The sequence below is a fragment of the Mustelus asterias genome, chromosome 3 (assembly GCF_964213995.1).
Source record: "Mustelus asterias chromosome 3, sMusAst1.hap1.1, whole genome shotgun sequence".
NCBI lineage: Eukaryota > Metazoa > Chordata > Chondrichthyes > Carcharhiniformes > Triakidae > Mustelus > Mustelus asterias.
In genome coordinates, this window is record NC_135803.1 from 25,097,281 (window position 1) to 25,673,996 (window position 576,716).

At 44.5% G+C, this 576,716-nt stretch overlaps 1 protein-coding gene across 1 annotated transcript; it reads right to left on the reverse strand.

The window, feature by feature from the left end:
• Positions 1-87,838: 87,838 nt before the first annotated feature.
• Positions 87,839-390,945, reverse strand: egfem1 (EGF-like and EMI domain containing 1; the record flags this gene model as incomplete). Its single annotated transcript, XM_078204089.1, is given in 35 exon segments — positions 87,839-87,855; positions 90,634-90,762; positions 93,157-93,285; positions 95,152-95,280; positions 96,191-96,319; positions 98,120-98,248; positions 100,873-101,001; positions 104,507-104,635; positions 105,995-106,126; positions 109,895-110,023; positions 112,699-112,827; positions 115,152-115,280; positions 115,386-115,514; positions 117,378-117,506; positions 118,691-118,819; positions 122,384-122,512; positions 123,312-123,443; positions 135,200-135,334; positions 136,561-136,695; positions 139,600-139,728; positions 141,295-141,423; positions 153,552-153,683; positions 157,793-157,966; positions 158,762-158,884; positions 161,730-161,852; positions 163,749-163,886; positions 166,172-166,294; positions 168,577-168,699; positions 170,620-170,745; positions 177,178-177,300; positions 188,499-188,621; positions 375,276-375,380; positions 379,158-379,267; positions 382,073-382,207; positions 390,905-390,945. Coding segments are annotated over 35 exon segments (4,314 nt in total), but the record flags the coding sequence as incomplete, so codon positions are not given.
• Between the last annotated feature and the right edge of the window lie 185,771 nt (positions 390,946-576,716).

Sequence of the window (576,716 nt, forward strand, 5' to 3'; positions counted from 1 at the left end):
CCTAGTGGGTCATTTGAATCAGACCTGAAGTGAAACATCTCATACTTATCCTAGCCAAATTCAAGAGGCAAAACTTATGATCCAGGCAGGTTTCTGACCTGAACCATAACAACATGTAATGGACTCCTGCCTCCTCTCCATGTCTCCACCATATGCACGGAAATCAGCTCGACTGCTTGCTTGGAGATTTATAATCCTAAATCATTCCACTTTTGAAAATTGGACCTTTATTTCTTGGCCCCTTGGCTCTTTAGCTGAGGGTGAGTGTTCTGCTTGGAGGAATGGCCTTCTTCCTTTCTTGCAATCTTAAATCCTCGGAAGCAGTTTTGCTCAGCACTTCTCCCAGTCAAAAACCTTCCGACCAGTAATTACTTCTGCAGAAATGGATGTTTATGGACAGGTAATGGACAATTAAGTCTCCATTTACAACACTGAGATGACTATCACCAAAGTCCAAGTAATAACATCCTACTTCATTGTGATCTGGGTCCATTGTTTCTCCCTGTGCTTCCTGGCCTGTATGTAGCTTTGACATAATTAACCACACTGCACTCCTCACTTTCTGTATCAGCTAACCAGCCAACTGAGCTAAACTGACCCCCTCAGTATGAGTCCCTGGTACTCAGGCCAAACATCCAGCCACACCATGTCACCTTCATACAACTACCAATGCCGCCAGCATCTCACACACATCTCTCACTGCGTCCGTATGCCTCCAGCTGAGGCAAGCACATCAGGCAATCACAGTGCTATTCAACCAGTGAAGTATATAGTTTTTGTTTTATTATTCATTTGTGGGCGTTGCTGGCTGCTCATCACTAATTGCCCTTGTTCAGAGGGCAATTGAGAGCCAACCATATTGCTGTGGCTCTGGAGTTACATGTTGGCCAGACCAGGTAAGGACAGCAGATTTCTTTCCCTAAAGGACATTAGTGAACCAGATGTGTTTTTCCGACAATCAACAGTAGTTTCATGGTCATCAGTAGACTCCTAATTTCAGATATTTTTTATTGAATTCAAATTCCACCACCTGCCATGGTGAGATTTGAACCCAGGTCCCCAGAACATTATCCTTGCCATTTTTAAAGCAAGGATAGATAAATTTTTCAACAGTAAAGAAATTAAGGGTTATGGTGAGCGGGCGGGTAAGTGGAGCTGAGTCCACAAAAAAAATCAGCCATGATCTTATTGAATGGCGGAGCAGGCTCGAGGGGCCAGATGGCCGCCTCCTGCTCCTAGTTCTTATGAGCTCAGTTTCTGGATTAATAGTTGGGTGATGATACCATTAGGCCGTCACCTCCACTCTGGCTCTACAGCAGAGAACTCAGCTAAGGCACTCGACGGGATGGCATTCAAGACAGTACTGGTGGCCACGTGAACCAAGATGTTTGCTCCATTGGCTAGCCTGTCTGCAGCCTCCTCTCACTCTCAGGTAGCATGAAAGAACCTGCCTCTTGGCAGTGGATAAGGTATGAAATGACCTGATCGTCATAGAAATCCATCTGGTGCGTTAGTATACAAATCTATTCAAGGGCAATTAGGAATGTAAAATAAATAAAACATTTCCAATGACATTCACATTCCAAGGATGATTTAAAAAAAACTCACAAGCCTTCAAAAAATACTGCAGCATTCCTCCAGCTTGCAAAAGAGAAAACATACTTAACAATTACCTGCGATTTGAGTATCTGGCCCTTTAATTACTGCTAATGCATAGCACATAGAAACATAAAAGATAAGAGCAGGAGGAGGCCATTCGGCCCTTCGAACCTGCTCTGCCATTCATCACGATCATGGCTGATCATCCAACTCAATAGCCTAATCCTGCTTTCTCCTCGTAATCTTTGTTCCCATTCGCCCCAAGTGCTATATCCAGCCGCCTCTTGAACACATTCAATGGTTTGGCATCAACTACTTCCTGTGCTAATGAATTCCACAAGCTCACCACTCTCTGCATATGTCACATATTGCAGCAGACATTCGCATTTCTTTATAATTTGTGCATGGGATGTGGCATCACAGACAAGGTCAGCCCATTTATTGTCCAACTCGACCAGCCCTTGAGAAAGTGTAATGAGCTGTTTCTTGAACTATGTGCTGCTGATACAGGTTGTTTGGTAGGGAGTTTCAGTTTTGATCCAGCCACATATTTCTAACAGCAACATATTTCTAAATTAGGATAATGTGTGATTTGCAAGGGAACTTGCAGGGAATTGTATTGCAATGTGCCTGTTGCCTTTGTCTTTTTATATGTTAGAGATTGCGGATTTGGAAGGTGCTGTCGAGAAAGACATAACGAGTTGCTGCACTGCATCTTGCATGTGATACACACTCTGCCACTGTGCGCTGGTGATAGAGGTAGTGAATGTTTAAAGTGGTGGACAAGCTGCCTATCAAGCAGGCTGCTTTGCCCAAGATGCATTCTAGCTACTTGAGTGCTATTGGAGCTGCACGCATCCAGGTATGATCCTTGCGTGATCCAAATTTGTTATCCAGGTCTCACGTCAACTAGTCGCATACATCGATTCAAGGCCTTCCGTTGCACACAGGGGACACCTTCCTGCATACTATTCCTCACAGAGTGCCACACAGGCCATGTAGGATGCAGCCAATGGCACAGGACTGCACATAGATGAGAAACGAAACAATGGAATTTCTCTATTCTCTCCATGGCTATCCTGTACAAACCATTCACAATTTTAAAGACCTACATTAAACTTCTGAATCTTCACTTTTCTCTCAAAAAATACCCAACCTGTTCAATCTCCCTGATAACTATAATCCCTCAATTATGCTACTATCTTGGAAAACATCTTTTGCACTTTCTCCAGTGCTGCTAGTTCTTTTTATAGTATCAAGTCCAATTCTTCCCGGCCAATGCAAAGCCCCTTCTTTCTGGGCGGCACGGTGGCACAGTGGTTAGCACTGCTGGCTCATAGCGCCAGGGACCCTGGTTCAGTTCCTGGCTTGGGTCACTATCTGTGTGGAGTCTGCACATTCTCCCCATGTCTGCGTGGGTTTCCTCCTGGTGTTCTGGTTTCCTTCTACGGTCCAAAGATATACGGGTTAGGTGGATTGGCCATGCGTCTTAGTGTCAGGGGGACTAGCTAGAGTAAATGCATGGGGAATGGGGATAGGGCCTGGGCGGGATTGTGTTGGTGCAGACTCGATGGGCCAAATGGCCTTCTTCGGCACTGTAGAATTCTATGATTCTAAGTCCAGCACTGTGCACAGTACTTCAAGTGGGGCCTGACCAGTGTCCAATTATATGTTTCACATATCCTCACTACTTAAGTACTCTATGTCCATGGAAATAAATACGAGTGTTTTGTCAGTTTTTTAAATTACTTTACTTTTTTAAATTGATTTGTGGGACATGGCCGTCGCTGGCTGGCCAGCATTTATTGCCCATCCCTTGTTGCCCTTGAGAAGGTGGTGGTGAGCTGCCTTCTTGAATCGCTGCAGTCCATGTGCTGTGGGTTGACCCACAATGCCATTAGGGAGGGAATTCCAGGATTTTGACCCAGTGACTGCAAAGTAACGGCAATATCTTTCCAAGCCAGGACGGTGAGTGGCTTGGAGGGGAACTTGCAGGTGATGGTGTTCCCATGTATCTGCTGCCCTTGTCCTTCTAGATGAAAGTGGTTGTGGGTTTGGAAGGTGCCGTCTAAGGATCTTTGGTGAATTGCTGCAGTGCTTCTTGCAGATAGTACACACTGTTGCTACTGAGCGTCGGTGGTAGAGGGAGTGAATATTTGTGGATGTGGTGCCAATCAAGCGGGCTGCTTTGTCCTGGATGGTGCCAAGCTTCTTGAGTGTTGTTGGAGCTACACCCATCCAGGCAAGTGGGGAGTATTCCATAACACTTGTGCCTTGCAGCTGGTGGATAGGCTCTGGGGAGTCAGGAGGTGAGTTACTCGCCGCAGTATTCTTAGCCTCTGACCTGTTCTTGTAGCCACCGTGTTTATGTGGTTAGTGCAGTTGAGTTTCTGGTCGATGGTAATGCCACAGATGTTGACAGTGAGGGAATTTAGTGATGGTTACACCATTGAATGTCAAGGGGCGGTGGTTTAGAGTGTCATTTATTCTGGTCATTGTCTGGTGTTTGTGTGGCGCAAATGTTACTTGCCATTTGTCAGCCCAATCTGGATATTGTCCAGATCTTGTTGCATTTGAACATGGACTGCCCTGCAACGCTGCCTTCAAGTCTATCTGTGCACGATTTCATCTATTCTCTTAATTCTTCTTCACAGTTCCAGCAATCTTGAATTTATGGAAAGCAGTCTTTTCTACTTGTGTCTACCTCTTCATTGCTATCTGTGTGTCTTGCATATTCTTAACCAAATGGTGGCCCCTGATGGATTGCTGAAATTATACTTCTTTCTTGCATTAATTTGTTATCCTTTGACAGAAATGTTCTCGATATAAAAGCAGCTGGTTTTTGACCACTAATTTGAGTGTTTATTTGGACACTCAGACAATATTATTCCTTTCAGGGCATCAAAATCATCATCCCTTCCTGTTTCAGTTTGGATTCATGTCAACTTTTAATCAGACACTCAACTATCCAGAATAACCATGCCAAAATGTACAGTCCTGAATATTATCAACCGTTTTTGCGTTGCCTTTTGCCTTCTGGTCCACTGCCTTTTGATAGTGCTTCAGTCATGTAAATAAATTTGCCAAATGTATTTGATACGATCAGGTCATACCTCTGCAGCCTAATCGCTATTATTATATTCAAGAATGATAATCATTCAAAGATATCACAAATAGAGCAATTAGCGGCTTGTGGTGCATTTCAATCCTGCCAGTATGACCGTGTACAAACTGATAACAACTTTCACAAGAGAACATGAAAGAGTTTCCTCAACCTGGACATATCTTTCCTCCTAATCTGTCAATTAGCATGATGTATAAATGACGGGTTGCCATTAATCATCATCATCTATTTACAACAGCACACCCTGTAATTCCTGCCTGCAATGCATCAGCTGAAATTTTTGTTTGTCCAACAGGATGACAACACTTTAGGTCCAGCTTGTGGCATGGGCAGTAAACCCCTTGCCTCTCTGCACTCATTCACCCAACTTTATAAAGTAATGCAATCTCATCATTCTCTGCTGAGCTCCTGCAACTCCCGGACATTTTTATTTAGAGTGGATTCCGTGGAAACTTCCCAAAGGCATAAGGAGTAGAATTCCTCATTGCCTCAGGAACTTTAAAGTAAAAGCAAAAACCTGGAGGCCTGAAATAAAAACAAAAAAACATTTGAAAAACTCAGCAGGTCAGGCAGCACCTGTGGAGAGAGGAACGGAGTTAACGGGTGGGATTTTGCACACCCCCTGTGACGTATTTCTTCTTTATTCATTCATGGGACATGGGTGTCGCTGCCCGGCCAGCTTTTATTGCCCACCCCTAGTTGCCCTTGGAGAGCAGTTGAGAGTCAACCACATTGCTATGGTTCTGGAAACACATGTAGGCCAGACTGGGAAAGGACGACAGATTTCCTTCCCTCAAGGATATTTGTGAATCAGATGGGTTTTCCCGACAATCGGCAATGGTTTCATGGTCATCAGTAGATTCTTAATTCCAGATATATTTTTATTGAATTCCAATTCAAGGCAGTCGAGGTGATCCGCCATTGGCTGGTGGTGGGATATTCCAGTCTCGCCACTGTCAACGGGGTTTCCTGTTGTTTGCAACCCCCCACCACCACTGGCAGGACTGGAAGATCCTGTCACTGGGAAAGGCTGGAAAATTCCACCCAACGTTTCAAGTCCAACATGTCTCTTCCTCAGGACTGAAGAGAGGCAGAAATGTGATGGGTTTTGTGCTGTTGAAAAAATCGGGGGAGGGTCAGGTGGAGCAAAACAGGAAAGGTCAGCGATAGGTTTGAGTGTGAGGGAGATTGAATTATAAAGACTTCCTGGAACACTGTCTCTTTGCCACTCTCTCTGAGGGGGGAACACCTTCAGGGGCTGGGCCTTTTCAAGGGGTGTCCATTGTTCGAAGGAGGCTGTTGATGGAGGTGTCCGCTGCCCCTTCCCGCGTGAGGCCTGAGCAGGTTCACGTTGTGGACTTCCTCCCTGTCCCTGAACTCCGCCCTCCAGCCTGGAAATTGACGCTGGGCGGGAACCAGCCCCTAATTGGCCACTTATGAGTCTCAACTGGGGTAAGAGTGGGCTGGCTGAGGCCTCACATCGTAATATTATGGAGATTGGGGTGGGCATGAGCAGAGTGGAAAGGCCATCTGAAGAATTGTACGGATCTCCCCGTCTGGGCGGTGAAATATCAAATTCTGTCCCATGTTTATGTTCGGATTGGTCGACAGCTCTCTGAAGCTGGACTTCCTCTCGACTGAGCGGCGCAAGTCCCACCTCCATGAAATTAACAAATGGCTGAGGGGCAGCCAGTACCATTAGGGAAGCGTTCTCTGCCCACTCGTCAACTGGCAGGTAGGAAAACCCCACTATCCTAAAAATCCCTGCTAAGTATCAATTTGCCACCAGCATTCAGATCTAAAGTTGTTTGGACCTCCAACAAATGGTAACTTGTATTATATGTGATGTTGGGCAGTGTGTCTGAGTTTCCCTAGTCTGCTCACTATCCCACCAATGTTATCTTATCCTTTTGCAATTAGCTCTATGCTGTAATCTCAGACGCTGCATTCATTTGTATTTCCATATCTAGTTTAAATAATATGACTGTCTCACTCAATACTGATGACAGTACCCAATGTCTCTCATTTCCTTGGCATCCAAGTGAAATTCCTCTTGTGAATTTTCTTTCACGCACTCTATTTGATTCTGTCTGCTTTATAATGTATAACATCTTGCTCAGTGATTATTTTTGGCTAAGTCCCAAGGCTGCGCTCTGCACTGTCCACACAACTTTCTCCATCCTCCTTCTCTTTTAACTTTGATAGATCACATTTCAGATTTCTCTGATTGTTTCTTAAAAATCCATTTATTCCAGCGCATGCCGGAGGTGATGAGGATCATTGATGCAATGAGCGTATGGGTGCATGAATTGATTAAGAGTAAATGTGCTCTGCGAATGTCTGTTCAATGGCTCTTGCAGGTGGCAAAGCTGCTTGTGATTTGATTTGATTTGATTTATTATTGTCACATGTGTTGGAATACAGTGAAAAGTATTGTTTCTTACGTGCTATACAGACAAAACATACCACTCATAGAATACATAAGGGAGAAGGAAATGAGAGGGTGTAAAATGTAGTTTTACAGTAACAGATAGGGTGAAGAGAAAGATCAGCTTAATATATGGTAGGTCCATTCAAATGTCTGATGACAACAGATGAAGCTGTTCTTGAGTCAGTTCCCACATTCAGACTTTTTTATTTTTTCCCAACCGAAGAAGGTGGAAGAGAACATGTCCAGGGTGCGTGGGGTCCTTGATTATGCTGGTTGCTTTCCCGAGGCAGCAGGAAGTATAGCCAGAGTCAATGAATGGGAGGCTGGTTTGCGTGATGGACTGGGCTACGTTCGCAGCCCTTTGTAGTTTCTTGCGGTCTTGGGCTAAATAGTTATGTGACCCCCGAGCGGGTTCTGGGGAAAAGGCAGGAGAATGGGGATGTGAAAAATATCAGCAATGATTGAATGGCGGAGCAGACTCGATGGGCCGAGTGGCCTAATTCTGCTCCTATGTGGTCTTATGGACAGAGGGAGAGACTCACCAAGCTGTGATACATCCAGAAAGGATGCTTTCTATGGTGCATCTGTAAACATTGGTAAGAGTCAGAATGGACCTGCCAAATTTCCTTAGCGTTGATACTCAGGCTCCTTAGCAGTTTTTTCTGGTTGCTTTTTAGAGGCCTCCTGTTTCACATGAATATTTCAGTGCAAGCAAAGCATCAATCAGTTGCTTTATGCGTTAGCGCACTGTAGATTGATATCATTGACATCCCTTCCTCCTTCTCTAGGTTGCAATAATTGCACAATGATCAATATATACGGTTTTCAGGTAATAACAAGTAAGAATGCTCTTTCTGTATCTTTCTTCTAGCATCAAAACATTTTACCTCATCTTCCAAGTAACACATGGTGTCCCAAATGATTCACATGTTGTGCAAAGGAGAATGGAAGAAAGCAAAGTGCTGCCGTTTATGAAACACCTTTCCTGTCCTCAGGATATTCCAAAAAGTTTCACAGCAAATTCATTATTTTTTAAGTATTGTCACTTTTGCAATATATTTCAACGCAGCAGCCAATTTCTACACAGTAAAGTCCCACCTACAGCAAATGGCCAGTTAATCTGTTTTTGGCGATGGTATACCAAGGTGTAAATGTTGATCAGGACACCAGGAGTACTTCTTATTGGTTCTTAAGTGACACTGTGGTATATTTTACATTGCAAACAGTTTAACATTTCACCGGAAAGCTCAGCGACCTCCAATAATGCAGCACCGCTTCAGTACTGCACCCCAATAACAACCTCGTTTATGTACTCAACTCCCCAGATCTGGCACCCACAACCTTCTTCCTTGGAAGCAAAAGTGGGATCATTGAGTCAAGCACTAAATTGCAACACCAAAGATGCCTCGAACGCCCTTTGACCACACAATGCATCACAAGTACAACAGAAAAAGTTGAAAGTCTGAAAAAAATGTTCAAAGACTGCCAGATAATTCTTGTTCATTTTTACTACTTACACTTTCTAACTTTTTTTTATTCGTACACGGGACATGGGTGTCACTGGCTGGCCAGTATTTATTGCCCATCCCTAGTTGCCCAAAGGCAGTTGAGAGTCAACCACATTTCTGTGGCTCTGGAGTCACATGTAGGCCTGACTAGGTAAGGATGGCAGATTTCCTTCCCTAAAAGACATTAGTGAACCAGATGGGTTTTTCTGACAATCAACAATGATTTCATGGTCATCAATAGATTCTTAATTCCAGATTATTTTTTATTGAATTCAGATTCCACCATCTGCCGTGATGGGATTCGAACCCAGGTCCCCAGAACATTGGCGATAATACCACAAGGCCATCGTTTCTCACTATTGAGAATGCAAGAGCAGCATTGGGTGGCAGAGGCTTGTACAAGTTTCCATTGAGAGTAAGTTATGGTCGAGGCTTTGAAAAACTACTGAGGAGCTCAATCAGTTGAAGAACAAGTGTAAAAGTTTGTTAGCTTACCCTTTCATGCCATACAACGTACAGATTCATTGTAAACTTAATCGCTGGAATTCTACCACCCTGCCCGCCATGGAATCAGACAACAGAAATATCCGCTGACCTTGGGCAGGAGTTTCCGGTCCCGCTTGAGCAAGGCTGTAAAATCATAGAATCCTACAGTGCAGAAGGAGGCCATTTGGCCCATCGAGTTTGCACCGACCACAATCCCACCCAGGCCCTATCCCCATAACCCCATGCATTTACCCCAGCTAGTGCCCCTGATCCCACCCAATGTCTGTAAAATAAAACTCTTATTTCCTTTGCTGCACTTCATAATTAAGCAAAATGGAGGGAATGCTTTTGTTACTACTGGACTCCAATCTTTCCCTTGTAGCGGAGGTGTCGTGCGATATTAAAGGTGTTATACAAAGGCAAATTATTATGTGATAGAGATTAGCGGGTTTTTACTCTCGATATGTTATTTAAGTTGAAACTGCTTTACGTGCAAAGTGAAAAATAAATCAACTAATAATTGAAATATACAGCAGGATTGTGGAGAAGTCGGCAGGATCTGGAGACTATCATCCAATGGTGAGAAACACTTCAAATGGAGAAACAGGTGCGTGGAGCGCCATCTAGTGGGAATGAAAATACTTGCATTTAAGTTGGCCAGCAGTGTTCCATTTCCATAATTTCCCAATTCACTTCTTTTGAAATAAAAAAACAAATTGTGTGCTTCCAGTTGTCAGAATAATTTGATAAAGATGTGAACGTTTCTGTGGAACAAATCCACAATCCACAAAAAAAGCTTGGATAGCTAGGTCACTCAAATGGTTTTTTTCACATAAACTTTAACATGTTTCAAGTCAACAATTTCTTTGGTGGATCAGACCTTTCACCCACTTGCTTTAATTGAAGCAAACAACATAAGGTAAGAGGAAAAAAGGGACTGGAAGAGGGAAATGAAGACAAATGGAACATGTTGCAGTGAACAATAAATTAAGGGATAAAGGGGGAGGTGGCTAGATGGGTGGAGAACTGGCTTGGTCATAGAATGTAGACTTGATTAGTTGTAAGTATTCGCATTCCAACCATTATTCATGTAAATTGAGTCTGTGTCTTTATAAACTCTGTTTGTGAACAGAATTCCCACTCACCTGAAGAAGAGGCTTAGAGCTTCGAAAGCTTGTGTGGCTTTTGCTACCAAATAAACCTGTTGGACTTTAACCTGGTGTTGTTAAACTTCTTACTTGGTCATAGAAGACAGAGGGTGGTAGTGGAAGGGTCTTTTTCCGGCTGGAGGCCTGTGACTAGTGGTGTACCGCAGGGCTCTGTATTGGGACCTCTGCTGTTTGTGATTTATATAAATGATCTGGAAGAAGGAGTAACTGGGGTGATCAGTAAGTTTGCGGACGACACAAAACTGGCAGGACTTGCAGATAGTGAGGAACATTGTCAGAGGCTACAGAAGGATATAGATAGGCTGGAAATTTGGGCAAGGAAATGGCAGATGGAGTTCAATCCTGATAAATGCAAAGTGATGCATTTTGGTGGGAATAATGTAGGGAGGAGCTACACGATAAATGGAAGAACCATAAAGGGTGTAGAGACGCAGAGGGACCTGGGTGTACAAGTCCACAGATCTTTGAAGGTGACGTCACAGGTGGAGAAGGTGGTGAAGAAGGCATATGGCATGCTTGCCTTTATAGGACGGGGCATAGAGTATAAAAGTTGGGGTCTGATGTTGCAGATGTATAGAACGTTGGTTCGGCCGCATTTGGAGTACTGCGTCCAGTTCTGGTCGCCACACTACCAGAAGGACGTGGAGGCTTTGGAGAGAGTACAGAGGAGGTTTACCAGGATGTTGCCTGGTATGGAGGGGCTTGGTTATGAGGAGAGATTGGGGAAACTGGGGTTGTTCTCCTTGGAAAGACGGAGGATGAGGGGAGACTTAATAGAGGTGTATAAAATTATGAAAGGCATAGATAGGGTGAACGGTGGGAAGCTTTTCCCCGGGTCGGTGGTGACGTTCACGAGGGGTCATAGGTTCAAGGTGAAGGGGGGGAGGTTTAACACAGATATCAGAAGGACATATTTTACACAGAGGGTCATGGGGGCCTGGAATGTGTTGCCGGGCAAGGTGGTGGAGGCGGACACACTGGGAACGTTTAAGACTTATCTAGACAGCTATATGAACGGAGTGGGAATGGAGGGATACAAAAGAGTGGTCTAGTTTGGACCAGGGAGCGGCGCGGGCTAATTGTTCTTTGTTTCTCGTTTCAAGGCTTCATTCTATGATCATCTTGCTGGTGCCAGTACAGAGCGAGACTGCGGATAGTTGGGAACCTGTCTCGGGGGCAGGGAATTCAGATGGTGTTCGTAAAGCAGAAGTGGAAATGAATAGGGTTGGGAAGCATTTTCTGATCAGGGCCAGTGTGATCTCCTGGACTCGTTTCGATCGCCGCAGGGGGTCGGAGAGGAATTTCCCAGATTTTTTTTCCCCATATTGGCCCTGGGGTTTTCACTCTGGGTTTTCGCCTCTCCCTGGAGATCACATGGTCTGGAATGGGGGGGTGGGGGTGAGTTAATAGGTTGTGATGAACAAAGCATCGTAGCTGTGAGGGACAGCTCGGTGGATAGGATATTAGGATGTAGATAGGCTGGAAAATTGGGCGGGGATCCTGGATTCAGGATTCAATCCTGGACCGGGGAGCGGCGCGGGCTTGGAGGGCCGAAGGGCCTGTTCCTGTGCTGTATTGTTCTTTGTTCTTTGTTGTTGTTGTTGACTGGATGTTTCTCAGTGGTTTTGTTGGAGCTGCTCAACGCTGACATTTCTTTGCCTCTTTTATATGAATGACCTTCGGGAGGCAGCCGCCTCTCTCCTGCTTCCTGATCTTCCTGGGAGCACCAGGCTTGTCATTGTTAGTGGGCTAGTAGTATGATGGCCACAAAGATCACTGAGGACCATTAGAGTGGCATGGTGGCACAGTGGTTAGCACTGCTGTCTTACAGCCCCAGACACCCGGGTTCGATTCCGGCCTCGAGTGACTGTGTGGAGTCTGCACATTCTCCCCATGTCTGTGTGGTTTTCCTCCAGGTTCTCCGGTTTCCTCTCAGTCTAAAGATGTGCAGGTTAGGTGGATTGGCCATGCAAAATTGCCCCTTAGTGCGAGGGGACTTAGAACATAAGGAGTGGGAGTAGGCCATCTGGCCCCTCGAGCCTGCTTTGCCATTCAATAGGATCACGGCCAATCTTTTCATGGACTCAGCTTCACTTATTCACCCACTCACCATAACCCTTAATTCCTTTACTGTGCAAAAATTGATCTATCCTTGCCTTAAAAACATTCAATGAGGTGGCATCAACTGCTTCACTGGGCAGGGAATTCCACAGATTCTCAACCCTTTGGGTGAATTCGGTGTCTTTTGTTATTGCAATGGAGAGAGATAGGGCCGGACGGCAGGGCAAGGCTTACAATTGGGGGAGAGGTAATTATGATGCGATTAGGCAAGAATTAGGGGGCATAAGATGGGAACAGAAACTGTCAGGGAAAGGCACTGATGAAAAGTGGAACTTTTTCAAGGAACAAATACTGGGTGTCCTTGATAGGTATGTCCCTGTCAGGCAGGGAGGAAATGGCCGAGTGAGGGAACCGTGGTTCACAAAAGAGGTGGAATGTCTTGTGAAAAGGAAGAGGGAAGCTTATGTAGGGATGAGGAAACAAGGTTCAGATGGCTCGATTGAGGGTTACAAGTTAGCAAGGAATGAGCTGAAAAAGGGGCTGAGGAGAGCTAGGAGGGGACATGAGAAGTCCTTGGCGGGTCGGATCAAGGAAAACCCCAAGGCTTTTTACTCTTATGTGAGGAATAAAAGAATGACCAGGGTGAGGTTAGGGCCGGTCAAGGACAGTGGTGGGAACTTGTGTATGGAATCAGTAGAGATAGGCGAGGTGATGAATGAATACTTTTCTTCAGTGTTCACCAAGGAGAGGGGCCATGTTTTTCAGGAAGAGAAGGTGTTACAGGCTAATAGGCTGGAGGAAATAGATGTTCGGAGGGAGGATGTATTGGCAGTTTTGAATAAACTGAAGGTTGATAAGTCCCCTGGGCCTGATGAAATGTATCCTAGGATTCTTTGGGAGGCGAGGGATGAGATTGCAGAGCCTTTGGCTTTGATCTTTGGGTCCTCGCTGTCCACGGGGATGGTGCCAGAGGACTGGAGAGTGGCGAATGTTGTTCCTCTGTTTAAGAAAGGGAATAGAAATGACCCTGGTAATTATAGACCGGTTAGTCTGACTTCGGTGGTTGGTAAATTGATGGAAAAGGTCCTTAGGGATGGGATTTACGACCATTTAGAAAGATGCGGATTAATCCGGGATAGTCAGCACGGATTTGTGAAGGGCAAATCGTGCCTCACAAATTTGATAGAATTTTTTGAGGAGGTAACTAGGTGTGTTGATGAAGGTAGGGCGGTTGATGTCATATACATGGATTTTAGTAAGGCGTTTGATAAGGTCCCCCATGGTCGGCTTATGATGAAAGTAAGGAGGTGTGGGATAGAGGGAAAGTTGGCCGATTGGATAGGTAACTGGCTATCTGATCGAAGACAGAGGGTGGTGGTGGATGGAAAATTTTCGGACTGGAGGCAGGTTGCTAGCGGAGTGCCGCAGGGATCGGTGCTTGGTCCTCTGCTCTTTGTGATTTTTATTAATGACTTAGAGGAGGGGGCTGAAGGGTGGATCAGTAAATTTGCTGATGACACCAAGATTGGTGGAGTAGTGGATGAGGTGGAGGGCTGTTGTAGGCTGCAAAGAGACATAGATAGGATGCAAAGCTGGGCTGAAAAATGGCAAATGGAGTTTAACCCTGATAAATGTGAGGTGATTCATTTTGGTAGGACTAATTTAAATGTGGATTACAGGGTCAAAGGTAGGGTTCTGAAGACTGTGGAGGAACAGAGAGATCTTGGGGTCCATATCCACAGATCTCTAAAGGTTGCCACTCAAGTGGATAGAGCTGTGAAGAAGGCATATAGTGTGTTAGCTTTTATTAACAGGGGGTTGGAGTTTAAGAGCCGTGGGGTTATGCTGCAACTGTACAGGACCTTGGTGAGACCGCATTTGGAATATTGCGTGCAGTTCTGGTCACCTCACTATAAGAAGGATGTGGAAGCGCTGGAAAGAGTGCAGAGGAGATTTACCAGGATGCTGCCTGGTTTGGAGTGTCGGTCTTATGAGGAAAGGTTGAGGGAGCTGGGGCTGTTCTCTCTGGAGTGGAGGAGATTGAGGGGAGACTTAATAGAGGTTTATAAAATGATGAAGGGGATAGATCGAGTGAACGTTCAAAGACTATTTCCTCGGGTGGATGGAGCTATTACAAGGGGGCATAACTATAGGGTTCATGGTGGGAGATATAGGAAGGATATCAGAGGTAGGTTCTTCACGCAGAGAGTGGTTGGGGTGTGGAATGGACTGCCTGCAGTGATAGTGGAGTCAGACACTTTAGGAACATTTAAGCGGTTATTGGATAGGCACATGGAGCACACCAGGATGGTAGGGAGTGGGATAGCTTGATCTTGGTTTCAGATGAAGGTCGGCACAACATCGTGGGCCGAAGGGCCTGTTCTGTGCTGTAATGTTCTATGTTCTATGTTCTAAGTTCCTCCTCAACTCAGTCCTATATCTGTTCTCCCTTATTTTGAGGCTATGCCCCCTAGTTCTGGTTTCACCTGCCAGTGGAAACAACCTCCCTGCTTCTATCTTATCTACTCCCTTCATAATCTTATATTTTTCTATAAGAACCCCCCCTCATTCTTCTGAATTCCTTACTCAGACTCTCCTCATAAGCCAACCCTCTCAACGCCAGAATCAATCTCCTCTGCACCCTCTGCGGTGTCAGTATATCCTTTCTCAAGTAAGGAGACCAAAACTATACACATTCTCCAGGCATGGCCTCACCAGCACCTTATACAGCTGCAACATAACCTCGCTGTTTTTAAACTTCCTCCCTCTAGCAATTAGTGGGGGAAATAGGTGTGGTTACGGGAATAGGGCCTGGGTGGGATTGTTGTCGGTGCAGTCTCGATAGGCTGAATGTCTCTTTCTGTACTGTAGGGATTCTATGATTGTATGGTTCTATCATTGACAGATCTCTCTGTGGGCTTTGTGGAGTACGAGTTCTCTTACTGAGCTAACGGAGGCTCGCCCAATGAAAAGCATTTAGTAGGGGTTGGGGAAGAGGGGTTTAAACCTGATGCTCAATCCAGACTGATGTTGTAGGACCCAAGATGGAGACTGTCTGGCTGTTCTCTCTGGTACACAATAAAGGGTGTTTGATGGTGGGAAATTGGCCTTTGACTGAATTACTACAGGCACAGCTAGTTAGGGCTTCCTCTCCCTCCATATCAGCCTGACCTTCTACCTGTTGCAGGACTTGTTCATAGATGAGACCTTCATCAAGGCGTTTCATAGAATCATAGAAACCCTACAGTGCAGAAAGAGGCCATTGGGCCCATCGAGTCTGCACCGACCACAATCCAACCCAGGCCCTACCCCCATATCCCTACATATTTACCTTCTAATCCCTCTAACCGACGCATCTCAGGCCACTGAGGGGCAATTTTAGCATGGCCAATCAACCTACCCCGCACATCTTTAGACTGTGGGAGGAAACCGGAGCACCCGGAGGAAACCCACGCAGACACGGGGAGAATGTGCAAACTCCACACAGACAGTGACCCAAGCCGTGAATCGAACCCAGGTCCCTGGAGCTGTGAAGCAGCAGTGCTAACCACTGTGCTACCGTGCTGCCATCAGGTCTCTTCTTTTTCTCTTGCAACAACACTAGGATTTCTGTTCTTGGCAGTAGCAAGGCCCCAGCTTAGTGACAAGAGCCAGCCACAACACCCAATCCAAGAAAATGTGTCAGAGTTGCAGTGGCATCAGAGTGGTAGAACCCTACAGTGCAGAAGGAGGCCATTCAGCCCATCAAGCCTGCACTTGACAACAATCCCACCCAGGCCCTAACCCCGCCATATTTACTCTGCTAATCCCCCTGCCACTAAGGGGTAATTTAGCATGGCCAACCTAACCCGCACACCTTTGGACAGTGGGAGAAAACCAGAGTACCCAGAGGAAACCCACACAGACATGGGGAGAACATGCATATTCCACACAGTTTCACCCAGGGCCGGAAGCGAACCTGGGTCCCCAGCGCTGTGAGGCAGCAGTGCTAACCACTGTGCCACCGTGCTACCCACATCCAACCCTGCCACTGTACTGTCGCAAAGAGGAGAATCCAACTCTAGCTGTTTTAAGGTAACTCAGCATCCATATTCATGACACTGGCAATTCTGTGTCCAAAATCTTTGCTATTGAACATGAGATGGGAGAAACATTTACTCAGAATGTTCCAAAGTTGGTAAATAATCTTATGTTGCACAGCATCCAATGAGTGCTCAATGATGGTGAAGACTGGGACAGTACGTTTCATAAATTAGGAATCCTCTGCTAGTTAATCTAACTTCTCCATCTCTCTCAGTTCCAATGGTTTATCAGGTTCATCTCCAACATTAGTCTCCTGCACCAATCTAAAATCACAGAATCACAGAGTTATCGCAGAGTGCAGAAGGAGGCGATTTGGCCCATCATGTCTGTACCAGCTCTCCGAAAAATGTCATTCCCTGCCTGCTCCCCGTCACCCTGCACATTCTTCCTTTTCAGATAATAGTTTAATTCTCTTTCAAATTCTTCAATTGAATCTGCCTCCTCCACATTCTAAGACAATGCAATCCTGACCTTAATCATTCGCTGTGTGAAGAAGTATTTCCTCATGTTGCTTTTGTTCACTTTAACAATTGTTCAAAATCTGTGCCCTCTTGTTCATCATTCCGTAATGAGTGGGAACAGTTTATTCTTATCTCTTCTGCCCCAAAACACCTCTTGATTTTGAATACATCTATCAAATCTCCTCGAAACCTTTCTTACTCCAAAAAAAGACAGTCCTAATCTTTCCAATCCATCTTCATAACTGAAGTTCCTCATCCCTGGAACCATTCTCATGAATCTTTTCTGCATTCTGTCCAATCACATCCTTCCTAAAGTGCAGCTCCACAACTCTTCAGCTGAGGCCAAACGAGTGTCCTGTACAAGTTCAACATAACTTCCTTGCCCTTGTACTCTATGCCCCAATTAATAAAGCTCAGGATACGATGTGCTTTATTCACTGCTTTCTCAACCTATCTTGAAACCTTTAATGATCTATGCACATATACACCCAGATCCTTCTGCTCCTATGCCCTTTACTTTATATTGTCCTTAACAAAATGAATCACTTTGCATTTATCTGCATTGAACTTCATGTGCCACCGGTTGGCCCATTCCACCAACTTGCTTATGTCCTTTTGAAGTTCTACACTATCCTTCTTACAATTCACAATACTTCCAAGTTTTGTATCATTCACACATTTTGAAATTCAGCCCTGTTTACCATGGTCTAGGTTAAAAATATAAATCAGGAAAAGCAAGGGTCCCTGGGGATCTCCTCTACAAATCTTTCTCTAGCCTGCAAAACACCATTACACACTATGCTCTGTTTCTCTCACTCAGTCAATTCTGTATCCATGTTGCTACTGCCCTTTTCATTCCACAAACTCTAACTTTGCCCACAAATTGGTTGCGTGGCTTTGAATGTCTTTTGGAAGTCCATACACATTACATCAACAGTCCTCATCAACCCCGTCTGTTACCTCTTCAAAACATTCCAGCATGTTAGTTGAACATGATTTTCTCTTAAGAAATTCATGCTTGTGGAGGGATTAAAATCACTGAGTACAGCAGATTTTCCCTGAGAAACTTGCTGTGAACTTTCTGTGAAGTTCCCACAGTTACAGATAGGCTGCACAAATAAGCTGAACAAGGGACAAGAGAATGGGGACTTTAAAAACCAAAGGAGCACATTCATAATAGCCAAGATTGACAGGTGTGAATGTTTGAGTAGTGTAGCCATTTGGTATGTTTCATTACTAATTGAATACTATAATTTGACATGCGTTTGGAGACTGAAACTGGTTAACTATATTCACATGACATAAATGAAGTAATTAGAACTATTAGCGATAATTGGTTATCAATGACTTCAGAACAAATGTACATTTGTGATTACTATATGTAAATTACTTGTAAGATAAGCAAAGGTATAATTGCTGTTGCAACATATCACTCAGAAAAACTGCCAGCTTGTGGAGACACATTTCCCTGCTATAGCTTGTATAAAGGCTGATTTAAACTCTGAAAATCTTCAGTTCCTTGGAGGGGGGATGATGTACAAGATAATGGGATAATGTGAAATGCTCCCTAATACTTGCTTTCTTTAATTAATTTATGCTCATCCATGTGGCTATTAGCTTTCTCCCAAATTATAGTTTCTAGAAGTTTCTCTCCTACCAAGGTTTAACTGACCGGCCTGTAGCTCTTGGATTTATCCTTACACCCTTTTTTACTCCTCTGGCACCCCCCCCCTGAGTCTAAGGAATACTGAAAAAATACGGGCAGTGCCCTCGCAATTTCCATTCTCACTTCCCTTGGCATCCTTGGATACCTCTCTTCCCAATGCTTAATCCACTTCAAGTATAGACAGCCTATCCAATACCTCCTCCTTATCAATTTAAATTCTTGTGCCTGTGTTACCTCCTCTTTCGCCATGGTCTGAGTAGCATCTTCCACCTTGGTAAAACAGATGCAAAGTATTAATTTAATATTTCAGTTCTGCCTGCTGCCTCCATGTGTAATTCCCTTTTTGAAGCATAATCTTACTTTTAGCACCCTTTTACTATTTGTTTGCCTATAGAAGACCTGAGATTCCCTTTTACGTCTGCTGCCAGCCTCATTTCAGATTCTTTCTTTGCCTTTCCTATTTGCCTTTTCATTTTCCCTCTCAACTTTCTATATTCAACCTGGTTCTGATTTGTATTTTTCTACCTGACATCCGTCAAAAGCACACATTTTTTTCTTTATCTTACTTTCTTTCTCTTTTGTCGTCCAGGGAGCTCTGGTTTTGTTTGCCTTATCTTTCCCTTTCAAGGGAATATACCATGTCTGCGCCTGAAATGCCTCTTCTTTGAAGATAGATCATTGTTCAGCTACCATTTCTCTGGTCGAACTTTGTCTCCAATTTCTTTCCACCCGAATCCCTTCATTGAAACTGGCTTTCCAAAGATCAAAACATGGGCTTACTCGGTCTGCAACAATGAAGAAAGACAGGCTAATCAAATTCCTTTTTGGGAATATACAGATAGGAGTTTTTTAAAAAAACGATTTCTGCCAAGCACAATCAGAGGTGGAAGGGGTCTAAAGTCATCTAAATATCTGCTGGCAGAGAACAGTAAAGATCTCTCTCTCTCTCTCTGTCTCTCCCTCTCCCAGAAACTAAAAGAAAAAAAGTACTATCCAAAATAAATCAACCCTAGAATTCTATAGGACAATGGAGAAATCAGTTCCAATCTTGCACACGGCTCTGCATGGAGTTGGAATGCAGTTTGTCCAGCATTGAAATGATACCCAATTCTATCAGCATACACAGAAACATAGAAAATAGGGGCTGGAGTGAGCCCTTCAAGCCCGCTCCACCATCCATTATGATCTTGGGCCAATCATCTAACTCAACAACCTGTTCCCACTTTCCTCCCATGTCCTTTGATCCCTTTACCCCCAAAAGCTATATCTAACTTCTTCTTGAAAACACACATGTTTTGACCTCAGCTGCTTTCTGTGGTAGCAAATTCCACAGGCTTACCTCTCTGTGGGTGACGAAATGTCTCCTCATCTTAGTCCTAAATGGTTTACCCCATATCCTTAGACTGTGACCCCGGCTTCTGGACTCCCCCACCGTCAGGAATATCCTTCTTGCATCTTCCCTGTCTAGTCCTGTTAGAATTTTATAGGTTTCTATGAGATCCCCTTCATTCTTCTGAACTCCAGCAAATATATTCCTAACTGACTCAATCCCTCCTCATACTTCAGTCCTGCCATCCCAAGGAATCAGTCTACACTCCCTGTATAGCAAGAACACCCTTCATCAGATAAAGAGTGTGATCTCACCAGGGCCCTGTATAATAGCAGCAAGACATCTCTGCTCCTGTATTCCAACTTCCTTGCTACGAAGGCCAACATATCATTTGCCTTCACTGCCGCCTGTTGCACCTGCATACTTGCCTTCAGCGGCTGGTGTACAAGGATGCCCAGGTCTTGTTACATATTCCCTTCTCTCAGTTTACAGCCATTTAGATAATAATCTGCCTTCCTGTTTTTGATACCAAAATTCACATTTATCCACATTGTACTGCATCTGCCATACATATGCCCACTCGCTCAACTTATCCAAATCACGCTGAAGCATCTCTGCATCCTTCTCCCTGCTCACCCTTCCACCCATATTTTTGTCATTTGCAAATTTAGAGATGTTACTAAATCATTGATACATATTGTGAATAGCTGGGGCCCTAGCACTGATCCCTGTGGTGTCCCACTGAGAGAAGCCCAAATAAAGAAGTCCACGGCTATGGTCAGTTTCACAGCCACTGGCAATGGTGTCCTCGGCCTGCTCTGAAAGAAAGAATCATCATAGAAATCCTACAGTGCAGAAAGAGGCCATTTGGCCCATCGAGTCTGTACCGACCACAATCCCACCCAGGCCCTACCCCGATATCCCTACATATTTACCCGCTAATCCCTCTAACCTACGCATCTCAGGACACTAAGGGGCAATTTTAGCATGGCCAATCAACCTAACTCGCACATCTTTGGACTGTGGGAGGAAACCAGAGCACCTGGAGGAAACCCACGCAGACACGGGGAGAATGTGCAAACTCCACACAGACAGTGACCCAAGCCGTGAATTGAACCCAGGTCCCTGGAGCTGTGAAGCAGCAGTGCTAGCCACTGTGCTACCGTGCCGCCCTGAGACTGCAGTTCAGTCTGCAAGTGACTAGGTTTCAGTGAGCACCTCGTTACTGAAACAAGACATCAAACTTACTTAGATTGAGCGAGGGAAATTGTTTCCTGAAGCTCCAGGGTGGGAATGGCCTCCTGCTGATAGCCCTTAGGCTCCTGCTCCTCCTTTCTCTTTGAGCAGTTCATCCTCTTCTACATCACCTCTGCTTGTTCTCCCTTTTTTATCCGTTCGTGGGACATGAGCGTCGCTGACTAGACCAACATTTATTGCCAATCCCTAATTGCCCTTGAGAAGGTGGATCTGGAGTCACATATAGGCCAGGCAAGGTAAGGACGTCAGATTTCCTTCCCTAAAGGACATTAGTGAACCAGATGGGTTTTTCCAACAATCAACAATGGTTTTGTGGAAATCAGTAGATTCATAATTCTAGATCTTTTTATAAATTGAATTCAAATTCTACCATCTGCCATGATAGGATTCGAATCCAGGTCTCCAGAACGTTAGCTGAGTTTCTGGATTAAAATCTAGCATTAATACCACTTGGCCATCGCTTCCCTTGTTGTACTGCATGCCAAGTGGGGGGATAGAAAGTATAGCACCCATGATTAGGGACTAATAGACTGAACAGAACATTTAAAATCAGAGCCAAGTCCTTCATTACCTGTCACACACTCTTTGAAGGCTTCACCAATTTCAATTAGAAGTATAAACCTCCAAAAGAGTGGTAAGCAACCAGCAGCCCATCTGGGTTCTGATTGTTGCCCATGAGACATTTTGTTGACTGTTGCCCAAGCACAAAGTGACCACATTCCATTGGTTTCCATTGTGCAGTTCTTTTTTCCTACTGGTATGACTGAAATGATACGCACATAAAGAAAGGGGAAGTGAAGTGAGGTGCGTGCAGATTGCTCACAACATTGACTGTGAGAGCCGTACGCTCCCTGTGAGCGGAATTTTACCAGCACGTCCGCCCGAGGTTCGTACAATCCAGCCCGAGGCCAACAGAGAATGCTGTTCTCTCGAGCCTCGCCCACCCCCCGGGATCGGGGCGAGCGTGCCGGTAAAATTCTGGCCTTTGTGTCCAAAGCGTAACTATTTCTTTTTTTTTTACCACTTGAAGTTGATGACAGTTCTATTAATATACGAATGATTAAGCATTTTCTATAACATGTTAAGACATATTTCGCGTGTATTAAATATATTTAATCTTATCCAAGAGTCATAGTTCTTACGGCGCACTGAGATAAAGGAGGGCCACTCAAGCAGCCCACTCACTAACCTAGGTTGCCCATCACTGCTCTAAACACTTTTAGTAACTCAACAAGAACTAATAGGGATCAATCAACAACTAATCTGAGAGTCGTTAATAACGTCTTTAAATAGCACCGGTGGGGAGACCTTTCTGATGCTGAATGTTTGTTCAACTGTGAAAGGTTAAGAAAGGGAATTAGCTGGCATATCGAGATTGAAAATCACACTCTTCGAGTCAAATCAACATTAGATACTGACAGACATCATGATCTGTGTGCTTTGCATTTTTCCGGCATATACATATCACATTGCCCATGCTAAGCACCTACCCAAAATTCTGTATGGTGTGCATGTCTGTGTGTGAGCGTGTGCGTGTATATGTGTGAGCATGTGTATATGTGTGTGTGTGCGTACATGTGTGCATGTGTATGTGTGTTTGTGTGTGCGTGTGTGTGTATGTGTATGTGTGTGCATGTGTGTGTGTGTGTATGTGTATGTGTGTGCATGTGTGTGCGTGTTTGTGTGTGTTACAGACACTCTGGATCAAAAAAGCATCTGTAGTCCCAAAAATACAGATGCTACACGACAACATTTTGCACTCTAGATGGTCACATTGTTACCAGTGAAGATTTGATCTGATCTTTTTTCATATATACATTTAATTTCTATTGATTGCAGGCTGAAGAACGCCCATCACAGCAGCCTTCTTAACATAGAAGAGCCTGAAGTGAAGGTTTACCAAATCTCAGGCCACCCCTTCCCACACCAGCTCACACTCATTCATGCCCTCACAATATCAGGATTTCCTTACATTCTTAAACATAATATTTTCTTGTTGAGAAATACTCGTACGGTTTTATTGTCCATTATCAATTCTAGACATTTAACAGACTTGTTTTCTGCTGCTATTTAACAGCAACAATGGTGAAAATGAACATTAGCACGGGTGGAAAGGCAGGAGATAAGCAGAAAGTGCCAGGTGGTTTTCCTTCTCTGCGCCTCCACGAGAAAGGGAAGTGGAATGTGACATGGAACTTTTGAAAAATTTGCTGTTGTTTACTTAATGAGCTTTCAGAGAAAGATGTATCCGTTTTCCACTGGGAGAAATTACCTCACCCAAAGAACTCAGCTCAATACAATGATGCAGCAACGGAACTCTTTGGAACAGAATCTATTCTTACATTAGCTGGCAGCACCAGCAGTGGCGGGAGAGGGGAACCCAGGCGTGCAGGCTCCACCCAAGAATAAAAGCCCATCTCACAAGCTACCATTAGAGGCATTTAAGCAGTTCACTCTCCTCTGAGTCCCCATTTTGTCTATCAGAAGTAGAATTCAAAAGCATTCAATGAGAAAAGCTGGGTACAATTTGGAAAGGATTGTAACATGATTTCCAGTTGCAGGGAAGTTCCGCTTCCCTTGAATAAGCAGAATATTTTAGTTACGCTACAGAGAAATTCAGAAAAGAAAGAAAATTAATTTAATCTGAAATATTATATTTTTTTGAATGTAAATATAAAGACTTTCGACACTTGTTGGTTGGTGTCTTCTATCAATTTGATCTTCTTGGTACAGAACTGCTGTGAATAGTCTTTCGCAGACAATTATTGACAGAAAATAATTTTATTATTTTATTATAAACATTGCACTTTGATGCTTTCTGCCATGAATGAAACATAGGACCAACTAATGTTGACTGTTCCAGATTGACATGTGGTTCAGAAACAAAATCAGGTTAAAACAGGGGATCCCAAAGTTACACACATGTTTTTGTTCATGTAGCACAGGCAGCTGCTTCTGAAGTATACCTGTGAAGTTTTGTTTCTTCAGAAAATATATAGTATCTGAATGCGGCGGCCTGTTCTGCTCACTGACAATTTGGTCTGGCTTCAATGGAACCATCTATGTGGAGGAACAAAGCATTAATTTTAAATGAGAGAAGGGCAATGTGTGCTCAGTAAAAATCTGCTACCACACACAATGCCAAAGAGCTGTGTAGAATGCATATTAGGGTTGAAAAATGGAACCATTTTCCCCCTTTATGGCACCTGTACATCACTACCGACCTTGCGCATGGGACCTCAGACCCCCTTGTGCCAACCATGCAAATGGCCATTCCTCTTCATGGAATTAAAAAGTTTGGTTTGGCCTCTGAGCTTGCAGACTGATCTCCTTGAGTTCCATTCCTCATTAGTTTCCAGGAACAATGTCAGGGGAGATTCCCTATTATTAATACACAAAGAATGAATACTTAGGGCAGCACGGTGGCACAGTGGTGAGCACTGCTGCCTCACAGTGCCAGGGACCCGGGTTCAATTCTGGCCTTGGGTCACTGTCTGTGTGGAGTTTGCACATTCTCCCCGCGTCTGCATGGGTTTTCTCTGGGTGCTCCAGTTTCCTCCCAAAGTCCAAAGATGTGTGGATTAGGTGCATTGGCCATGCTAAATTGACCCTTTGTGTCAGGGGGACTGGCTAGGATAAATGCATGGGTTTATGGGGATAGGACCTTGGTGGGATTGTGGTTCGTGCAGACTTTATGGGTCAAATGGCCTCCTTCTGCACTGTAGAATTCTATGATTATAGATAAGACTTTCTCAAAATATTTGTTCTTGGGATGTGAATGACATCCAACCCTCGTCCTGAGAAATTGGTGGCATAACAACAGCAAGAAAGTACCTTTATATATTATGCAGTCAAACTGCCCAAGGCACTTCACAGGAGCGTTACAAAGCAAAACTAGACATCAAGCTATGGAAATCGATACTGGGACAGGTGTCCAACAGCTTGGTCACAGAGATAGGATTTAAGGAGTGTCATAATGAAAGAGTGAAAGGTAGAGGTGCAGAGAGGTGTAGGGAGGGAATTCCAGAGCTTGGCGTTTAGGGAGCTGAAGGTACAAACTTCAGTGGTAGATTGACGGAAATCAAAGATGTGCAAGAGAACTGAAAAGGGAGGAAGCAGAGGTCACAGAGGATATGGGGCTGGAGGAGGTTTCACAGATAAGGAGAAGTAAGGCCATGGAGGGATCTGAAAGGAAGGATGTTGCTGGATTAAGAGCAAATGCCGTTCAGTGAGCACTCGGATGATGGGCAAATGGGGCTTAGTACACGAGCAGCAGTGTGTGGAAGAGTCCCAGTTCATGGAGTCAAGGTCAGGAATGCAGTATATTTGTGAAACAGAATGTATTCATTTTTTTGTTGGATTTGGTAATGAGTCGGAAGGGCATGAAGATGATCAAAGCAGATCCAGTACATATCCCTGAATAATTTAACAAAAGTTAACCTGAAGGTTTATGTTTAATCATGTTTCCATCAGGTGAGGAAAGGTGTCAGGCTTGTTTTGCATCCATAAGAACATTTAAAATCAGAGCTGGGATAAATGCTTTGGTCCTTTCAAACCTGCTCCATTATTCAATAATATCAGGGTTAATCTTTTACTTTTAGTCCATTTTCCTGACTGATCCCCACACCATTGATTCAATTTTAGTATCAAGCACTTCCAGTTTAGATACTACGTGAATCAGATGCAGAGTAAAATCTCTCCACCCACACAGAAATGTATCCTAATTCCAACCTCAGCACTATATATTAGACAGATGCCATAGCATAGGCAGCTGGATTGGCAGTTTACAACCAATTGTATTAAATTATAGGCTGTTGGCCAGTGGGAACACACAGTCTGCAATTGAAAGTCTAATGGTGACCATGAAACCACTGTAACCAATCTGCTTCACTAATGTCCTTTAGGGAAGGAAATTTGCCGTCCTTACCTGGTCTGGCCTACATGTGACTGCAGACTCGCTGGTTTACTCTTAAATGCTCTCTGCAATGGCATAGCAAGCCATCCTATTCAGGAGCAATTAGGGATGGGCAATAGATACTGGCCCATCCAGTGATGCCCATGTCCCATGTATAAATAAAAATAAATACTGGCGATGAGGACTGTGGACATGCACTTGCTGTTCCACTCGAAGAAAAAGTTTTAGCGAGGAAAAGTTCGGAAAACGAAAACTTTTCACACGAGTTTTGGAGAACTGGTGCGCTAGCATGGACAGAGATACTCAACAGACAAATTATAGAGCTGGCTGTAGTAAAAGACAGGCTGAAGCTCAAATTAGTAACTTGTGTGTAAAGGAAACCGAGCTAACTGCTGGAAACGTGGTTGTGAAGTGCGCACACCGGAAACCTGCATTAGTAAAAAAAAGGCGGCATTTTTTGGCAATGTTGGTACGTTTGAAGAAAATGTGAAGTGGTGGAGTTTTAAACCAAGCATTTGGACTATTTTTCGATGGTGAACAAAATAGCGGAGGATATTATGGTGCCCATTTTCCTGAACACGATGGGGACGACGAACTTCTAAGGTGGGATTTTCTGGCCACGCTTACCATGGTCCACCCCTCACCTGCTCCAATTCCCATGGCGGGTGAAATGGGAAAATTCACCCCCTAATCTCTGCAGCCTGGTGTAACCGGATAAACCAGGTGCTAAAACGTACAAGCAAATTGTGGAAATTTTACAAGTACATTTTTCACCAAAACCCTTGGCGGTTGGTGGTTCCTTTCACAAAGGAAACCAAGAGGAGGTGGTGCTGAACAGTACCCATTACCTCGCATTGAGGGCCTGTTTGCGGGACTGGGGTGGGAGGCCAACATTTTGGTAAAATTGATCAGAGCCAGGCCTATTTGCAGATGAATGCGGACAAGAAGTGACAGGAACTTCTGGCAATCGGGACACACAAAGGCTGGCCCCAGTACTGAAGATATCCGATTGGTATCTCATCAGCTCCTGCATTGTTTCAAAGAGAAATGGATCAGATCCTGAGCCGGCTGAGTGGCATTCAGCACTATTTGGACAACATCCTTGTCACTGGAAAAGATGAAAAGGAACACTTTGGAAACTTGGATGCCACTCTCCAGAGATTGGAAGACTATAGTCTGAGAGTCCGTAAGGACAGGTGTGAGTTCTTCCAGTTCTCCGTTGTGTATTTAGGTCACATGATTGACACCACCGGCCTTCACAAATCTCCTTCTAAGGTTAAGGACATTCACAAAACACCTGCAGCTCAGAATGTAAGTCAGTTATGATCCTTCCTGGGATTGTTGAATTATCATGGAAGATTTGTCCCAAACTTGGCAACAATTCTGAAACCATTACATAACCTCTTGTGTCAGGAGAAGACGTGGAAGTGGTCAGAACAATGCAATAATGCTTTCACACAAGCCAAAGAAACATCACTGAAGTCTGAAACTCTCACAAACTTGGATCCTACTTTACCTGTATATTTCGCTTGTGATGTACCCCCTTATGATGTAGGAGTGGTGGTCTCCCATCTCATGTCATCAGGTGAAGGAACACCCATTGCTCTTGCGTCTCGATCCTTGACCAGAGCCGAGAGCATCCACGCACAGATTGAACGGGAAGCACCAAGGATCATTTTCAGAGTCAAGAAATTCCGTCAGTTTCTCTGTGGTAGAGACTTTACATTGCTGACACGGGGACGACACGGTGGCACAGTGGTTAGCACTGCTGCCTCACAGCGCCAGGGACCCAGGTTCAATTCCGGCCTCGGGCCACTTCTGTGTGGAGTTTGCACATTCTCCCTGTGTCTGCGTGGGTTTCCTCCGGGTGCTCCGGTTTCCTCCCACAGTCCAACGATGTGCGGGTTAGGTTGATTGGCCATGCTAAATGCTAGTGTCGAGGGGATTCGCAGCGTAAATATGTGGGGTTGTGGGAATAGGACCTGGGAGGGATTGTGGTCAGTGCAGACTTGATGGGCCAAATGGCCTCCTTCTGCACTGTAGGGATTCTATGATGACAACCATCGTCCACTCTACCATTTTTGGATCGCACACAGGAATTCCGTCACTCACTGAAAGCAGGATGCAAAGTTGGGCATTGCTCTTGTATGCACACAACCTACACCTCCAGTCTAGTTTACACTGTAACTCAGATGGACTTTCAAAATTGCAGCTAAAATTGTCAGTTCTTCAGACTGCTCAAAGGGGAATATTTTTAACTTTAAACAAGCAGACAACACACCAGTCACTTCTATGCAGATGAGAAAACACGTTCGGAATGTCCTTGTGCTCTCAGTGATGGACGTGGTTTCACAAGGAAAGACTTCAGGAGTAACATCTAGTCTGAAACCTTACTTTGCCAGGAGAATGGAGGTGTCAATGCAGCCAGGGCATCTTCTATAGGGGCTCAGAGTGATTATTCCACCATCATTAAGCAAACGGGTATTATAGAAGCTACATGAAGGCCGCTGCGGAGATGTACGCATGAAAGAAATAGCAAGAAGCTATTTCTGGTGGCGTGGACTTGACGCTGAGGTTGAAGAAAAAGCTAGAACATGTTCGTCCTGTGCAAAGGTAAGAAACCTGCTACCTGCAGCACCGCTGCACCCATGGGAATGGCCTGAATGGACGTGGCAATGTGCATGTGGACTTTGCAGGACCTTTCGAAGGATACATGATTTTTGTAACTGTTGAGACTCACACCAAATGACCAGAGACTGCTGTGATGACATCCACCTCATCTGAGAAGAGAAGAGAAGCTGGGAGACGTGTTTAGTCGCTTAGTCGCTTAGTCGCTTTGGATTTCCACAACAGTTGGTGCGTGACAATGGAACTCAATTTGTCCTGCAGGAATTTGGTAACTTCCTACAAGAAAACAGCATACAACACATTACATCTGCGCCATCTCACCCCGCTACTCATGGATTAGCAGAATGTTTCATCCAAACCATGAAACATGCTTTGGAAACAACCAAACAACAAGGTTCGGTTAACCAACTCTTCAACAAATTCTTCCTGGTCTATCGGAACACCACACATGCCACGACCATGACCTCCCCTGCATTAGTCCTGATGAAAAGGCAGCTGCGTTCTGCATTTGATCTTCTAAAACCTCTAAAAACCAAGGAGATTGTGCAATTGGCTCGGAATTACTCCTCAGGGGAGAAAAGGATTTGATTCCTGCCACAACCCTTGCGCGAATTGGATCAGTCTCTTATACAGTCCAGACCTCAGATGACATTGTCTGCAGGAGACTTGCAGACCGGTGACTGGCTGGAAAAACAGATGCGCTAAAATGGGAGCCTGTTGAGAATTCAGGTTTAGCCTTACCAAGTCAGGACTTCCCTGCGACCCTGACACCACCAGACACCGTGGAGGAAGTCAGCACCTCAACCTCTGTTCAGGTGCAGAGACAACCTCCAGTTCCCATGTCAACACCGGTTAAACTAACCACCGCTGATGTCAGTGTGGAGATGAAAATGCCAGAGGTTCGCTGTCAACCCTTGACAGGGTGATGACCTCCAGACCGCCTGAATTTATTGCAGTGACTGAACCTATTGACTATTGTTAATGTTGAACTTGTTTTGGAACATTCAAATTAAGGGGGGGAGGGAGTGTTATATATTTGTTCCTGTTGGCTCACTGTAAAGCCCTGCTGTAGTAACGTATACAAGAAAATGAAGCAATCCAATCTAGAGCAGCAAATGGAGAAGCAGCAGGTATGAGAAAGAACACACGACAATAAAGTTACATATATTCATCGAGTGTTCCTGAGTGCCATTCTCCAAATACACAACAAAAAAACATCTAAGAACTGAGTTAAGATTACCCAGATTTCTCTTATGAGCCAAACACACAGGAAAACTTTCATCCAAGAAGTCTGGGTTTGTTTCAATCCCAAGGAAAAGGGGAGATGATGATATAGTGGCAATATCACTGGACAAGTAATCTAGACGCCCAGGATAATGTTCTGCGGGCATAGGTTTGAGTGCCACCACGGCAGGTGGTGAAGTTTAAACTCTATAGGCAGAATTTTTGGGCGGCACGCTGGCATAGTGGTCAGCACTGCTGCCTCACAGTGCCAGGGACCCGGGTTCAATTGTCGACTTGTGTCACTGTGTTTGCACATTCTCCCTGTGTCTGCGTGGATTTCCTCCGGGTGCTCCGGTTTCCTCCCACAGTCTAAAGATGGATTGGCCATGCTAAATTGCCCCTTAGTGTCGCGGGGACAAGCTAGGGTAAGTGCATGGGTTTATGGGGATAGGGCCTGGGTGGGATTGTGGTCGGTTCAGACTCGATTGGCCGAATGGCCTCTTTCTGCACTGTAGGATTCTATGATTCTATGATTTTAACATTTGTTAATGGCAGTAACAGATAGGCTACTGCATAACCAGTCAGAATTTCTTTTCTATTTATGTGGTAATTTGGCCACAAAAAGGTGGTCAAACACATTGTGATATACAATCTTCTTCACTTCTAAAAATATTGAAATACAGCATGGACTCAGAACTGGAGGCAGTTAGTTACACAGGCCCCTCCTAGTCTAACTAGACTTGTGCAAGCTCACACCACCAATGATGTCACTCACGCATGCTCATACCCGCTAAATACCTCAGCACATACATTCAAATCGGAAGATGCATACTATAACACTTCAGCCTGTGGTCTCAGATTCCCTTTCTGCACGGTGGCACAGTAGTTAGCACTGCTGCCTCACAGCAATTAGCCCTGTTTGCTTCCTGACTTGGGTCACTGTCTGTGCGGAGTCTGCACGTCTTCCCCATGTCTGCGTGTGGTTCTGCCAGGTGCTCCGGTTTCCTCCCACAGTCCAGACGACTGTGCTGGTTAGGTGCATTGGCCATGCTAAATTCTCCCTCAGTGTACCCGAGTGTGGCTGGAGTGTGGCAACTCGGAGATTTTCACAGTAACTTCATTGCAGTGTTAATGGACACCTACTTTCGACACTAATAAACTCTCTCTCTCTTGCTCACTCTCTCTCTCTGTCCTTCTTAGTGCGATCAAAGAGGAATCACAGGGCTGTATGTCCGACCAAAATTCTTGTACCTGTTTAACTCAAGTAAGTAAGAGTTTTAACAACACCAGGTTAACACCAGGCATCTCCACATCATAACTCAAGTAAATCAGAGTTAAATTTTATCCTGGCAGCTTTTGTTCGGTCAAGTTGTACATACAGAGTCCCAGCTAGGAGTCTAAAACGTTAAACCCTGAGACTTTAAAAAAGAATCCAAGACTTCAATCTGATCTGATATAAATTGATTTTAATTTTTTTGTTTTTTTTCTTTCCATTGCTTGGTGACTAGAAATCCTGCTTGTGCTTTTTAATTGCATTCCTCGGAGTCTGAAGCCAAACTAGAGACTAATTTCCACTCAAGCACCCCGTGAGATGGATCAAATCCCTTCACCTGTCAATCAAAGGATTAAGTCAAAAATTTCAGAATGCAATTAAAGAGCATTAATGGAGATTATTACATAACATGGTGATTGAGTTTTACTGGACAGCTGACAAAGCTCCGAGGCAGCCCAGATGTCATGTCATAAACACACTCCAGTGACACACTTAACACCAAGACAAACTGTTGAAATGCAGAGAAAACTTAGTGTAATCGGAAGCTCTTGTGCAATTCCATGTGGTTATGGGTTAAATGCAAGACTTAAAATGCAGTGCTTTAGCCCTTATAAGGATACCGGCCTTTCATCAAGCTATTAACTCAGCCTCTCACCACCTGCATGTAGCTGCGGAACATTAGAGTGCTCCAAAACATTTGCAACAATTTAAGTGATGATGGAAATCCTTTCAGACAGAGAGACACAGGCTGCTTCTTTGAAACGTCCAGTGATAAAGTCTTTGTACCCAAAATCCGACTGGTAATTAAATCACAAGTCAAAGAGGGGGTTAGTGGTCTTTCCGTTACCATCAAGCAACTTAACATCTGTATTGCAGTTGCTGGTAGTGACACCTACCAAAGTGTTATTCTTCTCACACCTAGTGACTTGCGGCATGGCGGTAGAACAGGTGAAGCAGGATGTCAAGAGACTAACTGGGAATCTCGCTTGTGCCGGCAGCTCCCCTCACATTAATTCCTGATTATGATTGTGCCGTGGGGATAGTAAGAAATGCCAACAAACTCCCCGCTGGGAGAAATGAGGAGAGAAATGAAAAAAATAAATGGAAGCCCAGCCACCTGATCAGTCTTGGGCACCCGTTTGGCCAAGAGTGCCAGCAGACTGTTAATAGGTTGCCAGTTGTGGGCAGCACAGTGGTTAGCGCTGCTGCCTCACAGCACCAGGGACCCGGGTTTGATTCCCAGCTTGGATGACTGTCTGTATGGAGTCTGCCCGTATGTCTGTGTGGAGACATACTATTACATATGTTTCCTCCGTGTCATCCGGTTTCCTCCCACACTCAGAAAGACGTGCTGGTTAGGTGCATCGGCCATGCTAAATTCTCCCTCAGTGTACCCAAACAGGCGCTGGAATGTGGCGACTAAGAGATTTTCATAGTAACTTCATTGCAGTGTTAATGTAAGCCTACTTGCGACACTAATGAAAACACTTTAAAATTTAAAAACAATTGTGCTCAGCTCGGTAACTGAGGAACTATGAGGAATATGCAAACCTTTGAAGCACTACAAAAGTGATCCTGTATTCCCACTGTTAGAGGACTGAGTAAAGAGGAAAGATTATAGATGTCAGAGATAGTGCAGAGGTGATTTACCAGAATTGTACCAGAGATACGGGATTACAGCTATGCGGAAAGAGTAGGGAGCTGGAGGGTTCTTCCAGCAGAGGAAGCTAAGAGGAGGTTTCATGGAGCTTTCCACAATGTTGAAGGCATTAGGGGCAGGAGATTTAGAGGGGAATTGAGGATGAACCTTTTCATCCAGAGGTGGTGGGAATCTGGAACTCACTGTCTGAAAGGTTGGTAGAGGTGTGAACCCTCACAACATTTAAGAAGCATTTAGATGAGCACTTGAAACACTATAGTGTACAAAACTATGGATCAAGTACTGGAAAATGGGATTAGGATAGGTATGTGTTTGATGACTGGCACAGACATGATGGGCCAAAGGGCCTCTTTCTGTGGTGTAAAACTCTATGGCCGGAATTCTCTTCTCTCACCCATGGCTGGGATTCTCCAGACCCACTGTTGTGAATGGAAATTGAATGGAGATTTGGCTGAGCACCAAATACTTTGTTCTCGATGGCAGCAGTAGCGGGGCCTGTGAGACCGGAGAATTCCAGCCTGTGACTCGATGCCTTGACAGGAGGAAAATGGGAGGGAATTTTATGGAGAGATACACAAGATACACAAAATAATAGAGATGGTAAATTCTAATCGTTCATCTGTTCAAACACAATGGAAGGCCAAGGGGAGTGAACCAGGAAAAGGCAAGTTCAGGAAGTATTTCCTAAATTATAAAAAAGATTAATAACTGGAATTGTCTTCTGAGCACGATATTTGAAACCAAAACTATTCAAGAGGTAGTTAGTAGACAAGGGGATGAGGTGGAAAGCAGGCTTTCCTTCGCAATCACCTTAATCAATCACCTACCAGAACTTACCCAGAAGGGACAGTCTTGCACAGAAGACAAAGCCGCTAGCTATTGTACAGAAACAACTGATGAAATTCCCCTTTAACTACATAAATAACTCACAGTGGCAGTGGGTTCTCTTCTCTGATGTCCACCACAAGCAGGGACATACACAAACCATCATCCACAATTACTCTCTTACTCCCTCCAGGAGGCACACTGCATAGAAATGGGGCAATGACCCAATGTTAACAGCTCTCATCTAAAGTTCCTTCCTATAAGTAAGCCTTCACTCAGATGATGCCATCAAAAATTTAGAGGGAATTTGATGCCCTTGTCTTGGTTACCCTATTTAGTAGATAATTCATAACATGGTGGGCCTCTGTTTTATTGGGGCTGTAGTGCGTTGGCGACATTATCCTGGCAGGCAGGGGACCAGCAGGACATAAATTGGGACAGGACTCATTTGAGCTAGATCATGGTTTCTTTTGGATGGAATTTGACGGCCTTGTTATGACAGGATTGGGCCCTGAAAATGCAGTGAACTGTTCAAAGGTCCATTCACTTTGGCAGGATCAGACGATTTGGCTGGTGAGGGGGCCATAAACTTCTATCCTTTGTATTGTTCCATTCTTTCACAGGATAAAGGGATAAACTCCCCCTTTACTTTGGACCTCAGGAAAATCCAGGCAATACCAGCTGGGGTCCGAATTTATAAAGACTGGTCCTTTTGGCAGTTGAATGAACAATGAGGTTGTAAGGGAGAAATCCTAATTGGTTAGTAAAGATTTTTAAACCATTAGACATTAAGACACTGACAGAACTACAAGCATTGAGTTAAAAGACTTTTAAAACAGGCTTATGAGCTAACAAGAAAGCAGTTTACACACATTTGAAATGCAATAAGAGATTTAAACAAGTGATTATGATTTTAAAATATATATGCTGATATTTTGAGTGTATTAATGCATTTTTAAGAATCATTGTTCACTTTAGCCAGGGGCAGATTGCCGCAAAGCATAATGGTAAAAGGCATGAGGACAAAGCCATGTTCTGAGAGAATATTAAAACCTTTGAAATATGCAAGGTTTTATCAACAGAGTTTCTAATGGCAAGAACATTTAGAACACTTAATCAGTCTTCATGAATAGGGTTTATTCACTGTCCAGATAAGATGGATGCATGTCCAGATGTGGAGTCATGTGTTAATTTGGCTTGGCAGTGACCTTTGGGAGAACTTATGGGAATGTTCATTGAACTTTGGGCTAACTCCGGTTACTAAGCAACACAGGAAGTGGGGTTAACCAAGGCAGGTGTTAGCTTCCGGATTCTACAGACTAATGAAATGCCATTATGTCAGAGGGTAGGATGCGATTGGCTAAGGTATATGACAGGTATTATTGTTGATTTATGTATGTTGAAGATGATTGATTTAAAGCTAATGAAAGGCGGGAGTAATTGATAAGAAAATCTATAATTGATCTGTTTTCAATTTTTTATGTCAGAACTCATTGGAGAGCTCTGGCTGCTCCATTTCAGAAGCTGCCCTGACCCTTTGACGATTTCTCCTAGCAAGGTTCATCTCCTTTTCATTTGATAGATTTTCCAGCTGGATGTGCCAGCATGTCCCTCGGGATTAGTCGACAACACTATATCATTCTTTCCACATCTAACAGACATCACAGAATCATAGAATCATAGATTCCCTACAGTACAGAAGGAGGCCATTCAGTACATCGTGTCTGCACCAACCACAATCCCACCCAGACCCTATCCCCACAACCCCACACATTTACCCTGCTAATCCCCTGTCGCTGATGTCAATTTATCATGACCAATCAACCCAACCCGCACATCTTTGGACTGTGGGAGGAAACCGGAGCACCCGAAGGAAACCAATGCAGACATGGGGGAAACGTGCAGACTCTGCACAAATAGTGACCCAAGCCGGGAATCAAACCCGGGTCCCTGGCACTGTGAGGCAGCAGTGCGAACCAGTGTGCCACTGGGCTGCCCCCATCTCGAGCGTCCACCCATTTTATTCATATGTCCCTATCGCAGGAATTTCAATGGGTTTGGGTTGCACATAGCCAGCAAATGGAAATCCCATTCTGTCACTGTTAAAGAATCATGGAATTTCAGGGCCTAACTTGACTTTGGCATGAGATCCCTTCCAAATCTGGGAAGCTGTGAGACTGGGCCTGTGAATCATGCTGTTCTGGCCTTCATTGATTCCTCATGATAAGAAAGGAGCTCATTCATAGACATCAAATTAGTTCTATTCACTGCCATTGCTCAAGTATAAAACCCTGTAACCAGACCATATCTTGTCAGAAAGTACTCAGACAAAAGCAAAAATACTGTGAATGATGGAAATCTGAAATAAAACAGAGAATGGCAGAATTACTCAACAAGTCTGGCAGCATCTACGGAGAAAGGAACAGAGTTAATGGCCGGAATTTTACCGGCAAGCCCGCCCCGACATCAGGGCAGGCGAGGCTCACAGAATGGAATTATACATTGGCCTTGGGCGCAATTGTACGAACCTCGCCCAAGCGAGGTCATAAAATACCGGCCAATGTTTCAGGTCAATGCCTTTCATCTGATACGAGGTCATCAACTTGAAGTGTTAACCCTGTTTCTCTCTTCACACTGGCAACCCAGAGTGCTAAATCATAGCTGTTTGCCAGGTCGCAACAGCTGACCAAGGCCAGGGCCTTCCAAGTAGAGAGTTATGCTACTCACCTACAAAAATCACCACAGAGCAGCTCACATATACCAGCTTGCAGCCAGGTCCAAACTTTTAAAGTTTAAAGTTTAGTTATTAGTGTCACAAGTAGGCTTACATTAACACTGCAATGAAGTTACTGTGAAAATCCCCTAGTCGCCACACTCTGGCACCTGTTCCCTTCAAATGGGAGCATTATTTGATTTGATTTGATTTGATTTATTATTGTCATATATATTAGTATACAGTGAAAAGTATTGCTTCCTGTGCACTATTCAAAGTATACCGTATATAAGAAAGGAAAAGAGAGGGTGCAGAATGTGGTATTAGAGTCATGGCTAGGGCATAGAGAAAGATCAGCTGAAGCGAGCTGGATTAATGCTTCATTAATGCTGGATTAATGCTTAATATTTGCCAACTATGGTGCTGTCACATATGATTTCCTCTTGGGTTCCACCCAGAGTAAATTAGAGAAGGAAACATTCACGCATGAAGATGTAACAATTTGTAAATACATGATTTGATTTTTGATTTGATTTATTATTGTCACATGTATTAGTATACATAAGAACATAACATAAGAAATAGGAGCAGGAGTAGGCCATCTAGCCCCTCGAGCCTGCCCCGCCATTCAATAAGATCATGGCTGATCTGACGTGGATCAGTACCACTTACCCGCCTGATCCCCATAACCCTTAATTCCCTTACCGCTCAGGAATCCGTCCATCCGCGCTTTAAACATATTCAGCGAGGTAGCCTCCACCACCTCAGTGGGCAGAGAATTCCAGAGATTCACCACCCTCTGGGAGAAGAAGTTCCTCCTCAACTCTGTCTTAAACCGACCCCCCTTTATTTTGAGGCTGTGTCCTCTAGTTTTAACTTCCTTACTAAGTGGAAAGAATCTCTCCGCCTCCACCCTATCCAGCCCCCGCATTATCTTATAAGTCTCCATAAGATCCCCCCTCATCCTTCTAAACTCCAACGAGTACAAACCCAATCTCCTCAGCCTCTCCTCATAATCCAAACCCCTCATCTCCGGTATCAACCTGGTGAACCTTCTCTGCACTCCCTCCAATGCCAATATATCCTTCCTCATATAAGGGGACCAATACTGCACACAGTATTCCAGCTGCGGCCTCACCAATGCCCTGTACAGGTGCATCAAGACATCCCTGTTTTTATATTCTATCCCCCTCGCGATATAGGCCAACATCCCATTTGCCTTCTTGATCACCTGTTGTACCTGCAGACTGGGCTTTTGCGTCTCATGCACAAGGACCCCCAGGTCCCTTTGCACGGTAGCATGTTTTAATTTGTTTCCATTGAGATAGTAATCCCATTTGTTATTATTTCCTCCAAAGTGTATAACCTCGCATTTATCAACGTTATACTCCATTTGCCATATCCTCGCCCACTCACTCAGCCTGTCCAAATCTCTCTGCAGATCTTCTCCGTCCTCCACACGATTCACTTTTCCACTTATCTTTGTGTCGTCTGCAAACTTCGTTACCCTACACTCCGTCCCCTCCTCCAGATCATCTATATAAATGGTAAACAGTTGCGGCCCGAGTACCGATCCCTGCAGCACACCACTAGTTACCTTCCTCCAACCGGAAAAACACCCATTTATTCCGACTCTTTGCTTCCTGTCGGATAGCCAGTCCCCAATCCACTTTAACACACTACCCCCAACTCCGTGTGCCCTAATCTTCTTCAGCAGCCTTTTATGGGGCACCTTATCAAACGCCTTTTGGAAATCCAAAAACACCGCATCCACCGGTTCTCCTCCATCAACCGCCCTCGTCACATCTTCATAAAAATCCAACATGTTCGTCAAGCACGACTTTCCCCTCATGAATCCATGCTGCGTCTGATTGATCGAACCATTTCTATCCAGATGCCCTGCTATCTCCTCTTTAATAATGGATTCCAGCATTTTCCCTACTACAGACGTTAAGCTGACCGGCCTATAGTTACCCGCCTTTTGTCTCCTTCCTTTTTTAAACAGCGGCGTAACATCAGTGAAAAGTATTGTTTCTATGTGCCATACAAACAAAGCATACCGTTCATAGAGAAGAAAAGGAGAGGGTGCAGAATGTAGTGTTACAGTCATGGCTAGGGTGGCTAGGGTGTAGAGAAAGATCAACTTAATGCGAGGTAGGTCCATTCAAAAGTCTGATGGCAGTAGGGAAGAAGCTGTTTCTGAGTTGGTTGGTGCGTGACCTCAGGCTTTTGTATCTTTTTAGAGTTTAGCATGGCCAATGCGCCTAACCAGCACGTATTTTGGACTGTGGGAGGAAACCAGAGCACCCGGAGGAAACCCACGCAGACAAGGGAAGAATGTGCTGGTTCCACACAGACAGTGAGCCAAGCCGGGAATCGAACCCAGGTCCCTGGCGCTGTGAGGCAGCAGTGCTAACCACTGTGCCACTTAAGCGGCTTGGAGGAGCAAAGCCTGCTCCAAGGTGCAGCGGAATTTATGATGCATAGAGGCCCCAGGCAACTGGAGGATATAAAGATTTCAGTGGAACTAGGACCCAAGTGTTATGCTGGATACATCAGGCTTTCACCTTATCTTAAATGCTGATGTCAATAATTTGGGTTGCTTAGCTCCTGAACAGGGTTTCAATGTTTCATTTAATTACCAAGTTTGCTTCCGTGGAAATATCTGGATCAACCTTGTAATCAGCTATTATACAGATTGTGAAAAAAAAAAGTCATGGCATTGAATAAAGGAAAACACTCTTCAGTCCCACGGGCTTGCTCCTGAATGCCCTGCTCCATTTAAAGTGGCGTTACCAGCTGAAATTATACAAACATTATCCATCCTTTGAAAAACTTTATCATGAGTTTATAAATGATTCAAAATGCCATGTTTTGACTGAAGCCCATTTTCACACACAAAGACTGTCATTCGCCTCTCTCCTCGAAGATGCAACAGGTAGGATTGTTAAACTGATGGTGCCAGGTAATCTTCTTGCTTCTGCTTAGGGGCGAACTTTATCAAGAACAGATACAAACTGCAAATAGCAGTGCCATTTACCAACTACCAACTACGGTGCTGTCACATACGATTTCCTCTTGAGTTCCACCCAGAGTAAATTAGAGAAGGAAACATACCATTCACGCATGAAGATGTAGCAATTTGTAAATACAATGTTCTGAAAGTATTTGCGACTCCATGATCAAGATGCCAAGAGGGTTCACAAGTGACCGTGTCGCATTTTTGAAACAGCATGTAAGCCTTTCAGAAAATAGCTCTGCTGTCTGTGCTGCTTGAATCTGCTCTTGGAGAAAAGCTTGTTAAAGCTTCTCTCCCTTTATCTGGTGCGTAGAACTTAGGAGTGGGAGCAGGCCATACAGGCCTTTGAGTGTGTTCTATGGTGGCACGGTGGTTAGCACTGCTGCCTCACAGCGCCAGGGATCTGGGTTCGATTCCTGGTTTGGGTCACCGTTTGTGTGGAGTTTGCACATTTTGCCTGTGTCTGTGTGGGTCTTCTCCGGGTGCTCCAGTTTCCTCCCACAGTCCAGGGATGTGCAGGTTAGGTGAATTGGCCATGCTAAATTCTCCCTCGGTGTACCCGAACAGGCGCTGGAGTGTGGTGACTCAGGGATTTTCACAGTAACTTCATTGCAGTGTGCAGGTAAGCCTGCTTGTAATTAATAAATAAACTTTAAAACTTTAACCATTCAATAAAATCATGGCTGATTTGGTTGTGTGGTCTCAATTTCACTTTGCCGTCCACCCTCACAACTCTTGTCTCCCTTGTCTATCAAAGATCAGTCCAATTCTGCCTGGAACCAATTCCATGGCCCAGCCTCCGCTGCTTTCTGGGAAAGAGAATTCCACATTCTAATGAGCCTCTGAGAGAAATAAAATCCCATCTCTGTCTTAAATAGAAGACATCTTATTCTTAAAATTCTCAAAGAGTCTTTCATTTTCACCGGGATAAGTAATTGCTGAGAGTTATTCAATATCTCCTTAAAAGTCTGCCACTGCATCTCTACTGTCCTGGCTTTGATGTGGAGATGCCGGTGTTGGACTGGGGTGGGCACAGTAAGAAGTCTCACAACACCAGGTTAAAGTCCAGCAGGTTTATTTGAAATCACGAGCTTTCAGAGCACTGCTCCACTCACCTGATGAAGGGGCAGCGCTCTGAAACCTCGTGATTCCAAATAAACCTGTTGGACATTAACCTGGGTGTTGTGGGACTTCTTACTGTGTCCTAGCTTTGAACCTAGTTTCCCAGTTCACTAAATCTGCTCTCAAACCCTTATAATTACCTTCATTCAGGTTGAAACACTAGTGTTAGACCCACACTTCTCCCCTTCAAATGGAAGATTTGTGAGTGGTACTGTCTCCAATGTTGCTCCTTCATGTGTGATTCTGTTCCCTGGGCAGCTGTAGGCCACTGGTCCTGGCCCCATGCAGCAGCACATCATTGTCTCTGCTGCTGGCTAATCCTGATCAGTAAAAAGACCAACTCAGCAGGCTCCATCATTCTGATGAGTCAGGCACTGAAAGAGTAAGAACGCCACTGTGAGCACTGAGGAGCCATCACAGAGCCCTGGTCCTCATGCATCTGTGACTTGCGCCCCAGTTCTTCCCATTATCTGTGTGAATTTCTGCTCTCCCTCACACCACCCCCTCTGACACCACAGCCACATCCCCACAAAGCCTTCTCTGTACTCCAGCTGGATGAATAATGTTGAGCCTCTATTATCTCATGGGATCTGACCTGCACATCCCAAACCAACCCCAGCCCACCCCCAGCAAAAGAACATGAGTCCCGACCTTGCATTGTGCTAAACTGCATTGGACAGAATGCAAGACAACAAGCTCTACATTCTGAGGGGGCACCTCAAAGATAGGATCAAACATGATATTGAACAGGGGCAGTGGTGCAAGCTATCACCATCCTACCTTGCTCTGGGGTTCGCCACAGTGTGAGCTGTGGACTGCTAAGGGCTGAATTGAAAGATGCATTCACGTTCTTGGGGGCTGGTGTTCCAAAGGGTTAACCTTTCTCGGCAGAGAGTGCAACTAGATCTAGCTCTGAATATTGAACTGGCGTGCTGGACTCCTCCAAGATTCATCAGTTAGTTTCGGAAGTAAATCGTTAGTAAATCGGAGAACGTGATCTCACCGGTGAGAATCACGCTTTTCCAAATTGTCCACATTTAGAGCCACCATTCCCACAGGGAATGTGGGCTCAGGATCCTGCCCCTTTTCTTTGTTCCTTTCTCTGCTCCCTCACTTTCTCTGCCTCTAGACTTGCTTAAAATCTGTTACACCTTTAAGATTTTTCCAGTCCTGATGGAAGGTCATCAACTTGAAACATTAACTCTGTTTTGTTTTGCACCCTGCTCTACTGAGTATTCCCAGCATTTTCTGTTTTTATTGAACTTCTCTAACACCCGCATCTTGCACTACTTGTTTTGGTGCTGCAGTTCGGAGAAGATTCGTTGTGGTGATCTATAGAAACCTTTCAAAATAATTTGAAGGTGTGCAACTCTTACATTCATTCAAACTGCTTCAGTAACAATAGCCAAAGCCTATCCACCATCTATAAGGCACAAGTCAGGAGTGTGATGGAATACTCCCCACTTGCCTGGATGGGTGCAGCTCCAACAACACTCAAGAAGCTCAACACCATCCAGGACAAAGCAGCCAACTTGATTGGCACCCCATCTACAAACATCCACTCCCTTCACCACCGACACTCAGTGGCAACAGTGTGTACTATCTACAAGATGTAACAGATTTTAAGCAAGTCCAGAGGCAGGGAAAGTGAGGGAGGAGAGAAAGGAACAAAGATAAAGCAAGGATAGATACATTTTTGAACAGTAAAGGAATTAGTGGCTATGGTGAGCAGGCGAGTAAGTGGAGCTGAGTCCACAAAAAGATCAGCCATGGTCTTATTGAATGGCGGAGCAGGCTTGAGGGGCCAGATGGCCAATTCCTGCTCCTAGTTCTTATGTTCTTATGTAAGATGCACTGCAGCAATTCATCAAAGATCCTTCGACAGCACCTGCCAAACCCACAAACATTTCCATCTAGAAGGACAAGGACAGCAGATACATGGGAACACCACCATCTGCAAGATCCCCTCCAAACCACTCACAATCCTGACTTGGAATTACATCTCCATTCCTTCACAGTTGCTAGGTCAAAATCCTGGAATTCCTTTCCTAATGGCATTGTGGGTGAATCCACAACATTTGGACATGCAGCGATTCAAAAAGGCATCTCACCACCACCTTCTCAAGGGCAACTCGGGATGGGCAATAAATGCTGGCCAGCCAGCGACGCCCATGTCCCACAAATGAATGTAAAGAAAAGCTCAGAGTTAGGAGAGAAAATAGCTTTTGGCACTATTAATAAATGTACAGCGGTTTGGATCATGGAACATAGGAGCTGGAATAGGCCGTCTGGGCCCCTGCAGCCTATTCTGTCAGTCAATAAGATCAAGGCTGATTGGTGACCTAACTCAAAGCAAATGGAATTTTGTCCTTCATTGCTAGAAGGATGGAGTTTAAACACAGCGAGGTTATGTTGCAGCTGTATAAGGTGCTGGTGAGGCCACACCTGGAGTACTATGTACAGTTTTGATATCCTTACTTGAGAAAGGATATACTGGCACTGGAGGGGGTGCAGAGGAGATTCACTAGGTTGATTCCAGAGTTGAGAGGGTTGGCTTATGAGGAGAGACTGAGTAGACTGGGGCTATACTCATTGGAATTCAGAAGAATGAGGGGAGATCTTTTGGAAACATGTAAAATTATGAAGGGAATAGATAAGATAGAAGCAGGGAGGTTGTTTCCACTGGCGGGTGAAACCAGAACTAGGGGGCATAACCTCAAAATAAGGGGGAGAAGATTTAGGACTGAGTTGAGGAGGAACTTCTTCACCTAAAGGATTGTGAATCTGTGGAATTCCCTGCCCAGCGAAACAGTTGAGGCTGCCTAGCATTCTTCAGTTAGTGCAGCTTACACCTGTTCCATCAATTCCTCACTCTCTTTCTCATCAACATTCCCTGCATTTTCTACTTTGGAGTCTTCGCTGAATGTTTTTAAGGCAAGGATAGATAAATTTTTGAACTGTAAAGGAATTAAGGGTTATGGTGAGTAGGTGGGTAAGTGGAGCTGAGTCCACAAAAAGATCAGCCATGATCTTATCGAATAGCGGAGCAGACTCGAAGGGCCAAATGGCCTACTCCTGTTCCTAGTTCTTATCTTCTTATGTTCTTATATCCCAGCTCCATATCCCTTAATGCTTTTGGTTGAAAAGAAACAATTAATCACAGTTTTAAAATCAACAGTTGATCTAACATCAATTGTTTCTGAAAGAGAGTTCCAAATTTCTCACACCCTTTGCGTGCAGAAGTGTTTCCTAATTTCACTTCAGAGATTTTTAATCTCTGCTTCCTAAGCCTAGACTCCCCAGCCAGTGGAAACAGTCTCTGTCAATCAAAATCTGTTTCACCCAACATCTTGAAAACTTAGATCAAATCACGTTTTAATTTTCTAATTTAGGGGATACAGCCCTGATTCGGCGCGGTGGCACAGTGGTTAGCACTGCTGCCTCACTGCACCAGGGACCTGGGTTCAATTCCAGCCTCAGGTAACTGTTTGTGTGGAGTTTGCACGTTTTCCCTGTGTCTGCGTGGGTTTCCTCCGGGTGCTCTAATTTCTTCCCACACTCCAACAATATGCGGGTTAGGTTGATTGGCCGTGCTAAATTGCCCCTTCATGTCAGGGTGATTAGCAGGGTAAATACATGGGGTTACAGGGATGGTTTGCTGGGCTGAATGGCCTCTTACTGCACTGTAGAGATTCTATGATTCATTTAATTTCTCTTAATGCTTGGGCTGGAATTTTACCACCTTACCCCGCCCCAGAAGTGGGGTTGGGCGAGGCTCGCAGAACGGTATTCTCCATTGGCCTCGGCGGGATCTTATGAGCCTGGGGCGGGTGAGGGGATAGAATTCCGGCATCAGAGTCCAACTATTATTCTGGTAAGTTGAATTGCACCCACACCAAAGCCAATATATCCTAAGGTCAGGTGACTAGAAAAGCTCACGGAGCTCCAAGTGTAGTCTAACCTGCACTTTGCTAAAGGATGATTTTTACTCCTTCTATTCCAGTTCTTGAATTATGAGGGCCAGCATTACAATGTCAATAAAAGGTTGAAAACACTGAATACAGCAAAGGCTGTGCTTCCTGACATCATAGAAACATAGAAAATAGGTACAGCAGGAGGCCATTCGGCCCTTCAAGCCTGCACCACCATTCAATATGATCATGGCTGATCATGCATTTTCAGTATCCCACTCCTGCTTTCTCTCCATTCTCCTTTGATCCCTTTAGCCACAAGGGCTACGTCCAGCTCCCTCTTGAATATATTTAACGAACTGGCCGCAACAGCTTTCTGTGGTAGAGAATTCCACAGGTCCACAACTCTCTGAGTGAAGAAGTTCTTCCTCATCTCAGTCCTGAGTAGCTTACCCCTTATTCTTAGACTGTGACCCCTAGTTCTAGACTTCCCCAACACTAGGAATATTTGTCCTGCATCTAGCCTGTCCAGTCCCATCAGGATTTTATATGTTTCTATGAGATCCCCTCTCATTCTTCTAAATTCCAGTGAGTACAAGCCCGCCCAGTCGATCCAGTCTCTCTTCATATGTCAGTCCTGACATTCCAGGAATCAGTCTAGTGAATTCAACTCCCTCAATAACAAGAATGTCCTTCCTCAGACTAGGAGACCAGGACTGCACACAATACTCAAGGTGTGGCCTCACCAAGGCCCTGTATAACTGCAGCAAGACATCCTATACTCAAGACTCCTATACTCAAATCCTCTTGCTATGAAAGCCAGCATACCATTAGATTTCATCACCGCCTGCTGTACCTGCATGCCAACTTTCAGCGACTGTACCACCATGACATCTGGGTCATGTTGCACCTCCCCTATTCCTAAACTGCCACAATTCAGATAATAATCTTCCTTCCCGGCTTTGCCACCAAAGTGGATAACCTCACATTTATCCACCTTATATAGCGTTTGCCAAATATTTGTCCATTCAGCCAGCCTACCCAAGTCACCCTGCACCTCTTAGCATCCTCCTCACAGCACACACTGCCACCCAGCTTAGTGTCATCTGCAAATTTAGAGATATTGTATTCAATTCCTTCGTCCAAATCATTAATGTATATTGTGAACAGCTGGGGTCCCAGTACTGAACCCTGCGGTACTCCACTAGTCATTGCCTGCCACTCTGAAAAGGACCCGTTTATTCCCACTCTCTGCTTCCTGTCTGCCAACCAGTTTTCTATCCACAATACATTACCCCCAATACCATGAGCTTTAATTTTGCTCACCAACCTTTTGTATGGGACCTTGTCAAACGCCTTTTGAAAGTCCAGATACACAGTATCCACTGGTTCACCCTTGTCCACTCTAATGGTCACATCCTCAAAAAATTCCAAAAGATTTGTCATGCACAATTTCCCTTTAGTGAATCCATGCTGGCTTCGACTGATCCTGTCACCGCTTTCCAAATGCTCAGTTATTGCATCCTTAATAATTGATTCCAGCATTTTCCCCACCACTGATGTCAGGCTAACTGGTCTATAATTCCCAGTTTTCTCTCTCCCTCCTTTTTAAAAAAGTGTTGTTACATTAGCTACCCTCCAACCCACTGGAACTCTTCCAGAGTCTATAGAATGATGGAAAATGATCAACAATGCATCCACTATTTCTAGGGCCACTTCCTTGAGTACTCTGGGATGCAGAGCATCAGGCCCTGGGGACTTATCAGGTTTTAATCCCAGGAATTTCCCGAATACAATTTACGGACTAAAAAGGATTTCTTTTCTCTTTGTACCCTAGTATTTCTGGAAGGTTATTTGTGTCCTCCTTAGTGAAGACAGATCCAAAGTAGTTGTTCAGCTGCCATCTCTTTGTTGCCCATTATGAATTCACCTGATTCTAACTGGAAGGGACCTACATTTGTCTTCACCAGTCTTTTTTCTATATAAGCTTTTGCAGTCAGTTTTTGTTTTCTGTAAGCGTACTCTCATATTCTATCTTGGTTGTAGTGCTGAAGAATTATTTTTAAATACTTTCACAAGGTGTGGGGGTTGCTGGCTGGACCAGTATTTTTGTTGCCCATCCTTAATTGCCCTCGAGAAGGCGGTAGTGGTGAGTTGCCTACTTGAACCGCTGCAGGCCATGTGCTGTGGGTACACCCACAGTGCTGTTAGGGAGGGTATTCCAGGATATTGACTCAGTGACAATGGAATGGCAATACATTTCAGTCAGGATGGTGTGTGGGTTGGAGGGGATCTTACAGGTGGTGTTGTTCCCATGCATCTGCTGCCTTTGTCTTTCTAGGTGGCATTTGGAAGGTGCTATCAAAGGAGGCTTGGTGAGTTGCAATTGTGCATCTTGTAGATGATACACAGCGTAGCCACTGTGCATCAGTGTTGGAAGGGGCGAATGTTTAAGATGGTGGATGGAGTGCCAATCATGTGAGCTGCTTTATCCTGGATGGTTTCGAGTTTCTTGAATGTTGTTGGAGCTGCACTCGTCCAGGCAATTGGAGAGTATTCTGTCACATTCCTGACGCGTACCTTATAGATAGTGAATAGGCTTTGGGGAGTCAGGAGGTGAATTGGTCTTTACAAAACCCCTAGCCTCTAACTTGCTTTTGTAGAAAGTCTCACAACACCAGGTTAAAGTCCAACAAGTTTATTTGGTATCATGAGCTTTCAGAGCGCTGCTCCACTCACCTAATCAAGGAGCAGTGCTCCGAAAGCTCGTGATCCCAAATAAACCTGTTGGACTTTAATCTGGTGTAGTGAGACCTCTTATTGTGCCCAGCCCAGTCCATCGCCAGCAATTTTACATCATTGCTCTTGTAACTACAGTATTTAAATGGCTAGTCCAGTTCCAATTTCTGGTCAATGTTATCTCCCAAGAAGTTGATAGTGGGGGATTCTGGTTGGGGTTTCTCTTGTTGGAGATGGTCACTGCCTGGCACTTGTGTGGCGTGAATATTTATATTGCCCTCTCTGCTGCCCTCTGCTGGGGAGGTGTAAATAAATGTAGTTCACCAATGGCTGCTTGCTGTGAGTCCACATCTTTATCTTTGCACACTTACTCACTTCAATACACAGCAGGAAGACAGCGATGAGGCTGGAATGGAAATTCCTTTTAACCTTTTACAAAATCAGCCAGTTGCATTAATGAGCTCAACCAGAAGTTGGAACTAAAGGGGGAGGGGTGTGGGGAGAGAGAAAGTGAAATGATTGGATATGACCATCTTGAAATAGCAGTGGGCTGTCCCACAGAAATTCCCATCGAACACGCTCAAGCCCATTCTTGGAGTGCTTTCCAGCACTATGGACTGCAGGTTAGGCTGCATCTGGCCTGGAATAAAATGGGTGGAGCAGGCATGATGCTTATCCCTCCCATTTAAATCATAATATCAACAGCGTTTTTCCTTGGTCAGCTAGTCAAAAGATAAATTTGAGTAGTGCTGGAAGCGAAGCCTCGTAGGCATGCTGTACGCAATTTCTTCCCAATGTAATCCAGTTAAAGCTGCTGAAGATAGTTTTTTTTGGAGGAAGCTAAATGCCTATTCAGGTTTACTCCAGGGCGACGTGGTGGCACAGTGGTTAGCACCGTTGCCTCAAAGCGCCAGGGACCCGGGTTTGATTCCTGGCTTGAGTCACTGTCTGTGCGGAGTCTGCACGTTCTCCCTTGTCTGAGTGGGTTTTCTCTGGATGCTCCAGTTTCCTTCAACAGTCCGAAAGATGTACTGGTTAGGTGCATTGGCCATGTTAAATTCTCTCTCGGTGTATCAGAACAGGAGTGTGGCGACTAGGGGATTTTCACAGTAACTTCATTGCAGTGTTAATGTAAGCCTACTTGTGACACTAATAAATAAGCTATAAAACTTAACTTTGGCAGGAAGAATGGAAAAGCAGTATACTATTGAAATAGAGAGATTGCAGAAATTGGTGGTGCAGAGGAATAGAAACGTAAGAATTAGGAGTCGGTATAGGCCATTGGTCTCTTGCACACCCTTTGCCATTGGATCTGATTGTGACCACTACTTTCCTGTTTACCCCTATTCCCTTTGACTCGTTTGTCAATCTAGAATCCACCTAAAAATGTCCTATGACTCTCCTTCCACTGCTCCACAGGGAAGAGCGTTCCACAGACTACTGATCCTCTGAAGGGAAAAGTTTTCCTCATCTCTGTCATAAATAGGTCCCTTTATTTTTAAACTGTAACCACTAGTTCTACCTTCATGGTGGAAGACACTAATAACATTCCAAAAAAGGAAAATAATCTCGGAAAAAAAGTGGGAGGGGCGGAGGAAATAAATACAATAATTGTCACTGGAGAAAAAGTACTCGGAATCTAATGGGCTAAAGGCTGACAAGTCCCCTGGACCTGATGGGTTGCATCCCAGGATTTTAAAGGAAGTAGCTACAGAGATAATGGATGCACTGGTAATAATCTCCCAAAGACCCCTTAAACTCCAGAAAAGTTCCTGAGGATTAGAAAACTGCCCATGTAACACCCTTATTCAAAAAGGGAGGGAGATAAAAAAGCAGGTAACTATAGAGTAGTTAGTTTAACATTTGTCATTGGGAAGATGTTAGAGTCCATTATAAAGATGTAATAGCAAAGCATTTAGAAATACATAGTATAATCAAGCAGAGTCAGCATGGCTTCATGAAGGGGAAATCATACCTGACAAATATAGTAGAATCCTTTGAGTTATTAGCAAGCAGGATAGATAAAGGGGAATCAACAGATCTACTTGGATTTCCAAAAAGCGTTTGTTAAGGTACCTCACAAAAAGCTGCTTAATAATTAAGAGCCCATCGTGTCAGGGATAGTATATTAGCATGGATAGAGGATTGGCTGACTAATGGAAGACAGAAAGTCCCACCCTCTAACTAGTTGAACGCCGCAAGGATCAGTGCTGAGTACACAGTTATTTACAATGCATTTTAATGACTTGGTCAAGGGAAGTGAATGTACTATTACCAAGTTTGTGGATGATAGAAAAATAGGCAGGAAGGCAAGTGGTGAGGAGAAGGAATCTACAGAGGGATGTAGACAAGTTGGGTGAGTCAGCAAAAACTTAGCGGATGGAATATAATGTAGGAAAATGCGAAGTTATGCATTTTGGTAGGAAGAATAAAGGAGCTGAATATAATATAAAAGGAGAAAGACTGCAGAAAGCTGCAACACAGAGGGATTTTGGGGTCCTCGTGTATAAATTTAAAAAAGCTTGCATGCAAGTTCAGCAAGTAATTGAGAAGACAAATTGAATGTTGGCCTTTATTTCAAAGGGAATTCAGTATGAAAATAGGAAAATCTTGCTAAAACTATACAAAGTGCTAGTTAGAGCACACCTTGAATACTGTGAACCGTTTTGGTCCCCTTGTCTAAGGAAAGATATACTGGCATTGGAAGCAGTCCGCAGAAGGTTCATTAGGTTGACCCTGGGTATGGAGGGAGTTTCTCATGGGGAAAGGTTGACTGGGTTGGGCCTGTACTCATTGGAGTTTAGGTGAATGAGAGGTGACCTTATTCAGACAGGTAGGATTCTCAGGGAGCTTGACAGGATAGGTGATGAGAGGTTGTTTCCCCTAATGGGAGAGTCTAAGACCAGAGGGCATAACCTCTGAGTAAGTGGTTGCCCATTTAAGACAAAGATGAGGGGGAATTTCTTCTCTCGGAGGCTAGTGAATCTGTGGAATTCATTACCACAGAGAGCAATAGAGTTTGAGCCATTATGTTCAAGACTGAGATAGACAGGTTTTTAATCAGTAAAGGAATCACGGGTTATGAGGATAAGGTGGGAAAGTGGAGTTGAGGATTATATCAGATCCATCATGATCTCATTGAATGATGGAGTATACTCAATGGGGTGAATGGCCTACTTGTGCTCCTATGTCTTACGTCTTATGGTCTTCTGTCTCCCTCCTTTCTTGAATAGAGGATCTACATTTGCTATTTTCTAATCTGATGGGACCTTTCCAGAGTTTTGGAAAATTACAACTAATGCATCTGCTATCTCCTCAGTCATTTCTTTTAGGACCGTTTCTTTTCGGGTGCGTTTCTGAATGCAGGGCTGTGACAAGTGGTGTTCCTCAGGGATCAGTGCTGGGACCTTTGCTGTTTGTAATATATATAAATGGTTTGGAGGAAAATGTAACAGGTTTGATTAGTAAGTTTGCGGACGACACAAAGGTTGGTGGATTTGCGGATAGCGATGAGGACCATCAGAGGATACAGCAGGATATAGATCAGTTGGAGACTTGGGCAGAGAGATGGCAGATGGAGTTTAATCTGGACAAATGTGAGGTAATGCATTTTGGAAGGCCTAATACAGATAGGAAATATACAGTAAATGGCAGAACCCTTAAGAGTATTGATAGGCAAAGGGATCTGGGTGTACAGGTACACAGGTCACTGAAAGTGGCAATGCAGGTGGAGAAGGGAGTCAAGAAGACATCCGGCACGCTTGCTTTCATTGCCCGGGGTACTGAGTTTAAAAATTGGCAAGTCATGTTGCAGCTTTATAGAACCTTAGTTAGGCCACACTTGGAATATAATGTTCAATTCTGGTCGCCACACTGCCAGAAGGATATGGAGGCTTTGGAGAGGGTACAGAAAAGATTTACCAAGATGTTGCCTGGTATGGAGACATTAGTTATGAGGAGAGGTTGGAGAAACTTGGTTCATTCTCACTGGAGCGATGGAGGTCGAGGGGAGATTTGATAGAAGTCTACAAGATTATGAGAGGCATGAACAGAGTGGATAGTCAGAAGCTTTTTCCCAGGGTGGAAGAGTCAATTACTGGGGAGCATAGGTTTAAGGTGCGAGGGGCAAGGTTTAAAGGAGATGTATGAGGCAGATTTTTTACACAGAGAGTAGTGGGTGCCTGGAACTCGTTGCCGGGGAGGTATTGGAAGCGGATACAGTAGTGACTTTTAAGGCATGTCTTGACAAGTACATGAAAAGGATGGGAATAGAGGGATATGGTCCCCGGAAGGGTAGGGGGTTTTAGTTAAGTCGGGTAGCATGGTCGGTGCAGGCTTGGAGGGCCGAAGGGCCTGTTTCAGTGCTGTAATTTTCTTTGTTCTTTATTCTTTGACCCTCGGATGAAGTCCATCAGGTCATGGTGACTTGTCTGCCTTTAGTTTTAATTGTTTTCTCAGTACCCTATTTCCTGATGATTATAATTGTTTGAAGTTCCTCCCTCCTTTTTATTTCCTGATTTACAACTATTTCTGGGATATTATTTGCGTCTTCTACAGTGCAGGCAAACAAAAATATCTATTCAACACTTCTGACATTTATTTATCATTATTAATTCCACAGACTCACTCTCTAAGGGGCCAACACTCACTTTTATTACGCTTTTTCTTTTTCAGTACCTGTAGAAACTCTTACCACTCTTTCTGTATTTTAGCTAGATTACTTTCATACTCTAATTTCACTTCCTTATTACTTATCATTATTCTTTGCTGTTTTTTTTACATTCTGTCCAATCTTCTGACCTGCCACTAATCTTCATAAAAATTACATGTTACTTCTTCCAATTTGAAACTATCTTTAACTTTCTCAGTAGCCACGGATGATGCAGTTGTCTCCTTTTTCAATGGAATATAACTTTGCTGAACATACTGAAATATCTCCTCAAATATCTTTATGCATTTCCACTCATCTGCACCTAAACCTATTTTCACAGTTGAATTTAGCCAACCTTGCCTGCAGCCCCTTGTAATTGTTTGCAATTAAGAATAAAACACTCGTGTTACTTCCTAGGATCTGTGTGCCCCGGTACATGAATCACAAAAAGTTAGTATGCAGTTTCAGCAAGCGATCAGCAAATGGAGTGTTGCCACTGATTACAAGGGGAATGGAATATAAAAGTAAGGAAGTTTTACTCCAGGGCCTTGGTGAGACCTCATCTAAAGTATAATTTTGGTCTCTTTAGTTGAAAAAGAACATAAATGCATTAGAAGCAATTCAGATAGGTTAATTTTCATTCCTGGAATGAAGTACTTACCTTACGAATTACCTTTGGGATTAGGATGAGGTCAGGTGTTTCACACGTGTCGGTGCAGACTCGATGGGCTGAAGGGCCTCTTCTGTACTGTGTGATTCTATGATTCTATGAAGGAACATTGAACAGGTTGGGCCTATACCCATTGGCATTTAGAAGAATGAGAGGTGATCTTATTGAAGCATATAAGATCCTGAGGGGAGTTGATCGGTTGGATACCAGAAGGATGTATCCTCTTGTTAGGGGAAACAATTTGACAATAAGAGGTCTCTCCTTTAAGACAGAGGTGAATTTTCTTCCCTAGAAGGCAGTGGAGGCTGTGCATTGAATATATTCAAGTCTGAGTTCGATAGATATTTGATAGGCAGGAGAGTCAAGGCTTCTGGGGGATAGACAGGAAAGTTGAGTGGAAATCAGATCAGCCATGATCTTATTGAGTGGTGTAGCAGGCTCAATGGGCTGAATGGCCTACTCCTGCTCCTAAGATCTACGTTCCAAAGCTGAAGATCCTTATTTTAGATTTCACAGTGGTGAATTGTCTGCTAGGCCTGGAATAAATTCAAGATAATCTCAATGAAAAGCAACCACAATCACTGAAGATTAATGATAGCGATTCTGGAAAATTGCCATGCAATTTTCCTCTGCTACAAGTAAAAATCCTGAAACATGTTTTCAGATAGTGTGGGAGAATGGAGAGATATCCATCATTCTGCTTGTTCTCAAATCTGTCCCTTTGACTGCTGACCAGTTAATTGTCTCGAACTTGTGTATTTATTGTTTAACTGCAGTGTCTATTGAGACCTCATTGAGCAGAACAAATATACTGCAGAGTTAGAGCACATACCCAGCAACCACTCACGCTGAACCGAAGGTCAGGAAGCAGACCGCACCCCTTGAAGTACATAAGTGTTTATAGCCTCATTTATAAACTGCCATCTTACCGTTTATTTACTCCACTCAGTCAGTAATTTTCTTCACCATTTACCATGGACTATTATGAACATTACAAAATGGTTGAGGAGAATCAGGACATAATTTAATAACCTGATTTTGTATAATTGTGAGCCCATTTAGGGCCCTAAGTCTAAGGGAGGTGAGATATCAATAGCTGTAGGGTAGCCATTATGTTCAGTAATTCTGTGCTTCATTGTTGATTCAAGGATGTCCAAAACTCCTGCGCGTTGGCCAATTCTGGCAATGCAGCTGACAGAACCCAGGCAATTGTGCTTAAACTCTATTCTTGCTGATTTGTCCTGTTTTGAACTTTGTGGCCTCTGCATTCCAAAAGGACCGTGTTTAACTGTTGTCGCCTCATAGGTGAATGAATTCTAAATTGGAATGACGAGATTTGTTGGCACCCACAGCTGGAGATAATACGGACACTAAGTGACTTGTTTGACCTTCCTGTGTCATTCCAACTCCCTCATGAGACAGAGTGACCCACCATGCCAACTCACTTAATATCGACCAGGGGCAGGCCTCAGTGCACAGATGAGATTTTTTTAAAAATGGTTTTGTGAAATAAAGCTCTGAGTGTCGATTGCAGACTTCAATATATTGACACTCTCATTCATAAAGAACACCCATTTACTACATTTGCATTCCTACAACTAAATAAAGCCTCATAACAACAAGCATTTCACTCAAGTGCACAATCCCTTATAACGACAAGCATTGGAATTCATTGAAGTGTCTAGAACCATTTGTAGCTGTCAATCAAACTGTGAAATGGCAGGTACCCTACTGTAATAATGGATGGTTGTGAAATCAGTCATGCAGCACTAATCCAGTACTGAAAACCCGCAGGCTTATGTCAGATAGAGTGAAATGGCAAGCAATCATTGTTTTAAACATTTTTGACACTTTTTTCAAAGATTTCAAGGGCTGGACTTTAAAATATCTTACCACTTGACAGTTCTCATTGACAGGTCCATTTGACATTCATTCGTGAGACACGGGCGTCGCTGGCTGGCCAGCATTTATTGCCCATCCCTAGTTGCCCGAGGACATTTGAAAGTCAACCCCATTGCTGTGGCTCTAGAGCCACATGTAGGCCGGACCAGGTAAGAATGGCAGATTTCCTTCCCTAAAGGACATTAGTGAGCCAGATGGGTTTTTCCGACAATCGATGATAGTTTCATGGTCATTAGTAGATCCTTAATTCCAGATTTTTTTTTATTGAATTCAAATTCCACCACCTGCCCTGGCGGGATTTGAACCCCAGTCCCCAGAACATTAGTTGAGTTTCTGGAATAATAGTCTAGTGATAGTAGCACTAGGCCATTGCCTCCTGCTTAAGTGTTCTAACCACCTTCAATCCAATCACAAAGAGATACAAATCAAACTGTTCAATATAATAATCCCAGTATTCATTAACATTGTTATAAGAACATAAGAACATAAGAAATAGGAGCAGGAGTAGGCCATCTAGCCCCTCTCGCCTGCCCCGCCATTCAACAAGATCATGGCTGATCTGAAGTGGATCAGTTCCACTTACCCGCCTGATCCCTATAACCCCTAATTCCCTTACCGATCAGGAATCCATCTATCCATGATTTAAACATATTCAATGAGGTAGCCTCCACCACTTCAGTGGGCAGAGAATTCCAGAGATTCACCACCCTCTGAGAGAAGAAGTTCCTCCTCAACTCTGTCCTAAACTGACCCCCCTTTATTTTGAGGCTGTGCCCTCTAGTTCTAGTTTCCTTTCTAAGTGGAAAGAATCTCTCCACCTCTACCCTATCCAGCCCCTTCATTATCTTATAGGTCAGCCTTCTAAATTCCAACGAATACAAACGCAATCTGCTCAGTCTCTCCTCATAATCAACACCCCTCATCTCTATTTGTCAAAAATAGTGGCAAAAATGGGTGAATTTGCACCAATTCAAACCTTCTGTGCCCTGCATTATATTCAATTCATTATATGTCTATTTCGAATCCCATTCATTGCCAATTTGTTGGGTTCCTACCTTTGCAAGAAAGGCGCAGGACATAGATTAGATTTGAAGCCAAAAAGATGCTACACAGCCAGCTTCTTCAGATACACACACCAGAACCCCTCCAAGCAGAACACACAGTACCCATCAGCTCTATACATTGCAACATGAGCCAACATGAATTCTTCATGTGACATCCACATGCACCACATTCACATTATCCAGCTCAAATCTCCTTTTTTGAATGTAGAGATTGCTTGCACTATTATTCAGTTCTCAAACACAACTTTATATTGATGGGAGTTCCTGGAGTTGTTTACTATTACTCATTTGCTTTTGGATTCTCTGTTGTCATTTGGTTGAGATGCCCTGTAGAGAAAGCTTTGGAATTTCTTCATAAAACATATTCTTAAAAAGCACACAAGGGTTTCATGAGGTAGGTCGGGACATATGGGGTCAAGTTGCAGAAATTGAACAACTCCCAAGTTTGCACCCAGGTTCAGAATTTTGGGGTTTGTGTGGAAGGGTGGGATGGTCCAATCTGGCACTCACCTCATTAGACCCAATATATGGAATGAGGCAGGCTGGCATCACTTTTGCTTCAAAAACTGACCATGGAATGAGGGTGTCGCTGGCAAGACCAACATTTATTGTCCTCCCCCAATTGCCCCTGCCATGCTGCAAACTACTAAACAAATGAGGGCTGAATTTTCACAGTGGGTTTTTGATTTGATTTGATTTGATTTATTATTGTCACATGTATTAGTATACAGTGAAAAGTATTGTTTCTTGCACGCTATACAGACAAAGCATACCATTCATAGACAAGGAAAGGAGAGAGTGCAGAATGTAGTGTTACAGTCATAACTAGGGTGTAGAAAAAGATCAATTTAGTGCGAGGTATGTCCATTCAAAAGTCTGACAGCAGCAGGGAAGAAGCTGTTCTTGAGACGTTTGTATCTTTTTCCTGACGGAAAAAGGTGAAAGAGAGAATGTCCAGGGTGCGTGGGGTCCCTGATTATGCTGGCTGCTTTTCCGAGGCAGCAGAAGTGTAGGCAGAGTCAATGGATAGGAGGCTGGTTTGCGTGATGGATTGGGCTACATTCACGACCTTTTGTAGCTTCTTGCGGTCTTGGCTAAAACAAGAGCCATACCAAGCTGTGATTCGGTAGACTTCAATGGAAAGGGTATGCAAACCCCAGAGAAATGATCTGAGCGCTATTTTTCTGGCATTTCTGTGGTTTTTCTTTTAATATTATGGGGATGATCAAGTGGATCATTGCAAAGCCCCAAACCCTGCCCCTGCTGTACTTTGAGCAAGGCAGCTATGGTGCCCAAGGGATTTGTACAGCCAGCTTCTATATAGCAGCTGGTCGCAAACTTGTAGAAATGGTGGCTTTCCAGTGTCACTTTTTCTGGAAACCCCTTCCACAGCTACACCAATACTGGCATGAGAGCGCACTCACATTATGCTAACTGCCTGATCTCAGAAATGAAGGCATTATCAGGATACAAGTCTCCAATACGTCAGAAGCTTTATGCTGCCATTGCTGCAGTTGTGAAGCAGGATTATGGGGATTGGAGAGCATCCCGTTTAACAGGGTTAAAATTTAATGTGTGTGACTTTTCATGCTTTCTATCTTTGTCGGATACTTTATATCCGACAAAGATATTGGGCGGCATGGTAGCACAGTGGTTAGCACTGCTGCTTCACAGCTCCAGGGACCTGGGTTCGATTCCTGGCTTGGGTCACTGTCTGTGTGGAGTTTGCACATTCTCCTCGTGTCTGCGTGGGTTTCCTCCGGGTGCTCCGGTTTCCTTCCACAGTCCAAAGATATATGGGTTAGGTTGATTGGCCATGCTAAAATTGCCCCTTAGTGTCCTGGGATGCGTAGATTAGAGGGATTAGCAGGTAAAATATGTAGGGATATGGGGTAGGGCCTGGGTGGGATTGTGGTCGGTGCAGACACGATGGGCCAAATGGCCTCTTTCTGTACTGTAGGGTTTCTATGATTCTATGATCAAAAGCTATGGAGCTTTATCAGGCATATCAAAGCACCTATTAATCTGTGCATATTCTTAGCTGTGGTTTCTATTGGGGTTTACCCATTTGATTTATGAATTGGTGGACTTAGAACATAGAACATAGAACATTACAGCGCAGAACAGGCCCTTCGGCCCACGATGTTGCACCGACCAGTTAAAAAAAAATAAAACTGTGACCCTCCAACCTAAACCAATTTCTTTTCGTCCATGAACCTATCTACGGATCTCTTAAACGCCCCCAAACTAGGCGCATTTACTACTGATGCTGGCAGGGCATTCCAATCCCTCACCACCCTCTGGGTAAAGAACCTACCCCTGACATCGGTTCTATAACTACCCCCCCTCAATTTAAAGCCATGCCCCCTCGTGCTGGATTTCTCCATCAGAGGAAAAAGGCTATCACTATCCACCCTATCTAAACCTCTAATCATCTTATATGTTTCAATAAGATCCCCTCTTAGCCGCCGCCTTTCCAGCGAAAACAATCCCAAATCCCTCAGCCTCTCCTCATAGGATCTCCCCTCCATACCAGGCAACATCCTGGTAAACCTCCTCTGCACCCTCTCCAAAGCCTCCACATCCTTCCTGTAATGTGGGGACCAGAACTGCACACAGTACTCCAAGTGCGGCCGCACCAGAGTTGTGTACAGTTGCAACATAACGCTACGACTCCTAAATTCAATCCCCCTACCAATAAACGCCAAGACACCATATGCCTTCTTAACAACCTTATCTACTTGATTCCCAACTTTCAGGGATCTATGCACACATACACCTAGATCCCTCTGCTCCTCCACACTATTCAAAGTCCTCCCGTTAGCCCTATACTCAACACATCTGTTATTCCTACCAAAGTGAATTACCTCACACTTCTCCGCATTAAACTCCATCCGCCACCTCTCGGCCCAACTTTGCAACCTGTCTAAGTCTTCCTGCAAACTACGACACCCTTCCTCACTGTCTACCACACCACCGACTTTGGTGTCATCAGCAAATTTGCTAATCCACCCAACTATACCCTCATCCAGATCATTAATAAATATTACAAACAGCAGTGGCCCCAAAACAGATCCCTGAGGTACACCACTTGTAACCGCACTCCATGATGAATATTTACTATCAACCACCACCCTCTGTTTCCTATCCGCTAGCCAATTCCTGATCCAATTTCCTAGATCACCCCCAATCCCATACATCTGCATTTTCTGCAGAAGCCTACCATGGTGAACCTTATCAAACGCCTTACTAAAATCCATATATACCACGTCCACTGCCTTGCCCCCATCCACCTCCTTGGTCACTTTCTCAAAAAACTCAATAAGGTTAGTAAGGCACGACCTACCTGCCACAAAACCATGCTGACTATCACCTATCAATTCATTACTCTCCAAATAACTATAAATCCTATCCCTTATAATTTTTTCCAACATCTTGCCGACAACAGAAGTGAGACTCACCGGTCTATAATTCCCGGGGAAGTCTCTGTTCCCCTTCTTAAACAATGGGACAACATTCGCTAACCTCCAATCTTCTGGTACTATACCAGAGGCCAACGACGACCTGAAGATCAGAGCCAGAGGCTCTGCAATCACTTCTCTTGCCTCCCAGAGAATCCTTGGATAAATCCCATCCGGACCAGGGGATTTATCTATTTTCAGACCCTCCAGAATATCCTGCACATCCTCCTTATCAACTGTAATACTGTCTATTCTACTCCCTTGCAACCCAGTGTCCTCCTCAGCTATATTCATGTCCCCTTGCGTGAACACCGAAGAGAAATATTGGTTCAATGCTTCACCAATCTCCTCCGGTTCCACACATAACTTCCCTCTGCCATCTATAACTGGCCCTAAACTTGCCCTAACCAACCTTCTGTTCTTGACATACCTATAGAACGCCTTAGGATTCTCTTTAACCCTATCCGCCAAAGTCTTCTCATGTCCTCTTTTAGCCCTTCTAAGCTCGCTCTTCAACTCCCTCTTAGCCAATCTAAAGCTTTCTAGTGCACTACCCGAGTGCTCACGTCTCATCCGAACATAAGCCTCCTTTTTCTTTTTAACCAACAAAGAAACTTTTTTGGTGCACCACGGTTCCCTAGCCCTACCAATTCCTCCTTGCCTGACAGGGACATACCTATCACAGACTCGCAGTAGCTGCTCCTTGAAAAAACTTGGTGGATGATTAGTCTGGGAAAGGGTGTGTAGATAGTTTGAGTCATGTTGAGTTCAAAAAGGAGGAGGTATTGGGGTTCTTGAAAAACATGAAGGTAGACAAGTCCTGGGATATACCCCAGAATATTGAGAGAGGTAAGGAAGGAAATTGCTGGGGCCTTGACAGAAATCTTTGTATCCTCACAGGCTACAGGGGAGGTCCCAGAGGATTGAGAGTAGCCAATGTTGTTCCTTTGTTTAAGAAGGGTAGCAAGAATAATCCAGGTAATTACAGGCCGGTGAGGCTTACGTCAGTGGTTCGGAAATTATTGGAGAGGATTCGTCGAGACAGGATTTATTCCCACTTGGAAATAAGTGGATGCATTAGTGAGAGGCAACATGGTTTTGTGAAGGGGAGGTCGGGTCTCACTAACTTGATCGAGTTTTTCGAAGAAGTGACGAAGATGATTGATGAGGGTAGGGCAGTGGATGTTATCTACATGGACTTCAGTAAGGCCTTTGACAAGGTCCCTCATGGCAGACTGGTGCAGAAGGTGAAGTCGCATGGGATCAGAGGTGAGCTGGCAAGATGGATACAAAACTGGTTCGGTCAAAGAAGACAGAGGGTAGCAGTGGAAGGGTGTGTTTCTGAATGGAGGGCTGTGACAAGTGGCATTCCTCAGGGATCAGTGCTGGAACCTTTGCTGTTTGTAATATATATAAATGATTTGGAGGAAAATGTAACAGGTTTGATTAGTAAGTTTGCAGACGACACTAAGGTTGGTGGATTTGCGGATAGCGATGAGGACCATCAGAGGATACAGCAGGATATAAATCGGTTGGAGACTTGGGCGGAGAGATGGCAGATGGCTTTAATCTGGACAAATGTGAGGTGATGCATTTTGGAAGGAAATACACAATAAATGGCAGAATCCTTCAGAGTATTAATGGGCAAAGGGATCTGGTACACAGGTCACTGAAAGTGGCAACGCAGGTGGAGAAGGTAGTCAAGAAGGCATACGGCATGCTTGCCTTCATCAGCCGGGGCATTGAGTTTAAAAATTGGCAAGTCACGTTGCAGTTTTATAGAATATTAGTTAGACCGCACTTGGAATATAATGTTCAATTCTGGTTGCCACACTACCAGAAGGATGTGGAGGCTTTGGAGAGGGTACAGAAAAGATTTACCAGGACGTTGCCTGGTATGGAGGGCATTAGCTATGAGGAGAGGTTGGAGAAACTTGGTTTGTTCTCACTGGAACGATGGAGATTGAGGGGCGACCTGATAGAAGTCTATAAGATTATGAGAGGATATTATGGATAGTCAGAAGTTTTTTCCCAGAGTGGAAGAGTCAATTACTAGGGGGCACAGGTTTAAGGCATGAGGAGCAAGGTTTAAAGGAGATGCATGAAGCAGATTTTTTACACAGAGGGTGTAGGGTGCCTGGAACTCGATGCCGGGGGAGATAGTGGAAGCAGATACGGTAGTGACGCTTCCGTATCTGGACAATTACATGAATAGGATGGGAATAGAGGGGTATGGTCCCCGGAAGGGTAGGGGCAGCATGGTCGGTGCAGCCTTGGAGGGCCAAAGGGACTGTTCCTGTGCTGTAATTTTCTTTGTTCTTTGTTCTTTGAATGAGTCTCCAGACAGAGCCATTTCTAAACCAACATACCCACAAAGAGGACAAATTGAGGGTGGCACGGTGGTACAGTGGTTAGCACTGCTGCCTCACAGCACCAGGGACCCAGGTTCAATTCTGGCTTCGGGTGACTGTCTGTGTGGAGTTTGCTCATTTTCCCAAAGTCTGTTTGGATTTCCTCTGGGTGCTCCAGTTTCCTCCCACAGTCCAAAGATGTGCAGGTCAGGTGGACTGGCCATGCTGAATTGCCCCTTAGTGTCAGGGGGATTAGCAGGGTAAGTACATGGGGTTACGGGGATAGGGCCGGGCTGGGATTGTTGTCGGTGCTGGCTCGATGGGCCAAATGGTTTCTTTCTGCACTGTAGGGATTCTATGATTCTACGATTAAATCAGCACATGAGAAAGAGAACTGAAATCGAAATCAAAGTGCTGCAAGTGGAGCTGAGTTGCCAGAGCTCCTGGCCTGCCTGAGTTTAGTCATGATGAATATAAAGTGGATTTTTAAAAATACACATTAAATTTTATAAACTTTGTCAAGATCCTAAAGCCATTCAAAATGGTCCTCCCACATCCCACAGTAATATAACTGCAAAGGCTAATCTCAATGTACATCTCCCCTTCCTTTCCAAGGAGCAGGATAATGTTTCATGTTATAATTATTACATCAATTGTTTCTGATGTATAGTCAACAAGAAAGTATTAAAGACTGGGGGAAGAAAACATCCCAGCTCCAAAGTTATGGGTCTAGGCTAGACTCACAATGCACACTCAATCACATCATTTGGCCACATTCCTTAAATGAATACTTTAAAACCGACCAGACAAGCTTCAAGTGCAAACTCTGTGCAGTGCGATGACTGGAAGTAGTTTTGGAATAGTAACGTGCAAAACATTCTTCCCTCCCGACAGACATGGGAACAATTGTGAAACCTCCTTCACTGTTTTAGTAAAGAAAGTATTTGACACTCCTCCAAAATTCAAAATCTAGTTGAGTGCATTGGTCACATGAAGACTGGAGACCAGTCCAATGGAGCAGAAAAGTCCCCGAGTTCCGTTTTGTGTTTTAGTCATGTTAAGAAAGACTTGGAGAATTCAATGTTCCCGCATTATTACAGACTATATCTTATTAAACCCATTGTAATGTCTGCCTACAGGCTTTGTTTTTCTCAAGCTGACATAATCCGAAGCTTTGATCTTCCCACATATTGTTTTAAATCCTCCTTTCTCTATCTGTCTGGCTTTGTTTGTTTAGAACAAAAAATTTCAGCACGATCCTTTGTGTCATTGTCAAGTGTGTCCACTCACGCATGCCACACATGATTTATATCGAGAGAGCGCAGGGGGAGAGTCAATGTACACAGGGGTGTAAGGTGGTAGGTTTGGGGCTGTTTTTTGCCTGGTTTGACAGACTGGTGGAATGCAAAGTCCACATATCTGCTGACAAGCTTCTTTAAGAGATTCAGGCAGCCGTGACTGTGAGTGCTCTCCACCCCGTGTCAGCACATGAATCGCAAGTAGGAAAACCCGCAACGAAATCTTTGGAGTTATGACCTGCCCTTGCTCTTTACCAGTACTTACACAGTTAGCCTTCACATTTAATCTTATTTGGCCCTCCTGACAACTGTGGAAGTCTCTGTTTGTCAGTTAAATAAATTCCATATGTCTGATCAATAGGAACTGAGCGACAGAAGAACTTCCAACTGTTCTACGTGAGAGCTGACTGCAGAATTTAGTTGTGCACTGGGAGAGCAAAGGGAAAAGAAGCGAGGCAGAACAAAATACCGCAGAAGCTGGAAATCTGAAATAAAAAGAGAATCATAGAATAGAATCCCGGCAGTGCAGAAACAGGCCATTCGGCCCATCAGGCCTGCGCCAACAACAATCTCATCTAGGCCCTATCCCTGTAACCACACGTATTTACCATACTAATCCCCCTGACACTAAGGGTCAATTTAGCATGGCCAATCAATCTAACCTTTTTAAAAATTCATTCGTGGGACATGGGCATTGCTGGCTGGTCAGCATTTATTGTCCATTCCTAGTTGCCCTTGGAGGGCAGTTGAAAGTCAACCACATTGCTGTGGCTCTGGAGTCACACGTAGGCTAGGCTGGGTAAGACCAGCAGATTTCCTTCCCTGAAGGACATTAGTGAACCACTTGGCTTTTTCCGACAATCGACAATGGTCATCGGTAGATTTGTAATTCCAATTTTTTTTTATTGAATTCAAATTCCACCATCTGCCATGACAGGATTCGAACCCAGGTCCCCAGAACATCAGCTGAGTTTCTGGATTAATAGTTTAGTGATAATACCATGTTGGGTCTCATATTTCCAATAAGGGACGAAGTCCGGTAGTAAGTTCGGATTGAGTTTTATTGCTGCACATAAGATGGCTACATTCCAAAAGGTGAGAGGGAGGGAGGTCAAGCCTTATATACATATACTTTTTGGTAACACCCTTTCTTTGTCCCCCATTGGCTCAGCAACACTGAATTGCAACCTTCTGATAAGCCACACCCATCTCTGCAATTTATGTCAGCCATTTGTGCCTGCGGCTTGTGTCTGCAGTGGGTGGGTTACTGCACATTTGCAGCTTGGTTTGAAAAGTCAATGTGTCACTCAGTAGATTCAGTATCTTCTCACACACCACTAGACCATCACCTCCCCTGCACATCTTTGGAGTGTGGGAGGAAACCCACGCAGACATGGGGAGAATGTACAAACTCCACACAGACAGTCACACAAGGCAGGAATTGAACATGGGTCTCTGGCACTGTGAGGCAGCAGTGCTAACCACTGTGCCACCAGTAGATGCTGGAAACCCTCATCAGGTCAGGCAGCAGGTCTGGAGTGAGAAACAGTTAACATATTAAGTTGATTATCTTTCATTAGGAAGCTCTTTGACCTCAACTTTTAACTGTTTCTTTCTCCACAGATATAACCTGCTGAGTATTTCCAACATCCTGTGTTTAGAAAAGTGAGGTGTACAGCACTGAAGAAAACTTCAGCCAAGAGTAGGTGAACAGATATTTAAATACGAACAGCATGCAGACTTTTGAAGCAGATCATCAAGACTGCCTTACATTTATCTTAGCTGGAGCATCACTAAACACTTGCTCTACTCTCCCCAGCATCACTACCCACACCACCACTCACCCCCATCCCCCACCGCTGCATATCCCTCCTCACCGCCCCCCCCCCGCCCCCCCCACCCCGGCCCCAACCAGCCTTAGTTTTGCGATGGGTGCAGCTCCAACAACATTCGAGAAGCTTGACACCATCCCCATGACAAAGAAGCCCACTTGATTGGCACCACATCCATAAACATCCATGCCCTCCGCCACTGACGCTCAGTAGCATGGGCGGCATGGTAGCACATTGGTTGGCACTGCTGCTTCACAGCACCAGGGACCCGGGTTCAATTCCTGACTTGGGTCACTATCTGTGTGGAGTTTGCATGTTCTCCCTGTGTCTGTGTGGGTTCCCTCCAGGTGCTCCGGTTTCCTCCCACAGTTTGAAAGACATGCTGGTTAGGTGCATTGACCCGAACAGGCACCAGACTGTGGCGACTCGGGGAATTTCACAGTAACTTCATTGCAGTGTTCATGTAAGCCTTACTTGTGACTAATAAAGAAACTTTGAACTTTAGCAGCATTGTGTACTATCTACAAGCTGCACTGCAGCAATTCACCAAAGATCCTTAGACAGCACCTTCTAAATCCATGACCACTTCCATCTAGAAGGACAAGGGCAGCAGATACATGGGAACATCACCACGTGCAAGTTTCCCTCTAAGCCACTCACCATCCTGACGTGGAAATATATCGTCATTCCTTCGCAGTTGCGGGGCAAAATCCTGGAATTCCCTCCCCAACGGCATTGTGGGCCAACCCACAGAACATGGACTGCAGCGATTCAAGAAGGCAGCTCACCACCACCTTCTCAAGGGCAACTACGGATGGGCAACAAATGCTGGCCAGCCAGCGACGCTCATGTCCCATGAATGAATTTTTAAAAAGTTAGCACGCATTATTAGTTGTATCCTGAGTGTCTCCATTAAACTTTGCTTATGATGCAGGTTGTCACGTTTTTATAATAATATAAAGTCACCAATCACTCATAAGGGATTATGGGATGTGGGTTCATTTATTTACCTCAAAAAGTATTTTTTCTTGCATGCTACACAGACAAAACATACTGTTCATAGAGTACAGAGGGGCCAACCAGTGACGCCCGTGTCCCATGAATGAATTTTAAAAGAATCTCCTGGAATCCTGGGAGAAGCGAATAAGCAGAGACAAGAGGTTGGACCAGTAAATTTAAAGAACTCATCTCAGAGAATTCTGCAAGTTATCAAAGCCAATCCAGGAGATCAACTGGACCAGTTTGCTACAAAGACACCTTTGAAGTGTCCTCTTTTCCTTCAGTTGGTAATTCTTCATGTGAAAAAGTGTCAGTTTCAATTCTTCAGAAACAGAATCTGGGGCCATGATTCTCCCATCGCGATCCGCAACTTTTCTGGCGGGTCAGGCCGGGAGATGTACATGTCGGCCATTTTGTGGGTTCCCCGCCAGCTTTTACGACCCGCGCGCATCTCCCAGACAGAGAAAACTGGTGCCGCCGGGAACCCGCAGACAACCGGCGGGCCGCTGATTAGTATGAGTTTACATACCTTTACATGCCATTATTGGGATCCGCACGGCAATCTCCACCCACGTCTGACTCTCCCACCTCTTTGGCGTGATGTAATTTTGGCGTGAATCAGAGTAGGTATTTAAAAGTCTCAACCTGGTGTGGCAGCCTTGAACTGGTGTGAGGAGGTAAATGCTGCTAGCGGAGCGCAAGGAATGTTGCAGGCAGGCCCTGGAGATGCCTGGTGACTTTGCTCCTGCTGCCTTCAGGTGTTGGCCCATGGACCAGTGATATCTGGGGTAGGGGGTGGAGTTTGGAGGCTTCTATTTCCTCACAGCTCCCTAGGTGAGGTTCCGTCAGGGAGCCCCGCTCACCCTCCCCACCCCCTCCGGGCAGCGCTGTAGTGCAGTGTGGGATGTAGCCTCGAGGGCTCTCACTTTCCCCCCTCCCGCCTCACTGGATTCCCCATAATAAAACTCCACTCTGGACAGTCAACTCAAATCTTCTTGTGCGTAGGGCTTGAATTCTGGATCTTTATGATGTAATTCTGTTTTCATTGGACGGCACGGTGGCACAGTGGTTAACACTGCTGCCTCACAGTGCCAGGGACCAGGGTTCGAGTCCCGGCTTGGGTCACTGTCTGTGTGGAGACTGCACATTCTCCCTGTGTCTCCGTGGGTTTCCTCCGGTTTCCTCCCACAGTCCAAAAGACGTGCTGGTTAGGTGCATTGACACGAACAGGCACCGGAGTGTGGTGACTAGGGCATTTTCACAGTAACTTCATTGCAGTGTTAATGTGAGCCTACTTGCGACAATAAATAAATAAACTTTAATAAAAAAATAATCATGCATTTTAGGGCCATTTCCATAACTTTCCCCATCACTGGATGATATCTTGTGTGTCTCCTTACTTGAAATGATGTCACTGGTACACTGTCACTTGTGAGAAATACAGGATGTTGATGAAATTTTCTTCAGGTTCTTGCTTGATTTGTAACGGCAATCATGATAAAGTTGGATTTGTTCATGGGGAGTGTGGGGATGGGTTCTGGAAACTGCAGGGGAGAACATCATGCGAGAGACCACTATGAATCTTGACATCTGTGCTGCCAAGTACTGCAGGGGCTCCTCCAGTGCAGCAGGAATGTTTTTCAGCATGTTCAGCTGCATCCTGTGTGGCAGCATGGCATTCATTGTGTGAATGCTACACACTTAGTGCATGATTTGCTCAGCAGAGTCATTAGACATGTGGTCAGTAAATGATCCTTGTAACCCACGATTCACTCTCTGGTTTGTCATGGTGGCTCAAGTACAACTGAAACATAAGACTGCTGCCATATAAAGCATCATGATTGCAGCCAGGATAATGGACATTCTTATTGACTGTGTATGATCGCACACTAGCTGGATATTAAAGGAGTGGTGAGCTGCTTCCTTGAACCACTGCAATCGCTGTGGTGCAGGTACACTGCTAGGGAGGGAATTCCAGGAAATTGTCTCAGCAACAATGAAGGAACAGTGACATATTTCCAAGTCAGTATGTTGAATGACTTGGAGAAGAACCTCCAGGTGGTGGTGTTCCCATGTGTCTGCTGCCCTTGTCCTTCTAGATGATAGTTGTCATGGAGTTGGAAGGTGCTGCCGAAGGAACTTGGTGAACTCCTGCGGTGTATTTTGTAGAAGGTACACACAGCTGCCACTGTTCATTGGTGGCGGAGGGATAGGATGTTTGTGCAAGGGGTAGCAATCAAGCAAGGTGCTTTGTCTGGATGGTGTTGAGCTTCTTGAGTGTTGTTGAAGCTGCAATCATCTAGGCAAGAGGAAGATATTCCATCACACTCCTGACTTGTGCCTTATAGGTGGAGGATACATTTTGGGGAGTCAGAAGGTGATTTAATCGCCACAGGATTCTTAGCCTTTGACCTTCTCTTGTAGCCACAGTATTTATATGGCCAGTCCAGTTCAGTTTCTGGTCAATGCTAACATCACGATGTTGATGTCTCTTGACATTCAATGGGATTCAGTGATGGTAATGCATTGAATGTCAAGGGGCAATGGTTAGATCCTCTCTTGTAGGAGATGGACATTGCTTGGCAGTTTTTGGAAACACTCAAGTGAGTGCCTTGTTCGAGTCTTTATGTCACTCGTCGACGTGGTTGTCTACCTCTGGCGAAACCACAACCAAGGGCAAGGTATCGCTGATCTAAACTGAGGCGCGGGTTCTAAGGGTCTAATCAGTGGGATGTTACACTGATTCTATTCTCGCTTCCTAGTCTCTACTGGGGCCTAATCAGTCAGGTGCTCGACTGTTTCAGTGCACCGGTCCATGCCTCCTGGGGAAAGGATAGGTTGGGGTGGGAGGATCTGTAGGGCTGGCCAAGCCTTTATTAAATTTTAACAAAACAATATAAACAAACATTTCTAAACATCAATTAAGCCAGTTAACAAAGTAATATGTGTGAGACATTATTTAAGAACACTAACAGGGTAAAAAAATTGAAAATTGAAAGCCACCATAATAGTCCATATATGGTTTCCATGAATAGGCATTTCGGGCCAGGTAGTCAATCAAGCTGATGGTTTGGCTTGCACGTTTATCAATCGAATCTCTCACCTGTCACTGAATATTCCTAACAACCCCAGTGTTAGTGACAAAGTGAGTCTTGAGATTTGTTGGGTGAATGTTTGAAATCTCGCGATGTTTAGGAACTTCATCAGGCGATTGTTCTCCTCAAGCCATTTGCCCCTTGCACCCATCACAAATCCAAAGTACTGAGGCCCAAGACCTCCTGTCAGTTTCCTTATTTCTGGTCCCAGGTGATTGTATTTCATGCATTTTTCTTCCCACACTTTCTCCAGACTTCCGCAATTGTCTTCAAAACGGATGGTCACGTCCACCACCCCAACACGTTGATCTTTGTCCCTCTTGAAAATGATGTTGGATTTCCAGAGGGAGCCATTCTTGACAAAAAGTCGTGGTTCCATATGTGATGTCCAACCGTATTTTCCGACGTAATTGCGTAGTTGGTCTAAGATTTTGTTATGGCGTTTTATCATCATGTTCTTAACGAATGGGCAGAAGCCAGAGATGTGTCCAATTGTTTCTGTGACTGCCTCGCATTGTAGGCAGGTTTTTATGGCTAAAGACCTTCCTCTTGTTAGAGTCGCCCTTGTGGGGTATACGCTGCACCGTAGGAGCGAATTATTTATGAGCCGGTTAGATTTTAACTGAAGTGCAGGTTTGATCCAGTTGTTTGATATTTTATCATTGCTGTAATAGTGGATCCCAGCACCTTGACATTGTAGCTGCCGCCACTTATCAAATTCCCATTCCCTCCATCCCGCATATTTATTCGGTGGCTTCTTGGGACCTGCTTCCTCCTCTCGAAGTGTGGTACTCCGCCGCCCTGATCGTATCCATTGAATCCATTTCGTCATCGTTACCTTCATCAGTATCGGGCAGAAAATCCTCGACCTCTCTTAAGACATTGAGAGCTCATAACTCCTGGATGTTATCCCCAATGTTCTGCTCGCAATACTGAAATGAGGCACGAATGATCCGATCCTTGGAAGCAGGTAGTTATTCCCATTTTCGAATGATTGCAGATGGTATTTGCACTTCTAATTTGGGAATCCCCAGACCTCCATTCCTGATGCGGGAATAAAGGATGCAATCCATTATGTGGGGGGGAAGAAATTGTTTCACGGCATTTCGGATGATTTGACCCAATCTGTTGAGCGTGTTTTGTGAAGCTTCAGAAAGGATCAAGTGAAAATACAGTCTTGGGATGACATGAACTGTCAAGATCTCCATGCGTTGTCTTGACCGGAGAGCCACAGCCTGCAAGCTGGATATCCAGGCTTTCAGTTTTAATTCCCAAGTACCTTCTTCCACAATATTTATATAGCTAGTCCAGTTCAATTTCTGGTCAATGGTAACCACCACGATGTTGATTGTCTCTTGACATTCAATGGGATTCAGTGATGGTAATGCATTGAATGTCAAGGGGCAATGGTTAGGTCCTCTCTTGTTGGAGATGGACATTGCCTGGCACTTGTTGAGTGCGGAAGTTACTTGCCACTTTTCAGCCCAAGCCCGGATGTTGTCCAGGTTTTGTTGCATTTGAACATGGACTGCTTCGGTATCTGAGGAGCCGCAAATAGTGTTGAACATTGTGACAGTCATCAACGAACATTCCTACGATGGAAGGAAGGTCATTGATGAAGCAGCTGAAGATAGTTGGGCTTAGAACACTGCCTTGAAGAACTACTGCAGTGAGTCCTGGAGATGAGATGATTGACCTCCAACCACCACAACCATCTTCCTTTGTGCCAGGTATGACTCCAACTAGCATACAGTTTTCCCCATGATTCCCATTGACTCCAGATTTGCTAGGACTCCTTGATGCCATACTTGGTCAAATGCTGCCCCAATATCAAGGGCATCTCACCTCACCTCTGGAGTTCAACTCTTTTGTCCAAGGTTGTAATGAGGTCAGGTGCAGAGTGATCCTGGCGGAACCCAAACTGAGATTCAGTGAGTAGGTTATTGCTGAGTAAGAGCCGCTTGATAGCACTGTTGGTGACCCTTTCCATCACTTTATTGATGACCAAGAGTAGATTGATGGAACAGTAATTGGGCAGGTTGGATTTCTCCTGTTTCTTGTGTATAGGGCATAACCTGGCAATTTTACACATTGTCAAGTAGATGCCAGTGCTGTAGCTGTGCTGGAACAGGTTGGCTAGGGGCACGGCATGTTCTGGAGCACAGGTCTTCAGTACTATTGCTGGAATATTGTCATTGCCTTTGCAGTATCTAGCGTCTTCAGCCATTTCTTCATATCACGTGGAGTGGATTGAATTGGCTAAACACTGACATCTGTGATGCTGGGAACATTTAGAGAAGGCCAAGATGGACCATCACTTGGCACTTCTGGCTAAAGATTGTTGCAAATTCTTCAGCCTTACATTTTGCACTGATGTGCAGTGCTCTTCCAACATTGAGGATGGGGATATTTATGGAATCGCCTCCTCCAGTGAGTTGTTTAACTGTCCACCACCATTCATGGCTAGATGTTGCAGGACTGCAGAGCTTAAATCTGATCTGTTGCTTGTGGAATTGCTTAGCTCTGTCTATTACTGTCTACTCTGTCTATTGTTTGGCACACAATTAGTCCTGTGTTGTAACTCCAGCAGGTTGATACCTCATTTTCAGCTATGCTCGGTGTTGCTCCTGGCATGCCTTTCTGCATTCTTCATTGAACCAATGTTGATCTCCTGGCTTGATGGTAATGGTAGAGTGGGGGATATGCCGGGCCATGAGGTTACAGATTGTGGTTGAGTACAATTCTGCTGCTGCTGATATCCCATAATGCCTCTTGGATGCCTAGTCTTGAATTGCTAAATCTGTTCCAAGTCTATCTCATTTAGCATGGTGGTAGTGCACAACATGGTGGAGGGTATCTTCAATATGAAGACAGGTCTTCCTCTCCACAAGGACTATGTGATGGTCACTCCTACTGATACTATCATGGACAGTTGCATTTGTGGCTGGCAGGTTGGTGAGTATGAGGTCAAGTATGTTTTTCCACCTTGTTGGTTCCCTCATCCCTGCCACAGTTTAGCAACTATGTCTTTAAGGACCTGGCCATCTCGGTCTGTGGTGGTACCTCATGTCACCCTTGGTCATGGACATTGAAGTCCCCCACCCACAGTCTCATCCTCAGTGCTTCTTCCAACATAGATGAGCACTGATTCATCAGCTAAGGGGATGGTATGTGGTAATCAGTAGAAGGTTTCCTTGCCCATGTTTGACCTCGTACCATGAGACTTCTTAGGTGCCAGAGTGGAGGACTCCCATGGCAACTTCCTCCCAACTGTATATCACTGTGCCGCCGCTGCCTCTGATGTAGGGTATGATTCCGTGAGTATGACTATGTCAGGCACTTGCTTGACTATTCTGTAAGACAGCTCTCTCAATTTTAGCACAAGCCCCAGATATTAGAAAGAAGGACTTTGCAGGGTCCACAAGACAGGGTTTGCCATTGTTGTTTCTGGTGCTGAGGTTTTGTTTTTGCTTTCTTTGTAGCGACTGGATACAACTGAGTGATTTGCTCGGCTACTTCAGGGGAGGCAATTAAAAGTCAGCCACATTGCTGTGGATCTGGAGTCATATGTAGGACAGACCAGGTAAGGATAGCAAGTTTCCTTCCCTAAAGGACATTGTTGAACCAGATGACAATCGTTTCATGGTCATCACTCGACTTTTAATTTGAGATGTTTTAATGAATTTAAATTCCACCATCTGCCATGGTGGGATTAGAACCCTGGTCCTTGAGATTATTAGCCCAGCAACAATACCATTGCGCCATTTCGTTTATTGGGAGGGGTGGGGGTTGTTCCTACTACTGATGAATGCCTCACAGCTCCAGGGACCCGGGTTCAATTCCGGCCATGGGCCACTTTCTGTGTGGAGGTTGCACATTCTTCCCATGTCTGCATGGGTTTCATAGAAGAAATCATAGAAACTCTACAGTACAGAAAGAGGCCATTCGGCCCATCGAGTCTGCACCGACCACAATCCCACCCTGGCCCTACCCCCATATCCCTACATATTTATCCACTAATCCCTCTAACCTACACATCTCAGGACACTAAGGGCAATTTTTTTTTAGTATGGCCAATCAACCTAACCCGCACATCTTTGGACTGTGGGAGGAAACCGGAGCACCCGGCGGAAACCCACGCAGACACGAGGAGAATGTGCAAACTCCACACAGACAGTGACCCAAGCCGGAAATTGAACCCAGGTCCCTGGAGCTGTGAAGCAGCAGTGCTAACCACTGTGCTACCGTGCCGCCCGTTTCCTTCGGGTGTTCCGATTTTCACCCACAGTCCAAAGATGTGCGGGTTAGGTTGATTTGCCATGCTAAATTGACCCTTGAGTCAGGGGGATTTGCAAGGTAAATGAGGATTACGGGAATAGGGCCTGGGTGGGATTGTGGTCGGTACAGACTTGATGGGCTGAATGGCCTCTTTCTGTACTGTAGGGATTCTATGATGTTCAGCTGTGTGAGGTTAAAATAGGGTGTGAGTTGAGCCCAGAATAGTATTGCTACCTCTAAATCAGCTTTCACTGCAGCTGCACTATCAGTTACTCTCAAAAGCTTGGATTGTGCTGTGGATAGCACGTTTAACAGTAAATAGCCCCTGTAATGCCCAAACAACAGGCACTTCTGATCTGCCTTTCACACCAAGGATCCATTCCACTTCTTAGCATGTTCCCAGAACTCAAAGCACAAATTGCTGCTTGTGCATATTGTACTTTTGAGAATTTTGTCTGAGAGAAGTTGGTCATGCAATACGTAAGCAGCACCCACCACCCGCTCCCACCCCCAGCTAGGCAAGAGTAGCTGCCAGACAAGGTAAGGTGGGACGGGAGAGGAGGAAGGAAGAAGGGCAGAGTGTAATGAGGGAGCAGTGATGGAGAGTTACTGTTGACTGTGACCATTAGTCAGAATGACTGGACCTAGTCATAGATAGTCATAGCACACTTCCTTCTCCCAATTTACACAGATGCCATCAGCTCACGTGAGAACACCATCCACCAGGTACACGGTACATACTTTTGCAAATGTGACGCCACTGTTTAAAAAAGGAAGTAGACAAAAGGTGGGTAACTATAGGCCGGTTAGCTTAACTCTTGTAGGAGGGAAATTGCTTGAATCTATCATCAAGGAAGAAATAGCGAGACATCTGGATATAAATTGTCCCATTGGGAAGACGCAACATGGGTTCATGAAGGGAAGGTCATGTTTGGCTAATTTGGTGGAATTCTTTGAGAACATTACATGTGCAGTGGACGATGGGGAACCTGTGGATGTGGTGTATCTGGATTTCCAGAAGGCATTTGACAAGGTGCCGCACCAAAGACTGCTACATAAGATAAAGGTGCACGGTGTTACGGGTAATGTATTAGCATGGATAGAGGATTGGTTAACTAACAGAAAGCAAAGAGTGGGGGTAAATGGGGGTTTTCTGGTTGGCAATCGGTGACTAGTGGTGTGTCTCAGGGATCAGTGTTGGGACTGCAATTGTTTACGATTTACATAGATGATTTGGAGTTGGGGACCAAGTGTAGTGTGTCAAAGTTCGCAGATGACACTAAGATGGGTGGCAGAGCAAAGTGTGCAGAGGACGCTGAAAGTCTGCAAAGGGATATAGATAGTCTAAGTGAGTGGGCGAGGGTCTGGCAGATGGAGTACAATGTTGGTAAATGTGAGGTCGTCCATTTTGGTTGGAATAATAGCAAAATGGACTATTATTTAAATGGTAAAAAATTGCAGCATGTTGCTGTGCAGAGGGACCTGGGTGTCCTTGTGCAGGAATCTCAAGGGATTGGTTTGCAGGTGCAGCAGGTAATTAAGAAGGCAAATGGAATTTTGTCCTTCATTGCTAGAGGGATGGAGTTTAAAAACAGCGAGGTTATGTTGCAGCTGTATAAGGTGCTGGTGGGGCCACACCTGGAGTACTGTATACAGTTTTGGTCTCCTTACTTGAGAAAGGATATACTGGCACTGGAGGGGATGCAGAGGAGATTCACTAGGTTGATTCCAGAGTTGAGAGGGTTGGCTTATGAGGAGAGACTGAGTAGACTGGGCTATACTCATTGGAATTCAGAAGAATGAGGGGAGATCTTATAGAAACATATAAGATTATGAAGAGAATAGATAAGATAGAAGCAGGGAAGTTGTTTCCACTGGCAGGTGAAACTAGAACAGGGGGGCATAGCCTCAAAATAAGGGGAAGCAGATTTAGAAATGAGTTGAGAAGGAACTTCTTCACACAAAGGGTTGTGAATCTGTGGAATTCCCTGCCCAGTGAAGCAGTTGAGGCTGCCTCATTGAATGTTTTTAAAGCAAGGATAGATAGATTTTTGAACAGTAAAGGAATTAAGGGTTATGGTGAGCGGGTGGGTAAGTGGAGCTGAGTTCACAAAAAGATCAGCCATGATCTTATTGAATGGCAGATTAGGCTCGAGGGACCAGATGGCCCACTCCTTTTCCTCGTTCTTATGTTCTTATGACTCGGGCATTCGGCCTCTGATATTCGGGTAAGCGTTCTCCAAGGCGGCCTTCGCGACACACGACGGCGTAGAGTCGCTGAGCAGAAACTGATAGCCAAGTTCCGCACACACGAGGACGGCCTCAACCGGGATATTGGGTTCATGGCACACTATTTGTAACCCCCACAGAGTTTCACTGGCTGTCTTGTCTGGAGACAATACACATCTTTTTAGCCAGTCTTGATGCTCTCTCCACTCACATTGTTTTGTTTCTTAAAGACTTGATTAGTTGTAAGTATTCGCATTCCAACCATTATTCATGTAAATTGAGTTTGTGTCTTTATATGCTCTGTTTGTGAACAGAATTCCCACTCACCTGAAGAAGGGGCTTGCAGCTCCGAAAGCTTGTGTGGCTTTTGCTACCAAATAAACCTGTTGGACTTTAACCTGGTGTTGTTAAACTTCTTACTGTAATTGCAACAACACATCCCTGCTCCTGTACTCAAAACCTCCCGCAATGAAGGCCAACATATCATTTGCCTTCTTTACCGTCACTCTTTACCCACATTCCCCTCTCTCAATTTACAGCCATTCAGGTAGTAATCTGCCTTCTTGTTTTTGCTTCCAATGTGAATAACCTCACATTTATCCAAATTATACTGCACCTACCATTGATTTGCCCAATACACTTCCCCCAATCCCATGCGCCTTAATCTTGTACGATAATCACTTATGCAGGACAGGGATAGAAAAACAAAAAGGTGTTGGAAATCTGAAAAAGAACCCTAGCAATATCTGGAAATGCACAGCAGGTCCAATAGCATCTATGGAGGATAAAATATTGTTCCAATCACTGATGTTAGTTCAAAAAATACTGAGAGATGGAATGTAAGGTTCTATTTCCATAAAATACAGTCTCGCCTCATACCCTATGACTGTCTGTTATCTTTCTATCTCTAGTTCTGATAAATGATCTAATCACTGAAAATCTTCCATTTATTCTAAAAGTAATCTGTCCAGCTGTATAAAAATAAATAGAAAAGTCTGAAACAAGTCAGACTTTACAGTTCCACTCATGTCCAGATGGTGGAGACATTAGATAGGAATCAAGTACATTTATGCATTGTTTTTGGAGGTTTCTATAGATTAACTCTGAAATTAAGTGTTTATCTTTTAAAGTGGAATCCTTTGTCATTGTATATACTCTCCCACTGTTTGATTTTCTATTATCACAGAACTGCAGATTATTTACAGTGCAGAAGGAGGCCATTTGACCCATCAAGTCTGCACCAGCTCTCCAAGTGAGCATCATGGCTTCGTGCCTTTCTCCTGCTTTTCCCCATATCTCTGCATATTGTTTCTATTCAAGTATCCATCTGATGCCCTCTTGAATCCCTCGATTGATCCTATCTCCACCACTTTTCCAGGCAGTGCATTCCAAACCTGAACCACATGTGTGAAAAAGTTTTTTCTCATATCACATTTGCTTCTTTTGAAAATCACTTTAAACCTGCGCCCTCTCTTTCTTGATCCTTTTACAAGTGGGAAAAATTTCTCCCTACCTACTCTGTCCAGCCCCCTCATTATTTGAACATCTCTATCAAATCTCCTTTTAGCTTTCTCCTCTCCAAAGGGAACAGTCCCAACCTTTCCAATTTATCCTCATTACTGAAGATTCTTAACGCTGGAACCATTCATGTAAACTTCTTCTGCACTTTATCCAATATGTTCACATCCTTCCCATAGTGTGGTGCCCAGAACTGTACGCAATATTCCGGCTAAGGTCTAAGTAGTGTCTTGTATAAATTCAGCATAATCTCCTTGGTCTTGTATTCAGTGTCCCTACTAATAAAGCCCAGAATACTGTATGCTTTATTAACTGTTCTCTCTACTTGTCCTGCCACCTTCAATAATCTATGTACATATATACCCAGATTCTTTATAAATTCTTAGTTAGGCCGCACTTGGAATATGGTGTTCAATTCTGGTCGCCACACTACCAGAAGGATGCGGAGGCTTTGGAGAGGGTACAGTAAAGATTTACCAGGGTGTTGCCTGGTATGGAGGGCATTAGCTTTGAGGAGAAGTTTGAGAAACTTGGTTTGTTCTCACTGGAACAACTGAGGTTGAGGGGAGACCTGATAGAAGTCTATAAGATTATGAGGGGCATGGACAGAGTGGATAGTCAGAAACTTTTTCCCAGGGTTGAAGAGTCAATTACTAGGGGGCATAGGTTTAAGGTGTAAGGGGCAAGGTTTAAAGGAGATGTACGAGGCAGATTTTTTACACAGAGGGTGGTGGGTGCCTGGAACTCGCTGCCGGGGGAGGTAGTGGAAGCAGGTACGATAGTGAGTTTTCAGGGGCTTCTTGACAAATACATGAATAGGATGGGAATAGAGGGATATTGTCCCCGGAAGAGCAGGGAGTTTTAGTTCAGATGGGCAGCATGGTCGGTACAGGCTTGGAAGGCCTGTTCCTGTGCTGTAATTTTCTTTGTTCTTTGTCTTTTGTTCTTTGTTCCTCTTCTCCTACACCCCCTTGAGAATTTTACCTCTAATTTTACATTCCCAAATATACTCACTCAGACCGTGTCTCACTTAGGATGAGGTCTCTGCGCGTGCGTCACTTACCGATTATTTTTCCATGTCTCCAAGGATTGCAATTCTTAAAATAAATCTTGCGAATTCACTTCTCAAGGTGGAGGTGCAGCATTTAATCTTCTGGCAGAAGGTCTATTGAAAATTATCGTATTTCAGTGAACCGTGACTGTTAAGTATTCATGAGTGTTGGCAATGTTGACTGCTTTATTTTGATGATTGTAAATGGGACTGAAGTGTAAAATGAAGTAGCAATCATGGTCATAATGCCATGGAGCTTGGGAAGGGAGAAGAGATTGGTGTTTATAGAAGGATGTGGAGATGCCGGCGTTGGACTGGGGTAAACACAGTAAGAGGTTTAACAACACCAGGTTAAAGTCCAACAGGTTTATTTGGTAGCAAAAGCCACACGTGTGGCTTTTGTTCGTGTGGCTTTTGCTACCAAATAAACCTGTTGGACTTTAACCTGGTGTTGTTAAACTTCTTACTGTGTTTATAGAAGGAGACAGGCCAGAGGTGGACAATTGGGATACAAATGTGAATGAATACCCTGAGGATTCTATCAATTGGCTTTAGGGATGAGGAGAATTTACAAAGAACTTCTCGTCAAGCGAGTAAATGCTGGGGTGGAGACTGTTTACAGCACTGGAGATGAATGGACTGCAAAATTGGGCTCTGTAGTGTCAGGGTTAAAGGGAATATTTAAAACATGGGCCAACCTGCTTGTGGCACCATTCTCAGAAGGACATTACCACGGGCGTGCTGTCCATGCAACATAAACATAGAGTGGGCAGATCATGACATTACTCGGCATTGAATTGGACAACTCACCTGTCATCTTGGATTTTGCAAGTCCTGTTAATACCATTCCTTATTCACTCTCAGCAGAATATGTATTCAGCTGCACGGGGGACTGCACGCAAGCACTTTAAGGCATCAGCATGAGACTTTCAAGTGAAGTGATGTTGATTACACAAGAGACTGACAATTGATTATTGCGCAGTTTTTGCTCTGCTTGGTCTCATGCTCATTGCTGTCCAGATTTGTCCTACATCAGCAATGACAGTAGCAGAGTTTTGTCATCTTTGCTCGTTTATGGCAGGAAGGATTTGAGACTGCTGCCAGGATAGTGGGCCTTCACCAACATGATGTTCTGTGTGCGGTCTCGCCACAGCTGGTTGTTAAGGGAGAGGTATCCCTTGTGATTCTGGTACACATTCTCATTGAGATGTGGCACCCATAGGACACGGGCTACCATTGAGCATCACACCAGCCCGGTGAAGCCTCATGCTCGCTCTTCCTGCTTCTCTTTGCTCAGGGTCTGACATTTAGACATTTGGCCGGACCAGGTAAGGATGGCAAATTTCCTTCTCTAAAGGACACGAGTGAACCAGGTGGGTTTTTCCAACAATTGACAATGGTTTCATGGTCATTACAAGATTCTTAATTCCAGATATTTTTTATTGAATTCAAGTTCCACCATTTACCGTGGCTGAATTCGAACCCGGGTCCCCAGAACATTAGTTGAGTTTCTGGATTAATAATCCAGCAATAATATCACTAGGCCATTACCTCTCCTTTTAGATCACATCAAACATATTTTGATTTACTTTTAGCCAATTAGGTGGATCATGGGAGGGGAGATAACCATCTGCTGTCTTGCATGTCTAGTGAGAGTCAAGAAATTAACAACTTTGTTTTTTTGAAAACACAAGTCGTCACTTTATTCATCAGTTATGTATAAAAAATAGCACCAAGTTCAACATGGAATGTGCTCAAGAAAGCGTTATCCAACTGAAGAGACAACGTACCAAAGATCCCATGGAGATAATGTTCAGCTTCGACAGGGGAGAAATAATGATTGCACCTCCCAAATCCCTGCGTGATTCAATACATCCTGTGTGGTTTTCCCGAAATTGGATGGGTGGGGACGGGAGACGCATCTGATACCACTGGTCTACACTTGCCTGGCAAAGTTGAAAAATACCCCCAATGAATTCGGAGGGACTCAGTTATCATTAAAGAGGGTGGTAAAACACTAAGGAAATTTGGCATGTCAGCTATGACTCTCACCAACTTTTACAGATGCACTATAGAAAGCATTCTTTCTGGTTGTATCACAGCTTGGTGTGGCTCCTGCTCTGCTCAAGACCGCAAGGAACTACAAAAGGCCGTGAATGTAGCCCAATCCATCACACAAACCAGCCTCCCATCCATTGACTCTGTCTACACTTCCCGCTGCCTCGGCAAAGCAGCCAGCATAATTAAGGACCACACGCACCCTGGACATTCTCTCTTCCACCTTCTACTTTTGGGAATAAGGTACTAAAGTCTGATGTCATGTACCAACAGTCTCAAGAAAAGCTTCTTCCCTGCTGCTGTCAGACTTTTGAATGGACTTACCTTGCATTAAGTTGATCTTTCTCCAAAACCCTAGCTATGACTGTAACACTACATTCTGCACTCTCTCATTTCCTTCTCTATGAACGGTATGTTTTGTCGGTATAGCGCGCAAGAAACAATATTTTTCACTGTATGTTAATACATGTGACAATAATAAATCAAATCAAATCAAAATCAAATCATGATTCCTTTAGTGGAACCTCTATGTTAGTCCAAAGGGTTACCACTGGTGTTAGCTGTATGTCTGCACCACTGAGCAAATAGACCACCAGGAGCCTCACATATAATTAATACAGTCATGCACATCCTGACGGTTAAATAAGGTTTTCCTGCCACTCTAGCCACAATCGAATAACTGGTAGACTCCTCACCATAGGAAAATAATGGATAGGGGTCAAATCTGGCATGATTACTTAGCTGGAATCAAAATTCGTATCAGTTCCTGGAGTCTGAAACTATCACTCAGCACTTGTCTTTCCTACTCACCTCTTCCCTCCCACCCGCTGACCCTCCACAATCGCATTCTCTCTGCCCCTCTGTCAAACCCTCGCTCACAGCGGGTGTTTGAGAGAGGAAAGTGGCGAGTTGGGAGAGAGGCGGCAAAAGGGAGAGATGGCAAGCGGAAGGGTCGGGGAGAGAGGTGGCGAGCGGGAGGAAGATGGAAGCAGGGAGAGGCCTAAATTCCTAACCTAGATCTACAAATAATAATGCAAAAGCTCTTGTGAGGTTATCTTGTGGGACATTTTAAACCGTGCTTACTTCCAAGTACTACCTTGCTTCAATTCACTCTGTGAGAGTTGGTTTACTTTAAAAATGATGAACTGGTTTATTATTTCACAATTCATAGATTTTAAATGTAAAAAAAACTGTGGATGGAATAAATCCCAGAAGGAAAAAAAAGTGAAATGGGGAAATAAGAATACTGGTCTGAACTGGTCTTATATACTTTAAAATGGAATACCACTAAAACAGGGAAATAAAATACTGGTCCGAACTGTTTTTTCCTTCTGGGATGTCACTACCACTGCCAAAATCTACCTCAACTGTCAGTCTCCCCCCTGGAATTCCATTCTCTTCATTATAACCCTCTCATTTCCCAGATATAGTTCCCCTTCAATATTCATTTACTTTATATGGAAGCTGTGTCTCTATAATGCAGAAGGAGGCCATTCAGCCCATCGAGTCTGCACCAACCCTCCGACAGAGCATCTTACCCAGGCCCTATTCCCGCAACCACATATAATTACGCTACCCCCCCCCCCCCCCACCCAACCTACGCATCTTGGGACACTAAGGGATGATTCAGCATGGCCAATCCACCTAACCTGCACATCTTTGGACAGTGGGAGGAAACCAGAGCACCCGGAGGAAACCCACACAGACACGGGGAGAACGTGCAAACTCCGCACAGGCAGTCATCCAAGGTTGGAATTAAACCCGGGTCCCTGGAGCTGTGAGGCAGCAATGCTAACCACTGTGCCACCGTGCTGCCTCTAATCTTCATCCTCCAGTTCACAAGAGCCAACCTCTCTCCACATTCACAAAGACATTTCAACTCTGCTTGATTATGTTTACTGATGTGAAGAAATGACGGTGCCATTTTCCCTTATTCATATCAGTCACTAAGCTGAAGAAACAGAAGTTGCCTTTTCCGCACTGGCAAGCCTCCTCATCTTTTTCCGCTCTGAGTTGTCAAATTAAAATAAAGATCCTTGGCTTGAGCCATCGCTACTAATTCAACTTTTCACTAAATCACTAAAGTACAAGCTGCAATATAAAAACAAATGCCTCTCTCCTATATGGCAGTGTAGTTGTTCTGGTACTGAACTTAAAACCTAAAGGTCCAAATGCCACCATGGCAAATTTACAATTGAATTCAGTAAATCTGGTCATTTGTGGACTAGCATGTACTCTGTCAATGGCTGGGGCAGTTACTCTTTCATACTTACGGTAACTTTATAAAATATTTATTATGTCGTTGTTTCTACTGATGGTACACATCCACACATTACTTTGATATTGGTGCACATAACAAAATTCATTCTGCAAATGGATGGAAAAATTAGAAGGAACATTGGTCACCATTGCACAGGTTAGAATTGGTGTACAATTCTGTAAACACATTATTATAAGCTGGTCATTGGTAAAATTTGTATATCTACGTACCATCAGCACTGTTATAAAACATGAAGTGTTTATCCAGAGTTTAGTTAGAGATGCAACACAGCATAGAAACAAAGGAAGTCAAAAGATAGGGAGAGTAAAAGTGAGTCTCAATCCCTTGGTGCATGATGATGTTTAGTAGTTATTTAAGATTTAAGCAATCCTACTTTGGTATATCAGAGTGTGGAAACTTCACTTCCCCCAGTTTCTCACTTCTCTGATCCCTTGTTCTTCACAACAATTTAGGAGGGCAGCACGGTGGCACAGTGGTTGGCACTGCTGCCTCACAGCGCCGGGGACCTGGGTCCGATTCCAGCCTTGGATGACTCACTGTGCGGAGTCTGCACGTTCTCCCCGACTCTGCATGGGTTTCCTCTGGGTGCTCCGGTTTCCCCCCACAGTCCAAAGATGTGCTGGTTAGGTTGATTGGCCATGCTAAATTGCCCTTCAGTGTCAGGGGGATTAGCAGGGTAAATGAGGGTTACGTGAATAGGGCCTGGGTGGGACTGTGGTCAGTACAGACTTGGTGGCGTCCTTCTGCATGTAGAGATTCTATGATTCTATGAATTCCTGCTCAAAATGTGCCAAAAGATTAAAAACTAAAGAGTGGTGAAATATAGTTATGTTGCCACTAGATGTCACTATCACAATTGGTAAATACTAATTTACCAGTAAAATACTGATTTAACTTAATAAAATACATATTTACAAGGCAATGCTAAAGATACCTAAGGCAGAAGCATTATGCTACACTTTGTTAGAATTTTGATATCTTGAATCCAATATTAGATTTGGGAATTTTTTAAATTCATTCGCGGGACATGGGCGCCGCTGGCTGGCCAGCATTTATTGCCCCTCCCTAGTTGCCCCTGTTCAGAGGGCAGTTGAGAGTCAACCACATTGCTGTGGCTCAATGTCAGATGTAGGGCAGACCAGATAAGGATGGCAGATTTCCTTCGCTAAAGGGTATTCATAGAATCATAGAAACCCTACAGTACAGAAAGAGGCCACTCGGCCCATCGAGTCTGCACCGACCACAATCCCACCCAGGCCCCACCCCCACATCCCTCCACATTTTACCCGCTAATCCCTCTAATCTACGCATCCCAGGACACTAAGGAGCAATTTTAGCATGGCCAATCAACCTAACCCGCACACCTTTGGACTGTGAGAGGAAACCGGAGCATCCGGAGGAAACCCACGCAGACACGAAGAGAATGTGCAAACTCCACACAGACAGTGATCCAAGCCGGGAATCGAACCCAGGTCCCTGGAGCTGTGAAGCAGCAGTGTTAACCACTGTGCTACCGTGCCACCCAATTAGTGAACCTTGGTAAACTTCAGTATCTGAATGGTAGATCTGAACAGAATCAAGAATTTCAATCTGTAAGTGAAGCCAACCTAAACGAATAACTGATGCTGCCTCTCTCTACCATCCTGGCATTGCAGCTCCTCTTTAGCCTCACAGCCGAGTAAACCAATTTCAATGTTAATATTTGTGCGTGTGTGTACGATGAAATGCTTTTAGAAAAATAAAATCAAGCATATACAACACAGACATTAATACAACACAAATACAATTTGAAAAATTAAACATGCATAATTGCAATAGTTTCTGGTACACAAGACTTGCTTAAGACTCCATCAGCTGAGTTGTGTATCATTTTTGGAATTTTCCATAGTGCCAAGTTGGACTTTGACAAGCAAAGAACATTGCACTAGCTTCTAATCAATCTCCAATCCTAAAGACCGCTAGGCTGTAATTCAAACAGTTCTATTGCTGATAGAACTCACATGCTTTCTCTCCAAATATCAGAGTGCAAACTATTTATTTTTCTATCTAATATTGCATTGAAATAAGTGTACACACAGACACAATTCATGTTTGCAAAGAGTTTTTGGGTTGCCATGTTGATGATAACAAATTTAACAGTATATTCATCTGGAATTTGTAAATGTGTTTTGAAAACTGTGGGTGAATTAGTGCACAGCCTTGACCTAGGGACTGTGTTGGATACTTTTAATATCCGCACTAGGTTTATGAAATATAGTTTTCCTTATTAAAGCCAGTATATTTTCTATTGCTTCTATTATCCTTCTACATAAGCACAATCAGAGCACACTTCAGATTAATCCACCTGTCTGCCATGCACAATGCATTTGGTGTACTTGGACTTTTGGAAAGTCTTTGACAACTTTAAGGTGGCACGCAGGAAGTTATTGGGGAAGGTTAAAGATAATGGAAACGGGGTAGAAAATTAGATTGGAAGGAGGTTAGAAAGGGGGAAACAGAAAATGAGAAATAAGGGCAGTCCCTGGAAAGGCAGAATGCGGTGTCCATGGGCACAATCGAGGCCCTCCATGCCCTTTGGGCACCGCAGGGACTGGGGTGACTGATCAACCCTCTGAGTCACTTTTTGGTTTAATACCTTAAGTTTCATTGGTAACTTATTTTTGTTCCAGTGGCTCCCCTTTAAGGGGTTGCCCCTTTTATTTTGTCCCTCAGTTTATTTAATTTATTTTAACTGTTTTTCACCAAAGAGTGGGGAATAAGTGGTTGGAAGCAGGTAGAGATGTCCCACATTGTTCAGTCCAGGATTTGAGTATAAGGCTGGTTAATGGGTTTGTCCAAATTTGCTGATAATAAAATAGGAGACACAGTAAATTTTGCTGAAGACCCAAGGAAGCTGCATGGAGGTATTGATAAAATGGCTAAATGGCACAAAATGTTGTAGATGGAATTTTATGTCAGTATATATGAGATGCTATATTTTTGTTAAAAAATATAAATATTCAATATACTTTAAATGGAGAAAAGTCGGACGATGAAGAAGAGCAGGGGAATGGAGGGAGGGTGTGTTCTGGTTTAGGTTCACAGGATGTTGAAAGGTGCCCTTCAAGTGGATAAAGACATTGGAAAGGCAACTGAATTTTATAACTGTAATTACTTCAATCAGGCCATTGAGGTTGACCTTTTGGAGTGTGATGTCCCTGATTAAGGATGGGTGTATTATTGACCCCTTTAATCACATTTTAATTTGAAGTTTTAAGTTTCCTTTCCGCTTTGTCTTTTGTTTTGGGCGGTTCCCCTCCAATTAGGGAGCTGCCCCTTTTGAGTTGCCCCTAAGTTAATTTGATTTTGTTTATTTGGTTGGGAAAAGAAAAGAGTTCCCTGATTAAGGATCCAATTGATGGGCCTATCAGGGAGTCTTTACCCTTGTACTTCACCAGGAGTTTCAGTTCCTCTGACACGCCTGGAGGGAGACTGCTAACCGCTAGCACTCTGTGTACTGCTGTTAGAGTTTGTAAATAAAGGGATTTTTGGTGAAGGGACTTCGGCCTCTTATTACAATGGCAAAGAGTTTAGACCATAAAAGTTAAGATTTAATGTTGAATTTGTATAAATCCACAGTAAGGCCATTGAAAAGTTTGAGGCTGCACACGGCAGCAATTGTTGCTATTGAGGCATTAAAGAAGAATCAACACAGAGTCACTAAGATGTTGCCTGTTCCAAGAAAATGCAGTTATGAAAGAAAGGTGGCTAATTCCATTAGGAAGAAGATTTTGAGGAGATTTATTGAACCATTCAATAGTATGAATCAGGCCATTTTTTCCCTAGTGGTTGAGAGGTACATAATGATAGAACACAGATATATGTTTAAGTGTAAGAGATTTAGAAAAGAGAACAGGATCTTGATGTAGTGGGTTGTAAAGCTGTGGCGTGCACTAATAGAGTTAGTGATTGTAGCAGGAACCTTGTCAACATTTAAGAACAGGCAAGATTAATGATTGTAGCAAAGGAATTAATAGAATTGGGCACATTGGAACGGACCTACTCCCCATGTGTTGTATAAACATTAACATTTTATTTAAAGTGTATTTTATTTGTGTCACAAGTAGGCTGACATTAGCACTGCAATGAAGTTACTGTGCAAATCCCCTAGTTGCCACACTCCAGCACCTGTTCGGGTAACACTGAGGGAGAATTTAGCACGGCCAATGCACCTTGCCGGCAACTCTTTTGGACTGTGGAGGAAACCGGAGCACCTGGAGGAAACCCACGCAGACACGGGGAGAACGTGCAGACTCCGCACAGACAATGACCCAAGCTGGAAATCGAACCCAGAGATCCCTGGTCCTGTGAGGCAGCAGTGCTAATCACTGTGCCACCCTATGGACTACATTTGGACTGCTTGTCCAAATTCCCTAACTCGGTGTAGACATTTTTATGTAATCCTATGTAAATTGTATTTTCTTTTAACTTTTTCATAATTTGTTCCCTCCCACATCCCCTCCCCCACCATACCCCAATGTCTGCTGCCACTGTCTGCTTGCCACTTTGATTTTTGGAGTTTTTCAAAATATGTTATAGTCATGTTTCGCATTATGCCCACTTCAATGGCGCAATGATTTTTCTGTTTTATCTTGTAACAAGTTGCTGTGTGTATTGAAAGGGTCAAGTATTCTGCATGAGCAGCTGGTTTCTTGGAGAATGAGAATGGAAATGGAGGACAGCATATGCTGAATGTTACCATTTCAGGTCTTCAGCAGATATTTCTCTTATGCTCAGTATCCAGAACTATCTCTGTCAGCGAACCCTCCCTTCCTGTCCATCCCCAAATATCTAACATAATTTTATCGTCCACGAGTGGAACCCAACCACAGTGCGGAATTTTCTGTCCTGCCTGGCACAAGAATCGTAATGGGCGGGACACGGTCGGGCGGGATTGTCCGATCTTGGGACGAGCGCAGTCGGAAAATCCTGCCCATAGAGTGCTGAATACTCAACAGGGATTATCATGGCCAGGCTAGTTTGTTTCATTAACAGAAGCAAAATCATTCCATCGGACCACCAGTTAGGTTATAAATTTGAATTAGGCTTATTAAAAATAAAAATACAAAACGTAGCAAAAGACCGTTTCAACAAATGTCACTTTTTGCAGGATCCTATTACAAAATAGTGCAACATTTTGCAAATTAGCCCCAAAATATTTATTCAAGGGAACAGTATTTCTGACGCAAAATTTACATGCAATGTTTCATCAATTTGCCTGTTGATCTTTACACATGCTGCAGTGTGGTGGAATAAGGAAACCTGATGATTTGCCCATTACGCAGCTAGCATTTAACTTTCATCTCGAGACACACTCTATGGGAACGTTACCAAAATGTTACCTCAGCTCAAATTTCATAAATCTTTGACACGTGTTAGAAAGCACGCTTAGCCTAGTGCTAAGAATGATAATGTGTATCTGTACCCTGGGAGGTAAGGAACATTCTTCCATCTGTCTGAAGTGATCAAATAACTAATCAAAATAGCTACAGAGATTGCTAGTTAAGATGATCACTTGTAGTCACCAACAAAATGAAGATGAGCCGTCTGTGGCATTTCCAGCCACAGTAAGGAATGTAGATTTTCTTTAAACCTAGAGAATCCAAGCTTTCAGAGGGCAAAACAGGAGTAATTACAAAAATAAGCAAAACTGAAGTAATTACAAAAATCCCCTAAGTATAGACTTTAGCCTTTCTTTTTAATTGCAGTATGACAGTCCCTCTATCGGTCATTGACCACAGAACTTCTGCAAAGTGAAACCATTCGTTAAAAGGACCAGGATTGGAGACACTTAAAAAAAAAGTCATCCAGCATTCAGGAATATCAGAAAGCAGAAACAGAATGATCACAATACAGATTAGAAGAGGACACTCACTGAAAAAAACAACAAAAGAATACTTTATGTTCCAGCCAAGTACAAACTTAAAAAAAAATGCATACAGATGGTGGCTGTTTAGGGTCACAGACATGTTACAGAGCTCCCCGTGCATGTTATTTTAAATGGATTCTTCTCAATGAATATCTTTCGTCCATTATTATTGAGCAACTCCCTCCTTTGGCCCCACTCTCCAAGCCCTCTTGCAATGAGATCAGATAGTGCCGCGGTGTGTTGATAGCTTCTGTCCATCCATTGATATTAACAGAAGTGGGCACACTTGTACATGATATCAAGCTTCAAAGTAGATCAGGCAACAGGACTCTTGGTGATAGTCTCAAAATGTTTGAAAATTATCCACGATTATTAATTAAGACATTACAATAACAAAACCGTGATTGCAAATGAGGTGAGGAACCAAAGCAACAGATGTAAATGGGACTGGGATTCAATAACATTCCAAAATGATGGAATGAGATGACATCAAAACGTGCATAGAATGAGATAGTGTCCGTGCATCCATTTAAACTTCTTTTTATCCTATCATCTAGATAATCTAACATACATTTGTGTGCCCTTTATTGCAACATAATTATACTTCCAGAGCTCCTCATGATTAATTATTGCAGTGTCACTTTTTCCCTTTGTATGAGATCTTTAATCTTCCCGTGAATGGAAGCATCATAAACTGAGCAATTCTTTCCAGGCACCTGTTCGCAGTATTCTTTGCAGGAGTTTAAATTGCTCCAGGTTGTAATCAGAATGGCCATGAGACGTCATACGATTAGTGAAGTAAAGTACCGGACCCTCTGGTTCTCCTTCTGGGTCAGTTATACAGATTAGATAAATTCAGCATTGTAACTCAAGAGCCCATAACGTTTCCTGATTCGTCGAGTAACTCTTCAGCTGTAAACAAATCCAATCGCTTCTCAGTAAGCCGGGATCCTGGACTGAACTATGAGTGATAGAAAGTTCTTTGCAGATGATGTTCTTCTGACTGAGCATGCTCTTGGGGAATCAGAGGCTGTGAAGGACCCCCTGCAAAGAAGCAGCAAAGGCTTTGTGTCATTTGTGTTCCAGATCTATGGCTAGTTGATAATCTCAAAATAGCCACCAATCAATTTCCCAAGCAGATAATCCTTCAAGGAATAAAAATCTCCCCACCTCAAAGTCTGTTACATTCTTTGTTGCATAGGCTTGTTGCAAAGATTGAGGGGAGATTTGATAGAGGTGTATAAGATTTTGATGGGTATAGATAGAGTGAATGCAAGCAGGCTTTTTCCGCTGAGGCTAGGGGAGAAAAAAACCAGAGGGCATGGGTTAAGGGTGAAAGGAGAAAAGTTTAAAGGGAATATTAGGGGGGGCTTCTTCACGCAGAGAGTGGTGGGAGTGTGGAATGAGCTGCCGGATAAAGTGGTAAATGCGGGGTCACTTTTAACATTTAAGAAAAACTTGGACGGGTTCATGGATGAGAGGGGTGTGGAGGGATATGGTCCAAGTGCAGGTCAGTGGGACTAGGCATAAAATGGTTCGGCACAGACAAGAAGGGCCAAAAGGCCTGTTTCTGAGCTGTAATTTTCTATGGTTCTATGGTTCTAGTCCATCTCGAATGATGATCAGACACAATCATGATGTTGTTTAGAAAATTGGAATCTTCCATTTTATTAACAATGGGTTTAAAAAAAGATCTGCCTGGAATTATCTAATCATATGCCAATATATTAGCTCTATTATTTTTTTTCCTCTAAAGCAACAGGACATCTGTTAAATGGGGAGAAAAGCACTTGAAATTAAGTAGCAACATATCACACTTAAGATGATGTCCCAAAGCAATGTAATCTCAATTTGTGCTTGGGAAGCTCCCAGAGATGTCTCTGTTAATCTGTTTATGGTACTGCTAATAGAGTTATTGTCACATTAAACCAGGTTGCAAACATTGCTCTGATCCCAGCTGATGTTAACACTGAACGAATCAAATCATAGAACCATGGAATCCCTACAGTGCAGAAGGAGGCCATTTTGGCCCATCGAGTCTGCACTGACCACAATCCCACCCAGACCCTATACCCACAACCCCACATATTTCCCTGCTAATCCCCTGACACTAGGGGCAATTTAGCATAGCCAATCAACCTAACCCACACATCTTTGCACTGTTGGAGGAAACCGGAGCAGCCGGAGGAAACCCACGCAGACACGGGGCGAATGTGCAAACTCCACACAGACAGTGACCTGAGGCCAGAATTGAACCCGGATCTCTGGCGCTGTGAGGCAGCAGTGCTAACCACTGTGCCACTGTGCTACCTGAAGACTCTCTCCACAAGACTCCCAAAAACTGCACTCTAGACTTTTAACTTTAGTGCAAACACATGCATTCCCTACACGCAGGTCCCCAGCAGTCTGCAGGATTTTCTCGCAAACAGTTTTGGACTTTCTGCCTGGACTCTCTCTTAACACACACTAACTGACTGCCTGGTCTACTGTCTTTTTTTGTGTGGTTGGACCCTTGTCGCTAGACAAAACATAATTTATTTTCCATCTTCTGCTTTCTTTTTAATTTCATTAAACTACTAACCCTTTGGTAACTCACCTCTTCACTTGAAGCTTTGTAAAAGCTGATTAAAAATGAATATGCAGAAACAGGGCCCCAGACTTACCGGCACTCAGCTCACAAGGAAAAATCTCTAAATGAAACGAGACCCAAGTTTCACTTTCCTTAACATGCAAATACAAAATATAAATAAAACTTAATGCCAAACATTGCCCTAACACCATACCTTTTTCACAAGTAGGCCCCATCCACTGGAAGGAGCACACGCAGCTTCCATTGCGAGAGTTGCAGTGAGCTTTGTTAGCACAATTGCAGGTCAAGGAGCAGTTGGGTCCATATCGGTTGGTTCTACATTCTGGAAAGTAACAAAATGGAAAAGTACTTTGAGAATCAATTTATGAAGCTCCAGTTGTTCAGGAAGTCCCTTCTCTTTTACAATTCAGTAACTAGAATGCTGCCTTTTTTCATTGGGAAAGGTGGACTATTCAGAGGGTTACAGACTGCTCTGTAATCTTTTCATATCAACTGACAGTGATACCTGGGGAAAAGAAGGTTGATCCCCTTCTCTTATGAGTGGTGGCATAGTGGCACAGCGGTTAGCACTGCTGCCTCACAGCGCCAGTGACCCGGGTTCAATTCCGGCCTCGGGTCACTGTCTGTGTGGAGTTTGCACGTTCTGCCCGTGTCTGTGTGGGTTTCCTCCCGCTGTCCAAAGATGTGCAGGTTAGGTTGATTGGCCATGCTAAACTGGCCCTAGTGTCAGGGGATTAGCAGGGTAAATGTGTGGGGTTACGGGAATAGGGCCTGGGTGGGATTGTGGTTGGTACAGACTCGATGGGCTGAATGGCCTCCTTCTGTACTGTAGGGATTCTATGATTCTATGAGGTGGGTGACTGCGCTGCCATTTAATACACAGCTTAAAGGCTAGGAATAAATGAGAAGCAAACTACACAGGAGTGGGATTGAATGAAGGTTCAATTTTATATTTGTCGTTCTGCTGGTCAGTTGCGTTGGAGGTTCAATTCTGATTCTTATGAATGCCAGCCAAGTGGATTATTGCTCGCTCTATTCACTTGTGAGGGGTTGATTTATTATTGTGTTGGTAATTGGCAAGTAATATACATGTATCACAAGTGCCCACAATGACCATCTTTGACAAGAGAGAATCTAACCTTCTCCCCATGACATTCAATGGCATTTCTACTGCTGAATGTCCCACTATCAACATCCTAGTTACCACTGACCAGAAACAGAACTGGACTAGCCACGTATGTACTGCAGCTATAAAAGTAGGTGAAAGGCTGGAAATTCTGAGTCACCTCCCGACTCGCCAAAGCCTGTCCACCATCTACAAGGCACAAGTCAGGAGTGCGATTGAATACTCTCCATTTACCTGGATGGGTGCAGCTCCAACAGCATAGGTTTGACATCACCCAGGGCAAAGCAACCCGCTTCACTGGCATCCCATCCACCAACTTCAACACTCACTTCCTCCACAACAGCAGCGCTGTGTACCATCATAAAAAGTGCACAGCAGCAACTCAACAAGGCTTCTTCAACAGAACCTTTAAACCTATAACCTCTACCATCTTTAAGGACAAGGGCAGCAAATACATGGGAACACCACCACCTGGAAGCTCCCCTGCAAGTCACACACCATATTGACTTGGAAATATATCACCGTTCCTTCACTGCTGCTAGGTCAAAAACCTGAAATTCCCTCCCTAACAGCACTGTGAGTATGCCTACACCACAGGGACTGTAGCGGTGCAAGAAGGCAGCTCATCATCACAGGCAGGACATGGATCTTGCAAAGGTCCATTGATATCTGGCGGGATTTTCCGATTTTGGGGCGAGCGCGGTCGGAGAATCCCACCCACAGTCTGAGTAAAAAGCAATCCAATTTTTAATGCACAAGAGTTAGCAAACTCTCCAGACACAAAAGCAAAGATTTACAATGAGAGCTAATGGATCAGAAGAAAACATTCAACGTGCCCCAAGGGTGACAAGTCCTTTCAAGAGATCACAACTCTACTTTCAAATATCCTATAGCTCCCAGACCATATGTGTGATATATAGGAAAACATACCCAGCTGTCCTAGTCTCTCCACGCCGATACTATAATTAAGAAAACCCATCAACGCCTCTACTTTCTCAGAAGGCTAAGGAAATTTGGCACGTCCAATACAACTCTCATCAAGTTTTACAGATGCACCATTGAAAGCATTCTTTCTGGTTGTATCACAGCTTGGTACGGCTCCTGCTCTGTCCAAGACCGCAAAAAACTACAAAAAGGTCATGAACGAAGCCCAGTTCATCACGCAAACCAGCCTCCCACCCATTGACTCTGTCAACACTTCCCGCTGCCTTGGAAAAGCAGCCAGCATAATTAAGGACCCCATGCACCTCTCTCCACCTTCTTCAATTAGGAAAAAGATACAAAAGTTTGAGGTCATGTACAACCGACACAAGAGCGGCTTCTTCCATGCTGCCATCAGACTTTTGAATGGACCTACCTCACGTTAAGCTGATTTTTCTCAACACCCTAGCTATGACTGTGACACTACATTCTGCACTCTCTCCTTTCTTTCACTGTAGACAGAATGCTTTGTCTGTATAGCGTGCAAGAAACAATACTTTTCACTGTATACTAATACATGTGACAATAATAAATCAAATCAAATCAGGTAAATCTATCATTACAAATATAAAATGCAAGAGAATTGAACATGCAGGAAAAAAATATTACCACTATCACATCGGTCTCCAGTTCTACCTGGTGGGCAAAGGCACTTTCCTGTTACAGGATGGCATGATGTGAGGCCTTCACATTCACACATCTGCTGGCATCTCTCCCCAAAGCGTCCAGCTTCACAAGCTAGCATATAACAAATCAATGTTTGCACGTTAGTACACGGAAAATCCATGAAAACTCACCTGCTCCTCACTATCTCTTCCCCGGCTGCATGCTGTTAGTTAGAGTCTTTTAGAGATTGAGCATTAGAGGGAGGGATTGGGGGCACTGACTCATCTTTCTCCTTTCAAAAAGAAAAAAGTAAATCTCACCTACACTGAACAAAATACTACGATAAAGATTAGCTCATGTTCATAATCTTGTTGCAAGCCTCCTGTGTGCTGGTGTGTGTTCATACGTGAGAGTGAGAAAGAGAACATGCGCGTGTGAATTGGATCAAGCATGTCTCCAATCATGTGTTGGGGAAATACAGCAAAGGGAAGAAAATAAGCGAATGGCAGAAAATGATTCTCCCGAGCAATAGGTCTAGTACATTTGTTTTATAGAAAAAGACTTGAATTTATGTAATGCCTTCCTTGACCACAGGATGTCCCAAGTCGACAGCTTTAAAGCATTTTTTGAATTGTAGTCACTTTAAATCTAGGAAACACAGATGCTAATTTGTGCACAAAGTTTCTACAAACAGCAATACCATAATGTTTTTAAAGGTTAAAGTTTATTTATTAGCGTCACAAGTAGGCTTACATTAACACTGCAATGAAGTTACTGTGAAAATCCCCTAGTCGCCACACTCCGACGCCTGTTCGGGTACACTGAGAGAGAATTTAGCATGGCCAATGCACCTAACCAGCACGTCTTTTGGACTGAGAGAGGAAACTGGAGCACCGGAAGAAACCCACTGTGCCACCATGCTGCCGATGACCAGATAATCTGTTTTTTCAGTGATATTGATTTAGGGATAGATACTGTCCAGGATATCAGGGAGAACTCCCCTGTCTTTCATCGAAATAGTGCCGTGTGATCTTTTACTTCCATCTGAGGCGGCCGATGGCCCTTGATTTAACACCTCATCTGAAAGATGATACCTCTCTCAATACCGCACTCCCTTAGTACTCCAGATTTTCAGATACATTTTTGTGAACAAGATCTGGAGTGGGACTTGAACTTGCAACATTCTGATTTAGAATCATGAGTGTTACCAATCGAATCATGTATCATGGAATCCCCACAGTGCTGAAGGAGGCCATTTGGCCCATCGAGCCTGCACCCACAACATGCCCGTCACCCCATGTATTTGCTCTTCTAGCCTCCTGACACTAAGGGGCAATTTATCATGGCCAATCAACCTAACCCGCACATCTTCGGACGGTGGGAGACTACTAGAGTACCCAGAGGAAACCCACGCAGACAAGGGGAGAATGTGCAAACTCCACACAGACAGTCGCTCAAGGTTGGAATTGAACCCGGCTCTCTGGCACTGTGAGGCAGCACTGCTAACCACAATGCCACCATGCCGCCCAATCAAGGCTGATAGCTTAAGTCTGTAATTCATCTCAAATATTCATTGTTCTGTAGGGGAAATTTTTGTCTTTAGTAGTTTGAATAGTAATCTTGTGAGATAGATCACACATCCTTAACAGAGCCCACCATTAAAATCAAAGATCTATAAAGAGCTTTGGATCTTCCCCAACAGATTACTGTACAGATGAAAATCCACCCCCAAAGTATCAGCTGTCGGACTACCTCAGTCAGTTTCCAACCTGTATGTCACGTGCCAGGGAACCACTCATCTGCATAAAAATAATTGAATCTTTCAGTTAAATGACTGCCTGTAGCCCTCTCCTAAATTGCATTTTACAGATTAACTATTTCAAATTCCTCTATTGCATTACAGGCTGTGGTAGCAATTGCTAATCTCTATTTCATACCGGAACGATGGTGGTACGGCAAAGGCATTTGAGAGAAAACAAAAGTCAGGAGTGACATTACCTTTTTCACAGTAATCGCCATGGTAACCAGGTGGACAGATGCATTGGCCTGTGCTGGGTGCACAAGCAGCGCCGTGCTTACAGTCACAGGAGTGGGCACAGAGTAAACCGTAAAAGCCCAGAGGGCAAGCTAGGAGGGAATAATTACAGAGGTCAAAATAACTCTCAGCTAACATTCAACAACCATCACTCCTGATTCTACCACCATACGTGAAGGAATACCACATACGTCTGACTCAATAAACTCAACATTTCCACACAGGCAACTCTATTTAGGAGCAATTTGCTATGCACCACGACTTTCCACTTTATTTATTCCAATTGGACTGATGCCTTGATCACGGCAAGCCATTTGGGTCAAACAGAATTTATTTTGATGATCAATGTGCAGAAATGAAGTGGAGTTAAAACTGTGAACCAATGATTCAAGGCAGTCTTCAAAGTTATTAATGAGGTGACTAACTGCTAACATCTGTTCACATTATGAGAGTGATGTGAATTTTAAAACACTTGTTAAAAAAAACAATTGTTGCACACAGGACATCGGTTGATCATTTCCACATCATTCTACAGTCTGGAAGCAGCTCTCACTTTACCTGATATTAAAGTTTATTTATTTGTGTCACAAGTAAGGCTTACATTAACACTGCAATGAAGTTACTGTGAAAATCCCCTTGTCGCCACACTCCAGCGCCTGTTCGCGTACACTGAGGGAAAATTTAGCAAGGCCAATGCACATCTTTCGGACTGCGGGAGGAAACCGCAGCGCCTGGAGGAAACCCACGCGGACACGGGGAGAACGTGCAGATTCCGCACAGGCAGTGACCCAAGCCGGGAATTGAACCCGGGTCCCTGGCGCTGTGAGGCAGCAGTGTGAACTATTGTGCCACCGTGCCGCCCAAGAGAAGTCAGTCTCTCAAAGTGATACCAAGTCATAAACAAGACATTTGGAAGGCACATTGTCAGATTTCACACGTCATCCTTTTCAATGCATGTTGTTTGTTGATGAAGAGTGTGCAAAAAAAAATCAATCAACTTACCGTGTTCACACAAAGGGCCATAGAAACCCTCTGAACACTGGCAGCTGCCAGAATACTGGTCACACGTTCCGTTATTCCAACACACACAGTCCAGCTGGCAGTTGGCTCCATATTTCCCCGGAGGACACTCTGCATTACAAAATAAAAACCTTTACTCTACAGTTTTTCAATATGCTTTCCCAAACAAAAGAAAACTTTCTCTTCTCGGTATCCCCCAAGATTCACTTTCCATCGCCAACACCATCAACTATTCCCATCCCCAATCACATATTCCAAAGCATTATCCACCCATTCCCATTCCTGCCCATGATTTCCCACACTATCATTCCCTGCCATGCCCAGCAATCTCATTCCCACCCACCAACCCCAGCTCCGCTCACTATTTCCAGCAGACCCCCAGCGGTTCCCACCAACATATCCTCCAGTTTTTTTGTTATGTGCAACTTAAAGGATAACTTGTACACAGTCTCTGTACACAGATTGACTTGTACACAGTCTCTGGAGAGACTTCTGACCACACAGCTGGGTGGAAACATTGGCCAGGTTTTACCGCCCTGTCCGCCACAGGAATCGGAGCAGGTGAAGGGTGAACAATGGGAAGGTACGTTGACCTCAGGCAGGATTTTATGGTTTTGGGATGAGCGAGGTCGTAAAATCCCACCCAGTATCTCCTACGATTCCCAGCACCGTGCGCCGTCCCCAGCACCGTGCACCGTCCCCAGCACTGTGCGCCGTCTCCAGCACCGTGCGCCATCTCCAGCACCACGCGCTGTCCCCAGCACCGAGCGCCGGCCCCAGCACCGCGCGCTGTTCGCAGCACCATTCTTTGGCTGAGAGTGGTGCCTGTCAGTGCTCTGAGGATGTCAGTTTGGAATGGATGACAGATTAGACTGAAGTGAAGTGTTAGAGGAAAGTACATTCACCTTCATTCCACACCTCACCTGATGCAGAGTTCATGGTCAATATCATTGCCACTCCTTTCTTACTTCAGTTTAGGCACCTCAACTCCTCAGTCTAAATCTGATATTCTTTTCCTTCCTCCTAATGGTAACACTGAAATAAATTGTACTCCCTATTACCACTCTGTGGTATATACCTTTCCCCCAACGTAACACTCTGATTTACATCACAGTCCTTCTTTATAAGATGTTACAATATATTCACCCCATCTGATCTGAGTGCTTGTGATGTATTCCCTATCTCCTGTGATAATATTATGTAATATATATCATGCTCCCTTATTATAACACTCCAATGTACCCTGACTGCATTACAATATATGGTTAATGACTCCTGTATTATGGAATCATGGAGAAATGTTCACTGCTTATTTCTTCCAAAAAGAGTCTAGTATTTATTGATTCTACACTCTTTGATGTCGCTGTAACTACAGTTAAAGTAGCTAGAATCTTCTGATTTTCATCCAGAACCCTAATTTTTTTAATTCATTTGTGGGAAATGGACGTCGCTGGCTAAGCCAGCATTAATTACCCATCCCTAGTTGCCCTTGAGAAGGTGGTAGTGAGCTGCCTTCTTGAAATGCTGATACAACTGAGTGGCTTTCTTGGCCATTTCAGAGGGAAGTTGAGAGTCAACCACATTGCCGTGGCTCTGGAGTCACATGTAGGTCAGACCAGGTGAGGATGGCAGATTTCCTTCCCTAAAGGACAATAGTGAACCAGACGGGTTTTTCCAACAATCGACAATAGTTTCCTGGTCATCGGTAGGTTCTTATTTCCAGATTTGTTTTATTGAATTCAAAGTCCACCACCTGCCACGGTGGGATTCGAACCCGGGCCCCCAGAATATTAGCTGAGTTTCTGGATTAATAGTCTAGCGATAATACCACATCATCGCCTCCCCTATTACTATGTCTGTAGAACCCAGAGACTCACATACAAGAAGTGCACCTTTAACCAGTCAACATACCTTTTTCACAATGGGTACCAGTCCATCCAAGCCCACAGGAGCATGTTCCATCTTCTGGGTTACAGATACCATTATTCTGACAGACACAGTCCTCCAAACAGCCGAGTCCGTAATATCCCACTGGACATACTGAACCAAAACAAAGGTACTTTAAACAAATCAATCCAAAGCAATTGCTCTTAAGCTGCCTAAATTTTCCGTCTGTCAGAATGTCATGTCTCATACCCAAGGACAACCTGTCCCATATCATCAGCGTGGAAGTTGCTTCATGTCTCGTTAGATTTTAATATTATTTCAGTGTGCACAGTTTAAATGAGCTCTTGTGGAGGTGTGCAGAAACCATCTTGAGAGTGACACTGGTTGGTACAGTAAATTTAGGTATTGCATTCAAACACACACCCCACTCACCAGTGTGAAAATGTGTTATATCAGGCTGATAAATCCAAAACCTCTGTTAATACTTTTCGTAAGAAGTCTCACAACACCAGGTTAAAGTCCAACAGGTTTAATTGGAATCACGAGCTTTCGGAGCGCTGCTCCTTCATCAGATGACTCACCTAATGAAGGAGCGGCGCTCCGAAAGCTCGTGATTCCAAATAAACCTGTTGGACTTTAACCTGGTTTTGTGAGACGTCTTACGGTGCCCACCCCAGTCCAACACCGGCATCTCCACATCAACATTTTAAGTGCATTCGCATGGGGCAGCACGGTGGCACAGTGGTTAGCACTGCTGCCTCACAGGGCCAGTGACCTGGATTCAATTCCTGGCTCGGATCACTCTTTGTATGGAGTTTGCACATTCTCCCCGTGTCTGCGTGGGTTTCCTCCGGGGGCTCCGGTTTCCTCCCAGTCCGATGATAGAACAAAGAAAGAACAAAGAAAATTACAGCACAGGAACAGGCCCTTCGGCCCTCCAAGCCTGCACCGACCATGCTGCCCGACTTAACTAAAACCCCCTACCCTTCCGGGGACCATATCCCTCTATTCCCATCTCATTCATGTACTTGTCAAGATGCCTCTTAAAAGTCACCGTATCTGCTTCCACTACCTCCCCCGGCAATGAGTTCCAGGCAACCACCACTTTCTGTGTAAAAAATCTGCTTCGTACACCTCCTTTAAACCTTGCCCCTCGCACCTTAAACCTGTGCCCCCTAGTAATTGACTCTTCCACCCTGGGAAAAAGCTTCTGACTATCCACCCTGTCCATACCTCTCATAATCTTGTAGACTTCTATCAGGTCTCCCCTCAACCTCCGTCGCTCCAGTGAGAACAAACCGAGTTTCTCCAACCTCTCCTCATAGCTAATGCCCTCCATACCAGGCAACGTCCTGGTAAATCTTTTCTGTATCCTCCCCAAAGCCTCCACATCCTTCTGGTAGTGTGGCGAGCAGAACTGAACACTATATTCCAAGTGCGGCCTCACTAAAATTCTATAAAGCTGCAACATGACTTGCCAATTTTTAAACTCAATACCCCGGCCGATGAAGGCAAGCATGCCGTATGCCTTCTTGACTACCTTCTCCACCTGCATTGCCACTTTCAGTGACCTGTGTACCTGTACACCCAGATCCCTTTGCCTATCAATACTCTTAAGGGTTCTGCCATTTACTGTATATTTCCTATCTGTATTAGACCTTCCAAAATGCATTACCTCACATTTGTCCGGATTAAAGACTATCTGTCTTCTCTCCGCCCAAGTCTCCAACTGATCTATATCCTGCTGTATCCTCTGATGGTCCTCATCGCTATCTGCAAATCCACCATCCTTTATGTCGTCCGCAAACTTACTAATCAATCCAGTTACATTTTCCTCCAAATCATTTATATATATTACAAACAGCAAAGGTCCCAGCACTGACCCCTATGGAACATCACTTGTCACAGCCCTCCATTCAGAAACGCACCCTTCCAATGCTGCTCTCTGTCTCCTTTGACTGATGTAGAGATGCTGGCATTGGACTGGGGTAAACACAGTAAGAAATCTAACAACACCAGGTTAAAGTCCAACAGGTTTATTTGGAGACCAGATAAACCTGTTGGACTTTAACCAGGTGTTGTTAGACTTCTTACTGTCCTTTGACTGAGCCAGTTTTGTATCCACCTTGCCAGCTCACCTCTGATCCCATGCGACTTCACCTTCTGCACCAGTTTGCCATGAGGGACCTTGTCAAAGGCTTTACTGAAGTCCATGTAGACAACATCCACTGCCCTACCCTCATCAATCATCTTCGTCACTTCCTCAAAAAACTCGATCAAGTGCGTGAGACACGAATGTGCAGATTAGGTGGATTGGCCATGCTAAATTGCCCTTAGTGTCAGGGGGACTCGCTAGGGTAAATGCATGGGGTTATGGGGATAGGGCCTGAGTGGCATTGTGGTCAGTGCAAACTCGATGGGACGAATGGCCTCCTTCTGCACTGTAGAATTCTATGATCTATGATTAAAATAGCTCCTTGTTCCGCTTTCATACAGTATGATCTTGAAGCGATAAGTAGGGATTCTGCTTCCTTGATTTCTGAGTGATATATCAGGAAGCCACTTAAAATTATTATAGTAGTTATGAATGTGACTGTTTGGCAATATATAAATGAGTCTGTTTTAAGGACTGAGCACGCTTCACGGAGAGTAAAATGAATCATTGTTGGTTAACGCTCAGAATCTTTCTCAATTCAGAAGCATCAAAAGCTGTGACTGTATTGTGAATGGAGTGATTTCTCCGGATTCTGTTTTCAGAATAAATCATTGGGCTGTACCTTTCTGGCAGGTGGGACCCACTGTACCAGACCGACACTGGCATTTTCCTGTCACATGGTCACATCGACCTTCTTCACCGCAGGGACAGAGCATCATACAGTCTTTCCCATGATAGCCTTCTGGACATGCTGGGTCGGAGAAATATTTGTTAGTGCAAATATAAGCTGTGAAATTTAGAAGTCAATGCATCAATGCTAACTAACATAAGTGTATTCAGCCACATATATCAGAGAGAGCAGTTTTGTACCTTGAATCAAACCAGCACTGGAAACAATCGAATATATTTAGTAAGGCTCTGCACCCAGACTAGAGGTTCACTGGATTACAGATATGGCAATCAACACTGTTCTGGCCGTGTCTAAAGCATGAACATTATCCAGTGAGGCCTCTCACCAAGTGCAAAGCCTCTCAACATTTACCCTAATCTGTACAATTGTTTACGATTTTGTAATGCCCTCTGTCATGTATTTTTATAGCGACCCTAAAACTTGATTTGATTTGATTTATTATTGTCACATGTATTAGTATACAGTGAAAAGTATTGTTTCTCGCACGCTATATAGGCAAAGCATACCATTCATAGAGAAGGAAACGAGAGAGTGCAGAATGTAGTGTTACAGTCATAGCTAGGGTGTGGAGAAAGATCAACTTAGTGCAAGGTAAGTCCATTCAAAAGTCTGATGGCAGCAGGGAAGAAGCTGTTCTTGAGTCATTCATTCCAAAGTAAAACATTCCCAAGTACAAGTAAAGTACTTCCAAATGTATAGCCAAATGTCAGCAAATACAGCAGCTGATTTGTGAACAGCAAGGCTTCAGCAGCAGCAATTAGATCAATGACCAGTCATTAACAATTAACATAAACAGCCAGACCTGTCTTAATGTTTTTGGCTGAGGGATATACATTGGTCAGGACACTGGGAGAGCTCCCCTGCTCTTTGCCTAACAGCACCAAGTGATCATTAAGGTCCACCTGAGAGAGCAGCTTCATGTCTCAGACAAAAGATAGCACCACTGACAATGCTGCAGTCTCTCAGTCCCGCATTCAAGTGTCAGGCTGGGTTACATTGCTAAAGTTGTGAAAACTTCCCGAACTAAAGTCAAAAAGGCTCCACTGTGTCAAAACTGACACGGGAGTGAGGAGAACGGGAGTGATCGAAAACGCTGTCAGTCTTTTGAAGATATGTGATGGGTATACGTAATGATGCTCCTTCACAGGCTTCATTTGTGAATACATAACAGGATTTATTAATGGGAGAATACATAACAGGATTTATTAATGGGAAAATACAGCCTCATGGCTGCACCTAGGTTCCTACATGTCTCCTGCCTTGGAGAGGATCTACTCCCTGGGATGATTACCCACTCTGACTCCCAATTGGTCCCCCCAAGCCAGGTGACCCTTACTCTGCTGTGTTACCCTTAAAGGGACAATCACCATAAATCGCCACACTATTGAAAGGGTTCATAAGGAGAATTCTAGTGCATGAGCATGATGTCTGAAGAACAACTACGGATAAATGGACAGGGAGGAAGGGAAAAGAAAACACCAGGATAGACATTTTATCACAGTCAGCTGGAGTGGATTGGAGATACTGCTCATTCTGTTTACAACTATTATATCAAAGGCCAGCTTTCATTCCTTGGAAAGACAGTATCAACAGTATTTTGGAAAGTGTTTCACTGCAGGCTGCAAAGAAACAGAACCTAAGTACAGCTAGCTCCAAGGAGGTTCCTGCTCGATTTTCATAGAACAGAAGAACCATAGAATCCCTAAGGTGCAGTAGGAGGTCTTTCAGTCCATTGAGCCTGCACCGGCAACAATCCCACCCAGGCCCTATCCTCATAACTCCATGTATTTACCCTGCTAGTCCCCTGACACTAAGGGGCAATTTAGCACAGCCAATCCACCTAACCTGCACATCTTTGGAGTGTGGGAGGAACGGAGCAGCCGGAGGAAGCCCATGCAGACACAGGGAGAACTTGCAAACTCCGCACAGACAGTGACCCAAGGCTGGGATTGAACCTGGGTCCCTGGCGCTGTGAAGCAGCAGTGCTAACCACTGCACCACTGTGTTGCAGTACTTCATTTTCAATAAGTAAGTCATTTCAATTTACAATTTTTCTAGTGATTTTGCTGAGTGAGAAATGGTAATCATGATAACCAATGTACAGGATGACACGTTAGTGACACACTGTCCATTCCACTTTGGCACTTGAATCCAGTTCCAATCGCAGGAATGAAAATAAAGTTATCCTCTGGATAACTTTAACTGAGCTTAATATTACCCTGGCAAAACACCTTCCATTTATCAGATACTGAATACTTACCTAATATGCCTGTTATATTTTAGATGTTACGCATACTCCACTGTAACTTGTATGGAACATACTTACTAAAATGGTAACAATAGAACAGAGAACTTGTACCAGGGCTCCTTAAACTGTTGCAACCCAAGATGGGGGTCACAGATCAGGATTTTGGCATCGCGAGCAGGAATGCCTCATGCTAAGTGTGGCCTAATGGACACATCTTTGAGGTTTTACTGCTGTTGTGGGGAAAAAAACCTGTGAAATGGTGCTTTTTAAAAAATCTCCCCTTTTAAATACTTCCTGTCACCCTCAACCCCATTCCCCCTCAGCCGATGAAGGCTACACCTCCCCACTCCTGCTGAGTAGCTGAAGATCACCCCCTCCCCTCACTCCGCCACCACCGCTTAACAACTCTAGTACCCACTTAACCTTCAATCCGGGGTTATCGTGCACTGAAATAGGGTCACACCCAGGCAAAGTTTGGGAAGGCTTAACCTTTACATTTAATAGTACTCATTCATATTATCAACAGAAACTACTGCATGAGGGTTGAAAATGGCTCTGATATCAATACACTTTAAGAAGTCTCACAACACCAGGTTAAAGTCCAACAGGTTTATTTGGTCGCAAAAGCCACTAGCTTTCGGAGCGCTCACTGCTCCTTCAGAGCGAGCGCTCCGAAAGCTGGTGGCTTTTGCTACCAAATAAACCTGTTGGACTTTAACCTGGTGTTGTGCAACTTCTTACTGTGTTTACCCCAGTCCAACGCCGGCATCTCCACATCATCAATACGCCCGTCAGAGCATTTCTGCACAATGTGACAATCCACAGATTTCATTCTCCCGCTTCAATCTCACGTGCTCTGAAAATGGAGGTGAGAATGGATAAACAAATAAAGCAACAACGTCATTGTATATTTCACAAGCCAACTCCAAATAATATTCCATTGGCGAATTAAGGGCTGTTTTTCTGAAGTGAGGGTCGAGGCATGTTATTGAGACAAAGTTTACCCCTGTATTGTAACAGACCTGGGACCGCCTGATAAAAAATAATGATTTCACACAGACATTTTTGCGCTTTCATCAGAATACAATAATTTTTGCAAATAATGATCTTGACCAAATAATGACTGTAACACTACATTCTGCACTCTCTCCTTCTCTATGAACGGTATGCTTTGTCTGTATAGCGCGCAAGAAATAATACTATTCACTGTATACTAATACATGTGACAATGATAAATCAAATCAAATCTTCTTAGATTGCTGCTGTATTATATTCTCACTGGTGACTCCTGTTGAAAGGTTTGGACAAGTGACTTACTGATCGTGCAGTCTGGTCCAATAAATCCAGGAGGACAGTTACAGGTCCCAGTCACAGTGTCACATTCACCTTTGTTCTGACACTTGCAACTCTCCCGACAGTAAGGTCCGTAGGTTCCCTCTGGACATTCTGAAAGACAAGTTCACTCTTGTTCAAGAAGTTACATCTCATTTCACTGTGAGGCACCCACTGCACAGATTACTAACGTTTATGTTCTACCTTCCATGATCTTGAAGGTAAATTGAAGGCTCACCAATATTTTTACGACAGAAGCAATTTTTCCTGCTGGAAGTGGTCATTTTCGGAGCAAATATTTGACACCTCTAGTATTTGAGATCATGGAAGGTGATATCTCCATCACGTATGCACAATACAGCTTCACATAATCCATTCTTCGCTGCACCAAAATATCAGGTTAATGTGCCCGCAATGACCTGCTAAGCACACTATAAAATGTGCGGCATAGTTATTAAAATACATTTTCTCATTCAAATAATAATGGGCCGTAACTTCTGAGCTCCCCAGCACCTGATTGAGAGTTACTCCAAAGATGCGTTGGGGAATCCCTCTTGGAACTTCACATGTAAGCGTTTTGACGCAATTGCCCAGAAGTGCAAACTTCCTCTGGGAAATTGCCCTGTGCTGGGAATCATCCCAAAATGTGATTTCAGTCACAAACTTTGGATGGTTCTGCCAGGGTTACACCAACAGTTACCCAGAAAAAGTTAGAAGAATTAAAACCTCTCCTAACTTCTGGAGAACTTTTGTAAAGTCTCAAACTGATCCACCACCCCTCCACCCACCCCACCTCCATGCTGAATGCCACTCTGCGAAAGTTACGGCCGATAATACGTATTTGTCGAGGCAGTTGAAATCAGAAATGTCTCTTTACACATTAAAATTTAGCAGTGAAAGATTTATAATGACAATGGAAATACACCAGAGAATATTACAGAGGAGAGCCTTATACCGATGATGAGTGTGTAACAGGATGTTATAGCTGTGCAATTGATGATGGTGTATAACTGACAGACTATTGCAGCTGAGAACCCTATACTGATGAACAGAAGTGTGTTATAATTGTATCTGTTATGAAGGTATGATATATCAATCTTTATATCAATCAAGGTTACTGATTGATGGAGCATTTCAAGTTGGCAATAATTTTGAGGAAAGCAAATTGTGAAATATCAGAGCTGCAAATGATTCAAATCCTCTCAGGGTGGGATATTATAAAATTGAAAACTTTCACTTTTAATAAAGCTACAAAAAAAAAAGAATCTATTTAAAGATATGGACCGGAATTTTACCGCCACGGCTGCCCTGGACTCGGGGCGGGCGAGGCTCGCAGAACGGCATTCTCCGTTGGCATCAGGTGGGATCTTACGAGCCTCGGGCGGGCAAGGCAGTAAAATTCCAACAATCATGGAAAAACTGACAGATAGCCGCAAACCAGAGACCTATCAGAGAAAATCAGTGAATACGTACGGAGATCACAGCGGGTACCATGGTAGCCTGGTAGGCAGGTGCATTTTCCAGTGACAGGGTGGCACTCCTCATTCACTCCTGAGCATTGGCACACCTGGTTACAGTTCTGTCCGTAGGTACCTGGCGTACAATCTGGAAGGAAGAGAAAAGTCAGAGATGGAAAAAGTTGTCGCCTGTTTAGCACAACACCAGCATTAGTACAACAAAAGGAATAATTCAGTCCTCTCTGATGCTGAACTGATCATGTCTGACTCAATGTCATCATCCTGTAAACATTAAGTAATGGGGATCAGTTTAGCTCAGTTGGCTGGAAGGTTGATTCATGATGCAGAGCAATGCCAAAAGCACGGGTTCAATTCCTGTACCGGCTGAGATTTCTCACGAAGGCCCCGCTTTCTCAACATTGCCCTGAGGTGTGATAACCCTCAGACAAATCACTACCAGTCAGCTCTCCCCCTCAAAGGATCGAGCAGCCTATGGTCATCTGGGACTATGGCAACTTTACCTTTAAACATTAAGTACCCATTGGGTGCAAGAGAAGAGTGCACTCCCAGTTAGTACTAATTATCGAGTCCATTACCTTGTAGCCAGAAGTGGGTTTGAGTCAAGGATCCTCCATTCAGCAAGGATATGCTGAAGCCTGGTTCACTGGCAGTGCCCACCGGGTAGAGTGGGCCCTAAGGGGAGGCAGGTGGAGGAAGCTGCCCACTCTGCAGCTGGCGATCGACCAGGGTGGGGCGGCGATCGGCTATTTGTCAGCCCAAGCCTGGATATTGTCCAGGTTTTTGCTGCATTTGGACATGAACTGCTTCAGTATCTGAGGAATGGCGAATGGTACTGAACATTGTGCAGTTATCAGCAAACATCCCCATTTCTGACCTGACAATGGAGGGAAAGTCATTAATGAAGCAGCTGAAGATGGTTGGGCCTAGTACACTACCCTGAGGGACTCCTGCAGAGATGTCCTGGAGTTGAGATGATTGACCTCCAATCACCACAGCAACCTTCCTTTGTGTCAGGTTTGACTCCAACCAGTGGAAATTTACCCCAGTTTCCCTTTGACACCAGCTTTGATGCCACACTCAGTCAAATGCTGCCTTGATGTCAAGGGCAGTCACTCTCACCTCACCTCTAGCGTTCAACTATATTGTCTAAGTTTGAACCAAGGCTGGAATGTGAGGAGTTGAGTTACCCTGGCTGAACCCAAACTGAGCGTCCCTGAGCAGTGTATTGCTGGGTAAGTGCCGTTTGGAAGTGCCCTTCCATCGCTTTACTGATGATCATTAATGGGGCGGTAATTGGCTGGGTTGGATTTGTCCAGTTTCTTGTGTACAGGACATACCCGGGGAATTTTCCACATTACTGGGTAGATGCCAGTTTTGTAGCCGTACTGGAACAGCTTGACTAGGAGCACAGCAAGTTCTGGAGCACAAGTCTTCAGTAATATTGCCAGAATATTATCTGGACCCATAGCCTTTGCAGAATCCAGTGCCTTCAGCTGTTTCTTGATAACACATGGGGTGAACTGAATTGGCTGAAGACTGGCATCTGTGATGCTGGGGACCCCTGGAGAAGGCTAAGATGGATCAACCACTCGGCACTTCTAGCTGAAGATTGTTGCAAATACTTCAGCCTTTTCTTTTGTACTGATGTGCTGGATTCCTCCATCATTGAGGATGGGGATATTTATAGAGACTCCTCCTCCAGTGAGTTGTTTAATTGTCCACCACTATTCGTAGATGGATGCAGGACTGCAGAGCTTAGATAGATCTGAACTGTTGGTTGTGGGATCGCTTAGCTCTGTCTATAGAATGCTGCTTATGCTGTTTGGCATGCAAGTAGTTCTGTATTGTAGTTTTGCCAGGTCAGCACCTCATTTTAAGGTACACCTGTTATTGCTCCTGACATGCCCTCCTGCACTCTCCATTGAACCAGGGTTGATCCCCTGGCTTGGTGGTAATGATAGAGTGGGGGATATGGTGGACCATGAGGTTACAGACTGTGGTTGAGTGCAATTCTGCTGCTGCTGATGGCTCAAAACACCTCACTGATACCCAGTCTTGAGATGCTAGATCTGTTCGAAGTCTGTTCCTTTTAGCACGGCAGTAGTGCCACACAACACGATGGAGGGTGTACTCAATGTGAAGATGGGACTTTGTCTCCACAAGAACCATGCAGCGGTCACTCCTACCGATACTGTCATGGACAGATGCATCTGTGGCAGGCAGGTTAGTGAGGATGAGGCCGAGTATGTTTTGTCCTGTTGGCTCCCTCACCACCTGCCACAGTCACTTAGTGATTCTGAATACATCATTGCTTAATGTTTGAGGGGTAATGAGATAAAGAACAAAGAACAAAGAACAGTATAGCACAGGAAACAGGCCCTTCGGCCCTCCAAGCCTGTGCCGCTCTTTGGTCCAACTAGATCATTCGTTTGTATCCCTCCATTCCCAGACTGCTCATGTGACTATCCAGGTAAGTCTTAAAAGATGCCAGCGTGTCTGCCTCCACCACCCTACTTGGCAGCGCATTCCAGGCCCCCACCACTCTCTGTGTAAAAAACGTCCCTCTGATATCGGAGTTATACCTCGCCCCTCTCACCTTGAACCCGTGACCCCTCGTGATCGTTACCTCCGACCTGGGAAAAAGCTTCCCACTGTTCATCCTATCTATACCCTTCATAATTTTGTACACCTCTATTAGGTCTCCCCTCATTCTCCGTCTTTCCAGGGAGAACAAGCCCAGTTTACCCAATCTCTCCTCATAGCTAAGACCCTCCATACCAGGCAACATCCTGGTAAACCTTCTCTGCGCTCTCTCTAAAGCCTCCACGTCCTTCTGGTAGTGCGGCGACCCAGAACTGAACGCAGTACTCCAAATGTGGCCTAACCAGCGTTCTATACAGCTGCAACATCAGACTCCAGCTTTTATACTCTATACCCCGTCCTATAAAGGCAAGCATACCATATGCCTTCTTCACCACCTTCTCCACCTGTGCTGCCACCTTCAAGGATTTGTGGACTTGCACACCTAGGTCCCTCTGTGTTTCTATACTCTTGATGGCTCTGCCATTTATTGTATAACTCCCCCCTACATTAGTTCTTCCAAAATGCATCACTTCGCATTTATCTGGATTAAATTCCATCTGCCATTTCTCCGCCCAATTTTCCAGCCTATCTATATCCTGCTGTATTGTCCGACAATGTTCATTGCTATCCGCAAGTCCAGCCATCTTCGGGTCATCCGCAAACTTGCTGATAACACCAGTTACACCTTCTTCCAAATCATTTATATATATCACAAATAGCAGAGGTCCCAGTACAGAGCCCTGCGGAACACCACTGGTCACAGACCTCCAGCTGGAAAAAGACCCTTTGACTGCTACCCTCTGTCTCCTGTGGCCAAGCCAGTTTTCTACCCATCTAGCCACCTCTCCTTGTATCCCATGAGCCTTAACCTTCTTAACCAACATGCCATGAGGGACTTTGTCAAATGCCTTACTGGAATCCATATAGACGACATCCACGGCCCTTCCTTCGTCAACCATTTTTGTCACTTCCTCAAAAAGCTCCACCAAATTTGTAAGGCACGACCTCCCTCTTACAAAACCATGCTGTCTGTCACTAATGAGATTGTTCCGTTCTAAATGCACATACATCCTGTCTCTAAGAATCCTCTCCAACAACTTCCCTACCATGGACGTCAAGCTCACTGGCCTATAATTACCCGGGTTATCCCTGCTACCCTGTCGGCCAACGCAGATCCTCATTGTTAGAGGAAGACAGATGAAGGTGGAGTGGCCATTTTTACCAATACAAAACACAAGACATGTCACTGCCTGCCTTAAGTATCTAATATGTACACTGCCACTCAAGAAGTTAAAGATGAAACATTCCTTACTTTCTTCACAACCATTGCCAGTGAATCCAGCAGGGCAGCCACACTCCCCAGTCACATGGTTACAGGCAATGCCAGGATGGCACTCACAGCTCTGACCACAGTTGTCTCCATAGTAACCAGGCAAACACGCTGCAAAGAAAAGAAAGAAAAGTCAAACACTGCTCAAACTGTCCTGATTTAATCAAAATGTAAAAATATTTCAATTTTTCTTGTGAATTATGTGCTTCTTGAGATCAGAGGCAAGAAGCCTCGTCCACAAGGATTACAGGCATCTGTCTATTAGAGACAGACAATTGATTATGTAGCTTGAGGGGCATTAGACTTCATCCTGTTAACACATTTGTGTAATGATTAAATCTCAAATTATCAAATTATACAGCACATAAGCTTAGTGATGGAAAGTGTTAATTTTTATGCATTATTGGGATGTTTTGTAAATTTTGCCGTATGTTGACAAGAAGTCTTAAAGTTCGCATCTCTTTAAGTGTCAAATACTGTGATGCCACTGTAAGAAAGACCATGTGGAGTGAATTGAAGTTATGTTTAATAAACCTTGTTAGTTTGTATTTTAAATTAGTGAATGTCCCTCTTGCCAACATAGTTCTCCCTCTTAATCTGGGTGTAAAGTATAGAGTCTACATAATGCACTCAGATAGTTCTCAAGCATTCCCTCACACTTTCAGCAAGTGAGATATGTACCAAGGTATGGCTCTGGAGGAAAACTGGAGGGACTGACTAGGTAGACATACGGAGGGGGGGTGGTTTCCAGTCCCAATTTCATCGAGTGGGATCGCCAACGGAAGAGGAAAATCTCGGAAAAGTGTGGCAAGATTGTCCCTGCCTCCCCGTCAGTTATGTAACGGGATTCCTGACTTTCAATGATGGGAATGTCGTTATAACACATTTACGTCTCATTATCAGGCCTCTATGCCAGAGTCAACACCCCATTCATGTCAGTGTGAAGGCAGACCAGCATGAACTAAAACTGGTCTCCCACAGCATGCACCTGGTGGGCAGTTCGCCCAGAGGAGCTCCTGTAATGTATTGCTCAGGAGGGGAAGAAGGTAACACCTGGGCACTGCCAGAAGGGAGGGCCAGGGGATTGTGTGGGAGGAGAGTGTTGGTGGGGTTTCCAAGGTGGCCGGGTATCACCGAAATTTCAGACAATACAAGACTCACGAAGCCAGTGTCTCAGTTTAAAGACATATCTTTATTTTGACCAGCGGCCGCTAGGAGAAATCATCAAAGGGTCGGGGAACTCGCGAGATGGAGCAGCTAGACCTCTCTAATGAGTTCTGACATATACAATTCAAAACAGATCAATTATAGGTTTTCTTATTAATTATTCCCCCCTTTCATTAGCTTTAAATCAATCATCTTCAATATACACAAATCAACAATAATACCTGTCATATACATCAGCCAATTGCATCTTACCTTCTGGCATAATGGTATTTCAGTAGTCTGTAGAATCCAGAACCTAACTCCTGTCTTGGCAAACCCCACTTCCTGTGTTGCCTAGTAACCAGAGACGCTAGCCCAACATTCAAATTAACGTTCCCATAAGTTCCCCCCAAAGGTCACTGCCAAACCAGATTAACACATGACTCCACGTCAGGGCATGCATCCATCTTATCTGGACAGTGAATAAACCCTATTCATGATGTCTGATTAAGTGTTCTAAATGTTCTAGCCATTAGAAACTCTGTTGATAAAACCTTGCATATTCCCAAGGTCTTAATATTCCCTTGGCTCTGTCCTAATGCCCTTTACCATTATGCTTTGTGGCAATCTGTCCCTTGCTAAAGTGAACAATGATTCTTAAAAATGCATTAATACATTCAAAATATCAGCATATATGTTTTAAAATCATAATCACTTGTTTAAATCTCTTATTGCATTTCATATGAGTGTAAACTGTTTTCTTGTTAGCTTATAATTCTGTTTTAAAGTCATTTAACTCAATGCTGATAGTTCTGTCAGTGTCTTAATGTCTAATGGTGTAAAAAATCTTTACTATTAGGATTTCTCCCTTTACACGGGGGTTGGGGGGGGGGGAAGTTTTGTGAAGGGGGTCCCATATGAATATTTGTACACTAGGATGAAAATGTCACGCTGATATTTTAAGTTGCTGGCACGACAGGCTCTGCGGGGTTGTGGGACCCACTTTTTGCCACTTTTTTTCAATATTCCCAATGAAATAGCAGGGAAAGCTGCCATTGGTGCTGGCAGCTTCAATGCCACTTTTCCCACCTGCTATCGCATCCTGCCAAATATAGAGTTAATTCTGCCCACAGTAAGATTCTGTGCATGAAACTGCGACACGTTTCACTATTTCACTCAATTTGTGCCCTCCATCAATTTTTAAAAATTTATTCATGGGGCTTGGGTGTCACTGGCTGGCCAGCATTTACTGCCCATCCCTAGTTGACCAAGGGCAGTTGAGAGTCAACAACATTGCTGTGGCTCTGGAGTCACATGTAGACCAAACCAGGTAAGGATGGCAGATTTCCTTCCTTAAAGGACATTAGTGAACCAGTTGGGTTTTTCTGACAATTGACAATGGTTTCATGTCATGAGTTGATTCTTAATTCCAGATATGTTTTATTGAATTCAAATTCCACCACTTGCCGTGGCAGGATTCGAACTCGGGTCCCCCAGAACATTAGTTGTGTTTCTAGATTTATAGTCCAGTGATAATACCACTAGGCCATTGCCTCTTCCCGAATTCCCTTGTTTATGCTGAACCTTGTACAAACATTCAATGATTGGCTCTCACAATGGATCCCCAGGCTTTCACTCACGTTTCTCACATCTCTTCCCCCGCCAGCCTCGCGCACACTGACAGGCTGCTGTCTCATGGTGACAGGAAATGGCATTTTCACAATCGCATCTCTCCTCGCAATGCTCTCCGTAATATCCAACTGGGCATCCTAAAAGGATAAAGCAGACTGTACGTTACACAGTGGAAAGTGGCAGTGCTACATTAATATCAACATCTAACTCATCAGCGATTGAATACCTGCTCCATACCAAGTGTGGTGTTGGCGATATCACATCTCCATATCTGTACTTCCAACACATTGCGATCACTCAGAGTATTAAAACAGAAATTAACACAAAGGAAAAGGAAGTATCCGAGGATGAATATTCTGAAGTCATTGGGCTGGAGCTCACAAACCCAATACAACTTGGAGAAAACAGGATTGCGAGACTTTGTGGGGGAAAGGGCATGCGCTTAGGCATCTGAATGAACTGATGTCCAAAGCTGGAAGGCCATCTAGAAGCCTGTTAGAGAAATGGAAGCCCAAAGTGATCAAAGTAGAGACCAGGCTGTCAGCTGTTGGTATGGGACAATTGTGGGATATTGGGGGATCATAGAATCATAGAATCCCGACAGCGCAGAAGGAGGCCATTCGGCCCATCAAGTCTGAACCGACCACAATCCCACTCAGCTGCTATCCCCGTAGCCCCACATATTTACCCTGCTAATCCCCCTGATGCTAAGTGGCAATTTAGCGTGGCCAATCAACCTGACCCACACATCTCTGGAGGAAACCGGAGCACCCGAAGGAAACCCACGCAGACACGGGAAGAATATGCAGACTCTACACAGACAGATTCCAAGCCGGGAATCAAAGACAGGTCCCTGGCGCTGAGAGGCAGCAGTGCTAACCACTGTGCCACCATGCTGCCCCTGATGGAAGTGCAGTACAGTCTGGTCTGTGAATGGTATTGCCCAATCTAACAGCAGACACGCAGTCTGACAGTTTTGCATTTCTAAGTAGATGACTGTTACACTGGACGTGGATGGGAGACCAGCCAGGATCGTAATCCTGAAGACCCTTGAAGTGGAGGTAAGGTGATTTGGGAAAGGTTGACTGAGGTATCAGTCAGAAGTGACAACCCAGAGGTTGAGAAACTACTTACAGATGAGGTGATTTTATCCAGAGAACAATGACCCTGGAGGGATTTGTACTGGGCAGCGGGATGTGTGAAAGAATGTAGCGATGGTCAGACGGAGCCCGAACCGTGTGAGAGAGCTTTGAAGACTTCAGGCTACGTGTGATGACTAGTTTAAGGGGGTTACCACATGAGGTGTGGAAGCTTGAGAGAGTGAACATAGATAATGGAGACTGGTAAGGGGAAGAGGAAAGGGCAGATTGAGAAGTGGATTACAATCAATACGGAGTAGGAATTGCTCAATACCAAGGTCAGACACAAGGTAGGAGATGTTGAAGAAAATGCCTGCGGGGCTAAGGAAGCTGCATGAGAGAAGTAAAGGAGAGGTAAGGGGGACTAATCTGCACTCTGGTGGTGATGATAGAGCATCAATGTTACCTTTACCCACCCCCCCCCCCCAACCCCCCCGCCTTTGTAAAAGCACTGAGGGATCTTCAGCATCCACCTGAACAGATAGAGGGATCTTTGGTTTAATGCCTCATTCAAAAGGTGGGGAAAAGGTCAGAGAAGTGAAGATATCACCAACTAAATGTATAGCCACAGACTGCAACCAGAGACAACAAGGAAACCCTATCATTTCTTCTCAACTCACAAGAGAAATCAAAGCCAAAACCTCAGAAATTAATTCAATAGAACAATCCACATTATTGCAAGCTGGGTCATTAAATACCACAAATGGAACTTCAATGGTCCTATCAGAATCCTAAACAAACAGCAAATGAGAGGGTTTTGCCCTGAAGAAGAATAACATCGACTTAAGCTGGAATTTTACTGTCCCACTCACCACGGGAATCGGAGCGGGCGCGGGGTAGACCATGGAAAGTTCCGTTGACCTCGGACGGGATTTTACAGTTTCGGGATCCCGCCCTTTAAAGTTTATTTATTATTGTCACAAGTAGGCTTACATTAACATTGCAATGCAGTGAAAATCCCTTAGTCTCCTCACTCCGGCACCTGTTCGGATACACTGAGGGAGAATTTAGCATGGCCAATGCACCTAACCAGCACATCTTTCGGACTGTGGGAGGAAACCGGAGCACTGGAGGAAATCCACACAGACACGGTGAGAACCTGCAGACTCCACACAGACAGTGACCCAAGCCGGGAATCGAACCCGGGACCCTGGGGCTGTGAGGCAGCAGTGCTAACCACTGTGCCACCGTGACTTGAAACATTAACTCTATTTTCTCTCTCCACAGATGCTACCAGACCAGCTGAGCTTTTCCAGCATGTGTTTCAGATTCCAGCATCCGCAGTATTTTATTTTTATTTATAAGTCTGATATTTTACTTACGAGTCTGACATTTTTCTCCAATCCAGCCGGGTCGACAAACGCATTGTCCGGTGTGCCGGTCGCAGGTTGCTCCATTGCTGCAGCTGCAGTACTGGTGACATCCCTCCCCGTACCGCCCCTCTTCACATTCTAAACACAAGCAGCCACACAGTTTGGCAATCGCTGACCCTCACCGTGAAAGAATACACTGGCACTGTTTTTCATCTTTACATTAATTCCTGATCATGTACTTACCAAGCTCGCAAGCTATCCCCGTCCAGCCTTTGGGGCAAGTGCATAATCCACTCACGTGGTCACACTGGGCTGTGTCCCTGCAGATGCAGAGCTGCAAGCAGTTCCGTCCATACCACCCAGCAGGGCATCCTATGGGGAATCAAAACAGGGTGGGAAAATGAGCTCAAATAGAAAATGAGGACAGCGTGCAACCCGCTGGCTGGCCCAGACCTGATGATGTGGAGATGCCGGCGTTGGACCGGGGTAAACACAGTAAGAAGTGATGGACCTGATGGACGGAATAACCTCCTTCAGTGACTATGATTCTAGGAAGACAATTTCCTCAGGCACCAAATTTCCACGCAACCAACATGAGACTTGGGTCAGCTCAATCTTCTTTCTAATGATGTGGAGATGCTGGTGTTGGACTGGGATGGACAAGATGAGAGGTCACACAACACCAGGTTATAGTCCAACAGGTTTACTTGAAATCACAAGGCTTTGGGCGGCACGGTGGCACAGTGGTTAGCACTGCTGCATCACAGCACCAGGGACCCGGGTTCGATTCCCGGCTTGGGTCACTGTCCATGTGGAGTTTGCACATTCTCCCCGTGTTTGTGTGTGTTTCCTCCAGGTGCTCTGGTTTCCTCCCACAGTCCGAAAGACATGCAGGTTAGGTGCATTGACCCGAACAGACAACAGAGCGTGGCGACTAGGGGAATTTCACAGTAACTTCATTGCAGTGTTAATGTAAGCCTTACTTGTGACTAATAAATAAAATTTACTTTCAGAGCACTGCTCCTTCATCTGGTCACCTGTCTGACCTCTTATTCTTTCTAATGGACACGGATTCAAACAGTAAAACTGCCAAGAATTCACCATAAATTGACAGTTTTTAATCAGAATCCACAATGTTTAGTGATGTGGAGATGGGAAAAGCTGCATTGTTGCAGTCAAGGGATGATTCGAGTCTGAATAAAGAAAAATCTTTATTTTTAACACTTTAGTAACTGGAATTCACCAGGACTCTTGGCATCTTTTGGGCCTTTGTTATTTTCTTATTCGAAATCCATTGAAAAGCAAATTAAAATTTTCTCACGTTCCCTTCCCTCCAATGCAATTCAGTCAATCATTAACCACTGATTTTATATTATTTTTATATAGGAGTTGCTGAGAACAACTATAGAGCAGTAATACGTAATACACGGGTGTGCATGCAGCCTAGAGTTGATAATCAGACAGAGCCACTCAGTTCCTTGAATAGCTACACTCGAGCTCCTGTCCAATCATCATATCAAACCACGAACAGGAAATGCTGGAAAATCTCAGCAGATCTGACAGCATCCGTGGAGAGAGAATAGAGCCAACGGCTGAAACTCTACCATCTTGCCATCCCCAGAATTGGGCAGGATTTTACGATCTCACCTGAGCAAGGCCGTGAAATCCCGCCCAATGTTTCGAGTCTGGATAACCCTTCGTCGGAGCTCTGACGAAGGGTCATCCAGACTTGAAACACTGGCTCTATTCTTTCTCATGATGTGGAGATGCCGGCGTTGGACTGGGGTAAACACAGTAAGAATTTTAACAACACCAGGTTAAAGTCCAGCAGGTTCATTTGGTAGCAAAAGACACTAGCTTTCGGAGCGCTCACTGCTCCTTCAGAGCGAGCGTCTCTTTAACCTGTGCTTAATGCTCCCTCCACTCACATTGTCTGTATCTTTAAGACCTGGTTGGCTGTAGAGATTTGCATTCTAATCAGTATTCTGTAACTTGATTTTGTGTTTTTGTGCCCTGTTTGAGAGCAGATACCCACTCCATCTGACGAAGGAGCAGCGCTCCAAAAGCTAATGGCATTTGCTACCAAATAAACCTGTTGGACTTTAACCTGGTGTTGTTAAAACTCTTACTCTATTCTTTCTCCGCAGATGCTGTCAGACCTGCTGAGTTCCTCCAGCGTTTTCCTTGATATCAAAACATAATCTCACCCTCTCAGTCCTGCCAACAGTTACTTACGTTGATGACATGCAGTTCCTGTCCATCCGGGAGTACACAGGCACTGGCCAGTCACGTGATCACACGCTGCGTTATTGGAGCAGTTACAGATCTGGCTGCAGCCCTGACCATACCTCTGTCTACGGCACGCTGGGAAAACAGAAATCCAGAGCTGAGTGAAGCATTCACCCACTTCCTGATCAAGCAATTCGCAAACTGCACAGAAATGTATGCGCAGTCCCCTCATAGAATTTCTAATTTTAGCCCAACATTGCACAGAAATCGGTAGCAGTTACTTTTGCTGACATGTGTGATTGTCCCATCTCTTATTCTTTACACTGTAGACATCTTTATACACACTGGAGTCCTCGGTAATAACCATTGTCAACATTCTGTTGATTAATGAAGATGAGAAAACAGTCTCTCCAGTGAGAATGATATTATTCCCATCTGTAATGTTCCTGCTTCATTAGAGAAATTTCCTAAATATCAGGACTATTCTCCCTAGTCAAACAGTGGGATTTAATGCCACAATGATAATGTTCCTCTTCCATGGGATAGAATTGCATCTGGCAGCAGAGTGTGCCATGGACAGACATATACCAACACACGTCAAAATATGCTACAGACACACATACACAAATACATGTCAAAATGTGCCATAGGCACATTCACCCAAGCACACATGTCAAAATGTGCCATAGACACATACACACAAACACACATGTCAAAATGTGCCATAGATACAGATACACAAAAACACACATCAAAATGTGCCGTAGACACATACACCCAAGCACACATGTCAAATGTGCCATAGACACATTCACCCAAGCACACATGTCAAATGTGCCATAGACACGCACACAAATACACATGTCAAAGTGTGCCATAGACACACGTACACAAACACACGTCAAAATGTGCCATAGACACATTCACCCAAGCACACATGTCAAATGTGCCATAGACACGTACACAAACACACACATCAAAATGTGCCGTAGAAACATACACCCAAGCACACATGTCAAATGTGCCATAGACACACATACACAAACATACATGTCAAAGTGTGCTGTAGACACTCATACACATATCAGAAAGTGTCATAGACACACACACAAACATACATGTTAACATTGCTCCAGCATGATGACAGTTGTATCCAACAACAAACAATTCTGGCTACAAAAGTTTGGAAATGAAGGTGACTTGTGAATTGAAATCCTTCCCTTCAGTCATAGTGACAGCTCCAATTCCCTTTACCAACTGGAGAATGAGACATTTCCAAATGTTTCTCTCTGTGAACCCCTCCCTCGGAGTGGACTTACGCTGGCTGCACTGATGTCCCAGCCAGCCTGGAGGGCAGTGACAGGCCCCAGTCACATGGTCACAGCTGGCACCATTTCTGCAGTTGCACATCTGCTGGCAGTCAAAGCCATAAAATCCATCCGGACATGCTGGGAATGAGAAAATAGCCGTGGGTTAGGAGTTGGCAAGATCATTAACTCTTTAATGTAAAGGACAGTTGTAGGTCTTAGTACCGTGGAAATCAATAGGGAATGACAAGGATTTAAACAGAGTCCTTCAGTCAGTTATGACTTGTGCCATTAGGTCTTTTTTTTTTCATAAAACCAAGTTACGTTAGTTATTACCGCTGGGTTAAGTGAATATGAGCAGTAGCAAGACATTTCATAGTGTTCAGTTATGAATTCATTGGAAATATAAATTTATAAAGGGCTTTAAGCAGTAGGTTAACTGATCCTGATGGATTCCTCCTTCTATATGCTTCTTGAAAAATCAGAAATTACAAAGGGTTGTGAATGAAGCCCAGTCCATCGCGCAAACCAGCCTCTCATCCATTGACTCTGTCCACACTTCCTGCTGCCTCGGCAAAGCAGCCAGCGTAATCAAGGACCCCACGCACCCCAAACGTTCTCTCTCCCACCTTCTCCCGTTGGGAAAACGATACCAAAATCTGAGAACACGTACCAACCGACGCAAGAACAGCTTCTTCCCTGCTGCTGTCAGACTTTTAAATGGGCCTACCATATATTAAGTTGATCTTTCTCTTCATCCTACCTGTAACTGCAACACTATATATTGCACCCTTTCCATTCCTTCTCCCCTATGTACTCTATAAATGGGGTGTTTCTTCTGTATAGCGCGCAAGAAACAATACTTTTCACTGCATCCCAATACATGTGACAATAATAAATCAAGTCAATTCAGAAGAACTGAACTGCTGGTGCATTTTATACTTTGTGTGCATCATTCTCAGTGGCCACAAGAGGGCAGTGTCTACTGCTCTTACAAAAGTACACCAGCAGCTCCAGGTACCACTCTTGTTAATGAGAATATAAATGCTGCGATTTTAGTTTAAAGTTTGTTTATTAGTGTCACAAGTAGACTTACATTAACACTGCGATGAAGTTACTGTGAAAATCCCCTAGTCGCTACACTCTGGCGCCTGTTCAGGTACACAGGGCGGCACGGTAGCACAGTGGTTAGCACTGCTGCTTCACAGCTCCAGGGTCCTGGGTTCGATTCCCGGCTCGGGTCACTGTCTGTGTGGAGTTTGCACATTCTCCTCGTGTCTGCGTGGGTTTCCTCCGGGTGCTCCGGTTTCCTCCCACAGTCCAAAGATGTGCGGGTTAGGTTGATTGGCCAGGTTAAAAATTGCCCCTTAGAGTCCTGGGATGTGTAGGTTAGAGGGATTAGCGGGTAAAATATATGGGGGTAGGGCCTGGGTGGGATTGTGGTCGGTGCAGACTCGATGGGCCGAATGGCCTCCTTCTGCACTGTATGTTTCTATGTTACTGAGGGAGGATTTATCACTAGAAAACAACAATATCGCCGGCGAGATCTCGCTTTCCGATTCTCCCTGCCCTGCCTGTGATGTAATGAGGTTCCAGACCCTCAACTCTGCATTGGGGGGGCGGGGGGGCTAGTGGTAGGGCCAGTGATCGGGGAAGCCATACATTGCGGGTGGGGGGTGTCTATGGGAGAGTCTATGGAGGGATGTCTGTGGGGGATTAACGATCGGGAGCTCTGTGGGGGTGTGTCAGTGGGTATGTTTGTGGGGGGGGTGGCGATCAGGAGGGGGGTCTGTGGGGGGGGGGGGTGTGGGGAAGGGGGGGTGTGGGGAAGGGGGGGTGGCTCCCCCCAACCGACATGAAACTCCTGACTACCAAAATAATTGACAGAATGTGGGAAAATTGCATGGGGTAGCTCACTGCAAAAACCGGTGTGAAACTCTCCGGTTTTCTGACTTTTGTGACACCCGACCTGTCGAATATTTCCAGCAATTTCTTTGTTTCATTTCAGATTTGCAGCAACTGCAGTATTTTGTTTTGTAAAGAAAACAAAATGTTTGTTGTATGAAGCTCCATGATAAATTAGATCCCAGGGGTGCCATCTGACTTCAGCTGGGTGTTATTATCCTATCCAACACTAGGGTGAGTATGAGACCTGCAAAGTTGAGGTGCTATTGAAATAGAGGAGTTGCTTTAGCTCAGTTGGCTGGATGGCTGCTTCGTGATGCAGAGCGGCACCAACAGCGGGGATTCAATTCCTTTACCGGTTGAGGTTATTTATGAAGGCCCTACCTGAGGTTAAATCACCACCAGTCAGCTCTCCCTCAAATGAGCGAGCAGCCATGGATCTAGGACTATGGCGTAGCAGACACACTGAAATACATCGCAATATATTGTGCCGTGTGCCAAGTGGTCATCATTTGTAAGGAGAATCATCACTCTCTGTCTCTATAACATCACTCCTTGTCTCTATAACATCACTCTATCTCTATAACATCACTCTGTCTCTATAACATCACTCTCTGTCTCTATAACATCACTCTCTGTCTCTATAACATCACTCCCTGTCTCAATAACATCACTCCCTGTCTCTATAACATCACTCCCTATCTCTATAACACCACTCTCTATCTCTATAACATCACTCTCTGTCTCTATAACATCATTCTCTGTCTCTATAACATCACTCTCTGTCTCTATAACATCACTCCCTGTCTCTATAACATCACTCTCCGTCTCTATAACATCACTCTCTGTCTCTATAACATCACTCCCTGTCTCTATAACATCACTCTCTGTCTCTATAACATCACTCTCTGTCTCTATAACATCACTCTCCGTCTCTATAACATCACTCTCTGTCTCTATAACATCACTCTCCGTCTCTATAACATCACTCTCTGTCTCTATAACATCACTCTCCGTCTCTATAACATCACTCTCTGTCTCTATAACATCACTCCCTGTCTCTATAACACCACTCTCTATCTCTATAACATCACTCTCTGTCTCTATAACATCACTCTCTGTCTCTATAACATCACTCCCTGTCTCTATAACATCACTCCTTGCCTCTATAGCCTCCTCCTCACCATCTCTAGTCTTACAAACCGAGTTTACCCCTCTTCCAAAAGCCACAATTGAATCTGCCTCCACCATGCTCTCGGGTAGTCCCATTCCAGACCCTCACTGCAGCATTTCTTTTCTCATATCACCTTTCGTTACGTAACAACATAAAAATAGGATCAGAAGATGGCCATTCAGCCCCTTGAACCTGCTCCATCATTCAATAAGATTATTATCTCCACATTCCTGCAGCTCCCCCCTGACCCTTGACTCCTTTGTCAATCAAAGATCTATCTCAATGTTGCATATAGTCTATGAACCGCTTCCACTGCTCGCTGTGGAAAAAAATTCCAAATACTAACTACCTTCTGGCAAAATAAATTCCTCCTCATCGCTGTCCTAAACAGGGGGCCCCCTTATTTTGAAACTGTGTCCCCTGTTTCATTTCTACATTCCCTCATTAGAGGAATCATCCTCTCAGCATCTACCCTGTCAAACCTGCTCAGAGTCCTAAATACTTCAATAAGGTTCTTTTACCAACTTTAACATTGGTTTTTTTAACGCACTAACTGGTGACATTTGCTCTTTGCAAAGGATCAACAATAGAGAAGCTTAATTGGAAAATAAAAAGAAACGGCTTACATCTTTCACAGAATGTTCCGGTCCATCCTGCCGCGCAGGTACACGCACCACTCACATGGTCACAAGCTGCTCCATTTTCACACTGACACGTGAACTTGCATCTTAAACCATAGCTTCCACCTGGGCACTCTGTACATAAGAGAGAGGAAAAGCCAGTGTCAGGGTCTATTCCATTGCTGCTCTGCAGACTAAAGAGTTGCCTCACCCTGGACTCTCTCTTGCAATCCAGAAACATCTCACAAGATGGCCAATTGGTTTAACTTGTAACTGCATCTGAGATGTTATTCCTTTCTACGTAATCAAAGGAGATTGTGATTAATCTACCGTATTAGAAGTCAGATACTGTTTGAACCTCAAACCTCAGTTGGAGCCAGGGAGCAGAACAGAGTAGATATTTATTGCAGTTCTTCTAGGCCGCCGCTTGTACATTTCTAAATATTGTTGGCAATAAACCCACAATGAGTCATCTTCGAAGTGACTACAGTTCTGCTTTATATTGTTCAAAGAACTCAGCACATCATGACGTTACCATGCTGGTAAAGCGATTTGAAATCAAACGATTAATATTAGCCATTCAATGCACTGGATTAAATTATACGTATGTAATTTTTATACATATTCTAACTTCCTGATTGCTGTATTTATTTCCTGTTTATTGCAGTTCTCTGGGTTTGTACCCTTCCCTGACCTGATCAACAGAATAGAAGCTGTAAGGTCCACACTGTTACATATTTGTCCCTTTTGACTCAATGTAGAACTCTGCAGTAGTAATATATGTAAGGAAATGATGCAACGCGATGTAGAGCGGGAAACAGAGAAGCAGCAGGTATAAGAGAGAACACACCACTATTAAGTTATGTACGTTTTGTCGCATGTTCCCGAATGTCATTCTCCAAATACACGACACATACAAAGATCTGAACCTTACTCTGTTCACATCGATTGCCCGTGTATCCAGCCTCACACAGACAGTGGCCGGTCACAGGATCACAGCTCCCGTCAGCACTGTTGCAGTCACAGACACTCTGGCAGCCTCTGCCCCACCGGCCCACATCACAAGCTGCAGAAGAGAATAGACAAGTGTGTAGAATCTATCGTGAAAGGCTGATACACAACACACAGGATCCGACAGCTGCTGCCGCGATTGTCAGGAGCTTAGAGTGCGGACAGAACTGGATTACTTCACTCAAACCCAGGTGGAGGACTTCATGAACTGGAAGAGTTAAATAGGCCTTAACTTTCAAGGTGATCCCTTTGAAGACTCGAAAGCTGTCTTTGTTTTGTTGTGTGGGCATCACAGCTTCTTCCTGCAACCTTCAGTCAGTATCATCTGTTTTCAGTTCTGAAAGGTGTGAGTTGTGGAATGTCATGCATTCTGACACTGTTCAGTTCGAAGTTTAACAACACCAGGTTAAAGTCCAACAGGTTTATTTGGTAGCAAAAGCCACACAAGCTTTCGAGGCTCTAAGCCCCTTCTTCAGGTGAAGAAGGGGCTGAGAGCCTCGAAAGCTTGTGTGGCTTTTGCTACCAAATAAACCTGTTGGACTTTAACCTGGTGTTGTTAAACTTCTTACTGTGTTTACCCCAGTCCAACGCCGGCATCTCCACATCACTGTTCAGTTCAACAGGAACAGGAATAGACTTGAAATTACACTCAATGTTCACAGGATTGGGCTACTAACTGTGTTTTTAGCCCTTGGATATGGGTTTTAATCCAATTGCAATTGATGTTAAGTTAAGACTGTGAAAGATGCCAGGTCTCCATATGAAATTATTTGGGGGCATTATTATCCCAGCTTCTAGTCAACATGGACCCACTGTGAAACCAAGCCTACTCATGGTTCATTATGTATATCGGCAGTCGCACTCAGAGAGGCAGTAAAAATGTCTGAAGGTGTAAATTTAACACTGGAATGCTCTTCTCAGGCCCTACAGCATTTTGCTCTGAATCCACTTACCCGAGACCTGACCTGAAAGCTCCCAATCCTGAAACTAGGTGTTCCACTGCCAAAAACTTTCTCCCTGTTGAGCAGAAAAATGCAATCCCATCCAAAACAATTCGCATGCAGAATGTTCGAGAAAGGCAGAAGTTTATGAATTCAAACTAAGAAAAAAACCCAACGATAATTGCCTCTGTTATAATGCTATGCACTCCAGTTCCTCAATGTAATCACTACATGTGCAGTGCATCGATGTGCTGGCCTTGGAAAGAGTCCAGAGGAGGTTCACCAGAATGATCCTGGGAACAAAGGCTTGACGGATGAGGAGCATTTGAGGACTCTGGGTCGGAACTCGATGGAATTTAGAAGGATGAGGGAGGATCTCATTGAAACTTCCAGAATACTGAAAGGCCCGGATAGAGTGGACATGGGGAAGATGTTTCCATTAGTAGGAGAGACTAGGATCTGAGGGCACAGCCTCAGAGTAAAGGGGCAACCCTTTGGAACCAAGATGAGGAGGAATTTCTTCAGCCAGAGGGTGGTGAATCAATGGAATTCATTGCCACAGAAGGCTGTGGAGACCAGGTTATTGAGTATATTTAAGACAGAGATAGATTGGTTCTTAGAGCTAACGTTTCGAGTCAAGATGACCCTTCATCAGAGATAGCTCTGACAAACGGTCATCTAGACTCGAAACTTTGGCTCCATTCTCCTCCTGCAGATGCTGTCAGACCTGCTGAGATTTTCCAGCATTTTTTGTTTTTGTCTCAGATTCCAGCATTCACAGTGTTTTGTTTTTATATAGAAAGGTTCTTAATTGTTAAGGGGATCAATGGTTATGGGGAAAAGGCAGGAGAATGGGGTCGAGAAACTTATCAGTCATGACTGAACGGCGAGCAGACTTGATGGGCTGAATGGCCTAATTCTGCTCCTATATCTTATGGTCTTATGGTACAGAAAGCAAGCTTCAACAAACCTACAATTAGAATAAACTGGATATCTCAGTGTCACATCCCAGCACCAAAATAGAAACTCCTTTTAGATTTCAACTTGTGATCGAAGTGCAGAGTTACAGAAAATATTGGTTTAGAAAAAGCATCCACACCAGACCACCGTTGAGAGTGAATAATGGAAATGCAGCTGAACAAATGGACTGGATAATGTCAGAAGGATACATTAATTCAGCTTGTGTGGTTTACACAAGGCACACAATAATAGAGATTAACTGACCCAGTCCATTTCAAAACTGAACCAATCGTTGTTAAAAGCAACATTGAAATCACATGACAACGCAGGAGAATTTGTGGCTTAATAATTATCATGTCACTCACAGGAGGAAGTAACAGGGAATAATGGGTAGTTTAATAAGAGATGCCCTGGAGTGACTTTAAGGTTATAATCCTACGCATAAAGGCATAAATATATTGCACATAGGAAGGAATAGGCAATAGGTCCACTTCATGAGCATTAGCTAAGGATGAAATTGAAAGAGACCTTGGCGTCTTAGTAAACTCAAACTCCCCATATCCAACCAACGCAGAAAAACAGGTAACATAGTCAATAAAACGCTGAATTAGATTAAATTATGTAATACACTTGGAATTTTCAATAAAGCGTTTGATGATGTACCACACAAAAAGCTACATAATAAGACAAGAGCCCACACTGTTGGGGGTAGTATATTAGCAGGAATAGACAATTGACTAACTGATAGAAGACAGGGAGTTGGGATAAGAGGGGCATTTTCAGAATGGCAACTTGTAACTCGTGGAGTGCCACAAGGATCACTGCTGGGGCCACATTTACTTACAATATACGTTAATGACTTTAACAAGGGAAGTGAATGGGCTATTGCCAAGTTTGCCTATGACACAAAACTAGGTGGGAAGACAAATGGTGAGGATGACACGAAGAATCAACAGAGGGCTATTGACAGCTTCAGTGAGTGGGTAAATTCCAGATGGAATATAATGTCGGAACATGTGAAGTTATGCATTTTGATAGGAAGGAAAAAGTTGAATATTGTTAAAATGGGAAAAAGACTGCGGAAAGCTGCTGTACAGAGGGATTCAAGGACTCTAATGCATAAATCACAAAACATTCAGCGGGTAATTGGAAAGGCAAATGGAATGTTGGCCTTTATTTCAAGGGGAATGGAATGTAAAAATAGGGAAGTCTTGTTAAAACTATACAAGCCTCCGGTCACTCCATAACTGGAATACTGTGAACTGTTTTGGTCCCCTTATCTAAGGAAAAGTATACTAGCATTGGAGGCTGGCCAGAGATGGTTCCCTAGGTTGATCGCAGGTATGGAGGGATTTTTTTATGAGGAGAGGTTGAGTAGATTGAACCTGTGCTCACTGGAGTTTAAATGATTGAGAGGCGACCTTATTGAGACATATAGGATTCTCAGGGGGCTTGACAAGGTCGACGCTGAGAAGTTGTTTCACCTTGTGGGAGAGTCTAGGACCAGAGGGCATAATCTCAGAGTAAGGGATCGCCCATTTAAGACAGAGATAAGGAGGAGTTTCTTCTCTCAGAGGCTAGTGAATCTGAGGAACTCTTTACCACAGAAAACTGTAAATGCTGGGTCATTGAGTATGAGGTAGACAGATTTTTAATCAATAAGGGAATCAAGGGTTATGGGGATAAGGCAGGAAAGTGGGGGTGTAGATTATCATGTCAGATCAGTCATGACCTCATTGAATGGCGGAGCAGACTTGATGGGCTGAATGGCCTACTTCTGCTCCAATGTCTTATGGTCTCATGGTCACCTCCACTATTCCCTGGCCTGGTTGGAAGGGCAGATGCTGGACATCTTCATAACCACAATTGCTGCTGTCCCTCAGTCGTTACTGCAGGAACAGCACCCACGATTCGGATCTATCTCTTGTTAGTGCAGACAGCTGGGACAAGTCTGTTTGAAACTTCCAGTAAGGTAATTGCAACTGGGAACGGGATTCAAATTCAAGCTGCCTCACTGAATGACTGAAGATTCTTCCGGAACTGTCCAACTCAAAATCTGGGCTGAATACAATTTTGCAACAACACTCACGGACATTGTACCAATCGGAAGTCAACACAGTGAAGAAGAGGATTTTACTTTTTTGTAAAGTAAAAACTTAAAACTTATCTATTCGTGCGATGTGTATATATATTCTTTACATAGAATGCACATCATTGATGTCTGATTTACTAACATAAAATCCTAACTATAAACTTCACATATTAACTCCTCCAACTCTTAAACTCAAACAAGTGAAATTCAACTCCAGCCAGGGCACAGCATGGATGGAAGGGCCCAAGTTGTGCAATGTTCCTCTCCCTTGGCTTCAGTGGATGTACAAAAGGCCAATGGTCTACTGCTGCCCATTTTGCATCCTTGCCGACTTCGTATTTCATCCTCATGAATCCACATATGAAGGAGAATCTTATCCATATTTTATGTTCGCAGCTAGAACGCAGCACAGACGAGACGTGTAGTTCTTTAGTGCTGTAACTTACGTGCTTTGCAGTCACGTCCCATCCTCCCAGGGCCACAGACGCAGTCTCCAGTTACAGCGTTACACTGCGTGTCATTTGCACAACGGCAGGAATACTGACAAGATGGTCCATAATAACCCAGGGGGCAAGCTGGGAGCAAAGCAAAGGAAGGAGAAAGAGCAGATTAAAATCCAGATCACTGAACCATGGTGGTTTTTGGAGAGTGGTTGACTATGGCGCATTCAGACATTTCTTTTTGCTGTAAGGTATCTGCTGATTAATAGATCTGTTACACAAAACCGATAGGAAGAATTATCTAGTTCACTCAAAGTCGTAATTCACCTCAGAATGTCCCCAATGAATCTAGTCTTGGTTGTAGCACAGGAAATGTGGCAGCCAATTTGCACATCGGCAGGTCCCACAAACAGAAATGAAAGAAATGTTCTTCTTCAAATGGTGCCAAGGGATTCAAACGTCCACCTGAGAGGGCCCTCAGTTTAACACCTCACCTAAAAGACTGCACCTCCAACATTGCAGCACTCCTTCGGTACTGCACCGTCAGCCTGGATTATATCCTCAAGTCTCCAAACTTGAACCCACAACCTACTGACTTGGAGGGAAGAGAGATACCCATTGAACCAAGGGAGCCACATAACCAGTCACTTGAATGGAACACAGTTTAATGACCAAAAGGGAAAAAAAAACTTTGGGCTTTTCATGGCCACTGAACGTGTCAAAACGCTTTACAGCCAATGAAGCACTTATGAAGTGTAGTCGCTATAGTAACGCAGGGAATGCCGCACCCCTTGCAATAATAAGCCATAAAGACCATAAGGTTGATTCTGGCTTATGCTAAGTTAACCCAGCTGGGCCAGCAGTTGAGGTACTATAATTGGCCTCAACTCCCCTGAGTCTGATAGCACGTTAATAAAGTCAACTAATGTTCGCCTGTCTTATTGTTATTCAATTCAATACTGGAAAGGGCGTGTGTGCGTACGTGTGGACAGGTGAGAATAGAACCAATGTATGCTCAGCTGTGATGTCTTCAGTGATGGAATGTTAAGCCAAGCCTCACTGCCTAAGCTCACACCAGGTGCTCAAAGGCCACTGGCATACCTGGGACATTGATTCAGGGTGAAGAGGGAGATAACTGAGATCATCTGGTGACTGGGGAAGGAACTGCTTAACTCTACAGTCAACCATGGAACACGGAGTTTCTGACAGGGAGTAAAAGAGTCAAAGAAACAAGAAGAAATCAAATCCGCATCTTTAAACATTATAACAATTATTAATAAAAGCAGTGTCAAATCAGGCCATTTCATCTGAACAATTCATCATTCAGACCTGCTGCAGTGATTTTAACGATGGATACCCACTGTCCTGACAAAGTGCTCCGGTGAATCCTGCAGTGCAGTCGCAAGTCCCGAGCAACTTGTTACAAACACCTCCATTTTCACATCTACGACAGGAGAACTGGCAGTTTATGCCCCAGCGTCCAGCCGGGCAATCTGTTTGAAGAAAATTTGAAATCAGGTGCTTCATACAGATTAGTTTAGGCAATCACATTGCACACTGTATACATACACCATTATATTCACAGAATCCCTACAGTGCAGAAGGAGGCCATTCAGCCCATTGAGTCTGTCCAACTCTCTGACAAAGCATCCCACCCAGGCCCTGTGCCCATAACCCCATGTATTTACCCCACTAATCCCCTTAACCTGTACATCTTGGGACATTAAGGGGCAATTTAGCATGGTCAATCCACCTAACCTGCACATCTTTGGACTGTGGGAGGAAACCGGAGCACCCAGAGGAAACCCACGCAGACACGGGGAGAATGTGCAAACTCCACAGAAACGCCTGAGGCCGGAATCGAACACAGGTCCCTGGAGCTGTGAGGTAGCAGTGCTAACCACTGTGCCGCCCTGGGTAATACACAGTTGATGTGCCTAATGTTCCTTCATTTTGTACAGTCATGCCCAGTTGCGAGACAACTGCCCGTTATAGAAATTGTCCAACTTTGATTGCAGGTCCACAAGTTGAGAGTTCTACTCTACCTTAAGATGTGCTTCACACATTTATTGAATGGATGTACTTTAAGTGTAATTTGCAAGATGAATATTAGTCATGCTTTATTCATATATTACCTAAGCACACTTTGAATGTGCTTTACACAATGTGCTTTATATACACTGTTTTCTTAATCCCCTGCTTCCTAGTTATTCCAAGCTTCAGACTGATGCTGCACTAAGAATTCAACTGAAATGTGGCCAGAGGAAATTCGCACAATTATTTTACTTCAATACATGAAATAAAAGTGTCCCTCCAAGGAAAACAGGGGACTTCATCCAAGATGTTGAAGATTACTTTTCAATTGCTCCATGGGTTCTCTGAAAGAAAGAACTTACATTTGTATAGCAAATCATCTGGAGAAGGCGTACAGTCAAAAGCTATATGATCTGAGACAGGTTAAACAACCAATGGGTTATTTTTGAAGTGCAGAGTATTATATAGGGAAATACGACTGCAAATTTACAGTCTGCAAAGACACAATAAAAGCAAACGCATGAATGAACAGATCATCTGTTTTTGATGCATTGCAGGAACTCACCAAGGTTCCTTAGGCAGCACCTTCCAAACCCATGACCACTACCATCTAGAAGGACAAGTGCAGCAGATCCCAGAGAACACCACCACCTGGAGGTTCCCCTCCAAGTCACTCAAGATCCTGACTTGGCTATATATTGTCATTCTTTCTCTGTTGCTGGGTCAATTACCTGAAACTCCCTCTCTAACAGCACTGTGGGTGTGCGTACACCTCACGGACTGCAGCGGTTCAAGAAGGCAGCTCACCACCACCTTCTGAAGGGCAAGTAGGGATGGGCAATAAACGCTGGCCTCGCCAGCGATGCCCACATCCTGTAAAAATGAATGTTAAAAATGAGGATAGTTGGGGGAGGATGATTGAGAGCCGCTCGCATCTTACCCAGTTGACCCAATATAATGTGATACACATGTCACTTCACCACCTGGGTGAATGCATCGTAATTGCACTAAAGGAGGTACAGCATTGAATTATCAGTGCCAGAGTGGCCACCTAACAGAATCAGAGAACAAATTGGCCCAGGGTTTTACCTGGTTTTTAACCTGTCCCAGGAGATCATATAGTTTCAGGTAGGGCACAGAATGTATACACCGTGATGCAGAAAGTATCGAATTGTGTGGGACAGGCTTGGTGAATGTAGGGTCTTTTCCTAGCTGCCATTATTTTGGATGTTTGACTACCTGGGTCTTAATCAGGCAAAGTTATATATTTGCTATTGAAACGTTGTCATTTGTGAGTTACAGGGTGGAATTTCCCTGCCTTGGGAATCATAGAGGGTGGGACAGGGCCATTCAAAGATCCGTTGACCTCGGGCGGGATTTTCCGGTCTTGGGGTGAGCGTGGCCAGAAAGTTCTGCCCAATTGTCCGGCCTTACTGAACATGTTGATCTGAGGCGGTACAAAATGACTCTTTGTCCGTTGAGGTCCCACCCCAAAATTCCAGGCGGGATGGTGAAAATAGATGGTTTATGGACTGATAACATCATTTCTCTGGGTTTCCTCCGGGTGCTCCGGTTTCCTCCCATTTTCTGAAAGACGTGTGGGATTTTCACAGTAACCACATTGCAGTGTTAATGCAAACCTATTTGTGACACTAATAAATAAACTTTAACTTTTTATCTTCCTCAATGGTAATTCCAGGACATTGTTCTTACTTCAAGCGGGATTTCATGATGTACTCAGACACATTTTCTATAGGCCGCCCAATAGTAACAGAGATGTTGAGGAGCAGATGGGGAAACAGATCCTGGAGAGATGTAGGAATAACAGAGTTGTCGTGATGGGAGATTTTAATTTCCCAAACATAGATTGGAATATCCCTAGGGCTAGGGGTTTGGATGGAGAGGAGTTTGTTAGGTGTGTCCAGGAGAGTTTCCTGACACAGTATGTGGATAAGCCTACTAGAGGAGAGGCTGTACTTGATCTGGTGCTGGCTAATGAACCTGGACAGGTGGAGGATCTCTCAGTGGGTGAGCATCTTGGGGATAGCGATCATAATTCTATCTCCTTCACGATAGCATTGGAAAGAGATAGGATCAGGCAGGCTAGGAAAGTGTTTCTCTGGAGTAAAGGGAAATACAGTGTCATCAGGGAGGAAATTAGACGGGTAAATTGGAAGGAGGCATTCTTGGGGAAAAGTACCGAAGGAAAGTGGAGGATTTTCAAGGAATGTTTGTCTGGAGCTCTGCATGACAACGTTCCGATGAGACAGGGGGGTGTTGGTAGGGTACGGGAACCGTGGTGCACGAAGGTTGTGATGAACCTGGTGAATAAGAAAAGAGAGGCGTACAGAAGGTTCAGAGAGCTAGGAGGTGTTAAGGATTTAGAGGGGTATACGGGATGTAGGAAGGAGCTTAAGAAGGAAATTAGGAGAGCGAGAAGGGGTCATGAGAAGGCCTTGGCGGGTAAGATTAAGGAGAATCCCAAGGCTTTCTACAAATATGTCAAGAGTAAAAGGATGAGATGTGAAGGCATAGGACCCTTAAAAGGTGAAGGGGGAAAGGTTTGTGCGGAACCGTTAGAAATGGCGGAGCTGCTTAATGAATACTTTACCTCGGTATTCACGGTGGAAAGGGATCTGGGTGGTTGTACTGCTGGTTTGCGGTGGACAGAAAGGATCGAGCATGTGGACATAAAGAAAGAGGATGTGTTGGAACTATTGAATGGCATCAAGGTTGGTAAGTCACCGGGACCGGATGGGATGTATCCCAGGTTACTGTGGGAGGCGAGGGAGGAGATTGCGGAGCCTTTGGCGATGATCTTTGCATCGTCGATGGAGACGGGAGAGGTTCCGGAGGATTGGAGGATTACAGATGTGGTCCCTATATTCAAGAAAGGGAACAGGGACAGCCCGGGAAATTACCGACCGGTGAGTCTAACCTCAGTGGTTGGTAAGTTGATGGAGAGGATCCTGAGAGACAGGATTTATGATCATCTAGAGAAGTTTAGTATGATCAAAAGTAGTCAGCACGGCTTTGTCAAGGGCAGGTCGTGCCTTACGAGCCTGGTTGAGTTCTTTGAAAATGTGACCAAACACATTGACGAAGGAAGAGCGGTGGATGTGGTCTATATGGACTTCAGCAAGGCGTTCGATAAGGTCCCCCATGCAAGACGTCTTGAGAAAGTGAGAGGGCATGGGATCCAAGGGGCTGTTGCCTTGTGGATCCAGAACTGGCTTGCCTGCAGAAGGCAGAGAGTGGCTGTGGAGGGGTCTTTCTCTGCATGGAGGTCAGTGACCAGTGGAGTGCCCCAGGGATCTGTTCTGGGACCCTTGCTGTTTGTCATTTTCATAAATGACCTGGAGGAGGAAGTGGAGGGATGGGTTGGTAAGTTTGCTGACGACACCAAGGTAGGTGGTGTTGTGGATAGTTTGGAGGGATGTCAGAAGTTGCAGCGAGACATAGATAGAATGCAAGACTGGGCGGAGAAGTGGCAGATGGACTTCAACCCGGATAAGTGTGTAGTGATCCATTTTGGCAGATCCAATGGGATGAAGCAGCAGTATAATATGAAGGGTACCATTCTTAGCAGTGTAGAGGATCAGAAGGACCTTGGGGTCCGGGTCCATAGGACTCTTAAATCGGCCTCGCAGGTGGAGGATGCGGTCAAGAAGGCGTACGGCGTACTAGCCTTCATTAATCGAGGGATTGAGTTTAGGAGTCGGGAGATAATGCTGCAGCTTTATAGGACCCTGGTTAGACCCCACTTGGAGTACTGCGCGCAGTTCTGGTCACCTCATTACAGGAAAGATGTTGAAGCCATTGAAAGGGTGCAGAGGAGATTTACAAGGATGTTGCCTGGATTGGGGGGGCATGCCTCATGAGGATAGGTTGAGGGAGCTTGGTCTCTTCTCCCTGGAGAGACGAAGGATGAGAGGTGACCTGATAGAGGTTTACAAGATGTTGAGAGGTCTGGATAGGGTAGACTCTCAGAGGCTATTTCCAAGGGCTGAAATGGTTGCTACGAGAGGACACAGGTTTAAGGTGCTGGGGGGTAGGTACAGAGGAGATGTCAGGGGTAAGTTTTTCACTCAGAGGGTGGTGGGTGAGTGGAATCGGCTGACGTCGGTGGTGGTGGAGGCAAACTCGTTGGGGTCTTTTAAGAGACTTCTGGATGAGTACATGGGATTTAATGGGATTGAGGGCTATAGATAGGCCTAGAGGTGGGGATGTGATCGGCGCAACTTGTGGGCCGAAGGGCCTGTTTGTGCTGTGGCTTTCTATGTTCTATGTTCTATTCACATAAGCGACATTTCAGAGTTAACACATCACTGCATATTATTCTCAGTTGTCTCCAACCTTTTACAGTAACAACAGTGAGAAGTCATGGGATGTTTGGAGCTGCCTTACCTATTTCACAGGACAATCCTGTTTTGCCTGCAGGGCAGATACACTGGCCAGTCCGTGAGTCGCAAGGTGCCCCGCCACAGTCACAACTTTCTCTGCAGTTAATCCCAAATCTCCCAGAGTTACAAACTGTCAATAACAAGAGGAGTTAGCAAGAATGTGGATTGCAGCAATATTAAATTAAACCATTTTTGTCACAGTGCATCACAGAATCCCTACAGTGCAAAAGGAGGCCATTCGGCCAATGAGCCGGCACTGACAGCAATCCCACCCATGCCCTATCCCCATAGCCCCATGTATGTAAGAACAAAGAAAATACAGCACGGGAACAGCCCCTTCGGCCCTCCACGTCCCTGCCGATCATGATGCCCTAACTAAACTCAAAAAAAAGCTGCATTTACTCATCCCGTTTCCCTCTACTCCCTCCCTATTCATGCACCCATCCAGATGCCTCTTAAATGTTGCTAATGTGCCTGCTTCCACCACCTCCTCTGGCAGCGGGTCCCAGGCACCCACCACTCTCTGCATGAAAAACTTCTCCCGCACATCTTCGTTAAACGTTCCCCCTCTCACCTTGAATCCGTGCCCCCTTGTAATTGACATTTCCACTCTGGGAAAAAGTCTCTGATTATCAACCCTGTCTCTGCCTCTCATAATTTGTAGACCTCTATCAGGTCTCCCCTCAGCCTCAGCCTTTACCCTACTAATCGCTGTGACATTAAGCGGCAATTTTACACAGCCAATCAATCTAACCCGCACATCTTTTGGAGTGTTGGATGAAGCCAGTGCACCCGGAGGAAATCCACGCAGACATGGGGACAGCGTGCAGACACCACACAGTCACCTGAGGCCGGAATTGGACCCAGGCCCCTGGCGCTGTGAAGTAGCAATGCTAACCACTGTGCCACCGCGCACCCTGACCTCTGACTCAAACACTTACTCAACTGGCATCGCTCTCCGTGGAACCCTGGTGGGCACTGGTGTTTACACTCGCCAGTCTCGTGATCGCATGGCACACCAATCGCACAGTCACAATGGAATTTACAGCCAGCACCGTAGAAGCCCACACTGCATTCTATAGAAATAATTATCATTTTAAGTGAAATGGAGAATTGTTTTCATCTTTTCAGCCGGTTAGTGTCGTTCCAGCAAGGATTACACTTTCCATTACGTTATAATAAATAGTTCTTTTCTTGACACTAGGAATGTGCTTGTCACTCAGAGTCAGACCCCAAGCAAAGTGCCAATGGGTTGTCTCTGAAATGCCACTTTGCCAACATGAAGCAGCGCTTCATGTTAGCCGTCAATTTTCTTTGGCAACTGTTTTGTAACAGGGAAAATTAACGTTAATATCTAACCATTGTTAATAACACGATAAATTAGGACCATAAAACCAAGATAGTTTGTACCAAACAAAATAATGCTTGTTGGATGCAAATGCAAATACCCAGAACTAGGGGTCATAGTTTGAGGATATGCGGTAAACCTTTTAGGACTGAGGTGAGGAGAAATTTCTTCACCCAGAGGGTGGTGAATGTGTGGAATTCTCTACCACAGAATGTAGTTGAGGCCAAAACATTGTCTGATTTCGAGAAGAAATTAAATATAGCTCTTGGGGCTAAAGGGATCAAAGGGATATGGGGGGGAAGGAGGATCAGGATATTGAATTTGATGATCAGCCATGATCAAAATGAATGGCGGAGCAGGCTACTCCTACTTCTAGTTTCTATGTTACCATGCCAAAAGGTGAATGGGATTTATTAAATACATTCTCTCCATGGCATGCATTACCCCTATGCCAGATGGCATGCAAGCCCTGCCTAGTGAAGCAGTTGAGGCTACCTCATTGAATGTTTTTAAGGCAAAGATCGATAAATTTTTGAACAGTAAAGGAATTAAAGGTTATGTTGAGCGGACGGCTAAGCGGAGCTGATTCCACGTGAAGATCAGCCATGATCTTATTGAATGGCGGAGTAGGCTCGAGGGGCCAGATGACCTACTCCTACTCCTAATTCTTATGTTCAAGCGACCTACTTCCATTGTCTCTGTTGGGAGATGTATGAGAGCCATGCTGGAAAGGAGGAGAATGGCAACTCACAGGTACAGGCCGAATTTTCCGGCCGTTCACTCCTGTTCCCACTGCAAGTGAGTATGGAGAATGTGCCGCAGAGTCAAATCTCTGCTCAATGCAACGGGAACAGGAAATCCCGCTGGCATGAATGGCCTGAAAATTCTGCCCGCAATGCTGAAAGTACAAATCCTTAATAGCCATGTAATAGCTCCTCAGCAACACACATGTACCTTTTCCGCATCCGAGGCCATGGAAACCTGGTTTGCAAATACACGTGCCATTCTTGGGGTCACAGCCTGCTGCATGTGCTTGCACACACTGACATTCCTTGGAACATCCAGGTCCGAATGCCCACTTAGGACAAGCTGAAAAAGAGCAGACATTTCTTGCATCTTAGAATTGACATTGTGGAAAAAGTAAATGAGTACCCTCTCACCCATTGATATTATCCTCTCTAACATTTGTCTTGTTTTTTTCTACTCAGGGAGAAAGCAGGAAGTGACAACATGTGGGCCGGAATTCTCTGGCCTTGCCCGTGGCTGGGATTCTCCGGTCCCGCTGCTGTTAATGGAGGCTCAGATTCTCCAATATTGGAAGCCCCTTGCCACTGTTGCCAGCGGGAACGGCGAATTCAACACTCAGCCAAATCTCCAGGGTGGCACAGTGGTTAGCACTGCTGCCTCACAGTGCCAGGGACCCGGGTTCCATTCCCAGCTTGGGTCACTGTGCGGAGTCTGCATGTTCTTCCTGTGTCTGTGTGGATTTCCTCCGGGTGCTCCGGTTTCCTCCCACAGTCTGAAAGACGTGCTGGTTAGGTGCTTTGGCCATGCTAAATTCTACCTCCGTGTACCCGAATAGATGCAGGGGTGTGGCAACTAGGGGATTTTCACAGTAACTTAATTGTAGTGTTAATGTAACCCAACTTGTGACACTAATAAATAAACCTAAACCTAACCCATTCACTGCAGCGGGACTGGAGAATCCCAGCCGCAGGCGTGGTCGGAGAATTCCAGCCGGAGAGCTGGCTAAGTACAACATCGGAAAATGTCGGAGAATTCCCAAATTCCCGAATTCTAATTGTAGCAGTAGAACGATGGGAAATGATTCAAAGTCGCTTTCTGACCAAGCCTCTCTGAATTAAATAGAAAAATAATGAAGCTTCCACAATAATACTGGAGACACGTCATAGACAATCAAAACACTGACCAAAAGCAGAGAGAAAGAAATCTGGGGACATTTCAAACATTTGCAGGCTGTTATCATAGATAAATTCAATTATTTAGAGGAAACCTGTGATGGTGATAGAAGGAAATGATCCAGGATTTTCCAGTCTCACTGTGGTGGGTTTTCCAGCAGCGGAGGCAGCTTTCCATTGGCCACTGGTGGGATATTTCCAGTCCCGTCAAAGTCAATGGCCATTTGCACTGCTCAATGGCCGCTCTGCCAGGGAACGGAAAGATCCCGCCCATGGATTCAGAGATACAGACTGTTTTTTGCAATGGGTGAATATTTTTGATAAAGTGGTGTTTAAACATTGGAGCCAGAACTTTCCGCACTCGCCCGCACCTGGAATTTTCCAGTCCCGCTGCTGTGAATGGAGATTTAGCTGAGCGCCGAATTCTCCGTTCTCGCTGCTGGCAGTGGTAGAGGGCCATACGAGACCAGAGAATTCTGGCCTATTTCTCCTGCCACTGTGCTGGAACAGGAAGTTGTTGCTGTTGACGTTATTGGTGTCTGCCCATTGTTGCCACCCCCTGCTCACCACCCCCATCTCACCAACTCACTCTCTGTTTCCCCTCTCGTCGCCCCACCTGCTGCTTTGGTCCCTCCTCACCTCGCTTTCCCACTCGGGTTGAGCAAGGCATTGAGGGTTTAAGGGATGGGACTGGGATGGCAAGAGGGTTCACAAGAGGAGCAGTGAGTGTGAGATGAAGGGGTGGTGAGCGAGGGTTGGGAATGGGGCAGCAGTTGGCAGGCAACCAAAATATTGTTCTTTGATGCAGGCAGCTACCTGTCATAAGCACTGCGGCTGCATGCGCAGTGAGTGGACCCCCCCTGAGGTTTCAATGGCAGCAAACATAGCCAGTGTTAAATTGGTGAGATTACTGAGCAGCATGCTAAGAGAATGTCAATACTGGACTGAACCAATCTGGGGAATTTCCCGAGATTGGTCTTAACCTTTTAGCCATATTGACCTTGGCTGAATATTAATCATAATGGTGGTAACTTGTCAGAAAGTACTAACACCTGCATGCATGAGCCACTCCTGGGACCATCACCAAAATTTAATCGTGGAGGCAACATTATGGCAGAGGCCGAAAATGGCACCTTTGATGGACTTCCGTTTGAAATTCAGTGGAGTAGAGGTTACAGCTTCATGTGGATTTGAGGAACATTGCCCTGTTTTGACAATCCAAGGCATTAACCTCACGAAGGATCAGTGCAACATCTGTGGCAGAAGTGGTGGTCAGGCTCACTACTGTGGCTGATAGCTCCAGAACTTGGGACCAGATGCGAATGCTAACATACGCCTTAAGGAAAGTGTTACAGTAGCTGTCTTCAAAAGCCACCTCTCATCAACAAGGTTTTCACCTACTAACTGTAATCATATCACACATCTAACAAAGTCACAACACAGAATTTCCCATCATTAGATGCAAAATTGCAACCTGTCAAAGTAGACATGATGGATGTGCGGAATGGAAAGAAATTGTACAAATCTAGATGAGGGTGTATAGCTTATTGTTATGATGTGGAGATGCCGGCGTTGGACTGGGGTGGGCACAGTAAGAAGTCTCACAACGCCAGGTTAAAGTCCAAATATAGGCAAAGACACAATTGCTAGATAATTACAGATTGCAGTCTTTAAAGACTTGATTACATGTAAAGACTCGCATTCCAACCATTCTTCACATTCCAATCTGTAATTATCTTGTAATTGTGTCTTTGTCTATATATACCGTGTTTGTGAACCTACTTCCATTCACCTGATGAAGGAGCAGTGCTCCAAAAGCTCGTGATTCCAAATAAACCTGTTGGACTTTAACCTGGTGTTGTGAGGCTTCCTACTGAGCTTATTGTTAGGGAGATGGCACTTTACTCTGCATCTGCCTCTGTTGTACTTGATCTAAAGGTGCTCAGTGTCAGCAATTTCTTGCAATGGCATTCCTTACCACACAAAAAAACTCACCAAAGAATAAGATCTAATTCCAATCAATGATTATTCATTAGCAGTGAGCATTAGACGGATTGTGCCAGCCCATACTCACGTAAATGGCAGAAGCGTCCATACAGTCCAGGATCACACAAACAAGCCCCGTAGAATCGGTGACAGTAGCCATTGCTGGCACAATTACATCGCTTATTACAGCCTTTCCCAAAGAATCCTTTTGGACAGCCTAACAACAGGAAAAAGAACGGGTTTACCAAACGTATAGAACCAGCAAATCCGTATCATCAGCAAAACTTGGAGCCAATATGTTTACAGAAAGACCTTGTCCAATTCAGACTTCCAAATTGGACTTGCAACTCCAAGCTGTGACAAATTTTCTTTCCAGCACAAACCAGTTTATCTGCAGAAGTTATTTTCATCTGTTGAATGTGCAACTGCAGAAATTGGTGGGAAACCAGGAAAATCAGAATGGATGACTTCAGGAACGATTGGGCTCTTCTGGCTTGGAAGAAGGGGAATATCGAAGGTGTGTGAGACTGCAAATGGGTGGAAAAAGTAACTGCAATAGTTAAAACCATGACAACCGGACAAGGGGAGAATTCAAACAGGCAAGATTTGGGACCAATTAAAGGGAATGGATTTCTGGGTTGGCTGTTAAAGACATTTCTGTATAACTGAAGAAACATTCAGTTTTTGCCTGTTTTTCTTTTAAATGTAGGAGTAGGGATGGTCAAATAGTCTGGTTCATCTGGTGGTGCAGTGGTCAGCACTGCTGCCTCACAGCACCAGGGACCCGGGTTCGATTCTGGCCTCAGGTCACTGTCTGTGTGGAGATTGCAAGTTCTCCCTATGTCTGCGTGAGTTTCTTCTGGGTGCTCCAGTTTCCTCCCACAGTCCAAAGATGTGCAGATTAGGTGGATTGTTCATGTTAAATTGCCCCTTTGTGTCCAAAGATGTGTAGGTTAGGGGAATTAGCCATGATAAGATATGTAGGGTTACAGGGATAGGGACAGGGCCTGGGTAGGAATCCTGTCAGAGAATTAGTGCAGACTAGATGGGCCAAATGGCCTCTTCTGCAGTGTTATGATTTAATGTTTTTTTTACATGACAAAGAAAGTTCGACAGCAGTAGATGGGAAAATGATAAGGAGCAACAGAATACACATTGAACAGGGGAAGAGGTAAACTGAACAGAAGGAAACATAGAAACATAGAAGTCTGAGGAGGAGACCATTTGGCCCTTCGAGCCTGCTCCACCATTCATTACGATCATGGCTGATCATCCAACGCAATAGCCTAATCCTGCTTTTTCCCCATAACCTTTGAAACAAGAGGATCACAGAAACATACAACTCGAAAAGAGGCCATTCAGCCCATTGTATTCATGGTGGCTTTCTGTGAGAGTAATTTGGCTTGTCCCACTCCCCTGCCTCTCCTCCATAGCCTTGCATTTTCTTCTCTTCAAATAATTTCCCCAGTTCTCTTTTGAAAGCCATAATTGACTGTGCCTCCATCACAGGAGAAAGACAGTGAGCCAGATAGAGGAACAGAGTTTCCTGGTTTTGTTCTGCACTGTTTGGAGAGTGCATGGAAACAGCAAATATCGGACCAATCAAGTGGACTGCCTTATGGCCATGTGCTCCTCTCCATTAATTCTTTTCTCTATTGGTTGCAATCCAATAAGGCCCAGGGGCAGGGATAGGAAAAACAGAGATAGACGTAACAGTGACAAAGGATCTGCCCAACTCGGGAACACTGATGTGGATGCATTTTTTGAATAGAGGGATACAAACCATCTTCACAAAATTCCCCACCAATTCCAGGTGGGCAACGACATGTCCCTTTGACCGTATCACAGGTTCCTCCATTCTGACACTTGCAGATGCTATTGCAGTCCTTCCCAAAGGTACCCTGGGGACAGGCTAAGGAAGAGAAATAAAAAGACAACAGCAGACAATGAGCTGAAAGTCACTGACATTTTGCAAACTGACATCAAGGCCTCGATTTGGCAGCCCTGTTAGCCGCAGGCGCAAATCCCATAATGGCCACTCAATCTCGCGAATGACCAGGAAGAAAGGGATTTGTGCTGGTGAGATCTAAGTTTGAGATCTTCCCCACCACCTGCCAGTGACATAATCAGGTACATTCCCAGAATGAGCCTGAACCTGATCTCCATACGTTATAATATATTTAAATGTAATTACTGGGCTTGACACCGTAGAGTTTGCCCACAACGTATCCTCCCCACCACCCCAGTGGCATGATGTCATGCCAATGCATATCACCACTGGTTTACAAAAGCGGAAATCAGTCATGGTGACCATGCAGGGGTGCGGAGCCTATAGATCCCATGGGTTGAGGGACAAAGCTGGGCAGTGCCTCCTGGCACCCTGGCAATGCCGAGGGGGCACATGAAGGAGGTTCTGGCAGGAGAGATTACCCTCCACAATTGTGGGGGTAGTTCCCCTTATGTGTGGTGGGCAGGAGAGGGAAGAGTTCGAATGGTCGAGAGCTTGAAGTTTTTAGGTGTCTAGATCACCATCAACCTGTCTGGTCCCCCCATGCTGACACTATGGTTAAGAAAGCCCACCAATGCCTCTACTTTCTCAGAAGGCTAAGGAAATTTGGCATGCCCGTTATGACTTTCACCAACTTTTACAATGCACCATAGAGAGCATTCTTTCTGGTTGTATCACAGCTTGGTATGGCTCCTGCTCTGCCCAAGACCGCAAGGAACTACAAAGGGTCATGAATGAAGCCCAGTCCACCACTCAAACTAGCCTCCTATCCATTGACTCTGTCTACACTTCTCGCTGCCTTGGCAAAGCAGCCAGCATAATTAAGGACCCGCGCACCCCGGACATTCTCTCTTCCACCTTCTTCCATTGGGAAAAAGATACAAAAGTCTGAGGACACGTGCCAACCAACTCAAGAACAGCTTCTTCCCTGCTGCCATCAGACTTTTGAATGGACCTACCTCGTATTAAGTTAATCTTTCTCTACATCCTAGCTATGACTGTAACACTACATTCTGCACTCTCTCGTTTCCTTCTCTATGAACGGTATGCTTTGTCTGTATAGCACACAAGAAACAATATTTTTTCCTGTTTACTAATACATGTGACAATAATAAATCAAATCAATGCCTGCAAGGGGAAGGACTGCTGCAATGCTTGGAGGGGTGTCCCAATCTCTGTGGGTGTGGTCCCAATTTCCCTGAGGGGGAAGGAGGCTCATTAAATTTGACTTTGGGATCGAGGCACTCAATCTCAGAGTTCTGCCGTTGCTGGCGTGTTTAGGCCCCACCCCTCCAGCTGGCTGTGTGATCTTTGCCAACACTTTGGAATCACCCAGAATGCTGTTTAATCAGGCGAGAAAAGGAGTTGTAAAGCCGGGGAGTTTCACACAGCTTTTCCCATCTGATTCAGCTCACTCCAACAGTCAAGTCTTAATATAATATCGAACACTTGATGGCCATTCAGCCCATCTAGTCTGAATTAATTCTCTGACAAGATTTCTACCCAGGCCCTCTCCATCATCCTATCCCTTTCTCAGAAGGGTAGTACCCCTACAATTGCTCACAATTCAAGACGTTTCTATCCCATCAAAACATTTGCTGGATGCAATGTAACTACACATATTCAATCTGGAAATTTACAATTAATTTAACAGATATCATGCTTTTGAGTGGGAAAGCACACAAACATTTTGCGTTGAAATAGAAAGAATGACAGAACAATTAGATTGTAAATTTCTCTGAGCTGCTCACAGCGTTACTTCATAGGAATGCTGCAGAAACCATAGTTATACAGTTGTCTCAATGGTCCTTCTATTGGTCTATTGTAACTTCAGCATACATTTTGGAATTGTACACATTGGACAGAATTTTAATGATTGGCCCTACCAATGCAGGTTCTGAGGTGGGGGGGGGGGGAGTAAAAATTGAGCAGATGGGATTTCCCCCTCCCACCCTCCCCAGGAAACCGCCCGCTCAAGTCCAGACGCAATTTCACACTTGGGCAGGCAGGGCCTCGGGTGAGAAACACAGCCATTCATCTACTGAGGGCCTGCAGAGCTCTGAAGGTTTTTTAGGTAAGTGGGAGTGGGAGTGGGTAGGGTGGAAAACAGAGGAAAAATCTTGTCTCCTGTCTTGCAGAAGCAGGGCAAGGCCCCAATCTGAAGGACCCTTCAGAGGTGGGGCGTCGTCCCATCTGGAATATTGGAGCTCCGAGCCTCTCTCCCTCCTCAGAGGCCGGTGTCCCTTCACCAGGTTCCCTTTATTTACAAACTTGGCTGATAGGTTTTCAGGTACAAAGTCAGATCCTGGAGTGTCAGTAGACCTGGCACTCCTCAATATATATACACAGGTGAGGCTCCCTGATTGGGCAGGCAAGCATTACCCCAATCAAGGAGCTCATACTAATGGCCTCATGGGCCGCATTGAGATCATTACACTGAGGATCACCAATGATCCTGGGACTTAGCTCTGGGCACAGGGCCGCAGTACCACTTCTAACTGACTGACAGCTCTCACGGGCGGGACGTCCTTCCAAGGGCGGACAGAAATCTTGCCCACTGCCAATCAGGTGCCACCCATCGCTCACCATCCTTAAAATCCTACCCATAAAACAAGCTGAGCAAATGATAACTGTTTTCATCAGTTCCCAAGTGCAAGCTTTGTATGGCCATAATTTTTCTCCTGACATGGCTTAGCACTTTGGCAAGACAATTAAAGTACATGCAAAATACTAAACATAAAATAAAATGCGGAAAACCAAACAAATTTTTAATCACAGAAAGTTGTGTTTTTACTTTGCATATAAACATCTTGTTTCCTCTTATTAATGGTCTAACTTCATTCCTCTGAAACACTGGGTGGTATTTATTTAAGGCCTCTACTAAAGGCAGGTGCCAAGGCTCATGGAAGGCCTTCACACCCAGATGCTAATTGAGGCCCTTAAGTAGGCAATTAATGCCCATGAAAGCAACTAATTCCGCCAACACCAGTATCAACTCTGCAGTGGGCAGAGGGCTCACCATGCAGGGACACCCCAAAACAAACCTGGCATGTTCAAAGGCACTGAGTGCCTGATTGAGAAACCTGGCATTGGGAAGGGGATCCTCCTGAAAGCCAATCCTCTGCCCTTTCTTCTGCCCACCGCCCCCCCCAACCTCCTTCCGCCCTAGTCTGGAGCCCTTTCCTATATCCATCTTGCCCTCAATTACCTGTGCCCTAAATATCTTGGTGATCCTCAGTGTAATGATGTCAATGAGGCCCATGAGGCCATTATTATGAGCTCCTTGATTGAGGTAATGCTTGCCTGCCCAATCAGGGAGCCTCACCTGTGTATATATATTGAGGAGTGCCAAGTCTACTGACACTCCAGGTTCTGACTTTGTACCTGAAAACCTATCAGCCAAGTTTGTAAATAAAGGGAACCTGGTGAAGGGACACCGGCCTCTGAGGAGCTTTTTCACTCGGCCTTTCCCTGGGTGCTTTATGAGCAGCAGCTGCCACTCCCCATGGAGCTGTCGGCTCTGACAGGCTGGCGGTTCACTTCAGGCCAAATTTCTGCCCCCAGGGTCCTAAATCTTGGTAAAACTCTCAATGCTCGCCAGTTACATGCTTGATTCCATTGGCCCTTCCCCAGGAGGTAATGCAGAACTCCCCATCAGTTCTCCAATCGATGGGCGAGACCCCCATTGCCTAGATTAAATTCTGCCCTCTATTAGTAAAACACCAAAGATAAGATCAGTTAATTCTGTTAAAAGAACCAAATTACTTATTTTGTACCCTATGCTTCAGTCCTACCCCTGTCCCTTCTTCATATGTTCATATTATCAGCAAATAAATAAAACATGCTCACAATCTCAATTTCCAATCTTCTACTGGAGCAGAGGATACATCGAGAAAACAGATGGGCAAACTGAGTTTAAATTCAACACAGATTAGTGAGGTGAAATTTCTCTGTCATCGCTGGCTAGAGGAACACAAACATGTTCCAGTTCCTAAAAGAAAAGTCCCACAACAGAAAGTCTTCCTCTCTGCAACACCAGGGACAATCTCACTCAAAAAAAATGGGAATTAGCTGGATTAGGAAACGTGAGTGCAGCAGGTTAAGTAAGAGAATCCGTTCGGAGGTTTGGAATTTCACACAATTGTCGAGACAAAGTAAGTGAAGTGTTAATCCATATCTCATCATTGTTCCGCCTAATTTGAGATGGCGACAGCATCATCTTGATGTGTGCTACAATTCACCAAAAAAAAACAAATGCTAGCTGAAATTTCAAAAATTAATTAACCTCAGTATTCAGCGTCCAGTTCAAGAACAAAGCTGAGAAACAGCTGGGGACAGGTTTCCCCCTGGGTCTCCCTGCCAAGGAATGATAATGAGAGAAAAGGATAGAGATGATGCATAGAGCTACATGGGATTTAGAGCACAGGACATATGAACTAGGATCTGGAGTAGGGCCATTCGGCCCCTCCAGCCTTCTCCGCCATTCAGTAAGATCATGGTTGATCTGACTGTGGCCTCAACACCATATTCCACCTACCCCAATAACCTTTGACCCCCTTGTAAGTCTAGAATCTATTTACCTATGTCTTAAAGATGTTTATTGACTCTGCCTCCACCACTCTCTGGGGAAGAGTTCCAAAGATTCTAAGATGGAGATGGGGAAAAAAAAATTCTCTCAGAGATTTGTGAATCTTTGGAACTCTCTTCCACAGAGAAAAAAAAATCTTCTCATCTCCATCTTAAATGGGAAACCCCTTATTTTTAAACTCTGTCCCCCGAGTTCTAGACTCTCCCACAAAGGGAAACACCCTTTCAGAATTCACCCGATTAAGTCACCTTAGGACCTTACAAGTTTCAATAAGATCAACTTTCAATCTTCTGAACTAAATTCTAAATGGATACAATCCTTTCCTTGTAAGATAATCCCCCATCCCAAGTATCAGTCAAGTAAATCTAACCTGAACTGCTTCTAATACATTTATGTCCTTTCTTAAATAAGGAGACCAAAACTACATTATATTCTAGGTATGTCTCACTGCCCCGTACAGCTGTAGCAAAACATCCCTACCTCTGTATTCCATTCTCCTTGCAATAAATAACAACATTCCAACTGCCTTCCTAATATCTTGCTGTACCCAAATACTATTTTTTTCCTGATTTGTGTATCAACACACCCAGATCTTTCTCTAACTCAGAGTTCTGCAATCTCTCTCCATTTCCTTTCACAAAACCATGTTGACTCTGCCTGATTACATTGAGATTTTCTAAGCGTCCTGCTATAACCTCCTTCATAATTTTGACATTTTTCCCTATAAGAGATGTTAGACTGACTGGCCTGTAATTTCCTGATTTCTGTCTCCCTCCTTCCTTGAATAGAGGAGTCACTTTTGCAATTTTCCAATATGATGTCCTTTTTCAGAATCTAGAGAATTTTGGAAAATTAAGGTACCTACTAATTCAGCAGTTGCTTCTCTGAAGACCCTAGGATAAAGCCTGTTGGGATCAGAGGATTTGTCAGCTTTTAGTTCTAATAATTTTCTCAGTACCCTTTCCCTGCTGATAATCATAGAATCATAGAAACCCTACAGCACAGGAAGAGGCCAATCAGCCCATCGAGTCTGCACCGACCACAATCCCACCCAGGCTCTACCCCCACATCCCGACATATTTACCCATTAATCCCTCTAACCTACGCATCTCAGGAAACTAAGGGCAATTTTAGCATGGCCAATCAACCTAACCTGCACAACTTTGGACTGATTGTTGTAAGTTCCTCCCTCCCTTTCACATTATTTCTGGAATGTTATTTGTATCCTCTATGTATCCTGGGTTCGATTCCCGGCTTGGGTCACTGCCTGTGTGCAGTTTGCACATTTTCCCCGTGCCTGCGTGGGTTTCCTCCGGGTGCTCCGGTTTCCTCCCACAATCTAAAGATGTGCAGGTTAGGGGAATTGGCCATACTAAATTCTCCCTCAGTGTACCCGAACAGGCACTGGAGTGTGGCGACTAGGGGATTTTCACAATAACTTCATTGCAGTGTTAATGTAAGCCTACTTGTGACTAATAAATAAACGTAAAACTTTACAATGAGAATGGACACAAAGTCTGGAATTTTACCAGGACGCCCACACCGGAATCGGGGCGGGCGCGACTCGCAGAACGGAATTCTCCGTTGGCCTCAGGCGGGATTTTACGAGCCTCGCCAGAGCGAGGTCATAAAATATTGGCCAAAATATCTGTTGAATTCACCCTCTATTTCCTTACTTTTCATTACCAATTCCAGTCTCACTCACTCGAGGACCAGCGCTCACTTTACACACTCTTTTTCTTTTTAAATACCTATCGAAACTGTTGCTGTCTGTTTTTATACTTCTAGCTAGTTTTCTCTTGTATTCTAATTTCTCCATCCTTACTAATCATTCAATCATTTTTCGCTGTCCTTTTCTTTTCTTTGGAAACTTGCCATTTTCCATTGTTTATGCCCCACATGAGCCTTCTCCCACTCTATTTATTTCACCTTATTCAATAGGCAGAAACTAATTTTAAATTTAAAAAATACAGTGGATATTATTATAACAATTGAACACCATGGGTTTGTGATAACAAGGTAGTTCAAAGGAGCACACATTACATTAGTGAAGATAATCAACCTGGGACAATATTGGTGCCTCACATGTCACCTCTCAGTCATTGCCATCATCTTTTATTCATGGGACATGTGTGTCGCCGGCTGGCCAGCATTTATTGCCCATCCCTAGTCATCCTTGAACTGAATGGCTTCCTAGGTCATTGCAGAGAGCAGTTGAGAGTCAACCACATTGTTGTGGCTCATGTAGGTCAGACCAGGTAAGGACAGCAGATTTCCTCCCCTGAAGGACATTAGTGAACCAGATGGGTTTTTCCGACAATCAGCAATGGTTTCATGGTCATCAGTAGATTCTTAATTCCAAGTATTTTTGATTTAATTCAAATTCCACCAACTGCCGTGACAGGATTCGATCCAGATCACCAGAACATTAGCTGAGTTTCTGGATTAATAGTCTAGCGATAATACCACTAGGCCATCACCTCCCCTTGTAATAGATGATGTTCTTGTGAGATGTTCAGCAATTAATCATTTTATACAGCATTCATTTATATTGGATCTGTAGGAGCAATAAATTGCCTATTACTGGGCAGCATTTTGCTCCAGGAAACTTCACTTTTGACATAAAAACAAATGCCTTCAGCAACTTTCAATTTGAAATTATCTCCAGTAAAATGTTTCTCTCTAATCTCTGGAATATCTGGTGGCCAGTTTGAATGTCTCCAAGTAACCTGGTGCTGAAGTGTATTCCCTTGCTGTTCTTTAACGTCTGCTGTTAAGATGGCATTGAGTTACCCGAGAGGGAGTCAATCCTTCAGAAAGCAAGATGTAAAGAAAACAGAACTGTTATTTATCTTTGTGAAGCGGGGGTGCGGGGCAGGATAGTTTACTTAACTGACAGGTACATGGGTGGATGGGCCTTTGATTACTGGTGCTTCCTGTAACTGATATTCTAATAACTGGATGAGCTGGAGCTCTGAAAACTAGTTTATCTCAGTGGCTTTGGCACAGCTGCTCTCAAAATCCAGTTCACAGACACAAACCATATAGCCATTCATTGCAAGCATTGAATACAGGTGGTTGCAAAAGGTCTCGGCATCAACTCACCTGTAATTAGATAGTCTGTAATACCTGCATAGCTTCAAACTTAAAGATGTGTCTTGTGGCTAACTTCCACTTAGGGCTGGAACAGTATTGAGAACACAACTATTCCATTCATCATTACTGGAGCAGCAGTGAATGGGATTAGATTTGCTCTGACTTCTACATTGTGCAATCTTGTATTGTTTCTTTCTCTTGGACTGTGTTGTATCTACTGCTTCTCCGACAGTGTTTTGTCCTTAGGTTGTCTTCTTTCCAGTGTATCTGTTCATCTTTGCACTTGCCATCTATTGTTTGTGGTATCTGTTCTTCATACTGGTTAAGTTAATGTCTATTATGGATGCAATGGCCAGTATTTTACGACCTCGCCTGCCTGAGGCTCATAAGATCCCGCCCAAGGCCAACGGAGAATGCGAGCCTCGCCTGCCATGATTCTGGGGCAGGCAAGGCAGTAAAATTCTGGCTAATTTCTCTGGACTGTCCTGCACTTGCTTCAGCTCATGTGTTGGGCCCTGTCTTCCTCGCTGTGTCTTCAACAGTATTTGGTGGTATCTGGAAAGGACAGGGAATAACTACCATGTTGCTGTACCTAATAGCCAGAACCCAAACATTGCTCAGGTTTTTCTGTGAGCGGTGAAGGAATAGTTTTCACTCACATATAGTTGCCACGCTCTTTTCTTGGGTGTGCCAACAGGGATATCTAGTTTTTAGGCATATAATCCTGTGCAGCAGCCTCTAAGGATGATCTGTCATGTCTGTGAGTAGGTAAAGCAGCAGGGAACCTCTTCAACTAGTCAAATGAAAGAATCCTCATTGATAGTCATTTGGCTGTACAGAACTTGAGTATTGTTGGAAAAAGAGACCTGTTGAAACTTTTCACCTTGCACATTCATCAGGAAAACTAATATAAGGGAAAAACAACATTTTATACTGTATGAGACCAAAGCACAAATTGGTAGGTACATTGATTTGGAGATTGCACCAGATGACTGTCAGTTAACTGCCAAGCATTGTTTGAAATTTAAAACAGGCAGTTTGATCCTAATTAGCCAAGCCAATGTCCTGAGGACTGAGTCAGTGAATGGCTTTCACTTACTTTGTCTAGCTGAAACAGGCACAATGTGCGTACGTGCTCTTTTTGTCTGCAAAGTACAGGGCTCTGTTTATTAATATATGTAGCTCATGATACATAAAAATGCACCATACTGTGAGCCTGACTGAAAATTGTAAATTGGTTGTCAGACTAATTCTTCGCACACTGAAGATTATTTAGCAAATGTTGGAATCACAACTAATGTTGGACACTGTGTTTTGAGTTTAGCATGTATGGACTGGATAGATATGGTCTGTACCTGGCCTGTTGGGACAAGTGGCTGGGACATGCTGTATGATGCAATCCACCAGTCTCGGGGATGTTTAACCTATATACTTATCACACTGGCACTGACATTCATACACCACGTTACTCATTTGTGTGACAGACAGAGTGTCTTTTTGGCTTGACAGCAGCATCCTGTTAGTTTTGAATGCAACTCGCGTTGCTACTGCACAGTAACAGGTGAAGCTGTTTTACACTTTGACACATCTTTTTTTTTCAACAATCGTCATTGACACAATATATAAAGTAGGAAATAAAAATCAGGAAATGTAAATTACATTTAAATGAAATTACAGGAAGTGAAATAAAGAATGGGGGAAATAAATAAAAAAATTGTAAACTTATTTTAATCTTAATTTTTAAAAAATATGCAACATTAATTTTTTTCTGAGTGAATTTTCAAATTTGTAAAATTAAATTTTCAGGGCCATAGATGTTGTTCATCAATAGTTAGTACTTATTAAAACCTGTCTTGTTACTGAAAAGCCTTAAATTTTTCATCTCTCTTTAGAGCAAGAATAGTAGGTAATTAGTCTATGTTTGCATTAAGGTAGTGGTCTCTACACTGATTTCATCAGCAACAGTGCAGCCCGTGGAGGAGTAGGGCATTATTGACTCGAACTTCTGGATTTCCATGTTTATCTACGCATGTGCGGATGCCACAAGTTACTGCTGGATTTAATCTGTATTAATGACTGACAGATTTGTCATTAGACATGTGGCACAGTAGTTAGCACTGCTGTCTCAAAGCACCAGGGACCCGGGTTCAATTCTGGCCTCGGTTGACTGTGCGGAGTTTGCACGTTCTCCCCATGTCTGTGTGGGTCCAGGTGCTCCGGTTTCCTCCCACAGTCCCAAGATGTGCGGGTTAGGTTGATTGGCCATACTAAATTGACCCTTCATGTCAGCAGGATTAGCAGGGTAATGCGTGAGTTTACACGGATAGCGCCTGGGTGGGATTGTTGTCGGTGCAGGCTCGATGGGCCGAATGATCTCCTTCTGTAAGGATTCTATGATTATTAGTGGAGCAAAATATGAACCAATTTCAAGTGCTTGAGGTTGGGTTGGAACAAAATCAACTTGCATGTAGTTCTAAGCTTAACTGAAACTTTTTTTGGAAAAAAAGTGTAGCCCATATAAAAGAAAATACATTATATTTTTTGTAACAGAAAGAGCAACATTAACCCTACTGCACACAAAGACATGTTGAGTGGGGTGAGGAGATGCTGGTCACTATTTATAGAAAACTATAATGGTACTCTATATACAGTCTGCTGAATCAGGTCCAGTTTGCCAAGCTTTGATACACACTGCCAACCATTGAGTGCAGTGTGCCCAGACTAACTTGTCGAAGAAGACCATCAAATAATAATCCAGTCCTTTGTGCTCACTCCCATCTGTCACTGAAGGAGAAAATTGCTGACAAAAAATCTTAATTGTCTTTGTCAAATTGTATTGGATATCTGCTTTTAGATTTGTATTTCAAAGAGTGGCCCGGAATATTTAACTGAGTATCAGACTTTTGCTACAAATAGGCCTGCTTGAACAAAAGCAGCAGGCATAATTTTCAATTTGAAATCATTCAGGCAAGACTAAGCAACAAAATCTCACGTGGAAACAAACCCATATATTTGATCAGTGAAGTGACTTGTTAATCTTTCAATGATTTATCCCTGGTTTTCAAAGGCAATTATTTATGTCGTATTTTCCAATCGCGTAATTAGATCCAGTCATTTGTGCGTTGGTAATTAAATCTATAAAACCCCAAGTTAATACAAACCTATTTGAAGTGACCATAAAAAAACGAAGCAAGTTGATTTTCCAGTGATTTGTCATCGTCTCTGGAGAAAAATTACCTATCCCCCGTGTTTTCCCAAATCAGTCAATCAGAACACGTTTGTATAATGAAGGTAGTTCAGACCTTTTCCTGCATATTCAAAGATGCCATTGGAGGTTAACCCATGACCATCACCGGACAGATGACAGTGATTTGAGTCAGACAAGGCTCTCTTCATCCTTTATATACTAAGTCATGGATGGATGGTAGGATTTACAAATCAATTTTTTAATGAAGAGATTTGAATTGTGTCAGAAATCACGAGAGAGAAGATAATGAGTCAAATCCACTCCTGCCGGCTCAAATTTTTTTTGTGTTGTTCCAACCTTAACACCAGAGTTCGTCCCCCTAGTACAAAGAACAAAGAACAAAGAACAATACAGCACAGGAACAGGCCCTTCGGCCCTCCAAGCCCGCGCCGCTCCCCGGTCCAGGATTGAATCCTGAATCCAGGATCCCCGCCCAATTTTCCAGCCTATCTACATACCAATATCCTATCCACCGAGCTGTCCCTCACAGCTACGATGCTTTGTTCATTACAACCTATTAACTCACCCCCACCCCCCCATTCCAGACCATGTGATCTCCAGGGAGAGGCGAAAACCCAGAGTGAAAAACCCCAGGGCCAATATGGGGAAAGAAAATCTGGGAAATTCCTCTCCGACCCCCTGAGGCGATCGAAACGAGTCCAGGAGATCACAATGGCCCCGATCGGAAAATGCTTCCCAACCCTAGTCATTTCCACTTCCACGAACACCATATGAATTCCCTGCCCCCGAGACAGGTTCCCAACTATCCGCAGTCTAACACTTACACTTTAGTCCAATGGCACACAATTACATAAATGGGTTATGATTACGGCTGGCTTGCCAGGGAATAATCTGAAGTTGATCGTCAAGAAATTTTCTATCCAGAATATACTCTCAACCTTTACATAACTAGCCAAACGGTTGTTTATCCATTACTAGATAATAGAACTTCCAAATGATTCTGAAATGTCTTGGGATAGACTGAAGGTAAAGGTTCTCCAAGGCAAATGAGATTTGACTTTCGAACCTCATGAAGAGGTTGCTCAATCGGCTGAAAGAAAGTTGTGAATTAAATGAAGTGTTGAGAAAAGGTTGACTTACTTTCATTACAGATAAGGCCTGCCCATCCCGCAGGACAGTTGCAGCCATTTCCCTCAGCATTGCAGATGCCTCCATTAACACAGTCATCACAGGTGAGACTGCAGTCATTCCCAAAGGTGTTGTCCAAGCAAACTACAATTGAAGAAAACATAGTGTTGAGAACAACCAGGGGAAAAAAAAATCAAGGACAAAAAAATTGGATCCCAACCGACCAGAGTAAATTCAAATAAGATCACTAAATGTTGGTTTGTAATTGGAATATTACTACAAGTCAAGAAACTAAGCAAGGGACTAAAGTAAGGCACAAGTGAGCTAAATACCAACCCATAATGATATCTACTGTTTGTGGATACCATTGTTTAGAGTTCATAATGGAGATTCTAAAATTTCTAGTCATCATACTCTTGCAGCATTTATTTGCATTAAGAGACATTACCCAAAGTTTGCTGGAACTCCGGATGTCACCAAGTGTGGTGAATATCCTCAGCATTAGCTGAGTCAGGAGGACACTGAGGATACACGAAATAGCACGATTCAAATGTGGAAAACCTGTGTGACATATATCCCAAAAAGCATTAGGTGCCATGCTCTCCACATCTGGAGGCCGGTATGTTTGGAATTCACGTTCCAATTTTGCTTTGCCTTTACCACCAGCAATTTGTGTCATTTGTGCTAAAACTACCCAATGAAATCGGCAGAAGGTTGAACAGGGTAATCACCTCCCAGAATGACGCTACAGCACTGAACACATCATGAGTTATTCCGTGTCAAACAGCTCCCAAATAAGACTGCAATTTCTTTGTTAATCATTCAGGCATGGATGATGTCTGCTGCAAATCACTCAAAATTGCTCTTACATTTCAAAACAATTATGTCATGCAATAATTTGAATTAAGCAACATGAAAACAGCAAAACTAAAATGGTTAATGGCAACATTGACAGGAAAAGCTTAATTTGTTCTGAAATGTATACAGTTCTGCTCTGCTGTCTAATTTCAACCAAGTCTTTGACAGCCAAGTCACGACATACATTAGTTTTCATGAGCTTTTTCCCTGCAGAGAAGGAATACAGAGTTTCTGTGCCTCATGCAATAGCCCAAGAGTCTCTCAATTGCAAATTCCAGCACTGTCTGCCAAACCTGTCACGAGGCTTGTGCCACATTTAATATTTGAAATTTTAATTGCTGTGTGACCCTACATTGTCGAAAAGGTATGTCAAACCACATTTGCAACATTCACTGCAGCCAAAGACGAAGTGAACATCTTGTGAGAACCACCACGATCAGGAAACTGCAAAGAGTCTCTTCACAAACACCATAGTCTGCTTTTCTCATGAAGTAAACCTTGTGATCAGCATTGTTTAGGCATTGTGCTGTAGCCTCCTGTTCGAATATAATTTTTTAAAATTCATTTGTGGGACATGGGTGTCACTGGCTGGCCAGCATTTATTGCCCATCCATAGTTGCCCGAGGACAGTTGAGAGTCAACCACATTGCTGTGGCTCTGGAGTCACATAAAAGCCAGACCAGGTAAGGACAGCAGATTTCCTTCCCTAAAGGAGATTAGTGAGCCAGATAGGTTTTTCTGACAATTGACAATGGTTTCATGGTCATCAGTAGATTCTTATTTCCAGATATTTTTTATTGAATTCAAATTCCACCGACTGCTGTGGCGGGATTCGAACCTGGCTGCCCAGAATATTGGCTGAGGTTCTGGATTAATAGTTTAGCGATAATAATACGAGGCCATCGCCTCCCCTGTATTGCTAACAGGGACTCAGACAGTAAATGTGGGCTCGTCTGGGATGCGAACCTGGGACCTCTTGCAAACAAACTCCATGAAAGACCCAAAGTGAGAATCATGCCCCTGGATCAACGAGCTGGCAGCTGAGGTAACTCATTGGAAATACCAGCTGATAACGGTGTGGCGAGGGACGCAGGGCATCCCGGAGCTTGAGATTTAAGGATTGATGAAAAGAAAACAGGGCAATGATCAAGAAAGAGGGACAATTAGAACCAAATAAGGTCCAGAAATAAAAATAAAGAGAGAATAACAATTGTGTTAGGAGCAAGAGGGGGGAATTCCAGAGGTAGATTTCAATCATCTGGTGTTGTCACACTGCAGCTTAAGATTCACCCAGCCTGATTGGATGAGGAGAAGCATCATAATGCATTGGAAGGTAGGATCCACTCACATCCGCCTTACACACAGTGAGTTTTGATGTTCCCTTTTATCTGGCGTGAAATAGAAGAATCAAGTTGGCTGTAATTATACTGTCCTTCTGTGTTAACTTATCCTTAAACAAATGGATATGTCAATTACCCAGATGGCAGTGAATGTTCATATTTGATCAGGAATTTGCTTGGAGACTTAGGACCGTCTTAATCTCAAAATGTCCAAAGATCACATGACTTGTAGTGGCCATTTTAATAGTCTGTATGTGCCCGGTCTTAAAAGAATTGACTGACAATTCACAATATATGGTGAAGAGACAGCTTTAATTGACCCCTTAAGGGTCTCAATTGTGGGGGGGGGGGGGCGGAGTGGGAAGTCCGACAGTCTGATTAAATGCCCCCCACCCCAAACTTGTCAAGGGGCAAGAACATTAAATTCTGCTCTTTCACATAAGAAAGAGTATCATACCAGGGATGAGCTGAGAATGAAATCGGATGCAAACACTGGATGTCATTTTGCTTCACATTAAAGTCCAGAGATGTGCAGGATAGGCTCGTCATGCTATATTTCCCCCTTAGTGTCCAAGGATGTGCAGGTTAGGTGGATTGGCCATGCTATATTTCCCCTTAGTATCCATAATATCTTCAGGAGTCGGCTTTGAAGGAACCGTGCTTTTATTGCACAAAATGGAAATAAACAATAACCACAAGTCTGTGGTGAACACAAGAGGCCCCAACCCAGACAAAAAGGTTAATGGACCCTCTCAGGATCTTGCTTTATACAGGATTCGGTATACAGGCTCCACCTGGTTGACTAATTACCAATCGCCAGGGAGCTCATATTCAATGAGTGCAACTGGGAGATCAATTAGCGATTCCCCATGCAGATCATGAGGGTTATCACAGTGTCCAAAGATGTGAAGGTTAAGTGGATTATGGGGTTATGGGGATAAGGCAGAGTTTTGGGCCTGGGTTAGATGCTCTTTTGGAGAGTTGGTGCAGATTCGATAGGCCAAATGGTCTCCTTCTGCAGTATAGGGGTTCGATGATTCTATTCTACGATTAAAGGGCAATTCTGTTCAGTAAGGAGCTGTCTGAGTTCACAGGTGCTACTTCAATGTAAGATCATACCATTATTTCCTGGTATGCTAGTGAAAGTATAGACTTCTCTGTTCGTTTAAAGCAAAATCGTTCATCCAACCATTATAATTAAGCAATCTAAATACAGCCCAGCACTCTGAGAGGTGGTTGTTCGTACCTGCCAGCTGATAGGCATCATATGCATTATTGATCATTGTGAATCATTCTAAACATCTGGATTCTTATTGCTATGAAATAATAATCCAATGAATCATAAGCTTTTTTTCAGAAAAAACTCTAAAGCTGATTGAAGCTGGGGATTAGTGTACTGTTACTTCTTGATAAAGAGGAGCTAGGTAAAACTTTACCACACAAGGAGCTGGGCGGCACGGTAGCACAGTGGTTAGGACTGCTGCCTCACAACACCAGGGACCCGGGTTCGATTCCCAGCTTGGGTCACTGTTTGTGCGGAGTCTGCACGTTCCCCCCGTGTCTGCATGGGTTTCCTCCGGGTGCTCTGGATTCCTCGCACAGCCTGAAAGTCATGTTGGTTAGGTGGATTGGCCATGCTAAATTCGCCCTTAGGGTACCCGAACCGGCGGTGGAGTGTGGCGAATAGGGGATTTTCACAGTAACATCATTGTAGTGTTAATGTAAGCCTACTTGTCACACTAATAAATAAACTTAAACTGATCTCAATTCTTCTATCCAATAATGAGACCAAGCAAAAGGAGTAATAGATCAGGGTGCTATTCCCTCCCTCAAATATCATCTAAATAGCTAGAATGATTATAGATCACAGTGATATTTGCATAGCAGGAAGTCAGTATTACAAACACATGGGATTGACAAGGTAATTCTCAACATTTAGTTCTTATAGGGGAAGGAGGAGCAAAATATAAAGAGTGTGAAAATCGTCAAATGACTATCTTAAGCTCTGAACTAGTAACATATCATTAGCGTAATAAATTAGTAAACAGCACGTACTGATTTTATGCACAAGCCTGAGTTCGCTCCTCAGATCCTCCTGATAGAAGGGTGTCAAGGAGGATTTGTAGTGAAGAAGCTGTGGGGGGGTTCTTAATAGAATATCCTGGAACCTGGCAAGTTCTATTCCTTCCTCTCCTTCATCAAACTCCCCTTCAAATTCATCATCAAGAGCTGAGTACATAAAAAAAATTATGTCAACTGAAAGACAGGCTAGAAAACCAATCCCGCTGATGAAATCTGATTGAACACTTTTCTGAATCAAGGAAATAAACTTGAGGACGGCAATGCAACAAGGATTGTCATTTAAAATAGCACCCCCCCCCCCACCCCCCCTTGAATCCACTCAATATCAGGTTATGTTCACTCCCAAACGGGACATGAAACAGACTTTAAAACATCTCATGACATATCCATCACAAGTTTACTTGAATGGAAAGAATAATTCCGTGAGTGGCACAGTGGTGTGGGCAGAATGGTGGCACAGTGGTTAGCACTGCTGCCTCACAGCCTGAGGGACCCGGGTTCAATTCCGAACTCGGGTCACTGTCTGTGTGGAGTTTGCATGTTCTCCCAGTGTCTGCGTGGATTTCCTCCAGGTGCTCCGGTTTCCTCCCACAGTCCAAAAATGTGTGGGTTACGTGGATTGGCCATGCTAAATTGCCCCTTAGTGTCAGGGAGATTAGTAGGGTAACTATATGGGATTACGGGATGGGGGCTAGGTGGGATTGTTGTCAGTGCAGGCTCGATGGCTGAATGGCCTCTTACTGCACTGTAGGGATTCAATGATTCTTCTGTGAATTTGAACTTCTAATGGAAATAGTTCAAACAGAACGCACTTCAAGTTTAAAAGTAAATCCACATTGTGAGACTCATAAATTTCACAACTTAAGGCACTTAGTAGTTAATTCTCAGAAAGCACAGCTCAACGCTTTGTATATTCTGCTTGTTTTAATCATCTTTACTCACAAGTACAACTTCTCCTGTCAGTGTCCAATCTGTATCCTCCTTGACATGTACACTGATAGGATCCAAGGGTGTTTATACATACATGGTCACAGCCAGCATTGTCTGCTGAGCACTCGTCCACATCTATAGGCAGAAATAAGGACATAAACATAAATAATCTAGGAATAAGATGTCATTTGATCCAGGAGGCCAACTCCCTCCACATCCATCCTCTGGTGGACTCCCATCCATTTAATGAACTGAGGGAAACTTCGAGATAATTCCCAAAGGCTGTCAGGAAAATTGCAGAACATTGTGGGCATACCAATAGCTGGATCAGATGCGCTTTGGAACTCAGAGGTTTCTGTGTTGTCAAAGTAGAGAACATGTTGTTTGGTGGATAGGCAGCTGGGTTTAAATAGTGGAGTTGTTATTGCAGGTGAATCATAGAATCCCACAGTGTGCTCCGGTTTCCTCCCACAGTCCAAAGATGTGCAGGTTAGGTGGATTGGCCATGCTAAATTCTCATTTAGTGTCAGGTGAATTAGCAGGGTAAATACATGGGGTTATGGTGATAGGGTGGGATTGTTGGCGGTGTCAGAACATGGAGCGGCACGGTGGCACAGTGGTTAGCACTGCTGCCTCACAGCGCCAGGGTCCCAGGTTGAATTCCAGCCTCGGGTCACTGTCTGTGTGGAGTTTACACATTCTCCCCATGTCTGCATGGGTTTCCTCCGGGTACTGCGGTTTCCCCCCACAGTCCAAAGATGTGCAGGTTAGGTTGATTGGCCGTGCTAAATTGTCCGTTAGCGTCAGGGGGATTAGCAGGGTAAAATGCGTGGGGTTGGGGAATAGCGCCTGGGTGGGATTGTGGTTGGAACAGACTTGATGGGCTGAATGGCCTCCTTTTGCACTGTAGGGATTCTATGATCTGGGTGCTTCCTTCGGTGCTTAATTTGTTTTTTGGGGCAGCACGGTGGCACAGTGGTTAGCACTGCTGCCTCACAGTGCCAGGGACCCGGGTTCAATTCTGGCCTCGGGTGACTGTGTGGAGTTTGCACGTTCTCCCGTGGGTTTTTCTGTGTGGGTTTCCTCCAGGTGCTCCGGTTTCCTCCCACAGTCCAAAAATGTGTCAGTTAGATGAATTGGCCATGCTAATTCTCACTGAGTGTCAGGAGGATTAGCAGGGTAAATACATGGGCTTACGGGGATAGGGTGCGATTGTTGTTGATGCAGACTCGATGGGCCAAATGGCCTCCTTCTGCACTGTAGATTCTATGATTCACCTGCAATAACAACTCCACTATTCGAACCTAGCTGCCTATCCATCAAACAACATGTTCCCTACTTCAACAACACAGAAATCTCTGTGTTCCAAAGCAATAGATTCAGCCTATTGATATGCCCTCAAGCACCAATGCAATCCCCAGCAGATAGGAGATGGGTTCTTTGAATGTTTCCTGGACTCTCCTCTCTTCTGAGCAACATCCTTTAGGAAAGCAGACTGATTCTGTTAAATGCAGATGGTTTGAAAAGATTGTTTTCCCTCCTTTAGTCTGCCCAGACTATTCATCCTTAGCTAGAAGGACAAGAAAGTAACTGTACCCAACCTGGGCCTCAGTAATGTTAATGCTGTAACGAACAAGAACAGGATAATCCAGAGGGGGTTTCTCTTCCCCCTCCGCAGCATCATCGTTGAGATTGAAGCCTCCTGCATGGCCACTTGTTTATTTCAAATAGAGATGGATTGAAAAATGTAATGAACAAAAATAGCTGTTTTGAAATTTGAATAACTTAAACCTGTGTGAAATGAGCAACTATTAAATTATTAGTAGTTAATAATTTAAAGTAGATCAATTAATAAACATTAAAGCGTAAATTATTTTAGTTCTTAATGGTGCCACGGGGTTGTGCAAGGAACTGACTGACTAGATTTCGAACACCACATGCTGAACGCATCGTTTCCCAGAATATGCACCGAAAATGATGACTAAATACAACCTTGGAGCAGAGGAGAATAAGAGGGGACCTGATTAAGATGTGTAAAATTATGAGGGGCATAGATAAACAAGAAGAAACATTTCCTCTTGGTGGAAGGATTAATGACCGGTGGCATTGATTTAAGGTAAGGGGCAGGAGGTTTAGAGGAGATGTGGGAAAAAACTTATTCACCAAAGGGAGTGTGGAACTCACTGCCTGAAAGTGTGGTGGACGCAGAGACCCTCATAACACTTAAGAAGTATTTAGATGTACATTTGTGATGCCAAGGTATACAAGGCTGTGGGCCAAGTGCTGGAAAATGGGATTAAAATGGTTGGGTTGTTCGTCTTTAACTGGCGCAGATGTGATGGGCTGAAGGGCCTCTTTCTGTGCCGTTGACCTCTGTGACTCCATGACTCAAATGGATGAACAGAGGATGGCAGATAATAAGGAATGTAAGGATGACCCGGAGGTAACTGAGACATTCTTCTTTTTCCTGTCATCTTTATATCAGCCAGATTTATTTTCAGTTCAATGACCGCATGTCCTCTCATCTGGCATTGACCTTGGCTAGAACTGTGTATTTTCATAGGCTGCATTTTTCACCAAAGCTCCTGAAACTCAAATAATTGTACAGATAGGGCTGTGGTTTCACATAGATACTTGGGAGACTTATACACAAATCATCAATTTCCCTGTCTTAGCATTAGGGATTCTGTAGAAAAATAAAGTCAGTGAAAAAACAAACAGTCCTAATTAAGCTTTCCAAGGACAGAAGAGTTTGTGTTTTCTTTAGGATTTCCCTCCCGCCTCCCCCTAAAGGTCTCCCTGCTCATTTGATGCATGTCCTTGCACAATATGACATCCCCGCCCAGGAGGATAGAAAAGCAGACAGTCTGTTCTATAATGTTTGCAATCGTGCTCTGTAAAGTGGAACTCAAAGCTCCGCACAAAACAAGCTAGATGCAGAGTAAAGCTCTTTGGAATTTTGCTTTCGCCCTCACTATACCATCACAGCTGCATCCATCCATGTTCAGCCTGTATCCTGCTCGACAGCTGCATTCATAGCCCCCAGGGTTGTTATTACAGTCCTGTGCACAGCATGCCGTGTCAGTCTCGCACTCGTTGGAATCTAAGGGATAGAAACATTAGGAACAGTCAACCTCATAGCAACATGAATTCAGTTTAGTGCAGGGCACAGGAAACTGATTTAACTATCGAACCTTGAGAGGAAGATTCATAAAGGTCAACTCTACCATGAGATCTGTTCGTCAGACACTGCCAGGCTGCACCATCATAATATCAGTTGGTTATAAAGCACGATTATGAGTTTACAATCATACAGCAACAATAAAATATGGGGAGGCGATGTTTTTGTGATATTATCGCTGGATTATTAATCCAAAACTTTAGCTAATTTTCTGGGGACCTGAGTTCGAATCCCACCACAGCAGATGGTGGAATTTGAATTCAATAAAATATCTGCAGTCTACTGATGACAATGAGACCATTGTCAATTGTCAGAAAAAACCATCTGGTTCCTTTAGGGAAGGAAATCTGCTGTTCTTACCTGGTCAGGCCTACATGTGACTCCAGAGCCACAGTAATGTGATTAACTCTCAACTGTCCTCCGAACAAGGCAACTAGGGATGGGCAATAAATGCTGATGTGGAGATGCCGGCGTTGGACTGGGGTAAACACAGTAAGAAGCTTAACAACACCAGGTTAAAGTCCAACAGGTTTATTTGGTAGCAAAAGCCACACAAGCTTTCAGAGCCTTAAGCCCCTTCTTCAGGTCAGTGGGACTCACATTCCCACTCACCTGAAGAAGGGGCTTAAGGTTCCAAAAGCTTGTGTGGCTTTTGCTACCAAATAAACTTGTTAGACTTTAACCTGGTGTTGTTAAACTTCTTACAAAAAATGCTGGCCAGCCAGCGATGCCCATGTCCCGAGAGTAAAAAAAACTCACTATTATGAAGTCAGTTACTCATAATGATCAGAAAAGTAAATAACAGATAAGGAAGCCACACGGCTTATTTAATTATCCTTCCATAAAAAAAGTTAGTTTTGAGCACTAAAAACGAGATAAAGCACAACTACAGGACAAGGGGGCATGGGTATAAATTAGCAAGTTCAGAACTAATTAGGATGCAAGCCCTTCACTCAGATGGAGTTGAATTGGTGGAATGACCTTAGTATGGTATTTCAGTCCTCCAAACTAATAATCAACCTCATGACCCTCCCCTGACACTAATTTCAGATCCCAGTTGGCTTCACAGTCGGAATTGAAGGTAATGTTCAGCCTGACCAGTGCACCACTTCATAATGACACTGCGATGCCTCTGCGTTTGTTTTTATTCATTCATGGGGCATGGGTGTCGCTGGCTAAGCCAGCATTTATTGCTCATCCCTAGTTGCCCTTGAGAAGGTGGTGAGCGACCTTCTTGAATCGCTGATACAATTAAGTGGCTTGCTAGGCCATTTCAGAGGGCAATTAAGAGTCATCCACATTGATGTGGCTCTGGAGTCACATGTAGGCCAGACCAGGTAAGGACGGCAGATTTCCTTCCCTAAAGGACATTAGTGATCCAGAAGGGTTTTTCTGAAAATCAACAATGGTTTCATGGTCATCAGTAGATTCTTATTTCCAGATATTTTTCATTGAATTGAAATTCCACCAACTGTCATGACGGGATTCGAAGCCGGGTCCCCAGAACATTGGCTGAGTTTCTGGATTAATAGTTTAGTGATAATATAACTTGGCCCACTAGGCCATCACTTCTCCTTGCCTAAGCAATAGCAAAGCAAACTTCTGTAAAATGTCTCACTGGTGAGATTCAGTCAACAAAACATTATATCTTCATACTGATGCACATCAAGCACAGCCTGGGGATGCTAATATGCAGTCAGCTATGCTACTCTCTAATTGAGTTTTAAGTGTGTCAAAATGCGCAGATTTAAATTTAGCTATAGGTTATGTTAATAACGCCACACGGCTTTGACCAGGGATGCTTGAAAATTGCAATACCAAGACATGTACGCCCATCAGAATCCAGTAGGTATCCCTGGTTACAAGAACAGGATGGCCCATTGGTTGTGTGTTTGCAGTGGTGAGTACAGCCACCATTGTTCCTCTCACAGCTGTTCACAATCTCCATTTCGATACCTGTCAGGTGAAATACAAACAATACATCAACCACTCAGAATCATGGAACCAAACGTCAAAGGAGATTCCACTGTAATTTTGACAGGACCTCCTGGTGAGACCCAGTCACAACCATTCTCTGGCACTTCTAGCAGTTTCTGATTTGAGATGCAAGGGATGGAATGTGTGTTTTTCTTTACAAAGCGAATACTGGGCAGGGTGCAGGGGTCAGGAGTGGGGATTTCCTGAACTGGGAATTCCAATATTCTATATCGACCAGTCACGTCCTGGGACTTATGTGGCAACCATTGTGCTGAATGAGATGTGACATGCCCAGTATCTAGAAGGGAGTTTCTGGGTTCCACTGGTGGAATTATAGAACATAGTACAGCACAGGAACCGGCCTTTCGGCCCACAATGTTGTGCTGAATGTGACACCAAATTAAACTAATCCCTTCTGCCTGCCTTTGGTCCATATCTCTCTATTCTTTGCATATTCATGTGCTAATCTATAAGCCTCTTAAACCCCCTATCGTATCTGCCTGCACCACCCTCCCGGCAGCGCATTCTAGACACCTACTACTCTCTGAGTAAAAAACTTGCCCTTCTCATTTCCTTTGAACTTTTCTCCTCTCACCTTAAGTGCATGCCCCCTAGTATTGGGCAAGTCAACTCTGGAGCCACTCCAGGTCAGAAAAATAGCCTGGACATCCAAAAAAATGAAATGACAAGTTTGGAAATGCAACCTGACCAACCCTTTTGTTCTGGGGTTGTATTGAGGACACCACCAGGAACAGTGCTGGCATAATAATTGGGACTGAGACACAAGCAACTCTGTGCTTTGTAGGGGGACTGACTGACAGAAGACTTCAGTCTTTATATACAGATGGAAGAAGTTTCCTCAATATAATCACATTTCTCAATAACAAAAATATACAAAGAGAATTGCATCCACTGTGGCATTCATCTTAGATGCATCATTATGTTGCAGCATTCTTTATCAATTACACTGGCGGAGAACTCAAGTCGATTAGCACTTGGCACTGCATAAATGTAATTGCCATGAATTTCCTTTGAAGTTAACTCAAAAAAAACGAGATGTGACACGCCCAGTATCTAGAAGGGAGTTTCTGGGTTCCACTGGTGAGACTTAGTGAGACTTTTGTAGTAACAACTGGTTCTAAAAGATTATTATAATTGCCTCTTCATACTGAGACACCATACCTCATTGCTCTTGTTTTGATATACCTGTGCAATGTCCATCTACAGTGTGTGGAATGCTCTGTAACTGGGTCTTCAGAATGTACTGTATCACATTCTACTCATCATGGGCAATGCCCAACTTCAGTTAGCAACTCTGAAATTACCCAGGAGTAGAATGTGACCATGTAGCAGAATTGTGATTGCAAGTCTATACCTGTCACTTATCAGTATATCATAGTTTATCAGTTGTAGCTATGTGACAGTACCCTCGCCTGGATCACAAAATGTGGCTTCAAATCCCACTGCAGAAACTGGAGCATGTTACAGGGCAGGAGCTTGCAATATTTTCTCAGAGTGTCAGTTTCATTGAGAAAACTGGCGTGTGGCTCTCCAGCTGCACTGCTGAGGTTTCTCTCCATATTGTCTGTCACTCTGGTGGGGAAGGGCTTGATAGAATAGGCAATGCCAACTCCACAGAGATCGGGGCACCATCTTTAACGGGGGCCCTAATAGGTGCTAAAAAGAAACTCCCCTCCTCCCTCATAACGGACATAGGGTGACCATCCCACAAGCATCAGGGCACCTTTGTAACCCATCATACAGGCATCGGGGCAACTCCCCACCAAACAGACATTCCCCACAAGCATCAGGGCATTGTTCTGCCAACATCTGGAGAAGAGAAACAGTCAATGTTTCAAGTCAATGACCTTCCATCAGGCCAGCTGAATATTTCCAGTATTTACTATTTTTATTTCAGATTTCCAGCATTTGCAGTCTTTTGCTTTTGTACCTTCTGACAGTGACTACACTTCAAATATACTTCATTGGCAGTGAAACAATGTCTTGACATTGTGAAAGGCTGCAAGTTCTAACTTTTCTTTAGCTGTCTACTCTGCTGCCTGACCTCTATAGCTGATCGTGAATGTTTTGGAGAGAGAAACGTTGATGCTGCAAATCATGCTGTGACTGGACTGTGACTGTAGAACATCATCATCAATCGCCATCACGTTCGTTGATGGCACAGAGAAAGTGACGTGACCAAGATCTATAACCCACGGAACACCTTGGTGATTACACACATCAAACTTGGTGACAGTACTTACGGTAACATTGCTTCCCATCAGCACCCAGCTCAAATCCAGGGTTACAGATGCAGCTGAATGACCCCAGGATATTGACACATTGATGAGCACACATTGCAATTCCTGTGGCACACTCATTAACGTCTGCAAAGAAAAGGTCAGACATTAACAAAGAAAACAATAAAGCACTCATCTCACAGAACAATAATGTTCTTCATAGCTATGCACAGGGAGAACAAGATCAACAGGAAAATAATGCACTAGGTGATAATGACCAGCATGCTGGCACATGGGCGACGCAGTGGCACAGTGGTTAGCACTGCTCCCACACAGCGCCAAGGATCCAGGTTCGATTCCAGGCTTGGGTCACTGTCTGTGCGGACTCTGCACATTCTCCCCGTGTCTGCGTGGGTTTCCTCCAGGTGCTCCGGTTTCCTCCCACAGTCCAAAAAGTGCATTGTCCATGCTGAATTCTCGCTCAGTGTAACCCGAACAAGTGCTGGAGTGTGGCGACTAGGGGATTTTCACAGTAACTTCATTGCAGTGTTAATGTAAGCCTACTTTTGACACTAATAAATAAACTTAAACTAAAATAATAAGCAGCCCTTCCATCACCGTACATTCTATTAACCCCATCCCACATGTGGGCCGGAATTTTAGCAGCACGCTCGCCCCGATCCCACCCTGGCCTCGGGCGGGATCATATGAAACTCGGACGGACATGCTGATAAAATTCCGCCCGCTGTGTTAAATAGTCATTTTATTTTTTTTCAGTTAAAACTATTTACCATAATGGTGATTGATCCTCACAACTCTCCAATGACCCCAGATCAGAGATTCTTGTGCAATGACTTTCACGGATTGCCTACTGCATAGATGCCTCCTTGTATAAGCAATGTTTACTCAGTGAGGTAGATTTTAAGGACACTGAACAAACTTGGACTCTGAGATGGTCATGTTTCAAGGAAAGGATGAATTAATGGTGCAGTGTTGTGCAACAGGATGGAGCTTGACCCCCTGCTGGACTACACCAGCCGGGATCAAATGGGACATTAAAAATTTGTGGCATGAAGCAATTTATGACAGTAATGGAGGAGTTTGTCTTAGATTTACAATTTCACCATTGTTTATTGGGAACGGATTCACCCCAAATAGTTTACAAAGGGACAGTCACTGTTACTGGGGCAGTAACTTTGAACTCCAAGTGCTTGAGAAACATTAGAAGAGCAGGCATACCGATGCTTTAAATTTAACAGGGTTGCTGTTCAATTGAATGCTGGGGCCATTCCTGATGCGTGAATTCTCTGCAGTTAGCACCAATGCCGAACAAAAACTTGCTGGATTTTCTAAGGCTGCTCACTGGGAAAAACCATATGAAAGGAAATGGCCCATCCCAGCAGACAACTGTAGTGTAACTAGAAACTTTACTATGGAGCTATTGCCAGTTATATGGGACCCATTCGCTAGCTCCGGGGGAGGTGATGAGGGGGCAGAGGTAGCCACAAACCACGCAGTGTTGATGATTTAGGTGCGTATACCCCATACACAATACATAAGGGAAAATGTCCTGCATCTTGGAGAGCTCTGTTGCTATTAAGCCTACTCCACCACACTATAGTACAGCCTATACCACTACACAGAAGTACTCAGCCAAATGTTCACGCAAAAGATTGTCACTTCTCTAGAAGATTTCAGAGCATCCAAAACAAACAGCACCACTTCTCAACCTGAGATGATGGAAATCTACTTACAGGATCCATCTTTTAAGCAAAATCAGTCAAGTAGCACTGCTGCCTCACAGCGCCAAGGACCTGGGTTCAATTCTGGCCTCAGATGACTGTCTGTGTGGAATTTGCACGTTCTCCCCGTGTCTGCGTGGGTTTTCTCCAGGTGCTCCAGTTTCCTCCCACAGTCCAAAGATGTGTGGGTTAGGTTGACTGGCCATGATAAATTGGCCCTTAGTGTCAGAGGGATTAGGACTGTAAATACGTGGGGTTACAGGGATGAGACCTGGGTGGGATTGTTGTCGGTGCAGGTTCAATGGGCCAAATGGCCTCCTTCTGCACCACGGATTGTACGATTCCAAGATAAATTAAACAAGTTCACTTATCTAACAGGAAGCAAAATTTATGGTCTCAATCATTAGCTGAGGCAATGAATAAATACGCTATGAATAGGATTCTGTGGGATACTCTTCCAAACACTGTAACAGTGCATTATGAAAGAAGATAGTATTGCTGATTCATGGAGTGAGCTGTGTCTTGTCACTTTCAAACACAACCTGTTATTGCACCAGTTTAAACACAAGCCATGGCCAATTTAGGTCATTTAGTAGGATTGAGCTGGTGGCGACCGCAGACAACTGTTTAAATCACCCATCGTGATCTTGTTGACATTTCTCAAGCAATCACCCCTTCTTGCCTTACCTTCACAGTTTTTCCCATTCGCCATGAGTTGGTATCCACGGTTACATTCACATTGTGCAATTCCAGCTTCACTGCGGCATATGTGGCCACACCCACCATTCCTTTCACTGCATGGATCTTTCACTGGTGGTGGTAAGAAAACAAACAAATAAATAAACTCCAAGCACTTCACTCGGTGTGCTGAGGTGAAGTTTACTACAACATTCTTTGTTGTCAGATAGCCAGTGCACAGAAGGGGCCATGTCTGTACAGACTAAATCATCATCGTGAATTTTGCCATAAGGTCCATGATACAGCATTTCGTCTTGGTTGAGGGAAAGATTGCTAATGAGAGTGTTAAGTTAGCATAGTGGATTTTGTTTTTTTCATTTCTGACTGAATTACAGTTCTGTCAACTTGTATCAGTCAGATTTTTTAAATAAATATTTGCTCTCTGCTTGTGGGCAACAGCAGCACAGCCGGCATTTATTGTTCGTCAGTAGTTATTCTGAGAAAGTGGTGTTGGGCCTTTCTTTGGCCATTGCAGCTCTTGTGGCTTCTACAATGGTGTGTAGTCACAATGAAGGAATGGTAATGGATACCCAGGTGAGGATTTTAAAATTTGTTCATGGGATATAAGTGTCACTGGCAAGGTCAGTATTTATTGTCCATCCCTAATGCCCTCAGGAAGGTGACAATGAGCTGCCTTCTTGAATCACCCACTGCAGTCCATACGGTGTAGGTATGACCCAGGGGGCTGTTTGGAAGGGAGTTCCAAGATTTTGAGCCAGCAACAGTGAGAGAAGGGTGATACATTTCCAAGTCAGGATGTGGTGTGGCATGAGGGGAACCTACAGCTTCTTGTGGCAGAGGTCACAGGCATGGAAAGCGTTGCTTTGGCAAGTTGTTAGAGTGCACCTTGTGGATGCTACATATGGCTGCTACTGTGCGCTGGTGGTGGATGAATATTTAAGGTGGTGGATGGGTGACAATCAAGCAGACTGTTTTGTCCTGGAGGGTCATAGAGTCATACAGCACAGAAAAGGCCCTTCGGCCCATCGAGTCTGCACCGCCAGTAACTACCACTAAAGTTGCACTAATCCCATTTTCCAGCACTTGCCCCATATCCCTGAATGTTATGATATTTCAAGTGCTCATCAAATACTTTTTAAAGGTTGTAAGGTTTCCAATGTCCACTACTTTCCCAGGCAGTGCATTCCAGATTCTCACCACCATCTGAGTGAAAAGCTTTTTCTCTTGGTGTCAAGCTTCTTAAGTGTTGTTGGAGCTCCACCTCTCCAGGCAAGTGGAGAGTATTCCAGTACATTCCATCACTCTAACTTGGGCCTTGTAGATGGTGGCCAGGTTTTGGAGAATCAGGAGGTGAATTTCCTCTGACCCGCTCTCATAGCCACAGTATTTATATATTTCTTTCTTTATTCTTTCGTGGGATGTGGACATTGGCCAGCATTTACTGTCCATTCCTAATCCCGGGGCAGCACAGTGGCACAGTGGTTAGCACTGCTGTCTCATAGCTCTAGGGACCTGGGTTTGATTCCCAGCCTAGGTCACTATCTGTGTGGAGTTTGCACGTTCTCCCCGTGTCTGCATGGGTTTCCTCCGGGTGCTCCGGTTTCCTCCCACAGTCCAAGGATGTGCGGGTTAGGTGCATTGGCCATGCTAAATTGCCCCTTAGTGTCCCGGGAGGTGTAGGTTAGAGGGATTAGCGGGGTAAATAAGTGGGATTATGGGAGATAGGGCCTGGGTAGGATTGTTATCGGTGCAGATTCGATGGGCCAAATGGCCTCCTTCTGCACTGTAGGGATTCTATGATTCTATGAATTGTCCTTGAACTGAGTGGCTTGCTAGGCAGGTAAGAGACAACCACATTGCTGTGGCTCTGGAGTCACATATAGGCCGGACTAGGTAAGGGCGGCAGATTTCTTTCCCTAAAGGACATTAGTGAACCAGATGGGCTTTGAAAACAATGATTGTCATCATTCATATCACCATTACTAAGGCTAGCTTTATATTTGGCTTTATGCTGTAAAAACCATGGCTTACGTTCACAGTGCTTCCCATCTCTCTTCAGCTGGTAATTCCGTCGACAAAGGCACTGGTAGTGGTTATCACTAATCTGCATACACTCATGCTCACAGCCACCGTTGTTCATGGAACAGGAGTTGACAGCTAATGGGTTTCAGAACAGAAGACACAAATAACAATCCTTTTCTTTTGAAATCACATTGGTGACGACTGTCTTGTAGCCCCGACAGACAAGGTTGGTGGATGGAGATCACTCCCATCTCCCCTGACTTAACTCACCCATAAATCCGTGTTCATGTCATTTTAATGGTACAGACATAATCCAGCCAGAGGCCCAACCACTTGGAGAGCCCAGTGCCTGGAGCGGAGGAAATTCAGCCGCTGCCGTGGGTCTGACATGTTACAGTGCCCGGGGCCATCCAGCTGTGAGCCAGGCATTGCAGCCAGAAGTCATGTGACTCTCCTACAGGCTCAAAGGAAGGACCCAAGAGACACTTTCTTATCCTCTCTAAATGTGTTCTCTGCCAATGATCAAACAAAAAAAATGATGCGAGCTGATCAAAAATGCTTCTTCCCACCTCATTTAAATGACTGCCATGCCCTACACCTTTTGTAGTTGCCATTCTCAGCACCCGCATCCCCACTTAACAACATAAGGCAGAGATCCTTTTGGCACAGTGGTTAGCGCTGCTGCCCCACAGCACTCAGGACCCGGGTTCAATTCCGGTCCTGGGTGACTGACTGTGTGGAGTTTGCACTTTCTCCCCATGTCTGCGTGGGTTTCCTCCGGGTGCTCCGGTTTCCTCTCACAGTCCAAAGGTGTGCAGGCTAGGTGGTCTGGCCAATGCTAAATTGCCCCTTAGTGTCCCAAGATGTGTAGGCTAGATTGATTAGCCATGGTAAATGTGTGGGGTTATGGGGATAAGGCGGAGCAGAGGGCCAGGGTAAGATACTGGGGGTGATTTTCCCATCCCGCTGTGCTGAATCTTTAACACAACAGACTAGGAAAATCGGGTGGGGGGGAGGGGGGGGGCAGTTTATGGCGTTCCTGCAAGCATCCGCACCCCGCTAGCGTCTCCCAGCGTCAGATTTCCGGCATGGTCTCCTGCATGCCAGAAATCTGCGGGGAGGCGGGCTGGCATTTAAATGCTATTAGCAGGCCCGGGACTGAATTCTCCAGGCCCACTAGCCCCTCCCACCGCGCCAGAGTGTTTCACTCCAGTGGAGTTTGGAGTAGCTCCCCACTTTCAGGGAGCTGGCAGACTGACCCCATTGGAGTGAAGGGGGGGCAATCGGGGGTTCCCCATGGGGTCAGGTGACGGAGGAGATTGGTGCCTCCTGGGCATGGGCACCCTTGATGTGGAGATGCCGTACCCTGGCAGTGCCAGCCTGTGCCCCCAACAAGTGCCCATGCTCAGGGGCAAAGTGCCCATGCCCAGGGGACACCTCAGCACTGCCCATCAGGTATGAGGCAGTGCCAAGGGGGCGGGGCCGAGGAGATGATCGGTAGGGGTGGAGGTCCCACTGCCACACTGCATTAGAATTGCTGGGGACTGGAGGGAACACAGTAAGAAGTTTAACAACACCAGGTTAAAGTCCAACAGGTTCATTTGGTAGCAAAAGCCACACAAGCTTTCGGAGCCCTAAGCCCCTTCTTCAGGTTAGTGGGCAGTCCAACGCCGGCATCTCCACATCATGACTGGAGGGAAGCCAGCAATCGGGGCGGCCTTCAGGAGGGGATGGGGTCTGCCGGAAGGAGGGTCTGCGGCTGGAGATCGGGGCAGTCTGGGGGCGGGGAGGTGATGAGATCGGAACAGTCCGGGATGGGAGGTGGGCTGGGAATGGTCGGTGGGGGGGGGGGCGTGATTGGGCTGTGGGTGAGTTGGGAGGGGGCAGCACTGCGGGGGTCCTGGGCTGGCCAGCAAACGAGAGGCTGACAGTTCGGAGCCACTACTCATGCACCGAGGCCTGCTGTTCCAGCCTCTCCAACGTGAATAGGCTCTGCCCCCTGAAATCTAATGATATTCACACTGGTGGCCTTTGCAGTGCAGTGTGTGGGAGATTCTAGTGTGAACTACCACTGAAAAAACCAGCGTGAATTATTCCAGTTTTCCCGCGAATCCAACACTTAGAATTCTTTGGGGAGAATTCTGCCCACTCCGTCAAGGAGTCAGTGCAGATTCGATGGGCCAAATGGCCTCCTTCTGCAGGTATTCTATGATTCTATGATCCAGTATTACAGATCAGCCGCCACCCCTCCACCCCCCCCCTCCCCCCGCCCCTCAAATAAGTGTGTTTGGGGATGCAAGGGTTATGAAAATCTGTCCCACTGACTCCTATCCCAAAACACTGAGTGCGTGCATTTAAAAAATGAGCAACAATTAAAAAAGCAATTAAAGCAATTAAGATTGGTGAAATCAAGACGCAGGACAGCTTTACTCAAGATATAAAGAGGTCAAAATAGCAATATAAATGGCACCGCACAGATGATCAGCACAGAGACAGTGACTGGAACCGTCTGTGTAATTAATGCTTCCACCTTTGTGCAGACAACGGTGATTCCACTAATCACAGCATCTCTTAACCTCTGGGTTGATCAGAAAGTTATTCATCTTTCCGAAGACTTGAGCATCCACTCAAAGTGGTCACGCTAAGGTGCGATTAAGCAGGAACAGCATCAAATAACAACAGTTTAACTATAATGCCAGTCTTGCCTTTAATAAGTCTATGACCTTTTAGCTTCAAAGTGCTGCTTGCTTAATGATGTGGAAAAATCCTGGGGTTGTTTCTTCTCTCCCTGAGGTAAAGTTCCTTTCTCGTTCCCTCCCCAGTTCTCTTCAAAAGAAAAACTTTGGTGACTGTTCTACAGCAAACACATCTGAAGCCTGCTGCGCAAAAGAATGGGACGCCATCGCACCCGCCACTCAAATTAACACCTATCCATCAAGATCCAAGATAGGGATCAAAGCATTAGGGACTTCAGCAAAAAAATACAAAGGGGCTGAAAAACAAGGAAAACCTTCCATGACTGCTCAGTTATGGTTTTCGACCTTGAGGCTCAGAGGCCTAACCTCACCCCCTGTACAGCTCAATGAGGATTAGTAAATACGGTAAGACAGCAGTGAATGTGCCGGCATATGACATACGATGTGGCTTAGGTTTTCCAATCAAATGACAATAGCAACCCATTAAAAAGGCGCAGGACACTCTTCCCGATACAGTCAGAAAGCCTAGTTTAAGTTTATTTATTTGTGTCACAAGTAGGCTTACATTAACACTCTGCAATGAAGTTACTGTGAAAATCCCCTAGTCCCCACACTTCGGCGCCTGTTCGGGTACACTGAGGTAGAATTTAGCATGGCCAATGTACCTAACCAGCATGTCTTCAGATTGTGAGAGAAAACCAGAGGAAACCCACATAGACAGGGGGAGAATGTGCAGACTCCACACAGTTACCCAAGCTGGGAAGAGAACGCAGGTCCCTGGCATTGTGAAGCAGCAGTGCTAACTACTGTGCCACCGTGCCACCCAAGACTGTCACCTTTAATTTCTGTTACACTTAACAGTCCTGATTTAAGTTTTTGAGAGGGTATTCGAAAGGTTGGCCCATGCAAAAAAAAACAACCAAAAGATTTAATGCCTGTATACAAGTAGCGCACACAGGAATGTGGTACACGTGTGTTAAACATTCACACAGAAATTCTTCTACTTGGAGGCCGGAACTTTCCGCCGATGAGGCATTTAAATGTCTGTTGACTTTGGCAGGGCTAGAATCCCACCGGTGGGAGGGGGCTGGAAAATTCCAGCCAGAATTTCTACTGTAGGAGTGAGGCAACTATCTGAGCTGGCAAGATTGGCCTAAAGCTATTATAATGGTATCCTTATTAGACTGGCAAAGTGGAATATCACTGTGATTGGTGCGCAGAATGGGAGCACCTGTGAGAGAACAAGGTAATTGGGTCGAAGGAAGGAAGAAATCATCAACAATGTTTTTCAATTTTGAAGGAATGGTGATCCCAGAGTGAATTTACTGAGTGGATTAAGATACTTTCTTACTTGTACATGGAGGTGGAGCAAAGAAAAAAACAAACTACAAGGAGCCACTGTACTTGGCAATGGATGCAGATGAGGTCAGCAGCAATAAGAGATAGCTCAATGAACGTCTGTAGTAAGAAATTGTGTCCCTGACAATGGTAGTGAGCACTGTTGAAGCCTTCCGTGCCCGCTGGGCACCGCATGGGCTGGAGTGTATTATCGACCCCTCTAATCGCATGTTAGTTTGATGTTTTAAGTTTCCGTTCTACTTTGTCTTTTGTTTCAGGTGGCTCCCTTTTTTGTGGGGCTGGGGGGGGTGGGGGGGGGGGGGGTGGGGGGGTTGGGACTGCCCCTTTTAATTTGTTCCTCAGTTAATTTGATTTAGTTTAATTGCTTTGTCAAAAAGATTGACAATGGTAGTGAGGATTACTGTTCCTAATTGATTGAAGGATTACCACTTTAACCTCACACCTTCCCTTCCTTGCCCATTTTGTACGTCTTGTTTGCACACATGTTATAATTACATTGCTCACAGATTCTTTCAAAGGGATCTCTTTTAAACGGCTTCAAATGCTCCACAGGGCAAGACACATAAACAGGCAATCTGTTTGCTTTATGTGTTTTTCTTGAGAGGGAATAAAATCAATTTCTCCCAGTTCTTTTCCTCTCCTCAGGTGGCACGGTTTTGGTTTGATTTGATTTATTATTGTCACATGTATTTGTATACAGTGAAAAGTATTGTTTCTTGCGCACTATACAGACAAAGCATACTGTTCATAGAGAAGGAAACAAGAGAGTGGAGAATGTAGTGTTACAGTCATAGCTAGGGTGGAGAGAAAGATCAACTTCATGTGAGGTTGGTCCATTCAAAAGTCTGATGACAGCAGGGAAGAAGCTGTTTTTGAGTCAGTTGGTACGCGATCTTAGACTTTTGTATCTTTTTCCTGATGGAAGAAGGTGGATTTGATTTTTTGATTTGATTTATTATTGTCACAAGTATTAACATACAGTGGAAAGTATCGTTTCCTGCGCGCTATACAGATAAACCATACCGTTCATAGAGAAGGAAATGAGAGAGTGCAGAATGTAGTGTTACAATCAGAGCTAGGGTGTAGAGAAAGATCAACTTAATGCGAGGTAAGTCCATTCAAAAGTCTGACAGCAGCAGGGAAGAAGCTGTTCTTGAGTCAGTTGGTACGTGACCTCGGACCTTTGTAATTTTTTCCCGAAGAAGGTGGAAGAGAGAATGTCTGAGGTGCGTGGGGTCCTTAATTATGCTGGTTGCTTTGCCGAGGCAGTGGGAAGTGTGGACAGAGTCAATGGATGGGGTGGCACAGTGGTTAGCACTGCTGCCTCACAGCGCCAGGGGCCTGGGTTCGATTCCCAGTCTCAGGTCACTGTCTGTGCAGAGTCTGCATGTTCTCCCCGTGTCTGCATGGGTTTCCTCTGGATGCTTCTTTTTCTTCCCACAGTCCGAAAGACGTGCTGGTTAGGTGCACCGGCCATGTTAAACTTTCCTTCAGTGTACTCGAACAGGCACCAGAGTGTGGTGACTCGGGGATTTTCACAGTAACTACATTGCAGTATTAACGTAAGCCTACCTGTGACACTAATAAATAATCTTAAGATCACTTACAACTGTTATTTTATTTCATTTCATTTTAACTTATTTATCTTTTTTTAAAATTTCATTTCTTCCATTGTTTCATTTGTCTACTTTTTAAAAGTTTCACTTTCCATCTTATTTCCCCCTACAGTCTCGGGAGCAGGAAAAACATTTTCATGCAGCTAGTAATTAGGGACTGGAATGTTTTGCCTGAGAGTGTGGTGGAAGGGTGTTCAATTGAAGAATGCAAACAAAACCACATTCACTGTTACCTGAAAAGAAAGAATGTGCAGGGTTATGGGGAGAAGGCGAGAGAATGGTACTCAGTGAATTGTTCATTCAGAGATCCAATGCAGACATGATGGGGCAAATGGGTTCCTTCTGTAATCCTGTCATGTTTTTTCTTACATGTTTCCTAGCATGGTGGCACAGTGGTTAGCACTGCTGCCTCACAGCGCCAGGGACCCGGGTTTGATTCCTGGCTCGGGTCACTGTCTGTGCGGAGTCTGCACGTTCTCCCTGTGTCTGTGTGGGTTTCCTCCGAGTGCTCCGGTTTCCTCCCAGAGGCTGAAAGACGTGCTGGTTAGGTGCATTGACCATGCTAAATTCTCCCTCAGTGTACCCGAACAGGCACCGGAGTGTGGCGACTAGGGGATTTTCACAGTAACTTCATTACACTGTTAATGTAAGCCTACTTGTGACACTAATAAATAAAATAAAAAGACCAATAAGGGACAGAACAAAAGCAATGAGGAAACATTTTTTCGAAGATGCGTTTTTTAAGATGTTAATTTACTGCCGGAAGGGCATCATATTCATTGGGCTCTGAAACTCCATGCATTGACAGAACTATTCAAAATAACTATACAGATTAACACAATGTGCGTCAGCAGGTCATATAATATGCGAGTGTGCACATCAATGTGTAAACTTACTGATGCACGTGCGACCATCTGCGTGGATCTTGTACCCAGGCTCACATTCACAGTAAAAGGACCCTTGGGTGTTGACACAACTTTGCTGGCAACCTCCATTGACCACAGCGCATTCGTCAACATCTGCACGAGAACAGAAAAATAAATATTCAGACTTGGGGGAGCAGAGTGTAATAATCTTTTGAGGAAAAAGTAATTGGTGTATTAAATGTAAACAAACCATTAGATAAATAACTGGTAGCCATCCCTGATGATAAATCAGTAAGCTGCACTAAGAATAGCAAAATGTTCCCTGCTAAATTGAGCTAGTCTGTCTGGCTCACAGAGGGAAATATTGGTGCCTGTAATCACAGTGTTCTTGGCATTGCCAAGCAGCTGGCCAGAGGTCCAGGAATAATTCAGCATCTCTCCTCATAGTCGGGGAATGATGTATTGCATAGTAGGATCAAAAGTAAAGCATCCCTTCACGCAGTGCCGGGCACAATTTAAATCTGTAGTTTCCAAGTGCAATAATATCTATTTAAAGTGTACTCACCATTTAAAAAAAACGATGTAAAGGCATGAGCAAGGATTGTTTATTATCAAGGCCTTATATAAAGGGCATAAGATATCATATCGTATAAGGCGTACTGAGTATTATATAGTCATAGGCTGGAATCATCCCACCATTCACGCTGGCTAGATTTTCCCATCCTGCTGCAGTGAATGAAGATTTGGCTGGCCGCCAAATTTTCCAAATTCGATGCAGCGGGAGAGTGACGGGAACAGCAAGTAAGATCGTGCCCACAGATTTTTACAGCACAAAAAGAAGCCCTTCGGCCCATCGTGTCTACACCAACCATCAACCACCTATCTATTCTAATCCCAGTTTCCAGTACTTGGTTCAGAGCCTTGTGTACTATGGCATATCAAGTGCTCGTCTAAATGCTTCTTAAACATTGTGACAGTTCCGTCTTTACCACCCTTTCAGGCACTGAGTTCCAGATTCCCACCACCCTCTGGGTGAAAAGTTTTTCCACAAATTCCCCCTAAATTTCCTTCCCCTTACCTTAAATCTATGTCCCGCCAGTTATTGACTTCTCTACTGAGGGAAAAAGTTCCTTCCTATCTATCCTATCGATGTCCCTCATAATTTTGTACACCTCAATCAGGTCCCCCCCTCAGCCTTTTCTGCTCTGAGGAGAACAACCCCAGCCTTACAAGCCTCTTCTCATCGCTGAAACTCTCCAGTCCAAGCAACGTCCTGGTGAATCTCCTCTGCACCCTCTCCAGTATTTTACAAGATGGGATTCCATTAAGGAATGAACCCCAAACTACGTGAGGGATACACCGCGTCTGATACAGCCTCACTTCAATGTCGGAGCTGTAAATAACACACATCATATTCAAGGTCAGTGTACCACACAGATTATTACAGTTTGCCACATGTGAAAGCAGTTTGTAGTGTGGGAGATATTAGAAGAGAAGATATTTTATATCTAACAGATGTTGTTGGGTTCATGGGTACAAAATTCCCCAGCCCCTTAATAAGAATCTCACAAAGAGTAATTCCAGTTGATATTGTCCCAAAACAGAAAGAGCAAAAAGAAGAATCAGAAGAACAGGAATGTATTGCTGAGGTAAGCGAAATATTACATTAGTGTTTTTTAGTGCACCTTTCACATTATGACTGAACAGAGTGGATAAATAATAAATTCCGTGATGACTCAAGTCGTGAACAAGTAAACCCACTTGACAGCTGAAGAAAGGGTCAAAGCCAAAACAGGAAGGAAAAATAATTCCAGCAAGAAATGGCAGGGAATTATAAACCCGGGAAGTTGCTGACTCCAGTCTTTATTTAGATTGGGAGAGTAGCAACAGAAGCTCTGAAGGAAAAGCCCCAAAGAGCTTTCTACTCAGCTAATGCAAACATGTGAGACAAGGAAACTATCTTTATGAAAACAAAGCCTGGAGGGTCAGAAAAATATTTGGTGCCTTCTGTACTAAGTAAAGCAAATAAAATGATGCAATCCATCGACTCAAAACAGTGGAGCATTGGACGGATGAAGCCCAGTCTCTGCGTCTGTCCATTGCTTTCACAGGCCATCACGCACCCACACTGATGTTGAACTGTCTTTCATTTTTCCAAAGTCTCTGCAATATTTGTAAGGAGGTTTGTCACTGTGTGCGTTTTTGTTGTTAGTGCGCATTCATATTTTCCCATCCTCCTATAAAAACCGCTGACACACGCCAGTACACGTTTATGGGAACTGTTCCCCTCCCCTTCCCCCTCTCCTCACGTATTTCACCTAAGTGGCCAACTTATATGTGCAAATATACTGGCCAAAAGCAGGAGAAGCCAGCTGAGCCTGATCCTGTGCTCAATTTCTATCGGGAACCATTAGACAGGAGCCTGGCTGATCTATCCCCTCATTAGCTCAGGGCACTGAGGACAGTCGTGGGATCCCTCCTATCAGCGTCGCAATAATTCATTCATTCCAAATGGCTCCTAGATTCATAAAACATTACAGCACAGAAAAAGGCCATGTGGGTAATCAAGTGTTCTGCACTTCCCAACTGAGATCTCAGGTTGCTAACGCTTGATGAAGTGACAAAAGAGAGAAGCTTTCTGTAAAGATAACTTCTTTAACATTTAATTGCGGTGCAGAAACAGAACTGCTGCTGCGACAAAATGAGAACTCACTTCTCTTTGCCCGGAGTGCAGAGGTTTGGTGATCAGCTACGTTGGAAATCAGGACTAAAAGGGCAAACCAGAGCTCCAAATAAATGGACAAACTACATTGATAAATAAGATGGGCTTTTCCAAAATGGACTCTTAAAAGGACAAATCTTCTTTCTGTTAGGGGAGATTTCTAAAAATAATAAAGGGGTATCAAAGTAGCAGGCCTCTTCATTCCTCCCACTTTGACATCCACTCCAGATAAGGGCGGCACGGTAGCACAGTGGTTAGCACTGCTGCTTCACAGCTCCAGGGTCCCGGGTTCGATTCCCGGCTCGGGTCACTGTCTGTGTGGAGTTTGCACATTCTCCTCGTGTCTGCGTGGGTTTCCTCCGGGTGCTCCGGTTTCCTCCCACAGTCCAAAGATGTGCGGGTTAGGTTGATTGGCCAGGTTAAAAAATTGCCCCTTAGAGTCCTGGGATGTGTAAGTTAGAGGGATTAGCGGGTAAAATATGTGGGGGTAGGGCCTGGGTGGGATTGTGGTCGGTGCAGACTCGATGGGCCGAATGGCCTCCTTCTGCACTGTAGGGTTTCTATGATTCTATGATAAGCATATAATCTAGGTTGATGCTTCAATGCAGTACTGAGGATGAGCTACAATGTTGGAGTTATCGAATTTTGGATGTGACATTAAACAAAGGCCTGATGTGTTTTCTCAGATGGACATAAAAGGATGTTGTGACACTATTCTGGTGAATAGCAGGACATTCTTCCTGACACGTTGGTCAATATTTATCCCTCAAATCAATGTCACAAAAAAAAGCCTGATCAACTTCAGATTGCTATTCCAGAGAGCCTCCTGTTCACAAATTGGTTGCTGCATTTTCTCCATTACGACATTGACTACAATATGTTCTCGTTTGTAAAGCACTTTGTCATATGTCTTGAGGTCATGAAAGACAGTCTATAAGTGCAAGCCTTCCTTTTCCTTCAGGTTCATGTCACAGCCTCCTTACAATTGTCACTGGCCAATCTCCCAGGTGACATCAGCATGAAGCAGATTCTGGACTGTTAGGAGCAGCAAGCGGCAGTCGTCAGGGTCTATCTAGAATGATCCACAGTCCTAGGACTTCAGGTGGAATATCGGACAGGCAACAGAATATTCTCCACTTGCCTGATGAGTGCAGCTCCAACAGCACTGAACAAGTTCAACATCATCTAGGACGAAGTAGCATTGCATGGCTAGCACTCCAGTTAGGGAACCAGATCGGAAACCCCAAAGTATATTCTGAAGCCAGACTAGACCCCAACAATTTTCTGCTTTGGCATTAGTGTGAGGACAAGATGTTTCACTCCAGGCACAATTCCACTGACAAACTGGGAAGATTTTATCAAAAAAACTTTTACACAGTTTAATTATAACAAATGAATCAGCTTAACTTTTAACAATTAAACAACACTAAAACATGACGAGACATAATTTTTAACTGCTAATCTGTGGACAGAAAACATTGGACTTTGCCGCTCACATCCCAAGAATGAATAAAGAGTGTCCTCATGTGCAATCTGCTTCTAGAACTGGTGACAGTTCACTTCTTTTCGAGATACAACTGAGGTACATTTGTTCACAATTTGCGATTTTATCTCACCTTCCAGTGCAACAGAATTAAGTAGCAGAGGATTGAACAAATCATATGGCCATTCAGATTTTTATCCTTCCTTTGCTGATTCTGCTACTTGGAACTTCCTCCGCTTGTTGGCAAAGATATATATAGGGGGGAATTTTACCATTTTGAGTCTAAGGGCCTGATTTTACCAAAACGGGCGTGGAATCCCCTGGGGGGCGGGGGGGGGGGGGGGGGGAGGAGAGGGGGTGTGACCGATCATCGCCTGGGCGGGGGGAGGAGAGGGGGTGTCACCGATCATCCCCTGGGGGAGTGGGGGGGGTGGAGGAGAGGGGGTGTGACGTCTCATCCTCTGGTCACTGGTTCACTACCAGCCACAGCCATCTCTCCCGCTCTCTCGCACCTGCAGGGAAGAGTAATCTGTGGCTGGTAGTGTACCAGTAATGGTGCCAGGAGGGATCGGCCACAGACAGGCAGTGGAACCCACCCGACCAGAGGATCACACCCCCTCTCCACCCCACCCCAGGGGATGATCAGTCACACGCCTTCCCCTCCCACCCCTTCCCCCCCCCAACAGAGGATGAGACATCACACCCCCTCCCCTCCCATCCACCCCCACAGGGGATGAGACGTCACACTCCCTCCCCTCCCAACCCCCCCCCCCCCCCCCCCCCAGGGATGAGACGTCACACCCCCTCTCCTCCTCCCACCCTCCTCCCGCCCCGACTAGAAGATGACCTGGGTCAGAGAGCCGTTGCAGTCTCTGACCCCGCTCTTCGGAGGCTGCAGCAGCGACTTCAGTCTTTTATTTTGCAGGTCGGTTACAGCGCGGACGCGGATCGGGCCAGAAGGCGGTAAAGTGGGATTTGGCGGTAGAGTTGGGCGCGCTGTTCATTAAGTTGATTCAAATGCATGCAAATAGGGCGGCACGGTAGCACAGTGGTTAGCACTGCTGCTTCACAGCTCCAGGGTCCCGGGTTCGATTCCCGGCTCGGGTCACTGTCTGTGTGGAGTTTGCACATTCTCCTCGTGTCTGCGTGGGTTTCCTCCGGGTGCTCCGGTTTCCTCCCACAGTCCAAAGATGTGCGGGTTAGGTTGATTGGCCAGGTTAAAAATTGCCCCTTACAGTTCTGAGATGCGTGGATTAGCGGGTAAATATGTGGGGGTAGGGCCTGGGTGGGATTGTGGTCGGTGCAGACTCGATGGGCCGAATGGCCTCCTTCTGCACTGTAGGGTTTCTATGATTTCTAAATGCATTTAAATCGTTGGGCTGCCCGGGTGCGGGCCGGACCCGCGCCCGAATCGGGTGTCGGTAAAGCCACGACCTGCTCAGAATCGGGTGCAGATTGCGGTATAGGCCCGACGCCCAACCTTACCGTGATTTCACTCCCAAATCAGGCCCATAGTCTCTGTCCTGAATAATTAGTTATATATCCAGGCTCCGACAAACTCTTGCGCCTGATGGTTGTAACCTTTGCAGATCACAATTGAATGTTTGGTAAATCAGTTTGAAATGTAGGCCAGTTGGAAATAATTTGGCCCCTTGAAGATGTTCCTGAATAATCTGCATGTAACAGTGAAACCAGAATACTCGGGGACTGTTTAATAGTTTATCCATTCATTAAATGTGAATGAGCCAAAAACTAAAGCTGACACGAGTGCTGTCTCCGTACTCTTAGGAGCAGTGAAATTCATTCTGAAGCTTTGCCATTTAAGGGAGCCTCCGACAAGAAACAACCTATGGAATGGAATTGACAGTGAAGCCACAAACTGGAGTTAGAGACCGACGTTTGCCTCAGGGCAAATCTGATTAATGAACAATGGTGTGGCTGTAGTGATAAATCAGTTCCATAATTACAGACCACTCGCGGTGATTAAATAACATAGTAACATTGCCTCACAGTGGCACAGTGATTAGCACTGCTGCCTCACAGCGCCAGGGACCTGGGTTCGATTCCCGACTTGGGTCACTGTCTGCACATTCTCCCCGTGTCTGTGTGGGTTTCCTTTGGGTGCCCCGGTGTCCTCCCACAGTCCAAAAGATGTGCTGGTTAGGTGCCGAGGCCATGTTAAATTCTCCCTCAGTGTACCCGAACAGGCGGCAGAGTGTGGCAACTAGGGGATTTTCACAGTAACTTCATTGCAGTGTTAATGTAAGTCGACTTGTGACACAAATAAATAAACTTAAACTTATTGTTCATATACATTCACCCACACAAAACAGCTTCACTTGTGCTCACTATGTCCCACTTCACTCAATATATTAGCAAATTAAAGTTTTGCACCTTAGATTGTAAGTATGCAAGATTTTCAGTTCCAAGATTCAATTCCAACCCATTTTCATCTGTGGCCTTGTTTGGGTGGCCAATAGTTCTGTCACCTCTAAGTAGCCAAAATTTCCAAAACTACGACCAACGTTCATATCAGATTTGATCACTGAATCAATCATTCTGCATGTCAGTGACAATGTGTGCAGTATTGGTCCCTTTATTTACGGAAGGATATATTGGCCTTGGAGGGAGTGCAGAGAAGGTTCACCAGGTTGATACCAGAGATGAGGGGTGTTGATTATGAGGAGAGACTGAGCAGATTGGGTTTGTACTCATTGGAATTTAGAAGGCTGAGGGGGGATCTTATAAAGACCTATAAGATAATGAAGGGGCTGGATAGGGTAGAGGTGGAGAGATTCTTTCCACTTAGAAAGGAAGCTGGAACTAGAGGGCACAGCCTCAAAATAAAGGGGGGTCAGTTTAGTACAGAGTTGAGGAGGAACTTCTTCTCTCAGAGGGTGGTGAATCTCTGGAATTCTCTGCCCACTGAAGTGGTGGAGTCTACCTCGTTGAATATGTTTAAATCACAGATAGATGGATTCCTGATCGGTAAGGGAATTAGGGGTTATGGGGATCAGGCGGGTAAGTGGAACTGATCCACTTCAGGTCAGCCATGATCTTATTGAATGGTGGGGCAGGCTCGAGGGGCTAGATGGCCTACTCCTGCTCCTATTTCTTATGTTCTTATGTTCTTATTCAGGATAAAGAGTCCCGAAGCCTGTAGTGTTCATTATCAAAGGAACACCGAAAGGAACAGAATTATCCAGTCCCTCCACCTTGCCCCAGTGTTGAGGTCTAAGTGCGGGAGCAACTCAGATCGCTAACACCAATTTGCTGACACCATCCTGCCCTTGGCCATGTTCCTGGAGGTGAGATTGGGGATGGCAGGGCTACCCATTGTGAGAGGCAGGTAGGCATTAAGGGGAGTTCATGTTCTATTAAAGCCTATTTTCAGACACTGACTAGAAATAGAGAATTAGATAGGGGAAGCAGATCGGGGGCCAGCACTCCAGGCAGACCTTGAGCACCACCTCACATATCCCACCATAGCTGCAGCAACAGGCCATCCTGTGGAAGGGTTCTTCCCTCCATAATGGCCGTTGAGTAGCTGAGGCCATTTTATATTGTGCAGCTTTTAAAAGTTGCCAACAGTGGGCCTCAGGAGGGAAGCACCCTCTCCAAGGCCTTAACTTCAACAGCAGCCTCTTTCAAGTAGGAGGACTTCTGTCAGACCCTCCAGATTCCAGAATCGACCTGCCGCCTGTAATTAGACACAAGTCCATCTTCAGGCCACAAACTGGCCAATTCATAGAAGGTCACTGCCAGGTGACTGTTCCTGACCAAGTTCAGGGTCATGATTCACACTGGAGACCAAATCTCGAATCCCAACCCTAGGCCCAAAATCCTGCCCCAGGAATCGGTCTATTCAAAACACATTCAGTAAATGAGGTGTTCTTTCCCCAGTGTCCGAGCACTCCTACAGTTTGCCCATGGTCCACATTGAGAATTACCAGTGGCTTTATCTGTTAAAATGAGAGCCAGTGGTGAAGGATCTAAAATTACTGTGCCTGGGATCAGTAAGACACAGTTCAATGATGCACAGTAACCATCAGGATCAGCTGATTGACGTAGAAGGTTCTGGAGACAGAAGAATCTGCTGTTCTTTAAATTCAAATTTCTGAAGGAAGGATATGATCTTGAAGCAGATTTTTTTTAACCATTCCACATGTGAACAACAGCATTCACTTCAGACCACTTCTCACAGAATCAAATCACTAGCAGATGTTTGGAACCCTCAACATGCCACCCCGAACCACTTTCAGGTCTTCCTATGATTAGAATCACAGAAGCTAATCATAGAATCTCTACAGTACAGAAGAGGCCATTTGACCCATTGAGTCTGAACCAACCCTCTGAAAGACTATCTGATCCAGGCCCTCTCCCCTGCCCTATTCCTGTAATCCCACACATTTACAATCATTAATCCCCCTAACCTACACATCTTGGGACACTAAGAGGCAATTTAGCTTGGCCAATCCATCTAACCTGCACATCTTTGGACTGTGGGAGGAAACCAGAGTACCTGGAGGAAATCTACGCAGACACAGGGAGAACATGCAAACTCCACATAATCACCCAAGGCCGGAATTGAACCTGGGTCCCTGGCGCTGTGAGGCAGCAGTGCTAACCACTCTGCCACCGTGCTGCCCGTTAAAAATGGCAATCTCTATGGGAACCTATTTTGAGTGGCCTCACAGTGCCAGGGACATGGGTTCAATTTTGACCTCGGGTGACTATCTGCATGGAGTTTGTGTGTTCTCACCGTTTCTGCGTGGATTTCCTCCGGGTGTTTTGGTTTTCTCCCACACTCCAATGATGTGTGGGTTAGGTTGAATGGCCATGCTAAATTGTCCCTTAATATCAGTGGGATTAATAGCGTAAATATGTGGGATAGGGCCTGGGTTGGATTGTTGGTGCAGGTTCGATGGGCCTTTGACAACGCACCACATGGTAGGTTGTTACATAAGGTTAAGTCTCTCGGGATCCAGCGTGAGTTAGCAAATGGATACAAAATTGGCTTGATGACAGAAGATAAAGGGTGGTTGTAGGGGGTTGTTTTTCAAACTGGAGGTCTGTGACCAGCGGTGTGCCTCAGCGATCGGTGCTGGGTCCACTGTTATTTATGATTTATATTAATGATTTGGATGAGAACTAAGTAGACATGGTTAGTAAGTTTGCAGATGACACCAAGATTGCTGGCATGGTGGACAGTGAAGAAGGTTTTCTAGGATTGCAACGGGATCTTGATCAATTGGGCCAGTGGGCTGATGAATGGTAGATGGAGTTTAATTTAGATAAATGCGAGGGGATGCATTTTGATAGATCGAAGCAAGGCAGGACTTACTCAGTTAATGGTATGGCGTTGGGGAGAGTTATGGAACAAAGAGATCTAGGGGTACAGGTCCATAGCTCCTTGAAAGTGGAGTCACAAGTGGACAGAGTGGTGAAGAAGGCATTTGGCATGCTTGGTTTCATTGGTCAGAACATTGAATATAGGAGTTGGGACATCTTGTTGAAGTTGTACAAGACATTGGTAAGGCCACACTTGGAATACTGTGTACAGTTCTGATCACCATATTATAGAAAGGATATTATTAAACTAGAAAGAGTGCAGAAAAGATTTACTGGGATGCTACCGGGACTTGATGGTTTGAGTTATAAGGAGAGGTTGGATAGACTGGGACTTTATTCTCTGGAGCGTAGGAGGCTTAGGGGTGATCTTATGGAGGTCTATAAAATAATGAGGGGTATAGATCAGCTACATCGTCAATATCTTTTCCCAAAGGTAGGGGAGCCTAAAACTAGAGGGCATAGGTTTAAGGTGAGAGGGAGAGATACAAAAGGGTCCAGAGGGGCAATTTTTTCATACAGAGGGTGGTGAGTGTCTGGAACAAGCTGCCAGAGGTAGTAGTAGTAGAGGCGGGTGCAATTTTGCCTTTTAAAAAGCGTTTAGACAGTTACATGGGTAAGATGTGTATGGAGGGATATGGGCCAAATGTGGGCAACTGGGACTAGCTTAGGGTTTCAGAAAAGGGGCGGCATGGACAAGTTGGGCCAAAGGGCCTGTTTCCATGCTGTAAACCTCTATGACTCTATTGGCCAAATATCCTCCTTCTGCACTGTAGAGACTCTATGATTCTATGAGTGCTACCTGAGAGCGAGGATCGCAGGATGTGATTGGCTGCGTGCATGCAATGCTTAATGGACTCATCACTTGTTAGTGTGCCTCTTGGAAGCTTGGCGTCCCCTCCCTGGTTCCACTGGTTTTGGTTCTTGGGAAGGGGAATGGCTGGATGTGTTACAGTTGTATCAGAAAGAAGAGAAATTGGGGTGTGATTCAGCATTACTTTGGATAGTGCCAGGACTGTGTCTGAATTAGATTTGGTGATTGCAAATCCTGGCAGTTATTATTTTAACACGAGTGCCTTTAATTTTGTTTGGTTTAAACTAACAGCTGCAATGTCTAAATTACGCTCACTGACAAGTTAAATTAAAGCTCCACATTCCTATTAAGATGAGTAATATGAGAGCATTGTGATCTCATTTATGTAGGAATTACGGCATGTAAACAACACTTACGATGATTGAAATAATTTCAGATTCCTTGGGATTACAAGGATCAGTTTGAAGTTGTTTTTGTTGCGGGTTCTTGTATACTGCTGCTTTTGTTTGACAGGAAAAGCTTATAATGGAATGTCTAATTTGGACATTCATTTGATAATAATTCAAGGAACCTATAATGTTATTAATCTGAGGGAAATGCCACAAATAGCAGTCCGATTTGCAAAACATTTAGGGTGGGATTTCTCTAGATCATACAGTTTGTAGATCTGTCGATACAGTATGCTTCCAGTGGAATGGGCGGATGTTAATTCCAGTGACATAGTCAATATATTAATCTGTCTATGTGTTTCGAGGAAGATTAATAAAACACTAATATCTGAACCAGAAATGAACGGGTTTTCATTAATATTATGCCCACAACATAGAATCACCATGTGAGTGTCAATTTTATAGAGAATTACATTTTGAAATTCTTCCTAAGAATGGTTACAAGGAGTGTTCAAGATTTTGGAGTTTATGTCAGTGAATTATTACAAGCCCCTCCCCATTCTTTGCCATTACATTATGACTTTGACAACTTACCTTCACAAAATTTCCCATTAGTCGCCAACCTCTGTCCTGTTGGGCATTTGCAATAATAACTGCCGATGGTATTGCAACACTGATCTTGACATCCTCCATTCTCTGTGACACATTCATTCACATCTGTCAGGAGGAGGGCAAAAAGCAGCTGAGTGATTATAAATGACTTTGATATAAATCATGTTTGAATTAATCATGTGCAGGAAATGATCTCACATTTTTGATTTAGTGCTTTGTTGGTTGTCATACAATGGCATTTCAACATCAGTTAAATCATCAAGCGGTTACAGAGAAAGAAAACCAAATATATACGAAAGATGTTTTGACATTCTCCTTCAATCATTGCCCAAGTCTTCTGTAAAGCTGGTAACCAAGAGACCTCTTTTCCCTGAGTGTTTACCATTGGGTCAATTGAACTTCCTTTTGCTTGTTCATTTGACGTGGGCATCAATGGCAAGGCCAGCATTTGCTGCCAATCCCCATTTTCCCATCAATTTAGTGACATGCTAAGCCATTGCAGGACATTCCTCACTTCCAGTTCCAGACTTTTATTAATCAATTGAATTTATTGATTGAATTTATATTCCACTGGTTACCATGTTGGGACTCGAAGCCATGTCCTCAAGCCTGGGTTTTTGGTTTACTAGGCCAGTGACTTCACCACTATGCCACCACCTGCCCCTGGTGCAACCGTTATCAACACGACCTTTGCTGTAAGTAGATGGCTTACCCCATGATGAGAGAGATGGCTTGCCCCATGATGACGTTACATTGTGAAGTTACTATCTACACATCCTTAACGTGTACCATTCGTCTATGCACTGATTGATGGCATAATTATGTAAATATGTCACACATACTTAATGTCTAAACCATCACAATCATTCTGCACATGCATTTTCTCTTAGAACATATTTGGCTGGCAGTAGGACATCCTATAGCTAAGTTCAGGAAAGCAAGCTCATTTTCCCAAGACACAGCCTATAGTATAGAAGACTCTATATTTAAATCTATTAATTATTGCTAGCTTTTCTTAGTGTTCTCAGAAGTGCCTATTCTCCTGGTGTCTCATGTATTTCAGCTTTTTAACTTTTCGCAGAGAGATCTGCAGGAGACAGTAGATAAAATGTTTTTCCCTGCATCCAAATCTTGATCTAAACTTGTGAGAGAATTCAGTCTCTTTTTTTCCAAAAGCTTTTTGCCATGTTCCTAGTAATTACAAACTTAGAATAAAAAGTAATTTTAATTTGTTTTAAGAAAGTACTAAACTCAAGCTGGCTGTGGTAAAAGCTGAAAATGTCTCACTGTTACAATCAGAGATATTTTTCTGTTAAAAGGTGCAATGAAAAGGGAGAAGATTAAATGACCCCAAGTGATCTGAATGATCCCAGTGGCATCTTCTTTGTGCTACTCTTCATCTCAGAGTATATATGTACATACAATCATATGAATTAATTGCAGGAGAGGGCCACTCGGCCCCTCGACCTGCTCTGCCACTCATAAGATCATGGCTGATCTGATTGCAACCTCAACTCCATATCCCTGCTTACCTTTTATAACCTTTCACTGGACCTCTCCCCCATGTTTAATAAAAATCTATCCAGCTCCGTCTTTAAAGTATTCAAAGTCTCTGCTTTCATTGCCTGTTGAGGAAGAGCGTTCCAGAGACTCATGATCCTCTGTGAGATAAAATTTCTCCTCATCTCATCTTAAATGAGCAACCCCTTACTTTTATATAGCAACCCGTAGTTCTAGATTCTAGAGCATCATCTCCACATCCACCATATCAAGATCCCTCAGGACCTTAAAGATTTTGATCAAGTTGCTTCTTACTCTTCTAAACTCTAGTGGATACAAACCTAATCTGTCCAACCTTTCCTCATAAGACAACCCATCCATTTCTCAGATTGGTTTGGTAAACAGTATGAAGCTACACTGGACCAGCACCTGAAATGTTAAGGAAAATGACGTGCCCTATTAGGCTAATACTAAAAACTGGCATCACCCCTTGTGATGAATACCAACACACACCAAAAATGCATGTAATAAATTAAACCCAACCACCTGAAATGAGGTTAACAAACTGGAGTGTGAAGGAGATGGGGTTGCAGTGATGAAATTGAGGAAATGTTTTGCCCTGCTCTGGCAAAAGGCTATGGATATGAAAGTGCATTTCACGGCCTGAGATCTTGTTGCCACTTAGATCTCTGACCCCCTGGGATAACGAAGTGTCTACGTTGTTGAAGAGTTAAGCAGCCCTTCCTTAAAGATTCACTCGCACAGTGGTTAGCACTGCTGCTTCACACATCATACCACATCATGGCTTCACAGCTCCAGGGACCTGGGTTCGATTCCCGGCTTGGGTCACTGTCTGTGTGGAGTTTGCACATTCTCCTCGTGTCTGCGTGGGTTTCCTCCGGGTGCTTCGGTTTCCTCCCACAGTCCAAAGATGTGCGGGTTACGTTGATAGGCCATGGTAAAATTGCCCCTTAGTGACCTGGGATGCGTAGATTAGAGGGATTAGCGGGTAAAATATGTAGGGATTATGGGGGTAGGGCCTGAACAAAGAACAAAGAACAGTACAGCACAGGAAACAGGCCCTTCGGCCCTCCAAGCCTGTGCCGCTCCTTGGTCCAACTAGACCAATCGTTTGTATCCCTCCATTCCCAGGCTGCTCATGTGACTATCCAGGTAAGTCTTAAACAATGTCAGCGTGCCTGCCTCCACCACCCTACTTGGCAGCGCATTCCAGGCCCCCACCACCCTCTGTGTAAAAAAGTCCCTCTGATGTCTGAGTTATACTTCGCCCCTCTCAGCTTGAGCCCGTGACCCCTCGTGATTGTGGGATTGTGGTCGGTGCAGACTCGATGGGCCGAATGGCCTCTTTCTGTACTGTAGGGTTTCTGTGATTTCCACTTTGATGTTGCCTGAAAATGAGGTTATCCCACTAACAAATGTGCCACAATCTCCCTGCGGCAGAAATCTGCATTCACGACCTCTAAACAAGTCTACATCACGATCCTTGGTCGGTCCCTGTCAAGTTTGTAGCGTGATCTGCCAGCCCAATAATAATTCAGACACCGAGGATCAGAGTGATATACTGTGAGTTAGACCAGAAACAGGCACATGACCCCAGTCATGTGCAGAACACAACTTCCTACTAAAACTGCACAAAATAAAATGGGGGCTCATAAATCGATTTTTTGTACAAAGAAACTTGCCATAAAGAATGGACAATCATTAGCATTAATGTTAGACAAACTTCCTCTCCAAGGTAAACCAAATAGAGAAGGATAGACAATATAGAACTTACCTGTCGGCTAAGAATGAGAGTACAGTATTGAAATATTTACCAAAAGAAAATAAGCATTGACACAGTCACTGACAAGATAACAGGAAGCCACTGGTACATAGGAAAATCCTATAATATCAACAACCAGCTAAGGGTTCAGTCAGCAAGAAGTAAGAAATGCATCATTCTTCTATAAAGATCCCCAGTTAACGGGGTTACATATGTATATTCTTGTGTGATCCCAAAGACAATTAAGTAATATAATTTGTCCAAGGCAGTGACGCAAAACAGGGGGGAGGGGTTTGGCTGAATTGCATGCAGCTCCTGATACGATTCCATTGTAGCTAATGAAATTAAATATCAGGCGCTGTGTTTAACAGTGGTAGCTGATCCGATACCATCTATTTTGTGCCTCTGCCCAGGGCAAATTTCTAGCTCCCAATCCTTCTCTCAACTTGTTGGAGTGGATTAAGTGAATCTGATTTCTAATGTGTTAACATCTAATCCCACATCAATAATTTACCATCTTGATAAAAAAAAGTTACTAATTAATCCTGAATAATATCAAAGCAAAATCTTTATAAATGCCGAAAATCACCTTGGGGATTTTCGATATTATTAGTAAATCAAGGAAGTGGTGCAGGGGAATGTGTTGGTTGTACAAATGATGAAAGGGCTGAGGATGCAGCAAAGACATTTACTCGCCATAGGACTAGGATTGTATCTTCATTCTCAAGGCAAGTTGTTGCGTTCAATAGCATAATTAAAAAAATATGGCATTTAGGTTTCTGACTGAAACTCGAATGAAGAATGTACCAAATGCTTTTAAATCACCCATAGACTATCTCTGTGTGTTGGCTTGTCACTTCTAGTCACTCCCAGATCATGGATATGAAAGTTTATACAGCTTCCAGACAAAGTGCATGTCCCCCTCGGTCTTTCCTTGGAGGAACCTGCCTTTCACATTTATACTGCTGGTCATAGTGACTGGCAGCTGTTTAGTCACTCGGCCCCACTGCAACTTCTTGCACTGTTTTAACTGTCTTTCTGAAAGCACGTGGAACCTCACTAATCACATCAGATCCAAACGCAGACCAGTTCCAGCTGGCTGAATTGACAGTGACTGTTTTTTTCTACGGCAATGATAAAGTAAAAGTAAAAAGTTCATTTATTAGTCACAAGTAAGGCTTACATTAACACTGCAATGAAGTTACTGTGAAATGCCCCTAGTTGCCACACTCCTGCGCCTGTTTGGGTCAATGCACCTAACCAGCGTGTCTTTCAGACTGTGGGAGGAAACCGGAGCACCCGGAGGAAACCCACGCAGACACGGGGAGAATGTGCACAGCGGGTGACCCAAGCCGGGAATCGAACCCGGCTCCCTGGCGCTGTGAGTTAGCAGTGCTAACCACTGTGCTACCGTGCTGAAGATCTCTGTTGTTATAAAGTGTGTTACCGTACATGGGCATAATATTAAATAATCAGTTTCAAGCAGAAAATTACTATTTCTGGTTCTTCTTTAAAGGTCTGTGAAGGGGCATCTACACTTCTCTCAAAGGAAGCACTGCCGTTACCTTTCTGATGTTCAGGGAGTCAGAGTCGAAAACCTAGATAGCTGTGAAAAGACGTAAATGCTTCCTTTTCAAATGATGTAGTCGAGGTACTATCATCAGATCGAATGTTCCCGATGGTGGGGGAGTCCAGAACTAGGGGTCATAGTTTGAGGATAAAGGGTAAACCTTTTAGAACTGAGGTGAGGAGAAATTTCTTCACCCAGAGATTGGTGAATGTGTGGAATTCACTGCCAGAGAATGTAGTTGAAGCCAAAACGTTGTGTGATTTCAAGAAGAAATTAGATATAGCTCTCGGCGTTAAAGAGATCAAAGGGATTATGGGGGGAAGGGGGATCAGGATATTGAATTTGATGACCAGCCATGATCAAAATGTATTTGCTGATGGGCCATGATCATAATGAATGGCGGAGCAGGCTTAAAGGGCAAAATGGCCGATTCCTGCTTCTAGTTTCTATTGTTCTATCGCTTTTAACATATGTGGAGATAGATTAACTTTCTCCAATGATTCACCACTCTTTTAAAAATCACATTTTGTAAACTAACAGGGACTTAAAACAACTGTCTTATACACCAAAGAAGTAGCTCATAGTAACATATTACTGTAGTGTCACTTTACAACAGCGTATAAGTCACTTATCTGATGTACTTTTTTTCATTTGATTTGATTTATTATTGTCCCCTGTACTGGGATGCAGGGAAAAGTATTGTTCCTTGTGCTCTGTACAGGTAAAACATACCATTCATAAAGTACAGAGCGAAAAAAGAAAAGGAGAGGGTGCAGAATATAGTGTTGCAGTTACAGGTAGTGTGAAGAGAAAGATCAGCTTAATACATGACAGGACCATTCAAAAGCCTGATCGGACCATTCAAAAGGGAAGAAGCTGTTCTTGAGTCTGTTGGTATATAAATATGTCCAAAAAACTTCCCAATGATATACAAGCCCAGTCCCAGAGGGCAGGAAGATAAAGAAAATGGTTCCCAGGTTTCACAGCTAAATTAATTTCTGTCAGTCTTTCCAATCCATTTTGTGCTTGGTTAAAATATTTTTATAAAGCCACTGAGCACTGTCACCAACTTGGAAAAGAAGCCCTGAGTAAACCTCAGGTGGCATTGGTTAAAAAGTGCCATGATAACAACGATAAGGTGGAGATGCTGGCCGTTGGGACTGGGGTGGGCACAGTATGAAGTCTCACAACACCCGGTTAAAGTCCAACAGGTTTATTTGGAATCAAGAGCTTTCGGAGCACTGCTCCTTTATCAGGTGAGTGGAGAGGTAAGTTTCACAAAAATAGCATATATAGATCAAGACACAATTGCAAGATAATGGTTGGAACGCGAGTCTTTTCAGGGATTCAAGTCTTTACAAGTACAGACGATGCGAGTGGAGAGCGGAATAATCACAGGTTAAAGAGTTGAGAATTATCTCAAGCCAGGACAGTTGGTAGGATTTTGCAAGCCCATGCCAAATGGTGGGGGTTACCTGATGAAGGAGCAGTGCTCCAAAACCTCGTGATTCCAAATAAACCTGTTGGACTATAACCTGATGTTGTGAAACTTCTTACAAGCATTACACAGGCATGATTGGGAGGTAGGGTGGGTAGTATGCCGACTTTTCATCACTTGGGGCTGGTTTGAAATCTAGCTCTTGCCTGTGATCAGACGGTACGTTGTCAAGCTTACCATGTTCAATGGGAATTTCCCATGCCTGATCCCAACCCTCCACACATCCTCGAGGAGATCCCAATCTCTCACATGTGTGCACTCTGCTGATTATTCCAGTGTCCCCTTGCTAGAATATAATAGGCAGAAGAGAAAATGCTACCAGAACTTGCTGTTACATCTATATATGTTCATGGTGGAGGAAGAAAAATCTAAAGATAAACAGGTTCGAGAAAAGGAGAGAGAGAAAAATGTCAATGAAAGCAGAAGCCACAATTTTGACGGCAGCTGTTACCGTTGCAAAGCTGTGGAAACATGGTTTACAAAAAGCATTTTTATGATTGAAAACAACTGAAAAGATGGTCAACAAATTGTGAAAAATGGTGTGGCAGGCTACCAGAGCTTGCCTTAGCTGGAAAGCTTGGCTGGAACCAGATGCTATAACATGACAGACATGGCTCTTGTTTCTGAGTGCCTCAACTCAGAGTCTTGCCAACTTAGTCATTGCCTGAATGGCAGGAAAATATTTGGGTCAGGGACCTGAACAATCAAATTGCACCTTTTGTTATTGCTCTTGCCCAGAGCAAACCTCGCAGTTCCCAGACTAATCAGAGAGGGTGGGCAGGATGATGTACCTAAACAAGCAATGAAGGATCTTAACTGAAAGGGACCCCAGCAGCACTGACAATGGCAGTAATGATTGCAGCATACAATCCAATGTGTAGGAGCAAGGTCTGCAATATGGATGGAATACATGCACATGCTGGCCCCCTGGTTCACAGACTCGTCCCTGGAGGTGATGATTGATGCAGTGAAAGCATGATAAGAAATCATTTTCCCTATGAATGGCAGGTGAATGCCAGTCAACCTCAGCAAGCAGGCATGGCTGCACGTCAGCAGCTCAACTTTGATGCCCAGAACCTGGAATCAGGGACGGAAAAGGTTACGCCTGGGCGCTGAGAATATCACCTGCTTCAAGGTACATCCCTGTGTTCCTCTCCTCTGTCTTGTGCAGCTGTGGAATTGCTGCCCCTGTCGATGAGGCCATTGAACCAGGGGAAACTACAGCTCTTAGAGTTCTAACCAACTCGTGGCACAACTTGTGGGGCCGAAGGGCCTGTTTTGTGCTGTCGTTTTTCTATGTTTTCTATGTAACTCCAGAAAGGGGGACAGGGAAATCTCATGGGCAGTAAGGTGAGATTAGCCTCAGCAATTTTAGGCTGAAAGGACTGCTCCTGTTAGCGTTAACTTTTCAGCATGTCTGACCACAGGCTTGACATTTTCAACCTTTCCACTCGTCATATCAGGTCAGTTTCTCTCAGTGGTAACTTCACACTGAGCACTCACCTTCTCCATCCTGGCAAGGTGCAGACAGAGCATGGAACCTGTGCACTATTGGAAATGAAGGATTCCACAGTTTCAAGACTGCCTGTTTAATTCGCCCATTTGTTTTCCCAGCAGACCCAGGAAGGCTCCCCACCATACTCAGAACCAGCCCTGGAGAAAGCCAGTGGAGGGTAGGATCCCAACACAATGTCGATTTCAGGCACTTCACTACCAACATACACTGAAATCAGCTGGCAAGAATCTGCCCTGTGTCTTCCAATTGATTTGTGATTTTTTTCCCAGGGTAGAAATGTCAATTACTCGGGGACATAGGTTTAAGGTGAAAAGGAGAAAGTTTAAAGGAGATGTGAGAGGCAAGTTTTTTTACACAGAGAGTGGCGAATGCCTGGAATGAGCTGCCAGGGAAGGTTGTAGAAACAGATACAATAGCAACATTTAAGAGGCATCTTGACAGATACATGAATGGACGGGGAATAGGGGGACATGGACTGCATAGAGGCAAAAAGGTCTTTAGTTTAGAAAGACATCATGGGTGGAATTCTCCCAAAAAAATGTGAAGTGTTGAATTTTTGTGACAACTGTGGTTTTTTTCAGTGGGAGTTTAACAAAGTATCTCCCACAGTCCGTGCACTGCAGAATCACATTAAAATTCCATGGGCGGGGCCTAGTTCCACTGGAGCGGCCACCAGCACAGCGTTGAGCGGGCCACTGCACACGCGCCGATCTGACAGCACCGAGATCTGCGCATGCGCAGTGTTCCCTGTCTGTCAGCCTCCTGATTGCTGGCCAGCTCGATTGCTGGTCAGCCCTGTGATCCTGCACCGCTGGTCCTCTCACCCCCTCACGATCGCTGGGCCCCCAAACATGTCCGGCCCAGCCTCAAACGCCCCCAACCGCTCCGATCTCCTCATCCCCCCCCCAATTCCCCCACCACCAGCAGTCCTGAACTCCCTCACTGCAAGTCCTGACCCCCCAGCAGGCTGTCTCACCCCCCCCCCCCTCTCCGATGGCCAGCCCTGATCATTGGCCTCCCTCCCTCCCCCACTGCTCCCTATGCAGAGTGGCAGTGGGACCCTCCACCCCCACTGATCACCCCATCAGGCCCTGCTCCCATCAGGCCCCACCCCCTTTAGGCCCCACTCCCTTGGCACTGCCCCATGCCCGATGGGCAGTACCAAGATGCCCCCCGGGCATGGGCACTTTGCCCCTTGGGCAATGCCAGGGGGCACAGGCTAGCACTGCCGAGGTGCCAAGGCCCAGGGACACCCCCCGGCGCCTGAACCCCTGAGGTGGCCCCGATTGTCCTCCTTCACTCCAGCGGGGCTGGGCTGCCAGCTCCCCGAAAGTCAGGTGCCATAGTAAACCCCACTGGAGTGAACCACTCTGGCAGTGGGGGTGGGGGGAGATGCTAGCCAGCCCAAAGACTTCAGTCCCAGGCCCGCTAATCATATTTAAATTATATAGAAATAAATTTCCATAATTTATGTGCCTCCCAGCCGATTTCCAGCACAGATGTGACGCTGCCGGAAATCCAGCGCTGGGAGACACTAGTGGGGCGGGACGCCCAGTACAGATTCCGCGGATCAGGCACCACTGGAATCTCCTGGCCCGGGATGGCAGAATCGCCCAGGGTGGGAGAATCGCCCCCGCCCCCATGTGTCGGCACAGGCTTGTGGGCTGAAGGACCTGTTCCTGTGCTGTACTGTTCTTTGTTCTCTTTGATCTGAGATTAAGAGTACTTAATAACCAAACAGTTCAGCAACTCAAAATGTATAAGAACCATAAGAACACACAGCCCACTGAGCCTGCTCCATCATTCAATACAATCATGGCTGAGCTTTGGCTTCAATTCCATAATCCCACCGGCTCCCCTCATCCCTTAATTCCTGAGACCAAAAATCGATCTATCTTAGCTTTACGTATATTCAACTATGGAGCATCCACAATCCTCTGGGGCAGCATGGTGGCACATAGTTAGCACTGCTGCCTCACAGCGCCAGGGACTGGGGTTCAATTCCTGTGCGGAGTCTGCACGTTCTCCCTGTGTCTGTGTGGGTTTCCTCCAGGTGCTCCGGTTTCCTCCCACAGTCCAGAGGCGTGCTGGTTAGGTGCATTGGCCATGCTAAATTCTCCCTCAGTGTACCCGAACGGGCGCCGGAGTGTGGCGACTAGGGGATTTTCACAATAACTTCCTTGCAGTGTGAACGTAAGCCTACTTGTGACTCATAAATAAACTTTACTTTTTTACTTTACTTTTACTTAGAGAATGCTGAAGATTCTTAACTCTTTGAGTGAAGAAATTTCTTCTTATCTCAGCCCGAAATGATCAGCCCCTTATTCTTACTCATCAGGTCTCACCTGTGACCATCACACAGTAAATGCAGATGAAGGCAGGGCAACTGAAACTTGTGTGATGGACACAGTTCACCTGTTCTAATTATATTTAAGTGTATGGAGTGAGGTCCTATTGCAGGTGCGAAAAATATCTCTCACCTTGAAGTTTATCCTGGGTTAGCAGCTCTGTTCACCGTTTAGTCTTTCAAACTTTCTTTTCAACCTTATCCAGCCCAAAATGACAGCATGAAAATCTCCTGACTCCAGCAGCTGGGAAACTCCGGAGTGAAATGAGATCAGGCAATCTCCAACGAGATCCCAGTGGGCGCAGAAAGCTATGCATAATTCAGCACTAAATTAGCCAGCTCAATCAGAGAGGTCATTAGAATCGCTGATGTGGGAAATGGAAATGTGCACAGTGATGCATCACTGAGGTTGTAACATGGGCACAGTGCTGGAATTAAAATAGAATATCTTTAAAATTCTTTGAGGCGTTCATAAATATGGAATGAAGCAGATCTTACAGTCAGCACTACTTAGGGCATTTACCAAAACAGCTGCAAATTCGTGTCTTAAAGTACAAGTCTTGCATGTACTTCCTGAGGCAGTGTTCTGAGTGAAGACTTTGCTGGCCTGATTGACCACAGTAAGAAGTCTCACAACACCAGGTTAAAGTCCAACAAGTTTATTTGGTAGCAAAAGCCACCAGCTTTCGGAGCGCTGCTCCTTCGTCAGGTTAGTGGGAGTTCTGTTCACAACCCTGTTTGACGAAGGAGCAGCGCTCCGAAAGCTAGTGGCTTTTGCTACCAAATAAACCTGTTGGACTTTAACCTGGTGTTGTGAGACTTCTTACGGTGTTTACCCCAGTCCAACGCCGGCATCTCCACATCCTGGTTGACTACAACAGTGCAATCTTTACTTTCCCATGATCTTGCTTCATATGAGCATTTCTCCTGAAAGGCTAAAATTCATTAACACAATTCAATGGAAAGGAAAGTAGTCTTTTCAACCTTTTTTTCAGCATTATTGAAGGTTGGAATTTGATTCTGGAACACTTGGTGCTGCCAATCTTTCAGCAAATTCACGCTGCACATGGAGTGCTTTGTCAAGTGCATTGTGGCCAATAGCTGGTTTGCTGTTCGGTAGCTTAGGTTTAAGTGCCAGGATAATGGAATAGGATGGCCAAAGAAACAGTGACAAGAGAGAAAGCCTCTCCAACACTTTAATATTCAGTGTTGTCCTCTTGTTTTTGTCTCCAGTCTGTTCACAGATGGTGTTCTGTGAGTCCTATGGCTTTGCATTTCATCCATAATTCAGAAATACAATTGTTTTCGAGTGGACCTCAGCTATTTTTATGCTATTTTTGAAAAGAAAATCCACTAAAACACAATGCAGCTTGAGAATCTCTGCAGCCTCGAGATTCTGCGGCTTAGTTGGTTAAAGCACCTGCCTAGTAAACAAGTGAGCCTGGGTTCATATCCCAACAGAGCCTCATTGAAGTGGTGATTGATTTCGGCAACAAGACAAAACATATCTTTCTAGGATGGCACGGTGGCACAGTGGTCAGTACTTCTGCTTCACAATGCCAGGGACCCGGTTTCGATTCCCAACTTGGGTCACTGTCTGTGTGGAGACAGCGTGTTCTCCCCATTCTCTGTGTGGGTTTCCTCCGGGTGCTCCAGTTTCCTCCCACACTCCAAAGATGTTAGGTGGATTGGCCATGCTAAATTCTCCCTCAGTGTACCCGAACAGGCACTGGAGTGTGGTGACTGGGGGATTTTCACAGTAACTTCATTGCAGTGTTGGTGTAAGCCTACTTGTGACTAATAAATAAACTAAGTAACTAAGTACAACCAGCAATATTCATAGGCTGATTGAGTTTCATCATTTCTTTCTTCAAATGTTTTGTACATGGATCAAACATGTATTTAAATAGCCACAACATACATGCTCTAAACTGGAAAATGTAGAAAGGTCTATCTGACACAGGGGAGTGCATGGCCCTACCACTGGTAGTGCACATCTGCAGATGTTATTTGTATAACTTGTTAGTTATAACTTAACTCAGAATACTTTGAATGTCAATTAATTGTCAGTCATAGTTAATCAACTGCCTTGGACAGGACCCCTGCACTTTCTCCATCATTGAATAATTCTAAGTGCTGCTGAGTGGGAACTGAACTAATTAACAGAGAGACAATGTAAATTGAAAGGAGAGTGGTCTGATGGGGGATGGTGGATCTTAGCTCTTCCGACTGGGGCAATCAGTTAATCATTCCCTGCACTATTTGTGACGATTTCTGATTTTCATTCCTTGGATTTTGCTGATGATTTAAGCGCACACCTAACTCAGGCAGGAGCTTGATATAGAAATGCTCATCAGAATCCTATGAGATCAACAGGACCCCATGGTTGCTTCTCTAATAACTGGATGCATAACCGCCATCCATTGGTAACCATATAAACATGAAAGATAGGAGCAGGTGAAGGCCATTTGGCCCCTCAGGCCTGCTTCATTATGACCATGGCTGATCATCCAACTCAATAGCCTAATCCTGCTTTCTCCCCATAACCTTTGATCCCATTCGCGCCAAGTGCTATATCCAGCTGCTTCTTGAATACATTCAATGTTTTGGCATTAACTACTTCCTGTGGTAATGAATTCCACAGGCTCACCACTCTATGGGTGAAGAAATGTCTCCTCACCTCCATCCTAAATGGTCTACCCTGAATCCTCAGACTGTGACCCCTGGTTCTGGACTCCCCCACCATCGGGAATATCCTCCCTGCATCTACCCTGTCTAGTCCTGTTAGAATTTTATAAGTCTCTATGAGATCCCCCCTCATTCATCTGAACTCCAGCGAAAACAATCCTAACCAAGTCACTCTCTCCTCATACATCAGTCCCGCCATCCCCGAAATCAGCCTGGTAAACCTTCGCTGCACTCCCTCAAGAGTAAGAACATCCTTCCTCAGAAAAGGAGACCAAAACTGCACACAATACTCTAGGTGTGGCTCACCGAGGCCCTGTATAATTGCAACAACGCATCCCTGCTCCTGTACTCGAAATCTCTCGCAATGAAGGCCAACATGCCATTTACCTTCCTTACCACCTGCTGTACCTGTATACTTACCTTCAGTGACTGGTGCACAAGGACACCCAGGGTCCCGCTGCACACTCTCCTCTCCCAATTTACAGCCATTCAGGTAGTAACCTGCCTTCTTGTTTTTGCTTCCAAAGTGAATAATCTCACATTTATCCAAATTATACTGCATCTGCCATTGATTAGCCCACTCACCCAACCTGTCCAGATCATTCTGAAGGATCTCTTCATCCTCGTCACAGTTCACCCTCCCACCCAACTTGATATCATCTGCAAACTTCGAGATGTTACATTTTGTTCCCTCATCCAAATCATTAATATATATTGTGAATAGCTGGGGTCCCAGCACCGATCCCTATGGCACCCCACTAGTTACTGCCTGCCAATTTGAAAAGCACCCATTAATTCCTACCATGTGGAGCTTCCTTCCACTTGTACCATCACTTCCTTCCAGTAGATGTTCCATCCACCCCTTCACCAACATCATCTCTGAGAATACTGACATTACATCTATAACCTAACCTGTATTTCAACTTAAATATCTGTTCAAAGTGAAAACAAAAGCTCCCAGATCATTTCACCTCGAAGAAAATTCTACCTTTAAACTTCCTGCCATACAAATCTTTTCTGCCTACCTTGCTGCAATCCATGGAGATTTTAGCACAGGAGGAAATTTTCTGACTTTTTGCACCTGTGCTAAATTCTAGTTCCTCTTAAGTCTTGCTTCCATGAGGTTCAATTTTCCTGCTTTCTCCTCTAACTAATTGAATTTTCAAAAGCGAATGCATAAGTACACAAGAAATATTTTAAACCAAGCTGATTAAGCCAAGCACAACAATATTGTACATTATGGCATTAAACAGAATAGGTATTCCAACATGTGAGGGCAAGCTCACATCAGGTCACAGTTGCAGGATACGGAGATTAAACTAAGCTGAGCTGAGCACCTCAGAGTTTCATAGAATCATAGAATCCCTACTGTGCTGAAGGAGGCCATTCGAGTCTGCACCAACCACAATCCCACCCAGGCCCTATTCCTGTAACCCCTCATATATACCCTGCCAATCCCCTGACACTAGGGTTAATTTAGCATGGTCCAATCAACATAACCTGCACATCTGTGGACTGTGGGAGGAAACCGGAGTACTCGGAGAAAACCCATGCAGACACAGGGAGAATGTGCAGACTCCACACATACAGTGACGTGAGGCCGGAATTTAACCCAGGTCCTTGGCGCTTGGAGACAACAGTGCTCGCCACTGTGCCACCCCGAAAGCAACACGGTGGCACAGTGTGCTGAGTGGGAACTGTTTGTCCTCTATTTGGAAACCATGCCGACTTTGTACTAAGCCACTATCTACCAATGTGTTTTGAACAGCAAGTAACAAGTAAAGATATCAGGCACTAACACACATTCCATTATTTTGAAGTGTAATGCATTGACATGGCAATTTTCCGTATCGGCAGCAATTGAAACAAATTTACCAACAAGAACGTACTATATATGAGTGGTGCACTTGATATAAGCTAAGTGTAAGTATTGAAAATGGAAATAGGTGAATTGAAGAACACCACCTTATGTTGCAAAGTGAAGCTAAATTATCTACTATCAGTTCCAATAACCACATCAGCTTCTGAGGGGAGGAGGGAGCCCTCTATAAAACTGGCCCTTGATCAGATGCAGTGAAAGGACAACAAACCAAAAAGCTGAAGTATGAATGTATGTTGTCTGCATTACCAACACCTCATCCTACTCAACAAGAGTGAATCTCCAGTTATAATGGATCAAGAATAAGGAACCTGAATGAAACTCAAACAACCTGAGGGATTCAGTGCTAAATAATTAATGCAACTGAACTGTTGACTGGCACAGCCATAAAAAAATGTATCAATTAGCAGAGTTAATCTGCATTACCCAAGCTAATTTGAGAGCTGTTAATAAGTGTGTCAGCGTGTGACATTGCTGAGGGTGCAAGCACCTTGGATAGATGGAAAGGTACCGATAAACTGCTGCAGTCAGTAACAGATTCACAGCGATTTCGGTAGGAAGGTAAAATGTATTCAAATGACTTGGGGATTGACTCAACTGGCTGTAATTTGACAGAGGAATTCACATTAGGTTATCAGCTCTAGTCTTGCTGAAAAAGGAGACATGCTGACAAAGATTTTCATCTTGCACTCATCAGAACAATTTGCAAAAATAGCAAGTTGTAAAGAAAACAACCATTTATACTTTGTGAGAAGAGCGTGCTGATTGGCTGGCTAGTGGACTTTGATTGGTTGAGGTATTGCCATGGAGAATGCATCAGTAACTGACACCTTCCTTTGAATTTTACTCCAGCAAAATTCAAAGCATTCAGAAGGAGAGGTTTGGAGAGAGGAATAAAACATATATGCCACACCACTGTCATTCTTACTGTGGTGTATATTCTATTGTCAGTTTGTACATTGCTTTAGAATAGGATCCCTACAGTGCAGGAGGAGGCCATTTGGTCCATCGAGCCTACAACGATAACACTCCCACCCATAATCCCCCTGACACTAGGGGCAATTTCACATGGCTAATCAACCTAACCCACACATCTTTGGAGTGGGGAGGAAACCGGAGCACCCAGAGAAAACCCACGCAGACACGGGGAGAATGTGCAAACTCCACACAGATAGTTACCCAAAGCAGGAATTGAACCCAGGTCTGTGGCACTGTGAGGCAGCAGTGCTAGCTACCATGCCACCATGCTGCCCATTCATCAATAAAATTAGAAAATAATTCTCCACCAGTCATTTTTATGCACAGTCACCACAGTCTCATTGGTAAGAGAGCCAGACAATAGGTTACCAGGAGGTATTTTACCGAAGAACTTAAGGCATTTTTTCCACCTCTATAGCTTGGATCACAGAAGAAAGGCATGCCAGCTCCCTGGATTTACATTAAAATAAGTCTGGCATCCCAAAGGCAGAATTGTAGACATGCACAAAGGTATTCTATTAAATGTAAAACTATTTGTGGGTGGCAAATATATGGCAGCCATGGTTTGCTGGTGGCACTTTTCCCTCTGAATCAGAAGGCTGTGGGTGCAAATCTCACTGGAGCACAAAATCGAATGGAGTCTGAGGGACTGCTGCGCTGTTGGAGGCGCCTTTTGAACGAGATGTTAAACCAAAGCCTGTCTGACCTCTCACGTGGACATGAAAGATTCCTTGGCACTATCTTGATGAATGAGGGAGATTTCCTCAGTGCCCTGCTCAATATTTATCTCTCAATAAACACCATTAAAGCAGACTGTCTGGTCATTATTTCAGTGTTGTTTGTAGTGAGCAGGGCTGCCATGTTTCCAAATTCACAACAGTGAGAAACGCAGTAATATTTTATTGGTTGCAAAGCACTTTAGAACATCCTGAGGTCATGAAAAGCACGATGTAAATACAAGTCTTCCTTTCTTCTGATAGAAGGGAATACAAAGCGGGGGAGAGTGAAATATGATTAAAAGGTTAAAAATACAATTAAAGCTGCACTCTTGCCACATGTACATGTCTCAATTTCTGTTAATGAGAGTTTCTGAAGCTCATTATCCCTGTGGTTTAAATAATGAATCCTGATTACTCATTGCCTCTTGTGGCGTTCATTAGAAGTGAATGAAATCATGTATCCCTCAGGCAACAACTAACAATGTTAACCTTACTCTCAAGTTGCCATTACATAAAAACAAGACGTAATAACAGGGCAGTTGATATGTGGATGTTGGCCTTGCTCTGAACATCCCATCAGCCTTTCCTGAGTACACTTTCAGAAGACCTGGTCATCTCCTTGCAGCATGACCGAGAGAGGAGAAAGCAGTCACAATACCCCTGGGGGTCCTACACATTCCCGCTAAGTAGAAGCAAACTCAAAGGCTAATCCGCAGGCACTACTTTGCACTACTTTGCAGGAAAATAAGCTTCTGCAAGGAATTTTCCAGTCATAGGACGGGATTTTCCGTCTGCGCTCACCCCAAACCTGGAAAATCCCGCCCGAGGACAAATTGCCTCACAAGTGAGCACAGACAATAGAATCATAGAGTCCCTACAGTGCAGAAGGAGGCCATTTGGCCCATCAAGTCTGCACCAACACTCTGATAGGCCTATCCCCATAACGCCACATATTTACCCCGCTAATCCCCCTAGCCTACACATCTTGCGGCACAAAGGGGCGATTTAGCACTGCCAATCCAGCTAACCTGCACATCTTTGGACAATAATGCTGAGCATTGCACCTGCAATAATGCGGAGTTGCACCTGCAAATTATTCAAATCGATTGGTATTATCTATTTTTGGGGCAGGTGCCACAAATTTAAATGTCCTTTTGGTCCCTTTTTTAAGTGTTTCTTAGCCTGTGCTGTGAAAATTTGAGTTATCCATATGAAAGCAACAGAGAGATAATTAAGCTAAAAAGATCCTTCATGTCTACGCCAGCTACAAATTGTCACTTACAAGTTAATATTCAGTCTATTTCATTAAACTGAAACTAATGTCCTGTTCGGTTTACTTTAGAGTTTAGCACAGCAGATGTGGCTGCTACTTTTCTATTGAAGCTGATGGATACTTGAGCATGGAACCGTTGTGCGTCTCTCCTGTCCACTTATCCAGTTAAGCTTATAAACGTGTTTGGCAATTTATAGCCCAAGCTAGTCTACAGTTTAGTGGAAAGCAGGAAGTCAAAAGACAGCAACAGAAATTTTCTGTCAATTCCGCTGGGGCACACTACAGATTAATAAGATAGTCAGCAGGTAAAGAGACATTTCAGTTTGCAAAGTGGTCCAACAGACTTGACTCAGGAAAAATACGCCAAGCAAAAACTCAAACGTGACTAATTCTCTTCCCCTCCATTTCGACTCACAACATTTCTATCGAGTAATCTAGCCGGAACAGCGCTGTGCATCCTTAACATTTTGACCGATATCACAGACAGTTATAGTTTTACTCTCCAGAACACCACAGAGTATTTGTTGATGTGCTTTCCGTGCCCTTCCTTTGAGTCAGTTGCTCCTTGCTTGACGAAACGTAAGCCGCAAGGTCTCAGAATACAGACAAAGGAAGCCTCGTTGTAAACAGCTTTTGAAAGAACAATTCTTTGTTTCGGATATTTAAGTTCAGTAAAGGAGGCATACAGGAAGGAAAGAATTACACTACAATGTTTCTGACATCTAATCACCTAATCATTCTTTGTGGTTTTTGCTTAGACTTCTCAAAAATGAGGACAATTTCCTTTCATTACAAAATTCGAGATTCTCAGAGCTTTCTCAGCAGGGAAAAACCTAAAAAAAACACATTTAAGCCCCAGACTCAAGTGAAGTAACATCTGTCAGACCTATCAAAAACAGAGCCATGAGGGAAGTAAATGACAAGAAATGAGATGAAGAATCTAGCTAATTTTTATCTACTGAAGAACATCTCTCCTGCAAAAAACAACTCTTTAAAAAAAAAATCCATTGGGTATTCTTTGACATTACAAATTACTTTACCATTTTTCCTTCTTGTGTATCCAAGCAGCAGTACTATCAGAACGATTTACACTTTGAAAATAATTTTATCCAGCGATGCAACCATGATCAGACTGATACACAAGACAGAATTGTCCTCTCATACAGAATAAAGTTGCTGTTTCCCCTCACATTGTCATTCTTGCAATTGTCCTGATGAGTGCAAGGCAAAATGCTTCGATAAATGTATTTTCTCAGCAAATCGCAAGTTCTGTACCACCAAACGACAATGAAAATCATTTCTTTATTTGCATTCTACTCATATAAGTGACAAAATGGAAATAGATCAGTGTTAAAGGAACAAGCTGCTTTTGACCCAGTAATAACTGTTGGATAGAATGCCTATAGTACCGAAGAAGGCGATTCAGCCCATTGCACCGACAATAACCCCCGACCCTATCCCCGTAACCCCATGTATTTACACTGTTAATCCCCCTGACACTAAGGGGCAATTTAGCATGGCCAATCAACCTAATCCGCACATTTTTGGAGTGTGCGAGGAAACCAGAGCACCTGGAGGAAACCCACGCAGACACGGGGAGAAAGTGCAAACTCCGCACAGACAGTGACCCAAGCCAGGAATCGAACCCTGGCGCTGTGATACAGCAGTGCTAATCACTGTGCCACCGGATGATGTGTTCCCGCACCAATGGCACTATTTAATATGCACTTTGCACAACCTTATTCATAGCCAGTTGTGAATGAGGGGCCAAACTGCATCTCACACAGAAGCTGTAGTAGTAGATTGTCTCCTGCACTGCAATGAGTTTTAGCATCCATTTGAGATCATATAGATACGCTGTGCGTGCTAGATCCCTTACTACCTTCCTCCTTTAGCTCAGCTTACTTCTTTCCTCCCTCTTAGCTGCACCAAGTAATTCTATTAACAGATAAAAGCAAACTACTGCAGATGCTGGAATCTGAAACCAAAAGAGAAAATGCTGGAAAATCTCAGTAGGTCTGGCAGCATCTGTAGCAGAGAAAAGAGCTGACGTTTCGAGTCCAGATAATCCTTTGTCAAAGCTTTGACAAAGGGTCATCTGGACTCGAAATATCAATTCTACTAACAACACTGTTTACAGCAACTTTTAATTTTGTAGCTAAGGATAAACATTCCAGGAACATGCTCTGAAATCTAGTCTATCGCCACGAGTCATATATATATATATAAATACGGCTGCTTGTTTGAACAGAAGAACTTTAGGATCACACCTTCAAGCTTGTTGCACCATTCAGTTCAATCATAGGTGAATTCTACTGGCCAATCTATGTTCAATATTCCTTTGGCCTTTGCTGTTGTGTCGGCTGCGGTTCAGTAGATAGCACACTCACCCCTGAGTCAGGAGGTTTTGGGTTCAAGTTTCATTCCAGGACTCGAGCCCATGAATCAAAGCTAACATTCCGATGCTGCACTGAGGGAGTGCTACACCATCAGAGGTGCTGTTTTTTGGATGAGATATCAAATTGATGTTCTGTCTATCCTTCCAATTGGACATAAAAATATCCCACTGCACTATTTTGAAGGATAGGGGGGTGTAGCCTGCTCCCCCCCCCCCCCCCCCTCCCCAGTGTCCTGGCCAATATTCATCCCTAAATCAAGAATAAATTATCTAGTCATTGTTACACTGCTTTGAAGAAGCTTACTGTGTGCAAATTACTGTTGCAATTCTCATACTACAACACTGACTGGGCTTTAAAAATACCCCATTGGCTGTAATGCACTTTGGGACATCCTGTGATCATGAAAGGTGCTATACAAATGTAAGTCTTTCTTTTAATCAACACATCGATAAGGTTAAGGGAAGATTGGAAGGTGGTATATATGTTCAAGGTACTTCATTCTTCCAAAGCCATACTGTCATTTTTATATGCTTTATCTCCTCAAGACAAACATTCCCAACTTGGGTCACTGTCTGTGTGAAGTTTGCACATTCTCCCTGTGTCAGCGTGGGTTTCCTCCGGGTGCTCCGGTTTCCTCCCATAGTTCAAAAATGTGCGAGTTAGGTGCATTGGCCATGCTAAATTGCCCCTTAGTGTCCCACGACGCGTAGGTTAGAGGGATTAGCGGGGTAAATATGTGGGTTACAGGGATAGGTCCCAGGTGGGGTTGTTGTTGGTGTAGACTCGATGGGCTGAATGGCCTCCTTCTGCACTGTAGGGTTTCTATGAGTTATGATTATGTGCTGCCATTTTACTGTTCCTGGGAATTGTAAACATAGCGCATTGCAATGACTGACCGATGGCAGAGTCTGATTACTCTCACTTCATCACAGATTAACACAACTCTTAAGTCTGCACCTGGTTAGCCCACTACTAAACTGACTCTCATCCAGTAACTCGATTGGTAAGTGACCCAACCACAGGGCATCTGAGCCAGACAGACTAGTTTGGCTCCAGGTTTCATTCCTGGTCTGTATGGCATTAATCAGTCGCTGCCTTCCTACCATCATCGGGATCAAAAAATATATTCCTCACTCCTGATCATGACTCAGTGGTTCCTGAGAAAGCGCGGTGAGGTCAGTTAAAGGCTGGACCAGCCCGAGTTGTGATACCCCAACATTCAAACAACCTGCTGAAGCTCACTATCTCACTTGCTCATCAGGAAAAGATACAAAAGTCTGAGAACACATACTGACTCAAGTATAGGTTCTTCCCTGCTTCCATCAGACTTTTGAATGGTCCTATCATATATTAAGTTGATCTTTCTCTTCACCCTCTCTGTAACTGTAACACTATATCCTGCACCCTTTCCTTTCCTTCTCCCCTATGTACTCTATGAACGGTATGTTTTGTCTGTATAGTGTGCAAGAAACAATACTTTTTACTGTTTCCCAATACATGCGACAATGATAAATCAAATTAAATCAAATCAAATGAAAAGGGTGAGGTAGCAGATGGTGGATCTGCTTGCACCGCTGTATCTGAGCACGAGTCCAAATTTCTATCAGAGGAGAAAAGAAAATTGGTGAGAAATAATTGAAGTGGCAATACAGGGAACCTCTTCAATTTGAACACAGCCTACTCAAACAGGTCACTTTATCTCTAAGAAATGTGATTTTTCTCCACAATTTGAGCTAAGAAATGCAAGTCGGGGAATTTAAGGTATAATGTATGTGTTTGATGCATAATATACATGTTTAATGTCTAACAAACATGTTTAATGTCTAATGTATATGTTTATTGTACATTGTATAATGTATGTGTTTAATGTATATATAATGTATACATAAATTATTAATGAATTGTATGCTGGATATCAGGAATAGATACAGAAAATGCATTCAGCAGGTTTGTATAGTGAGAATCAGAGTTAACTTTCAAAAGCTCATCAACCTGCAGTATTAACCTTGTTTCGCTCTCTCTCCACAGATACTGCCTGTTCTGAGGCTCGAGCTGCAGTCATGATGGAGGAGGTGCAGAAACACTCTGTACACACACTGGTGTTCAGATCTATGAAAAGAACCCATGACATGTTTGTTAGGGATCCTGCTAAGCCCATTGCAGTAGATGAGAAAAGTTACAAGCTCAAGATGAATGTGAAGCTTCAAACAGAGTACAGTCCTGTGCTTCATAAGCCTATAATTAAAGAAATCAGAGAAAAAAGTTCACAATCTGATTCCGACAATCATGGACATTAGCGTCTTCAAACTAAATGATAGAACAGAAAATGCTGTAAATACTCAGAACAGGCAGCATCTGTGGAGAGAGAGCGAAACAAGGTTAATACTGCAGGTTGATGAGCTTTTGAAAGTTAACTCTGATTCTCACTATACAAACCTGCTGAGTGCTTCGAGCATTTTCTGTTTCTATTTCTGATATCCAGCATCTGCGGTATTTTGCTTTTGAATGAAGGAAAATTGATTGCATTGACAGGATGTTTTGGGTGTTAAATTGAAGGTTCTAATTTTTACAAACTTTACATTAACACAACCCCAAAACCAAGTTCTCACCCATACTCAAGCAACCCACTGGAACTGGTGGAATTCATTTTCTGAAACAAATTTGGCGTTGGGCAGTTTTTCTCCGTTCTTTCTGACTGCTAAGCGGTATCTTGCTTTGACCAGTAATGCTACACTGCACATTGCCTCTGCTGCTGTGTGCTGCCAAAGCAGCTGCCCTATTGTACCAAAACAAACTACACAGGGCAGAATGTGTCAACATGCCTACAGCAATGTGATTTGTTCTGAATGTCTTGCTAGCTTTCAGCCGCTGGAAAGACTTTCAGCTTGCTCATTTACATAGCCTTGGGGCGGCTCGGTGACACAGTGATTAGCACTGCTGCATCACAGCGCCAGGGACCTGGGTTCAATTCCTGGCTTGGGTCACTGTCTGTGTGGAGTCTGCACGTTGTCCCCATGTCTGTGTAGGATTCCTCCTGGTGCTCCGGTTTCCTCCCACAATCCGAAAGATGTGCTGGTTAGATGTATTGGCCATGCTAAATTCTCCCTCAGTGTACCCGAACAGGTGCTGGAGTGTGGCGACGAGGGGATTTTCACAGTAACTTCATTGCAGTGTTAATTTAAGCCTACCTGTGACACTAATAAATAAACTTTAAAACCCACTAATCTCCGCATTCTGTAGAGAATGGCTAGATGTACCAACATGGCCCATTTGCTGCTGCTTCAACCTTGTGGAACTAATGTTCCCTACTTCCACATGTGACTGTTGCACCGTGCATGGTAAGCATCTTTTTTTAATCAACAGTCTAACTGCAGGGGAGCTGCTTCTGACACAGAAAATTATGGTTCCTACAGAATGAACTCACAAATCCCTCGGTCAAAACAAATGCTTTGGCAGAACACCACAAGATTTTAGTCCTGAGTGTATGAAACTATATAACACTAACCCAGTGGATTATTTGATTACTTCTCTGACAATTATTGTTCCCAGCCATGGTACGACTTTGAATATAAAGCTAAGGAAGTTGATGCTTTTTGTCAAACTGTTTTCTTAATAACTACTTCATCAAAAATAATCAAAATTCATTTTCATTCCCTGTCCACCTAGTAATTATCATTTGACATTTTTAATTTTCCAAAAGCAAATATTAAAAAATAGCTTTTGTGGTCTCTGGTTGGGGATTTAAAATTGTCACTATGTGAATAAGAGTAAAGCTTAGAAAAAGAAATCATTGTGCTCAGGGTAACAGAAGCATGGAATGCTTTACCACAGAGAGTGGCTGAAGTAGAGAACATTTAATATTGCAAGGGGAAATTAGAATAGTTCCTTTAATAAAGTAAAGTTTATTTATTCGTCACAAGTAGACTTACATTCACACTGTATTGAAGTTACTGTGAAAGTGCCCTAGTCGCCACACTCCAGCGTCTGTTCGGGTACACGAGGGAGAATTTAGCATGGCCAATGCACCTAACCTGCACATCTTTGGACCTTGGAAGGAAACCGGAGCACCCGGAGGAAACCCATGCAGACACAGGGAGAATGTGCAAACTTCACACAGACAGTGACCTAAGCCAGGAATCCAACCCAGGTCCCTGGCGCTGTGAGGCAGCAGTGCTAACCACTGTGCCACCGTGCCGCCCCAGGGAAAGATACAGTTACAGGACACTTCATTGCAATATTTGGTAGTGAGTTCCCTGATTAAAGGACTGTTGGGGAGAGAGAGAGCAGGGTGCGGGATTAGCTATGAGCTGTTTGAGAAAAAAAGCTGGTAGACAAGATAAGCTAGATGGTTTCTTTCTATGGGTGGGCAAAAGAGCAGCATTCATTTAGATCTGGAAGTGCATTTTTTTGTATACGTGTCAACTTCTGATAATAAACAATGACAGACAGGAAACAGCTATTCCCATTAACAAATGTAAGCCGAGAATGTACAAGGTCTGACACACAGATGTACCAATAAGGCAAGTGAAACATCCCCTTTTACAAACTATTCAGAAGAAGTTGTTAGGCATTTTAAACACTGCATAAAAATATACAGCTCAGCCTTCAATCTGGTTTTATATTCACTACACTTTTAAAATATTTCTTATAGAAAGGTTTCACCACTCCCAGGCCCCCTATAAAACACACAACTGATTTTCCACATTTGAAATACTATCATTATACTGTGAGCAGGAGTCTATATAAAGAATGCTGCAACCCACAAAAAAATTGATTTGAAAACCTGTTTTATATTTCTAATAACAAGACTATTTTAAACTGCTTCAAGAGTTAACACTGCGATACTTACAATGTCTAGACATTAGATGGATGGGAAATTAACAGACATTTACAGCAGTGATAATGAAGTGCCAGTTGCGAAACCATACGCAAAACAAAAAACTGACTGCATTCTTATCCACTGAACAGAAACAGGGCTCCGTGAAAATTAATTAATTAAAACTGTGAACCTAAGCTCAAACACAGCTCAGAACGAAGGAGTAAAAACCCCTTTATTTTGCTAGCTACAAAAGTCTTACGTGAAATGAATTTGGACCATATTGAACTGGTTTCTGCTGAATATGCCTACTCTACAAATTACCTATCAGTCTGACAAGTCACAAGGAAGAACAGCCATCTGAAATATTTCAGCCCCCCCCCCCCTCCACTCCAACTCCCCCCCCCCCACCCCCCCCCCCCTCAAAAGCCTACCTTAAAAGAATTAATTTGTGTATATATAGCAACTTTGATGGTTCTTGGGTCAATTAATTAATGAACATGGTAGTCACTGTTGGTATGTGAACAAATAGCAAAGTCCCATGAAAAGCAATGGAATCAATTTCCAGATAAACTGCTCTTGGTTGAGGGCTAGAGGTTAGCCAAGATAGTCGGGGATTGGATTTGCTTCCAAGATCCCACCTTGACTAGGGGCACCTCAGACTGCTCCTTTCACACTCACTGCGTGTAAACAATGATGTGGAGATGCCGGCGTTGGACTGGGGTAAGCACAGTAAGAAGTCTCACAACACCAGGTTAAAGTCCAACAGGTTTATTTGGTAGCAAATACCATAAGTTTTCGGAGCGCTGCCCCTTCGTCAGATGGAGTGAAAATCTGTTCTCCAACAGTGCACAGAGACACAGAAATCAAGTTACAGAATACTAATTAGAATGCTGTAACTTGATTTCTGTGTCTCTGTGCACTGTTGGAGAACAGATTTTCACTCCATCTGACGAAGGGGCAGCGCTCCGAAAGCTTATGGTATTTGCTACCAAATAAACCTGTTGGATTTTAACCTGGTGTTGTGAGACTTCTTACTGTGCTTACCCCAGTCCAACGCCGGCATCTCCACATCGTAAACAATGGCTACAGGGTCAAATTTCCAACTGATTTTCCACCCATATCCTCCTCTTACTGTCCCTCCCTGGAACCAGCAGGTGGGAGGTGACAATAGGATGTACTTAAATAGAGAGAGAGGCCCTAGCAAATGCTTCCTCTGTTTTGACCCAATGGATTTACCTTTTTAGTTGTGACCCCCATATCAAGGATCTTTTAATATTATAGTTACAGCGGTTTAGAGTAGACAAGATCCGCAGTGTCCTATTCTAATTGAGGATTGGTTGTTAATTCCATGGCATGTTACCCACTGCACAGAATGAATAGGAGCACAGATATAGGCATGCTCATATGTGGTGTCTTATCGCTTTCTCAAGCCCATAGTACTTCTTTCCTCCATCTGCTCAGTTCTTTCTTCACACAGTTTTATAAACTCATTCAGTTTTCCCTCCAGGAATCTGAGCTGTCTGTCTCGGATTAGGTCATGTTTCTCCAAGCTGTGCAGTGAAATCTTACAGAGGTCAATGTCATCCGAGAACCTGGGCCTTCATGTCACAAGACAAGGCAGCTGTAACATATTCAACATCTGGAACATTCAGCCAGCAGCAGAGTAGCTGCCACTCGCCTGATTTGACTTGTCAGGTCAAGCAGCGTCATCTTATTCCCTAATCCTGAAAATGAATGTGCCGCTGGCAAAACATTACAAGCTGCAAGCTTACCAGGAAGCCAAACTCACTGCCAAGTGCTGCAATAAAGTCTACTGTAACTGCGACCGCAAGTGCCTCCATTCATGGTGACACAATCCCTGGCAGGGCTCTCAGTCCTGTGGCTCTGAATGAAATAGCTTGTGGTTTTACGCAGCTCCAACATTTCCAAGTCTCCACAATAACAGTTGGAGTCACTATGAGCTATGCTGAGATTAATGTCTTAAAACAGTTGGCCAAACTGTAGTCAAGAGCATATCAGTCTGTTTCTGAAGCACAGCACATAAAGGGGCGAATTCTGTTCTCCTTGACTGCATCTTGAACAGGAAAAATCTTACTCCAGAAATGTACTTTTTGGATATGACCATATTTATGTAGTCATGCACATTAATGTGTGCTGCTTAGACTAAATAAAATCACTGCAATCGTCTAACACTGCACCAGCCCTACGAATACGACAGAACTTCTCCACGGCCATCTTGATCTGTCCTCATCACAATGGTAACCCTCAGGATGTTAATTCAGTGATTCTTTCGTCCATGGATTGCTTCAGTATCTGAGGAGTCACGAAGGGCGCTGGATACTGTGCAATCATCAGTGAACATCCTTATGTCTAATCTTATGATGGAAGGAAGGTCATTGATGAAGCAGCTGAAGATGGTCGGGCCTACGACACTTCCCAGAAGAACTTCTGCAGTGATGTCCTGGAGCTGAGAAAACTAACCTCCAACAACCATAACCATCTTCCTTAATGCCAGATATGACTCCAATCAGCAACAGATTTTCCCCGGTTCCTATTGACTCCAGTGTTGCCAGGCTCCCTGATGTCACACATGGTCAAATGCAGCCTTGATGTCAAGGGTAGTTACTCCCATCTCACCTCTGGAGTTTGGCTCTGTTGTCCGTGTTTGAACCATGGCTGTAATGAAGCCAGGAGCTGAATAGCTCAGGCAAAATGCAAACTGAACGTCAGTGAGCAGGTTATTGCACAGTAAGCGCTGCTTCATTGCACTGTTGATGACTCCTTCCATCACTTTACTGATGATCGCCACTGTCATAATGTAAATAGGGACCAGTTAAGCCAAGTTATATTTGCTCTAATGATGCAGTTGTGTTTTCTCCTATTTTACCCTTTCTGAAAATGAATGATATGTATCTTCCACATCTTAAACATTTACTTACCTCTTCTGAAGGACTCCCCTGTAGGAAGTGGAAGTGAAAGTCTCAATTTGTGGGAACTAGAAGGACCATCTTGAGGTCTACTCTAATTGCTTGGCCCAGGGGCTTGGACCTTATGAGACTCACCTCCAAAGGCAGCTTAGGAGCTCTTCAAACTCAGCAATTCATGGATTATTGGAAAACTTTCCAAGCAGTCTGTACAGTATGGGGCATTTGTGGAAAAGTCCATGATCTTTCACCTTTGGAGCGCTGCATGATCAGCTGGCTGAACAGCAGGAATCATGGATAGATTAGCCATTCTGGGGCATCTGCTGCTTCAGAAAAGACTTGCCTTCTGCTCTGGGTCTCTGTTCCTTCTGACAGTGTGCTTCACGGTACATAGTTACAGCCACTGTAGTCTGCATATTTGGCACATTACAACATCCTTACTGAAGGATTAGTGGTTGTGAAACAATCACTCCGTATTTAATGATTGATAACAAGATTGATTACCAAGGGATATGTCATAAATCGTTGAGCCATGTGTGTTTGGGAAGGTTGTGAGGAGAGTAAATTTTCATTGCTAGATGTTATATGTTGGAACTACATGTGGGTCACTGAGGAGAATTAGCTGCAAGTTTGGAGTGAAGTACATTTTAGTTAAGGAACACAAAAGGAAGGGGTGGGTTTCTGCTCCAGTTTTCGGGGGAGGCAGGATCAGCAGTGGGAGCGGAAATCCCACGGGAGTCCCAAAGCACCATTTACGTATTTACGTCAATAGAATTTCCCAAAGCGATTGTCCCTGCTCCTCACCAATGACTTTTAGAGGAGAGGTTTACAGCATGGAAAGAGGCTCTTCAGCCCCATTTGTCCATGCCGCCCTTTTTTTTAAACCCCTAAGCTAGTCCCAATTGCCCGCATTTGGCCCATATCCCTCTATGTCCATCTTACCCATGTAACTATTTAAACGCTTTTTAAAAGACAAAATTGTACTTATGGGAATCCCAACGCCAAACATCGTGATCCCTATTTGAATACATTTAAGTGTCATCATTAAGCCTCTCCTGATAATTTCCCTCCCCACTTAGAGTCTGTGTGAAGTTTGCACATTCTCCCCATGTCTGTGTGGGTTTCCTTCAGGTGCTCCAGTTTCCTCACACAGTCCGAAGATATGCGGGTTAGGTTGATTGGCCATGCTAAATATACCCAGATTTCGGGGGGATTAGCAGGGTAGATATGTGGGGTTATGGGGATAGAATGGGATTGTTGTCGGTGCAAGCTCGATGGGCCGAATGGCCGCCTTCTGTGCTTTGGGATTCTATGATTCTATGACTGGTCTCCCACGGCCTGCAACCAGCAAGCAGAATCCGTCAGAGGAGTTCAGTTCAGTGCTTGGCTCAAGGACAAGTGGGTGGTAATTGAGAGGGGGTGGTGTTAGTGGGGGTAATGTTCATGGGGTAGTGGAGTTCCATTTTTAACTTTTTTTTATTTTCAAAAGGCGCCTGGATCTTTTAAAACCTGAGTTGCTGGCGGGGACGGTGCAATCAGAGCTCTCCCGCCAGCGTGATGTCGTGGGACCTGCCCCTAGGATTTAATTCCTCTACGTCCCTAACAATACAGCAGACGGGGCTGACGGTTTCCAGTCACTTATCCCGCTTGCTGGTTACACTCTGCAGAAAAATGAGAAAATTCCACCCAAAATGTTATATTTGCTATTATTGCCATTCCTTCAACTACAACACCAATACTTCTTCTCAACTCTCCCCTCCTTTGAGAGATTCCATAAAATCTATCCCTTTGAGAAAGCTTTTGCCTGCCTCTTCTAATATCTCCTTATGTGTCTTGGTGTCCAATTGTATTTGATAACACCCCTGTGAAGTGTCTTGGAAGAACTTGCTACATTAATGCACCATATAAATGCAAGATTATGTCAATGGTTTTGCTGTTAACATACAGCATAACAACATATGGCCGACATGTACATTTAGGCCTGAATTTTTCTGCAGACGGAAAGGCTTTCCACCTTTGTGAAAGCCCTGATCCAGACATCCCATCCGCAAACCTAGCCATCATTATATTTGCAGGGAGGGGGAAGATGAGGTGGGGTTCACAACTTACACATTCGTGGTTAATGAAAGCAATTGCACACGATAAGGGCAGCTGCCTTCAACCTGGTGTAATTTTGGCTAGTGGGACATTCAAAACAAGGTCTGTGTACTTTAGACCTGATGTGGAGATGCCGGCGTTGGACTGGGGTAAACACAGTAAGAAGTCTCACAACACCAGGTTAAAGTCCAACGGGTTTATTTGGTAGCACAAGCCACTAGCTTTCGGAGCGCTGCTCCTTCGTCAGGTAAGTGGGAGTTCTGTTCACAAACAGGGCACATAAAGACTCAAACTCAATTTACAAAATAATGGTTGGAATGCGAGAGAAAGACTCCCACCTACCTGATGAAGGAGCAGCGCTCCGAAGGCTAGTGGCTTGTGCTACCAAATAAACCTGTTGGACTTTAACCTGGTGTTGTGAGACTTCTTACTGTACTTTAGACCTGGCAGGAGAAAGTCTGAGGTTAGCGGAGTTATTCAGAGAATTAGGGTGTATCCTTTTGGAAAGTGTTCTGGAGCACCTTTGGGAGAGGTGAGGTGCCCATGGGAGAGGTCATGTGCTTTTTGGGATTGTTAAAAGTCAACGTGAATGTGCATAGAAGTCAATGAATTCATTGTACAGAGCCTTCAGGTCCCGCCAGCAGAGGGAGGTTTGACAGGCAGGGGAACTTAATGTGTCATGAGGTCAAAAATGAGTTTCCCAACAAAGGGATGAACTTTAGGAATTAAGTTCTCAGAACTTTAAAGGCAAGTCAAGCGTCCCAACAACAATTTTGGCAAGCCCTTTCACATGAATTGACGAGTCATTAAAACTCCAGAAGTGAGGTGAGAGTTATTGCCCTCAATATCAAGGCAGCATTTGACTCAGGAGCTCTAACAAAACTGGAGTCAATGGAAATCAAGGGGAAAACAATCCACTGGTTGGAGTCATACCTGGCACAATGGAAGATAGTTGTGCTCGTTGGAGGTCAATCATTTCAGCTCCAGGACATCATTGCAGGAGTTCCTCAGGGTAGGGTCCGCGGTCCAACCATCTTCAGCTCCTTCATCAATGACATTCCTTCCATCGTAAGGTCAGAAGTTAGGATGTTCACAGATGACTGCACAATGTTCAGCGCCATTTGTGACTACTCAGATGCTGAAGCGGTCAATGCCCAAATGTAGCAAGACCTGGACAATATCCAGGCTTAGGGTGACAAGTGGCAAGTAACATTTGTATCACACAAGTGCCAGGCATTAACCATCTCCAACAAGAAAGGATGTAACCATTGCTCCTTGACATTCAATGGCATTACTATCGCTGAATTCCCCACTATCAACGTCCTGGGGGTTACCATTGACCAGAAATTGAACTGAACTGGCATATGTGGCAAAACAGCAGGTCAAAGGCTAGGAATCCTGCAGTGAGTAACTCACCTCCTGTGGGTGTACCTACACCTCAGGGATTGCAGTGGTTCAAGAAGGCAGCTCACCACCATCTTCTGAAGGGCAACTAGGGATGGGCAATAAACGATGGCCCAGCCAGTGATGCCCATATCCCTTAAATGAATAAAAAAGGCCACATCACTGGAATTAATTACCTGTGCCAAATTACATTCCCTGTCAGCAAGAAATTAGAATTTTCTCTTTTATAGCTGCATATAAGTGACACATATCTGGTGAGGCAGATTTCTCCCATGATTAATGATGATTTGCTATTGTATTGTGCTCTATGGAGAGTGTCTGTAAATGCCAACTTATGCTTTAGACAGAGTGGGGGCAGTGCAGATTGTATGGAAGATGACCAAGGAAGGGAGAAGGGTGAAGCAATGGCTGGGCAAAGGTGGATAGGAGAGTGCAGGCTGTGTGTTTGCTCTTTAAGTAAAGCACCTGGAACTTCAACCCTATGAAGTAATGGTGGGGACAGTGACTTCCTGCTTGCCCTCACCACAAGAGTCGACAAGCTTACTGTGAGTACATATTTAATGAGCTGACCAGTGCATCATCATGTGTGGTCAGCCATCCCACTCCCAGCAGAAATCATCACCTGCCACCAAACTTAGACTCAACAGTAGAAGATACCAGCCATTGGAACAATCAAGTTCATTGGAGTTACCAAATTATCATGTCATTTATAGCTCCTGCCCTTTAAACATTTGAAAAAAAACTGCCTGTGGTGTTGAAAAAAAATACTTACTATTTCACTCTGTTGACATAAGTCTGAGGGTTATTATCATAGGATTTGTGCTGCATCACTGATATTACTACCTGTCATTATCACAGTGGGATGCCTCTCAGTTCATGATTTCATTGACAGCTCCAAGTGCTTATTAAGCCTGTGAAGTGGGACTATGAATACAAAAGCTTGTTGTAATGGTTCAGTTTTTTTGAAGGAGGTTATGTGTAATGAATGGGTTTTTAATAAATGAATGTTTTTTTAAATAGTGAATACATCAATAAACTTTATTTATTCTCAGCATGGGTCTTGAGGTCTGTCTATGCTGGTACTGGGTGAACTGGCATGGCAACTCTAAGGGTAAAGGGTTGTGGTTATGGGTTGGAATGAGTTGACATTAAGTTGGCATACAACTATGAATGCAATGGGAGTGGTTGGAGAGGCATTGGTTGGTATGGAGAGTCTGAGAGGCTATGGCGGTGAGTGGAGGAGCAGAGGTTAGTATGGAGGGTATGAGGGGAGATGGAGGTGGATGGAGGGGCATAAGTTAACGTGGAGCTTATGAGGGGTGATGGAGGTGGGTGGAGGGGCATAGGTTAGTATGGAGGGTATGAGGGGAGATGGAGGTGGATGGAGGGGCATAGGTTAACATGGAGGGTATGAGGGGTGATGGAGGTGGGTGGAGGGGCATTGGTCAGCATGGAGGATATCATGGGCATTGGAGGTGGTGGAGGTGAAGGAAATAAAATATATTCTGTTGCTCAGACACGCTTCACCTTAAAACACTAGTGCACAAAATAAAAATTCAAGGCAGAATGTCAGAAGTACAATTCCCGTCCACATTTCTGTAATATCAACATATAGTTGAGAACTGATAGCTGACCCTTTCAACTCCGTCAGTTATTAGCTGCTAAGCTAAAGAAAGTCAGGCTTCCTTATATTTCTTCATGAAGCCTATGGCCCATAATTGCTGAATCAAATTAAGTCATAGGTCGAAGACTCGGATATGTATTAAATAAGTCAAACAACCTGCATAGTGATTTATACATTCAGAGGCATGCAGAACTGCTGTGTACTCAACCAGCACCAAGTTTTAAAACTCCAATTGATTTGGTATCACTCTTTCTAGCAGAAAGCATTGATAATATAAAGAACTGTTTGTCTTTATATAGCACTTTTCACAACCTCCAGACATCCCAAAGCACTTAACAGTCATGGAGTCCTAGAGGTTTACAGCATGGAAACAGGCCCTTTGGCCCAACTTGAATTCTAAAGTATGCTGCTATAATATACAAACATAGCAGCAATTTAGGCACAGCAAGGTCCCAGGAACACAGAAGTAATAGTGATCATATAGTTCAGTTTTGGTGGCTTTGACTTGGCAACAAATATTGACAGAATACTGGGGAAAGCTCTCCTCTTCTTCTGTCAAATTATTCCATCACATTTTCTTGCATCCATCTGAGAGAGCCGGCAGGGTTTGATGCTTCATTTGAAAGGTGGTGCCTCTGGCAGTGCAGCACTCCCTTAGTACTACACTTGTGGTCATGGGTTGGACGCAGCCTTGTGGGGCACCAGTGTTGAGGATGATCGTGGAGGAGGTGTTGTTGCCTATCCTTACTGATTGCGGCCTGTGTGTTAGGAAGTCTAGGATCCAGTCACAGAGAGGAGCTGAGCCCCAGGCCACAGAGTTTGAAGATGAGTTTGTAGGAATAACTGTGTTGAAGCCTGAGCTGTAGTCAATAAATAGGAGTCTGACATAGATGTCATTGTTATCTAGGTGTTCCAGGGTTGAGTGTAGGGCCAGGGAGATGGCATCTGTTGTGGACCTGTTGCAGAGACAGGCAAACTGTAGTGGATCCAGGCAATCCGGGTGGCTGGAATTGATTCATGCCATGACTAACCTTTCGAAGCACTTCATAATGGTGATGACAGAGCTATCGGACGATAGCCATTACGGCATGCTACCTGGCTTTTCTTTGATACCAGATGATGGTCGTCTTCTTGAAGCAGATAGGGACCTCAGGTGGGGTAAAGAGAGGTTGAAGGTATCTGCAACACCTTCACCAGCTGGTCCATGCAGGATCTGAGTGATCATCCGGGAACCTCATCCGGGCCAGCCGCTTCCCGTGGGTTGACTTTTGAGAAGCCACTCTGACGTCTGCGATGGTGACCTCCAATACGGGTTCAGCTGAGGCTTCTGGGGTGGAGTTAATGCTCTCATTGACTTCTTGCTCAAAACTGGCATAGAATGTATTGAGCTCATCGGGGAAGGTGCACCATGCTTCCTGGCAAGAAACAGGTTGTCTCCTTTGTGCGTGTCACATGTGTCCATTGGAGGCAGCTTCCTAAGATCACCCTCATCTCCTTAACCTCCTCCCCCCTCTCAAATACAGTCCCTCATACCCTCTCACCCTCCTTGCCAGAATCAGCTAACTGGGCCCTTCCAGAGCCCTGGACTTACCTTGCCAGGCTCCATCATTTCTTCCTCCCAGGGACTGACTGTAGTCCCAGCTTCCACCCTAAACACATTAAAGAAGCCATCCCCTACGGACAAGCCCTCCATATACACAGGATCTGCTCAGATGAGGAGGATCGCAACAGACACCTCCAGACATTGAAAGATGCCCTCATAAGAACAGGATATGGCGCTCGACTCATCGATCAACAGTTCCGACGCACCACAGCGAAAAACCGCACCAACCTCCTCAGAAGACAAACACGGGACACGGTGGACAGAGTACCCTTCGTTGTCCAGTACTTCCCTGGAGCGGAGAAGCTACGGCATCTCCTCTGGAGCCTTCAACATGTCATTGATGAAGACGAACATCTCGCCAAGGCCATCCCCACACCCCCACTTCTTGCCTTCAAACAACCGCACAACCTCAAACAGACCATTGTCCGCAGCAAACTACCCAGCCTTCAGGAGAACAGTGACCACGACACCACACAACCCTGCCACAGCAACCTCTGCAAGACGTGCCGGATCATCGACACGGATGCCATCATCTCACGTGAGAACACCATCCACCAGGTACACGGTATATACACTTGCAACTCGGCCAACGTTGTCTACCTGATACACTGCAGGAAAGGATGTCCCGAGGCATGGTACATTGGGGAGACCATGCAGACGCTACGACAGCGGATGAATGAACACAGCTCGACAATCAACATGCAGGAGTGTTCTCTTCCTGTTGGGGAACACTTCAGCGGTCGCGGGCATTCGGCCTCTGATCTTCGGGTAAGTGTTCTCCAAGGCAGCCTTCACGACACACGACAGCGCAGAGTCACTGAGCAGAGACTGATAGCCAAGTTCCACACGCATGAGGATGGCCTCAACCGGGATCTTGGGTTCATGTCACCCTATCTGTAACCCCCATGACTTGCCTGGGCTTGCAAAATCTCACTAACTGTCCTGTCTGGAGACAATACACATCTCTTTAACTTGTGCTGAACGCTCTCTCCACTCACATTGTCTTTACCTTTGAGATTTGATTACCTGTACAGACTCGTATTCCAACCATTATTTTGTAAATTGAGTTTGTGTCTTTATATGCCCTGTTTGTGAACAGAACTCCCACTCACCTGACAAAGGAGCAGCACTCCGAAAGCTAGTAGATTTTGTGACCAAATAAACCTGTTGGACTTTAACCTGGTGTTGTGAGACTTCTTAATGTGTTCACCCCAGTCCAACGCCGGCATCTCCACGTCATGACGTCCCAGCAGTGGCCATTGTTCGCGGCATGATGGCACAGTGGTTAGCATTGCTGCCTCACAGCGCCAGGGACCTGGGTTCGATTCCCGACCTGGGTCACTGTCTGTGTGGAGTTTGCACATTCTCCCCGTGTCTGCTTGGGTTTCCTCCGGGTGCTCCAGTTTCCTCCCACAGTCTGAAAGATGTGCTGATTCGACGCATTGGCCATGCTAAATTTTCCCTCAGTGTACCCGAACAGGTGCCAGAGTGTGGTGACTGGGGGATTTTCGCAGTAACGTCATTGCAGTGTTAATGTAAGCCTACCTGTGAGACTAATAAATAAACTTTGTCAAGAAACTTTGTCAAACTTTGTTCAGACAAGGTGCTGCTGGGAAATACAGAGCTGCTGGCCAATCTGATTGGCTGGCCGCTCTTGAACGTGGGATTTCTGCCCCAGTTGGGGGCAGAGTTTTCAACTTTAGACAATTAACACTGCTCCCAGCATTAAGAGACTGCTGGGCAGCCGGCCTTTGGGTGCGTGAGTTGGTGACTAACATTTCACTCGGCGAGTGGGAGGCGGAGAATATGGCATCCCATAAAATCCAGCTCCAACCTTCTCCAAGCATGTACCCTGAAAATTCAAGCTGCACTGGATATTTCTCATTACATACTTCAAGTCATTTCATCACATCATCACTCTCATTCTAGAATCTGTTTGCAATTATATCTCCAATTTTAGGGCAATTCCTTTGCATTCCTCAGTGACCAACTCAACAATTTTGCAGCACTTTAATCTTCACTTGCTGATAGTTTCAACAAACACCAGGATGATTTGCAGGGGGAGGGGGAGGCGGGGGCGGGGAAGTGGGGGGCAACTCAAAGGGAAAATAAGAAGAACAAGATTTTTTTTTAGAAGCCCATAAAGACTAGAATTCATGGGAATGTAGGAAAAGAAGGATCAGAAAAGAGATTGTAGTCCAGCAGTCTGGTCCCAAAACCTGTTAGGATATCTCTCAATCAACTAGTTCCTCAAATCATCAATTTAATACTCTCATAAATTAAAGGAACAATCTTTTTAAATATCCCTGTCAACAAGAAAAACATTATTACAGCAGCAACATGTTGCACCTCCTCAAAATCTGAGTAATACATTTTATTGGAGGAACTTTAACACCAGCTAAACTACATTGCACTGTAAACTGAGAAATCAGCCCATTCACAAAGAGTATGGGCGGCACAGGTAGTACAGTGGTGTGGGCGGCATGGTAGCACAGTGGTTAGCACTGCTGCTTCACAGCTCCAGGGACCTGAGTTCGATTCCCGGCTTGGGTCACTGTCTGTGTGGAGTTTGCACATTCTCCTCGTGTCTGCGTGGGTTTCCTCCGGGTGCTCCGGTTTCCTCCCACAGTCCAAAGATGTGCGGGTTAGGTTGATTGGCCATGCTAAAAATTGCCCTTAGTGTCCTGAGATGTGTAGGTTAGAGGGATTAGCGGGTAAATCTGTAGGGATATGGGGGTAGGGCCTGGGTGGGATTGTGGTCGGTGCAGATCCGATGGGCCGAATGGCCTCTTTCTGTACCTTTTTATGATTCTATGAGTATCTGGCACACTAAGGCAAGTGGTAACGAACAACAAATCTCGGGTTGCCATGGGATTAACAGGATGGAGTGATCCAGACTTGAGATGAGACAGCATTAAGCTGCAACAAGTAGCATATATGACAAAGTAACCCCACTAATCTTGAATCAATTACGAACAACAATGTGTATAGGTATGCCTGACGGAACAACTCATTGATATGTGTACGTGAGCATCACAATGGATGCAGACAGAAAGAATATAAGAATGATATAATATCTAACATTTTCAATGCAGTCTGTTAGGACAGTGCCATAATGACTCTAAGACATGTTGCAAAGGCAGGTCCTGGTCTAACAGAAAGAAAATGTGTAAAGATTGAACGGATTGATTGATTGGTTTGGGCAACCAGGCACTGGCAAACTCCAGGAATTCAGAGTTTAGTTACATTTCTGATTTATTCTGTTCATTGCTGATTCAATAAAGATAATCTTTAAGAGACAGAGAGTATCCAAGTGTTCCTGTTCAGGTCAATTCAAGCTCACGAACCCACTCTAACTCCAAATGTGGGAGGTGCGAAAGTCATAAAGAATTTCTACACTATCAACAACGATCCCTGCGCTGTCCACTCCTCCCATTTATCACCCTGTCTAAAAGTAGTTAAATTAAAAAGGTTTCTTATTCTAGATTTGCACCAGTATCCCATGGCTCTTAGGTTTGTGGTTATCTCAAACATATCAACCAGGTGTAAATTACATATCCGCTTCATTATCATGAATATGTGAAAATCTCTCCTGACTTCCTCTTCTCAAGAGAGAGAAATAGTCCTGGCTTCTTCACCCAATCCTCATCACCCCGACCCCTCAAAAAACATTTCACATAAATTGAATTACATTGAAATGCACTTAGCATTGCGTAAGCAAAGAGTAAGTGACATTATAACTGGTCAGCATCTGATTAGCACTTAGACCAGATGCTACTCTGAATCAGAAAAGCAGATAAGTGGAATTCATATGGATGCAAGGCATTATTTTGCATTCATGCCTGACCTATTTTCTCCCCTCCTGTCCGGCTCAGGGTCATATTTTGTCCAATTTACAGATCACACCATTTTTGCTTTTAAGAGCACAAGTTGGGTCCCTGGTGTCGACAATAATTTCATCCTTCAGTCCATCACTTCCATGACTCCACCAATGGCTAACTGAGTTTATACATGAAGCAAATGAGTTATACAGCAACAACTTATATTTATATAGTGTCTTTAATGTCATAAATTCGGCATGTCCACTACAACTCTCACCAATTTTTACAGATGCACCATAGAAAGCATCCTTTCCGGGTGTATCACAGCTTGGTATGGCTCCTGCTCTGACCAAGACCGCAAAAAACTACAAAGGGTTATGAACATAGCCCAGTCTATCATGCAAACCAGTCTCCCATGTATTGACTGTATCTACACTTCCCGCTGCCTCAGAAAAGCAGCCAGCATAATCAAGGACAGGGATAAGGTAAGGCAAGACCATTTGAAAATGATAGCAATGATTTAAATTCGGTATGCTGCAGGACAGCAAGTCAAGGTCAGAAAGATGAGGAGTATAAACAACTAGGACATGGTGCAGAACAGAGGTGGCACGGTGGCTCAGTGGTTAGCACTGCTGCCTCGCAGTGCCAGGGACCTGCGTTCCCAGCTTGGGTCACTGTCTGTGTGGAGTTTGCACGTTCTCCCCGTGTCTGCGTGGGTTTCCTCCGGGTGCTCTGGTTTCCTCCCACAGTCCAAAGATGTGCGGGTTAGGTGGATTGGCCATGCTAAATTGCCTCTTACTGTCAGGGGGACTAGGTAGGGTAAAAGTATGGGGATGGGGCCTGGGTGGGATTGTGGTCAGTGCAGGCTCAATGGGCCGAATGGCCTCCTTCTGCATTGTATGATTCTATTCTATGAAAATCTCTGGAGGAGTTGGAGTTTTGAGAGGGTGGGGATGGGAGAGTGACAAGGAGAACATTGGAAACATCGAGTGTGGAATGGACAAAGCGGGTAAAAAGGTGCAATGGAGGTGAGATTAATATTAGGCCAGCTCTCCACTGGGCTGCTGTCCAATGACTGAAGAGAACAGGCTGGACACCATCTGAGCTTAAATGGAACCATAAAGTCCCTTGAGTGCAGAAAGAGGCTATTCTGCCCCGTCGAACCTGCACCGACAACAATCCCGCACAGGTCTTATCCCTGTAACCCCACATATTTACCCTGCTAATCCCCCTAAGGGGAAATCTAGCACAGCCAATCCACCTAACCCGCACATCTTTGGACTGTGGGACTGTGGGAGGAATCCGGAGCACCCGGAGGAATCTCACGTGGACACAGGGCAAACATGCAAACTTCACACAGTCACCCAAGGCTGGAATTGAACCAGGGTCCCTGGCACTGTGAGGCAGCATTGCTAATCACTGTGCCACCGTGCTGCCCATAGCTGCAGATGGCAAACAGTCATTCCAATGCAACATGTCAGATTTAGGCTGGTATAACTTTGAGTAGAAACATAGAGCACAGAAGGAGGCCATTCAGCCTACTGGCTTTTTGAAGATGCTATTCAATTAGTCCCATTCCCCTGTACTTTTCCCAAGCCCAAGCAAATGTCTCCTTTTCAAGGACATGTCAAATTCCCTTTTGAATCTGCTTTCATCTCCCTTTCAGGAGATACATCCCAGGTCAAAGCCACTGATTATGTAAAGAAAATTCTCCTAATTTTCCTTTTGGCTTTTTGCCAATTATCTTAAATATGTGCCCTCTTCTTGTCAGTGGAGACAGAATCTGCCTACCCGCTCTATCAAAACCCCAAATACGCATGTAAAAGATTCCCTGATTTTGATGACTCACGTGCTTTATTTGCAACAATTAATATAAAAATCTATTTGGCAGAGCACAAGATTCTGCATTCTCGCCGGCAGCAGTAACCGGAGCTTTCCGGCCTGAACCTCAAGATGGGAACAGGACAAAGAGCCATCCTGTTTGCCTTCCTGTTGTTGTACCTGATCATGTGTTTCTCTTCAAACTATTTGTGTAAACACCCTCCCTCAAAAGCTATTCTAAAACCAACCATTTCTTTACATTCTACCTGAGCCTAACACTTCTCTGTGTACACTCACTCCCATTTTGCTGTCTTGGGTTACTAGAAATAGCTCTGGGATTCATCCTGTCTACTCTGCACTTTATTAATATGAAACCTCAATTGTTTCCCCCATTACTCTTTTCATGGGCAACAAAAGTTCCAGTTCTTTAAACCTTCTCTCTCTGATATTATTCTCTCACCCATTATCATCTTAAGCACTGTTCTCCATATCCTTCTCAGTTTTTTGTGTAGTGTCAGTTCCAGAACTGCACCCAATACTCTGGGTGCAGTTCAACCAATGCTCCATATAATGGCAGGAGTAATCCCTTTGATCTACCCTCCAACCTCTTTTTGTGCAACCTAACAACCCATTAACTGTCATGTTGATAAGCTATGGCTGACCAAGCAGGTCTACAAACTTGCTGTTCCCTTCATCTACTGGCAGTCCCTGTTTGCTATGCTTTGTCTTAAACTTCAAACTTGACAGCAGCGTTGATGTAAAATGGAGATTCAATCTCAGCATCATTCATCGTCTATCTGTCAAGTTATGTCATCACAGTGAGATCATGTGATCAAACACCTGAGTTTTCAAATGGCCAGTTCTTAGGGAAACAGTGGTGCAATTGTGATCTTGCCTCAGGTTTACACTATAGGTCAACTAAATTCAAATCCTACGGATTGCGAGAGATGATTTGACCCGTAGCAAGGGTCCAAATAATCAACTGTCAAATTATCACAGACTCAGCAGCAATTTTAAGACCAGCAACTAGTCAGCACTGTGGCACAGTGGTTAGCACTGCTGCCTCACAGCGCCAGAGACCTGGGTTCGATTCCCGGCTTGGGTCACTGTCCGTGTGGAGTTTGCACGTTCTCCCCGTGTCTGCGTGGGTTTCCTCTGGGTGCTCCGGTTTCCTCCCACAGCCCGAATGACATGCTGGTTAGGTGCACTGGCCATACTAAATTCTCCCTCAGTGTACCCAAACAGGCGCCGGAGTGTCATGACTGTAACTTCATTGCAGTGTTAATGTAAGCCTACTTGTGACTAACAAATAAACTTTAACTAACAAGATTACATGATTCTAAATTCAAATGTAAGGTTTAACCCAAAATCTAAACAGACAACAGAAAACACTTTGGGTGGAATTTTCTGGCCCTGCTCGCCCCAAGACTGGAAAATCCCACCCGAGGTCAACGGATCTTTGCATGGCCCACCCTTCGCCCACTCTGATTCCCGCGGCGGGTGGGATGGTAAAATTCCACCCTCGGTGTTATTGCCTTGAGGAGAAATGATGTTCTTTGACAACACTATAAGCAAATATCTGACAAACGCTACAAGAAGTGCACCTTTAATTCTGTGTACTATTATGGCACGGTGGCACAGTGGTTAGCACTGCTGCCTCACAGCGCCAGGGACAAGGGTTCGATTCCCAGCTTTGGTCACTTGTCTTTGCAGAGTCTGCACGTTCTCCCCGTGTCTGCATGGGTTTCCTCCGGGTGCTCCGGTTTCCTCCCACAGTCCGAAGGACGTGCTGGTTAGGTGCATTGGCCATGCTACATTTTCCCTCAGTGTACCTGAACAGGCACCGGAGTGTGGAGACTAGGGGATTTTCACAGTAACTTCATTGCAGTGTTAATATAAGCCTACTTGTGACGCTAATAAATAAACTTTAAAACCTTACAGTGGTTTTGTTCACAGTGAACCCAGAGCACCGTGCCACCTGTGTGACCAATGACTTAAAATGGCCGCAAAGAAATATGGCTTCAAACCATGACTATTTCCTGGAAAATAGCTTTTATCGAGGCTGCCGCAAAAAATTAACCCGAAGCTTTACCCGCATTCAGTGACCTTTAAAAAACTACCTCAGCTGAATATTCAATAGAATGTCAAATGCCTGGGGAAAAATAATTAGATATTTAGTTTTTAAAATATTGAGATTACACATGTGATGATGGAAGACTACAAGGGGAGGTGAGGTGGGTGGTTGAGGATTCTACAGTCCTGGTTGAATTCTGAAAAAAAGTGTAATGTAGATCTGCCAGAAGGAATCTAGTTAAGACGAGATATTTGAAAAACGGAGCACGGAAGGTCATATGGTTCTACATGTTCATATTTTACATACCACCCCAACCCCCAAAGTAGCGCAGTGTGGGAAGGGGTTTGTAAAATTGGGTAGAATGGTGGTGGTGCTGCACCAGTCACCTACATCCATTCACCGGTAATTTACCAGTCGCAGGGTAGGAAGTGGGTGGCTCACCGGTCCCTGTTCCACTTGACGCCTTTAACTGGCCTATTAACAGCCACTTACGGGCCTCTCCCTGCCACTGTCAGTGTTTTACCAGCAAGGGAGAATCGGGGGGGGAAGGGAATGGGTCAGCAATACACATGTGTAGCGAAGCCACCAGACCAGGTATCATTGCTGGGTAGCCTATATGCTCAGGTTTGTGCCCTACAGAGAACCCCCAGCAGCTCCAGCTACATAGGCCATCCCCAGCTCAATTTCTTGTTGAGCCTCCATCACTGGCTTCTGGTCCAGGGTTTGGAGCAATGCAAGTAGTGACCACCCCTCCAGCCCTGGTGGCGCTGGAAAATTACTAGCCCTCTAGTTTGCCGATAGTATTTGGAGGAGGACATCCTGCCTCTGAAGGGTGGAAGTTACAATTTCAGGTAACAAGCCCCCTGAGCCACATTAAATAGAGCTGTAGCTTCCAGGGCCAGAAGAGAGGGAGGGGGTAACCCCTGGCTCCAGCCAGTAGTTGTGGCCACTGCCTCTCTGTTAAATCAAGGCCACTGTTTTCAAAATTCTAAGAGTTTAAGATGGAAAATCAGTGAAAGGTTATTTCCACTGGTCAGTTTATAGGAAGTGAATAAGAATAAACACACGATTAGTTTCAACAGATGTTTGTTGACACAACCCTTTGTGCTTTCATTGTAGTAGCATTATTACTGCATGACTGCTTCCATCACATTGGGGGTGGGGAGGTTGTAAATTCAGCTTGATTGACAGGTCCTAGAGATTATTAAAGGTCTGTGATGTGGGGTTATGAATTCAAATGTTTGTTTTTATAATGGATTAAGTACCTGAGGCGATTTAAATATATTGAATGGGCTTTCATGAAAGAGAGTGTTTTTATATAGTCTGCATTATATATTTAGAATCTTAATTAATCTCAGCATGGTTTCTGAAGTCTACCCATGATTGATACTAAGTGAGTTGGTAAGAAGGATGGAAGAGCTAAGGGTGGTGGGTGGGTGCATGAATTGGCAGTAAGTTGGCATAGGGACTATAAAGAGCCATGGAAATGAGTGGGGATATGTCTTAGCCTGGAGGCTATAAGAGGCCTTTGGTGGTGACTGGGGACATTGGTTCGCATGATTTTGCATAGATGGGGCACAGGGAGTGAGTGGGGCTGAGGGGTGAGGACTAAAGGGCCTAATATGTAACAAAACAACTGAGACAAAGTCCCAAAAAACTGGAGCAGAATTTTTAACCAGCCTAACTCAGCATTCAACAGCCCCGGTGGACCACTTACGCTCCACTTCAGGAGGCAGTGGGCCTAATTCTATCCTGCACCTAACCCACCCCAGGTGAAAACTGTACCAATTGGGCCACTTCTTCTTGAGGCATGTGTGCCAAGCTGAGAATTTTCTCACATTGAGCTACCTTCCTCTCAGATGAAAAACTGGCCCGTAGTGGTTCGATTCAGATTTAAAGTCAATCTATTTCTCAATTCGATCTCTACTGTGTTTTTCTATCCATACCCTAGTGAATTTTGCGGCAGATCTGGACAGGACTGAGCACAAAGATGTTCAAGATTATGTTCTATTGCAGCTTGATCCCACCTCATTGCAATTTCCCATTTGATGAATTGGGCGTGAACAAAATATACTTGAGCAAGTGGCAATAAATCACACTGAAAGCAGAGTTACAAAAGGCTCCAGTCACTTATCCCCTTGTGCCTTGATGTCCAGTGTTTAATGGTTGTCAGAGGACCAAGGAGATGGTGCCAGCAGCAAAGTTTAAAGTTTATTTATTCGTGTCACAAGTCGACTTATATTAACATTGCAATGAAGTCACTGTGAAAATTCCCTAAGTTAAGTTTATTTATTAGTCACAAGTAGGCTTACATTAACACTGCAATGAAGTTACTGTGAAAATTCCCTCGTCTCCACACTCCAGCGCCTGTGCGGGTGCACTGAGGGAGAATTTAGCATGGCCAATGCACCTAACCAGCACGTCTTTCAGACTGTGGGAGAAATCGGTGCACCCGGGGGAAACCCACGCAGGCCCGGGGAGAACGTGCAGACTCTGCATAGACAGTGATCCAAGCCAGGAATTGAACCTGGGGTCCCTGGCGCTGTGAGGCAGCAGTGCTAACCACTGTGCCACCATGCCGCCCCAAGCTTAGACAATAGCACTTCTGAATAGTTTATATCCAAACTTCACTGGACTGAGCGCTTTGGAACATGATTCCTTTTGCTTGCTGTTATAGGGCAAGCTGTGTCAGTGTCAAGGAGCAGTGAGTTTCAAAGCAGTCTTTTCTCATCTTCTAACCATGTTCTGTGGTTTTTTTAACTGCCGTTTGTAGTAGTCTAGCAGACAGTTATGTAGGCAATTGTCCAAGTTTTTGTCTAAGCATGGTCCGGAAGTTAATCCCCGTTTAAAATTTAACTACTGTGAAATGATGATGCCAATAAAATATACAGTTGTTTTGTTATTAATATTTTTATCTAGAAATATATATGACAGATAAGCAAGATCTTCTGTTCTGGAAAGGTATCCTTTAATTAATCACTACACCGAGAAGGTACTAATTCAGGTCATTTGAATAAACACAGTGTCCAGCCTGAACTTTACCAAACCTGTTTTAACTGTTTCATGCTTACACTTTTTATGAATCACCTTCGAAACTGAGTTCCTTATTCCAGCAACCGATGGTTTCTTTAAAGCTCCTGGCATCATTGTAATCTGGCCTCTGTCGAAAATCTTCCTAATTTGGTGGAATGTGGCAAATTGCTGAAATTGGGGAAAATAGGTTTTCGTTGTGGTTTGGGATTACAGCTGAGTTTAGGATTTGAGTAAATTTAATTTAGTACTTGTTATGAGGTTAACAAAATCGGTCTTGATGTAGCACATGCTGTCCTCCCTTGCTCTGACGAAGAGTCATCCAGACTCGAAACGTTGGCTCTATTCTCGCTGTAAGAAGTCTCACAACACCAGGTTCTTCAGGTAAGCGTTCTCCAAGGCGGCCTTCACGACACACGACAGCACAGAGTCGCTGAGCAGAAACTGATAGCCAAGCTTTAACCTGGTGTTGTGAGACTTCTTGCTGTGCTTACCCCAGTCCAACGCCGGCATCTCCACATCCATTCTCGCTCCACAGACCTGCTGAGATTTTCCAGCATTTTCTGTCTTTGTTGCTACTCTCCCTTGCTATTGTCTATGTTACACTGTAGCTCAGGATCAAAAGATTCAGAGGCAGGGTCAAATATTGTGAGTCGCTTAACCATTGCAAGGGTGGAATAAATGATGTATGAAATAGCAGAGGGTTAGTACTCTATTTAAACCACAAGTAGATTGTTAATTACTTGGAGTAAAGTTTGCAATGTAGTGAATAGGCAATTGAGAACTGAGCTTTTCCACCTTTGTTGAACATACTCTCGAGTCCTAAATTGCAGGTAAAGATAATGAAATAAAGTTGTCATATCATTGTTGTGTTATTATAAAGCTAAACCTTCTGAAGGTGTTGCAGGGCATTTGATAAAACATTATCAAAATGCAAGAACTATTGATGAGCTACCGACTGATTAATCTGTTTGAACAAGGAATCTATCACATTTAGGGTGGCACGGTGGCACAGTGGGTGGCACGGTGGCACAGTGGTTAGCACTGCTGCCTCACAGTGCCAGAGACCTGAGTTCGATTCCCGGCTTGGGTAACTATCTGTGTGGAGTTTGCACACACTCTCCCCGTGTCTGCGTGGGTTTCCACCGGGTGCTCCGGTTTCTTCCCAGAGTCCAACAATGTGTGGGTTAGGTTGATTGGCCATGCTAAATTGCTCCTTCGTGTCAGGGGGATTAGTAGGGTAAATATGTGGGTTTATGGGGATAGGACCAGGGTGGGATTGCTGTCGGTGCAGGTTCAATGGGCCGAATGGTCTCCTTCTGCACTGTAGGTATTCTATGATTTTATAATTAAAGGTGGAATTAATGTGGTTTAGAGGGAAGTTTTGTGGTGCAGTGGGTAGCATCTCTGCCTCTGAACCAGAAGCTCAGGGTTCGAAGCCCAGCCCATGACTTAATGGCCAAAGAAGGTGTATTCATCACGTGGTCAAACAGATTGAGTATCAACCTGCGAATCCTTCCAAACATGCTGGTGGTTGGCAGTAAGACCGGGAGAGTTTCCTGATCAGCCACACTTGGTGTGTAATGGCATCACTGAAGCTTTAAGCCCCTGAATAGAGTAGCAACCTGCTCTGGGAATTACTAGCTATGGAAACAGACAAAAGTCTGCCTTAGTGCACAAATTGGACTTGGAAATGGGAATATGATTAAGAGGCAGGACGACACATCTTTGCCCTTGATTCCACTAAATAACAATTAATTAAAAACAAAATCCTATGGATACTAGAAATCTGAAATAGAAATCACAAATGGTTCCAAAGAAGAGTCTTGGACTCTTATTGTTCTCTCCACCGATGGTGCCAGATCTTGCTGAGTTTTTCCAGTGCTTTCTGATTTTATTCCTCATTAAATAGCATCGTGTTGGAAGTGGTTAGCAAGCTCTGCTACCTTGGTGCCATGGTGACAATCTGTCTCTTGATGCAGAACTCAATACACGGATAGGGAAAACAGCTACCACCACTGACAGACTCATGATACATTCAATGGAGTAACATCAAGCTGTCTGTTTGGACTAAGGTGCTGGTTTAGGAGGCCTGTGTTCTCAGCATTTTGTTGCATGGCTGTGAAACATGGACTGCGTACAGCTATCTAAAAAATAGCTCAACAACTTCTACCTTTGCTGTTTGTGGCGTATTCTGGGCATCTCACAGAAGGACGAAATTACAAATGTGACAGTCCACTCAAAGGCATATATCCCAAATACATTGTTGCTCATGAAGCAGAAATGATGGGCGCAATCTTACCACCTCGCCACACCTGGCGAAGAGTGTGGCGAGCTGGGAAGCTCACGTGCGACGTTAAAAATCCAGTTGGTGCCTGGCAGCAAACGGTTTGCTATGTTCCCAGCCTCTCTCCAATAACATGAGCTGCTTAGTGCCCAGAGGGGGCGCAAAGCCGATTAGCATATTTAAAGTAGATATGTATAGCCCATTCGGACCCCAGGGCACAGAATCTTCCGCCATTGGGAACAGTGCCATAATCATGGTGACAATCAGTACAGGTCTTCACTAGATCAGACCTGGCACAATGGTCACATCAGGGGGTTTGAAGGCCCCCGGGTGATCGGGGGCATAGCTGGGCAGTGCCCATCAGGTGGTGTCCACCTGCCAGTGCCCACCGGACACTCTGGCAGAGCCCACCATGCACCCCAGCAGTGGCCACCAGGCACCCCGACAATGTCAGCTGGGCACCGCCAGTGCGTCAAAGGCACTGCCGGGTGGTTGGGACCTGGGTGGGGGTGTGACAGTGTGGGTGGGGGGGGGGACGGGGGTTATGTAGGAGTGTCTATGCAGGGGAGCAATGATGGGGGGACAATGCGGTGGGGTGGAAGGTGGAGGGGTTGTGCAGGGGTGGATCTTGGAGAGGATGCTGAGGGGCATGTCAGGTGCCATGACAGGGGTCAGGCAAGGTGACCCATCAAGAGGGCCCCCGATGCCCAATGCGGCCACCCATGTTGTGAGGCAGAAACAAGCCACCAAAGAGGGTGTGGGGGATTCCGATGTCCTTAGGAGGTAGGAGGGGGTCTTCCAGTGCACTGTGAGATCGACGTGCCCTTGCAGAATGGTGCCCGGGCGCTCTGCAGCCAGGCTCACCGGTTTGTTTAGGCTCTGCCCCCCCATCCCCCAACCCCCCAAGTACCAGCGGAAAGCTCCCACTACCACAAGAAAGTGACTGAGTGGGAAGATTGAGGTGCGAAGCGCGCCTGAGAGACCAGCGTGGTTCACCCCATTTTTCTCGCCGTTATGACACTTGGAAATTTTTTGGGACAATTCTGTCCAACGTCTCTGCTTTGGACATGTTCACAGGATGGAATTGGACACATATTCAAGGACTTTCTGTATGGCAAGGTAGATGAAGCCAGAAGACCAGCAAGGTGCCCAGAGTTCTGCTTCAAGAATGCTTGTAAGTGTGACATGAAGACCTAAACATTGATTTTTACTCCTGGGAGATATTATCCGATAACAGAAGGAAATGTGACATACCAACATGATGATTAGCGGCTACAGTGGATTGGCAACAGGTGCCAACACTTAAAACAACAAGCCACAACAACACCTGACAATTACATAATATGTGGCACTTACAACAGGAGCTGCCCCTCACAGATGGGTCTCTATAGCCATCAGCAAAAGTGCAGAGTATGAAACTATCCGATCAACAACAGATTTGCTGCATGTCCATCATCTTATTGCCCAGTTAAAGGGCAATTAGAGATGGCAAATAAATGCTGGCCTCGCCAGCAAGGCCCACATTCCTTGAAAGAATAAAAACAAAGATAAAATGATGTAGATAACGATAATATGGAATGTGTAATGCACTCAGTGACAATTTCTATTGCACTACAGGAACTTTTGAAGATGGCTGCTGATGAACTAGTTACAACAGATGCGTTCACTCCTGAGATCTACTTTCTTAGGAGACTAAGGAAATTTGGCATGTCTTCTATGACTCTCACCAATTATTATAAATGCACCATAGAAAGCATCCTTTCCAGATATATCACAGCTTGGTATGGCTCCTACTCTGACCAAGACCACAAGAAACTACAAAGGGCTATGAACGTAGCCTAATCCATCATGCAAACCAGCATCCCATCCATTGATTCTGTCTACACTTCCCGCTGCCTCGGAAAAACAGTCAGCATAATCAAGGACCCCACGCACCCCGGACATACTCTCTTCCACCTTCTCCCATCGGGAAAAGATAAAAAAGTCTTAGGTCATATACCAACCCACTCAAGAACAGCTTCTTCCCTGCTGCCATCAGACTTTTGAATGGACCTACCTTATATTATATTGATCTTTCTCTACACCCCAGCAATGACCGTAACACTACATTCTGAACACTCTTCTTTCCTTCTCCCTTATGTACTCTATGAACGGTATGCTTTGTATAGCACGCAAGAAACAGTACTTTTCACTTTGTCCCAATACACATGACTATAATAAATCAAATCAAATCAAACCAAGCTGGTATCAAGTTTGATGATGGTTGTGAAGCCAAATAAAATGGGATGAACCACTCCGGTCTCTCAGGCGTGCTCTGCACCGCCATCTTCCCACACTTTTTTGGGGCATTGTGGGCTTCTCGCTGGTACTCGGGGGGGCAGAGCCTAAACACACCGCTGGGCCTGGCTTCAGAGTGCTTGGGCACACTCTGCAAGAGCAGATTTTGTACAGTTTTTCTAAGAATTTAAATGAGCAATTAAGACAACTCACTAATTTGCAAGACAAGGTGTGTCACTTGTATATTTTGTAAGGGGCGGTCACGTGGAAATGTAAAGGCATTGAAGAGTAAAGGAATACATAAACAACAAAATCAAAGGAGATAACCAATAAAATGAAAGTTTGTAATAAAGAGATTTATGATTGTGTTGGTACATAACAGAAGAAAAAATCTCTCCCCTGCATCGCTTTAAGGTTTGAATTACACGTGGAATAGTTAAAGATTGCCCACTTTCCTGTGTATTGACAGAACACTTAAGACGAGAATTATAGCAATCAAACTGGCTAATTATTCCATCTGGATTTAGAGTAGGCATTTAAAACACCAACCCTCTGTTATGGTAATTATATGGGGCTTGCCTTTTGTTCTTCACTTCCTCCTCTCTACAGGGTCAGGGTTAACATTTTTATTAATTAAAAAAAATACACAACTGTTGAGATCTGCAACGGTTCCACTAGGATTGCCAAAATTCCAGGATCCCTCAGCATCTCTGAAGCAGAGCTGGGGTCAGCTTCACTGGGAATAAAGATCTCTCCTAATTGGAAAACCTGTAATGAAGGCAGCAGCATCTGGCACTGCGCTGTGGCACTGATCAGCTCAGCAATGTATTCTGCAAATGATCACCCAGGGGAACAGGTTAGAAGACAATTTACAACGTGGCCCATCACAGGAGGCAAAGAGATACAGAGCGCACAAATTCTGAAATGCAGCCTTTGAGACATTTTATTTGGACAACAGACTGTTGCATTGAATGTGTTATAGAATCAGGGTGACCGACTCTCCCGTACTTTCAAGGATTGTCCTTACTTTGACTGTTTGTCCATAAATGAGTTTGAGCGATTCAAGTGGTACTGCAGGCGAGTGAGCTGATTGCTGATGAGATGATAATGTGACTCAATAAGACAAGTTTCTGATGATTTCAATTCCCCACCCCCCTCTTCCCCAATTGTGGCACGGTGGTTAGCACTGCGACCTCAGAGCACCAGGGACCCAGGTTCAATTCTGGCCTTGGGTCTGTGTGGAGTTTGTACATTCTCCCCGTGTCTGCGTGGGTTTCCTCCGGGTGCTCCGTTTTCCTACCACAGTCCAAAGATGTGCGGGTTAGGTTGATTGGCCATGCTAATTTGGCCCTTAATATGTTGGAGGATTAGTGGGGTAAATATGTGGGGTTATGGCAAAGGGTCGAGATAAGATGCTCTATCAGAGGGTCGGTGCAGACTTGATGAGCTGAATGGTCTCCTTCTGTACTGGAGTGATTCTATGAATTTTGGTATCAGAACACTCTTCCCTACCCCCTCTCCTGTTGAAATTGCCCCCAACCGCCACTCACATGCTTACCCAACCTCCTTCTCCCCCACAAAATCACCAGCACCCACATATCACCACCTACACCCACGCCCCCATGTTTCCCCCCACTGCCTCACCACCCCAAAAGTAGCAAAAGCTGACCGATGAATAAATTTACACCATCTTAAAGATAAAGTTCACAATTTAAGTGGACTGAATGTTGTCCTATGACACCTGTTCATGCAGAAAGTGCAATGGGACATTGGTTTGTTATAAAATCAGTGGTGCACCCAATATTTCACGACTGGTATAATAAAAGATAGTCCTATTTTAGCTTTAAGGCAGTCCCCGGTCACAAGGACCCTGAAACTCCTGCATATCCACCATTGAAGAGTGTCAAAGTGAATCCTAAGTCCATCCGTATGTATTAGCCCAGAATCAGTTCCAGGTCACTGGGTGAACTCATTTCAATATGGTTGAACCAGCGCCTTCAAGGCCACATAACGTAGCAAACACTCTTCGAACATGAAACCAGCTAGGACCTCTGTCTGAGGTGTCCCTAGGCCATTTCAGGCTAACTGACCATTGAGAGGTGAGAGCTGTTTATTTACTTGAATTGCAATTATTTCAATTGATGGAAAGATACTGGTTGGAATTTTATTGGCACGCCACCCCTCCCCCCACCCCCCCGCCGATCCCGGGAGCGGGCGAGGATTGGAGGAGGCATTATCCGTTGACCTCGAGTGGGATTGTACAAATCTCGGGCGGATGTGCTGGTAAAAGTTCGCCAGCTGCGTTAAAGGCAAAGCCCTTAATGATTTACTGGAAATCATCTGACAGAGATGAGATTCAAGTTTTGAGCCTGTTTTCTTGAAGACTGTTGGAATGAGCTGAGAAGGGGAAAAGCTGCCCAGCTCGTGCTCTCCTTGTCTTGTGTGAAATTGAATGTGATTGTCAGCATCTAGCTGGGAATCCTCACCTCAGTGAAACTTGTCTGTGTTTCAAACCTGAGAGGCTGTGGCAAGAAGGATTGATCTGGCTTTTTTTTCCTCCAAACTAAAGTCACATTGGTGAGAACCTCCGATTACTGGGACTAGTAATCTGTCTTCACGCGAGGGAACATCAGATCGACAGCATCAAAACCCTGCAAGCTTATTCATTTTTTATAAAGCTTTTTCTCCAACTGTCTCTCTCTGCAGAGACCCTATTTGTGTGTTTGTGTGTGTGTGTGTGTGTGTGATGGGGGTGGGGAGGGATGTCTGTATTGAGGAATGTTGAAAGGGATAGATAGTTACATTACAAATTACAAATTTTGTGTTCACCAGTTCTTGCAACTTATTTTACAAAAGAAGTTTCATTTTTTAATCAAACAGTCATGGTGAGATAATTCAAAGAAGCCTGGTTAAAATTTATTTTATTCTGAATCAAACTGTTGCAAAACTAAATAATTGGCCATTTTGGTGAGCGAATTAATCTTTAAAACTAATGGTGCCACCTGTGCAGTAGTGGGTCCAGATAAACTGTTCACTCCTCACATCTCAGTTGTAACACTCAATATAAGTGTTAGAAGTCCTTGATTGTCTACAAGGCTTGAAGGATTCAGTAGTTTTTCCTTAGCAGAGAGGTCAAGAATCAGGGGGCATTTATTTAAAATAATTGGTTGAAGGATTAGAGGGGAGCTAAGGAAAATGTTTTCACCTGGAAGGTGGTTGGGATCCTGAACCTTGCCTGAAAGGATGGTGGAGGCAGAAACTCTCAATGCATCTCAAAAAACACTTGGATAAGTGTCATAACCTATGGGGCATACAACTAAACTGGAAAGTGGGATTCGGCCAGCACACAAATGATGGGCTGAATAGCTTCCTTTGTGTTATAAATTGCTATGACTCTATAATCAGCTCAGGTATCTTTCAAAATGTGTATTTTGCTTTTGCATGCGAAACACGGCCAATTATTTACAATTGTAGTGATAGTTATTCAAATCAAGCAGCACAATGGCACAGTGGTTAGCACTGCTGCCTCACCGAGCCAATGACCCGGGTTCAATTCTGGCCTCGGGTGACTGTCTGTGTAGAGTTTGCACATTCTCCCTGTGTCTGCGTGGGTTTCCTCCGGATGCTCCAGTTTCTTCCCACAGTCCAAAGATGTGCAAGTTAGATGGATTAGCCATGATAAAGGTGTGGGGTTATGGGGATAGAGTGGGGGAAAGGGCCTGGGTAAGGTACTCTGTCAGAGAGAGTCGGTGCAGACTCGATGGGCTGAATGGCCTCCTTCTGCACTGTAGTGATTCTATGATTCTATTAACTGTTTTCTGCCGATCAAAAAGGAAGGGGCAGGAACTTATTTTTCCATTCAGAAGAGATACAATGTAAAATAAAAGACCGAGCTATTGAATTTTTTACTCCTTTCTTCAGGGATTACACTAAATTCTTTAATGACTAAATCAGAACACGATAGCTCTTTGCCAATCAATATGTTTTATTGGCATGGCTTCAAATATGTGGTCCTCAAGTTCAAGTGATGACTGGAAAATAGGAAACGAGGCCCGCAAGACATTAGCCAGAACTCCTTGTCAGGGGTTTATCCAGAAACATATTTTTTGAGGTCAAACTGACTTCAAAATGAAGACAAATTGTAATCTGGCAGGAGTAATGACAGTAAATATGGAATCTGAATAAAATCTCCCAGGGTGAGATAGGCCTGATGGTGGATTAAAAATCGAGAGCAGCAAATTGGAGGAGGCAGGTTTCCTGCCTGCAATTCCCTAACTAAAGAGGGAAAGCCACTTGGCTGCACACACCAGGTAGGGGAGCAGAAAAACTCCTCCCAATAGGCTACATCAATCACCTTTGCAGTTCTGAGTAGTTGTCTCTGGAGTAGCATTGAAAGAGGTTTGGGAGTTACCACCTCATTCCGTGCTTGAAGGTACATGCTTGGTATGGCTCCTGCTCTGACCAAGACCACAAGAAACTAGAACGGGTTGTGAACGTAGCCCAGTCCATCATGCAAACTAGCCTCCCCTCCATTGACTCCGTCTACACTTCACGCTGTCTCAGGAAAGCAATCAGCATAATCAAGGACCTCACGCGTCCCGGACGTACTCTCTTCCACCTTCTTCTGTCGGAAAAAGATACAAAAGTCTGAGATCACGTACCAACTGACTCAAGAGCAGCTTCTTCCCTGCTCTTATCAGACTTTTGAATGGTCCTATCATAAATTCAGCTGATCTTTCTCTTCACCTCACCTGCAACTGCAAGACTATCTTCTGCACCCTATTCCTTGTCCCCTATGTAGAATCATAGAAACCCTACCATGCAGAAGGAGGCCATTCGGCCCATTGAACCCGCACCGACAACAATCCCACCCAGGCCCTATCCCCTCAACCCCACATATTTACCTTGTTAATCCCCCTGACACTAAGTGGCAATTTAGCATGGCCAATCCACCTAACTCTGTGAACGGCATGTTTTGTCTGTATAGCGTAGAGGATACAATACTTTTCACTGTATCCCAGTAGATGTGGCAATAAATCAAATCAAATCAAATGAGAATGAGGGAGGGAGTTGGGGTAGGTTGGGGGGAACTGGTGCGAAAATTGGTATTTTGTTCCCCCTTTACCAATGTTCTCTTATTCTCCAAAGAACTATTCTTCACACCTGAATGTCAGAGGTCTTTTTGACCACACTGGATCTCACAGCCAAGGTCATCCTTTCCTTCTGTCATTGTGTTTCTGCCTCGGGTTTCAATTATGTGAAGTTTTGTTGCTTTCATTTGGAATCATATTTAAATGGATCCTTCCCCGTAAAATCAATGCTCAAGTTCCCCCTGAGGAGAAGTCATAGAAATAATCAAATCTGAGTAATCTTTAAATGCCAGCGACAATTGTAGCCACTTGTAAGTTTATGGCTCTGCATCAGGAGAACCCGGAGCTCTTTCTTTCAGAAATTGCTTTGGATCTGTAACAAGATGCGAAAATCTAAAGTGTGATAGACATGTATTAAATGCAAGCCAGATAGACAGATGTTGCTGCTTTATATCCATTTCAGTTATATCTGAAAGCCAGCTTCAGCACTTGCGGGATCAAAAGCTTCTTTTGCTCAAATGCCACAAAGACTTTACTGTTCAACAAGTTAATCCTTTCTTGTTAAAGGATGGAAAGATAAAAATAAACTTCTTCGTTGGAGTCTGAAAATACATTCACAAAAGACAATGAACATTCAAATAGTCTTTTCCCAATGCAAGGATATCCTTGCTTTAAAACTCAATTAATGCAAGTAACTGTTTTTCTTACCTCCTTTATCAATAAAGAGATTACTCAGCACAAAACGCCATTGGAGGAATTTTCCCAAGTGTCATAATGATGGGAAAACTGGAGTGATCCGCGGTAGTCTGCCCAGCGTGGACCGGACTGCAATCGTCGCACATTTTTTTGGGAGGGCGGTGAGTTGCACGCCGGTTTTAGGAGGTGTGGGGACTAAACACGCTATTGAGTCCAGCTGCAAAGCGATCGTGTGCCATTTTGAAGGAGCTCTCCAATCTCACAATGCACTGGAAGACCCCCTCCCCCCACACCCCATCGATGCGGCACGTTTCCTCACGCTCTCCCTGACACAGATCACTGAGTTTGGGGCCCTCTCAATGGCTCCCCCTTCATGACCTCTGACATGCCCCCCCTTCATGCCCCACCCCTTCGTGTCCCCCTTCATAACACCCTCACCACTCAAGTCCCAGCCCCCACTTGAGCCCCACCCCCACAAGGGTGCCATCCCCTTGGCACTGCCCCTGGGACACTGACAGTGCCCAACTAGCAATGCCCAACTGCTTCAAAGGCCTCCGAGCCCCCAGGCGGGCCATCGCATCTGGTCTCTGCTAGTGGGGACAAGTCGTGATTCTCTCCGGGTTTTCGCTGGGCCCAAGGATCGGAAGATTCCAGGAGCTGGGAGAATTCATTGTCGAAAGGGCAAAGCATATTTGAATGCTAATTTAAATATGCTAATCAGCCTGGTGCTCTTTCTGTGTGAGATCCAGTTTACGCCAACAGTAAGGGACCGGGACAATTGCAAACCATTTGGCACCATGTATAAAACCCATTTTTAGGCCTGCACACAATTTTCCGGGATTGGCACGGCCTATATATCTCTGCCTGAATACCCTGGTTAGAAATGTCTTCGGGTCTCTATTATTATAAAGTACATTTAGCGTACTGGTAATTTCTTCATCCTCATTCATTCTCCCACCCAGTTGTAATCCATACTAATCGTGCATTCAAAGATCATCACCCATAGCCTCAGAAACCAAGAATGGGTCGCCTGCTTTGTACATCATAGGCCTCACCCAAGCTTGATTTCCAGGGTCTGAAAGGTTATTCTGTTGCTGATGTTCATCCTTTTAAAGTCACTCAACTTTGTTTCCTTGCTGTGTTAGAAGATGTCAAGGCAAATTGGCACTCCATAGAAACATGGCTGCCAAATTCAGTGCATTTACTGAGAGGTTTTGTAAACACAATCGGGTAAGACTGATTGCAAAGCCAGCAAAATACACAGAATTATGATCTGGTTTTATTCTCTTGAAGGCTCCTCATTCATGAGTGTGACTCACATAGCATTGGATCAGATAGACCTATAAGCATCCAAGTATAGTGAGTAGCCAATCAATTATTGGGAGCTATTACTGAAGGTAGAGATGAGAAAAATGCAACACAAATCAACCAAACTGGATTAAGAATAGTCCAGTCCAATTGAAAATATTGTCAAGAGGTTCTGTGTGATGCATGTCAACAAATTAATAACTTAAGCACGACAGCAGGCAAAATATGATTATTTCTTCACAGCAGTGGGAGAAAGGGGCAGTAAATTTTGAAAATTATAAAGGGCTAGGACAACATGGCATTGGAAGCAGTAGAGCAGTGCTACATTAGATTGGTTCCTGCAATGAGAGGTTTGTCCTATTATGCCAGGCTGAGTAAATTGAGTCTATACTCACTGAAGTTTAGAAGAATGGAAGAATGTTCTCATTCAAACATATAAGTTTCTGAAGGGTCTTTACAGGGTGAACACTGAGATGTTGTTTCCCTGGCTCTTGAAGTTCGAACTAGAAGTAAAACTGACAGAACCATCTGAAGTTAGTAATTTAAATCACTTTAGCAAATGGTTCACAGCCCAACACCGTTGTCCATGGGAAGATAGTGCTTCTGGACAATTGCCAGGTAAACTTTTACGTGGAAACTTCCAAGAGGGATTCCCAACACATCACTGGAGTACCCCCCCAAATCCATCCAAAAATGTGCGGGTGAGGTTGATTGGCCACGCTAAATTGTCCCTATGTGTCAGGGGGATTAGCAGGGTTAATATGTGGGGTTATGGGGATAGTGCCTGGGTGGGACTGTTGTCAGTGCAAGCTGGAAGGGTCGAATGGCCTCCTTCTGCACTGTAAGGATTCCATAATTCGATGACACTGGAGAGTCAGGAAGTTATGGCCCAGTATATCTGTACAGGTTTTGGACAATCGCCAAATGGGATGATGAAAAGGCTTTAAAAAGGGGTTTAAATTATGTTAACTGGTTAATTCTGATGCTTCTCTTTAGGTCATGATGGTCAATTAAAAAATAAATAAAATCCAGACTTCAGAGGTTATATAAACAAGAGAGCTTTAAGTCACAAACCGAGGCTAGACGTGGTTCAAATATTCTGCACTCACAACTTCTCTGTGGTGGCCTCATAGATATCATATGCTCATCAGAGTCTTCAGGCCAGCTAAGGATTTTAATGTCAAGGATTCAACCTGTGTAATCGCCTTTTTGAAGTATTTGTAACTGGAGGATTGTAACTGAGAGGATCAAAGCCAATCCTTCACATAATGTCCTCCATTGTTACTCCATTAATATATTTGCTACTCCTTCACAAAAGAGTGTAACCAAAGTATATGGTCCAGAACCTCACTTCCTGGAATTTCTGGAGAATTAATAATGTGCATTGTCTTTACTGCAATTCAGGCCCACAAAACAGAGATCGCACAACCTCCAACTCCCATCACAATGCTTTTCAATTAAGCCTTTGTTTCCCTGGGTTCGGATTTCTGAATCGGATTTCTGATGTTAGGTTTTCATAAATGCACAGATGATTTACTGATGAGTTAAATTCATATTTACATGACTCCTTCAAGAAAGCAAACCTGAATATTTGGTGCAACACGTCTGCGTGTGGCTAAATCGCGCATTACCTTCAAGCTTTGTAGTGTTCACAAAAACTCTGTGGGAAGATCACTTGAGATTTGTATAGGCACTGCTGCAAAGAAAAATGCAGTGCATCTCTCTAACTTAAGCCAAAGCTTCCAAAGCTTAACCTGAATCTGCAATGTTCTCTCTTTTCACACCTGAACTAACATTCAACACAAGCCAAACTAGGGATTTTCACAGTAATCTTATTGCAGTGTTAATGTAAGCCTACTTGTGACACTAATAAACTTAAAACTTTAGAAAGTATTTATATAATGACCAGCAATGGGCACAAGCCATATCTGTAATGTATTCTCCCTTCACACTATAACTAATTTCCAGCGCACTTGCATATTAAAGTTGATGGTCTAGGTTTAGGGTCATTTATTCTAAGATGCTCCACCAATGGCAGGCGCTAAGAACAGTCCAAAGATGTGCGGGTTAGGTTGATTGGCCATGCTAAAATTGCCACTTAGTGTCGGAATGTGTAGATTAGAGGGATTAGCGGGTAAAATATATGGGGGTAGGGCCTGGGTGGGATTGTGGTTGGTGCAGACTTGATGGGCCGAATGGCCTCTTTCTGTACTGTAGGGTTTCTATGACTTCTATGACTAGGAGAGATTCCCAGTCAGGCATGTGATGGAAAGAAAGTAGAGCCTCTACCATCACTATTCACATCTGCAACATATAGCATGCATGTAAAAGTATATGCTGCCATCAAAATTCAGACTCCTTGCAGTTGGCTGGACGGCCAAGGTTGATCAGATCAGTGCCAACAACATGGGGTTCGATCCCTGTTCTAGCTGAGGTGGATTTGGGACCGTCTTACCCATGGTGGGGTCGTGGTGCTGTGGGTCGTAGCTGTCTTCAGGCAGCGAAATTAAGAAGAAAATTCTATGATGTCATGTTTTTTTTGTCAAATTTTTATTCAATCCAAATTCCAACTGAATCCAATTCATGGTCCCCATAAGGAAACAACAAGATCTAAGCTGACAAGCTGGAGCGGCATGGTGGCACAGTGGTTAGCACTGCTGCCTCACAGTGCCAGGGACCCGGGTTCGATTCCTGGCTTGAGTCACTGCCTGTGTGGAGTTTGCACATTCTCCCTGTGTCGGTGTGGGTTCCCTCCGGGTGCTCCGGTTTCCTCCCACGTTCTGAAAGATGTGCTGGTTGGGCGCATTGACCCGAACAGGCGCCAGAATATGGCGACTAGGGGAATTTCACAGTAACTTCATTGCAGTGTTAATGTAAGCCTTACTTGTGACTAAGAAATAAAACGTTAACTTTAGCAAGATGGGCCATTGTGTCCCATCCTGGACTTGATCTGACTTCAACTTAGCCAAAAGGCCGAGATGGCTTTGAAAAATTACACCAGGCGACGCCTCGGTCAAACCTCATCGGCTATCCTGATCATTGCCTCTACCCTAGCCTGGGAAATCAACCTGCCTGATCATTGGCTCTCCTCTGCCTGTGTTTAAGGCTGATGGTGAGTTTGATTTAAAATTAGGAATGAATACTGTGCCACACTTTAATTCGAGAGCAGTAATGTATACTCTCTTAACTCCAATTTCTATTACACTACCATGGAACATTTTGATCAAGATGGCTTCCTTACTGCAGTCAGTGTTTTGCGTTCATCTCCACAATGTCGCAATGTGTATAGTTCAAAGTGAATACACCTGGAACGAACCAAGGTGAGAGAATTCACCCCACCCCCATAATCCCCAAAGAAAATGTTTTTAATGACATTGCTTCAATCTGCAATGTGACCCTTTGAAGACAGTCTCTTCAACATGGTTTAGTTCTGCACAGCTCCCCTGTTTAAACCATCAGCCCTGGGAAAAGAAACAGACCAACTAATTGGTAAGCAAACAGGTGCAAAGGTGACATAAGCATGCCAACTTGGGATTTCACAAGCTAACTGTTCTTGGCATTTGCTGTTACCCGTTGCATATTAAGCAGAACAACAGATGGGTTCAGCTGAAGCTACCTCTTCAAGGGCACAAAACCCATAAATCTGACTCTAGTTTGATCACTGAGGTAAGTTACTCAGGTAGCAATGTGCAAGTTCGAGCTTTCCCATCGTCTTCAAGGATATTCTGTTTCACTTGATATATGTAGATCTCACTTCAATAGCAGGTTTGTGTCACTGTAAACTGAATGCATATAATCTGTTTACAAGCTTTAATCCTCAAACACCCTGGTAAGCCAACTGGCGACTTGCACAATCTGTGTCAATAGTCAGATGAATATGCACTTGAAACAAAAATCCCCTCTAGGTTTGTTGTTCTATACGCATCCATCAGAAAGTAATTCTCCTTTAAAGTAATCACTGCTGATATATATTTTGTATGCTTGAATGTGTGATTTTGCAGTACTGTGCTGGAGCAACCCTCTTGGTTCCATGTGTAACTGGATCATCGGAATATGTGGTACGATTGCTTTAGCCATGCATCACCAGATCAGGCCAAACCACACTATTATCACACTTTGTCTCCTCTGCCAAAACCATCCTCATTCCAGCATCATTCTGGAGAGAGACAGCTTCTTATCTCCCCTGATAACCCTTTCCCCCACATTCAATAATCGCAAGAAGCTCATTGACTTCTTTGTCATTAAACTGAGAGCACCAAAGATTGATATCATCTGTTTAATTGCTTTTCATACTCCTTGCCCACCAAGTTAAATTTTCCACCAACACCCTTCCCCATTCTCTGGCTCTCACTTGCTCCAGCTCTGAATCCACAACTCTCTCCAACTCCTCTCACAACCTCTGCAAAATCTTCTTCCCCATAAGTTCCAGTTCCTCCCATAGCTGTGTGGAGGAACATCCCCATTCGCACTAAAATGCTCACCAGCCAACTCTCTTTCCAGGTTCCTGTGTTGGATGACATTAGGAAAGGTGACCTCTCTTTACCCACTGCTTTTTTTCTCTTTCAAAACTGCCAATGCGCTCAAGCAAATAGAAGTCAACATCCAACCTCACATATGAGAAACATCTGGAAGGAATGGCTAGCAGTCAATAAAGCACACTTCAATAAAGATCAGTGCCTCCCAGAGTGGAGAAAAGGTGAAGAACTCATTCAGAAATGGAACCACTCTGCAATAGAGCAGTCAAATTGACTACATATCATGCATCAGGCTTGTCTGGCAAATTTTGTCCTTGGGCGCAATGCAAATCATCCGCCGATTGACTGCTGCATCTGTCGCAAAGTCACATTCATGGTGGCACAGTGGTTAGCACTGCTGCCTCACAGTGCCAGGGACCTAGGTTCAATTCCCAGCTTGGGTCACAGTCTGTGCGGAGTCTGCACGTTCTCCCCGTGTCTGCGTGGGTTTCCTCCAGATGCACCGGTTTCCTCCCACAGTCTAAAAGATGTGCTGGTTAGGTGCATTGGCCATGCTAAATTCTCCCTTGGTGTACCTGAACAGGCGCCGGAGTGTGGCAATTAGGGGATTTTCACAGTAAGTTCATGTAAGCCTACTTGTGATGCTAATAAATAAACTAAACTAAAACATTCATCTCGAACAAAAAGGAAAGAGAGCAGCAAGAATCAAGGTGGGAACAAAAAAATGGAGAGAAAACATAGAAAACTAGTGAGAGTCAAAAAGAAACTGAGGTGGAAATTGAAGAAATTGATTAAACAAAATATGCAATAGAAAAATAAAATGAAAACACAAAACATAAATTTTACCCTGAACTCAGAAAAGGAATCTAAATAGGAATTAAATAAGGTGCTCAGGTTTAATCTGTCTCCAGATACATTTTGTTTATACTCAATGTAAAAATCAATGTCAATAAACAAGGATGTGCTTTCCATTGTTCTGGCACAAAGCAGTCAACATATTTAACACGGGTACGTGATGGAAATAGCACAGGATATTGCTATATACTTCCCATCTCTCAAGGTGACAGCAAACATCACACTACCAGGCTGCTAGTTCACACTAAAATTACTAGTTTAGGATAGGAACATAGAAACAGGAGTAGGCCATTCAGCCCATCAAGTTTACTTTGCCATTTAATAGGATCATGGCTGATCGGACACTTCAATGCCCTTTACATACAACATCCCCATAACCCTTTACGGTATAGTTAATCAGAAATCTATCAATCTCTACCTTAAACATACTCAATGACTGAGCTTCCACAGCTCTCTGGGGTAGAGGGTAGAAAACCCTCGGTATGAAGAAATTTCTCCTCATCTTGGTCCTAAGTGGCTTCCCCCTTATTTTGAAATTATGCCCCTGGTTCTAGACTCCCCAAGGAAGGGAAACATCCTACCTGCATCTACTCTATCTACTCCTTTAAATATTTTGTAGGTTTCAATGAGATCACCTCTCATTCTTCAAAACTCTCGAGAACACAGGCCCAGTTGAGCAATCTCTCTTCATAAGACAGTCCTGCTATCCCCAGAACAAGTCTGGTGAACCTTGATTGTACATCCTCTTTGATAATAATATCCATTCTGAGGAAGGGGACCAAAACTGCATGTAGTACTCCAGATGTGGTCCAACCAAGTTTCTATAAAATTGAAGCAAGACTTCACTACTCCTGTAGTCACATCCTCTTGCCATAAGGGCTAACATTCCATTACCCTTTCTAATAGCTTGTTGCACCTGCGTGTTAGCCTTCAGTGACTTATGGACAAGGACATCCAGGTCCCTTTGTACATCTACACTTTCTAATTTCTTACCATTTAGGGAATACTTTGCACATCTGTTCCTTCGGCCAAAATAGATTACCTCACATTTTTCCACTTTATATTCTACCTGCCATGTCCTTGCCCACTCACTGAGTCTGTCCAAATCCGCCTGTAGCCACATTACATCTTCCTCACAACACACATTCCCGCCTCGCTTCGTATCATCCGCAAACTTGGAAATATTACATTTGATCCCACCTCCAAACCATTGATATATATTGTGAACAGCTGGGTCCTATGTACTGATTCTTGCGGTACTCCACTAGCCATTGCCTGCCAACACCAGAATGACCTGTTAATTCCTACTCTCTGTTTTCTGCCTGTTAACCAATCTTCATTCCAAGCCAGCATATTGCCTCCTATCCCATGTGCTTTTATTTTGCCAATCAACCTCCTGTGGGGGGCTTTATCAAAAGCCTTCTGAAAATCCAAATATACTACGTCCATCGATTCTCCTTCATTAGTTCTTTTAGTAACATCTTCGAACTCCGAGTTCATCAAACATGATTTCCCATTTGTAAATCTATGTTGACTATGCCCAATCAGATCATGATTATCCAAGTATCTATTTATCACACCCTTTATAATAGACTAAAGGGAGGCGATGGCCTAGTGGTATTATCGCGAGACTATTAATCCAGAAACTCAGCTAATGTTCTGGGACCCTGGGTTTGAATCCTGCCTGGCAAATGGTGAAATTTGAATTCAACAAATAATATCTGGAATTAAGAATCTACTGGTGGCCATGAAACCATTGTCGATTGTTGGAAAAACCCATCTGGTTCACTAATGTCCTTTAGGGAAGGAAATCTGCCATCCTTACCCGACCTGGCCTACAAGTAACTCCAGAGCCACAGCTATGCGGTTGACTATCAACTGGCTTCTGAAATAACCTAGTGAGCCACTCAGTTCAGGGGCAATGAGGGATGGATAATAAATGCTGGCCAGTCAGCGATGCCCATGTCCCACGAATGAATAAAAAAAGAGATTCTAGCATTTTCCCTATTACTGATGTAAGGCTAACAGGTCTATAATTCCCTCTTTTTTTTCCCTCCTTCCCTTCTTAAATAGTGGGATGACATTTGCTACCTTCCAATCTTCAGGAACCATTCCAGAATATATAGAATTTTGGAAGATGATCACGAATGCATCCACTATCTCTATAGCAACCTCGTTCAACACTCTGGGATGCATAATATCAGGCCCGGAGGACTTATCAACTTTCAGTCCCATTAATTTCTCCAATACGACCTTCTTGTTGAGACTAATTTCCTTCAACTTCACATTCTCCCTAGTCCCTTGGATCTCTACATCTAGGAGATTTTCTGTATCTTCCTTAGTGAAAACAGACACAATCTCTGCCATTTCTCTGTCCTCCATTATGAATTCTCCTGACTCTGCCTGTAATGGACCCACATTCATCTTAGCCAAACACATCCTTTTTACGTCATTGTAGAAGCTTTTACAGTCCATTTTTATGCTTTTGCTAGATTGCATTCATATTCTGTTTTCCCTTTCTCCATCAGTTTCATTGTCTTCTTTTGTTGTATTTTTAAAAACATCCCAGTCCTCAGGATTACTATTTCAGGCAACTTTATGTGGCTTTTTAAAAAAATCACAAACAATCCTTAACTTTCTTTGTCAGCCACGGTTGACTGGTTTCATTGGGGCTTTTGCACCTTGAAGGAATGTTTAGCTGCTGTAGGCTATGCAATAGTTCTTTTAAGACTGCCTACTGCCTCTGTACAGTCATACCTTATAATATATTTTCCCAAACCTTCTCAGCCAATTTTTCTCTCATTCCTTCATAATTTATTCAACTTTAAGCGTTCAAATTGAACATCCTCACTTTCAAACATAATGTAAAATTCTAACATGTTGTGGTCACTCATCCCTAAAGGTTCTTATACAACAAGATTATTAATTAATCCCTTTTCACTGCAGAATACTAGCTCTAGAATTGCCTGTCCTCTAGTTGGCTCCTCAACTAGTGCTTAAAAGTTCTGCAGAAGCAAACAAAAAGAACAGTGGATTTAGAAGTCATAGAATCCCTACAGTGCAGAAAGAGGCCATTCAGCTCGTCAAGTCTGCACCAACTCTCTGACAGAGCATCCCACCCAGGTCCTATCTCTGTAACCTCACAGATTTACCCCACTAATCCCCTAACCTACACATTTTAGGACACTAAGGGGCAATTTAGCATGGCCAATTGATCTAACCTGCACATCTTTGAACTGTGTGAGGAAACCAGCACACCTGGAAAAAATCCACGCAGACACGGGGAGAATGTGCAAACTTCACACAGGCAGTGACCCAAGGCTGGAATCGAACCTAGATCCCTGGTGCTGTGAGGCAGCAGTGCTAACCACTGTGCCACCGATGCATTAACCTAATTGATAACCCTAATAAAACTGTTAAGGACAAAATAAAACTTCCAACATTGTATACTTGTGTTCTCTCTCATAAATTGGAAACAGGATCATTGATTATAAGTTTAGTTCTCAGCATGGAGCCCAGCATGGACAGTGGAATAGTGAACCTAAACCATCAGCCTGCGTTATATATCTTCTTTCCCTTGAAAGCAAACTGTTCTTTTCTAAATTAATACAGAAATGTAGCCTTCCAGGATTCAGTGGGACTTCCAAGTAAGCAGCTCATCTGTTCTAACAAGGGCCTCCCTCATGCAACAGCAATCACAAACAATTAGTATATGTTGTTTGACACACGAGAGATATCCAAAAATGAAACATTCATTGTTCTATACCATGTGCATAAGTTGGTCTGGAGAAATAAAAGGGCTCCTGAGGCATCAAAGCAGATGCTGTAACTTCATATACCAGGCAACAGAAACAATAACTCCCCCCTAGGAATGGTTAGGAATCCAAAAAGATCCCAAGGACATTGGCCTTGTTAAACTTCCATTTTCAAAGTATATAATACAGAGCTTCATATGATCTGAAACAAAATGAATCTTTGGATCTGTCATGCTAGGATTAATTTGAAAAAAAAAAGAAAGGGCTAGAAACAGAACTTAACTCACTTAACGATTGAACAGTGACAGGTCTGACAACTGCTTCAGTCAGGGATTACTCCAAACAAGACCAAACAAATCCCTGGAAGCTGGATCTGTCCAAAGATCTTGTCCTCTTTTCTTCTCCATATCTGCTATTAGCAAAATGCTTTCTTCTACCTTTTGTAAGGTTGCTCATCTCTGTCTCAGTTCTCCCATTTTTTTTCCATGATCAAAATACTCATACATCCTAAGATAAGGATCTCCGGTCTCATACACACTGCCACGGCTGCCAGCGAGAACGGATAATTTAGAGTTCAGCCAAAACTCCACTAACTGCAGCGGGACCGGAGAATCCAAGCTGCAGACAAGGTTGGAGAATTCCAGCCCCTGGAAATATTTCAGATATAGTTAAAACGCGCAGCTTGTTTGGATTGTTCTAAACGCTCCTAACTGGCTTAGCTACCTCAACCTTTCACAAAGTCCAACTCTTCCAAAATGTTCCAGCCCTTGACTTTATGGCATGGTGGCACAGTGGATAGCACTGCTGCCTCACACCACCAGGGGCTGGGTTTGATTCCCAGCTTGGGTCACTGTCTGTGTGGAGTCTGCACGTTCTCCCCGTGTCTGCATGGGTTTCCTCCAGGTGCTCCGGTTTCCTCCCACAGTCTGAAAGACGTGCTGGTTCGATGCATTTTCCATGCTAAATTCTCCCTCAGTGTACCCAAACAGGTGCCGGAGTGTAGCGACGAGGAGATTTTCACAGTAACTTCATTGCAGTGTTAATGTAAACTGACTTATGACACTGATAAATAAACTTTATCAAGGCCCACACACGCATCCTCTCCAGTATCACTGTTACCCTGTGCCCCATTTTTGCCTGAATTTTATGCTCCCCCACTGGTGAATATTTAGACAGGCAGGAATATTTAGACAGGCAGGTTTCTCACCCACCCCAACCTCTCAACAATTTTACACTGGGCAGATGAAGTTTCCAATGGGCCGTAGGCCCTTGCCGCAATTGAGGCCCTTAAGTGGTCAATCATTGACCATTATTGAGTGGGGGGGAAACCCAAACATGATCGGGTTTAGGTGGGAAAGGGGCCTCCAACAGAAACTGAGGCGGCATTGTGGCATAGTGGTTAGCACTGCTGCCTCATAGCACCAGGGACCCAAGTTCAATTCCCGGCTTGGGTCACTGTTTGTGTGGAGTTTGCACATTCCCCCTGTGTCTGTGTGGGTTTCCTCCGGGTGCTCCGGTTTCCTCCCACAGTCCGAAAGATGTGCTGGTTAGGTGCATTGATCTGATCAGGTGCCGGAGTGTGGTGACTAAGGGAATTTCACAGTAACTTCATTGCAGTATCAATGTAAGCCTTACTTGTGACTAATAAATTAACTTTAAATCCCAGTTAACTTCAGGTACACTCCCTGACATCTCCCCCATCACCCCAATCTTGCACTATCTGCCCCTCCAAGGCCTCCGCTACCCTTCCCACCATGAAACTTCAAAAACTCACCTTTTTGTGTACTCCTGGGGCTTAGGCTCCATCAACTTCATGAAGCTCCACTTCTGTCCACTATAGCTTCTGCTGCCAATCAGGTTGGCCAACAGCTCTCTAAGGCAGGACTTTCTCCTGAGTGCAGGGCGTAAGTCTTGCCTGCAGCCCATTCACACTGATTATTGAAGTATGAAATGGCTGTGGTTGAGGATGTACCCCCCTCCAATCCTTCAAATAACAGGACTGGAAACCCCACCATCTGAAATATCCTCATCTATATCAATTTCAAAATTCATTGTGGAATCACTCACTCCACCTGAGTGATCATCTCCTGTTTTGTGCCCTTGCATGCAACTTCTGTCTTCCTATCACTGAATATCTCTTAATCATGCTTCCTCCACTAATTTACTCCGCTCTTCCTCAGGATATTGGCTCTATGCTGAGGTATGATTCAACAGACTCTCCACCGTTTCACCTAGCTGGTATTTCATTGCCTGTTAGCCTTGTCACCAAGTGCCAGTCTAGTCAATCACAGGAGATATCACAGCAATGTCCAATCCTAGCCTACTTCCTAAATCAAGTTTTAGCCACCTGGCTTAGTATCTCCTTAAGGTGCTAGATAAATAGTAGTCCAGCATACCTTCTAATTCTATCTTGAACTCTCGTTCTATGCTTCTAAAACTTTATTCTAACTCTTTTAAACTCTCTAACAATGCTTTAATTCAATTTCTTATAGATTTGGCGATCCTTAGGACCCTAGCTATGACTGTAACACTAAATTCTACACTCTCTCGTTTCCTTCTCTATGAACGATATGCTTTGTCTGTATAGCGCGCAAGAAACAATACTTTTCACTGTATGTTAATACATGTGACAATAATAAATCAAATCAAATTTGTTGTTATTGCCCACCTTTGAATTTTCATTAATCATAGAAATCATAGAAACCCTACAGTGCAGAAGGAGGCCATTCAGCCCATCGAGTCTGCACCGACCACAATCCCACCCAGGCCCTACCCCCACATATTTACCCACTAATCCCACTAACCTACGCATCACAGGACTCTAAGGGGCAATTTTTTTTTTTAACCTGGCCAATCAACCTAACCCGCACATCTTTGGACTGTGGGAGGAAACCGGAGCACCCGGAGGAAACCCACGCAGACATGAGGAGAATGTGCAAACTCCACACAGACAGTGACCCGAGCCGGGAATCGAACCCAGGTCCCTGGAGCTGTGAAGCAGCAATGCTAACCACTGTGCTACCGTGCCACCCCTGTGTCCACATACACAAATGTCCACATACACAAACATCCATCACTGAATACTGGTCAGGAGCAGGATGTCAGGTTGATTTTCTTCTCCATAGCCTCTATGAATTGAGGCCAATGCCTGTGCGTTTACTATCCCTTGTCTCAGATCTACTGACTCACTATAGCCTCAGGGATCAATGCTAGGAACTTCCTGCAATTAATTGCTATTCACCAGATAAATTTGTTGAACTGCAAGGGGAACACTTGCTACAACTATACCAACCTTATGAACTTTCCTTATCCCTGCCTGAACTATGTACCGTTTCTCAACGGAGAATAAGCAGCCAGGAAAGCAGCCAGCGTAATTAAGGACCCCACGCATCCCAGACATACTCTCTTCCACCTTCTTCCATCGGGAAAAAGAATACCAAAGTCTGAGGTCATGTACCAACTACCTCAAGGACAACTTCTTCCCTGCTGTCATCAGACTTTTGATTGGACCTACTTAACGTTAAGTTGATTTTTCTCTATGTCCTAGTTATGACTGTAACACTACATTCTGCACCCTTTCCTTTCCTCCTCTATGAACGGTATGCTTTGTCTGTATAGCGCGCAGGAAACAACACTTTTCACTGCATACTGATACATGTGATAACAATAAATCAAGTCAAATCAAATAAGCAAGTAAGCTGTTCTCAGGCCTCTACCCTGTGATCTGTAACATGCTGCCTCAAGAATGAATGCAGTTACCATCCATAAAATCTCCCCTCAAAATCTCCCTACGCAGTTACCATTGCGAGAAATTGACCACGTGGAGTACTGTGAGAGTCTTCAGATTCCAACAGCAGCATTTTCCGGCCCTTCCCACCAGAGAATCTTCCAGTCCCACTGAAGGCAAGCCCCTGCTACAGGTTCCCCGGCAGCGGGAAGGGCAATCCACGGGGGAGGGGCGGGGGGGAATCTGGTCCTTGAAGAGAGAGAAACATTCTTCATTGAAATGAGTCAAGAATGACAATCAAAGAATAAAACTTGCTGCTGAGCTTAAGTTTCTGTTGTGTCATATGGAGCCAGAAAACTACTTTCAGCAGTGATTGGAAAGCTGTGCACTGCAGACTGTCTTTGCAAAAGGATGAACCAGGGGTGTGACAACGTCAACATGTTTCTACCCGCTGACTGACGGGTGAGTAATTAATGCACAATAGTTCAGTTAAAACCACTTATTTCCCGCTGTGAGCAGCAACTGAAAACATTCAGAATAAAACTGCATACTTCTAAAAACTCACTTGAGTCGAATCCAACTTTTTACTGCCAGGGTTTAGAAGACATTTCAAGAATAATTCATAAAAATCCGCAGCCTGTTTTTACATCCTGCTTTTTTGAACAGGCTCCAATTCTATAACACTTGTTATAATTCCTTCTGTTCAAGATCAGACATTCAATCAAAGGAGGGAGGGGAAATTCCAAAAGGAATGGTAGTCCACTTTGAACAAGTCAATTGTAAATCAGTCCACATCTCGCCCCCTACGATGTCAGCAATTCTCTCCACATTTACCCCATTCATCAGGGAGGCCTTAACAGCACTCAAAACGTGCAAGCTGTAGCTTGATGCTCCGAAATTTCTGCTAGCTTTACAGAAGCTTGACTGTGCCACTGTCATTATGAAGTGACAATAGAGGGAATTCCGGATTGCACTTCCTTTCCATTAACTTTTTCTTCAAGCCCCAGTAATCACGTACTTGGCATTTTAACAAGCAGCCTGAGAATGGGGCTTTAGTCCAGGGACAAAAATAGAACAGAGTCAGGAGCCAGGCCAGGAAGTAAAGGAGAGCAACAGAATACCACGGCTAATAAAAATGGAAGCACTTGAGAGTGCGGCCTGGCTTGGCCACCCAGTGTAGGATCAGAGATGCAAAACAGCAAGATAGTAAGTTATTTTAAGCAAATGAAGTATCATTCTCCCATGCATGACTGAACTACAAACTCTTTACAGGCACTTTTACATAAATATATCTATATATTTTCCTTTGACTCAACTGGAACCAGAACTGTGTAAAAGCAACACTGATATGATCAAGGAGCATTGCTTCATACATGCATTTGCTTTTTAATTAAGTTTAGCAAAGGAAAATATACCCTGGTTAGCAATGAGATCAACATTTAACCAAGCAAACTATGCGTTTGTGTGTGTTGGCTGCAAAGATTGGGAAGCCTGGGTTCACTGGAATGCCCAGCAGGAGAACAAGACCCTTGCTTGACCCAAAGGCTCCAAACCACTGTCTCTCCTACATCCTCCGTCCATAACTCTTCACCACAAATTTACTCTGGAGAGCAGCCTGAGCAATCAGACGGATACATCTTTGCTCAACATTCATATTGTTTGTTAAAGGTATTGAATAACTCACTTGGACGCTTTAACTAATAAAGGCATTTTCTAAGGCTCAGAGGACAAAAGAAACTGCAATTCTCAAGAGCTCATAAGGCAAATCAAATTGTCGGATAGCGTCTAAGCCAGGTTCCATTACTTTTGAGGTGAAAACGGGTGAGTTCCACAAGAAGTTGCTTTCAAAAAAGTACCACTAGTAATTTGATTTATCAACTCGATAATTAATGTTCTGGCCATTCCTGGATAGAGTGGATGTGGAGAGGATGTTTCCACTAGTAGGAAAAACTAGAATCAGCGGGCACAACCTCAGACTAAAGGGACGATCCTTTAAAACAGAGATGAGGAGGAATTTCTTCCAGCCAGAGAGTGGTGAATCTGTGGAACTCTTAAGGGGTTCATGGGTTATGGGGAAAAGACAGGAGAATGGGGATGAGAAAAATAGCAGCCATGATTGAATGGAGGAGCAGACTCGATGGGCCGAGTGGCCTAATTCTGCTCCTATGTCTTATTGTCATATGGCTGGAGGTACAACAAATGATGCTGCTAAATGATTTTTGTCACAGTTTTGTATTCTGCTCCTTTTTGTGTAGAAACATAGGGACAAAGGAAGTCATTTCAACTTCAGACAATAGTGGTTCATCTGCCCATTGTGAATCTCTCCAGATTGCCTTTTTCCATCGACTTCAACAAAAATGAAAATTGAGAAAGCGCTAATCGATATTGCCCATCAGTCAAAGACAGATTAACTACCCAATTGGGCAGGATTTTCCATTCCTTCCCCCCACCCCCAGCAGCTTAATCTAAAGGTTATCATGTGTAACCTGTTTAGACATTATTAACTCATTCCCTTACCACAACATGATGGATAATCTAACGGTGAAATAGTTTAACAGTGGGAACATGCATGTCGAGGCAGAGAAACACCTGATCTGACTCACAGGCAGACAACCCATGTAGATGTTAAAGTCAGCAAGCAGAAACCAGCATGTCAGTAAATAGATATTGTGCATTCCAAAAACATTGATTCAAGGCATCTACTTTAAACTGCTGTGGGTGAGTTACAGTGAAAATTGATTTCCCTCCACACAATTGAGATAGTTTGTGTATTTTGACTACTTGTATGAAGTAACGTACAGTATCACAGCCTCCCTCTTTATTTGTCATGATGCTGAAAGTTTGCAGTATTCATCCTCAACGGCAGTGAAAGAAAATATAAGGTCAGTCCTGTTACCTGCCTCAGTCCTGTTACCTGCCTCAGTCCTGTTACCTTCCTCAATCCTGTTACCTGTCGTGATCACTCTCCCCACACCCTCCCCACAGCACTACACAACCCTCCAAACTGAGTCTATTAATTACCACAAAATTACTAAATATAGGAAAAATTATTGAGAAAAAAAGTACATTTTCTATCGACACACACAAGTTCAGTGAAGAAGGTGGTCCCACCAACTTTTTGTGGAATATCTGTTTAGAATCCCTGCTTTTCCAGCCCAGGAAAATATTTCTTGCAAGCACAATCAACAATTAGAAATGTGACTGGATAGTAGCTATTGTTTTGCACCCATGTAGAAAACCATGGAATCCCTACTGTGCAGAAAGAGACCATTTGGCTCATCGAGTCTGTACTAACTCTCCAAAAGAGCATCTTACCCAGACCCATCCCCCCACCCTATCTCCATTGCCCCCCTCCCCCACCCCCGCCCAAGTATTCATCCTGCTAATCCACCTAACCTACACATCGTTTGGACACCAAGGGGCAATTTAGCATGGCCAATTCACCTAACCTCAAGCACACATAAAACTTGCTTATGAGTAACCGGTTAGCGAAGTTGTTTTGATGGCTGCAATGTGGTTCAGAACAGCCCCAACGGTGCTTGCTTCGAGCCTCATTCTACCTACGATATACTTGGGGTCTGCTTCATGGTCCACTATCTGTAATAAAATCACAGCATACACTGCAGTTCACCAACCCTTGCCTAATCGAGGATGTTACCTAGCTAAGGTGAAGAGAAAGATCTGCGCTCTCAAAACTTCCAAAACTTGCTTACGTTGCTCTAATTCTGATGCACTGCCATTGGACTTTGTTGCATTTCAAACCATATTTCCCAGTCCTAAGCATTAGTCAATAATCCAATCCCTGCCATCGCATATTTTAAAAGATCTGCTGGTGGCTAAAATGTTCAGTTTGTGATTGATTGCTAGTGGTTCTCTGTAAATTTATAATCCTGTTCTAAATCTGACTTGGCAACAGTATGCTGCAGTCTGTCCTGTTTACATTGTGCGCACCATGGATTCCCGAACCTTGAACAGCAGCAACGATTGCAGCCAATTATTTTGTATTGTACCCGGAAACAAATTTTGGATTTTTCCTAAGGAAGTGGTAAGGGTTTTTTATTAGTCACAAGTAGGCTTACATTAACACTGCAATGAAGTTACTGTGAAAATCCCCCAGTCGCCACACTCCGGCGCCTGTTTGGGTACACGGAGGGAGAATTTAGCATGGTCAATTCACCTAACCCACATATCTTTGGAGTGTGGGAGGAAACCGGAGCACCCAGTGGAAACCCACGCAGACACAGGGAGAATGTGCAAACTCCACACAGACAGTGACCCAAGCCAGGAATCGAACCTGGGTCTCTGGTGTTGTGAGGCAGCAGTGTTAACCACTGTGCCGGTGATGAGTGTCTGGAACAAGCTGCCAGAGGTAATAGTAGAGACAGGTACAATTTTGTCTTTTAAAAAGCATTTAGACAGTTACATGGGTAAGATGGGCATAGAGAGATATGGGTCAAACGCGGGCAATTGGGACTAGCTTAGTGGTTTAAAAAAAGGGCGGCATGGACAAGTTGAGCCGAAGGGCCTGTTTCCATGCTGGAAACCTCTATGACTCCATGGCTCTAAGTGAATTTTTCCCCGCTCAAATTTCCATTCAGTCCCATTTCACTCCAGTTTTCAGGATATTCCTCCACAAATGTTATTTTCAAGTACGGATGAGCGTGGAGTCTATCACATCCTTTCCCTCCTCAACTGGGCTGACATGAGACACGTTTGGTTGCCCAAGGTTCTATTCTTGGCCTCCACCTATTTCTCATCCACATCCACCTGGTAATATCGGGGGCGATTTTCAGTCCACATTCGCCATCAGAGAGAATGGCACGGTAGCAAAAACAGACAGAATCGGCCAACGCAATTCTCACCGGCGAGATCATGTTTCCTGATTTTCCCCACCCCCTCACCAGTGATCTGATGAGGCTTAAGTACACTTTAATGTTTTGACATATGTTTAAAGGGCCTCCTCTCCACATTAAAGCCCCACACAGAATATTGTAACCTCGCCGACATGACTTTGTAATGGCAGAGAGCAGCCGGGGCTGCCAGGGTGCCAAGGTAAGTGTAGCCCCCGTTGGGAGAGGGACATGCCTGCACAAGTTGGCACTGCCAGGCTGAACCCTCGCAGGGTATTACCATCGCTGAATTCTCCATTGTCAATGTCCTGGGGGGGGGGGGGGTTACCATTGACCAGAACCGGAACTGGACTAGCCATATAAATACTGTGGTTACAAGAGCAAGTCAGAGGCTGGTAATCCTGTGGAAATTGAGTCAACTTCTAACTCTTCAAAGCCTGTCCACCGTTAACAAGGCACAAGTCAGAAGTGTGATGGAATACTCTCAACTTCCTGGATGAGAACAGTTCTAACAACACTCAAGAAGCTCAACACCATCCAGGGCAGAGTAGCCAGCTTGATTGGCACCCCATCCACCACCTTCAACATTTTCTCCCTCCACCATCAACGTACAGTAGCAGCAGTGTGTACCATCTACAAGATGCACTGCAGCAACTCACCAAGGCTCCTCAGACAGCACCTTCCAAACCTACAACCTCTACCACCTAGGACCAGGGCAGCAGATGCATGGGAACACCGCCACCTGCAAGTTCCCCTCCAAGCTACACACCATCCTGACTTGGAAATATATTGCCATTTCTTCACTGTCGCTGGGTTAAAATCCTGGAATTCCCTCCCAAACAGCATTGCGGGTACACCTAAACCACATGGTTCAAGAAGGCAGCTCAGCGCCACCTTCTCAAGGACAGTTAGGGATGGGCAATAAATGCTGGCCTAGCCAACGACACCCAGACCCCAGGATCGAATATAAAAATATCAAGGAATCTGCTGAGCAAGACCTGAAGTTCTTACGCCTGAGAACAAAAGGCAAGGGCAGCTGTGCTAACAGTTAGTAGACTGGCCAGCTCCAGACTTTTGGGCAGCAGAATAAAGAGTGAGGAAATGAACAGCAGCTGGTATGGTCAGCAGAGAGAAATGACTACAGGTTGTTTGTGAACTGACAAAAGAAGATGTGGGAGGGAGATAGTCTCCAGTCGAAGAAACACAGTCAACCGCCATCAAAGCAATCCAGAAGATTCACTGGAGTTGGCTTTACTGCTGTTACTGGCCTTGGGAAACTCTCTGAAAACTGAGGGATATGCCTAGAGATAGTCGCTCTACATTACTACTCAGCAAATTCAATTCAATTCAATACAACTTTATTGTCATTGTACAGTGCACAAATACAAATGCAATAAAAAGTGAGCTTGCAGGCTACGAAGAAAAAAAAAGCAAATTCAAGTAGCCATTATAAAATAGTGCCAATAGTCATTCAGTGTATACACGCATATTGCATAATGCCCATCGCCTGGGAATATGTTAAAGGATGGAGTTCAGCTGGGTAACAGCTCTGGAGAATAAGCTGTTCCTGAGCCTGGTCATACAAGCTCAAATGCATCTGTAGCGCCTCCCAGATGGCAAGGGGGCAAACAGTCTATGCCTGGGGTGGGTGGGATCTCTAGTAATGCTGAGAGATCTCCACAGACAGCATTTGTGATAAATGTCCTGGATGGCTGGTAGCTAGGTGCCGATGATGTATTGGGCAGTTTTGACTACCCGCTGCAGAGCTTTCCGGTCAGAAATGGAGCAACTGCCATACCACACCGTGTTGAAGTTTGACAAGGTGCTATCTATTGTGCACCGGTAGAAGTTTGAGAGAAGCTGGGGGGTCAGGTTGGCTCTCTTTAGCCTTCTCAGGAAGCATAGGCACTGCTGAACCTTCTTCACTTGGGAGGAGGAGTTGAGGGACCACGAGAGGTCCTCCGTGATGTGGATACCCAGGAATTTGAAGCTGCAGACCCGTTCCACCTCTACCCCATTGATGTAAATGGGAAAACATGTACCCATTGGAAGCTGGAAGCAACTGTTGATTGTCTGCTATAAGCACTGTGATCCTGTGAAGAGTGCAATTTGTGTTAAGTATAAAAAGAACATTTCTTCATACTTCACATCTGTCTTCACCCAAGAGAATGAGGATGAAGGTATGGAACGCAGGGAGAGAGACTGCGAAGTTCTTGAGCAAGTTAACTTAGGGAGTGACAAGCTATTGAAAATGTTGGCAGGCTTAGAAGTGGACAAGTCTTCAGGTCCGGATGAATTTTGTCCCAGGCTACTGTGAGAGGCAAGAGAGGAGATTGCAGGGGCTCTGACCCAAATTTTGAATTCGTTTATGGCCATGGGGGAGGTGCCAGATGACTGGAAAACAGCTTATGTGGTTCTGCTACTTTAACAAGGATTGTAGAGACCATTGAAACTCATGTCAACGATCGGGAAACTATTGCAGAAAATTCTGAAGAAGAAAATCTATCTCAACTTGGACAGGCAAGGTTTAATCAAGGATAGTCAGCGTGGCTTCATCAGAGGGAGGACATGCCTAACAAATTTGATTGAATTTTTTTCTACAGGTGTGTAGATGGGGGTAGTTCAGTTGATGTAGACTACCTGGATTTCAGCATAGCCTTTGACAAGGTCCCACGTGGGAGACTTACAAAGAAGGCAAAAGCACATGGGATTTATGGTTATTTGAGGAGGTGGATTCAAAATTAGCTTAGTTGTAGGGGACAGAGGGTGACGACAGAAGGCTGCTTCAATGACTGGAAACTAGTGTCCAGTGGCATACCACATCTGTGCTGGGTCCCCTATTATTCGTCATTTATATAAATGACATAGATGACTATGTAGGAGGTAGGATTACTAAGTTTGCAGATGACTCAAATATTGGCCGGTGAGGTTGAGTGTCTTGGGCAGAAGATATAGATGGTATGATCAAATGGGCAGATAAGTGGCAGATGGAAGTTAACCCTGAAAAGAGTCAGGTGATACACTTTGGACGAAGTAATTTGACAAGGAAGTATTCAATGAATGACATGACACTAGGAAGTTCTGAGGAACAAAGAGACCTTGGCGTGTTTGTCCATAGATCAAGGAATTGGGCGGCATGGTAGCACAGTGGTTAGCACTGTTGCTTCACAGCTCCAGGGACCTGGGTTCGATTCCCGGCTTGGGTCACTGTCTGTGTGGAGTTTGCACATTCTCCTCGTGTTTCCTCCGGGTGCTCCGGTTTCCTCCCACAGCCCAAAGATGTGCGGGTTAGGTTGATTGGCTATGCTAAAATTGCCCCTTAGTGTCCTGAGATGCGTAGGTTAGAGGGATTAGTGGGTAAATATGTAGGGATATGGGGGTAAGGCCTGGGTGGGATTGTGGTTGGTGCAGACTCGATGGGCCAAATGGCCTCTTTCTGCACTGTCGGGTTTCTATGATTCTATGAGATCTCTGAAGGCAGAAGGGCATGTTAGTAGAATGGTGAAAAAGGCATGTGGGACACTTGCCTTCATCAATTGAGGCGTAGATTACAAAAACAGGCAGGGCATGTGGGAATTGTATAGAACTTAGGTGAGGACACAGCTGGAGTACAGTATGCAGTTCTGGTCACCTCATAATAGGAAGGATGTGATTGCATTGGAGGGGGTGCAGAGGAGATTCACCAGGATGTTGCCTGGGATGGAACATTTAAGTTATGAAGAGAGGTTGGATTGACTTGAGCTTTTTTCATTGGAGCAGAGAAGACTGAGGGGTGACCTGATCGAGGTGTACAAGATTATGAGGGGCACAGGCAGGGTAGATAGTGAGCAGCTGTTGCCCTTAGTTAAATGGTCAGTCACGAGAGAACACAAGTTCAAGGTGAGGGGCAGAAAGTTTAGGGGGGGATGTAAGGAAAAGCTTTTTTACACAGAAGGTGGTTACGGTCTGGAATGTGCTGCCTTGGGGGGTGGTGGAGGTGGAATAACTCACATCCTATAAAAAGTACCTGGATGAGCACTTGGCACACTATAACATTCAAGGCTCTGGGCCAAGTGCTGGTAAATGCGATTAGGTAGGTAGGTTGGTTCACACATGTCAGTGCAGACTTGGTGGGCCGAAGGGCCTCTTCTGCATTGTATGATTCCTGATTCTCTGATTCCTTTCTGTGGTTTAAAGTGGCACAGTGATCAGCACTACTGCCTCACAGCACCAGGGACCCCGGTTCAATTCCTGGCTTGGGTCACTGTCTGTGTGGAGTTTGCATGTTCTCCCCATGTCTGTGTGGGATTTCTCTGGTGCTGCGGTTTCCTCCCACAGTCCAAAGATGTGCAGGGAAGGCAATAGCTTAGTGGTGCTATCACTAGACTATTAATCCAGAAACTCAGCTAATGTTTCCTCCCACAGTCTGAAAGACATACTGGTTAGGTGCATTGGCCATGCTAAATTCTCCCTCCATGTACCTGAACAGGTGCCAGAGTATGGTAACTCAGGGATTTTTACAGTAACTTAATTGCAGTGTCAATGTAAGCCTACTTATGACTAATAAATAAAATAATAGTGTTTCATTAATAGTGTTTTTTGTCATTTGTTACAGTCAAAATCTTAAAACATGAAATCTTGTCATGTCATCTTTTTTAGCTATTAACTGCAAGTTCAAATGTCTTTTTAACATTCCCAGTCTCTCAGGGGGTTATAACAAGAGACATTGTATAATCTTGTCCTCTGAACTGAATCCATTGCCAGTGCCCAAAATTATTCCCTCTGCAGATTGGACAAGAAACTCTCCAAAGGTCTGCTCACCTGTTTTCCCCTTCCCCCTTTTACAAGCAGTTACTATAAGTCCTCTCAATCAGTAAACTAACCCTAACTTCACTAAGAAATGTTACACAGGTCCAATAAACCTCTTCGTAGACTGCAGTTAACCACAGTCAAGCAGTGGCTAGGCTATTGTGGCATGTAAAAAACTGAAAAGTTACATTTTACTTTCTGGGAATTGAAAGTCAGGTGAGTTATTGCGTACTTGGATCACATCCTCTCTCACGTTTCCTTCACTGTGAAGCAATTCTGTCAAAGATAGCAGAGCCAAAAGTAGCAGCATTCCAGCACACTCCTATTGCGCACTGCTTTTAGTTATTACATTAGTCTATCCTCAAACACTGTGATACTTAAACCGCAAATTCCACCCCCGGCACCAGTCCAAGCTCCCATATTGATTTAAAATTGGATAAAATCCAACAAACAGAAAAAGGGAGAGGAGATTTAATATAGGTCGTAGGGGCAGGAAATGAATCATTTCAATATGACAGTGCTGAACGAATGGAGCAACAGCAGATATCAATTAATTACTTGAAATAAGCAAGAACAGAAAGAAAATCTATTTGAGAATGCCAGAAGGCACAAAGGTGAGAGTTTTAGTTGATCAAAGCTCGACATTTGTTGCCTTACATATCAGTATATATTTTTAATGTGTTCTCTTTGTGTAAGTAATGCTAAAAGACCATAAATATTGCAGGCCCTTTGTTATCTGATAGTTTTTACAGCTAAGGAGCTTACTCATCCATTTCAGAAGGTATTAAAAGTTGCCAGTCAACATGGAAGTGGAACTGTGTTTGGGACACACTGGGTAGGAGTGGCAGGGTTTGTTTTAAAATGGAGGGAGATGATGGCTTAGTGATATTATCGTTAGGCTATTAATCCAAAAACTCAGCTAATGTTCTGGGGACCCAGGTTCGAATCCCACCATGAGATTTGAATTCAATAAAAATAAAATCTGGAATTGAGAAACCATTGTCAGAGAACCCCCACCTGGTTCACTAAAGGAAGGAAATCTGCCATCCTTATCTGGTCTGGCCAAAATGAGACTCCAGGGCCACAGCAATGTGGTTAACTCTCAACCACCCTCTGAACAAGGGCAACTAGGGATGGGTAATAAATGCTGTAAGAAGGCTCACAACACCAGCTTAAAGTGCAACAGGGTTATTTGGTAGCACAAGCTTTCGGAGTCTCGCTCCTTCTTCAGTGACACTCCGAAAGCTTGTGCTGCCAAATAAAACTGTTGAACTTTAACCTGGTGTTGTGAGACTTCTTACCGTGCTTACCCCAGTCCAATGCCGGCATCTCTACATCATAATAAATGCTGGCCAGCCAGCAATACCCATGTCCCATGAATGAATAAAACATGTTATTTGTGAATTAATTGGGTTTCAGTACAGTCCAAAAGCCATTTGCAGATTGGTGGTAGGCAGCAAATGCAAAGGTATTCCTGTTGAAAGAAGTAGCTGGTGAATATGTTATACTTAGAAAATAGAATGATGTACAATGATGCACATGAATGTATTTGGTCTGATTACTAAATTTGGTGCCCAAATTTCTTTATGGGCTCTGCCAGACTACAGCAGCAATATTGGCAGAAGTACCTAAAAATATCAGTCGCCAGTACACCCTGTCCTGTTATTTTGAGATTTTCAATGCCATCTTCTGCCCACCACCCCCCTCCACCTTTATCAAAGTAATAACATTGGGACCAGCCAGGGGAATGGACTCCCATAAATTGGTATTTCCCATTCCTTGGCTTAGTCAGCACCTGCTATGAGACTGAAGACTGGGACATTGAGTGAGACAAGGCAAAATGGCCTCCAATTCAGATCTTGTGGGCCCAGAAGGAGGATATTCTGCACTCCCCCCCCCAAAAAAAAGACTGGCCCTTTTTCTGACTTTATAAATTGTTGTACAAATCTCCCTAGCTCAGAGTTTTCAGGACTAAACTGTGTCTATTTGACCTGTTGTCAAGCAGCCCAGCACAGTCTGTGCTCAGTGTTGTAGTGAGATGTGAGGATGGGCCTCCTTTGACAGGAATCTTGACACTTCCAAAGGCAGCAGAGGAGGTAGCGACTGGTTTGCACCCAGTAAGTATTGACTTAGGCAATGTGGCACATAAAGCACGTTCTTCACTGAGATGACTGCTCCCTCATTCTTCAAGGATTCGATCTGTGCATTCCCAGCAGCAAACATTAATAACTCCTGACAACGGGGTAGCAACACGCAACAGCGAAAGGTTAGGCCCATGAGTGGAAAGGATTTTAATCACAGTAATAAGGGAAAGCAGTGAAGAAATGCACCAGACTGTTATAAATATTAACTTCTATCAATGCCATGTGTTTGCGTATTTTTCCAGGGAGGCCTCTTGTCATTTCCCTTTTATAGTGATTAATGTTTATAACTGTTCTCTCCTGGAGAAGATATTAGAGGCATTACTGATTATCCATTTGCTTAAGTTCACCCCTACCAAAAAGCAACAGCACTCTTTACAGGATATCCTACACGAGGACCTCCAAGGCTGGAATCTAGAATGGAACTGATTTACTTCATTGACTTGTTCCAATTCCTTCTCTTCATCAATGGCAGAGCCTCTTTAAGTGAACGGCAAGCCTTTAAAAGCAGCTGATATCAAGTTATCCACTCTAGTGTGCTGCCAGAACACTGTGCATTATTATACAAGGTGTGTTCACAGCACTGGAACCACGTGAAATGCCTAAAGAGGAATGGTTCTGCTTAGAAGGAAAAAACAGTAAAATGAGGAAAGAAGAATACTGGTCTGAACTGCTTTTTCCTTCTGGATGAGCTAGGACTGCATTAATAGCCCTATAGTCAATAGGTTTTTTTTAGTTTATTTATTTATAAGTAGACTTACATTAACACTGCAATGAAGTTACTGTGAGAATCCCCGAGTCGCCGCCTGGTACACTGAGGGAGAATTGAGCATGGCCAATGCACCTAACCAGCATGTCTTTCGGACTGTGGGAGGAAACCAGAGCACCCGGAGGAAACCCATGCAGACACGGAGAGAATGTGCAGACTCCGCACAGACAGTGACCCAAGTTGGGAATCAAACCTGGCGCTGTGAGGCAGCAGGGCTAACCACTGTGCCACCAATAATAAATTTGTTGAGTTAAATTCATTGAAGTACAGACTAGTTTTTAAAAATATCATCATCTGAACATCTTATTCATATTAGTGGTTCAGATTTCACAGCAAAAGTAGGATGATGGGGCATGCTGTTATCAACACTATCCGGGGCAAAACTTGATTGGCACCCCTTCCACAAACCTTCACTCCCTCCACCACCAAAGAACAGTAGCAGCAGTGTGTACCAATTACAAAATGCACTGCAGGAACTCACTAAGGCTCCTTAGGCAATGGTTTCTGATCCATTACCATTACCATCTCAAAGGGCAAGGGTGGCAGGTACTTGGGAACGCCACCACCTGGAAGTTTCCCTCCAAGTCACTCACCATTCTGACTTCAAAATATATCATCGTTCCTTGACTGTCGCTGGGTCAAAATCCTGGAACTCTCCCTAACAGCATTGTGGTTGTACCTTACACCACAGGGACTGGAGTGGTTCAAGAAGCCAGCTCACCACCAACTTCTTCAGGGCATTTAGGGACGGGCAATAAATGCTGACCTAGCCAATAATGTTCGCATCCCGTTAAAAAATGAATAAAAACAAAGTAAATAGAATAACATCTTCCAGCGAGCACATATGCACAGGTCAATGCGATAATCCAAAAGTTGCTCTCTGAAATCTTCTGTTCCTCCACTGGCTTGATTATCCGGGAATCTTGCTGAGAAACTCAGTATTGTCTCAGTAAAGCAGAGCCCATCACTTCCATTACTTTTGATCAGTTGATCCAATATCCCCTTGTGAGATTCAGCAACAAATTTGATTTGACAAAGCTTCAGTGAAATCATAGAACCATAGAATTCCTACAGTGCAGAAGGAGGCCATTTGGCCCATCGAGTCTGCACCGACTCTCCGACAGATCATCTTACCCAAGCCCACCCAATACCCTATCCCCGTTACCCCATACATTTACCCGACTAATCCCCCTCGCCTACTCATCTTGGGACACTGAGGGAAAATTTAGCATAGCCAATCCATCTACCCGCAAGTTCATGGGAGGAAACCCATGCAAATCCATGCGGGGAGAACATGCAAACTCCAGACAGACAGTCACCCAAGGCTGGAATTGAACCTGAGTCCCTGCCGCTGTGAGGCAGCTGTGCTAACCACCGTGCCTTGGGATGCTTTGCTACATTGAAGGTGCTATATAAATGCAAGTTGTTGCTGTTGAGGGAACACAGTTGCTCACCTGGTTCGCACAGGTCCCAGGTCCCCTGTAGAGGATGTGGTGCTGATTTGGATTTCTAATCACTGCAGGTTTCAGCGTAAAAGCCCACAGAAAGTTTCTGGTCAAGTGTAACTAAAATGAACGGCAAGCGCTCTACATTTGCTGCTGATCCCAAAAGTCAGGTCCTTCTGCTGCCGTAAAATGTCAATGCAAATTTTAGCGTGGAAGACTTGTGGCCATCACAAGGAATGTAAAAGTTATGAGTGCGAACCCAAACCAAACAAGGATGCAGTCAACACCTTTATATGTAATATGAGGAAAATGAAGACATTAGCCAGAATTTTACCGCCTCTCGCCACCCGGAATTGGGGCGGGCTTGGCTCACAGAACAGAATTTCCCGTTGGCCTCAGGCATGATTTTATGAGCCTCACCCAAGCAAGGTCGTAAAATACCGGCCGTGGTCAAATTTCTACATTTGGAGCATCACAAAGACCGCATGCCAAGAAAGCAAAACATTTTAAGTACATGACACCAATAAATATCTGTGGCCAAGGAAGTGACTGATTTCATAACTTGATAACACGTCTGTTACTCATGAGTTATTCAGTTAGCCCCACTTGTGGTGCCGCTCAATATAATTCTCTGCTCTAACCATCCATATGAGTCCTCAGCTGTGTTCATTAGACAGAAAATCCAGGGAAAACAAAATAAACCCTTAGACTAATGCAAATGTGTTAAATGAAGGCTTTACTAACATGATTAAACTGAATTAACTTATGGGACCACATGGATAGCTCATTACTAAGAAGGAGCAAGAAGGATTAAGCACTGATTGAGAGTATTTCAGCACCACCCCCCCATCCAAAGAAAAAGAAGCTACTTATTGATGCCCCGAGCTACTTTGATGTCATTCCCGTAGGGATGATCATCTGTGTCATTCTCCTCAATTATCCTTGTCTAACACAGTTTGAGATGCTTCACTGAATTAGCTACCAGCTGTAGCTGGAGTTGACACACAGTTCAACTAAGTGGAGAGTTGAGGTCAGACCCCCTCCAGCACCCAAAAACAGTACCAGCTGTATTTTTAAAAAATCACAAAGCGATGTGTGCATGAATGTGAGACAGAAATACGAGGTGCCTTGGACACTCGTGGTTCAAGAAATCAGCCATGAAAATACTGTAGTGAGATTGGACAAAAACTCTACGTTATAGAAGAGTTTGACCACAAAATTAGGAGGCAGTAAAATAAACAAAGGGAAAGAAATTCAGCTTGAATTAAATTCAACAAATCAGTAGAGCAATTGCTCTGTGTTCCAGTCCGCAGCAGCCTGAGAATTGAACCACATTTGGCTTCAGGCTTGATTTACAAAGCTGCCAGCAAGCTGCGGGCCCACAGTTTAGCAATTGGAGACAGCGGGAAACCACTTCAATTCTGGGGTGACCCTTGACTACAGCAGCAACGGGCTGGAATATTTCTGTGGAATATTAAACTGAAAATCGCTGGAGCCCTTTTTTTGAGTCGACTCCAGCCATCGATTTAAGGACCAGGTAGCCGAATGTCGCATTCTGGATACCACGACTGGCTGAGGTCCTTCATTTACATATTTAACGAACTTCATATCCAATTCAGGCTGGTGCCAAAACCAAAATGGCACCGACCGTACCTCTGTTCCAGAAGAGGTACAGTAGCTCAAAACACAATATACTGCACTTGACAGACAATGAAGTACTTTTGTAATGCAGAAAAAGTGACAGCCAATTTGTACAATGGAAGCTCCCACAAAAAGCAATGTGATAATGACCAGATACTTATGCTTATTTCCAAACCAAACAAGGATGCTGTCAACACCTTTATATGTAATATGAGGAAAATGAAGACATTAGCCGGATTCACGTCCCGGAATCAGGGCGGGCGCGCGGCTCGCAGAACGGAATTTCCCGTTGGCCTCGGGCGGGATTTTACGAGCCTCACCCGAGCAAAGTCGTAAAATACCGGCCATTGTCAAATTTCTACATTTGGAGCGTCACAAAGACCGCATGCCGAGAAAGCAAAACATTTTAAGTACATGACACCAATAAATATCTGTGGCCAAGGAAGTGACTGATTTCATAACTTGATAACATGTCTGTTACTCATGAGTTATTCAGTTAGCCCCACTTGTGGAAATATTGTCCAGGAATAACTTCTTTTACTCCCTTTGTAACTGTGCCATGGGATCTTATATGTTCATCTGAGAGGACTGACAGGGTCTCAGATTAACATCTCATCCAAGAGATGACACTTTCAACAGTGCAGCACTCCCTCAGCACCGCACTGGAGTGTCAGCCTCGACTTTTGTGCTCAGATCTTGGAGTGAGAATTGAACCCACAACCATCTCACTCAGAATCAAGAGTATTACCTACTAAGCCATGGCTAATAATTCAGACAAGAGGTCCTGGGGTTTTGGAGATGCAGTCCTGCGCTTTGTTACAATTGTGGTGAGGGAAACCAAGCTGAGGAGAATTTACTATAGAATCCCTACAGTGCAGAAGGAGGCCATTCAGTCCATCGTGTCAGCACCGACCATAATCCCACCCAGGCCCTATCTCCATAACCCCACGTATTTACCCTTCTAATCCCCTGACATGAAGGGGTAATTTAGCATGACCAATCCACCTAACATGCACATCTTTGATGTGTGGAAGGAAACCGGAACACCAGGAGGAAACCCATGCAAGCACGGGGAGAATGTGCAAACTCCACACCAACAGTCACCTGAGGCTGGAATTGAACCCGGGTCCCTGGTGCTGTGAGGCAGCAGTGCTAACCACTATGCCACCGTGCCACCCCGAAGAATTGGTGGGGGGAGTGGGTGATAGACAGCTGAGATCCTCCACATGTAAGCATTGGTTTGTAAGTTTCTAAAAGACACTGGGGTGAATTTTCCCGAACCGCCCACCACGGGAATCGGAGCAGGCGAGGGCAGACCATGGAGAGGTCCATTGACCTCAGGCAGGATTTTCCGGTTTTGGGTCAAGCGCGGCCGGAAAATCCCACCCACTGAATTCATCAAATTGGTTGTTGGATGTGCTTATATCACTGCGTCTGATAATTGGCAACAATTAGAATGACTTTTCCACGATCATTTAAACACAGCTAACAGTAATCAGTCTTCTTGTTCATCAGAGATATTTAAATTCTTCTAGGAAGAAGAGAGAATTAGGATAACGAATGGTATTTTCTTTCTATCTCTGTGTCTCTTTGCCTGCTATACTTCCAGAATCCTACTATCTGTCCTGGCTTAAGACAATTCACACCTCTTGAACCTGTGATCATCCCTCTCTCCACGCACGCTGTTCGTCCTCTAAAGACTTGATTACTTGTAAAGACTCGCATTCCAACCATTCTTCACATTCTAATCTGCAATTATCTTGCAATTGTGTCTTTGCCTATATATGTCGTGTTTGTGAATTAACCTCCATTCACTTGATGAAGGAGCAGCACTCCGAAAGCTTGTGATTCCAAATAAACCTGTTGGACTTTAACCTGCTGCTGTGAGACTTTGTACTATACTTCCGGAAGCAAGATGAACATCTTTATTTAAACTTTAACTGAAAACTGATTCAGGATCAACAACAGCAGCAACAACCTGCATTTATATAGCACCTTTAATGTCATAACATTCCTGTGAAGTGCCTTGGAATGTTCTACCAGATAACATTTCACACTGAGACACATAAGGAGATATCAGGACAGGTGACCACAAGCTTGGTCAAAGAGATAGGTTTTAAGGAGCACCTTAAAGGGGGAAGGAGAGATTGGGTGGCAAGTTCAAAATTCCATTCAAAACATTTCAAAAAACATAGAAGCTGAAATATTGTTAGAGATGAGGCACCATTTTACTTTACTATTTTCATACTGAAGTACAAATGGTGGAAGAACAGAAACATTAATCATAACACCCAGTCGCTCAGAAGAAAGGGCAGATTTTCCTTGGCCAAACTAAAGCGGGTTCCAGCATCACTCTCAATCTAAAATCATATTCTCACAATCCATTTTACCATTTGGCACCCAATATTTTCCTTTCATATAATAGTCCGCTCTCCCCAAAATGCTAGAATTTTAATTGATTGGGTGCATGGCTCAAAGGAAAATCGCAGTCAATCTGTTTGTGTGATAGGAGACACATAGTGGCTGCTGTAAAGTATGGAAAATTGCATTTTACAGCAGTCTGTAAAATGGTCGTGAACAGTACCAAATCAATGCAAATATTTTTCTCTTTTCTGAACATCGCCAAAGTCCAACACTCCTCGTCATTATACAACTAAACTCAAGGCACCTTGTCTGAATATTACCAAGCTCTAAGGTCCCTTGCATACTGCTGAACTCCAGGATGTCATCCTGATGCTGTCCAACTCCGCAACCATTCCCAATGCTACTAAAGCTCAGGGCTGGAATTCTCCCTACTTGCCCACGGCTGGGATTCTCCAGTCCCACTGCTGTGAATGAAGATAAGGCTGAGCGCCACATTTGCCGTTCCCACTGGCAACGGTAGAGGAGCGTGGGAGAGCGGAGAATCCAGGCCCAGATTTCTCCATAATGCAGCTGAAGATGGCTCCTTCCTTAATGCTGTTTAATATCGCGTATCAACGCGATATCGCATATCAGCATCCAACTGGTATCCATCATATTGCTCTGCATGCCCGATATTAAAATGCTGATGAAACAATACATTGTCCCGACAAATCATAGAATCCCTACAGTGCATAAGAAGGCCATTCGGCCCATCACATCTGCACTGACAACAATCCAACCTCGGCCCTATCCCTGTTAACTCCACATATTTACCCTGCTAATCCGTCTAACCTACACATCCTGGGACACTAGGGGGCAATTTAGCATGGCCAATGCACCTAACCCGCACACCTTCGGACTGTGGGAGGAAACTGGAGCACCTCGCAGACATGGGGAGAACGTGTAAACTCCACACAGACAGTGACCCAAGCCGGGAATCAAACCCAGGTCCTGTGAGGCAGCAGTGCTAACCAGTGTGCCACCATGTCGCCCCAAGAGCTCTTTGTTTATTTGCACAGGATAATGGACAGAAACACAGAGTCGAATGTCCAAATAACTAGATTACCTGTTAAAAATGGAATTAAATTGGACATGTAAAGTTATTTCGCCACCAGAAATCAGTTGCCTAATGATGCCTTACCTGAAATAACACCCCTGTTGTTCATGATGACCAGTGCCAGCAAACTATATACACTTGAAAATGTGAATGAAAAGGTTTGCTAGAGTTTAGAATGCAATCTGTTGAGCTATATACCACAGGTCGCATACTGCAATACCAAGAGGCTCATATCGTGGTGCTGATGTACACACGATACGGGCAGTGTTGATGTGGAGTTTCATTTCACTTAATAACACTGGTTAATAAAAATATACGATGCTTTCTATAGTTACAAACTTTTCTTGGATCTTTCCTGGCAAGGCGGAAGATTAAAATATAAACCATAATTTAATGAAAATCATAATCTCCCTTTTCTGCTGTCCCCATTGCTTCATGAAACCTACGTCTGCCCTATGCGATAAAACAGGATATTGTCAAGTCCAGTACTGAGAAAGAGTCCAACTAGTCTGCCAGCTGTTCTTTATATCATTGTTTGGAAAATACAACTAATTGAAATTGATAAATTACCCAATATTGGTAATGTTGACCCCAGTAACATTCTACAGAGCTAAAGTACAAATGATTAACGAGTCTTTTCTCACATTGAAGCGTGAGTTACCTCCTTCTTCGACTAGAACAGAACTTCAGTTACCACAGACATTTCATTGTTAAAAATTGTGTACATCATTAATTTATTCATATCTAATCATTTGGTTTTAAATTGAAGCTTATTCATTTTTAAGCCAGTAGTGACAAGGCCACAGTCGCTCTGTCATCAATGTTACAGAGCGGGCACTGGCACCACACTTTATACATGTATCAAAGCCAGCACCTGGCAGAAACTTACTTCTTTCACTACTTTCAAAGCCCAAGTGTCCAAGGGCCTAAAACATCACAGGACTTTTCTGAGACAATTTCTGTGCGGAGTTTGCACATTCTCCCCGTGTCTGCGTGGGTTTCCTCCGGGTGCTCCGGTTTCCTCCCACAGTCCAAAGATGTGCGGGTTAGGTTGATTGGCCATGCTAAATTGCCCCTTAGTGTCCCGGGATGCGCAGATTAGAGGGATTAGCGGGTAAATATGAGGGTTAGAGGGATTAGCAGGTAAATATGCAGACATTACAGGGATAGGGCCTGGGTGGGATTGTTGTCGGTGCAGACTCGATGGGCCGAATGGCCTCTTTCTGTACTGTAGGGGTTCTATGATTCTATGTTCTAATTCCGTACTCCTTGACTCTGGTGCAATGGGAACGTTGCAATGGGGCAAAATATTCCAAAGCTGCAGCTGTATGGTCAATTATGTATCAGACACAAAGAGGGAGCAAGTCACATTTAAGAATTTTATTCTTGGACCTCTGCGGGCAGCACGGTGGCACAGTGGTTAGCACTGCTGCCTCACAGCAGGTTCAGGGACCCGGGTTTGATTCCCGGCCTCAGGTGACTGTGTGGAGTTTGCACATTCTCCCCATGTCTGTGTGAGTTTCCTCCAGGTGCTCCAGTTTCCTCCCACAGTCTAAAGATGTGCGGGTTAGGTTGATTGGCCATGCTAAATTGCCCCTTAGTGTCGGGGGATTAGCAGGGTAAATACATGGGGTTACAAGGATAGGGCCTGGGTGGGATTGTTGTCAGTGCAGGTTTGATGCGTCAAATGGCCTCCTTCCGTACTGTAGGGATTCAACGATAATCTTCATACTCGAATACAGTTGCTGATTTGCTGTGCGGTGAAGATTAGATAACCTACCTATCCCATAGACAGTTGTAACTCTCATAAAGCAGTTCCTTCACATATGCTGTTAGGCAATCTCATACCTTACTCTGTTGTATTTGTGCAGACTGATACCTACTTTATCCCTGGAAAGCTGGCTAGTGACTTGAACAAGAACAGCCAATAGGAAAAGCCCGTTGTCCCTTCGCCTGTTGATCAAATCTTTTAAAAGCCTTTTATATTAACTGCCAACAAAGCACACCACACAGGAAAAATTAACTCTGTTCTGAAACCTCCAGAGTAGCTAAGGTCAGACCCATGCCATTTCACAAATGTTCCTCCTGAATTCCCAATGAACACATCAAACAGTTTTCTAGGCTACAGAAATTAAGTGGCAAATTGCCCTGTTGCTTCAGCTTGTGGAAATTTCCAGAACCGGGTATGATTAGAGGTGAGACGCCACCAACATTTATCTTCTGTCAAAGGAGTTCCTCTTGTGGAGCGTGCAATACTGCTTAATGAACACTCATTAACAACCCTGTGTTTTCTTAAAAGCAATTTTATAATTCTGTTGGAGACAAATAGAACATTTCAAATTAGTACACTTTGTGTTCATTGAAAGGTACATATATGTGCAGTATGGATATGTAAGGTCAAAAACATTCTATGTAAGGATGCTACCCATACATTAAATGCTGTAATGTACCCCAAAAGTTTCATGATCTCAGATGTGGGCGGCACAGTGGTTAGCACTGCTGCCTCACAGCGTCAGAGACCCGGGTTTGATTCCCAGCTTGGATCACTGTCTCCGTTGAGTCTGCATGTTCTTCCCGTGTCCGCGTAGGTTTCCTCCGGGTGCTCCAGTTTCCTCCCACAGTCTGAAAGACGTGCTGGTTAGGTGCATTGGCCGTGCTAAATTCTCTCTCAGTGTACCTGAACAGGCGCTGGAGTGTGGCAACTAGGGGATTTTCATAGTAACTTCATTGCAGTGTTACTGTAAGCCTACTTGTGATGTGAACAAATAAACTTTAAACTTTATGTATAGCAGGAGAGGTGCAGTTGGAGGCAAAGCCATTCCATACCTAATGAATACACAGAGCAGCGAGACAAGAAGTGAACAAATAAGTATAAGTGATCCCAAAGTGTTCTCCTGAATTTTATGCTACTTGGCAGGCTGGTGCAAAAGATTAAATCTCATGGGATCAGGGGTGAACTTGCTAGATGGATTCAGAACTGGTTAGCCATAGAAGTGATGTGGAGATGCCGGCGTTGGACTGGGGTGAACACAGTAAGAGTTTTAACAACACCAGGTTAAAGTCCAACAGGTTTATTTGGTAGTAAACACCATTAGCTTTCGGAGCGCTCCGAAAGCTAATGGTGTTTGCTACCAAATAAACCTGTTGGACTTTAACCTGGTGTTGTTAAAACTCTTACTGTGTTGGCCATAGAAGACAGAGGGTAGCGGTGGAAGGGTGTTTTTCTGAATGGAGGTCTGTAACTTGTGGTGTTCCGCAGGGATCAGTGCTGGGACCTCCGCTGTTTGTAATATATATGTAAATGACTTGGAAGAAAATGTAGCTGGTCTGATTAGCAAGTTTGCGGATGATACTAAGATTGGCGGAGTTACAGATAGTGATGAAGATTGTCAGAGAATACAGCAGGATATAGATAGACTGGAAAATTGGGCAGAGAAATGGCAGATGGAATTCAATCCGGACAAGTGCGAGGTGATGCGTTTTGGCAGATCCAATCCAGGTGGGAGCTATAAAATAAATGGCAGAACAATCAGGAGCATAAACACACAGAGAGATCTGGGAGTACAGGTCCACAGATCCTTAAAAGTGGCAGCACAGGTGGAAAAGGTGGTGAAGAAAGCATATGGCATACTTGCCTTCATCGGACGGGGCATCGAGTATAAAAGTTGGCAAATTATGTTACAGTTGTATAAAACATTGGTTAGGCCACATTTGGAATACTGTGTCCAATTCTGGTCACCACACTGCCAGAAGGATGTGGAGGCTTTGGAGAGAGTGCAGAAAAGATTTATCAGGATATTGCCTGGTATGGAGGGTATTAGCTATGAGGAGAGATTGAATCAACTGGGATTGTTCTCCGTGGAAAGACGGAGGCTGAGCGGCGAACTGAAAGAAGTTTATAAAATTATGAGAGGCATAGATAGGGTGAACAGTTAGAAGATTTTCCCAGCACTGCCAAGTGAGGTGGTTGAGGCAGTTATAGTAACCACATTTAAGACTTATCTTGAAAGGCATGTAAACAAACGGGGAATAGAGAGATATAAGCGGGTGGTTTAGATGGGTAAACGTGATGGGTGCAGACTTGGAGGGCCGAAGGGCCTGTTCCTGTGCTGTACTGTTCTTTGTTCTTTGCTAAGAAAGCATTAAGGGGAGTGGCAGAGGGTCATTTACCCCTCCCTAAAGAGAGTTTGGCATGTAGAGTATATCGTGCTGGCAATGACCAAATCAACCATGAAATATATTAGATACTGGAGTTGAAAGCGTTGGAAGTTACAATACTCCAGATTGTCAAATTGCTCAAGAACAATCTGATAGAATCACAAAATCCCTACAGTGCAGAAGAGGCCATTCAGCCCATCAGGTCTGCACTGACTCTCTGACAGAGTATCTTACCCAGGTCCTCTCCTTTGTCCTATCCCCGTAACCCCACATATTTCCCATGGCTTATCCATTTAACCTACACATCTTGGGACACTAAGGGGCAATTCAGCATGGCCAATCCACCTAACCCGCATGTCTTTGGAGTGTGGGAGAAAATCGGAGCACCCGGAGGAAACCCACGCAGACATGGGGAGAACGTGCAAACTCCACACAGGCAGTCATCCAAGGCCGGAATTAAAACCGAGTCCCTGGCGCTGTGAGGTAGCAGTGCTAACCACTGTGCCCGTGCCGCCCTGATTTCAGGCATATATGTCCCTGCTCGCCATGGGGGCTTGAAGTTTGTGATCAAGAGAGCAAAAACGTTAGCATTTTGCAACAGAAAAATAAATAGTGTTTTGTTGCAACTCTGCTGGTTCATAGATTATGGCCGGAATTCTCCAGCCGTTCACTCTGGTGCAATCCGTGCCACGGCTTTCCCGACAGAGTGGGGTGGCTCTAATCGGAATTCCCATTGACAGTGGGATGACCAGATGATCCCACTGCCAGGATATAGCACGCTGCCTCCTGCCGCTGAGAAAAACGCTGAGGACAGACCAGAGAATCTCACCTTATAAAACCAACTCTCACTCAAATGTGGCATTAGGGCTTTGATATGTTTCCAAGGTCACTGGGTGAGAAATTTGACCTCATTTCACCCATACATTTTTCATACAATAACAACAGAAAAGCTTATTAAAATTGCTTATTAACGCTTATTAAAACCCACCAGGGGTAGCACCTGCCATATTGGATTGAGAGACTTTCAGTTGACCTGCGTGGTCACCTGAAAGATTGAAACTGAATTTTAAAAGTTCTTAAAGTTCATTTATTAGTGTCATAAGTGGCCTTACATTAACACTGCAATGAAATTACTGTGAAAATCCCCTAGTCACCACACTCCAGCACCTGTTCTGGTACACTGAGGAAGAACTTAGCACAGCCAATCCACCTAACCAGCACGTCTTTGGACTGTGGGAGGAAACCGGAGCACCCGGAGGAAACCCACGCAGACACGGGGAGAACATGCAGCCTCTGCACAGACAGTGACCCAAGCCTGGAATCGAACCCGGGTCCCTGGTGCTGTGAGGCAGCAGTGCTGACCACTGTGCCACCGTGCTGCTCATTTCCTTTGGAAAAAACTGGGAACCCCAAATAGAGGCAGTTACATGCCGAATTGAGATTAACCCCACCTGAACTCTCACAAAAAGGCAGCAGGGGGAGGGTTGCTGTGTGTAATATTTGTACATTTATCCACATTTTTCTTCTCTCTCTTTGGTTTACAGAATAAAGGCAGAGACCCAGAGTCACACTCAGCCATATCGAAACCAGATTCACATTCTTGCCGATATTGGTTAAGCTGGTCTTTCAAAGAAGACATTAAACACTGCCTACACTCTCAGGTGGACATCAGAGATCCCAAGTACTATTGGAAGAAGAGAAGGGGAGTGCTCCCTGGAATCTTGGCTGAGTCTTATCTTTCAATCAACGTCACTAGAACAGATGATCTGGTCATAACCATGTTGCTTATCGTGGGATCTGGCTATGTGCAAATTAGCTGCTGCAAATTCTTACATTGCAATAGTGACAACCCTTCAAAAGTATTTCACTGGTTGTAAGGGACTGCATGATGGCACAATGGTTAGCATTGCTGCCTCACAGTGCCAGGGACCCGGGTTCAATTACGGCCTTGGGTGACTGTGCGGAGTTTGCACGTTCTCCCCATGTCTGCGTGGGTTTCCTCCGGGTGTTCCGTTTCCTCCCACAGTCCAAAGATGTGCAGGTTAGGTGGATTGGCCAGGCTAAATTGCCCATTAGTGTCCAAAGATGTGCAGTTTACGTGGATTAGCAGTGTTAATTAATGGGATTACGGGGATAGAGCCTGGGAATAATGCTACGTCAAAGAGTCGGTGCTGACCTGATGGGCCAAATGGCCTCCTTCTGCAATGAAGGGATTCTATGAAATTATTTTCTGAAGGCACTTTGGGATGTCCTGAGGAACTGTAAGATGCTATATAAATCCAAGCTCTGTCTTCCTTTCTTACTTGGGGTGCAATAGCTGGTATCAGCACCCTTGGGTGAAGGAGAGCAGAGAAACCAAATCATTAGCAAGGGTACACGCACATGATTGTGAATGAGTGACCCTGCTAGTTCTCAGGCGAAAACAGGATTAGCCTTGGCTAGAATGTCTTCATGTGGAGATGCCGGCGTTGGACTGGGGTGAACACAGTAAGAGTTTTAACAACACCAGGTTAAAGTCCAACAGGTTTATTTGGTAGCAAATACCATAAGCTTTCGGAGCGTTGCTCCTTCGTCAGATGAATCTGACGAAGGAGCAGCGCTCCGAAAGCTTATGGTATTTGCTACCAAATAAACCTGTTGGACTTTAACCTGGTGTTGTTAAAACTCTTAGAATGTCTTCAACAGTTAAATAGTTTATTTTAGGCTGACAGGCTGCTGCTTTTTGAATGAGTCACCAGAGGATCTCCAACACCTGCTAATTAGTAGCCCCCAGCCTGCAGAATGAAATGACACACTGCAGCAGAAAATAAGTTGAATTCTCCAAAGCAATATTTTAAATAAGGCAAGAAAGAAGAGGTTCATAAGACAACCAATGTTTTCTGATGACATTGGCTTTTCAAACAACTTAAATTTAAGACAAGTTATAAAATTACAGACTTGATGTCCATAATAGTATATTAGAACCCAAAAAGGAGTCTTTGATTTTATCCAATTATTTCAGTTCCTCATTTTTAAAATTAGATTAATATCCCTCATCTTCTTGGATTCCCAAGTAGCATTTGACATCAGCTGCTTGAGACATTGAGTGGCAAATGCTCAAATCCTCAGTCAATGTCACTCTTGACCCAACTATTGGACCCAGCAATTCCAAAACCCGAGTTCCTCAAAACAATACCAACTAGTTTGGGATGAGAATCAAGAATTGCAGCAACATTGGAAACACGATGTAGCACAATATTGGACTTGGCCACAGAGAGTTGTCCGGTGTTGCAAACAGTTCTGAAGAAGTCTTCATAATCATACGAACTGTAAGTCCTAATTGACTCTCAGAACTATTTACAAACCTGCAGTAAAGGGTACAAGCTAGGAGCTGTCTCCATGCTTGCTGGTACTCCCAGCTCTGTCCAATATTAGCCTGATGTGGAGATGCCGGCGTTGAACTGGGGTAAACACAGTAAGAAGTCTCACAACACCAGGTTAAAGTCCAACAGGTTTATTTGGTAGCAAATACCATAAGCTTTCGGAGCGCTGCTCCTTTGTCAGATGGAGTGGAAATGTGTTCTCAAACAACATTAGCCTGACCCTGGGTGTGGATCATGTGCTCTCTTACATCACGGTACTGTATTCAGTCCCACCTTCACTCTTTCTTTGCCAGACCCTTATACTACAGAGAGGTACAATGGCAATAACTGGAGTACAAGCTTGTGAAGAGTTTTTCTGGTGTAGACTAAAAAGAAAGACTATGCACCATTGTGCTAAGGTTGATCATATTCAGAGTGAGAAAGCAGAAGCCTTGCAAGACACATTCAACAGAAAAGGTTTAGACAATGTCTGAATAAGTCTATTACATTGTTCGTTCTTGATTTTGCCTTTTGAAATATCCCTTTCCAGCACCAATCACACATTGATGTGATTAACAAAGACTAGTTCGATGAAACTTGAGCAGGGCTATCAGGTTGCATCTTAATTAGACCCTGCAATTAGGTATCAGCAGGCAGTACATTGATTAATGATCGCTATTAAACTATTACGTGCAAAAGGAGCCTCTGCAACTCTCATAACTCACATTTTAAAAAGTGGATAGACTTGACAGTACTGTGGTGTTATGCAACTTTCATAATAATGGGGACTTGTCCTCACCAAGGGCAGAAAATGGCCAAAGTGAGATGTGTATAGCCAGGGCTGCCAAAGCAGCAAGATCATAAGTCCTTGGAAGAACAGCCTGGAGATTCCTCTATATCTCTTTTCACTTTCTGAATGCAAGTTTCACCGATTTGGTTTTAAACAGGGTATTGACACCGATGATCTGTGTATGATACATGACAAAGTTGATGATTGAAATTGCCAGCCTAACGTCACAACAAAAGTATCACAACCATTAACAAGGAGCTTTTCAGTCCTTAATTTGGCTCAATAAGGACTCCATCTTTCCACCCCCAGCAAATTTAACAGACAATGCAGTGATTTGAACATTTGGCAGAAATTCTTGCCCTTGTCTCTGTGTTAAAATGGCAAATATTGCCATGTCAGCACGAAGGCAAAGGTGACAATGCCAACATGCGTGTAATGTTGCTTTTGATCCTTGAAGGTCAAAGGCCACTGAACAGCCATTTGTAAAGTGCCAGACACTAAACCATCAACAACAAATAAAAAGATCTGTTAATACACTGAAGTTGAAAGCAAGAAAAAGATTGATGTGGCACTTACCTGTCAAGAGATGTCGACAAGATTGATGTGCAATTCACCCAATTGTTGATTCAGCACCATAGAGAAAAAGAAAAGAGTAAAGTTCTCATTAGGGGTTAATTCTTTGTCATTAGACTTACACAGCTCCCTTCAACAGAAAGGAATAAAAATGTTCATAAAATGAAGTTAGTAGTCTGGATATTGGTTTGAAAACAGCAACGAACCTTTGCCATGGTTCAGAGTAAAAGCAGTTCAATTTTAACCTCACTTTCTTGGCAGAAATTGGACAGATTAAACCAAGCAAGTTGCTGACCTGCTCAGAACTTGAAACTTCGGCAAGGTTCTGCATGTTGATAAGTGCCTCAATAGCCTTTTCATCTGGATCTGAGTGGAGAGAACACTGCCATTCTCCCGCCAGACTGAAGCAAGTGAACACCCAGTGGGAAGGACAAAGTGTTCTATGATTTAAGACAGAAGTTGCAGCTAGAAATGAGAGGTTGGAGATTTCCATCAGTCTCCCCCTGGACTCTCTGATAATGTTTCATCATCACTTAACTAAAATGTTAAAAATGCCCACCTTAAGGTTTTGTACCTGAATGCTCAGAGCATTTGAAACAAAATGGATGAATTAGTTGCACAGATACATGGAAAGGGGTATGATATAGTTGGCATTACGGAGACGTGGCTCCAAGGTAAGCAAGGATGGGAACTAAACATTGAGGACTATTCAGTGTTAAGGAAGGACAGACAGAAAGGAAAAGGTGGTGGAGTTACACTGTTGATTAAAGATGATATTGATACGATATTGAGGAAAGATATTAGCACAGATTATGTGGAATCTGTATGGGTTGAGTTAAGAAACAACAAGGGGCAAAAAACATTGGTGGGGGTGGTATATAGACCACCAAACTGTAGTGGTAATGTTGGAAAAAGCAGGAAATCAGAGATGCATGTGTTACAGGAACATCTATGATAATGGGCAACTTTAATCTGCATATAGATTGGAAGAGTCAAATTAGTCACAGTACAATAGAAGTGGAATTTCTGGAGTGCAAATGGAATGGTTTTCTGCAGCGATACATTGAGGAACCAACAAGGGACCAGGCCATCTTGGACTGGGTGTTGTGCAATGAAAAAAGATTAGTTGGCAATCTAGTTGTGAGAGAACCCTTGGGGACGGTGGGGAAGTGCTGAGAGAAACATGTTTTAGTGAGGATCTGAAGGAAATTAGCATGAGTAGAGAAATGATTTTGGGGAAATTAATGGGATTGAAGGTGGATAAATCTCCAGATCTGGATAATCTGCATCCCAGAGTACTTAAGAAAGTGGCTCTGGAAATAGTAGATACATTGGTAGTTATTTTCCAAAATCTTTTGGACTCTGGAATAGTTCCTACAGATTGGAGAGTAGCTAATGTAAGCCCGCTATTCAAAAAGTGAGGTAGAGAGAAAACAGGGAACTATAGACCAGTGAGCCTAATGTCAGTACTGGGGAAGTTACTAGAGTCTATTGTCAAGGGTTTCAAAATTTGGCATTTGGAAGGCAATGGTATAATCAGACAAAGTCAGCATGGATTTACAAAAGGGAAATCATGCTTGATTAATCTACTGGAATTTTGTGAGGATGTAACTAGTAGAGTTGACCGAGGAGAACCAGTTGATGTGGTTTATTTAGACTTTCAGAAGACTTTTGACAAGGTCTCACATAACAAACTGCTATGTAAAGTAGATTACTATGTAAAGTTAAAGCACATGGGATTGAAGCTAATGTCTTAAGATGGATAGAAAGCTGGTTAGCAGATACAAAGCAAAGAGTTGGCATAAATGGGTCTTTTTCTGATTGGCAGTCAGTGACAAGCGGGGTTCCGCAGAGATCTGTGCTAGGACCCCAACTGTTCACATTACATATTAATGATCTGGAAGAGGGAACTGAATGTATTTTCCCCAAATTTGCAGATGATACAAAATTGGGTGGGAGGGTGAGCTGTGAGGAGGATGCAGAGTTGATTCAGCGTGATTTGGACAGGCTGAGTGTGTGGGCATCTGCATGACAGATGCAGTATAATGTGGATAAATGTGAGGTTATCCACTTTGGCAGCAATAATAGGAAGACAGATTATTATTTGAATGGATGTAAATTGAGAGAGGTGGATACCCAACGCGATTTTGATGCCCTCGTGCATCAGCCGCTGAAAGTAAGCACACAGGTACAGCAGGCAATAAAGAAGGCAAGTGGTATGTTGGCCTTCATAGTGAGAGAATTTGAGTATGGGGATTGGGATGTTTTGCTGCAATTGTACAGGGCATTGGTGAGACCACACCTGTATTGTGTGCAATTTTGGTGTCCTTATCTGAGGAAGGATGTCCTTGCTATAGAGGGAGTACAGCGAAGGTTTACCAGGCTGATTCCTGGGATGGCAGGTCTGTCAAATGAAGGAAGACTAAGTCGGTTAGCATTATATTCACTGGAGTTTAGAAGAGTGAGAGGAGATCTCATAGAAACTTATAAAATTCTAACAGGGTTAGACAGGGTAGATTCTGAAAGAATGTTCCCAATGGTGGAGGAGTCCAGAACTAGGGGTCATAGTTTGAGGATAAGGGGGTAAACCTTTTAGGACTGAGGTGAGGAGAATTTCTCCACCCAGAGGGTAGTGCATGTGTGGGATTCACTACCACAGAATGTAGTTGAGGGCAAAACATTGTCTGATTTCAAAAAGAAATCAGCTCTTGGGGCTAAAGGGATCAAGGGATATGGGGGGGAAGGGGGGAAATCAGGCTATTGAATTCGATGATCAGCCACGATCAAAATGAATGGCGGAGCAGGCTCGACGGGAACAAAGTGCCAAATGGCCCACTCCTGCTTCTAGTTTCTATGCTTCTATGTTTCTAACTGGAAGACTAGGCTGGTTAGGGGCTGCCTGGTCTTTACCCGCTGGCACTCACTTTGTGCCCTCTTCCCCTGCATTGCTCACAGCAGCTGGGCCGGCAGTATTTAAACGAGGGTGAATTGCATGTAAAAATCACACTGGCCTCCTATTAGCTCTGCTGGACAGACTGGAAATTAAGTCAGCAAAGTGGTTTGCGTCTCTGATCTGTATTGACCAGGAAGGTCACAGATTTAATCCCCGGTTTGCACTTGGTTAAATGATTTCATCCTGTGTAGCAGTGTGTGTGGGCACCACCCTTCAGTAACTGCTAACTTTTCTGCCCAGTTAATTTGGGCCAGATCCCCTTGCACTCCCTGAATGGTACATTTCCCAGAACTAAACTAACCCATGTTTCTTTCCTCATGAGACGAGCAACACGCTGACCTAGGAAACAGTCCTGGGCACATCCCAAAAAAGTAAATTCCACATGGACAGAATTGCCAATATTCCAGTCTATTTTGAGACAATTAAAATCACACAATATTCTCGCCCTGTTGCTTTTGCCACATCTCTCTGAATTGTCTGAAAACCTCCATCTTTACCTAATCCCACATAATCGGTGGGGTCTGTAACGCATGCCAAGAATTGTTACTATTTTGTTTCCTATTTCCTATCCATATGGATTCTGTCTTAGTACAGCCCCCTAGGACATCCTTACATTCTAGTGGCGTGATAGAACCCTCAATAAAAATGTCAATCTGCCTCTCCCTACCTCCCCCTCCAAACTTCTGAAAATGTTAAAACCGGCATATTAAGTTTACAATCCTACCCAAACTTATTCTATCTCTCTGCTACAGCTATTATATCATACCTCTTTGTAATCAGAAATGTTTCTAACTCTCTTGTTTTAAAGCTTCATCCATTCACAATAATACCAGACTCCAAATGTTAATCGAACACTGATTTTCTATGTCTTTTCCCTGATTTACTATTTCATTTTTGAATATCTCTTGTCCCTTCTACAACTGTGTTTCTCACTCCTTTGCTTCTCGAAGTATAATTTCTCATTATGTACTCCAGGAAAACCTTCCACTTTTATTTCAATAGTTTGATTAACCCTGCTCCCCATCTGTAGTTTCAAATCTGGACTCTTCCCGTCCGCTGCCATATTAGTTTAAATCCTTTCCCTCTCTGCTCTATTCATCCTCTCTGTAAGGACACAAGAACCCTCATAGCTCATGTGAAGGCCTTCCGTTTCCAGAAATTGCTCCAAAGCCCTTGCAATGTGAAAACTTTCCTGCTGGTGCAGCCACAAGTTCTTCCTGTCCTTAACCTGTCCAGTGAATGTCACAGGATGCAATGAAAGATTTGCTCCCCTGTTTCTTATTCTAGTTGAGCCACTAGATCAGCTATCTCACCAATTTTTACAGACGCACCATAGAACGCATTCTTTCTGGCTGTATCACAGCTTGGTATGGCTTCTGCTCTGCCCAAGACTGCAAGAAACTACAAAAGGTCATGAATGTAGCCCAATCCATCACGTAAACCAGCCTCCCATCCATTGACTCTGTCTACACTTCCCGCTGCCTCGGCAAAGCAGCCAGCACAATCAAGGACCCCGCGCACCCCGGACATTCTCGCTTCCACCTTCTTCCATCGGGAAAAAGATACAAAAGTCTGCGGTCACGTACCAACCGACTCAAGAACAGCTTCTTCCCTGCTGCCATTAGACTTTTGACTGGACCTACCTTGCATTAAGCTGATTTTTCTCTACAACCTAGCTATGACTGTAACACTACATTCTGCACTCTCTCGATTCCGTCTCTATGAACGGTATGCTTTGTCTGTATAGCACGCAAGAAACAACACTTTTCACTGTATGCTAATACATGTGACAATAATAAATCAAATCAAATCAAATCACACTGCTGTCTTCACCAGAGATCATTGTGGACTCTCACACTCTAATTAAGCTGGGATAGGGTCATGGGGATGGAGGTTACTGGGCAGGCATGGGTCAGAAGCAAGGGCTAGGACTGGCGTTTTGTGGCTATTCACCCCTCCCAATGCCGAATCCCTTGATTGGGCACAGAATGCCTTCAAAATTTGGAAGGCACACAAAAACCATAGCACTCGCATTTAATCCCTGAGCCATCACTAAATTCCAGTAGATTGACAGGTAATTGGTGTTAATTGGCTCAATAAGGAGTCTAACTGACACCACACAGTGGGTGGACAAGGCTCTCTGGTAGGTACCTCCTGGCCTCCAATCTAATCACAAAGGTTTTCCTGCCACTGGAAGACTCATATGCAACCTCTTCAGCGACTAAAGGGGCCCAGCCACCAAGTTTCTCATCCCTATAGTGCAGTAGGAGGCCATTCAGCCCATCATGGAAGGCTGAATCCAGCCTGATATCATTAGCTGGAGGGTCAGTAAAAATTGTTACCTCAATTATAAGGTGTATTTCCATTATTGCTAGAGCATGTCTGATGATGGCCAGTTCTGGCAAAATTTTGAATGAATGTCATAAGATCATAGATGACCATTTAAAAAGGACTAAGTTTGTAAATCATGATTGATTGGTTATTTACTGTTCGTATATTACCCTCCCTATATTTCCCAGATTCTTTCCCTGCTCTTTCATGCCATCAAAATCAACAGCACAAATGTAGGAATTGCTGTACCGTGTGGTATTTGTCAAAGTAACATAGAAATATCAACATTCAGGAAGTGTTAGAAGTGAGATTTATGATCACAAAATGTGAGGCCAATTTTAAAGTTTATTTAAAGTTTATTTATTAGTGTCACAAGTAGGCCGACATTAACACTGCAATGAAGTTATTGTGAAAATCTCCTAGTCACCACACTCCAGCGCCTGTTCGGAAGCACTGAAGGAGAATTTAGCACAGCTAATCCACCGGACTGTGGGAGGAAACTGGAGCTCCTGAAAAAAACCAACGCACACACAGGGAGAACGTGCAAACGCCACATGGACAGTGATCCAAGCCGGGAATCGAACCTGAGTCGCTGGTGCTGTGAAGCAGAGGTGCTAACCACTATGCCACCATTTCGCCTGTAGAGAGAATTTAACATGGCCAACACGCCTAACCAGCACGTCTTGTGGACTTAAAGTGAATGCAAATTTAGCAGCTCTGATAATCCACAAGTGGCACTTCTTTCATGGGGCCCCAAGCTTTGAATAAGCACTAATTTGTTGATGGATGAACCTACTCTGCCTGCACTGTTCTAGTATAAAGTCAACCACAAAAGTCAACTTGTTAAGTTGTCAGAACAGGAGGGCATGCCTCTCTCTCCATTCCGTTGGTCCACATCTCACTGCAAGTGGGTCATTGTATGTAGGTCATTTTCCCTGTGAAATAATAATTCCCAATGCTCAGGGAATACTGTAGTACCAACCCTTCAATTCAAAGTTCAGTTATTTCAACAATCCTTTACATAAAGCATCTGAGGTACTGAACATACCTTGCCTTGAAATATTTAGAGAGAGGGAAGCTTGTATATCCCCTCTTTCTGGAGATGGAGATCATGATAGAAAAGGGGAAAAGGTTAAAAAAAAGCAATAAAGAAAATAAAATATTTAAAACTAGGAAAGGTGGTAGCAAAAGTTATTCAAGTGTGCTCACAATCTAAAGATATACAATTCACTCAGAGAGTCATGTAAATTTGGAATGAGCTGCCAGAAGGGGTGGTAGATGGGTACAATTACAACATTTAAAATACATTTGGACAGGTACATGGATGGGAAAGGTTTAGAGGGATATGGGCCAAACACAGGCAAATGGGGCTAATTCAGTTTAGGAAACCTGGTTGGCATGGACGATTTGGGCCAAAGGGCCTGTTTCCGTGCTGTATATCTCTATCACTCTAATTCCAGTCAATTTTGAGAGCTTGAATGTATTCTAAGTTTTCATCAGCAGAGTACATAGTTTGTATGCATCTTTTGTGTGTTTTGTCCCCACAATATTCTTCTCACCCCTCTCTCACATCCTATATTTGGCATTACCTAATCTTGACATGAGTCTTTCCAGTCTCGCTGACCAGAAATCAACTGGCTCGTTTCATTAAAGCCAGTTATAGGTCATTAAAAAAAAAGATTGTGAATTGACATTGTGCAGAACCAAAGTCTAGTTTACTCAAGATCATTTATTTTATATGCCAGAAAACAACAGGAAGATTGTTTATATTCAGTCGGAAAGACTTCTTCAAGGAGACTGTACTTAATTCTCCACTTGAAGCATAACGACCTGTTTGCAGATCTCTATACAAAAGCAGCTGTAGGAATGAGCCACTATCTGACTTTCCTAGTTTCCGATGGGAAAGCACCTTGCCCTAGTCCTCTGTCAAGAGCAAGACTGGGAACATGCCACATTGAAAATTGCAAGTTTGAACTACTATTCTCCATGCCTTCATACACCGGAACATCACGAAATAGATCACTTTGTGATAACTGGTTATTATAGAGCTAAAGAATCACTTTATTTTCGACACATTATATTCCCAAGCTTGTTCTGGGGATCAGAATGAATGTATGCATCCAGTAAAGCAGAAACTTCTGTTTCTGACCACAGAACAATGTCTCCACTAGATAGCGTGCTGGCTGTAGAAATAGTTTTTGGATGTCCTGAGGTTCGATGCGGTGGTGATTCGTTGAATGGGCCTTAACCACATTTCCCACAGTTACTCATCTCTAAACAGCACTGCTTCAGGGCTGACTGCAACTCAAAAAGAATCACAGAGCCACTTCCAAACCCTGGTCATGCCATCAGTAAGGAGACAGGGATAGTCATAGCGATGCTCTCTAAAAACAGCAAGAACATTTCCAAACTATTTTTAAGGGTTATCCTGGACTATCCATTCTCTTCACTATCGATGGTCTTATTCTACCTTACAGTTTTGGAGACAAGATATGATCCCCTGCCTTGCAAACCTAAAGTAAGTCCAGGGAGGGTGGGGGGGGGGGGGGGGGCGGGGGGGTGGAGGGAGGGTGGGGGGGGAGCGGAGGAAGGGAGGGGGGTGTGGGAAGGAGGAAGGAAGGAAGGGCTCTATAGTAATTCACTATACACCCATCCCCAGTTCTTCTTGCCCATTTGCAAACATTAATTTGTCAATCTATATTGGCAGAATTACCTAACACTTTGAAGGAAGTGAAGAATGAAGTTTTGTGCAATTATAGAATTGTTTAGAATAAGAATGAGTGTGTATATCAGGGTATTTCTTTGTAGTGAGTGCTTTCTCTGCACCTTTAAACAGCTCCAATATCAGATGTTTAAATGTTTAAAGACACAGTTTCCTGATCCAAGCTGTGTAATCCTTTCCATTTCTCTTTCAAAGGTGTTTTAATGTTATTACAGTAACCAATTCACTCATGGTCCTGTCTTCAATTACTCAGAGAACACGTCGGTCAATGATGAAAAAACTGACAACCAGGTCAGTCCCTCTAAAAGGGAGACAGCTCTTTGGGTGGGGAGCTCCAGGTTTGGTCATTTTACAATCTTCCCACCCTCAGACATTTCCACCCCCACCACCACCCCCCCCTCCACCCCCACTACCACCATCCACCATTCTCCAATCAAAAATACAGCAAAGCGACTCGGAGTTCTAGCCCAAGGAATGAGCTGGGGGAGGGTCCTCAGTCTCCAGTTTTACCTTTTTCCAAAGGGGAGACCTTAACAGCTTGATGGTCACCTCTTTCTCCACATTGGCATGGCTGACAAAACTCACTCTGCACAAAATCCAAAGTTTTAAAGTTTAAAGCTTATTTTGTTAGTGTCACAAGTCGGCTTACATTAACACACCAATGAAGTTACTGTGAAAATCCCCGATTCGCCACACTCGGGTGCCTGTTCGGATACACTGAGGGAGAATTTAGCATGGCCAATGCACCTAACCAGCACGTCTTTCGGACTGTGGGAGGAAACCAGAGCACCCGGAGGAAACCCCCGCAGACACATGAAGAACGTGCAGACTCCACACAGACAGTGACCCAAGAAAGGAATCGAACCCAGGTTCCTGACGTTGTGAGGCAGCAGTGCTAACCACTGTACCACCGCGCCGTCCCGTGACAGATATAGAGAGAGAGAGCCCCTACAGTGCAGAAGGAGGCCATTTGGCCCATCAAGTCTGCACCGACCACAATCCCACCCAGGCCCTATCCCCATAACCCCATGCATTTACCCTAGCTAGTTCCCCTGACACTAAGGGGCAATTTAGCATGGCCAATCAACCTAACCTGCACATCTTTGGACTGTGGGAGGAGCAGCCGGAGGAAATCCACACAGACACGGGGAGAATGTGCAAACTCCACACAGACAGTGACCCAAGTCGGGAATCGAACCTGTGCCTCTGGCACTGTGAGGCAGCAGTGCTAACCAATTAAAATTGCAATTTTAATTATAAGCAATATCCACAACATGTAGCTGCTGAAAGCAATAAACTAGTTTGGCCAGCGCACTAAAAAAAGTACTTTAGCTCTAGCAGTTGTAATCAATTCAGGAGGATATTGGCACTTTACCTCATTATGCTATCAAAATCATATTCCATGGAACACGAAATACACATTGGACAGAAGATAATGATTATTGAGTGCACACAGACACTGTAACTGTGGAAATCATCTCGTTCCTTCAATTCACTGCACTTCATTACTATATTAGACACAGATGGGGGTATTCTGGAACCAAAAGGGGAAACAAACTCACACATAGCGAATTACAGATCCAATTCCATAATCGGTTAACCTCAGACCATCATGGATACCCTTTGAATTCAACCCCTTCTCTCCCCCAAGCCATTTTTGAATTACCCACATTTAGTCGATAAACGACTAACAGCTGGCAAGAAAACTGGTTCAATATTTCTCCCCCACCAGTCGGATTCAGTCAGCCTGGAAGAAATAAAGGAAGACCCTAAAGGATCTTTCTTTGTTGAGATGAATGTTTCGGTTCATCGAGTTGAAATCATTTTTCTTTCAGTGAGTGGGCCGTTTCTCTCATTCCTTGCCCAAAGTCAAACTGCACCAAGATGAGTCGAAAAGAGCAGGCTGCCAAGTAAAGTTCCAGCCATGGTCACCCCACGGAGGTTCCTTCCACCATTCTCTGTGCTGCACTAACATTCCAGATGTGTCAACATGAAAGACACGCTCACATACAATTTACGATCACCTACAATGACACAAATTACAAATCCATTCAGTGCCAGGATTATTTCTTTAGAGAAAGGAGAAACCTATATCAAAGTCGTTCAAACAAAAATCCACAGGGAGATGCTCTTCAGCTCCATACGAGGTGCCATGCCAGTGATTACTTTCACAATAATAGGAATAGATAGCATAGGGAGTAATTATTTTGCAGTCATATGTATCAATGCACCACATAGAATAATTACATTACATTAAGATATGCAGGTGCATCATGTAAAGTAATTTTTTTATTCATTCATGGGACATGGGCGTCACTGGCTGGCCAGCATTTATTGCCAATCCCTAGTTGCCCGAGGGCAGTTAAGAGTCAACCACATTGCTGTGGCTTTGGAGCCACATGTGGGCCAGACCAGGTAAAGACAGCAGATTTCCTTCCCTAAAGGACATTAGTGAACCAGATGGATTTTTACAACAATCGACAATGGTTTCATGGTCATTAGTAGATTCTTAAATCCAGATCTTTTTAATTGAATTCAAATTCCACCATCTGACCTAGCAGGATTCGAACCCGGGTCCCCAGAACATTTGCTGAGTTTCTGGATCAATAATCTAGCGATAATATTACGAGGCCATCGCCTCCTCCAATTAATTTACAGTAATGGGTGCCAGGATGCCAGGCACAAGAGTTACACTACAGTTAACAGTAAGCACAACTGACTGTGGCTTCCTTTCTTAGCTTATCCTACAACCCCTCCTTTAGTATCATTGTCCATTCAAACAGTTCTCTTTTGTATTCCATTTCTGGGAAATTGTATTTTCCTCCTTCGACTCAATACAAGCATGACGTGTTGCCAATGGCTTGTCCCCCTTTGCTCCCTGGGTGAACTTCATGGTTGACCCACTTTTCCTCTCCAGCAACATGCTACTCCTTAACAATGTGATTTGAAAATACAGAAGCATCTTCCACGTGTGTGCTGCTCACATCCGATCACAGCTCTTCCACTGACTCAACAGTGGTTTCCACATCTTCAAATCATCATGTTTTAAGACGACCCAAATCTTCTTACATCTCAATGTCCGCAGAGTCAAGACCATTTTCCTTGGTTTCCATTAGCACTTCCACATAACTGTCTTCCCAGATACTACTGAGTGAATAAGTGCAGAGCCTTGGCATCCAGCATAAGCCAAACTTCACCCTCCTCTCATACATAAGGGAGGCCGGGGCATCGTGGTATTGTCTCTGGACTATTAATTCAGAGATCCAGGGTAATGCTCTTGGGGCCTGGGGTCGAATCCCACCATGGCAGATGGTGAAATGTGAATGCAGTGGAAGACTGGAATTGATGACCATGAAACCATTGTCAATTGTGTTTAAAACCCATCTCATCCACTAATATCCTTAGGGAAGAAAATCTGCCATTCTTGCCTGGTCTGGCCTACATGTGACTCCAGATTCACAGCAACTTGGTTGACTCTTAAATGTCCTCAGGGATGGACAATAAATGCTGGCCCAGCGACACCCACATCCTATGAATGAACTTAAAAAGTCACCAGTTCGCAAAATCACTTCTTCCGTTGTATTTAAAAAAAACACTTCCACCCCCATCTCTTCTTTCCTACTGTTCAACCCTTTACCTCTTCAAGGTTGGACTTCAGTAATATCCACTCTACAGTAACCTTCCATTTTGAATATGCATCCTCTCTAGCCTGGGGAAAGCAGCTGGGAGTGATTACATTTAAATCTCAAATACCTTTTAGAAATATACAAACATTATAAATCCAAATGCAACAAGAGTGCCTCCTTAGGGAATCATTTCACACAAGGTTGTAGGATTGATTAATACTGTGTTCATATGTCACTTCAGTGGCACACTTCTTATGTAGACTCATTTTAATCGCAATTTAAGTCAAGTAGAAACCATTTAACACAAACTTATGTTGTGAAATCAATCAAGCACTGGGTAGCACATACAAACAGATTGACATCTTTCATGCTGGGATAGTGAGAGGGTGGACACGGATAACAACTCAGGAATTCATTGCATTAAATTGTCAAAAGTGGGTAGAAAGTTCCAGAGGCCAGATTAAAATTGATGCTTCTTTAACATTGTCCCATCAAGTATTCAAGTTGTTGTTGTCATCATTGACTCCCCTCGATTCAAAGTTCAAGAGCAAGATTCTCTCAGCCCCCCTCAGCATTTTTCTCAGCAGTGGGAGGCAGCGCATCATTCACTGGTGACAGGATCATCTGGTCCCGCCGTTGTCAATGGGAATTCCTACTGAAGCCACCTCACACTGCTGGTAAACCCATGGCAGGGGGCGAGCCACCGGCGGGACCAGAGAATCTCGCCGGCGTGAATAGTCAGAGAATCCTGTCCGAGGTCTAGTCTGGGTTGTGGGTTTCTGCCAATGGTTGTCATCAGACTGAACAGGCGGATTCTCAACACACAGATCTCTGGGCACAGATGAGGGGATGTCCCATGAGGTAATGTGATTCAATGTACAGGACTTGCTTCCTTGTCTTTCTTTTCTGTCACTGCTCTGCTGTATTATTAAGGCCTTTGGGCTCAAAGCATGATGCAACATGATGGACAAGTTGTCGCCATTTTGAACAGTTGGTATCAAACTCATCCCAGTCATTAATGTCAATGATGGTGCCCTTCAAGGAGAGATTCAGAGAGTATTCAGTGTATCCTTGAGGCATTTTCTATAACCTTTGCAGAATGTCAGCCATTTGAGAGTTGAGGAAACAGGATCTGGTGGGGGAGAAACTTTTTAGCCGTTCGGGCACAGAGTCCAGATCATCATCATTAATTTTTGCAGGACTTTTTCCTGAATGCTGGTGGAACAGGCTTCAGGAAGGATACTAGCATTTGTTCAATAGCTCTCTCATTGAATCACTAGAGGTACTCTTGTGTGCTGCTGCTACACAATCCAAGTCTCACTCCAGTACAGGAATGTGGTGATATTTTTTCAAAAGCGTATCTTCACACCCACACTGTTTTTCCTTTAGCAGAATGGTAGGGGAAGTGGTGCAATGATTCCGAGCTGATTATCAGCCCATTGAACCAGGTTATGAATGCTCCATCCATGGCCAATGAGTCCAGGCATTGGACTCAAATCTGAGGCTGATGGTCCATTGGTAGGGTGGGGCGTTACCGCTATGCTACAGGACATCTATTGTGGCGATGGCAGGTTGACGCGGGGGGTCTTGGCTGTCAGACCCTCACTGCTATCGTGAGAGAAGTAGCTGAGTAGGACGACGCAGCAAAGTGGTCCCTCTACACTACCTCACCACCTATAAGTAGTAAGCAAGAGTTGTTGATTTGGAAGTGCGGTAATTTTACTGGATTTGAAAAGCTAATTTGGTAATCATTACAGTGATTCTCAGGAATTCAATTATTCAAACAGCCTGCAGTCAAACTGGAATAAACTTGTATTGATACAGGGCTGTACTGCCATTTTATCAGGATAAGAAAATTAGTGGAACTTCTGAAGTGCAGACACACAATGAATCATAGAATCATAGAATTCCTGCAGTGCAGAAGGAGGCCATTTTGCCCATCGAGTCTGCACTGACCACAATACCACCCAGGCCCAATCCCCAGAACCCCACATATTTACCCTGCTAATCCCTCTGATACTAAGGGGCAATTTAGCATGACCATTCAACCTAACCTGTGCATCTTTAGAATGTGGGAGAAAACCGGAGCACACAGTGGAAACCCATGCAGACACGGGGAGAACATGCAGACTCCGCACAGACAGTGACCGGAGGCCGGAATTGAACCCATTCTCTGGCGCTGTGAGTGTTAACCACTGTGCCACCATGTCACCCTAACCACTGTGCCAATGTGCTGTTGATAAAGATCATTGCAGACTTGCAGTTCATGGGTCTGCTAGACTCTCTTTCCTGCTCACTTAGTTACGAAATCTGCAGTATGCAGAGCTAACTATTAGCAGCAGCCATTACCCTGGTGCAATCACTCCACAAAGTGGCCTGCCTCCCAGTATTGCAGTGTGATCAATCTACCATGTCTATGGACAAAAATCAAAGGGGCATTTCAGACCAGAGGCCAACACCTGTTGTTTCCAATACAGACAGCATGCAACTCCATGTGCGGCCTGCTCATTTAAATGATTGCAGCATGCAGCCTAGCGCTGCTGAGTGTCTGGATGCTTGAGCAGGGAGCTCAAAATCCTGCAATACTGTATGCCTCAGGAAAGCAGCCAGCATAATCAAGGACACCTCGCACCCCAGACATTCTCTCTTCCACCTTCTTCAACTGGAAAAAGATACAAAAGTCTGAAAACACGTACCAACCAACTCAAGAACAACTTTTTCCCTGCCTCCATCATACTTTTAAATGGGCCTACCTTATATGAAGTTGGTCTTTCTCTACACCCTAGCTATGACTATAACATTACATTCTGCACCTTATCCTTTCCTTCTCCTCTATGTACTCTATGTATAGTATGCTTTGTCTGTATAGCATGCAAGAAACAATACTTTTCACTGTATACCAATACATGTGACAATAATAAATCAAATCACGTTTGAGAGAGCATGCGCTGCAAGTGCATTTTGGCTGGAATAGTTCCTGGAGGTAATTCTGAAAACGATTTTGATGTAAGGAGAGTGGGCTCATAAGGCATTGGAATGCTGCACTGGAGGCCTTGATGCAAGAGGTGGAGAGGAGGAGAGAAGATATCTAGTGATAGTGGGGAGCAGGAGTTCCTTCAGACAAGGCAGATAGCTGTAGCAGTCTAGCTCTGAGGACCTAGATGCAGTGCCACAAGCAGTTCACACTCAATGAATGTATTTTCGAATACCATATCCCACCAACTGCACCACCAAGCTTCAAACACTGCTCGAATCATCAGATCCCACTCCATCACTCCATCAAAGCTCCACCTCACCCGTACATACTTGGCACTGCTGAAAACCTTACACCCACATCTCACAGCATGCACACACTGCAAGCTATGCAACCATGACAAAACACCATGCTCATTAACACATCTCGCTCTTTTTTGCAGGACAAAATAACGCATAAGCAAAGGCATTAGCTCCCAAGAGGCAGGGAACAGTCAAACCTCCTCATGGAGGAGACGGTGCTTGCCATTAATGGTGTGACCATGACTGAGATTGTGACTAGCAGTGGGGCTGAACTTACAGGAGATGACGGTATCCTTGTGCCTCATCCTGCTTTGGATACCCCGCTGCCCCCACATTCCACAATCTCTTCTGATTTATAACCTGCACAAGGTATAACTCTCATAACAGTTGTACCCTTGTATCTTCCTCCTTTCAGATGCCCAAGAACAATAATCATGTCAGCACTGGTGTGAGAACACGAGATGCAAGAGGAGGAAGACTTTTTGGAGAAACACTATCTTTCATTCTTGCACTCTCAGCCATGCTAAACTGCCCCTTAATGTCCTGGAATTCATAGGTTAGAGGGATTAGCAGGGTAAATGTGTGGGGTTATGGGGATAAGGCCCAGGTGGGATTGTTGTTGATGCAGAGTTGATGGGTCGAATGGCCTCCTTCTGCTCTGTAGGGTTTCTATGATTTCTACGAAGCTGGGGACAGGGGCCTGAATCCCGATGTCCCACCCCAATCATGCACCTATCTCTTTGCTAGGATTGTGGGGAATGGAATGGAGTCAGATTCTAATGAATGCATCTGTGGTTCACAGAGGCAGCTACACATGTTAAAGTTCAGCTACTCAAGGCTGATCTGATTTTCACTGGTGGGATGTCCAAAACACAACTTGCATGCTTCAGACCTGGTTAGAGAAGGTGTAAAACTGCCGGAGATCATTGGATACCTACAGTGCACACAGAGGCCATTTGACCCAGCAAGCCAGCACCGACAACAATCCCAGCCAGGCCCTATCCCCATAATCCCATGTATTTACCCTGCTAACCCCACCAACACTAAGGGGCAATTTAGCACGGCCAATCCACCTAACCCGCTATCATTGGACTGTGGGAGGGAACTGGAGCACTTGGAGGAAACCCACACAGACATGGGGAGAATGTGCAAACTCCACACACAGTTGTACAAGGCCGGAATTGAACCCGCGTCCCTGGCGCTGTGAGGCAGCGGTGCTAACTGTGCCACCCCGTGCTGCCCATCTTTGGAGCGCCTCAGTGATCCTCAGTGGACAGCAAGCTGGGTACCGTGGAGTCGAATGTCAATGTTTTCAGAGTTTATAAACACCACAGCCCATCTGCTTGACAAGTCATTGATTAAAATATGCCTGACTGCTGTTTCACTGGCTTAACATAAAGTAAAAAGTTAAAGTTTATTTATTAGTCACAAGTAAGGCTTACATTAACAATGCAGTGAAGTTACTATGAAAAATCCCTTGGTCGCCACACTCCAGTGCCTGTTCAGGTCAATGCACCTAACCAGCACATCTTTCAGACTATGGGAGGAAACCGGAGCACCCAGAGGAAACCCACGCAGACATGGGGAGAACATGCAAACTCCACACAGACAGCGACTCAAGCCGGGAATCGAATCTGGGTCCCTGGCGCTGTGAGGCAGCAGTGCTAACCAGTGTGTCACCGTGCCGCCCCCATCATAAAAACATCACAAAGGCAAGAGAACACAACCTGTTGTAAGGTGGGGATTCAATTCATAGACTCTTTATGTTGAAGACAGTTTTACAACGTTAATAATTGCTCTTCATTAAATTGTAATCCAATTACATTTTTGCAAAGACAGTCAGTTTGTTCAGGAGCCTACAGCTTTTTCTAGTTTCCTCCCACATTAAAGCAATTAGACATCTGGAAGGAAGATGGCTGATGTCTGGACAGAGCTCACTAAAACATCACAGGAAGAAATCTGGCGATGCAAAAGGAAACAAGTCATTGACAACAGCCTCTCAACGCAATGAGAATGCTGTGGAATCATAAACAGCAAAGCAAAAAATACACCGGTTCAGTGTAGAACCGAAGGAGCAAGCTGAGGGTGCAATATACACCTCTAGAAACCTTCTCAATTACAATGCTCAAATGTACGCCATGCTTTAATCACACCAAAACCCTTCAAAGCCCTTCACTGAAGTCAGTTTGTTTTTAAGCACTTTGATTCTTCTACCAGCAAAATACACCAACAACACCTCGCAAACAGCAGTGTGTTCATCTCAGTGGAGATGCTCACACTAAAGCACTCTTTGTGCGCAATACCAGCAGCTGGTACAGGCAGATTAGATGCCAAGTGAGTATTTTGCCCATCCGGCACTTCCAGGTGAGGCTGCAGGGTGGTTTTCCCTGTACACTGTCTCAACACCCTCGAGTATTACTCAAGGATGTTCCCTTTTGCAAATTGAGAAAGGGATTGGTAATCATTACAAGGATTCTCAAGCATTCAGTTATTGGAACAGCCTGCTGCCAAATTGGAACTACTTTGCACCAAAGCAGATCGTGCGGTTGTTTCGTTACCACAAAGAAAATGTAGCAGTTTTGATGCGCAGATTTGCAAAATGGGAATAAACATGCCACGATGCAGGATAGTTATGTCATGTTGTCAAACTGCATTTCAATGCAAATTTCATTTGTCCGCAGAATTCAAAACCCTCTATTCTTGTTATTTTGTAGCTCTGAGGTGTCTTATCAATTGTTGTTTCTCGTCCCACAACTGGCGGTTCACAAGGCCAGCTTTCGTCTGTTCCCACCGTGAGTTTGATCTGGAACAGGTCACTAACCTGCTGCTAGATGCCTATAGCTTGAGGGGCATCACTCCACATCAAGCATGGCTGACCAGGAGTCTCTCCCACTCTTACCGCCTGCCATTGGAAGGACTCAGCAGGTTGATACTCAACCTGTTGGCTGCGTTACACCTTCCTTGGCCATCAGATCCTGGGGTGGGGCTTGAACCCAAAGCTTATAGCTCAGAAACAGGGACACTACCGACTGTGCCACAAGACCTCCATGTCCATCAGTGCAGGGAATCAAAGTTTATTTATTAGTCACAAGTAAGGCTTACATTCACACTGCAATTAAGTTACTGTGAAATTCCCCTAGTCACCACACTCCGGCACCTGTTTGGGTCAATGCATCTAGCTAGCACGTCTTTCAAACTGTGGGAGGAAACCGGAGCACCTGGAGAAAACCCATGCCGACACAGGGAGAATGTGCAAACCCCCACACGTCACTACCCAAGCTGGGAACCAAACCACTGTGAGGCAGCAGTGCTAACACTGTGCCACCCCAATTATTCCAAAGCAAGCACAGTTTTGTCCTGAACTGTAATCAGAGTCTTCCACAACTTAAATGATACTAATAGTTTCCTGCTTCTATCTTAGTACTTGATGTATATCCAGAACCTTGTTGCTTCAAAATGCTTCAAAACCCTCCACACAATTAATTAATTCAGAAATGTTTTGGAAACAACTACTTATCCTGGAATGATTATTTTTGTGTACTTTACTGAGCTGTGTATATATACTTTTTAATGATTTTTTTCTCTCGCATCTATTTCAGTTATTTCCTCAGTCTTTCAGTTCATTCCCTCTCCTACACTATGTCATTTATCAGGATTAGGATGATCTACAAGGTGGAAAAGTGAGAGGGCCATTAATTGCTTCTCATATAGGTGATGAGGAAAAAGCAGAGGATATACTGTCATGTACCATGTCTGCGTGGGTTTCCTCCCGGTGCTCCGGTTTCCTCCCGCAGTCCAAAGATGTGCAGGTTAGATGGATTGGCCAGGGTAAATGTGCAGGATTGTGGGGATAGGGCAGGGTGGGGGGTGGGGCGTGCTGCATAAGGTGATCGTTCAGAGAGTTGGAACAAACTCAATGAAGTTGTACAAGACATTGTTAAGGCCACACTTGGAATGCTGTTTACAGTTTTGGTTATCGTTTATAGAAAGGATATCATTAAACTAGAAAGAGTGCAGGAAAGATTTACTAGGATGCGACCAGGACTTGATGGTTTAAGTTAAAAGGAGAGATTGGATAGACTGGGACTTTTTTTCCCTGGAGCATAAGAGGTTTGGGGTGATCTTACAGAGGTCTATAAAATAACGAGGGGCATAGATAAGCTAGATAGTCAACATCTTTTCCCAAAGGTAGGGGAGTCTAAAACTAAAGGGTATAGGTTTAAGTAGAGGGGAGAGATGCAAAAGAGTCCAGAGAGGCAATTTTCTCATATAGAGGGTGGTGAGTGTCTGGAAGAAGCTGCCAGAGGTAGTAGTAGAGGCAGGTACAATTTTGTCTTTTAAAAAGCATTTAGACAGTTACATGGTTAAGATGGGTATAGAGGGATATGAGCCAAATGCGGGCAATTGGGACTAGCTTAGTGGTTGAAAAAAAGGGCAGCAGGTAAAAGTAGGGCCAAAGAGCCTGTATCCATGCTGTAAACCTCTATGACTCTATGGCATTCTTCTACACTGCAGGGATAATATGGTCTATGATTCCTAGCATATGGAATAGAATTGACAAAGCATTGCAGCATGTCCTAAAACATATATAATTCAATGGATGAAGATAGGCTAGCAGCATTTGTAGAAAAAACAGAGTAAATGCTGCAAGATCAATATGACTTGACCTGCTGGATCTTTCCGGCACTCTTAGGGTCAACTTAGGGCCCACTTAAAATCCAAAATAACCTGCAGTTAACTTTTTAAAATCATTTTCGATATCAATCCTCTTTCTCTGAGGTAAGGACTGGCAAAAGCTGGGAAGCGAGTGTTTCCCAGGGATCTGTGCTGGGACCACTGTTATTCACTTCTTAATCATTAATAGGAAGAACAATTTCAAAGCACAACATCAAATTGGAAGAATATGGAGAACACAAAAGGAAAATCCAACAAAGTACAAGACAACATTCATGATTCAGCAGAATAGATTCATAATTGGCAAATGAATCTCAATATGCAAATTTTGATTGGGGTAATAAAGAGGCTTGGGTAATAGGAATAACAATAAACCCTAAAAGTGAGTATGGAGGCCATTAAAAAAATAAGCCAAGCGTTGGAAGTTATTTCTGGTGGGATAGAATTGAAAAGCAGAGAAATTCTGCTTCTATGGTAAACTTAGATTAGATTACACGTGGAGCATTGTGCACCATACTATAAAAAGGCATTGGAGAAAGTACAAAAAAGATTAATCAGGATGATGCTAAAGCAGTGAGGATATATTTACCAAGAAAGGTTGATTAAGGCCCTCTTCACTCTGGAAAAGAGAGGACAGAGGATTGACAGGATAGAGGTCTTTGAATTGCTGATATGATTTGATAGAGTAGACATAGAGAAAACGTTTCCATTTGTGGTGGATTCCCTGATGAGATTCCATAAAAAGAATATAGTAATAGTTTTAAGTTTATTTATTAGTGTCACAAGTGGGCTTACATTAACACTGCAATGAAGTTACTGTGAAAATCCCTGAGTCACCACATTCTGGCACCTGTTTGGGTACACTGCGGGAGAATTTAGCATGGCCAATGCATCTAACCAGCACGTCTTTCGAACTGTGAGAAGAAATCAGAGCACCCGGAGGAAACCCATGCAGACATGAGGAAAACGTGCAGACTCCACACAGACAGTGACCCAAGTCGGGAATCGAACCCGGGTCCCTGGCGCTAAGAGGCAGCAGTGCTAACCACTGTGCCACAGATATATACAGTCAGGAAATCAGGAGCAATGTATTTACTCAGTGAGTGATTAGAATGTGGACAATGTCACAAGGAGTAGTTAAGGCAAAGAGGACAGTTAAGAATTAGCTAGTTAACCACATGAAGTGATAAAGGAATAAAAGGCTATGCTGATGGAGTTAAGAAAAGAGAGGTGTGGAATGAGGCTCATGAGGAGCACAAGTGCTGGCATAGACCAGTTGGACTGAATAGCCTAATTCTGTGTTGTGCACTCAATGTAAAATGGATGCCCATTGTTGGTAGGGGTAAGCTTGGGCATCCCCTACCCAGTGGCAGGAGGCACCACCTCCTCTGGCCTCAGATGATTGGTCAGTACCAAAGATGTAACTAGAGTGATAACTTGTGCCCACCTGCCCCATGCCGACTAGATGTCTTCCTACAAACCTTGGTGAGGTCAGTACAGGAGTTCACCAGCAGGCACGATGGAGGCATAACCACTGAGGGCACATCCTGAAGAACCTTCACATGATAAAATGCCCAAATATATCAGAATTCTCCAGTCTCGTACACCCCACCAGTGCTGCCAGTGAGAATGGAGAATTTGGTGCTCAGCCAAATCCCCATTCACTGCAGCAAGACCGGAGAATCCCAGCCGCGGGCGAGATCGGAGAATTCCGGCCAAAGATCCACTTCCTAATTTAAAAGAAATTGATCCGTAACCAAAGTAAATGCTGTTTGATTTGTTCACATTTCTCCCGAAACCAACACATTGTTCTAATATAAAATAGAACCTGGAATTAATTACTGTTTAACATGATCCCCTTCCCACAAAATGAAGCACTTGTGTGGTTCTGACCAACCACAATATGTCCTCTGGGCATGGTATGTTATCATCATCCAGAGAAGAAGCACAGTCACTATATCATATCTGCAACTGCAATAATTATAAAGACAAAATCCAGAAAATGGGTACTGTATCAGAACACAACCATTAACCAGGAGTTGAGATGGACAACTTCCGCGTTCATTTCATGATGCCCTTTGTGAGGTGAAGTTGGGTGGTCTTGACATAGCTCCAAATTGTTTAAGTCCATAATATAAAAATAGAGATAATACAGCAGAATTTGGTAGTGGCTAAGCAATCTCAGTCACACAATCACTAAAATTGCTTCAGGCACCGGAGTGTGGCGACTAGGGGATTTTCACAGGAGCTTCATTGCTGTGTTAATGCAAAGCTAAAGTAAAGTTTATTTATTAGTCACAAGTAGGCTTACATTAACACTGCAATGAAGTTACTGTGAAAATCCCCTCGTCACCACACACCGGCGCCTGTTCGGGTACACTTAGCATGGCCAATGCACCTAAGCAGCACGTCTTTCGGACAATGGGAGGAAACTCAGGCAGGCACAGGGAGAACGTGTAGACTCCGCACAGGTAGTGACCCAAGCCAGGAATCAAACTCGTGTCTCTGGTGCTGTGAGGCAGCAGTGCTAACCACTGTGCCACCTTTGTGACACTAATAAATAAAATTTAAACTAGATTGACTGGGACAATATCAGGAAAGAGACGATGTAGTTTTGGTAGGATTTTGAAGAAATCATGATACAAGAGCTTCATTGTTTTGCTTATTTATGAGGTATCTAGGGATATTTCTTTGTGTTATATTAATAGAAGTGGAAGTTGTTTGTGTTGAAGGTCCGTATCCAAATAAGAGTTTATGGGGGGATCCGGTAGAAACATTCTAAATTATAGACGGTGAGGTAGAGTGAATTCTGAAAGATAACCTTCCACTGGTCAGTGAATCAGTAAAAAAAAGAGAAAAAAATAACTCGGGATGAGTGCTCAAACACGAAAAGATGCGGGAAGGGATTTTTCTTAAAGGGCTGGTAATGGCTTTTAGTGGCATTTAAAAAAATACATGGGCAAATTTTACAGCTCCTTCTGCCAGGGGGATATCTTGGTCTCACCAAAGTCAATGGAGTTTTGAAACGCTCGCTGTATCGCCGTATTTATAAACTTCCCCCCCACCCCGACTCCCCAAGTGTGATGGGGTCATAAAATTCCGCCCCGCGTCTTAAACATGACCACAAATTTTTCCTCTAAGTTCCGTATTTCTGCTCAATATCTGGCCCGTGAAGCTCTCAATTGCCTGTTTATATGAGTAGATCTATGTAAACACTAACAGTTGGTTCCAAGTCTTGGAAGTTGACTGGAAAGTGTTTCATTTCCTAACTCTGCTTTCTCTTTCTTTGAAGGCACCAAATCATAAATCCCTTAAATCTCTCTTTAAGAAAAACACTTTGCATATTTTTTTCTCCTCCAGTAACTGATCCACTCGTGTGGGTTCTGCAAAATGTGGGCAATCTGCTCCACCGCCCTGCTAGCCAAGGTGAAAGTCACCCAGCCCCATCTTTATAGAGAACGGAACTTTATTAAACACGTCATCCAGTTCCAGTTTGTTGATATATTAATTTATATGATCATAAATAACCTGCCAGAAACCCATCTTGGTGGTAGATTCCGAAAGCAGGTTATGCACACAAATCCCAAACTATGTTTTCCCAGTGGTCCCGCCAAAATGCACAGGTGCGTGGCTGTGCAGCAGCCTGGTAGCTACCAGGCAGGCCTTGTTCTGTGAGGCCTGTTCAAAATTTAAAGGAGCCACGCACTTAAAATACTGGCCACAAACTGTGGCCATGGAAAAATGACAAGAAGAATGGCTAACTGCTGAAAGTCCTGAAACTCTCTAACTAACTAAATTACTAACTAATGAACTAACTAACTAACTAAACTAAGAAGGCAAATGGAATTTTGACCTTCATTGCTAAAGGGATGGAGTTTAAAAACAGCGAGGTTATGTTGCAGCTGTATAAGATGCTGGTGAGGCCACACCTGGAGTTCTGTGTACGGTTTTGGTCTCCTTACTTGAGAAAGGATATACTGGCACTGGAGGAGGTGCAGAGGAGATTCACTAGGTTGATTCCAGAGTTGAGAGGGTTGGCTTATGAGGAGAGACTGAGTAGTTTGGGACTACACTCATTGGAATTCAGAAGAATGAGGGGAGATCTTATAGAAACATATAAGATTATGAAGGGAATAGATAAGATAGAAGCAGGGAGGTTGTTTCCACTGGCAGGTGAAAGTAGAACTAGGGGGCATAGCCTCAAAATAAGGGGAAGCAGATTTAGGACTGAGTTGAGGAGGAACTTCTTCACCCAAAGGATTGTGAATCTGTGGAATTCCCCACCCAGTGAAGCAGTTGAGGCTACCTCATTGAATGTTTTTAAGGCAAAGATAGATAGATTTTTGAACTGTAAAGAGAAAGGGTTATGGTGAACGGGCGGTTAAGTGGAGCTGAGTCCATGAAGAGAATAGCTATGATCTTCTTGAATGGCGGAGCAGGCTTGACGGGCCAGATGGCCTACTCCTGCTCCTAGTTCTTGTGTTCTTATGTAACCAGCTGTTCCGCAACCATTTTCACATTTTATCAGGAGTTGTGCATTTCCTCACCAATAAAGATCTTGGAAGGATATAAGTTCATCCCTGCAGCCAGAAAAATAGTTATCCATGTAGGAGTTAATTTCTGTTCCTCAATGCTGGCTTCAGATTACTACCCACAGACATTTGACTTCAGTGAGACAAATACCAACCTCAGCAAGAACACAGACTAGAAATACTAGGAATGAGAAAGTGCCGAAAGGTCAGAAGTCTAACATTACTAAGAAACCCTTCAATGCTTCTGCTGATTCCACCAGGCAAGTAGAAGACAGTCTACCTCTTACCAAACTGTAGTGTTTATCCCAACACCTCCTGATGCACTTTCTCACACCCAGCCATGCCTCTACTGCTACTTCTCTAGAGTTTTAAACTTTATTTATTGGTGTCACAAGTAGGCATACATTTAACACTGCAATGAAATTACTGTGAAAATCCCCACATCGCCACACTCCGGTGCCTGTTCGGGTACACTGAGGGAGAATTTAGCATGGCCAATGCATCTAACTAGTACATCTTTCGGGCTGTGGGACGAAACTGGAACACCCGGAGGAAACCCACGCAGACACGGGGAGAATGTGCAGACTCCACACAGACAGTGACCCAAGCTGGGAATGGAACCCAGGTCCCTGGCACTGTGAGGCAGCAGTGCTAACCACTGTGGCACCGTGCCATAATTAGAACATTATTGAAGGCACCGAGTGCATTTAACAACAACAAGTATTCCTCTAGGACCTTTAACATAGTGAAACACCCCTAAACACTTCACAAATGCATTAGCAAACAAACTTTGACTTCAGACTACAAAGATACGAGGACAGGTGACCAAAATCTTGTCCAAAGCATCGGTTTTAAGGAGAGTCCTAAAGAGAGAGAACTTGGAGGAATTTGAAAACAGGAATTTTAAAACAAAAGCAAATTACTGCAGATGCTGGAAGTCTGAAATAAAAAGAGGAAATGCTGGAAAAACTCAGCTGGTTTGGTAGCATCTGTGTAGAGAGTGTTTCGCGTCCATATAGAGTCATATAGATTCCAAACATTAACTCTGCTTCTCTTTCCACTGATGCTGCCAGACCCGCTGAGCCTTTCCAGCATTTCCTCCTCTTATTTGAGAATTTTAATATCAAGGCAGTGTCAGGCCAGGACACAATGTAGTTTAGTGAGCCCAGGTGAAGAGGACTTTGTGCAAGTTAGGATAAAGGTAGCAGAGTTGTGAATGAGTCTATGGGCGAGAGTTTCTGGCACTTCCTGCCGGCCGGATCTTCTAGTCCGGCCAAAAGTGACCCTCCCTCACCGCAGAATGGGTGAGCCACTCAAAACACAGTAGACATCGGCGGGATCGTCCAGTCCCACAGATGGCCAATGGCGAGTTGTCTCCACTACCAGAAAGCACGTCACGGGAGGAGCTGGAAAATCCCACTCCAAGTTTTTGGAAGGAGGATGATGGGAGGCCAGCCCGAAGACCATTTAACTTGCAAATCATTTCCTGATGTAAAAAAAACCTTGACCCTATGGACAGTTCCAAGAGCTAGTGATTTTCAGACAAGTACTGGGATATTTCGATACTTTAAATTTCAAAACCATTACATCTTGAAAATCCTCTGGACAATAGACTTTAGATTTTAATTCTAATCTTTCCTCTGCTTTGGAAGAGAACAAGAATAAATCCTGTGCTTTACAACATTCAGAGAATCCCTATAGTGCAGAAGGAGGCCATTCGGCCCATCGAGTCTGCACCAACCACATTCCCACCCAGTCCCTATCCCAGTAGCCCCAAGTATTTACCCTGCTAGTCCCCCTGACACTGAGGGGCAATTTACCATGACCAATCCACCTAACCTGCACATCTTTGGACTGTGGGAGGAAACCGGAGAACCCGGAGGAAACCCATGCAGACACGGGGAGAACATGCAAACTGCACACAGACAGTGATCCAAGCCAGGAATTGAACCTGGGTCCCTGGCGTGTGAGGCAGCTGTGCTAAGCATTGTGCCAGCTAATAGAATTGTAAGGAAGGGGTCTAAGTGATTTTTTTTGGAATATCGAGTGACTGAACTCTTCATGTTTGCAATGGATAAAATCTGCAAGGTCATGATTGCTAAGAGAATTTCTGTTGCCAAAATGTTAAAAACGATTATTCCAAAAAATGGACATGATTAACAATGTTCAAAAGGAATGAAACATCCGAAAGGTCAGATTATTGGATTGACAATCAAGACAGCATTCAAGGATTTATAAATAGAAGCGTGCAATACCAAAACCAAGAAGATGTATACCAAACTAATATAAAACACTTATTCAGTCCTGTCTGGAGTGTTCTGTCAAAGTCTGGGCATCGCACCTCAGGAAGGATGTGAAGGCTTTGGAGAGGTTACAGATGAGATTTATTAGAATGGTTCCAGGGATGAGGGATTATGTTATGAAGGGAGACTGGAGAAGTTCCATAGAGCGGTGAAGACCAGGGACAAAATGAGATTTGCTCGATGTGCAAAAACATGAAGAGTTTGACAGAGAAAATAAAGAGAAACAGTTTCCAACACTTTCCAACTGTTTCCAGCTGACAGGGCAATAATCAGAGGACACAGGTTTAAAGTGAAAGGCAAAATAGCCAGTGTCAATATGAGGACAAGCTTTTTTTATACATTTAGTGGTTGGGATTTGGCTGATGAGGGGGTGGATACATATTCATTAGTGGCCTTCAAAGGGGAATTGGATAAATGCAGTGGAAGAATTTGCGGGAAAGAGGGCGAGAGCAGAGCAGTGAATTAATTGCAATCTGCTTTGAAAGACATGGTGTAGGGCAGGCGGCACGTGGCACAGTGGTTAGCACTGCTGCCTCCCAGCGCCAGGGATCCGGGTTCAATTCCAGTCTCGGGTCACTGTCTGTGCTGAGTGTGCACATTCTCCCCATGTCTGTGTGGGTTTCCTCCCGGTGCTCCAGTTTCCTCCCGCAGTCCAAAGATGTGCTGGTTAGATTGATTGGCCATGCTAAATTGACCCTAGTATCAGGGGAATTAGCAGGGTAAATGAGAGTTACGGGAATAGTGCCTGAGTGGGATTGTGGTTGGTGCAGACTCAATGGGCCGAATGGCCTCCTTCTGCACTTTAGGGATTCTATGATTCTGTGATTTAGTGGCCAAATTACCTCTTTCTATTCAATGAGTTCAGAAAAACCTGGTTCTAGCTCCAAAGCTACATTGCAAATCTACACTAAAAGTGCAATGGAAAGAGCTACAACTGGTCTTAGTAAGGGATTGAATTGAGGCAAGGATTGCATTACTATGCCCTCAGGATGTCTCAAAATGCTCATGATCAATTAGTTAGATAGGACAGACTTTCCAGCAGCTCAGACAACACCTGGAAAGGAAAGGAAACCAGTTGAGATGCTCAAGGGCAGAAAACCCCACCTGCTGCCATACCTCCAGGACCTGCTCTTCCTCTGCTGGAGAAAAGGTTCATAATCCTTCTGAAGAGGATAGGCGTGATGCAAACATCATCATGTTATATAAGAACAAAGATGATCGAGGGGACTGCAACAACCTGCGAGGCATCTCAATCCTCAGCATCAAGGAAGAGATGTCAGCCCAGAGTCCAGAGTCACTGCAACAAGGATCTATTGACTAGCCAGTAATAGATGAATAATGCAGCATCCGAGCAGGCAGATCGTCCATGTGCATGATCTTCTCCCAGTGTCAGCTGTTAGAATGTAACCGCTGACAACTTTGTATTGAATGTAATGTGACCAATAGTAACAAGCTGTAAGGGTCAGCTGACCCAGTAAACCATGGAACCAATTACAGAATGATATAATAGTCAGCTGACCAGCTGACTCACGATAAATAAGAACCTGTTTGGAATTATGGGGAGCTTGGCTTGGGCCCAGGGCGAGGCCCCAAGTTTGGAGTAATGATGTTTCTTTATTAAACACTTTCTTTGATTTATAAGTTTATTTGTTTTAATTCTATTGTCTGCATTTAAAGAGTTACATCAACTTCCAGAAAAACTCAAAGAGCAGCACACACGACTTTACCTTGATTTTGTGCTTTTCACAAAAGCATTGGCCACTGTGAGCAGGACAGGCTTATACTGGATATTAGAGAAAAGAACAGATGGCAGGACTCATGCAATCAAGTCCGTCCCACCGTGGAACACGGCACTAAATCCGTGGATGCATAATCAATGAGGTAGCAGACCAAAGCTATGGCGCGGTTCCCTGTCACCCTCCGCAGCAGGAGACAATCTCCTGTCCCTGTCCCCACCACGGGACTTTGTCCCAGATGGGAGAATTCTGCCCATATTGTTCAAGCTTTTCATCAGGATAGCTCACAAGAAATTACCAAAGCGTAACGGGGGAACAACAATTCATACTGCATGAGAGTGCTGATTGGATGGCATGTGGACTCTGATTGGTGGGAGCGTTGCCATGGATACTGCAGCATGGAGCAGTTAACTGCCCAGCTCTGCTCACGTGTTATCCATGCTCCGAAAGCTAGTGGCGTTTGCTACCAAATAAACCTGTTGGACTTTAACCTGGTGTTGTTAGACTCCTTACGTGTTATCCACTCAGCATTCTCTCCTTGTGCAGTATGAATTGTTGTTTCTCTGTTGAGGATTGGAAATTTCCTGTGAGCTATCTTGATGAGTTCAAGATGAAAAACTTAAGACAGGAGGTAGAGCTTTCCGGTTACTCACACTGGTGGGAATTTTTGGTTCTGCTGCAGTGAACAGAGATTTGGCTGAGCGCCAAATTTTCCGTCCTCGCTTGCAGTGGCAGTGGAGAGTGAACGGCTGGGAAGATTTGGAGTATTTGTGTATTTGGAGTATTGTGAGCAGTTTTGGGCCCCATATCTAAGGAAGGATGTGCTGGCCTTGGAAAGGGTCTAGAGGAGGTTCACAAGAATGATCCCTGGAATAAAGAGCTTGTCGTATGAGAAACGGTTGAGTACTCGTTGGAGTTTAGAAGGATGAGGGGGGATCTTATTGAAACTTACAGGATACTGCGAGGCCTGGATAGAGTGGACGTGGAGAGGATGTTTCCACTAGTAGGAAAAATTAGAACCAGAGGGCACAACCTCAGGCGAAAGCAACGATCCTTCAAAACAGAGATGAGGAGGAATTTCTTCAGCCAGAGAGTGGTGAATCTGTGGAACTCTTTGCCGCAGAAGGCTGTCGAGGCCAGGTCATTGAGTGTCTTTACGACAGAGATAGATAGATTCTTGATTAATAAGGGGATCAGGTGTTATGGGGAAAAGCCAGGACAATGGAAGTGAGAAAAATATCAGCCATGATTGAATGGCGGAGCAGACTCGATGGGCCGAGTGGCCTAATTCTGCTCCTGGGTCTTATGGTCTTATTCAGATCGTACCCAGCATGTCTCTTTTTTCAACAATACTCATGTTCTGTACTGTTAAACAACTATTTGTAAAATATAGTAATTCTACAAGTTAAAGTTTAAGGTCTGTATCTTCACTTGACACAAATGGGAGATTACAGACGTTACCACCACCAGCCATACCACAACATCCCCCAACCAAAAAATAAATATAACTTAACATAAAGCCACCAATACCAAATCACTAGACTTCCTGAGGAAAGGATTATAAAACCTTTAGCTGGGTGTCTTTCTTTTTAAATGAAGTAAAACCAAAATTTTGTTCTGCTTGTTATGTTACTCTACTCTGTCTGCTTTTCATTAGCTTTCATTCGAAGCATTCAGGAAGAAACTGTATCTTCTATTGATTGAAAAATGTTTATATCCTCAGTCCAAATGTGGCTTTGGTGGGAACACAGAAATCCTTTTCCCAGAAACTTTTTAAACACTAAAATAATTTCCTAATGAACCTCCACCGCAACTAGTCGATCCTGGTATTGCCACGGTCCATTAGGAAAACTGCTGTGTAATCACCAGAAAGATTAACTGCAGCACAGTGACCTTCCAGACTACTTCAGAGCTATGGAGGGTTAGAAAAATGGATGCTATTCTAGTAAGACAGACCCATTTAAAGGTTTGGATTTAGCCTACAATTGCTGATTACCAGACTTTGAACTTCCCTGGAGGTGTTAAAGCAGAAACCCACCATTTTCACGAAGCTGTAGATGCAAACTCCTCACATCCACTTCCACTGAAGGTGTGGAACCTTCTCAGTGACGCACAACAGAACCTTACATCGAGTCTCGGGGAATGAGTGTGAGGGGGCACAGGTGGAAGAGTTCCAGAAGAGGAGGGATGTCCTGTACCAGCAGGAGGAAGGGTGGCACCTCACCCTCCGGCCCCCTGTTCCTCCAGGCCTCATGTCCTGCATCCATTTCTCATTCAGGTGAAGGGGGATCTCAGAGAGGCTCCTGGTGTGTTTCAGGGCCCTCTTCAGATCTCCAGCAAAAAGTGAAAATGTAATGGCTAGCCTCCCCTCAAGTAGTGCTTTAGTTAGACAGCACTGCCAGGTTTACTTCCAAACAGTCCTTTTCTTTATTTGTTCATGGGATGTGGGCATCATTAGCTGAGCCAGTATTTATTGCCCATCCCTGAGGGCATTTGAGAGTCAACCACATTGCTGTGGATCTGGATTCACATGTAGGTCAGACCAGGTAAGGACCGCAGATTTCCTTCCCTAAAGGACATTAGTGAAGCAGCCTTTACTACAATCAGCAGTGGTTTCATGGTCAGCAGTAGATTCTTAATTCCAGATTTTTCTTGAATTTAATTTTCACCACCTGCCATGGTGGGATTCGAACCCAGGTCCTCAGAGCATTTACCCTGGATCTCTGGATTACTGGTCCAGTGATAATACAGTGGAGCCCCGATTTAACGCGCCCCGATTTAGCGCGAATTCGCATATAACGCGAAGGTGTCATTGGACCCTTTTTTTTCCGCGAATAATTGGCAAATTTAGCACGACCCCGATTTAGCGCGACCCGGCTTTTTTCGCGACCCCGCTTTTATGGACCCCAACCATCGTGTTATAACGGGGCTCCACTGTACAACGACATCACTGCCTCCCCTAAACAGCTTGTTGCTGTTAGGAGACAGTGTTAGTCAAAGCATTGGTCACCAAAATTCCAGGTAGCCTCCTTAATGAGTGTTAGCTGGTATTTGTAAATAGCAACTTGCCCTTTAATGAACCTCTGGGTGACTGTTTTTGGTGCTGACTTCAACTCCTTTACCAAGATGGTACCTTGTCTAAATGAGGACTAATGCAGCATTTCAGCTTAATACTCCAACCCGGGCACCTCAGAAGATCTTTAGCTCCTGAATATGCTGCTGAATACAACCCCCACAAGCTACGATTTCCAACATAAACAGTTGGATAACCAGCAAACAGCTCTCATCAAGATTGACAACTGATAAAGTTATAAACAGTAACACAATTAGCCACAATGAAACAACTCATCTGAAAGACTGGATCACCATCGTTGGACAACTCGCAATGCATGACACAAGAAAAGCATTAACCCTGGTCTTTGATCAGCTATGCTTTTGCAATAATAAAAAGTGAAAGAACATTTTCTGGGCACCAGATCAGTCCCACACAGCTGGCAGCCATTTTCACACCGCAAGTTCCAGCAGGCCGCCTAACATCTATTTGAACCTGGACAGAACCTCGGAAAGTGAGGTTACCTTCCATTTGCACAGATTTCACTGTGATAATGTGACAAAGAGGTGACCATCAGAAACAATAGCAAGGGCTACCCGTCCACACAAGACCACGCCCCTGACACCATCTTCCCCCAAAATCATCTCCCCAACAATATTCCCCCCACAACATCTCCCCCACAACATTCCTCCCAATAACATTTCCCCCCCGACAACACCCCCCACAACATTCCCCCCCAGCAACACACCCCACAATATCCCCTCCACAACACCCTCTCAAAACATCACCCCCCCCCTCCCCTCCCCCCCGCCCCACCACCCACACCAGGTGTTCTGATGCTTTCAGCAACAAAGTGAGTAATAGGTGTAAAGGTCAGCAACATTGATAAGAGAAAGACAGTTTAGCAATGGGATAGATATGGAGGAGGAAACTGAGTTAAGAATCATAGAATCCCTACAGTGCAGAAGGAAGCCTGGGTCCCTGGTGCTGTGAAGCAGCACTGCTAACCACTGTGCCACCATGCCATCTAACATCCCAAAGCTCAATCAATTCACAAAGAGATTAATTTTAACTTTCCGACTGGTTTGCGTATGGATGTCCAGCTGAACATCAGGAACACCAGCTGCACATCAATAGGTTTCAGAAGAATTTTTGTCATTGGCTTTTCAGTGCAGCCATTGCATTTGCATTTTATGCTGCAGGTGGCACAGTGGTTAACACTACTGCCTCACAGCGCCAGGGACCCGGGTTCGATTCCCAGCTTGGGTCACTGTCTGTGTGGCGTTTGCACGTTCTTCCCGTGTCTGCATGGGTTTCCTTCGGGTGTTCTGGTTCCCTCCCACAGTCCTAAGATGTGCAAGTTAGGTGGATTGGCCATGCTAAATTGCCCCTTAGTGTCAGGGGGATGAACTAGGTAAATGCATGGGATTATGGGGATAAGGCCTGAGTGGGATTGTGGTCAGTGCAGACTCAATGGACCGAATGGCCTGCTTCTGCACTGTAGGATTCCATGATTCCATGAGGTTTCCTGATCTATTGTAGCGATCGGGTGATTGACGATCAGCAGCAGTGTATTTCAGCTGAGATACTTAAAGGCACCAGGAAAGGATCAGGCAGACAGAATGTGAGATCCTCAAACAGAGTCCAGAAACTGCACAAATGCAGGCTCAACTTAACCAGGTAGCATCTTCCTTCTGTGACTGTCTGGAGTTTGCATGTTCACCCCATTTCTGCATGGGTTTTCCGCCAGGTGCTCCGGTTTCCTTCCACACTCCAAAGATGTGGGAAACCAGGTTTCCAGTTGCAGCTTAGGTAGTTTGGCCATGCTAGATTGCCCCTTCGGGCCCTATTTTACCATTTTGATTCTAAGTGCTCGGCGGACTTGATACTGGGAGCGTTTCAGATCCGACTTTTAGACCTGTTCTCAGGCGCCCCATTACGCACTCTGCCTGAAAAAATACCAGCAATTCTGAATCGCACTGCAGAAGCCTGTTGGTGGGGCTTAACACACCTGAAACGCTGCAGCTCCGATCGGCACCTTCAACTGTGCATGAGCAGTAATAAAATAGAAAAATGCCCCCCTGCCACATCGCTCCCAGGCCGGATAATGCCTCCCCCTGGCCCCTACAGACATTGCCCCACAGCCACACCATAACTGACCCCATTATCTCCCCACCCCCCACTCCCCAGACCAATCGCGGCCCCCTGCCCCCCTTCCCCACCACCGATCACACACAGCGTGGCAGCGGACCCCCCTTCCCACCCCACCGATCACACACAGAGTGGCAGCGGACCCCCCTTCCCACCCCACCGATCACACACAGAGTGGCAGCGGACCCACCTTCCCACCCCACCGATCACACACAGAGTGGCAGCGGACCCCCCTTCCCCGCCACTGATCGCACACAGAGTGGCAACAGACCACCCTGCCCCTCTGTCCCGCCCCCACCAGAGAGCCATCTGACCCGTCTCCCTCCCCCCCCCCCACCAGAGAGCCATCTGACCCACCTCCCCCCCCCCCCCCCCCCCCCCGCCCCCCCGCAACCCCATCGATCTGAGTCAGAGAACTGCCGGAAGCTCTGAACTTACCTCCTCAGAAGCTGGAGCACCCGAATCGGACCTTTGCAGACCATGTCTGTTTTGTGCTGAATCTGGACAGGCGAACGCATTGGTAAAGGGGGAGATGCCGATAAGTTTGGGCGTGCAGCCCATTAAGTCAATTTAAATGCATGCAGATGCGGATCGTCCTACTCGCCTCACGCCTGACTTTACCAAGTTTTCGTGCCCGAAAACAGGCGCAACTTGATGGTAAAATCAGGTCCTTAGTGTCCAAATATTTGCCAGTTAGTTGGATGGCCATGGTACGTTGCCCCTTAGTGTCCAAAGATGTGTAGGTTAGGTGGATTAGCAGGGTAAATATTTGGGTTACAGGGATAGAGCCTGGGTAAGATGCAGTATCAGAGAGTCAGTGCAGACTTGAAGGGCCGGATGGCCTCCTTCTGCACTGTAGGGATTCTATAATTCTATGATCCTAGTAAATAGACATGAGTCTCTGAACATGCTATTGGAGCATGCAAAGACCCATAGGGAAACGATGTTCCCTGAAGCGGGCATGGGAAGCACCAGAGGAGATCAGCAGCAGGTGTGTGGTGCCATGCTCCAGAATACAGTGCTGCCTGAAGTCCAATGGCCTGCTCTGGAATCAGCAGGTGTCCGAGAAGAGCTGCTGCTCATCTTGCTCCTCGTTGAGGTCCGAGATAAAGCTGCTTAACAAGCTCCCGTGCTGATCTGGTAGTTGGCAGATCAAACACAATGAACTCCAAATTAGTCGTAATTACCTCCATAGTGGCAGGAACGACCTCCAAAACAGTGAAAGCACAATCTCAGAACAGATCCTGTGAACCTTTCATCTAGACAAGGAAGCAGGTGTCAGGTCTCAGTGTCTAAAACATTTCCTGTCCGTCATATTGTTCAGTCTCCCCAAATCCGACTGTTGGCTCAACTCGTTTCCCCTGCTGACTTCCAGGAAACCCAGGAAACCTATGCAAACACGTTTGAAATTGGAATTCACAACAAAGATGCAGATAATTAGCACTTTACATATTTAAGTAGCATATCCAGATCATGCTCATGCTAGGGCGGCACAGTGGTTAGCATTGCTACCTCACAGGTACTGGGTTTGATTCCTGGCTTGGGTCACTATCTGTGCAGAGTCTGCATGTTCTCCCTGTGTCTGCATGGGTTTCCTCCGTGTGCTCAAGTTTCCTCCCATAGTACAAAAATGTGCGAGTTAGTTTAAGTTTTATTTTATTAGTCACAAGTAAGGCCTACATTAACACTGTAATGAAGTTACTGTGAAGTTCCCCTAATCGCCACAGTCTGGCACCTGTTCGGGTCAATGCACCTAACCTGCACATCTTTCAGAACGTGGGAGGAAACCGGAGCGCCCGGAGGAAATCCAGGCAGACACAGGGAGAACGCGCAGACTCCACAGAGACAGTGACCCAAGCCGGGAATCGAACCCAGGTCCCTGGTGCTGCAAGGCAGCAGTGCTACCATGCCGCTGCATTGGCCATACTAAATTGCCCCTTAGAGTCCCGGGATGCGTAGGTTAGAGGGATTAGCTGGGTAGATATGTAGGATTAGAGGGATAGGGCCTGGGAGGGATTGTTGTCAGTGCAGACTCGATGGGCCGAATGCCCTCTTTCAGCACTGTAGGGTTTCTGTGATTTCTATGATTCTAAAGTTAAAGGCAATGAGTTCCTGCTTGGTTACCAACACGCCAACAATTTCAGCAATTTTAACCTGCTGTCCAGTCACAAACAAGATTTAAATTTTTCTCACACTGAATGGGAGTAAAATGGCACGTCGTGATGTTAGTCGATTCCAGAGACTCACAGGTGTTGATAAGAATTGAAGAACATGATTTTAGCTGTGCTATTGATCAGCTGGGGGAAGTTTGATTTGATTTGATTTACTATTGTCACATACAAAGAACAAAGAACAATGCAGCACAGGAACAGGCCCTTCGGCCCTCCAAGCCTGCGCCGATCATATTTACCTATCGAGACCAACCACTTATATCCCTCTATTCCCCGTTTGTTCATATGCCTGTCAAGATAAGTCGTAAATGTGGTTAATGTAACTGCCTCAACCACCTCACTTGGCAGTGCATTCCAGGCCCCCACCACCCTCTGTGTAAAAAACTTCCCCCGCACATCTCCACTGAACCTTTCCCCCCTTATCTTGAACTTGTGCCCCCTTGTAATTGTCATTTCTGCCCTGGGAAAAAACTTCCAACTATTCACCCTATCTTATACCTCTCATGATTTTATAAACTTCTATCGAGTCATCCCTCAGCCTCCGTCTTTCCAGGGAGAACAATCCCAGTTTATTCAATCTCTCCTCATAGCTAATACCCTCCATACAAAGCAAAATCCTAGTAAACATTTTCTGCACTCGCCTCTACATCCTTCTGGTGGTGTGGTGACCAGAATTGGACACAATATTCCAAATGTAGCCTAACCAACGTTTTACAACTGTAACATAATTTGCCAATTTTTATACTCTGAATACACTGAATGAGCCGAAACCAACCATTGATAGCCACAGACATAGGAAATGTACCCATTCATAAGAACAATACTATGTTAAATGTTTGTATCTGTTTGTATCTGCCTATAACGATGTGATAATGTTCAAATCTCCGGTCCATCTATTGTGTAAAAAGTATAAAGATGGACCGTTCCCGTCATTTTAATGAGAGAAGGTTTGCTACTGACTTGTGCCTTGTCTCCACGGAGCTCCGTTGAATAAACTGTATTTTTGGAACCTTGAGATCTGACTACTAGTGGATTTTTCCCACAACACCTACCAAAATGGATGACCTCACATTTACCAACATTGTACTCCATCTGCCAGACCCTCGCCCAATCACTTACATTATCTATATCCCTTTGCAGACTTTCAGCATCCTCTGCACACTTTGCTCTGCCACTCATCTTAGTGTCATCTGCGAATTTTGACACACTACACTTGGTCCCCAACTCCAAATCATCTATGTAAATCGTAAACAATTGCGGTCCCAACACTGATCCCTGAGGCACGTCATTAGTCACTGATCACCAACCAGAAAAACACCCATTTACCCTCTTTGCTTTCTGTTAGTTAACCAATCCTCTATCCATGCTAATACATTACCCGTAACACCGTGCACCTTTATCTTATGTAGCAGTCTTTGGTGCGGCACCTTGTCAAATGCCTTCTGGAAATCCAGATACACCACATCCACAGGTTCCCCGTTGTCCACTGCACATGTAATGTTCTCAAGGAATTCCACCAAATTAGTCAAACATGATCTGCCCTTCATGAACCCATGCTGCGTCTTACCAATGGGACAATTTATATCTAGATGTCTTGCTATTTCTTCCTTGATGATAGATTCAAGCATTTTTCCCTACTACAGAAGTTACGCTAACTGGCCTATAGTTACCTGCCTTTTGTCTACCTCCTTTTTTAAACAGTGGCGTCACATTTGCTGTTTTCCAATCTGCGGGAACCACCCCAGAATCCAGCGAATTTTGGTAAATTACCACTAGTGCATTTGCTATTTCTCCCGCCATCTCTTTTAGTACCCTGGGATGCATTCCATCAGGACCAGGAGACTTGTCTACCTTTAGCCCCATTAACTTGCCCAACACTACCTCTTTCGTGATAATGATAGTTTCTAGGTTCTCACCTTCCCTAGCCTTCCTGTCATCAATTTTTGGCATGTTATTTGTGTCTTCCACTGTGAAGACCGACACAAAATACCTGTTCAATGCCTCAGCCATTTTCTCATTTCCAGTTATTACATCCCCCTTCTGTCAATGGATGGGAGGCTGGTGTGCGACATGGACTGGGCTACGTTCACAACCCTTTGTGGTTTCTTGTGGTCTTGATCAGAGCAGGAGCCATACAAAGCTGTAATACATCCAGAAAGGATGCTTTCTATGGTGCATCTGTAATAATTGGTGAGAGTCCTAACAGACGTGCCGAATTTCCTTAGCCTCTTGAGAAAGTAGAGGCATGGGTTTTTTTTTTACTATAGTGTTGGCGTGGAAGCACAGGACAGATTGTTGGTGATCTGAACACCCAGGAACCTGAAGCTCTCGACCACTTCCACCTCATCCCCATTGATGTAAACACGGCCATGCCCTCCACTATGTTTTCTGAAGTCGATGACTATCTCCATCAAATTGTGGGATTTCAAGATGGAGCAGTGTGGTGGAGTGAGGCTGTTCAGAAGGCAGTCAACAGAATTCTGTTTAAATTCAGAATATTTGAAAAATTTGCATGAAAATTATTTTAAATGATTCGGCAAGATGAGGCTCAACTGAATCATAGAAACCCTACAGTACAGAAAGAGGCCATTCGGCCCATCGAGTCTGCACCGACCACAATCCCACCCAGGCCCTACCCCCACATCCCTACATATTTTACCCGCTAATCTACGCATCCCAGGACACTAAGGGGCAATTTTAGCATGGCCAATCAACCTAACCCGCACATCTTTGGACTGTGGGAGGAAACCGGAGCACCCGGAGGAAACCCACGCAGACACGAGGAGAATGTGCAAACTCCACACAGACAGTGACCCGAGCCGGGATTCGAACCCAGGTCCCTGGAGCTGTGAAGCAGCAGTGCTAACCACTGTGCTACCGTGCCGCCCCAACTGTTGCCATGGTCTTTGTGAAGTCTATTGAGAATGGCATTGGATTGCACAGTCTGATTATCATCTCTTCCCTGTGAAAAAACTCAGTACTATCTCGAGCAAGTCATTCCTATATTCATAAACGGGAAATGGCGTGCCGCAGGGATCGGTACTCGGGCCGCAACTATTTACCATTTATATAGATGATCTGGAGGAGGGGACGGAGTGTAGGGTAACGAAGTTTGCAGACGACACAAAGATAAGTGGAAAAGTGAATCGTGTGGAGGACGGAGAAGATCTGCAGAGAGATTTGGACAGGCTGAGTGAGTGGGCGAGGATATGGCAAATGGAGTATAACGTTGATAAATGCGAGGTTATACACTTTGGAGGAAATAATAACAAATGGGATTACTATCTCAATGGAAACAAATTAAAACATGCTACCGTGCAAAGGGACCTGGGGGTCCTTGTGCATGAGACGCAAAAGCCCAGTCTGCAGGTACAACAGGTGATCAAGAAGGCAAATGGGATGTTGGCCTATATTGCGAGGGGGATAGAATATAAAAGCAGGGATGTCTTGATGCACCTGTACAGGGCATTGGTGAGGCCGCAGCTGGAATACTGTGTGCAGTATTGGTCCCCTTATATGAGGAAGGATATATTGGCATTGGAGGGAGTGCAGAGAAGGTTCACCAGGTTGATACCGGAGATGAGGGGTTTGGATTATGAGGAGAGGCTGAGGAGATTGAGTTTGTACTCGTTGGAGTTTAGAAGGATGAGGGGGGATCTTATGGAGACTTATAAGATAATGCGGGGGCTGGATAGGGTGGAGGCGGAGAGATTCTTTCCACTTAGTAAGGAAGTTAAAACTAGAGGACACAGCCTCAAAATAAAGGGGGGTCGGTTTAAGACAGAGTTGAGGAGGAACTTCTTCTCCCAGAGGGTGGTGAATCTCTGGAATTCTCTGCCCACTGAGGTGGTGGAGGCTACCTCGCTGAATATGTTTAAAGCGCGGATGGATGGATTCCTGATCGGTAAGGGAATTAAGGGTTATGGGGATCAGGCGGGTAAGTGGTACTGATCCACGTCAGATCAGCCATGATCTTATTGAATGGCGGGGCAGGCTCGAGGGGCTAGATGGCCTACTCCTGCTCCTATTTCTTATGTTCTTATGTTCTTATCACTGGATAAAATGGTCAAAAAGAGGAACTGATTAAAATTGATATTCAACATTTTCCCCCTTCTTAACTCAGAAGATGGTTTTCTTTTTTTTCTTGGGGGAGAGAAAGAACAAAACTGCCTGCTTTGCAAAATGAAGAAGACAAAGGGTTAAGCCATCAGCTAGACTTGCACAGCACTTGGTGGATAAGACATGCAGAATAAGAGGTCCAACTTTGGTGGTCCTTCAGTAGAACGTTGCTCAAGGCAAAACTGACAGCTCAATGCTTAGGGGAATGAGATTCAGATTGGCAATGCAATGAACATGAGAGGGATGTGAAAAGCTGAAAGGCCTTTTGGTACAAAATGATGGGTGTGATGTGGAGAACAGTGAAGAGGGTGGAATTCGAAGGCTTAGATGAAAAATTTGCTAAAACATATGTCAAAGCTGAACACATTGCGCACACAAGGCTGTTTTCCTCTAATTTGGCAGAGTCGACAGTCGAATATCGCCACATCATACCACACTTGAAAAGAAGTCAACAATCATTAACTGATGTGTGCAATGCAGAGAAGGGACAACTTGGAAGAATGCAGCAGAAGCTGCCTGGATGGGTCCCAAAGGCAGATTTCAGGTGGAGAAAATACTGCGGGGGCATTTAGAAAAATGCAATCCTGTGCCAGAGTCTTTTCATCACACGGATTTGTCTATGCTAAAGATTTTCTGGTGACCTTTAGCTATGCTTTTGAAGAGGATTTATTAAAAAACCATTTCCTGCTACTGAGTTTCTGAAACATAATCAAATGCTGGAGATAGATTTAATTAATTCTGTCAGAAAATATGAGGAAGTTTACAAAAAGTGCTCATGAGTGATTCTGCTTTGACAAAGGATCGAGGCTGGATCAGAGATGGTGGAAGAGTTCAGTGGGGGATGAGGAATGCAGAACGAGGGGGGAGGGGGAAGGTCAGCTCTGGAGTGCTGTGTATTACCTTGTAAATTAGATTGCCAGACTGGTGATTGAGTTAGAATATGAGCTAAGGACAGGGACATTACATCACTCCCTATTGTTTCCACAACTGGAAGTGATGGAGAGATTTAAAACTAATGAGGTATGAACATAACAGGAAATTACCTCTCTGGAGGTGTTAAACAGCAAATGAGCTGTGAATGCCATTATATAAGCTAAAACAGGAAGTGACATAACTCATGGTTTTGACAGGAAATAGGCAGGGGATGCAAGAAGCAAAGTTGTTCACACAAAGGCATCAAAAAGACTGGAGTGCAGCGGGGGAGGGATTCAATCCGTTAATCGTCTGGATCTATCAGGGATGGTGAAATTAAAAGCTGCTCTTACCACGGGCCACAGAAGCCTCAAGTGAAATCAGTTCCGAACACAGGAACATACAAAATAAGAGCAGTGGTAGGCCAGAGGCTGTTCGGCCATTCAATCGGATCATGACTGATGTGTTTGTGTTTTGAGTTCCACATTCCCAGCTACCCCCCCGGTAACCTTTCATTCTCTTACCTAACAAGAATATACCTGCCTTTGCCTTAAAAATAGTCTATGATTCCTCCCCCCCACCCCGCCCCCTGCAGCACCCCCCCCCACCCCACCTTCCACTGACTTCTGAGGCAGAATGCCAAAGTCCCACAGCTCTCCGAGAGAAAAAAAATTCTCCTCATCTCCGTCATAGAATCCCTACAGTGCAGAAAGAGGCCGTTCAGCTCATTGAGCCTGCACCAACAACAATCCCACCCAGGGCCCTATCCCTGTAACCCCTGCTAATCTCCCTGACACTAAGGGGCAATTTAGCAAGGCCAGTCAACCTAACCAGCACGTCTTTCGGACTGTGAGGAGGAAACCAGAACAACCGGAGGAAACCCACACAGACATTGGAAGAATGTGCAAATTCCACACAGATAGTGACGCAAGGCCGGAATTGAACCCGGGTCCCTGGTGCTGTGAGGCAGCAGTGCTAATCACTGTGTCACCGTGCCACACTATAAGAGCAACCCCTAATTTTAAAACAGTGCTCCCAAGTTCTGGACGCACCCACAAGAGGAAACATCCTTTTTCATCTCCAGCTTGTCAATACTGTTGAGGAACTTACATACTTCAATCAAGTCACTCCTCACTCTTCTAAACTCCAGTGGAATCAAGCCCAACCATTCCTGTCCAAGCTTTCCTGGCTCGAGACAATTCACATCTCTTTAACCTGTGATTATCCCTCTCTCCACACTCACTGTTTGTACCTATAAAGACTTGATTGCCTGTAAAGACTCACATTCCAACCATTCTTCACATTCCAATCTGTAATTATCTTCCAATTGTGTCTTTGCCTATATAACCGTGTTTGTGAACTAAACTCTACTCACCTGATGAAGGAGCAGCACTCCGAAAGCTCGTGATTCCAAAAACCTGTTGGACTTTAACCTGATGTTGTGAGACTTCTTACTATGCCCACCCCAGTCCAACGCCGGCATCTCCATCTCATGGGAACCTTTCCTTATAAGACAATCCGTTCATTTCAGGTATAAGTTTAGTAAACCTCCTCTGAACCGCCTCCAATGGATTTACGCCCTTTATTAAATAAGGAGACCAAAGCTGCACACCGTATTCGAGTATAGGCAGTCACAATCCAGCTCTCATTGGATGACCATCTACACCATAAAACTACCCCGAATCAGCATTTTTATTATGACAATATATTGAGAAGTTGAAGGTGGTTGTGGTAGAAAATATCATAGTGGCATTCTCTTGATGCACAGTTTCAGACTGTAGTGTTTGTTTTGTAATGAATCTGATCTTGGTTATCTCTGACATTCCAATCCTACATCAAAAGAAATAGCTGCAAAAGTAGTGGATATACTTGTTATGATTTTTCCAAAATACTATTGGATCTAAAAGGTCCCAGTGGATTAGAAGTTAGTAAATACAACAACGCTTTTCAAGAAAGTGGTTAGCACTACTGTCTCACAGCGCCAGGGACCCAGGTTCAATTCCGGTCTTGGGTGACTGTGTGGGGCTTGCACTTTCTCCCCGTGCCTGCATGGGTTTCGTCCGGGTGCTCCGGTTTCCTCTCACAGGCCAAAGATGTGCAGGTTAGGTGCATTGGCCATGCTAAATTGCCCCTTCCTGACCCATGATGTGTAGACTAGGGGGATTAGCAGGGTAAATATGCGGGGTTGTGGGCCTGGCTGGAGAGTTGGTGCAGGCTCGACGGGCTGGATAGCCTCCTTCTGCATTGTAGCAATTCTATGATTCTATGAAAAGAGGGAAAGAGAAAACAGGGAACTACAGGCCAGGTAACGTGACATCAGTCATCAGAAAAATGCTGCAGTCCATTATTAAGGATATCTTTAACAATGCACGTAGAAAATGGTGGTATAATCAGACAAAGTGAATAAATTTTACAGAAGGGAAATAGTGTTTGACAAATTTATTTGAGTTTTTTGAGTAGGGTGGATAAAGAGAACAAATAGATGTAGTTTACTTGGCTCAAGTCATGAGAACGGAATGGGTTGTCTATTTAGCAGACAAATCATAACAAACAAAACAAAGCCAAAGATAGTTTTATACTGCAAATCAAAACTAACACATACGTTACATCAATGATTTATGATATCCCAGCAGATTATCATGATGTAAATATTAGAAGATCCCATCAGTTCAAAACATTTCAATCAAAAAATAGCATTATCCACAAAGAAAATAGGAAGGTAGGAAGTAGGAACGGGAGAAGGCCATTCAGCCCATTGAGCCTGCACCACCTTTCAAACAGGTTGATCATCTAACTCAATGCCATTTTGCCCCCGCTATCTCCAGTATCCTCTGGTGTCATTCGTATCCAGAAATTGATCGATTTCATCCTCGAACCTGCTCAATGATTCTGCAGCCCTCTGGGGTAGAGAATACCAAACATTCATCACCCCCGGGTGAAGAAATTCCTCTTCACCTCGGTCTCAAATGACCTACCCATCTACGATATAAATCAACGATATTATTTATTCTGCTGACACATTTGTAAAATAAATTAAACCTAATTTCAGAGCCTGGTCTAGTATTCTTGTTTGTCCAACAACAGGCTGCAAATCAATTGGGCCTAAAACAGCAGGTTGAAGATGGTGGTGGAGGACATGCTCTTGTCTACATCAATGGGGATAAAGTGGAAATGGTCAAGAGCTTCACGTTTCTAGGTGTCCAGATCACCAACAACACATCCTGGGTCCCTCCACGTCAACTCTATAGTTAAGGAAGCTCACCAATGCCTCTACTTTCTCAGAAGGCTAAGGAAATTTAGAATGTCTGCTATGGCTTGCACCAATGTTTACAGATGCACCATAGAAAGCATTCTTTTTGGTTGCATCACATTTTGGTATGGCTCCTGCTCTGTCCATGACCGCAAGAAACTACAAAGGGTCGTGAACGAAGCCTAGTCCATCACGCAAACCAGCCTCCCATCCATTGACTCCATCTACACTTCCCGCTGCCTCAGAAAAACAGCCAGCGTAATCAAGGACCCCATGCACCCCAGACATACTCTCTTCCATCTTCTTCCATCAGGAAAAAGATACAAAAATCTTAGGTCATGGACCAACCGACTCAAGAACAGCTTCTTCCCTGCTGCCATCAGACTTTTGAATGGACCTGCCTTATATTATGTTGATCTTTCTCTACACCCTAGCTATGACTGCAACAATACATTCTGCACTGTCTCCTTTCCTTCTCTATGAATGGTATGCTTTGTCTGTATAGCACGCAAGAAACAACACTTTTCACTGTATACTAACAAATCAAATCAAATCAAAGATGTGTGATTGTTGTTCTTATTGCAGACCAAGCCTTAACAATACTTTTATAGGATATGTAGTGAGGGGAGGCTGCTTATGGATGCAAACTGACATTAATTCTTACTTTCAATCTCCTTGCAGGTATATAGAACCCGCCATGGGTTATTCAAGTAGAGAAGATGCAATTTAAGTCCAGGGCCGGAATGTCACGGCCGTTCTCGGTGGCGGGATTCTCCCATCTCGCTAGAGTGAACGTCTGGACGCCAAATTCTCCGACTTCACTGCAGCGGGAACGTGGCGTGAATGGTCAGTAAGATCACGTACCCAAGTTTCTGGCTACCTCAAAGGGCTCCCAAGTTTAGCTTTAACATTTTGACATCTGTGCTTTTTTGTGTATGTGGAACACAATCATAGCAGGTAATCCAATCTAGGCCAATCCTGTCTTTTAATTCCTTTGTTTCCAAGACTATAGGTGACACGGTGGCATAGTATTTAGGACTGCTGCCTCACAGCACCGGGGACCCCAAGTTCGATTCCCGGCTTGGAACACTGTCTGTGCGGAATCTGCAAATTCTCCCCGTGTCTGCGTGGGTTTTCTCCGGGTGCTCCAGTTTCCTCCCACAGTCCAAAAGACGTGCTGGTTAGGTGCATTGGCCATGCTAAATTCTCCCTCAGTGTACCCGAACAGGCGCTGGAGTGTGGTGACTAGGGGATTTCCACAGTAACTTCATTGCAGTGTTAATGTAAATCTACTTCATAGAATCATAGAACCCTACAGTGCAGAAAGAGGCCATTCGGCCCATCGAGTCTGCACCGACCACAATCCCACCCAGGCCCTACCCCCATATCCCTATATATTTTATCCACTAATCCCTCTAACCTACGCATCTCAGGAAACTAAGGGGCAATTTTATCATGGCCAATCAACCTAACCCGCACATCTTTGGACTGTGGGAGGAAACCGGAGCACCCGGAGGAAACCCACGCAGACACGAGGAGAATGTGCAAACTCCACACAGACAGTGACCCGAGCCAGGAATCGAACCCAGGTCCCTGGAGCTGTGAAGCAGCAGTGCAAACCACTGTGCTACCGTGCACTGATAAATAAATAGGCATAGGCAATGAATGCTGGTTCAATCGACGACAGCCACTTACCATGAATAAAACAGAAAGATACTTTTCTGGAGCGGCACGGTGGCACAGTGGTTAGCACTGCTGCCTCACAGCTCCAGGAACTTGGGTTCGATTCCCGGCTTGGGTCACTGTCTGTGTGAAGTTTGCACATTCTCCCTGTGTCTGCGAGGGTTTTCTCCGAGTGATCCGGTTTCTTCCCACAGTCCAAAGATATGCAGGTTAGGTTGATTGGCCATGCTAAATTGACCCTAGTGTCAGGGGGATTAGCACGGCAAATGCGTAGGGTTACAGGTATAAGACCTGGGTGGAATTATGGTCAGTACAGACTCTATGGGCCGAATGGCCTCCTTCTATACTGTATGGATTCTATGAAATATGTGGGGTTACGGGGATAGGGGATAGATGGGACTGTTGTCGGTGCAGACTCGATGGGCCAAGTGGCCTCCTTCTGCTCTGTAGGGATTCTATGATTGCATGATATCCTGAGAAACAAATGTTCACTGTTGACTCCATCACTGAAAACATGTGCAAAATAAACAAGACTAAATTTCAAAGCTGGAATGAGCATTTTTGTATGTACAACAGTGGCAACCTACAAGGTTGCAAACCCCTGGGAATATAAAGCAGCTCATTAGAGTTACAATTCTCATCAAACCCCAAGAAAATGAGACTTGGACTACTGCAGGAATGACTTGTTAAGAAAACAAGCAACATTGAGGGCAAATATTAAGTCAACACAATCATTTTAATGACTGTCCTTTAAAAACATACATATTTATACATGAGTTTGACTTTCACTTGCTGGTGGGATTTTCATGTGGTTGGGTTACTTTTATTACATTCCACATCTAACTTTTATCCAGTGAGAACCAGCTTTATGGTAAATCTGAAATGGGAAAAGAAGTGGGGAAGAAACCCTAAAAACGTCAGGATTCTTGCCCTGATTGCAATCTAATAATCCATAGTATTTTTTTATTCATTCGTGCGACATGGGCATCGCTGGCTGGCCTGCATTTATTGCCCATCCCTGATTGCCCTTGTACAACTGAGTGGCTTGCTAGGCCACTTCAGAGGGCAGTTGAGAGTCAACCACATTGCTGTGGCTCTGGAGTCACATGTCAGCCAGACCAGGTAAGGATGGCAGATTTCCTTCCCTGAAGGACATTAGTGAACCAAATGGGTTTTTCCAATAATTGACAATGGTTTCGTGATCATCAGTAGATTCTTAATTCCAGATATTTTTTATTGAATTCAAATTCCACTATTTTCCAAGGTGGGATTTAAACCCGGGACCCAGAACATTAGCTCAGTTTCTGGATTAATAGCCTAGTGATAATACCACTAGGCCATTGCCTCCCCGAGTGGAAAATGTACATGTGGTCATCAGGTGATGCTGAAATCAGATTCTGCTGTGATGCCCTCTCAGTTGAATAATTGAACAATCACTGTTTAGATTCATGCCTAAATAAGAACTCACAACGCCAGAATAAATTAAAAAATGAGGAAAGGGAAGGGAATGAAGAACAAATCTGAATATTGGGATTAAAACTTCACCTTGGTCAGGGAATAAATCCATTCATGTGGCCACTGCCACTGGTTTAATTTGGAAAGATTGCTTTAAACATATTACATTTCTAGGATAGCATTAGAGAGAGGTCAAGTAAATATTATTTCTTCACTTGACTTGTTCGGACCTCTTTCCCCAACTCCCATCCCCAACAACGACGAGGCATGTTCCCTGGTATTTCACGCACACATTATGGTTAGTAACCGCATGTGTTAACTTGCTGGAAGAACACAAAAGAAAGGGAATCTGTGCATGGCCCTGTGAAGTAACACTGCATTTTGAAACTGGAGAAGGACACTTTTTCCCCTGCCTGCCATTCCCTTTGGTCCAGGCTTTAGCAGCATATTGAATTTATAAAACATTACTTCATACTTCACCTACTTTTGAGGCAAAGCCAACAGCCTTTGACATCCTCGCTCGCTTTTATTTGGAAGGAGTACACACAAAAGATCGAGCCTCTGATTTATAACAATAATAGGTCTTTGGCGATAAAAGAGCTGAGTATTCCTCTGGACTTTTATCGAAAAGACACAAGCAGAAGGCAGCAAGAACACACAAGGAGAAAAGTGTTTAAAACGTGAGTGATCTGCCTGCAGTCTCATATAGATTATGAAGCAAATCCTGATGCTCATTCCATCTGATGCTCATCATATTTTTTAATGGTTATGATAGAGTAATAACAATAATTCCTATGATGAACCATAATGAGTGGCTTTACAGAATAGCAAGTAATACCAGACAGTAAGTACAGCACCACCTCCCCCTCTTGTGCATCATGGGAAGAAGTTTCTGCAAGGTTACACAGACGCTTGTTCATTGCAAATCGCCCAAAACTCATCACCCAGCGTGGAAGGTAATAGAATTTCAAGTATAAATTACAAGTTTTTGTACAGTCTTATTAAGGGGATCAGGGGTTATGGGGAAAAGGCAGGAGAATGGGAGTGAGAAAAAAATCGACCATGATTGAATGGCAGAGCAGACTCGATGGGCCGAGTGGCCTGATACTGCTACTGTATCTTATGGTCTTATGGTATTAATTTTAACATCACCCTGCTTGAAGACAGATATACCATAGAAAGCATTCTTTTTGGTTGCATCACAACTTGGTACGTACAGTTCCTGCTCTGTCCAAGACCGCAAGAAACAAAAGTGTCGTGAACGAAACCCAGTCCATTTTTAGAAAGATGAGATAAGAGAAAATTAAACCACTTTTGTACCATTAGTTGGTGCAAGATAAGTGACTAATATTTTATATACTTACTTGAGTTTGCAAAATTAATACATTTATATGAAAGAAGCCCAGTCCATCATGCATACCGGCTTCACATCGATTGACTCCATCTACACTTCCTGCTTTCTTGGAAAGCAGCCAGCAGAATCAAGGACCCCATGCACCCCAGACATTCTCTCTTCCACCTTCATCCGCCAGGAAAAAAATACAAAAATCTGAGGACACGTACCAACCGACTCAAGAACAGCTTCTTTGCTGCCATCAGACTTTTGAATGGACCTATCATATATGAAGCTAATCTTTCTCTTCACCCTAGCTATGACTGTAACGCTACATTCTGCATCCTATCCTTTCCTTCTCTCTGTACGGTATGTTTTGTCTGTGTAGCGCACAAGAAACAATACTTTTTACTGTATACTAATACATGTGACAATAATAAATCAAATCAAATGTGTCAGTACGGACTCAAATGGGCCAAATGGGCCCTTCTGCGCTTCTATGAAAATCAAAAAAGCCGGTCCCACCCACATAACTGGCCACAGATCCAATTAATCACTTTGGGGGGGTTTCTGCTGATTGCTCTTCGAATCAAGGGTTTGTAAAAGGCAGAGACCCGGGTTTGATTGCAGCCTCGGGTGACTCTCTGTGTGTAGTCTGCACTTTCTTCCTATGTCTGTGTGGGTTTCCTCTGGTGCTCTCCCACAAAGATGTGCGGGTTAGGTTGATTAGCCATGCTAAATTGCCCCATAGTGGCAGGGTAAATAGGTGGGGTTACGGAGATAGGGCCTGGGTGTGATTGTTGTCGGTGCCGGCCCGATGGGCTGAATGGCCTCCTTCTGCACTTTAGGGATTCTATGATTCAAATAGCTTTTAAACATTAAGAAGGATGTGGAGACACTGGAAAGAGTGCAAAGGAGATTTACCAGGATGCTGCCTGGTTTGGAGGGTAGGTCTTATGAGGAAAGGTTGAGGGAACTTGGGCTTTTCTCTTTGGAGCGGAGGAGGTTGAGAGGTGACTTGATTGAGGTTTATAAGATGATGAGGGGGATAGATAGAGTGAACGTTCAAAGACTATTTCCTCGGGTGAATGGAGCAGTAACTAGGGGGCATAACTATAGGGTTCATGGTGGGAGATATAGGAAGGATGTCCGAGGTAGGTTTTTTACTCAGAGCGTGGTTGGGGTGTGGAATGGACTGCCTGCAGGGATAGTGGAGTCAGAAACTTTAGGAACATTTAAGAAGCTATTGGATAGGCACATGGAGCACTTCGGGATGATAGGGAGGAAATAGCTTGATCTGGGTTTCAGACAAAGCTCGGCACAACATCGTGGGCCGAAGGGCCTGTTCTGTGCTGTACTGTTCTATGTTCTATGTTCTATAAAATGTTTACTCAGAAAGTAAATGCTGTACACCAGCTAAACTAGTAAATATTCTGAATTATGTTTTGAAGTCATTTTTATTTATTTAAAATCAAGCTTTCAGAGGGGGTGGACGAGATACACTGATTAAAAATACTTATTTTTCTGATAAACCCAGTTGAGCTATGAAAGTGAAATGTGAGCCGTTATCACCTTTAAAGATATGAACAAGTTTCTTTTAACCTCATCATGAAGCTGGCCCAATTTGTGATGAAGTTGAGTCATGAGACTGTGAACATGGAGCTGAAGAGGCCATTCGGCCCATCGGGCCTGCACCAACAACAATCCCACCGAGGTGCATGGAATTGTCACAGGTGCAGATGTCAGTATGAATATGCACCTGAGAGCTAAGAAGCTGACACATTAAAAATATCACATTCTACATGACATCCAATCGCACTGTTTCATACGAGATTCTACTTTATTAATATGTAAATTGGTTTTAGCAGAAACTTGAGCAAAAAAACTTTTGAAAACTAACACAATTTTGAATGCAATTTGTGCCCAGATTGCCAATTGTACCCACAGTGGAAATGCCACTCCAATATGTATTAGTTGAAAAACATGCCAATAGAGCTCCCATAGAATTGACAACATAATTTTTTAACACACAATTCCTAACAGATTAAATCACAAACTTGATCTAGATTGGTAAATCCTGCATTACCTGTAAAGCACCCCAAATCTCATTAAAATAGAATAATTTTACAGTTAATTGCAGGAAATCCATCATACTTCAAGCATTATTATAGCATGTACAGTATTTCAAATTATGAATGTGGTCATTACATTAATAGGATCGTAAAATGTTTGAATTCCTCCAAGCACACCATCTACAGATCCTAAATTGTTGTTTAATGGAATTGCCTGTCAGGGGAAAATAGGGAGCCAGAGTCTAATTCTGATGATTTCTAAACAGGCTCAGACTTATTAAAAATGAATTAACTGAAATTAGTTCCCCAAAGTCAGACTGTATAAGTTTGCACATTCTCCCTATGTCTGAGGAGGGTTTCCTCCGGATTCTCCGATTTCCTCCCACAGTCCAAAGATGTGGGAAACCAAGTTTCCAGATGTAGGTTAGGTAGATTGCCCATGCTCTATTACCCCTGAGTGTTCAAAGATGTGTAGGTTAAGGGGATTGGGGGAGGTAAACATGTGGGGTTACAGGGTGCGTCTGGGTAAGATGCACTTTCAGAGAGTTGGTGCAGACCCAATGGGTTGAATAATCCCCTTCTGAATCTTGGGGGGATTCAATGATCTCTGGAAATATTTTCCAGACATTGAATGGAGTACATTAAAGTAACTACTGCATCAAAGAACAAAGAACAAAGAACAATACAGCACAGGAACAGGCCCTTCGGCCCTCCAAGCCGCGCTGCTCCCTGGTCCAAACTAGACCATTCTTTTGTATCCCTCCATTCCCACTCCGTTCATGTGGCTATCTAGATAAGTCTTAAACGTTCCCAGTGTGTCCGCCTCCACCATCTTGCCCGGCAGCGCATTCCAGGCCCCCACCACCCTCGGTGTAAAATACGTCCTTCTGATATCATTATGAAATAATCAATACAATAATTTCCAAAAACTTTTATGACCATTCGATATGGACTGTTAACAATGGGAGACACATACTGGACAGGATTGCATTTGATGTATGGCACAGAAATAGGCCATTTAGCCGAACCAGTACATGGCGGTGTTTATGCTTCCACTCCAGCCTCTTTTTGTTTTTCTTCATCTAAATCCATCATCCCCCTTTATTCCCTTTTCCCTTATATGCTTGTCTACTTTCCCCTGAAATGCACCTGTACTATTGACTTTAACCACTTCCTATGAGGCACTGCTGCCTCACAGCGCGAGGGACCCGGGTTCAATTCTGGCCTCGGGTGACTGTGTGGAGTTTTCACATTCTCCTCGTGTCTGCGTGGGTTTCCTCCGGGTGCTCTGGTTTCCTCCCACACTCCAAAGATGTGCAGGTCAGGTGCATTGGCAATGCTAAATTGCCCCTTAGTGTCCCAAGCTGTGAAGGTTAGTGGAATTAGTGGGGTAAATGCATGGGGATATGGGGACAGGGTAAGATGCTCTGTCGGACAGCTGGTGCGGATTCGAAGGGCCGAATGGCCTCCTCCTGCACTGTTGGGACTCTATAATTCTTTTCTATGAACAATATAAGTACGAATGCAACTCATCCTGTCAACCTCCATTTCCCTTGATTTCTCCCCATCCCATTTGACTTTTCAAAGTTACAACAGTGTTGAATATTTCCATACTGAATTTCCATACTGGCAAGTTTGCCAGCCAATCAGAATCCAATTCTGGAAGACATGAAGTCTAACTTCAGATCGGACAATGCGATGTTGGAAGTACAGAAAGAAAGGACAGGTTATTCACCCAGAGAGTGGTGGTGAGCCTGTGGAATTTGTTACCGTAGAGAGCAGTTGAGGCCAAAACAATGTGAGGGGGATTTTTCTGCCTATCTGCGCTATCCGAGGAGCAGGGTGGGAAAAACAAGCTAGCGCCCGATTTCTCGCCTCATATTGCCAGCCCCATTCTGTCAGCATAATCAGCCTTGCGCCCAGGCCAGCGAACAGGGTGCGGGGGGGTGTGGGGGTATGAACACTTTTACAAAGTACTTTTTAAAAAATCATAATAAATGATGCATTATTGTATATTGATCTATAATATGCAAACTTTCATATTTATACGCCGTTTGTTGCTTTTTTCAATTCAAAATCTCTTCCTGCACTTAGTGGTGCACTAAGGCAGACTTTCTGTTTTTTATATTATTCTGTTTTGATAGCTAGTAAGTCCCAGAATATTAGAAAGGGCACCTGGGTGTCCAAGGGCTGGCATGGACAAGATGGGCCAAATGGCCTCCTTCCATGCTGTAACTTTTCTATGGTGCTAACAGGTCACTAGTCTTTCACCAGGGGCTTATAGCTTGAGGGGCACCACTCCACATGAAGCGTGGCTGACCAGGAATCTCTCCCGGTCCTACCATCAGCTATTGGTGTGATTTGTTCTTATTTGGAAGGGTTTGCAGGTTGGTACTCAATCTGTTTGACCACATTATGAATGCACCTTTCCTTGGCCATCAAGGCCTGTGACAGGATTCAAGCCTAGAGCTTCTCAGAGGCAGGGAGGCTACCCACTGCACCACAAGACCTCTTTTTATGCTGTGTTTCGCTGTTTTATTTTTGCTGGTGTCTGGACTCACATTCATTTTCAAATGTTAAAATAGGGTCACACTGGAAAATAGTCAGGGAAACATTTTGCAACTAATATCAAAATGATATCAAGGCGAAAATGAAACTGCATTACTTTCCATATCAGTCTCTCTGAAGGTCAGGAGGGCCCTTTGACCTGTGATGTGTGAACACGTACCCAGGGATTTATTATTGAAATTCCAGCTTTCCATACCAATCTCTCAGCTTCAGTTGACAGGCATGCAAAAGTAAATCTCTCAGCAACTAATGGAGAGATTATATGAAATTCTGGCCTGGATCAAAAAACAAGAGTGAGCGGGTTGTCCACTGTGGGTTGGAACAGTTCCAGAGACTTAACATCTAATTTTTATTTTCTTCCTTGATGTATGTTTTCAATCTGCACCCTACTTATTACCCCTTCCCAAAACTATCATTCTAACTCAAGGTACGTTTACATCATCCCTTATTATGTCTCTCAGAAACATCTGGGAGTATTTAGTTGGTACAATGGCCTAGCTCATCCAGTCAGTGTCAATGCTGCACACATTGATGCTGCCTGGGAACATTTTACATCAACAACAAAAACAGAAAATGCTGGAAGATCTCAGCAGGTCTGACAGCATCTGTGGAGCAAGAATAGAGCCAACGTTTCGAGTCTGGGTGACTTTTCATCATCAGACGAAGAATCTGACGAAGGGTCATCCAGACTCAAAGCTTTGGCTCTATTCTCTCTTCTACAGATGCTGTCAGACCCGCTGAGATTTCCCAGCATGTTTCTATTTCAGATTCCAGCATCCAGTTTCCTCCAGGTGCTCAGGTTTCCTCCCACAGTCCAAAGATGTGCGGGATAGGTTGATTGGCCATGATATATTGACCCTAGTGTCAACAGGATTAGCAGATAAATATTTGCAGTTATGGGGATAGGCCCTGGGTGGGATTATTGTCGGTGCAGACTCGATGGGCCGAATGGCCTCCTTCTGTATTGTAGGGATTCTATGATATGATTCTATGATCTGCAGTATTTTGCTTTTATCTTAAGATTTTTACATCACTACCTTTTTACAGTTATTCAAGCTAGACTTCCAATCCAATGGGTCAGAACATAAGAACATGTCATAGCCTCACTGAGGACAGTGCCCCATCACCAATACCCTTTACTTACACAGTGAATAAAGCAACGTTTCTGCAGTTATAGTACACAAGTCACAGCCCGAATACCTAAGGTACCCGCTCCAGGTAGAGACAGTTGGGTTTAAACTCCCACTGCTCCTTTTCCACTCACCCAATAGGGGAATTCATTCTCCACAAGACCCATGGGGAGACCTATTCACAATCCCCCATATCCTCCATAACTATCATAACAGAACAGAAGACAAAGGAGCAGAAGCCACATGGTCTATCGAGTCCACTCCGCCATTCAATATGGTCATGGCTGATTTTGGACTTCAACATTATTTTCCCAATCACTCTCCATACCCCTTAATTCCTGGAGAAACCAAACATATATCTATCCCAGCTTTAAATGTATTTAATGATGGAACATCCATAACCCTCTGGGGTAGAGAATTCCAAAGATTCCACTATTAACATTGACCAGAAAGTGAACTGAACCAGCCACATAAATAATGTGGCTATGAGAGCAGGTCAGAGGCTGGGAATTCTGCAGAGAGTAACTCACCTCCTGACTCCCCAAAGCCTGTCCACTATCGACAAGTCGCAAGTCAAGAATGTGATAGAATAGTGCCATAGGTTGGCTTGAAGAATACGGGGAGGGTGGGGGGTGGATTGAGGAGCATGGGTTGGCAGGGGAGATGGATTGACATTGCTGAAGGGCTGTGAAACATGGCTTCTTGTAAAGCTGGACTGGCTCCATAAAAGGTTCGGGTTCCAAAGATGTGTGGGTTAGGTTGATTGGCCATGTTAAAATTGACCCTTAGGGTCAGGGGAGTCAGCATGATAAATACATGGGGCAACGAAGATAGGACCTGGGTGGGATTGTTATCGGTGTAGGCTCGATGGGCCGAATGGCCTCTTTCTGCTCTGTAGGAATTCTATGAATCTATGACTAGGTGATGCCTGTCCTCAAATTACAGTCATGATGTGGAGATGCCGGCGTTGGACTGGGGTAAACACAGTAAGAAGTTTAACAACACCAGGTTAAAGTCCAACAGGTTTATTTGGTAGCAAAAGCCACACAAGCTTTCGGAGCTCCAAGCCCCTTCTTTAACCTGGTGTTGTTAAACTTCTTACTCAAATTACAGCCAGCCAAGTCAGGAATGTGGGTTGTGTGCTGGTGACACACACCAGCCCTTCACCCTTGGGGTCACCGGGAATGGTGCCAGGAATCCCAGCATCATGTCCCAGTCATCATCTTTAATGGTCTGCGGAATCTCCTGGACTTCACAAAAATCCAGCCCATAGAATGCATGAAGACCATTATAAAGCACTGGCTCATCCTTAACCGCAGTATCAGGTGCAATTCTAAGTGCCACACCTTAGGTTAGATGTGAAAGTTTCAGAGATGCATGAAAATTTCCAGTGTTGAGGGACTTCAGTGAGGTGGATAGACTGGATAAGCTGGAGTTACTTTCCTTAAAGGAGGGAAGATTGGGAGGAGATTTAGAGAGATGTTCAAAACATGAGGGCTCTAAACAGACCCTTTTACGGCAAGGGAAAACTAGAGAGCGGGGCCTCCAATTGGTGTCGGGTTCCTGGAAAGGAGGAAGCACCCACTTCACCAGCCAGCAGCTTGTAGACTGAAACACATTGGGTGCAGGTCTCTCCCACCAATCATTAAGTCTGAGCAGCGGCAAGATGAAGACTTTAAGTGAGCACACATTTCCCACTTAAGGGCCTCAATTGGGCCACAGATGGACAGCCCACCTGGCACCTTTCTTGCTGCTCTTAAACTCACAGTGGGGATGGGTGAGTTGGCAGTGGGCATGCTACTGATGGCACAATAATCAATTTTACATGTCCACCCGTTGGCCTTCCTACCCGTGGGCTGCCTGTAAAATCTAACACCGGTGTGATCACAGGCGGCACGGTGGCACAGTGGTTAGCTCCAGGGACCCGGGTTCGATTCCCAGCTTGGGTCACTGTCTATGTGGAGTTTGCACGTTCTCCCCGTGACTGTGTGGGTTTCCTCCAAGTGCTCCGGTTTCCTCCCACAGTCCAAAGATGTGCAGGTTAGGTTGATTGGCCATGCGAAATTGACCCTTAGTGTCCCAGGATGTGTATATTAGAGGTATTAGCAGGGTAAATATGTGGGGTTTCGGGATAGGAGCTGGGTGAGATTGTTGTCGGTGCAGACTCGATGGGCTGAATGGCCTCCTAATGTACTGTAGGGATTCTATGGATTCTATGATCTACTCTTGTTCTGTTCATTGAAAGAACGAGCAGTCACCTCCATAGTTAGGTCCAGCCATCTCATTCATTACCGCTCAAATAATTCCTTTCTGCGCCAATCGACTGTTACAAAAAACTTTGTCACAGTAAACCCCTGTGAGGCAAAGAAGCTCCTCAAGGCTTGTACTCCGATATGATTTATATCTGTGTGTGAGAGGCTAAGAGGGACTAGCAAGAATGGATTCTGCTGGGACAAAATGTTTGTAATCACAAGTTTCACTGTACAAATTTATACATTAAATAATTTTACTGAGGTAGCATTTCTATTTGTTGGCAGCAAAACAACGTAGCATCGACTAAATGTCAGGGCCACAGGGGTCAACAATGTAACAACCAATTTTGATCATCTTTGCTCTGATACACTTTAGAATTGAAATGCACCGATGCAATGTTGGTGAATATCTACCACCTTATTACCTAATAAACACACTCTTCCCGGGATGCAATATCCTGTTAAAAGGGATTATTTTCTTGTCTCAACAGAACATTAGTAGGGGTAGTGTTGTAGGTTAATTGTTGCCAGATGGATAACAAGGCTATTGTAATGTAGACATTTATCACCTCACAAAATGGAAACACATTCAAATAGATACAGATTGCAGTGAAGAATGTGTGAGAAAAAAAGCAAGCAGCTGGAAAGAATATCAAATTATACACATTCTGATGCAATTATGCAACGATGTGCAGGTATTAGCAAGAAAACTGTAACATTTGGGAGATGGGAAAGGGAGAGGTTTTACTAAATTATTTATTAGTGTCGCAAGGAGGCTTACATTAACACTGCACTGAAGTTGTGGTGAAAATTCTCTAGTCTTCACACTCCGGCGCCTGTTCGGGTACACTGAGGGAGAATTTAGCACCCAACTAGCTCATCTTTTGGGCTGTGGGAGGAAACCGGAGTACCCGGAGGAAACCCACGTAGTCACGGGGAAAGCGTGCAGACTCCGCACAGACGCTGACCCAAGACAGGAATCAAACCCGGGTCCAGGGCGCTATGAGGCAGCAGTGCTAACCACTGTGCCACCCCTTAAATAGGGTGAATAGAGTGTCTAATCTTTATCAAAATTGTCTTCAATTGAACTCAAGATTAGTGGGAGCCCAGAAGATAGGCCAAAAGATGGCTAAAAAAAAGTAAAGAGGGAGCTATTGGAGTCTGAGGGAAAACTAGAAAGGAATATAAATCAAAACAGGAAAAAGTTCTACAGCTCTATAAAAAGGAAGAGAAGAGCTAAAATAAACCATGGTCCCTTAGAGGGTGAGACTGCGAGATTAATAATGGGAAACAAGGAAATGGCAGAGACTTAGAACAAGTATTTTGTTTCTGTCTTCACAGCAGAAAATACAAAAAGCATCCCAAGAATCGTAGAAAAGCAAGGGGCCAACTGGAGGGAGGAAGGTCAAACAATCACGAGAGAATGCGTACTAGGAAAACTAATACTTTCTCAGGAGGCTAAGGAAATTCAGCATGTCTGCTACGACTCTCACCAACTTTTAAAGATGCACCATAGAAAGCATCTTTTCTGGATGTATCACAGCTCCTGCTCTGACCAAAATTGCAAGAAACTTCAAAGGGTCATGAACAAAGCTCAGTCCATTATGCAAACCAGCCTCCCATTAATTGATTCCATCTATACTTCCCGCTGCCTCGGCAAAGCAGCCAACATAATCAAGGACCTTCGCAACCCGGATATACTCTCTTCCACCTTCTTCCGTCGGGAAAAAGATGCAAAAGTCTGAGGTCACGTACCAACCGACTCAAGAACAGTTTCTTCCCTGCTGCCATCAGACTTTTGAATGGACCTACCTCGTATTAAGTTGATCTTTCTCGACACCCTATCTATGACTGTAACACTACATTCTGCACCCATTCTTTTCCTTCTCTATGAACGGTATGCTTTGGCTGTATAGCACGCAAGAAACAACATTTTTCACTGTATCCCAATGCACGCGACAATAATAAATCAAATCAAATTTTTAAAAGTCAAAATGGGACTAAAGATTGACAAATCCCCTGGAACTGACGGCCTGCAACTTAGGGTCTTAAAAAAAGTGTCCGTAGACATAGTGCATGAATTAGTTGTTATCTTCCAAAATCCCTATGATTCTGGAAAGGTCCCGGTGGATTAGAAATCTGCAAATATAAAGGAAGGAGACGGAAAGAAGGAAATTGTAGACAGGTTGATCTAACATGTATCATTGGGATAATGCTGGAATCCGTTATTAAAGAGGTTGTGGCAGGACATTTAGAAAATCACAATACAATCAGGCAGAGTCAACATGGTTTAGTGAAAGGGAATTAGAGTCATTGAAGATATAACAAGGGTGGATAAAGGGGAGCCAGTAAATGCAGCATATTTGGATTTTCACACAAAAGGTTAGTTCTACATAAGGCAAGAAGACCTCATTGTATTTGGTGTGATATATTAACATGAATACAGGATTGGCTAGCTAATAGCCGAAGAGTTGGGATTAATGGATCATTTTCAGGCTGGCAAGCTACAGCTAGCAGAGTGCCACAGGGGTCACTGCATGAAAGAGGAATACAGGAGGTATAGATAGGTTAAGTGAGTGGACAAAGATTAAGCAGACAGAGTATAATGTGAGAAAATGTTAACTTATTCACTTTGGCAGGTAGAATAGAAAAGCAGGATATTCTTTAAATGGCGAGAGACTGCAGAATGCTGCAGTACAGAGGAAATTGGTTCTCCTTGTACATGAACCACAAAATGTTTGCATGTATGAACTGCAAGTAATAAGGGAGGCAAATAGAATGTTGGCCTATATTGTAAGGGGAAGACTTGCTACAATAGTTCAGGACATCTGTGAGACTGCACCTGAAGTACAATTTTGGCCCCCTTTCTGAAAAATGGATATATTTGCATTGGAAGCAGTTCAGAGAACATAGAACATAGAACATAGAAAGCCACAGCACAAACAGGCCCTTCGGCCCACAAGTTGCGCTGATCATATCCCTACCTCTAGGCCTATCTATAGCCCTCAATCCCATTAAATCCCATGTACTCATCCAGAAGTCTCTTAAAAGACCCCAACGAGTTTGCCTCCACCACCACCGACGTTAGCCGATTCCACTCACCCACCACCCTCTGAGTGAAAAACTTACCCGACATCTCCTCTGTACCTACCCCCCAGCACCTTAAACCTGTGTCCTCTCGTAGCAACCATTTCAGCCCTTGGAAATAGCCTCTGAGAGTCTACCCTATCCAGACCTCTCAACATCTTGTAAACCTCTATCAGGTCACCTCTCATCCTTCGTCTCTCCAGGGAGAAGAGACCAAGCTCCCTCAACCTATCCTCATAAGGCATGCCCCCCAATCCAGGCAACATCCTTGTAAATCTCCTCTGCACCCTTTCAATGGAAGGTTCAATAGGCTGATTCCTGGGATGAAGGGGTTGTCTTACAAGGAAACGTTGAGCAGGTTGGGTCTATACTCATTGGAGTTTAGAAGAATGAACAGTGATGTTTCTGAAACATTTAAGATTCTGAGGGGCCTTTACAGAGGGAATGCAATATTTCCCCATATTGAGGGAGCCTAGAACGAGGAGGCACAATTTAAAAATCAGTGGGTTCCCATTTAAGGTTGAGATGAGGAGGATTTTTTTCCCTCAGGGGGTCATTAGTCTTTGGAATTCTCTACCAACAGTGCAGGCCGTATCTGCTGAGCTAAACAGATTTTTCATTAACAGAAAAGTCAAGGGTTATGGGTGCAAGGTGACTGTGTGTCTGGGTACAGGGTGACTGAGTGTGTGGGTGGGGGGAGTTTGGCGGGTGGGGGAAGCAGGCAGGTTAAGGCCACAATCTGATCAGCCATGATCTTACTGAATGACAGAGGAGGCTCAATGGGCCAAATGGCCTTCTCCACTCCCATTTCTTATGATCTTATGGCAAACTAAAAGAAACATTCCTTTTTAAAACTACAGCCATTTCCCTTTTTATTCAATCTGCATTACTACTTGACAAACTGCACCCAAGGTTTTGACAGCCTTGGCATTTAGCTGCTCATGTGTTCCGTGAGGGCGGTGATTTCATGTTTTATCTTCCCCACTTTGTGAGGCAATATTTTCTCTCACTGCAGACTCTGAATCCCGCCACCCAGCCTAGGTAAGAATGGAAACACCACCAAGGGAGAATCACGAGGTTGACCCATTGCTGTAAAGTAGTTCATTGCTAACACGGGCACACGGTGGCACTGCTGCCTCACAGCGCCAGGGACCCGGGTTCAATTCCGGCCTCGGGTCACTGTCTGTGTGGAGTCTGTACGTTCTCCCCGTGTCTGCGTGGGTTTCCTCCGGGTGCTCCGGTTTCCTCCCACACTCCAAAGATGTGTGGGTTAGGTGGATTAGCCATGATAAATTGTCCCTTAGTGTCAGGGGGATTAGCAGGGTAAATATGTGGGGTTATAGGCATAGGGCCTGAGTGGGACTGTTGTCGGTGCAGACTCAATGGGTTGGATGGCCTCCTTCTGCACTGTAGGGATTCTATGATTCTTTTCTATTCTATGAACACCAATTCATGTAACTTTGACCTGCCTAAAGTTCAATATTAGGTCATGAATGCAACAACCGCAGAAACCAAAGCAACGTATTAATAGATTTGCAGCATCCACAATATACTGCTTTTCGAATCTTATGTTAACATCTGATCCCAGCAATTTTTATTGTACAAGTAGTGCAAAAGTTAACAATTGGGACATGTGTCTTCATCTCTTTACAGCATGCTGATCAATCTCCCAGTTCATCATGTACAAGGCACCAAGACCAATGGCAGTATTTACCTTATACGGGTTGGGGGGAATGGGGATATGTGTGTAGGATAATTGAAACCATGCAAAAAAGCAGTGGGTAAATGCAGAGGGACTGAGAAAGGGGAAAATATATGGAGATGGAGAGGAGAGAATAGATAGAAATGAGAGGAAGGAGAAGGAGAGGAGGGAGAGAAGGTAAGAAGAGAAAATAGAGAGAAAAAAGGAGGAAAAGGAGAGAAAAAGGAAAAATGGAGGCAAAGGAATCTAAAGTTTATTTGTTAGTGTTACAAGTAGGCTTATATCAACACTGCAATGAAGTTACTATGTAAATCCCCTAGTTGCCACACTCCGGAGCCTGTTCGGGTACACTGAGGGAGAATTTAGCATGGCCAATGCACCTAACCAGCACGTCTTTCAGACTGTGGGAGGAAACCAGAGCACCTGAAGGAAACCTACGCAGACATGGGGAGAATGTGCAAACTCCACACAGACAGTGACCCAAGCTGGGAATTGAACCCAAGTCCCTGGTGCTGTGAGGCAGCAGTGCTAACCAGTGTGTCACAAACAGAGAATAGGGTTAAGAGTCCAAGGACAAATAGGCTCAGCATTCTCCACCAGTTTTCTGGTACATCCAAAGCTGCAGCACAAAACTGTCTACTGACCAGCAATATGTCCTTTATATACCCACCTGGATTTCATTCCATTGAAGTGAAGATTGAAGAGAAACACAACCCTAGTTACATGTTGAAACGATGGGAGGAAACTATTTGATTTGAACTATAAATTCAGGAGTACAGGACACAGGATTAAAATTAACAAGGCTCAACAGCAGCTAAATATTAGAAAAAAATATACATTTTCAGCCCTGCGGTCACGAACAGACAGAACAAATTCCCAACAGAAGCAACTGAGACCATTGACATAACTCCTTCAAAGAGGACCTGACAAATACCAGTGTGGAAATGAATTTGCGTGTCGGATTGTCCTTGAATGAATTATTGAAATACGTTCCAGGAAAGAGTAACTGTTAATCTGCTGGATCCAAGTGTGTTACTGTGATTGAGAACCCAAATCGACCCCACCGCCCACTGTCACAGAACAGCACACAAACATATTACAGTTTTCAGGGATCCTGAAATCGAGACCCTTGTCCTTAAAATCACATGGCTTACAACCGGGTTGCGGGGGGGGGGGGGGGGGGGGGGGGGCGCGGCAGGGGGGGGGGGGGGGGGGGGGGAGGGTTGGCACAGTGGTTAGAACTGCTGCCTCACAGCGCCAGGGATCAAATGCTGGTAAATGGGATTAGGTAGGTTGGTTCTCACATGTCGGCGCAGACTCTGCACTGTATGATTCTGCGATTCGCTGATTCCTTTCTGTGGGTTAAAGTGGCACAGTGGTTAGCACTGCTGCCTCACAGTGCCAGCAACCTTTTCCCAGATTGGGTCACTGTCTGTGTGGAGTTTGCACGTTCTCCCTATGTCTGCGTGGGTTTCCTCCGGGTGCTCCGGTTTCCTCCCACAGTCCAAAAGATGTGCTGGTTAAGTGCATTGGCCATGCTAAATTCTCCCTCAGTGTACCTGAACAGGAACCGGAGTGTGGCGACTAGGGGATTTTCACAATAACTTAATTGCAGTGTTAATGTAAGCCTACTTGCGACACTAATAAATAAACTTAAAAACTCAAAGCTATGATTAATAGGTCAGCTGGCTTCGTATTATATTCAGTACAAATTTACACTGAAAGAATAGGAAGCGATTTGGCCAGTTAGAATCTTATACAATGCAATTAAGTGGGAAAGGGTTTTATTTACTGGAGTGTTTTGCAATGCAGATTAAACTGAAGTAGATTGGTACATTGGAATTCAATGCAGTGTGAATAAATAGGAAGGGGGTTGTTGCAATGAAATTCTCTGCTTGATGTAGAGAAAACTGTATTGAATGAACTGAGATTAGACCCTTCATCAGTAATAAAATAGAAAATGAAACAAAAGACATCAGTCAACAGCTGGAATGCAGATGTGAAGGCATCGGGATCATGGGAATTCAGCTAGTAAACTTTGACCCAAGCAGGATATAAACCTGTAGAAGTCATTCTGTGCATTTGCCTCTTATTTCACACAAGTAACTAACATTGATATGGAATGTGACATATTTCATGGTCTTTTCTTTTAAACTACAATATTTTGACAATGGCTTATATCATTTATCCAGCTGACCGTATGGGCATGAATTCAATCCTTACCCACTCAGCGGAAATTGGGTGGGTGGGCAGCTAAAATTGCCATTTGGACCAATAGCCTGTGCAGGAAACCTGTGGATAGGTGAGAGGGGCCAGAAACAGTCTAAGTGGTGATGAGCTCTTTTACTTTCCGTGTGGGGTAATGAGGAGCTGAAGTTAAACAAAGAAAGCTTAGATCTGACTGTACCCTCCTCCCCCCATTGCCAACCAGGCAACCTGTGCAAGAAAGCCCCAGAAAATGAAAGCTAATTTTAAAAAATAAATATATAACCCTAAACTATTAAATGCATAGACAAATTAATTAAATAATAAAACAAGGTTATATAAGGATGGCAGTGCAACTGGTGCTCTTCAACTGCAGCATTTTGGAGTTTGTGGAAGACATTACAATCCCGGACAACCACATCTGCATGTTTAGAATTTCAACTCAGAGTTTTTGAACTGGATTCTGAGGTGCATCAGGAAGGGAGAGTTATCTGGACCAAATGATGATGAGTGGAGGCACCATGCAGAGGTGTGTGATGGCCCATGTACATTGAGAAATGTCTAAATACTTTTATGTTCTCCTTTAAGACCAAGGTGAACTGGGGTGTATTTTAAAAGAGGATCTAATTGCTTTCCTGATTTTGACATCATTATGCTGCAGAAAATGCCCATGTGACCAGAAGTTGTCTTGGGGATGACAAGCTAAGAAACAAAGGGTAAATGGAAAACTAATTGCAATGACGTAGAGTTTCAGTCTGTCCTTCAAGGCAGTTCAGAACACAATCAGACTTCATGGGCGGGATTTTACGGTCTCACTCGCCCCAAAATCGTAAAATCCCACCCGAGGTCAACGGACCTTTCCATGGTCCGCCCCTCGCCCGCTCCGATTCCCGCGGCGCACAGGAGGTTAAATTCTGGCCCAAGTGTGAGAAAACAAGCAGGGCTCACTCCAAATAGATTAGTTTTTTATTTGACAGCTCAGAATAGATTCTTGTGCTGAAGCAAGTCCGAGGACAGAGTAGAGATTGTGTGACTTTGTGTTATACAGTTGGAGAAGACAGAGAGCTGAAGACAAGAAGAGCAAGGGATTGTGGATTGGACAACGCCAATCACTGTTGTTTCAGTGTTGCCAGAGCCAGACCTTTTAAATGAATCAGAAAGAGAATCTATGCCATCAGGATTGTCATGACCCATGTAGGCATAGCAGAGTAAGCAGTCTCACAACACCAGGTTAAAGTCCAACAGGCTTATTTGGAATCACGAGCTTTCATCAGGTGAGTCATTCCAAATAAACCTGTTGGATTTTAACCCGGTGTTGTGGGACTTCTTACTGTGCCCACCCCAGTCCAACGCCGGCATCTCCACCTCATGGAGGCATGAGTTTTGTCAGTGTTAACCATGTCCAGGGCTTTCGGATAGAATACGGCTGCTGATGAATCCAATTCAAGGGCTAGAAAGATTGAGCAAGAAGTGGGAGATCCTACATAGCAGAGTTGGGGAGAGTGGGTAATTGTACATGGTCCCATATTAAATGGGAAATAATAGAAGTGCTCGTAACTACATGAGGCATGTTTTTGTTGAATTTACCTTGAACGTTAAATTTACCTTTTTATTTTAAAAAGACCTGCACTTATTCATTCGAAGGTTGGGTTGCCAGCTCAGTGCTAGAGTTTGGGACATTTTCTCACAAATGAAGAAGAACCTGGAGCAGGAGGTGTCATGGTCCATGTAAGACAGCGGTAGAAGTCAGATTGATTTTCTGCTGATAAAAGCAAGTTACTGCGGATGCTGGAATCGGAAACAAAAACAGAAAATGCTGGAAAATCTCAGCAGGTCTCACAACACCAGGACGGCACGGTGGCACAGTGGTTAGCACTGCTGTCTCACAGTGCCAGGGACCCAGGTTCGATCCCTGGCTTGGGTCACTGTCTATGTGGAATCTACACGTTCCCCCCGTGTCTGCATGGATTTCCTCCAGGTGCTCCAGTTTCCTCCCACAGTCCAAAGATGTGAGGGTTAGGTGCATTAGCCATGCTAAATTCTCCCTCAGAGTAGGTGCCGGAGTGTGGCGACTAGAGGATTTTCACAGTAACTTCATTGCAGTGTTAATGTATGCCTACATGTGCACCAATAAATAAACTTAATACACTTTAAAGCACCTTTGGAGAGCAAATATAGCTCATGTTTTGAATCTGGATGACCCTTTGACAATAGAAGACAATAGAAAACAGGGTGATATTTATACTGTTAGAGTTGGGGGGAGGGGAGGTGGGGGAATTGACAAAGATACAAAGATGCCACAGACAAAAAGACAAAGGGAATGTAAATGGTAGTGATCCTGGTGAAGAAGGGTACCGATAGTGGCACATTAAGAAACCAGAATGTGTAAATGGCAGAACAAAGGTCAGTCAAGTGTCAAAGGACAATCTGAGACATGTAACAGATGGCCCTGGTAGGGTGGAGGGTAGAGAGTGGGGGGGGGATTGGGTCGACTATGCAGTGGGTGGGGAACAAGATAGAAAGCGAGATTTTTAAAAAGTGGACTAACGAAATGATGGAAGAAATGAAAATAAATAAATAAGGTCAAATGAAATAATATAAAAACGGTAAGAGACTGACTTAAATATGTTAATAAAATACTCCATCTCTCTATTTTGAGGTGGATGGTGGGGACACTAGTACACTAGTGAACTGGTATGTGGCAGCAGGTTAGGGATGTGTTCCCTGCTTTTTAATTCATAAAATCTCCCTCCCTTGCCTGTCAACCTTACCTTGTTCCCAACATCCTGTGGTGTTCAATATTAAGGTCTATAAAATCATGGAACTAACTATGGAATTCTAATGCTATTTGACTACAAAAGGATATTGGGAAAGGGCAGGAAAATGGGATTAGAGTAGATAGTTTCAGTTGAAGATCTATCGCTTGCATGGGTGCAACTAGCCAAATGACCCAGCTTTTCACCTTAAATTCCACCAGACCTCCATTGTTAGGAACCGACATCAAAAATGCATGGATTATTTTAACCTGTCAACCTCCCGTCCACATCAAGCAACACGTTCTCACTTAAGCTCCAAGTTCTGACACAAAATGATTGGACCTCTTGCAAAATGGTGATTCAGGATCGATCAAGTGGTCAGAAGCTGATTACATAAGTGAATTTATATGGCTTTGGGGGGGGCACAATACAAGGATTTTACACAATCTACATTTCATTTTACAAACATTGTTATCTCCAAAATGTCCACCGATTGTAACATTCATCAAAATAAATGGTTTAGTAAGGCGTTTAAAAATAGCAGACTGATGTAATTTGCAATTACAATCAAAAGGGACCCTTTCACTGTACCAGACTGCACTTAACACCTGAATGACCTAATTCCATTTAGAGGGGGACTATAGCCTGAGGTCATTTCACATTACAAATCAGCTGCCACTAATAAAGTGTTCCCATATGTTGAAAGAATTAGCCCCATAAAAATGACATGATGAAGCTATGGGGAGGAAGACACCTCAACAATTATTTTTCACACTGTCTTCCTCAACTAAACAAAGAAAGATAAAAGTGCCACTCTTGATGCAAAATTATTTCTCCTCATCATTTCATTTTCAAGGGATATACGCCCGTGATTCGGACAACTCAACAAACTGCACAGTCTGCACAACTGCAAGAGGGACATGAGAGTGGGTGAAAGCTTAATTTTGGCAATGCTCTGAAAGCGGCCACAGGCTCAACAGAACTTTCTTTCTTTGTTTCCAAGTCAGCCAGATCCCTCACCTTACAGGCCAGACCCACAGTATCACATCTTCCCGCTGCCTCGGCAAAGCAGCCAGCATAATTAAGGACGCCACGCGCCCCAGACATTCTCTCTTCCACTTTCTTCCGTCGGGAAAAAGATATGAAGTCTGAGGTCACGTACCAACCGACTCAAGAACAGCTTCTTCCCTGCTGCTGTCAGACTTTTGAATGGACCTACCTTGCATTAAGTTGATCTTTCTCTACATCCTAGCTATGACTGCAACACTACATTCTGCACTCTCTCCTTTCCTTCTCTATGAACGGTATGCTTTGTCTGTATAGCACGCAAGAAACAATACTTTTCATTGCATGTTAATACATGTAACAATAATAAATCAAATCAAATCAATGCTGTCAAAATCCCAGAAATATTGTCAGATTATCCTGACTCTGAATAGCATGTCATCGGTCTCAACTTTATAGCCAAGGTCAATGTGCCAATGTATTCGGTTCTACAATATGACAAAGATTTACATTAAAAATGCGACATCGTACAGTATAATGTATCCTTCGCCCCGGATGACAAAATCATCAATTAAATTTGAATTGACAAACCAATGGCAGATACATAAGCATGCGTGCAAGAAAATTATTCGACTCATTCTGACAATCACCCTGCATACTCCCCACACAAGCACATTGAATTTAACCCTGCTTCAGAGAGGCTGTTCCACTGTGATTGCTCGAACCAATATGTTGCTAACTGGTAATTACAAACAGCTGCTCCTAAAGTGCTTGCTGGTCAGAGTGAGCCCACGGAACAGCTCGTGGGGTCAAGAGCAGAAGTAGTGAAATATTGTAGGAACACTCAGGGATTGTGCTATTCATCAAAGTGTTGGCAGGGTCTTCGACTCTCAGTCAACATTGCTCTTCAAACACATCCAAACCATTAGATCGAGTTTGGAAAGGTAGGATATAGCACACACATTAACTGGCTCTCAGAAACACCGACTGTATTTTATATAATGCTTTTCATAACCACCAGATATCTCAAAATGCGTTACAGCCCATGAAGTATTTGTGTTCCAACGTAGGAAGCCTGCTAACGATTGCACACACAAAGCCCCCACAGACAGTGATATAATGTTGATTGAGGGATAAATATGGTCAGGATGTTAGGAATAACTCCCCTTCCATTCTTCGAAATAGTGCCACGCAATTTTTTACATGAACTTGAGACGACAGATAGGGCCTCAGGTTTTACACCTCAAAGACAGCACTCCAATGGTATAGTACTCCCTCAGTGCTGCAGTGGAGTGTCAGCCATGAATTTTGTCCTGGAGTGGGACTTGAACCCAGAATATAGTCATTGAGAACAAGGGCACTACCAACTGAGCCACAGCTGCCATGGACAGAAGCAAGGCTTTGATCCTGTCAAGGCATCCAGAGCATGTCAACAACTTCAGAAATGACTTTCAAACTATCGATGTCTATAACATCTTAATTCTAAATTGAAATGATTTGCTATACAACCTATTAAATTATTTTATCGTATATTGCTTGAAATCAGACGCTGGGCACATCAGGCCCAATTCCTGAAGCTGTGTTTTTTTTATTCATTCATGGAACATGGGTGTCAGCAGATGCTTAATTCCAGATTTTCTTTTAGTTGAGCTCAAATTCCCCACCATCTGCCAGGGCAGGATTCGAACCTGGGTCCGCAGAACATTAGCTGAGTTTTTGGATTAATAGTCTAGCGATAACACCATGAGGCCATCGCCTCCCCCATTGCCAAGCTGAGTACATAGTAACACATGAAATAGGAGCAGGAGTGGACCATATTGCCAGTTGAGCCTGCTCCACCATTCAATATGGCCAAGGCTGATCTTGGGCTTCAACTCCATTTCTCTTAATTCTTTGTGAGACCAAAAATTTGTCTATCCCAGCCTTAAATATATTCAACAATTCTTGCATTTCACTTCACATGATAGGTGCAAGCAGCCAAAGGACCACCTGAGCTTAAAAGACCCCCTGAGCTTTTTATACACCAATAAATATATTAGGGGAACCTCAAAGTCATTAGCTTTTCCTTTATTCCTTCATGGGATGTGGGTGTCGCTATTTCAGAGGGTCGTTAAGAGTCAACCACACTGTTGCGGATTTGAAGTCACATGTAGGCCAGACCAGGTAATGGTGGCAGATTTCCTTCCCTTAAGGATATTAGTGAGCCAGATGGGTTTTTACAATAATCAATGATAGTTGCCATAGTCACCATTATAAGGCAGGTGGCACGGTGGCACAGTGGTCAGCACTGTTGCCTCACAGTGTCATGGACCTAGGTTCAATTCCCAGCTTGGGTGACTGTCAGTGTGGAATCTACACGTTCTCCCCATGTCCGTGTGGGTTTCCTCTGGGTGCTCCGGTTTCCTCCCACAGTCTGAAAGATGTGCTGGTTAGGTGCATTGGCCATACTAAATTCTCCCTCAGTGTACCCGAACAGGTGCCGGTGTGTGGTGATTAGAGGATTTTCACAGTAACTTCATTGCAGTGTTAATGCAAGTCTACTTGTAACACTTAACTGGCTTTATATTCCAGCTTTATTAATTGAATTTAAATTCTACTAGCTGCCATGGTGAGATTTTAACCCATGTCCCCAGACGATTAACCTGGATCTCGAGATTACCAGCCCAGTAACATGACCACAACGCCACCATCTCGCCATACCAAGCTGCTTCACAAAACAGTAATCTTCTCTTCTTCCCAATCAGACATCCTCAACACTTGACCAATAAGATCCATTCACAAAAAAATACGAATTATGAATGAATCCATACTTTCGCTTCTGTACAGATCAAAAGCTACAAAATATGATAACAGGCACACACAATTAACAACAATCACCTTTTACACATGGATGTCCAGTGCGCATGCAAGACATAAGCATTTAGTACTTCTGTACACCCCACTTGTAATTAATTGCCTGCCGATGACCGGTTAAACTGTTTAAAGCCCCATTTCCTTGACACGCTCCAGACAATTCACGGCAGGACCAAGCAAGACAGACTTGGCTCCATTTCCAACTGGGACTGAAGCCTTGAAACATGGATAATGGATAGCACACGGCCCACAGATCAAGACTCCCTTGTATAAACAATCTCCACTGTACAGAATCATATTCAAAATTCTTGATCAATTTTATATGAATTCAAAAGAAAATTGATTTCAGTCAGGTATCTATCTATTATTTGATTTTCATCCCAGGCTGCCTTTATACTGCGCAGTGTTTTGCCTTTGGCACATCAGAAGATGCGCTGTGAAGGATACGGCAAAGTAATAAGGCAAAGGATTATTGTTAAAGCACAAGCTTCAATCAACAGACATTTAAAGAGAATTTTATACTGTATGTTCCACCGATGTAGATCACCAATATCTAATTGATGTAGACATGTTTTATTGAATGATATAACAATAAGATTGTAATAAACTCCAAATAGAAAACCATGGGCACTCTCTTTAAATATTTCATGTATCATAAATATTTTTGAAGTGATTGAAGAACTACTTGAGCAAATTTCCTTGATTATAAAATGAATGTGAAACACAACCGTGCACAGCTAACAAAGAGAGACAATTTTACGAGTCCACACTGTTGGCAAAGGGCCTCACCCACTGGCAATGGAGACTTATTAAATTATCCCTGAAAAGAGTAATAGGGCTGCTAATGCAGGACAGAATGTAGTTGCAGAAGAGGAGTTTAATCCAGGTCAACGTCAATTCAGTACTGACGCCGATGGAATGCAAACTTGGCAGTCAACACGCTCATATTATTCCATCTCAAGTTTGAGTGCTCTACTGCTCCAAAGTTGTTCACAGGAAGACTGCAACTGCAGCTGTCCCAGTATCCAGTCAAAGTAAAATACCATTCAGTTAAGAAAGAAGGAGAAAAGAAATAGCTTGCATTAATATCGTTGATTTTATTATACCCCCAAAGCAATACAGACCATTCATTATTTTTGAAGTACAGACATGGTTGTTCGATTAACCTGATATCCAATTCACAAACACAGTCTGAAAGACGTGCTGGTTGGGTGCATTGGCCATGCTAAATTCTCCTTCAGTGTCCCCAAACAGGTGCCAGAGTGTGGCCACGAGGGGATTTTCACATTAACTTCATTGCAGTGTTAATGTAAGCCTACTTGTGGCACTAATAAATAAACTTAAAAAACGGCAAAGTCCTCAAAACTTAATGAGATAAATGGCAATTTGATCTATTTTTGGGAGAGGCAGAGGGAATGAGGAATTTTGGTGTGAATACTCGGAGAACTCACTGCTCTTCTTCATATCCTACCATGGCATTTTATCTAACCCACCCAGACAGGGGGCCTCATTTGTAACATTTCCTCTTATTGTCTCACCACAGCGAGAAGTCAAAGGGGAGGGAAGGCCGAATTTGTTGTGCCACAAGTTAGTTTATTCATTTATTAGTCACAAGTAAGGTTGACATTAACACTGCAATGAAGTTACTGTGAAACTCCCCTAGTCGCCACACTCCGATGCCTGTTCAGGTCAATGCATCTAACCAACACGTCTTTCAGACTGTGGGAGGAAACCGGAGCATCCGGAGGAAACCCCCACGCAGACACAGGGAGAACATGCAAACTCCACACAGACAGTGACCCAAGCCGGGAATCGAACCCAGGTCCCTGGAACTGTGAGGCAGCAGTACTAACCACTGTGCCACTACGCCACCATGGTGCTGTAATGTGTTGGAGAAAGGTGAAACTATTCTGTTGACTGAGCTCACAATGTTCACCACATTTCCTTCAAACCACAAAGCCTCTGTGCCCAGCCTTACCTCCCGGTACCTCTTGCTGTTTAATACATTTAATACGTTCTGAGTTGGTGGTGGGAGACTAAAGGCAGCAAGCCAAGGACATGACATCTTTTCTCAGAAATGCAGCTAAATCATCAGCCCACTGTGAGCCTTATTCTGAAGTACTCTTCTAAATTTTATTGCAGAAATCTGGTTCTCCGCCATCACATGCAACAGTCTCATCAGGCTGGAGCGATAGTACATTTTTAAAGAATTTATCTCATTTTCTTTCCCCTTTCAGTAAGATGCAATTGGATATTTCAACTCGGTGCTGAGTCTTAGAGAATTATAGCACATATGAGAAGTATAAAATGGAATTAAATTCAGTCATCATTGAGACTTTTAATCATTAAGTTTGATGGTACAAGGATTCTCAGTCAAATAGCCAGTGGCTTGAGGTTCTGGTTAAAATATCTATTCATTTAATGAAAATTCTTGGTGTTTCTTATGGCCTGATACAACATGATGATATCCCCCACAGGCGTCTAAATGACGCACTGTAGTCAAAATTCATATATCCAAGTTGAATGCAGCCACATGGGAAAAGCCTTTCCTTCCAGTTAGCACTGCTGCTTCACAGCACCAGGAATCCGGGTTCAATTCTGACCTCAGGGTCATTGTCTGTCTGGAGTTTGTACGTTCCCCCTGTGTCTGCGTGGGTTTCCTCCAGGTGCTCCAGTTTCCTCCCACGCTCCAAAGATGTGCAGGTTAGGTTGATTGGCCATGGTAAATTGCCCCTTGGTGTCAGGGGAATTAGCAGGGTAAAAGCATGGGGTTACAAGGATAGGGCCTGGGTGGAATTGCTGGTTAAATGCATGGGGTTACAGGATTAAGGTTGGTGCAGGTTCGATGGGCCTAATGGACTGCACTGCATGGATTCTATGATTTTTTTTTTGATTTGATTTATTATTGTCACATGTATTAACATACAGTGAAAAGTATTGTTTCTTGCACGCTATACAGACAAAACATACCGTTCATAGAGAAGGAAACAAGAGAATGCAGAATGTAGTGTCATAGTCATAGCTAAGGTGTAGAGAAAGATCAACTTAATGCAAGGTAAGTCCATTCAAAAGTCTGACAGCAGCAGGGAAGAAGCTGTTCTTGAGTCGGTTGGTACGTGATCTGAGAATTTTGTATCTTTTTTCCGAAGGAAGAAGGTGAAAGAGGGAATGTCCGGGGCGCGTGGGATCCTTAATTATGCTGGCTGCTTTGCCCGAGGCATCGGGAAGTGTAGACAGAATCAATGGATGGGAGGCTGGTTTGCGTGATGGATTGGGCCACATTCATGACCTTTTGGGTCCCTTCACAAACTTAATTATGTCAAATGAATGAGTGAACCAATAGGCTTCAATACAAAAAAGCATTTTCAAAGTAAATATTTGGTGATATTAACCATTGTAGTCACTCAGTTTTAATAAGACAGCCCTCACAATAATTGTTAACATGTTCTAAAGTAAGGTTTTGAAGATAGCACAGAAAATTCGAAGCAAGTCCGATGACCCTCAGGTTAATGTGGTTCCTAATCAGGATAGCTAAATTGCTATGAAATGTTTCCATTCTGGGTTATTATTGCATGATTGTGAAAGAATTTTGTGGTAAACTTCAACCAAAAGCTCACTCCCAATTGTCAGATAGACACTCTGGGGAACCACATAACATTGGGTTAAAGGTTAAAACTTTTTAAAGAATCTTAACACTTGACCGAACCCTGCCACTGCTTTAGCCTTTTAGCTAAGATCAGACATTGAATCAAGTATGTGATTATGTGCACTGTCTGTTCTTGTCAGCTTGAACCTGGTATCTCTTCTTTTGTGGGGCCCATGAATTGGATTCAGTTTGAATTTGAATTGGTTTTTGGAGCAAGCAAGGAAATGGATTAGGAGTTTGCCTTGTCCACTCTGCACAGTGGCTTTGCAACTCTGAGAAAGGAATAAAAAGTTAGTAAAAAATAAAGGAGGCAGGACAACAGGTGGACAGCCAACCCACTCCCAGGAGAAAGGTTAGCTGAGGCTGGCTGACTCTAATTTAACCTGTTCTGAAGGTTTAATGTTACTGGTTATAAACAGAGCTCAGTGACCCCACAGCAAATGGATTAGATCACAGCTCTGCAGTATTGCTGCATCCATTTGTGAATGGCAGTGGACAATTAAACAACTAACTGAAGGAGGAGGTCCCATTTGGCCCTTCAAACCTGCTCCACCATTCAATATGACTATGGTTGATCTGATTGTGGTCTCAACACCACTTTTTCTGTTTGCACCCCCATTTATTCCTTTGTCTATCAAAAGTCTAACTGAAGTTAAATAAATTCAATGACCCAGCACCCAATGTTTTCTTGGGAAGAGAATTCCACAAGCTAATGTGCTTCTGAGAGAAAAGATTGGTCCTCATCTCAGTCTTAAAAAGGAGATCTCTTATTCTTAAACTGTGTCCCCGGGTTCTAATCTTCCCCCACAAGAGGAAACATCCTCCCAGCATCTATCCTAACCTGTGCCCTCAGGATCTTATATGTTTTAGTAAGATCACCTTTAATTTTTCTAACGTCCAATGGGCATTCCAACCTGTTCAACCTTTCTTCATAAAAAAGGCCCTGCTTCAAGTGAACATTTTCTGGACATCTTCTAATGCTCCTAAGCCCTAGTTCCAATGTTCCTATGAAAATCCCCATTGTCAAGTCTAGTGAGGCCAGCACTTTGAGTGCAAAAGACGAGGCTGAAGTGTTTTCAACTATCTTCATCCAGAAGTGCCATCTCAGCCTCCTCCTGCGATCCCCACCATTAAAGATGTCAGACTTCAGCCAATGAGATAAATTATATCAAGAAATGACTGAACGCAGCAGTGGAGCACAGGCTATGGGCAGGATTTTACAGCCTCTCTCGGGCAAGACCGGAAATTCCTGCCTGAGGTCAATGGAGATTTCCGTTGTCACACCCTCACCCGCTGCGATTCCGTAGCGGTCAAGATGGTAGAGTTCCGGCCATTACATCCCTGACAACATTCCGGCTGTGGAGTTGAGGACCTGTGGTCCAGAACCAGACACATCCCTAGTCATGTTGTTCTAGTTCCAGGTTACAACACTAGCACCCAGCTAACAATGTGAAAATTGCCTAGGTACGCCTATCCACAAAAAGCAGGACAAATCCAACCAGTTACTGCGCCATCAGTCTATTTCCAATCATAAGCAACATAGAGGATGGTGTTGGTGACAGTACTTTCAAGTGACATTTATTCACTAATAACCATAAGACCATAAGACATAGGAGCCGAATTAGGCCACTCGGCCCATCAAGTCTGCTCCGCCATTCAATCATGGCTGAATTTTTCTTATCCTCATCCTCCTGCTTTTTCCCCATAACCCCTGATCCCCTTATCAATCAAGAACCTATCTATCTCTGTCTTAAGGACACTCAATGACCTGGCCTCCACAGCCTTCTGCGGCAAAGAGTTCCACAGATTCACCACTCTCTGGCTGAAGAAATTCCTCCTCATCTCTGTTTTAAAGGATCGCCTCTTTAGTCTGAGGTTGTGCCCTCTGGTTCTAGTTGTTCCTACTAGTGGAAATATCGTCTCCACGTCCATTCTATCCAGGCCTCGCAGTATCCTGTAAGTTTCAATAAGATCCCCCCTCATCCTTCTAAACTCCAACTAGTACAGACCCAGAGTCCTCAACCATTTCTCATACGACAAGCTCTTCATTCCAGGGATCATACATGTGAACCTCCTCTGGACCCTTCCCAAGGCCAGTACATCCTTCCTAGATATGGACCCCAAAACTGCTCACAAAATTCCAAATGTGGTCTGACCAGAGCCTTATACAGTCTCAGAAGTACATTCCTGCTCTTGCATTCTACAACCGTTTTACCCTGGCTCAGGTTGGGTTCTGCTTGGGTCACTCGGTTCCAGACTTCATTGAAGATTTGATCCAAACATGAAGGAAAGGACTGAACTTAAGAGGTGAGGTGAGAGTGACTGTTCGAGACATCATTGCAGCGTTTGACCAAGTGTGGCATCAAGGAATGGTAGTAAAACTAGAGCTAATGGGAACTGGGAGAGAATTCGCCACTGGCTGGAGTTATACCTAGCACAAAGGAAGATGGTTGGGGTTGTCAGGGGCCAATCATCACAGCTCCAAGACATCACTGCAGGAGTTCCACAGGGTCGTATCCTAGGCCCAACCATCTTCAGCTGCTTCAACAGTGACCTTCCCACCATCGGAAGGACAGAATTGGGAATATTTGTTAATGATGGTTGTACAATGCTCAGCATCATTCGCGACTCCTCAAATACTGAAGCAGCCTGTGCTCACATGCAGCAAAACCTGGATAACATTCATGCTTTGGCTGATAAGTTCATTAAAGTTTATTTTGTTAGTGTCACAAGTAAGCTTACGTAAACACTGCAATGAAGTTACTGTGAAGATCTCCTAGTTGCCACACTGCGGCGCCTGTTCGGGTACACTGAGGGAGAATTTAGCAAGGCCAATGCACCTAACCGGCACAGCTTTCAGACTGTGGGAGGAAACCGGAGCACCCGGAGGAAACCCACACGGACACGGGGGGAATATGTAGACTCTGCACAGACAGTGACCCAAGCCAGGAATCAAACCTGGGTCCCTCGCACTGTGAGGCAGCAGTGCTAACCACTTGTGCCACCATGCCGCCCTGAACATTTGCGCCACACAGGTACCAAACAATGACCATGTACAACAAGAGAGATTCTAACCATCTCCCCCTGACATTCAACAGTGTTAAGATCATTGAACCACACTATCAGCATCCTGGGGGTAACCATTCATCTGAAACTCTGGTGTCATATGGTATCCTGATGTGACAGAAGCTTTATTTTATATTTCCATCTTAAATACTCGGGTGTTCCAGAAGTTGTTTCCACTGCATTGTGTTTAAGTTCCTATTAAAATAAATTGAGCATGAAATGGTACGCAAAAACCACAAAGGCAATTCAATCAGGTCATTTTAACATTGTGCACACCATAAATATTTTAGTAATCTTCACCCCCAGTCTAATCAGCAGAAATATTACACTCTAAACTCTCGGTATTCAAGTTATGGTGAATAAAAAACAGCATGTTTCCACATAAATCTCTTTTACAGAACACTTCATAACTCTGACTCAAAGTTGATAAATGCATACAACTTTTTTTTTTACACAGAACCCATATTACAACTCACTTTACAAGGAATGCTATTTTAATGGTTAGGGGAAACAGTCACATCTGACACTCATAATTCAACAGATGTATGTTTGTACCATACCACTTAATAAAAATATTAATGAATAAAGCACCTTTTACAAATGTGCAAACCCCGCAGCCCCAGGCTGAAATCTACTACATTGGTCCTGCAGGGCAGGAGAGTTGGTTTCACTTGTACTTGAGCAATATTTACTCTGTGTATTTTTGCTGAAGAATCAAATCTGATCTTGGCTCTTTCTGAAGTGAAGTCCTCAACACCTGCTCACTTGATCTCCTTCTGAGCCTAATTTCCAAGTTTCAATGTTTTGAATGTCTGGGGGGTTTTTAAAATTCATTCACGGGCTGTGGGCATCACTAGCTATGCCAGCGTTTGTTGAATTGTTCTTGAACCGAGTGGCCTGCTAGGTCATTCCAGAGGGTATTTAAGAGTCAGCCACATTGCTGTGGATCTGGAGTCACATGTAGGCCAGACAAGGTAAGGGCAGCAGATTTCCTTCCCTGAAGATCATTAGTGAACCAGATGGGGTTTTCCAGCAATCAACGATGGTTTCATGGTCATCATTAGAGTTTTAATTCCAGAATTTTATGGGCTCAGATTTCACCATCTTCCATGGTTGAATTTGAACTCAGGTCCCTACAGCCTCCCTGGGCCTCTGGATTACTGGTCCAAGGATAAAACTGAAATGACCTCATCGAGACCCATGAGGTTGGCCTCTTGGAGTATGAGCTCCCTGATTGAGGTAGTGATTGCCTGCCCAATCAAGGAGTCTCACCTTTATATGTATATTGAGGAGTGTCAGGGCTACTGACACTCCAGATCCTGACTTTATACCTGAATCATTCTTGGAGTGGAGACATGTTTGTAAATAAAGTGAATCTGGTGAAGAGACACTGGCCTCTGAGGATTTATTTCAAATACCACCAATGTTTCGGCTTACTGAGGGAAGAAAAATGAAGTTGACCATTTCTTCGAGCCTCTAGGACGCTGTCACACACAAACTACGTTATCAGAGAAGCCAGTGAACCTATCATCTGTCCACCTTCCTAGACCAGGAAACAGTGCCGCACTTCCACACAGGGGTAATAAGAAATAAGAATAAGAATAAGGGCGGCACAGTGACCGAGTAGTTAGCACTACTGCCTTACAGAATTAGGGAACTGGGTTCAATTCCGGCCTCGGGTCACTGTCTGTGTGGAGTTTCACGTTCTCTCTGTGTCCGCTTGGGTTTTCTCCGGGTGCTCCGGTTTCCTCCCACACTCCAAAGATGTGCTGGTTAGGTGCATTGGCCATGGTAAATTGCCCCTTCGTGCTAGAGGGGCTAGCAGGGTAAATATGGGGTGTTACGGGGATAGGGCTTGGATGGGATTGTTGTCTGTGCAGATTCGATAGGCCAAATGGCCTCCTTCTGCACTGTAAGGATTCTATTCTATTCTATTCTGTTCTAAATGTAATTAAAATTTGAAGATATTAACACAAAACATTTATTTGGCCAGTGCAGTTCCACAAACAACAATGAGATAATGGTCCAATCATCTGTTTAAGCGATATTGTTTGAGGGAGAAATATTGAACAGGCAAACTCACTGCTCTTCTTTGAGACAAGCCCTTAGATCTTTCTTTGCTGTTGTGATCCCAGACAGGGCCTCTCTGAAAAACAGTATCCCCTTCCTGTATTAGAGAATCAGCCTTCATTTTGTGCCCAAGTCTCTGGAGGAGGGACTTGAGTTCCCAACCTTTAAGGCGAGAAGCAAACTGTGCTCCCAACTGAGCCAAAGCTGACCCGAAAGCTGAGGTCTCCATTTTCACTGATTCCTCTGTCCTTCCCGAATGTGTAACTCACATAAGACAGGCCACTCTGCTTGTGTTAGCAGGCAGCCTTGAGTTCCTTCGATCTTCCACTGCTTTCCTGTCAGGTCCAACAGACCACCTAATCAAACAGCCCAAACTCCAACATTTTAAAACAAATAAGTAAAGGTATTCAAAGAAAGCCTTTTATTTGATGCCCCTATGATTTTTCTACCAGGTCACTTAGTCATAGAGATTTACAGCATGGAAATAGGCCCTTCAGGCCAACTTGTCCATGCCGCCCTTTTTTTATAACCACTAAGCTAGTCTTAATTGCCTACATTTGGCCCATATCCCTCTATACTCATCTTACCCATGTAATTGTCTAAATGCTTTTTAAAAGACAAAGTTGTACCCGCCTCTACTACTACCTCTGGCAGCTCGTTCCAGATGCTCACCACCCTCAGTGAAAAAATTGCCCCTCTGGACCCTTTTGTATCTTTCCCCTCTCACCTTAAACCTATGCCCTCTAGTTTTAGACTCCCCTACCTTCGTGAAAAGATGTTGATTATCTAGTTGATCTATACCCCTCATTATTTTATAGACCTCTATAAGATCACCCCTCAGCCTCCTACACTTCAGGGAAAAATGTCCCAGTCTATCCAACCTCTCTTTATAACTCAAACCATCAAGTGCCAGTAGCATCCTAGTAAATCTTTTCTGCACTCTTTCTAGTTGAATAATATAATTTCTATAATAGGGTGACCAGAACTGTACACAATATTCCAAGTGTGGCCTTACTAATGTCTTGTACAACTTCAACAAGACGTCCCAACTCCTGTATTAAATGTTCTGATCAATGAAACCAAGCATGCCGAATGCCTTCTTCACCACTCTGTCCACCTGTGACCCCACTTTGAAGGAGCTATGAACATGTACCCCTAGATCTCTTGCACCAGAGTCCAGGAGAGAAATGTTTAATCACTGGAGACTCTGTGACAATACTGGACGATTGATCATGTAATGACTTCAATCAGGCCATGAGGTTGGCCTCTTGGAATATGAACTCCCTGATTAAGGAGTCAATTGATGGGCCAATCAGCGGTTTGTATTTAACTGGGAGTGTCAGTTCCTCTGGCACTCCCGAAGGTAGACTGCTTACTGATAGCACTCTATGCAATGCTGTTGGAATTGTAAATAAAGGGATTTTAGTCAAAGGAGTCCTGCCTCAGAAGACTGATTTCAGATCGCACTACTTGGCTGCCGGAACAGGCCACTTGTTAAAGTCACCCCAGGTCTCATTTCTGCAGTTCCAATTCACCTCACTGCTCAGCCGCCCGAAGGCCACCGTACATTAAAATTAGGGCCAAGAGCTGGTCTCAGATATTGGCATTAAAAATCATCAGTTTTTACTAATACGTGCATTCACTCCGAGAGGTATTGCAGCAGGGGAAAGATTTACCGATCCAGACCACCTCATTCAAATGGAAATAAAACTTTGTGCTGATGAAACAGTTAACAAAGAATCCACTTCCATTTGAAAGAATGGCAAAGTCAACAGCTGACTTAAGAATACGATTTTCTAAACAGTCATCTGAGTGGTGCGCAGTGTTTTGTGGAGAAGTCCAGATGCCTTTCATCTCCACACAAGGTGACATTTTGGTTGCTTAGAATCCCTACAGTGCAGAAGGAGGCCATTCGGCCCATCAAGAATGCACCAACTCTCCAGCAGAGAGCCACCCCCCTCCCCTATCCCATTAACCCTACATATTTACCCCACTAATCCCCCTAAACTACACATCTTGGGACACTAAGCAGCAATTTAGCATAGCTAATTCACTTAATCTGCACATATTTGGACCGTGAGAGAAACCCAGAGCAGACATGGGGGGAACGTACAAACTCCACACAGTGAGTCACCCAAGGCCAGAATCGAACCCGGGTCCCTGGTGCTGTGAGACAGCAGTGCTAACTACTGCGCCACCATGCCAGCCCCAATGCTAGCCTCACTGTGTTTGGAACATTGACCTATTTGGATTAGAATAGGCCAATAGGAAAGAATCCCTGATCGCTGCCGAATATCTAAAATCCCAGTCTCTGAAATGGGATCCACCTGTTTGGACCTCTGTGGATTTCTCAGCCAGGGAATTCCGGCCGCATTCACCCAAGGCCAGAAAATCCTGCCCGAGGTCAACGGATCTTTCATTAGCCTGTGACCCGCCCGTTACAATTCCCATGGCGGGCGGAATGTTAAAATTCCGTCGCTCCATTTGGAAGTGGCCAGTTTGAAAGAAATCATTGTCCATTTCATCATTACTTTATTCCGTGCACAGGATTTGCACTTTATAAAACCTGCATCAAGACGTCTGACCTGGTTTCTTCTGGGCCAGAAGTGAGGGGAATTGTCATCACATTAGGCTGGGCTGCATGCTTACATAGTTGCCGAAAGTATAGCACAGTGGACTCACCACTGCTTCACCCAACTTTCTGGAAGGATAGCTTTTAAATAGAGTGCAATATTCAAACAATGTGACATCTGCTGTAATGATTCACGTTCAGCGATTTCATTAGTGAACAGTGATCTTCAGGAGCAGCAACATGTTTGTAGCTAGCTCCAAAATACCTCTGCCTCGGAGAACTCCTTCTTCTGGGGTGGTTCCCCAAATCTGAGTCCTGATTGCTACCCAGGCCAGGTGACCCTCATTCTGGGAACAATCACTACTCCTGCCTTTGTTTATCATGTAAAATGCATTCAAATTGTCAGTGCGCTGACTGAGGATAGCACATCCAAACTATTTGTAATCTGTATTTTCATTTTTACAAATGCTGATCAGGCTGCTTCTTACTTCCAGCACTTTCTACTTTAATTTCACTGCAAGTGTCACAAGGAAGAAATCAGTTTGCTCATTGACACAGTGAAGTTTTTTTCTCGATGTCAACGGTGACTCAGTAAGTGGTTTGGGTCTGGAATGAACTGCCTGGAAGTGTGGTGGAGGCAGGTTCAATTGAGAACTCAAAAGGGCATCAGATGATTATTTGAATGGAAACAGTGGGCAGGGGTATGGGGAAAAGACAGGGGAGTGTCTCATTTGGAGAGCCTGTACAGACATGATGGGCCAAAAGGCCTCCTTCTGCACCATAACAGTTCTGTGTCTAGGACAGGCCATCTAATTCATACATAACACGTGGGTGCAAGTGCCATTGTGGGCACATCTCCAGTGCCTACCTGGACTATGTAACCAGAAAACCCTTAACTAATTTGCCATGGCAAGGATCAAGGGTGCTCCAAGGAACTGGGGTCACTGCATTAAGGGGAACCAATTTACACACTTTAAAGAAGGGTTAATTCCTTCAGGAGTCCAATTTCTCTCTATAGCAGCACAGTGGTGTAACTACACCACATGGACTCCAGTGGTTCAAGAAAGCACCTCATCACCACCTTCTCAAGGACAATTAGGGATGGGCAATAAATGCTGGCCCAGCCAGCGATGCCCACATCCTGTGAAAGAATGAAAAAATAAATCTCCTGCTTGGCCTGGACATTGTCCACCCAGGAGAGTCCCCATCACTTCTTTCATGGAGCCCACATCTGCCTTTCTGAATACAAGCCTGGCTCATCTCACCCGACACACCGTACTACTCACTCGTACTACTCAGGAACCCAATTAAGTCAAGAAAGCAGGAACTTCTGTCGTGGAAAGCAGGAACTTCTATCGTGGAGCCCTTGGCTCTGTTACCTGAAAGAAAACACTTGACTTGCAAGGGACAGGCAGCCATTTGTTCCTGATAAGGTGCACCAGAAAGGTCCTGGAAGTGATACAGATTCAGCACTACTGAGTTCATGTTGCAGTGGGTTCCACCAGTCACAGTTGGCCAAAAGGCTGGTGGAACCCTGGCAGGTTTTTGGGAATGTCTGAAGCTGGAAACTGGTTTTGTGTTTTATCGCTAATTAAGGTCTCACTAGGGTCGTATGCCAAATCCCAACCGATGGATGAATAGACATGTGCCTATTTCATTCCTGATGTGGATTTGCCAGTGTTGGACTGGGGTGGGCACAGTAAGAAATCTCACAACACCAGGTTAAAGTGACTCACCTGATGAAGGGCAGCGCTCCGAAAGCTCGTGATTCCAAATAAACCTGTTGGACTTTAACCTGGCGTAGTGAGACTGCTTACTATTTTATTCCTGGCCTCTCCTTGCCTGGTTCCATTTTTATCTATCCAATCTTAGCCAGAAAAGCAATGATAATGGCTTCTTTTGTTGCTCCCAAACTATTACCCTGGTTCTATTTCTCTGCTGCTTCAGCTCTCCTTTATTTAAGATGCTCCTTAAACCCTACCTCATTGAGCAAGCTTTTGGTCATATGTCCTGGTATCTCTGAAAGTAGTTTGTGTCAAACTTTGTTTGATGACACTCTTGTGAAGCACCTTGGTGTGTTTTACTGCATTAAATGTAAGTTGTTAGTCTTTCTTCACTGTTCATTCAGAGCAACGTGAGAGTATTCGGTGGTTAATCCTCTACTCAGTAGGAAGTTTTCTCTCTCAGCCTCCCTCAGGACTTGGTAATGACTGAGTAATACTTGCTCTGAACTATTCATGATGCATGTTTGAATGCTGACATGCTATCAGGCATGGAATTGTCAATTCAACATAATTCTATTCTTTTAAAGTTTATTTATTGGTGTCAGAAGTAGGTTTACATGAACACTGCAATGAAGTTACTGTGAAAATACCCTAGTCGCCACACTCCAGCACCTGTTTGGGTACACTGGGGGAGAATTTAGCATAGTCAATACAGTCATTCGGACTGTGGGAGGAAACCAGAGCGCCCGGATGAAATCCACCCAGACACGGGTAGAATTTGCAAACTCCACACAGACAGTGATCCAAGCATGGGAATCGAACCCAGGTCCGTGGCGCCGTGAGGCAGCAGTGCTAACCACTGTGCCACCGTGCCACCCTCCCCCAACAATTGCCCATAGTCTTTAATGTAACAGCTTCAGTACAAATGTTTTCCCTTAACTGGATCCAAATGCCCATCTAATTCCAATTCAACTTCAGAAGAATTCTTGACATTTTCATCCGGACAGGTTAAGTATGAGCTGTTGAATGGAATGCATTGCCAAGTAAATACTCTCCAAAATTCATGTGTCACCTAATTCGATTAGTCATTTGAGAAAGTACAGATGAGAACCAAAATATCTGGGGTCATACAGAGAGGACATAAAATCTTTTTTAAAAGAAACGTTATTAACTGGACTAAAGCTAACTTCATTAGATGTCAGTTTAGATTAGACTCATAAGATGCTGGAGCAAGGTTTGAACTCACAACCTGCTGACTCAGAAGCAACAGAGTTCCCGTTGAGCCGAGGCAGCTACATGAACTTTATGGCGCAGTGAGAAGAGATTTGACAAAAGCAAATCACTGCTGACTGCTGGAATCTGAAACAAAAGCAGAAAATGCTGGAAAATCTCAGCTGGTCTGACAGCATCTGTGGAGAGACTACAAAGCCAATGTTTCGAGTTTGGGTGCCCTTCGTCAGAGCTTTGAAGGGAATGACCTCCAAACCAAATTTCAACCTCAATCTACACAGTATAAATTCATCATTCTAGTGACCTCTGGCCTATAAGCTCAGGCTAACCACTCCATGGTCAGAGAACAGTATAGCTGTCTCCTGTTCTACTGCTCCGTGCTTCTCCATCAGCACTGTCAGTCTCTACCTGCTCTGTCTGCTCCAAATGATTGCATGATTGGGCAGCACGGTGGCACAGTGGTTAGCACTGCTGCCTCACAGCTCCAGGGACCTGGGTACAATTCCGGCCTTGGGTCACTGTCTGTGTGGAGTTTGCACATTCTCCCCATGTCTGTGTGGGTTTGCTCTGGTTTCCTCCCACACTCCAAAGATGTCCAGGTTCGGTGCATTGGCCATGCTAAATTGCCCCTTAGTGTCCTGGGGTGTGTAGGTTAGGGGGATTAGTGGGGTAAATATGTGGGATTATGGGGATAGGGCCTGGGTGGGATTGTTGTCAGTGCAGACTTCATGGGCCGAATTGCCTCCCTTTGCACTGTCGGGATTCTATGAGAGGTGGGAATTTATATGTTGTCAGAAAGCAAAGAGCCATGTTGAGGACAAAAAAAGTGAAGGGTATGAAACAAGTGGCAGCTTTTTTTTTATTCATTCGTAGGACATGACCGTCATGGCTGGCCAGCATTTATTGTCCATCCTAGTTGCCCGAGGGCAGTTGAGAGTCAACCGCATTGCTGTAGCTCTGGAGTCACATGTAGGCCAGACCAGGTATGGATGGCAGATTTCCTTCTCTAAAGGACATTAGTGAACCAGATGGCTTTTTCTGACAATTGACATGGTCATCAGTAGATTCTTAATTACAGATATATTTTACTGAATTCAAATTTCCCATTTGCCATGGTGAAATTCAAACCCAGGTCCCCAGAACATTAGCGCAGTTTATGGATTAATAGCCTCGTGATAATATCACTAGGTCATCGCCTTCCCACTTTGAAGCAATGGGGGAAGCAGACAGGGACTGATGAGGAAGAACATTAGGGGCGGCACGGTAGCACAGTGGTTAGCACTGCTGCTTCACAGCTCCAGGGACCTGGGTTCGTTTCCCGGCTTGGGTCACTGTCTGTGTGGAGTTTGCACATTCTCCTCGTGTCTGCGTGGGTTTCCTCCGGGTGCTCCGGTTTCCTCCCACAGTCCAAAGATGTGCGGGTTAGGTTGATTGGCCGTGCTAAAATTGCCCCTTATTGTCTTCAGATGGGTAGGTTAGAGGGATTAGCGGGTAAATATGTAGGGATTATGGGAGTAGGGCCTGGGTGGGATTGTGGTCGGTGTAGACTCAATGGGCCGAATGGCCTCTTTCTACACTGTAGGGTTTCTATGATCTCCTTAAAATTCGGACAGAGGGGAAGGAAAAGTGCTAAAGAATTGAAAGGGATCTCAAAAGATTAACAATAGCTGAACTAATTCAAACCTGTTTAAGAAGATGGTAGAATTGCCACCTAAGTTTACTGAATATGGAGACTTCAGCTGTAGAATGTCTACCTCCTATTGGTCCCACCAGGTTTTCATTCCTTTGATGGTAAATGACTGCCCGGAAGACAAAGATGATAATCTACCTCAACATTGTTAATTGAACTTGAGATTCCTAAGTCTTGCCATTCAAAATCCTGGGACGAAATCTGAAGCACTCACTTCTGTCTTACACAAACAGCACAGAAATGTTGCTTTCAAACCAACAGGTCCATGTAAAAAACTATGTTCAACAAGGGCCTTCCGTGGTGTTCCCAATCGATTGTCCAACAGTAATCTAGCATTCTCTGAAAGTAGTCCTTTAAATAGCAGTCTAGAAGCAGCTTTGGCTGGAGCCCTTCATTGTAACTGGCCACGACAAGTTTCGGCTCTGGCGCAGTTGCTAGCACACCTTCCTCTGACTCCCAAGTCCCGCTCCAGGACTTGAATGCACAAATAAATGCTGGGATCTGCTCCACTGTTGGAAGTGCTATCTCCCACATGAGATGTTAAATCAAGGCTCCATCTGCCTGCTTGGGTAGATGTAAAAGATCCCTCATCACTTGCTTGACGGAGAGTATGGTACTTATCCTGGTGACCTGGTCAATATCTATCCCCTCAACCAATATCAGGAAAAAATTATGATCACATTGTTGTGTGTGGAGAATTTACCATGTATAAATTGACTGTTGAGTTTCCAACATCACTTCAAAAAGTCCTTCATTCACTGCAAAGCACTTTGAGACGTCTGGTGGTTGTGTAAACACTACATAAATGGGAGTCTTTCTCTCTATGAAAGCATTCACCAGTTTCATTGAAAAAGCTTTTCCTGCTACGTATCCACCTCGGTGACATTGACAGGTTGGAACATGCAGGATTTGGTGCTAAAGGATCTCAGAATCAGCTTCTCAACAAGCTCTTGATTAATCACCCAACAGAACCAAGGGAGTTCACCACTCACCTTGAATGTCATCTGCGAGAAGATGGCAGGATCACACCAGGATTTTCCCACCCTAAGCCCACTGCCAACAATCTAAATGACAGGCTGAGGGATGATGAGTTATCATTCTTAAGCCTCCATTTTTTTTGGAGGGATCTATAAATCTCAGTAAGTTCACCTTTTCAATGCCTGTACTCCTACAATTTACACCCGATACCTTTCTGGTTACCTGGGTTATGGCATTAAAAGAAAAACAGTCATCAGAGGTTAAACATCTTTACAAAGTTAAGTTCATAAGCATAAATTTGAAAGTGTAACTGGACAGGGAACAGTACAATTCAAACAGTTCTTTTGCACTAGGACTGAGAATTTCTTCAGAGATGCTCATGTTCTGCCTTTGTAATGTTACTGCAGATACATAGGCGGGTTTCCCACTACACCTTTGCCAAACTTATGACCATGTAGTTGGCGCAGCTGAAGAGAAATTCCGAGCCACAGCAATGTTCTGTCTGATCTCTCAAAACCAACATGGCCAAGTGAATATGCAGAACACTTGTGGTCTCAGAACATGTTTCCTTATGAATAGTATGTTACACAGGGAATTTCCTTGGAACTGCTTCATATCCACCATACTAACATCACCCAATGTGCAGCAGAAATCCTGATTGCGTACATATAATTATGTTCCCACTGCACTTCCAGAAGGTTTACCACAACAGAAGAGGAGCAGTGCCAAAGATATTCTGAGCCATCTACACCAGCCAACACATATTGCACCAAGAGAGCTCTGAACCAGACTCTGTATGCAGCAAGACCTAGACAATGCCCAGGTTTGTGTTGAAAAGTAGTAACATCGTGCCACACATCAGCCAGGCAATGGCCATCTCCAACAGGAGAGAATCTAACTATTTTCCATTGACATTCAATGACATTACCATCACTGGATCCCTCACCAACAACATCCAGGGGGTTATCATTGACCAGAAACTTAATGGACCAGGCACAAAATTACTGTGGCGACTAGAGTAGGGCAGAAGCTAGGAATTCTGTGGTGAGTAACTCACCTCCTGACTTCCCAAAACCTGCCCACCTTCTACAAAGTCAGGTGGATGATAGAATACTCTTCACTTGCCTGGATGAGAGCAATTCCCATTACACTTTAACTGACTTCAACCAGTGGAGAGGTTGGCCCCTGATTCCCATTGACTTCAGTTTTGCTGGGGCTCCTTGATGCCGCATTCTGTCAAATGCTGCCTTGACGTCAAGGGCAGTCACTCTCACCTCACCCCTGTCCTTTTGACCATGTTTGGACCAAAGCTGTAATGAGGTCATGAGCTGAGTGTCCCTGGAGGTTCTCTTGCAAGTTACGCACCGTGTTGACTTTGAAGTTTATTACAAATCCTTTATTGTTGATGAGTTCAAATCTTGAAACTTCGTGCCCAGGTAGAGTTTGCCTGTACAGTGCCACATGGACTGCAGCAATTACACTGGCACCTCACTGCCACCTGATCAAGTGCAGTTAAAGATGGGCAAATGATGCTGACCTTGCCAGTGACAATCACATCCTATGAACGAATTTTTAAAAAACCTCTCTAAAATGTCCTCTAAACACTCTTGAAAGCAATACAGCATTCACCTGAATATTGTCCTAAACAAGTAGCACAGGAAATATTAAGAACAGGAAATGACCATCTGGCAGAGAACACCTGCCTCTCTTTCACAAGGGGCATTTTCCTTCTTCTATCCAATTTCTTCCATTCTCTGGAAATTGTCTTTTGAACCTATTTATACTCTTAATCTTCCCCCATTACCTTTGCTTTTGTCAATGATGCTTTTGCTTTTCCTTATTTTATAACTGCGCCCCTCCTCCCCCGAATTTTTAACCCTTCATCAGTGCAAATAACTTGTCTGGTTTGATCATCAGCTATTGGAGCCAATCAATGAAGAAGGATCTGAACATTTCTTGCAAAGTTAACCAATCGGCATGTACAGACCCTCGGGGTCTATGCATGTCCGTCCTGCGTGACTTTTACTGTGTCAAATTCAAATGAATAAATTAGGCAATGAATACATATTGCAATAACTTACCATATTGGCATCGAGGGCCCTGGAACCCCTCTGGACACTGGCACACCTGAGAAATTCCTTCAGCACACTTTCCTCCATTGAAGCATGTACCAATAGCACATGTAGCTGGGGAAACGTAAACACCATGCATTTTAAAATGTTGGAACATTTTTCAGGAATTCAAATGAAATTAATTATTTGTATCCTAAAAGTCATTAATTTGCTTCCACTTTTAGTGCATGCAATTAAGGAATGTTAGTGTTGAAAATATATATATTTTCATTTCCTTGCATTTGGCGTTGGCAAAGATGTGTGGATTAGGTGGATTATTAGGTGGATTAGCCATGCTAAATTGCCCCTTAGTGTCAGGGGGACCAGCTAGGGTAAATATGTGGGGTTATAGGGATAGGGCCTGGGTGGGATTGTGGTCAGTGCAGGCTCAATAGGCCGAATGGCCTTCTTCTGCACTGTAGGATTCTATGATTCTATTCAATGCTTAGCTTAGAGTTAGATGTAAATTCAAATTCTCTCTTCCTTGCTGAAATATTTTGCCCCAACTCTGGCAGAAAAGGAACATAAGTGAGCATTTTCTTTCTCAAGCACATGGTGCCAGCAGCACTAAACTCTATCAGGTTTCAGCCAGTGCCGAGGATTCATTGTCATTCAAAACTTGAAACAGAACACGTTAAATGTTGATGGTCTGCCAGGAGAGGTCAAACTCTTCACTGCGGATTTGAATCAAAGCCAGGCTCTGGAGATGATATTGTGCCAACCCACTGCCCTGCATGGAAAGCACTTTTTTGAATGTACCAGGAAGCAGCTGATTGTATCCTGTAATACCCATGCACTAGACGATGGTACAGGTTGAAAGAAAATGACAAAGGTTGGCCTAATATGGTCACTTTTGTCCAACCCACTGCCAGCTGATTACAGGGTGCACAATCGGAACCTAATGCAGCAGATACAACTTGGGGGAGTACATGGACTTATATAAATGATGTGTCACACAATGCCCTCATTTAGTGAGTCCCACCATACATTTACAGCTACAAGTGATAAATTTTGCAAACTGTATTTCATCATCAAGAGTATTCCCCAATGTTATAAGGAATTTAGAAGTTGCTTGGCTGGAAATCTCAAGCTGTATTCAACGGTATCATTCTGATTGTAACTGCCTTAGTTTTCGATCAAAAAATTTCATAAAGAAACATAGAAACGATAAGCAGGAGTAGGCCATTCGGCCCTTCAAGCCTGCTCCGCCATTCATTTTGATCATGGCTGATCATCAAATTCAATATCCCGATCCCCCTTTGCTCTCATATCTTATGATGCCTTTAGCCCAGGCAACGTTTTGGCCTCAACTACATTTGGTGGTAGTAAACTCCATGCATTCACCATCCTTTAGGTGAAGAAATTTCTCTTCGCCTCAGTTCTAAAAGGTTTACCCCTTATCCTCAAACTATGACCCCTAGTTCGGGACTCCCCCACCATAGGGAACATTCTTTCTGAATCTACCCTGTCTAACCCTGTTAGAATTTTATAAGTTTCTATGAGATCCCCTCTCACTCTTCTAAACTCCAGTGAATGTAATCCTAACTGACTCTCCTCATGACAGACCTGCCATCCCAGGAATCAGCCTGGTAAACCTTCGCTGTACTCCCTCTATAGCAAGGACATCCTTCCTCAGATAAGGACACCAGAAATGCACAGAATACTCCAGGTGTGGCCTCACCAATGCCCTATACAATTGCAGCAAAACATCCCTATCCCTATACTCAAATTCTCTCGCTATGAAGGCCTGCATACCATTTGCCTTCTTTACTGCCTGCCGTACCTGCACACTTACTTTCAGCGAATGATGCAAGAACACCAAGGTCTCGCTGAGTATCCTCTCTCAATTTATACCCATTCAAGTAATAATCTGTATTCCTATTATTGCTACCAAAGTGGGTAACCACATATTTATCCACATTATACTGCATCTGCCATGCATATGCTCACACACTCAGCCTGTCCAAATCAGGGTGAAGCATCTCTGCATCCCCCTCACAGCTCACCCTCCCACCCAACTTTGTATCATCTGCAAATCTGGAGATAATAGATTCAGTTCCCTCTTCCAAATCATTAATATTTAATGTCAACTGTTGGGGTTCTGGCACATATCCCTGCGAACCCCACTGACTGCCAATCCGAAAAAGACCCATTTATGCCAACCCTTTGCTTCTTATCTGCTAACCAGCTTTCTATCCATCTCAAGGGCGGCACGGTAGCACAGTGGTTAGCACTGCTGCTTCATAGCTCCAGGGACTTGGGTTTGATTCCCGGCTTGGGTCACTATCTGTGTGGAGTTTGCACATTCTCCTCGTGTCTGCGTGGGTTTCCTCCGCATGCTCCGGTTTCCTCCCACAGTCCAAAGATGTGCGGGTTAGGTTGATTGGCCGTGCTAAAATTGCCCCTTATTGTCTTCAGATGGGTAGGTTAGAGGGATTAGCGGGTAAATATGTAGGGATATGGGAGTAGGGCCTGGGTGGGATTGTGGTCGGTGTAGACTCAATGGGCCGAATGGCCTCTTTCTACACTGTAGGGTTTCTATGATCTCCTTAAAATTCGGACAGAGGGGAAGGAAAAGTGCTAAAGAATTGAAAGGGATCTCAAAAGATTAACAATAGCTGAACTAATTCAAACCCGTTTAAGAAGACGTTAGAATCGCCACCTAAGTTTACTGAATATGGAGACTTCAGCTGTAGAATGTCTACCTCCTATTGGTCCCGCCAGGTTTTCATTCCTTTGATGGTAAATGACTGCCCGGAAGACAAAGATGATAATCTACCTCAACATTGTTAATTGAACTTGAGATTCCTAAGTCTTGCCATTCCTATGATGTCCTGAGATGCGTAGGTTAGAGGGATTAGTGGGTAAATATATAGGGATATGGGGGTAGGGTCTGGGTGGGATTGTGGTCGGTGCAGACTTGATGGGCCGAATGGCCTCTTTCTGTACTGTAGGGTTTCTATGATTCTATGATTACCTGCAATCCCATGTGCTTTAACTTCACATAGTAGTCTGTTCTGTGAGACCTTGTTGAAAGCTTTCTGAAAGTCTAAGTAAACCACATCCACTGGTTCTCCTCAGTCAACTATACAAGTTATATCCTCAAAAAATTCCAATGGCTTCGTCAAGCATGATTTCCCTTTTGTAAATCGATGCTGACTTTGTCTGATTATACCACTGCCTTCCAAATGCTGAGTTATGAAATCCTTGATAATAGACTCTAGCAACTTTACCAGTACTGACATTAGGCTCACTGGTCTATAGTCCACTTTTTTCTCTCCAGCTCCCTTTTTGAATAGTGGGCTTACATTAGCTACCTCCCAATCTGTAGGAACTATTCTAGAGTCAAAGCGCTTTGGAAAATAACCACTAATGGATCTACTATTTCCAGGGCCACTTCCATAAGTACTCTGGGATGAAGATTATCAGGACCTGGAGATTTATCCACCTTCAATCCCATCAATTTTCCCAAAACCATTTCTCTGATGCTCATTTCCCTCAGCTCCTCACTAAAACATGTTTCTCTCAGCACTTCTGGCACATTGTTCATGTCTTCCTTTGTGAAGACTGAAGTAAGGTACAAATTTAATTCCTCAGCCATTTCTTTATTCCCCACTATGAATTCTCCCGTTTCTGACTGTAAGGGGCCTACATTTGTAATTTTAGGAAGATGTCAACATAAACCAATATATTTTTGATCCCCACCCCAAAGACATGATAGTGACCTGATCTGCTGTCAGGTTACATCCTTCCTTCCAGGATCAGTTCCTCAGTACTCACATGACGACATCTTCACGTCATAATATTGGAGAGAATTAGGTTGTAATCACATCACAGGAAGATGACACTTACGATGTAAGCAACCTGGCTCTTCATTTTGCTGGTTCCATCCTGGACAGCATTTGTAGATGGTCTGGAGCTCCACATTGTATACCTGTCTATAGGCAGTATAGTACCCAGTCCTACAAGGTATAGGGAGAAAGCGTGTCAATACATTAGCCAAATTGGATTCATTTACAAAGACAATTCAATCAGTAATTAACAGCAGCCTGCATCCTGGAATATTAGCATGTGGAATCATCTTCAAGTTTCCCCACATAGCAAGTATTTGATCTCAGACTACCGGGAGGTGGGTGGATGGGATGGGTAAAATGAACAGGACATGTCATCCTGGATTGTTACTCCTGGCCAATTCAAGAATGGGCAAACAAGTCACTTGCTCATGTTCTGCATGGGAACACCATGTGGCACTTATAGGAAAAGGCCATTCAGCCAACCAATTGGTGATGGCATTTATTGCCATGCAAGCAGTAGCCTTAATCCCATCTGCACACCCTGTTCACATATCACTTTATTCCTGTTGTGTATTGCATTGAGTAAGACTAACACATGCTCAGCCGTCAGCAGTCATTATTGAACTAACTTTATTTGCATCTCCTCAGCAGCTGAGAGAGCAGCAAAGAGGGCAACTCTTACAATACATTATAATTCCTTTTACCTTTGATCACTGATCCGAACGATTCAATAATGTGGACATGGGTTCTGCTTCAATCACTAACTCAATGCATAGTGTTACAAAGCCCTTTAATTTTGAAAGATGCTTTTCAACATTCAACTGACTGGAGATTGAGATAGAGCAAATGGCTTATAATTCAAGGCCACATTGCAAAGTGAAGGTGAGAATCATCTTCAGAGGAATGTGAAGAGAGAGATACTTCATATAATGCACACATCCATTGAAATTCGTAACTGTCTAAGGAAGAGAAATTTAAAAATGCATCGTGCTGATCTTGAAACAATGGTTGTCACAGACAAACCACCCAAAAGCTCCTGGAAATAGACTCTAGCAACTTTACCAGTACTGACATTAGGCTCACTGGTCTATAGTCCACTGTTTTCTCTCCAGCTCCCTTTTTGAATAGTGGGCTTACATTAGCTACCTCCCAATCTGTAGGTGAAGTACTTCAAGGCAAGGGCACTACTAGTGAGACATAGGCGATGACAAGAAAGTCTTCAGCAGAGGAAACAAGCTGGAGTTCTCTCTCTCTCCCTTTCTCTCTTTTGGAATAGGATTTTTAAAAAATTATTTATTCACAGGATGTGGGCATCGCAGTTGGACCAGCATTTATTGCCCAGCCCTAACTGCCCAGTTTGAGAAGCCAACTCTATGAGAAACCCATCAGTGAACAGAGATCTTGTATTAATTGCAACACCTTCTACATCTGACCACATCCAGGAAACCAGCTAATCTAACTTGTCCACAAGAACAATCAAAGGGTTCTTGACCGTACATACTTTGACCTTTTTTTATTGGATTCTAAATCCCTTATTTCTGATACATGTATGTGTGTGTATGTGCATGTGTGTGTGTGTCTGTGTGAGAGGGGAGTGAGATGTGTGTGAGAGAAAGAGGAGAGAGTGTGTGTGTGTATATCTGTGTGTGTTTGTGAGAGAGGGGAGTGGGATATGTGTGCGAGAGAGAGGTGAGTGTGTGTGTGTATCTGTATGTGTGAGAGAGGGGAGTGGGATGTGTGTGTGAGAGAGAGGTGAGAGTGTGTGAGAGAGAGAGAGGGGAGTGGGATGTGTGTTTGAGGGAGAGCTGAGAGTGTTTGTGTGTGTGTGAGAGAGAGGAGAGTGGGATGTATGTGTGAGAGAGAGGTGAGTGTGTACCTGTGTGTGTATCTGTGTGCATGTGTGAGGGGAGTGTGATGTGTATGTGAGAGAGAGGTGTGTATGTGTGTGTGTGTGTGTGTATATCTGTGTGTGTGTGTGTGAGAGAGAGAGGGGAGTGGGATGTGTGAGAGAGAGAGATGAGTGTGTATCTGTGTGTGTTTGTGTGTGGCTCTAATGATGCATGAGGGCCGAATGTTTGACGTCACATTTTATTATTTTTCTTGGGTTCAGTGGTTAATAAATTTGCTCTTTCGTTGACTCATGAAAAACCTGTTTGAATGGCCCTGGCACATCTTCGTGAAAAAGAAATGTAAACTTTGTTATGACCAACCGAGAAGGTTGAATAGAGGGGTGCCAGTTCATCCCTTCTCACCTGTTCCGTCAGAAATCATTAAAAAGTCTGCCTCAGTCTCCTCAAAGTTCCACAATCACCGGAAACATTGTGTTTTACCTACTCTACCCCATCCCTTCAGAATGTAAAACACTTCTCTCAATTTACTTTCTTATCTCCACTGTTGTAATGAAAACTAGAGCGGGGGGTTTAAAAGAACAAGATATTCCAACATATTGTACCAGAAAATGAATTTATTCTCATAATTCCAACATCCATTCTCCACAATCTTTCTGTAAAGGGCTAAAAAATGTATGCTAGCTGCTTCCACACAGGAGAGGAATATTGAGGGATCCTCCCCTCTTAGACAACTCCCAAGCGCAGCTGTGAATCACTAAAAATGACACTGACAGAGCTATATTCACAGATCTAAAGCCAAATATCTTGTCTTGGGAAGGTGTAATCCTTCAGAAGAGAGGAGTATAATGTTTAAATAATAAATGTTGCGCTTAAAAAAAACACATGCAGAAATGCAGCCATTGGAAAGATTTTTGGCTTGCCCACAACCACTGTCAGAAGTGAACAGCTTCCTTGATGCCTCAGATGGTGAAGGTCAATGAGCCACAAAGACCAGAAATATCTCCGCTTAAATCCCTGGGCTGTACTGACTTATCTGAGATTTGAGTTTCAGCCAGGAAGTAACTTTTGTATAGGTCCCTGGAGATACGCAAAGTCTGTATCAGCTTGACAACATTTTACTTACCTCCTTTCATAGCCAACACACCACCGCTGTGCGGCACATCCCTGTTTCCACACTTTAACCATCCGTGTGAAAGCCTGCACACAAGGCTGTCTGTGCCCCACCATGGCCAGCTCCTGCTCCCTGCACACGTGTGGCCTGCAAGAAATGTGTCTCGGTTAGCAGCAGCAGCTCACAACAGCACCTGGATGCCTTGATGAGTTTACAGATTTTACTTTGGGTGGTTCTTCCAGTTGCCATTAATTTACAGGTAAAAAAATCTGAATGGCTCCTTTAACTTATAACTTGTAACCCATACACCGATCTTAATCATTAACGATAACAGCCCAGAGGTAAATAATTCTCTATACAAGATATATCAGGAGGGCAGAAGCAGTGGGGTAGTGGTATTGTCACTGGATTAGTAATCCAGAGACAAGGTCTGTGGAACCGGGTTCGAATCCCACCACAGCAGATGTATGATATTTATATTCAATAAAATCTGGAATTAAATGTCTAACAATGACCATGAACATTGTCGACAGTCGTAAAAAAAAATGACAATGGCTCACTAATGTCCTTTAGGGAAGGAAATCTGCCATCCTTACCTGATCTGGCCTACATGTAACTCCAGATCCACAGCAATGTGGTTGACTCTCAACTGCCCTCAGGCAACTAGGGATGGGCAATAAATGCTGATCCAGCCAGCCATGCCCACATTCCGTAAATGAATAAGAAAAAAAGGAAGAATATAGCCAGAAAAAGATATAACTTTTGGATGGGCTGACATTTTTCTACTTGTTCCTTCATATTTTTGATATCTTATCTGATATCTGAAGTAAAATTAGTTGCTAATTTTTTAGACATTTACTATTTTCAGCTCTTTCAGGATTTTTTTATTACATGTATTCCATGAAAGGCCTCTTTTGAAAGCCAAGAAGCATGTGTTTTCCAGAGGGAAATGAGGCAAGTACAGTCCTTTAAGCAGTGATTTGATGTTGCTGCTGAGGGCAGTGTTTGAGGTTACACCACCTAGTGGGGATGTTATGCCTGACAATTTTTGTTTACCTTTCTATCTGCAACCTCATTGCCTTTTGCTCAGCTTTCAGCCCAGTATGTTACTGCAAACAAGACCTCACTGCATACAATTAATCCAGGCGGACCTAGTAAATCTCTCTGAGAAATGGGTGTTCGACAGAAAGACCATCAATTGCATTTTGACTTATCCTATTGGATAACTAAAGTAAATTCCTTTAGTGTACCAGAAACTCCATTCAGGAAGTGTGGTACAAGATTGTAGATAGTTCTATAATTCCCTCCAAACAGATAAATTACTACTTGTATAAGATGTTGAAGTGGAAAGTACCATTCCCACAGATGTGAGTAAAATTTGCATTGATAAAGCACTATTCTTTGGACCTGAAATGCTTTTCCTAAGTACTTTTGATGCATACCGATAATTTATAGTGTTATAATTTAGAAACTGCAGCAGTAAATTTGGACGAGGCAAGGACCCACACACTGCAATGAGATACATGAGCAGGAAATCTCTTCAAATGATTCTGGTTGAGGGATACTGGGAATTTCCCTTGTACTTTTTCAGATAATGCAGCAGGATCTTTTACATTAATCTAAGAGTACAGATGGTGCCTGAGTTTAACTTCTCATCCAAAAAGCAGCACCTCCGGCATTGAAACATGCACATGGGACTAAAATGAAGAACCAGCCTGGATTATGTGCTCAGGTTTTGAGTGGCGCTTAACAGTATTCCCACTCAGAGCTGAGAATGCTTCACTGAGCCACAGTTGTCACATGTATCAGTAAACTATACTCAGTGTTATACACCATTTACAATATAGGAACAGGACATTCAGCAAATAAATCCATACCAGTGTTTATGTTCCACCCGCCTCCCTGGATCTAGGTCTCGTAACAGATCCTCTATTAAATTCTCCCTCATATGTTTATCTACTTTCCCCTTAAACACATCTGTGCTATCCAACTCAATTATTTCCTGTGGCAGCAAGTTCTACATTCTAACCATCTTTAGATAAAGAGGTTTCTCCTGAATTCCCTGTTGATTTTATCAGCGACTATCTTGTATCGATGGTCCCTAGTTCTGGTCTCCACCGCAAGTCAAAAGATCATCTCTACATCAACCCCATCAAATCCTTTCACAATCTAGTTGCCCACGTACATATAATTTTATTCCCCATTAGTAGCTAAAAATATAGGGCCTGGGTGGGATTGTGGTCAGTGCAGACTCGATAGGCCACATGGCCTCCTTCTGCACTGTAGGGATTCTATGATTCTATGATGTAGGATTACAGTTAAAAGGCCACAGTGAAGAAAGCTGCAGAGAATCAGATCCTAAGTAATGTGGGTCAATACTTTACATCGCTCAGGGAGGCAAGTGCTAACCTGGAATCATGTGAAATCGAGTGAGGAGTCATCAGGCATGAGTCTCCACATCATCACCCACTTGTGCAATATTCCAGTCAGTGGACACACGCGAGTGTTGGAAGCATGCCCATCGACAATTAAGAAGGCCACTTCACCCAAAAAGGGGCCAGTTGAAAGCAATTTTACATGCTCTTAAGGTTGGCAGGTGGGCCAAGTGGTCAGGCGGCCTTTACATTTTCGCTGCAACTTAGATCCAGGGTGGCATTGAAACATCAGGGCTGGTAATAAAATTTAAAAGGGTGCCTGGGGATTGAGGTATGTGTTCGAATCTTCTGCCTGGACACTGGGTAGAATTCTCCGGTCTCGTACACCCCGCTGCCAACAAGAACAGGGAATTTGGCACTCAGCCAAATCTTCATTTACAGGAGCAGGAACGGATAATCAGAGCTGCGGACAATTCCGGCCAAGTGACTTTCCACCAGGATTTATTTTTCATGGGTCTGAAGCCCCCTCAGACAGCTCCACAGCATCTGTCCCCTGAGGGGGCACATTAGAAGTGCCAGCCATCACCCTCCCTTTTCTCGGTGCCCACCCTCTATGGTAGGTCTGAGCCTTGCCCAGTGCATGTTTCACCATGGCTGTCTGCTATTTGGCCAGCCAGCGTGAAATTTCATTCCGGGGCTCATTGCAGCCAGAAGCGCATTTCACACCCTCTTCCAGGCCTGCCACGTATGTGCATGCAATGGGTGAAAATTCAGGCCATGGCATACAGTTACGGTGGCTTGATTTGTTCGACCACAGAGCACCAATAGATAAGTCAGTCCCAGAGATGAAACACTGAATTGACTTTTCCATGACCAGAAAAATGTTATTCATAGAATTATTTGTATATTTCTTCATCTGTGGGACATGGGCATCGCTGGCTGGCCAGCATTTATTACCCATCCCTAGTTCCCTGAGGGCAGTTGAAAGTCAACCACATTGGGTCTAGAGTCAAATGTAGACCAGAGCAGGTAAGGACGGCAGATTTCCTTCCGTAAAGGACATTAGTGAACCAGATGGGTTTTTCCGACAATTGACAATGGTTTCATGGTCATCAGTCGATTCTTAATTCCAGATATTTTTATTGAATTCAAATTCCATCATCTGCTGTGGCGGGATTCGAACCTGGGTCCCCCGAACATTAGCTGAGCTTCTGGATTTATAGTCTAGCGATAATACCACTCGGCCATCGCTTCCCCATGTTGAAGTTTGTCAACTCACATTCCCACCATCTGGCTATACATTTGGAAAAATCAATTTCCCGCAGCCCCAAGTTGATAGAATCAAGTTGCTGGATCCAGTTTCAAATGCACACATACATGACACATATGTTTGGATTAAAGACAGACAGAGCCTTAAAGCTACTTGCAAGTGCATAGGGTGAAAAATAGCAATTCTGAAGACTTCTATTAAACCAGAAATAAATTAGATTTTATACAAATTTATACACTCCAAGCAGATAAATTTAAAGTGGTTTTGTGTGTGAATGGCACTTGTTGGAATAATGCACATTATTCGAGATGCACATCACTCCCAAGGTATTCCCACTTAAAACTCAGTCGGTGGCAAGTCACTGCTTTTGCCAAAATACCTTACACTGGCTACACTCAGTGATTGGAAGGCATTTACTTTGAGAATCTGTCTTATTCTGCAATTAAATTAATGAAAAAAATCATCACCACCAATACGTAAACATTTCACTGCGGGGAACAAGGATCGTTGGACACAAAATTTTTAATATAAAGTAGTTTAACCCAGGCATGCAAAATCACCACAACATCACCCACCCAGGGTCTTCCCACATCCCACCCACTATTTCTTTTCTCTTCACACCATTATGATCCTCTCACTTGGTGCACCATTTTGCCAGTCCTCTGCCAATGCAGCTTTATAACTATCTGCACGGAAATGTGTGACAGCAACCCGGAAAAGGTGACTTCTGATTTTCTTCATTTCCATGCGATTAAATCTTAAATTGTTGTTGTGTTCCGCTCACTGCTAATTGTCAGCCAAAATTTACTCCACAGACAATCACAAGAGCAGAAGTCACCAACTATTTCATGGTGCCACACATTATGCATGGTCCATCACCAGTATGTAAGCTGTACCTCATCTCACAAGTCCTGGTATTTCAGTGGACCTCATAAATACAGGGGCGGGGCAGGGGGGGGGGGTGTTGGGGGAGGTGGTGAGGCTGGCGGGAGGCTTCCCATTTCATTCGCATCACGGAACAGTTCCTCCATCCCATGATTTTAGCATCAGAGGACAATGACTTCTTTATGCCTTCAGTTATAAAGTCCAGAATTAATGAGATATTAATCTCATTCTGTTTTCCCAGTAGGAAATGCTGCAAACATTCCCAGATGACAGTTCAGATACTTGCATATTCTCATCACAGTTACTGAGAGACAAGATTGCAAAGAATATGCCGTTGCCATTTCTATTTAGTTATTCTGTGGTCCACAAGGGCAGCCATGGGAGTACTGCCCTCCATACTTCACATTCCTTCCCAGGTTTTGGAACATATTTGCTAATTACTTATTACGTCTCACATCCTCTCTGCTCCAGGTGGCCTAACTACCACTGAGGAAATCACAAGCAGAAATTCGTGTCCTTTTACTCTTCAACTCGAGCTTTTTGCTACACCAGTGTTATCCACATACCGACCCGTGATAAATATTTCTGCAGCTGTTTATAAAAAATCATTCAAACTGTGTCATATGGTGAATTGATCAACCTAACCGAGCAAAACTCCCTGCACTGTTGTGTTCTATGGTAGAGGCCGTTACAGCAATCTATAGCACGCTGCCAACATAACAGAGAATTATATAGAACTTGCAGCAATAGGCCACATGATCCAACTAGACTATGTTTCGCAATCAGCATAGATGGGCAGAATTTTCCGGTCACTTACACCAGTGGGATTTTCTGGTCCCGTTGCAGAGAACGGAGATTCGGCTGAGTGCCAAATTCTCCATCCTCGCTCGCAGCGGGGCGTAAACGGATGGAAAATTCCGGCCATATTTCTCTCCACTCAAATACTTACTTAGCTTCGCCTTAAATGCACCTGCGCTATTCGCCTCAACTACCCCATGTGGCAATGTTTCAGGTCAATGCTGGTTCTGCTCGAAAGGTCATTCACCTGAAGACTTTACTGTTTTTCTCTCACCAATGCTGCCTAATCTGCTGAGTATTTCCAGCCTATTCTGTTTTTATTTCAGATTTCCAGCTTCGCAGTATATTGCTTTTGTAGTCAATACGGTAGCGAGTTCCACATTCGGACCGCTCCCTGGATAAAGATTCTCCTAAATTCCTTATTGCAGCAAGTTTATTTATTGCTGTCACAAGTAGGCTTACATTAACACTGCAATGAAGTTACTGTGAAAATCCCCGAGTCACCACACTTCGGCGCCTGTTTGGGTACAGTGAGAACGAATCTAGCATCTAACCAGCACGTCTTTCGGACTGTGGGAGAAAACCAGAGCACCCGAAAGAAACCCGCACAGACACGCGGAGAATGTGCAAAGTCCGCACAGACAGTGACCCAAGCCGGGAATCAAGCCCGGGTCCCTGGCGCTGTGAGGCAGCAGTGCTAACCATTGTGCCACCGTGCTCCCAGATTGGGCGGGACTTTCTGGCCTTTCCTGCCGGTGGGATCTCCCAGAAAATCCAGCCATCACTCCCAAATTTCAATGGCAGCGCTGTAATGGTCTGTGAAACTGATGATTCTAGTTACTGCAAGAATAAGACCAAAACTTTCTGACACTAGAACGTATTTTCTACATGGTAGCTTAGTCGCTGGTGGCAAGCTATTTCAAAACTTAAAAAAGAACAATGGCCGTGATTCTCCCGAGTTGGAACTAAGTGCCCACACCGGCAGGAAAATGGAAGTGTTTCCCGTTGGCACTGGCAGCATCTGCCAAGTGGGATTCTCCCATCTGAAAGATACAGATGAGCTCATTTCAGAGAACCTGCTGGCCTGTCTGGCTGGAATTCACCAGAATTCTACCCCGCCACAGAATCAGAGTGGGCGAGGGGCGAACAACGGGAATGTCTATTGACCTCGAGCAGAAATTTCCGGTCTCACTCAAGCAAGGTCATAAAATTCTACCCAATGTTTCAGGTCGATGACTTTTTGTTGGAGCTTGAGAAAGTTACAGATGTTAAGCAAGTAATAGGGAATGGAAAAGGAGAAGGGAAAGAAAGGGAAGATCTGTGATAAGGTGGAAGCAAGAAGAGGTTACATGGCAAAAGGAAAAATGATGATGGTGCAAGAGAGGTGAGGATGGCAATGGGGCAAGTAAAGGTGCAAATGATGGGTCTCGAGGAGGTTTAAATGGGAATGGCAGAATCCTCACCAATAAGTTGCCGCCCAAAACTAAGTAAAAGCATAAGCAATGATCCCGGTGGGATGCCTACCACCATGAGTCCTCTGTTACAAGTCAAGAAACAAAAGACTCACATTTATATGGTGCCTCTCACAGCCTCGGAATGTTCCAAAGTACTTCACAGTCAGGTTCGTGCTCAATGTACTTATTGTGGTAATGCAGGAACTGTGGCAGCCAATGTGTGGATAACAACCTCCCCACAAACAGCATGAGAATGTGAGCAGTGAAATTGATAGAAACAGCGAAATAAGACAGAACGCAATAAGGCACAAACTTCAAATTTCCTGGGGTAATTTTAAAAGAGAATCATCTGTAAATCACTACAAAATAACAAATCTGCTGCAAGTACATACAGGAAGTACAGCTTAAAAAAATTAACTAGAGAAAACCAGTAATCTGGGATGGTCTCAGTGGAGACAGCTCAGAGTTGGTCTTTATGTTTCACAATGCATCCTAAATGTTTATGGCCAGCTGCACTTCTGTTTATACACAGTACTCTGAAGCATATGCTAAACTCTGGAATTCACTCCCTAATCCTCTCTGCCTACTTTTCCTATTTAAGAAGTTCCTTAAAACTGATCTCTTTGACCAAGTCTTTGGTATCTCAGTCCTAATATCTTGTCATGTGGCTCCATGTCAAAGTTTGTTCAATAAAGCTACCATAGAGCTGTTTTACTCCACTAAAAGTGCTGCATAAATGCAAGTTGTTCTTGATGTGATATACAGAGGATTCTTTTAAAAGACTGCATCAACTGTTCAAGTTTTCAAGAAGGTTGGAATAAAATCTTAAATTTAAACAGGTGTTGAAGCAGAATATTTTACTCGCACTCAGTACCTCTGCAGAAATATTTGATATAGAAGGAAAAGTGCAAATAAGCAGAATAATTTCTTAACCTTTTTTTGATTTGCTCTAAAAACCAACATCTGAATGTAATGGACAATAAAAGGCTGCAACCCAAAATTACATAGAGAAATTAACTGATTGATGTCTGCAACTGCAATATGCGAGTTAAACAAATTTGATTTGATTTGATTTGAATTATTATTGTCACATGTATTAGTATACAGTGAAAAGTATTGTTTCTTGTGCACTACACAGGAAATCCATACCGTTCATGAAGAAGGAAAGATGGTGCAGAACGTAGTGTTACAGCCATAGCTACAGTGTAGAGAAAGATCAAATTAATATATAATAGGTCCATTCAAACGTCTGATGGCAGCAGGGAAGAAGCTCTTCTTGAGTCAGTTGGTATGTGATCTCAGACTTTTGTATCTGTTTCCTGGTGGAAGAAGGTGGAAGAGAGTATGTCCAGGGTGCGTGGGGTCCTTGACTATGCTGGCCGTTTTTCCAAGACAGCGGGGAGTGTAGACACAGTCAATAGATGGGAGGCTGGTTTGCGTGATGGACTGGGCTTCGTTCATGTCAGCAGACTAATTTTGCAAACTCAAATAAATATATAAAATATTAGTCACTTATCTTGCACCAACTAATAATACAAAAACGGTTTCATTTTCTCATATCTCATCGTTCTAAATCCTCCCACAAGGGATGTCGAAATAATTAACAGCAGGTAAGTCTAAAAATTGCCCAGCAATTTAATGTTTATTTATTAGTCATAAGTAGGCTTACATTAACACTGCAATGAATGTACTGTGAAAATCCCCGGGTCGCCTGTTCGAGTACATTGAGGGAGAATTTAGCACCTAGCCAGCACGTCTTTCAGAATGTGGGAGGAAACCGGAGCACCCGAAGGAAACCCACGCAGACACGAGAAGAATGTGCAGACTCCACACAGATAGTGTTTCATGCCAGGAATCGAACCCACGTCCCAGGCGCTGCGAGGCAGCAGTGCTAACCACTGTGCCACCGTGCTGCCCAGGAGAGTCAAGGGAATATGAATTGCACTTCATGCAGTATCAAACTGAAGCCCGTGAGGTGGGCATCGAGGGCTTCCCAATTGCCTCTTTACACTCCACTCAGTCCAGTCAGTGGGTTTGCACTATTAGCACTTTGCACTAACACTAAAGATATGAGGGCTCAATATCGAGGGCACTGCTGCCAATTTACTAGCATTTGGAACATCAACACAATGTGGACAAGTTTTCAGATGGTAAACTAGGAGGGGCAGTGGAATCAACTGAAACAGCTCCAAAACTACCGGTTGGTTTAACATCTCATCCAAAAGCTGTACCTCCGACGGTGCAGTGCTGAATCTTAAAATCAATGAACCTTAGAATCACCTACACTGTAAATAGACTCTGTCGATTCTCAGCCTTTTGGTTAAGATCAAACATAAGATCAAGCGCAAGATCAGGTGTAGCATCTGCTCTTGCCAGCTTGGATATAGTCGCCAGAATTTTACCCCCTGCCCTCCACCACAGAATCGGAGTGGACAAGGGGCAGACAATGGAAATGTCGTTGACCTTGGGTGGGATTTTCCAGTCTCGGGTTGAGCAGGGCTGTAAAATCCCGCCCAGAGTATGCCTCTCTATGGATTGAATTCAATTTGAATTTTAATTGGTCTTGGAAGCAAGCCAAGAGTTTGCCCTTGTCCTTTCTGCACATCGGCTTTGTAATTGTGAGAAAGGAACACTTTTTTAAATAAAAGCTGTCAGATAGAAGGCAATTAATTGGGTTTGCTTGAAGAATCCGGAGGGAATCTTTTCCGCCCGGGGCTAGTTAGAATATGGAAGGTATGGTTGAGGTGAACAGCGGAGATTAATTTTGAGAGAGAATAGGATTGAAGGTCTACTGGTGGGATGAGGTGAAGTAGGGTAGGAGGAGACTTGTGAGATGCACAGATACCAGTACAGACCAGTCGGGTTGAATGGTCTGTTTCTGCGCAGTAAATTCTGTGTAATTCTATGTGCTGGTCAAGATATGTAAGCAAACAGTACAATGGTAGAAGATGGTCAATGCAAATAAATGTGAAATGCTACTCATAAACTGAAAAGAAATTGATATACACAGTATCATACACTGCATGAATGGTGCTGAACATGCTTGAAGCTGAAAGAGATCCTGGACACTCAATTGATACACATTAATGTGTTCAGCCAATGCAGACCAGCAATTGACAAATCCAATAGGTACTGATCTACTCAGAAAAAGAGGTAATCTTGGGGGGAGAAGTGCTTTGTGAGAAATAGATAAGATTCAACAGGGCATTCAGAAAGTTAACCTGGAATATTAATTTAAAGTAAATTACAGGAGTGCACTAAACTACATGGGAACACTGGTTCAAACCGGAGACGTGTAACGTTAGGACTGGGATCAGGAAATTCTTCACACTGCCATCTATCTATGTGAAATAAACTTCCAAATAGTGTAGTATAAGCAAACACTGTGGATCACTGAAGAATCAATTGGATGCTGTAAGTGGGGTGTTAGAATCATAGAACCCCTACAGTGCAGAAGGAGGCCATTTGGTCCATTGAGCCTGCATCGACAACAGCCCCACCAAGGCCCTATCCCTGTAACCCCATGCATTTACCCTCCTTGTCCCCTCTTTAACTAAGGGACAATTTGGCATGGCCATTCCACCTAACCCGTACATCTTTGGACTGTGGGAGGAAACCAGAGCACCCGGAGGAAACCCACGGGGAGAACATGCAAACTCCACAAGGTCACCCGAGGCTGAAATTGAACCCGGATCCCTGGCGCTGTGAAGCAGCTGTACTAACCACTGTGCCACCAGGATCTTAGATGAGTGCAATAGCCCTAGTTATATCGACTATAATTGTGATCTAATGTCTCAATGTTGTCCCAAATTCATATTAATAGCACATAAGTGGGGAATATAGCTATCCGAATGTTTCAATAGTCCAAATTGAAATATGACCTGCTCCTCCTAATTCCATGTTGTTCTATTATCTGATCATTCTTCAATAACTTTGTCATTGACTCTGATCCCTCTCAGTGCAAAAACACTTCAAATTATGATGAAAAATGAGGGAGATTCCATTGTTGGAAGTAGCCCACCCAGAGGAAAAGTTTCCTCACAAGGTTCCCCAGCATGGCCACACTCTAAGGAAATTTGGCATGTCAGCTACAACTCTCACCAACTTTTACAGATGCACCATAGAAAGCATTCTTTCTGGTTGTATCACAGCTTGATATGGCTCCTGCTCTGCCCAAGACCGCAAAGAACTACAAAAGGTCGTGAATGTAGCCAAATCCATCACGCAAACCAGATTCTGTCTACACTTCCCACTGCCTCGGCAAAGCAGCCAGCATTATCAAGGACGCCACGCACCCTGGACATTCTCTCTTCCACCTTCTTCCTTCGGGAAAAAGATACAAAAGCCTGAGGTCACATACCAACCATCTCAAGAACAGCTTCTTCCCTGCTGCTGTCAGACTTTTGCATGGACTTACCTTGCATTAAGTTGATCTTTCTCTACACCCTAGCTATGACTGTAACACTACATTCTGCACTCTCTCGTTTCCTTCTCTCTGAACGGTATGTCTTGTCTGACATAGTGTACAGCCCCAGCACTTACTTTTATCCTGGAGTTTAAAGAGGGGGACAACGATGATGTCAGGATTCGCTTACTAGTTTTAAGCGCGCAAGAAACAATACTTTTCACTGTATGTTAATACATGTGACAATAATAAATCAAATCAAATCAAAATCTTTCGCAGGGTTTATGCTCACATTTACTCTCATACAAACCTCTCCAAATGTAAACCAGTGGTTCACACTGACCTCTGGAGGCAGATCCGCGCTCGTTAATTTTTTTTGTTCTGGTTAATCTTGGTAACGCTCGACTTTTAACTAGAAAGTGGTCACATTCGGCAGTGCAGCGTTTAAAACTAGTAAGCGAATCCTGACACCATCGCTGTTCCCCTCTTTAAACTCCGGGATAAAAGTAAGTGCTGGGGCTGTACACTATGTCAGCATCCAGCATACTACAATGCCTCCTCATGCTTCTAAATGCATGGATTGCAAAGCTATTGGGGTCAACTACAGTAGCCAAGCACACACTGTGACACACAAGCGGCACACTCAGAAGTTTCCCATCTTTTTGCCTTCTTACTAACTCCAGTCCTGCCACAATAACATCCGAGAACCCAGTAACTGACAAATCCGACCCTGGGCACTCAGTCCTGACCCTATATACAATGTATGACACTGGTGGAAACTTGTATCTGCTTTGTCCTGTTTGGACACATTAGAAATCACCAGTGCTTTATTGATTCTCAATTCTCTCTCCGTTTCCCACGGGTGCAACCTACGGTAAAGGACATTTAAAATGCTGGAAAAGAAAGGCAAGTAAGCCAGAGAGACAGAGAGACAGATCACGCCCCCCACCCCCAGCCCCCCCACCGCAAAAATAAATCGGTTCTCTGTTAAACACACTGGCTGGGGATTTAATGAAGAGGTTGGGTAGTTTGGTGAACAGTTTTTCAGCTGAAACTCCGCCGCGCTATCGCAGAACACACATTAGGCAAAAGTAAAAAAGGTGAGAAGATCCCAGCAGCTGACAGTTTGACCCTTCGCCCTGGTTTGATTTCCCCTGTCCCTTCCCTTGGAGGTGGGGGTCACTTTTCCAAACACACACACACACAACTGAAAAGCATTGCGAATATACAAAGGGTTTAAAAATGCCTTTCTGGCATCAGGTTTCCTGCAATTCCAACTCGAAGTGAGGTGAACAGAGGGCTCTGTTATGTTGCAAGCTGACACTCAGAAATGGAAAGATAGCCCACCTTCAGAAAGCACACTTACATGTCAGCCTGAAGTTCCAGCGAAGCTGCCGGTCTCATTACCAAGCAGAGCAGGCAGATCAGCACAACTTTGAAATCCATGCCTGCCTCTCTCTGTGAAGCTCACAAATGACTGCTGATTTGGCTTTCTGCTCTGCTCCCCCCAGCCTGGTAGGAAGCTGCCCTCGAGTTAGTTCATCCCGTTAGCCCGCAAGCCAATTGCAATGTCCTGTTGAATAACGGGAGGATTTGTTCTCTTTTTTCTTGCAATTCCTCTGTTATTTTAACTTTTTTCTCCTCCTCCCAAGACTCCCTCTGTCTCTTTGGTGATAATCTCCTCTCTCTCTCCTGTCTCAGTTGCTTTCCTGGCCAGTGTGCAGACTGAGTGTGGGACCAACTCTGGTCGATCACTAACTCTCTCACCGTATCCTCCAAACCACAAACAGCAAACCCACACTCCCCTAAAGCATCCCCCCCTTTCTCCTCACATGTGACACTCCGGAGTCATAGTTACTGCACACTCACAGCGGGATCTTTCCAGCTGTATTTGATCTGTGTTGCTCATTAGGTTGCAATATCTAATCTACATGCAGGCATCTTAAATATTGCTTGCTTTCATACTTTTAGTTTAGTTTTTTTAGTAGTGTCACAAGTAGGTTTACCTTAACACTGCAATGAAGTTACTGTGAAAATCCCTGAGTTGCCACACTCCGGCGCCTGTTCAGATACACTGAGGGAGAATTTAGCATGGCCAATGCACCTAACCAGCATATCTTTCGGAGGAAACGGGAGAACCCGGAGCTAACTCACACAGACACAAGGAGAACATGCAAATTCCACACAGACAGTGATCCAAGATGGGAATGGAACCCAGTTCCCTGTGCTGTGAGGCAGCAGTGCAAAATCACTGTGCCACCATGGTTTTCTTTTCATTCATGGGACATGGGCATTGCTGGCTGGCCAGCATTTATTACCCATCCCTAGTTGCCCTTGGAGGGCAGTTGAGAGTCAACCACATTGCTGTGGCTCTGGAGTCACATGTAGGCCAGACCAGGTAAGGACAGCAGATTTCCTTCCCTGGAGGACATTAGTGAACCCAGATGGGTTTTCCCCGACAATGGTCATCAGTAAATTCTTAATTCCAGGTAATTTGAATTGAATTTAAATTCCACCATCTTCCGTGGTGGGATTCAAACCTGGGTCCCCAGAACTTTAGCTGAGCAATAATACCACTAGGCCATCCCACACAGACATGTTGGGCGGCATGGTAGCACGGTGGTTAGCACTGTTGCTTCACAGCTCCAGGGACCTGGGTTCGATTCCCGGCTTGGGTCACTGTCTGTGTGGAGTTTGCACATTCTCCTCGTGTCTGCGTGGGTTTCCTCCGGGTGCTCCGGTTTCCTCCCACAGTCCAAAGATGTGCGGGTTAGGTTGATTGGCCATGCTAAAAAAAAAAATTGCCCTTAGTGTCCTGAGATGCGTAGGTTAGAGGGATTAGTGGGTAAATATATAGGGATATGGGGGTAGGGCCTGGGTGGGATTGTGGTCGGTGCAGACTCGATGGGCTGAATGGCCTCTTTCTGTACTGTAGGGTTTCTATGATTCTATGATTCATCGCCTCCCCATTAATAGAGATGTTCAAAATCCTGAGGGGGCTGGACAGAGTAGATAGGGAGATACTGTTCCCGCTGGGAAAAGGATCAAGAACGAGAGGGCATAGATTTAAAGTGATTTGCAAAAGAAGCAAATGTGATGTGAGAAAAAAGTCTTTTCACACAATGAGTGGTTCAGGCCTGGAATGCACTGTCTGGAAGTGTGGTGGAGGCAGGTTCAATTGAGGCATTCAAAAGGGCAATAGATGATTAGTTGAACAGAAACAATGTGTCAGGGGAAAAGGCAGGGGATTGTCACTAAGTCATGATGTTTGTTTGGGGAGCCAGTGCAGACACAATGGGCCAAATGGCCTCCTTCTGCACTGTAACAATTCTGCGATTCCTTTCATGTGTGCCTCTTTCTTTTGGTTGGACAGTTGCATTTGGCAGAGGGTTGGGAACAGGAATCCCCTCACCCAGAAATAGTGAATGGTATCAGGAACCAAAAATGCTTGAATAAATGGGGGTGCGTTCAATTTGCTGTTTAAGAGTCCATGCTGAAAAAATGTCACCTGTGATTTTGGGAGAAAGAAATTCAACATTGTCCCGCCTGTTCTTTGGTTAAATTAAAGTTGGAGACCCAATTTGGATTGCAGCCTCCCAAACTCAAGTTCATTGACCCTTAAATTGGGAGTCAGCCACTTCTAGGTTTGCAGTGTGTCTCTGTGAAAGGAACATTCTGTGCCCTGTACATGCAATCCCAATGCCAGTTGCCGGAAGCCTATCCAACTGTCCAGTTGACCAGGAACTGGATGAAGCTTGCATCAGTCCTTGAAGAGTCAGGAAGAGCAGGTTGAATTTCTAATACAGATGGAGGGTGAGAAAGTAAGGTCCCAAACCAGTGTCCTCTGCTTGAACAAGGGAGATTACAATAGGATGAGGGCAGAGTTGGCTAATGTAGACTGGGAACACAGACTAATTGGTGGGACAGTTGAGGAGCAGTGGAGGATTTTTAAGGAGATTTTTCTCAGTACTCAGGAAAAATATATTCCAGTGAAAAAGAAGGGATGTAAGAAAAGGGATAACCAGCCATGGATAACTAAAGAGATAAAGGAGAGTATCAAATTAAAAACCAATGCATACAGAGTACAAAGAACAAAGAACAATACAGCACAGGAACAGGCCCTTCGGCCCTCCAAGCCCGCGCCGCTCCCCGGTCCAGGATTGAATCCTGAATCCAGGATCCCCGCCCAATTTTCCAGCCTATCTACATACCAATATCCTATCCACCAAGCTGTCCTTCACAGCTACGATGCTTTGTTCATCACAACCTATTAACTCACCCCCACCCCCCCATTCCAGACCATGTGATCTCCAGGGAGAGGCGAAAACCCAGAGTGAAAACCCCAGGGCCAATATGGGGGAAAAAAAATCTGGGAAATTCCTCTCCGACCCCCTGAGGCGATCGAAACGAGTCCAGGAGATCACACTGGCCCTGATCGGAAAATGCTTCCCAACCCTAGTCATTTCCACTTCCACGAACACCATATGAATTCCCTGCCCCCGAGACAGGTTCCCAACTATCCGCAGTCTCGCTCTGTACTGGCACCAGCAAGATGATCATAGAATGAAGCCTTGAAACGAGAAACAAGGAACAATTAGCCCGCGCCGCTCCCTGGTCCAAACTAGACCACTCTTTTGTATCCCTCCATTCCCACTCCATTCATATAGCTGTCTAGATAAGTCTTAAACGTTCCCAGTGTGTCCGCCTCCACCACCTTGCCCGGCAACACATTCCAGGCCCCCACGACCCTCTGTGTAAAATATGTCCTTCTGATATCTGTGTTAAACCTCCCCCCCTTCACCTTGAACCTATGACCCCTCGTGAACGTCACCACCGACCCGGGGAAAAGCTTCCCACCGTTCACCCTATCTATGCCTTTCATAATTTTATACACCTCTATTAAGTCTCCCCTCATCCTCCGTCTTTCCAAGGAGAACAACCCCAGTTTACCCAATCTCTCCTCATAACCAAGCCCCTCCATACCAGGCAACATCCTGGTAAACCTCCTCTGTACTCTCTCCAAAGCCTCCACGTCCTTCTGGTAGTGTGGCGACCAGAACTGGACGCAGTATTCCAAATGCGGCCGAACCAACGTTCTATACATCTGCAACATCAGACCCCAACTCTTATACTCTATGCCCCGTCCTATAAAGGCAAGCATGCCATATGCCTTCTTCACCACCTTCTCCACCTGTGACGTCACCTTCAAAGATCTGTGGACTTGCACACCCAGGTCCTTCTGCGTCTCTACACCCTTTATGGTTCTTCCATTTATCGTGTAGCTCCTCCCGACATTATTCCCACCAAAATGCATCACTTCGCATTTATCAGGATTGAACTCCATCTGCCATTTCCTTGCCCAAATTTCCAGCCTATCTATATCCTTCTGTAGCCTCTGACAATGTTCCTCACTATCTGCAAGTCCTGCCAGTTTTGTGTCGTCCGCAAACTTACTGATCACCCAAGAGTAGCCAAGATTAGTGGGGAATTAGAGGATTGGGAAGGCTTTAAAAAGCAACAAAGAACTACTAAGAAAGCAATAAAGAAAGGAAAGATAGAGTATGAAAGTAAACTAGCACAAAATATAAAAACTGATAGTAAGAGTTTTTACAAATATATAAAAAGGAAAAGATTGGCTAAAGTAAATAATGGTCCCTTAGAAGATGAGAAGGGAGATTTAATAATGGGAAACGAGGAAATGGCTGAGGCCTTAAACAAGTTTTTTGTGTCGGTCTTCACAGTGGAGGTCACAAATAGCACACCAAAGATAGACGGTCATGGGACTGTAGGGGATGAGGACTTTAAAACGATCACTATTACTAAAGAGGTAGTGCTGTGTAGGCTAATGCGACTAAAGGTAGACAAGTCCCCTGGTCCGGATGGAATGCATCCCAGGGTACTAAAAGAAACGGCAGAGGCAATTGCAAATGCATTAGTTGTAATCTATCAAAATTCACTGGACTCTGGGGAGGTGCCAGCTGATTGGAAAACAGCTAATGTAACGCCACTGTTTAAAAAAGGAGGCAGACAAAAGGCAGGTAACTACAGGCCGGTTAGCTTAACGTCCGTAGTTGGGAAAATGCTGGAATCTATCACAAAGGAACAAATAGCAGGACAGCTGGATAAGAATGGTTCAATCAAGCAGACGCAGCATGGATTCAAGAAGGGAAAGTCATGTTTGACTAATTTACTGGAGTTTTTTGAAGAGGTGACGAGTGCGGTTGACAGGGGGGAACTGGTAGATGTGGTGTATTTGGATTTCCAGAAAGCTTTCGATAAGGTGCCTCACAAAAGGTTACTGCAAAAGATAAAGGTGTACGGAATTGGGGGTAAAGTGTTAGCGTGGATTGAAGATTGGCTATCTAACAGAAAACAGAGAGTAGGTATAAATGGGTGCTTTTCTGGTTGGCAATCCGTGACTAGTGGCGTGCCGCAGGGATCGGTGCTGGGGCCTCAGCTATTTACCATATACATAGATGATCTGGAGGAGGGGACCGAGTGTAGGGTAACAAAGTTTGCGGATGACACTAAGATGGGTGGGAAAGCAAATTGCATGGAAGACCCAGAGAGCCTGCAGAGAGATTTGGATTGGTTAAGTGAGTGGGCGAGGATCTGGCAGATGGAGTATAACGTTGGTAAGTGTCAGGTTATCCACTTTGGAAGGAATAATAGGAAAAGGGACTATTATTTAAACGGTGAAAAATTACAACATGCTACTGTGCAGAGGGACCTGGGGGTCCTTGTGCATGAATCACAAAAACACAGTTTGCAGGTGCAGCAGGTGGTCAAGAAGGCAAATGGAATGTTGGCCTTTATCGCGAGAGGGATGGAGTATAGAAGCAGGGAGGTCATGCTGCAACTGTACAGGGTGCTGGTGAGGCCGCACCTGGAGTACTGTGTACAGTTTTGGTCCCCTTATTTAAGAAAGGATGTATTGGCTTTGGAAGGGGTGCAGAGAAGGTTCACTAGGTTGATTCCGGAGATGAGGGGGTTGGCTTATGAGGAGAGATTGAGCAGACATATAAGATAATGAAGGGGCTAGACAGGGTAGAAACATCGAGATTGTTTCCACTTACAATGGAAACAAGAACTAGGGGGCATAGCCTCAAAATACGGGGGAGTCAATTTAGAACAGAGTTGAGGAGGAGCTTCTTCTCCCAGAGGATAGTGAATCTTTGGAATTCTCTGCCCAATGAAGCGGTAGAGGCTACCTCATTAAATGTGTTTAAATCGCAGATAGATAGGTTTTTAGCCAATAAGGGAATTAAGGGTTATAGGGAGCGGGCGGGTAAGTGGAACTGAACCCACTATCAGATCAGCCATGATCTTATTGAATGGCGGAGCAGGCTTGAGGGGCCAGATGGCCTACTCCTGCTTCTATTTCTTATGTTCTTATGAAACATAATATAGAAACCAAGAAAATAGGAGCAGGAGTAGGCCATTCGGTCCTTCGAGTCGGCTCCATCATTCATTATGATCATGGTTGATCATGCAACTCAATAGCCTGATCCCACCTTCCCCCGCATATCATTTCATCCCCTTCATCTCAAGTACCTAACCTCTGGTACCCTACTCACTCCAAATGGCTTCCTCCAATCTCACAAGTACCTGAAGGCTTGTTCACCATTTAAGCCAACAAAACGTCCAAGGATTAGTGTTCACAGCTCACAAATCTCAATTAAAATGTAACTTGAGGATGAATTTTATTCGGGCCACAGGCTGACAACTTAGGATGTATGTTGAAATTGCCCAGTTTGTACCAGAAACTGACACAAGTTGGATTTCTCCCCTGCTGCATCCACATAAGGGCGACACGGTGGCACAGTGGTTAGCACTGCTGCCCCATAGCGCCAAGTTCAATTCCAGCCTCGGGTCACTGGCTGTGTGGCGTTTGCACATTCTCCCCGTGTCTGCGTGGGTTTCCTCCGGGTGCTCCACTTTCCTCCCACACTCCAAAGATGTGCGGGTTAGGTTGATTGACCATGCTAAATTGACCCTAGTGACAGGGGGATTAACAGGGTAAATAGGTGGGGTTACAGGAATAGGGCCTGGGTGGGATTGTGGTCGGTGCAAACTCGATGGGCCGAATGGCATCCTTCTGCACTGTAGGAATCCTATGAACACTTACATTTTAAAAAATGATGTATGAGAATATGGCCAAATGTTACATGAAGAAGACCCAACAGAACAAACAAATAGAGGAGAAATCCCATGAGAATTATTTAAAGCAAAATGACAGTTGCAAATGAAGTTCTCAATAGTAAAGGATTGCAAAGTAATACCAGCCATACTTTTCATTTAAACTTTTTGTATTTTGCTTTAAATGGAAATTACATAGTTGTAGTCATTACAGGGTAGAAAAGCTGGAAAAGTTCAGTAAAATTTTAATTTAATTCATACAAGATGGTCAAATAATTAGTGGTGATGTAAGTAGCAGTTGTTTAATGAGTGGTTGGCTCTGTGAGTCATTCTTCCCTTTTTGAATCCAAAATCGCTTGGATTCTTTGATAAACTACAAATTTCCTGTACTTGATACCAGCATTTTCTCATCTCATGTGAAGCCAGTATTCCTGGGATCCGGTGCATATCACATGATGGGGTGGAACATAAAATACCATCATAGGGTTGTTGGGCTGAATGGCCTGTTTCTGTGCTGCAAATTCTTTCTAATTTTATCCGTCATTCTCACTTTGTCAGCTTTTCCCTTTCCTGTTCTCCTTCTACCAGTTCAAACCATTGAGAAATCAATGCTTTATCTTCAGCTGCATCACCACCCTCAGAGTATCCATCTTAATAAGTTTTAGATAGATTATAAAAACGCAGATAGTCCTGTGGTCCAGGCATCTCTCTACAAAAGTGCGCCTCTCTGCTGAAAGGTGTACAGAGATTGGTTCTTGACTTTGGATATATTGACTATATGTGACACTGGGCAGGATTGTGACTCTGCACTCTCCATTCATTTGAGATGAACAGAGTAGGACCAACTTCCCTCAAGCTTTACTCATACCCCGCCAACTTGACGTCATATCGGTGAGGTTATCGACAGATTGTTTCAAATGTAAACCAGTCGAGGGGAACCCACCCCTGGGGGTGCAAGATTAAGCATGGCCCCGAGGGGAGAGGGACATGGCCAGGCAGTGCCCTGGAACCTGTGCCAAGGGGCAGTGCCAAGGATGGGTCCAAGTGGGATGCCCAATGGGGGTGATGATTCATTTATTTGTGGGGAGAGGAAATGTGAGCACTGAGGGGTATGAGGATGCTGGCGATGATCGTGGTGGTGGGGGGTGGGGGGGGTGGGGGAGGGGGTGCATTGGCAGGGAGAGCCCCCGATACTTCCATAGTGGTGGGTTCTGATCGGGGCACACTTTAGAGAGGGTGCCATAATCCCTGTGCTGGCTCTAAGAGTCCCTTCCCTACCAGAGTGACAGTGTAACCGCGCCCACTCATTTTGCTTTCGTCGAAGAGGCTCAAAGTCTGGGGAGAAAACTGGTCTTTGGAGCTGAAGGACTTCATGTCCATTTTTTGTCTGAGCCTGTCAGAATCCTGACTCGAAACGTTGGCTCTATTCTCTCCAGCAGATGCTGTCAGACCTGCTGAGATTTTCCAGCATTTTCTGTTTTTGTTTCAGATTCTAGCATCTGCAGTATTTTGCCTTTACCAAAACTGACCTGCTGTTTTTGCAGGAGTGTGGAATAATGCACCTCAGCAGCTATAGGCAATGGTCACAATGGTGTCATGGGCCACCAATCTGGTCAACAGGAAACGATTCCTGTTTCTCGGGCCTGGGTATTCAGCTGAGGGGAGAAAAGGTGACCATCTCTGAAGTTAAGGAGGTGGTGGGTGGTCACCTCCTCAGAGCAGATGTTATGTACAAAAATACTCTGTTCCAGTGAATCAGTGTGTGCACCCTGACCCAAAACAGCGAGCATTGGCTGCTTTCCAGCAATTCCCACTGTTAATGGTTCATCCAGGTTGGTCATTCTAGGCAGTGACTTCAACTGCATCATCAATGTGACTGGATGACCTGCCAGGGCAGACTGCAAACTGAACGCCATGTCCAGACCCCTGATGGAAACAGCAAAAGTCACCAAGCTGTGCAATATCTCAGCCATCCTGCAGATGGAGTGCTGTGCAAATACACTTGTTTGAGGCCTGATGGACTATATGTTCCATAGATTCCTGTTCATATCCCAAGTGTTCTCTGTCATGACCACCAATATCTGATCACTGCCTCCTACTGGTCGATTGTCACCTACAAAAAGACCAGAGGGTTGAGAGAAAGGCATGGAAGCTGACTGTGAATCTACTGATCTCAGAGAGCGTTGAAGAATTGATAAGGGATTACTAAGGTTGGAGAACCAAGAAACCCCTCTGTGGTAAATGGCCCCTTTAAGGCGGTGATCCTTGAGGGCCACGTGATCAGGCCAGAACCTATAGGGTTTCTGCGCAGAAGCTGAGCCAATCAGGATTAAGGCGCGCATCCTGGTTCGAGGAGGAACCTCAGTTGGAGTCAGGGAGGAGAAGCGAGTGGGCACGTATTGAATTTCTGTCAGACCCTTGATTGTACACATATACATATTGTTGTTAATAAATCAATTATTGCTTGAAGCCACAATGAATTGCTTTCAGAATTACTGCAATGGCAGTGAGGAAAACCTTTGTAAGTCATCGGGAGATCACAGTGGGCAGCTGGAGGGGGAGGAAAGTGAGCATCGAAGCTGCGGACAGACAGGTACATACGCCATATAAAAATTCCTTTCAATGCAAAGATTGAGCCGTTTAACCCAAAAGTGGAAAACTGGGGGCAATGTATCGAAAGGCTGCATATTTCTTTGTAGTTAATGAGATCATGGCAGAGAAAAAACAAAAGGTGATACTACTCACAGTCCGTGGCCCAAATTCTTACAACCCAGCGAAGAGTCAAACATCGCCTGATGCTCCAGACACTTTGGCCAGATAGTCAGAATGGTCAAAAATAATTTTTAACGCCCTCACCTTTAATCCTCATGCTAAGGTATAAATTGCATTCTGCAGTCCGGGAGTCAGGGGAGACCGTCTCCGGTTTTGTGGCTAGATTGAGAGGGCTAGCAGAGCACTGCGAATTCGACACAGCTTTAGGGGAAATGTTAAGAGACCATTAGGTTTGTGGGATAAACAGCCTCACAATATAGAAAAAGTTACTGGCTGAGTTTCAAATCTCTTTAGAATAAGCTGTGGAGATGGCCCAGGCGACTGAATGCACTGAGCAGGGTGTAAGCGAGTTATAAGGTGTGCCCAATCAGGTGATGGGAAATGGCTACTGCCAGGAACAGCCTGAATGAGGGCGCAGCTGAGTCTGAGAAGGGGCGTACAGCACGAGAGGTGGAAGCTTGTGGGAGGGAGCGTCCCAAGAAATTACAAAGGTTTCCATTGTAAAAGAGTCATTTACAAACTTGGATGAAGCAGTCAGGACAAAACATGCAAAAAGAGATGACGGTTAGTTTAACTCGGTTAAAAAACTGGATGAGGAGCCTGACAGGCGATCCAAAGCATATAGCTTAAACCAGGTCCAACACAATAAGCTGCTTCCTATAAAAATAGCCTTGATGGTCAATGGCAGATCTCTTAAAGTGTAGGTTGAAAGAGGAGCCACAGACGTAGAGAAGGAAGCATTCTGATGCATTCAAAAAGGTCTGCAACCCTTGTGATTGAGTGATTCAGGAGCCATTTTGTCTACATATACAGGAGAGATGCTGAAGACAATAAGGTCGGTTGTAGTTACAGTATCTTAAAGAAACCAAACAGCACGACTATCTGTTCTAGCGATTGAGGGTCACAGACCATGTCTCATGGGTCGGGATTGGATGGAGCAGATAAACTTAGACTGGGTGGAAATATTAAACATTCAGGATGGAGGTTTCCAAGAGTTACAGTGCAAGTACTCTGAGGTCTTTCAAAAGGAACCAAGACAAATAAAAGGGATAAGGCCAAAATTTATTTGAACCCCGAGCATGGCCGAAATTTTTTCAGGCCCTCCCAGCGCCTTATGCACTTCATCATAAGGTAGGAGATTGGAAGATTTAGATGTTATTAAATCCTACAGTTCTCTGAATGGGCTGTGCCCACAGTCCCTATTCTCAAACCGGATTGTACTGTAAGAATCTGCGACAAATTGCCGCTGCATTTTTCAGGCGCAGCATGTACATTATTGGGAGTGGTTTCCAGCAGCTGTGACAAGGTGGCACAAGGGCAGAGGGACAGGCCTGCCACCTGAACCAATGCTGAATGTAGCAGCAGATTCTGCTGGTGAAGGAGACACTGCATTGGTTGGTTTTAACCCCTTTGTGAGCTTTTCTGTGCCATCAATGAAAAATAAAGAGTCATTCAGAAAGCCGGCAGTCTTTAAATTTGAAACCATGATTGATTTCCTGTTCGCTGCATTACCCTGTGGTATATGAGTTCACTGACTACAGTCCCAATTAGATGCTGAGCCTCACTTTGCACCTCCAATCGCCCTCCTTCCTGCCAGTTGGCGACTGATTGACCATCCGTGCTTGATTGGACAAACTGAGAAATAGGGCGGGGGGAGGAGAGGGGAAGAGCAGGTGGACCATTCAGTCTCTATTCCAGCTCCCTCATCCTGGCAAACACATAAAAGCTAGCCTGCAGCACCAAGTCTCACTCATCTCCTGGTACCCCCACATTTGATCCTGTGTTGAGGGTTTGGCCTCCATTGCCTTCCTGTGACCCTTCTCTCCCCTGCCCTCCTGCTGCTCAGTTTCTGCCATTCCCACAAAAGGTGTTCCCTCTCATCATCACTGCGCCCAGATTCCGAGGCATGTCTCCAATGGTAGGAATAGTCGGCCTTGTGTATAGAATCATAGAATCCCTACAGTATGGAAGGAGGCCGCTTGGCCCATCAAATCTGCACGGGCTCATCTTTTATCTTACACAGGCCCTATCCCCATAAGCCCACATATTTACCCCACTTATATCCTAACCTACACATCTTGGGACACAAAGGGGTAATTCAGTGTGCCAAAGAAGCAAATCTGTGTGTTCCCCAACCGGAAACCATGGATGAACAGGGGTATCCACTGCTTGCTCAAGTCCAAGTCTGAGGCATTCAAGTCAGGCGACACTGACCTATACAAGAAAGCCAGATACGATCTAAGGAGATCCATCAAAGATGCCAAAAGACAATACTGGACCAAGCTAGAGTCCCAGGCTAGCCACACCGACACCCACCGACTATGGCAAGGTCTGCAAAACATAACAGGCTACAAGATGAAGGCATGTATAATTGCCGACACCAACGCACCCCTCCCTGATGAGCTCAATGCAATGTACGCCCGTTTTGAGCAAGAGGTCAGCGAGAGCATGCCCTCCACCTTGGAAGCCCTGGATGAACCTGTATCTGGGGTCACCATTGCAGATGTCAGAGCAGCGTTCTTGAAGGTCAATCCACGGAAAGCAACTGGCCCAGATGGGAACCCGGACGTGCATTCAGATCCTGCGTGGATCAGCTGGCAGAGGTATTCACATACATCTTCAACCTCTCTTTACAACAATCTGAGATCCCCATCTGCTTCAAGAAGACGACCATCACCTAAGAAAAACCAAGCAGCGTGCCTTAATGACTATCGGCCGGTGGCTCTGACATCCATCATTATGAAGTGCTTCGAAAGGTTAGTCATGGCACGAATCAATTCCAGCCTCCTGGACTACCTGGATCCACTACAGTTTGCCTACCACTTCCACAGGTCCACAGCAGAAGCCATTTCCCTGGCCCTGCTTTCAACCCTTGAACACCGAGATACCAAGAACACCTATGTCAGACTCCCTATTTATTGACTACAGCTCAGCCTTCAACAATATTATTCCCACGAAACTCATCTCCAAACTCCGTGGCCTGGGCCTCGGCACCTCCCTCTGCGATTGGATCCTGAACTTCCTAACTCACAGACCACAATCAGTTTGGATAGGCAACAACACCTCCTCCACAATCATCCTCAACACCGGTGCCCACAAGGCTGTGTTCTCAGCCTCCTACTATACTCCTTATACACCTATGACTGTGCGGCCAAATTCCCCTCCAATTCGATTTTCAAGTTTGCTGAAGACACCACCGTAGTGGGTCAGATCTCAAACAATGATGAGACAGAATACCGGAAAGAGATAGAGAATCTGGTGAACTGGTGTGGCAACAATAATCTCTCCCTCAATGTCAACAAAACGAAGGAAATTGTCATCGACTTCAGGAAGCATGAAGGAGAACATGCCCCTGTCTATATCAATGGGGACGAAGTAGAAAGGGTCGAAAGCTTCAAGTTTTTAGGTGTCCAGATCACCAACAACCTGGTCCCCCTCAGACTTTTGTATCTTTTTCCCAAGGAAGAAGGTAGAAGAGAGAATGTCCAGGGTGTGTGGGGTCCTTAATTATGCTGGCTGCTTTGCCGAGGCAGCGGGAAGTGTAGACAGAATCAATGGATGGGAGGCTGGCTTGCGTGACGGATTTGGGCTACATTCATGACCTTTTGTAGTTCCCGACACTATTGTTAAGAAAGCCCACCAACACCTCTACTTTCTCAGAAGACTAAGGAAATTTGGTATGTCAGCTACAACTCTCGCCAACTTTTACAGATGCACCATAGAAAGCATTCTTTCTGGTTGTATCACAGCTTGGTATGGCTCCTGCTCTGCCCAAGGCCTCAAGGAACTACAAAAAGTCATGAATGTAGCCCAAATCCGTCACGCAAGCCAGCCTCCCATCCATTGACTCTGTCTACACTTCCTGCTGCCTCGGCAAAGCAGCCAGCATAATTAAGGACCCCACACACCCTGGACATTCTCTCTTCTACCTTCTTCCTTGGGAAAAAGAGACAAAAGTCTGAGGTCACATACCAACCAACTCAACAACAGCCTCTTCCCTGCTGCTGTCAGACTTTTGAATGGACTTACCTTGCACTAAGTTGATCTTTCTCTACATCCTAGCTATGACTGTACATTCTGCACTCTCTCGTTTCCTTCTCTATGAACAGTATGCTATGTTTGTACAATGCGCAAAAAACAATACTTTTCACTGTATGTTAATACATGTGACAATAATAAATCAAATCCATCTAACCTGCACATCTTTGGACTGTGGGAGGAAACCAGTGTGAAGTTGTACGAACTAAGGAATAGCATGATGGGAAAATTGGTCAGCTATTTGGTACAATGTAAGCAAGGCTGACTCCGCATAACTTTAAGACTGTATGAGTAAATAAATCAAGATAAGGTCAGGGATGACAGAGTCACAGACCTTCTTCTGTTCCATCAAAGGACAAGATAAGGGTATGAATGATGAGACAAAGAGTTCTAGGAGGTCAGCAAGTTATGACATGATTAATGACATTGCTTATGATTCTGTTACTAATCGAATTCCTGAATATGCTCTGGTCACGCAAACTGATAATGATTATGTATAAATACTGAACTGATTCTTTGTGTAATTGGGGACTTGAGGAGGAATTAGAAAGTTGTACCAACTGCTCTCTGAACTCAAGTTTTCAGCCAAAACTGCATGCAGTCTTTCATAAATAAAGTCTAGTTATTTTGTCGGAACGAGCTTTGTTGAGTCTTTCTATCACAGTCAAGAAGCAGGAAAGTTTCCACTTCAACACCAGAACATCCAGAGGAAACCCACGCAGGCACAAGGAGAATGTGCAGATTCCACACAGACAGTGACCCAAGCCGGGAATCGAACCCGAGTCCCTGGTGCTGTGAGGCAGCAGTGCTAACCACTGTGCCATCATGTCTCCCACTGGTGTACTGGTGGCCATCCTATTGTGATTTGCAGCCTTGCCCCCTGTTCCCCTACCTACCCTTGTTACATTAAGTGGGTAAGAACTCCTACAATGACCAAGTGCTTAGTACCAACTCCCCCTGCCAGTTGTGCAGCATCAAGGACACCTGGCTGCTAATGGCCAAACCCCCATTGAGGCATTGCCATTTATAAGTGGCTGATCTAATTGCTGGGGTGGTCATGACTTGCTCCCCATTACATAGCCACCTCTTTTCACAATAGCTGCACTACACAGCATGTGTAGCCCATGTGCTCCCGCCAAACTCCCAATGCACCCCCACCACCTCCCCCCCACCCTCCCCCCCACCCCCACACCTTTTGCAAGCTCATAATGACTTTAAATGCTTTTCATTAGGGAAAGGCCCTCTGCTCTGGAATATGTAGGGAGCTGGGAATGCAAAACTGGCTTGCTGGCCGGTGCCTGTATTTTCAGGTCCTGTCCGCCTCCTTTCCTGTCCTGGTGGGATCTGAATATTCAGTCCAAAGAGCTAGCACCAGCATAATGGGCTGAATGGCCTCCTCTGTGCTGTACTATTCTTTGGTTCTACACCTCAACTCCCCAATTCTTGGTTTGCTTTATGCCCTATGGGCGGCATGGTGGCACAGTAGTTAGCACTGTTGCCTCACAACGCCAGGGACCCGGGTTCGATTCCCGGCTTGAGTCACTCTCTGTGTGGAGTTTGCACATTCTCCCCGTGTCTGTGTTGGTTTCCTCCGGGTGCTCCGATTTCCTCCCACAGTCCAAAGATGTGCGGGTTAGGTGGATTGGCCATGGTAAATTGTCCCTTAGTGTCAGGGGGACAAGATAGGGTAAATGCAAAGGGTTGTGGGGATGGGACCTGGGTGGAATTGTGATTGGTGCCGACTTGATGGGCCGAATGGCCTCCTTCTGCACTGTAGGGATTCTATGATTCTCCATCCTTTCACATCTCCGTCGTGACCAGCAAATTAAAACACCAACACATGATGAATAAATGATTTTAGTTCTGCTGTTATGAGCAGATGAAGAAAGGAATCCGTATATTTCAGCACTGATTGAGAAGGAAAATCACCCACAGGGACATTGTGGCCCATTCTCATACACACTCTATTGTTTGGATGAATAGTATAACTGGGAAAAATCTGATAACAAGTTGTTACATTATGTATGCAGTGGGAAAACAAAAAAGAAAATGGAAAACTTAATATAAATACCTTAAGAAAATAAAGAGCAATGCTTATTTAAAGACTGGTGCATGTGGAAATTAATGCCTCTGTTTACATACTTCTGCCTATGTCCCCTGAGTACTTGTACATTATGTGGCATCTGGAGCTTTCAGAGCAGAGGGATTGTTTTGTTGACAAGTGGAACATGAACCTTCGCTCTTGCTGATTCTGGAATATATAAGCATAGAGAAGAGAAACAAGTTGAAGCTCAATATATGATGGAGTGGTAACAAGTGAACCATGAGTTTTTCCACGGAATGGACACCTAACAGTATTGAAATATTTTTGTACAGAGGAGAAATGTGAATGGGTGGCAATTTGCTCCATCCTATTCTTGGGCTCCTCCCAACTGTCAGCTTAAAAGAATGGCATTTGCTATCAAATAAACCTATTGGACATTAACCTGGTGTTGTTAAAACTCTTACTGGGCTTAAAAGAATGACAGAGACAAAGTCAATTACTCAACTACCATATCAATTAACATGTGCACAGTCCCATCACACATTGAGAACAGATACAAATTAGTGATGCTTTTTACAAGGACGGCAGCAAATTAAATATTACATCTGCAGACCATCAATCAGTGTTTTAGCACGGAGCATGAATAGGTTGTACAGTTTGGGTCCCTCTCTTCTCTCAGTGAAGGAATGTTATGTGATATGGAGGGTGTTTATAGCTTTTGGTGATAATTCAATCTCTGTTGATGTTGGAAAGACCTGTATGGAATATGCTGAAAGAGCTTTCATTCTGAGATCATCTGGTAAAGCCCTGACTTCAGATTGGACCATCCAGTAAGGCAAACACTTCCTCTGAGGGAAGCAGAGAAACTGAATAGCAAAATCCGCATTGTTTTTTGTTGACTGGTTCAGCACCTGGTGATTTTGGACCTCATAAACACTGACACAGGTCAGCTGGGAAAATTATTTGTTTGTGTGTGCAAATTCTGTGAGGGACTATGCTTCGGTTTATAGAACCAAATTTCTCAATCACACACAAGCAACATTTGAAGTGCCGGCTGGGCAATTGCAGGCCAAAACCCCATATGTTTTGAGCCATTTATTTAAATAGGTGTGAAATTAAAGTCTATGGGCGCGATCTTACCTGCCATTCATGCCATGCGCCCTCTACAGTGAAGTCAGAGAATTTGGTCGCCAGCCAAATCTCCATTCAGTGCGGTGGGATGGGAAAATCCCACCGGTAAGAACGGTGGTAAGATGCCGGCGTATGTTTCTATTCAGAGGGTATTGAACATGTGGAATTCTCTACAACCGAAGGCTGTTCAGGCCAAGTCACTGAATATATTTAAGAAGGAAATAGTTAGATTTCTTTATATTAAAGGCATTATGAGGTACGGGAAGAGAGTGGGCGTATGGCATTGAAATAGAGGGTCAAACATTAAATGGTGGAACAGGTTGAAGGGGCTGAATGGCCTTGTTCTGCTCCAATTTATATGTTTTCTTTGTGTTTCCAAATTCAATTTGTAACTTATCAGATCCTGAATGAAGGAGCCATGCCTACATGGAGCCAAACCTAAATAACATGCTGATTTGGGACAATGAGTGGCAAGTAACATTCATACCATGTAACTGCAAGGCAATGACTACCACAAACAAAGAGAATTCAATCCTTGACATTTAAAGATATGATCCTTCTTGAACTGCATCACCTGGGGCCCACCGGTGATTAGAAACTTAACTGGACTAGCCATCACTGTGGCTCCAAGAGCAGGTGAAAGGCTGGGTATTCCGTGATGAATGACTTGCTTCCTGACTCCCCAAATCCTGTCCATCATCCACAAAGCAGAAGTCAAGAGTGTGATGGAATTATCCTCACTTGCCTGGATGAGTGTGACTCCAACAACACACAAACCATTCAAAACAAGGCAGCCTGCTTGATTGGCCACATTTGCATGACCTGAAACATTGACTCTCTCCATCTTTGGTGTAACATATGATGATTACACAATATTCAGCACTATTTGCGACACCTTTGATTTGAGTTGATTCAATTTGATTTGATTTATTATTATCACATGTATTGGGATACAGTGAGAAGTGGTATTTCTTGCACAATATAGAAAAAGCACACCGTTCATAGAGAAGGAAAGGAGAGGGTGCAGAATGTAGTGTTACAGTCATAACTAGAGTGCAGAGAAAGATCAACTTAATACAAGGTAGGTTCATTCAAGAGTCTGATGGCAGCAGGGAAGAAGCTGTTATTGAGTCATTGGTACATGATCTCAGGCTTTTGTATCTTTTTCCCGGCAGGAGAAGGTGGAAGAGAATATGTCCAGGGTGCGTGGGGTCCTTGATTATGCTGGCTGCTTTTCTAAAACAGCAGGAAGTGCAGAAAGTGTCAATGGATGGGAGGCTTGTTTGCATGGTGGACTGGGCTTGTTTCACAACCCTTTGTAGTTTCTTGTGGTCTTGGGCAGAGCAGGAACCATACCAAGCTGTGATACAGCCAGAAAGAATGCTCTCTATGGTGCATCTGTAAAAGTTGGTGAGAATCGTAGCAGATGTGCCAAATTTCCCTCAGATACTGAAGCTGTCCATGTTCAAATACAACAAGATCCAGACAATAACCAGGCTTAGACTGAGAAGTGGCAAGGAACATTTGTGCCACACAAATGCCAAACAATGACCATCACTAATAAGAGACACTCTAACCACTGTCCCTTGACATTCAATGGTGTTACCATCACTGAATCCGCCACTGTCAACATTCTTGGGGTTACCATCGATCAGAAACTCAACTGGGACTCATTACATAACCACAGTGGCTACAAGAGCAGGTCAGAGACTAGGAATACTGTGGCAAGTAACTTACCTCCTGACTTCCCAAAGCCTGGCCACTGTTTACAGGGTACAAGTCAGGAGTGTGATGGAATACTCCCCATTTGGCTGAATGGGTGCAACTCCAACAGCACTCAAAGTCTACCATCCAGGATAAAGCAGCCCGTTTGATTGGCACCACATCGACAAACATCCATTCCCACCACACCAATGCTCAATAGTAACAGTGTGTACTATCTACAAGATGCACTGCAGCAATTCACCAAAGACCCTTAGACAGCACCTTCCAAATCCACAGCTACTTCCATCTAAAAGGACAAGGGCAGCAGATACATGGGAACACCACCACCTGCAAGTTCCCCTCCAAGCCACTCACCATCCTGACTTAGAAATCACCAGAAATCACTCATCGCCCTGACTCTCCGTCAATGTCAACAAAATGAAGTAGATTGTCATCAACTTCAGGAAGCGTAAAGGAGAACATACCCCTGTCTACATCAATGGGGATGAAGTAGAAAGGGTCGAGAGCTTCAGGTTTTTAGGTGTCCAGATCACCAACAACTTGTCCTGGTCCCCCCCATGCCAACACTATAGTTAAGGAAGCCCACCAACGCCTCTACTTTCTCAAAAGACTAAGGAAATTTGGCATGTCAGCTACAATTTGGAGAAAGGATTTTTAGCTTCCAAACTCAATGGATTCTATTTATTTTGATCTTAGAAACGGCAATGCGCGGACTTTGCATTACTTAAATAAAGCTTTAGAGAATGAGAAGCACAGGGTGTGGGTTCAAACCCCCTTTCCAGACATGAGAATATAATCTAGGCTGACACCCGAATGTAATGCTGAGAAAGTGCTGCATTGTCGGGGGTGCTGTCTTTGAAGTGTCACAGGGAGACAGTCGATTCAGGTACATGCTGAGTGGCACGATTCAAAAAGGTGTCGGCTGTTGTTCTGGTGGCTTGATCAACATCGCTCTCTCACCCATCACCATTGACAAACAAGTTAATTGGACATGCATTTCACTGCTGTTTGGGGAATTCTATGGTGCTAAGAAAGCACATGACAGGAGTTGTTCTATTTCATTGGATATGAAGTGCTCCGAATGTTTCTGAAATTGGTGATAAGGTTCTGCAAAAGAGCAACTCTTTCTTCATCATACCAAATCCAGCAGGTACCAGGCTCTTTGCTGCTGTAATGTAGTTGTTTTTCTAACATTATTTAACAGTATTTTGCTGTGATTGTTTTAAATATTGATCCAGGAGTGAAGTTTAGGGACATTCTGATTAGTGCTTTGGTGAGATTCAGCAATCCTCACATTGCCCGATTCACCATTCTGTACAGAGCTGCACATTACTGACTGGCATCTCCCCCGGGGCTGTGAATCAGGATTGTTTTAACTCTTTCCCCGCTCGTTAGGTAACTCTGATCTCCTGCTGCTTTGGGTAGTGCTGACTGGGATATAAGGAGTGGCTGTGGGACTGTGCAGCAGACACTGGTACACATCAGCTGGGATCCGGGGACAGCTGCAGAGCACATCGCCGTTCAGGGTAAGTCATTGGGAATTGTTACAATGCGGGCAAGGGGATTATTGAAATTGAGAAGGGTCATTGTAATAAACTTGAGGGGGGGGGAGGGGGGATGTAAGGAGGGGGTTTTCGGAACACAGCTCCTCCTTCACTGAACTGTGATCCTTTTGCCCAGCATTCTGCCCATTTCCATCATGGTCAGTGTGTTCAGTGCGTCGGGGATTTTAGGGGAACCCATTCGATCAAATCGGAACCTCGTGGACATGAGGAGCTTTACACACAGATTGGCCATTTATAAATGTACTATTGCATCTTTAGACCTTGCGATTTGCCTGTTACTCCACTAAAACCAAGAAAGGTTCACTTACAAAGAGAGATTGATAATCCTATTGTGAAGAATCGAGTTGGTTTATGTGTTTGCTGCGGCTGTTATTCAGCTGAAGCAAGGGGATTCAAGGCTCCAGTGTTAGAAATTCCCTCGAAATTACAGAGAACAGATTTTTAAATGGCAGAAACAGACAAGAATCATTTCCGATGATTGTGGAGTGTTAATTTAACCCCGTTTGGAGATGAATGAGGAAATATGGTTAAAACCAGGTGGAAAGTGGACTGTGAGAGGGCTGAGTGGACGGAACCCACTCCGGGGAACAATGCATCCAACCTCCGCGGAACCGCTGCTGTTCCCCCCTCACTCACTGCAACTGGGGCGGGGGATGCTTTTCCCTCTTTACTGTCTGCACCTTCCTCCTTCAGCGCGTTGGACTGAAGGTTCTGAGCACTGGCACAGCAAACATTTTATAAGTGTATATCTGGAAACAGCTGTACCAGTTGGGAGAGCGGCAGCAGCGAGAATATCCGAGTGGAGACACTTCTCAAACCATCAGCACTTGTTCCTAAGTTCTCTTCCTAAACCCCCAGCTGTCGTCCTCGTCAGCAGCTTTGGGTTTTTCCAAACGTTAACTCAGTAAAGATTGGAGACTTGTCTGAACAGAAGGTGTTGGAAACATATTCCTGTCTGCATCTGAACTGGGAAACATTTTCTTTCGAGACTTTTCACACAGTTCCTGTCGGAATTCCTGTCCACCCCGAGTGAGGAGCAGGCAATCCTCACCAAGGGGAGAGGAACAGGGAACAGTTCACTGACTTACAATCGCTCAGCCTTTCACACATAATCATCCAGATTTTTAACAACCGATTTGTTTGAAGTTGTGAAGATGGAAGGCAACAAAAGAGTTGGAATGGGAGAACATTTTTACCAATCAGAGAAACAGGCGGGGACAGTACTTTGAACAAGAATACACATCCCTGATTCCCAATGGGGAAGCACCCTAGCTTTTTAAATAAACCAAATGTCTATGGACTGCCATTAGCAGCCTTTCCCCCTGTTTTTGTGCCTTTCATTCCCTCACACTGCAGTATAAATATCTCCCACTTTCCATGCCTTTTAACTTAGACAAAGGGTCGTCTGGACTTGAAACGTCAGCTCTTTTATCTCCTTACAGATGCTGCCAGACCTGCTGAGATTTTCCAGCATTTTCTCGTTTGGTTACAGATTCCAGCATCCGCAGTAATTTGCCTTCACTCTAGCTTTTTAATGTTTTCTCCAAATGCGGTCCTAGCCGAGAGTTTGCAGACAAAGCTATTGCCTCCCTCACCCTACTCTGTGATTTATTCAATATTCGGAGTGTAAAATGGTTGAGAAATCTCTCTCTTTGTGTTTCAGATTCCTCTGGAGCCGCCACCATGCGGGGATTATTGTTCACATTGTCCATCGCTTCTATTTGTCTCATCAAAGGAGTCCAAGCTGTCGATTGGGGTCGTTGTGAACATGTAGACGTGCAGCAAAATTTTACGATCGATAAGGTTTCTTGTTTTTTTAATTTGATTTATTATCGTCACATGTATTGGTATACAGTGAAAAGTATTGTTTCTTGCATGCCGTTCATAGAGTACATTGGAGAGAAGGAAAGGAGAGGGTGAGAGTAGAGTTTTTAAAGTATAGAATGAGAGTAAAAGATAGAATCAGAAGGTATGCTGGGAACAGCTCGCAAGATGTCGCCAAGCTCTGACACCACCTTGACTTGTCCTTTATAGGTATTGTCCTATTAATGGTTCATTTGTTAGTTGCGTGGCAACCCCATTTACTTTACATGTCAATCTATAAAAGATCAAGAAACAACATATTCCCAAATACCAGCCTACATATACTAACATCTGAATTAGGAGCAGGTGTAAACCATTTAGCCCCTCCGCGGCTGATCTGATTGTGGCCTCAACTACACATACCACCTGCTCCCCTCCCAATAACATTTGACTCCCTTGTTAATCAGCAATCCATCTACTTCTGCCTTCAAAATACACATTGACCCTACCCCCACCACTCTCTGGAGAGTTCCAACATTTACTCATATTCCATTTGCCTTCCTAATCACTAACTGTACCTCCTTACTAACTTTTTGTACTTTATGTAGCAGGACATCCAGATCCCTCTGTATTTCAGAATTCTGCAATCCCTCTCTATTGAAATAACATGCTGCTTTTCAGTCCCTCCTGCTAATGTGGACACGTTCACATTTCCCACATGAAACTCCAAATAGATTGGATGATGCAGTGGGTTCACTTTCTATTCACCTGTGGGACCTGAATTTCACATGAGACCAATTATAGATATCCCAAACAAACTCAGTTTGGGTTCTTGCAGTCCGGTTTATCTAGTTTATACTTCAACATAAATAGACCTTGCAATACTTTAGTGCTGATTCTCCAACATACAATCGTTTAAAAGTGGCCCCCTACTGAGAGCGAGGAATCAGAATTTGCCAATAATACAAACTGAAAACGCTGGAAATACTTAGCAGGCCGGGGAGGATGGGTGGATCGAAAGAGAGTTAATATTTATGAACAAAGAACAAAGAACAATACAGCACAGGAACAGGCCCTTCGGTCCTCCAAGCCCATGCCACTCCCTGGTCCAAACTAGACCATTCTTTTGTATCCCTCCATTCCCCCTCCATTCATATTTCAGGTCAATGATGACCCTTCAGAGTGCTCTGGTGAAGGAAGGGTCATCATCGATCCAAAATGTGACTCTATTTCTCTCCACAAGGTGCTGCCTGACCTGTTGAGTATTTCCAGCATCTTCTGTTTTTATTAAGGATTTCCAGCATTGGAGACAGTTTGCGTTTGTGTAACTGAATTCCCTGATGTGATGCCAAATCTGTAGTGCTGGTGAAAATGAATAATGTCGGTAAAAATTGTCATATTAAATAGACTTTCATGAAAAAAATCACAGATGATACATGCTTAATATTGTTCTATTTCCTTCAATTTAACCATTCCAATAATCACCTTAAATCTGTACAATTAAAATGAAGGAAGCTTTGACTCAAATATCTTACACTACTGTAATGTAACTCACATTAAGATGATTTGCCCAAATAAATGGTCTTTATTTGTGTCAATCATTTTAACAGGTACAATTCTGCTGATCAAACGCGTTCTAAAAATTGCAACTGTCAAGCAAACTTTCTCAATAAAAACCTTTGTCCCACCATTTCGAATGGGAATATTGCTGATAATTATATCACAGGGGTTCTGATACAAAGTCAGCTACAAGAGCAAGGGAGTGGAGGGGGTGATGGGTCAGGAAAATTCCTTTCGCTTTTCATTGGTAAATACTGGAACAATTTGAATTATAATTTAATGATTTTAATTTAAATGTCTTTCCAAGCATTTGTAAAATAATATCAAATGTGATGTTCTGTGGGCCCCAGTGGCACACTTTGTTCAGTGAATGTAGAGGTCATCTTTTGGAAAGGGGTGCAAATTGTCTGTTAATGTGCAGCTGCATTAGCAGAGAGTTTTCAATTGTCAATACAGCATGAAAAAATGAGATCTATTTCAGGTGACAATCCTTTTTCAAAAAATAAGCATATTTCAGACTTTATTTCTCTACATTTGCCACTTCAACGTTATTCTGTATCCATTAGGTTGTGATCAAGACATCATAAGGTATTTAGGGAAAGGACTGAAAAATAAAATTCAAAGTGTTGCTTCATTTGCAGGTGTGGAACTGTTTTTGAAATGACCCACAAAATGGTGAGGTCTGATTCAAATGGGGAGAGTTGGTAAAGTTGAGTTGGTGATTGACCTGCACATCCACAATAGTGATCCGAGATACTCATTGCTCTCAGCTTGATGCTGTTTACAGAGGAGAAATTAATTTTCTGAACATCTTCATTCTGCCTGAAATTCTGGTCTGAATTTTGCTGTGGCTTGGTACCACAGCTCTCTTCCAATCTTGCTCAAATATTTCTACCTTTGAACTTGTCTGAATTCATTCAGAAAACCGACGTGAATTCAGCACTGCCATGGTTGAGAATTTCCTTGAAGCCACTCCCTATCCGCTGACACAACTTTGCTGGAAGTTGGTTACTCTTCAACCCTCTGTATTTGATTCTCTTAATTTTTATGTTTCTCATATTATCTAAATCATATTCCAGGTTATTAAAGCATATTGCAGTCTATTGATAAAAATCGTTACTGTCACAGTACCTGTACTCTAGGTCTAGTGTTCTCTGCCCTCTTCCTCAATTAGATGAGTTCTTTTAAATGGGCCACCCTGCCTTCCTCTACCAATTTGGCAAATGATGACCACCCAAAATATAACCTGACTATTCTTCAGATAATGATGCTGTGAATTTCCTGCATTTTGCTTTGAAGTTGTCCTCATCAATAACTGAGATGAAAGGCAATGGGCTAGTGTTTGAAATTCATTTACTTCCTCCACCCTACATTTTTATGAAAAAAATTCCCATTCTCCTGACCCTAACCCCACACTGTTTTCTCACATGGCAGAGAGGCAAATGATTTGCTCTCATTTCTCTCTTTATAATGCGACCAGGAGGAATTGCAGGGAGCGCAAATGCTGATGGTAATCTTCTGAGAGAATAGAGGCCGTCCTGATTAATCTAAATTTGGTCTTTGCTGTGTGGAGAATCATGGTTACAAAATGGTGCTATATACCAGCACCGTACTGTTTAACCTCATAAAAACCTTGTGAAGATATTTTGAGCGATTGTGTTTTGAATCTCTTAAACTAACATTTGATCCCGATGATTTGTGTACACAGATTCATGAAGCTAATATGTTTGCTTTGATTTTCCAGTATTTGGGAACATGGTACGAAATCGAACGACTTTACAACATCAGCGGGAAGCACCGCTGCATGTCAGAAACAATATCACGGATTCCTAGAAATGATAAATACGAGTTCCAGATTATCACTCGGATAGTCAAGTAAGTGCTCCAGAGATAAGATTTAGCCTTTAATTAAACATATTCCTTGCATCCAGTGGTAATGGCCATTTGCTAAAATAAACTCTTACTCAGAAACTAAAAGTGGCTAAACCAATCTGCGATGGAGTTTATCCTCCACATGTGCCAAACTTGTAATCCCACATATGTAACCCTTCATTCAACTTTCCTTCTACCATCTATCTGACTTCCAGTTGAAAGCTAAAAAGGGAATAGATTTTAGCCTGGAGGCAAATTCTGTGGGGGCTTTGAGGTCAGATGAACAGGGTTCCGAATGCCCTGAAGAATTTAGTTAGTGTTGCTTTTATTTTTTTTCTATGGGATTCCAGCCAGTCTGGAGTCAGTCTGATTGACAGGCTGGACATCTTTCAGCAAGACTGAAGGCTACAAGAGCAGGTGGCGTAGTGTGGGAGTGAGAGCTATCTGTGGAGGGGTGGGGAAGGGGTAGACAGTGGCGCCAATGGGAGCCCAGGGATTTTCAATTGCAAATTGAGACCTGCTAGTGGTTCACTAGTGGCTCAGGGGAGCCGATCATGTTTGAGAGCTTCTGATACAGATGGGGAAATCAGAACGATCCTCTGGACCATTCTCCAATCTAGTGACACACATCTATAATCAGTAGAGTTTAAGGGCATCATTTTCTTCGGCTGTCATCAAGTTCTGCTGAATCCATTGGATGTGTCCCATCATGCTCCAATGCTTTGTTGTCCCTTATCAAAAAAAATCCTCCTGTCTATTGTATTACTTCCCCCGGCTCATAACAATTCCAGGATTCTGTTCCCTGACAATGCCCTTTTCTTTCGTAAAAACTTACTGACTTATTGACTTGGTCAATTTTTTTAAAGTTAAAGTTTATTTATTAGTCACAAGTAAGGCTTACATTAACACTGCAATGAAGTTACTGTGAAATTCCTCTAGTCGCTACAGTCTGGCGCCTGTTCAGGTCAATGAACCTAACCAGCATGTCTTTCAGAATGTGGGAGGAAGCCGGAGCACCTGGAGGAAACCCATGCAGACGCAGGGAGAACGTGCAAAGTCCACTCAGACAGTGACCCAAACCGGGAATCAAACCCACGTCCCTGGCACTGTGAGGTAGCAGTGCTAACCACTATGCTACCGTGCCGCCCTTTTATCACCTTCTATTAACTGACAATCCTCACTTCCCACAGGACCCACCTCACTGTTAATTATTCCTTTTTATTCATCTACAGTATTTGTAAGATACCTCACTGTATCTTTTCTGATCATCCTGATCCCACTCAGACACTTATTTTCTTATGTTCTCCTTTAGATTTTCCACATTGTGTTTGTGGCAATCATTTTGTCTCTCTTCTGGCATGGTGGTTAGCACAGTTGCCTCACACCGCCAGGGACCCGGCTTTAATTACGGCCTTGCGTGACTGTGTGGAGTTTGCACATTCTCCCTGTGTCTGCCTGAGTTTTCTCCGGGTGCTCCAATTTCCTCCCACACTCCAAAAATGTGTGGGCTAGGTTGATTGGCCACGTCAAATCATCCCTTAGTGTCGGGGGATTAGTAAAGTAAACACGTGGGTTTCGGGGATGGGCCCTAGGTGAGATTGTTGTTGGTGCAAGCTCGATGGGCCGAATGGCCTCCTTCTGCACTGCAGGGATTCTATGATTCTATGGTTCTTGTTTTCTCATCTCTATTTATCAATGGCATCTGAAAGCTACAAATTCTTTCATTCTCTTTTAATGGAGCATTTTTGATCTAAGCTTCTTGCAATCTTTTTAAGCATATTGCACTGTTGCTCAGTGGTCCTGTGTGTGCTTTCTACAATCTGGCCTATTTAAGTATGGTATTCTGGTGTTTGTATTTGCGTTTTCCCTTTCTAGTTGGATCTTACACCTAATTAGATTGTGGTATTTGCTCAAAGGTTGTTCTCTACATTTGGGTCATCCACCTGATCTGTTTCATTGCTCATTATTGAATCCAGCAATGTCTCCACACTTATAAGCCGACGGACATCATGCTTTAAGAAAAAGACTCGTCGATTGTAAGAATTATGTGCCCTTTTCTGCAATTATTCTCTCTGTCCTGATCAATAAGTGGATATTGAAAAATTTTTTTTTATTATACTTTTCCAATTCAATCAAATCAAATCCAATTCAGAGTCTCAACAAGTTGAGACATTTCAGATCCAGGCTGACAAGACAGGGCAAGCGACCAAATTGCCCTGTCCTGGGCCTGATCTACATGAGCCAAGCTGATTGGAGAAGGGGGAGGTTCCTCCTCCAAGACTTGAGCTCATTTGCATCTTAGCCAAAAGGCCGAGATGCCGCTTTTAAAAATTGCTTCATATGAAACATATGAAGCTTCAATGTAACCCAATGACCTCAACCAAGTGCAGCATCCAATCCATACTACACTTGATCTTAGCCCTATTGAAAATATCCCAGATGATTATTCCTACTTTGTTCTGACTGCAGATTTCCTCCTCACAAACCTCTTTTTATCCTTACTCTCCAACCTTATTGACACAGTGCCCCCTCCTCTTCTACATTAACCTATTCAGAATACACTGTGGCTGATATGAAAAGGCAGGTGATCTTCTCCATTGGAAATCTGCTCTGAAGAGGAGAGCAAAACATCCCCTCCAACCCCACTACCATCTCTTTACCTCAATGCATTCGTGCAGAATTTGAAAATAGGGGGATTACTGCTTTCACATGCGGAGCTTCTTTGTTTTTTGCAGTGCCGATGGTGAAGTGGTTGTAACACCAGGACAACTAATAGTACGTGCAAAGGGAGAAAAAGCCAAACTCTTGTACAGACTTGGTACGTATTATTTTTATTTAATTTTTCAATTCTGGGATATGGGCATCTTTGGCTAGGCCAGCATTTGTTGCCAATATCTAATTGCCCTTGAGAAGGTGGTGGTGAGCTGCTTTAGGGAATACTGCAGCCCATGTAGGTGCACCTGAATGCTGTTAGTGAGACAGTTCCAGCATTTTGACCCTGCAACATGAAAGAACAACGATACATTTCCAAGTCAGAATGGTATGAGGCTTGGAGGGGAACTTGCCTTGATTTTCCCATGCACCTTTTGCCCTTGTCCTTCTAGGAGGTAGAAGTCGAGGAATTAGAGGATGCTGCTGAAGGAGGCTTGAACAATTGCTGTAGTACATCTAGTAGATGGTGCACAGTTCTGCCACCCTGCATTGGTGATGGAGGGAGTGAATATTTAAGATGGTGGATGGAGTCCCAATCAAACGGACTGCTTTGTCCTGGATGTTGTTAAATTTAATTGAGTGTTCCATCACACTCCTGACTTGTGCCTTGTAGATGGTTGACAGGCTTTGGGGAGTCAGGAGGTGAATTACTCACCACAGGGTTCCCAGCATCTGACCTGCTCTTGTTGCAGTTCTATGGCTAGTGCAGATCTTTTTCTCGTCAAAGATAACCGCCAGGATGTTGATAGTGGGGATTCTACGATAGCAATGTCATTAAATGTCAAGGGGAGAGGATTAGATTCTCTTTTTGAAGATGGTCCTTCCTTGTCACTTGTATGGCACAAATACAATTTGCCACTTATCAGCCCAAGCCTGAATTGTTGTCCAATCTTATTGGACATGGATACGGGCAGCTTCAGTACCTGAGGAGTCGAGAATGGTTCTGAATAACATCACCAGTGACATTCCCACTTCTGACCTTATGATGGAGGTAAGATCATTGATGAAGCAGCTGAAGATGGTTGAGTCTGGGACACTGCACTGAGGAACTCCTATAGCGATGTCTTGGGACTAAGGTGATTGACTTCCATCAACCACAACCATCTTCCTTTGTGCCATGTATGATACCAAACCGTGAAGTTTTCCCCCTGCAATGAGTAACACACCTCCTGACTCCCCAGTGCCAATCCAGCATCTATAAGGCACAAGTCAGGAGTGTGAGAAATACTCTGTACTTGAATGGATGTGTATAGCTCCAACACTCCAACTGACTCCAACCAGCGGAGAGTATCCCCAAGTATTCCCATTTACTTCAATTTTGCTAGTTTTCTTTGATGCCACACCTGATCAAATGCTGCCTTGATGTCAACGCCAGTCACTCTCACCTCACATATTGAGTTCTACTCTTTTGTCCATGTTTGGACCAATGATGTAATGAGGTCAGGAGCTGAGTGACTCTGGCAGAACACAATCTGAGTCAGTGAGCAGGTTATTGCTGAGTATGTGCAGCTTGATGGCAGTGTTAACAACATCTCCCATCACCTTGCTGAAAACTGAGACTCGCCTGATGGGGCAGTAATTGGCCGGGTTGGATTTGTCCTGCTTTTCGTGTACAGGACATACCTGGGCAATTTTCCACTTTGTTAGGTAGATGCTAGTGGAACACGTGGCTAAGAATGCGCTAATTTTTAAAATTATTGTCAGCATATTGTAGGACCAGAGGCATTACACTATCCAGTCTTCACTGTTCCTTGATGACATGTGGAATGAATCCAATTGGCTGGAAACTGTGATGGTGGGGACCTCAGGTGGAGGCCAAGATGGATTATCCACACGTCTCCTCTAGTTGACCGTGGTTGTAAATGATTCGGACTTGTCTTTTGCACTGATGTGCCGGGCTCCTCCATCATTGAGGATGAGGATATTTGTGGGTCATTCTCCTCCAGTTAATTATTTAATTGTCCATCACCATTCATGACTGGATGTGGCAGGACTGCAGAGCTTTGTTCTGATCTGTTGGCTGTGGGATCACTTAGCTCAGTTTATTGCATGCTGCTTATGCTATTTGGTTTGGAAGTAGTCCTGCATTGTATCTTCGCCATGTTGACCCCTCATTTTTAGTTATGCCTGGTGGCACAACCTCCTGTCCTCTTCATTGGACGAGAGTTGATCACTTGGCTTGGTGGTAATGGTAGAATGAGGGATATGCTGGGCCATGAGGTTACAGATTGTGGTTGAATACAATTTTGCTGTAGCTGATGGCCCACAGTGTTCCTTAGATTCCCAGTTTTGAGTTGTTAGATCAAATCAAAATCTATCCCATTTAGCACAGTGATAGTGCCACACAACAAAAATAATCCTCAGTGTGAAGGTGGGGCTTCATCTCCACATGGACTGTGTGTTGGATGTTCCTTCCAATACGGTCATGGACCGATGCATCTGTGACAGGTAGATAGGTAAGAATGAGGTGAGGTAGATGTTTTGCTCTTGATGGTTCCCTCACCATCTGCTGCAGAGCCAGTATAGGAGCTTCATCCTTTAGCACTCAGCCAGATCAGTCAGTAGTGATGCTCCTGAGCCACTGTTGGTAATGGACATTGAAGTCCCCACCTAGGGACCATTCTGGGCTCTTGCTACCGTTAGTGCTTCTTCCACGTGGTATTCATCAGGAAGGAGTATTGGTTCATCAGCTGAGGAGAGGGCGTGGGGTTGGGTGGCGGGGTAGATGGTAATCAGCAGTAAGTTTCCTTGCCCATGGATTACTATGGTGCACCACACAAACATTGTTCCGTAATCTCTCTATTAGATTTCTTCCTGGGATTCCATTTGTGAACAAATGACAAAATCAACTGGAGAAACAATTGTTTATTTGTACTGAGGAGTTTGCTCCATTGAGGCAGCATATTCGTACAGGGGGAGGGATTTTAATTTGGAGAACCTGGGAAAAATATCACAATGTTGGTTGCTACCGGCCATCTTCCACTTTTAACCAGAACATGTTAGGATATCCTTGTGGGCAATCTCCTTGGGAGAAGCAGATTGCCTTTTAACATTTACTAATTGCTAATTGATATTTCAATTAACTTTTAAATTAACGAGGTATCCATGAATTTCTGGTCAGAGCAAGGCAAGAACACAATAGCAATTGAAGGGGCTGTATTAAACTTCTGGAAGTAAATACTCAGTACTCATGGTTGTTTTCTTACCCACTAGTAGGAACGTTTTTCTCAGCACTGTGGCTGAGAAATTATTTTCAACACTTCAGAGATTTTCTGAATTACTACAGGATGGACTATGCTTTAACTGTCTTAGATAGATCTCGGTCAAAGGCCAATCTGAGCAATGGCAGAGGCGCATTGTTGAGAGACATGTAGCTGGACAGCAGAGAGTGGTGAATTACTGAGGGCAGCAGCAGGGAGTGTGTAGCTCGCCAGAGGCAATACCCACAATAAGGAGGCTGAGTTTCCAGCAGTGTCCCAGAGGTTCCGATTGACATGTTCAAATGTTTTAGTCGAAGTAGGGAAGGAGGTAGAAGAGGGGGAGGGGTAGCATTATTGGTCAGAGATTGTATCACAGTGTCAGAGAGGAGGTTTGATGAGGACTTATCTGTTGAGGTAGTATGGGCGGAGATTAGAAATAGGAGAGGAGAGGTCAACCTGTTGGGAGTCTTTTATAGACCTCCTAAAAGTTCTAGAGAGGTTGAGGAAAGGATTGCTGAGTCAATCCTGCTTAGGAGTGAAAGTAATAGGGCAATTGTTATGGGGGATTTTAACTTTACGAATATTGACTGGAATTGTTATAGCTCTAGCTCGTTAGAGGGGTCAGTTTTTGTTCAAAGCGTGCAGGAAGGTTTTTTGACTCAGTATGTAGACAGGCCAACTAGAGGTGAGGCTATATTGGATCTGGTGCTGGGAAATGAGCCGGACCAAGTGCTAGACTTGGAAGTTGGTGTGCATTTTGGTGATAGTGACCACAATTCGGTTACGTTCACCTTAGTGATGGAAAGGGATAGGCATGAACCTCGGGCCAGTGGTTTTAGCTGGGGTAAGGGTAATTATGAGGCTATTAGGAGAGAATTAGGAAACATAGGTTGGACTAGGAGATTACAGGGACTGGGAACGTCCGACATGTGGAGTTTTTTCAAGGAGCAGCTACTGCGAGTCTGTGATAGGTATGTCCCTGTCAGGCAAGGAGGAATTGATAGGGCTAGGGAACCGTGGTGCACCAAAAAAGTTTCTTTGTTGGTTAAAAAGAAAAAGGAGGCTTATGTTTGGATGAGACGTGAGCACTCGGGTAGTGCACTAGAAAGCTTTAGATTGGCTAGGAGGGAGTTGAAGAGCGAGCTTAGAAGGGCTAAAAGGGGACATGAGAAGACTTTGGCGGATAGGGTTAAAGAGAATCCTAAGGCGTTCTATAGGTATGTCAAGAACAGAAGGCTGGTTCGGGCAAGTTTAGGGCCAGTTATAGATGGCAGAGGGAAGTTATGTGTGGAACCGGAGGAGATTGGTGAAGCATTGAACCAATATTTCTCTTCGGTGTTCACGCAAGGGGACATGAATATAGCTGAGGAAGACACTGGGTTGCAGGGGAGTAGAATTAACAGTATTACAGTTGATAAGGAGGATGTGCATGATATTCTGGAGGGTCTGAAAATAGATAAATCCCCTGGTCCGGATGGGATTTATCCAAGGATTCTCTGGGAGGCAAGAGAAGTGATTGCAGAGCCTCTGGCTCTGATCTTCAGGTCGTCGTTGGCCTCTGGTATAGTACCAGAAGATTGGAGGTTAGCGAATGTTGTCCCATTATTTAAGAAGGGGAACAGAGACTTCCCCGGGAATTATAGACCGGTGAGTCTCACTTCTGTTGTCGGCAAGATGTTGGAAAAAATTATAAGGGATAGGATTTATAGTTATTTGGAGAGTAATGAATTGATAGGTGATAGTCAGCATGGTTTTGTGGCAGGTAGGTCGTGCCTTACTAACCTTATTGAGTTTTTTGAGAAAGTGACCAAGGAGGTGGATGGGGGCAAGGCAGTGGACGTGATATATATGGATTTTAGTAAGGCGTTTGATAAGGTTCACCATGGTAGGCTTCTGCAGAAAATGCAGATGTATGGGATTGGGGGTGATCTAGGAAATTGGATCAAGAATTGGCTAGCGGATAGGAAACAGAGGGTGGTGGTTGATAGTAAATATTCATCATGGAGTGCGGTTACAAGTGGTGTACCTCAGGGATCTGTTTTGGGGCCACTGCTGTTTGTAATATTTATTAATGACCTGGATGAGGGTATAATTGGGTGGATTAGCAAATTTGCTGATGACACCAAAGTCGGTGGTGTGGTAGACAGTGAGGAAGGGTGTCGTAGTTTGCAGGAAGACTTAGACAGGTTGCAATGTTGGGCCGAGAGGTGGCGGATGGAGTTTAATGCGGAGAAGTGTGAGGTAATTCACTTTGGTAGGAATAACAGATGTGTTGAGTATAGGGCTAACGGGAGGACTTTGAATAGTGTGGAGGAGCAGAGGGATCTAGGTGTATGTGTACATAGATCCCTGAAAGTTGGGAATCAAGTAGATAAGGTTGTTAAGAAGGCATATGGTGTCTTGGCGTTTATTGGTAGGGGGATTGAATTTAGGAGTCGTAGCGTTATGTTGCTACTGTACACAACTCTGGTGCGGCCGCACTTGGAGTACTGTGTGCAGTTCTGGTCCCCACATTACAGGAAGGATGTGGAGGCTTTGGAGAAGGTGCAGAGGAGGTTTACCAGGATGTTGCCTGGTATGGAGGGGAGATCCTATGAGGAGAGGCTGAGTGAGTTGGGATTGTTTTCGCTGGAAAGGCGGCGGCTAAGAGGGGATCTTATTGAAACATATAAGATGATTAGAGGATTAGATAGGGTGGATAGTGATAGCCTTTTTCCTCTGATGGAGAAATCCAGCACGAGGGGGCATGGCTTTAAATTGAGGGGGGGTAGTTACAGGACCGATGTCAGGGGTAGGTTCTTTACCCAGAGAGTGGTGAGGGATTGGAATGCCCTACCAGCATCAGTTGTAAATGCGCCTAGTTTGGGGGCGTTTAAGAGAGCCGTAGATAGATTCATGGACGATAAGAAATTGGTTTAGGTTGGAGGGTCACTTTTTTTTTTGTTTGTAACTGGTCGGTGCAACATCGTGGGCCGAAGGGCCTGTTCTGCGCTGTAATGTTCTATGTTCTATGTTCTATGTCAGTTGATGGGAAATATCTGCAGTATCCTGGAGAAGACCTGCAGCTACCTGGACATGGTGGCCATATATTACCACTAGCTGCCAAATTCACCACTACTCCCAACATTTTAGCCTCTGGATCCTTCAAGTCTCGATGTATCGAGAATCTTCTACTTGACATCCCATAAATGCACTAAATTAGTAACTGATGGGTTGTTTGTGAGAAGTAGCAATTATGTGAAGCTTTCCGGTAGTGATAGTGGTAGCAGTAGTGATAGTAACACAGGGCACTGCTGCCTCACAGCACCAGGGACCCGGGTTCAATTCCGGCCTCCGGTGACTGTCTGTGTGGAGTTTGCACATTCTCCCCATGTCTGCGTGGGTTTCCTCCAGGTGCTCCAGTTTCCTCCCATAGTCCAAAGATGTGCGGGTTAGGTGGATTTTTCATGCTAAATTGACCCTAGTGTGATGGGGATTAGCAGGGTAAATATGTCCGGTTACGGGAATAGGGCCTGGGTGGGATTGTGGTTGGTGCAGACTCGATGGGCTGAATGGCCTCCTTCTGCACAGTAGGGATTCTATGATTCTGTGGTGGCAGTCAGAATGAGCGAACACTTAAATTTTCATCTCTGAATGATTACTGACAGGTAGGCTGTTATTCACCACACACACGCACACACACACAGAGACCTGGCAATTGCATGGCACAAAGGCCATCCTCTGCTCGTGCTCCTGAAGGTCAGTTCTGCAATCTCAAATGGCTTGTTTCAGCGATCCACAGGGTTTCTATGTGGCATCACTTAGACCTGTATGAACAAACTACTGAATGCCTTCCACAGTAAGGCTCACAACAGATGAAGCCAGCAGGGCTGCTAGGTTTCTGGGATTTGCAGCAATCTCAGGATTCTCCAATGCTCTGGAACAACTGCACATGATGCAGCCATGGTGATCTGAATGAGACTCTTTGTAAGGCCACACCGATGTGCTCAGGGCTGGAGAAACCATAATGGCAGCAGGTCCTGTGCTTTCGCACAAGCTATGAAAACAGCTCAATGTTTAATGAACAACATAAGCATTGTCCCTCCAAGACAGTGACCAAACATAACCCTATGGGGTTGTGTAAAGCCTCAAGTTTCCAAACTCAAGATGCAGCCACTTTCAGGAAAGAGCTGATACATCTTCCTGATATTACACAAGGGACGAGTAACTAACCAGAGTGTGCTGAACACCACATGAATCTGAGGCTCAGAAAGGGAAACAATCACTCACTGGGAGCTTGGGTCACCCTTGCAATAAAAGGCCACATGCACGATGCATTCAAATGACGAGACCATTGTCGGGAACAGGCATGTAATTACAAAGGTGCTTTATATCCACAGTGAGGGAAAAACGGTGTCCCCATAGCGATAACAGAACTTCACACCTTTTCTAACCCTGCTGCCACATCTTGGTGTATCCCCGACACCACAGCAGATGTGGAGGCAGCCCGCTGGCTGCAATGCCCTGTTGTCTGTGATGACCTTGCCAGGCCTGTCATTATATGTTCCGTTCACCAGCAATTCTCTGAGTGACAGAGACCTGGGCTGTTACTGTCTGCAACTACTACGAAGACGTGCCTGTGAGTTGTTCTCCAGAACATAACCCCGGGCTTGATCTAGCTTTGTAACTCACTGGGATGTCTGTCTCTGTGCTGGTAAAGGGTGCAGGTGAAGGTAGTGATGGATCTTCATCTGAAGATCCTCCTCTGAAATGGCCTGGGTACTGCGGCTTATGGGAGCCCTGGTGGTCGGTCTGGGTCTGATGGTGCTTTTAAGAGAGAAGATCAATTTAGTACATGAGCAGGTTGAGTAGAATATTGCATGTCCACCCATTGTGAATGTCAGGGTGTGATCAACTCATGGAGGGCTCCTCTGTACTGGTTTGCTGGAAGAGGTTATCTCACCTTCATCACAGGAGCAATCCCCATTCTCCCCAACCAACTTGGTGGCACCTTCTTGATTTTCTTCAGCTCCTGTCTGACGGCCGTCTCTCCTCTGGCCTGGAATCCCCGCCTCCTGGCGTGGGCAAGGTTGGCCTGCATGATGACAAATGGGTGGAATGTGATGGGAAGAGTTGGCAGAGAGGTTGGGAAGCATGTACACCTGCTGTGTGTGCTGAGCCCTCCCCAGTAACAACTGAGGATGGAGTTTGTACTGCACGATAGCTGAGATACCGGTAATGTTAAAGTGTCCATCAGACATTCAGTGCTGATGATATCCCCCACTAATGTGTGAGTATTTTAACCCTTTGAGTGTATGATGTCTTTCTGAAAGTGAGACGTTGGAGTGAAGTGCTGGTTGACTTAACCTGCCAGCACTGATGTGATCATTCATCCTCTTTCTGCACTGGGTAGTGTTTCTTGGGCAGTTACCTGTTGAACAGTCCTCCTTTGTGACACCCTCCCAGGCCAGTAAGGTGAGGTTGGTGGTCTTCCTGGAACTGCCACTCCAGTAAAGGACATCCCAGTACTGGAGGACAACTCTTATTAAACCTCCAGGGAGTTGCAGCTAAACCATGGGGACACACTCTTATGGTCCTGGGGCCACTTCCCTGTCAGTGGAGGATATAACTGGGCTACAGTGTTTGAGTAGCATTTAACTGTGACACCAGGAACCTTAACCCATTAAGTGATGGCAGGGCAGAAGATTCAGTGCCCACCCCACTATGGGATTCTGGGAGTTCCTCGTGGGTACCGAATTAATAAGCTCCTAGATGTAAAATTGATCGTGATATCCGGTACCGCATCCCAGTGGGAAATGCACCACTTCTCTCACCCTTCACCACATTTAGTCTCCGGAGCAGAGAATTCCGCCCAATAACGCGGGGCAAATGTGGGTTAATTAAGGAAAGCCAGCTTGGATTTGTTAAGAGTAGGGAACACAGATTTAAGGTGTTGGCCAAGAAATGCAGGAGGAATGTGATGAAGAACCTTTTTCATACAGCAAATTGTGATGACCTGGAACTGACTGACCATCCTTCCAAACAATGATTTCAGAAGGGAAATTAGCTGGGCATTTGAAGGAAATAAATTAGTAATGCTACGAGGATCAAACGGGGAATAGGATTGATAGAATTACCCTGTGTAGTGTTGGCACTGACTCAAGGTGCCATCTTGTCTCCTTCTGTGTTGTAAGTGACTCTTTGATCTTTTCCTCATATAAAGTGCCTACTGTGTTAAAGGTGAGGAATAATTACCAGTTAGGTGTTTCTATCAAAATAATTCTAAGTCCAGATCGTGTGTGAAAATGGGAGAGTTTCAGATCCGTTTTCTCGGCGAGGCTACCAGTCAAATCTTATGCAGTCTGTGCTATGAAAAACCCTCAATCTGATTTCCCCCTGTAGGGGGAATGGGTGGGTCTAATTCTCCCGAAAGCTGGCAGAAAACAGCAAAGGGTGCCATTGTGCGCGTGCAGGTTTTTGTGTTGCACAGACCTGCCACTGCCTCTGCTGCTATCAGCTGGCTTCCATGGCCCAGCATGCCCACCCTAACCTGTGACACCAAGACGTTCAGCGACCATTTGCAACCCCTCCCACCTGAAACAATGTTTCCCCTGTGCAGAACGGTCGCCATCCTCCCTCCCCGCTGCACCGATCACTGTTACAGAGCAGCAGCAGTCCCTCCTCCCTCCCCCACTGATTGCTGAGCAGAGTGCGCAGCGGTCCCTCCCCACAGAATGGCCAGTCCTGCTGTGGCCCCTCCCACAGTATGCCCTGCCCCCTCAGGCCCTCCCCTCCACCCTCCGCCCCGGTGGTCACTGCCAGGATGCCAAGCTGGCGGTGCCAGGATCCTTGGTGGGCGGTGCCAGGGTGCCAGGCTGGCACTGCTCAAGGGGGCCCCTTGTCCCTGACCTCCTGGCGGGCAAGACCATCACACCTGGCCCCAATTAGTGGGGGACCAAACATGATCCTGGCCAGAGAGAATCTTCCCGGCAAGGCCACAGAGGCAGGTGAACCCGGACGATAACATTCCGGGCTCGCTAACTCCATTTAAATTAGCATTAAAATAAGTTTAAAGAATAGATTCAACCCAGCGCCCATTTTGGGCACGAGGCTGGCCGTGCCGGATATCTGATGCCGGTAAGATCGTGAACCTGATTTCTCGTCTCTCAAACAATCTTACCAGCTCGCCACACCCTTTAGCCGGCAGGGTGCAATAGTAAGATTGGCACCCCCTCCCCATCCCCCGCAGTTGTTTTTGACTTTTTATTTTGATTTCAATAGAAATCAAAATCTTTCTTCAAAGCTTTATTTTGTTTCCATAGCGATCAAGCGGCGCAGCCCTTCCTGAAGCTTTGTTGACATACCATTGGCTAAAAAGATTTTTCTACTTTGAATGTCCAATCGTGATCATCTGAATATCTGGTCATTAATGTTTCCTCGATCCTCAATTCTCAATGTCAGCACATCCCAACTTCAGAAAGGGAAAGTGAAGGCTAGAATGTTTAATTTATGAAAAATATTGTCCTTAACTTCAATTTGCTAATTTGAGATCAACGGAAAGTCTGATTGCTGTTTGTAATTTAAATTTTCTTTTGTTAATCCAACAGACCAGCCATTTGGTGCAATGGAAAGTAGTCTAGGTATGTATTAAAAAGACGAATTGCCGATTAATAAATTTAATACACACAGTAAGAAACAAAATGAGATGTTGTGTTGGAAGGTGATAATGCAGTGTAGTGTATTGACATGGTTTCCAATAGGTTGCTTTCTTTTTTATTACATTTGCAGCGGTGATATATTGGGCAGGATTTTACAGCCTTGCTCATCCCGAAACCATAAAACCCCGCCCGAGGTCAACGGACCTTTCCATGCTCCGCCCCTCACCTGCTCCGATTCCCAGGGTGGGAGGGACAATAAAGTTCTGGCCATTAGTTGTCTTCCCATTGGAGATGAATGGTGATGGAAACACCAAATCTCACGAGAGACCCAGATCGTGCTTTGCGTTGGTGGAAATTCTCCTTGCGATCGTCCCTGCCCCCTCCAGTAACGTAACAGGATTCCTGACGTTCAATGTTGGGAAGGTTATTAGAATAAATTGAAGTCTCAGTATCAGGCCTCTATGCCTGACAATGCCACCCCCAACTACCCTGTTCCATTATCCATTCACATTGGCATGACAGCACGCTGTTGTAAATTATGACTGATTCTCCCACGGCATGCACCAGCTGCCAGTGGAGCTCAGGTGAATTCGTCACTCAGGGAGGAGAGAGTCATGATTAGGCAGCACATTGGCAATGCCTGAACATTGTCCCCGGGCATTGCACCCGTGCCCTGCCCCCCGGGGACAGTGCTGGTGGGGGTGGGGGGGGGGGGAGGGGGGGGCTTGGGAGTGGGCGGAATGTTCTGTTTATTTATTTGTATCAGGCCAACCTTTCTAACTCGCGCCCCAATCATTAAAAAACAAAGTTGCTGGTGGGGCGGAGTCAGTGAGAACCCGCCGTGCCAGCATGATGTCGTGCAATTAGCCTCCCCCCCCCCCCCCCCGGAGTTTTATTTCTATCACCCTCACAATGCGGTGGAGAATGCCATCTTTGGGGGCTGGTGGCTTCAACGCTGCTTTTCCCGCTCGCTGCCACAAACTGCATTAAAAAGGGAAAATTTGCCCTCTAAGTTTGGCATGATCATTCGTTGGGGGTCAAGCAAGCAAATATCTTCTGTCACAATTTCCAGTCGTAAAACTGCTAGTAGCTGTTGGATGGTTCCCTGAGCAGACTGTCAGTGTCATCTAGCAGAATGCCCCATCACCAGAACTCACAAACAAGACCAAGACTTGGCTTGGCTGGTGGTGAGAAGGGCACTTCCCGTCAGGTCCTTCATGCTCGCTCGAGGTCTCAACACCACCGCACGCTGCCCTCGACGCGGTTGCGGGGGTGATGAGACGGTCGCACACCTCCTTGTGGAATGTGCCTTTGCAAAGAAGGTCTGGAGTGAGATGCAGTGGTATTTGTCGAGGTTCGTCCCGAACAGCTCGGTGACGCAGGACTCTGTGCCCTACAGGCTGTTTCCAGGGACGCACATCAAGACAAATATCAACTTCTACCGGAGGGTCATCAACTCGGTGAAGGACGCACTTTGGTCCGCCCGAAACTTGCTGATCTTCCAGTGGAAAGATTTGTCCTCGACCGAGTGTTGCAGACTGGCACATTCCAAGGTCCAGGACTACGTGCTAAGGGACGCGCTCAAGCTTGGGGCAGCCGCCGCAAAGGCACAATGGGGAAAGGCCACCGTGTAAAGCCTTTCAACCGAGGCAGACCAAGGGCCCAGTAACTGCAGAACACCCTCGGCCTGCGTAACTGTGTGCTAATCTGTAAAACAACAGCACACAGTAAAACCTAATGAATGTATATAGTTTCAAGTACTGAAATGAAATGAATGTAATGTCGTGTAAATGAACATCGTATAGTATTGGAAAAATGAATGGTCTGTTTTTACACTGTAATTATTGGATTTTTTTTTTGCACTGGCTTATTTGAGAGATTTTTTAATGAATAAAGTATATTTTTGAAAAAAAACTGCTAGTAGCGGATAATTGGCACAAAATATTTTCTGCATCGTGCCCAGTATTGGAACATTCTAATGTAACAACAGCCATTAAGGATTGATACAAATGCGATATTCATGATTTGACACATTACCATAAGAGGCAGTGTGAAACATTTTGCCATTCTTTAATGCTTATAAGAACAAAGAAGTAGTTAGAATCTTGACTATAAAAAACTTTCAAGAGTTACAAACTTCAGTAGAATTCTTTTGCTTCTGATGGATTTGAGACACTGGGTGGGATTTTCCATTCGCTGCACAGAGTGCTGCCTGAGGCGTGAAACCCGGCGTGCACAGAGTGCGCAGTCGGCTTTTCTCTCGGGTAATCCAACACTCTGTGCACAAAGTATCTGGAGGCCTGGTCCACGCCATCATGCTGGCGGAGTGGGGCCAGAAAAAGCCAGGAGCTGGCAATCCTGAGATGGAGGTGCCGTTTTTAAAGGGCGTCCTGATCTCCGATATGAAACACAGGAAGCCCCCTCACCACATGCATGTGGAGACACTGCTCTCCATAGACACGGAACACTACCACCTCCCCCCCCCCCACCCATCCCCCGCCCTGACACATGCACAAGTGGAACCGCCCCCTATTGAAAAAGGACCCCCCGCCCCCCAGTAGAGCATGCCAGAGGGCTTCCCCAGCACTGACCTCAGCATTCCCACTGACACCCTGGCACTTCTCTCCTTAGCTTGATCCTGGGGCCTGCATAGTTGTTGGTTCCTGGTTGGCTACATAGAGTCATAGAGGTTTACAGCATGGAAACAGGCCCTTCGGCCCAACTTGTCCACGCCGCCCTTTTTTATTAAACCCTGAAGCTAGTCCCAATTGCCCGCACTTGGCCCATATCCCTCTATACCTATCTTACCCATGTAACTGTCTGAATGCTTTTTAAAAGACAAATAGTACCCTCCTCTACGACTACCTCTGGCAGCTTGTTCCAGACACTCACCACCCTCTGTATGAAACAATTGCCCCTCTGGACCCTTTTGTATCTCTCCCCTCTCACCTTAAACCTATGCCCTCTAGTTTTCGACTCCCCTAACTTTGGGAAAATCTAGCTGATCTATGCCCCTCATTATTTTATAGACCTCTATAAGATCACCCCTCAGCGTTCTACGCGCCAGAGGAAAAAGCACCAGCAGTGGCCACCATTCCCTAGTGCTGTTGAGGCTGAAGAGCTGCCAATGCTCTGATTGATTGGCAGTTCCTGCAGGCAGGATCTTTGCCCTAAAAGGGACTGAAACCTCAATGTCAGATAATCAACTGCCTAATGGTCATTAAATTGTGTCAGGGTTTCTGGAACCAGCACCATTAAGTTCAACCCAATGTGTAATGCTACTCAAGTGATGCCTGAGTGTGACTTGATGTGTCCTCTTCCAAGTTATAATTGCTGATCATTCCAGGTCAATGTGAGGCTACATGCTTTTCAGAAATTCTCAGATCAATTCGAGGTTCGATTTTTCTTTTTTTTTAAAGATCTTTCCTTTTAAAGTAAAACTAATTTGGTTTAAAACTCTTTTCAACGTTGAGGAATTCTGATTGGAAAGTTTGGAGCTCTTTTGCATGCATGGCAATGTGTGGTGATTCACACCAGACCCAAGGATGCTCCAGGCTCAACTCCAGGATTTCATACATCCGATCCCCTCAGACATTCTTCACCATGTGTTGGGTGGGTTTGTAATACCAATGGTGTTATACCTGCTAGTGTTTGCAGGGGCAATGGCTCATTCGCAGTGGGAGGGTCCTAGGACCTGGGATATTGGCAAAAGAAGCAGGAGTCTGACAGCACTGAGATGGCCCATAATCATCTAATGGAGGTATATTTCACTGTTCCAAATGATGTGTTTTAGTTTCCCCAATTTTTTTTCCCAGGTACTGCATTTAGGTCAATTAACCAGTTAGCCAATACAAATTGCTTGTTTCATCCCAGATTAATGTTCTGAATTTTTTTGTTTTTGCAGATGAGCATGTTTTGCATTACTGGGTAGTAGCCACCGACTATACAAGTTATTCTCTGGTATTCTCCTGCACATCCTTCCTCGGAATATTACACACCCCTTATGCCTGGATTTTGTCAAGGGAACACAATTTATCTGAGAATAGGACCAACTACCTGCATAATCTCCTGGCTGGATATTCTATCAACCTCAAAGATATTGTGAAAGTGGATCAAAATGGTTGCATAGTATAAAGAGCTGATCAGAACACACACAGAATCAAACATGTTAATCTACATCAAAATGCCCTTACCTTTAGTTTACTCCATTGTAATTTACACTGGAGTTAGTATACCTGGAAATCTACCATATCTGCTGCAGCTGCTGTGATGAAATATGAATTGAGTTACCTTCGTCTAAAGTGCAAGAGTTTTAATAAACACCTCCAATATCTACTATTGCTCAAACTCAATTCCATAGTGAAATCTTGACTGGTTCATCACTAAATAACCATATCTACTATTTAAAATAGAAACAATTGAAACTATGCGACCAACATTTGTTATAAGCAGAGAAACGGGCTTGTTAGCACTGATCAACATGAAAGATGTCATTGCGCAGTGTCCAGCTTTGTACTCATGGGCCAGAGTTTTCTGCTTGTGATAATCCCAGCCATATCTCTCCACTCATTCATTTTAACAGATAGGAAAACCACACATGGGCAGGTGATTCAGCAGAAAATATGGGACCTCAATTATTAACTTTAACATCAGTCTTGATTTGGCCACCTCATTATCGCTGTGGTTATTCTATCATACTATGTGCTGTAGTTAGAACTTACGTTAGTTAAGGGCAGAGCTACAACAATGTAAGAAATATATCACAGTAAGTTCTGTTTTCGGGAATAAAAATGTAAAACTAGTGTCTTTCTTCTCAATATTTTCTTCATGGCATCCATTCAATTGGGCTTGTGTATTTTTCCTGCAGAATTACAATGCTGTTGAGTGTTTAGGTGTAACATTTTGACTCACTCATAGCCCTTCTCCTCAGAATCTTTATTCATTCATGTGGTGTGGGCATCGCTGACAAGACCAACATTTGTTGCCTTTCCCTAATTACCCTGAATGCTGAGGCCATTTCAAATGGCTGTTAAGTGTCAAGCACAATGCTATGGGCCTGGAGTCACATGTAGACCAGACCCCCAGATAAGGGAAGCATATATCCTTCCATAGAGGACATCAGTGAACCCAATGGGCTTTTGACGACAGTTGGTAATTGTTCCATAGTCACCATTACTGAGACAAGTTTTTAATTCCAGGATTTAGCTGCCATGGTGGGATTTGAACCCATGCCCCCAGAACATAACCCTGGGCTTCTGGATTGCTAGTCTAGTGCAATAATCTACACCGTAATCAACAACATATAAATATTTACCTGATCCAAGCATTAAATATCATTGTACTTATTGCCCAACTATCAAATCACAGTTTGCAAAATCCTTTTGCGTCTATCTCCTTCCCGTTCACTTTAATTTTGCAAAACTCTCGACTATCCATTTGCAAGAAAAAACATTGAATTGGCTATAATTCACTGATTTCTGTAATAAGGAATTCTAATGGAGATAACACTTCCCAAGCTCTAATATTTATTGGTACATCAGTTATCAGTTTCAGGTTAGCGACTCGTTGTATAGTGAGGACGTTTATCATGGTAAATAAAGTCGGCTAAATCCAATTGCAAATTCTACATTGCTTCCTGGTTCCTACCTACCCTCCTCTGCTTCCCCCACCCCACACCCATGTACTAACTTTGATGAACATTGTAATTGGCTCTAATACAAACTGCATCCTTTCTTCTGAACATGGTGCTTGGAGACAAGAAGTGGGACTTTCCAGTCCCGCCAGCAGTGGGCAGCATCGCGGCAGGATGGGAACACAAGGAGAGAGGCCAAAAGTCAGTGTCAATCCCAAGCAAGGTGTGGATTTGAATCCATTTTAATTATCAATCAACAGTAAATATTAGGAACTAAGCCATTCATGGAAAAGCTTGCATTTTTATATTGTGTTTCAGATTTTCATCGCATTGCACTCCACATCCAGTGAATTATTTTTGAATAATTATTGCTTGTTTTATGGGTGAATATGGTGGACAAATCAGAATCACAAATCCTACAATTAGCAATGAGAGAAATTATAAACAAGATCAATTTCCTTGCTCTCCAAGTATTACAATAGGATCTTCTTCACCCATTTACGGTAACTGACTTCACTACGCCGCTATGGTAACTGACTTCATTAGTAAGTGTGTAGAAGACTGTGTGCCAAAGAAGCAAATCCGTATATTCCCCAACCGGAAACTATGGATGAACAGGGATGTCCACTGCTTGCTGAAGTCCAGGTCTGAGGCGTTCAAGTCAGATGACACTGATCTATACAAGAAAGCCAGATATGATCTAAGGAGATCCATCAAAGATGCCAAAAGACAATACTGGACCAAATTAAAGTCCCAGGCTAGCTACAACCAACCCCACCGACTATGGCAAGGTCTGCAAGACATAACAGGCTCCAAGATGAAGGCTTGTATAATCTCCGACTCCAACGCACCCCTCCCTGATGAGCTCAATGCATTCTACGTCCGTTTTGAGCAAGAGGTCAGCAAGAGCATGTCCTCCACCCTGGAAGCCCTGGATGAACCTGTATCTGGGGTCACGACTGCAGATGTTAGGGCAGCTTTCTCGAAGGTCAACCCACGGAAAACAACTGGCCCGGATGGGGTACCCGGAAGAGCGCTCAGATCCTGCGTGGATCAGCTGGCGGGGGTATTCACCGACATCTTCAACCTCTCTTTACAACAATCTGAGGTCCCTATCTGCTTCAAGAAGACGACTATCATCCCACTACCATAGAGAAGCAGCGTGTCTTAATGACAATCGGTCGGTGGCTCTGACATCCATCATTATGAAGTGCTTTGAAAGACTAATCATGGCACAAATCAATTCCAGCCTCCTGGACTACTTGGATCCACTACATTTTGCCTACCGCTGCAACAGGTCCACAGCAGACGCCATTTTCCTGGCCCTGCATTCAACCCTGGAACACTTGGATAACAAGGACACCTATGTCAGACTCCTATTTATTGACTACAGCTCAGCCTTCGACACCATTATCCCCATGAAACTCATCTCCAAACTCAGTGGCCTGGATCTCGGTTCCTCCCTGGATCCTGAACTTCCTAACTTACAGACCACAATCAGTAAGGATAGGCAACAACACCTCCTCCACGATCATCCTCAACACCGGTGCCCCACAAGTCTGTGTTCTCAGCCTCCTACTATACTCCTTATTCACCTGTGACTGTGCGGCCAAATTCCCCTCCAATTTGATTTTCAAGTTTGCTGAAGACACCACCGTAGTGGATCTCAAACAATGATGAGACAGAGTACAGGAATGAGATAGAGAATCTGGTGAACTGGTGCGGCAACAATAATCTCTCCCTCAATGTCAACAAAATGAAGAAGATTGTCACCAACTTCAGGAAGCGTAAAGGAGAACATGCCCCTGTCTACATCAATGGGCACGAAGCAGAAAGGGTCGAAAGCTTCAAGTTTTTAGGTGTCCAGATCACCAACAACCTGTCCTGATCCCAGACACTATAGTTAAGAAAGCCCACCAATGCCTCTACTTTCTCAGAAGACTGAGGAAATTTGGCATGTCAGCTACGACTCTCACCAACATTTACAGATGCACCATAGAAAGCATTCTTTCTGGTTGTTTCACAGCTTGGTATGGCTCCTGCTCTGCCCAAGACCGCAAGGGACTACAAAAAGTCATGAATGTAGCCCAATCCATCACGCAAACCAGTCTTCCATCCATTGACTGTCTACACTTCCCGCTGCCTTGGCAAAACAGCCAGCATAATTAAGGACCCCACGCACCCCAGACATTCTCTCTTCCACCTTCTTCCGTCAGGAAAAAGATACAGAAGGCTGAGGTCACGTAACAACCGACTCAAGAACAGCTTCTTCCCAGCTGCAGTCAGACTTTTTGAATGGACTTACCTTGCATTAAGTTGATTGTTCTCTACACCCTAGCTATGACTGTAAAACTACATTCTGCACTCTCTCGTTTCCTTCTCTATGAAGGTATGCTTGTCTGTATAGCGCGCAAGAAACAATACTTTTCACTGTATGTTAATACATGTGACAATAATAAATCAAATCAAATCAAATTAAATCATTTGAACAGCCAGATTACCAGTTTAACACAATGTCCAAAGACACTCAGACAATTTCCTCAGTTCCTCAGTAGGGCGGCACGGTAGCACAGTGGTTAGCACTGCTGCTTCACAGCTCCAGGGTCCCGGGTTCGATTCCCGGCTCGGGTCACTGTCTGTGTGGAGTTTGCACATTCTCCTCGTGTCTGCGTGTGTTTCCTCCGGGTGCTCCGGTTTCCTCCCACAGTCCAAAGATGTGCGGGTTAGGTTGATTGGCCAGGTTAAAAAAAAAAATTGCCCCTTAGAGTCCTGAGATGCGTCTGTTAGAGGGATTAGCAGGTAAATATGTGGGGGGAGGGCCTAGGTGGGATTGTGGTTGGTGCAGACTCGATGGGCCGAATGGCCTCCTTCTGCACTGTAGGGTTTCTATGATTCCACACTGAAGAGACAAGCTATGTTTATTCCAGTGGATGTTAGAGGACAGCTTGAATCCATAAGCGAGTCCAGAACGCTTCCACTATGCCAGCCTAACACTACACAATGAAATAGACTTTTTATACAATCCATGAGGAGATGTGGAAGAACCCAGCTTCCCAGACAATCCCAACGAAAAAGCGGATGGACAAGATGTCACTTTTTAAAACCTTTCCTGTAACAATCAAAGCAAAATCGACAGAAGTTAAACATGAACTAACAAGCAAATTATATTCAGTAGAAACCGTGAATTACACTTTAACCAGCTGATACAACAAATGTATATCTGACAGAATTACTGGCTGCTCCCCCAATACAAATAGCACCAAGTGTGTTCCCAAAGTCCTTCACAGTTTCCTTAAGTAGATTTCAGCTGCTTTCCTTCACACAACCTTTGATTATCAATCGCCTCCGACAAGACTTTACACCACGGGCGTGATTCACACAAAGACGACTCAGTTCTGCAGAACCTCCTTCACTCAGTTCACTAGTGACACTGTAACCTCTCCAGAGTCAACTTCATCAGACCACTCAGTATAATTATAGGATGGTCGCTCTAGTGAAACCCACTCTGCTCCCTCAGCATTCCTGGACTGCTCACTCAGTCCTTCCCAGTCACTGTGCATTCCAATGATGGTTGAAAATAATTCCCTGAAAGCCACGTGTTTGTTTCCACCCCAATTAACTTGTGTTCCCCTCGCGACCTAAGGTAGGAGCCCATTTCATGGCTTTGCCCTTTATCTGGTTCCCGTTTCTGTAGCAACCTGAGACCCAGAACATGAAGTCACAGCTGCTCCCAGAAACCAAGGGGGCAATTCTCCCAAAAGTGCTGAATTGGCGGGAAAACTGTTCTGGATCACGATTGTTTTTTCAGTGCATTTTCACACTCGAATCTCCCCATTCTGTGCACTGCAGAGGTCACAACCGGGAATCGCATTAAAAAGTCAGGAGGTGGAGCCTAGTCTGACAGTTCTGGAGCTCTGCACATGCAGTGGCCCCAATCTGTCAGTCTTCCTGTTTGCTGGCCAGCTCGATCACTGGCCAGCCTGGGACCCCCGCAGTGCTGCCTCTCCAGCTTCCCCACGGCCCGATCGCAGCCCCCACATAATTCCCGGGCCAGCCCTGACCCTCCTGTCCCGGAGCGCCCCGATGTCCAGCCCACCCTCCTGTCCCGGAGCGCCCCGATGTCCAGCCCAACCACCCCCCCCACCCCCCCCACCCCGGGATGCAGGCCTCCCCCCGGCAGACCACCCGCTCACCCCCCACCACCCCCCCCCCCCCCCCCCCCGTGCCCCCCCCCCCCCAGTTCGCCCCGACCGCTGGCCACCCTCCATCCCAGACTGATCCCAATGCAGAGTGGCAACGGGACCCTCCCACTAATCACCTCTGGGTCCTGCCCGCAATAGGTCTCGCCCCTCTGGCACTGCCCGATGCACAGTGGGTAGTGCTAAGGTGCCCCCTGGGCATGGGCACGTTGCCCCTTGGGGAGTGCCAGGGGGCACAGGCTGGCACTGCCAGGGTACCCATGCCCAGGGGGCACCCCCCCTCCCACCCTGCTGTCCAACCCTCTGGGAGGCGCGGATTGCCCCCCCTTCATTCCGGCAGGGTCGCCCACTCGTTTCCCAAAAGTGGGGAGCTATTCTAAATCCCACCGGAATGAAGTACTCCTGGCGGGGTGGCAGATTCTATCGGGACCGGCAAGTTCCCGATAATTCCATGCAAAACATATTTAAACTACATTAAAAAAAGATTCAAATTACTTAGAGTCATAGAGGTTTACAGCATGGAAACAGGCCCTTCAGCCCAACTTGTCCATGCCACCTTTTTTTTAAACCCCTAAACTAATCCCAATTGCCTGCATTTGGCCCATATCCCTCTATACCCATCATACCCATGTGACTGTCTAAATGCTTTTTAAAAGACAAAATTGTACCCGCCTCTACTACTACCTCTGGCAGCTTGTTCCAGACATTCACCATCCTCTGTGTGAAAAAATTGCCCCTCTGGACACTTTTGTATCTCTCCCCTCTCATCTTAAACCTATGCCCTCTAGTTTTCGACTCCCCTACCTTTGGGAAAAGATATTGACTATCTAGCTGATCTATGCCCCTCATTATTTTATAGACCCCTATAAGATCACCCTTCAGCCTTCTACGCTCCAGAGAAAAAAGTCCCAGTCTATCCAGTCTCTCCTTATAACTCAAACCATCAAGTCCCAGTAGCATCCTAGTAAATCTTTTCTGCACTCTTTCTAGTTTAATAATATCCTTTCTATAATAGGGTGACCAGAACTGAACACAGTATTCCAAGTGTGGCCTTACCAATGTCTTGTTCAACTTCAGTAAGAAGTCTCACAACACCAGGTTAAAGTCCAACAGGTTTATTTGGCAGCACTAGCTTTCGGAGCCTCAAGCTCCTTCTTCAGGTGAGTGAGGACTTGTGTTCACAAGCAGGGCATATAAAGACACAAACTCAATTTACAAGATAATGTTTGGAATTCCATTCCAATGGCTGCCAAATAAACCTGTTGGACTTTAACCTAGTGTTGTGAGACTTCTTACTGTGCTTACCCCAGTCCAACGTCGGCATCTCCACATCATTGTACAACTTCAACAAGTCGTCCTGACTCCTGTTTTCAATGTTCTGACCAATGAAACCAAGTATGCTGAATGCCTTCTTCACCACTCTGTCCACCTGTGACTCCACTTTCAAGGAGCTATGAACATGTACCCCGAGATATCTTTGTTCTGAAACTCCCCCAATGCCCTACCATTAACTGAGTAAGTCCTACCCTGGTTCAATCTACCAAAATGCATCACCTTGCATTTATCTAAATTAAACTCCATCTACCATTTATCAACCCCATGGCCCAATTGATCAAGATCCTGTTGCAATCGGAGAAAACTTTTTTCACAGTCCATTTTGCCACCAATCTTAGTGTCATCTGCAAACTTACTGACCATGCCTCCTATATTTTCACCCAAATTATTAATATAAATGACAAATAACAGTGGACCCAGCACTGATCCCTGTGGCACACTGCTGGTCACAGGCCTCCAGTTTGAAAAACAACCCTCTAGAACCACCCTCTGGCTTCTGTCAAGGAGCCAATTTTGTATCCATTTAGATGCCTCACCCTGGATTCTGTGAGATTTAACCTTATGCAACAACCTACCATGTGGTACCTTGTCAAAGGCCTTGCTAAAATCTATATAGACAACATCAACTGCACTGCCCTCATCTACCTTCTTGGCTACCCCTTCAAAAAACTCAATCAAATTTGTGAGACATGATTTTCCACCCACAAAGCGATGCTGACTGTCCCTAATCAGTCCTTGCATCTCTAAATGCCTGTAGATCCTGTCTCTCAAAATACCTTCCTACAACTTACCCACCACCACTTACCTCTCTTCCTGTTGGTTTCCAGCGTGGTCTGGACTCCTACTGTTCTCCGGCTCTGGGAAACGCGCATGCGTTCCCAGAGCATGCGCAAATCCCGGAAAAAGGCCGACAACGCAATTCTCCTGCCCGGACCCCCCAGAAACGTTGCGGGTCACAATGGGAGAATCGGGCCCCAAAATCCTGTGTTATTTTTCCTTTCAGATAGGGACTGTTTAGAAATTAAATACAGGCTTTGAAACCATTTTGTCTCTGTATAATCCAGGAGCTGTTCAGGGATGGCTAAAACTCACAAAGGGGCATGAATGCATGAAACACAATGGCTCAGAAATTGACTGATGCTTTGACTGATTGGTTAAATGAGTGTTGAAGCCTCCAACACAGCAGATAGGAATTGCACCCTCACTATGAGATGAAAAAGTGCTGTCGCCCATATTGGTGCAGCAACAAAATAGCCGTCCAGGGCCTTTTTCTGAAACAGGCATTAAATGCAAATCATGGGTTGCCTAATGTGCGTTTGAAACTATCCTCAGCAATACTTGTGTGGCCTAAGGCAGTGGGGTAGGTTGCATGTCGATAAACCAAGTCTGCAGGACCACTGAAAGGTAACACTGTGGATCATCACTCAAAGTTAAATTTATTAAAACTTTTTAGCTGAGTGTGAAACAGGAAAAGGGTGAACTGCTCCTCCCAACTCCACATAGGGGCAGCACGGTGGCACAGTGGTTAGCACTGCTGCCTCCTAGCGCCAGAGACCCGGGTTCGATTCCTGGCTTGGGTCAATATCTGTTTGCACATTCTTCCTGGGTCTGCGTGGGTTTCCTCCGGGTGCTCCGGTTTCCTCCCACAGTCCAAAGATGTGCGGGTTAGGTGTATTGGCCATGCTAAATTTTCCCTCAGTGTACCCGAACAGGCGCCAGAGTATGGCGACTAGGGGATTTTCACAATAACTTTATTGCAGTGTGAATGTAAGCCTACTTGTGACTAATAAATAAACTTTACTTTGCTTAACATTAAAATCCCAGGTAGTTGATGCTGTCACTTATCCCATCCTCCAATATACCAGCTACTGCTACTTCTCCTGTCACAACCCTGATTGCCCCTTCCAGTTTCCCAACTTGCGTGACTGCCCCTCTTTTCCTGACCGTGCTTCAAGGATTCATTTGAGGGTCAATCCAGGTGATACAGCAGCTTTATCTTCAAGGGCTGTTCACCAATGACCTGTGATGCTGTAAGTTTGACAGCAAATAATTATTGTAAATATAGTCTGTAGTTGTAATCAGAGCATCATATGCAGCTTTGAAAGAAACTGATGGGTTTTGGACTTCATGTAATGTCCATTTTGAGGTGTTATAAACATTTATGAATTTCAAATACATTTCTGGGAAATAAAATCATCAAGCCAGCACATTACAGTTACTTCATAGGCATACCGAGGCAGGTCGTTGGTGAACAGACCTTGAAGATAAAGCTGGATTGACAATAAGGAAAATAAGGGTAGTCACACAAGCTGGCAACCTGGAAGGGGCAATTAGGATTGTGATGGGAAAAGTAGCAATGGATGGTATAATGGAGGATGGGACAAGTGACGGCATCTGTGGAATTCCCTGCCCAGTGAGGCAGCTGAGGCTACCTATTAGATTGTTTTTAAGGCAAGGATAGATACATTTTTGAACAGTAAAGGAATTAAGGGTTACAGTGAGCGGGCGGGTAAGTGGAGCTGAGTCCACAAAAAGATCAGCCATGATCTTATTGAATGGCGGAGCAGGCTCGAGGGGCTAGATGGCCTACTCCTGCTCCTAGTTCTTATGTTCATCGACTACCTGTGATTTGAAGGCGGGTTTGGGAGGAGCAGTTCACCATTTTCCTGTTTCACACTCAGGTAAATATTGACAAAATGGTTTCAAAGCCTGTATTTATTTTCTAAACAGTCCCTATCTGAGAGGGAAAAAACCCAGCATTTTGGTTTCTGGGAGCAGCTGTGACTTCATGTTCTGGGTCTCTGATTGCTGCAGAAATGGGAACCAGATAAAGGACAAAGCCATGAACTGGGCTCTGGCCTTAGGTCACTAGGGGAACACAAATTGATTGGGGGAAAAAGACACAAGACTTTCAGGGATCTATTTTCAGCCGTATTCGGAACATACAGTGACTGGGAAGAGCTGAGTGAGCAGTCCAGGCATGCTGAGGGAGCTGGGTGGGTTTCACTACAGGGACTGAATAGTCTGAGAGAGGTTACTCTGGAGAGGTTAGAGTGTCAGTAGTGAACTGAGTGAAGGAGGTTCTGCAACAGTGTGCCATCTTGGTGCTGATCACATTCGTGGTGTAAAGTTTTGTCGGAGGCTATTGATAATCAAAGGCTGTGTGAGGGAAAGCAGTTGAAATCTACTTCAGGAAACTATGAAGTACTTTGGTGCTATTTGTATTGGGGGAACAGCCAGTAATTCTGTCAGATATACATTTGTTGTATCAGCTGGTTAAAGTGTAATTCACGGTTTCTACTGAATACAATTTGCTTGTTAGTTCATGTTTAACTTCTGTCGATTTTGCTTTGATTGTTACAGGAAAGGTTTTAAAAAGTGACATCTTGTCCATCCGCTTTTTCGTTGGGATTGTCTGGGAGACTGGGTTCTGTCACGTCTCCACATGGATTGTAACAAAATAAAAAGGCTATTTCATTTTTCATTGTGTAATGTTAGGCTGGCATAGTGGGAGCGTCCTGGACTCGCAGTTGCAAGCTTATGGATTCAAGCTGCCCTCCAACATCCACTGGAATAAATATAGGTTGTCCCTTCAGTGTGGAACTGAGGAAATTGTCTGAGTGTCTTTGGACATTGTGTTAAACTGACATTGTGGCTGTTCAAATGGTGAAGAAGATCCTATTGTAATACTTGAAGAGCAAGGAAATTGGTCTTGTTTATAATTTCTCTCATTGCCAATTGTAGGATTTGTGATTCTGATTTTTCCACCATATTCACCCACAAAAGAAGCAATAATTATTCAAAAGTAATTCACTGGATGTGAAGTGCTTTGGGATGGAAATGTGAAACACAATATAAAAATGCAAGCTTCTTCTTTAATGGCTTAGTTCCCAATGTTTACTGTTGATTAATAATTAAAATAGATTCAAATCCACACCTTGCTTGGGATTAGCTCTGACTTTTCTCATCCCGCCATGATGGTGCCTACTGCTGATAGGACTGGAAAATTCACCTCCCCCTCGTCTCCAAACAACATCACCATGTGAGGAAGTAAAGATTCAGTTTGTGTTAAAGCCAATTACAATGTTCATCAATGTAAATGTATGGAGGATCTGCGGGGGGAGAAGAGGGGGGTGAGAAGGAACCAGGAAGCAATGTACAATGTGCAACATGATAAAATGTCCATCCCATAAAACTAGTCGTTAACCTGAAACTGATTATTGATATATCAATAAATATTAGAGTTTGGGAATTGTTCTGTCCATTAGAATTCCTCATTACAGAAATCAGTGAGAGATATGACCAATTGGAAATGTTTTTTGCAAATGGATAGTCAAGGGTTTTGCAAAATTAATGTGAACAGAAAGGAGATGGATCCACAAGGAATTTGCAAAATGGGATTTGATATTGGACAATAAATACCACAATTATCTGAGGATAAGCATTAAAAGCCACCACGGCAGCAGGTGAAATTAGAATTCAATTGATAAATTCTGGAATTTATGAATTGAACAATCATTGATTGTTATCAAAAACCTTTTGAATGCATTGGTGCCCTCAATGGAAGGATATCTGTTGTCCTTATCTGGGGGTCTGGCCGACATGTGACTCACAGCAATGAGGTGGACACTTAACAGCCCCCTGAAATGGCCTCGGCATTCAGGGTAATTGGGGAAGGCAACAAAGTTTGGCCTTGTCAGAGATGTCTACATCACATGAGAAAATAAAGGTTCTGAGGGGAAAGATTATGAATGAATCAAAGTTTTACACCTACAAACTTAACTGTAAATGTGCAGGAAAAATACACCAGCCCAATCGAGTGGATACCATGATGATAATGAAAAGAAAGACACAAGTTTTGTATTTTTATTGCCGAAATCAGCCCTTAACACAATACATTTCTTATATTGTTCACTACTTCAAATGGCTGTTCCAGTCCTCACTCGCATAAGTCCAAACTGCTTCGCATAGTATGATAGAATCACCACAGCGATAATGTGGAGGCCAAATCAAGACATGTTAAGTCATTAAGAGGGGTCCTGTATTTTCTGCTGAATCACTTGCCCATGTGTGGTTTTCCTATCTGTTAAAATGAATGAGTGGAGAGATATGGCTGGGGTTATCACAAGCAGAAAATTCTGGCCCATGAGTACAAAGCTGGACACTGCGCAATGACTTCTTCCATGTTGATCAGCGCTAACAAGCCCTGCTTATACCAAATGTTGGTCACATAGTTCCAATTGTTTTTATTTTAAACAGTAAATATGGTTGTCTACAGATGAACCAGTCAAGATTTCACTATTGAATTGAATTTGAATGGTGGTAGATATTGGCAATTGGAGATGTTTATTAAAACTCTTGCACTTTTGTTGAAGGCAACTCAATTTATACTTCATCACAGCAACTGCAGCAGATATGGTAGATTTCCAGGTATACTAACTCCAGCATAAATTACAATGGAGCAAACTAAAGATAAGTGCATTTTGATGTAGATTAACATGTTTGATTCTGTGTTCTGATGAGCTCTTTACACTATGCAAGCGGTTTGATTCACTTTCACAATATCACTGAGGTGGATAGAATATCCAGTCAGGAGATTATGCAGGTAGTTGGTGCTATTCTCAGATAGCTGCCGATCTCTCGACAAAATCCAGGCATAAGGGGTGTGTGCTATTTTTAAGAACGATACACAGGAGAATACCAGAGAGTAACTCGTATAGTCAGTGGCCACCACCCAGTATTTTAAAGTGCGCTGCTGTTCTGCAAAATCAAAAAGATACAGAACATTAATCTTGGGATAAAACAAGCAATTTGTATTGGCCAACTGGTTAATTGAAATAAATGCAGTACTTGGAAAAAAACCTTTAGAGAAACTAAAACATATCATTTGGAACTGTGAAATATATCTCCATTAGTTGATTTTGAGCTATCTTGGGAGCTGATTTTGGGCCTCCTCAGTGCCGGTTCTTCTGCCAACCTCCCAGGTCCTAGGACTGTCCCACTGCGAATGAGTCATTGCCCCTGCTAACACTAGCTGATGTAACGCCATTAGTCTTACAGAACCAACCCCCCCCCCCTCCAACGCATGGTGGAGAATGTCACAGGAGATCAGATGTATAAAGAACATAGAGAACAAAGCAAAGTACAGCACAGAAATAGGCTCTTCGGCCCTCCTAGCCTGTGCCAATCATGATGCCCTAACTAAACTTAAAAAAACCCCTCATATCTTCACTCGGTCTGTATCCCTCTATTCCCTCCCTATTTGTGTACTCATCCAGATGTCTCTTAAATGTTGCTAATGTGCCTGCTTCCACCACCTCCTCTGGCAGCGCGTTCCAGGCACCGAGCACTCTCTGCGTGAAAAACCTTCCCCGCATATCTCCCTTAAACTTTCCCCCTCTCACCTTGAACCTGTGCCCCCTTGTAATTGACACTTCCATCCTGGGAAAAAAACCTCTGACTATCCACCCTGTCTATGCCTCTCATAATTTTGTAGACTGTTATCAGGTCTCCCCTCAGCCTCTGCCTTGCCAGTGAAAACAATCCGAGTTTATTCAACCTCTCCTCTGAGTCAACGCCCTCGAGGCCAGGCAACATCCTGGAGTTGGCCCCGGAGCATCCTTGGATCTGGTGTGAATCATCACACTTTGCTACAGGTGCAAAACAGCTCCAAAACTTCCCAATCTGCAACAGAATTCCTCAACGTGAGAAAGGAGTTTAAAACCAAACTAGTTTTACTTTAAAAGAAAGGATCACTAAAAAAAATACAAGTTGGGCCTCGAATTGATCTGAGAATTTCTGAAAAGCACGTAGCTTCACATTGACCTGGAATGATCAGCAATTATAACTTGGAGGAGGACACACCAAGTCACACTCAGGCATCATTTTAGCAGCATTACACATGGGGTTGAACTTAATGGAGGTGGTATGGTCCATTTCCAGAAACCCTAACACAATTTAATGACCATCAGGCAGTCAATTATCTGACATTGAGGCTTCAGTCCCTTTTAGGGCAAAGATCCTGCCTACAGGAACTGCCGGTCAACCAGAGCATTGACAGCACTTCAGTCTCAACAGCACCACCAGGAGTGGTGGCCACTGCTGGTACTGTAGCCAACCCAGATGAACAACAATGGCGGAGGCCCCAGCATCAAAGTAAGTGCCGAGCAGACACCCAGGAGAATTCAAGGGTGCCAGAGGCAGTGCCAGGGGAAGTGTCAGAGTGCCAATGAGTTTGCCAGGGGGGCAATACCGAGGGGGGCCCTCAGGGTTTCTTTTATTGGTCAGGAGGTAGTTCCACTTACACATGTGGGGGATGTGGGGGGCGGGGGGGGCGGGCGCCGTCTCGTGTGTCAGTGGAGGGGAGAGGGGTTGATTTCATGTGCACATTGCGGGGGAGGTTGCTGTGTTTCATATCAGAGAGATCAGGGCACCTTGAAAAATGCTACCCCCTCATCTCGGGACTGCCAACTCCTGGCTTTTTCTGGCCAGGCCCCACCAGCGTGACAGCATGGACCATGCCTCAAGATATATTGCGCACAGAGTGCTGGATTATCCGAGGGAATAGCCGGCTGTGTGTAATAGCTCCAAGAGTCAGCTGTAATGGTCCTTTTAAGGTCAATCGGGGATTTCCCCATTCAAGTCCAGGGGGTTATCACACTGTGCGAGCCACAGGCCAGGTTTCTCGCGTCAGCCAGCACTTTGTGCAGAGAATGGAAAATTCCACCCAAATCATTCAGAAGCAAAACAATTCTGTAATGAAGTTTTTACGATTCAAGAATCTAATGACTTCTCTGTCCTTATTGCATTAAAGAATGGCAAAACTTTTACACACTGCCACTTCTGGTCATACAGAGTTGTCTGGTTGTACAGAGCAGAAAAGCCTTTCGGCCCAGTGAGTCTGCACCAACAATAAATACCACTAAACATGCTCTAATGCCATTTTCCAGCACTTGTCCCATATTCTTGAATTTTATGATATTTCAAGTGCTCATCCAAATACTTTTTAACGGTTGTGAGGTTTCCAAACTCAACCTCCTTCTCAGGCAGTGCATTCCAGATTCGCACCAACCTCTGAGTGAATTTCTCTTATCTCAAATCCGCTCTGAATCTTCTGTCCCTCACCCTGAAACTATGCCACCTCGTACTCGACCCCTCAACCAAGGAGAACAGCTACTTCCTATTTACTCTGTCCATTCCCTTCATAATCTTATGTACCTCAATCATGTCCCCCCTCAGCCTTCTCTGCTCTAAAGAAAACAGTCCAAGCCTATCCAATCTCTCCTTATAGCTCAAATACTCCATCCCAGGCATCATCGTCCTGATGAATCTCCTCTGTATCCCCTCTAGTGCATTTACATCCTTCTTACAGTGAGATGACCAGAACTGCACACAGTACTCCGGCTATGACCTAAGTAACGTCCTGTAGAGCTCCAAAATAACCTCCTTGCTTGTACTCTATGCCATGACTGATCAAAGCAAGTGTCCTAAATGCCTTTGCAACTACCCTATTTGCCTCCTCTGTAACCTTCAGGGATCTGCAAATTAATACCCCAAGATCCACTTGTTCTTCTGAGCTTCCTAGTGTCTTGCCATTCATTAAATACTCCCTTATTTTTAAAGTGCATCATCGCACACTTATAAAGGTTAAATATCATCTGCCCCTGGTCTGCCCATCTGCCCCTGGTCTGCCCATCTGACCAACCCATCTATATCTTCCTGTAGCCTACAATCTTCTTCTTCACCAATAACCACCCCAACAATCTTGGTGTCATCTGCAAACTTGCTTATCATTCCCCTCACATTGTCATCTATATCATAGAATCAAAGAATCCCTACAGTGCAGAAGAGGCCATTTGGCCCATCGAGTCTGCATCAACTCTCTGACAGAGCATCTTACCAAGGCCCTCTCCCCCGTCCTATCCCATAACCCTAATGGCTAATCGGGCACTAAAGAGCAATTTGCGATGGCTAATCCACCAACCCACACTGTTTGGACTGTGGGAGGAAACCCATGCAGACACAGGGAGAACGTGCAAACTCCATGCAGACAGTCACCCAAGGCCGGAATTGGGTCTCTGGCGCTGTGAGGCAGCAGTGCTAATCACTGTGCCACCGTGCTGCCCATTTGTGTGTATAACAAACAATAAGGAACCCAACACTTAACCTTGTGGTATGCCACTGGAAACCAGCCTCCAGTCAAAGAGCCTTCTACCACCACCCTTTGTGTCCTATACTAAGCTAGTTTCAGATCCATTTCACCAGGTTTCCCTAAATGCCATTTGCTTCAACCTTTTTAATCAGTCTCCCATGTGGGACCTTGTCAAAAGCCTTGCTAAAATCCATATAAACTATATCAACTGCTCTTCCCTCGTCCACACATCTTCCCTTATCTGGTGGTATCAGATCATGAATATCACAATTGTATCAATCCTTAATGGCTGTTGTTACATTAGAATGTTCCAGCACTGGGCAGGATGCAGAAACTTTTGTGCCAATTATCTGCTACCCAGCAGTTTAAAACAGGAAGCTTATTTTCTCGATAAATGCTTGCTTCTCTAATTATCAATCTATGTTACTGGAGATTATGGTAGATGATATTTGCTTGCTTGACCCCTGATGAATGATGATGCCAGACTCAAAGGGTGGAACTTTCCCTTTTAAAGGCAGATTGTGGCAGTGAGCGGGAAAAGCAGAAGCCACCGACCCCAAAGGCAGCATTCTCCATCGCATTGTGAGGGTGATAGAAGTAAAACTCCAAAGGGAGGGATCCCAAAGACATCATGTTGGCACGGCGGGTTCTCATTGAGTTTGCCCCATGAACAGCTTGTTTTTAAAGATCAGGGCGCCATTTTTCAAGACCACTCCGATACATAAAGGCCCGGACCCTCTCCCCAATGAGTAATGCATTCACCTGAGCTCCTCTGGCACGTCTGCCCAACAGGTGAATGCCATGGGAGACCAGTCATGATTTATGTGGGCGTGCCCTCATGCCAGTGTGAATGGATAATGGGCGGCATTGTCAGGCACAAATGCCTGATAACAAGTTTTAAATTTATTCCAATAGCATTTCCGACATTGATCGTCGAGAATCCTGTTGCATTACTCGAGGGGGCAGGGACAATCACGACGGGAGTTTCTGCCAACGTAAAACACAATCTGGGCATCTCATGAGACTTTGTGCTCCCAATGCCATTCATGTCCAATGCAAAGACGCCGGCTAAAGATTAACAAATAATATTTAATCTCTGCCACGATAATGAGAAAATAAACAACAGATTTACTGGAAACCATGTCAATACACTGAACTGCATTATCACATTCCAACATGGTATGGTGGGAAAATCGTATGAGGAAAGGCTGAGGGGCTTGAGGTTGTTTTCGTTAGAGAGAAGAAGGTTAAGAGGTGACTTAATAGAGGCATACAAGATGATCAGAGGATTAGATAGGGTGGATAGTGAGAGCCTTTTTCCTCGGATGGTGATGGCTAGCACGAGGGGACATAACTTTAAATTGAGGGGTGAGAGATATAGGACAGATGTTAGAGGTAGGTTCTTTACTCAGAGAGTAATAAGGGTGTGGAATGCCCTGCCTGCAGCAGTAGTGGACTCGCCAACATTAAGAGCATTTAAATGGTTATTGGATAAACATATGGATGATATTGGAATAGTGTAGGTTAGATGGGCTTTAGATTGGTTCCACTGGTCGGCGCAACATCGAGGGCCGAAGGGCCTGTACTGCGCTGTAATGTTCTATGTTCTAACACAGCATCTCATTTTGTTTCTTACTGTATGTATTAAATTTATTAATCAGGAACAGGTACTTTTAATACATACCTGGTCTATTTTCCAGTCCACCAAATTTTGATTCTGTTGGATTAACAAAAGAATATTTAAGTTACAAACAGCAATCACACTTTCTGTTGATCTTTAATAAGAAAACTGAAGTTAATAACAGTGTTTTCCACAGAATCCATCGAATCCCCACAGTGCAGAAGGAGGCCATTCGGCCAATCGATTCTGCAATGACACTCCGAAACAGCATCTTACACATACCCACCTCCCCCTCCCTATCCTCATAAACACGCACATTTACTGTGGCTAATCCACCTAACCCGCACATCTTTGGACTGTGGAAGGAAACCGGAGCACCCGGAGGAAACCCATGCAGACATGGGGTGAACATGCAAACTCCACACAGACACCCACAGCCGGAATCGAATCCGGGTCACTGGAGTTGTGAGGCAGCACTGTGCCACCCTGCCGCCCATCGTAAATTAGAATTCTAATCTTCATTTTCCCTTTCTGAAGGTGGGCTGTGGAACATATTGTTGACATTGAGAGTTTCAGGACATGCAGCTTTGAAGGAACCAGATCTTCAGGTGATCATGATTGGGCTGACAAATGACAAGAAACATTCGCGCGATACAATTGCCACACAATGACCATCGCCAATAAGAGACAATCTAATCACTGCCCTTTGACCTTCAATGGTGTTACCATCACTAAATCCCTCACTGTCAACATCCTTGGGGCTACCATTGACCAGAAGCTCACTGAGATCACCCCGTGAACACAGTGGGGGTGATTCTCCCAGCCCGCCAGGAGACATCAGCGGAGGCTGTTTCGCAGGCTTCACGCTGGTCACCATGGCCTCCTTGCATCTTCCTGGCAAAGATTTTCAGAGTAATCAGCTCCATGCTGGAAATCAGCGCGGAGCTGATTACAATATGCTAACCCACATTTCCATTTTATTAGCGGGCCTGCGACTGAAGTCTCCATGCCCACTAGCTTCTATCCCCCTGCCAGGAGTGGTTCATTCCAGCAGAGTTTACAGCTGCTCCTCACTAATGCGGAACAGGCGGCCGACCCCGCTAGAGTGAAGCAAGGCCATGGAGGTACCAGGCCAGGAGGTCGGGAGTCAGTGGGGGGTGCCCGTTGGGCACTGCCAGCCTGACCCCTGGCACTTCCCAAGGGGCAGACTGGCTGTGCCTAGGGGGAACCTTGGCACTGCCCATTGGGCACTGGGCAGTGCCAAAGGGGTGGGGCCAGAGGGGGCTGACAGGGGACAGGGGTCAGGGAGATTGGTACTGGCCAGGGGTCTGGGAGATTGGGGCTGGTAGGGGTTACATTGGGGCTAGCTAGAGAGGCCTGGGAGGCCAGCAGACAGGGAGTTGGGGGAGTCGGAGGTGCAGTGATGGGGGTTGCTAGGCTGGTCAGAAATTGGGTTGGACAGCGATTGGGAGGCTGGCAACGCAGGGCCATTGCGCATTGTGCTGATCCCAACGCTGACAGATCGGCGCATGCGCAGTGGCCTGCTCAGCCTCTTGGGCAGGAACAGGCCGTGCCCACTGAATTTCAAAAGGAATCTCACTAGTGCACTCTGCAGTACTGCAGAGTGTCGGAAATTCATTCTGAAAATCACGCTGGGTCAAAATCCTAAAATTCCCTCCCTAATGGCATTGTGGCTCAACCCACAACATGTTTGATTTGATTTGATTTGATTATTGTCACATGTATTAATATACAGTGAAAAGTATTATTTCTTACGTGTTATACAGACAAAGCATACTGTTCATAGAGAAGGAAAGGAGAAGGTACAGAATGTAGTGTTACAGTCATAGCTCGGGTGTAGAGAAAGATCAACTTAATGCAAGGTAGGTCCATTCAAAAGTCTGACAGCAGCAGGGAAGAAGCTGTTCTTGAGTCGGTTGGTACGTGACCTCAGACATGTGGACTGTAGCGTTTCAAGCAGTGGAGATGCCGGCGTTGGACTGGGCATTTCAAGAAGGTGTTTCAAGAAGGCAGCTCACCATCACCTTCTCAAGGGCAACTAGGGATAGACAATAAATGCTGGCCAGCCAGCGACACCCATGTCCCACGAATGAATAAAAAAAATGCAAAGTAGAAAAATCTTCTTAGCCAATGATATATCAACCAAAGCTTCAGTAAGGGCTGAGAAGGTTGATCATTTTGATCTTCATGGAAACAAAATGAAGCTTTTGAAGAGAGATTTTGATTTGTATTAAAATCAAAATTAAAAATCTAAGAATAGCTTGTATTTATTCCTCAGTTTTAACACAGTAGGAAGTCCCAAGGCACTTTATATGAGAAAAAGATCAAAGAGTCACTTACAGCACAGAAGGAGATAATATGGCAACTCAAAATGGTGCCAGCCCTACAGAAAATCATTCAGTCAATTCTATTCCCCGTTTGATCCTCGTAGCATTCCTAATTTATTTCCTTCAAATGCCCAGCTAATTTCCCTTCTGAAATCATTGTTTGGAAGGATGGTCAGTCAGTTCCAGGTCATCACAATTTGCTGTATGAAAAACGTTCTTCATCACATTCCTCCTGCATTTCTTGGCCAACACCTTAAATCTGTGTTCCCTACTCTTAACAAATCCAAGCTGGCTTTCCTTAATTACTACGGATGAATGAACACCGCTCGACAATCACCAGGCAGGAGTGTTCTCTTCCTGTTGGGGAACACTTCAGCAGTCACGGGCATTCAGCCTCTGATCTTCGGGTAAGCGTTCTCCAAGGCGGCCTTCACGACACACGACAACGCAGAATTGCTGAGCAGAAACTGATAGCCAAGTTCCGCACACATGAGGATGGCCTCAACCGGGATCTTGGGTTCATGTCACACTATCTGTAACCCTCACGACTTGCCTGGGCTTGCAAAATCTCACGAACTGTCCTGGCTGGAGACAATATGCATCTCTTTAACCTGTGCTTAACCCTCTCTCCACTCACATTGTCTGTACCTTTAAGACTTGATTACCTGTAAAGACTCGCATTTTGTAAATTGAGTTGGTGTCTTTATATGCCCTGTTTGTGAACAGAACTCCCACTCACCTGATGAAGGAGCAGCGCTCTGAAAGCTTGTGGCTTGTGCTACCAAATAAACCTGTTGGACTTTAACCTGGTGTTGTGAGACTTCTTACTGTGCTTACCCCAGTCCAACGCCGACATTTCCACATCATTCCTTAATTAATCCACATTTGCCCCAAATTATTGGGCGGAATTCTCTGCTCCGGAGACTAAATTTGGTGGAGGGTGAGAGGAGTGGTGCATTTCCCACTGGGATGCGGAACGGGATATCACATCCAATTTTACATCCAGGAGCTCATTAATTCTGTACCCACGAGGAGCTCTCAGAATCACATGGTGGGGTGGGCACTGATTCTTCTGCCCTGCCATCACCTAATGGGGTTAAGGTTCCTGGTATCATAGTTAAATACTACTCAAACATGCTATCGACCAGTTATGTTCTCCACTGACCGGGAGGTGGCCCCAGGACCATAAGAGTGTGTCCCAAAGGTTTAGTCGCAATTCCCTGCAGACTTTAACCAGAAATGTCCTCCAGTACTGGGATGTCCTTTACTTGTGTGGTAGTTCCAGGAAGACCACCAACCTCACCTTCCTGGCCTGTTGATTTTGTCATTTGTTCACAATGGAATCCCAGGAAGAAATCTAACAGAGAGATTACGGAACAATGTTTGCGTGGTGCAGCATAGTAATCCATGGACAAGGAAACTTACTGCTGATTACCACCTACCCCGCCACCCAACCCCATGCCCTCTCCTCAGCTGATGAACCAATACTCCTTCCTGATGAATACCACGTGGAAGAAGCACTAACGGTAGCAAGGGCCCAGAATGGTCCCTAGGTGGGGACTTCAATGTCCATTACCAACAGTGGCTCGGAACATCACTACTGACTGATCTGGCTGAGTGCTAAAGGATGAAGCTCCTATACTGGCTCTGCAGCAGATGGTGAGGGAACCATCAAGAGCAAAACATCTACCTCACCTCATTCTTACCTATCTACCTGTCACAGATGCATCTGTCCATGACCGTATTGGAAGGAGCATCCAACACACAGTCCATGTGGAGATGAAGCCCCACCTTCACACTGAGGATACCTTTCTTTTTGTTGTGTGGCACTATCACTGTGCTAAATGGGATAGATTTTGATTTGATCTAACAACTCAAAACTGGGAATCTAAGGAACACTGTGGGCCATCAGCTACAGCAAAATTGTATTCAACCACAATCTGTAACCTCATGGCCCAGCATATCCCTCATTCTACCATCACCACCAAGCCAAGTGATCAACTCTCGTCCAATGAAGAGGACAGGAAGTTGTGCCACCAGGCATAACTAAAAATGAGGAGTCAACATGGCAAAGATACAATGCAGGACTACTCCCAAACCAAATAGCATAAGCAGCATGCAATAGACTGAGCGAAGTGATCCCACAGCCAACAGATCAGAACAAAGCTCTGCAGTCCTGCCACATCCAGTCATGAATGGTGATGGACAATTAAATAATTAACTGGAGGAGGACGACCCACAAATATCCTCATCCTCAATGATGGAGGAGTCGAGCCAATCAGTGCAAAAGACAAGTCTGGATCATTTACAACCACCTTCAACTAGAGGTGACGTGTGGATAATCCATCTTGGCCTCCACCTGAGGTCCCCACCATCACAGTTTCCAGCCAATTGGATTCATTCCACATGTCATCAAGGAACAGTGAAGACTGGACAGTGTAACGCCTCTGGGTCCTACAATATGCTGACAATAAAACTCTTAGCCACGTGTTCCACTAGCATCTACCTGGCAGAGTGGAAAATTGCCCAGGTATGTCCTGTACACAAAAAGCAGGACACATCCAACCCGGCCAATTACTGCCCCACCAGGCTAGTCTCAGTTATCAGCAAGGTGATGGGAGATGTTGTTAACACTGCCATCAAGCTGCACATACTCAGCAATAACCTGCTCACTGACTCAGATTGTGTTCTGCCAGAGTCACTCAGCTCCTGACCTCATTACATCCTTGGTCCAAACATGGACAAAAGAGTAGAACTCAATATGTGAGGAGAGAGTGACTGGCCTTGACATCAAGGCAGCATTTGATCAAAGAAAACTAGCAAAATTGAAGTCAATGGGAATACTTGGGGACACTGTCCGCTGGTTGGAGTCAGTTGGAGTGTTGGAGCTATACACATCCATTCAAGTACAGAGTATTTCTCACACTCTTGACTTGAGCCTTATAGATGCTGGATTGGCACTGGGGAGTCAGGAGGTGTGTTACTCATTGCAGGGGGAAAACTTTACGGTTTGGCTTCATACATGGCACAAAGGAAGATGGTTGTGGTTGATGGAAGTCAATCACTTTAGTCCCAGGGCATCGTTGTGGGAGTTCTTCAGGGTAGTGAACCAGACTCAACCATCTTCAGCTGCTTCAGCAATGACCTTACCTCCATCATAAGGTCAGAAGCAGGAATGTTCAGTGATGATGGTACTCAGCACCATTCTCAACTCATCAGGTATGGAAGTTGCCGTATCCATATCCAATAAGATTGGACAACATTTCAAACTTGAGCTGATAAGTGACAAATTATATGTGGACCACACAAGTGACAGGAAGTGACCAACTCCAACAAGAGAGATTCGAAGCCTCCCGCCCACCCCTGGACATTTAATGGCATTATGATCAGAGGATGCCCAGTTATCAACATACGCGAGGTAACCATTGACCAAAAACAGAACTGAACCAGACATGTAAATACTGTGGCTACAAGAGCATGTCAGAGACTGGCAAGTAACTCTTCTCCTGACTCCCCAAAGCCATCTACAAGGCACAAGTAGGGAATGTGATGGAGTACATTCCACTTGTCTAGCTGAGTGCAGCTCCAACAACACTTAAAAAGTTCAAAACCATCCAGGACAAAGCAGTTCTTTGGATTGGGACCTCCTCCACCACCAACATCCAGTGGTGGCAGTGTGTACCATCTACAAGATGCACTTCTAAACCCACAAAGGGTCCTTCAGCAGCACCTTACAAATCCATGAGGTTTAGTTGAAATTACAAGCTTTTGGAGTGCTGCTCCTTCGTCAAGTGAAGTGTCTGATGAAAGAGCAGTGCTCCGAAAGCTTGTGATTTCAAATATACCTGCTGGACTATAACCTGGTGTTGTGTGACCTTTCATCTTGTCCACCCCAGTCCAACACCAGCATCTCCACATCATTACAAATCGATGACCTCCACCTCCTAGAAGGACATGGGCAAAAGATGCATGGGAACACCAGGACAAGTTCCCCTCCAAGCCACATACCATCCTGACTTGGAAATATATTAGTGTTCTTTCACTGTCGCAGTGTCAAATTTCTGGAATTCCCGCCCCAACACTCCGGTGTACCTACACCACATGGACAGCAGCATTTCCAGAATTAAATGCTGGGCCTAGCCAGAGATGTCCACATCCCATGAAAGAATAAATAAAAATAATACTTACCGAGTCTGTACTGAAGTTTGGCCTTTTCTCCCTTTGAAGGTGATATTAATTGTCCTGGTGTTACAACCACTTCACCATCGGCACTGCAAAAAAACAAGCTCTGCACGTGAAAACAGTAATCCCTCTATTTTCAATTCTGCATGAATGCGTTGAGGTAAAGAGATGGTCGTGGGAGATGTTGTATTCTCCACTTTAGAGCAGATTTCCAATGGAAAGGATCACCTACCTTTTCAGATCAGCCATAGTGTATTCTGAATAGGTTAATGTAGAAGAGGAGGGGAAGGATAAGAAGAGGTTTGTGAGGAGGAAATTTGTAGTCAGAACAAAGTAGGAATAATCATCTGGGATATTTTCAACATCCACTTATTGGTGGATGGGTGCTTCTCAGCCTTTTGGCTAAGATCAAGTGTAGTATGTAGAGGATGCTGCGCTTGGTTGAGGTCATTAAGTTACACTCAAGCTTCATTTTCATATGAAGCAATTTTTAAAAGCGGCATCTCGGCCTTTTGGCTAAGATGCAAATGAGATCAAGCCTTGGAGGAGGAAACCTCCCCCTCCTCCAATCAGCTCGCCTCATGTAGATCAGGCCCAAGACAGGAGTGTAGGCCCTGCCTTGTCAGCTTGGATCGGAAATGTCTCAACTTGTTGAGACTCTGAATTGGACTTGATTTGATTGAATTGGAAAAGTATAAAAATAAAAGAAAAAGAAAAAATTTTTCAACATCCACTTATTGATCAGGACAGAGAGAATAAGTGCAGAAAAGGGCACATAATTCTTGTAATTGATGAGTCTTTTTCTTAAAGCATGATGTCTGTCAGCCTATAAGTGCTGGATTCAATAATGAGCAATGAAACAGATCAGGTGGATGACCCAAATGTAGCAAACAACCTTTGAGCAAATACCACAATTTAATTTGGTTTAAGATCCAATTAGAAAGGGAAAATGCAAATACAAACATCAGAATACCATACTTAAATAGGCCAGATTGTAGAAAGCACACACAGGACCATTGAGCAACAGTGGGATATGTTTTTTAAAATTGCAAGAAGTTTAGATCAAAAACGCTCCATTAAAAGAGAATGAAAGAATTTGTAGCTTTCAGATGCCATTGATAAATAGAGATGAGAAAACAAGAAGAGGGACAATGATTGCCACAAACACAATGTGGAAATTCTAAAGGGAAACATAAGGAAATAGGTGTTTGAGTGGGATCAGGATGATCAGAAAAGAGACAGTGAGGTATTTTACAAATATTGTACATAAATAAAAAGGAATAATTAACAGTGAAGTGGGTCCTGTGGGAAGTGAGGATTGCCAATTTTAAGTTAAGTTTATTTATTATTGTCACAAGTAGGCTTACATTAATACTGCAATGAAGTTACTATGAAAATCCCCTCATCGTCACACTCCGGTGCCTGTTTGGGTACACTGAGGGAGAATTTAGCATGGCCAATACAGTTAACCAACACACCTTTCGGACAGTGGGGGGAAACCAAAGGATCCAGAGGAAACCCACGCAGACATGGGGAGAACATGCAGCCTCCGCACAGACAGTGACCCAAGCTGGGAATTGAACCCGGGTCCCTGGCGCAGTGAGGCAGCAGTGCTAATCACTGTGCCACCGTGCCGCCCCACCTTTGTAGAAGCTGATAAAAATTTGGCCAAGTCAATAAGTTTTTACAAAAAGAAGGATATTGTCAGGGAATAGAATCCTGGATAGATAAGAACCCAGGGAGTAATACTATAGACAAGAGGAATATTTTTTGATAAGGGACAACAAAGTATTAGAATATGATGGGATACATCAAATGGATTCAGCAGAGTCTGAGGGCTTTCCTTGCCCTTTTTTTTGTTTTCTCGTGATGCAACTTAGGCTCCAGCGCTGTGAGGGATTCTGCGATATATTACCAATACCATCACTCTCAGTTGAGGGATGGATGTTGCGTAAGGCTCCTCTCCCCAGTCAGAGGACACTGATCTCTGAGTCCCCTATAGTTCCTAAGCTTCTTTCTCTGTATTCTCCAATGATAGTGCGATCTCAATGGCCTTCTTGAGATCCAAATTGGGTTCTGTCAATAGTTCTTTTTGGACTGTACAATTGTTATGTCCACAGACCAGTCTTTCTCGCAACATGTTGTTCAGGGTGGCTCGAATTCACAGTGCTCAGCTAATTTCCATAATCTGGTTAGAAATTCAGTGACAGATTCCCCAGGGGTTCGTCCTGCCATATTAATGTGGTATTGCTGGAGTATTATGGAGGGTTTTGGGTCATAGTAGCCCTTAATCAAGTTCACCAATTCATTAAAGGTTTTGGAGTCTGGGGCATCTAGGTAAGACAAGCTTTTTATTACACTGAAGTTTAGGACACTGCATACTGTTAATATGATGACTTTCTGCTTTTTCTCCCCTTAATATTGTTGGCCCAAAAAACATAATGCACGCACTCTGCATATCTTCGTCAGAGTCATCCAGACACAAATTGTTGGCTCTATTCTCTCTCCACAGATGTTGTCAGGCCTGCTGGGGTTTTTCAGCATTTTCTGTTTTTTTCAGATTGCATCATCCACAATATTTTGCCTTTAAAACCATTACCATGGAGTACACACACTATTCCCTGCTTGGGCCTGCCTTATAAAAGGCTCATGTCATGAGTTCCAGCTAGGCAGGCCCACTGCCTGTTACCAGGAGAACTCATACTCAACAGGCCCCACAGAGAGATACATCAGTGATTCCCCATGAACCTCGTGGGAATTATCACACCCGTCCTCCCCTCTGAGTCCAAGGATTCCCCCTCGTTCCCATGACGATGGGACATTCACCACCTCTTTGCCCATGGTCTCATCTCCATTGCTTGTAGGGTCTGGTCGAGGTTGTGGGGAGGATGGAATGTGTGTAAAAGATAGGTAATCTCCCCTTCCGTGAAGAGCATCGAAGAGCCACTACAGGGGGCTCATCCTCGGTGCTGGCCTCTGACTGGGAATCCGCCACCTCTGTCTCCACGGCCAAGCCAGGATTTTCATCGTTCAGATGAGTAGCTCCTGAGTTTTTAGAGGGCAGAGTTTTCCGGTGTGAAGTATGCCAACGGTGGCACATCCATCGAAACAGTTGCCTCTGTAGAGTGCTCCCTGTGATGGAGGTGACCTACATGCTTCTTTAAGGTCGTCTCCCTGGTTTTTACCTCATAAGTCACCGGTCCTCATTTCTTGAGAATAACTCCCAGAATCCATGGACAGCCGTCACCAAAATTCCTCACATGGAGTGTATCTCTCAGTTTGATGTCTCCATTCGGTCTCTGATCATCATGGGCCCTTTTCTGCGCTTCTTGTTTTAACTTGTCATTGCTGGGCAAATTTAGGAGTCAGGGTCACCACGTTCAGTATGAAATTTCCATAGTAATTAATGAGACCTAGGAAAGACTTCAACTCCATTGCGTTCCTTGGAGACGGAGCCTCTTTCATGGCGTTCATTTTTTTTGTTATTCATTCGTGGGACAGGTGCATTGCTGGCTGCCCAGCATTTATTGCCCATCCCTAGTTGCCCGAGGGCAGTTGAAAGTCAACCACAGTGCTGTGGCTCTGGAGTCACATGTAGGCCAGACCATGTAAGGACGGCAGATTTCCTTCTCTAAAGGGCATGAGTGAACTAGATGGGTTTTTACGACAATCGACAATGGTTTCATGTTCATCAGTAGATTCTTAATTCCAGATATTTTTTATTGAATTCAAATTCCACCATTTGCCGTGGCAGGATGCGAACCTGGGTTCCCAGAATATTAACTACGTTTTTGGATTAATAGGCTAGTGATAATACCACTCGGTCATTGCCTTCCCTTTGACTGGGTGTAATCCATCCTTATCAACTTTGTACCCAATGTTCGTTACCTCCTTGACCTGGAACACATATTTTTTCCTTTTTATTCGGGCGCTAGCAGCAGAAAAAAGCTGTAAGCCTCCTCCGAACTCTCCAAATGTTCCTTTGCAGTCACTCCCCAGATTTAAAAAATCATCCAGATAGACTGTCACTCTGGGAACCCTTTGAAGGACATTCTCCATCACCCTTTGAAAAATGGCGCAAGCCGAAGACACCCCAAAGGGAAACGAGTATACTCATACAGTCCTTGGTGAGTATTTATGGTGACATACTTCCTGGATGACACCGCAATCTCCAGTTGGAGGTAGGCATGGCTAATTTGGAAAATATGTGACCCCCAGCCAACTATGCATACAAGTCTTCTATGTGTGGCACAGGGTATCGGTCTAAGCGGGAGGCAATGTTAATCGGCAGCTCTGGGTGAGGCAATGCAATTCAGTTGCATCAATCTCATTCTCAAGCTGGTTTATTTGAAAAGCCCTCCTGAAGTGGCTTCGCTCTTCAGCCTGAGTGGTACACGTTTTGCCTGTTTCAGTAGCCTTGTCTGGGGCGGACTGTATGACTACAAGTGCAGCACGGATGTGTTCGCTCCTCACTTTATTGTGGAGAGGCTTCTTGTTTAGTTCTCGAATTTCATGGCCTCCAACTCCAATCGCCCTTGCTTGACAGCAAATGGGAGATGTGAGTGTTCTTGGGACCCTGGTTCAAATCCCGCCACAGCAAATGGTGGAATTTGAATTCAACAAAATAATCTGAATTAAGAATCTACTGATGACCATGAAACCATTGTCAATTGTTGGAAAAAACCCATCTGGTTCACTCATGTTCTTTAGGGAAGGAAATCTGCCGTCCCTACCTGCTCTGGCTTACATGTGACTCTGGAGCCACAGCAATGTGGTTGACTCTCAACAGCCCTTGGGCAACTAGGGATGGGTAATAAAATGCTGATCAACCAGCGATGCCCATATTCCATGAATAAACAAAAACAAATATTCTCTGGGGATTTGGTTCTGCCGTATAGGGGTTGCCCAAGGCTGAGAATGGTATACAGTCTATGAACCCTTGAAGCTCCTGGGCCCCTTTTTTCCATATTTTGGCAGGAAAGGGCCAGTTCTATAACTTACTTGAAGTTCAGAGTTGGTTAGGCCAGTAACTTCCTTTGGCTCACAATATTATTAACTCCATATACTAAACGATCCCTTAACATTACCGGAACTGCTGACCCGTACTCACAGTGTTCCACCAATTTCCGTAGTCTCGTCAAAGTATTCAGTCTCGCTCCCCAGGGAGTCTAGTTTCCGTGTTAAACTTGGAGCATTGTAATGTAGCAAACGGTTTAGGATCTTGGTGGTCCGATACCATGTCTACCAATTCGTCAAAAGGTTTTGAATCCAGGCTGCTAGGTGGGGCAAACTTCTTATGATGCTGAAAGTCAGGGCCCCACAAGCAGTCAGGAGGATGACTTTTTGCCGGTCACCCCTTTCTATCCAATTTGCTCAGAAGCAATATCTAATTCTTTTGGTGTACTGGGACGAATCCTCCACACCTGCGTCATACACTTCCAGTTTCCCAAACAACAGCATCTTCAATATCTCCCCATCACTGTCTTACCGGGTTCATTGAAAGACAAGGCTGTCCAAAACTTTTCTTGTTGCTTGTCGCCAATGTAATGACTCAGGAAGCCCAACAGGAAATTGACATATTTTATTACAGAATGCAAAGTAAAAACATGTGTGTATACACACACTAATCCCTGACCGGGACGACATTTCAGCAGGCCCAGTCCAGCAGGCACAGTCCTCGGCCTGCCTTATAAAAGGCTCAGGCAATGAGCTCCAACTGGGCAAGCCACTGCCTGTTACCAGGGGAACTCATACCCAATGAGCCCCACGGAGAGATCCACCAGTGATTACCCATGGACCTCACGCGCGTTATCACAACACCATTGACCAAATTTAGATTAATCAGGTGGGCCTCCGCTCTCTCAGAAGATGGCCAGCTGCATGATGGGAAACAGACATTCTATTTTTAACCACAGCCAGCCAAATTTCCCAGGCCTCAGGAAACTCCACAACTTGAGGGGAGCAAGAAGTGCTGAGTTCATGCAGCGAGTGTCTTTGCTGAATTGCTGGTAGGTCCAGAGAAGCAGGAGTGCCCCTTGACCTTTCTGATTTCCCCATCATTATCAGAGGCCCTCAAACATGACCAGCTCCCCTGAGCCACGGGTAGACGTCAAACCACTAATAGGCCCCTTTTTGCAATTGGAAACCCTTGGACTGTCATTGAATCCACTGTCACTCCCTCGTCCACCCCGCCACCGATATCTCTCACACTCATACTACCCCACCTGCTCTTGTAACCTGCTGAAAGATGTCCAGCCTGTCAATCAGACTGACTCCAGGTTGGCTGGAGCTCCATAGTAAAAAAAGCAACACTGTAACTAAATTCTTCAGGGCATTCGAGGACCCTGTTCATCTGGCTTTCCTGACCTCAAAGCCCCCAACCCGACAGAGAGTTTGCCTCCAAGTTAAAATCTAGTCCCATGTTAGCTTTCAACTGGAGGCCAGATAGATGGTTAAAGGAAAGGGGAATAAAGGGTTACGTGTGTGGGATTAGGAGTTTGGCACATGTGGAGGATAAATGCCATCGCAGATTGGTTTAGCCAAGCAGTTGGGGCGGCACGGTGGCACATTGGTTAGCACTGCTTTCTCATCAATGCCAGGGACCCAGGTTTGATTCCCGGCATGGGTCACTATTGTGTGGAGTTTGCACATTCTCCCTGTGTCCGCATGGGTTTCCTCCAGGTGCTCCAGTTTCCCCCCACAGCCCAAAGATGTGCAGGTTAGGTGCATTGGCCATTCTAAATTCTCCCTCAGTGTACCCGAGCAGGTGCCGGAGTATGGCGATGAGGGAATTTTCACAGTAACTTCATTGCAATGTGAATGCAAGCCTACTTGTGACTAATAAATAAACTTTAAAGCAACTTGCTTCAATGTTATAAGCTCCACTTCTGTTCCTGAGTATGAGTATATTTATGCAAATGGTCATTATTACTGGATGCAAGGAACATGTTTAATTAAAGCTTAAAGATTATCTCTGGAGTACTTACTTGGTCATCCGAGTCAGAATCTCTAATCTGTCTTTATCACCTTTAGGAATCCGTGATATTGTTTCTGACATGCAGCGGTGCTTCCCGCTGATGTTGTAAAGTCGTTCGATTTCGTACCATGTTCCCAAATACTGGAAAATCAAAGCAAATCTATTAGCTTCATGAATCTATTAGCTGTGTGCATGAATCATCGGGATCAAATGTTAGCTTTTAAGGTTAAAAACATGATCGCTCAAAATATCTTCACAAGATTTTTATGAATGGTGGTATATGGCTTTATTTTGTAACCATGATTCTCCATCAACCATTGACCAAATTTAGATTAATTAGGAGGGCCTTTCCTCTCTCAGAAGATAACCATCTTCATTGGCACTCCCTGCAATTCCCCCCTGGTGATGGTGGGGTTATATGCAGAGAGATGAAAGCAAATCACCTGCCTCTCTGCCCTGTGAGAAAACAGTGTGGGTTTTTGGGGTCAGACAGAGAGAGGACATTTCCCCTTTTCTACTTGCTCTGCCACTTTTCGTTTGGTTCACATGCAACCTTTGTTGCCCCTTGTGAAGCCTTGTCCTTATATTGTGGATTGTTGCTTTCTTGTCCCCTGGAGTTTTTCCACAGTTTGCCTGGAGAAAGGGAATTTTTTTCATAAAAATGTAAGACTCGGGAAGAAAAGGCATTTCATACACAAATCCATTGCCTTTCATCTCAGTTAGTGATGAGGCCAAATTAACAAGAAAATGCTGAAGATTCATGGCATCATTATCTATGAAGTTTCATCAAGGAAATTCTCAACCATGGCAATCCTGAATTCACGTCGGTTTTCTGAATTAGCTCAGACAAGTTCAAAGATAGAAATACCTGAGCAAGATAGGAAGACAGCTGTGGCACCAAGCCACAGCAAAGTTCAGACCAGAATTTCAGGCAGAGTGCAGATATTCAGAGAATTAATTTCTGCTCTATAGACAGCATAAGGCTGGGAGAAGTGAGTATCTCGAATCACAATTGTGGATGTGCAGGTCAATGGCCAACTCAACTTACCAATGCTTCCCATTTGAATCAGATATTGGCATCTTGTGGGTCATTTCAAAAACAATTCCACACCTACAAACGAAGCATCACTTTGAACTTAATCTTTCAGTCTTTCTCATAAATACCTGTTGGTATCTTGATCACAACCTCATGGACATGGAAAAATGTTGAGATGGAAAATGGTGAGAAATAATGTCTGAAATATGCTTATTTATAAAAAAAAGATTGTCACCTGAATTGTATTTCATTGTTTCATGCTGTTTGAAATTGAAAACTCCCTTCTAATGCATCTTAACAGAAAACTTGCAAAATTTCCAAGTTTCCAAAAGAAGACCTCTGCATTCACTGAACAAAGTGTGCCACTGGGGCCCATAGAACATCGCTTTTAATATTATTTTACAACTGCTTGGAAAGACATTTAAATTAAAATCATTAATTATAATTCAAATTGTTCCATATTTACCAATGCAAAGCAAAAGGAATTTCCTTGACCCATCACCCCCTTCACTCCCTTGCCCTTGTAGCTGACTTTGTATCAGAACCGCTGTGATATAATTATCAGCAATATTCCCATTCAAAATGCTGGAGCAAAGGTTTGGATCGAGAAAGTTTGCTTAACAGTTGCAATTTTTAGAACACGTTTGATCAGCAGAATTGTACCTGTTAAAGTGATTGACACAAATAAAGACCATTTATTTGGGCAAATCATCTTAATGTAAGTTACACTGTAATAGTGTAAGATATTTAAACTTTCATTTAAATTGCACAGATTTAAGGTGATTATTGGAATGAGTAAATTGAAGTAAATAGAACAATATTGAACACGTGTCAGGTGTGTTTTTTTCATGAAAGTGCATCTAAGAATTTTTTGACCAATATTATTCATTGTCATCAGTGCTATAGATTTTGTAATACATCAAGGAATTCAATGACACAAACGCGAAAAGTTTCCAATGCTGGAAATCCAAAATAAAAACAGAAGATGCTGGAAATACTCAAAAGGTCAGGCAGCACCTATGGAGATAAACAGAGTCACATTTTGGACCCTTCAGAGCACTCTGGTAAAAGAAGGGTCATCGTCGACTTGAAATGTTTCTTTCGATGTTCTCTTTCGATCCACCAATGCTACCTGAGCTGCTGAGTATTTCCAGTATTTTCTGTTTGTATTATTGTTAAATTCTGATTTCTCGCTCTCAGTAGAGGCCGCTTTCAAAATTTGTAAACAATGGTTTACTCCCGCTCCTAATTTGTATGTTAGTGTAGGTAGGTTGGTATTTGGGAATATGTTGCTTATTGATCTTTTAGAAGTTGACAGTGATAATTTTTTAGAGTCATAGAATCACACAATGCCCTTCGGCCCATCAAGGACAATAACTACCACACAGTTGCCCAAATTCGATTTTCCAAAACTTCTCCCATATCCCTGAATGTTATGGTGTTTTAAGTGCTAATCCAAATAGTTCTTAAAGGTTGTAAGGTTTCCGGCCTCCATTACATTCCCAGGCAGTGCATTCTAGATTCTCACCACCCTCCGACTGAAATGTTTTTTTTCTCAACTCCCCTCTGAATCTCCTGGCCCTTACCCTAAAACTGCTCCCTATTCAGGGTCTCCATACCCCTCCATACTTATACATCTCAATCATTCCCCTGAACCCCACCCCACCCCCCTTCCCCCCGCCCAGCCTTCTCTGCTCTAAAGAAAACAATTCAAGCCTACCCAATCTCTCCTTATAGCTCAAATGCTCCATCCCAGGCAACATCCTGCTAAATCCTCTCTGTACCCCTGTACAATCATAGAATCCCTGCAGTGCAGAAAGAGGCCATTCAGCCCATCAGGTCTGTACCGACCACAATGCCACCAAGGGCCCATTCCCGTACCCTCATTTACCATTCTAATCCCCCTGACACTAGGGTCAATTTAGCATGGCCCATCAATCTAAACTACACATCTTTGGACTGTGGGAGGAAACCCAGTAAGAAGTTTAACAACGCCAGGTTGTTATAGGTTGACCCACTCAGGTCAACCTATAACACAGACTACGCTGAGAGACTTTGCCGTCGCACCTCTCTCACCCTCCTCAACCACCTCATACACCAACTCTACAGCAAACGCCGCAGCCTGGAAACCAAGATCGAATCCATATTCTCAACTTGCGCTCAGGACGCAGACCAGCTGCGAAACTCTGCCAAGCAGACGAGACAAAGGAACTACACCATCTACATGCACACCAAGAACAGGAAACTTGAGAAACTCGGCATCACCACCAGCAGCAACCAAGCCTCCCCGGTACCACAGTAGAAAACAGTACCACTGCAGGGAAGTCCATTGTCAACTTGTCCGACTACACACTTCAACCAACCTGGTGTTGTTAAACTTCTTACTGTGTTTACCCCAGTCCAACGCCGGCATCTCCACACGAGGAAACCCACGCAGACCAAAGGGAGAATGTGCAAACTCCACACAGTCAGTGACCCCAGGCTAGAATTCAACCTGGGTCCCTGGCGCTGTGAGGCAGCAGTCCGAACCAATGCGCCACCATAGTGGCCAGAACTGCACGCAGTACCCCAGCTGTGACCTAACCAAGTTCTGTACAGCTCCAACATTACCTCCCTGCTCTTATACGCTATGGGGGGTAAATACAGTAAGAGTTTTAACAACACCAGGTTAACGTCCAACAGGTTTGCTACCAAATAAACCTGTTGGACTTTAACCTGGTGTTGTTAAAACTCTTACTGCGTATACGCTATGCCATGACTGATGAAAGCAAGTGTTCCATATGCCTTCTTCTTAACTCCCCTATTCACCTTCTCTGCCGTGAAGTAAGTTGTGCTGCCACGCAGCTACAAAATGATCAATTATTAATAGGACAAACCTTATCAATAGCAAAATTTTGCTCCAGGTCTACATGTTGACAATCACCCCAATCGATAGCTTGGACTCTTTTGATGAAACAAATAGAAGCGATGGACAGAATGAACAATAATCCCCGCATGGTGGCGGCTCCAGAGGAATCTGAAACACAAAGAGAGAGATTTCTCAACCATTTTACACTCCGAATATTGAGTAAATCACAGAGTAGGGTGAGGGAGGCAATAGCTTTGTCTGCAAACTCTCAGCCAGGACCGCATTTGGAGAAAACATTAAAAAGCTAGGGTGCTTTACCATTGGGAATGATTTTAAATTGCTACCTCAATCAGGCATGTGTATTCTTGTTCAAAGTACTGTCCCCGCCTGTTTCTCTGATTGGTAAAAATGTTCTCCCATTCCAACTCTTTTGTTGCCTTCCATCTTCACAACTTCAAACAAATCCGTTGTTAAAAATCTGGATGATTATGTGTAAAAGGCTGAGCGATTGTAAGTCAGTGAACTGTTCCCTGTTCCTCTCCCCTTGGTCAGGATTGCCTGCTCCTCACTCGGGGTGGACAGGAATTCCGACAGGAACTGTGTGAAAAGTCTCGAAAGAAAATGTTTCCCAGTTCAGATGCTGACAGGAATATGTTTCCAGCACCTTCTGTTCAGACAAGTCTCCAATCTTTACTGAGTTAACGTTTGGAAAAACCCAAAGCTGCTGACGAGGACGACAGCTGGGGGTTTAGGAAGAGAACTTAGGAACAAGTGCTGATGGTTTGAGAAGTGTCTCCACTCGGATATTCTCGCTGCTGCCGCTCTCCCAACTGGTACAGCTGTTTCCAGGTGTACACTTATAAACTGTCTGCTGTGCCAGTGCTCAGAACCTTCAGTCCAACGCGCTGAAGGAGGAAGGTGCAGACAGTAAAGAGGGAAAAGCATCCCCCGCCCCAGTTGCAGTGAGTGAGGGGGGAACAGCAGCGGTTCCGCGGAGGTTGGATGCATTGTTCCCCGGAGTGGGTTCCGTCCACTCAGCCCTCTCACAGTCCACTTTCCATCTGGTTTTAACCATATTTCCTCATTCATCTCCAAACGGGGTTAAATTAACACTCCACAATCATCGGAAATGATTCTTGTCTGTTTCTGTCATTTAAAAATCTGTTCTCCCATTCCATGCTGGTAATTTCGAGGGAATTTCTAACACTGGAGCCTTGAATCCCGTTGCTTCAGCTGAATAACAGCCGCAGCAAACACATAAACCAACTCGATTCTTCACAAGAGGATTATCAATCTCTCTTTGTAAGTGAACCTTTCTTGGTTTCAGTGGCGTAACAGGCAAATCGCAAGTTCTAAAGATGCAATAGTACATTTATAAATGGCCAATCTGTGTGTAAAGCTCCTCATGTCCGCGAGGTTCCGATTTGATCGAATGGGTTCCCCTAAAATCCCCAACACACTGAACACACTGACCATGATGGAAATGGGCAGAATGCTGGGCAAAAGGATCACAGTTCAGTGAAGGAGGAGCTGTGTTCCGAAAACCCCCTCCTTACATCCCCCCTCCCCCCAGTTTATTACAATGACCCTTCTAGTTTCAATAATCCCCTTGCCCGCATTGTAACAATTCCCAATGACTTACCCTGAACGGCGATGTGCTCTGCAGCTGTCCCCGGATCCCAGCTGATGTGTACCAGTGTCTGCTGCACAGTCCCACAGCCACTCCTTATATCCCAGTCAGCACTACCCAAAGCAGCAGGAGATCAGAGTTACCTAACGAGCGGGGAAAGAGTTAAAAGAATCCTGATCCACAGCCCCGGGGGAGATGCCAGTCAGTAATGTGCAGCTCTGTACAGAATGGTGAATCGAGTAATGTGAAGATTGCTGAATCTCACCAAAGCACTTGTCAGAATGTCCCTAAACTTCACTCCTGGATCAATATTTAAAACAATCACAGCAAAATACTGTTAAATAATGGTAGAAAAATAACTACATTACAGCAGCAAAGAGCCTGGCACCTGCTGGATTTGGTATGTTGAAGAAAGAGTTGCACTTTTGCAGAACCTTATCACCAATTTCAGAAACATTTGGAGCACTTCATATCCAATGAAATGGAACAACTCCTGTCATGTGCTTTCTTAGCACCATGGAATTCCCCAAACAGCAGTGACCTGCATGTCCAATTAACCTGTTTTTCAATGGTGATGGGTGAGAGAGCGATGTTGATCAAGCCACCAGAACAACCACCTACACCTTTTTGAATAGTGCCACTCAGCATGTACCTGAATCGACTGTCTCCCTGTGACACTTCAAAGACAGCACCCCAGACAATGCAGCACTTTCTCAGCATTACATTCGGGTGTCAGCCTAGATTATATTCTCACGTCTGGAAAGGGGGTTTGAACCCACACCCTGATGCTTCTCATTTTCTAAAGTTTTATTTAAATAATCCAAAATCCGGGCATGTGCCATTTCTAAAATCAAAATTCATATAATCCAGTGAGCTAGTGAGCTAAAACTCCTTTCCCCAAGTTCAGCTTTTTCATATTAAAATGTCCTTCAGTTCACAGGTAAACTCAGAGATCTTATTTTGGACATTCAGGGTTCAGGGTTGTGGGTTTTACTGGTGAGGTCAGCATTTATTGTCCATGCTTAATTTCTCCTGAGAGAATGGTGGCGAATGGTCTACTTGAAACGTTGCCAACTGCGTGATGTGCTGGTTGTTAGAAAATTCCAGGATATTAACCCAGTGATGATGAAGGAATTGTGACAATGGGTGGAATTTTATGACCTCATTGCACCTGTTTTGCGGTGGGAAAATGTTGTAAAATCAGGTGTGATGTGACTAGCAGGAATGGCATGTGTTTTCCCTGCCCATTCCCATTTTACCACAAAAAAAATCAACGCCTTTGGGACCCCGCCCAAAATGGACGAAACTTCAATTTCCTTTTTTTTACATTCATCACAAAGCCATTAGCGAGCCTCACTCCCAATCATCCCAGCTCACCTGCCTTAACCATCCCCTTCACTACAGCCAGATCGGTCAGTAAAACACCTCATGAATAAAAGTTGCGTTCAGGCGCTTGAGCAGAGAGGGTGAGCAAGGAGGTAAGTCTCTGCTTTCAAACTGCTCTGTGCTGCTCAGGGTTGTTTTGTGGTGACCATGTTGCGTTTTGGGTCGGGGGGGGGGGGGCAAGCCTGTGAGGGTGTGGGGAGTGGGGGGTTGCCGTTATACATGGGGTCTGACTTCGGACTCTCAGCACAGACCTGGTTCAGAGTGCTGCCCTCGGGTCTTAGCACTGACTCTGGGTCCTAATGCTGGCAGCAGCAAGCACAGTTGCTGGTGAGGATGGGCTGGAAACTCTCTGAAGTGACAGTGTTGCAGCCTCAGGACTTGTCAAGCAGCACTGTCTGTGGCCACTACTGCATGGGTTCTGGGTGTGAGTTTGTGAGTGGAGGGGGGGAAATAGTGTTGGGGTCTGTGGGGGGGGGGGGGGGGTATGGAGAGTGTGTATTGCTTAGAGTCTGAGGGGGAGTTATGGGGAGTGTATGTTGCTTGGGGTCTGTGGAGGGGTAGGAGAGTGTGTGTTGCTGGGGGTCTGTGTGGGGATATGGGGAGTGTGTGTTGCTTGGAGTCTGTGGGGATGTATGGGGAGTGCGTGTTGCTGGGGGTCTGTTGGAGGGTAAGGAGAGTGTGTGTTGCTGGGGGTCTGTGGGGGGGGGTATGGAGAGTGTGTGTTGTTGGGCTGGAGGCAAGTAGAATTCTTTAACCTCTCCATTTGTCTCTCCTCTTTCCCAAATACCACCATCCCCTCCCCCCCAACCTCTTCAGATTGACAAGATGGTTTTTGCAATGCAACCCATTAATCTTGCTGTTCTTTTGCTTGCTGCTGGAGTTGAGGAGGTGGAGCAGGAGGGTGAATTGCGGGCAGAGAAGTCCCAGACCTTACCACTTGCAGGAGTAGAGGGAGACAGCAACCAGAGGCAGGATGTGGCCGTCATTCACCCAGAGGGAGGCGCAGGAGAAGGAGGGAGCGGAGACCCCGGCAATTCCGCTTGAGAGTGGCCTTCAAGCAACCGTCGAACATTGCCTACTGCCTATGGCTACGGCTCCAAAAGGAGACAGTGTGGCACTTGTGCTATTTGTTGCAGGACCTGGCAGCTCAGGGCATGGGGGAGCACCCACTTCCGGTGGCTGTGAAAGTGATGTCCGCCTTAAAACTTTACGCCACCGGTCCTTCCAGACCGTCAGTGGAGACCTTTGTGGCATTTCCCAATCATCCATCCACAAGTGTGTCAAGGAGGTCATGGATGCCCTGTATGCCTGGGCTGGCATATATATTAAATTTGACCCGGACGAGGCCCAGCAGGAAGCCCGGGTTGGGGGATTCACGGCCATCGCAGGGATGCCAAATGTGCAGGGAGCTATAGACTGCAGCCATGTCCCCCTCAAGGCCCCAGTGAATAATCCAGGAAGATTCATGAACAGAAAGGGCTTCCACTCAATAAATGTGTAATTGGTGTGTGACCATCAGCTGAATATCCTGCACATCTGCACCAGACACCCTGGCAGCGTGCTTGATAGTTTCATATTGAGGAGTTCCAATGTCCCGGGGGTCTTTGAGGAGCAGCCCAAGGGTGCAGTGATGGCTTGTGGGGGACATGGGGTATCTGCTTCGGATTTGGCTGATGACACCTGTGCAGAGGCCGGAGACTGATGCGGAGACCCGATATAATGAGGCCCACATTGCCACCCGTTCAATAGTGGAGAGGTGCATAGTGCTCCTCAGAATGTGGTTAAGGTGCCTGGATCGCTCTGGTGGTGCCCTCCAGTATAGCCCCCTGATATCGTCCCTCATTGTGGTGGTATGCTATGCCCTACACAAACTGGCGCAACAGCGAAGAGACCTTTTGGAGGTGAAGGACGTGGAGCCTGACTAACCGAGCATCGCTGGGGAGGAGGCAGCCCAGCAGAAGGAGGAGGAAGAGGAAGAGGAGGAGGAGCACAATGGTGACGGACAACACCACCCAGGCACTGGAGGGCTGGCGGCAGCAAGGGTCAGGCATGTGAGGACAGCAAGGGAGGCTCTGATCACCACACTCTTTGGTCACTGGGAATCTCTTGTGGGTTCTGGGATGGCAGATGCTATAAGTCACTGCTAATGCATGCCACCCACTGTAGTCAGTGAATAATTTAAGCCTTGATTTTCTCAGTAGCAGTGCGTTGATGGGCCTCCTCATTGACATCAACGGGCAAGGTCCCTCCGGCGACCATTGGGGTAAGTACATTCCTTTTGGAAGCTAATTAGAGACAAATTAGTCACATATGTGAGGTAAATAACATTTTATTGGTGCCTATAAGAGTGCTTTCAAAGCAAGTGATAATATAAAAACATGTGAACGTGAGACCTCAAAGTGCCTAAATATTCTGTCTACCTCGTGTTGCCCTTCACCCGTACCAACATAGTGCTGCTACAACCTCTTAACCTTACATGGCCGACCACAATGTCTCGGTGTCTCCCCAGGATGTACATTAGAGGTGGAGGTGACCAGCTGTCTACCATGTCCCGTGGCCTGTTATGTCCTTGGCGATCGTCCTCTGGAGGGCCTCGACCTTGAGGACTCTGGCAGGCTTCCAGGTGTCAGGGACGTATTCAGGACACCCTTTTCATCCCGCTGTCCCTGAGATGCCCCGGTGTTAGGAAGGGAGGAATCAGAAGGTGTATCCACAGCCACAGTCTCCTGGGTGGAAGGCCCCAACACGGGCTCGAGCCCTTCCTCCTGTGGACCCCTAGGTCACTCCATGGGACGGCAGTATTTCTGCAGTGAGTTCCAGAAGCTCCAGCTCCCTGCCAGTCCAGGAGGATCACCTGCGTTCTTGCCATGGTGGCCGAGCCCTCTGCAATGGCCCTCTGTGTCGGGGGTGACCCGTCAATGGCAGCAGCAAGTGCCTTCTGAGATTGGGCCACGTTCTCAAGGGCTGTTGCCATAGCCCGCTGTGTCTCTGCGCTGTCCTGCTGGGTCTCCTGCAAGCTCTTGAGCTTCTCAGCCATGGGCCGCACAATCTCGAGAAGCCTGTTGAGGCCCTGAGCTGTGGCTTGCTGTAATTTGGCCATCGCTTGGACCCTGCCACTCATGGTGAGGATTTCCTACCCGAGGCTTTCCACCGCAGATGCCACCCTTGCAGTGTTGGCCTGCGAATTACACAAGACAGGCAATAGCTGGTCTGCCTGAAAGTTTTGGGACTCCTCCCAACAGCCCTGCAGTTGGTCCTGTGTTGCTGTCAGCGTCTCCTGCATTCCCTGGCTCTGTTGCTGCATCTCCAGCAGCTGAGGGAGAAGATATCGCAGAGGCCCAGCATGTAGCCTGGAGCCAGCAGAGTCCTTACCTCCAGCAGGCTCCCATGTGCCAAAGGCCTCGGACGTTTCCTCCTCCACCTGATGTATATCAGTATATCTGGTGTGCATTAGACAGTGACCCAGATGCCTCACCACTAACTTGACCCACCGATGTGAGAGTCTCTGGGACGGTGAATTGCGAGGTGGAAGCTGACCCAAAACTGGTGCCGGCCTCGGAGGTCCCTTCATCGCCATCCTGTGAAGAGCTTTCCGAGATGTCAGGGCCAGGATGGGTGGGAGCAGCAGTGGAGGCCGCGATGCCAATGGCCCAGGCTCATTGGGGTCCCTTCCTACAACACAGGACACAAGGTTAAGTGAAAAGGAGGAAGAGGAATCTGGGCTGCATGCAACTTACTTGAGATTTCTCCAACAAGTGGAGGATTGGCAAGTGCTTACTTCTATACTCCAGCCCAACCATGCTGTCGCTAATGGTCCGCTAATGGGACTCCTCTCCCACAATCTCCAATGCCCACTCCTCAAAGGGGGTGAGGACACGGATCTCAGACACGCCGCCCCCTGTTGTCGCCCTCTCCCGGTGATTATGGGTATTCTTCTCCTGTGGGGACAGAAGGAGCAATGTCAAATCTGATGGCATGAGTCCTGCATGGTTTCAGGGGGTGGCCCTCAGAGGACAAGTGTTATGATATTCTTGGCGGGGGGGGAGAAGGTGGTGTCTGGGGGTCAGGGGCTGAAAGCATGCAGGGTGCTGGGGGTGGGGGATCTGGGGGTCATTTAGGGGGAAGATGCTGGATGAGGTGAAACACTCACCCCTGCTGCCTAGATTACGTCATTCAGCTTTTAGCAGCACTGTTTCCCAGTTCTCCTGGCCAGTGTCCTGTATTAGACCTTCCAAAATGCACGAACTCATGCTGTCACCGTCTCCCAAGCTGCGTTTCCATCCCGTCCTCTGGGACGGTATCTTGCTGGCAGGAAGAGGGTGTCCCGACTTGCCTCCACTGACTCCAGCAACCTGGCCAGATCAGCATCTGAAAAACAAAGAACAAAGAAAATTACAGCACAGGAACAGGCCCTTCGGCCCTCCAAGCCTGCACCGACCATGCTGACCGAACTAACTAAAACCCCCTACCCTTCCGGGGACCATATCCCTCTATTCCCATCCTATTCATGTACTTGTCAAGACGCCCCTAAAAGTCACTACCGTATCCGCTTCCACTACCTCCCCCGGCAACGAATTCCGGCACCCACTACTCTCTCTGTGTAAAAAATCTGCCTCGTACATCTCCTTTAAACCTTGCCCCTCGCACCTTAAACCTAGTAATTGACTCTTCCACCCTGGGAAAAAGCTTCTGATTATCCACTCTGTCCATGCTTCTCATAATCATGGAGACTTCTATCAGATCTCCCCTCAACCTCCGTCGCTCCAGTGAGAACAAACCAAGTTTCTCCAACCTCTCCTCATAGCTAATGCCCTCCATACCAGGCAACATCCTGGTAAATCTTTTCTGTACCCTCTCCAAAGCCTCCACATCCTTCTGGTAGTTTGGCGACCAGAATTGAACACTATATTCCAAGTGCGGTCTAACTAAGGTTCTATAAAGCGTCAACATGACTTGCCAATTTTTAAACTCAATACCACAGCCGATGAAGGCAAGCAAGCCATATGCCTTCTTGACTACCTTCTCCACCTGCATTGCCACTTTCAGTGACCTGTATACCTGTACACCCAGATCCCTTTGCCTATCAATACTCTTAAGGGTTCTGCCATTTGCTGTATATTTCCTATCTGTATTAGACCTTCCAAAATGCATTACCTCACATTTGTCCGGATTAAACTCCATCTGCCATCTCTCGGCCCAAGTCTCCAACTGATCTATATCCTGCTGTATCCTCTGACGGTCCTCATCGTTATCCGCAAATCCACCAACCTTTGTGTCGCCCGCAAACTTACTAACCAATCCAGTTACATTTTCCTCCAAATCATTTATATATATTACAAACAGCAAAGGTCCCGGGAGCTGTCTTCCTGGAGGCCATTTCTTCCTGTACCGTCTGCCTGTCTGAACATCCTTGGGGTTTTTATGGAGCTCTCCCTTTTAGGGCAGATCAGCTGCAGGCAGTTTGGGCGAGTCACGCACCCATTCGAGCATTCCAGTGAGCTTAAAGCAGTTTACCTTTTACCATGGAGGGGAAACCAAGTCAACGCTTCCAGGTGTGATGATGGAGGAGGGGGGTGGATTTGTGCCTCTGCAATGACCGGGGGCGAGAGGGTCATGTCAGTCAGCCATTGGGGCCAGGGGAGAGGTAATGAGGAGGCCTTGAGCAAGAGGGTCTGGGGGATGAGGGGGCTGGGGTGGGGGGGTCAGTAATGTTTGGGGGGGCGAGCTCTGATATCCATGGGGGGAGGGGGAGGCTGTATCTGGCCCGGGGAGGAGGGCTTCTGCCAGAAGAGCTGCTATTTTTTCACTTATCCTGTGCATGCGCAGTTTGTGGCTCCGACCTGAGCTGCAGGCTGTCTGGAGAATTAAGCTGTGTCCACTGCCTCTAATGGCTAGAAAAGGTCTAGCCCACTTTTTCAAAGACTGAGTGCATAAGATTGGGTGTCAAAACTCACCCGAAAGATGGATCAGAAACTCTCCCATTTTCACACTAGCTGGGCACTTAGAAACAATCTTGTAAAATTCCACCCAATATATTTTCAAATCAGAATGGTACATGACTTAAGAGAGAACTTGCAGTTGGTGGGGTTTCCATGCATCTGCCGCTCTTGTCCTTGTATGTGGTAGAGATTGTAGGTTTGAGAGGCGTTGTCAAAGGGGCCTTGATGAGTCCTTGATCTTGTGTATGGTACTCACTGCAGCTATGGTACACCAAAGATGGATAGAGTCAATGTTTCAGGTGGGTGGATGTGTGATTAGTCAAGCATGCTTTGTTTAGAATGGTGTCAAGTTCTTGGGTTTTGTTGGAGCCACACTCATCCAGGCAAGTGGAGCTAATTCCATCACACTCTTGCCTTCTGCTTTGTGGATGACGGACTGGTTTTGGGGAATCAGAAAACAAGTCATTCACCACAGAATACCCAGCCTCTCACCTCCACAGTGGTGGCTAGTCCAGTTAAGTTTCTGGTCAATGGTAAGCCCCAGGATGTTGACGATGGGCAATTGAACAATGAGAATGTCTTTGAATGACAAGCGTTAAATTCTCTCTTGCCAGAGATGGCCATTGCCTTGCAGTTACATGGCATGAATGTTACTTGCCACTCATTAGCCTAAACCTGAATGTTGTTCAAGTCTTGCCTCATGTAGGCTTGGACTTCTTCATTCAGTATCTGATAAGTTACAAGTTAGGTAGGTTCTTCACGCAGAGAGTGGTTGGGGTGTGGAATGGACTGCCTGCAGTGATAGTGGAGTCAGACACTTTAGGAACATTTAAGCGGTTATTGGATAGGCACATGGAGCACACCAGGATGGTAGGGAGTGGGATAGCCTGATCTTGGTTTCAGATGAAGGTCGGCACAACATCGTGGGCCGAAGGGCCTGTTCTGTGCTGTACTGTTCTATGTTCTATGAATTTAGAAACATAGAGAAAACATAAAATGTGGGAGCAGGACAAGGCTATTCAGCCCCTTGAGCCTGCTCCACCATTTAATATGATCATGTCTGATCCTCCATCTCAATGCCATACTCCCACTCTCTTCCCGTACCTCATAATGCCTTTAATGTACAGAAACCTATTTCCTTCTTAAATATATTCAGTGACTTGACCTCAACAGCCTTTGGTTGTAGAGAATTCCCCAGGTTCACTATCCTCTGAAAAGAATCATAGAATTTCAGGCCCATAGACTTTAATTTATATAAAGGGCTCAAAACACAGGGAGTTGTGGCCTGAAATTTCCTGGCCAGCACCTCTAGGTGTTGCATGTGCCTGATTGAGGACATAGTTCCATTCACTGAAACAGAGGGCGCGATCTTATCGGCCGTTCACACCACACTCCCGCTGCAGCGAAGCCGGAGAGTTTGGCCACCAGCCAAATCTCCGTTCACTGCGGTGGGAAGGGAAAGTTCCACTGACGTGAACGGTGGGGAGATTCGGCCATGGTGTTTTACAGAATTTACAAAGGTTATGCTTTAGTTATACAGGGTATTGGTGAGACCACACCTGGAGTAGTGTGCACAGTATTGGTCTCTTTTTCTAAGGAAGGAGATAAATGCATTAGAAAGAGTTTGGAGAAGGTTTACTACTAGCCCAACACCAGGAATAAGCGGATTGCCTTATGAGCAGAGTTTGGAGAGGTTCGTTTTGTATCCTCTAGAGGTTAGAAGAGTAAGAGGGGATTGATTGAAACCTTTAAGACCCTGATGGGTATTAACAGGGTGGATGTGGATGTTTCCCTTTCGTTGGAGGATCTAGAACTAGGGATCACTGTTTAAAAGTCAGGGATCGCTCATTTAAAATGGAGATGAGGAGAAATGTTTTCTCTCAGAGCATTGTGAGTGTCTGAAGCTCTCTTCCTCAAAAGGCAGGGGAATTAGAACCTTTGAATATTTTTAAGGCAGAGCTGGATAGATTCTTTATTAACAAGGGGGTGAAAGATTATTGGAGGTAAACAGAAATGTGGGATTGATTTTACAATCAGATCAGCCACAATCTTATTGAATGGCAGAGTTAGTTTGAGGGGCCAAGTGCCTACTCTTGCACCTAATTCATATGCTCATATTATTCACTCCACTACAGACTGATGACAGCAGGAATAGGAAGATAGGGAGGATCAATGCAGAACTTGAGACATTGGGTGGAATTTTCCTGTTCCGCCCGCCACTGGAATCATAACGGGCGGGACACGGACCATGCAAAGTTCCGTTGACTTCAGATGGGATTTTCTGGTCTTGGGGTGAATGTAGCCAGAAAATCCTGTCCATTGTACATGAGGCAGAGCTTCAAATTCTTGGGACAGTGTAACTTGTTCTGGGCGAAGCCAATTTAGTATTAATGACATGCTTACCATGTTATTAATTTAGCATGTCATTAACGAGTTCCGCCCGGCATCATCCGGCCTCGCTTGCACTTACCTCTTCGCCGGTCAGTCCTCAAATTAAAAGGGTTCCAGTTCAACAGGACTGGGACCAATGTCCTGGTGGTGAGGTTCACTAATATTATTGGGAATCATTTAAACTAAATTGTCAGGGGGCATGGGAACCAACATATAGCAATAGAAATGAGATATAAAATAGCAAAAGTGAGAGTGTTGGGTAGTATCAGAGATAGAAATGGTATAGTCTTTCTTAGGAACAGACTAAGAGGGACCAGGCTCTGCTGTTAGGGAATGAGGTAGGTCAAGTGAACCAAATTCCTGTTCCAGGAACGCTTAAGAGTGATCATTGTATCATAAGTTCTAGATTAGCAATGGAGAAGGGCAAAAAACAATCAAAAGTAGAATTTCTATATTGGAATGGGGCTAACTTCAGTGAGATGAATGGGGATTTATCCAGGATAAAATTGAATCAAATATTGATAGGGACAAAGAAACAGCACAATGGGTGATCCTTAAGGTCGAGATGCTTCAGATACAGGCTAGGTATATTCCAGCAAGGATGCAAGGTAATGGTCAGGGCTTCTTGGATGAATAGGGAGATAGCAAATATGATTTTGTAAAAAATAGAGTGTATGCAAGTCAACATAATTCTTCAAGTGAGCCCAAGGACAAATATAATGGGTGAGATCTCCCAGTCCCGCCAGGGCCAGCATCATTGAAGGTGGGACAGGAAAATCCCAGCTTATAAATTGGGAGGGGAAGTGACAAGGAAGATATGACGGGCTAAGCAAGAATAAGGGAATAGAATGGCATTCAACATAAAAGGGAAGCCAAAAACCTTTTACCAACATGTAAATAGTAAATGGGTAGCGAGAAATGGACTAGGGCCTATTAGGGGCAAAGAATGTGATGTATGTTCAGAGGCTCAGAACACTTAATGAGTATTTTGTATCTATGCTTACTAAGGAAGAAGATACTGACATAATATCAGTAGAAATGAAGATTGTAGCAGCAATGGAAGGGATGTATACTGATGGGAGATAGATACTGGAAATACTACTGACTATGCATTGGATAAGTGGCCAAGTCACCTGGTCCTTACATTCCATGTTGCTAAAGATAGTGGAGGTGGAGATAACGAAAGGCTTGCCATAATCTTCCAATCTTCCTCCTCTTCCTCTGGGGAGGTGCCAGAGGATTGGAGAGTGACAAATGTGACACCAGGTACTTGGAAAGTTTGTGTTCAGGAGAGCCAGTACTGACTTGTGTAAGTTACAACATACTTGACTAATGTAATTGAATTTTTTGAAGAAGTAATTGAGATAGTTGATGAAGGGAATCCTGTCTACATTAGTTTTAAGAAAGCCTTTGATAAGGTTCCATATCGAAGGCTGGCTAATCAAATTGAGATTTAAGCAATAGAATGGTCAGTGCCAGGCTAGGTTAAGAAAATGACTTAAAGAAAGAAAGCAGAGTACTGTGATAAATTGTGATTTTTTTTCATTCTGGAGGATGGTAGGCAGTGATGTTTCCCAGCATTCAGAATAAAGCTGCAGTCAGAGTCTTGGACAGCACTGAAGACAAACAGGATGTCTCAGGAAAGCCAGAGACCTGGTAAGGGGAGTTAGAGCTGCCCCTAGTTTCTCAGCTGGGCCTGAGAACTAGACCAGTGTTTTTCAAAGTGGGGGTTGCGATCCATGGTTGGGTGGTGGGATTCTGAAAAATGGGATGCCAAAAATGATCCACAAAGATCACCAGACCTTTATCCGGTTTTCTCTCTGGGTAAATCCTTGCTGCAGTACGGTGCATGCCCACATAAGACAAGAATAAACAGGTCAGTGTGTCCTATACATGCACCTGGCACCCAGGGGCGGCATGGTGGGATAGTGGTCAGCACTGCTGCCTCAGAGTGCCAGGGACCTCGGTTCAATTCCGGCCTCAGGTCACTGTCTGTGTAGAGTTTGCACATTCTCCCCATGTCTACGTGGGTTTCTTCCAGGTGCTCCGGTTTCCTCCCACAGTCCAAAGATGTGCGGGTTAGGTTGATTGGCCATGCTGAATTGACTCTTGTGTCAGGGGATTAGCAAGGTAAATATGTAAATTTATGGGAATAGGGCCTGGGTGGATCTGTGGTCAGTGCAGGCTCGATGGGCCAAAAGACCTCCTTCTGCACTGTAGGAATTCTATGATTCTAAATGTCCTTTATGTATGTGCACTTGGTGCTAATTCACTCATCGCCAATTTTCTATTCTACTGAGGCGAATGTAGACATGGATCGTTTTGTTAGGTGATAGCCGATAAACCTACTGGCCAGGAGTTTGCATCTGAACCTGCCAGACATTCCACTGAGTCCATGACAGGACAGAGCAGTACTAATGTTAGCTATGTACAGAGCACTAGAGCCTCTTGTGAACAGTCTGCAATGAAAAATCTAAAATCAGGAACAACACAGTATTAAGATGACCTTTTTTGAGGTATGGTTTCATCAATTTTGCCAACGGGGCAGCACAGTGGCACAGTGGTTAGCACTGCTGCCTCACAGCACCAGGGACCCATGTTCGATTCTTGGCTTGGATCATTGTGCGGAGTCTATACGTCCTCCCTGTGTCTGCGTGGGTTTCTTCCGGCTGCTCCGTTTTTCTCTCGCAGTCCGAAAGATGTGCTGGTTTGGTGCATTGGCCATGCTAAATTCTCCCTCAGTGTACCCGAACAGGTGCCGGAGTGTGGCAACGAGGGGATTTTCACAGTAGTTTCATTGCGGTTTAATGTAAGCCTACTTGTGACATTAATAAATAAACTTTAAAACGTCAGGATGCAAAGCCCATGTGTGTTATATGTGGGGAATTACTGGTGAATGAGGATTAAAAACCCTTGAAATTGCAGATATCGGAAGCATGGCGATCTGGAGAACAATCCTTTGGATTTGTTTCAAAGGATGCAGCAAGAAGTAAAAGCTCAAGTTCTTTGACAAAGCCTCTTACATGGTAGCTTACTGCATGGCTGAAGAGAACGTGCCCCACACTGCTACAGAGAAACTGATTCTTCCTGCAACATTAGACATGTGGTGACTTCTCTTCGATTAGAAGTCATCTGATTTGTGATATTGCTGAGAATTCACAAGTACAGCTTATTTCTCAGTTAAAGTTAGTGGGCGATTTCGCAATACAATTGGATGAAAGTACAATTGGTTGTACCACCTTGTTGCGCCACCTTGTTAGCTTACGTTTGGTATATTTGACGCAATGAATTTGTTGAGGATTTGCTGTGCTGTTTGACATTACCGACCAACATGACTGGCGCTCAGATCTTTGAAGCGTTGAATAGCTACGTGGTTGAATAAGCGCAGACCCGATTGGGTTAATCAAGCGATGAGGCAACCAGCATATCTGGGAAAACAGAAAAGTTACATTAAGGATGAAGGAGGCAGCTGGACAGGACATTGTAGGGAATAATTGCTTTATTGGGGCGGCACGGTGGCACAGTGGTTAGCACTGCTCTTCACAGCGCCAGGGATCCGAGTTCGATTCTGGCTTGGGTCACTGTGTGGAGTCTGCATGTTCTCCCTGCATCTGTGTGGGTTTCCTCCAGGTGCTCCAGTTTCCTCCCACAGTCCAAAGACATGCTAGTTAGGTGCATTGGCTATGCTAAATTCTCCCTCAGTGTACCCGAACAGGCGCTCGAGTGTGGCGACTAGGGGATTTTCACAGTATCTTCATTGCAGTGTTAATGTAAGCCTACTTGTGACTAATAAATAAACTTTACTTTATTCACCACGAGGCATTGGCATTGAAAGGAATTCCATCCAATTTTGAAGTGGTGTTGAAAGGAGTTGTGAAAGTCATTAAAATCAACACACTGAATATCAGCCTTTTCGAGTCTCCGTGTTCTGAAATGGGGCTGAGCAGACTCATTTATTGTTCCACATAGAGATACATCGGCTATCGAGGGGTCAGGTGCTTGACAGAGTGTACAAACTGATGTATTAAATACATGTTTTTGTCCTTGAGAAATTGTCCCCATGGCTGATTTATTTGGTGATGAAAATTAGATTTTATCTCCGCCTTACCTAGCAGACATCTTTTCGATTCTAAAAAAAACTGAGCCTAAAATTGCAAGGAAAGGATGATGACTTTTTTCGGCACTGGGAACAATTAGATGCTGTCTAAAAGGCATTGAAAGTTTGATAAGTGCGTCTACAAAGCCTCAACTACGACATGTTCCCTATACTGCTACGGCACATCAAAGAAAATAGTGTTCGTAAGGAAACTGTCAATAAACTGACAAGCCTTATTCAGTTGCATCTGCCTGCATTTATCAACAGTTTTTGGTGTTACTTCGCAAAGGAGAAATTGTGTTTTGAAAGAGAAAGGGTGGATGAAAAATCCCTTTGAGATTGAGACCCCAGAGTCATTAAACTCGCAGCTGACTCCAAATGAGGAGACTGAGCTGTTGCACCTGACCTGTGACAGCACGTTAAAAACACGCCACAAGTCCATGAGGTTGTCAGCATTCTGGATTAGCATCTCCCAGGAGTATCCAGCACTGAGTAAAACAAGCATCTGATTGCTATTGCCATTCATGACAACCCACATGTGTGGAGTGGGATTTTCCATTCTTACAAAGGTGAAGACAGCGCAAAGGAACTAACTGAACTCTACACCTGAGTTCACCCACACCTACACTCTACATCTCCACCTAGAGAACAACTAATGCCGTTCCACTATTTAAGGAGGGTTGTAGAAATAATCCAGAAAACTATAGAAAAGTGAGTCTCATGTCAGTGCTAGGGAAACTATTGGAGAAAATTCTGAAGGAGAGAATCTATTTTCACTTGGAGAGGCAAGGTTTGATCAGGGATAGTTAACATGGCTTGGTCAGAGGGAGGTCAAACCTAGCAAGTTTGATTGAATATTTGGAGGATGTGACCAGGTGCATGGATGAGGGTAGCGCAATTGATGTCATTTGTACGGATTTCAGCAAAGCCTTTGATAAGATCCCACATGGGAGACTTATAAAGAAGGCAAATGCACATGGGATACAGGGTAATTTTATAAAGTAGATTAAAAATGGTTCAGTTGCAGGAGACAGAGGGTGATGACTGAAGGCTGCTTTAGTGACTGGAAGCCAGTGTCCAGTGGCATACCACAGGGATCTGGGTCCCCTATTATTCATTATTTATATCAATAACATAGGTAACTATGTGGCGGGGGTGGGGGGGGGGGGGGGGGGATAAGATTAGTAAGTTTGCAAATGACACAAAGATTGGCCAGGTGGTTAATAGGGAGGTTGAGTGTCTTGGGCTATAAGAAGATATAGATGGGATGGTTGAATGGACAGGTAAATGGCAGATGGAATTTAACCCTGAAAAGTGTGAGGTGATGCACTTTGGAAAGAGTAATTTGACAAGGAAGCATTCAATAAATGGTATGACACTAGAAAGTTCTGTGGAACAAAGAGAAATTGGCATGTTTGTCCATAGATCTCTGAAGACCGAAGGGCATGTTAGTAGAGTGGTGAAAAAGGCATATGGGACTCTTGCCTTTATCAATCAAGACATAGATTACAAGAGCAGGGAAGTCATGTTGGAGTTGTATAAAACTTTGGTGAGGCCATAGCTAGAGTACAGTGTGCAGTTCTGGTCGCCACATTTTAGGAAAGATGTGATTCCACTGAAGGGGGTGCAGATTCACCAGGATGCTGCCTGGGATGGAACATTTAAGTTATGAAGAGAGGTTTGATAGGCTTGGGTTGTTTTCATTGGAGCAGAGAAGACTGAGGACAACTGATCGAGGTGTACAAGATTATGAGGGGCATGGACAGGGTGGATAAGGAGCAGCTGCTCCCCTTAGTTGAAGGGACAGTCACGAGAGAACACAAGTTCAAAGTGAGGGGCAGGAGGTTTCGGGGGGATGTAAGGAAAAACCTTTTACCCAGAGGGTGGTGACGATCTGGAATGCGCTGCCTGGGAGGGTGGGAGAGGCAATTCACCTCACCACTTTTAAAAAGTACCTGGATGAACACTTGGCACGTCATAACATTCAAGGTTATGGGCCAAGTACTGGTAAATGGGAATAGGTGAGACATCAGGTGTTTCACATGTGCCGCTGCAGACTCGATCGCTGAAGGGCCTCTTCTGTACTGTATGATTCTATTCCAAGATATGCGTGTTGTCCTCTCATCCCATCAACCTGATTGGAATGAGACGGTGAGGAGCAAGCAGGCTCACCTGTTACATTAAGTAGTAAGTGAACATGGCGTGGGTCGTGAGGGTCGGCCAGTTGGTAACAAAAGTTTAATAAAACACAGCTGTAGGCCATGTGGGAGAGTGGGGATTTGAAGTGTAGATCTGTGGCAGCACTAGGCTGAAAAAGGCATAAGGAGTGTTGCCAGCTGTTGGGAAAGTGCAGGAAGTGCTATTGAGCTTATTAACAAACTGATCATGTGCAATTTTTCATTGCCACTGCGTTTTTCAGGCACAGTATGTATATTATTGGGAGTGGTTTCCAGCAGCTGTGACAAGGTGGCACAAGGGCAGAGGAACCAATGCTGAATGTAGCAGCAGATTCTGCTGGTGAAGGAGACACTGCATTGGTTGGTTTTAACCCGTTTGTGAACTTTTCTGTGCCATCAATGAAAAATAAAGAGTCAATCAGAGAGCCGGCAATCTTTAAATTTGAAACCATGATTGATTTCCTGTTCGCTGCATTACCCTGTGGTATATGTGTTCACTGACTACAGTCCCAATTAGATGCTGAGCCTCACTTTGCACCTCCAATCGCCCTCCTTCCTGCCAGTTGGCGACTGATTGACCATCCGTGCTTGATTGGACAAACTGAGCAATAGGACGGGGGGACAAGGGGAAGGGGAGAGCAGGCAGATCACTCAGTCTCTGTTCAAGTTCCTTCATCCTACAGGGCAGAATGGTGGCACACTGCTGCCTCAAGCGCCAGGGACATGGGTTCAATTCCAGCCTCGGTCACTGTCTGTCCGGTGCTTGCACATTCTCCCCGTGTCTGCATGGGTTTCCTCCAGGTGCTCCGGTTTCCTCCCACAGTCCAAAGGGCTGGTAAGGCTGACTGGCCATGCTAAATTGCCCCTTAGTCTTAGGGGGATTAGCAGGGTAAATATATTGGGTTGCGGGGATAGGGCCTGGGTGGGAATGTTTTCGGTGCAGGCTCAATGGGCCAAATGGCCTCCTTCTGCATTACACTGATTCTATAATTCTGTGAACACATGAAACTATGAAAAGCCAGCCTACAGCACCAAGCCTCAGCCATCTCCTGGTACCTCAGTCTTCATAAGGTCAGAAGTGGGGATGTTCGCCAATGATTGCACAATGTTCAGCATCATTTGCAACTCCTCATTGTTCCACAGGACCAGGCTGAGGAGAAGGCAGTTGGTTTGTTCACTACATTTATTTATTTATTTTAAGTTAAATTTGTGTAAAAAATCGGAGGTTTTTTTTAAAACAGGAAGTGGGCCCAGCAGGAGTCTGGGAAGGTTTTTGGAGGGTTTAAAAGTAGGCCGCACTTTTGAGCGGGCAGCATCGTTAGCGGGCAGCAGAGTGAGCAGGAGGCAGAGTGAAAGCTGTAGGGCTTTGGCTCACAGGGCTTAGGCAGGGCGAGCAGGGGTGAGTTAATTCATTTTTTGCTGTTTCTACCTGGTACTGGCAAGGTATCTCGAGGGGATGGGTGTGAAGGCAGTGCAATGTTCCTCTTGCACTATGTTCGAGGTGAGGGACGACGTCAGTGTCCCTGCTGATTATACCTGTGAGAAGTGCATCCATCTGCAGCTCCTCCAAAACCGTGTAAGGGAACTGGAGCTGGAGTTGGAGGAACTTAGGATCATTAGGGATGCAGAGATGGCCATAGACAGAAGCTTCAGGGATACAGTTACTCCGCGGAATGAAAATAGATGGGTGACAGTGAGAGGGGCTGGGAAGAAGCAGTCGGTGCAGGGATCCCCTGTGGTCGTTCCCCTTAGCAATAAGTATTCCGCTTTGGATACGGTTGAGGGGGACGACATACCAGTGGTGAGCCGCAGTGAGAGGATCTCCGGCACTGAGTCCGTCCCTGTGGCTCAGGAGGGTAAGGAGGAGAGCGGGAGGGCAATAGTTATTGGGGACTCGTTAGTTAGAGGGATAGATAGGAGGTTCTGTGGCAGCAAAAGAGACTCGAGGATGGTTTGTTGCCTACCGGATGCCAGGGTCCGTGACGTCTCGGACCGTGTTTTCCGGATTCTTAAGGGGGAGGGGAAACAGTCACAAGTCGTGGTACACATTGGTACCAACGACATAGGTAGGAGAGGGGACGGGGATTTAAAACAGGAATTTCGGGAGCTGGGCTGGAAGCTGAGAGCAAAGACAAAACATGTGGTCATCTCTGGTACGCTACCGGTGCCACGTGATAGCGAGTTGAGGAACAGGGAGAGAGTGCACTTAAACATGTGGTTGCAGGGATGGTGCAGGAGGGAGGGTTTCAGATACGTGGATAATTGGAACACGTTCTGGGGAAGGTGGGACCTCTACAAACAGGACGGGGTGCACCTGAACCAGAGGGGCACCAATATCCTGGGAGGGAAATTTGCTACGGCTCTTCAGGGGGATTTAAACTAATTTGTCAGGGGAGTGGGAAAAGGAGTTGTAGTCCGGAAGTCAGTGTTGAGGGTGGTGAGGTATTGGGGAAGGTATCAAGGTCAAGGGTGGGTACCGGTAGACAGGAAGGTGGGTTGAAGTGTGTCTACTTCAATGCAAGGAGCATCCGGAACAAGGTGGATGAACTTGGGGCGTGGATTGCTACTTGGGACTACGATGTTGTGGCCATTACGGAGACGTGGGTAGAACAAGGACAGGAATGGTTGTTGGACGTTCCGGGGTATAGATGTTTCAGTAAGTGTAGGGAAGCTGGTAAAAGAGGTGGAGGAGTAGCATTGTTAATCAAGGATAGTTTAACGGCTGCGGAAAAGCACTTTGAGGGGGATATGCACACTGAGGTAATATGGGCTGCAGTTAGAAACAGGAAAGGAGCGGTCACGTTGTTAGGAGTTTACTATAGGCCCCCAAATAGTAATAGAGATGTGGAGGAAGAAATTGCTAAGCAGATTATGGATACGTGTGGGGGTCACAGGGTAGTTGTCATGGGGGACTTTAACTTTCCAAATATTGATTGGAACCTTTGTAGGTCGAATAGTTTGGATGGGGCACTTTTTGTGCAGTGTGTGCAGGAGGGTTTCCTGACACAATATGTGGATAGGCCGACAAGGGGTGAGGCCACATTGGATTTGGTACTGGGAAATGAACCGGGCCAAGTGTTAGATTTGGTTGTGGGAGAGAACTTTGGAGATAGTGACCACAATTCTGTGTCTTTTGTTATTGCAATGGAGAGGGATAGGGCCGGACGGCAGGGCAAGGCTTACAATTGGGGGAGAGGTAATTATGATGCGATTAGGCAAGAATTAGGGGGCATAAGATGGGAACAGAAACTGTCAGGGAAAGGCACTGATGAAAAGTGGAACTTTTTCAAGGAACAAATACTGGGTGTCCTTGATAGGTATGTCCCTGTCAGGCAGGGAGGAAATGGCCGAGTGAGGGAACCGTGGTTCACGAAAGAGGTGGAATGTCTTGTGAAAAGGAAGAGGGAAGCTTATGTAGGGATGAGGAAACAAGGTTCAGATGGCTCGATTGAGGGTTACTAGTTAGCAAGGAATGAGCTGAAAAAGGGGCTGAGGAGAGCTAGGAGGGGACATGAGAAGTCCTTGGCGGGTCGGATCAAGGAAAACCCCAAGGCTTTTTACTCTTATGTGAGGAATAAAAGAATGACCAGGGTGAGGTTAGGGCCGGTCAAGGACAGTGGTGGGAACTTGTGTATGGAATCAGTAGAGATAGGCGAGGTGATGAATGAATACTTTTCTTCAGTGTTCACCAAGGAGAGGGGCCATGTTTTTCAGGAAGAGAAGGTGTTACAGGCTAATAGGCTGGAGGAAATAGATGTTCGGAGGGAGGATGTATTGGCAGTTTTGAATAAACTGAAGGTCGATAAGTCCCCTGGGCCTGATGAAATGTATCCTAGGATTCTTTGGGAGGCGAGGGATGAGATTGCAGAGCCTTTGGCTTTGATCTTTGGGTCCTCGCTGTCCACGGGGATGGTGCCAGAGGACTGGAGAGTGGCAAATGTTGTTCCTCTGTTTAAGAAAGGGAATAGGAATGACCCTGGTAATTATAGACCGGTTAGTCTGACTTCGGTGGTTGGTAAATTGATGGAAAAGGTCCTTAGGGATGGGATTTACGACCATTTAGAAAGATGCGGATTAATCCGGGATAGTCAGCACGGATTTGTGAAGGGCAAATCGTGCCTCACAAATTTGATAGAATTTTTTGAGGAGGTAGCTAGGTGTGTTGATGAAGGTAGGGCGGTTGATGTCATATACATGGATTTTAGTAAGGCGTTTGATAAGGTCCCCCATGGTCGGCTTATGATGAAAGTAAGGAGGTGTGGGATAGAGGGAAAGTTGGCCGATTGGATAGGTAACTGGCTATCTGATCGAAGACAGAGGGTGGTGGTGGATGGAAAATTTTCGGACTGGAGGCAGGTTGCTAGCGGAGTGCCGCAGGGATCGGTGCTTGGTCCTCTGCTCTTTGTGATTTTTATTAATGACTTAGAGGAGGGGGCTGGAGGGTGGATCAGTAAATTTGCTGATGACACCAAGATTGGTGGAGTAGTGGATGAGGTGGAGGGGTGTTGTAGGCTGCAAAGAGACATAGATAGGATGCAAAGCTGGGCTGAAAAATGGCAAATGGAGTTTAACCCTGATAAATGTGAGGTGATTCATTTTGGTCGGACAAATTTAAATGTGGATTACAGGGTCAAAGGTAGGGTTCTGAAGACTGTGGAGGAACAGAGAGATCTTGGGGTCCATATCCACAGATCTCTAAAGGTTGCCACTCAAGTGGATAGAGCTGTGAAGAAGGCATATAGTGTGTTAGCTTTTATTAACAGGGGGTTGGAGTTTAAGAGCCGTGGGGTTATGCTGCAACTGTACAGGACCTTGGTGAGACCGCATTTGGAATATTGCGTGCAGTTCTGGTCACCTCACTATAAGAAGGATGTGGAAGCGCTGGAGAGAGTGCAGAGGAGATTTACCAGGATGCTGCCTGGTTTGGAGTGTCGGTCTTATGAGGAAAGGTTGAGGGAGCTGGGGCTGTTCTCTCTGGAGCGGAGGAGATTGAGGGGAGACTTAATAGAGGTTTATAAAATGATGAAGGGGATAGATCGAGTGAACGTTCAAAGACTATTTCCTCGGGTGGATGGAGCTATTACAAGGGGGCATAACTATAGGGTTCATGGTGGGAGATATAGGAAGGATATCAGAGGTAGGTTTTTCACGCAGAGAGTGGTTGGGGTGTGGAATGGACTGCCTGCAGTGATAGTGGAGTCAGACATTTTAGGAACATTTAAGCGGTTATTGGATAGGCACATGGAGCACACCAGGATGGTAGGGAGTGGGATAGCTTGATCTTGGTTTCAGATGAAGGTCGGCACAACATCGTGGGCCGAAGGGCCTGTTCTGTGCTGTACTGTTCTATGTTCTATGTTCTATGTTCCTCAGATAGAAACAGTCGATGTTCAAATGCAAGAAGATCTGGACAATATCCAGACTTGGGCAAGTAACATTCGTGCCACACAAATGCCAGTCAATAAGCATCACCAATAAGAGACAATCTAACCACCATCCCTTGACATTCAATGGTGTCACCATTATTGAATCCTCCACTGTCAACATCCTTGGAGTTACCATTGACCAGAAACTCAACTGGACTCACCACATAAACACTGTGGCTACAAGAGCCGGTCAGAGGCTAGGAATACTGCGGCGAGTAACTCACCTCCTGACTCCCCAAAGCCTGTCCACCATCTCCAAGGCACAAGTCAGGAGTGTGATGGAATACTCCCCACTTGCCTGGATGGGTGCAGCTCCAACAACACTCAAGAAGCTTGACACCATCCAGGACAAAGCAGATCGCTTGATTAGCACCACATCTACAAACATCCACTCCCTCCACCACTGACGCTCAGTAACAGCAGTGTGTCCCATCTACAAGATGCACTGCAACAATTCATCAAAGATCCTTAGACAGCACCTTCCAAACCCACAACCACTTCCATCTAGAAGGACAAGGACAGCAGATACATGGGAACATCACCACCTGCAAGTTCCCCCCCAAGCCACTCACCATCCTGTCTTGGAAATATATCGCCAATCCTTCACAGTCACTGGGTCAAAATCCTGGAATTCCCTCCCGAATGGCATTGTGGCTCAACCCACAGCACATGGACTGCAGCGTTTCAAGAAGGCAGCTCACCACCACCTTCTCAAGGGCAAATAGGGATGGGGGGCAAATGCTGGCCAGCCAGCGATGCCCATGTCCCATGGATAAATAAAAATAAAGGACACCTGGCTACTAATGGCCAAGTCCCTCTCTGAGGCATTGCCAATTTTTAGGCGGCTGAGCTAATTGCTGACGTGGCCATGACTTGCTACCCACTACACACAGCATGTGTAGCCCATGTACTCAAAGAACAAAGAACAAAGAACAAAGAACAATACAGCACAGGAACAGGCCCTTCGGCCCTCCAAGCCCGCGCCGCTCCCTGGTCCAAACTCGACCATTCTTTTGTATCCCTCCATTCCCACTCCGTTCATATGGCTGTCTAGATAAATCTTAAACGTTCCCAGTGTGTCCGCCTCCACCACCTTGCCTGGCAGCGCATTCCAGGCCCCCACCACCCTCTGTGTAAAATATGTCCTTCTGATATCTGTGTTAAACCTCCTCCCCTTCACCTTGAACCTATGACCCCTCGTGAACGTCACCACCGACCTGAGGAAAAGCTTCCCACCGTTCACCCTATCCATGCCTTTCATAATTTTATACACCTCTATTAAGTCTCCCCTCATCCTCCGTCTTTCCAGGGAGAACAACCCCAGTTTACCCAATCTCTCCTCATAACTAAGCCCCTCCATACCAGGCAACATCCTGGTAAACCTCCTCTGTACTCTCTCCAAAGCCTCCACGTCCTTCTGGTAGTGTGGCGACCAGAACTGGACGCAGTATTCCAGATGCGGCCGAACCAACGTTCTATACATCTGCAACATCAGACCCCAACTTTTAAACTCTATGCCCCGTCCTATAAAGGCAAGCATGCCAAATGCCTTCTTCACCACCTTCTCCACCTGTGACGTCACTTTCAAGGATCTGTGGACTTGCACACCCAGGTCCCTCTGCGTATCTACACCCTTTATGGTTCTGCCATTTATCATATAGCTCCTCCCTACATTATTTCTACCAAAATGCATCACTTCGCATTTATCAGGATTGAACTCCATCTGCCATTTCTTTGCCCAAATTTCCAGCCTATCTATATCCTTCTGTAGCTTCTGACAATGCTCCTCACTATCTGCAAGTCCTGCCAATTTTGTGTCGTCCGCAAACTTACTGATCACCCCAGTTATACCTTCTTCCAGATCATTTATATAAATCACAAACAGCAGAGGTCCCAATACAGAGCCCTGCGGAACACCACTAGTCACAGGCCTCCAGCCGGAAAAAGACCCTTCCACTACCACCCTCTGTCTTCTGTGACCAAGCCAGTTCTCCACCCATCTCGCCACCTCCCCCTTTATCCCAAGAGCTCCAACCTTTTTCACCAGCCTACCATGAGGGACTTTGTCAAACGCTTTACTAAAGTACTCCCGCAAAACTCTCAATGCAGCCGCCCCTCTCCCCCCTCCCTTTTACAAGCTCATAATGAGCTTCTTAACAACTTTAATTGCCTTTCATAGGAGATTAGGCCCTCTGCGCTGGAATATGTAGAGAGCCAGGAATGGCATTGCAAAACTGACTTGCTGGCTGGTGCCCGTATTTTCAGGTCCTGTCTGCCTCCTTTCCAGTTCCTGGTGAAAATTCAGCCCAAAGAGCTAGCACAGACATAATGGGCTGAATGGCCTCCTGTGTGCTGTACTATTCTTTGATTCTACACCTCAACTCCCCAATTCCTGATTTACCATGTGCCCTCCATCCTCCCACACCACCATCGGTGACCAGCAAAGTAAAACACCAACACATGATGAATAAATGATTTTAGTTCTGCTGTTATGAGCAGATAAAGAAAGGAATCCATATACTTCAGCACTGATTGAGAAGGGAAATCACCCACAGGGACATTGTGGCCCATTCTCATACACACTCTATTGTTTGCATGAATAGTATAATTGGGAAAAGCCTGATAACAAGATGTTACATCACGTATGAAGTGGGAAAACAAAAAAAAAATGGAAAACTTAATATAAATACCTTAAGAAAGTATAATGCAATGCTCCTTTAAATATTGATATATGTGGAAATTAATGCCTCTGTTTACATACTTCTGCCTATGTCCCCTGAGTACTTGTACATTATGTGGCATCTGGAGCTTTCGGAGCAGAGGGATTGTTTTGTTGACAAGTCGAACATGAACCTTGGCTCTTGCTGATTCTAGAATATATAAGTATAGAGAAGAGAAACAAGTTGGTGCTCAATGTACGATGGACTGATAACAAGTGAACCATGTATTTCTCCACGGGATGGGCGCCTAGCGGTATTGAAATGTTTTTGTCCAGAGGAGAAATGTGAATGGGTGGCAATTTGCTCCACCTTGGGCTCCTCCCAACTGTCAGCTTAAAAGAATAACAGAGATAAAGTGGCACAGTGGCACAATGGTTAGCACTGCTGCCTCACAGCACCAGGTATCCAGGTTCGATTCCCAGCTTGGGTCACTGACTGTGTGGAGTTTGCACATTCTTCCTGTGTCTGTGTGGGTTTCCTCTGGATGCTTTGGTTTCCTCTCACAGTCCAAAGATATGGAGGTTAGGTGGACTGGCCATGCTAAATTCTCCTTCTTTAAGAAGTATGAGAAATCCTCATTGAAATGTAAGGCATCCCAAATTCAAATGTGTAATTTTTGCATATCGTGCAGGAATGCGTTTCTGTTAACAGTAGTTCAAGGTACTCTTGAAAATCAAAATGAGGGGTATGACAAATTGATTAGATTCCAAACTCCCCTCCTCAAACAGCTGGCTGAAAGCTCATAACTTGGACTTAGTCGGTATTGGAGTATGGCAACTAGGGGATTTTCACAGTAACCTCATTGCAGTATGAATGTAAGCCTATTTGTGACTAATGAATAAACTTTAACTTTAAGTCAATTACTAAGCTACCATATCAATTAACATGCGAGTTCCAGGAAAAATATGTATAATTTTGTTTCTAACAGAGAATCCAAGCCTTATTAATGTTATCGAGCGACATTTAAGATATCCATCAATGTTTGAAGCAGTACTTACCTTGAATCTCCAAGCTGACAGCTATCAAGTTTAGTAAGGATGCTTGTTATCACAATTAAGTGAACCATCATCATTTCAATACAGCAGCGTACCTTTACTTGAGAGATGCTGGAGTGTATCCTATGAATCTAAAAATCATATCATATAGTTCCAGTATTTATACCCTCAAATAACTAAACCAACAGGAAATATGTAGATCATTTGGCTGATTAACATCCTTTGTTTTGCATCAACATCATTCAATCAAACTTGACACTGAGAGGTGCAGATGGTTATTATTTTTTTGCAATACCAAGTTTCCAGGATTCCATTAACAAGTTAATTAAGGTCGATCCTAAGGTCATCCATTGCGAGATTGCAGCATCTTACAATTTATGGTTGAATTTTTTGAGCAAGTTACTAGCTTGGTGGCCGCCTTGGAGAACGCCTTGCCTTCACGACATACGACAGCGCAGAGTCGCTGAGCAGAAACTGATAGCCAAGTTCCGCACACATGAGGACGGCCTAAACCGGGATGTTGGATTTATGTCACATTATCAGTAACCCCCACAGCTTTCCCCCTGATCTTGCAGAATCTTACTAGCTGTTCTGTCTGGAGACAATACACATCTTTTTAACCTGTGTTTAATGTTCCCTCCACCCACATTATCTGTACCTTTAAGACCTGGCTGGCTGTAGAGATTTGCATTCTAATTAGTATTCTGTAACTTGATTTCTGTGTCTCTGTGCACTGTTGGAGAACAGATATCCACTCCATCTGACGAAGGGGCAGCGCTCTGAAAACTTATGGTATTTGCTACCAAATAAACCTGTTGGACTTTAACCTGGTGTTGTGAGACTTCTTACTGTACATTGACTCCACAGGGAATATTGTTGCCGTGGAGAGAGTTGTTGCTGTGGCAATTGTTGCTACTCGCCTTTTTAGGGACCAGCTGGTGCACCTGCTGGTAGTACAGTTCCTTGCTCAGTTGCTGGAATGAAATCTTCCTCATCAGCTGCCTGCTGTGAAGGAGCAACTTGTCTGTTTGCATGAAACTGTCTTGTTTTCATCAAGCTATTGGGTTGTTCATGCCCTGAGTGTACGATCGAGGTGCAACTACCCGACAAAGAGTCCAAGTTGCCAAGTTGGCACGGCACGGTGGCACAGTGGTTAGCACAGCTGCCTGACAGCACCAGGGATCTGGCTTCGATTCCTGGCTTGGGTCACTGTCTGTGCGGAGTCTGCATGTTTTCCCCATGTCTGCGTGGGTTTCCTCCAGATGCTCCGGTTTCCCCCCACAATTCTGAAAGACGTGAGGGACTCCTGCAGAGACGTCCTGGAGCTGAGGTGACTGACTCTCCACAAACACAACCGTCTTCCTATGTATCAGGTATGACTCCAATCAGTGGAGAGTTTGGCCCCTGATACCCATTGATGCCAGTTTCACTAAGGCCCTTTGATGCCACACTCGGTCGAATGTGGCCTTGATATCAAGGGTTGTTACTCTCACCTCACCTCTGGAATTCAGCTCTTTCGTCCATATTTGAACCAAAGCTGTAATGAGGCCAGGAGCCGAGTGGCCCTGGCGAAATCCAAACTGGGCATCACTGAGCAGGTTATTGCTGAGCAGGTGCTGCTTGATGGCACTGTTGATGATTCCTTCCATCGCTTTACTGATGATCGAGAGTAGACTGATTGGGTGGTAATTGGCCGGATTGGATTTGTCCTGCTTTTTGTGTACAGGACATACCTGGCAATTTTCCACATTGTTGGGTAGATGCCAGTGCTGTAACTGTACTGGAAGAGCTTGGCTAGGGGAGCGGCAACTTCTGGAGCACAAGTCTTCAGGACTATTGCTGGAATGTTATCAAGCCCATTGCCTTTGCAGGATCCAGTGTCTCCAACCGTTTCTTGATATCACGTGGCTTCAGTAGGTATTTTGCAATTGCAAGTCTGGGGGTGAGATATCATTGAACTGGACTACTTTCCATGCAGTCAGTAAGTGTGTTTCTCCACTTCAGGATTGCCTTGTGTACATTTGTGATCGATTGAGTCAATCTTTGATGTTCATTTTGCCAATTTGCACTGTTGTCCTTGCCCGCTCCAGTGATCAACCATAGAGTCCCTACAGTGCAAAAAGAGGCCATCCACCCCATTCAGTCTGCACTGATTCTCCAAAAGAGCATCTTACCCAGCCCCATCCTGCCATCTACCCCCATAACCTTGTGCATTTACCATGGCTAATCGACCTAACCTACACATCTTTGGACACTGAGGAACAATTTAACCTGGCCAATCCACCTTACCTGCACATCTTTGGACTGTGGGAGGAAATTGGAGCACCTAGAGGAAACCCATGCAGACACTGGAAGAACTTTCAAACTACTTGCAGTGCCGGGGAAACTCCCAGGCTGTACCAGACAGCAGTGCCCGGACAGGGCTAGGGAGGATAGTGGGGATATGTGGGTGTGCTTCCTGTGTTAAGACCCAGGCCAGAAATTCCAAGGTATTTTATGAAGTTAGCCTAAACCCTAAGTTTTACATTTGAGTTTGGCATGGGTGAGCATAAGGCGTTTCTCTCCAGGTATGATTCAAGTGACCCATTAGGAAGCTTTTGTCAAACAAAGCTTATTTAAGAACACACTTAGAATATAACAAAAATAATCAGCATAACTTTTACCAATTACATTACTTAAACATGACACAGTATACCTCCTAACAGCTAGCCATCTCTGCTGTTCCAAGTTAAGCACCATCCCACATACATATATCTTTCTTCAAACTTAGTACAAAAAGCAACTATGCTCAAGTGATGCTGGAACTTCAGCTTTTCAACACCTGCTGTAAATTAGTCTTTTGAATGTTGGACCCATTCTCTGAGGCTCCCCAAACTTCAGAACTTTTGGAAAACCTCTGAAGAGAGAGAGAGAGAGAGACACTGCCTTCTTCCACCAGCTCCTGGCAGCAACTGAGAAATGGAACTAAAAACTTGGAATGCTCCATAAAAAATAGCTGTCTCCAGGCATATCACCTGACCTGTCTATCATCCTCAATCAAGCTCCACTCAGCAATCCCAAGGGACACTAAAAACCACAGGACCCTGCATTAGTTCAGATTAAAACCAGCATAATGTCCACTATACTGCTTCAGTAACAATCAGAAGACACTGGTTGCAGACAACACAGTGCCGGCAAAATCCTGCAGATTGCAGAGGATGTCATGTCCCTTCAGCTTGCTTAGCTTGATGTTCATTACAAGCACAAACTGGCTGATGTGACTCTCAAACCCATGGCTCATGTTTGGCCTGTACAGCACTTCCTTTGCCTTCCTCAGACTAGATTAATTCCTTAATGGCTTATATGAATGTGCCTCAGAATCTCTTTTCTCATCTCTTTAGGGATAATACCTCTAGTTCTTTTGTACAAGATACCATCTTATGCAATCAATTCATCTTTGTGTGCCCAATACTTGCTGAGAGCAACAAGTATGTAAACATATCACACTTCCGGCATTATTAAGTTTATTCAATCCAAAAGAGGCCACTGATTGTGCGAATCACCATGATGAAGGCAGACAATTAATGCTACATCCTCCAGTGGGTTCTGAATGAACCATGTTCAATAGCACACCAGGACAGCTGAATGTTAAATTCCCAGCAATTAACACCAGCGATAGAAACTATTGGGGCCATCATGTGGTGATGTGAGGTGGTGCACTATTTATGCCCACCCAAACAAAACAAGGATGACAACCCCTTTCGATATTTGGGTTCAGCTAATTGAAATACAACTAGCAGGGCAGGAGCAAGAGTTATGACAACATGGCGCAATCTGGAATGAAGAAGTGTGGCAGTGAGTGAGACTTCTATATCTCCAGAGTCCTCCATGCAGCCTTGTTAAAGAAACAGGTTGTTAGACTACAAATGTCAATGTAGGGTATTGGCATTGCCCAATCTGTTAACAGTATTCCAGTTAAGCTTTATCATCTCCAATCATGACGTCCCAAATAGTGCTGCAAAATCACCGTAGACCGCATGGAGAGGCAAATCTGCTGTATGTCCCCTTAACTCTACGTTGACCATGATGTAACCTTTGAACGGTATGGTCTCTTCCGTGTATGTTCTTAAAATCACATCAGCTGGTTTTAAAGGAAGATGTTTCAGCTTTTGTTAATATCTAGTCTCAGGAATTAACGATACAGCAGCATCAGTATCGCCCTCCATCTTAACATCCACTTCACTTCAGGATCATTCTCCTTCCAACTCCAGAGTCACTATATATACTGCCAGACCCAACATTGCATGGGACACTCCACACACACACAGCAGCCCCCAAAGAGCAGCAACACCCCACTCCCAACCTCGAATCTGACCCCACCTTCTGGTCCGACCCACCACACCCCACACCTCCCCCCCCACCAGGAAGGTGGAAGGAAGGATGACTCCAGGAGGAGATGGACCCACAAGGATTTTCCAAATTGGAATTTGATATTGGACATTAAATACAATGAGATTTTATATCTGGATCAGATAAATGCTTATAAACTGTCAATTATAGTGGTACTGTCACTGAACTAGCAATCCAAAGGCCTAGGATTAAGCACGGAGGATAAGCATTCAAATCCCATCATGGCAGCTGATGGAATTAGAATTCAATTGATAAAATCTGGATTCGGAAACTTATCTTAGTAATGGTGACCATGGAACAACCATCAATTGTTGTCAAAAACCTATTGGGTTCACTGATGTCTGCTGTGGAAGGATATCTGCTGTCCTTATCTGGGGGTCTGGCCGACATGTGACTCCAGACCCACACCAATGTGGTTGAAACTTAACAGCGCTCTGAAATTCGGGTAATTAGGGATGGACATCAAAAGTTGGCCTTGTCAGTGATGTCTACACCACAAGAAACTTTTCCCCTTAGTGGAGGGATCAATGACCAAGGGGCACAGATTTAAGATAACGGGCAGGAGGCTTAGAGGGGATGTGAGGACAAACCTTTTAACCCAAATGGTGGTGGAGTCTAGAATTCACTGCCTGAGAGGATGGTGGAGGCAGAGACCCTCGGAATATTGAAGAAGTATTTAGATGTGCGCTTGCAATGTAAAGGCATACAAGACTATGGACCAAGTGCTGGAAAATGGGATTAGAATAGTTGGGTGGTTTGTCTTTGACCAGCGCAGATGCGACGGGCCAAAGGGACCTTTTCTGTGCTGCAGACCTCTATGACTCTATGGCCAGAATTTTACCAGCATGCCTGCCCGAGGCTTGTAGGATCACACCCAAAGCCAATGGAGACTGCCGTTCTGCAGGCCTCGCCCGCCCCAGAATCGGGGCTGACATGCCGGTAAAATCCGGGCCTATGACTAATAAACATTCTAAGGAGGAGGATTATGAATGAGTAAAGGTTTTACATCTAAATACCAAAAAGCATTGTAACAGTGCAGGAAAAATACTCAAGCCTAATCAAATAGATACCATAAAGATAATAATGAGGTGAAAGACACTGGTTTTACATTTTTATTGCCAAAAACAGCACTTCGTGAGATACATTTCTTATATTGCTATAGCTCAATATGCCAAATGGCAGCTCCAACCCTAACTAACATAAGTTTTAACTGCTGCACATAGGATGACTGTAAGAAGTCTCACAACACCAGGTTAAAGTCCAAAAGGTTTATTTGGAACTGTGAGCTTTCGGAGCGCTGCTCCTTCCTCAGGTCAGTGACTCACCTGATGAAGGAGCAGCGCTCCGAAAGCTCTTGGTTCCAAATAACCTGTTAGACTTTAACCTGGTGTTGTGAGACTTCTTACCATGCTCACCCCAGTCCAACGCCAGCATCTCCACATCATCGAATAACTGAAGTGTTATAATAAGGAGGCCAAATCAAGACTGATATTAAAGTCATTTAGGGGGATCCTGTATTTTCTGCTGAATCACCTACCCATGTTTGGCTTTCCTATCTGTTAAAATGAATGAGTGGAGAGATATGGCTGGGATTATCACAAGCAGAAAATTCTGGCCCATGAGTACAAAGCTTGGACACTGCGCAATGACTTCTTTCATGTTGATCAGCGCGAACAAACCCGTTTCTCTGCTTATACCAAATGTTGGTCGCATAGTTCCAATTGTTTTTGTTTTGAATAGTAGATATGGTTGTCTAGTGATGAGCCAGTCAAGACTTCACTATGGAATTGAATTTGAGCAATGGTAGATATTGGAGATGTTTATTAAAACATTTGCACTTTAAATGAAGGTAACTCATTCATATTTCATCACAGCAGCTGCAGCAGATATGGTAGATTTCCAGGTATACTAACTCCAGTGTAAATTACAATGGAGTAAACTAAAGGTAAGGGCATTTTGATGTAGATTAACATGTTTGATTCTGTGTGTGTTCTGATCAGCTCTTTACACCTTGCAACCGGTTTGATTCACTTTCACAATATCATTGAGGTGGATAGAATATTCAGCCAGGAGATTATGCAGGTAGTTGGTGCTATTCTCAGATAGCTGCCGTTCTCTCGACAAAATCCAGGCATAAGGGGTGTGTGCTATTCCGAGGAAGGATACGCAGGAGAATACCAGAGAGTAACTTGTATAGTCGGTGGCTACTACCCAATAATGAAAAGTGGGATCGTCTGCAAAAACAAAAAAAAAGACAACATTAATCTGGGATGAAACTAGCATTTTGTATTGTCTAACTGGTTAATTGACTTAAATGCAGTACCTGGGTAAAATAATTTGGGGAAACTGAAAACATCGTTTGGAACAGTGAAATATATCTCCATTAGCTGATTATGGGCCATCTCAGTTCTGTGGGACTCCTGGGGGGGTGAGGGGGACGATTCTCCCATCCCACTGCACTAATGTTTTCATGCAGCATGCCGGGAGATTCCAGCGACGCCCAAAGTGCGGGATCTGCGCTGGGAGTCCGGCCCTGATAGCGTCTCCTAGCGCCGGATTTCCAACGGAGTCAACTCCATGTCGGAAATCGGCGGGGAGGCCCTTAAATTATTTAAATGAGCATCTCCATATATTTTAAATACAATTAGTGAGCCCAGGATTGAGGTCTCCGGGTCCACTGGCATCCCAATACTGCCCCCCACCACCCCCCCGCCCCCCCCTCCCCCCCCACCCCCCACCGCCGCCGGACTGTTTCACTCCAGTGGGGATTACTATAGCTGCCCACTTTCGGGGAGCTGGCGACCTGACCCCGCTGGAATGAAGGGCAGGTAATCAAGGGCCCCCCAGAGGGTCGGGTGTTGAGGGAGTTGGTGCCCCCTGGACATTGGCACCATGGCAGTGTCAGCTTGTGCCCCTGGCACTGCCCAAGAGGCAAAGTGTCAATATGCAGGGGGCACCTTGGCACTGCCTATCAGGCATGGGGCAGTGCCAAGGGGTGGGGCTTAATAGGGGCAGGGCCTGATCGGGACGGGGCATAAAAGGGGGCGATTAGTGGGGGTGGGGTGTCCTGCTGCCACTCTGCAGAGAGGATCGCTGGGGGAGGGAGGGAGCCTGGTTGGGACTGCAGGGGGAGAATCAGTACTGTGGGGTGTGGGTGGGTGGATCAAGGGGAGCGTGGGAGATCAAGACTGCAGCAAGAGGGTTCGAGGCTGGCCCGGGCATGCATGCGGGGCCAGCAGTTGAGTTTGCCACCAGCAATCAGGAGGCTGGCTGATAGGAGCCGCTGCGCGTGCGTCGCTCATGGCGCTGACAGATCAGCGCATACACAGTGGCCCGCTCAGCGCTATGCTGCCAGCCTCACCAGCGGGAATAGGCCCCACTCACTGATTTTTGTTTGTGAATCATGCGTGTAGGAGATTTTTCCCTGAACTCACACTGAAAAAAACATGGTGATTTGCTCCAGTTTTCCCACAAATTCTATACTTGGATTTTTTTTGGGAGAATCCCGGCTCTGGTTCTTTTACCAACATCCCAGGTCCTGGGACTGTCCCACTGTGAATGAGTCATTGCCTCTGCTAACACTAGCTGGTATAACACCATTGGTCTTACAAAACCCCCCAACGCATGGTGAAGAATTTCACAGGAGATTGGATGTATAACACCCTGGAGTTGGCCCTGGAGCACCCTTGGATCTAGTGTGAATTTTTTTTTTTTTTTCCATCACACTTTGCAACGTATGCAAAACAGCTCCGAAACTTTCCAATCTGCCACAGAATTCCTCAACGTGAGAAAAGAGTTTAAAACAAAACTAGTTTTACTTTAAAGGAAAGGATCATTAAAAAAAATACAAGTCGGACCTCAAATTGATCTGAGAATTACTGAAAAGCATTTAGCCTCACAGTGACTTGGAATGATCAGCAATTATAACTTGGAAGAGGACACATCAAGTCACACTCAGGCATCACTTGAGTAGCATTACACATGGGGTTGACTTAATGGCGGTGGTATGGCCCATTTCCAGAAACCCTAACACTATTTAATGACCATCAGGCAGTCAATTATCTGACATTGAGGCTTCAGTCCCTTTTAGGGCAAAGGTCCCGCCAACAGGAACTGCCAATCAATCAGAGCATTGGCAGCTCTTCAGCCTCATTAGCACCACCTCGAGTGGTGGCCACTGCTTGTATTGCAGCCAACTGGGACCAACAATGATAGTGGAGTCCCCAGCATCAAGGTAAGTACCCACGCAGGCCCAAGACAGTTTCAGTGTGCCGGGGGCAGCCACAGAGATGTGCCAGGGGGAGTGTCAGGTGCATTGCCAGGGGGGCCCTCTGAAGTCCTCCATGGTGGGGGGGAAACAGGGGTTCCTTTTTTGGTCAGGGGGCAGTGGTTTTCCTTGTGCATGTGTGTGGAGGGGAAGGGGGGTGGGCAGGGTGGTCCCCATGTCTGTGGGGGGGGGGGTCTCCATGCGCATGTGGTGGGGGCAGTGGGGAGAGAGCTTCCTGTGTTCCATATCTGAGATCGGTGTGCCCCCGATCTCAGGATTGCCAGCTCCTGGCTTTTTCTGGCCCCACTCCGCCAGCGTGATGGCGTGGACCAGGCCTCCAGATACTTTGTGCACAGAGTGCTGGATTACCCGAGAGAAAAGCCGACTGCGCACTCTGTGCACGCCGGGTTTCTCGCCTCAGGCAACACTCTGTGCAGCGAATGGAAAATCCCACCTGGTGTCTCAAATCCATCAGAAGCAAAAGAATTCTACTGAAGTTTGTAACTCTTGAAAGTTTCTAAGATTCAAGATTCTAACGCCTTCTTTGTCCTTATAGCATTAAAGAATGGCAAAACGCATGGCAGCACAGTGGTTAGCACTGCTGCCTCACAGCGCCAAGAACCCGGGTTCAATTTCGGCCTCGGGTGACTGTCTGTGTTGAGTTTGCACGTTCTCCCTGTATCTGTGTTGGTTTCCTCCACATGCTCCAGTTTCCTTCCACAGTCCAAAGATGTGCTGGTTAGGTGCATTGGCCACACTAAATTCTCCCTCAGTGTATCCAAACAGGTGCCGGAGTGTTGGTGGCTAAGGGATTTTCACAGTAACTTCATTGCAGTGTTAACGTAAGCCTACTTGTGACTGATAAATAAACTAGGCTAGAACCTTTACACACTGCTTCTTCTGGTAATGTATCATAAATATCGCACTCGTATCAATCCTTAATGGTTGTTGTTCCATTAGAATGTTCCAACACTGGGCAGGATGCAGAAAATATTTTGTGCCAATATCTGCTACCAGCAGTTTTATACAAGAAGCTTATTTTCTCAATAAAAGCTTGCTTCTCTAATTATCAATCTATGTTATTGGAGATTGTGATAGATGATATTTGCTTGCTTGACCCCCGACGAATGATGATGCCAGACTCAAAGGGCGGAACTTTCCCTTTTTAATGCAGATTGTGGCAGCGAGAGGGAAAAGCAACATCGAAGCCTCCGGCCCCATAGGCGGCATTCTCCATCGCATTGTGAGGGTAATAGAAACAAAACTCCAAGGGGGATCCCACGGCATCATGCTGGCACGGCGGGTTCTCACTTAGAGAATTGACAGGCTTAGAGGCCTGGCCATGAGATTTAAATTTAATCTAATGGGTTCCCAACATTGAACGTCAGAAATCCTGTTACGTGACTGGAGGGGGGCAGGGACAATCGCAAGGAGAGTTCCCACGTGGCACAATGGTTGGCACTGCTGCCTCAGAGCGCCAGGGACCCAGGTTTGATTCCTGGGTTGGGTCATTGTCTGTGTGGAGTTTGCACGTTCTCCCCGTGTTTGCGTGGGGTTCCTCCGGGTGCTCCGGTTTCCTCCCACAGTCTGAAAGACGTGCTGGTTAGATGCAGTGACCCGAACAGGCGCCAGAGTGTGGCGACTAGGGGAATTTCACAGTAACTTTATTGCAGTGTTAATATAAGCCTTACTTGTGACTAATAAATGAAACTTTAACTTTAACTGACGTAACACAAGGGTTGGGCCTCTCGTGAGGTTTGGAGCTCCCATCACCATTCACGTCCAAGGCAAAGACCCCGGCCAAAGATTAACAAATTAACCACTGCCATGGTAATGAGAAAATAAGCAACGGATTTACTGGAAACCATGTCAATACACTGCACTACATTATCACATTCCAACACAGCATCATCAATTTGTTACATACTGTGGGCGGAAGCCGGAAATTCCTGCCTGATGTGCGATTAATTCACTCGGGAGGCTGGATCGTACCCGGGAAATAAAGGCTTTTATTAGCAACAAGAATGGAGCATACTGCTTAACAGTACAATCCCAGACTAAAGGGTCACTAGGAAGTGCAGTGACCTTTATACTCCTATAGGAAGGCGGAGCCAACCGGAGTGTACCACAGAACAATACCAACAGGTGGAACACCCCAACCCTAACCCCAACAGTAACAAGAGTAACATATGTACAAGTACCCATAGTGATAACCATCTATGGTTCAGTACCCATAGTGGTAACCATCTATGGTTCACCACACTGCCCTACCGTCAATGGCGTTTCACCTTCTCCGCAACCCGCCCACTAAAGTTCTAGCAGTGGGCGGAATGGGGGAATTCCAGCCTGCGTGTGTGTTCAGTTTATTTATCAGGAATTGGTATTTTTAATACATACCTTCAAGAGTCTCTGTTCCTATCTGTGATCTTTCTGTTGGATTAACAAAACAAAATTTAAGTTACAAACAGCAGTCACACTTTCTGTTGATCTCAAATAAGAAAAGTGATGTTAACGACAGTATTTTTCATAAATTAAACATTCTAGTCTTCACTTTCCTTTTCTGAAGTTGGGGTGTGCTGACATTGAGAATTTCAGGAGACGCTGCATCAAGGAAACATTGATGAGCAGATATTCAGATGATCATGATTGGATGTCCAAAGTAGGAAAATCTCCTTAACCAATAATATCTCAACCAAAGCTTCAGAAAGAGCTGAGCAGGTTGATCATTTTGATTGTCATGGAAACAAAATAAAGCTTTTGAAGAGAGATTTTGATTTCACGGAATCATAGATTCACACAGTGCAGAAGGAGCCCTTTGGACCATCGAGTCTGCACTAACATGTGAGAAATACCTGACCTACTTACCGAATCACATTTACCAGCACTTGGCTCATTGCCTTAAATGTTATGATGTGCCAAGCATTCATTCAGGTACTGGTTAAAGGATGTGAGGCAACCCGCCTCCACCACCCTCCCAGGCAGCGCATTCCAGACCGTTACCACCTTTGGGAGAAAACGATTTTCCTCAGTTCCCCCCAAACCTCCTGCCCCTCACTTTGAACTGTGTCCACCTTGTGACTGACCTTTCAACTAAGGGAATAGCTGTTCCTTATCCACTCTGTCCATGGCCCTCATAATCTTGTATACCTCGATCAGTTCACTCCTCAGTCTTCTCTGCTTTAAAGAACACAACCCAAGCCTATCCAACCCCTCTTCACAACTTAAATGTTCCATCCCAGGCAACATCCTGGTGAATCTCAACTGCATCCCCTCCAGTGCAATCACATCCTTCCTATAATTATGGTGACCACAATTGCACACAGTACTCTAACTGTGGCCTGACCAAAGTTCTATACAAGTCCAAAAAACCTCTCTGCTTTTGTGATCTATGCCTTGATTGATAAAGGCCTTTTTTACCGCACCACTAACATGTCCTTTCACCTTCAGAGATATATGGACAAACACGCCAAGGTCCCTGATGCGCGATATATCACTCGGGAAATAAAGGCTTTTATTGCCAACAATAACGGAGCTACTATATACAGTATACAATCCCAGACTAAAGGGTCACCAGGCAGAGCAGTGACCTTTATACCTCTCCCAGGAGGCGGAGCCAACTGGTGTGTACCATAGGACTATATTAACAGGTAGAACAGCCCAACCTTAACCCCAACAGTAACATATCTACAGACTCATAGTACTGGCTAGACCATGGCTCAGCACTACCTGGTGGGAACCAACAATGGTTCATCACAGTCCCTTTGTTCTTAAAACTTCCTAGTGTCATGCCATTCATTGAAAACTTCCTTGTCAAACTATTCCTTCCAAAGTGTATCAACTCGTACCTTTCAGGGTTAAATTTCATCTGCCACTTATCTGTCCATTTGACCATCCTATCTATATCTTCCTTAGCCCCAGACCATAGAACCATAGAAAATTACAGCTCAGAAACAGGCCTTTTGGTCCTTCTTGTCTGTGCCGAGCCATTTTATGACACTCACTGTTAACCACTCAGCTGATCTTTGTGTCATCTGCAAACTTACTAACCTACCCCCAACATAGTCATCAATGTCGTTTATATGAATGATGAATAATAGGGGAACCAGCACAGATCTCTGTAGTATGTCACTGGACACTGGCTTCCAGTCACTATGTGGAGATGCCGGCGTTGGATTTTAACCTGGTGTTGTTAAAACTCTTACTGTGTTCCAGTCACTAAAGCAGCCTTCTTTCTCCTCGTATCTGCATGGGTTTCCTCCGGGTGCTCCGGTTTCCTCCCACACTTCAAAAATGTGCGGGTTAGGTTGATTGGCCATGCTAAATTGCCCCTTAGTGTCAGGGAGATTAGCAGGGTAAGTACATGGGAATATGGGGATAAGGCTTGGGTGGGATTGTTGTCGGTTCAGGCTCGATGGGCCGAATGACCTCCTTTTGCACTGTAGGGATTCTACGATTCTATCATCACTCTCTCCTACCACTGAGGCAATTTTGAATTCACCTTATTAAATTACACTGTATCTCATGTGCCTTTGTCTTCTTTATAAGTCTCCCATGTGCCAAAGGCTTTGCTGAAATCCATATAGACCAGAACATTGATCTCTATTGACATCAAAATAAAACAACAACAACTTGTATTCATTGATCACCTTTAACACAGTCTGATATCCCATGCTCTTCATATGGGGAAAGGATCAAAGAGACACTTACAGAACAGAAGCGGCATCTTAAGATGATGCCAACACTACACAGAGAAAATCTGTCAATCCTACCCCCAGAAGTTTAATTCAGCCCCTTCAATTGCTATTGTGTTCTTGCCTTGCTTTGACCGGAAATTCATGGATACCTCGTTAATTTAAAAGTTAATTGAAATATCAATTAGCAATTAGTAAATGTTAAAAGGCAATCTGCTTCTCCCAAGGAGATTGCCCACAAGGATATCCTAACATGTTCTGGTTAAAAGTGGAAGATGGCCGGGAGCAACCAACATTGTGATATTTTTCCCAGGTTCTCCAAATTAAAATCCCTCCCCCTGTACGAATGTGCTGCCTCAATGGAACAAAGTCCTCAGTACAAATAAACAATTGTTTCTCCAGTTGATTTTGTCATTTGTTCACAATGGAATCCCAGGAAGGAATCTAATAGAGAGATTACGGAACAATGTTTGTGTGGTGCACCATAGTAATCCATGGGCAAGGAAACTTACTGCTGATTACCATCTACCCCGCCACCCAACCCCACGCCCTCTCCTCAGCTGATGAACCAATACTCCTTCCTGATGAATACCATGTGGAAGAAGCACTAATGGTAGCAAGGGCCCAGAATGGTCCCGAGGTGGGGACTTCAATGTCCATTACCAACAGTGGCTCAGGAGCATCACTACTGACTGATCTGGCTGAGTGCTAAAGGATGAAGCTCCTATACTGGCTCTGCAGCAGATGGTGAGGGAACCATCAAGAGCAAAACATCTACCTTACCTCATTCTTACCTATCTACCTGTCACAGATGCATCTGTCCATGACCGTATTGGAAGGAACATCCAACACACAGTCCATGTGGAGATGAAGCCCCACCTTCACACTGAGGATACCTTTCTTTTTGTTGTGTGGCACTATCACTGTGCTAAATGGGATAGATTTTGATTTGATCTAACAACTCAAAACTGGGAATCTAAGGAACACTGTGGGCCATCAGCTACAGCAAAATTGTATTCAACCACAATCTGTAACCTCATGGCCCAGCATATCCCTCATTCTACCATCACCACCAAGCCAAGTGATCAACTCTCGTCCAATGAAGAGGACAGGAGGTTGTGCCACCAGGCATAACTAAAAATCAGGGGTCAACATGGCGAAGATACAATGCAGGACTACTTCCAAACCAAATAGCATAAGCAGCATGCAATAGACTGAGCTAAGTGATCCCACAGCCAACAGATCAGAACAAAGCTCTGCAGTCCTGCCACATCCAGTCATGAATGGTGATGGACAATTAAATAATTAACTGGAGGAGGACAACCCACAAATATCCTCATCCTCAATGATGGAGGAGCCCAGTACATCAGTGCAAAAGACAAGTCCGAAACATTTACAACCACCTTCAACTAGAGGGGACATGTGGATAATCCATCTTGGCCTCCACTTGAGGTCTCCACCATCACAGTTTCCAGCCAATTGGATTCATTTCACATGTTATCGAGGAACAGTGAAGACTGGATAGTGTAACACCTCTGGGTCCTACAATATGCTGACAATAATAATAAAGATTAGTGCACCCTTAGCCACGCTGTTCCACTGGCATCTACCTGGCAAAGTGGAAAATTGCCCAGGTATGTCCTGTACACAAAAAGCAAGACAAATCCAACCTGGCCACTGCCCCACCAGGCTAGTCTCAGTTATCAGCAAGGTGATAGGAGATGTTGTTAACACTGCCATCAAGCTGCACATACTCAGCAATAACCTGCTCACTGACTCAGGGTCACTCAGCTCCTGACCTCATTACAGCCTTGGTCCAAACATGGACAAAAGAGCAGAACTCAAGTTTTGAGGTGAGAGTGACTGGCCTTGACACAAAGGCAGCATTTGACCGAGTGTGGCACCAAGGAAATCTAGCAAAATTGAAGTCAATAGGAATCGGAGGGGTTGATCTCATTGGTCGGAGTGAGTTGGAGTGTTGTTTGAGCTATACTCATCCAGGCAAATGGAGAGTATTTCATCACACTCTTGACTTGTGCCTTATTGGATTGGCACTGGGGAGTCAGGAGGTATGTTACTCATTGGAAGGGAAGACCTCCACTGACTCGTGTCATACTTAGCACAAAGGAAGATGGTTGTGGTTGTTGGAAGTCAATCACCTTAGTCTCAGGGCATCATTGTAGGAATTCCTCAGGGTAGTGTCCCATGTCTAGCTGCTTCATTAATAACCTTACTTCCAGGATTAGGTCAGAAGTGGGAATGTTCACTAATGATGGTATTCAGCACCATTCTCAACTGCTCAGGTTCTGAAGCTGCCCATGTTCATAAGCAATAAAATCTGGACAATAATTCAGGCTTGGGCTGATAAGTGGCAAGTTGCATTTGTACCATACATCTGTCAGGAAAACCATCTCCAACAAGAGAGAATCTCATACTCTTCTCTTGACATTCAATGGCATTAACATCACAGAATCCCCACCAACAAAATCCTGCGAGTTACCATTGATCAGAAACTGAACTGGACCAGATATGTAAATACTGTGGCTACAAGCGCAGGTCAGAGACTATGAGGAGGATTTTCCATCCGCGCTCGCCCCAAGAACAGAATTTCCTGCCCAAGGTCAGCGGACCTTTGCATGGTCCTGTCCTGCCGCTATGATTCCTGTGGTGGGTGGGATGGGAAAATTCTGCCCTATGAGGCCTGTGGCAATTAACCCACCTCCTGATTCCCCAAAGCCTGTCAACCATCTACAAGGCAGAAGTCAGGAATGTGATGGAACACTCTCCACTTGCCCAGATGAGTGCAGCTCCAACAACACTCAGGAAATCCAACACCATCCAGGACAAAGCAGCCCGTTTGATTGGGACCCCATCCACCATCTTAAACATTCACTACCTCCACCACCAACACACAGTGGCAGCAGTGTGTATCATCTAAAAATCACTGCAGCAACTCACCAAGGCTCCTTCAGTAACGTCTTCCAAATCCATGACCTCTACCTCCTAGACGGACAAGGGCAAAAGATGCATGGGAACACCAGGGCAAGTTTGCCTCCAATCCACACACCATCCTGACTTGGAAATACACCAGTGTTTTTTCACTGTTGCGGGGCCAAAATTCTGGAACTCCCTCCTTAACAGCATTCGAGTGCACCTACACCACATGGACAGCTGTGGTCTAATAAGGCAGCTCACTGCCACTTTCTCAAGGGCAATCAGGTATTGGCAACAAATGCTGGCCCCTAGCCAGAGATGCCCACATCCCATGAAAGAATAAATAAAGATAATACATACGGAGTCTGTAATGAAGTTTGGCCTTTTCTCCCTTTGAAGGTACTGTTAATTCTCCTGGTGTTGCAATCACGTCACCATTACCACTGCAAAAAAACAAGCTCCGCATGTGAAAACAGTAATCCTTCTATTTTCAATTCTGCATGAATGCATTGAGGTAAAGAGATGGTAGTGGGGTTGGAGGAGATGTTGTATTCTCCTCTTCAGAGCAGATTTCCAATGGAGAAGATCACCTGCCTTTTCATATCAGCCACAGTGTATTCTGAATAGGTTAATGTAGAAGAGGAGGGGGCACTGTGTCAATAAGGTTGGAGAGTAAGGATAAAAAGAGGTTTGTGAGGAGGAAATCTGCAGTCAGAACAAAGTAGGAATAATCATCTGGGATATTTTCAATATCCACTTATTGATCAGGACAGAGAGAATAATTGCAGAAAAGGACACATAATTCTTACAATCGACGAGTCTTTTTCTTACAGCTGAATGTCCGTCAGCCTATAAGTGTGGAGACGTTGCTGGATTCAATAGAAACAGATCAGGTGGATGACCCAAATATAGCAACCAACCTTTGAGCAAATACCACAATTTAATTTGGTGTAAGATCCAACTAGAAAGGGAAAACGCAAATACAAACACCAGAATACCATACTTAAATAGGCCAGATTGTAGAAAGCACACACAGGACCATTGAGCAACAGTGCGATATGCTTAAAAAGATTGCAAGAAGCTTAGACCAAAAATGCTCCATAAAAAGAGAATGAAAGAACTTGTAGCTTTCAGATGCCATTGATAAATAGAGATGAGAAAACAAGAAGAGGGACAATGATTGCCTCAAACACAATGTGGAAATTCTAAAGGGAAACATAAGAAAATAGGTGTTTGAGTGGGATCAGGATGATCAGAAAAGATACAGAGGTATTTTACAAATACTGTACATAAATAAAAATGAATAATTAACAGTGAGGTGGGTCCTGTGGGAAGTGAGGATTGCCAATTTGATAAAAAACTTGACCATGTCAATAGGTCAATAAGTTTTTACAAAAGAAAAGAATATTGTCAGGGAACAGAATCCTGGAATTGTTACGAGCTGGGGGAATAATACTATAGACAGGAGGAATCACAACAAAGCATTGGAGAGTGATGGGATACATCCAATGGATTCAGCAGAATTATCCTCAACACCGGTGCCCCACAAGACTGTGTTCTGAGCCCCTTACTATACTCCTTATACCCCAATAAATGTATGGTCAAATTCCTCTCCAACATGACTTTCAAGCTTAGTAATGACATCAACTTAGTGGGTCGGAACGCAAACAATGATGAGAAGGAGTACAGGAAAAAGACAGAGAATCTGGTGAATTGGTGCAATGATGATAATCTTTCCGTCAGTGTCAGTAAAACGAATGAGATAGTCGACTTCAGGAAGCGTAGTGGAGGACATGTCCCTGTCTACATCAATGGGGATGAAGTAGAAATGGTCGACAGCTTCAAGTTTCTAGATGTCCAGATCACCAACAAACTGTCCTGGTCCCTCCACGCCAATGCTATAGTAAAGAGAAAGTCCTCCAACGCCTCTGCTTTCTTAGGAGGCATAGGAAATTTGACATGTCCGCCACGACTCTCAACAACTTTTACAGATGCATCATAGAAAGCATCCTTTCTGGTTGTATCACAACTTGGTATGGCTCCTGCTCTGTCCAAGGCCGTACGAAACTACAAAGGGTTGTGAACGAAGCCCAGTCCATTATGCAAACCAGCCTTCCATCCATTCACTCTGTCTACACTTCCGGCAGCCTCAGAAAAGCAGCCAGCATAATCAAGGACCCCACGCACCCTGGACATACTGTCTTCCACCTACTTCCATCAGGAAAAAGATGCAAAAGTCTGAGGGCACATATCAACCGACTCAAGAACAGCTTCTTCCCTGCTGCCATCAGACTTTTGAACGGATGTACCTCATATTAAGCTGACCTTTCTCAACACTCTCGCTATGACTCTAACACTACATTCTGCAAGGGCAGTACTGGGCCAAGCTAGGGTCCTAAGGCTAGCCACATGGACCCCCACTGACTATGGCAAGGTCTGCAAAACATAACAGGCTACAAGATGAAGGCATGTAAAATCGCCAGCTCCAACACACCCCTCCCGGATGAGCTCAATACATTCTATGCCCGTTTTGAGCAAGAGGCCAGTGAGAACACGCCCTCCACTCCGGAAGCCTCGGGAGAACCTGTATCGGAGGTCACTATTGCAGATGTCAGAGCAGCCTTCTTGAAGGTCAACCCACTGGAAGCGACTGGCCCAGGTGGGGTACCCAGATGAGCACTCAGATCCTGTGCGGATCAGCTGGCGGGGGTATTCTCAGACATCTTCAACCTCTCTTTACAACAATCGGAGGTCTCTATCTGCCTCAAGAAGATGGCCATCATCCCAGTAACAAAGAAAAGCAAAGCAGTGTGCCTCAATGACTATCGTCCGGTGGCTCTGACATCCAGCATTATGAAGTGCTTCGAAAGGTTAGTCATGGCACGAATCAATTCCAGCCTCCCGGACTACCTGGATCCACTACAGGTCGCCTACCACCACAACAGGTCCACAGCAGATGCCATCTCCCCGGCCCTGCACTCAACCCTGGAACACCTGGATAACAAAGATACCTATGTCAGAGTCCTATTTATTGACTATAGCTTGGTCTTCAACACCATTATTCCTACAAAGCTCATCTCCAAACTCCATGGCCTGGGCCTCAGCTCCTCCCTCTGCGACTGGATCCTGAACTTCCTAACCCATAGACCACAATCAGTAAGGATAGGCAACAACAACTCCTCCACGATCATCCTCAACACCGGTGCCCCACAAGGCTATGTCCTCAGCCCCCTACTATACTCCTTATACACCTATTACAGTGTGGCCAAATTCCCCTCCAATTCGATTTTCAGGTTTGCTGATGACACCACCATAGTGGGTCGGATCTCAAATAATGATGAGACAGAGTACAAGAATGAAATAGAGGATCTGGTGAATCTGGTGCAACAACAATAATTTCTCCCTCAATGTCAACAAAATGAAGGAGATTGTCATCGACTTCAGGAAGCGTAGTGGAGAACATGCCCCTGTCTACATCAATGAGGACGAAGTCGAAATAGTCGAGATTTTCAAGTTTTTAGGCGTCCAGATCACCAACAACCTGTCCTGGTCCCCCATGCCGACACTATAGTTAAGAAAGCCCACCAACACCTCTACTTTCTCAGAACACTAAGGAAATTTGGCATGTCAGCTACAACTCTCACCAACTTTTACAGATGCACCATAGGAAGCATTCTTTCTGGTTGTATCACAGCTTGATGTGGCTCCTGTTCTACCCAAGACTGCAAGAAACTACAAAAGGTCATGAATGTAGCCCAATCCTTCACACAAATGAGCCTCCCATACATTGACTCTGTCTACACTTCCCGCTGCCTCAGGAAAGCAGCCAACATAATCAAGGACCCCATGCACCCTGGACATACTATCTTAAACTTCTTCCATTGGGAAAAAGGTACAAAAGTCTGAGGTTACGTACCAACCGACTCAAGAACAGCTACTGCCCTGCTGCCATCAGACTTTTGAATGGACCTACCTCATATTAAGCTGATTTTTCTCCACACTCTCGCTATGACTGTAACACTACATTTTGCACCATCTCCTTTCCTTCTCTATGTACGGTATGGTTTGTCTGTATAGTGCGCAAGAAACAATTCTTTTCACTGTATACCAATACATTTGACAATAATAAATCAAATCAAATCAGAACTTGAGGAACGCTCCAGAAAATGATGCTTCAAGCTCTATTAAGCATAGGTGTGTGTCTCTGGATTGGAGATTGGTCAATGTGGTGTCCATGTTTAAAAGAGAGATGGAGTTAGTCTGAGTATTTTCAAACCAGTAAGTTTAGTATCTCTTTAGAAACTCTTTAGACTCTTTAATTGAGATTGAAATGATGACATATCTATATGAAGAGTTAGACATAGCCAGAATGGATTTCTAAAGAGATGATTGGTTAAGATAAACCTCTTTAAGGTGGAAATGCTGGTTACGAATGGACATATTTTTGAAAAGACTGCCCCACAGTAACAATACACTGTACGTGGCCTTAACAAACTCAATGTGGGACTTTCACCCCTCAGTGAAGAAAGTCCCACCCTTGAGGGCTATCAACCAATCAGATTACCTGGCAGCTGTTGCAGTGCCAGAATTCAACAGTGGGCGCAGCTGGGACTGGCTCAGAGAAGATGGCATGGATACCAGGCAGAGGTAAGACAGCACATTTTGGGCAGAAAGGAATTGGACAATCTCAAGAGAATGAAGTGTGGGAACCAGGTTTTGGAGGCCATGGGATACCATCTTGAGGGAAGGTTGCCCCAATGCAAATGAGATGCTCTTCAACAGGAGATACTCCCCTTCCCTGAGAAAGCAACCGGACTACGCTTGCCCTCCTTCCCTGCATTATGTCATGGGCAGCGTAACATTCAGGTCAATTGGCTTACGACCAGTCCAATTGCAATTTAATGTGTTTGTCTTAGATGGCAGGCAGGCAGGTCGATGAGTTAAACTGACTACAGTATTATGGGAATGTGGTTCACAACCCAACATCATTGCACTGGATTTTACGAATGCATCCTGATTTGCAAATGTAACATCTCAATCAAACTCACCCACTTCAGGTTTTAACAGTAGTGAGATGATTACTTCATTCTTTTGCAGGAAACGGCTTGGTCACTCAAGTATTGTAATAAGGCCTTTGATAACAGTCATTCTGTCACAACTGGTCCAAGCCACAGGAAACTCGACAGCTTAATGGGAGCAAAAGGTGCTGCGTTCATGTTGTGTTCTAACTTATTCATTGAATGGAATGTGGGCGTCGCTGACTGGGCAGCATTTATTGTCCATCCCAAATTGCCCTTGAACTGAGTGGCTTGCTGGGCCATTTCAGAAGTCAGTTAAGAATCAACCACATTTCTGTGGGTCGTGAGTCACATGTGGGCCAGACTGGGTAAGGGCGGCAGATTTACTTTCCCCTAAAGGACATTAATAAACCAGATGGGTTTTCACGACAATCGACGATGGTTTCATGGTCATCAGTAGATATTTAATTCCAGATTTTTATTGAATTCAAATTTCACAATCTGCCCTGGTGGGATTCAAACGCAGTTTTACCCTGGTTCTGGATTACATGTCCAGCGACAATACTACAATGTCACTGCCCTCCCTCCCTGCATGTGACCTTTGCTGAATTGCTGGCAGGTTCAGAGGAGCATTGGATTCACCATCACCCCTCCACCAATATCTCTCACTCCCACACCACACCACCTGCTCTTGTAGTCTGCTGGAAGATATCCAGTTTGTCAATCAGACTGACTTTAGGCTGGCTGGAACCCCATAGAAAAAAAATAAAAGCGACAGTGTAACTAAATTCTTCAGGGCTTTTGGGAACCCTGTTCATCTGACTTTCTTGATCTCAAAGCCCCCACAGAATTTGCCTCCAGACTAAAATCTAATTCCAAGTTAGCTTTCAACTGGAGGTCGGATTGATAGTTGAAGGAAAGGGGAATAAAAGGTTACGTGTGTGGGATTAGGAGTTTGGCACATGTGGAGGATAAACTCCATCGCAGAATGGTTTAACCAAGCAACATATTTCAATGTTATAGGCTCCACTTTAGTTCCTGAGGGTGAGTATATTTATGCAATTGGTCATTATTTCTGGATGCAAGGAACATGTTTAATTAAACACTAAAGATTATCTCTGGAATACTTACTTGGTCAGCCGGGTGAGAATCTGGAACGTGGCGTGATGATAGCCAAAAGTCCGTAATATTGTTTCTGAAATGCATTTGTGCTGCCCACTGACATTGTAAAGTCGTTCGATTTCGTACCATGTTCCCAAATACTAGAAAATCAAAGCAAACATATTAGCTTCATGAATCTCTGTGCACAAATCTTGGGATCAAATGTTATTTCAAGAGATTAAAAACACAATCGCTCAAAATATCTTCACAAGGTTTTTATGAGGTTAAACAGTACGGTGCTGGTATATGGCATCATTTTGTAACCATGATTCTCCATACAGCAAAGACCAAATTTAGATTAATCAGGAGCGCCTCTGTTCTCTCAGAAGATTACCACCAGCATTTGCGCTCCCTGCAGTTCCTCCTGGTTGCATTCTAAGCAGAGAAATGAGAGCAAATCATTTGCCTCTCTGCCATGTGAGAAAACAGTGTGGGGTTAGGGCCTGGAGAAAAGGAATTTTTTTCATAAACATGCAGGGCGGGGGAAGTAAATGAATTTCAAACACCAGCCCATTGCCTTTCATCTCAGTTATTGATGAGGACAACATCAAAGCAAAATGCAGGAAATTCACAGCAATATTATCTGAAAGAGAATAGCCAGGTTATATTTTGGGTGGTCATCATTTCTCAAATTGGTAGAGGAAGGCAGGGTGACCCATTTAAAAGAACTCACCTAATTAAGGAAGAGGGCAGAGAACACTAGACCTAGAGTACAGGTACTGCGACAGTAATGATTTTTATCAATAGATTGCAATATGCTTTAATAACCTGGAATATGATTTCGATAATATGAGAAACATAAAACTTAAGGGAATCAAATACAGAGGGTTGAAGAGTAACCAACTTCCAGCAAAGTTATGTGAACAGATAGGGAGTGGCTTCAAGGAAATTCCCAACCATGGCAGTGCTGAATTCACGTCGGTTTTCTGAATTAGCTCAGACAAGTTCAAAGATAGGAATATCTGAGCAAGATAGGAAGAAAGCTGTGGTGCCAAGCCATAGCAAAGTTCAGACCAGAATTTCAGGCAGAATGAAGATGCTCAGAGAATTAATCTCTCTTCTATAGACAGCATCAAGCTGGGAGCAGTAAGTATCTCGGATCACTATTGTGGATGTGCAGGTCAATGGTCAACTCAACTTTGATGTGGAGATGCCGGCTGGGGTAAGCACAGTAAGAAGTCTCACAACACCAGGTTAAAGTCCAACAGGTTTATTTGGTAGCACCAAGCTTTCAGAGTGTTACTCCTTTTTCAGGTGAGTGAAGGAGTAACCTGAAGAAGGAGCAAGACTCCAAAAGCTTGTGCTACCAAATAAACCTGTTGGACTTTAACCTGGTGTTGTGAGACTTCTTACTGAACTCAACTTTACCAACGCTCCCCACTTGAATCAGACATCGGAATTTTATGGGTCACTTCAAATACAATTCCACACCTGCAAACGAAGCAACACTTTGGATTTTATCTTTCAGCCTTTCCTATAAATATCTGTTGGTGTCTTGATCACAAACTAATGGACACGGAATAATATTGAGAAGGCAGATGGTGAAAAACAAAGTCTGAAATACGGTATTTTTAAAAAAAAGATTGTCACCTCACATATATCTTATTTTTTCATGTAAAATTGAGTACTGCATGAAACTAGCAGTACTCAATACTGCTAGTTTCCTGCTCGGACTAGACAGGGTAGGTGCAGGAAGGATGTTCCTGATGGTGGGGTGTCCAGACACAGGGGTCATCGTCTAAGGATGTGGGATATATCTTTTAGGACTGAGATGAGAAATTTTGTCACCCAGAGAGTGGTAAGCCTGTGGTATTCATTACCACAGAAAGCAGTTGAGGCCAAAACATTGTATGTTTTCAAGAAGTAGTTTGATATAGCAATTGGGGTGAAGGGGATCAAAGATATGAGGGGGTGGTGGGATCAGGCTATTGAGTTGGATGATCGACCATGATCATATTGAAGGTGGAGCTGCTCAAAGGGCCAAATGGTCTACTACTGTTCCTATTTTCTATGTTTCTAATACAGAGGCAGTTGCAGTTAAAAGACAATTTGACCCCTTACAAAAAAATGACCTCTATATTCACAAAACAAAGTGTGCCACTGGAGCCCATAGAACATCACATTTGATATTATTTTACAAATGCTTGGAAATACATTTAAATTAAAACCATTAAATTATAATTCAAATTGTTTCAGTATTTACCAATGCAAAACAAAAGGAATTTCTCTGACCCATCACCCCCTCCACTCCCTTGCTCTTGTAACTGACTTTGTATCAGAACCCCTGTGATATAATTATCAGCAATATTCCCATTCAAAATGCTGGGATAAAGGTTTTTATTGAGAAAGTTTGCTTGACAGTTGCAATTTTTAGAACGTGTTTGATCAGCAGGATTGTACCTGTTAAAATGGTTGACACAAATAAAGACCATTTATTTGGGCAAATCATCTTAATGTGAGTTACATTACAGTAGTGTAAGACATTTGAGGCAAAACTTTCTTCATTTCAATTGCACAGATTTAAGGTGATTATGAGAAAGATTAAATTGAAGCAAATAGAATAATTTTAAACATGTCAGATTTGGCTTGTTTTTTCATTCAAGTCCATTTCAGATGAAAAGATCATTTTTACCGACATTATTCACTTCACCAGCGCTACAGATTTGGCAATACATTGGTGAATTCAGTGACACAAACGCAAACTGTCTCCAATGCTGGAAATCCTTAATAAAAACAGAAGATGCTGGAAATACTCAGCAGATCAGGCAGCATCTGTAGAGAGAAATAGTCACATTTTGGATCGATGATGACCCTTCCTTCACCAGAGCACTCTGAAGGGTCATCATTGACCTGAAATATTAACTCTCTTTCGATCCACCCATGCTACCCGGCCTGCTAAGTATTTCCAGCATTTTCAGTTTGCATTATTGGCAAATTCTGATTCCTCGCTCTCAGTAGGGGGCCACTTTTAAACGATTGTATGTTGGAGAATCAGCACTAAAGTATTGCAAGGTCTATTTATGTTGAAGTATAAACTAGATAAGCTGGGCTGCAAGAACACAAACTGAGTTTGTTTGGGATATCTATAATCGGTCTCATATGAAATTCAGGTCCCACAGGTGAATAGAAAGTGAGCCCACTGCTTCATCCAATCTATTTGGAATTTCATGTGGGAAAATGTGATGTGTCCACTTTGGCAGGAGGGACTGAAAAGCAGTATGTTATTCAAATGGAGAGGGATTGCAGAATTCAGAAATACAGAGGGATCTGAATGTCCTGCTACATGAAACACAAAAAGTTAGTAAGGAGGTACAGTTAGTGATTAGGAAGGCAAATGGAATATGACTGTTTATTGCAAGGGGAATGGAATATTAAAGTAGGAATGTTTTGCTACAATTGTACAGGGTGTTGGTGAGATCCTACCTATGGTCCTGCATAGTTATGGTCTTCTTATTTAAGAAAGGATATCAGTGCATTAGAAGCAGTTCAGAGCAGCTTCACTTGAGTTATCATAGCATCATAAAATCATAGGATTCCTATGCAGAAGAGACCATTCAGCCCATTGAGTCTGCACCGACTCTCAGTATCTTAGCCAGGCCTTCTCTCCCGCCCTATCCCTGCCACCCAATACAATTCCCATCTCATCTACACATCTTGGGACACTAAGGGGCATTTAGCATGCTCAATCCACCTAACCTGTACATCTTTGGAGTGTGGGAACAAACCAGAGCACCCAAAGAAACTCACGCAGACACGGGGAGAATGTGCAAACTCCACACAAGTCAACCAAGGCCAGAACTGAACCCAGATCCCTGGGGCTGTGTGCCACCGTGCCACCCATATATGTTATATGAGGAGTTATCCTTTGAGGATAGGTCAGACAGGCTGGCCCTGTGTCCAAAGGAGTTTAGACAATTGAGAGGTGATATTGTTGAAACATATAAGATCCTGAAGTGATGTGACATGACAGGGTGAATGCTGAAAGAATATTTCCCTTTGTGGGACCGACTAATATTGAGGGACACTCATTATAAATAAAAGGGTCTGCCATTTAGGGTAGATGAGGAGAATTATTTTTCTCTCAGAGGTAGTGAATCTTTGGAACTCACTTCTCCAGAGTATGGTGGAGTTAGGCTCAATGTATATTTTGAAGGCAGAAGTAGAGAGATTGTTGATTAACAAGGGAGTCAAATGTTAACGGGGACAGGCGGTATGTGTAGTTGAGGCCACAATCAGATCAGCCACGTAGGGGTCCGCTCCTAATTCATATGGTAATATATATAGGTTGGTATTTGGGAATATGTTGTTTCTTGATCTTTTATAGGTTGACATATAAAGTTAATTGGGTTGCCACGCAGCTAACAAATGAACAATTAATAGGAAAATACCTATTTAGGACAATTCAAGATGGTGTCAGAGCATGGCAACTTCTTACGAGCTGTTCCCACCTGATTCTATCTTTTACTTTCATTCTATATGCTTTAAAAACTTTACTCTCACCCCCTCCTTTCCTTCTCTCCTATGTACTCCATGAATGTTATGCTTTGTCTGAATAGCACGCAAGAAACAATACTTTTCATTGTATATCAATACATGTGACAATAATAAATCAAATTTAAAAAAACAAGAAACCTTATCGATAGTAAAATTTTGCTGCACGTCTACATGTTGACAACCACCCCATTCGACAGCTTGGACTCTTTTGATGAGGCAAATAGAAGCGATGGACAATGTGAACAATAATCCCCGCATGGTGGCGGCTCCAGAGGAATCTGAAACACAAAGAGAGAGATTTCTCAACCATTTTACACTCCTGCAGGGTCCCATCAATACAAGTGGAGTCAACTTCAAACAAATTGGTTGTTAAAAATCTAGATGATTATGTGTCAAAGGCTGAGCGATTGTAAGTCAGTGAACTGTTCCCTGTTCCTCTCCCCTTGGCGAGGATTGCCTGCTCCTCACTCAGGGTGGGCAGGCATTCACAGAATCACAGACTACTACAGTGCAGAAGGGGCCCTTCAGCCCATCGAGTCTGCACCGACGCATGAAAGGCCCTGACCTGCCCACCTAATCCCACTTGCCAGCACTTGGCCCATAGCCTTGAATGTCATGGCGTGCCAAGTACTCATCCAGGTACTTCATCCCACCTCCACCACCCTCCCAGGCAGTGCATTCCAGATGTTACCACCCTCTGGATAAAAAAGTTTTTCCTCAAATCCCAACTAAACCTCCCACCTCTCACTTTTAACTTGTGTCCCCTGTAACTGACCCTTCAACTAAGGGAAGCAGCTGCTCTTCTTATCCACCCTGTCCACGCTCCTCATAATCTTGAATGCCTCAATCAGGTCTTCTTTGCTCCAGAGGAAACAACTCAAGTCTATCCAACCTCTCTTCATAACTTAAATGTTCCATCAGCATCCTGGTGAATCTCCTCTGCACTCCCTCCAGTGCGTTCGCGTTCACGTTCATGCAGGAACTGTTTGAAAAGTCTCGAAGGAAAATGTTTCCCAGTTCAGATGCAGACAGGAATATGTTTCCAACACCTTCTGTTCAGACAAGTCTCCAATCTTTACTGAATTAACGTTTGAAAAAACCCAAAGCTGCTGGCGAGGACGACAGCTGGGGGCTTAGGAAGAGAACTTAGGAACAAGTGCTAATGGTTTGAGAAGTGTCTCCACTCGGATATTCTCGCTGCTGCCGCTCTCCCAACTGGTACAGCTGTTTCCAGGTGTACACTTATAAAATGTTTGCTGTGCCAGTGCTCAGAACCTTCAGTCCAACGCGCTGAAGGAGGAAGGTGCAGACAGTAAAGAGGGAAAAGCATCCCCCGCCCCAGTGAGTGAGGGGGGAACAGCAGCGGTTCCGCTGAGGTTGGATGCATTGTTCCCCGGAGTGGGTTCCGTCCACTCAGCCCTCTCACAGTCCACTTTCTATCTGGTTTTAACCATATTTCCTCATTCATCTCCAAAATCATCGGAAATGATTCTTGTCTGTTTCTGTCATTTAAAAATCTGTTCTCCCATTCCATGCTGGTAATTTCGAGGGAATTTCTAAAACTGGAGCTTTGAATCCCCTTGCTTCATTCAGCTGAATAACAGCCGCAGCAAACACATGTATTCTTTTGCTCAGCGCCCTCCCTGAACTCATTGCAAAACTCTTATCATTAAGATGCGCTCCCCAGTCAGTCCAAATGTCCAGCTCATCTCAGTCCAGGAGTTCAACAGGGTGTGTCCTACTTGTGACAAGCTGTCCTTATTACACACCCTAAACTGTACTCACCTCGATGCAACACTCCTTTCGCTCTTCTGTCCACTTGCCTGGGTGAGTGCGGCTCCAGCAACACTCAAAGACGTTTGACACCATTCAGTACAAAGCAGCCCCGCTTGACTGGCCACACATTCACCTCCAGAACAGTCTTCTCTGTACAAATCAACTCAGTTCGACTCGGTCAACTCGCACGGTGCAATAAACCAACTCGATTCTTCACAATGGGATTATCAATCTCTCTTTATAAGTGAACCTTTCTTGGTTTTAGTGGAGTAACAGGCAAATCGCAAGGTCTAAAGATGCAATTGTACATTTATAAATGGCCAATCTGTGTGTAAAGCTCCTCGTGTCCATGATGTTCCGATCTGATCGAATGGGTTCCACTAAAACCCCCAACACACTGAACACACTGACCATGATGGAAATGGGCAGAATGCTGGGCAAAAGGGTCACAGTTCAGTGAAGGAGGAGCTGTGTTCCAAAAAAACCCTGCTTACATCCCCCCTCCCCAAAGTTTATTACAATAACCCACCTCAGTTTCAATAATTCCCTTGCCCGCATTGTAACAATTCCCAATGACTTACCCTGAACGGCGATGTGCTCTGCAGCTGTCCCCGGATCCCAGCTGATGTGTACCAGTGTCTGCTGCACAGTCCCACAGCCACTCCTTATATCCCAGTCAGCACTACCCAAAGCAGCAGGAGATCAGAGTTACCTAACGAGCGGGGAAAGAGTTAAAACAATCCTGATTCACAGCCCCGGGGGAGATGCCAGTCAGTAATGTGCAGCTCTGTACAGAATGGTGAATCGGGCAATGTGAGGATTGCTGAAACTCACCAAAGCACTAATCAGAATGTCCCTAAACTTCATCCCTGGATCAATATTTAAAACAATCACAGCAAAATATTGTTAAATAATGATAGAAAAACAACTACATTACAGCAGCAAAGAGCCTGGTACCTGCTGGATTTGATATGATGAAGAAAGAGTTGCACTTTTGCAGAACCTTATCACCAATTTCAGAAACATTCAGAGCACTTCATATCCAATGAAATGGAACAACTCCTGTCATGTGCTTTCTTCGCACCATGGAATTCCCCAAACAGCAGTGACCTGTTTTTCAGTGGTGATGGATGAGAGAGCGATGTTGATCAAGCCACCCGAACAACAGCCGACACCTTTTTGAATAGTGCCATTTAGCAAGTACCTGAATCGACTGTCTCCCTGTGACACTTCAAAGACAGCACCCCCGACAATGCAGCATTTTCTCACCATTACATTAGGATGTCAGCCTAGATTATGTCCTCATGTTTGGAAAGGTTCCTCTCATTCTCTGAAGCTTTATTTAAATAATCCAAAGTCCATGCACGTGCCATTTCTAAGATCAAAATAAGTAGAATCCATTGAACTTGTAAGCTAGAAATCCCTTCTCCAAGTTCAACTTTTTCATATTAAAATGTCCTTACGTTCACAGGTAAACACAGAGAGTTGATATTGGACATTCAGATCACTCAGATGTTTTATTTAAATCCATTTATGTGTTCTGGGTTTTACTGGTGAGGTCACTGTTTATTGTGTGTCCTTAATTTCTCCTGAGAGAATGGTGGTGAATGGTCTACTTGAAACATTGCCAACTGTGTGGCGAATGTAGTGCTGATTGTTAGAGAATTCCAGGATATTAACCCAGTGATGATGAAGGAATGGCGATAATATATTTTCAAGTCAGAATGATGTGTGGCTTAAGAGGGAACTTGCAGTTGGTGAGGTTTCCATGCATCTGCTGCTCTTGTCCTTGTATGTGGTAGAGATTGTAGGTTTGAGAGGTGTTGTCAAAGGGCCCTTGGTAAGTTGCTGATCTTGCATATGGTACACACTGCAGCTATGGTACACCAAAGATGGAGAGAGTCAATATTTCAGGTCATGCACATATGGCCAATCAAGTAGGATGCTTTGTCTTGAATGGTGTCAAGTTCTTGAGTGTTGTTGGAGCTGCACTCATCCAGGCAGGTGGGGATAATTCCATCACATTCTATTTCTGCTTTGTGGATGGTGGACAGGTTTTGGGGAGAAGAAGCAAATCATTCACCACAGAATATCCAGCCTCTCACCTGCTCTTGGAGACACAGTAGTGGCTAGTCCAGTTAAGTTTCTGGTCAATGATATGCCCCAGGATGATGACGATGAACAATGAGAATGTCTTTGAATGACAAGGGTTAAATTCTCTCTTATCAGAGATGGCCATTGCCTTGCAGTTACATGGCATGAATGTTATTTGCCATTCATTAGCCCAAACCTGAATGTTGTCCAAGTCTTGCTTCATGTAGGCATGGATTTCTTAATTCAGTATCTGATAAGTTACAAGTTGAATTTAGAAACACAGAGAAAACATAAAAAGTGGGAGCAGAACAAGGCCCCTCGCGCCTGCTCTACCATTTAATATGATCATGTCTGATCCTCTATCTTAATGCCATACTCCCATTCTCTTCCCATAACTCATAATGCCTTTAATGTATAGAATCTACTTCCTTCTTCATTATATTCAGTGACTTAGCCTCAACAGCCTTTGGTTGTACAGAATTCCCCAGGTTCACTGTCCTCTGAATCAAAACAGAGGGGCAAAGTTTCCTATTCTGCCTGGCATAGGAATTGTAGTGGGCTGGGGGTGGACCATGGAAATGTCCTTTGACCTCAAGCGGGAGTTTCTGGTTTCGGGGCAAGAGCGGCTGGAAAATCCTGCCCAAAGGCTTTAATTTCACACCGATTTAAATGAATGGCTCAAAATGCGTGGAGTTTTGGACTGCAATTTCCAGGCTAGCACTTCTAATTGTTGCATGTGTCTGATTGTGGAATTGCGTCTATAAACCGAAACATAGACCGGAATTTTCCCATCCCACCTGCCTTGGGAATCGTGGCGGGATTTTCCAGTTTTGGGGCGAACACTGCTGGAAAATCCCACTCATAGTGTTTGACAGAATTTACAGCACAGAAACAAATTATTTTTCTCAGCTAACCTGTGTCAGTGTTTATGTGATCCAAAATCACCAGGTGCTGAACCAGTCAACAAAAAACAATGTGGATTTTGCAATTCAATTTCTCTCCTTCCCTCAGAGGAAGTGTTTGCCTTACTGGATGGTCCAATCTGAAGTCAGGGCTTTACCAGATGATCTCAGAATGAAAGCGCTTTCAGCATATTCCATACAGGCCTTTCCAACATCAACAGAGATTGAATTATCACCAAAAGCTATAAACACTTTCTCCATATCACATAACATTCCTTCACTGAGAGAAAAAGGGACCCAAACTGTACAATCTACTCATGTTCTTTGCTAAAACACTGTGACTGGTTGTCTGCAAATGTAATATTTAATTTGCTCCCGTCCTTGTAAAAAATCTCTCTAATTTAAATCTGTTCTCAATGTGTGATGGGACTGTTCACATGTTAATTGATATGGTAGTTGAGTAATTGACTTTGTCTCAATCATTCTTTTAAGCTGACAGTTGGGAGGAGCCCAAGAATAGGATGGAGCAAATTGCCACCCATTCACATTTCTCCTCTGTACAAAAATATTTCATTACTGCTCGGCAAACATCCCGTGGAGAAACTCATGGTTCACTTGTTACCACTCCATTGCACATTCAGCACCAACTTGTTTCTCTCCTCGATGCTTATATATTCCAGAATCAGCAAGAGTGGGGTTCATGTTCAATTTGTCAGCAAAACAATCCCTCTGCTCTCAAAGTTCCAGATGCCACATAATGTACAAAATACTCAGGGGACACATGCAGAAGTATGTAAACAGAGGCATTAATTTCCACATGTACCATTTTTTAAAGAAACATTGCACTTTATTTTCTTAAGGTATTTAGATTAAACTTTCCCTTTTCTTTTGGTTTTTGCATTTCATACATAATGTAACAACTTGTTATAGAGCCATAGAGTCATACAGGTTTACAGCGTGGAAACAGGACTTTCGGCCTAATTTGTCCATGATGCCCAGTTTTTAACCATTAAGCTAACCCCAATTGCCCATGTTTAGCCTATACCCCTCCATTCCCATCTTACCCATGTAACTGTCTAAATGCTTTTTAAAGACAAAATTATACCCACCTCCACTACTGCCTCTGGAAGCTCAATAAGAAGTCTCACAACACCAGGTTAAAGTCCAACAGGTTTATTTGGTAGCAAATGCCATAAGCTTTCGGAGCACTGCTCCTTCGTCAGATGGAGTGGAAATGTGCTCTCAAACAGTGCAAACAGACACAAATTCAAGTTCCAGAATACTGATTAGAATGCGAATCCCTACAACCAGTCAGGTCTTAAAGGTACAGACAATGTGGGTAGAGGGAGCATTAAACACAGGTTAAAGAGATGTGTATTGTCTCCAGACAGAACAGCTATTGAGATTCTGCAAGCCCAGGAGGCAAGCTGTGGGGGTTACTGATAATGTGACATAAATCCAACATCCCGGTTTAGGCCGTCCTCATGTGTGCGGAACTTGGCTATCAGTTTCTGCTCAGCGACTCTGCGCTGTCGTGTGTCGTGAAGGCCGCCTTGGAGAACGCTTACCTGAAGATCCAAGGCTGAATGCCCGTGACTGCTGAAGTGCTCCCCCACAGGAAGAGAACAGTCTTGCCTGGTGGTTGTCGAGCGGTGTTCGTTCATCCGTTGTCGTAGCGTCTGCATGGTTTCCCCAATGTACCATGCCTCGGGACATCCTTTCCTGCAGCGTATCAGGTAGACAATGTTGGCCGAGTTGCAAGAGTAGGTACCGTGTACCTGGTAGATGGTGTTCTCATGTGAGATGATGGCATCCGTGTCGATGATCCGGCTCGTCTTGCAGAGGTTGCTGTGGCAGGGTTGTGTGGTGTCGTGGTCACTGTTCTCCTGAAGGCTGGGTAGTTTGCTGTGGACAATGGTCTGTTTGAGGTTGTGTGGTTGTTTGAAGGCAAAAAGTGGGGGTGTGGGGATGGCCTTGGCGAGATGTTCGTCTTCATCAATGACATGTTGAAGGCTCCGGAGGAGATGCCGTAGCTTCTCCACTCCAGGGAAGTACTGGACGACGAAGGGTACTCTGTCCACCGTGTCCTGTGTTTGTCTTCTGAGGAGGTCGGTGCGGTTTTTCGCTGTGGCGCGTCAGAACTGTTGATCGATGAGTCGAGCGCCATATCCTGTTCTTATGAGGGCATCTTTCAGCGTCTGGAGGTGTCTGTTGCGATCCTCCTCATCCGAGCAGATCCTGTGTATTCGGAGGGCTTGTCCGTAGGGGATAGCTTCTTTAACGTGTTTAGGGTGGAAGCTGGAGAAGTGGAGCATCATGAGGTTATCCGTGGGCTTGCGGTACAGTGAGGTGCTGAGGTGACCGTCCTTAATGGAGATGCGTGTGTCCAAGAATGCAACCGACTCCGGAGAGTAGTCCATGGTGAGTCTGATGGTGGGATGGAACTTGTTGATGTCATCATATAGTTGTTTCAGTGATTGCTCACCATGACTCCAAAGGAAGAAAATATCATCGATGTATCTAGTGTATAGCATCGGTTGAAGGTCCTGTGCGGTGAAGAAGTCTTGTTCGAACCTGTGCGTGAAGATGTTGGCATATTGAGGTGTGAATTTGGTCCCCATGGCTGTTCCGTGTGTCTGGATGAAGAACTGGTTGTTGAAGGTGAAGACATTGTGGTCCAGGATGAAGCGGATGAGTTGCAAAATTGCATCTGGAAACTGGCAGTTGATGGCATTGAGTACTGAGGCCATTGCAGCAATGCCATCATCGTGGGGGATGCTGGTGTAGAGTGCCGAGACATCCATTGTGACGAGGAGTGCTCCTGGTTCAACTGCTCCATGTGCGCTGAGTTTCTGTAGGAAGTCCGTAGTGTCGCGACAAAAGCTGGAAGCTCAATCCAGACACTGCCTTCTGCATGAAAAAATGTCCTCTCTGGACCTTTTTGTATCTCTCCCCTCTCACTTTAAACCTATGCTCTCTAGTTTTAGACTCTCCTACCTTTGGAAAAAGATATTGACCTTATCTATGCCCCTCATTATTTTATAGACCTCTATAAGATCACTCCTAAGTTTCCTACGCTCCAAGGAATAAAGTCCCAGTCTATCCAGCCTCTCATAACTCAAACCATCTAGTCCCAGTAGCATCCTAGTAAATCTTTTCTGCACTTTATCTCGTTTAATAATATCCTTTCTACAATAGGGTGACCAGAACTGTACATGGTATTCCAAGTATGGCCTTACCAATCCCTTGTACAACTTCAACAAGACGTCCCAACTCTTGTTCTGACCAATGAAACCAAGCATGCTGAATGCCTTCTTCACCACCCAGCGCCCTACCATTAACTGAGCAAGTCCTGCCCTTGTTCGATCTACCAAAATGCATCACCTCGCATTTATCTTAATTAAACTCCATCTGCCATTTATCAGCCCACTGGCCCAATTGATCAAAATCCCATTGCAATCCTAGATAACCTTCTTCACTGCCCAGTATGCCACCAATCTTGGTGTCACCTGCAAACTTACTAACCATGCCTCCTAAATTCTCATCCAAATCATTAATGTAAATGACAAATAACAGTGGACCCAGCACTGATACCTGAGGCCTCCAGTTTGAAAAACAACCCTCTACAACCACCCTCTGTCTTCTGTCCCCAAGCTAATTTTGTATCCAATTGGCTACCTCACCGTGAGATTTAACCTTATGCAGCAACCTACCATGTGGTACCTTGTCAAAGGCCTTGCTAAAGTCCATGTAGACAACTTCTATGTTATCAGGCTTTTCCCAATTATACTATTCATCCAACCAATTGAATGTGTATGAGAATGGGCCACAATGTCTCTGCTGGTAATTTTCCTTCTTAATCAGTGCTGATGTATATGGATTCCTTTCTTTATCTGCCCATAACAGCAGAACTAAAATCATTTATTCATCATAGTGTTTTACTTTGCTGGGTAGCCATTACACTCCTAAATTTTCATTAAAAGAAAATTGTGCTGTAACATCTTTATTGCAGCAGGCACAGAGGGTTTGGGAGCATTAGGGACACGAAAAGTAATGGGTAGGAATGACAGGAGTTTGCCAGCGATCAGCAAAGGGCAGTCCCCAAAGAGCAACCCCCCTTATTTAACGATTTGAGGTTGAAAATCAGACTTTGTACTCTCAATCTGCTGCCCACACCAAATGTATTATGACACAGGCACATACCATTAGGGTCAATAGGCTTGGTAACAAGTCTAATTGACGCTTGGTAACAAGTCTAATTGACCCTTAATTGGTCATTTTAATATGGCGGGTGGACTGCCAATTTCAGCACACCCGCCCCCCCCTCCCCGCCCCCCTCCCTATTATAGGCATGAGCTCCAGGATGGGCCAGAAGGTGGTGTGATGGACACCCTCCTCATCTTGGTCACTTGTTTGAGGGAGGAACCAAGGTATTTCATTCAAACACAAAATTGATCTGGGCTTTGTTCAGATGCATGGCTGATATTTGAAGTTAGCAGTTCGTTCAAATTCTTGGCTACAGTTACTACTTTTGAGGCACGTTCCAGTCTGCTCTTTTGAAATCACTGGGCGGTATTTTACCATTTTTAATCTAAGTGCCGGGCAGCCGGCGAACTGGGAGAGTTCCAGGTCCATTTTTTGGGCATCTTTTTAGGGCCCCCCCCCACCCCCCCCCCCCCCCCCATACGCACCCTGGCTATCAAATTCTGTGCAAACCTGGTGCTCACTGCAGAAATCTGTGGGCGTGGCTTAACATGCCCAAAATCCTGCAGAGGGAGGTAGTGCACATGTGCAGACATCTGATGCTGCACATGCGCATTAGCAGTAGCAGGGGTCTGACAGACAAAGTGAGAACTGTTAGGCCCCTGCTGCTGCAGGCACCCTGAAGAAGCTCCCCCTCCCCTGCAGTCGCGGGGGCCTGTGACTATAGATGCAGCCCCCACTGACCCCCCGCAGCCCAGACTGATCACGGATCCCCTGCCTCCCCCACCAATTGCTGCCCCGCTGCCCTCCCCTAACTGATTGCTGCAGAATAGCAGAGAGCACCCTCTCTCCATTAGCCCTGACCTCAGTGGCCCTTCCCCCACTGGCCCCTCCCCCATTGACCCCACCCCCTGGCACTGCCTCTGAGCATTGCCCAGGTGCCTAGTGGGCATTGCCCAGGTATCTGGTGGGCACTGTCCAGGTGTCAGGTCTCCCTGGGGACCTCAATGGCTTCCAGTTCCACCGGTAAGGCTAAGTCGACTGCTCATCATTCATGGCGAGCGTATCTATCCGTCGCTCGCGAGAACCTCTCCCAGCGAGGCCATAAAGGCAGGTGCGTCCAGACAATTGGGCGCCGGGCTTGCTAATTTAAAGTTAAATGCTTATTTCAATACATTTCGATAAATTAACCTGCCTCTCGCCCATTTCCGACGAGAGGCTGACCGTGCCAGAATTTCTATTGTCGTAAAATGGTGCCGGTCGTGAAAACCAGCGCCAATGCGGCTAATCGTTTTCGGGCGTGATGCGGTCGTAAAATGCCACCACTGAGTTTGATTTAGTACCTTTTAAAAACAATGGTTTGACTTCTGAAGGGTATTCGATCGATGGATAACTCCTTACTGAGAATCAAAGATAAACATGCAGAAACATTTTTCAGAGCAACATTTCAAATTATTTATTAATTTTCCACGCAAGGACCTATCATTATGTAACAGCTGTTGTAAATGTAAATTATATTTCTATTATTCCCTTGTTCGTTTACAACTTAATATATTTATTCAGCATTTAAAGTCTAATATAGCCTTGTACTTATGTTGTCCTGCCAGAATTCAAAGTTGAGGTGGAGGCATTGGATCGACTAATACTTGAAGATACCTAGAAATGGTTTCTCAGTTTGTTATCCCCTATTGTTTGTCAACTATTTAAATATCAAGGCAAGTATGAACTTTCTTAAGTGCGTAGGGAGTGGAGAATTCACCAACAAGAATAATCTGAAATGCAAAAGTCAAAGAAAAAGTTCAGAGTAAAGGATCAAAGAAGCCCTAAATATAGCGTCAGTAAGTAGTCTCACAACACCAGGTTAAAGTCCAACAGGTTTATTTGGTAGCACAAGCTTTCGGAGCGTCCAGTTCAGACCAGTATCAGTCGTTCTCCTTTTATCGTCCTCCCAACTGTAAAGATGGGAAGAATGTACTTGCTGGAATTATTTCAAGCAGAGTGAAAAATAATGCATGCCTAAGAGTAGATTCACCAGGCAGGCAGTGAGAGACCTCTATTACAAATCAGGAATGGCACTCCCAGTAACTCTTAAGGCCATCAGTACCTGAACCTTTGTACCTTCGATTCATTCCAGGGTGTCACAGAGGATCTCAATAACATCAGTAAAAGCACAAGTAACAGCTGTGTCAAGCAGGTGACTTATGTTTTTTTCCACAGCTAATGACTTCATTACTTTCCCCATGGACATCTCATGATAGGGTATATTTATTCCAAATTACATGATTCTCCCAAGTCTTACCTGCTCCTGCAGTTAATAGTTATGAATTATAGAGTTATAGAGTCATAGAGGTTTACAGCATGGGAGCAGGCCCTTCGGCCCAACTTGTCCATGCCACTTTTTTTTTTAAAACCTCTAAGCTAATCCCAATTGCCCGCATTTGGCCCATATCCCTCTATACCCATCGTACCCATGTAACTATCTAAATGCTTTTTAAAAGACATCATTGTACCCGCCTCTACTACTATCTCTGGCAACTTGTTCCAGACGCTCACCACCCTCTGTGTGAAAAAATTGCCCCTCTGGACACTTTTGTATCTCTCCCCTCTCACCATAAACCTATGCCCTCTAGTTTTAGACTCCCCTACCTTTGGGAAAAGATACTGACTTTCTACCTTATCTATGCTCCTCATTATTTTATAGACCTCTATAAGGTCACCCCGTAGCCTCCTATGCTCCAGAGAGAAAAATCCCTGTCTATTCAGCCTCTCCTTATAACTCAAGGAGTTGTAATTCATAAATCACACAAGCTATATCACTCCCTGAAAGTGCAGTTGGTGGATGACCAATTGAATAGAGCCATGCGTGTCAATGACCACTTCCAGGGCAGCAATCATGATGGGGGTAATCTTGAGACCACACTCTCCACCCACAGGATCAGCGGCGGGAGCTCAAGATCCAGAACCTGTGAATCTTGCCAGCGAGATCACAATTTTCCATTTTTGCCGCCCCTCGCTGGTGATGTAGCTTTCATCCATTTAAATGAATTTAAATATGATTAACCACCCAACCGCCTCGCCAATCTTGCCCTTCATTAAATTTTTGTACTTCACTTCCATAAAACGTCATGTCAGTGAGGTTTATAACAGGTTCACACAGATGTAAATCTGTCATGGGGATCCCTCCAGGGAAAAAGGTGAATAGAGACCCCCCCCCCACCCCGCCCAGGGGAGAGATACATGCCCCAGCACTGCCCTAGCACTGTCCCTGGCACTGTCCCTGGCACAGGTAGTCAGTATCGGGTTGGCATGGTGCCAACCTGGCAGTGCTGACCTCTGCCGGGGCACTGCCAGGAGCGGGCCCTCGTGGAAGTCTCATGGGGGCTATGTGTGTGTCGTGGGGAGGGAGAGAGCATTCAATGAAGGGGGTGGAAATGCCTGCAGTGACTATTGGTGGTGCGGGAGGTTGGGGAGTGGTGGGGCGGGGTGAGGAAGATATGTGGCTCACTGTTGGGGGAAAGAGAGGGAAATGCCAGTAATCACTGTTTGGGAGGGGTGGGGGGGGAAGTGAGTGATGCCGGTATTGATCGGGGTGGGGTAGGGGGAGGTTATTTCTTGGTCTGTTTAGGACGGCAGCCCGATCTCAGTACAGCCAGCATTTTTAGGCCGCTCCACCCTAAATGAAAGCGTGAAGCACACCCTCTGCTTTCACTGGACAAAGTGCCATACGAGCTGGTGAGAAAACCTGCCTGTTTCTCTGGAGAGAAACACGTCGGTTTTCAGTCAAACCCTGACACTTTGCAATTTTTGGTAAGGTTCCGCCTGATGACTTTATTCAAGGCATCCCATTGGGAATGGATCAATCCACACTGGCCATTATCTATGTAAGGTTAGATAGCATGTTCCCAACAATTGGAGCCATTTTTCATTGTTCGGAGAATAAGTCCCTGATGTCTAGATCCTTGTCCTCAATAACTGAGGAGGGACACAAACGAATACACCAGAGAATAGGTTCCTGTACGTCATGTGCCACCTGCTGCTCCTTATTTCTGTTTATCAACCATTATGTTCTCCTCAACTTCATTTTCTAAACCCCCAGGTTGTTGAAGATGGCGCAGTGAAGGCTTAGAATGAGGGACAGTGTGTGCAATGATCTGAAAACTTCCTCTGAGTCCCTTAGCTTGACTCGCCTTCATATGATACACCTAGGGCAAAAGAACATAGGTCTTGCTGTCAAATTCCTGCTGAGTTTTTACTTGTTCGCAGGATGTAAGAGACACAGCAAGGCAGCACTTATTGACCATGTTTAGTTACCCTGAAGTGGCCGTAGTGCATCTTGGATTGTTGTTGTCATTGTGGTGATGGCACTCACACAGTGATGTTAAGCAGAGAATGCTGATTTAGTGACAAGGCAGAGGTTAATATATCTGTTAAAGTCAGCATGGCATGTGACTCGAAGCCAAATCTAAAGGTAACAATGTTCCCATGATGCTGCTATTCATGCCCTTTTCAATGGTAGAAGTCGCCTCGTGCCCCCCGCCACCAAGAAACATGCCACAGGGAGCACTGAAAATCTCGCCCAACATCTGTGATAGATTTTGCAGACAAACCGTCTCCATTCCAATGAATCGGAATGTGGAATGTATAGTAATGTATAGTAAATTGGGATACCCATCTCTGGCGATATTCCCAATTCATCTCAGTCTCTGCATTTCTTTTAAAAGGTCTGCTTTATAAAAGTTAAATTCCGATTTGCAGTGGCTGGGTTTAAATCATAGTTCGGCATAAGCATGTCTCTATGACAGGGATACAGCTAGCCCACTGAAATCAGGTGCAGCTTGATCTCGACAAGAACAGCCCATTCCAACTGCCATTCTCCAGTCCTGGGAAGGGGATGGGAATGGGCAGGAAAACTGAATGCTTGCTTAATATTGGCCAAGCAGTACAGTGGGTTAGCACACCATCCTCTCACCTCTGAGATTTGTAATTAACTCCAATCCAGCCAGAGACAATAGAAGAGGAGGTAATGGCCTAATGGTATTATCATGAGACTATTAATCCAGCAACTCAGCTAATATTCTGGGGACCCGGGTTCGAATCCCGCCACGGCAGCTGATGGAATTTGAATTCAATAAAAAAAAAAATATCTGGCATTAAGAATCTTCTGATGATCATGAAACCATTGTCGATTGTCAGAAAAACCCATCTGGTTCACTAATGTCCCTTGGGAAAGAATTCTGCTGGTCTGACCTTCAGAGCCACAGCAATGTGGTTGACTCTCAACTGCCCTCCAAAGACAACTAGGGACCAGCCAGCGATGCCCATGTCCCATGAATGAATTTTTTTAAATAATGGAATATTTCTCTGATTAAGAAGTTCCTTTTGTGAAATGAATTCAAACCAGTCTTAATAAGTGATGGCTGGGTATAACGCAAGTCTGCCCATACTTCACTTTCGTGGACAACCTCACTCAGAGACCTCAGTGATAATATAGGAAAAAGAAATATCTCACTGGTTAAAATAGTTTTGTAGCATATTTGGACAGAATGAAAAAGAACATGCATTTATACAGTGAACAGAATTTTCTGATTTTGTTTCAAGTGCTTGCTCAGGTTAGAAAAGCAGTGTGCAGCATGTCAGCTGCAAAGCCGACTTTTCTCACCATATTTTCCAGCACTCTGAAAATGTAATACTGGAGGCTGTCGCAGGCTGCCACTCTGAAAGAGCCCACCCGACCAGCAATGTCAGCTTTCCAGGTCTCCAGCATTAAAAATGAAAGCATTGTTAAAACACAAAACTGCCCCCCCCCGCCCCCCTCCTCCATGGACACAGGGACCCTCCCCACAGTGGAGCTCTGCAGAGGGAACCTCCCTGGCACTGCTCCTAGGCACTGCCCTGGGCATGTCCCTCTGCCTCCCAGGGGCTGTGCTTACCTGTACGCCCCTCGGGTGGTCATTTCACCGGGTTCACATTACTCCAGACCTGTTATAAGCCTCACTAACATGACGTAACGTTGGCAAGGGCATTGGGGGTTCGAGGGGGAATCCCAGAGGGGCAGGACGATACAGCAGGGAAGCCCGCTAATGAGATTTAAATGTATTTAAATGAAGTTCCTGATATACTTGGATGGGAACCTCATGACATCAATGGCAAGGGGTGGGGATGATTGTATCACAAGGTCTCACTGAGGCGATTCTCATCTTTGGCCTCTCGTGGGATTTTGCGCCCATGTCGCCATTTTGCTGACATACAGAGCAGCCAATTTGCACATGAGGTCCCACTAACGGCAATGGGATAAATGGGCAGATAACCTGTTTCTGCAGATGGTGAATAATGATTGAAATATAGCCAGAAGAATTTCCCCGCTTTTCTTCAAATACTACCATTTGGATCATTAATTGAACAAGCTTTTAGGCCTTAGTCCATTGTCTTGTGTGAAAAACAGCACTAGTGTTTCCTGCAATACTGCACTGAAGTGTAAGTTTAGGTCATGTGCTCAAGTCAGGATCAGCCTTGACCCCATAACAACCTAATCCTGGTCTTTACCAGTAGGCAGAGACATTAGAACAAATAAACCTGTGCATTTTGGGAATGCTTTTTTAACAGTGCGGGCAGAAGTGGAAAATGCTCAATTCGCAGTCCTGACGTTATTACCTAGGTAAACGCAAGTTCCCCTCCTCCATCAAACCCAAATAAAAATTAAGATTGAATTAACATTGCCTCTCCTTATCCCTTCTGCCAAAATGAATAACCCCACACTTCTCTGTAGTAAATTCCATCTGCCACATGTCTGTCCATTCATTAGCCTGTCCATGTCCTGCTGCAGGCAATTTATATCATCCCCACTTTTTGCCATTACTCCAAGTTTGGTACCTTCGAAGATCCAAGTCATTTGCAGGTAGAAAAAGGATCAGTGATCCTAAAACTGTCTCTTGGGAAATAACACTGCCCACTGCCCTCCAGTCCAAAAAAACAACCAACTACCACAACTCACTCGGTCTTCTTCTTTAACCACCACAGTGCACGTGGTGAAAGTGCTCTCACAGTGCTGTTAGGTAGAGAGTTCCAGTCTTTGGATCCTGTGGCAAATACTAATGGCAATATGTGTCTAGATGTGGAGATGCCGGCGTTGGACTGGGGTAAGCACAGTAAGAAGTCTCACAACACCAGGTTAAAGTCCAACAGGTTTATTTGGTAGCAAATACCATAAGCTTTCGGAGCGCTGCCCCTTCGTCAGATGGAGTGGTTATCTACTCCATTTGCTACCAAATAAACCTGTTGGACTTTAACCTGGTGTTGTGAGACTTCTTAATATGTGTCTAGGTCAGGAATGTGGAGAGTGGCACCCCCCTACTAGTCCCCGACCTCCTGGTAATCAATTTCCATATGGTAATCAGCCCTGCATCAATTTCCGGCACGGAGCTGATTACGTGGAAAAAAAGGGTCTGGGAGACTCGCAATTGGCCGGACGCTGGTCGCGAGTCCTACTATAGGCTGATGTCTCCCAGCCAGCTGTGCTACTCAAGTTGGCTGGGAGAATCCCCTTAATCTGAAAAGGTAATGTCAGATGAGCGATGGAGCTCAGGAAATTGTTCCTTTGGAAGGAGTAATTTGACAAGGAAGTATACTATGAAAGGTCTGCAACTGGGAAAGGGACCTTTGTCCATAGATCTCTGAAGGCGGAAAGGCAGGTTAATAGGGTGGTGAAAAAAGCACATGGCACACGCGCCTTTATCAGTCAGGGTATAGATTACAAAAGTAGAGAGGTCATGATGGAGTTGTATAGAACTTTGGTGAGGCCACAGCTGGAGTACTGTGCGCAGTTCTGGTCATCACATTATAAGAAGGATGTGAACACGCTGGAGGGAGGTGAAGAGAAGGTTTACCAGGATGCTGCCTGGGATAGAACATCTAAGTTATAAAGAGAGATTGGGTAGTCTTGGGTTGTTTTCTCTGGAGCAGAGAAGACTGAGGGGCGACCTGATTGAGGTGTTCAAGATTATGAGGGGCATGGACAGGGTGGATAGGGAGCAGCTGTTCCCCTTAGTTGAAGGGTCAGTTACGAGGGGACACAAGTTAAAAGTGAGGGGTGAGAGGTTTAGAGGGGATTTGAGGAAAAGTTTTTTTACTCAGCGGGTGATGATGGTCTGGGAGGGTGATGGAGGTGGGATGCCTCACATCCTTGAAAAAGTACCTGGATGAGTACTTGGCACGCCATAACATTCAAGACTATGGGCCAAGTGCTGGCAAGTGGGATTAGGCGGGCAGGTCAGGGCATTTCATGCATCAGTGCAGACTCAATGGGCCGAAGGGCCTCTTCTGCACTGTAGTATTCTGTGATTCTGTGATCCTGTAAAATATAGTTAGTAGTTAATTTATTGCATAATGAAGTCATGTTTAGTTCATATATAATTAAACCTGGGTCCCTGGCGCTTTGAGGCAACAGTGCCACCGTGGATTGTCATGACTGAAGTGAATGCTTCTGGCTTGAGACACTCTGGTGCATAGTCTTTGAGCTGGAGAGCCAGGTGGAGACACTGGGAGAGGCGGAGAGGGGGAGTAGAATTTTTATCACAATGACAGGAAAGAACTGGGACAGGATGGGAGAGATGATTGTTAGTCAGCTGGGTAAAAGATGACAAGGAGAGTTTTATCAAAGGAAGTTCCATAGGCATTGGTTCTGGCCAGCAGGTGCAATGTATTTTGCTACCAGTGAGAATAAGAATGAGGGGTATATAGGCAGAATTTCATTATTTTCCTATCTCGTGCCATGTGGATGGTCAAATAACAAACTTGTATAAATAAAGAACCTTGAACATAATAAACATCCCGAGGTGATTCACAGGAGAATTATAAGGAAATTTTAGGGCAATTAGCCAAAAATGGTTTAAGATGTGTCTCTAAGGACAAATGAGAGGCAGAGGGATTTACAAATGGGACTCCAGAGCTTTGTGCCTAGGCAGTTGAAGGAGTAATTAAATTTCGAGGTGTTCAAGAGGCCAGAGTTAGAATGAGGCAATGAGAAAGGATTGTGGGGCTGGAGAAGGTTATGGAGGTAGGATAGAGCTAGGCCATGGAGGGATTTGAAAACAAGGATGAGAAAGGTGCTCTGTGAAAGGCTGAACACTGAAGTAAGTAAAGGGAGCGAGTGGGCTGGCATTTCATAGAATCCCTACAGGGCAGAAGGAGGCCATTCGGCCCATTGAGTCTGCACTGACCACAATCCCACCCAGGTCCTATTCCCATAATCCTACATATTTACCATACTAATGCCCTAACACTAAGGGCTTACAGGATACTGCGAGGCCTGGATAGAGTGGACGTGGAGAGGATGTTTCCACGAGTAGGAAAAACTAGAACCAGAGGGCACAACCTCAGACTAAAGGGGCGATCCTTTAAAACAGAGATGAGGAGGAATTTCTTCAGCCAGAGAATGGTGAATCTGTGGAACTCTTTGCTGCAGAAGGCTGTGGAGGTCAGGTCATTGAGTGTTTTTAAGACAGAGATAAATAGGTTCATGATTAATAAGGGGGTCAGGGGTTATAGCAAAAAGGCAGGAGAATGGGGATGAGAAAAACATCAGCCATGATTGAATGGCAGAACAGACTCGATGGGCCAATTGGCCTAATTCTGCTCCGATGTCTTATGGTCTTATTTAGCATGGCCAAACAACCTAACCCACACATCTTTGGACTGTGGGAAGAAACCGGAGCACCCGGAGGAAACCGACACAGACATGGGGAGAACGTGCAAACTCCACACAGTGACCTGAGGCCGGAATTGAACCCAGGTCCCGAGTGCTGTGAGGCAGCAATGCTGATCACTGTACCATCATGCCACCCTAATATGCTCTCTTGGGGTCATAGCGGATGCGGAGCTATCTCAGGGAGCCGCTGAGCAGTGAAAAATAAATAAGAAATAAGGAGCACTCTCTTTTAGGGCAGCACGGTGGCACAGTGGTTAGCACTGCTGCGTCACAGTGCCAGGGACCCGGGTTTGATTCCCGGATTGGGTCACTGTCGAGGTGGACAAAGAACAAAGAACAATACAGCACAGGAACAGGCCCTTCGGCCCTCCAAGCCCACGCCGCTCCCCGGTCCAGGATTGAATCCTGAATCCAGGATCCCCGCCCAATTTTCCAGCCTATCTACATACCAATATCCTATCCACCGAGCTGTCCCTCACAGCTACGATGCTTTGTTCATCACAACCTATTAACTCACCCCCACCCCCCCATTCCAGACCATGTGATCTCCAAGGAGAGGCAAAAACCCAGAGTGAAAACCCCAGGGCCAATATGGGGAAAAAAAATCTGGGAAATTCCTCTCCGACCCCCTGAGGCGATCGAAACGAGTCCAGGAGATCACACTGGCCCTGATCGGAAAATGCTTCCCAACCCTAGTCATTTCCACTTCCACGAACACCATATGAATTCCCTGCCCCCGAGACAGGTTCCCAACTATCCGCAGTCTCGCTCTGTACTGGCACCAGCAAGATGATCATAGAATGAAGCCTTGAAACGAGAAACAAAGAACAATTAGCCCGCGCCGCTCCCTGGTCCAAACTCTCTCCAAAGCCTCCACGTCCTTCTGGTAGTGTGGCGACCAGAACTGGACGCAGAATTCCAAATGCGGCCGAACCAACGTTCTATACATCTGCAACATCAGACCCCAACTCTTATACTCTATGCCCCGTCCTATAAAGGCAAGCATGCCATATGCCTTCTTCACCACCTTCTCCACCTGTGACGTCACCTTCAAAGATCTGTGGACTTGCACACCCAGGTCCCTCTGCGTCTCTACACCCTTTATGGCTCTTCCATTTATCGTGTAGCTCCTCCCTACATTATTCCCACCAAAATGCATCACTTCGCATTTATCAGGATTGAACTCCATCTGCCATTTCCTTGCCCAAATTTCCAGCCTATCTATATCCTTCTGTAGCCTCTGACAATGTTCCTCACTATCTGCAAGTCCTGCCAGTTTTGTGTCATCCGCAAACTTACTGATCACCCCAGTTACTCCTTCTTCCAGATCATTTATATAAATCACAAACAGCAGAGGTCCCAATACAGAGCCCTGCAGTACACCACTAGTCACAGGCCTCCAGCCGGAAAAAGGCCCTTCCACTACCACCCTCTGTCTTCTGTGACCAAGCCAGTTCTCCACACATCTAGCCACCTCCCCCTTTATCCCATGAGATCCAACCTTTTTCACTAGCCTACCATGAGGGACTTTGTCAAACGCTTTACTAAAGTCCATATAGACAACATCCACGGCCCTTCCTTCGTCAACCATTTTGGTTACTTCTTCAAAAAACACCACCAGGTTAGTGAGGCATGACCTCCCTCTCACAAAACCATGCTGACTATCGTTAATGAGTTTATTCCTTTCTAAATGCGCATACATCCTATCTCTAAGAATCTTCTCCAACAACTTCCCCACCACGGACGTCAAGCTCACCGGCCTATAATTACCCGGGTTATCCTTCCTACCCTGGAGTTTGCACATTCTCCCCATTTCTGTGTGAGTTTCCTCCGGGTGCTCCGGTTTCCTCCCACAGTCCAAAGATGTGCAGGTTAGATTGATTGGCCATGCTAAATTGGCCCTAGTGTCGGGGGAATTAGCAGGGTACATATGTGGGGTTATGGAACTAGGGCCTGGGTGGGATTGTGGTCAGTTCAGACTCGATGGGCCGAATGGCCTCCTTCTGCACTGTAGGGATTCTATGGGTGGAAAAACTATGCAAGGAGTGTCTAGGCAGCACACTCAAACACAAACCTCAGTCCACTAACACCTGTTTTAAATTTTATTTCAGCCCGGAGAATTCATTCTGGGTTGAGGTTGAAGCTAAAACATAAAAGCTATTTGGCCAATCAGCCCGCCTGCCAATCAAAAAACAGACAGACTGCGTAATGTTGTGTTCAGTTGGCACCTTAGTGGGCTAAAATGCCTGCTGGATTGTCAGTAGGCACGGTTTTAATTCTCACGCACATTCACTGACCAAAATATTGCAAGTTTATGCTTCTGGACCGGGCACGTGCCCATTGGAACAATGTAAAATTCTGGCCAAAGGTGCAAGGTCAACAGGACTTGGTGCGGGTAAAAGCATGAGCAGCAAAATTTCAGATGACTTCAAGTTAATGGGTGTTCAGATGTAGGAGGCCAAACAAGGGTGTGTTGGAATTATTAAGTTGACAGTGGCTGCAAGAGGGTTTCAGCAGATGAGGTGATCGATCTGAAATACTCTCGCCTCAGATGATACCAGACCTGCTGAGTATTTCCAATTTTTTGCTCTCATATATTATATGTGAATGATATTGATTCTGCTGCTTTATTAGTAGATTCTCCTTTGTTCATGAATAGAGATAGGTATTTCTGAAAATTACATGCAATTTGCCTATGCAAAATGTGGAGTAACTTTGACAGACAGGGAAGGTGTACAGATGTATCATATTGTTAACATCATTAGTGCATCACCTGTAGTATCATTCTGCACACCATCCAATGTATAATATAAGGTGAAGCTGTTTCCCTTTAGGGCAGTAGATCCTATCTGGTATGAAGTAAAACACCAGCTTAGATAACACTGAGTTACATAACCTTGGAGTTTCAACTCTAAAAGGATTGTCAGTTCAGAAGACAGCTGCACTTAGTTAAAAAAACTACTTTTAAAAAGGGTAAGCAGTAGCAAATTATAACATCTGGAATGTGATCTGTCACTCTCAATTTACCAATTTTAATGTTAGCCAACTAAATAAAGAGTTATGTTAAATCCTCTCCCATTATAGTTTAAAATGCAAACTAGTATAAATTAATATTTTCTCAAGAGGGCACATCACTCGATTGCCAAGAAAATGTATCTAATTCATTGTGTGGAGAGTACTCTCACTTCGAGATTTTCCATAATACCGTTGCTAAAAGTGTACAAAAAATGTGCAACCCCATTCAAAATGATACCACGGAGCTGATAAGAAATTATGATTTTGTATTTTATTGCCAAGACCAGAACTCATCGCTGCAAATTTTTCGCATTTTCACAATCCACAAAGCAAAATGGTAGCATGCACGACAATCCAATAAGTTAAGTTCTAACCACTACACACATTTGTAAATCACCTGTGATAGAGAAACTAAAATGGGACAGTTGGGTTGGGAATTAGATAATAGAAGTAACCCCAGTGCCTGGATGACTCCTTAAAATGACTACAATGCAACACGGCCAACAATGAAAGATATCTCCATCAGATCGTTACAAACTGGCGATTTTAAATTCAAAACTGAATGGGTTACAATTTCAACTTGTCATCCAGACTAATATTTTTTTTCTGGGTGGGTATCTGACTTGACTGCCTTGAAAATATACCTAATACATTATCAGGTAGTTTCTATAACAAGCAGCCAATCTGAAATGCTAGTCTACAACTGGGTAACAAGTTGAAAAGCTACCCCATAGTGAAGTCAAATTGTGCTAAGTCATAACTACCAGGCGCAGCCAGAAATGACCAGATTCATTATGTTCATATACATCAGTTTTGACAAGTAAGTTATGTTGCCTGTTTGATAACATGACCTCAGCCAAGCACTTTATAATTTGGCGGGAAGAGTTTGTTACATGCGTATTCGGGCTCAATAATTTCAAATTATAGACTGTTCAGGGTTTTAAACCACCACAGATATTTTTACTACACACTTTAATTTGAATAGCGGCAAATATCGACACCTGATGATGTTTTGGAGATGCATATTATTTCTTTCACTTTTAGTACAAGAAAATTGCACAGCTCAATACAAATACCTCGGCGTATATGATGCAATTCCAGTTACACTACCTCAGTTGTGATGTTCAATCATAAAAACTAAAGGTGAATTGCTTTTGATAACAGATTTAAATGATTTTGTGTGGATTCCGATCGCCTCTTTATTAAGGGCAATTTTTCTGATCAATTCGATCCATGTCATCAGTCTTGATATATTCTTTCAGGATGTCGTTCAGATTCTTGATGGTGCTTTCCTCTAGCACAGCTCCTCGCGACAAAATCCAGGCGTATTTCGTGGGAACAAAGGAATGTTGAGTGCAGGAGAAAACCAATGCATAACTCCTATAGTCTGTGGCTAATACCAAGTATGGGATAAATGTAAACTGATCTGCAAAAACAAAGTAGACAGAACATTAATATGGATGAAGCAAGTAATTTTAATTGGCTGCTTATATAATAAAAATCAACCCCAGTACTTAGATAAACCTCTAAAAGCACCATGTTAAAAGTATGTTCCCGTTTTGGCAAATTAAAGAAGTAAATAAGTAAATTAAAGAAGTTCCTTGAATATTATTACCTCCATTTTCATTTTAGCATGGTTACTGTGCATGCTCAGTCCTTTTCTTTAAGAAAACAAGCCGCCACTACCCTCTCCCAATTCTCCCACTCATCCCCTCCGACTATCTCACTTCCTTCCCCTGACCCAGCCACTCACCGATATCCTCTCCCGACCTCTTGCCATTCCTCTCCCAACCCTCCAGCTTGCTGCTTCCCGCTCTTAAATCCTCACCGTTTTCCACTCCCGGGCCTTCACTGTTAGCCAGAGCTCGTGAAAAGCAATGAATGGGAAGGAGGGTCGGGTCAGGAAGTGGCGAGCAGGAGGTAAGTATAAAAAATTAGTAAAAATGATTGATGTAAAAGATACAGGCCAGCACACCAGAAAGAGGAGCAGGAATGGACCATATGGCCCGTTGAGCCTTCTCCGCCATTCAGTACAGTCATGGTTGATTTTGGGATTCAACTCCACTTCCCAGCCCATTCCCCATATCCTTTGATTCCTTGAGAGACTAAAAATCTATCTATCCCAGCCTTAAATATATTCAACGAAAGGACAACCACAACCCTCTAAGGAAGAGAATTGCAAAGATTCATAACTCTTTGACTGGAATAATTTCCTCTCATCTCCGCCCTAAATGATCGGCACTTTATACTTACACCCAACCAATGGAATGAATCTTTCAATGTCTATCCTATCAAGCCTCTTCAGAATCTTATATATTCAATACAAGCAGAGGGATATGCTGTAAATGTGCAGAAGTCATTGAAGGTGTCAGGATAGATTGAAAGCATGGTTAATAAAACATAAGTATCCTTGGCCTTATTCATAGGAGCATGGAGTACAAGGACAAGATGCTTGTATTGATCTTGCATAAAACACTGGTTTAGCCTTCAACTGACGTATTGCATCACGTTCTGGGCATCACACTTTAGGGAGAATGTGAGGGTGCAGAAGAGTCACAGGAATGATTCCAGGGAGGAGGAATTTCCATTGTGGAGACAGATTGGAGAAGTTGGGACTATTTTCCTTGGAGAAGAGAAATTTGAGAGAAGATTCGATGGAGGTATTCAAAATCATGAGGCGTTTGGACAGGGTAGATAGGGAGAGAGAAAACAGAGAAGTAACCGACACCAGTCATTAGGGAAAGGCTGGAATCTATTATTAAGGAAGTCTTAACAATGAGTTTAGGTAAGTACTGTATGATCTGGACTAATCAATGTGGTTTCACAAAAGGGAAATCCAATTTGATAAATGTATGTGTTTTGAGGATGTAACGAATAGGATTACAAACTCTTTTAGAGCACTAGGATGAATGTCATCAGGTGCCATGGATTTGACAGATTTTCATCCCTCAAATTTCTCTAAGGCTTTTTCTCTGCTGATATTACTGACTTTAATTTCTTTATGGTTTAGCTGCTAGGTTACCTTCTATTTAGGGTAGGCAATCTTCTACTGTGAATCTAGACACAAAGGTTTGAATTTCACAGAGGCATGTGGACTCTGGGAACCTCCCAAAATGTGGACCTGAGCAGAAGTGGGATGTTTGCTAATGATTGCACAGACTTCAGTCTTAATTCCAACCCCTCAGATACTGAGGCAGTATGTTCCTACAAGCAACATTACATGGACAACATTTAGGCTTAGGCTGAAAAGTGTTAGGTAATGGTTATGCCACACACATGTCAGATGATGACCATCTCCAACTAGAGATAATCTAACTTATAGAGTCATAGAGGTTTACAGCATGGAAACAGGCCCTTCAACCCAGCTTGTCCATGCCGCCCTTTTTTTTCAAACCCCTTAAGTTAGTCTCAATTGCCCGCATTTGGCCCATATCCCTTTATACCCATCTTACTCATGTAACTGTCTAAACGCTTTTTAAAAGACAATCAACTTTTAATAATCAACAGCAATACCATTGCTAAATTTTCCATTATCAACATCCTGACCGGTTACCAGGAACTTAATTGGATCTGCCACATGAACACTGTGCATACAAGAGAATTCTACATCGAATAACACCCCCTTCCCTTATCCCCATGCACCCCCCCCCCCCCCCCCCCGCCCTGCCACTTCTCCCCCATGCTGTCCAAAAATCTGTCCATCATCTACAAAGAGTAAGTCAGAAGCGTGATGGAATCCACTCCACATCCCTGGATGAGCGTAGCAGCAACAACAACCACTCTCCGAAATTATATAGTGCCTTTAATCTAATGGATTTCCCATAGGTGCTTCAGAGGAACATTACTAAACCAAACAAGACACTGAGCCACATAAGGAAATATTAGGTCAGTTGACCAAATGCTTGATCAAAGAGGTATGTTTTCAGGAATGTCTTAAAGAAAAAGAGCATGATGGAAAGGTAGAGAAGTTTAGGAATGAAATTCCAGGGCTTAAGGTCCAGGCAACTGAAGACAGGGCCACCAATAGTGCAGCAATTAAAATCAGGGATTCTCATGAGGTCAGAATTAAATGCAGATAAGTGTCTCTGAGTGTTAAAGGGCAGGAGGAGTTTACAGAGAATGGGGGGAAGCCAAGCCCTGAAGGAATTTGAAAATAAAGGGTGAGAATGATAAAACTGAAGCATTGTTTAAAGGGCCAGTTTAGGTCTGCAGGCAGAGAGGAAATGGGTGAATAAGGACTGGTGTGAGCTAGAACGTGGCAGAAAGGTTTTCGATGACGTCAAGTTTATGGAAGATAGAAAGTGGGAGACTGGGCAGGTTTGCATTAGAATTGTCAAGTCTGGAGATACCAAAAGCATTGATGAGGATCTCAGCAGCAGAAGAGTTGAGGCAGCAGCGGTGATGAGCAATATTACAAAGAGATCAATAGATTGTCTTAGTGACAGCATGTGTAGTTAAAATCTCATCTTTCATCAAATGGGATTAAATTTGACACCAAAGTTGCAAACAGTTCGGTTCAGCCTCAAACAGGTGCCAATGAGAGGGGTGGAATTGGTGGTGAGGGAGCAGAGCTTGTGATGGCACACAAAAGCATTGGCTTCCGTATTGCCAATATTTAATTGGAGCAAATTTCTGTTTATCGAATCATAGAATCCTACAGTGCAGAAGGAGGCCATTCGGCCCATCGAGTCTGCACCGACCACAATCCCACCCATGCCCTATCCCCATAACCCTATGCATTTACCCTAGCCAGTCCCCCTGACACTAAGGGGCAATTTATCATGGTCAATCAACCTAACCCGCACATCTTTGGACTGTGGGAGGAAACCGGAGCACCCGGAGGAAACCCACACAGACACGGGGAGAACGTGCAGACTCCGCACGAGACAATGACCCAAGCCGGGAATCGAACCTAGGTCCCTGACACTGTGAGGCAGCAGTGCTAACCACTGTGCCACCGTAATTTAAAGACAATGGCCAGAACTCTACCACCTTCCTCACCATGGAATCGGCGCGGGCAAGCGTCCGACAACAGAAATCTCTGTTGGCCTCGGTCGGGAATTTCTGGTCTCGCTGAGCGAGGCCGTAGAATCCTGCCCAATGAATGGATTAAGAGAAGGGTGATAGTGAAGTAGAACTGAATGTCGTCCATGTACATAAGGAATCCAATGAGTTTTTAGATGATGTCGCTGAGGAGTAGCACGTAGGTGAGACATAGAAAGTAGTCGAGGGTGACACCAGAGATAACTGAGTGGGAATGGAAAGCCATTGATGGTGATTATGTGTCTACAATTAGAGCACTAAGAATGGAATCAAGCTAAGAGCTGTCCCACCCAGCTGTACGGCAGTTGTTACAAATGCATGTTTTTTTAAGATCATGATGTTTTAGATTGTATTTTTTGGTCGACAAAATTATGGGGAGTATAGTTTAAATTTAGGACAGTTTGAAAGAAAACCTGGTGTGAAGGGTTGGCATTGAAGACCAATGGGGAAATCCAGTTGTGTTGCTGGGATGGTGGTGGGAGATATTCACACCATGGGTTATAGCAGCCTCTCTGAGTCTCTGCGGGGAATGATCTGTTTATAAGACAGCTCAGAGGAGTGTTTGGAGCTGAGTCTAAATTATTGGTGCAATTTCTCCAGATCAGAGAAGGGATTAAAAGCAATTTGTAAACAAGGGGAGTTTTAAAGTATCCATAATTCTTTCTGATCAAAGGAAATGTTACAAGCTCAAATACTACAAAGCTTGTTATACTGTGTCTTTATTCAAACAGAAGGTAACATGGCTGCTTCCAGTCATTGCCTCATGGCAGAGGACACATGACTATAGCAAGTCAGATGGGATCTTTGGTACTTGACGCCATTTCGATCCAAATATCCTCCTTTTCATCACAAACAAAAGACAAATCTGCATGCACTTATCATGTATAATTGTGAGTTATCCAAGTTACCCACTATCCAACAACTATTCTCATGCATTAACAAACTCTTCATTATTCTAGTCCATTTCTGCACATGAATTGCACACATGACCATTAAAATTTGAAGGTCTCTTAAGAGTCTGCACGCGCATTGTCATTGGCTGTTTGTCTGGGTGATGTTCCCTCTCTGGGGAGTACCATTCCCATGGTGCTTGTTGTTGCCGTGGTAACTGTTGTTGTTCCATTTCCATTGTTGAGGACAGGTAGACCTCTGGGACTGATGGTCTTTCTGTGCTCTGTGCAGCTGGTGAGGTCCCATCTTCCTGATCGGTTGCCTGCAGTGAAGGAACAGCTTCTCTATTTGTGTGTATCTGCCCTGTGGGTGCAACAGTGTATTTGGTCGTTCGTTCATGGCCACTGCATGTGACCAAAGTGATAACTGCTCCAAGTAAGTCCCAAGTTGCCACGTGAGCTGACTCCTATTAAGAGCATTGAAGGTTTGTACTTGACTGGCTCTCCGCTGCTCAACTCTGGCACTGCTTCAGAAGTTTTGTTAAATTGAGATTTGGCTTTCTACCTTGATTTTTTTCACTCCTGCCTGTTACTATTTCCTACTTGAGTGTTTTTTCTTTCCTTTTGGAAGAGCAGTTTGGGTGGGCTGTGACCTTAATCTTTGGATTGGATTACTTTCCATGTCTTCAGTCGGTCTTATTTCTTTATTCGAGGATTGTCTTATATAGATCGGCGCTACATTTACACAATCTCTTCATGATTCCGTTGGTCATTTTTCACTGCCGCTTCAACCTTTCCATTTGACCGGGGATAGGGCGAAGATGATGGATAATTTCGAATTTCCAAATCCTTTGCAAAGCAGCTGAATTCATCACGCATGAATCGAGGTCCATTGTCACTCATTACAATGTCTAGAATGTATAATGACTGTGAAGCGTGCTCTCAGGCATTCTCACAATCTCACTGGCAGTGATGAGCACCATAAGATCATCAGATCATCAGATATAGGAGTAGAATTAGGCCACTCAGCCCATCGAGTCTGCTCCGCCATTTAATCATGGCTGATAAGTTTCTCAACCCGTTCTCCCACCTTTTCCCCATTACCATTTAATCCCCTTACCAATCAAGAACCTATCTATCTCTGCCTTAAATGCACTCAATAACCTGGCCTCCACTGCTTTCTGTAGCAATGAATTCCATGGATTTACCACCCTCTGGCTGAAGAAATTCTACCTCATCTCAGTTCTAAAGGGTCGTCCCTTTACTCAAATCAGCTGGTCCAATATCCAATAGATCTATAGTCGATGATGACATGATTAGTTCCTGCGAAAATAAAGAAGTCTATTCCTAGCTTCATCCATCTGTATGGGATATCATGCATCATCATCAGCTCTCTAACTTGCTTAGTTTCATACTCATGAGAAATACCACACTAGTTGAGGTGGTCATTAATTTCATTGCTCATGTTTGGCCAGAAACTACAAAAGGTCGTGAATGTAGCCCCGTCCATCATGCAAACCAGTCTCCCATCCATTGACACTGTCTACACTTCCCCTTGTCTCGGCAAAGCAGCCAGCACAATTAAGAACCCCACGCACCCCGGACATACCCTCTTCCACCTTCTTCCATCGGGAAAAAGATACAAAAGTTTGAGGTCACATACCATCCGACTCAAGAACAGCTTCTTCCCTGCTACCATCAGACTTTTGAATGGACGTACCTTGCATTAAGTTGATCTTTCTCTACACCCTAGCTATGACTGTAACACTCCATTCTGCACTCTCTCGTTTCCTTCTCCATGAACTGTAGGCTCTGTATAGCAGGAAAGAAACAATACTTTTCACTGTATGCTAATACATGTGATAATAAATCAGGTCAAATCAAGTCAGTAGAGTACTTCTCTTGCCTTCCTCAAACTCACCTCAATTGCTGCATGGATGCACTTTATCATCTCTCCTGGAATGATGACTCTATTTCCTTTATATACGATGCCATCTTTGACTGTTGTCAGTTCATCTCTGTGTGCGTAACATGCTGTTGTGCTCACAGTCCATCCTTTCGTCACTACTTCTTGCAGCACTCGGAGAGTTGTGTCTTGTCGGGTAGTTCACTCGCTTTGAGCAAGGAGCTTGTCTGTCTGATTCGGTGGCTGGAATTGTCCAGACATTCACGCTCTGCCATCTCTGCCAGCGAGAACGGAGAATTTGGCGTTCAGTCAAATCTCCATTCACTGCAGCGGGACCGGAGAATCCCAACTGCAGGTGAGATCGGAGAATTCGGCCCAATGTCTCTGATGACGTCCAGAGCACGTTGAGCTGCTTCTTCATGTTGAATGAGGAAGATTTCACATGGTGTTTGAGCAACCTCAGCTTTCTTCATAGGGAGTGCTACATTTGACAGCACGTCAGTGATGTACATCTGCTTCCCGTGCTTGTATGTCACTTCCAGACGATATCTCCGTAAATGAAATAACATTCATTGCAGACAGTGCTTTGAAGCAGACAGTAGCGGTTTGAGGAAAATGCTTTGAAATGGCTTGTAGTCAGATTCCACTGACTCTTTGTCTCTCCCAAGCAGCTATTGATGAACATGTTCACAAAGACAATAGCCAGGCACTCTTTCTCGATCTGACCGTAGTGTTGTCCTGTTTGTGTTAGTGTCCTGGATGCAAATGCAACTGGTTGTCCTTGCTGCATTAAGTTTGTTTCAAAATCTATCTCGCTGGCATTGCGCTGCAAGCTGACCTCATTATGGACATCATAGCATTTCAGCAATGGTGTTAGATAACGTTTCTTCCTCTGTTGTGCCAAAGTAAGCCACAAAAGCAGGAGTATCCTCCCCAGGGTGCAGGCTTGGGCAAATAGTATGGAGACCCTGAATTGCCCAAACATCAGGACCCCTTGTTGGAAGCATGTTTTACTATAAAAGAACCCTAATTTGTCAGTGGAAGTACTCCTGGAGTGAAACATCCTATCCTCACATTTATGCCAAAATAAATAAAATTGTTAGGTTCTAGTCTGGCTTCCTAATGGAATTTGGGATTCTAGCCCATGACCCTAACACATTTAAAAATCTGACAAACCTGACAAGTACTCACTATACTCCTTATACGTCTATGATTGTGTGGTCAATTTCCCCTCCAACTCGATTTTTCAAGTTTGCTGATGACACCACCATCGCAGGTCGGATCTCAAACAATGACGAGACAGATTACAGGAATGAGATAGAGAATCTGGTGAACTGATGCGGCAACTTTAATCTCTACCTCAAAGAACAAAGAAAATTACAGTACAGGAACAGGCCCTTTGGCCCTCCAAGTTTGCACCAACCATGCTGCCCGGCTAAACTAAAATCCCCAACCATTCCAGGGACCATCTCCCTCTATTCCCATCCTATTCATGTATTTGTCAAGATGCCCCTTGAAAGTCACTATCGTATCTGCTTCCACTACCTCCCCCGGCAGCGAGTTCCAGGCACCCACCACCCTCTGTGTAAAAAAACTTGCCTCGTACATCTCCTTTAAACCTTGCCCCTCGCACCTTAAACCTATGCCTCCTGGTAATTGACTCTTCCACCCTAGGAAAAAGGTCTGTCCATGCCCCTCATAATCTTGTAGACTTCTATCAGGTTGCCCCTCAACCTCCATCGTTCCAGTGAGAACAACCCAACTTTCTCCAACCTCTTATCATAGCTAATGCCCTCCATACCAGGCAACATCCTAATAAATCTTTCCTGTACCCTCTCCAAAGCCTCCACATCCTTCTGGTAGTGAAGGATGTGGAGGCTTTGGAGAGGGTATAGAAAAGAATTGAACACTATATTCCAAGTGTGGCCTAACTAAGGTTCTATAAAGCTGCAACATGATTTGTCAATTTTTAAACACAATGCCCCGGCCGATGAAGGCAAGCATGCCGTATGCTTTCTTGACTACCTTCTCCAACTGCGTTGTCACTTTCAGTGACCTGTGTACCTTTACACCCAGATCCTGCTGCTTATCGATACTCTTAAGGGTTCTGCTATTTACTGTATATTTCCTATCTGTATTAGACCTTCCAAAATGCATTAGCTCACATTTGTCTGGATTAAACTCCATCTGCCATCTCTCCGCTCAAGTCTCCAACTGATCTATATCCTGCTGTATTCTCTGATGGTCCTCATCACTATCTGCAATTCCACCAACCTTTGTGTTGTCTGCAAACTTACTAATCAAACCAGTTACATTTTCCTTCAAATCACAAACAGCAAAGGTTCTAGCACTGACCCCTGAGGAACGCCACTTGTCACAGCCCTCCATTCAGAAACTGACTACTAACCTCTGTCTTTTATGACCGAGTTCTGTATCCATCTTGCCAGCTCACCTCTGATCCCATGCGACTTCACCTTCTGTACCAGTCTGCCATGAGGGACCTTATCAAAGTCCTTACTGAAGTCCATGTAGACAACATCCATTGCCCTACCCTCATCAATCATCTTTGTCACTTCCTCAAAAAATTCAGTCAAGTTAGTGAGACATGACCTTCCCTTCACAAAACCATGTTGCCTCTCACTAATACGTCCACTTATTTCCAAGTGGGAGTAAATTCTGTCTGGGAGAATCCTCTCCAATCATTTCCCTACCACTGACGTAAGGCTCACTGGCCTGTAATTAGCTCGGTTATCTTTGCTGCCCTTCTTAAACAAAGGAACAACATTGGCTATTCTCCAATCCTCTGGGACCTCCCCTGTAGGCAGTGAGGATACAAAGATTTCTCTCAAGGCCCCAGCAATTTATTCCCTGGCCTAGTTGTCACCACGAGTTTTTGATTTTAGTAAATGCTGCTTCTTATCCAATACCGTAGTACATCTTTGGCAGGGAGCTATCATAATGGGTCATACTCTGACAACAAACTAGGCAACTAATTTGCTAAATAGTTCAGGAATCCAACAAATCATTGCACTGCTTCCACTGCTACACCTTGTCAGGATCCTTTTGCTGTCAGTACATATCCCATGTACTTGACTTCAGGCATTAATAATCACAACTTTTTCTTGTTCACTTTCAGGTTAATCTTGTGTGCTTTCTGGTAGTTGCACTAGATGCTGATCATGGTCAGAAATGGTTTCTTCCATTGCGTCTCCAGGGAGCAAATAAGATGCTTGAGGAGTATAAAAAGTGCAAGAAACTACTTAAGAAAGAAATCAGGAGGGCTAAAAGAAGACGTGAGGTTGCTTTGACAGACAAGGTGAAGGATAATCCTAAGAGCTTCGACAGGTATATTAAGAGCAAAAGGATAGTAAGGGATAAAATTGGTCCTCTTGAAGATCAGAGTGGTCGGCTATGTATGGAACCAAAAGAAACGGGGGAGATATTAAATGGGTTTTTTGCATCCATATTTATTAAGGAAACTGGCATGGAGTCTATGGAAATAAGGCAAACAAGTAGGGAGGTCATGGAACCTATACAGATTAAAGAGGAGGAGGTGCTTGCTGTCTTGAGGCAAATCAGAGTAGATAAATCCCCAGGACCGGACAGGGTCCTTGAAGGAGACTAGTGTTGAAATTGGCAGATATATTTAAAATGTCGGTATCCACGGGGTGAGGTGCCGGATGATTGGAGGATAGATCATGTTGTTCTGTTGTTTAAAAAAGGCTCAAAAGGTAATGCGGGAAATTATAGGCCAGTAATTTTGACGTCAGTAATAGGTAAATTATTGGAAGGAGAACTAAGAGACAGGATCTACAAATATTTGGATAGACAGGGACTTATTAGGGAGAATCAACATGGCTTTGTGTGTGGTAGGTCATGTTTAACCAATCTATCTGTTTGTGATTTATATAAACGATCTGGAAGAAGGTGTAACTGGGGTGATCAGTAAGTTTGCGGACGACACAAAATTGGCAGGACTTGCAGATAGTGAGGAGCATTGTCAGAGGCTACAGGAGGATATAGATAGGCTGAAAATTTGGGCAAAGAAATGGCAGATGGAGTTCAATCCTGATAAATGCAAAGTGATGCATTTTGGTAGAAATAATGTAGGGAGGAGCTATACGATAAATGGCAGAACTATAAAGGGTGTAGATACGCAGAGGGACCTGGGTGTGCAAGTCCACAGATCCTTGAAGGTGACATCACAGGTGGAGAAGGTGAAGAAGTCATATGGCATGCTTGCCTTTATAGGACGGGGCATAGAGTATAAAAGTTGGGGTCTGATGTTGCAGATGTATAGAACGTTGGTTCGGCCGCATTTGGAATACTGCGTCCAGTTCTGGTCGCCACACTACCAGAAGGACGTGGAGGCTTTGGAGAGAGTACAGAGGAGGTTTACCAGGATGTTGCCTGGTATGGAGGGGCTTAGTTATGAGGAGAGATTGGGTAAACTGGGGTTGTTCTCCCTGGAAAGACGGAGGATGAGGGGAGACTTAATAGAGGTGTATAAAATTATGAAAGGCATAGATAGGGTGAACGGTGGGAAGCTTTTCCCCAGGCCAGTGGTGACGTTCACGAGGGGTCATAGGTTCAAGGTGAAGGGGAGGAGGTTTAACACAGATATCAGAAGGACATATTTTACACAGAGGGTGGTGGGGGCCTGGAATGCGCTGCCAGGCAAGGTGGTGGAGGCAGACACACTGGGAACGTTTAAGACTTATCTAGATAGCCACATGAACGGAGTGGGAATGAAGGGATACAAAAGAATGGTCTAGTTTGGACCAGGGAGCGGCACGGGCTTGGAGGGCCGAAGGGCCTGTTCCTGTGCTGTATTGTTCTTTGTTCTTTGTTCTATTAGAGTTTTTCGAGGAGGTTACCAGGAATGTGGATGAAGGGAAGGCAGTGGATGTTGTCTACATGGACTCAGTAAGGCCTTTGACAAGTTCCCGCATGGGAGGTTAGTTAAGAAGGTTCAGTCGCTAAGTATACATGGAGAGGTAGTAAATTGGATTAGACATTGGCTCAATGGAAGAATGCTGTAGAAAGAAGCCAGAGAGTGGTAGTGGAGGATTGCTTCTCTGAGTGGTGGCCTGTGACTAGTGGTGTGCCACAGGGATCATTGCTGGGTCCATTGTTGTTTGTCATTTATATCAATGATCTGGATGATAATGTGGTAAATTGGATCAGCAAATTTGCTGATGATACAAAGATTGGAGGTGTAGTGGACAGTGAGGAAGGTTTTCAAAGCTTGCAGAGGGATTTGGACCAGCTAGAAAAATGGGCTGAAAAATGGCAGATGGAGTTTAATGCAGGCAAGTGTGAGGTATTGCACTTTGGAAGGACAAACCAAGGTAGAACATACAAGGTAAACGGTAGGACACTGAAGAATGCAATAGAACAGAGGGATCTGGGAATGCAGATACATAATTCCCTAAAAGTGGCATCACAGGTAGATAGAGTCGTTAAGAGTGATTTTGGTACATTTGCCTTTATAAATCAAAGTATTGAGTATAAGAGTTGGAATGTTATGGTGAGGTTGTATAAGACATTGGTGAGGCCGAATTTAGAGTATTGTGTGCAGTTTTGGTCACCTAATTACAGGAAGGATATTAATAAGGTTGAAAGAGTGCAGAGAAGGTTTACAAGGATGTTGCCGGGACTTGAGAAACTGAGTTACAGAGAAAGGTTGAATAGGTTAGGACTTTATTCCCTGGAGCGTAGAAGAATGAGGGGAGATTTGATAGAGGTGTATAAAATTATGATGGGTATAGATAGAGTGAATGCAAGCAGGCTTTTTCCACTGAGGCTAGGGGAGAAAAAAAACTAGAGGACATGGGTTAAAGGTGAAGGGGGAAAAGTTTAAAGGGAATATTAGGGGGGGGCTTCTTTACACAGAGTGGTGGGAGTGTGGAATGAGCTGCCAGATGAAGTGGTGAATGCGGGCTCACTTTTAACATTTAAGAAAAACTTGGACAGGTACATGGATGAGAGGGGTGTGGAGGGATATGGTCCAGGTGCAGGTCAGTGGGACTCGGCAGAAAAATGGCTTGGCACAGCCAAGAAGGGCCAAAAGGCCTGTTTCTGTGCTGTCATATTCTATGGTTCTATGTTCTATGGAGGTACCAGTGTCTATCTAACAATTCATGTTCACTTAATGCTGTTCTTCATCATTGTAACAGTCACAAACCATTTACCACCTCTAGACTTGACAAAACCAACCTGGAACAACAAGGTGCATGGGAACACCAGGCTCTGCAAGTTCCCTTCTAGCTCACTCACAATCCTAACTTGGAAATGCACCATTGAGCTCTCACTGTCGCTGGGTGAAAATCCTGGAATTCCCTCCTATGGGTGTATGTGGACTGCTTTGATTCAAGAGGCAGCTCACCATGACATTTTAAAGGACAATTAGGAATGTGCAATTAATGTGCTGGTCTTGCCAATAATGCATGCATCCTATTAATGAATAACTAAAAACTTACAGCAGTGGACTAAATTATGTAATTCCAAGATGACATCTGAATTAATACTGAGATCTTCTGGTCAGTGTTGAGGCTGTGCACATTACCCAACCCTTTTATGATTTTTCAGCTGGGAATACCATATTCAGGTAAGGTTTTTAAAGATCCAAGTCTATAATTAAGTGAATGAGTGAATGAATGACTGAGGTGGATTGGAGATTGGGGGGGAGGGGGGGGGAGGGGGGGCGGAGTGGATGGGATCAGTGGTGGTGTTCAGTTGCATTACGCTGACTATTCGCTGAGTTACATCAGGTACTATACTGTTTACCATTCCCGGGTTAAGTATGCAGCTAAGTCCCATGTATCTAGCCCAAGTCTCTGCCCGGAGCTCAGGGTTGGAGACATTTTGGTGTGTCCCAGCTGGTAGAAGATAAGCCCATCAGAAGTTTAAAATTTCCAGGCAATCCCCACGCATGTGCGCATACACAATAGGACTTCCATGGGTTCCTGATGCGCATCTCCCAACTTGTCCGATGATCTGAATATCAATAGGCTTGGACCACTTTGTAAAACGGAGAGTTGCATATTTTAGTACGTACCTTGAATAAAGTCCATATATATACCTGGATTTACAAAAACAAAAAAATAATGTATTAACACAATGTTTGCCAAAGATGAACAAAACTAAAAAATACCAGTATCGATATTACTTTAAAAAAAGAAAATCACCTAAATACAAGGTGAGTGAATGCTACTTTCACATCCTCTCTGAAGTTAAGTGACATACAATCCCCAAATTATCTGCGGATGTAATTTTATCCTAACAACCCAGCGAACTGTTTGCACGAAAAATGTATCCCATCTGCATTTAGTGGGCAGAATTCACTAAATTTGTTGAAAGATTAGATTGCATAAAGGTTCATTTTCTAAGGGTAAAATTATTTAACAATATTATGACTTAGAAATGATGCAATAACCAGCAAGAACAACCCATACTGCCAGACTGCTTGATTGACATTGCATTGTGGCTGCAACTAAAGGTGCATGGGGAACAATAGCCCAGACCTCTGGTCACTGTAGCCTTTTCACGACATCAGCTGCTGTATTCAGGTAAATGATTAAAAGCTCTCAAGTCCTAGACTGGATGCATGGCTGGATGTGATCGGGTCAGATGGTTGGGGGAGTGTCAGTTGTGCTGCTCAGTTCAATTACACTGGCTAATGATTGAGTTAGACCAGGCATTAACCAGTTAGCATTCGCTGGGTCAGCATACAGGTAAGTCCTGCGTATCTGACCCTGGGCTCAGTGTCAGAGACATTCACAAAGAGCAACTTACATGCCCCAGGAAATTTCAGCACATGTCTTGATACGCATCTCCCAACTTAAATTCCAAAATTGGAGGGTGGGGGAGGGGGGGGAGGCCTGATATTCACTGTTAGTCATGTGACTAACAGGCGGCACGGTGGTTAGCACTGCTGCTTCACAGCGCTAGGGACCTGGGTTCAATTCCAGCCTCCAATGACTGTCTATGTGGAGTTGCACAAGAGCATAGGTTGGCACTGCCAGGGTGCCCACGCCCAGGGGGCACCACCCCCCGCCGCCCAACCACCTGGGGGGGCCCCAAGTGCCCCTACTTCACTCCAGCGGGGTCTCCCATCAGTTCCCCAAAAGTGGGGAGCTACTCTAAACCCTGCCGGAGTGAAATTGTACTGGTGGGGTGGGAGATGCAATTGGGCCTGGAAACTTCAGTCCTGGGCCCGATAATCACATTCAAATTACATTAAAAATAGATTAGAATGACTTACCTGGTCTTCCCACCTGTTTCCAGCATGGTCCCAACCGTGCCTGCTTTCCGGCAGCGGGAGATGCGCATGCGTCGGGAACACACGTGCAAATCCCACGAATCAGCGTATGCGCACACCTCCCATTCCAACCCACCAAAAAATTAGCGGGTCGGAATGGAAGAATCTCCTCCATAATCCTCACATCTGTAACTCAGTTCACTGAGGAGCTTGATACTGAAATCAGCAGATTTCTTAAGCCAGAGCATCTTTACCAGCTGGGGGATTGCAATGCAGGAGCGAGCGTTGACCATGAGTTATGGTCCTCCTGGTATGGGTATCATGGTGTGGAGATGCCGGCATTGGACTGGGTTAAGCACAGTAAGAAGTCTCACAACACCAGGTTAAAGTCCAACAGGTTTATTTGGTAGCAAATACCATAAGCTTTCGGAGCACAGCTCCTTCGTCAGATGGAGTGGATATCTGCTCTCAAACAGGGCACAGACACAGAAATCAAGTTACAGAATACTAATTAGAATGTGAAACTCTCCAGCCAGCCAGGTCTTAAAGGTACAGACAATGTGGGTGGAGGGAGCATTCAACACAGGTTAAAGAGATGTGTATTGTCTCCAGACAGATTCAGCTTTCCCCCTGATCTTGCAGAATCTCACTAGCTGTTCTGTCTGGAGACAATACACATCTCTTTAACCTGTGTTGAATGCTCCCTCCACCCACATTGTCTGTACCTTTAAGACCTGGCTGGCTGGAGAGTTTCGCATTCTAATTAGTATTCTGTAACTTGATTTCTGTGTCTGTGCACTGTTTGAGAGCAGATATCCACTCCATCTGACGAAGGAGCAGTGCTCCGAAAGCTTATGGTATTTGCTACCAAATAAACCTGTTGGACTTTAACCTGGTGTTGTGAGACTTCTTAATGGGTATCATGGCCAGGGAAAGATAAATGAGAATTGACGGAGCTGGAGCTTTGCTGCTACCATTAGCTTTGTGAGACCAACACCTTCTTTCAGAACAAATCATGGTCCAAGGTGCCCCAGACACATCCAAGATCAAGGCAGTCTGAACAGTTTCTCAACACGGACAGCTCCCACAGCGCTGACTGTGATACAGAAAAACTTCTGGTGTGCAGCAGGGTTAGGATGCAGCTTTTTTATTCAAAGCAGAAATGCCGTCCTCATCTCAACGTCAGCAATACTGCTGACCCAGATCAAAACCTACAGTTCCTCCGCCCGACTGAACAGGCTCTCTCCAGCATTCCCACACAAGGGTGCAGAAGTCAAATAGAACGTGGTTCAAGATATCTTTACAATCCTGCATGCTCAAAATATGGGAGGACAAAGAGAACAAAGGGCAGTACAGCACAGGAACAGGCCCTTTGACCCACCAAGCCTGCGCTGACAAATGGCACCTTTCTAAACTAAAGACCTTTTGTCGGTACGCAGTCTGTATCCTTCCATTCCCTGCCCATTCACCTATCTGTCAAGATGCCTCTTAAATGTTGCTATTGCCTTTGCTTCCAGCACCTCCCCTGGCAGCACATTCCAGGCACTCGCCACCCTCCGTGTAAAAAAACTTGCCTCTCACATCTCCATTAAATATTCCCCCTTTTACCTTAAAACTATGTCCCCTAGTAATTGACATTTCTACCCTGGGAAAAGGATTCCACTCTATCCATGCCTGTCATCTTTTTGTACACATCTATCAGAAAGCCCTCAGCCTCCGACATTTGTCCAATCTCTCCTCATAGCGACCTTCAAACCAGGCAACATTCTGGTGAACCTTTTCTGTACCCTCTCCAAAGCCTCCACATCCTTCTGGCAGTGTGGTGACCAGAACCATGCACAATATTTCAAACATGGCCAAACTGAAGTTCTATACAGCTGCAACATGACTTGGCAATTTTTGTACTCTATGCCCCAACCCATGAAGGCAAGCATGCCAGACGCCTTCTTGACCACCTTATCCACTCGTGTGGCCATTTTCAGGGAACTGTGGACCTGTACGCGTAGATCCTTCTGTATGTTAATGCTTCTAAGGGTTCTGCTATTTATTGTATACTTCCCTCCTGCATGAGAGCATCCAAAATGCATCAGCTCACATTTGTCCAGATTAAATTCTATCTGTCATTTCTCCGCCCAAGTCTCTAGCCTATCCATATCCTGCTGTATCCTCCAGCAACCCTCCTTACTGTCCGCAGCTCCACCCAATCTTTGTGTCGTCCACAAATCTACTAATCTGACCACTTACATTCTCCTCCAAATCATTTATATATATATATCAAACAACAGGGGTCCCAGCACTGATCCCTGGGGAACACCACTGGTCGCAGATCTTCAGTCAGAAAAATACCCTTCCACCGCTATTCTCTGCCTTCTATGACCAAGCCAGTTCTGTATCCATGCTACCAGCGCACCACGGATTCCATGTGACTTTGTTTTCTGTATCAGCCTGCTCTGAGGGACCTTGTCAAAATGCTGACTGATTCAAGTTAACACCGTTGTGATGGAACATCATTGTGATTGAACCTGTCCTGGAAGCCAAGTGATCTGTTCTCATTACTTACAAGAAAGATCTGAGTGAGGAGACTCTGAATGCACTAAGAGCCACTTGAGGTAAAGTCGAACAGGCTGATGAGTGATGTGGCAATGAATTACAATTACAACTTTGCCAGAATATCCAGGGAATGCTAGAATCATGTATGAAGGGATCAAAAAGGCAGCAGGTGCATCAAAGAAACCAGTTGCATTGGAAACAAAGGCAGGGGAGATCATCACCAACTACAGTGAACAGTTGGAGAGATGAGTTGTACACGAGGGGGAATACAGTCACCAAGGAAAACTCCAGACACCATAAAGAGCTTGCCTGTCGTAGCAGAACTGAATATCAAACACACAGAGGAGGAGCTTACCAAACCTATTGGTTCACTTTCCATGGGCAAAGCTCCTGGTATCAATTTTATGCAGCCGGAATTCATTAAGCACAAGAAATTCGCACTCCAGCAACATCTGCATGAACTTCTCAGCCCCATGCAGCATGGAGAGGGTGGTGGCCTGGGATATGCATGATGCAAAGTCTGTGATCCTTTGTAAGAAGGGCAACCGCAACAGTTGCAACAACTATCAAGGCATCTCCCCGCTCAGCATCACGGGAGAAGATTTGCTTGTGTTGCCTGTCAGACTGTAATTCCTGGTGGATTGCACCTGGCCCAGTGTGGCTTCAGAACTGGAAGATCCACGATTGAAATGACCACCTCAATCCAGCAGCTGCAAGAGAAATACCAAGAACAAAGGAAACCGCCAAAGACTGTCTTCATCAGTCTCACCAAAGCATTTGTGAGAAGAGGCAGTCTGTTTAAGCTGATGGAGAAAAGTAACTGCCTGTCAAGGAAGCTCAATGTGATCTCTTCCTTCCATAACAAAGTGATGGGTAAGATCAGCTATGATGGGGCAACATTGGAATCACAACAAGAATTAGGAGCAGCAGTAGACCATTCAACCCTCCGATCCTTCTCTACCATTTGATAAGATTACGGCTGATCTAACTGTGGCCTCAGCTCCACTTTTCTGCCTGCTGCCCATAACTCTCGATCAAAAATCTAACTCAGTCTTGATATTCAATGATCCAGCCTCCAGTGCTCTCCAGAGAACTCCCCGTATCTGTAACCCTCAGAAAAAAAATCTCCTCATCCTCCACCTTAAATAGGAGACCTCTAATTTTTAAACGGTCCCCTTGTTCTAAGCTCCACACAAGGGGAAACATCCTCTCAGCATCCACCCTGTCAATTCCCCTCAGGATCTTATGTTTCCAATAAAGTCACCTCTCGTTCGTGTAAACTCCAGTGGGAAAAGACCTAATCTGTTCAGTCTTTCTTAATAAGATAACTCCTTTGTTCCAGGAATGCTTTGCGATCTACAGTGGGGTCAAACAGGGTTGCCTTTTGGCTCCATCACCCATTGGCATATTCTTCTCTTTGCTGTTGTTCTTTGCCTTCAGAAGCTGCCTACTGACATATCAGAAATGGCAGAAACCTGTTCAGCGTTGCTCACCTGAGATCCAAGACAAAGGTAAACCAAGTCCTCAGAGAGTTGCTCTACACAATGCCACACCAGCAGTCCACAGTGAGGAACACCTTCAGCAGCAAATGGTCAGACTCTCTGACGGTTGTCAAGAGTTTAATCTGACAATCAGCATCAGGAAGACAAATGTCGAGGACATTTCCATACTGCCATCTATCAGTATTGACAATGTGCCACAGGTGGTTACTGATTGGTTGACATTCCTAGGGTCGACAATCTCCAGCCATCTTATGCTGAAATCAACACACATGTCACAAAAACTGCAGTTGTTATGTCAAAACTGAGTAAGAGGAATAATAGCAAACTGACTGAGAACGCAAACCTGCCAGTCGACCCAAGCCTGTGTGTGGTAAACCACTGTTATCTGTTGTGGTTAACTACTGTTAGTTAGTATTTATTATTACCTGTATATGTGGCACATTCCTGTCGGTTCCGCCCAAGACTCCTCCCCCTGGTCCGGGCGGCACGGTAGCACAGAGGTTAGCACTGCTGCTTCACAGCTCCAGGGTCCCGGGTTCGATTCCCGGCTCGGGTCACTGTCTGTGTGGAGTTTGCACATTCTCCTCGTGTCTGCGTGGGTTTCCTCCGGGTGCTCCGGTTTCCTCCCACAGTCCAAAGATGTGCGGGTTAGGTTGATTGGCCAGGTTAAAAAAATTGCCCCTTAGAGTCCTGGGATGTGTAGGTTAGAGGGATTAGCGGGTAAAATATGTGGGGGTAGGGCCTGGGTGGGATTGTGGTCGGTGCAGACTCGATGGGCCGAATGGCCTCCTTCTGCACTGTAGGGTTTCTATGGTTTCTATGGGTATAAAGGCGGTGGCTCCTCCCCCTAGCCTTCAGTACAGACCAGATCTCCGACAGGGATGGCTCCAAGTTCTTGCTAATAAAAGCCTATTTGTCTTGCTCACAACTAGTCTTGACTTGATTGATAGTGCATCACTGTGCGAGCTCAGTCCTCTACAGTAGTGAGACCTTGACAAGATATGTTGGCAAAATAAAAGGCTGACCAGTTTCCACCTTCATTGTCATGGACGTATTCTCAACATCTCATGGCAGGGCAAGATCACCAACTGTTCTGGGAGCATACTATTTCCTTAGCAGGATTTGGCCACATTCATCAGATAGATGATGGCTGTATTCCTAAAGACCTTCTTTATGATAAACTGGCCAGTGGGTCATGACCTCCTGAGTGTCCATACCTCTGCAACAAGGATACCTGCAAGGATATGATGACGAAAGACTTTGACATTGACAATCCCTCCCATGGATTTCGCAGCGGCGTGAGGTGACATCAATGGGAAGTCCCACTGCCATTTTCTGGTGGTACCAGAAAATCCTGCCGCCAGTAAACAGCGCGCCACCTCCTGCCGCTGAGAACCACGTGGCTGGGAGGCCGCAAAATTCTCCCCGTTAACTCTGTTTCTCTCTCCACAGATGCTGTCAAACCTGCTGAGTTTATCCAGCACTTCCTGTTTTTAATTTGTTAATATGGTGTTGTTTACTAATCTAAGTCAACATTGGTTGCAGCTCAAGTCATTTTCTGTTGAACACATCCCAAAATGGTTTGAATCTCATGTGTTGGAGTTCCATGCATGTTCAAATATTTGCATGTGGAAAATTGTACAAAGCAGGGATGAGGCTTGGGAACACATGGACCAGGAGATCGATAAAAAGATCAGAAATCACTGATCTCCCTTTTGAAATTTCTGCACACTGTACTTGACCACAAGACTGGACAGTTTAGCACTTAAGACATATATTTTACTATTAACATTACTTGTTATTTTGACGTAAATCAATTCTAATCACAAATCATTCCAGAATGCATCAAATAGGTGCCTTAAATAAGTATCAGTTGTTCTTCTATAATTGAGGGTAGGCAGGAAATAAAAATAGTTTTTCTCCAGAGGGCAAGAAGGGAGCAAGCACTCAATCTGGAGAATGGGAAATAAGTAACTGCAGGTTGGGAGAGAAGAGGACTCAGCCTCTCCAATTAGGGAGGAAGTACAACCCTTTGCAGAAGAATAGTGGGCAAAGAAAGCGGGAGGCATAGTGGTATTGTCACTAGACTAGTAACTCAGAGTAATGCTCTGGGATCCCAAGTTCAAATCCCACCACTGCAGATGGTGAAATTTGAATTCAATAGAAGAAATCTGAAATTAAAAGTCTAATGATAAACATGAAACCATTGTTGATTGTCATAAAAATCTATCTAGTTCACCAATGTCCTTTAGGGAAGCAAATCTGCCATCCTTACCTGGTCTGTAACTCCAGATCTACAGTAATGTGGTTGACTCTTAACTGCCCCTTCAAGGGCAGTTAAGCAATAAAATCTGGCCCAGCTAGCGACGCCCACATCCCATGAACAAATATTTTAAAAATTGTATTTTCTGTGCGAGAAGAGAGGGAGGTGCATGCTCTCTGAAAAGAGAATGCACACTTTCTGTGTCAGCATGTAAGAGACGTGCTGACACTGGAAGGTCGAATGTGAAAAACAAACTGAGGTAAATACGGTCTCTTTGTGAGGGAATAGGAAAGCAGACTGCAAGTTGGACATGATCACATGGAGGGGTAGATGCGCACTCTCTGTGGAGAAGGGATGACATCCAATCTCTGCACTTAGGTAGTCAGTTAGCTCAGTTGGCTGAGGAGTTGGCTTGTGATGCAGAACGATGCCAACAGCACGGGTTCAATTCCTGTACCGGCTGATGTTATTCATGAAGGCCTCACCTCCTCAACCTTGCCCCTTGCCTGAGGTGTGCTGACCCTCAGGTTAAATCACCACCAGTCAGCTCTCCCCGTCAAAAGAAGAGAGCAGCCAATAGTCATCTGAAACTATGGTGACTTTTTACTGCAGTAAAGAGTGACTTATTCTCTTCATAGGATTGATAGGGAAGGCAAACACATTTTCACCAGGTAGTGAAGAGAATATTTGTCTCCTCAGGTAGAGTTAGAACTAAATGCTCAAGTCATCATGAGTAGCTGTGAAAAGTAGATGTTATATCATTGACCACCTTGTATATGCCCCACCAAATATTCATTTCTGTTGAAACCGATTTCATTTCTAAACTTTCTATTTGGAGGTGGCAGGTAAGTAACAAATTCACAAATGAAAGAGAAACCTGACAAGAATTTTAGACCAAATTCTATGTGTACTTACCTTCTGTAAACATTATTTGAAGTCTAGCTGTTTGGTTCACATGGGCTGGAGATAACTTTCCTGTATATAGTATTCTTTTCCCATTTTCCCTGCACAAAACACAATTTCAAAAAAAATGTATGAGAAATCTTTACTTCAGCATTTTGTGACTTTAGAAGGATTTAAAATCTCAGATACTACATGAGGCTAGGTGCATTGGCCATGTTAAATTGCCCCTTATTGCCCCTTAGCGTAGGTTAGATGGATTAGTGGGGTAGATGCGTGGGATTGTGGGGATGGGCCTGGGTGGGATTGTGGTCGGTGCAGACTCAATGGGCTGAATGGCCTCTTTCTGCACTGAAGGGCTTCTATGTTTCTATGAACAGATTTAGCTCAGTGAACAAAAGTAACAATGCAGCGTTATTTTCCTTACTGACATTAAAAGGAAAACAATTTATGCACCTTCTGCAAAACACAAACGTAAGAAGCTGACTGACCGTGAAACAGAATTTTATCCTGCGCTGCTTTTTAAAAGGAGGTGGATGAAGGGATGAAGCAATAGTCGTCATCAAAACGTATTCTGGTCCGTATTAATCAAAGGTCCGTATTAATCAAAGGATGACTTCAGGGACAAATTGATAAATTGATAAGATGCTTAACCTTAATGAGCAGAAAAGTTTTGAAAACGATCAGGATAACAGGGCGGCACGGTGGCACAGCGGTGAGCACTGCTGCCTCACAGTGCCAGTGACCCGGTTCAATTCCGGCCTCGGGCCACCGTCTGTGTGGAGTTTGCACGTTCTCCCTGTGTCCGCATGGGCTTCCTCCGGGTGCTCCGGTTTTCTCCCACAGTCCAAAGATGTGCAGGTTAGGTTGATTGGCCATGCTAAATTGACCCTAGTGTCAGGGGGATTAGCAGGGTAAAATGCATGGGGTTACGGGAGTAGGGCCTGGGTGGGATTGTGGTCGGTACAGACTTGATGGGCCGAATGGCCTCCTTTTGTACTGTAGGGATTCTAGGGACTCTTTCCCAATAATTCATGCATGCAAAGGGCATTAACAATCAATCGACACTGTAGTCCGACACTTGAGTCAGTTTGCCACATTCTTTTTGTTTGCAATGATACAGAGTGTTTTCCTTGTTATATTTGATTACTTTGTACTTTCATTATACAATAATCATCTTGCATTGATTCATTCTTTCAATCATGGTACATGAAAAAATTCTTTGATACAGATTTCACTAATGATTTCTCATCCATTCCACCAATTAATTGTAAGCTGCAGTTTGTACTTATATCTTTCAATACCTGCACATGCCAAATTCTTCAAATTGAACGTCCACCATAGCCATGCAATTATTTTCCCTTTTCGTATATCAAATTCCTATTTTAAACTTACTATTTTATCTGTTTCTACTATCCTTTCAGGAAGTGCTATCCAGATTATAAGCGCGTTGCATAAAAATATTTCTCCCCGCTTCGTCTCTGGTTCTTTTGTCAGTGTAATCAGTTGCTCCTCCTTAGGCTATTAAATGCTTCATCATTTTGAACATCTCAGATAAATAGTCTCTTTACATTCTCTGCCTTTCGGAGGAAAATCCCGGCTCAAGTCTCTCTGCGTAACTGAATTTCCTTAGCCCTGCTACCAGTCTAGTAACTCGTCTGTTCACCCTCTGCAAGGCCTTGACACACTTGCTAGATTCAGCGCCCAGAATGGGACACAGTACTTCAACTGAGGCTGAACTAGTAATTTATTAGGATTTGGCATTCGTTGACCTTATTTGTAATGGCCACCATACATTATGTCTTTACTTCAGAAAAAAAGGCTTATCTACATGCCCTGCCACCCTCAAAGGTTTATGCTTGTGAACCCTTAGGTCTCCTTAGCACCACCCTTCAGTAAATTATTTTGTCATTTCTGCTTATAATCGTTACATTTCATTCCACTGTGTCAATACCTTTCCCCTCCCATAGATTGCATACATTTGCTTCCTGGGACTCCTCCAGGAAACTATTTGGTTGATTAATTTCACTTCTAAAAATAGATATAGTCCAATTGATTGCCTCTTCTATCTACAGCTCCTTCCCTTTCAATTAGCTTTGAAGATAACCTTTTCTTCTGGTCATCATTTTCCGACTCCTCCTTTATCTTCAGTATTACACACAGTAAGTCAGGACAGGCCGGAGCTCACTTCAGTCCAGATCAAATGCTTAACTGTGGCATGTTACCTATTGAATCATAGAAACCCTACAGTGTAGAAAGAGGCCATTTGGTCCATCGAGTCTGCACCAACCACAATCCCACCCAGGCCCTATCCCCGTAACTCCACATATTTACCCCGCTAATCCCTCTAACCTATGCATCCCAGGACACTAAGGGGCAATTTAGCATAGCCAATCAACCTAACCAGCACATCTTTGGGCTGTGGGAGGGAACTGGAGCACCCGGAGGAAAGCCACGGAGACATGGGGAAAATGTGCAAACTCCACAGGCAGTAACCCAAGCCGGGAATCGAGGTCCCTGGAGCTGTGAAGCAGCAGTGCTAACCACTGTGCCCCATGTCACCTCAGGCAGCTGTTCCGAAGATCTTTTTAAAATATTCATTCACAGGATGTGGGCATCGCCATTTATTGCCCGTCCCTAATTGTCCTTGAGAAGGTGGCACTGAGTTGTCTTCTTGAACCATTGGATATACCTACACCACCATCCCTGTGGTGTAGGTATATCCACAGTGCTGTTAGGGAGGGAGTTCCAGGGTTTTGACCCAATGACAGTGAAGTGACACAAAGGGGCGAATTGTCCTGTCCCCCACCATCCACCCCCTGCTACGGGAATCGGAGCGGGCAAGGAACGGACGACGGAAAGGTCCATTGACCTCAAGCAAGATTTTCCGGTTTCGGAATGAGCATGGTCGGAAAATCCCGCCCAATATATTTATAAGTTCGGACGGCATGTGGCTTGGAGGGGAAGTTACAGTTTGTCGTGTTGGTCATGGGTTTGGAAGTTGCTGTCTAAGGAGCCTTGGTGAGTTCCTGCAGTGCACCTTATAGATGGTACACACTGTGGGTTGGTGGTGAAGAGACTGGATGTTTGTGGACGGGACAACAATCAAGCAGGCTGCTTTGTCCTGGATTGTGACAGAGGGTGGTAGTGGAAGGGTCTTTTTCCGGCTGGAGGCCTGTGAGTAGTGGTGTTCCGCAGGGCTCTGTATTGGGACCTCTGCTGTTTGTGATTTATATAGACGACCTGGAAGAAGGTGTAACTGGGGTGATCAGTAAGTTTGCGGACGACACAAAATTGGCAGGACTTGCAGATAGCGAGGAACATTGTCAGAAGCTACAGAAGTATATAGATAGGCTGAAAATTTGGGCAAAGAAATGGCAGTTGGACTTCAATCCTGATAAATGCAAAGTGATGCATTTTGGTAGAAATAATGTAGGGAGGAGCTATACGATAAATGGCAGAACCATAAAGGGTGTAGATACGCAGAGGGACCTGGGTGTGCAAGTCCACAGATCCTTGAAGGTGACATCACAGGTGGAGAAGGTGAAGAAGTCATATGGCATGCTTGCCTTTATAGGACGGGGCATAGAGTATAAAAGTTGGGGTCTGATGTTGCAGATGTATAGAACGTTGGTTCGGCCGCATTTGGAATACTGCGTCCAGTTCTGGTCGCCACACTACCAGAAGGACGTGGAGGCTTTGGAGAGAGTACAGAGGAGGTTTACCAGGATGTTACCTGGTATGGAGGGGCTTAGTTATGAGGAGAGATTGGGTAAACTGGGGTTGTTCTCCCTGGAAAGACGGAGGATGAGGGGAGACTTAATAGAGGTGTATAAAATTATGAAAGGCAAAGACAGGGTGAACGGTGGGAAGCTTTTCCCCAGGTCGGTGGTGACGTTCACGAGGGGTCATAGGTTCAAGGTGAAGGGGGCGAGGTTTAACACAGATGTCAGAAGGACATATTTTACACAGAGGGTGGTGGGGGCCTGGAATGCGCTGCCAGGCAAGGTGGTGGAGGCGGGGACACTGGGAACGTTTAAGACTTATCTAGATAGCCATATGAACGGAGTGGGAATGGAGGGATACAAAAGAATGGTCTAGTTTGGACCAGGGAGCGGCGCGGGCTTGGAGGGTCGAAGGGCCTGTTCCTGTGCTGTATTGTTCTTTGTTCTTTGTTCTTTGTTCTCGAGTGTGGTTGGATCTGCACTCATCCAGGCAAGTGAAAAGTATTCTATCACACTCCTGACCTGTGCCCTGTAAATGATGGACAGGCTTTGCAGAGTCAGGAAGTGAGTTACTCGCCATAGACTTCCCATCCTTTGACCTGTTCTTGTTTCTTGTCTCAATTCTGACCAACATCTGGCACCCTCCATAAATTTGAGACTGTCCAAAACTCTGCTGCCTGTATTCTAACTCAGACAAAGTACAACAACACTTCAATTTTAAGATTATCATCCGACCACAATCCCACTCAGGCTCTATCTCAGTAACCTCACATATTTACCCTGATAATCTCCCTGACAGTAAGGGGCAATTTAGCATGGCCAATCCACCTAACCCACACATCTTTGGAGTGTGGGAGGAAACCAGAGCACCCGGAGGAAACCCACGCAGACACTGGGAGAACGTGCTAATTCCACACAGGCAGTGACCTAAGGCTGGAATTGAACCCGGGTCCCTGGAGCTGTGAGGCAGCAATGCTAACCACAATGCCACCGCGCCACCCTTCTTTTGTCTTTTTGTGCTTCTGCGAGGATGTTTAGGGTATCTAATACATTAAAGGTATTATACAAATGTAAGCTTTTTTATGTTATTGCTGGTATGTTATAACTGTACAGCGTAACTCAATGTTAGCAGCAGATTAAGAAATACAAGCTAAAGATATTTGGGACTGACAGGTCTACTGTAACTGAACATATTTATACCTGAATGCTGCAAAACCTGCCATAGCAGCTGGATAAATATGATCCAAATTAACTTCAAAGCCTTCTTTAAGAACTTCCAATTTTAAAACAGATTTGTTTACAGATTTATTGAAACAATTATGCAGCAACAAAATATTGTAAATACTGTTCACCTGAAATAGAAACAGAAAATACTGTAAATATTCAACGGATCAGGCAGTATCTGTGGAGAGGGAAATCGAGTTGTGTTTCTCTCCACATAAGCTGAGTGTCTTGCTGAGTATTTCCAGAATTTCCTGCTTTTATTATTAAAAC